General features: G+C 39.3%; 4 protein-coding genes, 1 non-coding gene and 1 pseudogene across 21 annotated transcripts; 2 read left to right on the forward strand and 4 right to left on the reverse strand.

The window, feature by feature from the left end:
* Positions 1-24973: 24973 nt before the first annotated feature.
* Positions 24974-278015, forward strand: FRYL (FRY like transcription coactivator). 15 transcript variants are annotated; one of them, XM_026016535.2, is made up of 65 exons: positions 24974-25222; positions 63087-63262; positions 90620-90751; positions 138418-138617; positions 148806-148859; positions 151488-151627; positions 152565-152661; positions 161872-161951; positions 162458-162538; positions 164374-164542; positions 164839-164931; positions 169792-169890; positions 170825-170926; positions 173688-173732; positions 176676-176779; positions 176998-177106; positions 178901-178987; positions 181478-181649; positions 182220-182352; positions 184634-184741; positions 188059-188296; positions 189839-190024; positions 190302-190388; positions 191684-191952; positions 192782-192977; positions 193837-193961; positions 196264-196321; positions 199091-199182; positions 202266-202438; positions 203999-204159; positions 204688-204798; positions 205807-205961; positions 206287-206386; positions 207815-207983; positions 211987-212243; positions 212615-212755; positions 215789-215957; positions 217835-217919; positions 218461-218573; positions 219576-219726; positions 220373-220476; positions 221773-221958; positions 224085-224289; positions 226223-226344; positions 227818-228008; positions 229330-229424; positions 230490-231097; positions 231410-231507; positions 235621-235791; positions 238369-238509; positions 241851-242048; positions 245166-245327; positions 245450-245524; positions 245862-246038; positions 249863-250066; positions 251920-252132; positions 258307-258557; positions 260718-260925; positions 262789-262938; positions 263813-263911; positions 270754-270822; positions 273497-273514; positions 274276-274386; positions 275384-275574; positions 275887-278015. In XM_026016535.2, the coding sequence occupies exons 4-65, from the start codon at positions 138498-138500 to the stop codon at positions 276143-276145; spliced, it is 9135 nt and encodes a 3044-aa protein (XP_025872320.2). In that variant the 5' UTR covers positions 24974-25222; positions 63087-63262; positions 90620-90751; positions 138418-138497; the 3' UTR covers positions 276146-278015. The 15 variants fall into 15 exon arrangements, 10 of the variants coding, with proteins under 10 accessions (XP_025872320.2, XP_025872324.2, XP_025872325.2 ...); XR_011999897.1 differs by lacking the exon at positions 273497-273514 and having other exon boundaries at positions 270754-270826; positions 274259-274386; XM_026016539.2 differs by lacking the exon at positions 173688-173732.
* LOC112933384 (mitochondrial fission regulator 1-like pseudogene) lies at positions 77310-78129 on the reverse strand (annotated as a pseudogene).
* On the forward strand, positions 264636-264737 carry LOC112933402 (U6 spliceosomal RNA). The gene has a single exon (XR_003237661.1). It is a non-coding gene; the product is annotated as a U6 spliceosomal RNA (small nuclear RNA).
* A 3424-nt stretch (positions 278016-281439) lies between the features above and the next one.
* On the reverse strand, positions 281440-284864 carry ZAR1 (zygote arrest 1). The gene is made up of 5 exons (XM_072745045.1): positions 284223-284864; positions 283891-283994; positions 283169-283310; positions 282829-282903; positions 281440-281723 (listed from the first exon to the last, which is right to left on the reverse strand). The coding sequence occupies exons 1-5, from the start codon at positions 284862-284864 to the stop codon at positions 281580-281582; spliced, it is 1107 nt and encodes a 368-aa protein (XP_072601146.1). The 3' UTR covers positions 281440-281579.
* A 745-nt stretch (positions 284865-285609) lies between these two features.
* SLC10A4 (solute carrier family 10 member 4) lies at positions 285610-291421 on the reverse strand. The gene is made up of 3 exons (XM_026016555.2): positions 290849-291421; positions 290198-290408; positions 285610-286684 (listed from the first exon to the last, which is right to left on the reverse strand). The coding sequence occupies exons 1-3, from the start codon at positions 291325-291327 to the stop codon at positions 286172-286174; spliced, it is 1203 nt and encodes a 400-aa protein (XP_025872340.2). The 5' UTR covers positions 291328-291421; the 3' UTR covers positions 285610-286171.
* Positions 291422-329437: 38016 nt separating this feature from the next.
* On the reverse strand, positions 329438-405951 carry SLAIN2 (SLAIN motif family member 2). Of its 3 annotated transcripts, XM_026016502.2 has the most exons (9): positions 405310-405951; positions 378610-378758; positions 373936-374100; positions 371564-371725; positions 368067-368426; positions 367498-367635; positions 358400-358477; positions 334073-334391; positions 329438-332475 (listed from the first exon to the last, which is right to left on the reverse strand). In XM_026016502.2, exons 1-9 carry the CDS (start codon positions 405696-405698, stop codon positions 332409-332411), a joined length of 1827 nt encoding a protein of 608 aa, XP_025872287.1. In that variant the 5' UTR covers positions 405699-405951; the 3' UTR covers positions 329438-332408. The 3 variants fall into 3 exon arrangements, with proteins under 3 accessions (XP_025872287.1, XP_025872288.1, XP_072605147.1); XM_026016503.2 differs by lacking the exon at positions 358400-358477 and having other exon boundaries at positions 405310-405948; XM_072749046.1 differs by lacking the exon at positions 371564-371725 and having other exon boundaries at positions 405310-405927.
* Positions 405952-456730: the final 50779 nt, after the last annotated feature.

The following is a 456730-nucleotide window of genomic DNA, read 5'->3' on the forward strand; positions in this document are numbered from 1 at the left end:
CCCAGGGTCCTGGGATCGAGCCCCAGCAGGGATCCTGCTCCTCCCTCTCCACTGCCTGTCACTCCCCCTGCTTGTGCGCGTTCTATCAAATAAATGGATAAAATCTTTAAAAAAAGAATAGAAATGCGCATTAATAGATGAGTTTAAACAAATTATGATCCAATCAGCAAGTTAGAAACTAAACTGTCACACCTTGTGAAACAAATCTACCTGTGTCAGCACACATCTATTGTTGCAACTGCTGGCCTTCTTCCTTCTTTTGAAAATAGGCAGTGCCCTGATTTTCCTTTGTGAAGCCAAGGGGTGCTCGCTTCAGGTCAGTATGGTGAGGTTGAGCCTGGTACCCCTCAGTTCTAACTCTGGGCCTACAATACCAGCTAGTAGATTATTGTCTACTCTGGGACTGTGCCTCAAAGTATTGGGGGAGAGGCACACTCCCTCCCTTGGGGTTGCTAAGCTGCTGGTGCCTGCCAGAGAAAGAAGCCACCGCAGAGGAGGGCAGACACCGGAATGGAAGAGAGAGAGAAAGAGAGAGAGAGAGAGAGAGAGAGAGAGAGGAGGTTGTTTGAGACTATCTTTAGACTACTTGAATCCAGCCTCCCAGGAGGTACAGATCTACCTGTGGACTCTGCAGTCACGTGAGCAAAAAAGAAATCCCTTTTTAATCTACTTTGGTTTGAATCAGTATCTAATTCTTGCCCTAGAAAGAGTCCCAATGAACACTTGGATTGGCATGGAAATTTGCCCATGAGATACTACAAAGACCAAAACAAAAACAAAACAAAAAACCAAGATGCAAAGTACATATAGGGTTATTTCATTTTTTGGTCAAAAATGAAATAAGATAAACAATCCAGAAAAAACCCAAACAAACCAGGAACAGAAAAACAATCCTGGAGGAATATATGCAAAACTGTTAGAAGTGATTATCTCAAAAAGAAAAAAAAAAATCGAGAGCTGGAGTTTCTCTTTGGGTAATGGCACACAGGGGATTTTTACCTTCTATATATTTCCTTATTTAACAAAACTTTGGATACTGAGCATATACTTATTGCTGAAAATAAATATGACAGTGAAAAATTGAAAATAGCATTGATATCCCGCAATGGGGGTGGGGGGTAATTAAATAAATAATGACTCATCCAAACAAAAAAGATTATTAAAAATCATGTTTTTCTATTTAAATTCCATTAATTAACATATAGTGTATTATTAGTTTCAGAGGTAGAATTCAGTGATTCAGCAGTTGCATTTAACACCCAGAGATCATTCCATCACGTGCCCTCCTTAATGCCCATCACCCAGTTACCCCATCCTTGCCCACCTCCCCTCTAGCAGCCTTCAGTTTGTTCCTTAGAGTTAAGAGTCTCTTCTGGTTTATCTTCCTCTCCGATTTCATCTTTAAAAATCACATGTTTTGTTTTTTTAAAGATTTTATTTATTTATTCATGAGAGACACACACACACACAAAGAGGCAGAGACACAGGAAGAGGGAGAAGGAGGCTCCATGCAGGGAGCCCGACGTGGGACTTGATCCTGGGTCTCCAGGATCATGCCCTGGGCTGAAGGCGGCGCTAAACCGCTGAGCCACCCAGGCTGCCCTAAAAATCATGTTTTTAATGAATATGTAATAACATAGTATGATGGTCACTATTTTACAGTAAATAAGATAGTTCAGAAATGGTACAGTAGGAACATAGTATTGTGGATAGGATAACAGAGTGCTTCACAGTAAATTATATTACCTTTGGCAAGATTATCTCTCTGAACTGATTTTTCATCTGGGAAATGTAGAAGATGCTCATAGTACCTACCTCACAAGTTGTTATGAAGAATAAATGAGATCATTAATGCAAACATCTGCCACATAGCAAATATTCCATAAAGGTTATATGTATGCACTAGAAAAAACAAGAAAAATATGCCAAAAAATAGTTGCTTTTTTTGGATATGAGCTTACTGATAAATTTTATTTTCTTCTATATACTTTCTGTTTTTAAAAAAATTTTTTAAAGATTTTACTTATTTATTCATGAGACACACAGAGAGAGGCAGAGACAGAGGCAGAGGGAGAATCAAGCTCCCAATGGGGAGCCCGACATGAAACTCGATCCCAAGACCCCGGGATCATGACCTGAGCAGAAGGCAGACGATCAACCACGGAGCCACCCAGGTGGCCCTCTATGTTTTAAAAATTACAATAATTGGGGCACCTGGGTGGCTCATTCAGTTAAGCGACTGATTTTTAATTTCAGATCTTGATCTTAGGGTTGTGGGTTGGAGTCCCATGTTGGGCTCCACATGGGGCATGGAGTCTACTTAAAAAATAAAAATTATAATAATGAAAAAATGTTTGGCACCTGAGTGGCTGGGTCAACTAAGATTGCGTCTCTGGATCTCCACTCAGGTCACTTAGGTCTTGATCTTAGGGTCGTGAGTTCAAGCCCCAAGCTGAGCTCCACACTGGGCATAGAAGAAAAGAAAAGAGAAGAGAAGAGAAGAGAAGAGAAGAGAAGAGAAGAGAAGAGAAGAGAAGAGAAGAGAAGAGAAAAGGAAAGGAAAAGAAAGAAAAGGAGATGTATCTACTTTCCTGTAAAATGAAATAATGATGGAAGAAATTATCAGCAACAACATTCAGTATCTCTGGAAGATTTTGCAGTTTCCCCATTTAGAAGATAGGCCTATGACTACACTATCAGATTTGTCTCCAGATAAAAATGTGTGGGAAAGGGGAAATCCTGGGTAAGTTCTCAGTCAAAAGGGAAAATTTAAAGGAAGTAATAATAATATTTTTATTTGTGTAGCACTTTTTACTTTACAAAGCATATTAACAAGTGGTATTGAATTGTCAGAAAGGATCATTTAGATTTTTTTTAAAGATTTTATTTATTTATTTATTCATGAGAGACACACAAAGAGAGACAGAGACACAGGCAGAGGGAGAAGCAGGCTCTGTGTGGGGAGCCCGATGTGGAACTTGATCCCAGGACCCCGGGATCGCACCCTGAGCCAAAGGCAGACACTCAACTGCTGAGCCACCCAGGCGTCCCTCATTTAGATGCTGTTATTTCCACTTTACAAACAAGAAGATGATGCTCAAAAAGATTAAATGACAAAAATAACAGAATTTGTAAACAATCAAGCTGGGACTTGAATTTAGTTCTTCTAGGTTAAAAAAAAAAATAAAGAAGAAAAAAGAGCATAGCACTGGTGTTGTTTCAGAACCTTTTCCTAGAAGTTGCCTATGATAATAATATTAGATATTTTTTCCTGTGACTCATTCTGAAAAATCTGTTCACTCCTTAGGGAAATTCCACAACATTATTTTCATCTTTTATGAGTCTTTTGTTTTTGATGTTGTTTGGTTTTTACTGGACAAAAATTTTCAATGCAGATGATTATTTGTAGTTCTTACAAAAATAACAAATTTCAAGAAAAATTTGAATAAGGCAAATAGCACTGGAGATGTTTAGTGCATTTGTATTTGCGTTGGGGAGGGGGTTAAGTGCACAGTAGAGATAAAATGAGGGGGGATCCCTGGGTGGCTCAGTGGTTTAGCGCCTGCCTTTGGCCCAGGGCGCGATCCTAGAGTCCCGGGATCGAGTCCCACGTCGGGCTCCCGGCATGGAGCCTGCTTCTCTCTCTCTCTCTCTCTCTCTCTGTCTATCATGAATAAATAAACAAATCTTTAAAAAAATCATTTAAAAAAATGAGGAACTATTATTAACCAAAACTGAATTGAATGTTTACAATCTAAACATTAAATGGAAGTTTAAAAAGCTGAGAAGCTGAACGACTCAATCTACATAGAGAAGAAAATGGCATGTGGGTTTGTAAAAAAAAAAAAAAAAGGTAGGAGCCTTAAATAAATCTGGGCAGGAATAGCGTGTTTGTCCTAAAGTCAGGGCAAGAAGTCTGCCGCTCACACAAAGACCAGCAAAGGCCATTAAAGGGAATTTTAGGAAGGGAGTGACATTGTGAGAGGGCAACAGAGGAAGTTGATTTTGGCAGCAGCTTTGGGAAAGGACTTGAGGAGGAAAAAAGTCTGAAGAAGAGGCATTTCTCAAAAGGAGTAAGGACTATACAATGGACATAGGTAGAGTTGTAAAAATGGAAAAGTTTGAGTATACAAGAGTCATCTGTTTTAAATTTTGATGGAACCTTTCTACTTCAAGTCCTTTTAATCAAAATCTGATTTTTCACCTGTCTCTCCATTATAATTTTGCATTTAGCTTTCGTTAATTTCCTCGCAATCACTATGACAACAGTGCATTTTAAAATTGACTGTGTGCTTTGACCACCTGCGTCAACCTCAGGTTGTGTCCTAACAAGACTCAGGCATGTGTAATCAGTTGTCGAGCCCAACCGTCTGGGCATTCCAAACTCCAGTAGTAAGAACTAACACCTTGGATTTGAAATTTTAGAACAAAACACCTATTGTTTGAAACATCATTCTGTGTCATGAATTTGTGTTAAGAGGTGTCGGGGTAGGGGTGAAGGCCTGTTACTCAGGCTCTTTTAATAGCTTTTAGCTTGTTGGGACAAGAGTTTCAAGACTTTAACTCTTGTCCTCCTCCTATTTATCCAGAACAGTTCATTGTTGGATAAACACCTAGCAGCCCCTATGTTTTTCTGTTTCTTTTTTTCTTTTTTCAAAACTGTTGCTAACTTATTTTGCCCTAAGCTGCTTTGTATTTTTAAACTATATCCACATTAATGGTAACTGCTAATATGTGTTTGAAGTATACAAAGTAAGACAGCAACTGTCAAAGAGAAAATAATATATGTTAAACAGTTATTATTTTCATATATACTATTTTTATCATGAAATTTAAGGAATTTAATGAAGATCCATCATATGACTTTTTTTTTCTTAAGATTTTATTTATTTATTCATGAGAGACACAGAGAGAAAGAGAGAGAGGCAGAGACATAGGCAGAGGGAGAAGCGGAACTCGATCCCAGGACCCCTGGATCACTACCTGAGCCAAAGGCAGATGCTCAACCACTGAGTCACCCAGGTGACCCCATCATACAACTTTTTTTAGTGATCTGATTTAAGTCCTTTGGGGTGGAGCCATTATATCACATCAGTTTTCACTGGAGTAATAGGAAAGCCAATGGCATTCCTAGATCAAGCTTTTTCCTCTCAATACTGGAGGATTCACAGGGTAAACAGACTGCCGTAGAACTGATGAAGCTATGGATGGATGCTCCTGGGAGCCACAGCATATGCTTTTGGACACCGAAGGAAGGAATTTTCTAAGAGAATGTGTTCTTGATTGCTTAATGGAATTATCTGTGGAAAGGCCCAGAGGATTTAGGCATGGCCGGGAGAACTCATTGGCCCTCCTCCCTACTGTCATCCGGCCTTCAGCGGGATCAAAGGAGGGACTGCAAAGCTGAGGCTTCTTAGTGACCATGAAAACACCTGCCTCTCCCCTACAAAGTGCCAATAAAAGGGGCACCTGGATGGCTTTGTTGGTTGACCCCCAACTCTTGATTTTGACTCAGGTCATGATCTCAGGATTGTGGGATTGGCCTACATGGGTGGGGGGAGCGTCCTCAGCAAGTCTCAGAGAGTCTCTGCTTGAGACTCTCTCTCCTCTTTCTCCCTCTGACCCTCCCCCCCACACCGCCCCCACTCACACCCTCTCTCTCTCTCCAACAAACAAATAAATCTTTCAAACACAAACAAACACCCAAGCGTTAGTAAGAAACCAGGAACAAAGCAAAGACTACAAGGAAGACTGACACCCACCTCAAGCCACCCTCAGAATTAATCACATTACGCCAAAAGCCTTATACACACAGCTGTACAAACACAGGTCCAAGGCCCCGGGCCCTTCAGGATCACTCATAGGCTCCGGTACCTCCCCTGGTCTGAGTCAATCCCCCACTCCTCTCCCACCAGCCAAACCCTTCCACTCTGTGCTTCAGAATTTATGGTTCCTCTTTCCTTAATTAAAGTCTGGCTAGCCTTTGAAGACGCTTCTCCTCAGCCCTCACACGGCAGTGGTGTTTTCTCTCACACACTGCACTCGAGGAGCACCCAGAGGTGAGGCCTGTGTGTCTCGTTGCCGCCTTTAGGTGTTTTTATCATTCTTCCTCTCAGAACACGATAACAACTGCCACTGCCACAACCACCAGTTCAGCGTCTTGGAAGCACTTGGTGTCAGACCACTAAGCCACCGTATTGAGTCATCGCTCACCTCTCGCTGACTTCCTTAGACAATGAAGACTTTAGATTCCGGCCTTCTGTCCCCCTCTCCACCACTACCCTGTGCTATGCTCCTCTGCTGGGTGACTTCAGCGTCCACGAAAATGATCCATGTGCCCATGTCCATATATTCACTGGCCTCCAAGTTCCTGAATCTTCCCATCTTTTTTTTTTTTTTAATTTATCTATTCATGAGACACATACAGAGAGAGAGAGAGAGAGAGAGAGAGAGGCAGAGACACAGGCAGAGGGAGAAGCAGGCTCCATGCAGGGAGCCTGACGTGGGACTTGATCCCAGGACTCCAGGATCAAGCCCTGGGCCGAAGGCAGGCGCTAAACCGCTGAGCCACCCAGGGATCCTCTCTTCCCATCTTCAATGTTATTTTCCTCCACTATATTTCAGCAAAATGCTGCTGTGATCATATGTCCCAAAGAACTTTCCTCCATATCCCTTAATAGCCTTCAAAGATTTTTGAATTTCGGTATTCCATGTTCTTCTGACCAAACTTCTCCTACCTTTTAGCTGTACCATAACCACCACCCCAATCAATCCCTTTGGAGCAGCCAATCGATTGGTCTATCACTTGGTCTATCACCTCTTCACTGTCCATGTTCCCACGTGTGTTACTGTCCTTCCTCCTGGTGCAGCTTACTGTAATCAGGTCTCTTGCGTATATACCCACAAGTGCCTTGCCCCTCTCACTTTCCAACCTACTAGAAAAACCCAATGCTGCCTTAAACATAACTCCTTACTTCACATCAGCACCAATCAGTTGAATATGGTTAAAAAAAAATGAATATGGTTAAAGGACAATATGCAACCATAATGACAGCTCTTCAAACATTTTTTCTGGTCATTCTTACCCTGTTCAACAGCTTTTTTTTTTTTTTTTTTTAAGATTTTATTTATTTATTGAGACACCTGGGTGACTCAGTGGTTGAGCATCTGCCTTTGGCTCGGGTCGTGATCCCAGGGTCCTGGGATCGAGTCCCTCATTGGGCTCATCACAGGGAGCCTGCTTCTCCCTCTGCCTCTGTCTCTGCCTCTCTCTCAGTGTCTCTCATGAATAAATAGATAAAATTTTTTTTTTAAAAAAAGACTTTTTTTATTTACTTAAGAGAAAATTAGTGAGAAAGAGAGCATGAGCAGGGAGAGGGAGAGGGAGAAGCAGACTCCCTGCTAAGCAGGGAGCCTGATGTAAGACTTGACCCCCGGACCCCGGGACCATGACCTGAGCCTAAGGCAGATGCGTAACCAGTTGAGCCACCCAGGCATTGCTGTTCAACAGTCGTGTTACATTTCCCCTCTCCTGGATAGTTGTTTCAGTGTCTCCTCCATCTTTAAACCTCAAACATCCCCATCCCACTTCTTGCTTTTAGATAACGACCCCTCTTCTAGTTTGAGAAAATAGAAGCAATTGAAAGAAAATTGCCCCATTGTTCTCTTCATTAAATCAATGCATCTACCAGGATCTGTACCTGTGCACTTTACCTCCCCTTCTGTTACCTGGCATAAACCTCAGCGCTCCCATCTGAAGCCAACATCTCCATATGTGTATCAGTTCTTGCCCTTTTGGCTCACCAATGATTTCAATCAAATGATATCCTCTCTCCCCTCTACATCCACAGTTTTTTCCTTCTCCTCTTAATCATTCCCATCAGCATACAAGCAGGATATGAATTCTCCCTAGTATTCTTGTCCCCTTCAACTAACGTCATATTTTCCTACTTTTTTTTTATTGCAGTAGCCCATTAAAATGGTCTATGATTACTGTCTCCACTTTGTCACCTCGCATTTTCAATTCCACTCATTCCATTTCTGGCAATTGCACTGACTATTCTTCTAAGAACACTCTTGTCAGAATCAAATAATAGCCTCAATCTTGCCCAATCCAGTGGTCATATCTCAGTTCTGACCTTGCATGACTTCTCGATAGCATTTCATTTGACCACCATTCCTTCCTTAAACATTTCTTCACTTAGCTTCAAGATCACATTTCTTTTCGACTTCTCCTACTTCAGTGGCCAGTCCTTCTTCCACCTGTGTTAAAGATCAGCACATCAGGGCTCAGTCGTTGGCTTTCAAAAAAATCATCTATGTTCTTTGTGTTCATTTCCTAGATGTTCTCACTTAATCCCATGGCCTTGAATACCATCCATACACTGGAGCTTTGCAATGAATCCCTCTTGCCCTAACTACTCCCCTAAGCTCCAGATTTATAATCCATCTCCAACTTGATAACTCTCCTTGGTATCTCCAACTGCAACTCTTGATTCCTTTCCCCAAAAATCTTCTTTCCACGTGTTCTCCTTTTCAATAATTGGCACTTACCTTTCATTCCACTGACCTGCAAGTCATCCTGAACTCCTTCCTTTTGTATTCAGTCCATCAGCAAGTCCTGTCAGCTGTATCATCATAATATATCCAAGATCTAATGAAATCTCACCACCTCCATTGTTCCCACTCAAGTCCATGATGGCATAATCTCTCCTCCAGGCTTTTGCAATCATCTTCTAACAAGTCTCCCTGCTTCAATTTTTACCCTTACACAGTTCATTCATTACACAGAATCTGGAATGATCTTCTTTAATTGGTAAATCAGATCATGTCATTCGTCAGAGTCAAGACCTACAATGGTTTTGCATTGCAGTTAAGAATACAAACTCAAACTTTATCCATGTTTACAAGGCTCTAATGACTTGGCCCACCCCACTGGCTTCATCCCTGTAACTCCCCGTCTCCTTCACTCTGATTTGGCAACTTGGACTTCCTGCTCTTCTTTGAACATGCCAAACTTATTCCTGTCATAAGGGGACTTAGGGTTTGTAGAGAATCTGAGTTGGCCTTTTTTTTTTTTTTTTTTTAGATTTTATTTATTTATATGACAGAGAGAGAAAGTACAACAAGCAGGGGGAGCAGCAGAGGGAGAGAGAGGAACTTGATCCCAGGACCCTGAGATCATGACCTAAGTCAAAGGCAGATGCTTAACCGACTGAGCCATCCAGGTGCCCCTGAATTTGCTTTCAGGATAGACAAAAACTTAGCAGTGTTGTGGTTGATTAAGCATGCTGGGTCTCAGAGCTAGACCTATTGTTTGAGTCAAATTGCATTTGCAATCTTATATATATATTTGTTGATTAGTTGCTGATGAGGTAGTGAACTCCATGGACATGTCTGAAAGCTCATAATCATATCATATAGCTCCTCAGCCACTGCTGATGGTAGTTACTCTCCAGCCCAGACTGCCTTGGTTTGGATTATTTGTGTCACAGTGTACTTCTCTTTTCCAGTGGAATGTGAGACGGAGGATGCTGCTCTCGTGATTGATGTATTAATAAGCACTCGTGAAATCTATCTCTGGGTTATATTTTAATCAACCCAGCATTCTTCTTCTCTCCTTCTTTGTTCCTCATCTTTCCTGTGGGAAAAGGCCCACATATCTTTTCCATTTACTACTTTTCCCCTTCATTCTCATTTTCCTCCCAAAATCTGGTAGCAGAAATTTTACTTGCCTCAAATTCTAATTCTAAGCTAGTCTACATTACAGGCAACCTGAAGGCAAAGTCCTATCAGCTGTGTTGTTCACTGCAGTCACAGTACCTAGCACGTTGCTTAGCACATAATTGGCATTAATAGTAATTGTGGACTGCAGAGATGAGTGGAAAATAGAAATACCCCAGTTTGTAAACAGAAGCTTAGCATCTTGTTGTTGTTGTTAGGATAATAGAGAAAGAGATTCAATCTTTGTAGAAATCAACATGTTTCAGTAAGAAGAGGATTGTCATGACAGAAAGGCCAGCAACTCTCCTTTAAGAAACTTCCCAGGAGTGTGCATCACCCTGGGATGGAATTTATAACCGTCACAGCCATGATTGTCAAGGGACTTGGTCCTAGCCTTAATAGGCTCTGAAATCCAATTTTAGCAACATGCTAAGAACAGATCCACTTCTTATGACTGGACTGACATTATCTAATAATGACGTATGAACCAGAATGCCAACTTATTAGTTTATTGTGAGAGCTGTAATCATCTTGAGAATTCGAAAATATGGAGTCTGTATAATCACTACATGCCTGTTGTAGTGCTTCATGAGAAGGTGTAGTAAATAAAATGGTTGCTTGATGAATAGGGATAAGAGATGCATTACCACTTGGTGATTAAGACTCAGGCAGACTTCAAATCCTGAGATGGCAACTGACTAGCTCTGTGACCCGGAGCAAGTCATTTAAGTTCAAATACCTTCATTTTCTGGGATCCCTGGGCGGCGCAGCGGTTTAGCGCCTGCCTTTGGCCCAGGGCACGATCCTGGAGACCCGGGATCGAATCCCACGTCGGGCTCCCGGTGCATGGAGCCTGCTTCTCCCTCTGCCTCTCTCTCTCTCTCTGTCATAAATAAATAAAAAAATTTAAAAAAAAAAAAAACCAAATACCTTCATTTTCTCACCTGTAAAATGGGGATAATAACAATCCGTGCCTGTAGAAGATACTTTTTAGAATATCTTCACAGTTCACTCCCCCTAAGAATAACCACTTTCTGTGTCGCCCTCCCTACCTTCTTCCATAAACGTGGGCCTCTGCTACACATGCTATATTATGACCTGATGCACAGGAAAATGGGTGAGGGGTGGATTCCTTACTTAGGTGGGGCTAATCAGGTTCTCTCACCCAAGGATTTGCAATTTATTATTTTTTTTTAAGATTTTATTCTTTTATTTGAGAGAGAGAGACAGAGATAGTGACAGAGAGCACAAGCTGGGAGGAGAGGGAGAAGCAGACTCCCCCGCTGAGCAGGGAGCCCAACACAGGACTCCATCCCAGGACCCTGAGATCATGACCTGAGCTGAAGGCAGACGCTCCACCCATCTGAGCCACCCAGGCGCCCCAGGAATTTGCAATTTAGATTCAGAGATTCCATCTGGTCTGATCTGTTTGCCTGAATGAAGTGATAGAAACGTTGGCCAGGAGGCTGCCGTGGAGGAAAGATGCCTGTCCATGTGCCACCAGCACCAGTTGAGGCTGGTCTGTAGAGAGAGGGATGGGGGAATGAAGCAGACTTGCCCAGAGAAGCAGAAACCAGGACCATAGGCACCAGAGAGAAACTGGAACCGTGCCCACTGGCTCCCTATTCCAGGTCCATCAGAGGCTCAGCAGCTTTACCCTTTCTGGAGACATCCCTGTGTTCTCTCATAAAGCTCCTCTTCTGGCATCAGCTAGTTAGGGTCAGTGTCCGTTCTTTGCAATAAAAAAAATCTTGAATGAGATAGCACTACACGGTATTTTTAAGAAGTCAGTAAGTTGGGGGCACCTGGGTGGCTCAGTCTGTTAAGCAACTGCCTTCAGCTCAGGTCACGATCCTGGGGTCCTGGGATGGAGCCCCCAGTCCAGCTCCCTGCTCAGTGAGGAGTCTGCTTCTCCTTCTCCCTCTCCCCCGGCTCATGCGCTCACTCTCTCTCAAATAAATAAATAAATAAAAATCTTTTTTAAAAAGTAAGTAGCACATGTAGGACATGTGTAATGATAGCATTCCTGCCACTGGGATTGACAAATTGACTCCTTCAGTCATGGTGTTCTCTCCCCGCAAGGGCTTGGATGAAGGCTGTCAATAGTTTTCTATGGTTCTTCTCCTTATCCTTTTTAGACAAGTCTCGGAGTGTTAGTGACTTTGGATTTCTCTTCTATGATTCATTTTGTGCTGGTTGTACAATGAACTTCAAGATGACCTTTAGATGCCTCTCATTTCCAGATTCCTTAAAGATACTTCAATGCTGTCTCCAAACACTGAAAATAATTTATGCTCCACTTGGCTTGTTGGCACATGGGCATAGAATAAGGTGAATAGTCTTAATGGTTCTGTTGTCTATCTAATTCTCACCCTCCTCAGATTCATTTATAGATTTCTTAGGGCAGTTTACAGGGGCCTCAGCCAGGCGTCTCTATCTCAGCTGCTCTAATGCCACTATGATTAAGAGCTATTTTCTTGACTTCTCCATTAACCTTGGACCCTACTCTTTTGAGAACTTTTTTAGTGCTATAGGCAAGGGGCATAAAGGAACCTAGGGAACAGCAAATAGACCAATTTGGTCCAAATAACAGTGGAAGTTGGTGCTAGAAAAATCGGTTGGGGTCTGTAATGGCATTGCCATTAAAGACAAGACCAAATCAGATTCCCCGAGGTTGGGAGAATCTCCAAGTCAGGGCAGAGATTAACTCAAGGCCTAGATGCTTTCTCTCTCGCCATCACTCAACAATGACAGCTGCCTCCATCACCCGGGGCAGGAAGAGCCACTGCCCTCCCATTAGCACCACCACTTTGAACATGCGATTGCCACCATTTCCACAGCTTTTGCTGGAAGCTCTTCAGTCACAAGTTCTCCAGTGCGAAGGACACTTTTGATGTCAGTACCATTTTGGAGGCTGGAACAAATTGTTTTCTTACTTGCATGAAAATTACCAGGCTGACATCGTACAGGCTAAAAATGTTCACATAGCAGGACTTCTATAAATAGACCTAAACTACTAAATTGTGTTGAGTGGGATTTTACAACAGCGATCAGATATCTACATATGGTTTGTAAAACTTTTTTTTCCTTTTTTTTTGGAAAAAGTGACCTGCTAAAATACCAAGATGTAGACGGTTGGGGATTTTCTTGAGGGGGGAAATGACCCCTCACAGATAAAGATTTACATTGTTTTACTGACCAAGTGAAGGAGCCTAATTCTTTAAGGGTAAGAAGTCTCTTTGAAGGATAATTTAAAATAGTGCTCAATTGTTGCGACTTTTTCTATGTTAAAGGAATAGTTTACTGAAAGATGATTTTATTTTTTCAGTTGGCTTATAAAAATACTTAACTATGTTGGTGATTTTTATTACATGTAGATCATTTCTGAAAAAATGACAAAGCAATTGCATTTTGCTCTGCTCCTTGAACTTGAGCCTGTGCTTCTCTGTGATTATATGACCAGAGTAGCTACTATACTACTAATCTGCTTATCTGCTTACATAATTAATATATATGATATATACCTAGATTTATATGTCTCTATTTCAGTTTATTGATACACTGAAATTCAGGCCAAATTTACACTTCCAGAAAGGTAGTAAAACATCAAGGCTTTTATTTGGATATTTCAACAAACCTCCCTCCCCCATCAATGAACAGCTAAATATCAAGATAATTGTAGCAAAGCTATTTTTATTTTTATTTATTTTTTTGCAAAGCTATTTTTAAAAGTACCTGTATGTCTAAGTACTCTATTTCATTTTGCTGAAGATGACCTCACAGGAACAAGTACTCGTAAGTCTTCATAACGTTATTCTTGTTGGCTGGCAGGATCACCATATATACTGTGTGTCTGCACATGGTTTTTGCAGTATCCTGGGACCACCTGGAAAATAGGCAAGTAAAGGCAAGGTTAGAAGATAATCCTTGGACAAGATAATGGAATAGGATGTGAATCCAGGCTATGGTTCCCCAGAGCCCACTTTCCCCATATCTTTCTGCCTCCTGAGGAATTTATATGATACTATATTTCATTCTTTTTTTTCCTCCCAAAAAAGAGCAGGCTCTAGGAAATGGTGATGTGTTTACCAAAACCTTCTTTCTTTTCCTTCAGAATAGTGACTGGTTTAATTTCAAATTAGATTTCAAAGCAGAAAAAAAACCACACGGGTTTATCTGGAATCCATAATGGGACCCAAAATGCTGTCTATTCAGTTTTTCCTGAACTTTTGATGTATGTTGTCGCAGGGTAAAAAAGCAGTTAAACTTCTCCCAAGAAAAATGACGTGATAACTCGTAAAACAGGGCCCATTGGATACAACCAAAAGCGATAGCCTTCTTTTTCCTGCATGCTGGCAGAAAATTATTGCAACAGCTTAAAAAAGGTGATTACTGCCTCATTTGCTAGCATCAGAGTTCTTCTCAGGGAGAATTTCAGATTTTGTTCTGAAAGAACAAACAAGTGATTGAGAACCTGGGGTCTTGGAAAATCAGCTGGTGACAGAGCCTTAGAAAAGAAATCCAACCTGCTTCATTGGGGAATTTGCTCTATGGGAGGAGAGAAATTCTTGGCTGTGAGCACAAACAGGACGGGGGTGGGGTGGGGGGGTGGGGGTGGGGTGGGGGGTGGGGGAAAGGCACGACAAGGGGGTGAGCAGGACCCAGGGGTCATGGCAGAGGGCCTGAGACAGTAGGTGGTAGGTGGCTGAAAGGACTCTGAGCTGCTGGCGAGGCTGTACCTGATGGGGCTGCTCCATTCAACACTCTGCTCTCTCGTGAAGTCTTCCACCCTCGTTAAGGTTCCATAGGTTTGCTGGCTTTCTTGATGTTAAAAGAACCCTAAAGGGAGGCTTCAGTGAGAAAGAATGAGCCTAGAAGCAAAGGTGAAATCAGAACCCCCAATTCCACACCTTTCCCCGGGGAATTCACAAAGCTCCTTGGGAAGGCCTTTGGACTTATATAAGGTGTTCAGGCTCATTGTTTTTTAAGACTTTATTTATTTACTTGAGAGAGAGAGAGAGCCTGAGCTGGGGGAGGGGCAGGGGAAGAGGGATAAGCAGACTCCCTACTGAGCATGGAGTCTGGTGTGGAACTCATCCCAGGACCCCAAGATCACCACCCGATACCCAAGCTGGTTAGGTGCTTAACCAACTGAGCCACCCAGGCGCTGCATCAGGCTCATTTTCTAAATCTTGAGGGTCCAGGTGTCTCCAGCTGACATCTAGGTTTTATAGAACGGAATGTGTTGTTTATACAGGGTAGGCTTGCCAGATAAATTACAGGACACCCAGATAGGTTTGAATTTTAGATACACAGAGGGGACTTACTTTCTTTCTTTCTTTCTTTCTTTCTTTCTTTCTTTCTTTCTTTCTTTCTTTCTTTCTTTCTTTCTTTTTCTTTCTTTTCTTCTTTCTTTTCTTCCTTTTCTTCTTTCTTTTCTTTCTTTTCTTCTTTCTTTTCTTTCTTTCTTTTCTTTCTTTTTCTTAATTTTATTTATTTATTCATGAGAGACACACGGAGAGAGAAGCAGACACACAGGCAGAGGGAGAAGCAGGCTCCATGCAGGGAACCCGATGCAGGACTCGATCCCAGGACCCCGGGATCAGGACCTGAGCCAAAGGCAGACGCTCAACCACTGAGCCACCCAGGTGTCCCTCGAGGGGACCTTTTTAGGGTAAGTATGTCCCAAACATTACGTTGAGTATTTTTCTGTAGCAATGAGCATTCTTCACAAGGGCTTCCCACCGATACCCAAGGCAGTGACCTTGAATTTGGGCCTCATTCCCTGTAAACAATGTCTTGAGAAAGAGACTTGGATCTGAGCTATGGCTATGGTCCCGTAGAACACACCTTTTTCATTTCTTTCTGCCTCTCTTTTTTCCTCCTCCTTCTTAACCTTTCTTCTGCAATTACTTCCCATTATCCTATAAATTAGAGACAACTGAGGGTATGCTAAGGAAGGAAACTGAGATGTGGTTAGTCTCCTCTTCCATAAAGGGAGGGTGATAGTGCCTTCTTATGGGGTTGCTGTGCAGTTTCAATGAGTCAATACATATAAAGTATTAAGAACAGTGCCTGGCATAGGTGAAATAGAAGTATTTGGCTCCAGGGTGTGGAGTCTAGAGTCAAGAAGCCTTTCTTGACTTCCTGTAGCCTGACTACCTGTAGTCCCCACTGTTGCCCTCCACTAACCTATTCTCCGTATTATAGCTACTGATCTTTTTTGTAAAAGATTTTTATTTAAAAAAATAATAAAGATTTTTATTTATCTATTTGACAGAGAAAGAGAGAGAGCACAAGCAGGCGGAGCAGCAGGCAGAGAGAGGGGGAGGAGCAGGCTCCCTGCTGAGAAGGGGGGTCCCCCTTCCTGCCCCCCCAAGAGGCTTGATCTCAGGACCCTGGGATCATGACCTGAGCCAAAGGCAGTCACTCAACCAGCTGAGCCACCCAGGTGCCCCGCTAGTGATCTTTTAAAAATGCAAATCTGATCATGTCATGGCTTTCTATGACTGAATAAAAACCGACTAGGCCCTGAATGTTTATGCTTTTATTTCTTTCTCTAATTTGACTGCTTGTCTCTTTTCCATTCACTTTGTATTTTCCAGGCACAGAAGACTTTCAGGGCCATCAGGGTGATGCACATGCTGTGCCTTCTACCTGAAAGATTTTTCTCCTCCCAACCCCCACTTCTCCATGTTAATTTTTCAGTCAGAGGCTACTTCCTTAGGGAAAACTTCCCTGACTTCCTAATCTAGATTTTTAAAAAGATTTTATTTGAGAGAGAGAGAGAGAGAGCCTATGCGCATGAGCAAGAGGGAGGGGCACAGGGAGAGGGAGAAGCTGACGCCCTGCTAAGCAGGGAGCCCTACATAGGCTCTGTTCCAGGACCCTGGGATCATGACCCCAGAGGAAGGCATGACCCTTAACACCTGAGCCACTCAGGCATCCCCTTCCTAGTCTAGATTATAAATCATGATTAAGAGCACTCTGTACTCTTCCTTCATAGCCATTTATTACAGTTTTTTTTTCATTTATTACAGTTTTTAATTATACATCCATGTGCTCCATGAGGACAGAGCCCATGTCTATCTTGTCAACCATTAAAGTCTTCAGGCCTACCTACCACATACCAGATAATCAACCAAAAAAACTTTTTTTGATGAATTAGAGTATATTAGACCAGAAGTCAGTAGGCAAATCTGATCCACTACCTCTCTCTCAGACCTGCAAGCTAAGAATGGTTCTTAAAATTTTTTTTCTTAAATTTTTAAATGATTAAAAAAAATCAAAAGAATAATAATATATCTTAACACATGAAGATTTTTTTATTTTTATTTTTTACTGGAGTTCAATTTGCCAAAATATAGCATAACACCCAGTGCTGATCCCATCGAGTGCCCCCCTCAGTGCCCGGCACCCAGTCACCCCAACCCCCCACCCACCTCCCTTTCCACCACTCCTTGTTCGTTTCCCAAAGTTAGGAGTCTCTCAGACACATGAAAATTAAGTAAAATTCCATTTCCATGTCCATGAATAAAGTTTTTTTGGAACATAGCCCTGCAGGTTCATTTACGCGTTCTCCGTGGCTACTTTTGTGCTACAGTGACCCATTAGTTGTGACAGAGACCAGATGGCCCACAAAGCCAAAAATATTTACTATCTGGCCTTTCAGAGAAAAAATTTGCTGACCCCGTGTTAAACAATAGTAATTTTGGGCTCTGGGGCAGCTTGTGTTCAAAAGCACCTGCAGGTGGCTTTTCTCAATTGTTAACAGTTTGCCTCTGTTGCTGAAACAAGTGATCTATTTATTTTGCTTGGCTGGTAGGATTAATTAAAGAGACTTTCCTTTGTGCTTTGTTTTTCTGTTTTTCTATCAACAGACAGAAGCCCCCAAAGGAGATTAGTCATATGCCATACTCCTTTGCTAGTGGTATGATCATGTAACTGTCTCCCACCATCAGATTTTCCAGTTCTTTGGATAATTCATGAATTCCTCTCCCAAATGAGAGAAAGAGTTTGATAGGTGGTAGTGATGAATTTAAATAGAGTGCCTACATTTTCCCATCCACGTTCCTTCAAATTACAAACTGGAAACAGATTAAAAACTGTTTTTTGTCTTCTTTTAAAGGTATCTCTTTCCAGTTACAAATTTGTACTTATCAGAGCAACACTTTAAAATACACATTAAAATCTAATAAGGTTTTAAGGTGATTTCAAAGCGATTTCACCAGAGTGCTAGATAAACATTTCAGCCAGGACAGATGATGTGTTCATTTTTAAAATAATTTAAAAATCGAATCTGAAAAGTAACCACTCTACAGGTTCTTGGCTGCTGAATTCAAAGATATTTTTACTGAGAAATAGACAAAGGGGATTGTATGAATATAGGTGTCTTGCTTTAAGTCATGCCTTTTACTTCTGAAAAGCAGTTTGTTGAGTGGAAATAGATCTAGTTGAATAAAATTCTAAAAATTCCCTCAGAGTAATCCACTTATAAAGTCAGTATTTAATTCTTGACTTATCTCTTCTTTAAATTCACATTTTCACACAATGGATCTGTTTAGAATAGAAGCCCCTTTGTAATGACAAAAAACAAAAAAACAAAACAAAACAAAACAAAACAAAACAAAAACAAAAAACCTAAATGGCATAGTACTAACATACCACCGATAAGATATTTTGGACAAAGTTAAGATCTTTTTGATAAAGGTATCCCAATTAATAAAATAGTATTAAAATATAAAGCTCCTAAATGATCTAAAATATGTATAGAAAATGAAGACAAAATATAGTATTTTATTAATGGAAGATGATCTCAAATACATTAATCATGCATTCCACTGAACAAGAAATCAATTATTTGAAAAAAAGAAAAAAGAAATCAATTATTTGACATAGTTTAGGAGGTGATTTTTCTAGACTTTTACCATAGCATCAGAAAATCCTCTGCAGGATGCTTAGCTGTTATGAGCTAGCCCATTATAAAGAATTTATGTCTGATTCGGTTGCACTATTTAAAAGGGCACTTTTATATATAATTATACTTGAGTGTATATGTGTATATATATATATATTTCCATTAATATAACACAAACACTTCTCTATATGTTTTAATATGGCTCATGTTATGATTATTATAACTGACACAGGGTAGACATTATGATATTTACTGATGGTTACCAGGCACGTAAACAAAATTTTTGGAAGTTCAGGAATGTGCTGCATGGGTAAGAAATTTCTTTAAAAAGCATTTACATTTTTCTTGTTTGGAATGCCTGGGTGGCTCAGCAGTTAAGTGTCTGCCCTCAGCTCAGGGTATGATGCTGGAGTCCTGGGGATGGAGTCCCCACATTGCACTCCCCGCATGGAGCCTGCTTCTCCCTCTGCCTATGTCTCTGCCCACCCCCCCTCTGTCTCTCTCTCTGTCTCTCGTGAATAAATAAAATCTTAAAAAAATTTTTTTTCCTGTTTGATTCATTGACAAACAATGGGGGAGCCTTCTAAGGATTAAATGATGGTTTTTAAAAAGTGATAAGCTTAAAAAAAAGTGGTAAGTTCCCAAAAGAAAAGGAATGGAGCTCTATATAACATGGTAGATACAGAAAGGAATTCAAGTAGCATTTTGTAAGCACGTTCACAAATAAGAATTTCTCTACAGATAATCTGGTAGGAAGCTAGCAAGTCAATTAGTGTGATGCTATGACCTTTACTCGAAGGTAGAGTGAAAAGTAACAAAAAATCAAATAGTTACCCCCCACCACCACCCCGGACATCAGAGAGGAAAAGAAAACCTTAGGAATATTTTCATTTCTCAACATCCTTTAAAAATAGATGAAAAGAGGCATCAGATCAAATAATTTGAAGTGCAAAGAATATTCTAGTCTCAATCAGAGGTTTGTGCAAGTTTTTTAATGTCAAATTTATTCAAAGAGCTTTTATTCTGAAATTATAACCATCCCGATTTTGGGTGATTTTTTTTTTTTTTTTTTTTTTTTTTTAATAGACTTCATGCCCAGCAAGGAGACCAATGTGGGGCCTGAACTCATGACCCTGAGATCAAGACCTGACCTGAGATCATCAGACACCTAACTGATTAAGCTATCCAGGTGCCCCAGAGTTTTGTTTTAAAGATTTGATTGATTGATTTAGAGACAATGTGAGCAGGGGGAGGAGCAAAGGAAGAGGGAGAAAGAGAATCCCAAGCAGACTCTGAGCATGGAGCCCCATTCGAGTTCTTGATCCCAGGACCTGAGACCATGACCCGACCCAAAATCAAGAGTTGGATGCCCCACCAACTGAACTACCCAAGGCACCCCTCAAGTTTTGGTTTTAAAATATTTTTATTTTATGGAATAATGGGAAGAATAGATATTTATTTAGACTTACTGTGATACCTTTACTTGACAAAATCAAAAGTTATTAAGGCTATGTCAGTTACCAAAAATTCCTTGCAAATTTTCAGTTCATGAAATAAAGTCTGGAAATCGGTGATCTAGACTCATTGATAAGACATATTTACCATAAAATATAAGTAATTCAAATGTTCTTAGAATAGAATTCTGGTTAATTAGATCTTCACATTTTAAGTTAACCTTTTTGTTTCAGCCTTGCTCGTTCGACTCAATTTGAAATGCATTTATTGAAAGCATCAGTTATGCCAGGCATTGACCCAAGTGATGCTGATACAAAAGTGCCTAAGTAAGGCCTTTGATCTTGGAGAACAAATCAGATTAGCGCAAGAGACAGAAAAAGACACACTTAAGTCCTGTCTTCAATTTGAAATCTAATAGTTCTATGTATGTGGTAGAGAAATAATCATGCCAGGAAAGGGGGTCCAATCTGAAAAGTTTTCACAAAGAAGCTAATGGTTCTATTGGATGTTGATGGACAGGAATATGAGAATCCTCCAGGTGAGCAAGGAGGGAAGGACACAAAGGGAACCCCATACCCAAAAGCATTGAGGCTTGAAAGAACAGGATCACTGATATCAATAGAGGAGCCATTTTAAGTGTCAAATGAAGGAGTGGTCAGAGAAGAAATCTGAGAGGTAGCCTGGAGTCAGATTATAAAGGGAGATGTATATTTTGCTGAAATGCTTGGACTCTATTCAGTGTGTGCCTTGAGAATCTTTAAAGGATTTTGAACAGGAGAGAATTGGAAATCTTTCCAAAAATGTATTAGTATCTCTTCCTTTCTGCCTCAGTAGATAGAATATACTGAACAAAAATGACTCTTTTACTGATGATTGAAGGTCATTAAGTGATATTCTCAATGAATATCAGTGTTCTTTTTACAGAGGGACCCTCTTAAGTATGGAAGGTAAAGGACATGGACCTCCTTCCTCTATAGAGATTCAGGAAATATTTCTTCCTTTTTTTTTTAAGCTTTTTTATTTTTTAAAAAGATTTTATTTATTTGAGAGAGAGAGAGAGAGAGAGAGAGAGAACATGAGTGAATGGAAGGGGCAGGGGAACAGGGGAGAAGCAGACTCTAGCTGAGCAGGGAGTCCCACATGGGGCTTGATCCCAGGACCCTGAGATCATGACCAGAGCCCAAGGCAGACAGACGCTTAACTGACTGAGCCACCCGGGTGCCCTGGAAATATTTCTTTGAAGTTTCTTTATAAAATCAAATTACTAGGATCATATTTTCTCTTAATTTGCTTCATTCTTGTTAATATATATATTTTTAGATGTTATTTATTCATGACATAGAGAGGCAGAGACACAGGCAGAGGGAGAAGCAGGCTCCATGCAGGGAACCCGATTCAGGACTCAATCCCAGGACCCCGGGGTCATGACCTGAGCCAAAGGCAGATGTTCAACTGCTGAGCCACCCAGGGGTGGCTCTTATTAATATTAATAAAGGGCTGGGGGAAGAAATTTTTGTGGACAGTTTCTAGGAATTGGATTTTTCTTAATTTTACTACAGACAGAAAACCACTAGTTAATAGATAGTATCCACCTACATGCTAAGTGAGGGGTAGAGTTGTGCCACTTTTGGATAGAATGTGGAGATTCTGTCTCTGGAGAGTGGAGACAGTCATTTCCCCCCCTATTCTTTATTTAGCACATAATAGTTACTATATAAATTTACAGTGAACTGAAAAGAATTTGCATTATAAATGGTAACAATTTTTCTAAGGAAAACGAATTACTGGCTTCACAAGTAGTTCTCTGATGTGGTTTACCTTTGTGTGTAAACAGGGTAGGATAAATGATCCTAATGTATTTCACCCTTTAACAGAGTTTAAAAGAGATCCATATACAAGGATGTCAAAAAGCTTGAGTCATGCTGGCACATCGGTAGAATATTTCATTTTTTATTTGTTTAATCTCTACAGCCAAGTGGGCCTTGAACTCACGACCCCCAAGATCAAGAATTGTATACTCTACTGAGTGAGCCAGCGAGGCACCTCTGGGAATAGTTCTTTTTAAAGGATGGGGAATCTAGCTTGGAGATGAGAAATAAAAGTATGGGATAAAGTTCCTCTGAAGGGAAAGTGCACATTGTAAACTTCTCCAGGAGATAAAGTCTCTCTGAAGGGGAAAGTACAGATTGTAAATTTTTCCAGGGACTGGTTCAGTAATACCGAACATTCTTTCTTCCTTCCTTCCTTTTTTTTTTTTAAGTCGTTTACCTTTTTGAAAAAGATATTTATTTATTTATTTATTTATTTATTTATTTATGAGGGCGGGGAGAGAGAGAGAGAATGACAGGGAGGAGCAGCGGCAGAGGGACAAGTAGACAGACAACGTGCTGAACAGAGCCTGACCCCAGGGTTTGATCCCACGACCGGACATCATGTCCCGAGGTCAAATCAAGAGTTGGATGCTCAATTGACTGAGCCACCCAGGTGCTCAAACACTGAATATTCTTAAGAATGACCTGCATATTGGAAGCTCTAGGTTTGCAGGTTTCTAAATTTTTCCTCGATGTGAATACTAATAGTAGTATCAGCTAGTAGAGGGCTGGGTGTATGAGCTAAAAAGTGATAAGCAATCTTGTTGTGGGCAAGTGTGAAATAGAGAAAAAATAATATGAATTATGTTTGTAAGGTAATGATCTCGGCATGGTTGGCTAAGTATAGGGAAGAGAATTTAGAGGTTACTGCAGACTGCCTTTGGGAATTACGAGCCCAATGTGCTCGTGTAACAGAATAATCTGGACATCACAGAACAGGTGTTTTACGAAGAACTTGAAAATATCACCTAGACCTCAAACAAAACTTCTAGTTGTGGACACATCTGAAATATCTAGATCATACTAGATACTAGAACATAGAATATTATTTTTTAAAGATTTGAGGGCAGCCCAGGTGGCTCAGCGGTTTAGCGCCGCCTTCAGCCCAGGGCGTGATCCTGGGGACCTGGGATCGAGTCCCACGTCGGGCTCCCTGCATGGAGCCTGCTTCTCCCTCTGCCTGTGCCTCTGCCTCTCTCTCTGTCTCTGTGTCTCTCATGAATAAATAAAATCTTAAAAAAAAAAAAAAAAGATTTGAGAGAGAGAGAAAGCACAAGCGGGGGGGGGGGGAGCAGAGGGAGAAGCAGACTTCCCACTGATCAGGGACCCCAATGTGGGGCTCCCTCCCAGGATCACGACTGGAGCCACCCAGGTGCCCCTAGGATATAGAATATTCTTATATTCTAATATAGAATATCAGAACCCAGCAGTAGTTTGACTGTTGTAAATAAGAAAAACGGAATTTATCCTGACTATAGTTTAAAAAAAAAAAAAAAAAAGCTAACTACCCCAAATCAAAATGGAATGGTCTGAAAATGAGGATTTAGTTGCACTTAACAAAATATTTATATGAGCATCTCTGAAGGCCATATAACCTAGCTGCTTGTCCTGCGCCCTCACTAGAACTACCTGAAAGACCGACAGCATTTCCCCTTTGCTCACCTTTCGATATTTAAGGTTGTGTCCCTAAGATTTGTGTGTGTGTGTGTCCCTAAGATTTTTGAGCTGAACTCACGGAAAAACTCTTGACCTAATGGATGTTTATCTCCCGCTTTCTGGTACTAAAGCCCACTTTCAGGGCACCTCTGGGTTCCCCTGGGCACTACCCTGCACCTGCGCTAAACAGCCTGAGGTCCACAGGCCTCCCCAAGTGCAGGGGCAGTCGGAGGAGGGCCGGGACCCTTAGACGTTTCCCCCCCTAAAAGTCTTAGATGGGGACCAAAGCTGAACTGTCCTCAGCTCTCGTCCTTACAACCCTTTCGGTTCCTGCAGCTCTGGTGGGAAACCGGGGCCGTCAGGACCCGCCGGGCTGGGCCTGTCCAAGCATTCCTCCCCTCGCGGGGGAGGTTTTGCGGCACAAGGTGAAGCTTCCGGAGCCAGACACCCTCTTCCTCTCAAGAAACAGCCTCCTGCTGCGGGTGTGGGCTCAACCTGGGCGCCCCCTGCGACGCTTCTAGCAAGGGCGACGGACGTCCTCGGCCTCGGAGGGGGGCAGGAGAGGCACCGCGTCTTCAGTCTTCTCGGAGGAGTCCCTTAGCTTTGGTGACGAACGCCCACGCAACAGGGGACGTGGATGAAGCCGGACTTTTTGATGGAAACGATTTAAGTAGTTTTTTTTTTTTTTTTTTGTGACCGACTGCGAGGTGACACGTCCAGGTTTGCAGACACCTTCACTAAAGCTCTTCGGGGTGGCGAGACGCCCGTGCACGCTCACACCTGGGCCGACGTCGGCAGGACTTAGTCCCAGGATCTCAGGTGCTGCGATGCACCCTCACCTGCCCATCCCCGGCTAGACGGCGTGCGGGGGCGCCGGGATCCCCGCTCCGGGCACAGCCCCCCGGTGGAGGATGTTGCACGCTCCTCTCCCCCCTTGCCCGCTTTCTCCCACACGGGCCGGTGAGTTCGTCCACGACCCCTGCCTCGCTGGACCGGAGAGGCGCGGGGAAGGAGGCAAAGCCAGGGGAGGACTTTGCGGCTGGATCTCCCAGCCCCGGGAAGGGAGCGCGGCGAAGGGGCGGGGCGTGAGGCCTGCCTTGCCCAATCAGGCGCACAGGAAGATGTCCTCTTACCAATCAAAATAAAGTTCGCTTTCCGGGGGCGGGAGGGTGAGCCTTGATTGCCAGTTCTCCAAAGCAACGCCAGGCTAGAGGACGCAGAGTGACGAGGCGAAGGACCAACCGCGGGGAGAGGGCGGGCCGGGGGCGGGCGCCCCGGTGAGCGGCGGCCCACCCGGCCAGTGGGGCGCGCGGGCTGCTGTTCCTGTTGTAGGGTCTCTCGCCAATCGGGAGGGCGAGGGAGTGGGCGGGGCGGGGAAGGGGTGGGACGAGCTCGCAGCAGCGCCGGGCGTCCGTCGGGCTCCGGGGGGAGAGAGAGAAATCCGGTGAAAATCAGAGTCGGAGGTTTAACCGCTCATCGGTTCCGATCGGATTATTCCTTAAAGGGGACGCGCCATTGTCAAGAGAACGGAGCCCGGGGCCCGAGGGCGGGGACCGGCGGCGCCCGAGGAGCGAGGCAGCTGCACTTGGACTGGGGACGGGTAGGTGTTGCCCGGGGGAAGACGCCTCATTTCACTTTCTCTTCCAGCCCCCGGGGCAGGCGGCGGGATGCCCGCCCGACCGGGGCCACAGCCCTGGCGGGAGCCGGGGTCGCCGGCCCGCGCGCGGCTCCCTTCCCGGTGGGAGCCGAGGGGAGGCGGGCCGGGTGGCTGGCGGGCTGCGGCCCCGCACACACTCCAACGGACGGCGCCCGGCCGCGCAGCCCCCGCCTCAACCGAAAGCCCGCCGGAGCCGCGGCGGGTCCTCGGGGAGCGCCGCGCGCCCGGCTCCCCTCGCGCAACCCTGCCCCCGCGCGCCCGGCTCCCCTCGCGCGCCCCCTGTTCCCCGCGCGCCCGGCTCCCCTCGCGCCCCCTGCTCCCCGCGCGCCCCGTTCCTCTCGCGCGCCCCAGGTTCTCCTCGCGCGCCCCAGGCTCTCCTCGCGCGCCCACGGCTCCCCACGCGCGCCCCCGGCTCCCCCCCGCGCCCGGCTCCCTCGCGCGCCTCTGGTTCCCCTCGCGCGCGCCCCCTGCCTCCGCGCGCCCGGTTCCCTTCGCGCGCCCCCGGCACCCCCCGCCCCCCGCGCCCGGCTCTCGAGCGCCCCCTGCCCCACGCGCCCCCCCCGCCCCCCGCGCGCTCGCCTCCCTTCGCGCGCCCCCCGCCCCGCTCGCCCCCTGACCCCGCGCGCCCCGTACTCCTCGCGAGCCCCCTGCCCCCCCACACCCCGCGCGCCCTGCATCCCCGGCTCCCCCTGCGCGTCCCCTGCTCCCGCGCGCCCGACTCTCCTCGCTCGCCCCCTGCCCCCGCGCCCCCTGCCCCGTGCGCGCCCCCTACCCCGGTGCTCCCTACCCGCCCGCGCGCCCCCTGCACCCCGCGCGCCCCCAGCCCCGCGCGCGCCCGCCTCCCCGCGCGCCCGCCTCCCCGCGCGCGGCCCGTCTTCCCTCCGCGCGCGGGGCTGCCCCTCGCGCGCCGCCGCCTCTGCTCCTCGGCTCCTCGCCGACTCTCGGGAGCCGCCCCGCGGAGAGGACGGCGGCGGCGGGCGGCGGCGGAGGGAGGGCCGGGAGCCGAGTTGGCGGCAGCTGGCGGCCGCGGGCGGGAAGAGGCGCGGGGACCCCCCTTGGAGCGGCCGAGCCGCCGCCGCCCGGTCCAGCACCGTCCCTCGGGCTCGGCTCTCGGGTCTCCGCCCGCTCCTCGCGGTCGCTCCCGCAGCCCCGGAGCCGGCCGGGCCGGTGCGAGTCTCGGCCTCCCCGGTCCGCGCGGCCGCCGCAGCCTGGGCGCCGAGCTCGTCGTGCAACTTTTCTTTGCCGGTCGCGGGAAGTGGCGGCTTCCGGGCAGCAGGTTCTCTGGGCACAGACTCTCCGTCCTTTCTGGAGGAGGCTCTCGAGGCTCGGGGTCGCTGATGCCCGGCTCTCCTGCCGTCCCAGTTGCGTCCCTGGCCCGCTCCCCTCGCTTCCCTCCTGGGTTTGCAGTTGTTCGGGAGCAGGAGGCTCTCGGGCCCCGAGATGAGGGCGAAGGAGCCGGCCGAGGGAGCCGCGTCGGTGCGCGCGGGAGCTCCGCGGGGTTTGAACTGCGCAAAGTTCCCTCGACCTCCTGCCCGAGGTGCTCGTGGAAGGAAGACCACAACGAACCAGCCTCTTAGGTTGCGAGGGTCTGTAGGATTAGAAAAAAAAATGCTTTTTTTTTTTTTTTAAAGAAATAAAGTTACTTTTGTAAAATACCGTTCTGCCTAGCAGATGTCTGCCGTCCAGGTAATTTCTAGGACTGAATCTCGCAGGTATTGTAATTAGTAACAACTTTTTCTATTGATAAAGCAAGTGTAAGAGACTTTTTTCTCATCCTGACCATTATTGCTGTGCTATACCTGTCAATATTTGCTAAAGAAATCATTCAGAAACGGCACATCCCTTGTTAGAGACCTTATTTAGAAAAGGAATGTTTTCATAAGCATTCATTTTTGACAGTTTCTTCTTGAGCAATACTTTGTAGAGAGTACTTGCATGTGCAAGTTACAAGCCTATAAACAAAGTAGCAGTGGGTGTGTTATTCTGTAGTCTTTTTTTTTTTTTTTGCTACTCTTGATCAAAAATAGCATTCTATCCTGTCTTTTCTAACATTCGGAGTTATTTTGTAAAATTACTTCTCTGGAAGAGTGAATTTTGTTGGAATGCCTGGCTCAGTGGGTTTTTTTTTTCTTTTCTTTTCTTTTTTTTTCTTTCTTTAAAGCAATACTAACAACTTCCTGAAGCATTCCTTGATTAACTCACTGTCTAGTAACTTTCTGAGTGGCGTGGAACATTATTAGTTCACAGGCTGGCAATAACAAGAAACAGGGAAACTGAAAGCCAAATTCGATTAATAATGTTTTGAGAAGTAGTCTGTTCTTCCCACAGAATTTAGGAAGTGCAGACGCATAAAACCATGTTCTTTTGTAGTAATCCTGATGGTATCTGGCATTGTTACACCTATATTCCTCTCCTCCCTCCCCTTTGATCCTCTTCTGTGATAAGGGTGTCAGGCCCAGCTTGCAGGCATAATCTCCCTTTCCATCTCCTACTATAGCTAAGTAGAAGATTAAAACACGTTTCCAAATTTCTATCTTTGTTTACTTCCAGTTTAAACAATAGAGGAAAGAATTTCTGAACTTTTAAAAGAGCACATTCAGAAAGAATTGTCTTTGAAATATCTAGGCTGTGCTTCCTGGAAAACATTTTTTTCCTGTGTGCTTTTCATATTGTTTTAAACACATTGTCTTATGTATACACATTGTCAAGCCATTTCTTGAGCTGTGAACTGTCCCTTGAGATCCCTGGGAACTGGGACTGTCCTTCATTTCACTGCAAATTCACTGTGTCACAATAAATGTGTTGTCTTAAGACTTTGTGACAAAGAGATAATGTTCTATGAAGGCTGCTTGAGAGATTTAATTTTGTTCTTTTAAAATAAGCACCCTTTCTGAACAAGTTACACTAAAGCACAACAATTAGTTCAGCGTCTAGGGTAGATATTAAATCTGGATGTTTTCTGTTCTGTGTACGAATATATAATTGTTTGTAATATCTGTCCCGCAGACATCTTTTGTTATAGTGATAGCTTATTGTCACAATAATCAGAGCTAGGTTTAACCTGTCAACGATATCTGTTGAGTATGTATTTATTTAAGAAGTATTATGGAAAGGTAAAATAGAAAGGGATTACAGCCATTGCTCTCAAAAGTGTAACAGTTTATTTTTTTATTTTAAAGATTGCATTTATTTATTCATGAGAGACAGAGAGAAAGAGGCAAAGACAGGCAGAGGGAGAAGCAGGCTCCATGCAGGGAACCCGATGCAGGACTTGATCCCAGTGCCCCAGGATCACGCCCTGGGCTGAAGGCAGACGACCCCAACCGCTGAGCCACCCAGGCCTCCCAAGGTATAACAGTTTAATGGAAAGACGTAAAATTATCATCCTTAGGAAAAAGTGTATATCTCAGCACAGTAACAAGTGCAAAGGATTCATGCTCATGTGGTAAAAGAATAGTGGAATAATAGAAGAAATCTAGGTGAAGTGGGAAAGTTTTCATTGCTTTATATAGTAGGTTTTATATTTTAAAAGATAAAGTATGTGTGGGGCTTGGCTGGGTATATGTTCTCTACTTGAACTATTTTTATCTAAAAAATATTTTTTTGGGGCAGAGCATGTGCTCTGAATTTCAACTGTTGTTCCCTCACTAGAGGGATCATCCATCTAACCCAGCTCAAATGTCACCTTGCCTGCGAGCTCTTCTTCTATTCTCCTAATCAAGTGATCACTCTTTTCTTTTGCTCTTATAAAACCCTTTTACAACCCTTTTACAGCACAAGCCGTGCTCTTACGGTATGGTTATGTTTGTATTTCCTTCATTAGATTGTAGACTTTGCTAAATCATTAACAAATTTGGAGGTACTCCCCCCCCCTTCCGTCGTCCCCCACCTTTTCTTTTACTGTTGCCTATAGTACTGGAGCATTTTTGTTATCACACCAGTATTCTGAAAAACCATAAGCTGTAAAGAGGTTCAAATTGTTTTACTTAAAAAAAAAAAAAACAAAAAACAAATTGTTTTACTTGGAGAAAGTGTGTTGTGTATGTATGTTTAGAGGTAAACTATTTTTTCCCTTATCACTAAAGCTTTGCATGCACAGTATAAGAATATTTGCATGCTCTTGAGTATAAGGCTGCCACTAGTATGTTGGTGTTCAAAACATTTCAGAAACTGCTCAAGACTTGTATTCCTGAACAGTTTACCTGCCATCACCCTAAAATATTTTTGGAGTACATACTCCTAAGCTTAATCTCATTTCTTGATTCTTTTACTCACTAGAGAGCATTAAAAATGGCTTTGAGACTGCCAAAAGGCGCTCCTCATAGTAGTCCAAGGCGGAATGTGGGAAGACATTTCTTCATGATCAAATCACATACAGAGGTTTTACTCAAACCTTATGTTGCTCATCATAAAAAGGGAGCTACAATTTGGGCTGATGATGTGGGTAGTAAGATTCTGTTGTTCTAGGTGCTTCTTTAAGCCAGCCTAGAGGGGAAAAAAAAGGTTTTTCAAACGTTCCTAAATAGAAAACGCAGTTGTAAGCAGCCAGTTGGCCTAATCAGCTGAGAAATCTCCATTCATTCAGCAAATTTTTATTGAGAAATGCATCTACTTTGTGTGCCATCGTGCCTAGCATTGAAGACAAGATTAAGTCCCTCTCTACCACAACTAGCGAGCTCCTCTGAGTAGGATCCTTAAATAGAGTGGTACATGTGGATTAAAAGTAGTATAAACAAATGCACACGTAGGTGAATTTATTATTCACTCTTGTTTATTCTGTGTAACTTCTTCCAAAGCATGCTAACCAACAAGCATAGTCTTCCATACGAGGTGGGTTGGATTCATGCAGACTGTTAAATAAATCTGTGAACTCTAGAATTTTTTTTTTTTTAAATTTAAACCCTGTTCTTATGGGGCAGAATATTTTTGAGATTCTACAAACATAAATGTGTCTTTCCTTATACCCTACAAGGGTCATCCATTTCAAAGACTGCCGTTATGAGACTACATCTGTATGCTAGCTGATAACTGGTAGTTTCCTGATAGAGTAGTAACAGTCTTTTAAAATCAGAATGCTATAATAGATGCTTTTATCAGGATTTTTAAAAAAAAGATTTTATTTATCTGACAGAGAGAGAGAGCGTGCACTCAAGCAGGGGGAGAAGCAGAGGGAGAGGGAGAAGCAGGCTCTCTCCCCTGAGCAGAGAACTTGACAGTGGGACTCGATTCCAGGACCCTGGGGTCATGACCTGAGCCTAAGGCAGACCCTCAACTGACTGAGCCACCTAGGCGCCTTCAGGATTTTTTTTGGAAAAATAATCAATTTTTCAAATTTTTGAAAAAATATTATGAAAATAATTATTTTGAAAAGCCACTTATATAAAAATACTGTGTGAATTTTAACATTAATAAAATATATAAAATGTACTGCCTCCCTCCCCCCCAGTTACTTAATATTTGTATTTATTGAGAAAGAATTAGATTGTTAATAAAGAGACTGTACCGTGTAGGCCTGTCAGTGATGAGGTTAGCCAGGTCAAGAAGAATATCCGACCGAGGGGTACCAGCCTATGGAGTTTGATCATAATGCAGTAATTATGATTTGTCAAATCTCATGAAAGGTAAAATTTTAAAGTAATAGGGGTGCCTGGTTGTTTCGGTTGCTGGAGTCGTAGGGTTGTTGAGTTTGAGCCCTGCATTGAGTGTGGAGATTGCTTAAAAATAAAATCTTAAAGAAAAAAAAAAAAAACACAAAAAAACGGCTCTTTGGAGATAATAGTCATTTACATACCATACAGTTCACCTATTTAAAGTGTTCAATTCAGTGGCTTTTGGTATATTCCAGAGTTGTAAACCACCACCACAATGAGTTTTAGAACTTTTTCATTCACCTTCCCCACCTCCCTTACCAGTCCTAGTTGACCATTGACTTACCTTCCATCTCTGTTTGTCTGTTCTGAACATTTAATATAAATGAAAGATAGCGTTTTAATAAATGGGCATTTCTGTATGAATTGGTCCCTTTCCATGTGTGTAATCCTAGGAATAGAGAGGTTCCTTCATCATGGTGTAAGCTCCAAGTTTAGAAGGATTTTAAGAGGCAGTTAATCTAAAATCCCTTATTCTACCTAAGCCTGGAAAGTAGTGGGAAAAGAGATTTTTTTTTCCCTAGGAAAATCACAAGACTCATTTTGCTGACAGTTTTTTATATTCATTTAATTATTTGGTGACTCTCAACAAGTACACAATTTATGTTTCAACTTCTGCCATTGGGCCTAAATAAAGAACAATACTTTAAGAGAAATTGGGGGGGCACCTGGATGGCTCAGTCAGTTAAGTGTCCGACTCCATTTTGGCTCAGGTCATGATTTCGGGGTCCTGGGATAGAGCCCTGCATGGGGCTCTGCACTTAGGTCTGCTTGGATTCTCCCTCTGCCCTTCCCCTCAGAACGCTCATGCGTTCTCTAAAATAAATAAATAAGTGAATCTTTTTTTATTTTTATTTATGATAGAGAGAGAGAGAGAGAGAAAGGGAGAGGCAGAGACACAGGCAGAGGGAGAAGCAGGCTCCATGCACCAGGAGCCCGATGTGGGATTCAATCCCGGGTCTCCAGGATCACGCCCTGGGCCAAAGGCAGGCGCCAAACCTCTGCGCCACCCAGGGATCCCAATAAGTGAATCTTTAAAACAAAAAAGGTTAAACATACTTAGTTCTTTTTTTAAAAAGATTTTATTTTTTTAAAAGATTTTATGTATTTTTTTGAGGGAGAGAGAGAGCAGACAAGTAGATGGAGGGGCAGAGGGAGAGGGAAAAGCAGACTCCCCACTGAGCAGGGAGCCTGATGTGGGGCTCAACCCCAGGACCCTAGGATCGCGACCTGAGCAGAAGGCAGCCACTAAACCAACTGTGCTACCCAGGAGCCCCTAAAGACTTTATTAAATAATCTCTGTACTTAAGTGGGGCTTGAACTCATAACCCAGAGATTAAGAGGTACGTGCTGTGGTGACTGCGCCTGCAAGGTGCCCCCTTAGTAAGTTCTGATCATTGCTGAGTGTAATGGGAAGCTTTACCTTATTGGTTCAATATGTTATACTCCTATTGTGCCACTCACCATTTATTTGATCAAAACTAGTGCTGCATAGGTTCATGGCACTGAACTTTTATTGCTACTGCATAGTGCTGGCGACCTTGTAGGCACTTAATACATGCTTATTGATTCCTGATCACTATGATCATAGATATTTTCATTGGCCCTACTAGTCTGTATTTGTCATCTTGTAATAATAACAGCTAAGTTTATTGAGAGTTTTGTGATAAGTACTTAAATGTACTATCTTTTAAGGTAAAAGGATGCAATTTATTTTTGAGAATTTTCTGTAATTATCTCCATTGATTATGGTTTGACAGGCTTTTTTTTTTTTTAAGATTTTATTTATTTATTCATGAGAGACACACAGAGAAAGAAAGGCAGAGACACAGGCAGAGGGAGAAGCAGGCTCCATGCAGGGAGCCCGACGTGGGAGTCGATCCCGGGTCTCCAGGATCACGCCCTGGGTTGAAGGCAGGTGTTAAACCACTGAGCCACCTGGGCTGCCCTGGTTTGACAGGTTTCTGATCATTTCTTTGTCTTTTTAAGATTATTTGAATGACCGATTTTTTATGTCAGATCTAAGGCACTTTCATGTCGATGCCTTCTTGATCTTTCTGGGAGATAAGATTTTCACCAACTACATCCTGCTGTTGGGTGACAGCAATTGTAGATACATCTCTATTTCAGAGCATCTATATTTTAGAGAGGTTGAAGTGTTGTGTTTTGTTTGTTTTATTTATTAAAGGGCATCTGGGAATTGATGAGGAAGGGATATTAGTTTGTTCACTCACTGTAATGCAGCCTCACTTTTTAGTTCATAAAATATTCACGTGTATGCTTTGTTGCCTGAATGAATTTCAGCATGATATTTCAACTTCTCAGGATTCCATGTTTTGTTTTCTTCTGTTTTGAATTTTGGTATGTCTCTATTTTATGGTAAAATTCAGATGTGATGTAACTTAGTTCAATACTAGAGAATGCTGGAAAGATAATTTAATTGCAATTTTCAGTTTTGTTTCCCTGTTTAAAAAATAAGATGGTTTATACTGTCTATAATACTAGTTAAAAAAATATTACTTTGGTGGTTCCTTTCATATGTCTTGGGCACTAGTGAACACATACTGGTTTATTTGCAGAAGAGCCTCCAGCCATTAGTTTCCTCAGTCAGCAATATACAGATCACCATATTTTGTTCATTTGTTGGTAAAACTATTCCTTTCTAAATCATGTTGGTTTGGAGATTGATTTACTTATTACTTTATTGTTAGCTGTATCTCTTTGCTTTCATTACACTTGCTTATTGTACTTTCCTTGCCTTTCTAATATGATATGTTTAGTGTGCTATATAAGAGTAGAATCCATAACCACACTTGTTGAACAAATAGTCGATAAAAATTCTAGAAGGTTCTTTTTTTTTTTTTTTTTAAAGATTTATTTATTTATGGTAGACATAGACAGAGAGAGAGAGGCAGAGACACAGGAGGAAGGAGAAGCAGGCTCCATGCCGAGAGCCCGACGTGGGACTCAATCCCGGGACTCCAGGATCGCGCCCTGCACCAAAGGCAGGCGCTCAACCGCTGAGCCACCCAGGAATCCCTAGAAGGTTCTGAATAAGGAGCCAAGGAAGCATGGAGTTTTAGTGCTAGGACCTTGCTATATTGATTTTTGCTGCTTAGAGGACTCTTGATTCTTTCCTGGTTTTTGGACTCTGTTTCAGGTAGGTGATGTTTCTGGATAGCAGGTGGTGTAACAGGGTGGTATAATTACCTTGTAGATGTTTAGCTTCCCCTGAATAATAGACCTCTAAAATTCTATCTTATTGGGATGCCTGGGTGGCTGAGTGGTTGAGCATCTGCCTTTGGCCCAGGATGTGATCCCGGGGTCCTGGGATCGAGTCCCACATCGGGCTCCCTGCATAGAGCCTGCTTCTCCCTCTGCCTGTGTCTCTGCCTCTCTGTGTCTCTCATGAATAAATAAAATCTTAAAAAAAAAATAAAATTCTATCTTATTAAGTCTAACTCAAGTGGATGGTGAAAAAGTAAGTGGATAGAAAAAAGGAAAAGAATTTTTTCTTGGATGTCTTGATATTCTTAGTTCTTAAGAGAACCATCATGAGGCACCTGGGTGGCTCAGTCCATTGAGTGGCTCAGGTCATGATCTCAGGTCCTGGGATTGAGCCCTGCATGGAGCCCCGCATTGTGCATGCACACTCTATCTCAAATGAATAAATACAATCATAAAAAGAGAGAGAACAATCATGATCCCCAGCTTGTACACCAGCATTCCTGAATGCACTGGTGTGTTGTTTGTTGGGATACAGAGCCTAATGTAAGCCCACGAGTAGAAGTTAGAGGACTTTGACCATGGTGAGGCTGCATGCAAAATAGCCACCTTTGCCTATTATCTGGATATTTATATTTCAACTGGACCTCTGGTAATAGATTTTCTTTGAGGTAAAATTGTCTTTGTAAGTGCTGTTTTCTATGTTTATGTTAATGATTACTTAGACTATGTCTTGTATTTAATATTCTGGCAATACTGAAACTTTGGTATACTTTCAGTAAATATTGGTTACAGTTTAGTCATACATTTCTTTATGGTTGCTGCAACTTTCCTGTTATAGAACTCATGGAGTTACAATGTCTTCAGAGCTGGAATGTCTTTGGGAATAATCTAATACCACTCTTAAATTTTGTGGATGACAGTGAGCTTGTGGCTTGTTTAAGCTGTGGATAGAATAGACTTCTTTTTGATTCTCAGTCTGCTGTCTTTCCTGTTCATGTATATGCTTTCCTAAGTAAAACTTTTTTTTTTTTTTTTTTTAAGATTTTATTTATTCATGACAGACGGAGGCGGAGACACAGGCAGAGGGAGAAGCAGGCTCCCTGCGGGGAGGGGGAACCGGATGCAGTACTTGATCCCAGGACCCCGGGGTCATGACCTGAGCCGACAGCAGATGCTCAACCACTGAGCCACCTAGGCATCCCAAAATATTAGTAATTTAAAAAATGAGTGTGATTGAATATCACTTTAAAAAACGCTTTATTGGGATCCCTGGGTGGCGCAGTGGTTTGGCGCCTGCCTTTGGCCCAGGGCACAATCCTGGAGACCCGGAATCGGATCCCACGTCGGGCTCCCGGTGCGTGGAGCCTGCTTCTCCCTCTGCCTATGTCTCTGCCTCTCTCTCTCTGTGTGACTATCATAAATAAATAAAAAAAAAAATTAAAAAAAAAAAAAACGCTTTATTTTGAAATAATCATAGACTCATGGGAAATTGTGAAAATAGTGTAGGGTTTCCTGTGTCACTTTCATTCAGCTCTGCCAGTTGTATTATCTCACATAATATAACATTAATAACATTAAATCAGGAAGCTGGCATTTGTACAAGAGTGTTCAGTAGCCATATTCAGTTTTCATGGTTTTTAATGCACTTATTCATGTGTCTGTGTATGTAGTTTTGTGCAATTAATAACATTTCATGTCTAGATTCATTTCACCACCGCCAAGTCAGGATGCAGTACTATTCCATTACTGCCAAGAATTCCGTCATGTAGCTCAAGGTCTCCTCCCCACCCCCCATCCCTGTTTACTGGCAACCACTAATTTGATCTATGTCTATAATTGTGTCATTTTGAGAATGTTACATAAATGGAGTCCTACTGTATGTATCTTTTTGAGTTTGACTTTTTTTTCACTCAGCACAGTGTCCTAGAGAACCATCCAAGTTATGGAACGTATCAGTAGTTCATTTCTTTTTATTGTTGAATAGTATCATTGTATGACTGTGCCACAGTACACAGTTTGATTAGTCACCTGTTGAAGAACATATGAATTGTTTCCAGTTTTTGGCTGTTAGGAATAAAGCGGCTGTGAACATTTATACATAGGTTTTTGTGTGAACCTAAGTTTTCATTTCTCTGGGATAAATGGCCAAGAGTGGAATTGCTGGGTCATGTTGTATGTGTATGATTAATTTTATAAGAAACCGCTGGACTATGTTCCAGACTATATGTTCTCACCAGCAATGTATGAAAGATCTGGTTTCTCCATAACTTGTTAGAATTTGGTATTTTCATGTTTTTTTTTTTTTTTTTTTTATAATAGTCATTCTAAATAGTTGTGTAGTGATATCTCATTGTGGTTTTGATTTGCCTTTCCCTAATGGGCAAATTGTTTCCCTAATGAGCAAATTGGATTGTTTTTCATTGTTGAGCTTTGAGAGTTCTTTCTATATTCTAGGTATAAAACCCTTTCAATCCTCTGTCAGATATGTGATGGGCAAAAATTTCTTCCCATCCGTAGCTTGTCTTTTCATCCTCTTAATTGGGTATCTTACAGAGCAAAAACGTTTGAAGTTTTCATGTAGTGCATTCAATCATTTTTTTTTTTTAATAAATTTTGCTTTTAGTGTCACATCTATGGACTCTTCATCTAGTCCTATGTTTCAAAGATAATTTTTTCTTTTTTTTCAAAGATAATTTTTTCTCATGTTTTCTTCTAAAAGTTGTATAGTTTTACAATTTACAATATAATCACTCTTACCTCATAATTTTGATAAAATTTTGTCAGTTCTATTTTTTTGTTGCATGGTTGTATTTTGCTTTATTATATTAATCTGCCTTTCTTTGCAATAACTATTACAGATATAGCCAAGTATTCAGTTCTGATAGCTTTTTAAAAATTTTTTTAAACATTTTAATTCCAGTATAGTGAACATACAGTGCTATATTCATTTCAGGTGTGCAATATAGTGATTCAACACTTCCATATATTACTCAGGGCTCATCAAGACAAGTGTACTCCTTTAATGCCTATCCCCTGTTTCCCCCATCAGCCCACCCACCTCCCCTCTGGTAGCTGTCAGTTTGTACTCTAGAGTTGAGTGTTATTTGGCTTGACTCTCTTTTTTAATTTGTTAATTTTTGTGAAAAAAGATTTTATTTATTGATTTGAGAGAGAGAGAGGGAGAGAAAGCACGAGCAGAGGGGAGGGGCCCAGGGAGAGGGAGAGGGAGAACCCTCTGGTGAGTGTATGTACTCCACTTTGAACTTAATACATTTTGAATCTCTAAATAGTAGGAACTGAGTAGGTCTGGTATGATTTTTTTCTCTCAAATATTTAAATTTATCGTAACATTTCCCAATTTCTAAAACCGTATCTTTCCCAGGGGTGCCTGGCTGGCTCAATCAGTAGAACTTGAGACTCTTGATCTCAGGGTGGTGAGTTCAAGCCCTACATTGGGCATAGAACTGACTTAAAAAAACAAAAACAACCCTCATATCTTTCCTTTTTTATAAATGTGTTGTTTTTGGGAAACACTCATTAAACTCAGTCAATATTAATTTTCCTTACTGTTAGGACCTGGGCCTTCTCTCTAACACCCATGTTTTCCCAGCTCTCCCTGGAGAATAATGTAAAAGAGGCAGGTTTTTCCTAAGAACTGTGCTTTGGTGCCAGAGGATCTTCAGCCAGCAGTCTTCACTACTTTGGTATCTATTTGACAAAAATAATTAAAGTTTGGTTTGTTTTATTGCATACTTTAGATTTTTATTCCTGGGTGTTGCAAATTTTGACACAAAATCAAAAGTGAGACATACAACTATCCTTGCAAAGACTAATTTTATATGGCCTGTAATGGCAGTAGTTTTAACGTGCAATAAAATAAGTTGTATGAAAAATTTTGAGTATGTGTTCGCATGCATTTTCCTAGTGAGAGGTCCATAGGTTCATCAGATTTCAAAGCAGAGGCCATGATCCCGAGAAGATTAAAAATGGCTGCTCCATGGGATCCCTGGGTGGCGCAGCGGTTTGGCGCCTGCCTTTGGCCCAGGGCGCGATCCTGGAGACCTGGGATCGAATCCCACGTCAGGCTCCCGGTCCATGGAGCCTGCTTCTCCCTCTGCCTGTGTCTCTGCCTCTCTCTCTCTCTCTCTGTATGACTATCATAAATTTAAAAAAAAAAAAAAAAAAAAAAAAAAGGCTGCTCCAGAGGTAAAAGTTCAATCAAGACATTTGCCAACAATTTAACACCAAGGCTTTTGCTGTCAATCACAGACCCTTTCCCTGATCTCCATCCTGTGTCCGCAGCCTTTTTTTCAGGACATAAAAAGGAAATTCTTGTTTCCCAAGTGTTTAGGGGAGAATGAAGGAACATCTTAAGAGCTCATTATTATTATTATTTTTAAAGATTTTATTTATTCATGAGAGACAGAGAGAGGCAGAGACACAGGCAGAGGGAGAAGCAGGCTCCATGCTGGGAGCCTGATGCGGGACTCGATCCTGGGACTCCAGGATCAAGCCCTGAGCTGAAGGCAGGCGCTAAAGTGCTGAGCCACCCAGGGATCCCCATAAGAGTTCATTATTAAATGAGACTGGATACCTGGAGGTCAATTATACTGCTCCAGTAAACATTTTTTTCAAATAGGATCCATTCCTATATGGTTGATGGGATCCTGAAAAATGATTTGTTATATATGTCAAGATATATTAAAATGTTGATAATCTCTCATCCAATATATTATGCCTTGGGAAATTTATCTGAATGCTTGAAATAGTTATAAAAACAATTTACATGTTCAAATCTGGAGCCTAGAATTATACAATTCTGGAAGGAATCTAAAAATCATGTGATTTTAGACTTATTTCTTAACTTACTATCATATGACCTCTTCTCATATGTCAAAACATGGGGTGGAGAGATTTAAAAACTTTAAACAAAATCATGCACAGAAATTTCTAATGATGACAGGAGAGATGGTTTTGATTGAAGTAGGGGGTAAGAAAAGGCTTTTTCCCTTTACCCCAAAACACACACACGTATGTGCGCATGTGCACATGCATACGTGCAAATAGAGGGTAATGAGGGCTTTAGAAACAGTCCAGTGGAGGCTGTGCTCTTTGAATCCTGGTTCCACTGGTTTGGTTCCACAAACATTATTATAAGAGTATCTCTTATAAGCCTGGCCGTTTGGGTTGTTATTCAGAGTCTCCCAAGTGCCATGGGTAGTCTCAGATTCCTCATGTATAAAATCAGTAAAACATGATTTCCCTCATAGAGTTTTTGTGGGGATTAAATGAAAAGATACAAATGAAACACATGGCATTGTGCTTGTGGCAGGCAGAGGAATGGCCTGCATCCCTTCCACATCTTCATCCCTGGAACCTGTGAACGTTTCGCGACACAGCTGAAGGGCATTCAGATTTCAGGTGGAGTTAGGGTTGCTACTCAGCTAATTTTAAACTAGAGTATCCTGGTTATCAGGTGGGCCTATTGTAATCAAAAGGATCTTTTTTTTTTTTTTTTTTAAGATTTTATTTATTCGCGAGAGACACAGAGAAGCAGAGACATAGGCAGAGGGAGAAGCAGAGAAGCAGGCTCCCCACAAGGAGCCTGATGTGGGACTCGATCCCAGATTCCAGGATCACGCCCTGAGCCAAAGGCAGAAGCTCAATCTCTGAGCCACTCAGGCATACCTCACAAGGGTCTTTAAAACAAGCAGGAGACGGAAGAGTCAGGACCCAAGAGATGGCGTCAGGAGAAGGAAATGAGCATTTACTGGTGGCTTTGAAGATAAGAGGGGGCCAGGAGCCAAGGAATGTGGGCAGCCTCTCTAAATAGGTAAAGGCAAGAAAACGGATTCCCCATAGAGCTTCCAGAAGGGAACCCAGCTCTGCCAGTGCTTTGGTTTGAGCCCAATAGGACCTGGGTTATTTTGGACTTCTGACTCCTGGAACTCTGAGATAATGAATTTCTGTTATTTTAAGGTTTATGATCATTTGTCACTGCAGCAATTGATTGCACTGCAGGAAACTGATATAGTGCTTGCTTAATAAATGTTAAGGGTTAACTAAACGTTCTCTTTCTCTCAAAACCACCTGCTGAATTTAATCCTTATCTACTTCAACATATCCCTGTACCTAGTTTTCTCTTTTCAGAAAGACAAATGCCCTTTATCTTCTTTCCACGGGAGCCCCAAGATCTCTTTCCTTCCCCATTTTCTGTCCCCTCCTGTAATTTCATTTTTTCCTGTCTTTTTGCCCATTACCTTAAAATACACACAGAGCTATCACCTCTTGGAGAAGTCTCTGCTTGATGCTTTCCCTTTTCGTTACCACACTGTCATCCACTCCCGAGAACCACAGGACCTTAAAATGTCTTCACATTTATCAGATAACTTTCTGTTTAATTTTTTTTTTTTTTTAGATTTTCTTTATTTGACAGCGTGCACACACAAACAGGGGGAACAGGAGAGGGAGAAGCAGGCTTCCCACTGAGCAGGACTCTGGCATCATGACCTGAGTTGAAGTCAGACCCTTAACCAACTGAGCCACGTAGGCACCCCTATTTTCTGTTTGTGTACAGGTTTATAACTATTATATGTGATACAAATTCACATAAGAATTTGAGTGCTTACCTTTCCATAAGCATTATATACTATGTTGGTTTGTATGAGTTTAGAAAAAGAATGAGAATGCTTCGCTTCTCTGTGGGATCCTATTGCAGACAATAAGTAAATTAGTAAACAGTAATAAGCAGTAAATACTAAGCATCAGGTGTCAAGGTGAGCAGTAAGGACAGTACTAGGTATCGTTAGAGGGCAAGGTAGGGAGAGGCTGTTTTAGACTGGGACAACCTCTGAAGGCTTTTTTTTTTTTTTTAAAGATTTTATTTATTCATTCATGAGAGACAGAGAGAGAGAGAGAGAGGCAGAGACCACAGGCAGAGGGAGAAGCAGGCTCTATGCAGGGAACCTGATGTGGGACTCGATCCCGGGACTCCAGAATCACGCCCTGGGCCAAAGGCAGGCGCCAAACCTCTGAGCCACCCAGGGATCCCCCTCTGAAGGCTTTATAGGAGAATTTCTTGAGTGAGGAATGTACTCTTACAGGAATTGGGGAAATTAGTTTCAGTAACATAACCCGTGTTATTAGAAACACAAAACTTCTTAAAATTTACTCATTTTTTTGTGAACATATGTGGAAAATATATTTTTTACCATTGAACTTTAATGGTTGAGGAGAGACCCCTGGAGAATTTAAAAGATGTATAGCTCTAAATTACAGTAAATTTACAACACATTTATCTTGATAATCTCAAGTATAACATGAGATCTTTATTTCCTCTGTTGCCTTGAGTGATACATACTGCTTTTTCATTGTATTATGTTTGATGTTAACTATATAAATCTGAAAATATGATTTGAAATGTAGTATGACCTAATCTCAGGTCATTGTGTTTTATGCACTAAAAACCTTGATTACATGGGATCCCTGGGTGGCGCAGCGGTTTGGCACCTGCCTTTGGCCCAGGGCACGATCCTGGAGACCCGGGATCGAATTCCACGTCGGGCTCCTGGTGCATGGAGCTTGCTTCTCCCTCTGCCTGTGTCTCTGCCTCTCTCTCTCTCTGTGACTATCATAAATAAATAAAAATTAAAAAAAATAAAAACCTTGATTACATTTTTAAAGGGAAGTATTATATGGGCTCACTAGAGACTTATGTTATGTTAGACTTACCTTCTTCTTAAGTAGGATTATTAAACTTTGGGTCAGGAGAGTGTAGAGGATAACCGTATAAACGAATTTCTGCCAGTCATTCTATAATATTTCTGTGGACGAGTGGAAGAATGTGGACTAGATGACCATAAAATTAGGTGGAGATGTGATTAGTTGAGTAAGTCACTTTAAAAATTAGTGAATAGTGAATTGATGGCCATTGGAGAAAAATTTCTTTTCCTGAAAGTTACTGTCCATGTTTTTGTAACATGAATAGAAACATAGATACTATGCTTATCACATTTTTGGATGAAATGACTTTGTTAGGGTTAACTTTTGAAAATATTTCTGATTGAAATGGTGGGCCAATGCTAACATGATAACCTACTGGAGCTTGATAGGAAGCTCCAGGTTGAGAAAACAGCTGCAGTAATTATTGGGACGAAGAAGATGTGGTTGAATACAAACAACTTACATATTTTAATTAGTGTAATCAATTCTGCATGGATATAAAATGTAATGTGACTAGGAGGAAGGCTGCACAGACTTCTAGTGTGGACTAATAGGAGAAGGTTCAGAAGATGGAAGGTGGTAGGCTTAATCTGTACCATCCAGACAACACCTGGAATATCGTGTTGAGTTCTGGATGTCATGTTTGAGAATGAATCAGGAAACCACAAATCAGACCTGTTGGTGAGGATATGGAGATATTGTTACCCTTGTACGTTGCTGGTAGAAATGTAGAAGGGTACAGCTGCTGTGGAAAACAGTTCGGTGGTTAGACAGTTAAATGTAGAACTAAGATATGAACCAGATAGTCCACTCCTACGTATGTACCCAAAAGAACTGGAAACAGGTATTCAGACAGTTGTACATGAATATTTATCGTAGTTCTGTACTTACATAGCAGTGTACATTAGCAAAAAGGTAGAAACAACCCAAGTGTACATCAACTAATGAATGGAGATATGCCATGTTTTGGTTATCCACTCAATGGAATATTATTCAGCCCTAACAGTGAGGTACTGATAAATGCTACAGAGTGTGTGAACCTCAAAAACCTTATGCTAAGAAGCTGGAAACAGAAGAGGATCTGTTATGTGATTTCATTGATGTGAAATATCCAGGGCTGTTAAATCCACACATAATAAATCAGATTGAGTGATTGCCAGGGTCACGGGAACAAGGAATGACTGCTTGACGGATATGGGTTTCTTCTTGGGATGGTGAAAATGCTTTGGAACTAGATAGAGGTATTAGTTGCAAAACATTGTGTGTGGCCTATGTGGTTGGTGTTGAGCTGTGCACTTTAAAGTGGTTACTTATCTGGTTTTCACCTTACAGTGTCAGTAAGAAATCAAATGGGTAGTACTGGGAATCCTGAAATAAGCCCCATGATTAATAGATTTATTTTATTTATTATTAGTTTAACAAATGTGCCAAGAAAATTCAATAGGGAAAGAATGGTCTTTTTGGTATTGAGACACCTTGAGATTTGAGATATACATGCAAAAGAAGAAATTTGAATTGCTTCTTCCTCACATCATACACACAGATTAACTAAAAATGGATCATAGACCTAAATAACATCAGAAATGACAAAATTCTTAGAAGAAAATGAGTAAATCTTAATGACCTTGGCTCTGCCTTAGGATAAGCCACAGAGAATAAAATAGATAAATTGGACTTTATCAAATTAAAAACTTTTGTGCCTCAAAGGATACCATTAAGAAAGTGAAAAGCCAAACCATAAAATTGGAGAAAATATTTGTAGTTTCTATCTAATAAGGGACTTGACTCTAAGGTCTATAAAGAACTCTAACAACTCAGTGATAAAAAAAGACAATCTAACTAAAAATGATGAGTAAACTGGTATATTTTATGGTATGTGAATTATATCTCAAAAACAGTTAAAAATGATAGAGGTTTCTAGTCATAAGGGATTCAAAATCCTACACTTAGGGCACCTGGGTGGCTCAGTCGGTTAAGCCTTTGGCTCTGGTCATGATCCTGGGAACTAGTGCCCAGTCCCACATTGGTGGCTCCCCGCAGAGCAGGCTTCTCCCTCTGCCCCTCCCCCTGTTTGTGTTTTCTCCCTTTCTCTCTGTTAAATAAATAAAATCTTTAAAAAAAAAAATCCTACTCTTTCCCCACTGCTGCTGCTTTTTGCTTTTGCCCTCCTGCACTCCAGCTTCCAATTTCTGTCCCTGGTGCTTTTTATACTGACAAGTTTGAGAATATTTACATTCTGTTCTGTAACCTTAATGAAGTCTTTGGTGCTTTGTTTTTATGTTGGTCTGATGGCTTTTAATTATTGTGCAAATATTCCGGAGCAAAGAAGTAAGTTAAGGTGACATTTCCTTCTCTGTATGCCAGCGTCATGACCCCATGCCCATAGGAGGGGGATGTTCATAGCATCAAAGACAAATAGATTCTTTTCCCGTAACCCATCAGCTGCTCAAAGTCCTGTCACATTTTTCCACACTTGAACCAGGACTTTCTTTTTTTTAGTATTTTTATTTTTTAAGTAATCTCTATGGCCAATGTAGGGCTGAAACTCATGACCCTTAGATCATCAGGAGTCCTGCTCTACCAACTGAGCCACACAGGTTCCCCGAGAACCATGACTTTCTTGAATAGCTTTTTTTCCCCCCTGGTATATTACTTCATTCTTTTGGCAATGTTTTTTGCGGAATATCGAACCATAGGTGATTTAGCTGATCGTCTTGGCCTTTCTTTTATTGTTGGTGGTTACTGTTGCTCCAGGCATCTTTTTCTCACTTACTAAAAGCTGAGAAGGGGATAGGATGGGCCCTGATTCTTTTAGATCTTCCGCCCCCCCCCCCCCCCGCCCCTTTAAAAAAAAAACAACTTAGTTTTGAAAAATTTAAACTTACAAAATTGTGAAAATAGTAATGTGCACTGTTGTCTAATTTTTATGTTGATTCCTCAGTTATAAACGTTTTGCTATATTTCCTTTTCCCTTTGTCTCTATATAGTTGTTTTTTGGGAATCTTTTAGAACACTGGAGAGATAACTCTTTAAATGCTTTACTGCGTATCACCCGTGAAAAGGACTTTCTCAAGTGATCATGGAACAATGATTATATTCAAGAAATATAACACCTGAGTTCCCTGGGAAGCAGATGCTGAGGTCAGGAGTAGGATTGCACAGAAGTAAAAGAAAGAAGCAGGAATGGGCAAGTGGAGCGGTCAGATTGTGATGATGGCCTGTCTGCCAGAAGCAGCAGCAGATCTGGAGTCAAGATTGTCTATTAGAAGAGTTCTGTGTTGGCTAGAAATTCCTTGGCCTCTACCTTGCCTTTCTTAGTTATGAGCTTGAGCTGTTCAGAGATTGAGACCTCCTGACAGCTGAAGCCAACTGTGATGAAGCCAATAGCTTACATTCGTCACACCTGGTGGTGAGTCTTCGGATGTGGGTGGTACATTTCCATGTCTACCATGATACGGTGCTGTTATCTAAAATACAGTCTATATTCAGATTCACCAGTTGCCCGATAAGACCCTTTATAGCACATTTCCTCCCCATCAGAGCTCTTTTTCATTTTAGAAAATCTAGGAGCTCCCCAGGTTATTTTCCTGTAGTCTCATTGGCCTGAAATGAATCACTTCTCTACAATGGGACAGGAGAGATTGCTCAGGCCAATTGCTGGCGAAGGAGAATGGGATTTCCAGGCTTGCTTTAGACTTGCAGTGACTTCATCCCCTGGATCTGAGAGAGGCTACCTTTTCTAATCATGTGCTTCTCACCTGATAACTTAAAAAAAGAAAAATAAAAAATTTAGGTTTCTTTAGTAAGGGAGAAGGGAGGAACACTGGGCAGACAATTAGCAGCATTCTGTAGGAATTCTATGTTGCATATGCATTTTTTTTTCTATTGAGAAGCATATGCATTCCTGTCATTAAACTAGCTTCTTAGTTATTCTGTCTTTTGAATGGAATCCACTCCTTTCTTCCTTTTATGGAGTTTGCTAATTTTCTGTTTTAAAAGGATGAATTATTGTCTAGTCCTGCTGCACAGCTGCCATCCTGGGACGTCTTTTTCATTTCACTCTTGGATCATTTCCACAGTTTCTTGTGTTCTCACATCTATTTTATTGGTTTTCATCCTTGTTGCTAGAGAATACCCTCAAGTATAATGTCCTTTCTTGCCTGAAAGTGTCTTTATTCTGCTTTCTTACTTGATGGATCATTTGGATTTAAAAATCTAGGTCAGAATTATTTCACTTTAGAAATTTCTGAGGCATTGCTCTGTCTTCTGCAATTGAGAGTTTCTGATTTTAGTCAGATTCTTCATTTTAGTCATTTTTCCTCAAATCATTTAGAATCTTTTCTTGGTGTTTGTGTAATTTCCCAAGATTTGCCTAGATGTTTTTTTCATGGAACAGAAGGTAGGTCACTTCCCCTCATTTATCACCTAGCTCCCTGTCTTATAAGTGTCCTTTATTACCAATCTTTTTTTCTGGGCAATTTCACCACCAATGTGGATGGTTCATCAGATGCCTTTGACAGACCATGTATTTAATAATGTGGCTCAGCCTTAAGCCAAATGTGTTAATTCCATTCTTGTTCATGATTGATTTCAGAATAGTGACACATCAAGGAAGTCTGTTGGGAGTTAGGTTTCATCTGACATATGAAGGTACAGCCCTTTTGGATGTTGTCATATGAGCTCATGATACTTGGAGCTGCTGCAGCCATCTTGGGTTGAAGAGAGTGAGTTGAGAATGACCCTCGCCTCAAAACTGTCTAGGATGGAACTCCTGATCTCCAGCCCTTCCCCCACCCCAGTTTTTCACTCCCATCTTTCCAGTTGCTAAGGCCCAAAATTTTGGTGTTACGCCTAACTTCACTCTTTTACATTCCACATTTGGTTTATTGGAAGATCCTGTGAGCTCCTCCTTCAAATGACCTTTACAGTTTTACTGCTTTTTCCTATTTACCCCCTAGTGCCATCGTGGTCCAAGCTACCACTGTTTCTGGCCTGAGTTACTGCAATAGAGCAGTGCCTACCCAGGGGATTTTATTGGGATTCAGTCAGACCTGGGGCCTATGTCCATATTTGACATCACATTTACCTAGGAGAATATGGGCCAGTTTACCAGCAGAGAGGCACAAACGTCCTTTTTTTCTTTTTTTTCTTTTCTTTTCTTTTTTTTTCTTTCTTTCTTTCTTTTTTTTTTTTTTTTTTTTTTGCGGGGATTGGGGGCGGTCCTTGTAGCTTTGCGGAAGGAGAAGAGCAGGGGCGTCTCGCCGGCTCAGTTGGTGGGGCGAGCAGCTCTTGATCTCGGGGTTGTGAGTTCAAGTCCTCTGTTGGGCCTAGAACTTACTTTAAAACAAAATCTATATAAAAAGAAGAAAACGAGAACGCGAGAACTATCCTATCCTCTGCCTCTCCTTCCAGGTGAAGCTTAGGTGTGGGTAATGGGCGCCCAGGAGCGGGTGCGTCGCTCACCCGGCTTAGGGCCCCTGCGAGGTGCGGCGGGTTCGGGTGACCGCGCCGCGGGCAGCCCCGAGCTGCAGGCGCCCCCAGGTGTTCGGGGTTCCTCCCAGGCCCAAGCAGCCCGCCCGTGGGTCACTATTACCCTGAGCCCTGTTGCCTAGTGACACAGCTGACACTGACATCCCGTGGTTTCCCGGGGAACTGAGCTTTCAGGAAGTTAACTGAATCCAAGAGCAGTTTCTCCGGCCGAAGGACCAGGGTTTCCCTGACCGGGGGTCACAGCCAGCCTGAGCCTGCGCCTGCGCCTGCGGGGCCCCCCGGGTTGGCCCCTGGCGCCCTCTCCCACCCGCCTTCTGGGCTCTGGCCCTTGCTGGTCCGCTGGGGTCGCCTGTCCCTGCTCTGCTGCGCGGGCGGCCTCCCCGGGGCTGGAGCGGCTCTGGAGCGGCTCTCCTGATCCCCACCTGGCTGACTCTTCGTTCTTTGTTCGCGTGTGTGCCGTACACCTGTTCAGTCACCTGCATTCCAGTTAGATTGCGACTCCCGGGGCAGCCCGGGGGGCTCAGCGGCTTAGGGCTGCCTTCGGCCCAGGGCGTGACCCTGGGGTCTGGGGATCGAGTCCCGCGTCGGGCTCCCTGCATGGGGCCTGCTTCTCCCTCTGCCTGTGTCTCTGCCTCTCTCTCTGTCTCTCATGAATAAATAAATAAAATCTTAAAAAATAAATTAAAAACTAAAGATTGCACTCCTACCAGCCTGGTGCTTGACAATTCATGATTCTTTTTTTTTTTTTTTTTTAATAGCTTCTTTCACCTTTTCCTACCCTGTAGTTATGTTTTATTTATCATCTCCCATTGTTACATGTGAGCTACAGGAGGCCAGCCTTCTTAGGTGTCTTACTCTTCATTGTCATAGCCCAACTGCTGGGGAGAGTACCTAGAGCATCATTGATGCTCCATAGTTTTATTTTTCATTTTCTGTATTTTTTCTAAAGATTTATTTGAGAGAGAGTGGGTGTGGGGCAGAGGGCGAGGGAGAGAGCCGATCCTCAAGCAGACTGCCTGCTGAGCACAGAGCCAGGTGGTAGTCCGGCCCAGTCCCACCTCCCTGAGATCATGACCTGAGCCCAAATCAAGAGTGACTCATTGACTGAGCCGCCCAGGCATCCTGATGCTTCTTCTTCTTTTTTTTTTTTTTTTTAAGATTTTATTTATTTATTCTTGAGAGACACACAGAGGCAGAGACACAGGCAGAGGGAGAAGCAGGCTCCCTGTGGGGAACCGGATGCGGGACTGGATCCCAGTACCCAGGGTCATGCCCTGGGCAGAAGGCAGGCACCACACCGCTGAGCCACCCAGGGATCCGATGCTTAGTATTTATAAATAAATGAGCACACCTTTACCAAGGGCTTACTGTGTGCTGAGTGTCTTAACATACATTAATTTTCATGAAACCCTCTCGAAAATAGGTACTTTTATTACCTCCTTTTTAAATAAGTGTGGAAACAGAGAGGTTAAGAAACTTACCTCCTGTTGCAAAAGTCCTGAGTGAATCCCCCCCACCTCCCAGGCTGTCTTTGGAGCCTGAGCTCTTTAGCTGATACACTGCAGTTAAGCATCTTTCTGCATAAGCAATTTTTTAACCTGTTTTTGGATTATTTCATAAATTTCCCTTTGGGTTAGAGGTTATGAACATTTTAATAGTCTTGACACATGTAGCCCAATTATTTTCCAGGATCTCGTCAACCATATGTGAATGTATCCTTTAAAAAACAAAGCTTGGGGTGATTTAGTTGACTTCTAGTTGTCCTCTTTCATCTAATCATGAGCTCCTAGGTTGTTCCCTTGTACTTTTCTGAATACTTGGATGACAGTAAATTATTTTTATGTCTGTGAGAAGGAGCTCCATACACAGGATGGAATATTTCCTAAATAATGGTGATAGAACCCTTAGTATTAAGTAGTGGGTGGATATCTTGATTTAACTTATACCTAAGAACTTGTCATTTTCGGGCTTATCTGGATAACAGCTCCCTTTGAGAATCTGGTAACTCTGGACCTCTCACGAGAAGATGTTTATAAACACATGCTTTAACATTTTCCATGCAACATGCTGTATTGTAAATTGTTTTCCATCACGGGCTACAGAAAACCCATCTTTGTAAAGATTTTGATCTCGTTTTTGTGTAAAATTATTTGCTACATCCAGGAAAAAAAAAACACCCACATTTTTGATAAGACAAAATAACCTTTATTTTTGAAAGTTAATTTTAATGGAAAGCCCAGTTTATGATTAAGCTGAAAGTCTGGCATTGTCTTTGATATAGCTATACATATGTTATTTAAAAAAATTTCCAAACATTTTGCTTTTTAGTTTTAATGGCAACCAAAGCTGAACACTTGTTTTGTGGGAACAATTAGAATCAGAGCTAGATCAGATAAGACAAGAGGGTTTTTTTCTTTTTCCCTCTTTAAAAATTTTTTTGAAAAAAATCTATTTTTTAAGGACATTATTCTCTATAGGGACTTTTTTTTTAAGAGCAGCTTTAGATTCACAGCAAAATTGAAAGTACAGAGATTTCCCATACACCCACTGTTCACACTCCTCTGTCCTCTCCCTTATTATCAGTATTCCCTGCCAGAGTGATCCCTTTGTTATAATTGAGGAACCCACATTGTCACATAATTACCCAGAATCCCCAGTTTACATTAGGGTTCGCTTTTGGCATTGTATATTCTATGGATTTGGATAAATGTATATTGATATGTATCCATCATCATATCATGCAGACTGTTTTCATTGCCCTGAAATCCTCTGTGCTTGCTGTTTATCCCTCTTCCTTAACCCCCATAGTTTTGCCTTTTGCAGGGTGTCCCACAGTTGAAATCAGTATGTAGCTTTTTCAGATTTGCTGCTCCCAGTTAGCATTATATATTTAAAGCTCCTATTTCTGGGCTTGATAGCTCATTCTTTCTAGCGCTGAATGATAGTCCATTGTCTGGAGGTACCACAGTTTATCCATTCTACTGAGGAACATCTTAGTGACTTCCAAGTTTTGGCAGTTGTGAATAAAGCTGCCTTAAACATCTGTGTGCAGATTTTTGTGTGGACATGTTTCCTGTAAATACCAAGGAACACAATTTCTGGGTCATATGGTAAGAGTATATTTAGTTTTCTGAGAAACCTCCAAACTGTCTTCCAAAGCAGTATTTCCATTTTGCATCCCCACGTGCAGTGAGTGAGAGACCTTGTTGCTTTACTTCCTTCCCAGCATTTGTTGTTGTCAGTTGTTCCAGGTTTTGGCTCTAATAGAAGTTCAGCAACATCTCGTTGTAATTTGCATTTTCCTGTTGGCATATGATGTGGAGCATCTTTTCATGTGCTTATTTGCAGTATGCATATTTTTAGTTAGGGGTCTGTTAAGGTCTCTGGCCCATTATTAGGGGGGAGAGAGAGAGAGAGAGAGAGAGAGAGAGAGAGAGAGAGAGAGAAAGAGAGATATCACAAGTGTGTGTGGAGGGAGTGGATAAGGGGAGGGAGAGGGAGAGAGAATCTCTGTGCAGGTCTTGATCTTATGACCCTGAGATCATGACCTGACCTGAAACCAAGAGTCTGACACTTCATAGACTGAGCCACCCAGGTGCCCCCTTTGGCCCATTTTTATTATTTTATTTTATTTTTTTAAAGATTTTATTTTTATTTATTCATGAGAGACACACACACACACACAGAGAGAGAGAGAGAGAGAGAGAGAGGCAGAGACACAGGCAGAGGGAGAAGCAGACTCCATGCAAGGAGCCTGATGTGGGACTTGATCCTGGGTCTCCAGGATCATGCCCTGGGCTGAAGGCAGCGCTAAACCGCTGAGCCACCAGGGCTGCCCCATTTTGGCCCATTTTAAAATCAGATTGTTTTCCTATTCAGTTTTAAGATTTCTTTGTGTAATTTAGATAACAGTCCTTTATTAGGAGTGTGTGTGTGTGTGTGTGTGTGTGTTGGAAATAATTTTTTCCTAGTCTGTAGCTTGTCTTCTCATTCTCTTGACATTGTCTTTTGCACAGTATGATTTCATTTTAATTAAGTTACTTATCAATTATATCTCTCATAGATTGTTCCTTAGGTATTTAAAAAGTCATCGCCATATCCCAGGTCATCTAGGTTTTCTTTTTTGTCATTTTCTAGTTTTATAGTTTATTTCACATTCAGGTCTGTGATCCATTTTGAGTTAATTTTTGTGAAGGGTAAAGTCAGTGTCTAGATTTTTTTTTTCATGTTGATGTCCAGTTGTTTTAGCCCATTTGTAGAAAAGACTCTTTGCTGCATTGTATTGCTTTTGTTCCTTTGTCAAAGATCAGTGTGGCTGTGTTTATGTTTGTTTCTAGGTTCTCTATTCTGTTCCTTTGATGTTCCCCAATATTATACTGTAATATTGATTTTCTTAGGTTTAAATCTTGAAGTTGGATAGTGTCAGTCTTCCAACTTTGTTCTTTTCCTTCAATATTAGCTATTCTGAGCTTTTTGCCTCTCTGTATAAACTTCAGAGTCAGCTGATATCTTCAAAATAACATACTGGGATTTTGATTGGGATTACATTGAACCTATAGATTAAATTGTGAAGAACTGACATCTTAACAATATTGAATCTTACTGTCCATGAACATGGACTGTCTCCATTTATTTAGTTTTGTGATTTTCCTTATATAGGTCTTGTGAACATTATGTTAAATTTATACTTAGGTATTTCATTTTGGGGGGATGCTAATGTAAATGGTCTTGTGTTTTTAATTTCAAGTTCTGCTTGTTCAGTGCTGGTATATAGGAACACAGTTGGCTTTTATATATTAACTTTGTATCCTGCTACCTTGCTATAATTGCTTATTAGTTCCAGGTGTGTGTGTGTGTGTGTGTGTGTGTGTGTGTATTTTGGTTTTCTATTTGGTGATCAATCATGTTATCTGTAAACAGTTTTATTTTTTCCTTCTCAATCTGTATATAATTTATTTTCTTATTGCATAGCTAGGACTTCCAGTACAATGTTGAAAAGGAGTGGTGAAAATGAACATCTTGCCTTGTTCCTGATCTTACTGGAGAAACTTCTAGTTTTTCACCATTAAGTGTGATGTCAGCTGTAGTGTTTTGTAGATGATCTCTATCAAGTTGAAGAAGTTGCCCTCTATTCCTATTTTACTGAGCGTTTTTATCATGAATGTGTGTTGGATTTTGTCAGATGCTTTTCCTGCATTCATTGGTATGGTCATGCAATTTTTCTTTTTTAGCCTATTAATGTGATGGAGTACATTAATTGATTTTCAGATGTCTTTTGGCTGGCCTCTAATGGCTGCATATAATGAATTAGGAAGTATACCCTCTGCCTCTAATTTCTGGAAGTTATTGTAGAGAATTGTTATAGTTCTTCCATAAATGTTCAGGAGAATTCACCTGTGAACACATCTGGGCCTAGTGTTTTCAGTTTCAGAATAATAATTCATTTAATTTTTATTATTATTTTTAAAGATTTTATTTATTCATTCATTTGAGACACACACAGAGAGAGGCAGAGACACAGGCAGAGGGAGAAGCAGGCTTCACACAGGAAGCCTGACGTGGGACTCGATCCCGGGTCTCCAGGATCACGACCTGGACTGAAGGTGGTGCTAAACCGCTGAGCCACCCGGGCTGCCCCAGTTCATTTAATTATTGATCAAATTTTGAAAAATAAATATAGGGCCATTCAGATTATATTTTCGAAGAATTAGTCCATTTTATCTAGGTTATTAAATTTGTGAGCATATACTTGTTCATTGTATTTCTTTATTCTTTTAATTTTCATGGGCTCTGTAGTGATGTCCCCTCCTTCATTTTTGATATTAGTAATTTGTGTCCTCTCTCCTGTTTTTCTTAGCCAGCTGTTGGTTTCATTGATTTTTCTCTGTTGATTTCATGTTTTCAATTTCATTGATTTCTGCTCTAATTCTTACTATTTCTTTCTTTCTGATTACTTTGAATTTAATTTGCTCTTCTTTTTGTAGTTTCCTAAAGTGGAAACTTAGATTGCTGATTTTAGTTCTTCTTTTCTAGTATACACATTAACTACTATAAATTTCTACCTAAGCACTGCTTTTGCTACATCCCACAAATTTTAAGTATTTTCATTTTCAATTTAAAATATTTTTTGAGATTTCTTCTTTGTGTATTATTTAGAGGTGTGTTCTTTAATCTCCAAGTATCTTGTGATTTTCTAGTTGTCATTTTTTTTTTTTTTTTTTTTTAGATTTTATTTATTTATTCCTGAGAGACACAAAGAGAGAGGCAGAGACATAGGCAGAGGGAGAAGCAGGCTCCTTGCCTGATGTGGGACTTGATGCCAGGATCCAGGGATCACGACCTGAGCCAAAGGCAGACATTCAACCACTGAACCAGCCAGGCACCCGTCTTCTTTTTTTTCTTTAAGATTTTATTTATTTATTTGAGAGATAGAAAGATTGAGCATGAGCAGGGGGAGGGGCAAAGGGAGAAGCAGTCTCTCTCCTGAGCCCAGAGCCCTACATGGGGCCTGATCCCAGAACTCTGGGATCATGACTTGAGCTGAAGGCAGACGCTTAGCTGACTGAGCCATTTAGGCACCTCTCCAGTTATCTTTCTGTCACTGATTTCTGGTTTAATTCCACTGTGAACTAACAGTAGACGTTGTAGGATTTTTGTTATCTTAGGTTCGTTAAGTTATATTTTGTGGGCCTGAATGTGGTCTGTTTGGTGAATGTTCCATTTGTGCTTGGGATGAATGTGTATTCTGGTCTTGCTGAATGAAGTAGTCTAGGGATGTCAATTATATCCAGCTGATTGATGGTGTTATAGAATTCAACTATGTCCTTATTGATTTTTCTGCCTGCCGAATCCGCTCATTCCTAAAAGAGGAGTGTTGATGTCTTCAGCTATAATAGTAGTGACATTTATTTCTGCTTGCAATTTTATCATTTTTGGCTTATGTATTTTGATGTTCTATTGTTAAGCATATACACATTGAGGATTGTTAGATCTTGGAGAATTGGCACTTTTGTCACTACGTAATGGTCCTCTATCCTTGATAACTTTCCTTGCTTTTAAATCTGCACTGTATGAAAGTAGCATAACTGTTCCATTTTTCTTTTGATTAGTGTTAGAATGGTATATCTTTCTCCATGAAGTTGCTACTTTTTTTAGGTAGACTTTATGCCCAGTGTGGAGCTTGAACTCATGACCCTGAGATCTAGAGTCGCGTGCTGTACTGAGTGAAGCAGCCAGGAGCTCCTCCATGCAATTACTTTTAATCCATAACTGTCTCTACGTTCATTCATTCATTTATTTAGATTTTATTTATTTATTTGATAGCACAAGCAGGGTGAGTGGCAGGGAGAGGGAGGAGGCTCCTGGAGGAGCAGGGACCCCATACAGAACTTGATCCCAGGACCCTGGGATCATGACCTGAGCCAAAGGCAGATGCTTAGCTGACTAAGCCACCCTGGCATCTGTGTCTTTACATTTAAAGTGCAATCTGCCTTGCTTTTTGATTTACTGTGACAGTCTCTTAATTGGTGCATTTTAGACAGTTGATATTCAAATTGATTTTTTGCTGTAGCTGAATTAAAAACTACCATATTTGTGACTGTTTTCTAATTGTGGCCTTGTTTTTCATGTTTTTCTTTTATTCTGATCTTTTTCTGCCTTTTATGGTTTTAATTTGAGCATTTTATATAATTCTGCTTTTTAATTGTACTTCGGAAAATTGTTTTTAGTCATTGCCCTAGAGTATGCAGTATACATTTACAACTAATCCAAATCCACTTTCAAATAATACTATACTATTTCATGAGTAGTGCAATTACCTTATAATAAAGTAATCCTAATTCTTCTCACCCTTCCCTTTTTTTCTATCATTGCTGTTTTTCATTTCATTTGTATAAGCATACATAATTGAATATATTGTTGCTAGTACTTTGAACAAACTGCTGTTAGCTCAATTAAGAATAAGAAAAAGCTTTAATTTTAGCCTTCCCTTACTCCTTTGATGCTCCTCCTTTCTGTATATATGTGAACAGTCTACTGGCAATAAATTATCTTGGTTTCTGTTTGAGAAAGTCTTTATTTCTCCATTTCTAAAGGATGATTTTGCAGGGTACAGAGTTCTAGATGGTTTTTTTTCTGTCAATCTGTTAAATATTTTACTTAACTCTCTTCTTGCTTGCGTGGTTTCTGACAAGTCAGATGTAATTCTTATCTTTGCTTCTCCGTAAATAGTGTGTTTTCTTCCTCCTCTGGCCTCTTTCAGGACTTTTTATTTTTGATTTTCTGCAGTTTGAGTGTGATATGCATGGTTGAAGTTTTTTGGTGTTATTCTGCTTGGTGGTCTCTGAGTTTCCTAGATCTGTAATTTGTTATTTGACATTAATTTGGAAGAATTCTCAGCCATTATTGTTTCAAATGTTTCTTCTGTTCTTCTAGTATTCCTATTATGTATATGTTACATATTTAGTAGTTGTCCTACATTTCTAGGATATTCTATTTTTTCCAGTCTTTTTTCTTTTCAGTTTTTTCTTTTTTCTTTTTTTTTATTTTAGAGAGCAAGTGATCAGGGGAAGAAGCAGAGGGAGAGGGAAAGAGTACTGAACAGACTCCTTGGGAGTGCCTGGCTGGCTCAGTTGGTAGAGCACTTGACTCTTGATCTCAGGGTTGTAAGTTCGAGCCTCATGTTGCATTTAGAGATTACTTTAAAAAAATCTTAAAAGTACAGGTTTTCTTACCCTGGCACTGATCTCCATGGAAGTTTCTATTCCATTAAATTGTGATTCTCTGTATTTGTTTGTTTCTTCAATGCTGGGAGTAGTGATTTGCCCTATGACTACACTTTTTTTATGCATCTAAGAAGAGTTGTTGCTTTTTCAGTTCATCTTTTTACTTCACGTTAGGATGAAATGGTAACTTCTAGAAGTATTATTTACTGAGGTGCAGTGCGGGGGGCAGTGCAGATTTAGGGGGGGTGTATTAAGAGTTGAGTTTGAGGTCCTGTATGGTGTCCAAATGGATGGTTGAATTTTTGAGGTTTGTTCTCAGGAAAAAGAATGGGCCTAGAGATATTATCTGTATGCGACAAACAAATCCCAAATTTGAATGTAAGGCCCCGAAACTGGAAAAGTAAGGTCATTTAGACGTAAATGTCAGTGGACAAGTGGTGGGGTGGGAAAGAGGCAGAGGAATTGCAGCTCATTTTGCGGTCCAAGTGAAGAAGGCCTTTCAAAAAGAAGGGAGAGGGCAGCGGGGGTGGCTCAGCCGTTTAGCCCCGCCTTTCAGCCTAGGGTGTGATCCTGGGGACCTGGGATCCAGTCCCATGTCGGGCTCCCTGCATGGAGCCTGCCTCTCCCTCTGCCTCTCCCTCTCTCTCTCTCTTTCTTTCTGTGTCTTTCATGAATAAATAAATAAAATCTTAAAAAAAAAAAATGAAGGGAGAGAAATGCTGCTGTAGAGTCAACTCAGGTGAGGCCTGATATTGACCTTTAGATTTCACAAGGTGTGGAGGTCATCAATGACATTGACAGACGGTCCTGTGGAGTGGAAGGTAGAAAGCTTTACACACAGACGGTCCTGTGGAGTGGAAGGTAGAAAGCTTTACATTAGATAGAAGAGAAAATAGAAACAAGAAGGGAAGCAAGTGAAATACTGCATAGAGGCAACTATGTGGATGACTTTTATTATAAGAGGGAGCATAGAGATGCTGCTGACACTGACAGGGGTTTTGTGGTCAAGGGAGGTCAACATTCTGATCACCAATTCCAGTATGCATGTGTATGGGGTTTTCCCACACCATATGGAATTCTTAGATATCAGCTGGGTGTCCTACAATTCAACTCCATTCTGACACTACCTGGAGATAGCATCAGATCTTACAGTTTAATGGCTGAGTCCTACAAGACCATCTCCACCCTCCTCAACCCCCAGCCCTAACAGAAACACTTCAGATGCCAGTCCAGGTTGTCAACCTATGCTCCTGATCTATTGGCTATAGATTCGAGGTTTCAGCAAATTCCTCCTTAGGTTCGATTCGTTTGCTGGAGTGGCTCCCAGAACTCGAAACATTTTACTTACTAGGTTACTAATTTATTATAAAAGGATATACAGCTCAGGAACAGCTAGATGGAAGAGATGCATAGGGCAAAGTATGGGGAAAGGGCCCAGAGCTTTTATGCTCTCAGAGGGTGTCACTTTCCCCACACCTGCATGTATTCAACACAGAAGCTCTCCAGACAGATTCCATCCTTTTGTGGTTTTTTTGTAGGTTTCATTACATAGGCATGATGATTATATCTTTGGCCACTGGCAATTGATCCAACCTCCACCAATTCCCCCTGACACCATGTAAGGAGGCAGGGTGACACTGAAAGTTCCAACCCTCTAATCACATGGTTGGTTCTTCTGGCAACTAGTTCTAATCCGTAGGTGTCCTCTCATTAACAACAAAAGATACCTTTAAGGCTCTCATCACTTAGGAAATTGTAAGGGTTTTAGGAGTTCTGTGCCAGAAATGGGATGAAGACCAAATACGTATTTCTTATCACAAATCACAGTGTGGAGGGCTCTTTTTTCCCTTTCCTTAAGGTGGGCATCATTATGTTTGTATGCAGACGGGCATGGTCCCTTGTGAGTGGAGAAAAAAGATGTAGATTTTTGCCAACTTGAAACCAGTATTCTCAGTTTTAAAGTGTGGCTTGGAGATGGTTGGTGTTGGGCTGAGTTTTCTCTACCCCACCCTCTTAAGGGAAACTTTGTAACTTTCTTTTCTTTCTTTCTTTTTGGCTTGCTTAATCTTATTGTGTATCTTGATAGATTTTTATCTTTCTCATTTCTGGTAAATAGTGATTATTATTAGGAAGTTGAACCAATTGTGTATAAGAAAATGTAAAAGACATTTAGCGGGGAATGTGTTTCCTAAGACCCATTGTTTACCACAAAAAGGAAACCACTGACTTCTTACTACATCAGTGAAGATAAAATTATTTTTGTGAACACAGTACTTCTTTTACGAGTAACATTTTTCATCCTGTGCTCAGAAATTTTATGAAAACAATAAGTTAATGGGAATTGTAGGCTTTGTTATAAGTAGGGATTTATGTAGAGAGGGCCCTTAAAAATCAGATTTCACTTCATAATGTTTTAAAATTCTTCTAATTTAAGATTGGAGATATTTGCTATAATTTTAAGTTATGAAAAAATATAGTTTAAGCAGCTTAAATGTTAGGTATTTGATTCTTAATTTCTTGAAATGTAATAAAAATTTTAACTCATTTGAGGGAGAAAACATAGCAATACAGGTTGGTAGGAATATTTACTTTCATTCGGAAGCAGAAGGAAATCAAATTAATGTGCATATAGCTAATATTATAGTGAATATACTTAAGGTGTAAGTTGACTATATATCTCATAACCTCGTAGCTCCCCTTCTATTGTAAACTCATGTTTAGAAGAGAAGTCCTCAGGTAAAGTTTCATAGAAACAGCGAAATTTGTAGAACATAGGGATGTTATAATAGATTTGGGGTCACTGAAGACCAAGCCTCTTGGACTTTTCCGTTGGAATTCCTCTACCCTTGCCCTCTATTGACCTCCACTTCTCATCCCCACTGGGGGGAAATACCTCTTAAATACATCTTTAGCAGTAATAAAGTCTCCCAATTTCTGAGTATCTATGAAATGTACCAATCGAAAAGCATCTCAGAAAAGCCAGATATTGTAAAATGTTTAGATTGTAAACTATATTGTATAATAGACACAACTTTGTTATATAAATGTGACCCTTGTGCTAATATAGTGATTTCCAACTTTATTTGGTCTACGTATAATTTGCACGTAAGGAGATAAATGTATATATGGATATATGTCAGGTAGTGATAAATTCTGTGATAAAAACAAAGTGGAAATAGGAAAGTAATATAGGAGGCCTACCTGATACTGCGTGGTCCCTGAGCCAGCTGCCTTTTTCTCATTTCCGCTACCTCCTCAGAGTTGTGTGGAGTTAATTGTAAAACGTACCTAGAAAATGCCTGGTATCATATACCGAACTACCCATCGTATGTTATTCTCCTTTTCCCTTTTTTTTTTTTTTGGTAGTTTAAGTCCTCTAAATCTCCAGGATATAGAGTATGTGTAAATCATAAGTTTAAACTAGAACTCATGGTGTTCAAGTCCTTTGTGTGGTTTTGAGGTGCTGAATGAACCTTGAGGATATATGCCTAGTGAAATAAGCCAGTCACAAAGGACAAATCCTGTGCGATCCCACTTGTGTGAGGTCCCCAGAGTAGTCAGACTCATAGACAGAGAAAGTAGAATGCTTGTTACCAGGGGCTGGGGAGAGGGAGGAATGGAGAGTTAGTGTTTAATGGTCACAGAGTTTCAGTTTTGCAAGATGGAAAGAGTTCTGGAGATGGATGGATAGTGGTGATATTTGCACAACAGTATGAATGTACTTAATGTCATCGAACTGTACACTTAAAAATGGTTAAGATGGAGGATGCCTGGGTGGCTCAGTTGGTTAAGCATCTGCCTTCGGTTCAGGTCATGATCCCGGGGTCCTGGGATTGAGCCCTGCCTTGCTCTCCTGCTCAGTGGGAGGCCTGCTTCTCTTTCTGCCCCTCTCCCTCCTGGTTCTCCCTCCCCACGCCCCCTCTCCCTATCTCTCTCTCTCAAATAAAATCTTTTAAAAAATGGTTAAGATGGTAAATTATATGTTAGGTGTATTTTACCACCATTAAAAAAAAGCACATGTTGTAACTACTGTTTTTGATAAGGCATGCCTTCCTTTCCTATTCTTGGTAGTAGATATTACTGAATTAAGTTGTCCCCTCTCCCCCATTTTATTGAGATATAATTAACAACACTACATAAGTATACAGTGTAATGACTTGACATATATTGTGAAATTATTATGAATCAAGTTGCTCTTGACTAAATAATGAAACTGCTCTTTTTACATCATGAATCTGTATGAGATTCCCATCCACTGAAAAGTATTGGTTATCAGAAATTTTCATTAACTTTTGGAGGTATGAAACCTCAAACTATTGTTTTTAGAGGTATCAAACCTTAATCTATTGCTTTTAGAGCAGAGTGTAGTATGGCTGGAAAATACTAGTTTTGGTTTTCTATGTCAATTTAAAAAATTATTCAGCACTTAATTCTGTTGAGTGAATAGGAGTAACAACATTCGTTGAGTAATATATGCTCTTATTTTACACTTAATAATACTTATAATATTTGTTGCACTTTATGATTATAAAATAGTCCTTGAAGGTATGGCAGTTGAGAAATCCAATGCTCTGATTGGATAAGATTTTAGAGGAATTTCAGTGCATAGAAACAAAGAATGGACATTCCGGTTGGAAAAAATGATGTGGGTGTAGGAATGGGATATGTTTGCACAGAGCAGAGGTCAGCCTGACTGAAGTCTAGAGAATATTAGGGAGATGTGCTAGCAGTTTACTTTCTGCCATTAAGCCCTTGACTTTGAGGCTAATGAATTTCTGGACTTTATTCTGTAGGGATTAGGAGTATCACTGTAGATTACCAAGATTTCATGATCATAGTTGTGTGTTTGGCAGCAATCTCTGAGGTGCATTGGAGTACTAGGATCCAAGGTCAGATCCACGATAGAATGGGCACTTAGAATTCTTTTGAAGTTAATAAGGAAGAGTATTTTAATATTTAGTATTGGGGCTGTGAAATACTGGGGATTGAGGATAAGTTGATAGGTGAGAAAGGAGAGGCACAAATGTGTGGTAAGAAGAAATCAAGAGGAGTCTATGGTGCATGAGTATAATTGAAAAAAAATTATTTGTTTTTGGTTTAATGGTCATCTGAATATGCAGGTCAGATATAAGTTTAATTTTGAAAACGGAGGATTTAGGGAATTTAAGAGCATAGAAAGAGGGATTTCAGCACCCTTGAATCAAATTTGAAGAGTTTACGTTGGGCATCTCTTCAGTTTAAGGGACAAGTTATCTATAGCGTTCAGGCCTGTGGTGGGCCTGGGAGCTTAAAGAGGAGAAAAGTTTCAGCCTCTCTGAGATGGAACTTGGTAGGTCAACGGTCACTCTTCAGAACGTGAGATAGAATGGTAGGAATAGCGGTACACTTGTCAGTGTTTTATACAAACTACTTATATAGAGTAGACTTTCTCTTATATGATATTGGTTGTATAATCCACCAGTAGTTGGCTTGGCTACACAGAAAATCAGACAAAGCAATATTTTTTGCACTCATATTTTTGATGTAACTTTTAACTATATTACAATAATTATTGCAAATACAATCGGCATAAACAGATTTTGGGACATATAAAATTTACTCGCAATTCAATTGCTAGGGAAAAAATAAGATGGTGTAACACAGAGGGACACCCTGCTTCCCCCAAGAGGAAATTGAAACTCAAAAGTTCTGACTCATTTATAGTTGAGGATTCGCAAGAGTCTTGTTTTATCTTGAATCCAATGCCTGTCTCATTATATAGTGTTGCAAGGTGATAAGGAATAATACGGGAAATATTGGTTAGTGGTGAAGAAGATTGCAGACTATATATATATAGGTATATATTTTTTTAATATAGCAGCTTCATTAAGATAAAATTCACATACCAGGCAAATCACCGGAGTGTACAATAGTCACAAAACTGTGCAGCCATCATCAAATTGATTTTAGAACATTTTCATCATCTCCAGAAGAAACAATGTACCCATTAGCAGTCCCTTCTCATCTCCCCCCACCCCCACTCTAGTCAACCACTGATCTATTTTCTGTGTGTGTGTAGATTTGTCTATTCTAGGCATTTTGTATAAATAGAATCATGTAATATGTGGCCTCTGTGGCTTTTTGTGATTAGCTTCTTTCACTTAGCGTAATGTTTTTAAGATTTATCTATGCTGAAGCATGTATCAGTACTTCATTCCTTTTTGTGGCAGAAATACTCAAGTATTCCCTGGATGGGATATACCACATTTATTCATTCATCAGTTGATGACATTTGTGTTGTTTCTGCCTTTTGGTTATTACAAATAACACTAGTATGAAGATTTATACACATATTTTTGCATGGATATAATTTATAATTTCTCTTGGGATATACCTGAGAGTGGAATTGCTGGGTCATATGTAACTTGGGCTGTTTTGAGTATTTTACTTTTACGGATAATCCCACAAGTCTTGCTGTACACTATTTTGTGACTATATAAGTATATCTAGGCAGAATGTCCCAGAAAGAGTATTGTTACCACCAGCAACAGAAAGTGCTTATCTCTTAGGGTACTTTGGGGTGTACCTTTGGAAATAAAGGCAGTTTCTGGGGTCATTTCCCCAAGTCTCATAAGGTATATGTCCTCAAGTACTATGGAAGCACTCTTATAATCGCCTTTGTGTCATTAAGAAACAGTTGATTATGTTTAGATGGTAAGAAAATAATTTATAATACATCTTAGAAAGATGTTATGGGTGACCAAAAAAATCTTTAATTTAGAACCTGCCAAAGATGAATTCTCATATTTTAGTTTTCTATCTCCAGATCGATTCTTTCCCCTTGTAGTTGAGATTTTTATAAAGAAAGTTCTTCTTATCCAGATTCTCAATTATAAAAACTAATTTCAATAATGATATTTGTTCTGTGAAAACTAAGATGTTACAACTTCTGTTTTAAACATGAGTGTTAACTAATAACCAACCATATTTCTTTCTTTTCTCTTTTTTGTCTTCCAGCCTTTAACATTCCATATTCTGCTTTGTACATGGTGAATCACTACTGCTTTGCACCAGTGTGCCCACTTGTGTGCCTCTAAAGTACAAGCTCCAGATTGAAAAAGCTTCTAGATGGATCCTTTCCAAAATTGGTGTCTTTTCTGCAAACTCTGTGCCTCAACAACCTGTTCTAAGTGGTAAGGATATGTGCTTTTTATTTTTTCTATTTTCCTTCCTTCCTTCCTTTCACAGAGAACCCAAGGGGAAGGAGGGGGAGAGGGAGAAGGACAAGTGGACTCACCGCTGAATGTGGAGCCCAACGTAGGACTCCTGCCTCAGACCCTGAGATCATGACCTGATCCGAATCCAAGAGCCAGTTGCTCAGCTGACTGAGCTACCCGGGTGTCCCAAGGATATGTATTTTTTAACAGAATAATAGAAATTTGTAAAAGCAATTTTTGTTTGGATTGCCTTCCCCTTTATTATGCCTTCTCTTCTTACATATGAGTAATACCTGTACTTTTTCCCCCCAATTTTTAAAAATCACATCTAAAAATAGCAGTAACATCAGGTTTTTGGAGGTTTCAAAACAGTCTTTCCATAGAAGATTCTAGGTCCAGTATAATATCTGATATTTATAAGGAAAAAGAGTATAAAAATATGTAAACAACTGTGTATGTTCATTATACACTCTAACTGTACTCTGTAATCCCTTATTGGAAGGTTGAGGTAGTTCATCCTGTTACTGTCTTTTCTCTCTATTTAGGTACTTTGAGTCCATTGGGTCAAGAACATCATCTACTTCCTATTGATGTACATTATGTAATTACATATTTATGGAGATGATAAGAGAGGTGTGTGATGCCAACTCTTCTTTTTTTAGCCTGGTACTGTGTGTGCCTTTTCATATTCTAACAGTTTTTGGAAGCATAGATGCTAGTTAGCCAACATGTTTTTTGAACATCTCTGAGATTTACCCAATACATTTTTGGCTGGGGTGGGACAGAGGAGTAACATTGAGCAGAACCAGTTGCTGATTTGGGAGACCTTTAAAAGAAAATCATTGAAGTAGGCTCATTTTGAGTGTTACTCAACAAATAATTACCTAATGCCTGCTGTTGATGCCTGAAAATGCATAATGACATTTAGCAAGGTAGAGAAGTCAATCGCCAAATGGAACCCATGGTGTTAGATGAGGATGCGAGGTAGGGAGGTTGAGTGAAGAATGGGGTACATTTTGGCCCTACTTCTAATCATTAATTGCATACTGTTCTTGAGCGCAACTTAATTAGCCTTGGTAGACCTCAGTCTTCTCATCTGTGCAATGAGTGAACTAAAACTAAATGATTTATAAGGTATTGTAGTGCTTTCATACATCTAACACTTTAATAATTGTAATGAACAAATTGGCAGATTGTTGGTCTTTTGAGGATAATTTTCTTCTGTAGCCCTTTTGATTGAGAGATTTTTAGGCTCTATGAATTACAGGGTTACAACAAGGCTTCCACTTACAGAACATCTTTCAATTAATCATTTTGTTTTGAAGTTGATGTATTTCTCTCCCCATTTTTTTCCTTCTCTTCTATTGACATCTAGACTTTCCTGTTATTTGACCCAGATGTTCCCTTTCTGTCTCTTGTATCATGTTGGCTCTCCTTATGCTTCTTTGACCTGCCTAGCCTCCATTATTTTTGCCGGCTAGTTTTCCAAGATCACTACATCTTAGACCAGAGCTTCCAGTCCTGAGACTCTTACACCTACAGATATGTATTGAAATAAGCTTGGGAGAAGGGTGTGATTCTCTGGCAGGTAGCTGGAACCAATTAGTTAACCAGCGTTAGTTCACCAGGACTGGAGCCCCAAAGTTCTGCGTACTGCTCACACCCATCCCTTCTTTCCTTAGACTTCACCATCACCTGGAACACTTCTATTTCTGAGGCTTTTGGAAGTTTCTTGTCATGATCATCTCCCTCTGTCACATCCCACTTCTCAAATCTGTTCTTAGTCTTTATTATGACTTGCAGTTTCTTGGCATTTTTTTGTTTTTTTTTTCTAACCAAGTGAGCTATTTCCTAGCCTCATTAGCTTTCCTCTTACTCAAACTCCATGATTGTTCTTGCATCTTATATTCTCTTGCCTTTTTAAAATTCTGAGGAACTGTCTTACCAAAACTCAAACCTAAGTTCATTTGCCATATGTATCCTTTTCCCTCTAGTTCTGGGTGCTTGATATAATTGGAAACAGACACATGACTAAGTTTGGATTTACTCAGCAATCATGTACTTGATCTCTGAACTGGTTTTCAAAGTTGGCTTCCTACCATTCCTTTAAAAGATCCCACACCTTGTCACAGTCCATTTGCCTTTCTGGGGTGATCTAGCATACTTCCTGACCTATTCTTTTTACATCAGATTTTTTTTCTGTGTTGGAATAAGAATGTTTTGCTTTATTTTTTATTTTTATTATGGAAAATTCAAAATTTATACAAAAGTAAACAGACTAATGTAATGAACCTTCTTGTACTCATCACTCAGGTTTAATAATTACCAAGTCATGAGCAAATTATTTGTCTATCTCCCACCAACTTCTCTTCCACTCCTGTATCATTTTAAAGCCAAACCTAGACCTCATAAAATTTATTTGTATTTCAGTATGTATTCTTGAAATAGAAGAGCTTCTTTTAAAACATACAACCTCAATACCATTATTACCTTTAAAAAAACAGCAACAATCCTAACATAATAAAATATCCAGTTGACGGTAATTTTGATTCTTTTGTGTATTTTCAAAGCAGTTGACTTGATTGAATCAGCATCTAGATAAGCCCTCCCTTCTGTTGCAATTAGATAATTTTTCTCCTAAGTTGTGTGGTGTGTTGTCATCCCCCTACCCACTTGGTCCTTAAAATTTATTTATTGAGCACATTGGGATGTAGATGTGGACAATCCTGATTACATTCCTGTGAAGTGATTAACTTACTTCTCTGTCCTTTGTATTTCTTGTTAATTGGTAGTTGGATCTAGAAACTTGCTCAGATTCAGGTTCAATTTCTTTTGGCAAGTCTGTGTGTTTTGACAAGTGTCTGTCTGGTGCACATAGTTTTTAGTTTTCCCTCTAATGTTGATTAGTTGCCATTTGTGCTCAGTGTTTTAGATCATGGGATGGCACACTTTCTCTATAAGGGGCCTGAGAGTGTATAATTTAGATGGCTGTGGGCCATCTGGTCTCCTCTGATGCAGCTACTAAACTCTGCCCTTGTAATGGGAAAGCAGCCATAGACAAAATGTAAATGAATGGGCATAGCTGTGTTCTAATTAAACTTTATTTACAAAAACAGGTGATGGACTCCCTGCTGGAGACCTATTAAATAATTAGAGGTTGCAAGATACTGATGTGTTAATACTATAACCTTACTGTTTATTTATCATGTGAAATCTATAAAGAGAAACTGTTCCTCATGTACTATTTCTTACCTACTAGTACAGTTTGATTAAGAAAGATCAGAAAAAGCTTGATAGTTTCCCCTGGCTTACCAATTTCAAAACAATGAGTTGGTTATATTAGCCCTCAGGATTGCCCCTTCTCCTCTAGACTCATTAGATACTCTTAGATTTAAATATAATGGATTTTAAAAAATTCATTGTCATTATTTTTATCGATGCTTAAATTATTTAATCTTTGGCCAGTGGAAGCCTTTTAAAGTTGCTTACTGCGTTATTTTGACATGACTCTAGTAGTTTTTGGTAGTGATCTTGATTATCTGGTATGACAAGGAGTTCCAGACACATCATGTACATTGCCTCCCTACACCTGGTACACCTGGACCCAAGGGACCCCTGATTCCTTTACTGGGGAATAGGATTTCAAGACTATAGTCTGGGCTCTGAGGGTTCTCATTTCTGATGAATTGATCATTGTTTCTAAGTCTTTTCAGTAGTGAAAATTAGGGGAAACTTTTTAAGGTAGAGAGCCTCACGAGTTCATACTGATACTTCAAATTCTGTTTCAGCTCTCTAAGATTTTTCTCAGTGTTTTTTATTGTAAAATAAAAAACTATCTTTTTCTCAGCTAAGAATCCTTGTTCTTAGACACCAGTAATATAATTAGAACATTTCATAATTCCTCATTTTGAGTACCTCTGTGTGTTCTACACATAGCAGTCTTAGAATAGCAATACCAGTGTTAAAGGTTTGTCTCTGCCTTCTTTTGCTAACGTTATGTCTGTGAGATTTACCCATGTTGTATGAAACAGTAGTTTGTTTTTTCATAGCTGTGTAGTATTCCATTGTAGGAAATGACCCAGTTTATTTATTTTTTATTTTTATTTTTTAAAATTTTTTATGACAGTCACAGAGAGAGAGAGAGAGAGAGAGAGAGAGAGAGAGAGGCAGGGACACAGGCAGAGGGAGAAGCAGGCTCCATGCACCGGGAGCCCGATGTGGGATTCGATCCCGGGTCTCCAGGATCGTGCCCTGGGCCAAAGGCAGGCACCAAACCGCTGCACCACCCAGGGATCCCCCCAGTTTATTTATTCTCCAGTTGATGGATGTTTGAGTTGCTTCCAGTTTGGAATAATTATGAATAAAGTTGGTGTGAACATTCTTGTGCATGTCTTTTGCTGGGCATAGGTATATTTTTTTTTCCTGGATATGTACCCAGCGATGGAGTTTGCAATTCTTTTTTGATATAGGACACATTCCCTTAGAAATGTATAGTCAAAATACTGTGTGTGCTAGTTATCTATTGCTATGTAACAAATCACCCCAAAACTTAGTGGCTTAACATAGCAATCCTTATCTCATATTTGCTATGGGTCATTTTTCTTAGGATGCAACCTACCTAACTGGATGCCTCTAGCTCATAAAACTTCAATCTCAGTGTCAGCTGGGGCTGTATTCATCCCAACACTCAGTTGGAGGGGGCACAAAGGAGCCTGGTGGTGCTTTCAAGCCCACTTAGGTGATTATTGGTAGGTCTCAAATCCTTTCTAGCTGTTGGCCAGAAACCAGTTCCTTGGGCTTCTCCACAGGGCACTTAACAACATGGCAACTCGTTGTTAGCTTGGAGCAAGGGAGAAAGGGTAACCAAAACGGGAGCCATGGCCTTTTCATAAACCTCTTCTTAGAGTGACAACCTGTCGCATGCACTGCTCTTTCTTTTTCCTTTCCTTTCCTTTTTCTTTTTCTTTTTCTTTTTTCTCTTCTTTTTTCTTTTTCTTTTTTTCTTTTCTTTCTTTCCTTCTTGATTCATGAGAGACACACAGAGAGAGGCAGAGACACAGGCAGAGGGAGAAGCAGGCTCCCTGCAAGGAGCCTGATGCGGGTCTCAATCTGATATCCTAGGATCCTGCCCTGAGCCAAAGGGAGACGTCCAACCACTGAGCCACCCAGGCATCCCCATTGCATTCTTTTTTTTTTTTTTTTCATTGCATTCTTTTAAAAACAATTATTGTGGTGTAAAAACAAAACAAAACAAAAATATATATAAAATATAATATATAACATGAAATATGCCAAGTTAACCATTTTTGAGCATAAGTTCATTCGCATTAAGTACTTGCACATTTTTGTATAATCACCACCACCACTCACCTCAAGAACTTTTTCTGTCTTTCCAAATCGAAACTCTGTACCCATTAAACATTGCTGACTCCCCATTCCCCGCTTTCCCCAGTCTCTGGCAACCACTATTGTACTTTTTGTCTCTGAATTTGCCTATTCTGGGTCCTTCATAAGTGGAATCATATGGTATTTGTCCTTTCGTGACTTATTTCACTTAGCAGAATGTCTTCAGGGTTCATCCGTGTTACAGCATGCATCAGAATTTCATTCCACCTTTTAGGCTGAATAACATTCCATTGTATGTATATACTGCGTTTTATTTACCCATTCATTTATTGATGGACATTTGTTTCCTCCTTTTGGCCACTGAATAACTGCTGTGGATATGGGTGTTCTGCTGATTTCTGTTCTTAGAAGCAAGTCTCTAAATACAGTCCTTAATAAAGAGGAGGTAATTACCTATGGGTGTGAACACCAGGAAGTGTGGGGGGCATGAGGCCCCTCTCAGAGCCTGCCTACCATACTGTTTAAGTCATTCTTCATAATTGTTCTCTGTACAGTTACACCACCAAATGGATATACATCTAAGTTTTTATATATGATTTTTGATACTTAATAATACTGAAATGTAATTTTGTTTTATAACTGTATAACAGCTTCGTGTGGAAATTCCAAAGTCAAACCCGCAAAACAAGATTTATTCAAGGGAGTCTAATCTCTTTCTCTGCTTTCCCTTCTAAGTAATTGCATTCTAAAAACTTGTTTATTATTACACTTTTTTTAATATAAGCAAAATATATATTCATATTCTGCCTTTCTCATATAGAATACTGTATGCCTTGCTCTTTTCACTTAGTATATCCTGGTGATCCCTTCTTAGCAGTAAGTTACTCATTCCTTTTTATAGCTACATTGAGTGAATAAACTGTAGTTCATTTAACCAGTTCCTAATTGGTGGGCATTTGAATTGTTTCTAATTTTTTGTTCATAGTACTGCTATGAATAGCCTTGTGCATATATATGCTTTTTAGATATTTTGCCATTGTATATTTGGGGCAGATTCCTAGATGTGGAATTGCAGGGTCAAGGGATAAATGAGTATGCAGTCTTACTAGACATTGCCAGATTTATCCTCGCATCTCTTTATGTTCCCATCAGTAATGTGTGAGAGTGCCTACGTGGCTGTACATAATCTCGGCAACAGAATATGTTGTCAAATTTGTGGGTTTTCCTTGCTGAATGGAATATCCTTGTCATGTTAATTTCTATCTTGTTATGAGTGAAATTGAGTATCTGTTTTTAACTTTTAAAATTTATCTGTTGACATTTTAGAATCCCTTAACAATGAATTTTTATTTATTTATTTATGTATTTATTTTTTAATTTTTATTTATTTATGACAGTCACAGAGAGAGAAAGAGAGAGAGGCAAGAGACATAGGCGGAGGGAGAAGCAGGCTCCATGCACCGGGAGCCCGACGTGGGATTCGATCCCGGGTCTCCAGGATTGCGCCCTGGGCCAAAGGCAGGCGCCAAACCGCTGCACCACCCAGGGATCCCGAATTTTTATTTATTTATTTTTTTAACAATGAATTTTTAAAGATAATATCATAACGAGTTCACTTTGAGGTATGCGTTGGACTGAATTTTTTTTTTGAATATATTTTTATATGGTTAAGAGGCACGTGCGTTTCTTTCTCAGTTAACTATTTTTCTAGCCCTATTTTTTTTAGGTTTGTTGATAGTTTCTATTTTCTAAGCCCTTCACACATTAGGAATACCAGTGTTTTTTTTTTTTGTTTTGTTTTGTTTTTTTTTTTGCCTGTTTTCTTCTTCCTGCCAGTTAAATACAAGTTCTTCTGACCTGCTTTTAGCTTACTTTATTTTGCTTCTCCTTTTCCAATAATGTTACATTTCTTCTTCTGGCTAAGTGATCATTCACTGTTTGGTGATTCCACATCTCCAGCTCAGACTGACCGAATCTATGATTTCTGCAATTCAACGTTCCCCGGATGGAATTCCATGTTATCCACAGACTTGATGTTCCTCTGTTCCCTTTATTAGGTAATAGCATTATCATTTGCCCAGTCCAGCACTTCAGGTGCTCTTTTGTGGTTTATTTATTATTCAGCAAGTGTTTGTGAAGCACCTGCCAGGTGCCAGCTACTGGGCAAGGCACTGGGGAACAAATAGTCATAATCCTACCTCTCAGGGAATAGTCTAATGGGGAAGAGGTATTGTTCCAATATATACACAAACCCACGTGGAACTTCTAGGAAATGAAAAGTCCAGTTTGACTGGCACGTGGTGGGGGGCAAGAGGGTGGAGAGCCTTGAGATGCAATCTGATCTACTTTGTAAATCACTCTGGCTGTGATGGGGAGAATGCACGGGAGGGGGAACATGCAGAAGTTGGTTAGGAAGCTGTGGTAGTATTTGTGAAAAGTGTTGGTCCCCTGTTTGCTCAGTTGTGAAATCCTTTCAGCTCTACTTTGGTACGTTGTTCCTGCCTCCCACAGCCTTAGTTCAGGAAATTATCTCTTGACTACTCCAAAGGTTTTTTACAAACTGGTCCTGCTCTTTCAGTCTTTCTTCCTATCTGTTTCAAAAGGTAACTTTTAGAAATCACAGGTCTATTCACATCACCTCCTTTCTCAAAAAGTCATGGAGGGCTTCCTGTGTTGGTTAATTTTGTGTGTCAACTTGACTGGGCTAAAGGATGCCCAGAGAGTCAGGAAAGCATTATTTCTGGGTATGTCTGTGAGGGTGTTTCCAGAAGAGATTAGCATCTAAATCAGTAGACTAAGTAAAGAAGATCCACCCTCACCACCGTGGGTGGGCATCACCAATCCTCCCAGGATCCAAATAGAACAAAAAGGCAGAGAAAGGGCGAATTTGCTCATGCTCCTTGTGCTAGGGCTTCCATCTTTTGCTACCCTCAGACATTTGAGCTTCAGGTTCTTGGGCCTTTGGAGTCCAGGACTTAAACATACAGCAGCCCCCCTCTCCCCGCCCCGATCTTTGGCCTCAGACAAGAGTTACGCCATTTGCTCCTCTGGGTCTCCATCCATCCCCCATGGGACTCCTACTGAATTGTACCATGGGCTTTCATGGTCTCTAGTTTGCAGATGGCATATCATGGGACTTCTCCATAATCATGTGAGCTAATTCCCACAATAAATCTCTTACATATGAATGTATCTGCTCGGTTCTGTTTCTCTGTAGTCTCTGAACTCTGGGTAATACACTCCCTCATTGTGGAAAAATGAAAGCCCACCTGAAATTTGAAGGCTTTATCTTTTTTTTTTTTTTTTTTTTTAAGCTTCCAAGTATGCTCCTCTGAGACAGCTTTCCTTTAGGCAACCAGACTGATGTGTTTCTACATCTTTTCTTTAGCTCATGTTCATCTTCTGTCATGACATCTCTGTTTCTGGAATCCTATATTCTCTCTCTCTTTTTTCCCTAAAGGCTCTCCTCAAATCCTAACTGTTCCCCAGTCCTCCTTAAAAATCCTCAGTCAGGTTGACTTTTAACCCACATACCCTATTTTGTTTTTTGATATGTCAATTCTAAGATGTGTCACAGTGTGTGTTGTATGAGAAACATTCACATATTTATTTGGAGTGCAAAGAAATATTTTTCATTTTTGTAACTGATAACTCAATAGATATTTGTTGAATTGCATGAAATTAGGGAACATTCAGTGAGGTAGATCACTTATCAAAACCTCTTGTAAAAGAGACAAGTCTCAAGTACAATTTAAAAAATATCTTGTATTGAACCTTCAGGGATAGGACATCTTCCCTTTTGAAATGGTCTTTACAATTCAGTGAACATCAAGTCATACTCTCTGCACTAGTTGGACAAAAATATGTTAATATGGCAATATCAGGGAGCTCTTATGACTTGTGGGTGTGTGTGTGTGGCATATTTAGAGCATTCAGTATTTGATTTCCATGGTGATGGAGAATGGCCAATAAAATCATGACTATGTAGCATATCTAAATCTCTTCTCTTACCTGTGGTTTCTTGTGGACTAATCTTATATTTGGCTATGTTTTTTTTTTTTTTTTTTTTTTTATCTAGTATCTTGCTAGGTTGCATGTACTAGTTTGCATGTTGACAAATATTAGTATACTTGATCCTCATATGTGATTTCTGTTGTATACCAGGGCCAGCCAGCATCTTTCTTTTGTGAAGGGAAGAGAACTATCATTTACTGCCTGCAGACTTGCAAAATGATATAAAAGTGCTCCATCTTTTTTTTTTTTAAATTCTTACAGGTTTCCCTCTTTTTCTCATTTCTTTCTCCTTTCCCCTGCCTCTCTCCCTTTCCTCTTATAAATGAGGTTAAGTCACCTTGTCTGTTAATCTTGTCTGTTAATATAACTTAGTATTGTGTAACTCTATTACATACATTGTGCTGCCCTCTCATATGAGGTCCTTTCTCTGAAATTATAATGGAAATGGTGTTTATATAGATTGGTTTACATGTGACTTTTCAGATATTAATGCAACTTTTAGTCTCTTTTGATCACCTCTTGAAATAAGTGACTCTTTTTTGTCTTCTTATACATATTTATGCAATAAAAACAGTTGAGAGATTATAATAATTTTAACAATCCCAAATCGGCTTTCTTTTTGTCATTGGAAATACAGTAGAGACTAAACCTTTTAAAACTATTTTAAAATTAAATTTCCTAAAGTCATGTTTCAAGTTTTTGGTGTTTCAGCAATATTAACTAGTGAGAAGCGTTTTGGTTATTTTAGGGTAAAAATATCTTCACGGAAATTTTTAGTAAGCTTGCTTAAGATGAAATTAGGACATTAAGTCTTAGTTTCTGCAATAGGATTTTTTTTTTTTTTTAATTCGAAACCTTAACTGGGACAGGTGCTTGTAGGTAAGAATCAAGTTATCATTTGGTAGTGTGGTCTTCAATCATATTGCATTTAGTTTGGAGTGATGCAAGTTTTTATTTTTAAAACCAAGAACCTATAAAACAAAAAAATGTTTCATGTGGCTCATGGTTTGACAGGTTTATTGAAAAGCTTAAGCGACAAAGTTGTCATAAGTGAAATATTGCATTCCACATAGGATTTATGTAACGAGTAGCAAGGGTGAAAAACCTGGTGAGATGGGAGAGGTGATTCAGTTCCTTGATTTGCACTCTCCACTTCTGTTTCCTCTCTCCTTTCTAATCCTACATCAGTATTCCACCTTCAAATACAATTGCAACCTTAATCCAGAAGCCCGATCTATTAAAATATAAACATTTGTTATGTTGTAATAAGTCCCATTTGTGCCATATTGGAACTTTCTACACCACTCTCTTTCCAGGACAGTTGAGGAGGGATGGTCTCAGGACTGGATGAGTCTCAGATTCCATAAGATCATGGATCTATCTTATTCACTGTTTGTGCCCTTCAGTACCTTCGCTTGATAAACCGTTGGGCTCAGCAAATCTTCCTTCAGTTGGTATTTACATCTAGCCTTATAATGACTTGGATGTATATCAAAATTCTTAAGAAGAGGAGCATAACCTAAATTGGGAAGCTGGTTCAGAGACAGCATTCCAAGGGTATTATTCTGATGACCCTGAACTCTCCACTCAACTGAGCCAGGGACCAAATATATTGTCTCAACAGAAAGCAGGAATAAAGGAAAAGAGGCATACCAGGGACCTAGGAGAAAAAGGAGGATTTAAGTGGAGTGGGAGAAAGTTTCATTTAAACCACAGATATGGCAGGTGATCCTTATATACTTTGTCAGATTTTCCCTATAAATGTAGAGACCGCTAACTGAATTTTGCACCTGATTGAACTATCACTGGTGTTTAAATTGTGAGCATCCATTTTTGGGAACCATTTGAGGTTAAAGATTATTTTAAGAACTCTGACTAAAACAGAGGAATGTCACTTTCCTTTATAAAGCTGCTCTAGGACTTTTAAATTAATAGTAAGACTTTAACAGAAGATTGAATTTAGTCTTAAAGTGTCTCTGTGATTCGTTGGCATAACAATGAGTTCTTCTTTTTCTCTTTAAACTTTTTTTAAAAACTTGATTTCTAGTTTCATATCACTGAGGTTAGAAAAGATGCTTTTAAATCCCTTAAATTCGTTCAGACTTGTTTTGTGGCCTGCCACGTGATCTATCCTGGAGGATGTTCCATATGCACTTGAGAAGAAAGCGTATTCTATTGATTTTGGATGAATTGTACTGTAAATATCCATTAAGTCCATCTGGCTTAATGTGTCATTTATGACTGACGATTCCTTATTGATTTTTCTGGATGGTCTACCCATTGATGCAAGTGGGGTATTCAGACCCCTGCTATTATTGTATGGCTGTTTCTCCAGTCCTATCTGTTAATGTTTGCTTTATATATTCAGGTGCTCCTATGTTGGGTTCATAACTATTCACAAATGTTATATATCATCTTGTTGGATTGACCCCTTTATCAGTCTAAAATGCCCTTTGTCTCTTCTTACAATTTCTGTTTTGAAGTCTATTTTTTTCTAATATAAGTAGAGCTACCCCAGCTTTCTTTTGGCTTCCATTTATATGGAATATCTTAAAAAATTTTTTTTTTATTTAGAGAGTGTGTGCTTGGGGCAGTGGGGGGAACAGAGGGAGAGGGAAAGAGAGACTCTTAAGTAGGCTCCATGACCAGCTCAGAGCCCGATGTGCGGCTTGATTCCACGAGCCTGATATCCTGACCTAAACTGAAATCAAGGGTTGGATGCTTAGCCAACTGCGCCACCCAGGTGCCTCTGGAATATCTTTTTCTATCCCTTCACTGAAAAGGGATATAAATATAAACATAAATAATAAATTTACTGTCTATAATAAAACTGTCTGCCGAAATATAAATAATAAATTATACATATAAGGGAGTCTGTAGTGGGCAACATGTAGTTTTTGTTTTTTAGTCCATTTAGTCACTCTCTGCCTTTTGGTTGTAGTATTTTGTCCATTTATATTTAAAGTATAATTATTGATAGGTAGGTACTTATTGCCAGTTTGTTAATTGTTTGCTGGATGTTTTTGTAGTTTCCTCTCTGTTCCTTTCTTCTCTTGCTCTCATCCTTTGTGGTTTGATGACGGTCTTTAGTGGTACGCTTATATTCCTTTTCTTTACCTTTTGTGTATTTACTATAGGTTTTGTTTTGTAGTTAAGGTTAGCTTTAACTGTAACAACTTATATCTACTTATATCTGTAACAGTCTATTTTAGGTTGATAAAATAGTTGCCAACTTAAGTTTGATCACATTTGCTCAACATTTTTACTCCTCCCCCGCATGTTTTTGATGTCACATTTTACATCTTTTTTTCTTTCTTTCTCTTTTAATCCTCTCCCTGCTCTAACACTCAAAAAAGTACCCAGAGATTAAATGCAAGGAAGCTCAAAGAGCCAAGTTAAGCCAGCCCAAGATTAGCAGGCTCCCTCCCACAGGGGCCAAAGTCTGGGCACGGAGGTCTCTAGTCAGAGCCTGGTATTAAAAGCTGGTACAGAATAAGGTGGTTCCAGAGGCTAGCAGTAAATGGGACACCCCCAACAGGGCCAGGCTGTGTAAGAAGTGTGGCTTGTTGGCCTTGTCAAAGAGCTCCTTCCTGTAGGCATTTGGAAACCATGTGCTGTGCACCCCATAGGAGGCTGGACCTAAGACCCTGACTCTGGACAAGGCACTCAGGCAGTGGAAAGCAGCCCATGGCAGTGGGTGGTCATGCACCAGAAGAACCTGCATCTTTTTATCTTGTGTATCCCTTAACTAATTATTGTAATCATAGTTATTTTACTACTTTTGTCTTTTTAATCTTAATAATAGGTGATGAATCCATTATTTTTATTATTGTACTTATCTTTCCAGTGAGATTTACTCTTTGATATGTGTTCCTATTACTGAATTAGCCCTCTTTCTTTTCAGCTTAAAGGGGTCATTTGAATGTTTCTTGTAAAGCTGATTTAGTGGTGATAAACTTTGGCCTGTGCTTATCTGGAAAATGGTCTCTTTAATTCTGAATAATAAACTTTGCTTGGTTGAAAATTTTCTTCTTTTCAACATTTTGACTATATTGTGTCACTCCCTTCTGGCCCGCAAACTGTCTGCTGAAAGAAGTATTGATAGCCTCATAGAGATTCGCTTTTACAAAACAAGTTATTTTTCTCTTGCTGCTTTTAGGGTCTCCTTGGGGTTATCTTGTTTGGAACTCTCTGGGCTTCCTGGATCTGGATGTCTGTTTCCTTCCCCAGGTTAGGGAAGTTTTCATCCATTCTTTTTTCAAATGAGATTCCTGACCCTCTTTTCTTCTGGGAGCCCTATAATGAGAATGTTAGTCAATTTGATGTTGTCCCATAAGTCCCTTAAACTATCTCCCCCCCCCCCTTTTTTTTTGTCTACTTGCCACTCTGATTGGGGGAGTTCTACTGCCTTGTCTTTGAGTTCACTTATCCTTTCTTCTGTGTTATCTAGTCTGTTGGTGAGCCCCTCTAGTGTATTTTTCAGTTCACTTATAGTGTTCATCAGCTCTGTGACTTCTGTTTAGTGTGTCCATATGTTTTCCATCTCTTTGTTGGAGTTCTGCTGTTTTCATCGGTTCTTTTCGCTGTCTTCTCCGTTTGGTAAGGATCTTTATGACCATTACTTTGAACTCTTTATCAGGTAAATTACTTGTCTCTGTTATCATTATGGGGTTTTTTTTTCTTCCAAGGTTTTTAAAAGACCTAGATCTGGGCTCTGTTCCATCTGGTGAAAGTCCTTCAGGATCCTGCAAAGCTGCTGGCCTTGGACAAAGAGACACAGATGACTTCAGATGAGCTGCAGGGAGCCTTGTGTTCTAGTTTGCATCATTCAGGGCTAGCAGAACAAAGCAAGGGACTGATGGAAGTTCAGGGACCTCTACCTTGGTCTCCTTGGTGATGTCACTAATGACAAGGGAAGTTGTACAGTGGGTTGAGGATCCTAAAACAAGGAAAGGGAGAAGAGGCATTTAAACTTCCTGGAGATAATAAATCTGTTGTTAATGAACCCACAGCTCTATAAACTGCCACTATCTCAGCATTTTGGGCTGTGCAAGTGGCTCAGTTCATCTTGCAGCTCTGTGGTGTTGCTTAAGGGCACTGACATGGCTGGCTTTATTAAGGTCAAAAGCCTCTCTTTGGACCCATGCAGGTTGGGCATGGAGGCAATGTAGTTCATGACAATCTAGACTTCCAGGTATGCCTCAGGGATCATGTCACTCCTGACCAGGGCGTATGTCTCCTCTTCATCTGCAGCAGTCCAGGTGATGTCAGCCAGAATAGGGACATAGGTCAGAGATGTTAGGCAGGGGCACCAAGGAGGCCCAGGGACATGGCTTCAGGAACAGTTTGGTCCCAGTGCTTCTCACTAACCTGTGAGCAACTCACTGTGGCTTGTTTTACCAGATTGGGATGGTCACATTGCTTCTTATTCCTGATACTTCAAAAAGACCCTGAATTTGAAGGACAGGGCACCCACAGGGCATCTCTGGGGGCACAGGGAGGCTAGAAGGGTGAGTCCTTTATATCAGGCTATCTTAGGGAACACCTGATTTCTCTTCCTAATGACCCTTCCTACCACCACAGTCCTCCTTCCATTTTTTCTTTTTTACTTTTGATAAGGCAAATTTATTCTTTATGAAATAATTCACACACAATTTACCTAACTATGCTTAACTCTTTTTTGAGAGGTCTCTCACTTTTGTTCTGAGGTTCAGAATCAGTATAAAAATATTGAAATTATAATTACATTTTAATTTGAGAATTTTGTTGCATGGAACTCTGTATAACAGCTTATTCTTTAAAAATATAAGAGTCCAGAAGAGCAATATTCTTAGTTCATTTAGTAGCTTTGTCAGTTTCCATAGCTGCCAACCTGAACATTTATAGAAATCATGGTTTTGTTTGGGTTAAAATGAAGTAATGTGTGTTAAGCACCTAACCTAGTTCCTTATGAGTAGTAGGCCCTCAGTAATTAGTGGTGGTGGTTGTTATTATTATTGGCTACTTAATTTGGATTTCTAGGGCACCATTTCTTTGGGTACAGTGAACTAATTCTGAATTCTACCCTCCTATATTTGTAATTTGTTTAGACTGACTTAACTGCTGTGAAGAATAAAGCCTATTGGTGAGTAGGGTGGGGTTCTGGACTTTATTGTGCAAAGTCCTTTTAGAGTTACTGGGTGTACTGGAATGTGAAGGATTAAGCTTTGTGGCATGTTCTATATGGTCATCCATAGTGACCAAACTCATTTGGAATGTTGTTTTGATACTAACTTTGAAATGTGTTATTTTCCATACAGAGGATTTTGATTTGAATACATTGCTTATTATCTTTTATAAATTTCTAGAGCGAGAGGAGCTGTCAATTGGTGTAGACCTTACCCTACACAATACTTCCTTTCATAAACATGGGGAGGAGGCGTCCTCAAGATAACCATTTCTGGGATAAAGCCAGGCCCTGTTGTGTAACTAGGATAGTGTGGGGTAGCACCCGGCATTGGAGCCTGTCACACTGGGACATTGTGGCTCACAGGCCTACAGTGAAATAGATATGTTTTTTTGAGCCTTCATATATTACTTAAATGGTTGGGTTTTTGTTTTTATCAACAGCTAGCCAGCTCCTCAAAGAGAGTGTAAAAAGCTGTGTATCTAGTTGTACATTGTCGATTTGGTGAGTCTTCTGGCAAGAGAGGCAGTGAGCCCCACTTTCTTGGCGAGGTCTTTCCTGTTCTTCTTTGTAAATTGATGGTTGTCTCCCTTGTTTGTACCTGATGGTAGCTTGAACATAGTTAGGCAACTTTTCTCAAAGCACCTGAAACTTTTCATCACACATGTCTCTCTTTTGGCCGGTCTGTAAGCTCCTTGCTGGCGGTGGTTGTGTCTGTGTAGGTAGCACTTAGTGCAGATTCTGGGAGCTTGGGGTTGACCATTAGACACTACTAAGTGCATGTCTCCCCATGGCTTGTGGAGACTCCTTTTTAACTGGTCCATTAATATTGTTGGATGTTATCTCTAACAATTCTTTTTTTTTTTTTTTTTTTAAAGATTGTATTTATTTGAGAGAGCCAGTGAGGAAGGGGTGGGAGGGAGAGGAGGGGGAAAGAGAGAAAAAGAGAAAGATAGAGAAAGAAAGAGAGAAAGGAAGAGAGAGAAAGAGAGAAAAAGAAAGAAAAGAAAAGAAAGAAAAGAAAAGAAAAGAAAAGAAAAGAAAAGAAAAGAAAAGAAAAGAAAAGAAAGAAAAGAAGACTCTACTGAGCAGGGAGCCTGATGCAGGGTTCAATCCCAGGACCCAGGATCATGACCTGAGCAAAAAGCATACGTTTAACTGACGGAGCCACCCAGGTGCCCCATCTCTAACATTTCTTTAATGAAAATCTTCTAGAGAAGCTAATCCCCTCCTGTATACTGTATGACTCCCATCATTCACATTTTTATTTCCTTCTTGTCTGCCAGTGCAAATTCTCTATTTTCTTTATTTCTTTCAAGGGACATTTCAAATCCTTCTCCATGAAGCTTTCTCAAGGTATGTTTAATTTTAATTAGTGGTAATTAAAATTTAGAAATCTGGGAAATGGTGAGAAATGTCAACCAGAACTGGAAATGTGGATTTGCTCATTAACATGTATTATTCTTTTAGGGGCAACTGGGTGCCTCAGTCAGTTAAGTGTCCAACTCTTGGTTTCAGCTCAGGTTGTGATCTCAGGGTTGTGAGGTATGCGTCTGTGCTTAGCATAGAGTCTGCTTGAGATTCTGTCTCCCTCTGCCACTCCTGCTTGTGCACTCTCTCTCTCTGTCTCAAATAAATACCTCTTTTTAAAAAATACATGATTATTTTAGTAATGAAAACATATTTGTAAACCTTTTCCTTGTTTGAAAATCAGAAATTATGTTGGCAAGATTCTTTTTTTTCCCCAAATAATTCAGAATCTCAAAGTAATAGGAATTTTTAGGTGAATCTTATGGAAAGAAAATGAAAGTTATAATTTTCAGGTTGTCATAAGAAAGAGGTCTTTATTGCATCTCATGGCATTTTATAATATCCTATAAAAAGTATAAGTATTGGCTTTATTGTCCTTATTTATGAAAGGTTTTTTTTTTTTTAAGAGTTTTTACAAAGAGTCCTCAAATGAGTGGAACGAAGGGTAGAGGGAGAGGGGGAGGGAGAACCACAAGTCCCCATTGAACATGGAGCCATGCCGTGCTTGATCCCAGGACCCGGAGATCATGATCTGAACTGAAATCAGGAGTTGGCCGCTTATTCGACTGAGCCACCTAGGTGCCCCTATAAAAGGTTTTATTGGGATTTAAAATTGGAAATTCTTTAGGTAGGCTCCTTTTAAACCTCCCCCCCTTCAGTTAAACTATAATAATTTATTGAAAGTTAATGTATATAGGCAAAAACTTTGATGTCATTGCAATTTTTTTTGGAGAAAACTTCTAAGACAAAAAAAAGCAGAGGAGACCATTTGAACCGAGAACTCGTGAACTTTGGAATACTATAAATCATGGTTGAATTATGAAAGTTTTATATTGACCAGTTGTCTGCTGTTATTTGTTGTTTGTACAGGGCCTATATTTTGCTAATTAATTAATAATATCATTAAGCAGGGAGAGAAAAAGGTATGATTAAAACTAAAAGTGTTTAAGTGATTATGAGTTTTAGGATAATTTTACAGTGTTTTATACCACTTTGGACAATGTAACAAGAATAGTATTTGCTTGGTGACATAGATATTATATATATATACAGACACATACATTCATATATACACAATATATATTAACATTTTTATGCTTATGAGCTTCCAAATAATATATACAGTAGCATTGATTTTTATACTTAATAGTGTGTCAACAACATACATTTAATGACAGAAATATGCTAGTTTGCATATTAGTAGAATTTAATTTTTATTTAGTGCTTTATTATTTTTATGAAAGTCCATTTGCTAGGCACTGTGGGAGATGTAATGATATATTCTTACCCTTTGTAAGATGTAAGATGAATTTCTTACCCTTTAGGGACTCATACTCTCAGAGCCAGTTCTTAGAACCACAAAACTTTAGAACAGGGAGAAATTTAAGAGATTATCTTCTCTTGGATGTATGTATGTATGCATGCATGTGTGCAAGCAGCAGTCTTCTGATTCCAACCCACGTTAGTATCTCGTCTGTTCCCCACTTCCCCATCCTTCCAGACATGTAATAGTGTCATTTTCTGTGCAGGGGAGAGAAGAGTTCAAGCAAGCAGATGATTGGGTGACAATCACTTAATCATTGGCCAAGTACTTTCTTCATTCTTTGTTAGTAAGCAGGAGGAGATGCAGGCCTTCTTTTAAGTCCAGGGATTTAAAACTAGGAACTCAAGAAATTGTTTTAGTGGAGTGACTAGAATATAACACTTTTTAAAAATAGTTTGGAGACACATCAAAGTGTATTGCGGATTATTATTTCAAGAGTATCATGTGGGTGTGTATATATATACATTCACACACATATATACTGAGTTGTTATATAAAATGTATTATAAGTACATTTATATACAATGGTGTTTGGTTTTTTGTTTTTTTTTTTTACTACAGTGAAGAGTTGGGAAACATCTTTCTAACCTGTCCATTTCACCCTTGTTTTATACCTGGGGAGCAACCACTGATACTCTTATCCCTCGATATGTGACTTACTCTTTTTGCAGTGCTCTCTTGTATCATGACCTGACGTCAAGGTAAACTGTTTTCTATACAGGTAGAAACATACACAGGTGATATTTTACCACAGTTAATCTGAATAAAAGACATATGGTAAGGTAGTTTTTTTTCATTACCGTGCTTCTGGGTATAAAACACATTTCGGTGGATCTGTTAATCTGTAAGTGTTGTTTACGACGTGCCTAACGTGGTACCAGGATGTGATTTAAGCACCAAGAGAATTTGGATTATTTAATACTAGTACATAATAAAACTACTTATCAAATATTCATGTGGGCACATACAGAGGCATAATTGTATTCTTGTAATGCACAATATAAATACTAATATTGTTTTGGAGAATCAGCATGGTATGCTGAAGCCATGGTTTGGAAAAAGGCATTGTAGTATGTTTTTATCTGTGGGAATTACTGGCAAGTATAATTGAGAGATTCCAAATACTGTAGTTGTTTACTTCACTTTCGAATTTGGCTTAAATTTGTTTGGTCTTTTTTTTTTTTTTTTTATAATCATTCTGGATCTATAGTGTAAGCTAAACCTATAATTGTTTTATAGATTTTAATAATTATATCTTTTAAAGATATAAAAACAATTTCTCCCACCAAAGATAATTAAAAAAAAAATTAAACGGGATATAGTGGAATGAATATTCAGGTACCCATCCTCAGCTTCAACATTTATCAACTCTTTGTTACTTCTCCCCACTTCATTTCTCCAGTTCCCAGGTAGTTTGAGGGAATCCGTTGGTCTTGAAACAGCATCCGTAAATATTTCAGGATGTGTTTCTGAAAGACTAGGACTTCATTTCTAGACCTATAGGATAGAATTTGCAGCTTTTGGGGAATTTACTGAAGTTCTGAATATTCAAATTGTGTTTGGGATGTTAGAGTGAAATAAAAGGAAAGTGAGAGCACCTGGATGGTTCAGTAGGTTAAGCATCTTGCCTTTGGCTCAGGTGGTGATCCTAGGGTCCTGGGGTTGAGTCTGCATTGGGCTCCCTGCTCAGCGAAGAGTCTGCTTCCCCCCCTTGTTCTCACTCTCCCTCTGTGCCCACTCTCTCTCACTTGCAAATAAATGAAATCTTAAAAAAAAGGGGGGGGGGTGTAAGATCCTTTAAATGGACTAAATGAAAAAAAAGTGAAATACCTGATAAGCAGTTGTACCAAAAAACAATACAGAAGTTATAGTGAAAAAGCAAATTAATATCTTTTAAGTGCCCCCTGGAGAAAAAGGAGAAATCAGCATTTTTACATACAGGTCGGTAGAAAAATGAAGCCAAGTGTATTTCAGACCATTTGAGATAGAGATTCTGTTCTAGATTTTTTTCTTGAGGGAATTTAAAAGATGTGTATAAAGACTGCCAATTAAGGTATTTAGCGCAATATTAATAGTGAAATGATAAATAGTGAAATGATAAAAGTACACACTTATGAAATATAATATTTTGTAGTTGCTAGAGATGATTCAATGTGACACCAATTTTATAAAACATCTAGTACATTTTGAGAGACCTGAAAGAAATTAACTCAGATATTAACATGAATTAGTAGCAGCTCTCTCTAGGTGTTAGAATTATGACTGATTTTTTACTTCTTTATTACTTTCTTTGAAAGTGTTACACATCGGTCAGAATATGTGATGTAAATTAATAGTAAACATTTATTGAGTACTTACTTGTGTCAGTCACTATTTAAACATTTTTTGTCTTTTATACTTAATTCTCTTAATAGGTGTAAGAGGTTTTATTGTCCTTATTTTGTAGATAAGGCAATGGGGACATGGAGAGATTGAGTCCCTTGACAATTTGATTCTATCCTTTTACGTTTATTGTTTGCTTCCTTTTTTTTTTTTTTAAGTATTTATTTTTTGTGGTAATCTCTACACCCGCCATGGGGCTTGAACTCAAGACCCTGAGATCAAGAGTCACACGTTGCTCTGAGAAAGCCAGGCAACCATATTCTTTGCTTCTAAATGTACTTTAACTCCCAACTGTTGGAAAGATACTATAAATACTGTTCTGTTTTACTTTTAACTTTAAGATATATGGTGACTATTGTGATGTAGTATTAAAAAGGATTTTTTAACCAATGGATAACGCTTTATTTTATGAATATGCCGTGGTTGTTTTCAGCTGGTGCTTTGGGTTTGTTCTGTGCCGCCTCTGCAGCATTCAGCTCATAGAAATAATGGTACAGTGAACATCTTTGCAAATAAATCTGTATATATACTTATGATTATCTTCCTAGAAGAAAGGTCTTAGAAGTAGAATTCTTGGATCAAAGAATATAAAACATTTTAAAAGCTTTTGATACAAATAGTGAGATTGCAGATGACAAATGATCACTCCTTAAACTTAAGTTGTTTTGGGGCTATAAATTTGGGAGAAATAGATTATCTAAACATCAGGAGAATTTGTACTTTCATAGTTGCTCTTGTAAGAGTCAGGCTTCTTAAGTCTGTTCGTGACCATAAACAGAGAAAAAAAGGAGAGACCGACTGGGTTTATTTGGTGACCATTTACTTTTATAACTTTGCAGCCATTTACTTTTCATTTTTCTGAACAACTTAAAACTTGGATTAGCTCAGCAACCTTTTTATTTGAAAATTGTTTTTATGAAAATGTACAAAATATTCATATCAAATTTGCATGCAATATCTTTGATATTTTACCCGATAGGACCTCAGGGTCATACTGGTTTCTCTTTTTTCTGTGTTTTTGTTTTAATTTTATTTTTTTCCATTTATTTATTTATGTTTAAATTTAGTTAATTAACATTTAACATATTATTGGTTTCAGAGGTAGAGGTCAGTGATTCTTATAGAACACCCAGTGCTCATTGCATCACGTGCCCTCCTTAATGTCCATCACCCAGTTACCCCCAACCCCCTCCTCCCCTCCAGTGATCCTCAGTTTGTTTCCTATGATTAAGAGTCTTCTTCTTCTTCTTCTTTTTTTTTTTTTTTTGATTAAGAGTCTTCTATGGTTTGTCTCCCTATCTGGTTTTGTTTTGTTTTAGTTTTTCCTCTCTTCCCCTATGATCCTCTGTTTTGTTCCTTAAATTCCACATATGAGTGAGATCATACAATAATTGTCTTTTTCTGATTGACTTGTTTCGCTTAGCGTAATATCTTCTAGTTTGATCTGTTGTGGTTTTCTCTTGAGCATATCTTCTATCAGACACTCTGTAGGTAACCTTGCTTCAAAGACTAACAGATAATTTGGGCAGGGGGAGGGAGATTTTAACTTAAGGGGGTCCAGAGAATAATTAATGAAATCAGAAAATTTCCCAGTGAAGCTACCAAATCGAATTTTCTAGAAAGACCAATATTGATAAAAGGTAATCTGACAGCCTAGAAATCTGTGAGAGGTACAGTTGGATTAAATTAAAAAAATATTGAAATTTGAAGGCCATAAGTATTTTAATGAAGAAAAATATTATTTTTTACTATGAATAGTAAAATTATGAAACTCCTATAAATGGCAGAAATAGAAAATAAACACAAGGAGGATTTTCATCAGGAGTTCTTAACCCATGATTAATGATTGGATTAGAAAGGTTCATACATTGCAAAATTAGGTATATATGTGCATTTTGGAAGGAGAGGCCTTCAGCAGTTTTCAGATTCTCAAAGGAATGACTCCAAAAAACTCAACCTCCTAATAGAGGATAAGCCTCATGAGGTCAGGATTTTTGTCTGTTTTATTCACTTCTCTGTCTCTGGTTCCTGACATGTAGGTCTGCTTAATCAGTATTTGTTGAGTATATGATTTCTGTACATTTATGTATGGCATGGGTACCGTAATAGATTTGTAGAAATTAGAGATTGGAATACATTCCAGATTTAGTGAGGTTGATGTCTCACTGGTCGAGTCTACATTTATTTAAAAATTTTCTCTTGTGTTTAAATTTGGATGAGTAGATACAACAGTTGTACAATAATTTTGTGATTGAGTTACTTTTTTTTTTCTTTTGCCAACATGGAAATGTAATAGGAAAATTATTCTAAACCATACATATTCATTCATTGGTATTTTAGAAAATGTTGTGCTCTGGTACTATTTTCGTTTGACTCAATGAATGAAACCTTTGTAACAAAACTTCCCCTTAAATTTTTGAATGGAAAATTTTGCCAGTTGTTTTCATTAGATCAAGTAGTATGATAACAATTGCTATTCTGGCTAAAAATGTAAAATCAACAAAATTTTGACAGATTTACCTGCAGAGAACGTTGCTTTATCAGCAAGAAATTTAGATTTTTTTTTTTTTTTTTTGCATTGAAGCCCTATTTTAGCTCAGTGCCATTATACAGCATTTTTAGCAGGTGATATAGCATAATCTGTGATTATAATAGTCTGTTTAATAAGTTTGTGTGCTCTTTAAAGTTGAAATTTGGGAGAAGGTTAAAAAAAAAATGACAGGAGAGTAAAGTACAAGCCTGCTTTAAAAATTGTAAAAATGATAGCATTTCTAAAATAAGAGGAAAAGTGAATTTCTAAAAATTGAACTGTGATGGAAGCTGTAGATTTTGTGAATCATCAGTTTTCTTTGTTAATTAAGGGGATGATTATAAGTTTTTTATATTAGTGATTTTTACCAGTCAGAAATAAAAGATATCTGAATAATTGTTTGCTGCCTGCACTTGATATATGTGAATAGATTTTTCATACTTTATAAAATTTTTGGCAAATTAAAAAAATTACTAGATTTTTATATTTTCCATAATTATTTTGCTACTGTGAATAGGAGCTGTGATTATTCTAAATTTATTTGAAAACGATCACGTCCTTATTCTAAAAGGCTGTCAGAACATTTGAATCATTTTGGTCTTTTGCATCATTTTAAGAGGCTTTATGAGATTCCCAGAATAATTTTAATAGAAGGGCAGGAATTTGCCCTCATAGATTACATATCTTGCAATCTGGTTTCTTTCTTTGGTTGAAATGTGATGAATTTCTAGCAACTACATATTTTAGTATTCATATACAGTTGACCCTTGAACATCACAGGTTTGAAGTGTGCGGGTCAACTGAACGATGGATTTTTGTGAATAAATGTACAGTACTGTAAATGTATTCTTTCTTATGATTTAACATTTTTCTCCTTCTTATAAGAATTCAGTCTATAATACATATAACATACAAAGTATGTGTTAATCAACTGTTATCGGTAAGGCTTCCAGTCAACAGTAAGCTCTTAGTAGTTTAATTTTGGGGATCCCGATTATAAGCAGATTTTTGAGTGTGTGGAGGTCAGCACCCTTAACCTCCATGTTGTTCAGGGGTCAACTATGTAAGTATAAAATACATCTGGAAGTCAAATTTAGTTTTGAGTTGGAATCTTTGAAGTAACTTAGCCTAATCTTTTTACCCAGTGGAATAACCATTTCTTTGACCTTTTCTAATAGCCTTTTCCTTAAAATCACAGTAATCAGGGACTTCATTTCTTTATGAAGCAGAATAATTTGCATCAATTATATAATTAAGTTATTCTTTATGTTGAGTTCAAATCTGCTTTGTGCTAGACACCAAAACTGCCTTGTTCTCCTTTTCAAATTATGAAGTATACAGACAAATATTAAGAAAATTATAATGAACATCACAGAGATTCATTTGCTCTTAATTTTTGCTCTGTTTGTTTGAGATTATTTTCTGAATCATTGTATATCAGAGACACATACTTCAAGTGTCTTACCACAACTAAGATACATTAAATTTGTATGTTTCTGTTCTTTACAATTCTAGTAATTCTGTTCAGAGAGGAAGTGAGGTTAACATGCTATCTGAACAACCATTCAACTTTCTCTTTTACTTTTGGACTGAAGTGAAACAAGGCTGTCCTTGGAGGACCTCATTTGACCTGAGATCCTCCCAAGCACCAGAGCTGGGTCACTGTTCTCTTTATTTATTGCACATGGAAGCTTGTAGACCATTTTTCTTGCTGCAGGTTTAAAGCCTTGCTCCTTCAAATTTTGTGCCATTTGGCTATTTACAGTTTCTTCAGCGTTGTCAAATACTGACTGACCTCTGCAAGTAACACTTGTTTATATGACTTTTTTCTTTTAAAATAAACTATGTTTGATTTGAAACTATATTGATTACGTGTACACTATGACTACAGTTACCTAACCTGTTTGACCATAACCATGTCAAAAGTAGTATTAACAAAGTAGTAATAGAAATTACTTTTTGCAGATAAAATGTCCTCCAAATTAATCAAGTGAAAGGACAATTAAAATGAGTCCCATGTTAAGTAATATATATGGACACAAGATGGAAAAAACAATCAACATGCAGAAAGAAACCTCAAACCAAACCAAAAACAATAAAACCTACCCCTGCTAAAAATGATTATAATCCAAAATTAAGGCCAGAGAGGTATAAACCAACTATTTCCCAGGGTAACAAAAGACCTATGTTTATTTTATCAAAAGTAAAAGTTGGAAACAGGAAAGTTATGTATCTATTAAGGAGAGGTATTGAAAATTCTAGACAAACATTGGGAAGTCTTAAAATGGTGCAGTGCTCTGACAATGTGGTTACAAGTAGAGAAAACACATTTTTACAAAAAGTATGCATTAGCTCTTGCTATGTCTGAACAAGAACCTTATTCAAAAGTGAAGCAAAACGCAAGACCTGGGCATGCTGGTACAAATCAGCCTTCTTTGAAGTTGTAGTATTCCTGAAACTGCTTTGTACTCTAGTAATAATTGGTTTTATGATTTGTCTTAGAAGATGAAGTGAAAGTTTAAATTTCATTAAGTATAGAATCTTGTGGGACTGTACTATTCACTATAGACAGAAAAGATATGCAGTTTGTCATATAAGCTTTATTTACTTTGAGGGAGAAATGATTCCATGAACCTAAGAGGATAAAAAAGTGTCAAGAATTATGGCAGAATTGTAGATATCCTTTTGTTTACAGATTCAGAAATTTTTGGCAGGGCAGTCAAAAATTCCAGTAAATCTGAGTGATATTGATTATGAATAAGTGCATATGAATTAGTATTTTATTTGTCTTAACCAGTTCTTTGACTTTAAAGATTTGGTTTTAATCATGATTTAATCAGTTATGCCTGTCAACAAATGGAATATCATATTTTTCTAAGTTGGCTAAGGGAACTTTGAATTAAGGTTAAGTACAGAATTAATATTTCAGAGTAGTTAGTCCTTTCTCTTGGGTTGGGGATTAAATTCACTAAACAAAAAAAAAAAAAATAGTAAGAAACCAGTTATAATTTCAAATGAAGTTAATTTGAATTTTCAATGCCAGATTTAAGATGTGGCCTATTTAACTATTGAAAAATGCCAAGATTTCTAATGGTAATAAAAACATGGAATGTGTACAATTATATGAGTTATTATATATAGTAAAAGGATAACTCTCTGTGGTCATTAGTTTCATTCTTAGTAACCATCCAATCATTCTAGATGTGGTACAGTAATTCATAATCCATGACTCCTTCAGTTAATAGAACTGGACTTTGAAAAGTATGTATCTCATAACTTTTCTGTGGATGAGATAAATATTAGGCCTTGTGGATATATGAGCTGTTCAGCAAATCTGTTTATTTTCATGAATAAAATAAAAATATATTAAATGTGCTATTGCATAATGAAGGTATTGACATGTTAGTTCAGTCATTGGCTCATAAAAGCATTATTTATCACTGCAAAGGGAAGGAAGGAAGGGGGGAAATCATAGATTAAAAAAGATTTAAGAGACCCAGTGACAATTGCCTGTATGGGTTTTTTATTTAGATCTGGATTAGAACAAACTTAAACAAACAAACAAACAAACAAACCACTTTTGATAAAGTTGGGGAAATTTGAGCACTGATTGGTATTTGGTATTGTAAGTTATTAGTTAATTGTAGATATTAGAATGTTATTGGCTTATGTTTTAAAAGTCCATCTACGTCTTAAAGAGATACATACAGAATTCTCTCCAGATGCAATGGTATAATGTTAGGAATTTGCTCCAGGATACCAGAGTGGTAGGATAAGGGTTAAGGAGTGGGTGGAGATATTAATGAAACATGATTTGCTAAGAGTTAATAATGGTGGGCATAATTATACTATTCTCCATAATTTTGCATTAGTTTGATTTTTTTGTAATAAAGATTAAAAAAATAATGCAACATTATTGAAAGATAACTGGCAGCACTAGGTGACACTGCTACATAATATATTCAGAAGTGAAGATAGTGATGAGCAATACAAACGTACTTAAAAACATATGTGTAAACCTTGTATTTTGCTTTCCTTTAGAGCTGAAGCCATTTATCTGAATCTCGGATGATTAACACTTAAATGCTTAACTCTCAAAACTGCTCCAGAGTCCCACAGTCAAGTTCAGATGATTCAAGTTACCACCGAGAAATTACCGTCTTGAGTTCTCCGGTAAGATAATAATAAATATTCTGAAGGCTAAATAGTGACTATGGAGTCTATGTTTGAGTGACTAGCTTCTATTATAATTTCTTCATCCTGATGACTGCACCAGGAATTGGAAATTGTGGTTATCAACCAGGGATCTAGTACAACAAGGCTTTATAGCATTTCCTCCTCGTAGATACAGCTAGTGATGGGTAGTCTGGTCACTGGAATGCCATACTTTCCTCTTGCTCCATGTCTCAGGGTGGGGCCTTCTGAAGCTGGTGCTGAGAAATAGTTTGGCTTCCAGGATGTTTGTTAGGGATCAACACCTGTTAAGAGAGGAGGTTAGGAAGCAGATTAGGCAAAGGAAACGGAGCTGCAATTCAGGCTTAACAAAGCCTTGGCCAAGCCTACAGGAAGAACTGTAGTTTTGAGAATTTCTTTCCCTTCATAGATAAATAGTAAGTTCCTTGGGAATAGAGACATATTTTCAATGCCCTTGCACGTTGCCCGGGCCATGATAGACACTGGCCAGCAAACGTGTGTGGAATAAAAGAAATCTGAGAAAAATCTTGTGGCTGCTTCTATATCACCTACCCCTTGCCTTGCCTTTCCTCAGTTGAAAGTGCCATTGAGAACAGGGGGGGTTAATAGAGACACAGGTGGTTGTCTTGTATATCTTGAACAAGCGTGATGATAATCAGCCTGTTATAAACCACTGTTTCTTGGTTCCATGAGCTAAGGGGGACCTGCAGCGGGACCCAAAGAGAACCACAAACAGAAGTTGTAAAGAATATGTGATCCTGCCTGTAAGAGGAGAGGGAAAAGACCCTGGGAGACACAGCAATAACTGTTCAGCTCTGAAGCCATATGGATTATGGTTCTAACCAGTTGTTTTTTCATGGCGGGGAGTGGGGGGGATGATAGGCTGTTCTGATAAGAGTTTTTATCCTTTTATGCTCAATGGTTGAGGGAGCATCTCCTTCTTAGAAGCATTTTTTTAAAAGTCAACCTTATTTTCTAATAAGTATGGTCCTGCTTTAGGTAGGGGAAGAAATTTAAGTCTTTGATATGATTTCCTTGTTTTTCCTTAATTTTTATTGTAGGATTCCCTGAGATAGGATATGCATCAATAAATCCTTTAGGTTTTCCCCTAACCTTAATAATATATTATTACTTTGCATGTAGAGGACCTTCAATTAATGTATTTTAAATGAATGAAATAAATAATTGACTTCATAATTAGTGTGGTAAAATAAGGATTAAACACACAGCAATTTTTTTTTTTTTTAGATTTTATTTATTTATTCATGTGAGAGACCCAGAGAGAGAGAGAGAGAGAGAGAGAGAGAGAGAGAGGCAGAGACACAGGCAGAGGGAGAAGCAGGCTCCATGCAGGGAGCCTGATGTGGGACTCAATCCCGGGACTCCAGGATCACGCCCTGGGCCAAAGGCAGGCGCTTAACTGCTGAGCCACCCAGGGGTCCCCACACAGCAATTCAGAATTAGGAATTTGCCTGTTTTTACATTACAACTTTTTTAAAGGTTTTTTTTTGTTGTTGTTTTTTAAAAATAATTTCTACACACAACATGGGGCTCAAATTTAGCAACCCCAGAGGAAGAGTCACATGCTCTACCAACTGAGCCAGCCGCATACCCCTTTTCATTACAACTTTCCTGCTATCTATTTACTCTTTTATGCTTCATCTTTTAAAATATCTAAATTATTTCCTTCATGTTGAATATTAGAAGAATCAGATTGTGGTTGTGTTTTTGCTGAGTCAACCAGATTTATTATTAAAATGTATATCCTTCAAAGTCAAAAATTTGATTACTTAGGGAGTTTACGCCTTACCTGATCATTGTTTTTAATTTCCTTCTTGCTCACTTTGTACCCCCACCAGAGGGCAGGCAAAGGAAAGGAGAAAAAAAAAGATACTAATTTCAGTTCTCAAAGTTTTATATAAGCACCTTTCACTGGTGTATTTTGTCATGCTTCTGGACTACTTTAAGGCAGTAGAATCAGCTGCTTTTGCTATGTTAAAATATTTAGTAGAATGCTCAGTTCTTTGAAATTGAATTATGTAAGGTTGATTTACTGGGTTTATAGAACTAAATATTTATACTTTAAATTCTTGAATTTTATGTTCTTAGATCCATATATTTTTAAATTATCCGTCCTTTTTTTTGGCAGTTCATGACAAAGTTTTCATTGCTACTATTGATAATTATGATTGATTATAATGAGTTTTTTTGTGTGTTTAAAAGTACATTGGAAAGTTCACAATACGGTATAAAGTTTTAAATTACTGCTTTTAATGTCCAATAAAACTTGATGTTTCTGAGGTCTCAGTGAACTTTCAGAATGATAAGAATTATCTTTTGAATACAAGTTACTGTTTTGCACTTCAGCTGTAAGTTTCTTTAAAAGTAAGACACGCCCCAAATGGAAGTAAATTGGTCTTAACATTATTACGGCTTATATTTTCAAAGTCTAAATGTTAAACCAAATGGGTGCTAAACATTTTATTGTCTCATTATTGCTGTTAACACCCATTGTACATGTACACGTACGTGTATGAATGTATGAAGTGCAGTTTCATGGTCTATAGCTGTTTGGTTTGTTATCAGTAAGAACAGTGTATGTCTTAAAAATCAGCTTCAAAACACCTGGCAGTTGACCTCCTGGCTCTTAGCACAACCTAAGTTCACATGACATTTCTTTTTGCTCTTTGACACGAATAGTATACCTTACCTTCCCGTCAGGAAGTTGGTACTAGCACCTTCCCATGTGCTCGTGGGGCCAGTAATGGAGAACCTTAAGATGGATTTTTTAAAGAGAGTTGTTCCTCCCATTCTTTCGGGAGATATGGTTTTGGATACTATAGATAGCTTTCGGGAAAGCTCCCCAAGATTACTTAAGATGAGACGTCTTAGTTTGCCTTCATCAGAGAAGATTGTAGATGAGAAAGATGGAATCTATTCCTGTCATAGTAATTATGACAGACACCAACATCAACAACTAGGTAAAGTAAAAATGTATTATTTTAAATTCTTTAAAATATTTTAGGAAAATAAAATTTTTACAAGTATGAAGTCTAGTGAGCATAGATCTTTTAAGTCTAAATATCAAAAATGTTTAATATAGTAAATGTATATTTGATCTAAACTTTTTTTTAAGTATCCAAATTATTTTGAGTTTAGATGGAGAAATGTTGATGTTATAAATCAAGGTCATTAAGCCACTAATAAAATAAAAACTTTGGTGATCTTTGGGAAAATATTTTGTTGAACAAGTATTATATTTACTGAAAAAATGCTGTTGGTACAACCTATGGGATATGTAAATGAAAATTAAGATATGAGTTTTATCTATCACTATAGAAGCCACTTAAATTTTGTTTAAAAAACTATATCCCCCCCCAAAAAAAATAAAAAAAAATAAAAAACTATATCCCATTCTTAAAAAATATATGTGTGTGTATGTGTGTGTGTGTGTGTATATATATATATATTCTCTGTTTTATATATATATATATATATATATATATATATATATATATCCATCCCATTCTTTTGTTCTAAAGATAGTAAATATTTGGAATGAAATATCAAAGAGTCACATCTTTTAATATAATTATTATTTTGTGTCATAGTATCTTTGTTTCCTATAGTCCTACAAAGTTGAATTTAATGCCTTTTATTTTATCTATTTATTTTTTTAATGTCTTTTAAAATTTGAGAGTATAGTATTTATTATGTATTAGGAGAAAAATCAGTTTTGCACATAGTAACCAGCAAATATTAAAAGACAGGAAAATCGTGTAGGAAGAAGTTTTAAGTTTTTACATTTTTGACTAAACCACTTTAAAAATGTTATAATGAAAAAAAAATGTTATAATGTTCTGTGTGATTATGAGCTTTTTAATCCCAGGGAATAAATAAGTGCTCATATAAATTAAAGTAATATTAGTAGAAAGTAGAGTTTCTTGTAAGCTCTCTGCAAGTTTGATACATATTTTTATAGCTGTTTTCTATGCATCTTTGAATATGGTACATACACATTTTTATTTATAGAGTTTAAAGATGAGATTTACTGCCCAGCTGTTCTGATACTTGCCTTTTCACTTATTCCACCATAAACATCTTTCTATCTCATTTAAAATGTTCTCCATTGTGTGGATATAATAATTTATTCAATCAGTGTCTTATTGATGAACATTTAGAGTGATTTTAAGTTTTAGTTATTAAAAATAGTTATATAATAAATATCCTTTTGTATATCACTTTATACTTCCCAGTATAAATTTCTATGTGCATTTTAAATTTTGATAGACAATGCCAAGTTACCTTTAAATATTTCTCAGTTTAAGCTCCCCAGAGCAGGGCATGTCCCTATTTTTTTGTATTCTCCCTAACAGTATCTCTTGTCAGTTATTTATTTATTTATTTATTTATTTATTTATTTATTTATTTACTTACTTACTTACTTACTTACTTTTAAAGATTTTTTTTACTTATTCATGATAGAGAGGCAGAGACACAGGCAGAGGAAGAAGCAGGCTGCATGCAGGGAGCCTCATGTGGGACTCGATCCCAGGACTCCAGCATCACGTCTTGGGCCGAAGGCAGGCGCTAAACTGCTGAGCCACCTAGGGATCCCCTCTCTTGTCATTTAAAAAAAATGAGTTCATATTTATGAGAAGCCATATATTTTGTCAAATATGTAAAAGAAAGGGGAAGGATCTTTAAGAAGGATACGTTGGCATTTACAGTGTACTGGTAAGAAGTAAGTTTTCATGCTCTTACTTTGGTGGAAGTAGAGCTGAGGCCACTGATGGGTTAGGTGTGTCATAATTTAAATTTGTAAGTCGTTCAGCCTTTAGTTTTGTGCTCAGCAGTGTATGCATATGTAAAGCATATTAATGTTTGGTTCTTGAATTTACTGTGTTTGGCTCTGTGCTGAGCATGGAGCCTGCTTAAGAGTCTCTTTCCCTATGCCCCTCCCCCTACTCCTGCGTCTGTACACTCTCCCTGTCTTTCTGTCAAAAAAAAGTGTAATAATTAGATTCGTAATTTATATTAATTTGCAATAAACACTCAATTTGATGATTAAAAAATTTTCTATAGTATCTTTTTACCAATGACGATCAAAGCAAAGCAGATTCATGGAGTACTGAAAAATCTGTTGCCTAAAATTTCAGAGGCTGCAAGTTCTTTGCAGGATAACTTTTGCTCAATTTTTCTCTTTGAGAATAAAATTCAGCTTCATGGAGCGACTTAAAATTAATTGACAGGATTTCTTTGGCAATTTCTGTAGAGAGACATGGTCTTTAAATGTTTGGTTCTTAAATTTACTGATCAAATTCCTTTTCTTGCATCTCAAGATTTGATACTAAATTTATATTGTACAAGAGAATAAGACACACATGATTTGCAGCAGTGTGCAAATAGGTTGCTTGGAACTCAGCTTGAATGAATTTTACTTCCTGTTTACTGGTGGTTCTGAGATAGAGATAATACAGTAGTTTACCCAGAAGTCTTGCAAATATGACTGGATACGGTTCTTTTAAGAGGTGTTACAGTTTTGTTCATGTAATGAAAGGAGAAATCAAGACTATGAAGAGATCTCATATCACTAATGCAAAGAAGGAACTATTTCTTTTTTTAAATCTCATAGCTTTGTACTTGGATTAGTTGCCAACTTATTGTTAATTAAAAATGGAAGATTTTCTTTCTTTTTTTTTTTTAAGATTTTATTTATTTATTCATGAGAGACAGAGAGAGAGAGGGGGTGGGGGGGCAGAGACACAGGCAGAGGAAGAAGCAGGCTCCATGCAAGGGAGCCTGATGTGGGACTCAATCCTGGGTCTCCAGGATCATGCCCTGGGCTGAAGGCGGCACTAAGCCGCTGAGCCACCCGGGCTGCCCTGGAATATTTAATCTCTAAAGGGTAGTAGACAAGATTGTAATATGGATAGGTAACTATACTTTCATGAGAGAATCAATTGAAAATAAGCTAGTCTGAAATATAGAGAAATTTACTTGCTACTTTAAACTCTGAAGTGTTTATAGATACTTAGGGTTTCCTTAACCAAAAAAATGCATAGAATTTTGTGGGAGGTGCAGGGTTGTTGATATCTTGAAAATTTTTCTTTGCTTTTGATAGATTTTTTTTTCATTTTTCCTTTACATATTAAGTTACCCGAATATTTTAAGAATTTTGTAGAAATCCTCAAGCAACTCACTGGATTTACCAAAAATGCCGTTTCTCTGTTAAAATGTCTTAACAAATGCTTGTGGTACACTGCACTGTCCAAAGGCCTTTCTTACCATTTTGCACCCAACAGGTTGAGTTGTGTGGGCTTACCAAGAGTTGGCTGTGGTTTTTTTTTTTTTTTTTTTTTTTTTTTATGATAGTCACAGAGAGAGAGAGAGAAAGAGAGAGGGGCAGAGACACAGGCAGAGGGAGAAGGCAGGCTCCATGCACCGGGAGCCTGATGTGGGATTCGATCCGGGGTCTCCAGGATCACGCCCTGGGCCAAAGGCGGGCGCCAAACCGCTGCGCCACCCAGGGATCCCAAGTTGGCTGTGTTTTAAGCCAAACCTGTTTTATGCCAATTATGCTTGTAATGGTGATCATGTAACTTAATTAGGTATTACATAATTCAGTGAAGTATGAGACTGAAAAAAAGGGGTTGTTTTGGTGTAAACAAGGTTGACTGTTTTGGTCAGACATCATAAAAGCAAATTCCTTAAAAAAATTTTTTTGCTTTTGAATTACATGTAGGTCAGAGAAGTTTATAAGATTGGAAGGGTTTTTCCCTCAGATACCTTCAACTTTGCTTTCTGCTTTGAAGAAATTGAAATTGGAAATCAGACAATGTACGTGGGTTGGACTGCAGGCAAGACGCACAATGCTGTGATCAGCAAATTTACCTTTAAGAACTTGGCACTATATCAAAATGCTAGGGAATATATCATGGGTTTCATATTTTAAGTTACAATAAAACCTTTAGTGGACCTATTGATCTTTGTTTCCCCCGATTCTGACTAATGGAGCTTTTTGATTACGGTTGTAATTTATAGTAAAGGAACTCTGCTGCATATAGTTGTGTAATGTTGCAGTTTTGTTAAAGAAGAAAATCATATATTTTCTGTTCCAGCTTCCTTAATAAAAACATTAAAAAAAGAAAAGGAATTAAGATGTTCCATGGTATATAATCTGATTTATAACATGCTTAGCTATCCATGTATTTTGGGAGTAGAGTCCTAATCATGTGATCAAAGGCTGATTTCACTGCTAAATATTATAGTAGAATTGGCATAAATGATACCTATCTTCAGGCATAAAAGTTGGTGAGGAGTAAATGCCCTTCACTGACTCAGAATATACTATGGTGTCGTCCAGCCACTGAGGAACTGTGACTATTAGGCATAGTCATGAGTCAGATCCTAAGAATCAGGCAGCATGTTTCCACAGGCTTCTGTTGTGACAGCTGCAAAGTCCTTGCATCTCCAAGATTGGGTTATTTTTATTCTGATGGAATTGACCTTAATTTTATTGTGTTCATTCTGTTTGGAGTCAAGAATAAGTGAATGCAAATATACTATAAGATTGATTTTATAATTCACCAAGAACAGAAGTTCAAGAAATTGAATAGAATGTTAAAGGTAGAAGAAACTTCTGAGTACCTTCTGTATTCTAGGCACTGTTTTCTTGTTTTGTTTTACCAGTAACTTAATAGTCTCTTTATCTCCCTAATTTAGTGTATACCTGTCCCCTTTTTTCCTCAAATAGAATATAAGTTGAGCATAGACTTTGTGTACTGATGCATTCCAGGACTTGGAACATGATAGTTGCTCAACAAATTACTGGTTGAATGAACAAAAGTTCTCTAAGTCTTTCTGAAAATCTTGTGAGATAAGTTGTTATATCAAGTTTTAAAACTTTAGAGAGGCTTAAATGAATTATTTGCGGTCTTGTAGCTACCAAGTGGTATCCATTGCTTTAAAGTCAGGAATTGGTTCCTTGTACTTCATCGTGCTGCAGTGTTTGAGGTTTACGAATCTTTATAAAATATCTGTTTAAAGAGTAGTGCATCCACCAAGTTTAATTGTGCCATTAAAGTAGCATATCCTTTTTTGGTGATTTCATTTTAATTAAGAGCTATGTTTCAATAGGAGAAAACTTTAATGCCAATATAAAGCATTAGTCTTTTTTTTTTTAAGATTTATTTATTCATAAGAGAGAGAGAGAGAGAGAGAGAGAGAGAGAGAGACAGGCAGAGGGAGAAGCAGGTTCCCTGCGGGGATCCTGAAGCGAAACTGGATCCCAGCACCCCGGGATCATGCCCTGAACCAAAGGTAGATGCTCAACCATTGAGCCACCCAGGCGTCCCATAAAGCATTACTCTGAGATCTGGTGTTTCACTTTAACAAACAGTTGATGATGATTTTTATAACACTCTGGTTACATCAGCTGAAGAAGTGGATAGCTGTTACATGGGACTTTTACAAAAACAATTAAGAGACACACATTGGGATACCATTCCATTTCATTACAAAGTGTTAATGACTCCGTGGGATAATAAACATTTAAATAGTATACCGGTATACCTCTCTTGAGGTATTATTCAGCAGGGCTCACTAGCAGGGACAAATCAGAATGTAGCACTTAGTATAAAATTCCAAATGCCTCTTGGTTGAGTTTTTATTTTTTATTTTATTTATTTTTTTAATTTTTATTTTTTTAAAAGATTTTATTTATTTATTCATTCAGAGAGGGGGAGAGGCAGAGACACAGGCAAAGGGAGAAGCAGGCTCTATGCAGGGAGCCCGACGTGGGACTCGATTCCAAGACTCCAGGGCCATGCCCTGGGCCGAAGGCAGGCACCATACCGCTGAGCCATCCAGGGATCCCCTTGGTTGAGTTTTTAAAGGCTACTCTTTATTTGACCAGTAAAGAAAAAGGGGAGCTGCTACTAACTGGATTACCTAATTAAGGTAATCTTAATTGAGTGATCTTTCCAGTTTTGTTTTTGCAGAACCATTGCTCTCAGTGGTCAGATTTCCTATGTCCAGAATAGCTCATTTGTGTTTGCCCCCCCCCCCCCCTCATCCCATACTGGGTAGAGGAACATCATGGCAGGCTAGTTTCCTTTTAGGAGGGAATGAGATAGGTGATGAGCAATTGAAGTCTTCCTCAGAGACTGGACTATTATTATGGAGTTTAGAGGAAGTCCTGGGAGATAACGGAGATGAGGTTTTCTTCTAGCACTTCTCTAGCTTGTAGCGAGAACAGACATACGGGGATGGGAGAATTGTCTGGAATTCTGAAGTGTGATAAAAAGGATGGTGGGCAAGGCAGTGTGTGGGAAGAACCTGAGCTCCAGGTGATAATCCATCTGCTCTGGAATTTCTAGCCTGACCCAAATAATACTTTGTGTAAATATGTGAAGAGGTTCAAGAGTTTTTCATGCTTGTACAAGTGGGATTTAGAAGCACTGGGCTTCATAGTGTCATGGAATCAAGCAGTGTCCCTGACTTAAGAGAGCTCTTGGAGTACTTTTCAGGCTGTAATCGTTGGAGGGCATAGAAGAAGCCTCACTGGATATTATGTTCACACCTTCTCTGCATCTAGATGGAGGAGAGCTAGCAGGAAGACCTCCAGGTGCTGTAGGAAGGAGGCAGTGGAGGATGGACGACCCAGAGAGGAGTGGAGTGGGCTTTGACCCGGACTGAGCCAAGGTCGCCAGGTGACTGGCTGTGTGTCCTTGCACGGGTTACCTCGTCTCTCCAGGCCACTGAACCTCACCTATCAGGGTGAAAGGATAGCTCCTTTTGTGGAATTGTTTTTGAGATTATAAAACATGACAGCAGGATTGACACATAGTTTAATACTTGGTGGCTTTTATTATTTGCCCAGTGTTTTGGAGTTTTGAACTTGGAGGTAGATGAGTCACGTAGAACTAGAATTTATCCTTGGATCCATTGCATTGTTGAAAATACTCTAGGAATTTGGATCTAGGTCTTTTATTGTGCATAACTCCAAAAACTTTAGCTTGTGATTTATAGCCACATGACAGTTCCCAGGAGCTTGAGCTGCAGTGCTTTTTCTTGTGCTTCCTTCTTTGTCTACAGCATGTGCTCCTCCCGATAACCACTGCCAAAAAGGTTGTGTGGTTCAGATACAAAGGTTTTTAGCAGTTAACGCAGCACCACGGCTTCACGGTTGCTCTCGGTCGTTTTTAGAGTCAGCCTAACACTTCACGAGGAAGATCGTTTTAGACCATCTCCTCAAGTTTCGTGGATGTATATTCTTTAAAGTTGGCACAGTTAGGTATGGCTTGAGTTAGGGTCAGGGCTTCACTCCCATGGCCTTTAGAAAGGACCTGCAAGAAACGTAATTGAAATAAAGATGCTTCTGTCTCCCTTTCTGAAGGGCCTGGAATAGCTTCCCCTCTCTCCCTGTTTTCTGTTCTGCTTCTAGATCACAGAACTGATCCTCATCCAGTGTGCACTGGTACAGTGATACTAGTTGTTAAAATACCACAGTTCCTCCTATCCATTGAAGGTATTGTATCTAGGATAAAATAGCTGAAACAAAGTAGATAAAGAAAATATATAACTAAATAGTAGGCAAAACAGCCCAAAATAATAGAGGCATAAAAAGGTGAATAAGATGATAGATAGTATCTATATCAGAAAACATTAAGAAAACAGTGAAGATGATGTTAGAAAAATGTAAAAGAGGTGCAGATGACTAAAGCTGAATGTAAGTTTAAAATGTAACTAAAGGAATATACTGGAAAAAGTTAAACAAAAAAATAAAAGGAGTGTGCCATAAAAGGAGTTCTGGAAGCAGCATAAGGGCCAAGGGTTGACTCCACCCACATACAAGCGGGAGCCTTTGGGTGGAGGCCGCCGTGGATCTCAGCTTCTGGTCCTGGCCAGGTCCTGGGTCTGGAGCTCTGCAGGGGTCACAGAGGCCTCGGTGTGGTCACGCTTGGGTCTAAATCATTTCCCTCAGCCTCAACCTCAGTCAGGTATTCTTTGCATCAGGACTCTACCTCACTGTCCACCAGTTTCGTTATTCCATTTAACGTAAAAGTACTGTTTCTTCTTACCAGATGGTGAGTTCTTTGTGAAGGGAGTTGATCTTACTTCTGTGGGGAGCCCCAGAGGTTAGCCCAATGGCAGGAACTTAGGAAGCAGCGAGTAAAAGTTCGTTGGATTTTGGAGTCCTCTCTCCCTTGGTTCCTGTCCTCTGTGTACCAGAGCATGTTTTCACTTGTCCCTGAGAGCTGCTGTCAGTCGCCATATTTAGCCGATTGACTTTTCCTTCAAAACCATCTAGCACAGTGCTCAGTAGCCAGTGGTTCCTGAGGCAAAACTAACCTTTCACAGTAGCTTCCACATGAAAACAAACCAAACCCCCCTCCCCCCCAAATCCTCAAATCGTGCAAACAATGTTCTAGGGCATAGGTCAGCAAGCCTTTTCCGTAAAGGGCCCCGATAGTAAATATTTTAAGTTTTGTAGGCCTCGACTCTCTGTCACAGCTACTTAGCTCTGACTTCCTAGAGCAAAAGGGGCCCAGATGATACGCAAACGAATGTGCGTGGCTGTGTTCCAGTAAAAGTCCATTTACAGAAATAGGTGATGAACTGGACTTGGCCTGTGGGCCAAAACATTCAGACCCCTAAACTAGAATATGGAAAAGAATATTGCTAACATCAGAGGGCAGGGAACTTACCTGGGAAGCAGAGAATGGAAGGGATCCATTTGAAGAAGGGATCTAACGTCATACTTATTTGTATTTTCTATAGCCCTTGGAATAGTGTTTTATCGGTAGTACATGTCCAATAAATATTTGTTGATTCAATTCCGGATCCAGCTGTGTCACTTGTCCTCTCTGGGCTTCAGTTGTCTCATGTAAAATTTTATGGGTTATGTTATGTGATCTTTAAAGTCTCTCCAGTTAAAAAAAAAAAAAAATCTGTGACTCACCGACTGTTTGTGGAAGGCCAGATGGTTTATTCTTTAAAGATAACAGTTGTTGGCTTATTACATTTCCCGTATGCCCTTCGTATCCTCATGAATTCTGAAATGGTTGCTTTTATCAGTCGTTTTGTTTTAGTCTTTCCGCATGGGAACTCCCTGTTCATTAGGCTATAACCTATACCTTCCCCCCATCTCTCTCACTCCATCCTACCATATATGTGAATAGAATTCACATTTTTCTGTTTTAATCATCAAATTTATTAAACCTCGTCATTTTTTATTGTTATTTAAAAGAATAAATTAGCTAGAAAGGTCCATAGATAACCTCAGGTGATTCTTTGTAGAAAGATGACAGTTAAGATAAGGATCAGTCTTGTTTAGAATTTTTCTAAGTTCTGTATCAGTAACGTGAACATCCATCATTTGATTTATTCATTTAAATTGTTAAAGATAAACTATCAAATGTAAATTATAGTCACCATAACTGAATCCTAAATTCTTCTTTTTCTTAGATTTTTGATAGCTTTTTGTTTCTAAAGAATGATTTAAGACTATATAAGCTGTGTGATGATCCTCTTACACTGTTCTCAAGAAGTCTAAGTCAGTATATACTTCTAGCCTACTTGATAAAGAAACTTAAAAAAAAAAACTGAAAAGTTCTTTGTAAGGAATACAGAGAATTTATTTCTTGCACCTCTAAATTTTCCTAATCACCTATTTTTTTTTTTTTTAAGTAGGCTCCACGCCTAGTGTGGAGCACAGTGGGGGCTTGAACTCACGACCCTGGGATCAAGACCTGAGCCTAGATCAAGAGTCAGATGCTTAACCAACTGAGGCACCCAGCCTCCCTTCCAATTTCTATTTTTAAATAAGTATAGATGTGTGCTAAAAATGGCATAAACAAGATAATGATGTTTTTATATTAGTATATTTTAAAGTAACTCTTCTTAAACTTTAATGTGCTTGAGAATGACCTAGGGAACTTACAAAAATGTGGATTCTGATTTACTGGGTTTAGAGTGGGGGCTTTAAAGAATGTAAAGATTAAGAAGGCAGGTTTTTCCAAATTCCTTTGACACAGTATATGTTAAGGTTACTCGTGTAGAAATGTTTTTTGTGTTTTGGGCTTGCCCATTTAATTCTGTTGGATGATCTTTTCATCTTTTCTCCCTGCCCTTACTGGCATTCTGCTTGCTAAGTGTGGTTTTTGTCTGTACATTTGGTTCCCCGTGCAGTTGACACCTTTCCTTTTCTGTTTTTGACTCTGTTTCGTGGCAGCCTTGCTGACTCACCCCTTTGTTGTGAAACTAAGAATGCTATCAAAGGTGGCTTTAATGATGAACACTTGTAGTTGATTGAAAATGTTCACGCTACTGGCAGTGCAGGAAAAATCCAGAAAGGTGGGTGTTGGCAGGAAATATTGAGCCTTTACTTGGTAATGGGTGCTTCATGGGTACAGTGACCATAGGTCTCTGTAGACCCTGGCCAGTTTTGGCACATCATTAATGGGGCCTACTTTTGGGCTCAAAGTCTGGTTTTGGTCACTTTGTGTTCACCCTATTCATAGCTTATAGAATTTTATCTAGCCTTTGCCGGTAGGATTGACCGATTATAATGCATGGAATACCCTTTTCTTCCCAATACATCTTACAATATATATTGACAGTGACAGCGTCTTAGTACTAGCAATTGTAGTTTGTTGGGGGCCAGTGAGTATACATTATGTGTATTGTAAAAAAAAATACAAATCTATAATATTTTTTACTTTATTTATTCATGAGAGACAGAGAGAGAGCGACAGAGACACAGGCCGAGGGAGAAGCAGACTCCATGCAGGGAGCCTCATGTGGGACTCGATCCCTGGTCTTCAGGATCACACCCTGGGCTGAAGGCGGTGCTAAACCACTGAGCCACCCAGGCTGCCCAAAAATACAAATCTAATAACGAGTAGCCTTTAGAATGGAAAATTTTATTTTTTAATTATTTTTTAAGGTTTTGTTTATTTCAAGCAATCTCCATACCCAACACGGGACTCAAACTCCTATGACCCAAAGATCAAGAGTTGCATGCTCTTCCAACTGAGCCAGCCAGGCATCCCTATAAAATTCTAAATCTGAGTTTTTATTAACAGTATCTTTAAAAATTATTTCAGGCAATTGAAAATAATTTCTCATGTCCAGATAAGGATCTCCGGAATCAATTTTAAATATATTCACAAACTTTTATTTTCATTCAAGAAATAATAATATCTTAGCACTGGACCACGTAATAGCAAATTGGTATGGTTTGTGAAGACAAGAAAGTATGATTACAGGGTCTGGGCTGTTTCATTTTAAGCAGAGGAAGCAATTTTTTTTAATGGGTGAAATATATAAAAATAAACCAAAAGCTAAGAACAAGTTGGACTATTAATAAATATCTCATGTTGGGAAGGTAACAGTAATTGTACCTTACAGCATACACAAGTTATATAATTGCTTCATAGGTAACCACTCCCAAAATGATAGAGTGTAGTTAAAATGCTTCTTTATAGATTTCATGTTGCTAATTTGTGAATATATTGATGCGTTGGTTTAGTCTGTGACATTTGTATAAAACTTACCTTTATTAGAAATCCTTTTATAACTATTAATTCAGAAACTTGATTTACATTCCTAAAATAAGCAGTTAATGTGGACAAAACCTGACACCTTACTACCCAGAAACCTAGATGGAATTCTGGTCCGGTCCGTTTCAGGAGCAGATTCCCTTCATTACTGACTTGCTTATTTTGTTGGCTCTTTCATAGTGCTGTATTTGAATTATTGCCTGTCTGTCTGTGTCTCTCTCTCTGTTTGGTTTGATTTTTTCTTCACTTCAGGTAAATCCATTAATTTATGGTTATTGCTGGCTGGCAGGTACTTGAAAATAATGAATTTGTCCTCCCTCCTCCCCCTCCATCAACGGAGAGGACAGCGAGAGAGCTGGTGGGGTCTGTCTGCTTTCTTCTGTCTGTATCTTCCTCCTATCTATAGTCCTGACGTCGCTTTTGTACTTTGGATTGATCTAGACTGAGCTCTTCTTGGTGTGACATATGTCTGGCTATTCCATGTTCAGTGCCACAGTCCACACAGTCACTAGTAAAGCTCAGGTTCACTTTTAAGTATTTCAGCCTTATTCCCCCCACCCCCATCATCCTATTAGTCACCAACAAGAAGTATCTGGTAGGAAAAAATTGGAATCTCTCATTCCTGTCTTTATTGCTTTTTCCCTAACTACTTAAGTGTACTAGGGATTATTTTAGTCACTGTCTTTCTCTTCAGGGGAGGTTCTCCTCAAGTCCATTCTCCACCTCACCAGACAACTGGTCTGTCTCCCCTTGTTTCTGCTCAGAGCTCTTCTACAATATCCAGTTAACGATTTCAGTATTTCTTGGAGCCCTCTGGGTATTTCATTGCAAACCTTATGTGAAAGAAAAAGAGTGGGTATGACGTTGGTACCCTAATCCTTGGTCAACCAGAGTTACTTTGATTTTAATCTATTTTCCTTTTTGGGTTTAAGCAAAGATTCATTCTTTAGGAGAGACCCTGCTGAACAGATTTGAGATTCAATATCTTCCCCTTGGAGTGGCCATCCCTGACCACACGAACTCAGCAGGACCTCGTCTGTTTTTCTGTGTCAGGAGACCCAATTTATTGCTTTCACATCCCCAATCACAATTTGTAATTTTTATTTGCATGTTTGTATGTAGAGACTCACCACTCCCCTGCCCCTCCCCCCCCACTCTTTATCTGCACCATTGTATCGTAACCTTCCCAAGGGCACAAAGATCTGTTTTATTTACTAAATTCTCATTTAGCACTTGGCATGGTGCTTCCAAACAGTGTTTAGACAATTGATATGTAATTAGTGATATGGTTGGGCTTCAATGTATCTTGTTATTATTTTCTATTTGTCCCATCTGTTTTGTTTTTTCTCCCCCTTTTGTTGCCTTCTTTTGAATTAATTGTATTTTTTTAGTATTATAATTTCACTATTGACTTTCTAAAAAAAAAACTCTTCTTTTTTAAACTAGTTGGTCCAGAGTTTACAAAATGAAGTTCAGCTTATCCCAGTCTACTTTCAAATTATAGCATAATATTTACTATATAATGTAAGATCCTAAAATGTTATACTTCTGTTTCTCCCCTCTATCCTTTGTGCTATTGTAGTCACATTTTTTATTTTTACATATGTTATAGACCTGACAGTATGTTAACCGCTTCTGCTTTAAGCAATTAACTTAAAGAAACTTAAAATGAGAAAGAAAGGGTCTCTTTCTTTCTGGCATTCCTCATCAATTATGTGAACTCAGGTTTTCATTTTATATAATCTTATTACTGCCTGAAGAACTTCCTTTAACATTTTTGTATGCAAATCTGTTGGTGACAGACTCTTTTCAATTTTCTCTGTCTTAGAAAAGTTTTGCTTTTATCTTTATAAGATATTTTCACTGGGTATAGAATTATTGATTGGGCTGCCTGGGTAGCTCAGTCGGTTAAGCGACTGCCTTGGACTCAGGTCATGCTCCCTGGGTCCTGGGATGGAGCAGGGCTCCCTGCTCAGTGGGCAGTCAGCTTCTCCCTCTTCCTGTGTTCTTCTCTCCCTCTGCCCCTCTCCCTGCTTGTGCACTCTCGCTCTTTCTCTCTCTCTCTCTCTCATGAATAAGTAAGTAAAATTTGTCAAAACAAATTGTAGGTTATTGGTTTTATGATTGAAGCTTTTCAGCAATATCATTATGGGTGAAATGTTACCAACCAGAGAAACTCATTAGAGACTTAGTGCCCAGGATAGAGCCTTGTATAGTTTCAGCTGAAACATCTGTGTTGACTTTTCCTTTTCCTCTATATGTAATATACTATTTTCTTTGACTGCTTTTAAGATTTTTTTTTTGTCATTGGTTATTGACAGTTTGATTATGGTGTCTCTTAACCATGGGTTTTTTTTTTTTGTTTTTATTCTTGTATGTATATTTAGTCTTGCTTCAGGTTTGATAACAGTTTTAGATTTGTAGGTTTATAGTCTTCCTCAATTTTAGAAAGTTTATTATTTCTTCAAAGAGTATTTTCTGTTCATTCATCTCAGATTTCAATTACACATAAGTTGGGCTGTTTGGTGTTGTTCCAAAAATCACTGAGGCTTTGAGCATTCTTTTTTCTATTGTTTTGTCATCTGCACTTCACTTTGGATCCATTTCTTCACTTATTTCCATTTCTTCAAGTTTACTGATTTTTTTTCCTCCCCCAAATCTAATCTTTTGTTGGTCACATCCAGTGAATTTATTGTTATGGATAGATTGTATTTTACCTTTCAAAGTTCTATTTGAGTCTACTTTTTTCTTTCTTTTTTTTTTTTTTAAGATTTTATTTATTTGTTCATGAGAGACAGAGAGAGAGAGAGGCAGAGACATAGGCAGAGGGTGAAGTGGGCTCCCTGTGGGGAGTCTGATGCAGAACTTGATACCAGGACTCCAAGACCATGCCATGAGCTGAAGGCAGATGCTCAACCACTGAGCCGCTCTGGTGTCCTTTGAGTCTGCTTCTTATGTCTTCTATTTTCTCCTCATTATGTTTATTTTTTCTTAAGTCCTTGAGCCTATTTATAATAACTTTTTAAAAAAATTGTTTATTTATTTATTTGAGAGAAAGAGAATGCACAAGCAGGGGGAGTGGCAGGCAGAGTGAGAAGCAGTCTTCCTGCTGAGCAAGAAGCCAGATGTGGGGTCATGACCTGAGTTGAAGGCAGACACTTGACCAACTGAGCCAACCAGGCCCCCCTATAATAGCTTTTTAAAGAGCACATGTGCTAAATCCATCATTTTTGTTATTTCTAGATCTCTAATGACTGATTTTATGGGTCACATTCTCCTACATCTTGACAAATAATTTAATGGTAATTTTTAATAGTTTTTAAATACAATTTTTTATTGGATACTGGATATTATAAATGTGACATTGTTGAGAGCTAGATTTTGTTACATTCTTTTAATGAATGTAATTCTTTGTTCTTGAAGGCAGTACTCACAGATAGCTTAATCCTTTGAGGCTTGTTTTGGATCCTTTGAAACCATGTTAAGAAGGATTTAATGTAGTACTTAGCCCATTGCCCTTCTGAAGTATCTACAGAATGCCCTAGGTATTCAACTATTATAGTTTCTTAGGCTTTCCTTGTTTTTAATTACCTTGATAATGCTGAAGAGTATTGGTTTGGTAATTTGTAGATTCTTCAGTTTAGGTTTATCTAATTTTTTTTTTCATAGTTAAACTGGGGTAATGGCTTTTTGGTAGGAAGAGCATAGAGGTAAAGTGCCCTTTTCATCATGATGATATCAAGACTCTGTACTCTCATCACTGATGGTATAAACCTTGATCTCAGGTGTCTCTAACAATAAAATTACTCTTTTCTCCCTGCTTTCTATATCGTACCCTTTGGAAGGAAGTCACCAAGTATAGCTCACGCTTTTAAGGGTTGATTGAGACTAATGCTCCTTCTTCTTGAGGGTGAATTATCTACATAAATTATTTGGACTTCTTCTGAATATGTCTCAGGTCCATGAGACCATTCTCAGACTTAATGATCTATTAGAAGGACTCACAGGACACAGCATATAGTTGTACTCACAGCTGTGATTTATTACAGCAGAAAGGTACTATGCAAGTTAGCAAGTGAAAAGGCATATGAAGCAAAATTCAGGGGAAATCAGGTGCCAGCTTCCAGAATTTCTTCCAGTGGCATTATAGAGAAGGCAACTGATTCCTCAGCAGTGTGCTGCGACATTCCAGGTGAAATGTTACCAATCAGAGAAATTCATCAGAGACTCAGTGCCCAGGGTTTTTATTGGGACTGGTCACATAGGCATCTGCTGCCTGGCACATACCCAAGTTTTAGGCTCCCTGAAAGAAAGCAGATGTTTAGTATAAACTAATATTGTTTGTACTGACAGTTTAGGCATAGTGAACATGCTTTTTAGTTCTGGGAATGGTGGGGCTGTTTAAAATCGAAGTTCTTAAATGCTAGCTAAGAGCTGACCTTGTAAGCAAACATGTCAAAGGATAACAGACCTGCTAGATTAACTCTTCTGTACAGTGTGAGATTTGTCTCCTGTCTCTTATTTACTTACTTATTTATTTATATCAGCGTAGACTCATGGATATTTATTTTATACTTGGGGTTATGTTCCAAAACTACATTGTTTATTTTGTTATTCAAATTACTACAGCTTTGGCTCTTGGCAGCTCTATCAGTTGGCTCCCATATCCTCTTGATACACCTACTTTAGTTTGTGTTTGGAGGCTTTCCTACTTCCTGGCCCTAGAAAAGATGTTGTAGGCTTATCATGTGTGTTTGTGCTCTAGTTCTAGGCACCAGCCATTTACCGAGGGAACCCTGCTCTCTTTATGTAGTGAAGTTTTAAGATGTTAAATGCGTTGTAGAAAGTTTGGAAAATGTATAAGAAGTAAGTAGAAAGCACTAAGAAGTAAATGTTAATTACTGATATAATTATAGATAATTACTGTTAACATTTTGTTGTGTTACTTAACAAGAATCCAAAGAAAAATAAAAGTAATTTTTAAACCATTTTTTCTTCTTTTTAAAAAAAATTATTTATTTTCATTTTATATTCCAGTATAGTGGAATTTACTGGCAGTGTTATATTAGTTTTAAGTGTACAAGATAGTGATCTAGCACTTCCATACATCACCGAGGGCTCTTCACAAGTATATTCCATAATCTCCATCACCTATTTCTTCCATTTCCCCACTTTGTTTTCTTCCTTGTATTTCATGTGTAGTATTAATTACCTAATAGCACTGAGAGCATCTTTCTCTCCATTCCTTAAGCCTTTCGGTCTCTTTTCTAAACTCCAGGAAAGACAAGGACTTTTGAAGAGGCCAAAACTTCTAGGGCTGTAGAAGCCTCTAGGAGTGATGGGATGGTTGACATTTTATATAGAAGAACTTGCCAAGTTTCTGGTTTTTGTCATTTTATAATTGTTTTGGATATCAGTGTATTACTTTGAGATACCTTAAAAAGTGTTAATATAAGGGATAAAATGCTTATATTTTCACCCTTTTTAAGGATGTTAATAACTAAAGACTTTTATTTCTTTTTGGATAAATTTCGGTGAATTGTATGATATTTTCCATTAAATCCAAACTTCATTGTATATTGGGGAACATTTACTATATCTAAGTGGAGTATTTTTGAAGGATTTATTGAGAATTTCTCCTGGCACACATTCTTTTGGTATATTAGAATGTACCTCTATCTTCCTTCTACTTAGAAATATAAAGCAAGGGACTAATTCCATGAATCCTTAAAATGCCAGGGAAAAGGACATAGACTTAAGTGGAAATTGATTAAATGGAAGTGGCAAACCTACTTTCTAACTCCTTGAGGGCAAGAGAACTGCCATGGTCATCTTTTGTATGCAGTGCTTTATATTATCTGGCTTAGGCAAAGGGGATCTCAGCAAAGGCTGGTAATATTGAAATTGTGAAATTCTTAAAAATATTCTAAATCTTACTTTATTTTTTATTTTTATTTTTTAAATCTTATCATTTAAAAGCAGTCTTTTATTATAACCTAAAAGACAGAGAGGCATATAGTTAAAGGAAGTTATACAAAGTAGACTTTTCTGTCTTTCCTAGTATATACCATTGAGAAATGATACCCATGGCTATCTTTCTATGGTGAGGATATAAAAAAATGTATATATATAATACAACTTGGAGAATTCTGAATTTATAGAAGGAATAAAATAGAAGACTGATATTTTGACTGGTCTTTGGCAAGCTTGCAAGAAGCTCTAGGCTCTGTGTTTCTGTGATTAATCGATAGGTTAAAAATAGAGAAGTCATTTGAAGAATGATGGGAATATTATTATCTGTGTATAAAAGTATGATTTGTAATTGAGGGATTAAGAAAACATTCAGAATACTATAGGTCTCTGCTATCTTAGTCTTCTAAAAGGATTGTTGGGCTCATGTAGTTATGGGTGGATATGTAGTTCTGATTAATATTTAAGTGATTTGGGTGATAAAAATTTTGGGAAGGGTTAGAAAAGAAATACTTATTTCATTAAACTTTGGTAAATTTGTGATTCCTATTTGGAATAGTAGTACTACTTATTTTGTCCTTTGTATTTCAGAATAAAGTTCAGAGCCCAGGCTTTGCCCATGTAACAGGCTTGTTGAATTATTTCACATATAAATGGAAAGTGCCTTTTTCACCCACCCTCTGCCTATAGGGAAATCCTGATGTACAGTAAAACTTCGAAAAATAAGCCCTGTAAATAATTTTATACATCTGTGTCCCAGAGAAACTATTTTCTGTAGTTGTATATACATAGTAACAGACTGATTAGATATAATAGAAACTTTAGGATCTGATAAATTCTTTTATTTAATTTTATTTTTAAGATTTTTATTAATTTATTTGAGAGCGAGAGAGTCAGCACAAGCAGGGGAGAAGGAGAAGCAGGCTCCCTGCTGAACAGGGAGCCTGATGCTGGGCTCCATCTGACCCTAGGATCAGACCCAAGCCCAAGGCAGATGCACAACCTGCTGAGCTGCTGCGGTGCCCCTGATATATTCTTTTAGATCCATATAGACAAAACTTAAGCAAAAGAAAATACATTTTTTTAAGGATTTTAGAGAAAATCACCTATTATTTAACTTCTACCCCCACTCAAAAAAGTTCTCATACTCTGATGTGTTCTATGACAGTTTTGCTAGTTACACTTTTTAAAGGTTTGCTAGGAATGAACTTTGGCTACTTTGGTGGGCCATTGTGGCCAAATAGTGTTGAGTAGCTTTTAAGATTTATATGAGGCTAAGTAGGCTTAGCTCAATAAGGGTAGAAAAAATATGGCAAAATATCTGGGTATACGCCTCCCAACTTGTCTGCTTGCTGACATGGTTCAGTTCTGAACCTTGACATTTAATAGTATAGTTTGCTTGGGTCTAGATCAGTTTCTTCCCTTAATGTGTTAACAACTGTGATGAAAAGAGGGTTGTATTGTCAAATCACTTTGGAGAATACTTTAATTAAAAATTAAACTGGTCTGTGTACAGCTCGGAGCCTTTTGTTAATACATTGTTAATGTACAGGAATGGAATGTAGGAGGTAGTGTTTTTGGACTGTGGAATGCCCTTTATTCATGTAACACTGTGAGTCATTTGTGTTTCCTCTGACCAGGGGAAACCCTGCTCTTAGCTGATTCGGAGGGGTCTCCGATCAAGAATATGGACCCAAACAATGTGTTTTGGTATTGGGGGTCTGTGTGATTAGCCTTTGCAGCCCTGGCTTGAATTTAGGTTTGGGATCTGTTCAGGAGTAGGAATGGCCCACTTATTCCATATTTCTTAAACTACTCAGAAGTAGTACAGACCTTACATGAAACTCCCAACAGTACTATTACCACTGAATTTGTCTTAATGGATAGGATTATCTTTTTCTCTTAGTGTGTGGAAGGATGTTCTTTTAGCTTTTAATACAGTGCCTAGCCATTTGGCTACAAATAAATTTATTCAGTTGTGACTTTGATCACTGAATTTACTTATTCCTTGTGATATTTAAAGGATACAGTAGCATAAATGGGTCAATACAAATATATTGCCACATATGGAAAAACATGCTCCATTGCCCTTCAGAGTCACAGTAAACTAATTATGAGGTCAAGACCTTTTTCTTCCGACAGTAGCATAAAATATTATTTATTGGGTTTGATGATGAAATTTTCCTACTATTTTGAAGAGCAAGATAGGCTCCTAACAGTGCCAGTTCAGTTTTCAAAACCATTTCTATAGAATAAAGTTTTGAAAATGTGCATTTTATTTGACCAGAAGATTTCTCGCTATTCATTGATATTCCAACTGTAAGCTTTTCTAGGGGAATTATGTGCTATATTAAGAATAGAAGGCCCTATATTTTGAAATAATCCCATTACTATAACAGAATTCCCTCTTTTGAATAAGTTGCATGAAGCAGAGGAAACTTTGTCCTGAGCTGAGCAGTTTTTAGAGGGCCGATGGGGGCTCAGCCACAGTGTTCATTACATCATCTTTTCATCCCATTTAGCCAGCGTTCTCTCTGGTGGGTTCAGTGAGGCCATGGACTCGGTATCATAACCCTGCTGAGAAAGTCACTGCTTACTGTTCGGGGGGTAGTAAGGTAGAAGGGCAAAGAGAATGTACTACTAAAATCACCTAGAGAAAACTGATACTGGAGTGAGATAAATACCCCTGAGTCTTTTTTTTTTTTTTTTTTTTCTTTTTGGTCAGCTGTTATAGGAAGAGATTTAAAGCTCTTAGGCCAGACCTGAATTTATTTTTATTCCTTAGGCCCTTAAGTGAGAAAAGTTGGCATCCAAGGGCAGAGCTCTACCCTTGTGTGTTTACTAGCAGTCAGTAGTGACTACAGGGAAGGCAGCCCGAGACACACAGCTCATCAAAACTGATAAGCCCGGGAGCAGAAGCAGAGAAAGATTCTTGCGGCCACGTGTATGCCTACCTAAAGAAAGGTGATGATGTCCTTCAGGGCACTTGTAATAAACTTGTAAGCTTTTATTCAACTGGATAGTTCATCTGCATTCAGCAGCGTTTCCACTATAGTTGTGCGTCACTGCGAGACTGCATGGTAATGAAGCCAAAGCACTGTGGGCCAAAACTCTGCTGCCTGGGAGAGGAGAAGGGACAGCGGCTTGGAGAGATAGATCAACAAACCGGAGCCTGCTGCTGCTGCTGCTGTAGCAGCCCAGTTGAGACACAATGTTGAGCCTACAGGATTCTGTGCTTTTTGAAATTAGCATAAAGTCCTTGTTAAAGTCCTGGAGCAGCAGCTGTAAGTATATATATTCCTAAATGGGAGAAATGCTGATGTATGATCATGGCCATTCCTTGCATGCTAATCCTTTAGACCAATCCAAATAGAATCAGAGCTGTTGAAAATAACACGAGGAATATTTTCTTGGATGGTAGTCAGTGAGAGGGTTAGAAAATCTGGATGTGTACACACTGGGCAGTTGTACTATTGGCGGTTAAATAGTCTTTGACTGAAATTGACCAGCGTTGGTTTTCTTGTTAATTTTTTGTATGGTTCTGGCAAAGTTTCTCTCCATTGGTCCGACATAGGGGGGGAAATGACAGATAGACTCCGACCTCTGCAGGGTTCTCAGATACCAGTACTATTCCACAGTTCTGTTAGGACAGAATGTTTGTTTGAAGCAACATCAGCTGTCTGAAAGCATCAGATGATTTAATATAATTCTCATAAGTTCTCCCCTACTCCTGTAATTGAAGTTACTATGAGGATTTTTCATGTATGTAGTGAATTTTCTGATAAGGAACATTCAAATTCAAAGTTCAGGTAGGTCAGTAAAACTAATGTCGTTGAGTTGTCATGTTGTCCATAACTCCCTTCCCAATATGTGAATTTGGCAGAAATCCTGATTTTGTTCAGTATTTCTAGTATTTTCCAGTGGTACTTTTCTCTGAAGACCTGAAAGCACTTCTAGAAATGATTTATTACCACAATCTGTGTTTTTTTTGGTCAAAGTTATCATAATAATATGATATCAAACTAATGGAGTAATCAAGCAAAGATTCTGTTGTAATGTCTGTTTTGGCCAAAGAAAACTAAAACATAGGGGAAAAAATGTGACTTTACCAAGGTCATACAGTGGCAAAGAACTGGAATTAGAACTGAGTTGTTCTTGCTCCCAACTGTGCTGCTGAGTCTGAGCAAACTACTGAATAAAATATGAAAGACCTAAATTTAATTTTTTCCAGTTAACTCTTTACCCAAATATTTACTTAGCATAGTTTTGTAAGCAAATAATGTAAAAGGCCAAATGTTGATATAGGGGGAGAAAACCCCTTAAGGGAAAGCCTTACAGAATAGAATTTGAAGAGATTTGTATTTTGCCAAATATACTGCACTTACAATCTCCGTGTTTCTTTTATTTTTGATCTGTAAGTAATTCTTCCATATGGATATGTTGTTGTGCCAGATGGCAGAAAGTTATCTTAGTTCTAGGAAAGTTTCTAAGTGAATTAAAATATTGGGAGAATTATAATTGAATTGTAATTACTAATTTAAATGAAGTACTTTTACTACTTAAAAGGGTAATACAGAATGCATTTTTACTAAAACCGACTGTAGTTTCTAATCTCTCTTGCCCCTTTGTCCCTCCTTCCTCCATCCTTACCAGGTAATTTTTAAAAATAGTAAGACAGGTTTATAGTGATAATAAAGCTCTAACTAATGGGCTCTTGTATCAGAACAGTGCATTAGATTATATCACAGCAGCTTGTCTTGTAAAAACTTAGTTTGCTTAGATACTTGTGAATTATGTGGTTATTTTGTTTTGTGACCATTTAAACATTTCTACATGTCATTGCCCTAACCCTGTAACCAGCAACAGCCAAATCTCATGTAATCACATTCCCTGAATCCAGAAGTGAACCAAAAACAGATGTTTGTAAAGCCTTTGTCGTTAGCTATTAGTACTCTAATGATTCAGTTTGTGGGCATCCCGTTGCCCTTGGGCAGTCATGGTCCACATCTCGTGAAGGTGTTTTTACTGTTGTAAAGCAATAGGTTAATATGGAGAGGAGAGACTGTTCTCACTGTTCACCAAGTCTCACTGTTCACCAAAGACCCTGAATAGGTCCTTCTAGCCCCAAAAGTGGGAGACTGTTTTTCTTTTACCAGTATCTGTGGAAGTCTTTTTAAAATCTTCCCTTGGCCCTTTATTGTATTTAAAAAGGAGAGAGAGAAGATAAAAATATTTTTAAGACCCTAGAGAAGGACGGTAGTTACCTCTCTCTTCCAGGGGTTGTTTTCATAATCCAGCACTTGAATCAGCTCACATTGATTGAGCATATACTGTACTGAAACCACTAAATGTGATCTTGGCTCATAAGGAGCTTCTAGTTTTGTCAGAGAGTAAATATGCATATAAAGTTAACAGTGAGAAGTTAACCGAGTGCTGCTGCATATGCATCATGACTTACCACGTGACTGTTACATGTGACAAGAATGGGGAGTACGGAGACCAAAGGAATCCTATGGAACCACAGGGGACAGAGAAGACTTACAGGGAAAGGAATTTGAGTTCAGTTTTGAATGACAGGATGTTCCCCACCATGGTAGACAGTACTGCACCCACAGTCTCCCTGAGCCAGAAAGCAGGTGTGGATCAACAGCCCTCTCTCACGGATACACCACCTACACCCGCCACCCCTACTCCCCTGCCCCCAGCCACTTAATCAAAATGTGTTGTCCTACCTTCTACAGTTTCCTTAGTCTCTCCTGCCTTCTGTTCCCAGAGCCACTTAACTTGGTTCAGGCCTCTCTTCATTAACATCTGGATTATTGCCAGAGCTTCCTTTTTGTCTTCTTAGCCTCTTCCATGTTGCTACCAAAGGCTCCTTCTAAAAGCCCGCTCCTCCCGTCTCCGTCTTTTATCCCCCATGGGATGAAACCTTTTGTCATCCAGCCCTTGCTCATTTTGTGCCTTCCTTTCTTGCTGTGCTTGCCCAGTTCCTGGAGCATGCCGTGCCTTTGTATCTGCTGCTACCTTTGCCTGGAATGCGCTTCCTTTAACCCCTTCAGCCCTCTGTCTGCTTCACGATCAATTCTTCTTGTCTTTGAAGACTCATCCTTTCCAGATGGGATACTTAATGCTTCATCTGTTCTGGTCTTCACCTTAAACATCATGGTATCACCACGGTATCATCATTATGCTTATCACCTCATTCATGACTTTCTCCACTACTTGAGTGGAAGCTCCTGGAGGGCATAGATTGTCTTTTTTGTTCTTTGCATACTTAATACTTTTTTATACACTTAATGCTTGATTAAGTTCTGGTAGCTGTGCGGGCAACTAAGATCAAACTTGGAGATGTAGTCATTTTTGTTGGAATGGACTAATAATAGGAAAAAGGATAGATATATGGCATATATATGGCACATATCTTCTACTATGTGTTTATTATTATATTAGTGATGTCTCTAAGGAGAGTAACTCCTAAAGCAGGAGTTTATAAAATGATACCTTAGTAAATTTTTAAAAATTAGCATTAAAATCTATTTAGTGAATTTCTCAGGAAGAATAGAGAAAACCCCAATTTATTAATAGCTTTTGTCTAAAAAAAATAGAAATGGCAAATTGTTTTCCCATTAAATAAACTATATATTTCAAATGTTTCCCTACTCTCTTTAAAGAAAAAGGAAAAAGGAAAATTAAATTTTTGTCATTGAGCATAATTTAATAGCAGTGCATGTTATAATTCTTTATCATTAAATAATAATGTTTCATGTTTATAAGATGCGTTTCCCACGATTTGTATTATTGTTAAATCCTACCTTTTTTTTTTTTTTTTTTAATGCTACGTTTTATATTAATCATTAGAGGCCCTCTGGTTTCAAGGCCTGCTTAGCTGGCGGAATGTTGATGCAGTGCTGCTGAAGTTTGATTATAGTTGAGCTTATTTCTTTCAGTAACAACAATGAAGTGACATTCATATGGCCTAAATTCAGGATTTTGTCTTTGTGCCAACAGTTTTAGGCATTACTTCTTTTAAAAACTGAATCAGGAACATTCTGTTAAACCAGCTGTGTAGTGAGGATGTTATCATTAAAAGATTGGCTTAGTTCCCTAAAATTGATAAGACAATGCAAGATTCAGTACTGAGATCTATCCAGTTATGTATCTGCAATGTTAATTAAGGTCACATATGCATTATCCATATAATACTCTTGTAAACATATTTATAGAATTTATTTTGCATATATAATTTTATGACAGCTAGTGTTTCAAAAAATTCAGTTGTTATCATAGACATAGAAGAGATGAATTGACATTTTAACCACTGTTTTTATAAATTAAAATATGAATAAGATACGGTATGTTAAGAAACAATCTGCATAAATTACTTGGGTTTTTGCTCAATGAGCAAAGTTCAGAGTTTTTAATGCTCAGAGATGTTTTTCCTAGATTGCAAAAATAGTAAATGCCAGCTCCCAAAAGCACAATTATGCATTTATCTAAATTTTAGTTAAAATTTGTGTGTCGCTTGATTAAAATAATACTACTACCATTTATTGAAGTAATTATGAGTCTGGTGTTGTGGTAAGTACCTATTATGTACTTATGCACAGTCAAATTATGTGTATATACATTCATTAAATATCTTGTAAGCATCTTGAAAATCTAATGGGGCAAGCTATTATTGTCATTTTAGAAATAATAGGTTTATGATATAATGTAACATATATATAATTTACATACCATAGCATCATCCTTTTACAGTGTATCATTCAGTAGCTTTTAGTATATTAACTAAGTTGTACAACTATCACCACTCTCTAGTTGTAGAACATTTTTATAATCCCCAAAAGAAGCCTCATACTTATTTATCTATTGCTTGTCTCTATGGATTTGCCTCTTCTGGACATTTCATGTAAATGCAATCCTATTAGGTGTTGTTTTGTGACCATCTTCTTTCACTTACCATGTTTCTGAGGCTCATCTATTTGTAGCGTGTATCAGTATCTTATTACTTTGTATGATTGACTAATACTCCATTGTATGGATATACCACATTTTGTTTATCTACTTATTGGTAGATAGTGTTATTTTTTTAAATAGAAGAGTAAATTGGGGTTCAGATAAGTGAAAAAGCAGTAAGAACACCCACCCCATTATACACCCAACACCCTCCCCTGGTTTTATTGAGATATAACTGACATATTACATTGTATAAGTTTAAGGCATATAATATAATGATTATATATATATGTATATATTTGTATTTTGTATAGCAAAATACAAATACCATAATGAGATTAACATCCATCACCTCACATGGTAGAATTTTTTTCCTTGTGATTAAAACTTTTAAGATCTACTCTGCTAGTAACTTTCAAAAATACAACACAGTAATGTTAACCCAGTATTTTCAACAGAGTATAGTTATTGTACATTACATGCCAAATTTGTTAGCCAACAGCCTTTAATTCTTCATATTTCAAAGTCTTCCCTGATCTCTGGTGATACTTGTGTAAAATCTGAGGGAAGACAGAGTTAACAGTTTGGATGCAGAAGGGATATGGCATGTTGGTCAGTAGAGGAAATATGACCAATTTGGCTGGAGCAGAGAAGCATGGGAATGAGCTGGAAATGTAGGCAGGGGCCAGAGCACATGGAATCTTGAAGCCTCCTATGGATTTTGTCTTAAACCTAAAACAGATGCAGAACCATTGATGGACTTTGTGAAAGTAGTTGGGATAATTTCATCAGACTTCTGTTTTTCATGGAATGGGGTGGGGGTGGAGAGAGAGGGACGTACTATGTGTGTGGGAGGAGAGTTGGGATGTGACTGCAGTAGACGAGACATGAGATGAAGGTTGAACAAAAGAAAGGACGAAAAGAAAATTCTTTTTTTAAGCAAACGTAATATAATGCCTACTACATAAATAGGTACTCTTCTGAGTGCTTCACAAAATATTAACTCATTTAATCACGGATATGAGAAATACTTAAGAGGCAGGAACAAAGATATGGGGGTGAAGGAGATTTTGAACTAGGTTTCTATAAATGAATTTGGTAGGGTAATTTATATTCTCATTGACATTAATTTCAGAGATGTAACCACTGAGAGTTAAAATTAATCACATTGTAAAAGAATCACTTATTGCCTATTGCCAAAATACTCTCTCATCCCTCAGAGAAATCTGTCTGTTTTAGGAAATGAAGCCTAGATAAAGAAGCCAACTCATTGTGCTAAGTGAACAGTATGAACTCTGTGATGGTCCCTGAATTTAGAGTTCCTAGCTGCAGACATCATTGAATTTAGGAACCATGGGCCTGCTTTATCCATTTAAAAAATATACAGATTTTTAACTCCTGAAGCTAGGTTTACATCATTTGACACATATACTTAATTCTCAAGACTGAACATTTTGTGTTGTGAGAAGTAAGCTGATTCTCTCATTAAATATTTGGTTTTATGGTTTGAATATCTTATATTGGTAAATATTAGAATAAAGACATATAATTTAATGAGAAAATTCAAGATTGGGAAAATCTAAGATGAATGGTCAAAATATTCATAGGTGTCTAAGATTATTAAAAAAGGACAGTGTAGGGTCACCTAGGTGGCTCAGTCCATTAATTGTCTCCCATTGGCTCAGGTTCTGATCCCACCCTGGAATTGAGCCCCTCTTCAAGTTCCCTGCTTAGCAGGGAGTCTGTTTCTCCCTCTCCCTGCTTTTGTGGCCTAGCAATCACTTTCTCTCTCAAATAAATATATATATTTTTAAAGACAGTGTAATACATGTGGCAAGTTTCAGACTTGCTGTTATATAAACGTGGATGTCATAACCTCCCCATTTGTACCTTTTGTTGTAGTTGTGTCTAAATTCTGTCTTGGGGTGCCTGGGTGGTGTAGTGGGTTAAGCACCCAACTCTTGGCTTTTAGCTCAGGTCATGATTTCAGGGTCATGAGATCAAACCCTGCATCAGCTCTGCTCTCAGCGTGGGGTCTACTTGAGTTTCTGTCTCCATCTCCTTCTGCCCCTCCCCACCACACACTTGCTCTCTTTCTCTCTCAAATAAATCTTCTTTAAAAAACCCCCCAAACCCTGTCTTATTATTAGGCCCTGGGTCCTCTCCAATGCAAAGATACTGAGTTTTGGAGAGCCCTAGCTCACTAGTCCAGACAATTCAGCATCAGCCCAACTTCACTATAAGCTTTGGCCTGACTTAGTTCTTATGTTCTAGTATCTGGGCTGCTTCTCTTTCTCGTGTCAAGGAATGGAGATCAGAGCCTTCACCTCTACTAATTGGTATTTCTGCCTTCCTGAGCCTTGCCTTATCAAACTCTTCGGTGACTCTGTTTCCTTCAAATATGAAACTGCTTTGCTCCTCAAGAGAATGAAATTCTCATCCCAAAAGAGCAATTTGGACTCAAAGACTCAAGACACCTCTCTTACAGCATGTCCCCTGTACTTCCTCTTCTTAGACTTTGCATGTTTGCTAACATAAATCTTGTTCTTTCATGGATCTTCATGGTGCCTTTTACCTGTTGTCAGATTCTTTAGAAACCACATTCTGCCTCCATTCCTAGATTTCTCATTACCTCTGGCATTGTTGATGTTAAGCCATTATGCATCCTTATGGCTGTACTGATCTTTACAGCCAGAGTCAATTCCAATCGCCCCTCTATGCTGATTGCTAAATGTTTTATTTATTTTTTAAAAATATTTATTTATTTATTTATTTATTTATTTATTTATTTATTTATTTATTTATGATAGAGAGAAAGAGAGGCAGAGACACAGGAGGAATGAGAAGCAGGCTCCATGCCAGGAGCCTGACGTGGGACTCGATCCCGGGACTCCAGGATCACGCCCTGGGCCAAAGGCAGGCGCTAACCTGCTGAGCCACCCAGGGATTCCTGCTAAATGTTTTAAATGTGACAACTGATAGGTATCTGGCATACATTAGTAGTTAGGCGCCAAATCATTGGGTTCTGGCTTATTCCAGTGTTCCAGTACTGGCCATAAGACTCTTTTAGGGTTCCTTTCTTGAAGTAACCATGCTTACAATTTCATCACATTGATGAGACATAGTTTGCTGGCCTTTTGCAGGATGGAATGGGTTTTGTTCTCTTGATTATTCCTCCTCGTCTTTTTTTTTTTTTTTTTAAGATTTTATTTATTCATGAGAGTTATATAGGGAGGGGCAAAGACATAGGCAGAGTGAGAAGCAGGCTCCCTTTGGGAAGCCTGATGTGGGACTCAATCCCAGGACTCCGAGATCATGACCTGAGCCAAAGGCAGACACTCAACCACTGAGCCACCCACGTGCCCCTTCCACCTAATATTTAATGCGTGATGTCCAGGACACTGCTTAAGTGGAATTTCTTACAATTTTCTTCTGAGTCTACTAGTTGGTTTAAGCATGCTATTTCCCAACTTAAAAAATTTGCTAAAATCAGTAAAGTGTTAAGGGTTTTTAGAAAAGAGAATTCAAGAGAAATCTGTTTGGGGAAAACTGTAGAAGCCAAATTCCAAACTGTCTGACCTATTCCTTTTAGAAGATAATTAATTGGAAATGTGATGGCAGTTCATAGTAGAAAATTATACGGATAGTTTAGAGACAATACGTATATTTATTGACACGTGGTACAGAAAGTAGTGAAAATATTCATAAAAATGAAGGATGAACTAATATCTATTAATAACAGTATAACAAAAATACAGATTTATATTACGTACATTAAATGTATATTTTTTGTTTAAAATAATCTTCACTGATGTTTAGAGCAGCTTTATTCACATTTGCCAAAACTTGGAAGTGACAGAGACGTCCTTCAGTAGGTGAGTGGGTAAATGAGCTGTGGTCCATCCAGACAATGGAATATTATTAAGTACTAAAATGAAATGAGCTGTCAAGCCGTGAAAAGATTTGTAGGCAACTTAAATGCATTATTACTAAGTGAAAGAAGCCAGTCTGAAAATATTACATACTCTAGGATTCTAACAATAGGACGTCTGGAAAAGGTAAAACTGGAGGCCGTTAGAAAAGTAGTTGCTAGGGGTTAGAGGGGAGGGATGGATAAGTTGGTAGAGCTCAGGGGATTTTTAGGGCAGTGAGACTACTCTGTAATAGTACTATGTTGATGGATGCATTTGTTCAAACCTATAGAATATAAAACACCAGGAATGAACTGTAAGGTAAACGATCGCCTTTGGGTGATAATGATGTGTCAGTGGAGGTTCATCGACTGTAACAAATGTACCTGCTGGTAGGAGATGTTGGTAATGGGGGAGGCTATGCATGCCTGGGACCAGAAGGTATACGGGAAATCTCTGTTCCTTCTCTCAATTTTGCTGTGAACCTAAAACTGCTTTTTTTTTTTTTTTAAAGATTTTACTTATTTGTCTGAGAGAGAGGATTATTTGAGAACGGGAGAGCAAGCATGAGCAGGGAGGGGGGAAAGGGGCAGAGGGAGAGAGAGAAGCAGACAGGGCTGGATCCCAGGACCCTGAGATCATGACCTGAGCTGAAGGCAGATGTTTAACCGCCTGAGCCACCCAGGTGCCCCTTAAAACTGCTTTTTTTTTTTAAGTCTTAAAAAAATGGAAAAACTAAAAGTTTCACATAAAATTTTGGAGCAATATATGAATGAGTCATTCTTATTATAGGGGGACTGTGGAAGAAAAGAAAATGATGATTCCAATAAAAATGGCCTTAGTAACACTCCTGAAGGTAAGGCTAGTGGTGCATTTTTATGCAGCATACAGAGGCATGCATTTCCATGATTTGCTATGTAGGGCCTAGCGAGGTTCCGATAGAGGAGAGTCACTTTGGCTGCTATGTGAAGCTGTTATTTCATTTGCTAAGAAGCAGGGATGTGAAGGAAGATTTTTCGGGATTCTGCATAGATTATTCTTTTGCACTCAAAACTTAACCATGCAGAAAAAAGAAGGGGGGATTCCTTTCAGTACCATGGGGTTTGGTGACTAGACCGGTAATAGGGTACAAGTCATGGGGAGGAATTGACAATGGTTCTTGAGTTCTCATCACTGAAACCTCACCCCTTGAGATTGTGGATAATGAAAGGCAGAGGATTGATGGGCACCAGGATATGTGGTCTGGGGCACGGTTCGGCGAAGAAAGCCTAGTGGCAGAAACCACGAGAGAAAAATCAGTTCGTGGAGATTTCTAGTTCAAACTGGGAGAGAACCACGTATGACTTCTTAAAATTAGGTTTTTGAATTGTTTTATTGATCTTTCACTTTGCTTCCTAGAGCTTTGCCCCTGACATGCGTTTATTGAACACTCTCCAAATTGCTTGATGAATGTTATTTGTGATTATTCTATAAACAGGTTTCTGTGTTTATGGTATTTTTGAAACTTGTTATTGATCAGAATTAGTTTTAAGTAAAATCATTGTACAGAACTAATTGTTTCACTTAAAATGAATAGGCAAGGATTCTCAACCTTGGCTGCACCTTAGTATCATGTTAGGGAGTTGTCAGATACCCACAGATGCCCGGGCCTCACTCCAAAGATTTTGATTGTGATTTAAGGAATTGCCAGAGAAGGCCAGTGAAGACTGGGATCAGGTCATAAAACTTGACTTTGCCTCAATGCTGAGAAGGGATATGCAATCTTTTTCAGGAGGCGGAATTATAATAAACAGTCCGACAGAATCAAGTTTTTATGTTTGCCAATTGACTAATTTACAATGAGAAATATGCCAAGTGGGTGTTAATGCTGGAGCTGGCTGGCTGTCCCTTCCTCTCCTTGTGGGGTAGGTCGTACAAAGCTAAATTATAATCAGAAAGTTGCACGGAAAGCTTGTAGATCAAAGAAATTAATATCTGTGGTGCCGTGACATGGGGGCTGGAATGTTCCTCTCATTCGGCTTAGTCGGCTGTATGAGGCAGACGTTACATTTCCGCCAGCAATAGGTTAAGTGTTCAGTTTCCCTGTACCTTGCCAACAATAGAGCTGATTATTTGTTTTAATATTTGCCAGTCTGATGTGTATACAATGAAAGCTTATTGCTACTTTGGTTTGCATTTTCTGGATACTAATATTTTTTTCACATGTGGTCTCTTTTAGGTTTGTTCTTACATGAATTGCCTAATTATATTCTTTTGCCAATTTTTCTCTATTATCTTGTCAATTTCTAAGAGGATACTTTTTATGAGCTGCTACCTACATTACATTCTTTACCAAATTATTTCCTAGCTCATTTATGGCATTGTTTGCCTTATAAATATTTAAATTTTAAAATTTTTATTTGAATGCATTCGTCTTTTTAAAAATAATTTTGGGTTTTCTATCTGGGCCAACAGTTTTCTCTCCTGGATTCTGTGTGTTGACCCCTAATTTTTTTCTTTAAAAAAAAAAACTTAAAAAAATTTAAAAAATTAATTTTCAATATCCTGTTAATCTGGACTTTGGTTTTTGAATATAATGTATTCTTTTCAGATGAATAGTCAGGTGATATTCTAACATTATTGCTACACAAATCATCCTCTTCCCTCAGATTTTGCCCATGTTGAATTCTTATTCTGGGATTTTGGGGAGGTTGTCTAATGTTTTACATTAATCTGATTTATCTGTACTTAGGTTTACTGAATTTATTATACTGTTGTATTATGTTCTGGTATAGTCATTTTATATTTTGATGGAATGTTTCTAATGTGTTCTGATTACAGTCATGTTGTCTTCTGATTTAGAAAATATTCTTTATTTTTAAAAATAATTTGTTTAGCCATTTGGGGGATATTTAATCCTCTTTATGTACACTCTAAGATGGTTTTATCCAGTACAACTTGAGAAAGATAGTATTGAAATTTTAATTAAAATTGTCATAATTAATATATTAATTTTGTGAGAATTGACCCTTATCATAAAAATGCTCTTACCCATAAATAGGTCTTTCCATTTGTTCAAATCTTCTTTTATTTCCTTTTTTTTTTTTTAAAGATTTTTTTTTTAATTTTTATTTATTTATGATAGTCACAGAGAGAGAGAGAGAAAGGCAGAGACACAGGCAGAGGGAGAAGCAGGCTCCATGCACCGGGAGCCCGACGTGGGATTTGATCCCGGGTCTCCAGGATCGCGCCCTGGGCCAAAGGCAGGCGCCAAACCGCTGCGCCACCCAGGGATCCCTCTTCTTTTATTTCCTTTAAGGAGTTCTTGTATGGACACCTGGCTGGCTCAGTGAGTAGAGCATGATGAGACTCTCGATCTCAAGATCATGAATTCAAGCCCCAGGTTGGGTGTAGAGATTACTTTAAAAAGAAAAAAAAAAGGTTCTTACAGTTTCCTCTATTTAAGTCCTAGGTTTTCCTTATTAAATTTATTACAACTAGGGGCACATGGGTGGTTCAGTTGTTTGAGCATCTATCTTTAGCTTGGGTCCTGGGATCAAGCCCTTGTTTGCTCGGATCCTCTCTCCCTCTCTCCCTCTCTCAAATGAATAATTAAAATCTTAAAAAAAAATCTATCGCAACTGATTTTATATTTGTGAATACATTTGTATCCATTTTCCTTTCTAGGTGATTATTGCTTTGATTTAGAAAACTTTGTTTCTTTTTCAATATTTATAGCAATAATTTAACTTTTGTGTGTGTGTGTGTTTTTTTTTTAACTTTTGTGTGTTCTTACATTTACTTATATTATCCCTTTACCTCCTGACATTAAATAAGGCAAGAGCCTGCATCCTTGTTTAGTTTCTGTTTTTAATTGAAATAGATTTGGTGTGTTGAAACCTATATTATTTAAGTTGGTAAATATTTTTGTTTCATCTCTGGCTGCTGGGTATCTATAGTGTGCAGTTACATCTCTTTGTGTGCCATACAGTTAGTGCTTTAAAGAGTAATCCCAAGAGTGGGAGAAGGGAAAGTAGTCTCAGCCTTTGTGAGCCTCTGTTAGTTAGCTCCCAGTTAAGATATTAGGAGGGGGCCCCTTTGGTCCTTGTCTTCTCCCACCATCTCAGCCTCATGGGTATGGAGGATTCAGCCCCCTTATGAGATTATGCTCAGCTTCTAGGAAGGCAGGGAAGATGGTTATATACCCATATGTAGTTGTTGACTTCCCTCAGGCCCTGCGCCCACGTATGTAGGGAACTGGCATTCACATTTTCATTTCAGGGCTATCCTATGCTGATCCCCAGATTCACGTCTCGCTAGAGAAGAAAAGTCTGCCACAATAGCTTTTGCACGGGCTGCGAATGTTTTTATGGGAGGAGGAGAGGAGAACAAAAATAAAAACAACTTTCTTGTTTCTACTGATACATACCCATGGTTGAGATATAATTCAACCCATTCATTTTCTAGTGAAAAAACAGAAGCTTAGAAAGGTTAAATAATATGACCACGATTATAATGATAACTAAGTAGCCAAGTCAAGTTTGGGGCCCTGGTCTTCTGACTCCTGGGTTCATGCACATTTTAAAAATACCACATCATTTCTAGATTTTTAGAATAGTTCCTTAGCTGAGTCTCTGAAGGTTCAAAGAGTACAAGAAAATAATAACCTCGGGGAGATTCTAGCTGAGTGAATAATGGATTATTTAGAGATAGGTCATTTTTCTTGAGCCTTATAATAAGTGATATTTCTGTAGTAGACTTCAAGTAAAAAACACTGGAAATGTGCCAAAGATGTCATAGGACTTCTATGTTTAGAAACTGTTTTCAATAGGAATAGTTTAGACTAGGATAAATAAACATTTTAGCAACAGATGTCCAAAGAACAAGCAAAAGTCTTAATTTTTCTATCCATTGAAATTCCACCAGAGCAAAAATGTTGGACTGAATAGTAAGAAAAATGATTACATTCACACAGAATAGAAATTTAAAGTATTTACGAATAGAACTAATAAGAATTACATATTCTGATTTTAAAAATTAGTAACTCAAAGAGTGAATAAAAATTCCAATCCAAAAAAAGAATTATATAGATCCCTTTTGAAATAAAGTATGCATTTTTCTTCGGGTACACAAAGGAAGAGAAATTAATGACAGTATGGCAGGTTCTAAACAAGAAGTCTTAATTAAGGCATCAGGTTTTTTTTTTTTAAGATTTTATTTATTCATGAGAGACACACACACACGGAGAGAGAGAGAGAGAGAGAGAGAGAGAGAGAGAGAGAGGCAGAGACACAGGCAGAGGGAGAAGCAGGCTCCATGCAGGGAGCCCGATGTGGGACTCGATCCCGGGTCTCCAGGGTCACGCCCTGGGCTGAAGGCGGCGCTAAACCTTTGAGCCACTGGGCTGCCCCAAGGAATCAGTTTTTTTTCCAATTAATTTATGAAGACCTGCATAAGCCTGGAAGAATAAGTGAAAAACAATAGCTGAGAAATCACTGAAGATGATGAGTAAACAGGAGTATTTGTGCCAACAGATAATAAAACCTAGAAAGCTACAGTAATTAAAAGGAGATCCTGGTATAAAAACAGATTTTTAAAAATTTGATTGTGCTTATGTTTTACCATCTCACCATGATCTTTTTACATTTGTTATTATGAGACTGTGGTTTCACTCTATCATTGTTAAATTTGTTATCAAGAAAGGCATAGCAGAATATCACTCCTCAAAAAGACTGGTACCCAAGCTACAAGTTAAAGTGACAGTCCAGTACAGATAGGCCTAAGAGCTTTCTTCCGCCTACATTGTAGGCCTAATTCACTTCCAATCCCTTTCCTTTTTAAAAGATTTTCTTCTTCTGGCACCTGGGTGGCTCATTTAGTTGAGCACCAGACTCTTGGTCTCCTCTCAGAATGAGGGGGGAAGCAAGCCCCGCGTGGGACTCTGCACTCAGTGGGGAGTCTGCTTGAGATTCTCTCTCCCCTCTGCCCCTCTGCCCCTTGCACACATGCATGCTGGCTGTCTCATCAATCAATCCATCCTTTAAAAAAAAAAAAAGGAATTTCTTTTCCCAGCTTCCACACTGTATGTATATAACCAAGTGGGGAAGCATCCAAAAGCAGAATTTTTGTTGTTGTTGTTGTTTTAAAGATTTATTTACATACAGAAAGAAAGAGAGAGAGAGAGCATAAATGTGTGTGTGCCAGGCAGAGAGGGAAAGAGACTCTCAAGCAGGCTCCCTGCTAAGCATGAAGCCTCATATGGAACTTGATCTCAGGACCCCGAGATCATGACCTAAACCAAAATCAAGAGTTGGGTGCTTAACCCACTGAGCTACTAGTGCACCCTCTCCCAAAACCAGATTCTTCTTCTCCTCCTCTTCCTCCTCCTTCTTCTTCCTCTTCTTCAAGATTTTCTTTATTCACGAGAGACACAGGTAGAGGAGAAGCAGGCTCCCTGAAGGGAGCCCGATGTGCGACTGGATCCTCGGACCCCAGGATCACGTCCTGAGCTGAAGGCAGACGCTCAACCCCTGAGCCACCCATGCATCCCAAAACCAGATTCTTAATGAGCAGAATAGAAAGCACAATTTGAGTATGGATTTAGTTTATGAGTGAATAAAATCAGTGATAGAATTTCAGTAAAGGAACCCAGAAGAATTGATTAAATATTAGGGGAATAAATGTCTTTATTGAATATCACTCCAAATAAACTCCAGTTGGGTGACAGATTTAAATAGGAAAAATATAACTAAGTAAAAAAGAGTTAAAAGAAAATATAGGCCAATACGTATCAACGTGGGAAAAGCTTTGTCTTTTTAGTGCTTTTTATGGAAATGAATTTGAAGATGCCACCAAAATATTTGATTTGGGAAGTACTTATTCTAAAGGAATAGTATGTTAATAATCTAGACCTTTAAAGAAAAAAAGGGGGGGATTTTCAAAATCTGGTGATTCTGGAGAAAATAAAACCACTGATCTGAAAGTTCTTAGAGGGATCCCTGGGTGGCGCAGCGGTTTGGCGCCTGCCTTTGGCCCAGGGCGCGATCCTGGAGACCCGGGATTGAATCCCACGTCGGGCACCCGGTGCATGGAGCCTGCTTCTCCCTCTGCCTGTGTCTCTGCCTCTCTCTCTATCTCTCTGTGACTATCACAAATAAATAAAAATTAAAAAAAAATTAAAAAGACTGCATATGAAAGAGAAGTTTGGCTTCTTTTAATTATAGTATAAGGGGATCCCTGGGTGGCGCAGTGGTTTGGCGCCTGCCTTTGGCCCAGGGTGTGATCCTGGAGACCCGGGATGGAGTCCCACATCGGGCTCCCTGCATGGAGCCTGCTTCTCCCTCTGCCGGTGTCTCTGCCTCTCTATCTGTGTGTCTCATGAATAAATAAATAAAATCTTAAAGAAAAGAAAAAACTCAGGACCCGGAGTTCGTATTTCACTCCTGTGTGACAAGTGACTTTAATTAGAAGTCAGTTTCCTCATCATAAATGACTGTAACTTGAAGTAGTATATTCTATATCTAGTTCCTGCTAGGAATTTTACCAGCTGGTTGTTAAACCCTTGATGGCTTAAAATCAGCCAAGATGACTATATTTACACAATGGAATTGGCAAATGCTATAAATCAGGACACTTTTTAAGAGACGTTTACCAGCCTATGACTTGAAATAAGAATAGTCTTATAAAAACTACAGAGAACAAACTGATGGTCACCTGAGGGGAGCTGGGGCTGAAGGGGGAAATAGGTAAAGGGGATTAAGAGGACAGTTGTCATTGTGATGAGCACTGAGTAGTGTATAGAGGTGTTGGGTCACTGTATTGTACACCTGAAACTAATATAAACCATATGTCAATGATACTGGAATTAATATAAAAACTTAACAAAAAAATAAAGGAAAAAGCAAAATAGGTTTATTAGGGTAACATGAGACAATATGTAAAATGCCTTGATGTATTAAATAATGTTTCATTTCTGTCAGAAATACAGTGTCTGGTATGGGTTTTCTTCATGTATGAAGAAATTTTGAGGTTACCTCACCCAACAACACACTGTGTGTGCACTGAAGTCGTCAAATAATGCTTTCGTATTGCACCTCTCAGCACCCAGTGGGTGCATATTATTTCTCTCTCTTTATCTCTTCTTCAGATATAGTTGCTTCCAAATGTGCAGCTCTTCTCTGGATAGTTTTTTGAGAGCTTGTACCAGCCTAAGGGGCCTCCCTGAAAGTTGAAATTTGCTATTCCCTATACTGATTTTGCTGGCTTTGTTTCTACTTGCAGTCCACCATGTAACCTGATTTGTGTTTTTGACATTTTATTTTTAATTGACTTATAATCCGTTTCCTTTCTCTGAGCTTGATCCAAGCACATTATTGTTTTAAGCTTTAGCTTGAGCTGTTGTTTGTTTTGACTCTTCCCAGGCATCTTTGGTTCTGGCTGACAGAGATAGAATGGGCTTTTCTTTCTGTGTTATAAAAAAAAAAAAATTTTTTTTTAACAGACTGTATTTTTTAGAGCGGTTTCACATTTACAGAAAATGTGAACAGAAAGTACAGACAGTTCCTGTGTACCCCTTTATCCCGCCCCCACCCCAATTATGAACCTACTTGACATATCATAATCACCGAAAGTCTTTAGTTTACATTAGGGTTCACTCTTTGTCTCGTATATTCTATGGGTTTTGACAAATAGGATGATGTTTCCATCTTTACAGTATACAGAAGAGTTTGGGGTTTGTCAGAATCACCAGTGCTCCCCTCTTCATCCCTTTCTCCCTCCAACCCCTGGCAATCTCGCATCTTGTTACTGCCTCCCTACTTTGCTTTTCCCTTAATGTCACATCAGGAATCATTAGCATGTAGTTTTTCAGACTGGCTTCTCTCACTCAATATTACGCGTGTAGGTTTCCTCTAAGTCTTCTCCTGGCTTGATCATTCATTTTGTTTTAGCATTGAACGATGTTCCATTGTCTGGATGTACCACAGTTTGCGTTTTCACATTCACCTACTGAAGGACATCCTGGGTGCTTCCAAGTTTTGGCAGTTACAAATAAAGCTGCTATAAACATCCATATGCAGGTTTTTGTGTGGCCGTATTTTTTAACTCGTTTGGGTAAACACCAAGGAGCATGGTTGCTGGGTTGTATGGTAAGAGGATGTCTGGTTTTGTAAGAAACCTCTAAACCATGTTCCAAAATGCCTGTACCATTTCATATTTCCACCAATGAGGAAAGAGAGTTCCTCTCGTTCTGTACCCTCACCAACATTTGGTGTTTTCAGTGTTCTAGATTTTTGGCTATTTTAATAGACATGTAGTGGTAAGTTTAAGTGGTAAGTGTTAAGTTATTTTTTTAAATTTCATTTATTTATTCATGAGAGACACAGAGAGAGAGAGAGGCAGAGACACAGGTAGAGGGAGAAGCAGGCTCCATGCAGGGAGCCCGATGTGGGACTCCATCCAGGTCTCCAGGATCATGACCTGGCCAAAGGGGGTGCTAACCTGCTGAGCCACCCCGGCTGCCCTCGTTGTTTTAATTTGCATTTCCCTGAAGACAGAGGATCTATCTGGAGCACCATTTCAAATCCTTATCTGTCATCTCTATGCCTTCTTTCTTGAGGGGTCTGTTCAGATATTTGGCCCATTTTAAAAAATTGGGTTATTTTCTTGTTGACTTTGAATAATTCTTTATATATTTTGGATACCAATCCTTTATCAAATATGTGTTTTGTAAAGATTTTCTCCCCATCTGGTCCTTGTTTTTTCATTCTCTTTACATTGTCATTTGTAAATGACTCCTCTTCTTTCTCTTCTGCCTGTGGATGTCCAGTTAGTTATTCCAGCACCATTTGTGGAAAAGTCTCCTTTCCCATTGATTGCCTTGGCTTCTTTGTCATAGATCAGTTGACTTGATTTGTGTGGGTCTCTTCCTGGGCTCTCTGTTCTGTTCTACTGATCTATTTGTTCTTTTACCAATACCACACTGTCTCTTTAACTTTATAAAGTGAGCCTTGATGTTGGATAGTGTAAGTCCTCCAGTTTCTTTGTTCTCTTTCAGGATTGTGTTGTCTATTCTGGGTCATTTGCCTCTCCATATAAACTTTAGAATCAGCTGGTTGCTATCCACAGAAGAACTTGTTGGGACAGGCTTGCCTTTTTTTTAAAAAAAAGATTTTATTTATTTATTCATGAGAGACACAGGCAGAGGGAGAAGCAGGCTGTACGCAAGGAGCCTGATATGGGACTCGATCCCAGGACCTTGGGATCATGCCCTGAGCCAAAGGCAGACGCTCAACCACTGAGCCCCCCCAGGCATCCCAGATAGGCTTGCTTTTTAAACTGAGAATTTTGGTTTTGCTTTTTTTAATGCAGAAATATTTTTTTACATTTGTCCTTGTTCCAAGGCCATTTACCTCATACGTTTTTTTCCCTCCTTGGGTGGCCATCAAAAATTTTATTGTTAGCCAGTTTAAGTAATAATAGTAATAATAATTTTTAAAAGATTTATTTATTTGAGAGAGAGAGAAAGAGAAAGAATGAGTTGGGGGAGAGGAGGAGAAAGAGAGAATGGAGGTGGGACTCAATCTCAAAACCCATAAGATCATGACCTGAGCCAAAACCAAAAGTCAGACCCTTAATAGGCTGAGCCACCCAGATGCCCCACAGAGTAAGTAATACTTATAATAGTAAGCAGTTGTATGGAACTTTGTTATATTTCTGCATTTCTATACATAAACATATGCATGTACATATATAGGCTGTGACTGACTATAAAGTAACAATCTTTATTCTTAAAGACCTGTTCTTGGGGGTAAGGATGCTGTAGACATTTTTCACAGACTCCACTGGGATCTTTTTAAACTACGTCTACCTGCCCCCACCAGTCCCTATCTGAAATATCCCAATTGTTGAGAATCAATCTATATTTTGAGAGATGTTACTGTTGAGAGTGCTTGCATAATAACAGTGGAGGCAGAAAAAAAAAGTCTGAGAATCAATGCTATAAAGTAATAAAACCAAACATGTCTCATTTTAGAGGTTATGTCTCTTCTCACTTGTCTGCTCTCTTTGAACTTAAATTTATTTTATAAAGGCATAGGAGTCTTAAGAGCATGAAAAACATAATGATTTTAGTAAATATGCTAAATATAGTGCTATATAGAATGAGCTGTACAAAAATACAAAAATAAATGATTTTTTACCTGTATTTTATCCCAAAGAAAGAATAGGCATGCTAGTTTATATTCCCATATTTTAATTATTCAGGTCTTACTTTATTCTCATTATTAGCATTTAGGGTTTAGCAGATTTATATTCCAAGGGTGTTTAATATGACATTGGGTTTTTACAATTTGTAATTCAATGCCTGAGTTGTGTTCTTAAGAATTATGCTCTAACAGTTTTGTCTTTGTTCTCTCATAAGCTTACATAAAGTTTTCAAAATTTCATGATAATATGTAGGGAAATACTGCTACTTTACATTTATAAAATATTTAATTCAAGTGGTCAGGTGATGTCAAATTAATCTAGTTATGTGGAAACTAGTCTTTTCATCTTAGAGTGATCACCCTTATTTTTTTAACTATTAGCAGAATATGAGAAAAATTCACACATCTTTATTGAAGCTGAACATTATAGTGAAATACAAAATTAGGGGGAGGGAGACCACTTTGAAAAATGTTATCTAATTTTTACTTCTTTAAAAAACATTAGCGAGGCAAAGTATTTTAACTTGTTCACATCTTTTATCTAGTTTTCAGTTTGAGGGTGAGGGTCTTTTTCTAACTGACTTCATTAGTGCTTTCTGGATGGAAGTAAATTGATTAACTCTGTTCTATGCTGCAGATAATCTTCCTGCCTTTTAATTTTATTTTGGTTTTATATACTTACTGTCTTATGACCTTTTTGCACTTAATTCTATATATTGAACATTTTCCCATGTCATTCAGTATTTTTTGATAATGCCATTTCAACAGTCTATAGATCATTCTGTTTATTAGATTATAAAGATGATTTATTTTGCCAGTTCATAACATCAACATTAGATTGCTTTATGACCTGAAATTTCAATCAGTAGATTTGTTCTGTGTTACTTTTTGGTAGGAGTAGTCAACCAGCATTCATGAAATATTAAGAAATACAATTGAAATAAATTAATTTGTTTGATTTTATTTGATTTAAAAATCCAATAAAGATTGGATCTTTTTCCAAACTTGAAATATTTTTATTTTGGAAGATAGTGCAGATATTTGGAAGAGAAATCTTTATTTGGAAGACAGGTGCAGGTTTTCCTAAAATTTTTGGCTTTATTGGCAAATTTCAGTTGGCAAATATGCAATTTTGATATGTAGGAATATTTATTTATGCTTAATTTATACTTTTTAGGAAGTATAAGATGGTAAAGGCAAATTATCTGAGAGGTTTTAACTAAAGTTTTTTTTTTCTTTATTGAAGAAAATTGTTAAAAATAATGTCATTTAAAAAAGGTTATACCTCATCAATATACCTAGAGGTTATAACTCACCTAAAATATAAGTACCAAGTCTATTACAAGGCGACTTCTTTGGTCACTTTTATTGTAAAGTAAACCCAAGGAAACTTTGTAACTGTTATGATCTTATAAGTCTTATTTCAGGGCTTACAAATCTTATTTATTTATTTATATTTATTTTTAAATTTTTATTTATTTATGATAGTCACACAGAGAGAGAGAGAGAGGCAGAGACACAGGCAGAGGGAGAAGCAGGCCCCATGCACCAGGAGCCCGATGTGGGATTCGATCCCGGGTCTCCAGGATCACGCCCTGGGCCAAAGGCAGGCGCCAAACCGCTGCGCCACCCAGGGATCCCTACAAATCTTATTTAAAAGAAAAGATATATTTTGTAACCATGACCTTAGGTCGAAATCTTGAAAATATTATATCTTCCTTTTTATGTCTCAAATGTAAATAAAACTTCTGAAAATTCTGAGTAGTTGTTGTTTTACTATTTTATGATTCCCTAAAGTTATCCAACATCATATGGATATAAAATATAGAGTTCTCTTAATGATCCAAAATAATTTCTTTTAAGATCTCCATTTTGCACAAAAACAGTTAACAGATTCTCTCTTTTATAATACACAATGTTGGATCATGAAACAGAGTAAACAAATAGGTCATTGTTTAAAATAAATAGTGTGTACTGTGTTCAAAGGACTGTGAATTTTTGTTTTGAATTGTTCTTATTATATAATTTTAGTTCTAGAATACAATACATACCATATTTTAATTTGTGATACAAAGATATTGAGTTTTAGGCACAATATTAACAATTTGTAATATTCTTTAGATTAGTCACACATGATGCTTAGATATTAAAAAATAATTTTTCATTTTAATTTTGGAGGAAAAATACTCCATTTTGTGGAAAATAAGTAAATAAATGTAATGACTAGGGCATGAAAGGAAGCCAATTATTTGGAAATGCTGTCTTTCAAAAATATTTTTCTTAATTTGCAGTTATTTTTTCTGAAGTAACTGCTGTAATCTGACTTTGTATTCCTTTCTAAAATTTTCTTTTGGTGTTATCACAAGTCACTTTTATTTATCTTGGCACACTGTGTTTGGTAGAGTACGGTTAGTTGCTTTTTGTTTCCTTGATAGAACAACTATGATTTTGGAGAGTATATATTTAGAATAAATTTGTTGTACTGCAATTATGTACACACACACACAAATAGATATTTCGCATTCGATTGTGTTCTGCTTCCCCCTTCATGGAAGGGTTTGCTTTGAGAACAGCATACGAAAGGGCATTACTTGGAGATCAGGTTGGGGTAGAGAAGTGCAAACTTGCAGGTTTTCAGTGAATAGTCTAGGCCACAGGGGATGACATCAGCTGAAGTAGGAGAATGGGAGGGTCTGTATTAAGCAGCTAGCTGAAAGAGCGAGGTGATCAGATAAACCACAGATGGAAAGCCAGGCAGTCAAGAGAACAAAACCTATGAAGATTAAAAGCGTGTAGCAGTCAGCGTGTGCTCTTTTTGTGCCACAGCTGGTGCAGTGTGTTATATGCCAGGCACTGTGACATCCCTATCTGAATAAATGGCACCTCTGTCCTTTGTATGATTGCAACGAAAGTCCTACAAGTCATTGTTCATTCCTTTCCTTTACCTTGATGCCAAAGTCACTAACACGTGACAAATGTCAGGTCCTCTCCTCTCCTGTGCCATTCCATCCTCTTAGCCTGAGGTGGGATCATCTCTCCTGGACCTGCATAGTGGCTTCCCTGGTTCTCCCTTTGCCCTCTTCCCATCCATTCTCTCTTGGGAGGATAAGAGAAGCCAGATCCTATCCCTCTCCAAGTTAATACTTTCCACTGAATTTTAATTTCATTTAGAATAAGATCTGATTTTCCCACAAGGTTTTAAATCCCTGACTAATGATCTTGACCTTATCTCAAATTACCCATCACTCCTGCCTGCTTCTTCCCTTGAGCTGCAGCCACACTGGTCCTTTAGTTTATCAGACAGGCACACTCAATTTAGTGCTTTCTGTTCCTGGTGCTTTGCCTTGCTGCCTCTTTTTCATCATCTGGATGAGTTCAAATGTAGCTTCTTCAGTGAGGCCTTTTCATGCTCATGCTTTCCAATAGTATCTATCAATGCCAGTCTCTATTCCTTATTCACATTTGTTTTATTTCCTTCATTACATATAACTTTTAGAATTCATATTTATTTATTCATTATGGATTTATTGTATACCCAGTATATGCTAGACATTGTTTTAGGTACTTGGGATTCATTGATGAACAAAATGCACAGAAGAGAATCCCTTTTCTTAGGAAATTCACATTAGTAGGATCAAGAGAAAAACAGTACATAATAAAAAAAAAACAGATAACTAAATTATAGTTGGGCAATTTGTTAGAAAGTAGCAAGTGTAATAGACAAAAATAGAGTATTGAAATACAGATTGGGAGATCGGGATGGGATTTAGGGACAGGATGCATATTAAATAGGGTGGTTATGGAACACCTGGGTGCCTCAGTTGGTTAAGTTTCTGCTTTTGGGCCTGGGTAATGATTCCAGGGTCCTGGGATTGAGTCCCACATTGAGCTCCCCACCAAGCTTCTCCTTCACCTGCTCCCCTTGCTTGTGCTCTCTGTCAAATAAATAAATAAATAAAATATTTCAAAATAAGTAAGTAGATAGATAGATAGGGTGGTTATGATGGGTCTCATTATTGTGTTGATAATTAGAGTTCTTTTGTTTCTTTTACTTTTAGCTTCAGCACCAGTCAGCAAAGTGAATAAGTACTGTGCTTCCTCTAACTTTCATTCCACTTTGGGAAAAAAGAATATCATCATGTCAAGCATTACAATTGACCCAGATGTCAAGCCTGGTGAATATGTCATCAAGAGCCTCTTTGCAGAATTTGCTGTTCAGGCTGAAAAGAAAATTGAAGTTGTAATGGCTGAACCCTTGGTGAGTAGAGGTGACCTATAAATCTGAAATATTTTCTTAACTTTTGTATTAACCATTATAATACAAAATGTCCAAAGGGAATAAAGTACTTGGAAAAAAAAGAAAAAAGAAACCAATCTGAATGGGCTACATACCGTATAATTCCAACTCTATGATATTTTTAAAAAGGTAAATCTATGGAGACAGTAAAATGACCAGTGGTGCCTGGGGCTGGGGGTGGATGAATGAATAGGCCCAAAAAAGAGGATTTGTAGGGCAATAAAAATCCTCTGTGTGATTCTGCAGTGGAGGACACATGTCATCGTGCATTTGCCCGTACCCACAGAATGTACAACCCCAAGAGTCGACCGTAATGTAAATTATAGAACTTGGATGATGAGGAAGTGTCACTGTCAGTTCATCAGTGGTAACACATGTACCCCTCTGGTGGGGAGGCTATGCAAGTATGGGATGGAGTATATGGGGAATCTGTACCTTCTACTCCATTTTGCTGTGAACCTAAAAGTGCTCTCAAAAAAATTAAGTCTTAAAAACTAAGAGAGAGGTTAGTAACATGGTGATCTAGAAAGCTGTAATGGCTTTAGAATCCACCTTGGTAAGTTACTGCAGGTCACCAAAGAACAGAAATGGATTTCACCAGGGCGGAATTGTGGAGACAGATAAAACATAAGAGAACATAAAGGAAAATGTAGAATATTCTGCAAGTTGATGATATGGTAGTCACCAAACTTATAATAAAAGCAATAAACTTATTTTTAGACAGATAGTGCATGAGACATACTTACGTGGTGAGAGAAGTTCCATGTGATTAGAGCTTACGGGTGGGAGGAAGGAAGAAAAAGACTGAAAACAAATGCTTGAGTCAGATTCTAAGGGGTTGGAAGGATGTTGTGAGAGACAACACAGTGGTTGAACCCTCTCAGGGAGAAGAGATTAAAGGCGGAGACTAGAGGGGCGCCTGGCAGGCTCAGTGGGTAACGGCATGTGACTCTGGATCTCTGGGTTGTGAGTTTGAGCTCCATGTTGGGGGTAGACATTACTTTTAAAAAAAAGTCTTTAAAGGCAAGAGACTACCATTTTACTATTGTATATAATTCAGGCTGGAATGAAAAGAGTCTTGAATTAGGACATTAACAGTGGATGGGCTTGGAGAAGAAAGTAAGGTAGATAATGGAATTAGTAGAACTCAACAAATGGGAGTAGGTGTTTTGAGGGAAAGTGAAGGTTAAACGTTCTTTGCAGTATTAGAAGAGATGATATTAGATAAAGAACATGAGACTATTGATGGGGTAGGAAAGAAGAATAAGATCATTTTTCTTGTGTGTGTAGTAAACTTGAGATACCTGTAATCTAAACCATGTGGAATTATGTTATTGGTAGCTGGGAATTCTTTGTCAGGGACCAGAAATGGTGACCAGAAGTAGAGATTTTGGCATCGTCTACAAGAGGGTGATAAAGCCAAAAGAGCAGATGATGATCAAGAGAAAGAGAGTCTAGAATAGCATTGTTATTGTCAAATGATATAGAGAGGCAGGGTATGATGAACACTGAGAGAAGTTACTGGACTTGGGAATTAAGCAGCCTGAGAGCAGAATTAGGGTGATACAGCTTTGGGAAATAACTTTGGGAGTTTGGAGGGGCTGCATATCATCGTGTCGGTTAAAAGCAGAACGATCATAATGAAGATGGAAGGTGGAGGATGGAGCAGCTGGGTGAGGGATGGGGGACCCAGGGGCTTACTTGAGTGGCAGCATGAGGAGTTTGGCACAGAAATGGCTTCAGAGCCTATATGATTACTCACTCTGCTGTACTTCTAGGAAGGAAGGAGTGAAAGGAACAGAAGACAGACTAGGTGATGACCTAAGAAAGGTGGGAAGTTGAAGGAGGTATTGTTCTGTGTTCTGAAGTCCTACTTCACTAAGAAAATTAACATTGCTAAGATTGCAAAGCCCTTTGAGTGGGTACGTGCATGCCTTGCGAGTGAATTTCCTGCTGTCCTTACGTAGAGAAGAAACTACTGTGAAGAAAGCATCTCTGCCAGACGTGCTTGCAGTCTAATAAATAATCATACGTAAGAGATCATTAGCGAAAATGGATGTTTTAAAACTGTGCCACTCACTATGTTCAATTTAAATCATTCCATAGTTGCTTTCTATGTAACAAATTAATGATTTGGGTTTTATCAGTGTGTATATATTTACAGCATGTATGTAAAGTTCTGCCTTAGAAATAAGGATTACAAGAACTCATAGATATGAATTAATGATCATGAAGCTTGATTATAAAATACCCTTGATCTATAAAGTGTTATTTTCTTCATCAGTGGTCTGTGAATTACTTGATGCTGTGCTATGCTAACCTGCTTAACCAGCATATAGTAAGAGAGGGAAACACTTAAAAACAAATACATTAAAAAAAATACATTAAAAATACATTAAAAAACAAATACATTAAAAAAATACAAAAAAATACATTAAAAAAATACTATTTGCTGCTTAACCAGCATATAGTAAGAGAGGGAAACACTTAAAAACAAATACATTAAAAAAAATACATTAAAAAAAAAAAGTGACTAGTTGATAATACTGCGTAAAATTGAAATTTGCTGAGAGTAGGACTGGGAGAGTTCTCCCAAAAAAGGGTAAATGTTTACAGTGATGGACAGGTTAACTCAATGTGTATATACATCAAATTATCAACATTGTACTATATATTATACTTGCGTTTGTCAATTATATATCAATAAAACTGAAAAAATGTTTATGAAAAATTTCAAGTTTGTATAAAAGTACATATCATAGGGTAATGAACCCTCCAAGACCCTTCACCTGGCTTCAACAACTTTTTTTTTTAAGATTTTATTTTATTTTTAAAGGTTTTATTTCTTTGAGAGAGAGAGAGAGAGAGTCAGAGTCAGAGCATGAGTGGGGGCAGGAGGAGCAAAAGAAGAGGGAGAAGCAGACTCCTCGCCCCAGGGTGGGCTGGGACTGGAGGACTGTGAGATCCCAGGACTGTGAGATCATGACCTGAGCCAAAGACAGACACTTAACTGACTGAGCCACCCAAGGCGCCCCTAAAGATTTTGGTTTGTGAGTAATCTGTATTCCCAACATAGGGCCCAGACTCCCAGCGCTGAGATCAAAAGTCACACCTTCCACCGACTAAGCCAGCCAGATGCTCCTGCCTTCAGCAACTTTCAACTCACACAGCACTTAAAAAAACAAAACAAAACAAAACAAAACAAAACCTTTTTTTTAAAGATTGATTGATTGATTGATTGATTGATTTGAGGTGGGGGAGGGGCCTAAGAGAGGGAGAGAGAATCCCAAGCAGACTCTCTGCTGAGCACAGAGAGCAATGCAGGGCTCTATCTCATGACCTGTAGATCATGACCTGAGCCGAAATCAAGATTAAGATGCTCAGCCAACTGAGCCACCCAGGCACCCCTCATTATTAGTTTTTTATATTATTATGAAATAATGATGTTATAAAAAGTGGAAATAGTTCTGCATTTTATATAACAAAAGTAATGACTCTTGCTTCCATTTTGGCTCAAAATAAACACTGTCTACAGTTTTTCAGTCAATTATTTTTCATGTCTGTTACCCAAGTCTGTAGTACCTGCCACCTTTTTTTAAGGCATAAATGGGAGGTTTTATGTGTGGTGTGTGTGTGTGTGTGTGTGTGTGTGTGTGTGTCTTTCTGTACCTAGATATTTTTAGCAATGTAAATTGGAGATTGTTCTATATTACCCTGTATAAATTTGTCTCATTCTTAAGAGTTGAATATTATTTTAATAAAAGAATGTAACAATGTCTTTACTAGTTCCTATTGATAGGCCTTTTGGGAGCTACTTTAATTTGGAGCTACTGTGAAAATAAATGCTGTGGTAAATGTTCTTGCACAGGAGTCTTTGCATATATGTATATGTAAATTCAGAGAATAATTTCTATTCAAGCATTTTTAAATGGTGTACCTTTTCAAAATGTCATATTGGAAGATACCACAACTGCTTGAGCAATGATGAGGGCATCCTCAATCACACTTTAGTTAAATTGAGAGGTTAGTACAGAGTTCTTGATTAGTAATCTATATTTAGTGCAGTACACTTCTGTTTTTGTACTTATGGTAACTTGAGCATCCTTTTGCATTTTATTATGGAAAAAATATTGCCACCACTTCCAGGTTTAGGGAAAGCTCAGTGAGGATTCCAGATCTTTAGAAATCTTTGAGGAAGCATGAGTTTGTTGAGAAATAAAATATGTAAAGATAAAACAATATGTAGGTGTTTCTGAAAAGTTTATTGCTCTTGATTCTGCTTGGCCATTACTCTAATGCATAAACATGCTTTCTGAGTCATAAACCACTTAGATCAGCAGTCCTCAAAATATCACTGAAGACTTTTATTTTATTTTTAAGATTTTATTTATTCATTCATGAGAGACTGAGAGAGAGAGAGGCAGAAACACAGGCAGAGGGAGAAGCAGACTCTATGCAGGGAGCCTGACGTGGGACTCGATCCTGGGACTCCAGGATCACACCTTGGACCAAAGGCAGGTGCTCAACTGCTGAGCCACCCAGGTACCCCTCACTGAAGACTTTTAGACTTACAGTATGAAAGGGGCTGACATGAGTGAGACAAAGCTGCTTATTGTCTCCTCCAACTTCTCATTTTTTAGATTTGATTTATTTATTCATGATAAACATAGTGAGAGAGGCAGAGACCTAGGCAGAGGGAGAAGCAGGCTCTCTGCAGGGAGCCTGTTGCGGGACTCCATCCCAGGACCCTGGGATAACGCCCTGAGCCAAAGGCAGACGCTCAACCACTGAGCCACCCAGGTGCCCCCCAACCTCTCATCTTAAATCTATAGTTCACATTAGGATAATAAAGGTTCTTTATTTAACTTCCTATTTTTTAAACTTTTAGAAATAGTGTTCTGTGGAACTTGCTACAGGACTTTGTGATTTACTTAAATTTTAGAGCTAATTGGACATGTATATTGTGTAGAATCATCATTTTGCATTGTAAATGATGTGTATCTTGGTTTTAGAAATACAAAACTTGTTCTGCAAGATAATCACCTAAGTATGCTTAGCCTGTGAGGGCCCAGGTGCCACAGACACGCCAAAAACCTATCCTTGTTAAGAAAATAAAGTGCCACAGGTGCTTTCCTGATCCCACTTAAGTTAGTTGGAGACAAGTTTCACTGGACATTTTTTACGTTTCAGTGGCAAATACATTTGTGGGTTTGTTTTCATAGAGATGAGTAATGAATGGCAGAAGGAGATGGGGCTCTACCGGAAAAAGAAGCTTGAAAATATATGTATTTCTAAATTCTCGTTTCTTTTATAGAAAGGTGATGTTCCTTTTTCTTTGATACATACTTAATATTAAAATTTAATTAAAAAGCATAACAGTTTAGGAAATCATCCTAAAAATCTCAACAAAGTCATTGTATGAACATAATCCCAGCCATCTCTTATATTCAATAGATAAGCTAGGTGAGTATATTTGGGGTCTCGAGCAGGGCAAGGCAGTAGGAAGACTAACGAAAGGGATCATGCTGTGTATGCTATTTTAAGTTAAACTAATTATGTTAAATTGTGTTTGCATTAAACAGAACAAAAACTGAAACTAGAATGATTTAATTTCTGAATTTCAGGTAATGCCTTCTGTTATAGAGAGAATAGTTCTTAAATCTTTAAAGTTAAGTGTAAAGAAGCAAATATGCAGTCATGTATGCATGGAGGTTTGGTGACAACTAGATTTGAAAATGAGGAAATTAAACCACTTCTTCACAATTCATGATTTTGTTTAGTTACATTGTTCTTTCTCATATTTTAAAACATGTCTGTTCTGTAGCCATAATCTTCATGGTTGTACCATCCATTGTTCTAAGCTTAAATGGATTTGCTGGATGCCACCAAGCACAGGAAACTCAAGAATAACCCTCAAGTTTAAGAATGAGAGGAAGTAATCTGCATTCTTTGTAGAAAATTCAGAAAATAAAAGTAAGCTGATGGTACAACCACAAAACAACCTCTTATTCTGTTTCTTATTACTAGTGTGTGGTAAACATATTTCTAGAGCTGTAAATGTATCGATGTGTATATACTACCATATATACATTTTATCCTTATAAGAGTATTATATCAGTCATTCTACAAATTTAGTTCTACCTATCACTTTACTGGCTACACAATACTCTAATGTGTAGCTGTACGATGATTTTCTGACCCAAATTCCCCATTGTTGGGGGATGTTGCTGTTGCTTCTTTTTTTAAATTGCTTATTTAATGCCCTTCTATAATGTCTTTTGTGAATGTGGGACTCCCCCCTCCCTGCCCCAGACATATTCTTTCTTTGGATCAAAGAGGAAATAAAATCTGAAGTGATGTTATTATTAGTTGTTAGGATTCTCCAGAGAACCAATAGTGTATGTGTGTATAAAAAGAGATTTATTAGAAGGAATTGGCTCACATGATCCCCGAGGCTGAGAAGTCCCACGATCAGCAGTGGGCAAGTTGGAGACCCAGGAGAGCTAATGGTATTAAGTTCCATTATGCAAGCCAGTTCTAGAAGAGCCCATGTTTCAGTTTGACGTGGAAAGAGAGGTAGGGCTAGACTGATGTCCCAGTATAGTCAGGGAGGAGTTCCTTCTTACTCTGGGAAGGGTCAGCCTTTTGGTTCTCCTCAGGCTTTCAACTGATTAGATGAAGCCCACCCACACTAGGGAGTTTCATCTACCTGCTTTACTCAGACTACCAATTCAAATGTTAATGTCATCCCAAAACATCCTTACCCGGAAAATGTTTGACCAAATATCTGGGTACCCTGTGATATAAAATTAACCATCACAGTAGCCAGTGCCCATCAAAACTTCTTTCTGACTAGGATTTTCTTTGTTCCCCTCCCCTCAGCCCATTGCAGCATAGTATCACAACCCATTCCTTCACCCCTTGTTTTCTACTGAGTGGAGACCCCTTTATGGCCCAATGACTGACTGACTCCTCCCTCCCTCCGTCTTCTTTCCTTCCTTCCTCCCTTCCTTCCAAAGAGAGAGAGAGAGCTGGGGGAGCCCAACGTGAGGCTCAGTCTTCTCACCTTGAGATCATGACCTGAGCTGAAATCAAGAGTGGGATGTTTAACTGACTAAGCCACTCAGGTGCCCCTCACCCCCCACCCCATGATAACTTTTCTGTATAACTTTAGACAGTGATCTGGGCTGACCTCTTTCTGGGTCATTTCTTCATATAGCAAGGAGTGCACATGCAGGTGAGAGAGGGTGGAGAGAATTTACTATCAGTGATGTCCCCCAGACCCATTGGTTGAAGGGTAAAGGACCTGTGCTTTCCTTAACAAGTCCTTTGAACCCTTGTTGGTTCACAATTTTTGCTTGCTCATAGTAGGAACTCAGTACGTGTTTTTTCATCAAACAAATTAACAGAACAAATGGAAAGTTAAAAAAAAAAAAAAAGATTCCAGTACTGTTGTGTGCTGAAGGAAGACACAACACTAAATTGGAAGCTCTTCCTGATGCCATTTAAATTAATAGGAAGCACACACTGAAAGGTCACTTCATGAAAGTATTGTGTTTCACTGTCAATACACTGTTTCTTTCAGTAGTGCTCTTTTCCCTTGGCTTCTGTGATGTGCAAGTTGAAATGGTACAAAAATCTATATAGTAAAAACTTTCCACTCCCAGCCCCCAACCCTCCCCTCTTCCTAAATAGTTTCTTTCCCCACTTGCAAACACATATATTTTTTTAAAGAGGTATTTTATAAGTAGTCACAAGTGCGTGCGTGTGTGTGTGTGTGCTATGCACTCATAGCTGATTTTTCCATGTTAATACGTACAGAACCGTACCATTCTTTTAAAAGTCTTTATGGTATTCTATAGATGTATATTAATACAGACAGGGTTTTATTTATTTCTAATTTTGCTTTTGCAAATGAAGCTGTAGCATATATTCTTTTATGAACATCATTTTGTAGATTTGTGACTATGTAAGACAAATACTTATAAGTGAAATTTTTCCTGGGTCAAAGGATGTATTTTGCCAAATATTGCCAAATAGTTTTTTAAGGACATTGTTACCTATTGACTTTTCATTGGCATCATTTGAGAGTTCTGTTTAGTAGGTAACCTCACTGACACATTGTGCTATCAGACTTTTTGAACTTTAAAGGGCTGATAGGTAGTATTTCTTTGTGTTTTTAACTTGTCTTTCTCTTGTGGGTGAGGTTAAGTATATGAACAGACATTTATGAGCTCTAAACATTTTCTTTTTGTGAACTGTCCATTGATTCTTTGTATAGTTTTCCTGTTGGATTGTTGGGTTTTGCCCCAGTGATCTGTGGGAACTCTTTGTATATTAAGGAAACTATGCCCTTACTCTAAATTGCATGTCCAAAATAGCCAAACCATGGAAGGAGCTGAAATGTCCTTTGATAGATGAATGATAAAGAAAACTGAGATACACACACAATGGAATATTACTCAGCCATCAGAAAGAATGAATACTGACCATTTTTATCGACGTGGTTGGAACTGGAGGATATTATGCTGAGTGAAATAAGTCAGTCAGAGAAAGACAATCATCATATGGTTTCACTCATACGTGGATTATAAGAAATAGTGAAAGAGATTATAAGGGAAAGGAGGGAAACAGGAAAAATTAGAGAGGGAGACAAACCATGAGAGACTCCTAAATCTGGGAAACAAAGGGTTGCAGAAAGGGAGGTGGGGGGGATGGGGTAATTGGGTAATAGGTATTAATGAGAGCATGTGATGTGATGAGCATTGGGTGTTGTACTATATGTTGGCAAATTGAGTTTCAATTTTTAAAAATCTGGTTTTTTTTTTCCTATTTTGTCATTTGACTTCCTTTTTCGTGTTATTTTAACTATGCACATGGGATCCCTGGGTGGCGCAGCGGTTTGGCGCCTGCCTTTGGCCCAGGGCGCGATCCTGGAGACCCGGGATCGAATCCCACATCAGGCTCCCGGTGCATGGAGCCTGCTTCTCCCTCCGCCTGTGTCTCTGCCTCTCTCTCTCTCTCTCTGTGACTATCATTAAAAAAAATAAATAAATAAATAAATAAAATAAAGTTTAAAAAAAAAAGTTTAACTATGCACATACTTTTTCATTATGTGGTTGAATTTAATATTTTTGTTTTGCTCTTGCTTTTGGTGTCATATTTAAAAAGATCTGAGTTTTAAAAAAAACTACCATCTTTTAGGACTTCTTTTTCTTCTAGTGTTTTAGTGATTTTATTTCTCATGTTTAAGTCTTTAAAACATTTAGGATTCACTGCGGTAATGAGCCCATTTAATTTATCCTTCAGAAAACCTAATTGTCCCACACAGTTTGTTAAAACTTTCCCTCAGTGTTTGAATTTCTACCCTTACTATTTTCCCATGTGTATTTGTGTGTGTTTTCTTTTCTGATATAGGGATCTATAGTGTTGTAAGTTCTTATTATTCCTGATCATTTCTCCATATGAACTTTCTATTTTAAGAAATGGATCATATTAAATTGATAGAGTTTAGGGAACATTGATATCTCCTGTGGTTGAGTGCATAAATGTTAACTGAGTTTTTCAAAACTCACATCTAGGGCCTCTTCTTACATCTTTTTAGTTAATTGACTTTGTTTTATGAACTTGATTACTTTCTGTACACCAAATGACTTCCAAATGTATATCTGCAGTCTAATCCGTCTCATGTTCTTCAAGCCCCTATTAGTCAACATCTTCTCTTTTGTGGCTTACAGGGACTTCAAATTCAACATGACCAAAATACATTCTTCCACCCAAGCTTTGTCTTCCCATTGTGTTCCCACTTTCAAAGGATGGTACCACTATCCATCCATCCATGCACAAACTGGAAACCTAGGAATCATCCACCAACATTTGTTTTCGGTCCCCTGTGGGCATCTCCTGCCTTGACCCCCAATCATGTGATTACTCTTTGGGAGGGTATCATGGAGAGAGAGCTGTGGCTCTGGAGCCACACTGCTGGGGCTTGAATCCTAGTTGTGTGACCCTGGGGAAGAGGGAGTCTTACCTGTGTTTAAAACAAACCTAATTACAAATGAAAACAAAACCAATTAATGAATCTACTTATCATATATAAGATTTCTAATATTTTGTATATGTGCCTTTTTTTTTTTTTTTAAATCATAGGAGAAGCCATTGTCTAGATCTCTTCAAAGAGGTGAAGATCTTCAATTTGACCAGGTATGCCAATTTTGGAGGGATATTTTTTCCTGAAAAGAAAATGTTTATCCTAAGTCTGGTCCAAATACATCCAATATTAAGAAATTATTTTGTTTAGTGATCCTTTTTGTCATTACACATTAGATTCTGTCTGAAATTGGTTGTTTTTTAACAGAGTAAATTGAAGGAGCTATTAACTGTTAGCTTTATAGTTCATGGAATGATCTGTGAAGTTGATTGGTTTCTCTTCATTTAGCATCTTAAAACTTTTTTTCATTGGTAATCTCTTTATGTGCCCTTCGAAATTTTCTTAAAATGTTTCCAATTACATGCCTCAATCTTTCCTTGTGTACCAATCATACAAATTTAACAGAATAATAATTTACCTTTTTTTTTTTTTAAGTGAGAGAAGAGGGTGGGTGAGGGGCAGAGGGAGAGGAAGAGAGATTTTTTTTTTTTTAAGATTTATTTATTTATTCGTGAGAGACACAGACAGAGAAGCAGAGACACTGACAGAGGGAGAAGCAGGCTCCATGCAGGGAGCCTGAAATGGGACTCAATCCCAGGACCCTGGGATCATGCCCTGAGCTGAAGACAGATGCTCAACCACTGAGCCACCCAGGTGCCCCGAAGAGAATCTTAAGCAGGCTCCATGCCCAATGTGGATCCTGACATGGAACTTGGTCATACAACCCTGAGATCGTGACCTGAGCTGAAATCAAGAGTCAGATGCTTAATCGACTGAGCCACCCAGGCACCCCATAATATTTTACCTTTTAACATTTTGTTTTTTTATGTGGGGGCTATCAGAACCTTAAAATAGAACATTAATATCTAAAATTGAGTGTGATATTCCTATAGTGTTAATTCTTTCCTCTTGCTGAGATTAAATGTTTGATCAAGTTTATTTTTATCATAATTCAGTTCATTCAAGAATTATTTTATTATGTATTGATTGTTTGCAAAAACCAATAACCCAGATTAGCTCTCTATTGGTATCTAGTTTTCCTGTACTGCTTTTCTCATAATTATGTATAGGAAACAAATTAATGTTCATATTAGTCTAATTGACTAGATGAAGGTGACTGGTTAGAATTACCTGGTAGAGACTTAACAAAATATTGTGTTTTTGGATTCTAGCCCAATTCTGAATCAGAATTACCAAGAGCAGTGCTCTGGCATCTGTTTTTTACAATAACTCCCGAGGTGATTCTGACGCATACACTTACTGAGTAGCCACTGGCCTAAGAAGAAACCATAGATAGAAAGGCTAGTTCTCTGTTAGCAATATTAAGACACTTTATATAAGGCTCTTCAAATCTCAGTGTTACTGTAAAAGATATTATTACTAATTATTAATCTTTACTTTTTTTTTTTTTTTTTTTATTTATGATAGTCACAGAGAGAGAGAGAGAGGCAGAGACACAGGCGGAGGGAGAAGCAGGCTCCATGCGCCGGGAGCCTGATGTGGGATTCGATCCTGGGTCTCCAGGATCGCGCCCTGGGCCAAAGGCAGGCGCCAAACCGCTGCGCCACCCAGGGATCCCAATCTTTACTTTTAATATATTGTTTTAAAGATATTCAGGTCTTTTTTTTTTTAAGAAAGATATTCAGGTCTTAAATCCACTAATGATGAATAAATGTATAATCAGAATTTGAAATCCTATTAAACGGTGATTTTAAGGAATATTTCCATTTTTTATGTAAACGATTAATAAAACTTTAAATGATCATGCCCCATAGTTCATTTTTTTCCAGAGTAAAGAGCCAAATGTGGTAGAAACTGTTTTAGTATACATCTACAACAGAAGATGGTATATTATTTTTTCTTCTTTAGATATTAAAAGGATTTCCTTTGAGTAATACTGTTCATTGTTAATATAAGTTTGAAAAATTGGTTAAATAGAATTAGAATCTTGTTTTTACTTTAATTTCCTATATTAAAAACTATTTACCTGTCAAATTATGGTAATTATAAATAAAAGCATGATTAAAGGAAGGCAGAGATAATGAAAAAGGGAAAAAGCTTATGCAATCAAATAAACTTTTATTCTTTTCTGTTTCCCTGGATGAAGTACATTTTGAAGTTTACATGAAGAATATAAAATATGAGGAAAATTAAATGTTTAATTCCTGGAAGTATCAATTTATCTTCATCAACTGACGCTTTCTATAATCCAGGACCCGAACAAGACCTTGAGTATTCCTGCAACCCATCACTTTTTAGTTAAGAAAAACAAAGTGAAGCATGTTTGACTGTATACTTTAAGATATTAATTTTATGAGCAGTGAGTTGCATCAGATACAGAAATTCCTTTGGAGAGTTTTGTTTTGGGGGGGTTTTATTTTGGTTTGGTTTTTTTTTTCTCGAGATCCTCCAGATGAAGAGTGATCTTAGGGACTGCTTGCTAATGATAGCTGGTGGGCCTCTTACTGCCACTATAGGAACACTGATTTCCTTCATGAAATGAGTCTGATATTCACCTAGAATTCAGATAGTTTGAGTAATGCCTTAAATTGAATAGCAGTTGCTCATCCCACCATGTTTATCCTAGAAATGGTAATCATTTCCAAATGATGGCTAGTAGAATTAGGAGTGTGATACTTCGACCATGTATTTTATCTTCTGGTAATATCTTGTGTTTTCAGTTGATAAGCTCTATGAGCTCAGTAGCAGAGCACTGTCTCCCTTCCTTACTTCGCACCTTGTTTGACTGGTACAGACGCCAGAATGGAACTGAAGATGAATCCTACGAGTACAGGCCTCGATCTAGCACAAAGTCTAAGGGGTAAGTAGCTCATTGTCCACTCTTCTACCCAAAATGGAAACACTTTCATTGAAGGGGGTGATACTGTTCTCAACCGAAGACAGTTATTGTTTGGTTTCGAAGCAAAAATATTGATTACTTTTGTTATGAAACTGATGGTAAAGGGAAAGCATAGTCCATACTTACCTGTAAATCAAGGGAGGGTACCAGTTAAGGTAGATGGAACTCCACGGTATTCATCAAGCGCATAGTCATCATGCAAAAATGAATTTCAGGAGTGCCATGTTGGTAGTTCCGTGAGGACCTTTAATAATTCTAGAAGTTAGGAAAAATATTTAAAGAAGGTTCCATTCATATGGTTTGTGAAGAGAAGCAATTGGTATACAGGAGGACTGCCAAACCCTATATTGTTACCATGAGACTATCCTTGGTGCTCAAATCCCAGAACTTGTCTTCCCCTCCTTCAAATTTTCCAGGAAGGTATTGGCTTTGCATAAAACCTCTATCTGTGTTTGGGAGATGGTCCATAGTTTGGAATTGGACTTTCATTGATGCCACTTGTGATATTTCAATTTAGATAAATGAAAAAAGTTACCCAGCACTGTATTTTCATCAGAAAAGTTATTACTTTTGGTTTTTAATTTAAAAAATGCTAATCAAATATGGAGCAATGTTAGATTTTCTAAATAAAATCTAAAACATTTTTCTTAACCGATTCCTTTAGAATGGGTTTAATTTCTGTCAGAATAGTGACATGTTTATAAAGACTGTGTAAAATATACAACAAGAGAAAGAAAATGAGAGTGTACATATATTGGATAATTTAAAAACAACTTGTATTAACAGTTGCTATAGGACACCATACAGTTGAACTCCGTAAGTAACCGAACTGTTAACCAAAAGCTATTTTAAAATTCATGGTCTTAAATGCAATCCTAACTTGGGGTTCTTGTTTCAGGGATGAACAGCAACGTGAAAGAGATTATCTTCTTGAAAGGAGAGACTTAGCAGTAGATTTCATTTTTTGTTTAGTTTTAGTTGAAGTCCTAAAGCAGGTAAGAAGCTCTTTTGTCTGTAGTGTTTGTGTTTCTTATTCTTATTTTGCCTTCACATTTCATTTACCTTATTTAGGATGTTATGTCTTAAATTCTGGCCCACATTAGCTATATTTCTGCAATATAACTGCACTTCTTTCAGTTGCCTGGGGCTTTCATGGCCTTTACCTATCATTTCCTATTCTTTTTACCTTTGCATGCCATCTAAGATAGGAGATTTTGTTAGCAAAAGTAAGCTGAACAGAATTTGGGTTACATCTGGGCTTTTAGCTATGAATGTAGTCCGCCTGTCATTCATCTACTTCAGTCTACTTTCAAAGAATTTCTCTTCTGAAGCCATCAAGCCTACATTCCAACATGTAATAATTGCACAGTTACAATTAAGGAAGAGGGGCAGTTTGACCTGGGTAGCACCAAATTGTTAAGTGTAAATGGGAAAACACCTCAGGATAATACATTTTTTATTGAATGACCTTTGGGATAATGGCATTGTGCTCATACTGCACTCATGGGTTTAACATCTGAATAACATAAGCAGTAAAGCTATAAACATATAATGTCTGGTATTATGTATATTTTTACTATTCAAAATTAGTATAGGTATACATATAAATACCTGAACTCATTTTGAAAGGTTTTTTTTTGGGGGGGGGGAGTGTGTCAATTTTTGTTTTTTTATTTACTAAAATCAACTACTTTGTTCAAATTCATGAAAGTGTTTCTTTATAGTTTGTAGTCTTTAAGAAGTTACCTATCATTCAAAGATGAGCCACATATTTCCAACCATGTACATTGTAACGCTTTGAAAAAGTTAGGAAACCTAAAAGAACAAAAAAAATCATATTCTGCATATATAACATGTTTGGACAGGGGTTTTGTTTTTGTTACACAAAATGGAATAGAATATATAATATGAAAACAACAAATGTAAGATGTAAAAGTTAATTGATAAGTCTATTTTTTTGACAGGCTAAATTATTTGAATTATGTATTTATACTTTGCATGTTTTTATAATGTATGTGAAAAATCATTAAAATCCACAACAATTTGAAAAATGAAAAACAGATGAATGAGTTAATCAAAGGTGAAAATCATTTAAATTAATTGGTACCTTTCATAAAGGTCTTTCTTTAGGTGTATGAAAGAAAATTCCTCTGAGAGTTGTGCTAACAAGCCAGGTTTGCTTTCTGTGAAGTCAGTTTTGCTGGTATCCAGAGACCCTGAGGCCAGAGTAGTTAGGGATAGAAGAATTTAGGACCAGAGCCACCATTGACCATGACTGGACTTTGCCTAGGACTCCTTGTGGTTGACCTCTTGCATCTCCTGTCTGCTGATGTAGATCATGTGAGTGGTTTGGTAACCACCATCTGCACTTCTTTGCTTAATTAAATACAGGGTTTCTTTTTTTAGCAGGAGAGATTATAAATTCCCTTAGACATTCAGGTCTCTCTCCCTCTCTGATCATGGTTCCATTTTCACTTGCCAATCAGTGTTTCCTCTGAAAGTTGCTCCTCATTGCAATTTCAGAGCTTCTGTGCACAGACAACCCTATATAAGTTTTTCTCTCTCCTCTTCCCCTTCCTCTTCCCTGTCCTTTACCTTTCCCCATCCTCTTTATCCTCCTTCCTTCCTCCTCCTCTCAAAAATAATCCAGATAGCTCCTCTGGTGGAGAAAACCATAGGATCTATAAATTTCCATTGGACTCGTTTTTCAAGTCCATTCCACAAAATCCCTTCAGATCCACTTTCACCTGGACTCTTAAAGTGTGGGGGGAAAAATGAAAAAAGAAATACAACAGCTTTAACGGCTAATTTTTGTTTTTGGTTCTGTCACTGTATTGTTCCAGTCTACAGTGGCCTTTCCACCTCCTGTTTTCTCTCTTTACCATTATCCTCATACTTTCACTCAAATGCACCTATGAAAGAATAAAATCTATCCCAAAGAACACAGAGATGCTTTATTTATTAAAAATCTTACATAAGGTTTTTTTTCCCCCTCTAGTAAAAGGGAAGTCTTTTTAGCTTCTTCAAAACTAATAAAACCAGAGAAAATGAAGTAAAAATCAATAGAACTTTCTAAAATATCATGACCAATTTTCTACCATGACAAAGTGATGTAGAGTTTAATAGATCCAGAGACTAATCAATGTAATATATCTTGAATTTAATAGGACTTTTACTTTTGCCCCACATAAAAGACACATATTAAAACATGACTCAGTTTTATTTTGATGAGATGGACAGTCCCAGGAGTACTAAAGTATTGATACATGATTGGGTCAGTCTTAGGGAGGAGTAAATCTTCCTTATGGTTTAGTCCTTGACCTCATATATTACAATTTTTTTGTCTTGAATAATTTTTCATGTCTTTCATTCATGTTTAGAACTCTTCATGATGCATAAAGTCTCTATATCCTTTGTATCAGCTGGTCATTGTAATAAAACTAGGAGACAGCCAGGGCAAGTGTTTTCATCCTAGCTCTGCCATTGTCTTGCTGTGTAACTTGGGTGAGTTATTATCCATCACTTCTTTCCTCCTCTGTAAGAGAGGGATGATAATAGTATCTATTTTTGTAGAATCATGAGCATTAAATACAGTAATGCTTGGGACATGGAAAGTGCTCCATAAACGTTATCTGTTATTTTCATTTTGCAGATGAAGAAATGTCCTTAATTTAGTGATTTGCTGATGATCATAAAGCTAGTTCACTCTTTTACTCCAAGTTTCTCCTGTTAATAAAAATATTGGTAAAATCAGTGACACAAAATTAGGTGAGAGGACCAGCATCTTGGAAAACTAAAGTTTTGATCATAACAAATTGGACAAAGAATTGAGTTTGTATAAATGTGATGAAATTAGTGTGATTCGCTGTAGGAACAAAATTAATTCAAGATGATGGAGGACTTTTTTTTTTTTTTTTTTCAAGAAAGTCAAACATAATTTGAGGGTCATGACCAACACAGATTTTAGCATGTTAATACCAAAGGCTTTCAAATTCATGTAAAAGCATGTTTAAACAGTGACATAAACATTTAGAAAGTTTGAAACCATTTTCTTTTCATGTAAATTTTAGTCAGACATTTACTTATTGGGAAACTTGGTTTGTGAGCCACTTCCAGCTCTTGGCTTAGTTTTACTACTGCTATTGTGAAGTATCAGAAGGTGGAGTAAGTACATCCTTAGTATTTTCAGATTTAATATTTTTGTCGTAGATGTAGATGAGTTCCCTGAAGGTTCATGGAAATACTTGTTATTTTTCTGAGGCTAAATGTATTCATTCCCCTTTCCATTGAAAGCTGATCTATGTGGTAATGAATGAGCCTCACTGACTCTACAATATCCATATCTTAACCTGATTTTGTTGTTTTTCACTTTCATGATGTGATAAAAGCATTAAAGTTTGGGAGGTGAGGGGGCACCTGGGTGGCTCATTGGTTGAGCATCTGCCTTTGGCTCAGATCGTGATCCTGGGGTCCTAGGATTGAGTCCCAAGTCCCGCATTGGGCTCCCCACAGGGAGCCTTCTTCTCCCTCTGCCTGTGTCTCTGCCTGTCTCTCTGTGTCTCTCATGAATAAAATCTTAAAAAAAAATAATAAAGTTTGGGAGGCGATGCTGGGAATGGCCTTGAAATAAAACTTGAGTATTCTTTTTTTTTTTTTTTTTAAGTTTTTAAAGTAATCTCTATATGCAAGGTGTGGAGCTTGAATGCATGACCCAGAGGTCGAGATCCTCTGAGCCAGCTGAGCATCCCTTGGTATTCTTTAGAGTCTACTAGGTATATAGCCTTTTGGAATGTTGAAGTAGAATTAGAGCTGCTTCTAAAATCACAGATGACAAGACTTGAAAAAGTCTTGATACTGTAGGTGGGGATATTACTCCCTGAAAGTAGAGCTTTTTATCTATAAGCCGAAATGGGATTCTGCTCCATGTCCATTTTCTGAGATTCAATTCGGGAGTGTTCTCATTTTTATTACTATTATTGAAAATAAAGGGGAAAATAGGGATATTAAGAATGTGCATCCTGATAACGTTCATTCTTAAAATGTTTGGAAGTTTTACTTTTACCTTCCAAAAATTAAGGATAAGACACATTTCTTCTTTCACTTCTATTTGTGTCTCTCATCTGGCTACCATATGATAAAATTGAAAGCTTTCTTATTTGTTTCCTTTATTAAATGCATTTTTATATGTCAGAAACTGGGCATACAGTATGTTCTAGAGAAGGACACATCAGCTTCTGAACTTCAGTTCCCTCATCTATAAAATAGGGAACAAGTATCTACCTTGTAAGATGAAGTGTTACAAAAATACCTACCTAATGCCTGACACATAAACACATAAAAAGCGTTGACAGTGGCAACAGTAGGGTAGTAATAAAGAGTATACAGCGTGGCGTAGTGCCCTACCTGTCATTGTTAGACTTCAGACACAGCTGGACCTAATAAGACAGTTCAGGAGAAATTTCAGGTCTAAGTTAGCTTGCATTTCATCTCTCTAGCCTAGAGTACATTAAACATCCCTGTGAAGAAATCAATATGGTAAAACCACAACACAGCACAGTAAGTGGAATATAAACAATTAAATCACATAAAATGCAGTGTTGCATTATTATTGCAAGGTCAGTGAAATGTGTGGGGCCAGCCTGTATGATTAGCGCCATGAATTCTGGAATAGGTTCTTGAAGTCAGGCTGCAGGCTGCAGGCTCCAGGTACAGCCTACAGCCTATTCCTGACCAAAGTTTGTCATCCACTGGTGGTAGATGTAGACTCCGTTTTAACCATCAGTGGGTAGCCACAGGGCTAAGTGGGATGTAGAGGACAGAAGCATTGATGATAGTAATTGTTGTTGTTGTTGTTGTTACCTTAGGGCCTATTTATGGGCTCAGTGGAGGGGAGATCAGGCTGGGGGAATATATCTCCCTCCTTGCTTCTCAATGGGCCCTTGTTTCCTGCCATTTTTCCTATCAAGCTTTCTCCTCAGTATCTCCATCCATATTTTCTAGTCCTTTCACGTTCTCTACATTCTCAGGAGATAAGAACTTTGGTGTCCCTTTTAGAAAAAGAAAAGGTGAGAAGACAAAAGAATCCATCTCCAATTGTAATATACTCGATTTTTCATTCTCTTGGGGCTAGTGATTATAGGGTTCCGGTGTGTCGTCTATGTTTTATAGGTGGGAAGTGGGAACTTCCTCAAGGTTATATAACTAGTAAAAAGAGAAACTGTGGCTTGATTGAAATAAACCAAAATCTATGGTCTTTCTACACTTTTTCATTGTAGTGAAGAAAACATTTTTATTTATTGTATAAAGGTTTGAGTATAGTTTATTTATAATAAACTCATCATCTTGATGTGTATACAAGGAGCGCTTTGGGGATACTGTTTTGAGTTCCTTATTAATATGGAATAACATTATTGTCCCAAAAAGGTGTTCAGGGTACCAAGTAAAAGATGGTCATGCCTCTGCTTAATTGATCAGCCAATATTCTGAAATTCCTATATGAATAAAACATGATGTTATACTTTTATGAGGATGTGTCTACCTATAAAAGATTGAAAAGCTTTCTGTAATTATACAGTCAAGCATAAAATTCATAGTTAAGTATTTCTAATTGCTAAAGAAATTTTGGGTTTAAGGTTCAGTCTTCCAGTGTGTGGGACAAAGGTTAAGATTATTCTTGCGGGGTCTGAATTCTCGAACCTTACTAAGCAGAGTAAATTCCGTTTCTGTGCAGTTTATTAACCTGGGATCTTCAAATCGCTGCTTCTCTAAACAGACGAATAAACTTCTTTCTTATATCATCAGGCTACTACTAGTACAAGGTTCACTGAGAACTAAGAAAAGTAGCATTTGGATTACAGTTGCTTCCTCACCTAATCCCTATTTGATTTTGTGACGGAGCACATTTTCTTCAAATTGGATTCCAGGTGCAGGCCTTGAGGATGGTCTCAGTTTCTAGGAAATCTGAGATGAATGCTCTCTCTCATCCTTCTCTGGTCAACAGCAAATATCAATATGCCTAGCCAAGATAAAGCTCTAACCTTCCATCCTGGAGTAGAAGTTCACCATGAGCCTTTCGAAGCTGTGTTAGCTGCCTGCCTCCCTCTGCTCAGACAGCATTTTAAAAATGGTCCTAGGATTCTCCCTGTGTTGTGCAAGTTTAGTCACTTTCTCATTGAGCTGAGTACCAGTCCCATGAGTAGTTACTTACTGGATTTCTTGTCTTGTCCCTCATTACAATGTAATTGTAGTTATTGTTTCTAATGGCTCTCTCCTATTTACTAGGTTTGAACCAGCTCCTGATCATTATTCAGAACTAAATTCAGCTCCTCATGGATAGATTCCGGATTTACCTTTGTATAAAATATCTTTATTTTAAATAAAAATCTCTCCTTTATGAAACCCTCAAGAAACATTCTCTGACCATCTCTGAATAATTAGTTTCCTGTTATTCTTTTCCCTAGTTGAGTTTGTGACTTTCTTGATAAATCTCTATTACAATTTTATCCTATTGATAAGATGTTCTCTACTGTATATTGTTACAAATTTTAAGGAAGTGTGGAATTCCTGTGTGTTTTGTTTTAATTGGACTTCAGGGCCACAGAATGGGATAAATCATGATCCTGGTTCAAGATACACTGTTATCACTGGTGTCTATGTGGCTACCTGTGTTTTTGTTTACAATATAATGGTTACCTGTGAGGCCCCAAAATACCATAGCTTACGCCTAATTATGTAAATCTCTTCTAGTTTACTCCCTTTCTATCCTCTTACCATTATACTGATTTTTGTGTTACTGTCTTTTAAAAATGTTTTCATATATGTTTGAATAGTAAGTTTTTCTCATCTTTGAATTTCCTAAAAAAAAAAAAATTGTATCCTACTGTATATTTTTCCTCTGGGACTTACTTTTTCACTCAACATTATGTTGCAGGGATTAATCCATGAAATGTATAGCTATACGTTATTATTTTCTTACGCATATAATTGCTAGTGTAGCGGAGCTCCACCCTCTTAAATTCATTCCTGGAGCCCTGCAAATTAAGCTGCTGGAGCTCACATTAACAGGAGAAAAGGTTTATTGCAAAGGCACATGGAGGCCTTCTTGGAAAAGAAGTCGAAGACACAAAAGAATGGTTAGACCCTAAAATTTAACAAAGAGCAATACATTGTGAAGTGACCAGACAAAGGAAAGGAAAAGTGGCAAAGGGTAGTAAACTGGGGGAAGGAAAATATATGGGGGAAACTAATGGGAGATAAGGGCTGTTTAGTAAGCTTTGTGCAGACCTACCTTATTGTCAACTTTCTGATGATAACAGTTGCCCTTTTCTTGGTATGGGAAAGAGGAGAAAAGACTGCTTTTAGAGGCAGAAAGGGGGAGGGTGAAGAGCTTTGCCTGCACCTGCTATTTCTCAGCTGCCTTCAGCTCAAAATAATTCTCATGCCAAAGTGCCATATTTTGTGGCGGCATACTTTGATCTGCTTCACTAGGTTGTGGGCTTTATAAAAAATTGAACTCACACCAGCAATGTCTCTGAAACATCATTCACTTACATTTTTTCTCCTATTTGGTATTATCAGACTTGACTTTTCCCCATTGAATAGGTATATTTTCATTCTCCTTATAACTAATTAAATCAAGCATCTCTTCATGTTTATTAAGAATAAGCACAACAAAGGACAAAAACAGAAAATTATAAAGCCTGGCCAAAAGCCTTCAAAGAAGTGAAAAGATACTCCATGTAAATGTGAAAGAGCACAGTTATCCCCAAATTGATCGCAACTCCAATAAAAATCCTGATGGTTTTTGTGTACCTTCAAAGTTGAATATGGAGGAACAGTGAGCCAGAAATGGCTACGCTCTCTCTGAAGGAAAATAAGGGGGACTTTCAGGACCAGACATCAGAACTTACTCAGAAAGTCTAATAATGGAGACTGTATGATTTCAGTACCAACATATAAAAGTTGATAGAATAGTGAACTCAGAAACAGACCCACACATATATAGAACTTGATTACTTATCAGTGGTGACTTGTATAATCTCTGATCCATCAGTTCCTCCTTTTGGACTCTTTCCCGTAGTCCTTTTGGACTATGCAAGTATATAACATTAAATGTACAAGATACTTATTGTATAACACTATATTGGTTATTGAAAATCTGGAATGAAATGTTTGTCAATAGGAAGCTCATTAAATACATTTTAATACACTGAGTATTATACAGCCGTTGAAAAGAAAGGAGGAGCTCTAAGTACTGACATGGAAAGATGAATCAGGGACCCTTGGTTGGCTCAGCGGTTTAGCGCCTGCCTTAGACTCAGGGCGTGATCCTGGAGTCCTGGGATCGAGTCCCACATCGGGCTCCCTGCATGGAGCCTGCTTCTCCCCCTGCCTGTGTCTCTGCCTCTCTTTCTCTTTGTCTCTCTCTCATGAATAAATAAAATCCTAAAAAAAAAAAAAAAAAAGAAAAAGAAAAAAAGAAAGAAAAAAAAGAAAGAAATACGAATCATCCTGTTAAGAAAAATAAGGTATGTGTGGGTGCATGTAGGAAAAAATCTGGAAGGATATATACCAAACTATTAATAGTGATTATAAAAGGGGGAAGGGGCAAGGATTTTACTTTCTGGCTTAAAAATTTTTATTTGTTTCCCATATTAGGAGGTAGCTTATAAGAACTCAACAAAACAAAAATATTTAAATGACAAATTTCTAACATGAATAAGGCCACAAATAGTTTTACTCTTTTATTTTTTCACAAATAGTTTTAAATTGTTGGAAAAGTTGGTGTCGTTTTGGCCTACTATTTAGGATAGAAAATCAGACTAATGGAATGTGTGGCTGGCTCAGCCTATCAAGTGTTACAGAGAAGTACATGTGGGCGTTGTCTTAATTTCCCGACGGTAACATGACAGTCACATCAGCAACAACTGCTACTTTTTCCCCTTTCTGGGCCATAGTTCAAGGATTTGTGACTATGAAGCTTAACGTTCTTAAATTTAGAGCTTATTAAATTAGATGGGTAACTGAATTCTCAGGGAAAATATAACATCCTTAGAAAAAGGGAAGGTTGACTAAATGGTAATAGATCACATCATGGAAATGAAAACTGCTTATTGATTTAATTAGTTGAAATGTGGAGAATACTCAGAAAAGATTTGTAACCTACTTAGCTCTTGCTGACTTGATTTTTTTTTTTTTTGTTCTAGATTCCCGTTCATCCTGTGCCCGATCCCTTAGTCCACGAAGTTCTAAACTTAGCTTTTAAGCACTTTAAACATAAGGAAGGGTAAGTAAAATACTAGTTGGGGATTACTGATTTTCTCTACAGGTTTAGACCGTTTAAATATAATTCAAAGTCTCATTGATCATTTGTTTTTAAAAGAGTCAGAGCACTTATCTTTTTTTCTTTTTTTAATCCACACAGAATGCTTGTAGGAAAGGTGTTATATTTTGTTTTTTAGGCTCCGTGCCCAATTTGGGGCTTGAAGTCATGACCCTGAGATCAAGAGCCCCATGCTGTACTGACTGAGGTGGCCAGGTGCCCCCATAGGAAATATTTTATTGAAATAATTCTTAAAACTATTGATTGGATTTATAAGAATTTGAAGGTTAAATCTCATGACAAAGTAAAATCCAGAGATAGAAGAAAATTCATGTGGATTTTATTGTCCTATCAATGAATCATCAGAGGAAAAAAAAAAAGCTGTGAAACATCCTAATAAGAAATTTTCAGATTTATTAGGGAGAGTTTATAGAAAAAAAGTTGATAATACATTTGTTCTCTTGTTTTAGATATTCAGGAACCAACACTGGGAATGTGCATATTATTGCAGATTTATATGCGGAGGTGATAGGGGTTCTTGCCCAATCAAAGTAAGTGTTATAAATCACTGACCTCAGTTTGTGTTTTAGAATGCTTCATTGCTAATATAGTAGACACCATTTTAGATCTATTTCTTTTTCATAGTTATTTTGAAGTCTACTCCACCTTTTATTACTTAGCTGCTCTATTCCTTAGGGGATTTTAAAGTTACATCCATACATTAATTTCACAACTTTTCATTTATTTGGGGTTTTCCATAAATATCTGAATTGAGGAAGTTGGAAATGACCAGGAATAGCCAAGGACATTACCTTATTCTTATTTTTAACTCTTCTGTAAGAAGTGCCTTTCTTTTTTAAGTCATTTTTTTCTTTCTTTAGAACTCTACAGAGCTAATAATGACTTTTAATACTTTCTGGTTGAGTACTTTCATTTCTGGGGTAGCAACTCAGTGTCTTCCTCCTAATTATCTTATTTGTTTTAGCACCAAACAGAGTTTTGGGTAGGTAGAAGAGATCCCAAAAAAGAAAAAGGAGATAATAGATTACTTCATAAGGGTGTTGTTCATTAGGAGCTAAACTCATTGAATCATCTTGAACCATCATTCTAAGAAGCCAAGTACAATTCTTTTTTTTTTTTTTTTTTTTTTAAGATTTTATTTTATTCATAGAGAGAGAGAGAGTGAGGCAGAGACACAGGCAGAGGGAGAAGCAGGCACCACACAGAGAGCCTGACCTGGGACTTGATCCTGGGTCTCCAGGATCATGCCCTGGGCTGCAGGCGGCGCTGTGCCACCGGGGCTGCCCGCCAAGTACAATTCTTGTGAATGTTTAGTTCCTATCATTATAGTGACTAATAATTATTATGAGGAATTTAATAAAGGAGAAAAACCCTTGGAGTCTAGTGTTATTGTAATGGGAAGATTTTTTAATCTAATATATTTTCTTTATCAAATGCAAAAGAATACATTCATGGAAAATGGTATTATACTCTCCAAGACTCAAATAGAAGTGGATAAATAGTATTTCCTGTCATGTATCCGTATTTCACGAATATGTACTATTTTTTTTTTTCCCTTCTATAGTCAGTGATAATTGGAAAATATGCTTCATTCGTCATTGTAGCTTTTAGGAACTGGTTTTGCCAAGTAACATTAATAGTAAAATACTTTAGCTATTTCATATTATATAGGCGGAGGAAATTAAGTATTATTGGTTATTAACCTGTTCGGTTTGCAACATAAGCAGAGAAGAAACCTAGTCACCTTATCAGTTGTGGTCATTTGAATCCAGGATGGTGCTTACATTTGAAAGCATTTCAGTTCTTTTTCTTCACATTATATGAAACCATGTCCTCAAATTCCTTTCCTTCAGGTTTTTCTCCAGTGTAAGGAGAAATTAATTTTAAGTGATGGTAGTCTAAAATTGACTGGTTCATGTCTTTTAACAAATTTGTAGTCCCTAATGTGTTCTCCTTATAATTCAAATTACAGATTATATAAAAAGCAGCCTTAAAAATTAGAGACACTCTGATTTACAGAGGGATGTTTTATGGGTGGTTTATTTGGTTTTATTATGATCTTTATTAAATGATAATGGAGCTGCATTGATGCTATTGTAGGAATAAAGAAATCTTACTTTCTGTCCTTATGGAACTTCCCATTTTAAAATAAATGAACAGCAGATTTAGAATAACAAATAACTTTGTTTTTCTCTCTGCTTTTCTGGCAATTTTAATGAGGCCAGATAAAAGAGATGATATTTAGGTAAAATATCTTTAGATTTCCACCTTGAATATCATATGGGAAATTAGTGTTTATTTTTTATTTTTATTTTTCGAAATTAGTGTTTTGAATTCATATGTTATGTACTCACATATATTAAAGGTTTCAGGCTGTGAGGAAGAAGTTTGTGACAGAGTTAAAAGAACTACGGCAAAAGGAGCAAAGTCCACATGTGGTACAAAGCATCATCAGCTTAATAATGGGAATGAAATTTTTTCGAGTAAAAATGTATCCTGTAGAAGATTTTGAAGCATCGTTTCAGTTCATGCAGGTGATCTATCTTCTCTATTGCAGGGATTAGAATTAGCCTAACAGTAGTTATTCTTGCTCTTCGCAACTTTTTAAAAGAAACAAAATGTGTATAAATTAATGACATCATTATCAATTCCTTTCTCTGAGTGTTAGTTAAGTCGTAACGAGTGTGAATTAACTTTCTTTTTTAATTTGAGCATGTTTTGACCTTAGCTTTTTGGTAAAAGGACAGTATTTACAAAATCATCATGATCTTCAAATTTCTTTAAATCTTCCTCTCTTGTTAACCTAATGTATACCTCTTTCTCCTTCAAGGAATGTGCTCAGTATTTCTTGGAAGTAAAAGATAAAGACATAAAACATGCACTTGCTGGTTTATTTGTGGAGATCCTTATCCCTGTCGCTGCTGTAAGTATCTTTTAATTTTTGTATTAATGTGTTAAAAGTACCTTTTTGCTGAAGAAGTTGCTACGTGAAATATTCTTACTTTCTGGTAATTTCATAGACTCCTAAGTGGAAAACTTGAATGTAACATGGATTCAGGGAAAATGGTTATTAGCCAAATGCCGGTAGAACATTGATTAGTCTTGTCATTAAAAGAATAGGCCCAGGCCCTTAAAATCCGGAGTCTGTTAGGAGGGCAGAGAATTTGCAACCTTGAGTCTAGGTTATGCCTCTAGGTAATGGCTTCCCGAAGTAGCTCAGGGCAACATGCCACGTTTACTCAGGACTTTAGCTTCCTGCAATGTGGTAGCCATTTTAATAGCCTCTGAGGAAATGAAAAGTACGGTAACAAGTACCTTGGAATTTACAGAACTGTTTCGATTTTAAATGTTCATTTCTGTAGTTGCTGTTGATGTTCATCATCATATTTATCCAAACATCTATTCTAAATTATTTAGAAATAGGGTTACTATAAATACGATTGCACTAACTTCTAGGGAAGCCAATTTATAAAAGCCTCTCTTGGTATAAAAGCAGTGTTATCTGAAAATAATTTTGCAGTTACTAGTAACAGCCTGCTATAAATAGGATTAAGAGATCTTATAATACTTAGATGCCAGGTTTTTTCCCACTTTTTTTTTGTCTTAAATCCAACTCAGTCATTCTGTATATGTGATATTGCTACTCAACTTTCAGTATGCTACACTCTGCTGCATAAATATTCTTTTCATATATATCATTATTTCATTTTTTTAAAGTTGAGGTAAAATTGACATGTAGTGACTATGCATCAAGTATACAGTGTTGACATATGTATGCATCAGGGAAACCATCACCACAGTCAAGATGATGTGCATATCTGGAGCACCTGACTGGGTTAGTTGGTTAAGCATCTGACTCTGATGCTCTGGGCATGGAGCCTGCTTAACATTTTCTCTTCCCCTCTTCCCACTCCCTCTCTTTAAAAAAAAAAAAAAGATGATGTATATATCTGTCACACCCTAAAAGTTTCCTTTTATTTTTTTAATTGCCCCCCCCCTCCATTCACCCCATCTTTGGATAGTGCAACTGTCAATCTTCTATCACCCTACCTTAGTTTTGGTTTTCCTAGAATTTTATATCAATGGAATTTTATAGTACAAAACCATCTTTTGGCTTCTTTTACTCTACATAATTATCTTGAGTTCCAAGTATGTTGTGGAATATGTCAGTGGGTTTTTCCTTTTTTCAGTAATATTTCATTATATAGATACCCTACATGTTTACCTGTTTTTGGACATTGGGTTGTTTCTAGTTTTTGGCTGTTAGAAATAAAGCTGCTCTGAAGATTTATGAGCAACTCTGTGTATGGGGCATATGCTCTTATTTCCTTTGGGCAAATGTGTAGCACTGGAATTGGTGGACCGAATGGTAGCTATGTGTTTATTAAAGAAATTGTCAAACTATGTTCCAAAGTTGTTGCACCATCTTGCATTCCAAGGAGCTGTATATGAGAGTTCTGGTTTGTCCACAACCTCACCACCTCCTGCTTTAGCCAGTTGTCTTAGCCATTGTACTAACTGTGGTGTGGTGTCTGACTATGGTTTTTTTAATTTGCATTCCCATAATGACTAATGATTTTGAGCATCTTTTCATGTCTTTTATTTGCTGTCCATATATTTTCTTTGGCAGTATGTCTTTTGAAATCTTTTTCTCTCATTTTTTATATGGGGTTGTGTTCTTTATTGGGGGGTGGGGAGGAGGGAGGTTGTTTTCTGATTGAGTTTTAAAGGTATAAAAAAAATCAAGGTATATATTTTGAGATATATTTTTATATATATATATATTTTAAAGATCTTATTTATTTGAGAGAGAGAGAAAGAAAGGGAGGTGGGGTAGAGAAGCGCAGAGAGAGAGAGAGAGAGTCTTAAGCAGATTCTGTGCTGAGCACAGAGCCTGAACTGGGGCTCCATCCCACAACCCATGAGATCATGACCTCACCCAAAATTAAGAGTTGTCAGCTTAACCAACTGTGCTGCCAGGTGCCCTAATATATTTTAAAAATATGTTTTGGTTGCAGATATTTTATCAGATATATGCTCTGTGAATATTATCTCTTAATCGATGATTTGCCTTTTCATTCTCTTAACTGTCTTTAAAAACTGTTTTTAGTTTTGATGAAGTCTGATTTATCAATTTGTTCTTTCATAAATTGTGCTTTTCTTATATTAAGCCTTGCCTAACCCAGGATCACAAAGGTTTTCTCCCATATTGCAGTTTTAGGGTTTAATTTTAGGTCAGAGGTCCATTTTGAGTTAATTTTGTATACGGTTGAAGTATGAATTGGTTTTGTTTTATTTAATTTTTTGTTTTGTTTTTACATATTGACATCCAATTGTTCTAGCACCATTTATCCATTTGTTGACAAAATAATTCTTTCCAAGTAGCTTAGCTTTTTGCTTAAAATATCAGTTGGCTGTATGTGTGGAGGTCTATGTATCTGATTCTGTTATGTTCCATAATGGTTTTATAAATGATAGGTTTATTGTATCAAAAAGAAAACAGACTATTCACATGGCTAAAAACTGGAGTGGGAATCTATCTGACTCAAACTACCTGCAAATCTGTAATTCATGACTTTTGTTCATAGCCATTATTTTAAAAATTTCAAATATTCATAAGTAAATATTCAAGACCGGTGTAAAAAAATCCTGCCAATCACTGTCATTAATGTTTGAACTTCTTCACTTCCCTGTCCATCTTTCCTACACACGCTCTAGTCAGGACCTGAACACCACAAATCATTCATATGATTACATAGATCACCAGGCATTTAGTTCAGTACTATACAGTGAAAATCTAAACTGCAATTTGATTCTCACCATGGAAATAAATTTCTTCTCCTTTAAAATTTTCAACTAAAATAAAGCCTGGATAAATGGAAAGTTATTAACTTCCTTTCCTAGCCAAAATGGTATAATTTATAAAATCATTTATAAAACCATCAGTTTTAGGCTATTATCATTAGTACATGTACTTCCAACTTATTTTTCTAGAAGTGGTTAGAATTATTGCTTATCTGGGGAATCCCCGGGTGGCTCAGCGGTTTCGCACCTGCCTTTGGCCCAGGGCACGATCCTGGAGTCCCAGGATCGAGTCCCACGTCGGGCTCCCAGCATGAGCCTGCTTCTCCCTCTGCCTGTGTCTCTGCCTGCCTCTCTCTCTCTCTCTCTCTCTCTATCATAAATAAATAAATAAAAATAAATCTTTAAAAAAAAAAAAGAATTATTGCTTATCCATCCCAGACTGTCATTTGTTCTTCCCCCTAGTCTGAAAATCAGTTCCTGCCAGGTACCTAACTGGGATTAGGTTGTATTTTTAAAATTAAAAGGAGCAGATTTCAGGAAGAAAGACCCTTGACTGTGGTCTATTAATGCTTTGTTGCCTTATTTTTCTTTTATGTCATGTTTGCTTTTGCAATGTGTTTGCAAAGGCAGCCCTAACAAAGAATCCCAAACTAGATGGCTGAAACAACAAAAATTATTGCCACACAGTTATGGTGGCTGGATGTCTGAGACCAGGGTGGTGGCAGGTGGATTCCTTCAGAGAGCTGGGAGGAAGAACCTGTTCCGTGCCTCTCTCCTCCTTTCTTGACATCTTTGACATTACTTGGCGTATAGAACCATCACCTGAGCTCTGCCTTCATTTTTACATGGTGTTCTTCTATGTACGTCTTTGTCCAAAAAAAAATTTTAAGGATATCCGCCACATTGGAGTAGAGCCCTCCTACCCCAATATGACTTCTCCTGACTTAACTAATTACATCTGCAGTGACCAGATTACATCCAAATAAGGTCATGTTATGAGGTACATAGAGCTAGGACTTCAACATCTGAATTTGGGTTGCGGGAGAGGTGACGTTTGAATCCGTAGCATCCACTCTGCACATAGAGCTCCTTCTGTCTGGAACATTCTTGCCTCTTTAATGGTCTCCTTCCCCCCTTTGCCTGGTTGGACTCTACTTATTTGTTCATGACGCGTATGGAGTACTTTCTTTGTATCAGAGCCTCTTCTATGCAAAGGGAGTCCAAGAATGATCAATCTAGGAAAGACTCCCTGCTCTTATGGAGCTACTTTTAGTGCAGAAAAGAGATTGTAATCTAGGATGTAAAACACATAGTATGTAGATGGTGATAAGTACTCTGGAGAGATGTCAAGTAGGATGGGGGATAAGAATTGCTGAGGGGATGAGGAAGTGGGAATTTTAGATAAAGTGATCAGCTGAGGTCTCCACTGAACAAAAACTGAAGGAACGAGGGAGTAAGGCGTGTGCTGTATCTTGGGGAAGGGTTTCTGGGGCAGAAGAAACCAGTGCAGCACATGCCCTGAAGCAAGACCATGTACGAAAATGTCCTAGGACCTGCAAGGAAGCTAGCTGATGTGGCTGGATCCAGTGAAGGACAAGGCCAGAGGTTACATGGGGAACTATTGCAGCGTTTCAGGGAAGAGGGGCTGGATTCAGCTTAGGTGTTACTTCCTTGTAGGGTTTTTCTATAGCGGCCCCTTGTGTCTGCCCAGAGCACAGAGAATTTCCTCTTTACAGCATCTGTTTGTTGTAGCACATGCTTATTGCCTCTTCCTTTACCTGTGTTCTCAGGGCAGGGACTGAGTTTATCGTATTTACTTAGCATCTGGTTATTTGGCAGTTTATAGCATTTCGCTGAGCTAAATGGTTGTGAATTATTAACTGATTTCAAACCTTACAGAAACTTCTTGTAATTCTTGTATAGTCTCATCTAGTGTGTGTAACCATTCTCTTTCTTTTTGTATTATCTTTTGACCTAGGCTGTTAAAAATGAAGTGAATGTTCCCTGTTTGAAAAATTTTGTGGAGATGCTTTATCAGACTACTTTTGAACTGAGCTCCAGAAAGAAGCATTCATTGGTATTGAAAAACACTTCCAACCTTTACATATTTAATTAGGAGTTATAGTAATTAATTTATGAATTCAGGGGAAATTTAAAAGAATTATCAAAACTGAAGTTTTAAAATATCCAAAATGCAACATAAGGGCAAGTTTTATATCTTTTTCTGCTCTTTTTTTAAAACTTCCTATTCCTAATTTGACTAGCTCTACATTTGATAGGTTATTCAGACTTCATCTAAGTGTTCACCTGTTTGACAGATGCTTTACATTATGTATTATACCATGTGAAAGGTTGAGGATGCTCATAGGAAACCATAAATTATTTTACATTACAATAAATTGTACCCAGAAGTATTAGATTATTTAGGAACCATTGTCCCATCTAATTACATCATTTCTACTCAGAGATTTAAGGCTTTTATTTTTATCACTCAACCACCCACTTCATACAACTTTGAAGGAGTTTCTGTAAATTTTTATGCAGGTTGGAGAGAGTGTGGAGAATTACACAAATACTTGACCACTTAAGGTAGAGTTCTAATAGTGACTAAACAGTGATTGTGCCAGGCGTTGAACCTAAGTGCTTTGCATTCTTTGTTTTGCTTTAATCCTCACAACCCTGTAGGAAATACATAGAAAAATAGCTGAAATGTTAATGCCAATCTGTCCTTGATCCCAGGGCCTCATTCCTAACCATTGTGCTTGGTGAAGGAGCCATGGGTCTGAGGAAGAATAAAAGCACATGATGAGATAGATTCAGCAATTATTCTTGCAGAAAATTTGCCCTTTATCATTTTTTGTTACATTACTCTGAGATCGTATTTCTCATGACAAATGGGAACATGGCCTCAAAAATTTACTTCTCTTTGTTTATGAGAATAAATGTAATTTACAAATCAAGTGCTTTTTCATGAAAAAAATGTTAATTCCCCTTTTCCCTGTCTCCTATAGGCTCTATATCCACTAATTACCTGCCTTTTATGTGTCAGTCAGAAACAATTTTTTTTAAATAACTGGCATATTTTCCTACAGAACTGTTTGTCACATTTAAAGGTAAGATGTAATCACATTTCTGATCTGTAAATATTTTAACCATAGCATATCCATTTGTGCATATGTATTAAACAATATGTAATACAACTTTCATTATTATTGGTATCTTTGAATAGTGATACTTGACCATATTGCTTTTCTTATACATTATTCTTTCTGAGGGGAATCATGTCTTGACATGAATAAACTTTTCATTGAATATTTAGTTTGTCTTAACGTGAAATTGTACATTTTAAACAACTGTTGTTTACATTATCTTAGATCTAGCAATATTTGTTAATAAATAAATTCCTTTAGAATTGCAGAGTGTTAATCTTACAGTCTTACAGAACCCTTTCAGATACTTATTTTGTGTTTCATTTTGAGAAAATTAAGTAATGTTGGCCCAAGCCTGAAAATGAAAAAAGCCTTGATAATAAAATGTCCCTAAAAGCACATTTAATGTAAGTATGCCCAGCCAAATCTAAAAGCCTGATGTTGGATCCACATGGATACAAAAGTTCCTGAAATTATTCTGCCTTGAATCAAGGGATAGTTGTTACTAACACTATTTGGCACATCCATGTCTAGTCTCTCTTAATGTTGTAAACCAACCTGTGCGATGGTAGGGTCTTTATCTTCCCAGGATACTCTTTTCTTCTGTGGATAGGGGCTCCGTTCATGAATGTGGGACTATTCGTCACCTGCATGTCGTGTAAATGCTTGATTTGAATACTATTTTGATGCATAGCTGAATATATTTGAATATTTGTTTCCAAGTTCTAGAAACATAACAGACATGACATTTCATTTCCTGTTATTCCTCCAAGTTAGGGATAACGTTGAAAAATCTTATACTTGGAAGCTTTCCTTGTCACTGTCAAGGCACAGATAGATTAAATGACTTTTCCCAGGCCCTATAGGTCATTGTAGTATTTGAGAAATAGGACCAACTCCTCTTTCCCACTTTGAGAATGGTCCACTGAACAGCATTATCCTATATATTTTTTCCATGACTTTATCATTTTCAGAAGTGCCTTGATTAGTTAAAGAAGTATACAGAAAATAAAAGTCTTCAAGAAACATTTTTTGGTTATTTTTCTCGTAGATACACATTGATTTATTCACACTTGGACAAGAATTGATATACTCTCTTTGCTTTATTTATGAAAATTCCCAGGACCAAATCAAGTTCATTAAATTTTTTATGTCATGCAACCAGAATATGTTTTAATTAATCACATTAAACTGTTTTCTGTCCTCATTTTGAAAAATTCATACAGATATAGGTACTGAAAGGGAATTGATCATTTTCTGGATGGTATGATTTTCCATACTTTTAATAAAATATTTTAAGACATGCACTTAAGTGTTTTCTGAAAGGTTGCTTTATTTCATTACAATTCATACTTTTCTGTTGCTTGTTGGAATTTTTTTATATATATACGTTTTCACCTAACATATTTGCAATTCTTTCGCAGTACCTTAACTTTTATTTTTTGTCTTAAGGCTTTCATTTAAAATGCTATTTTCTTTGAACCCTTACCTCCTGTTAAATATTTCTGGCATATTGTCCATTTTCATTAATGGCAATGTCAGTCTGCCAGGCTAAAGGAGATAAGAGCCACCTTAGCATGAATATTTGGAATATAGTTGTCTTGGCCATTAACACTTAACTTACATTAAGGCTCTATTCAGCAGAAATTTTATGAATTGACTCCTGTTTATTAAGTTTTAGATACTGTGGCTACACTGCAGTTGAGGTAAGACATTGAGTATTCAGGAAAAAAAACTATACTAGTTACCTGTTGTAACAGATGTAATTTATTTGTTTTATATATAGGTAAAATCATTACCATATGTTAGATGCTCTCGTATCTCATTTAATTCTTACTGTAACTGAGGCTGAAAGAAGATAAATAAGTAACCCATGTTCAGGGAGCCAAAAAGTGATAGAGATGGGATCTGCATCTAGATGCAGTCAGTTCATAACTTTGGCCTTCGAGGTCTACCTGTTGTTACCTTTTAATGGACTGTAAGGAATTTTGCTGTACTGAATATCTTCAGAAAATATTTGGCTATAATTCTGTGATATTAAAAAAGGCATCATTCTCTAGAGTCCTAAAAATAAGAATAAATAAGACACATTTTCAAAACACTTTAAAATTGTCCGATTTTTTTTTTTAATTACCATACCAGTTTTTGAAGTTGGTGACCATGAGAAGTGGGCTTTAGTCCTATAGGCCCATAAACAGCATGAGAAAGCATACACTTGTATTCACAGAAAATGTTAAATTTGTTATTTTTGTCCTAAACAGAAGTTGATAGTTTCCTATTTCCCTATCTTTATATCAGCTAAAGTCATTGCGTGAAAAATTATTGTAAAGTTTCTAAAGAATAATTAGAAAGGGGTGGAGGGAATAATAAGAATAGATTTCCTGTAGTGATAATTTGAAGAATTTTTTTTTCTACAGTGCATAATGATTTTATTTAAAAATTTAAACTTGCTCAAACTTTAATGCAGTGCTTTGAGAGGAATATAATAGGTAGTTAAAATTTTGACTATTTTCTCTTAGTTTGAGTATTGTAGATGTATCCTATGATGTCCGAGTTATAGGATTTTTTTTTTTCCTTAGTGTTTCTGGCCACTGTCTTGGAAATTTCAAATTTCTTCTAAATAGAGACCTTGGTGAAGAGCTGTCTTGTTTTGTGCTTATTTTCATCTAACATGCATGTGCTGCATCTCATGTTTATGTTTGCTGTCTCACATTGCTTTATTTAGATGCCATCTAACAACAGTATCAGAAAACAAATAGAAACACTCCAGGTGAGTTGTGTTGATGTTACAAAGTAAAATACTGCTTTATCTCCTTTAAGTGTGGCTTTTTTTTTCCTTTACCCATTGTTGCATTGCATGTCTAATGTATTTATTCCAACCTGCTTTTCCTCCTGTAAAAGACTAGCACACAAAAGGGACACTCTACAGGGTTAATATTATGGCCCCAAGAAGATGAATTTATGGGCTGGAAGTAATAATGAATGTTGATTCTTAACCCAAATCCTCAATTTTAAAATAGTCTATTTAATTTATTCTCTAATCAACTTTACATTAATTACATTGTTACAAATGCAACTTTAAAAGACATTTTCCAGTGAAAGCAAGGAGATATACTAGCTTAGATTTTGAGTATGATTTATGATGCATGACTTTTTAAAAGTTTTATCCTGTTGGTTTGGGTTTTAAACAAAATATTTTGGTTTTGGTTCACAGTAGAGAAAAGGGAAAGAAACAGTAACATGATTGCTGCCAGACATATTGGACATATCAAAACTTTATTGGATTTTAATTTATGTAACAATCTGATTATTCATATTATACCAAAATTATGACTAGGGAATTATATATATATCTTTGTTTAAGGCTCAGATCAATTTAGGGTATTTTTATTGTTCAGACATGTATAGCAGCATTTTAGTGATTGAATAAGTGATCATTGATTTGTCATTTTTCATCTGATTTTGGGTTTGTTCAATATAGAGTAAGTCTGCTTTGTAAACATAGTCCATTTTAGAAAAATTGAAAATCAAGTTTTTCATTCCAGATACCTCAACTTTTAACATAAAATAACCCAAATACTTTATTAACCATTTATATAAGAACATTTTTTATGTGGAGTTGGACTTAAATATTTTTTAACATATAACATATATTAATTTGCATTAATTGTATTTTGAAAACATTATTTTTTTGGAAACATAATTTAATACTGTGAAAATACTATTTGAAATGTACACATTTTGATATATTGTATTTAAATAACAAAAAAATTATGTGACAGAAAAGTAAGTACTACAAAAAGCTTGGTTGTTATTAGTAACATGCATATATTACATAATACTTTATATGTTACTTTAGTTACATTAGTTACAAATTAGTAAGTACTGGGGAGTGTATCTGAAATTTGGTATCATTATGGATTTGGCAATGGAAGGAGGAATTTCTTTTTAAAGATTTTATTTATTTATTCATGAGAATGTGTACACAGAGAGAAAGAGGCAGAGACACAGGCAGAAGGAGAAGCAGGCTCCTCGCAGGGAGCTGGACGTGGGACTCAATCCTGGGTCTCCAGCGTCACACCCTGGGCTGAAGGCGGCGCCAAACTGCTGAGCCACCCCGGCTGCCCGGAAGGAGGAATTAATGTTGAGACACTGACCCAGTAGAAAAGAATAATGGATACTCCATTCTTTTTTTTTTTTTTTAAGAGTGGGGGCAGAGAGAGAGAATCCTAGCAGGCTCTACACCCAGCACCCAGCCCTACTTGGCGCTTGATCTCAGGACCCTGAGGTCATGATCTGAGCTAAAATCAAGAATCAGTTGTTTAGCCGACTGAGCCTCCCAGGCACTCAATATTGCATTCTCAGTTATATCAATTCTTCCTAGATGTGCAAAATTATATTTTCGAGTGGCTTTTAAAAAAAATCCTCAATTGTTATCATTTTGCATTGCTTTTAAACATGTAGTTGTCCATTTTTATGTATCTTAAGAAAACATAAAATAGACTGGCTAAACTACTTAGTATTTTTAAACTACCTTTTTTTGGTTGCTTATTGTTTAACAATAACAAGTCCCTCAGACCAAATTAAATGAATGCTAATTTATAACAATCAGTGCATCCTCAACCAATGAGCATGCCTAAATACTCTTAGGGTTGCGTGGGTGGTACAGTCAGTTAATCATCCAACTCTTGATTTTGGCTTGGGTCATGATGTAGGAGTCATGATATCAAGCCCTATGTCTGGCTCTGCCCTGGCCATGGGGGATTCTCTCTGTTTAGGATTTCTCTCTCCTCTCCCTCTGCTGCCCTCCCTTAAAAAATGCTCCTAATAAAGGTGATCATTAGCTACATTTTCAAAATTCACAATTAAATCTCATTACATGACTCTGATCATTTGAGAACTTTACTTTTTAATAAGTAGTATGAAGAAAAAGTTTACAGATCAAATTATGATTGAAACGGAATAATTTTCTCATTCTAAATGCTAATTTAAATAATTTCTCATTCTAAATAAAATTAACGATATAAGAGCTAACATTCATTGAGCATTTAACATGTGCCAGGTAGTGTTCCAAGTGCTTTTCACATATAATAACGTCCTTAGTCTGTGAGGTAGGTACCATTTTATCTCTGTTTTAGAGATGACAAACCACTTGTGGCACCAAGTGATATAACAGTGCCCAAAGATGGGGTTTGGCCAGTCATTCCTGATTTCAGAGTCCATGCTCTTCACCTTCTATTCAGTATTCCCTCTTAAAAGGATAATCACTCAGTAATATTTTTCATTACTTCATAAATGCAAATATCTGTAATAACTTTTGATGTTCTAAATTTTAAATGTACATGGGCTGCAGTGAATTACTCCAAAGATAAGTAATCCTTCCATCATGATGTCAGTACTGTGTGAACCATTTACTTTCAAGTAAGTTGATGCATATATAATTTAGGAGTTCTTTAAAATATTACTGTAATACTAATATTTCACTATTTTGTTCGAGAGTATAAGGAATGGCTCAGAATTTCCCAACTTATGGTTACCTTTCAACCTTCTGTACTTCCTGTATACCGAACAGATATTTACATATTTAAACCTGCTTTAGATTGAAGACAGAAAGGAACAGGGTGAGGGCAGTTAGTTGATAGACTGTCTTTGATCTTAAATGATTACAAGTAGCTTAATAAATTTATTTTTATTCTCTTTTGTTTTTAAACAGAATAAAGATCCTAAAATGTCTCGAGTTGCACTGGAATCTTTGTATAGATTGTTGTGGGTTTATGTAATTAGAATAAAATGTGAAAGCAACACTGTAACTCAAAGGTAAGTGCCTTTGTATTAAAGTGTATTTAAAAAAAATCATGGTAAAAAAAATCATGGTAAAAAAATATCACACTGATGGAATTTTAGTTAATATTATAAGGACCTTAAGAAGGGATATGAATTCTCTTGAGGTCTTATGAAGAATAAGAAGACTATTTGTTGTTAATGTCATTATCTCTTTGTGACTCAGTCTTTTTTTTTTTTTTTTTTCTGTATAGTCGTCTTATGAGCATAGTGTCAGCACTTTTTCCAAAAGGTTCACGTAGTGTGGTTCCTCGTGATACACCTCTCAATATATTTGTGAAGATTATTCAGTTCATTGCTCAGGTGAGTTGCTTTCCCTCATAGTACACATAGATGTGTAATTTATGGGTAATCTGTTATTCTAATTTGAGTTTATTTAAACTTTGTTGCACCTTGAAAAGCATGATATCAAAACATTTATTAATATTGAATAGTGAAAAATGAAAGTACACTAACCATTTTTTGGTGACAAAGTCTGTTTAAGTCTTTGATTCACACCCTTGCAGAAGGCAGTGAGACCCACAGGTGGAAAGAGCACGTAGTTTACAAAGGCTCAGGGAGGTCTCTCTCAATCCTTCTGTTAAGCCATTGACTACCTCTTGAGTATCTCAAAAGATTTTTTTTTTTTCCGAAAGATTTTTGATGAAGTGTTTTCTCGTGCATTTGTCTAGTTTCTTAGGTACAGGTACTAGAATCCACTGTAGCTAGTTGACCCCAAAGGGATCTTTGAAGGAATCTGGATGGTTTCCAGCATCAACTAAGAGGAAATTGCAGAATTAGGCTATCAAGGTAGCTGCATCTGCCACAAACAGAAAGCTGCCAAATTAGAAAGTCACCACAGTTGCTTCAGAATCCTGCTGCTGGGGATCCCTGGGTGGCTCAGTGGTTTAGCGCCTGCCTTCGGTCCAGGGTGTGATCCTGGAGTCCCAGGATCAAGTCCCACATGGGGCTCCCTACATGGAGCCTGCTTCTCCCTCTGCCTGTGTCTCTGCCTCTCTCAGTCTGTGTCTCTCATGAATAAATAAAGTATTAAAAAAAAAAAAAAACCCTGCTGCTGCCATGGTCTCCATCCTTAGAAGTTTCCTTCCGTCCTGTCCTCCTCTTCCTCATGTATGCCATACTCCCACATGAGTATTCCACTTGGCAGGGTCTGAATCACACCCTGAAGCCCACTGTTCTGAGGAACCCTGGGAAATATGATTTGAGCTCTCCAGTCTCTGCAATAAAGGAAGGTGATTAGAAGGGGAGTTCAGCAGGTGCTGAGTAAGCTAATCCCAGGTTTTGGTCACATTCCCTATGAGGACATCAGCCTTGGAGAAGCATAGGGTTACCTCCTCGACTAAGGAAAATATTGTGATTTCAGAATATCCATTGACAGCTTAGATCATCTATAATGCAATTATTTCTGTGAAGAAATAAGGAGTATTTCAATAAAATGAACACATTTCTATTTACTGGAGCACAGAACTAATGATGATTAGATGGGTATAAATGTGTCCATAAGGTGAATGAAAGCAAATTGTGCTTTAGATCTTGTATTCAGAACTTTTTGTCATTGGTGCGCATCTTTCTTTTTTCTTTCCCCTCCGGTCTTATCAACTGCCTTGGATTAATCAGCTCACATCAACACTCCATGAGAACTGTGTGACTCCTCTCAAACCTCAGTTAATCTTGTTAATCTTTTTTCCCCCCTGGAGGGTTCCTTTCTGGAGACCAATTTGCATGTCTCAATATGAACTCACTGCTCTCTAGGCCTGCTGCATAGCCATTGCTTTGGGAGTCCCTTTTGTCAGCATTCTGGGAATTCCTTCACTTAGATTTTTGGATGTGATTTTGGTAAATGAGTTTAAAATGAGTTTAAAATGTATATCCTATTTGTTGGGATATGAAACAAATCATTTAATAGTTAAGTAATGTATTTATAGTCGTATTTTTTAACCTTAATTCATAGGTATTTTTCTTTTGTCCAGCTAGATTTATGAAATTCTTAGGGGCATAGACCTGTGTTGTTGACATTATGTGTATACTTCTGAACATACCACCAAGCACACAGAAGTAGAAAGTTACAAGGGTTTCTTTATTGTTGTTTTTTCCTAGGAACGTTTGGATTTTGCAATGAAAGAAATAATATTTGATCTTCTCAGTGTTGGAAAATCTACTAAAACTTTCACCATTAATCCAGAGGTAAAAAATATATATATATATATATATTACATAGGATATATATATATATATAATGTAGTAATACCCTATCCTATGTAATCTTTTTCTTTTTTTTTTTCTAAGACCAGTTAATGGAATCAGAGCTGTTAGGTTTACTGAAATTGCTAGTTAGAAGCTTTACTCTTAATTACCAGTAAGATCTGAGACCAGTTACTTCACCCTTCTGATGGCCAGCTGAATGGTTTAGTAGCTTGAAGCATGGTTGAAAAACAAGAGAGGAAGTTTTCCAGACTGGTCAGCTCAGCTGACTTCTACAGTTGGTGATATGACCTCAGGTTTCTTTATCAACATCAATATCAGATTTTTTAATAGATATCATTCATTCAACATTTCCTGAGCACCAAAAATGTGCCAGGCACTATTTTAGGTGTTATAGACAAAACAGGCAAAAATCCTTTTCCCTAGATGGAGTTTACAATAAAAAAATAAATAAATAAATAAATAAATACATAAATAGGCAAAAGAATTAAATATTAAACATTTCCCACTTCTGTGGCCGTTACTCATGTGGTAAACTCTCACTCTTTAGACATTACACTTTCAGATTGTTCAAAAGTATTTTACAAACTAAGTACTTACTAGAATCAAATTATACTGGAGAATATAAAAAGGTGATCACTTCTTATTTCTTTGTTGTGCTGCTCCTTTTCATAATTCAATCCTAAAATATATATTCATGTAGTTAACAAAGGAGTTGGAAGGTTACTAAAGCTTCTCATTCATAAGATTTTTAACATAAATTAATAATTATTTCTAGGTTTATAAAGTGAGCAGAAATGAGTGTTTTTATAGATGACATACTTAATACAGTTTCCAGTGTCAAAAATCGCATGACAGAGACTTTCTTGAACATCCATTTTCAAAAAATGCCCTCTCCATTGAACAAGTTTATTTCTGAATATGTTTTTTCCTCACTGAAGCTCTCATAAGAGTAGTAGGAAAAGGATGAGTTCTGCTGTTTTGTTTTCTCATTCCAAAGGCGTACTCTATTAGGATTATCTTCAATCCCTATTTTCAGAATCTTTTTAAGCTTATGAGAACGAGTTTAGTTAAAGCCAGAAAAAATTACCCATTTAATCAAATACATGCAAATTGCAATACACTAGAAGAATGAGTAAGTGGGGATACTTTTGTGAACCCAAGTATATTATGGAGCTTTTCCTCTTGGTCATGATATTTTCTATGACTGTGGGACACGACCATGTGATGTTTAGACTAAGGGAGGACACTGTTGTTATGTTGTATCGTATGTGAAAACGAGTAAAGCTTAAAACTTTAATCTTGTTTAGATTAAAAATATATAAATACAAGTTTTATTTTCTTCCTGTATTCCAGTGAGCTATCTTGCATGCCCGTTGGGCCACTTTAGAGACCACTCTTAGGGCAGAGAAATGGCAGCATAGGCTGAGAACAGTGGAGAGGAGAGGAGATTGTTGACTGTGGAAAAGAGCCTTGAGAGGGGATCAGCCTTAGGGGGGAAAGTGCATTTGGCTTGAACAAGTCAAACCTGAGGCATCTTTGTGACAACCAAGTACAGCTGTCAAGTGGGTCTGAGGGTCCGAGTTCAGAGAAGTGAGGCTTCACATTGGCAAGTGATACGTGGTGTGGGTGGTCACTCAAGCCACATAAGATAAACAGAGTCACTTCAGGAGAGAAAACCTAATGACCAGAGAAGGCCTCGCCCTGCAGCAGTCTGTCATTGACTGTGTGGCTGCAGGAGGCTGAACCTGAAGAGCCAGCAGAGATGACTCAGCCAGCCAGCCGTGACACAGATGAGTCAGAGGAAGGGAGTGCTTCAGGAAACAAGGAATAGTCCACGGTGTCCTAGGCTGCTGAAATGTCACTGATGAGTGAGAGTTGCTTCAGGGAAGTATTATGGGGAGGACTTCCTCCATTAAGATAATTGAGCATAGTTAATGGAAATGAAGAGACTATATCGAGTTGAAAGGGAAATGTTGAAGATGAAAGCAAGAGAAGGGATAATTGGTGGTGTACCATTCCGGGGAAAGCAAGAGCAGACAGGATCCTAAGAACTAGGAAGCCCGGCACCCCCTTGACTGTCAGAAGAGCAAAGGAGAGGGAGAAGGAGGTGTTACCTAGTGAGAGACTGAGGACATTTGACAGTTTTTCCTTCTGTGGAGTAGGAGACAGATCATCTGCTTAGAGAAGAGCGAGGATAGGAGGGAGGGTAGGGTTCTGAGGGAAGGGGTTTGAAATAGGCTTTATCAAGAATAGGAGAGCCAGTTGGCCTCAGAAGTGAAGGGGCCATATTTGAAAATAATAATAATGCCAGAATAGTTTAAAAACATTGGACAGAAAGGTTAGTTTTCCTCCTGTCATCCTCCCTCCCACCCTACCCCCCAGTGTTAATTGATGAGATGTTTTTAACATGAAAAAAGGATAATTTCTGACACTCAGATTTCATTCTGTAACTTGTTTTTCTTCCTGAAGAGAATGAACATAGGCCTCAGAGTCTTCCTTGTAATAGCAGACAGCTTGCAGCAGAAAGATGGGGAGCCACCCATGCCCACAACGGGGGTTATTCTTCCCTCAGGAAACACTCTACGTGTAAAGAAAATTTTTCTCAACAAAACCTTGACAGATGAAGAAGCAAAAGTCATAGGTTAGTGCTAACTAAGCCAAATAAATTGCTTTGTGATACAGTTTAATATACTTTTTGAAAAAGTTTATGATCAAGGGGCATCTGGGTAGCTCAGTGGTTGTTAAGTGTCTGCCTTTGGCTTAGGTCATGATCCCAGGGTCCTGGGATTGAGCCCCACATCGGGCTCCCCACAGGGAGCCTGCTTCTCCCTCTGCCTGCGTCTCTGCCTCTCTGTGTGTCTCATGAATAAATAAACAAAATCTTAAAAAAAAAAAAAAGAATTTTAAGAAAAAAGAAAGTTTATGATCAAATCTAAAATGAATGTTTGTTCAATACGGTTATTATTCCCATATAGAGTGATACAAAAATCAATACAATTTTGGTAATATCAAAATCATATTAAGAGTCTTCCAATTCAGTCTTTATTTCCTTACATGATACTAGTCACTGCATTCACAGTTGAAATTTCTTCCTTTGCGACAATAACAGCTGACATCATTGAAAGATGGGCTTTTATTTTTTTATGGAAAGTCAGCACGGTTATTCCTTATCTAACTTCTGACATCTGATAACTGTGGGTTTTTTCCCTAGGAATGTCAGTGTACTATCCTCAAGTGCGAAAAGCATTAGATAGCATTCTCAGACATTTGGACAAAGAAGTCGGGAGACCAATGTGTATGACTAGTGTGCAGATGTCCAATAAGGAGCCTGAAGACATGATTACGTATGTAGTGAACTATTTCTCTTCCTTGCTGTTTCAGTTTTCATAAAAAGAGTGTATGTGGTTGATTCCCACTTGCTTCCTTCCTTTCTCCTCTGGAGCGTTCCCATGTTGCCATCTGCTGCAGTTTTTAATACAGTGATTCCTACCATGTGCTCAGTTTTATTCTTTAAAAAATGCTACCAAACTAAATAGCAAAAGTCATCCTGGATCTAAGTCTAGTTGTCAATGACAAGGCCCTTTACTTGTTCCATGACCAACAGATAAATCCTGGTTACTCCATATGTGTGGATGTGGTTGGTTTAGTACGTCAAACACATATTCTAATTCCCAGGACCCCAATATAAAAGAAAACCAAAAAAAAAAAAAAAAAAAAAAAACCCTCCCTGTAACAAGAAGTACAGAGGGAAATATGAGTAGCTTTTTGAAATAGTACCTCAAACCCCTACCCCCCTAGGCTTTTCTCTGCTGCGTGTCATCCCAGCATCTTTTTTCCTTTTTGTTAGAGATTTTCTCCTCCAGAGGGTGAATTGTATGGCAATAACTTGTTTTATTTGCTAGTAAAGTATCTATATATCCTGTAATAAGGGAGGACATTTTTTGTTAGATATTAATATCTGGATTCTAGATTTTAGAACACTAAATTGGATATTTGATCTCAATTTATTTAACATACAGTTATTATATACCAGCATATACTAACATCTCTGGGAACTTCTCCAGTGTTGACATTTTGTCCCCTTTGCTTTCATTTCCCTGGAAAGTCTCTGTCCTCTTCATCACAACTACCTTCCTTACTGTGTGAATGAATTTGCCCTCAGTGGGTTCCTCTGGCTGTACATGTGGGGTGTGCAAACACCGCAGTGGCAGCATTCCTGCAGCTCTTTCCTCTGTAACTCCATCAATGTTTGATTTTGAGTTTCACTTCCAGTGACCTCGCTTTCTTTCTCTGCTGCACTTGAGTCTTTGTCGACCAGTGTCCTCTTCTGATTATCTGTGTTTGTAAAATGTCATCTGCGTTTATTACTGGAGACAAGGAAGCAACATGGTTCCACACTTTGCTGTCTGTGTGAATGAGTAACAAGCGTACAGTAACCAATCACAACAGACTTTGAAAAAGTGACATGTTGGGGGCCCCTTGCTGGCTTAGTCAGAAGAGGGTGTGACTCTTGATCTCAAGGTCATGAGTTCCAGTCCCATGTTGGATGTAGAGATTACTTAAATAAATAAAACTTAAAAAGGAAAAAGTGACATGATTAGTCAGGGATTATGATGTACATCTGTTATTTAGGTAGTGATTTGTGGGCTGAAGAGCAAGGAAGGAAACTGATATTATTTAACTAAATTATTGTAACTGAAATTCATGCATATTGGAACCATTTAAAGAGGAGACTGACTATATAAAATCTCTAACAGTTGGTAGCAAGTCTTTTGCCACTATAATGAATACGACCCAAGATACTTAAAACATCTAAATTCTTTTCTACATGAGAATTCTTTAGCCACCTTAAGAACAAGTTGGATAAAATAAACTAAAATCCTCACTTTGAAACACAGACCAAAATAAAAACAAAAACTGGTGCATTAAGAAGATTAGGTAAAGTAAAAATTTTAAAAAATCACTGAATAACTAGAAGAAAATACAATAGAAATAAATTGTATCGAGTCATTGAAGGAGCCAAGATTTTCAAAATTGATGTTTAATTATATAAAAACTTAAATATGTATATTTGCATATGTCTATGTATATTCTGAAGTAAAATAAAAAGAACAGGCAATACCAACAGAGGAATATGAGAATGTATTTTCTAAAACTCTTGGTAATGTATAATATTAAATGAAAAGCATTTTTTTGTTAATTTTTTAGGCTCCTAAAATAACCAGTGTTTGGTTACTTAATATCAATATTATTTATTATGGTTTAATAATTAAATATTCTTTATTAAAGGTTAGGTGTTGATTGAATTATATTTAATTTTTAATTTGTGTTCTAAATAAATACTATTTATTATTTAAACATAGTAATTCCTGTGGTTTCCTAATTACTGAAAATCTTTTTTTTGCTTGCTAGCAGTGTTTTCTTTCCTGAATTTTCTCTTTATTCTTTTGTCTACTTATAAACTGATAATTATTTACTGGATTTGTATGAATTCTTTTTATATTAAATACAGTAAACTTTTTGAGGGGGAAGAGATGCCTATTTTCTACAATTATTTTTCCAACTTTGCTTTCATGGTCTAGCTTATGTAATGAGCTTATTAAATCCTGTTAATATGTTTTTCAGGGGGGAAAGAAAACCCAAAATTGATTTGTTTAGGACTTGTATTGCTGCTATTCCAAGGTTGATTCCTGATGGTATGAGCAGAACTGACCTCATTGAACTGTTAGCAAGGTAAATGAGAATTACTCTTTGCTATGTTATTTTTTACCTCTTTCAATCCCTTGAAATTATGAATACACCCCTGTTACTGTTCTCAGGAACAGAATAATAAAGACATGTTCAATTCTTTACTTGATATACTTTCTTTTTTTTTTCTTGATATACTTTCTAAACTTCCATTTTGTCTTTTATGTTTTGTTAAACACATTCTTCCCATTCATTTTTAACTTTTTAAAGTTCTTTTGGATTCCTCTACAAATCTTTCTCTTTTCGAGCTTTCCATCTGGTATATTTCTTAGAATTTAGATAACACGCTATTCCTTAACAGATGTGTACTGCTGCCCATTGGGCAGTTAACTTGTTGGCTGAACTCTTGTAGTCATTTCTGTAGCACTGCAGGTGGTGACCAGATCTCACTGTCACTGTTTCTCCTATGGTAGAGACTATTGGGTTCAAGTTTTTGCTTCTCTTTCCTCTGTTGGGCATGTCATAGCTTTATAAAATAAGAAAGAACATGATAACCAAATTTAAATACTTGCTCCCAAAGCTAATTCGAAGTTGAGGGTGAAGGCTTGTTGAAAGCTACTTTTTGGGGGGCATTTGGGTGGCTCTAGTCATTAGGCATCTGCCTTTGACTCAGGTCATGATCCCAGAGTCCTGGGATTGAGCTCCACATTGGGCTCCCTGCTCCTCGGGGGGCCTGCTTATCCTGCTCCCTCTGTTTCCCCCGCCGTTCCCCCCAACTTGTGCTCTCTAGTTCTCTCTGTCAAATAAATAAATAAGTAAAATCTTTTTTTTTTTTTTTAAAGGAAGAAATAGCTACTTTTCTGTTGTTGGACTTAGGGATTCTGTAGAGAAGGGGTCAGCAAACATTTTTATGTGAAGGACGAGATGAGGGAGGGAATATTTTAAGATTTGCAGCTCATATGGTCTCCATCACAACTGCTCTTCTGTGCCAGTGGAGCCCCAAAGCAGCTACGTACAACATGTAAAGGAGGGAGCATGGCTGTGTTCCCATGGTGCCCTTTGCAGTTTGGCCCTTGAGCTATGGTTTGCTGACTTCTGCTGTAAATGAAAAACCCAAGTATCATGATTGTCACAGAGGAGGGACACTTGACTTGTATTGAAAGACGTTGCCAAGCACTTATCACTAAGACTTAAGTTAAAATTCATGGTGAACAGTTAATGGACCTTCGGCAACCTTTTCTACCTCCTCCTGGAAAACACCTAGCATTTCCCATACCCTTCGCTCCCCTATCCTCGGTCGTTGCAGGTTGCCATCAAGATACAGGATGGCATTTGTCTCCATTCAGGATCATGAGGGGAGAAAAGGAGTTACTTTGAGACTTTGCACCAGGAGATAAATTCATCCCTTTCCAGTCTCTTAATTTTTGCTGTGAATCGGATTAAAGGGTTACAAAGTTCATGTCAGCGTTTGGGAAGGAAAAGGAGTTTAATGATTTGTAATGTTATTCCTTGGAGAAAGAATCAGCAGCTCTCATTCGGGTGAACTCTTATTTCTCCCCTTAATTTACCTCACCTACACCTTTGCGGATGGTGATCCCATATCCCCCACCAAAGTGAAACTGTATGTGTAGGGGGCGCGGATGGGGGAGCCCAGTGAAGGAAGGGAGCAAACATCTGAACTGTGAACGACCGCCTTGTGACTTCCTTTGCTTCTTTCCCCTGTGAGATTTGTTTACCAATTAATTTACTTCAGCAGGAAAAAAGATTCTAGGGTCTGTTCTCTTTTGTCCCCGTCTCCTATCATTTGGAATTAATGATCTCTAAATCTTCGTTTTGTTTTTGTTTTTTTAATTAAAGCAAGTAAAACAAAGATGCATTTGTAGACCTGTATGCTAGGTAGTAGACATAAGGAAAGTTAATTCGTCTGCCTTAAATTAGCCAGGTTACATTGTTGCTGTCTACACAGTGCGTAGTTAACTCCTATGCGTATCTGCCGAGTTACATAGATAGGTCTAAGATGGACATGTGTACATTTGGATTTAAGGGCTGTTGAAGTCTTTAAAGTCAGCATCATGGGGACAGTCACTCTTCTTCCACAGCACCTCCCCTGGTGCCACTATCGGAGACAGAACGGTGGGCTAGAGATCCTTAATCTGGCCCCATATGATATTTCTGATGTGCTGCTGTTGCTGCTGCTGCTGCTGTGCGGGTTCGTGGCTTGCTTCCAGGACTTTCTAGCTGTAATAAATTTTCTGTTCGGTGTCATTGTCAGTGGAAGGCTGGCTTCATGAAGACCAGAGCTGAGTTCATCAGGGTGGAGACGGCGAGATCTCCTTCCACCTAAACCACACAGCTTTCTTCCTCTGTCAGGGAGGATCATTCCCACCCTCCCAACTTCTGAGCACGTCATTGTGACATGTGGTTAATATTACCTGCTTCCCTTATTCGTTCAGGCTGTTCCTAACTCTGATGCGTGTGTCTTGAATGGTCAGTCACTAAAAGAATCCTCTTCAGCCCCGAATCAGAAACTCTTGCTCATAGAGTATTATATCTTGGCAGTGTCCTACTGTGACCATCTTTTATGGTTTTCTTGTTTACCAGTCCCTTTTTTATGTTTTGGTAAAATCCTTTAGCTAATATTACTTTCATGTCCTCCTATTGTTTTGATATCTTTAAAAGATAATTTTACATAGCTTCTCCTTTAAGTCTTTTTAGGGACTTCTGTGTTAAATCAACACTTTTTTCCCCATTCTTTATTAAGTACACCCTATTTATGATGTTGTTCCAAAATTTACTCTCATACCTTGGAGTTATTTCTGTTAAATTGGTTTCATCTTGGTTTATTCTCTTTTCTTGTTTACAATCAGCTGTCTTATATCTAACTGTAACCTCAGCAGCATTAAAAAAATGACAGATAAATCATGTTCTTTCTAGTGATAGTAAAGGACTAAATAAATGTGAGATAGGGCTAGGATATGATTGGATGTAATTTTTGACTGATTACAAGGTAACATACAGCATCTTAAGGATTAAAGAATTTTTTAAATGGAATTCTGATATGTCAATCTGTATTTTTAAAAATACACCAAATTAATTATGATCAAACTTATTATCTGAATTATAGTAAAAGTACAACTAATATTCATAGATTCATATATGAATTTAAACAAGTGAATATAGAATAACGTAGGGTTGAATATAAACATAAAGTGAACATTGGTTCTTATTTTCATAGTTCTTACAAACCAGTGAAGAGGACATATATATATATATATTTTTTTTTGAGTTCTTAGTTTTAAGGTGTAGATGATAAACTACTTAGAAGGTTTTGAGGTTTCCTAATGGAATTTTGTTCTTGGTAGGCTCACAATTCATATGGATGAAGAACTGCGTGCTCTGGCTTTCAATACCCTGCAGGCACTAATGCTTGATTTTCCAGATTGGCGGGAGGATGTTCTTTCAGGATTTGTTTATTTTATTGTTCGTGAGGTGACTGATGTCCATCCCACGCTTCTTGATAATGCTGTAAAGATGTTGGTACAGTTAATAAACCAGTGGAAACAAGCAACCCAAGTGCATAACAAAAACCAGGACTCCCAGGTACCAAATTCTTTTGTATTGTCCGTTTGTATGTGGTTGGTGGTGAATGACCAACAGTGATTTTAATACATATTGATTTATTGAAAACTAAACATTTGATTAGTTTTGTTTGCTTTGGAAGTATTCATAATCCCTTAAACTGAATCTTCGTGCAGTTCAGATATTAAACATAGTGTTTGTGTGTCCAACCTTTCCAACCTTCCTTTGGTAACAATTAGTTTATTTTTTTTTTAAGATTTTATTTATTTATTCATGAGAGAGACAGAGAGAGGCAGAGACATAGGAGAGAGAGAAGCAGTCTCCATGCAGCATGCCCGATGCTCCCTGGAAGCAGGGTAGAAGCTCCCTCCATGCAGGGAGCCCGATGTGGGACTCCGTCCTGGGACTCCAGGATCACAACCTGAGCTGAAGGCAGACGCTCAACCACTGAACCACCCAGTCACACCCCCCCCCCTTTTTTTTTTAGTAACAATTAGTTTTGAATGAACACAGAGAGTAGTGGCAATGCTAGCTTACATTTAGGCTGTTTCCAATATATTTAAAGCTGATATAATAATTTTTGGTAGAATTCCATTTGATTTATTTGATTGTTTTATCCATGGCACTAGTTCCTACCTCGCATATACAGTTGGTATGGCTCTTTACTAGGTGCTCAGATTATTGACTAAGATAATATATTGTCCTAGAACCTTGGAATTTTAGAACTGGATCATCTAAGTTGTCCAGCTTCTCAACCTTCAGTGAGCATAGAAATCAACATGGGCCTTGGTGTCTGGGTGGCTTAGCTGGTTAAGTGTCTGACTTTGCTCAAGTCATGATCTCGGGGTCCTGGCATTGAGTCCCAAGTCGGGCTCCTTGCCGGGCAGGGAGTCTGCTTGTCCTTCCCTGGCCACCCACCCCCTGCCCACATCCCCCCCACCAAACAAATAAATTAAATCTGAAAGAGAGAGAGAGAGAGAGAGAGAGAGAGAGAGAGAGAGAGAGAGAGAGAGAAAGAAAGAAAGAAAGAAAGAAAGAAAGAAAGAAAGAAAGAGAAAGAAAGAGAAAGAAAAGAAAAGAAAAGAAAGAAAGAAAGAAAGAAAGAGAAAGAAAAGAAAAGAAAGAAAAGAAAAGAAAAGAAAAGAAAAGAAAAGAAAAGAAAAGAAATCACCAGGGGCCTGAAAAATCTCTGTTTTCTACAAGCACCTAGGTGATGCCATACTGCTGGTCTACACTTTGAGTTCAGACGGTCCAATTCAATCCCCTCATTTTCCACAAAGAAAAGTTAGACCAAGAGTGATTAACAGTGTCAGCTCCAAGGTTACAAAGTAGCCAGAGGATGGTAGAAGTTCGGTACAGAATTCATATTTAGACTGCTAACTAAATGCTTGTTTTCTCTGTGTATACTTTTAAAAATTTTTATAAATTAAATATGATTTAAATTGCTTAAGCTGAGGCAGACCTGTAGCTATAATTTATATGATTTGCTGTACTCTTTGTTGATGGTTGTACTGGAATGTCTACACATATTATTTTATTTTTAACTTCTGTTTATTTTTCAAGCATGGTGTGGCTAATGGAGCTTCTCACCCCCCTCCTCTGGAAAGGAGCCCGTATTCCAATGTATTCCATGTGGTTGAAGGGTTTGCACTTGTCATTCTCTGTAGCAGTCGACCTGCCACTAGGAGATTAGCCGTCAGTGTCCTTAGAGAAATACGAGCTTTGTTTGCACTTTTGGAAATACCTAAGGTAAGATTTAGATCTATCATTTAATTATCTAATGAAAGTAGTTAAAAACTATCTTGTTGTTCAGTCTTATCCCATTTCTCTTGTTACCATGCAGATAGAACTTACCTTTATAACAAAGTAACAGAGTCTTTTCCATGTGGTCTAAACTAACCCACATGCCCTCAATTCTATTTGTAACAAATAGTACTAATGTGAACTTTGTTAATGTTTTCTTAGGTTTGGCTACTGTTCTTAGTCATTCCTAAGTGTTTTTAGACATATGATAACTTTTTTATAGGGTGATGATGAATTAGCCATAGATGTGATGGACAGGCTGAGCCCATCCATTCTTGAGAGCTTCATACATCTCACTGGGGCCGATCAGGTAACTGTAATGATTTCATGCTATTTAGTCTTGTTTTTGAAATTCAGACAGACATACGTGTATGAATTTCCCTTATAAATTTGATGCATCGGAAAGTATTTTATGCCCAAGTCATAAGTAATTAACTCCTTAAGATAAAGATAATACTTTATCAGCAAACACTTAGCCTTCTTAGTTGGGTTTGATTTTTTTTAGAAAGGTCATACATCAAGATTTCAGTAGGGGGGAATCCTGGGTGGCTTAGCGGTTTAGCGCCTGACTTTGGCCCAGGGCGCGATCCTGGAGTCCCGGGATCGAGTCCCACATCGGGCTTCCGGCATGGAGCCTGCTTCTCCCTCCTCCTGCGTCTCTGCCTCTCTATCTCTCTATCATAAATGAATAAATCTTTAAAAAAAAAAATTCAGTATGGCCATAAATGTAACTATCAAACTTGACTATTTGAAGTTTTTTCTCCCTATTTGGAATACATGGACAAGGTGTCTGGGCTCTCTGTAACACCTGACCCTTGTAACTCACAACTTAATGTATAATCAAGGGAGATAATAAAAAGACTGTATAAACCTAAGTGATGATTATAAATCTGTACAACTTAAAGGATTCTGGTTTAGAATATTAACTATGATTTCAACGAGAAAAAAGACTAACGAATGATTCTCTTCTAGTGCCTAAAACCATGCCTGCCTCATAGCAGGTGCTTTGTAAATATCTGTTGACTAGGAGAGTGAATTGAGCCTCTGTTCAGTTTAAGACTCGATTTGTTTTTGTTGTTCGAATGACATATAATTTACTCTGAAGGTAAATCTTCATCTCTTCAGTATAAGAGCTTAGAATATTGTTGAACAAATATTAAGAATATGTACCTCTGTGGAGGAGATCATTTTCCTGTCTGTTTTCTGCCTATGCGTATTCTGAGCACGTCAGCATGAAGTTAATGGTACATTTTCTACTTCCTTGGCAGCTCTAGTACACCCATGAAAGTTACATATTCCTATATGAATTCTCCACCTTTTTGGTTTATAGATCCTTTTGAGACTAGTGAAAGCTATGCAGTCTCTCTCCAGAAAAACACATGTGCACATATATACAAAAAAAAAAAAAAGTTCTATGCAATTTCAAGAACATACTACTCCCTTAAACCCATCTTGGGTTCTAAAACAGAGGGGTTTTTTTTTTGGGGGGGGGGGGGGTCCTAGAAACTACCAATAGGCCACTTACAGTTTAATGCAATTCAGATGGTGGAACTTTGAAAGTTACTGAAATGTGTGATAATCCATTGTTTTTTTTTCTCTACGTAGACTACTTTGCTATATTGCCCTAGTTCAATAGATTTACAGACATTAGCAGAATGGAACTCATCTCCCATCAGCCACCAGTTTGATGTGATTAGTCCATCACACATATGGATATTTGCACATGTGACCCAAGGCCAAGACCCATGGATTATAAGTCTCTCCAGTTTTTTAAAGCAGGAAAACCTTCCCAAACACTGCTGTACAGCTGTGAGCTATGCTTGGATGTTTGCATACACGAGGCTCCAGTCGTTATCCCCACAGGTTGATATAAAGTAAGTTATTTTCTTAGTATAAATCTTAAAATGTGGGGCACCTGGGTGGCTCAGCAATTGAGCATCTGCCTTCGGCTCAGGACGTTATCCCCAGGTCCTGGGATCAAGTCCCACATCGGGCTCCCCGCAGGGAGCCTGCTTCTCCCTCTGCCTATGTCTCTGCCTCTCTCTCTATGTCTCTCATGAATAAGTAAATAATAAAAATGTGTAGACTGTCAGTTTTTACAAGTACATATTTGAAAAAGTCACACAGGTTGGAAATTCCACAAATAAATAACATGCCACAACGTATTGATGTACTAAAGAGGGAGATGAAAGATGTAAAGGATGTAGTTTTATAATTCCTTCATCGTTTTCATGTAATTCAGTCTCACCGAATTGTTAGTTTATGTCATAGCAAAGTGCTTTGTGCATAGTATGTGTCTGGGGAATCTATTGAAAGAGGAAAGAATTAATGAAGAGGAGTGTGGATATGAATATAGGTGGGTTTGTAGAAGTATGCAAAGGGAAGAGATGCCAAGCTCAGTGACCTGACTTTTCGGGATGACATTATAAGGAAGGCCACCTGTCAATAGAGATTAGTGAAAATGGCATTGGGTTTTCATTTGGAGGATAATGGTAAAGATTTGGAGTAACTGATGATGTGATAGTGTGGGACAACGTCCTCATGAAGTACAGTTTATTTCTTCTTGCTCTTAAATATAATTAGAGAGTTTTTGAACCTGAATTTGAGTTCCTGACTTTACCTGATCTTTAGCTTTAGTTAAAAGAAACCTTCAAAACACACTGTATTATTTACATCTGCCTATTTCTCTTCTTTTCCCCCTAGTAGCCCCATCAATGCTAAGAAAGTAAATACTACCACAAGCAGTGACTCCTACATTGGCCTATGGAGAAACTATCTGCTCCTTTGCTGCAGTGCGGCTACATCCACCTCATCTTCAACATCTACAGGTTCTGTGAGGTGTTCTCCTCCTGAGACGCTGGCATCTACCCCTGATAGTGGCTATAGCATTGATTCTAAAGTAAGTTTAGAATTCCCAGTCTACCACTGAATCTGAATGGCACCATAAAATAATGTTTAAAATTTCTTTTCCAGGACAATGAAGGAATTTGGTTGAAAAGTGTATTACTTGTATTAGTGATAAAAATAGTTCAAGGAGTTCTATTACTATGGATTCCTGATTGGAATCAATTATTTATATATATATATATGTGTGTATACACACATACACACACACACACATATTATATATAGAGAGAGTTTGGTGAAAAGAGAGTCATGCTTATTAAATACATCATAATATTTTTAGAGGCATTTTCATCCCCATTTTTCCTTAGTTGGTTTCCTATAGTTCTCACACTTCTCAGTATCTGAAAGAAATCATTTAAATAATTAAATACCTTTGTAGAATTTCCCTAAATTATGTAGTGATGCAATCTGATACTTGATAAGAACCATTCTATAGTCTTCAGGCTCTGACACAAAATATTATGAGGTGGTTGAAGAAAATTTAGAAAACTGAGTAACATCTGAGTGTCTTACTTTAACACCAATGACTTAGAAATAATTTTGTTTAATTCCTTTTTATGGATCAAAAGACATAGAATATCAAATGAGGGAAGTCAGCCTGTTATGTAATGGTAAATATCTGTAAGAAATTCAAAGAGCCACAGAGCCCAAATTCTTTTAACAAACTTTCAGTGAACCATTGGACAGATCCCTAAATGTTTTTAGATTATGTCCTCACAGGTGAATTTTGAAGTCCTATTCACAGTAAAACTTCATCTATCTGTTGCCCTTGATGAAATATTCATGAGTGCCAAATTATTTAGTTGCATGTGCTATGATTACTGGCTGCTATAAATGTATTTTTTTTCCAGATTATTGGCATCCCATCCCCTTCATCCTTGTTTAAGCACATAGTTCCAATGATGCGCTCTGAGAGCATGGAAATCACAGAATCCCTTGTTCTAGGTCTTGGCAGGACCAACCCCGGAGCTTTTAGGTAATTATCTTCATATGTTTTCTCTATGCACAAAAATAGTAAATGTACTACTGGAGAGAAATTGTGATAGAGTACTTAGAATATGGACAGTTCATATCAGTCCTGACATTTACCAGTTAACCAACCATGTAACATTTAACGGGTCATTTAATTTATTTAATCATTTATTTATTTTTTTTGATTGTGCAAATAAGATTTCCCCAGTGTTCTTCACAGGATTACTATAAAAATCACTTATGCTATGTATAAATGCATTCTAAAAATAATAAAATGCTGGGTACATTTTTAATATTTTTCTACTTATTTATACAGTGATGGGATTATTTTACAGTGTTGTCTTTTTGGTTAAAACTGTAGTTTTTTGGACACCTGGGTGGCTCAGTCGGTTAAGTGTCTGCCTTCCACTCAGGTCATGATCCCAGAGTCCTAGGATCCAGCCCCGCCTCAGGCTCCCTGCTCCAGTGGGGAGTCTGCTTCTCCCTCTGCCCCTCCCTCTGCTTGTTCTCTCTCTCTCTCTCTCTCTCTCTCTCTCTCTTAACTCTCATTCTGTCTCACTCACTGTCTCAAATACATAAATAAAATCTTTAAAAAAAAAAGAACAAAACAAAACTATAGTTCTTCCCCTCCTTGTTCAAGAGAATTAGATTGTAAAAAAATAATAATTAACATACATATTTTATATCATCCTTGAAGTTTTGGGGTTTTTTAAAAGATTTTTATTTTTATTTATTCATGAGAGACAGACAGAGAGAGAGGCAGAGACACAGGCAGAGGGAGAAGCAGGCTCCATGCAGGGAGCCCGATGTGGGACTCAATCCCAGGTCTCCAGGATCACGCCCTGGGCTGAAGGCAGACACTCAACCACTAAGCCACCCAGGCATCCGTCAAAAACATCCTGATGTTTTTTTGATATTAACAAAGCAAATCCTTCATTTTTACCTGAGATTCTGCTTTGTTATTCCCTGCTGAGCCTGTTATTTGTTCTTCTGACATTGTCCTCTATTGAACTAAGGTGATGTTTGATGTTTTATCTCTGAGATAACACATACAACAGAGACTAGGTTAGTGAATTGTAATAGGTCTATATTTGTGGGATGGCATCATCGTAAGTGAAGTTTTATTTTTTTTTTATTTATTTATTTTTTTTTGTAAGTGAAGTTTTAGAAGTTTCTTTTATGGCAAGTAAATATATTATTCTGATAGAAAAAAATGGGTTACAAAAATGATCTCGGCCTCTTAAAAAACAAATTATTGTAAATAGAAACAATCCGGAGGCAAATACTTTAAATATCTGCAGTAGTTTTATAGATGATGAAATTATAGATTCATTTTCTTATTATCCTTTTTTATTTTCCCAGTCATCTACAATGAGCACATTTTCTATTTAAAATCAGAATATAAGCAAAGATAAAATTATCATTTTCATGAAGTTGATGCCCTTTGATTCATTAATTCCATTAAAAAAAATTAATCCTAAGGAGATAATCAGAAATGAAGATGCTCACTGAGACAGTATTTATAATAACAAAATTAGATAAAATTGGGGCACCTGGCTCACTTAGTTGGTGAAGATGTGACTCTTGATCTTGAGATTGTGAGCTAGAGCCCCACATTAGGTGTAGAGATTATACTTAAAATCATTTTTAAAAAATAGATTAAAGTTAATTAACCAGTAATAAATGTTTAGAAGAATTATGGTATCCTACCCTATAATAGAGTATTATGAGTTAATTAAAGGCATGTGGAAGTTATTCTAGTGTTAAAGGGAAATAGGTACCATCTCATATATGGTAGGATTTCAACTATATAAGATGTATGTGGGTTGCCAAATGATGGAATAACAATCTTGATGGTATTTGCCTCTGCGAATTAGAATAGGTGGCCTGTACCATTTTTTTTCTGCTTTCCCAATGTTCTACAGTGTGCACATGTTACTTAAAACCAAAATAGGGAATCCCTGGGTGGCTCAGCAGTTTAGCGCCTGCCTTCAGCCCAGGGTTGATCCTGGAGTCCCAGGATTGAGTCTGACATCGGGCTCCCCGCATGGAGCCTGCTTCTCCCTTTGCATGTGTCTCTGCCTCTCTCTCTCTCTCTCTGTGTGTGTGTCTTTCATGAATAAATAAATAGAATCTTTAAAAAAATAAATAAATAAAATAAATCCAAAATAATAAAGATTGTGTTTAAAACAGTAAAATTAGTGTTAACACTCGTCATTTCTCATCATTATATTAGTTTTACATATTTGCATATCAGATTATCTGTTCAGCTGTTAATTTAAAAATGTGTATAATTTTTCTTCTAGGGAACTAATAGAGGAATTGCACCCCATAATAAAAGAAGCACTCGAAAGAAGGCCAGAGGTAAGCTGTGTAGTTTTCAATCATTAAATATTTATATGGCAGATACTTATTTGCCTTCTGTATCAATACATTATACCAAAAGTTAGAAGTTAAGAAATAAATATGCAAAAGATCGCCTGAAGCAGTTTTCAACATTTTTTTTTTTTTAAGAGAGCGCACACAAAGCTGGGAAGGGGGAAAGGGAGAGAGACAATCTTAAGGAGGCTCCACACCCAGCACAGAGCCCATCCTGTGGCTCAATCTCATGGCCCTGAGATCATGACCTGAGCCAAAATCAGGAGTCAGAAACTCAACCTACTCAGCCACCCAGGTGCTCCTCAATAATTTTTTAATATTTTCTTTTCCTCCTCACAGAAGATATTAGGCAGAAATTCATTGTATAAAACATTAACTTGCTCTAATTGGAGGAGCCTGAGTGATTCAGTTGGTTAAGCGTCTGCCTTTTGCTCACGTCGTAAACCTGGGGTCCTGGGATCAAGTCCTGCATCAGGCTTCCTGCTCAGTGGGGAGTCTGCTTCTCCCACTCCCTCTGTTGCTCCCCATGCTTGTTCTCTCTCTCTCTCTCTCTCTCTCTCTCTCAAATAAATAAAATCTTTTAAAAAAACAAACAAACTACTATAACTAAAGTGGGGACAGTCAGTGTCTAGATCTGGGTCAGCAAACCTTTTCTGTAAGTGGCCAGATAGTAAATATTTTCACCTTTGCAAGCCCTACTGTCTCTGTTGCAACTACTCAGTCTGCATAGACTACTAAACAAAGAGGTGTAGCTATATTCCAAAAAAAATTTTTTTAGGCAACCATGTGCCAGGGTTGGCTTGAGGGCCGTATTTTGCCAACCCCGGGTCTATGTCCCCAAATCCATAGATCTGTGTCAGGTTCTGAGCCACTTTCAGAAACCACAGGTCTAGTGGGACAGGCAGATATGCAAACCATAATTACAACAATGTACTGCTCACCGGAATAAAATCATAGGTGAGAGGTTGCAGACTGTAGAGAAGAAAGCCGCTGGCTCTGTCCATGGAGAAAAAGTGGACACGAAGCACCAATATTTGCGGTGAAATTTGAAGCGTGTTGCCCAGTGGACAAGCAAGAGAAAGACATTCTAGGAAGAGAAACAGCATTTGCAAACTTCATAAAAGAATTTGGACATTGCAGATTCTTGTGCAAGATTATATTATGGAGAAAGTGATTGATTGGGTTGCAAAGCGGTCCAGGAGACTGTCCTGGTCTTGGCTTTATCCAGTAGACCAGTGGTGATCATATCGCGTGGGCATCTGAGAACTACCTGGAGGAGCTTCTTAAAAAATTAAAGATTCTAGGGCCTATTGAATGAGAATCCCTGAAATGGGGAGAAAAAAAAAAAAAAAAGAGAGAGAGAGAGAGAGAGAGAATCCCTGAAATGGAGCCCAGAAGTCTTTTAAAAACCATCTTAGATGAGCCTGGTGTAGTAGACTGAGAATCACTGCTGTTAGTGTCACAGAGGAGTTAAAGCAGAAGGACATGGTGACAGTAGCTGCTCTTTTAGAAAGAGCAGAAGACAGCATCTGTCGTTCTTCACTTCCTTTCTTTAATTCAGCCCTGTCGAGTAGTGATAGTATCCCCACTTAGTAATTGATTAGACTTTTGTTTCAGAATGAGTATGTTGATTACAGTACAGGATGATTCATTAGAGGGACGTGGAACTGGAAACAAAATTAAGTAGCAATATTTATACTTCAGAATTTCAGGGGAAAGAAGTCATCGTAGCAAGTGAATAGATAAGTACAGTGATGTGCCTTGAATGTAAAATTTATTTTTAGTGCTTTAACTCAAAATCCTTCTGTAGAGACAAAATGGAAACAAGTCATCTAAAACTTTGCAGAAATCCTCAAACCTTGCTTAGAAAACCATCCTGTTCAGTACAAATTGCCATAAACTTTATAAAGAGCTAAAAAGAGACATAATAAAATGTAATGAGTTAGTCATTAGCAAATTGGCCCCCTTGCAGAAGGCAGGAAATTGGATTATGGACTTGAAAGTGAAAGACCAGTAAGGAAGTTTCCAGTTGCTCTGTACCATGACAATTACATCATAGTGACATAATGACCATAGACGAAAGTGATACAGCAGATCTGTCACTTCCTACAATAAGAAAAACATTTTTTTTCCTTCCAATGGGAATTGGAAGCCGAATCTGAATCCGGTAGAGATATTATGGCTCCCATGCTAACCATTAGTATTTTGGCTCTAGTAAGACAGATTTATTCGTATTGTAATGATCAGAGAATTTTTTTCTTTTGTATTTAGTTTTTATGTCAAAATTATTGAGTGGAAAATGTTGGCAGAGCAAAATCCTTGGGATTTCTTCATTCCCCCTTTAGTTATTTGTCCTTTGTGTTATATTTGGGGGGATATTTTAGGGATTCTTAATGATACAGTGAGAACAGTTTACTTAGCTGTTTCAGTTCTTCTAAGTTGTCAGGTTAGCAAATCACCTAAAGTAACTGTAAAGTAACTATAGGATTCTGTTTTCTCCCCACACAAGGAGTATTGCCACATAAAGCATCATGTGATTTTATTTGGCTCATTAATTTCAAACAGTTCCACACATAACTCTTCGATTTAGCAGCCACTAAAATGCTCGAAGTCTACATTGCACAAGCAAAATAATTGTGATGAGCCCTAAATGCCCAGAGATATGTACTTTTATTCTTTCCAAGTTATGCCAGAAAGTTTTCTATCAACTTCTCTGAAGGACTTTTACTTACTACCTTTTTATCTTTGAAATAGAATATGAAACGGCGCAGGCGTCGAGATATTTTACGAGTACAACTGGTACGAATATTTGAACTGCTGGCAGATGCTGGTGTCATTAGTCACAGGTCAGTAATGGATTTTGGTTTTTAAAACTTTGGGATGAATTAGATATAATATTTTTTCTCTTATGAAACATATAAAAACAGAAAAGCGCCTTTGCAACAATGACAAAAAAAAAAAATGCTACGCTCTGAGCATTATTTACCAAAGATGCATCCAGTACATTAACCCGTGGCCAGAAACCGTATTGAAGAAAATCTACCTCCAGTACTAGACTGGTTCAGGCAAAAATTGGCTATAATGTTCCTGGGATTTTGATATTTGTAGGAATCTAGTAACTCAAGCAAGTGGACAGTAGCCTTTTTTGTGTGACTGACTCAACAATCTTACCTCATCTTAAAGATCTATTTCCTTTGGATTGTAAAATCATATACATAAAGGCTAAACACTAGAAGGTTTGCAGATTAATCCAATCAACTGTTAATCTCTCCTGTTGGGGAAAATCGTGAAATCTGTGAACATAAGTCATAGTCTGTAACTTTCCACCCTTCACCAATGAGAACATAAAACCTGGAGTTATTGCTAGAATAAAGGCATGTTTACACTAAGACCAGCTCCTTCAGGAAAACCCCATCAGCTTTGAATTGAGAAAATAACTCTTTCCCTTGGAGGGGTAACTGTATTGCCTGACTATAGAAGAAGTGGGGGGAAGCGGTGGGGAGGTAGATCTGATCACCTCCAAAAAAAGGTAACTGAACAGAGATCTTAGGAAAAAAGAGTGTTAATAAACAAATGCAGTATTGTGACTCTGGCACCTGTCTTGATTATTTCTTAATGTACCTCATACCTTCCACAGTGAGCATCAAATGCTCTTGACGAGTGCTTTCAAAACAGAGCTTTAATTAAAGAGAATTTAGACCGCTGACTTACCTTTTCTTTTATAGTAGCTGAAAAGCAAACGAAAAGAAAGAGAAAAAGAAACATTTTTTTTCTTGGTCCTACATGGAAATAAAACAGTGGAAGTTAAGAAGAGAGAATTTGAAACATGCTGGGCTTAATGCAAAAAATCAAACCTAGTACATATCTGTATCTTTTTTTCTTCTGTTGTGTTGCTTTTAATGTTCGTGAATGAAGAATCTTTGAATGGTACTATTTGGAGGAACTGCGGAATGTTGATATATTGAAAATTTAACTACAAAAGCTGTAGTCACTATTGAGCAGTAATGGTTTTGAACACAATTATGTGTCTTGCTTTTGGTTTTGTTTTTTTTAAGAGAAGGTAATATTGTAAGGCTGTTAGTATTATGGACTTTTCATTTCCTCGATTAAGGGGGAAAAATAAATTCCAAAGGCCAAGATGCAGGGTTCACCCAGCTACTCCGGTATGCCTGATGCATAAGAGGTATTCAATGAGTAGTTTTTAAATGAATGAATGTTTTATTCTAAGCCAGGTTGCAATCTATTAAATTGGTTTCCCATCCAGTAATAAATCATTAGTCAGAAATTAAAAACATTCCTTTAAAGAATGAAGGAGAACATTTCATTATGAATTCGTTCAACATATTTTACTGTTGTAGACTGATATTTTTAATATACTGTAGTACCACTGTACTTACTCTTGTTTTCATGGCCTCAACTACTAAAAATTATTTTTGCTTATAAAAGTCATATATTGGGATCCCTGGGTGGCGCAGCGGTTTGGCGCTTGCCTTTGGTCCAGGGCGTGATCCTGGAGACCCGGGATCGAATCCCACATTGGGCTCCCAGTGCATGGAGCCTGCTTCTCCCTCTGCCTGTGTCTCTGCCTCTCTCTCTCTTTGTGTGACTATCATAAATAAATAAAAAAATTTTTTAAAAAGTCATATATTTTAGAAGTACTTTTCAGATATAACAAGGAAAAACTGATCAAAATAAATGTAAATAATAGCTAACCATTTAAATAGTACTTACAGTTTAATCCTTTTTTATATAGTAACTAACATATTCTTACTAAAATGCTCTGAAGTAGCTGCTAGTCAAGGGAGGGAACAAAACTGGAATCTAAGACTTCTGACTAACCAAATGACCTCCTTCCTTCCAGGTCATTGTTTCCAGGCACAGAACCCTTGCCTCAAAAAATTACTACAGAGATTTTTAAGGCAACTCTATAGCTATAGATAGAAGACTTGAAAACCAGAACTCTTACTTGAATGCTCTTAAATTTTTGTATCCCAAGTACTCCTATCTAGAATCTTGCTGAGAATAAGTACCTAATGGATATTTGATTAGTTGTGCTAAAGGCATAATGTGAATTTGCATGGCATCTCTGAGAATATATACAACTAGTCTTTCCTCTTTCTACCCATCCTTTTTTTTAAAGTAGGTTCCATACCTAGTGTGGAGCCCAACATGGGGGTTAAACTCACAACCTTGAGATCAAGACCTGAGCTGAGATCAAAAGTCGGCTGCTTTTAACCGATTGAGGCACCCAGGCGCCCCTCCTCTTTCTACCTGATTCTAAACTGATTCTCCCTATCAGGCCTCTTGCTGAGGCCTCCTTTTTTCCTTATTTTAAGAAGCTATAAATTTTGCCAGGGAGGGAATAACATTTAACACTCAGAGTAGTTGATTAGAGGTATGCATGGAATTGAATAATACATATTACAGTAGCAGTTTCTTAAGAAACACCATCTATTTTATATTTGTAAGCCAAAATCATGTTCATTTGATTTTTGTATATTAAGTTGCACACTACCATAACTGTGCCATGTTTAATATACAATTGCCCCTCAACATGGATTTGAACTTCATAAATCCATTGGTATGTGGATTTTTAATGGTAGAGTACTGTAAATGTATTTTCTCTTCTGATTTTCTTAATAACATTTTCCTTTCTTTAGCTTATTTCATTCTAAGAATGTAGTATATGATACGTGTGACATACAAAATATATGTTAATTGACAGTTTATCAGTAGCTTTCCAGCAAACAGCAGGCTCTTTATTGGTAGCTAAGTTTTGCAGTCAAAAGTTATATGCTGGGGTAGCGGAGGTAGGTGCCCCTAACCCTCACATTGTTCAAGGGTCTGTATATTATTCTGATTTTGATTACTAGGAATTTATTTTGATTTAAATTATAATTTAAAATCGCCTTTTCTTTCTTATTTTCAGTGCAAGTGGTGGCCTTGATAATGAAACACATTTCCTCAACAACACTTTATTGGAATATGTAGATTTAACTAGACAACTCCTGGAAGCAGAAAATGAAAAAGACTCTGACACACTGAAGGATATACGATGCCATTTTAGTGCCTTAGTGGCGAATATCATTCAGAATGTTCCAGGTAATATCAGTTTCGTAAAACATTATTGAATATTAAGGGACCATCATATATTTCTTTCCCCTGAGGGTTTTAAGTCTAAGGTGATAAAAAGCAGCTTGTGTACATAGTGGAAACGTATGTCAGCATAACATGGATGGCAAGAGTTTGTTTTACCTTTAGTTAGCGTTGTGAGTAGAAATCAGAAAGCAACCCCACATAGATTTTTTTTTTAATGATAATCAAGACACTAACACCAAAAAAAGTAAGAAATCAATAGAAGCTACTTTAGACAAACTCCTTCTAGAGGCAGTAAGCAAAACACAATTCTGTTCCAAATGGTAATTGAAAGTAGAATTAACCAGGTGGTTCTGAATAATGAAAGAAGGGCCTGGACCACAGTACAAAGTATAGCGGGTATACAGTGTTATTGATTGATTCCTTTAAGGTGTGTGTACCTATGATTCCAGTACATGCTATATGCCAGGTACTGGGCTAGGCTCCAGAAATATTGGTCTATGCAGTTACATTTTAAAAAGACATAAATTGTTTGCAAGTATAGACATAAAAATGTGACTGTGGTCTTGGGTATACAATGTAAAAGCAAATGTTTCTTTCTCTTTTCTGCAAAGGAATCATTTTGTTACCTTTAAAAGAACATGCAAACAGGTGACTCCTTAAAGTGAGAGCATGGATTGTGTTTTATAAGAGAAACCTGTAAGCATTTTTTTAGGCACATTAATTTCAAATACAGGAGCCCTGTTTCGAACTTTAGAGGGAAATGATGCTATTTAGAGAAGAAGAGTATTCTTTCCCTCCATATTTTCTGATCTGAAGCTCATTAACACAAAGATATAATTTAGTCCATCACTAAACATTCTTCCATAGCTTCCGCCTTGGTTCATTAAGATACTGTTGAGTTTCTTCAACAAGGATTAAATGCAGAGAACTTGTAGATGGAATTTTTCAAGTGGAAAGAATTCTTGGAGATATCTCAACCAGGGGTCTTCAAAGTATGTTATTTCTCTTCCGGTCACAGCAGTAAGAGGCAGCAGGATGGATTTAACTCTAGGCCTCACCTCTTACCTCAAGTAGACTGGTCACTCCTTTGTTCTGTATATCAAGATTTCACATAAGGATTCTTTTATAAAGACACCTGTGTAGCTGAACACAGACAAAGCTCAGAGATGCCCTACCTAATCCAAAGCATTGTGTTGGCAATGAACAAAGATCGAGTTGTGTTTATGTTGAGGTCTTGGCCAAGCTTACCATGTAGCCAGCAACAGCTGGGGAGGAGCGGGGTCCTGGCTCCCAGTACCGTGCCTGCCTCGAAATTCTGCTTGCAGAGAACCCGTGTCTCTCATGATGCTGCGCTACGTGGGGTCATAGACCGCAACCCTCTTTCTGGGTCTTGCATGTGTGTGTCAGTGATTGCTGTCACTGAGGAGGTTTTCGGTAGGTTCAAAGGAAAACTTTTGCTTTCTTTTTTGTAATATTACATTTCAATACCAAGTAAGTTGATGTGCATGTTAAAATAAAAAGAAATGGAAATAAATTTTTTTCCCTTCTATTTTTTTTTTTCAGTGCACCAGAGAAGAAGTATCTTCCCTCAACAGAGCCTTCGTCACAGTTTGTTTATGCTGTTCAGTCACTGGGCAGGTCCTTTTAGCATCATGTTTACACCCTTGGACAGATACAGTGACAGAAATATGCAAATCAACAGACATCAGTACTGTGCACTAAAGGTACTACTTAGAAATCTGAGTTTTTTTCTTATGTGAAGAGTGCAGTTAACTTTGTCTCTCGGTGCCTATTATTATAAAAAGGATCGACTTCTTCTGAGTACCGGAAAATATTAGAATATATGTTTGCCTGCTATATTCAAATATTTATACTCTACGTTTATTTAACTACATAAAACACAATGCAAAAAAGTTACAGAATCTACCCAAAATTTAAATGCCATTTTCTTAAAGAACTGAGAAATGCCTCTTTTTTTCCCCACTTAAGTACTTTCTCTGGGTCCTTTTTTTCCTCTTCTCTTCCAGTACCATTCAAACTCCATGCCTTACCCGGTATCATGTATTTACTTATTACTCATAATAAATGACTTAGTTTCAAAAATTGCTATTATACTCTTCTTTATAAAGGAAAAAGTTAAAGATATTGTGGCTACCTGAGCATGAATAAAAATATCCTGCCTCTTCTCATTAAGCAGCCAACCTATAACCTCTTAAATGTTTTAAATGTAATTCTAATATTATTGTTTGAAGGCTATGTCTGCTGTCCTATGTTGTGGCCCTGTTGCAGATAATGTAGGACTTTCATCAGATGGCTATTTGTACAAATGGCTGGATAACATTTTGGACTCTCTGGACAAAAAGGTGATTATGACAGTTCCTTTAAAATTTCACATAAATCGCTCTGCATTATCTGGAATTACAGTATGACCCACTGAAAACAAGTCTTTATATATTTATATATATAACATATATATTATATGTATGATAGGTTTAGAATTATATGCAAAAAGCATGTTATATGAAATTAAAGGATGCAGTAATTTAAGAAATTTCTAATTTTTATTATTTAAATGTTAATTTCCTCTTTTTTTATAAGATTAATACAGTAGTGTGTATATATGTATATATACATACACACATATATATATTATATATATATAACATATATATATAATATATATATTTCTCATGATAGGGTTCTTGATCTATAAAGAAAATATTAAGATGGAATGCATTGAGCTCCATGGAAGAAATCTGTTATTTTTTATGTTTAATATCATTTTTCTTTTTTTGACCCCTCTCCAATGACTCTTGCCTTCCCTTTTTCTTGTTCTCATTCTGTACATGCACAGACTTCACAATTTAGAACAGGACTTACATTTTTCCCCCTCAGAATAATTTTTCTATTGGGTTATCAAAAACAAGAATGAAGCTTGATAAAAATAACTGGAGAGGTTAATAACTCACTTTTCTGAAAGCACTTAATCACCGTTCATATTCATCAACCGCCTTCAGGGCTCTGCTGGAGGACAGAATTGTACTACTTAGAATGTTGTGTAAAAAGCAGGAGACCAAGTATAATTTATCCATGCCATCTTTTTTTTTTTTTTCTTTTGGCTGAATAAAATGAGAAGAAGTTGAACAAAAGGAGACGGGGTTTTGTGCTTAAATACATTAAATAAGCATATACCATGTTTGTTAATGAAAATGTAGAAAAGTAGTTTTTTATATATATATATTTATAGAAAAGTAGTTTTATATAAGAGTAGTTTTTTATATATATATGTTTATGTATATATATAGTAGTTTATTTTATATGTAAAATGTATAAATTTCTTTATCCTGGGCAATGTTGTGACCTTTACTTAGGTTCATCAGTTGGGCTGTGAAGCAGTTACATTACTGCTGGAGCTGAACCCGGATCAGAGCAACCTCATGTACTGGGCTGTGGATCGATGTTACACTGGTTCCACCAGAGTGGCAGCTGGCTGCTTTAAAGCCATAGCTAATGTATTCCAGAACAGGTACTCTAGCTACTGTCTTCCATATTTTATTTAGCTTTTCTTTTTTTGTTTTTAAGAAAATGTGTCCTTTTGAATTCAGAAATAGTAAGAAACCAGTATTTTATTTCCTTGACCTCTAATGAAATTGGACCAGACTAAAAATAATGAGTACCATGCATCTGTTGTTGGACTTTTTGCCTTTAAAAAACAAAAACAAAAACCCAACAATAAAAAACACCTAGTCATAGGCTTAAAAACTTGGTTTGCAGCCTTGCCCTTTGTATGTTGTATTTATTAATGTATGAAAGCCTCTAAAATTTCTCTAACATGTAAAATTTGTCCCCAGGGATTATCAGTGTGACACAGTGATGCTCCTGAATCTGATACTGTTTAAAGCAGCTGATTCTTCTCGAAGTATCTATGAAGTTGCCATGCAACTGTTACAGGTTTGTAAGCAAATGTTAGTCAAAATATCTCTTGTTGACAATTTAATAAAGCATGTAAATATTTAGCCTTTTTTTTAAAGATCTATTTATTTTAGAGCACAAGGTAGGGAGGGGCAGAGGGAGAGAGAGAGAGAGAGAGAGCAAAAACCTATAGCAGACTCTGCTCTCAGTGCAAAGCCTGACAGGCTCGATCTCATGACTCTGAGATCATGACCTGAGCAGAAACCAAGAGTCAGGTGCTCAACTGACTGTGCCACCCAGGAGCCCCTCAGCTTTATTTTTAATAGGGAGGCATGGTATCAATTCCTAATTATAACTACAAATAGAAAACAAAGATAATATAGATCACTTGAGTCTACAAATAATACAGAGTATTCAGAAGTGTGTTACAGAGGAGTTACGTATATACTCCCACATATGTGTATCTACCAATGAATGTCGAGCAGTCGGGACCTACGTTATGCATGTAACTATTTCTGTTCAGCAGGTAAGAATAATGTGAGCCAATTTTTTTTTTTTTGAGAACCAAGTAAAAAGTAATAGCCCCTTTATGATGAGCTTGTATAATTTTTCTTTATTAGACCAAGAGAAAGAACCAAGAAAGTTAACTTACCAAGCCTGGAGATAGCATTATTATCCAATACCTAACTAGTTGATGATAGGATAAGGTTCTTCACTTTTTTTTTTTTTAATTTTTTTATTTATTTATGATAGTCACACAAATACACAGAGAGAGAGAGGCAGAGGGAGAAGCAGGCTCCATGCACCGGGAGCCCGATGTGGGATTCGATCCCGGGTCTCCAGGATCGCGCCCTGGACCAAAGGCAGGCGCCAAACCGCTGCGCCACCCAGGGATCCCCAGGTTCTTCACTCTTAACCAAGTTAAAAGCAAGATTCCAGTAGGTGCAGATTTTTCCAGAGGGTTTGAAGTGGTACTGATGCCGGTTTGTGGTCATCTTAGGAATTATACCCTCATGTCTTTATCAACTGAGAAGAAAGTTCAGTGCTGTCTCTTTACATAGTATAATGTTAAAATAATTTTTAGCTCATATTACATATTTAATCTGTATTTCACCAAGATCTGCTTGAAGATTTTTTTGTTTCACTTACACATGTTTTTCATATAATCCTGTTTTTGAACTGGAAAGTGGTCAATCTTCTGCAAGTAATTGTATAGTAAGTTGCTAAAGTCATTTTCAGACGGTCACTAACCCGGACCATTGGCATTAAGCCCAAGGAGTGTAAACCTTGTAAACAGTTAGAGATCTTTTGCAAACATTCCTGGGAATTAGAAACTAACATCTGAGATACTTTACGAGATACATAACTATATAGCCTTTAAATTGGAATAATTCTCAGGAGATTTTATTTCTGAATTATAGCTGAAATGTAGAGGACTCATAAAATCTTGAATCTCCCTTCCTGCAGATCCTGGAACCGAAGATGTTTCGCTATGCTCACAAATTAGAAGTTCAGAGAACAGACGGAGTGCTCAGCCAGCTGTCTCCTCTCCCGCATCTGTATTCTGTTTCGTATTATCAGCTGTCTGAGGAATTAGCAAGGGCCTATCCTGAGCTCACTCTCGCCATATTCTCAGGTATGAGCGTTGAACCGGTTATTGGGTTTTCTTTAGCAATCATTTCTAAAAAAAAAACTACTTTTAGGAAATCTTAAATTTCTTATTGCTTAAATAAGAAATTTGAGGCTGATTCAAAACAGAACGTGTCTCTATGAAAGAGAATTTTTTCCTTTAATAAGATTTAATACTAATCTATCTTGATACATACATTTCTTATTACTGTAAGGCTTCTCACTTTGCCTTCTCTTCTCCACCCCAGGGGGCAAAAAAAGGGAGGGGGCTTCACATGCAACTTAAAAACGTTTCTTCGGGATGCCTGGTTCAGTGGTTGAGCATCTGCCTTTAGCTCAGGTCATGATCCCGGATTCTGGGATCAAGTCCCCAGGGAACCTGCTTCTCCCTCTGCCTGTGTCTCTCATGAATAAATAATAATCTTTAAAAAAAAAAAAAAAGTTTCTTCAGTAGACACAGAACTTCCTAAATCTTGCCATACACTTTATCTTGCATATTGGTCTATCTTTATTTATTTATTTATTTTTAAAGATTTTATTTATTCATTCATGAAAGACACAGAGAGAGAGAGGCAGAGACATAGGCAGAGGGAGAAGCAGGCTCCATGCACCGGGAGCTCGACGTGGGATTCGATCCCGGGTCTCCAGGATCGCGCCCTGGGCCAAAGGCAGGCGCCAAACCGCTGCGCCACCCAGGGATCCCGGTCTATCTTTAATAATAAAAATGAGCAGGGATAAAGATACAGGTTTCTTTCTGTAAGTGAAACCTCTCATCATAGGAAAGGTCCTGTACTGCCTTGAGCAAAACTCCTGCCAGGATCCCACATTGCTTTCCGTTCCAGTTTCCTTCTCTTGTGCCGACAACAGTTCCTTCCAGGGGTTTCTAAAACAGCAGGACTATGGGTCAGGCAAGGTGTCCTTTCTCTCTGGATCTCCCAGGACCCAGATTTAGGAGTTTTTGTTTAAAATCTAGTTTAACCTTCTGCCCAGTGAACACACTATGGCAAGTGCTCCTAATGTGCTTTATCCTTTTCCTGAAAACTTAATTTTAACCCTTAGGTCATTTTTCTGCCTTTCACTTGTGACAAGATCTTATTTTAGTTTGAAACTTGGACACGCACCAAAACAGGCATCCAGGAGATGACAGGATCCTGCTGTGGCTCCTTTCTTTCATTTGGCCTAGAGACTTAGTCACCTGAACCTTCCTTGAGCATCTTTCCACAGCACCCATTTCCACAGTAGAAACAGTTTCCCGTCCCTCAGTGACCCGAATGGGGGAAAGCCATGCAGCAGTGCAAAGCCGTGGCTGCCATGATCACTGATGCTGCAGTTGGGCTGCTTCTCGAGGCTCCCACGCAGAAGGCGAAGCCATCCAACTGAGGCTCAATGCTCAAGAAATTGGTGGGGGTGGCCCATGCCCACAGCTCAGATGCCGTGTCCTTCGCTTCTGTCTACAGACACTTGTCATTAGGATCTGCCAATTATAACTCCTCTGCTTAAAATGGTTTATTCTAAACCAAAATATAGCCTGTAAGCCTGCTCAGGGCAGTTTTCTGTTTTATTGTTTCCAAGGCAAGATGAGCAGAGTATTTGTTGGGGATCGTATGGGATCGCTGTCGATATAAGCTTTGCCCCACTTTGAAATTTGAGGGTCCTGCTCCTTCCTTTCTCTGGAACCAGTTGTAGTAATCTTTAAATGTCTTTAGCTCTCTGGCTTCCTCCTGTCCTTTTCCTCCTTTACACCCACCCCAGGCCCATCCGCCACCCCCTTTACCTGCCTGACTATCCACATTCACTTTTTCCGTGTTCTCAGCCCTCGTACGTCTTCATAAATGGCCTTTAGACTCCATTCGTGTGAGCTTCCTCTCTGAACTTACTGAAGACATTCTAACAGCTAAGTCTAATCATCAACATTTGGTCTTCAGTCTGTTGGCTACTTTTCCAGGCAGTTAATGTTTGTCACCTTACATTTCTTTAAATACCGACCTCTCTTGATTTCTAGAAACTTAATATTTCCTGGTTGTCCTTCTGCTGTGAGCTATTCCTTTTCTGTCACTTTTGGTGGATTCTTTCCTTCTATCTTAAGTATTCGTGTTCCCAGGCCTCCTTCTCAGGAGACCCCGTCTCCCAGAGAGAGGTCACTGCCATTGCTGTGGCCCCAGCTCCCACAAATGACCACCTCTCCCCTGGTCAGAACCTCTTCAGCCAACTACTTGCAGAGCTTCAGGTCTTTCCTTTCATACCGGAGGCAGTAACATTAATGTGTTAATAGAAGGGATTCTTGTAAAAAGTGAGAATTAAATATAACCAGAAAGCATTGGACTGAGCACTTCATCAGCGCTATTTCCAATGTGCCATGATAATCCCATGAGGCAACTGCTTTTGTTACCCTCTTCTCACTGATAATAAATTGAGGATCAGAGGTTGACAGGTTGGCCCTCGGTCAAGCAGCTTATACCGGGTAGAGCTGGGATTCAGACCCATGTGTGTGCAGTTCCAGAATGACCTTTTGAATCACTACACTTCTATATTTACTCCTTTTAATGAGTAAATAACCACAAAGCCTAGCGGGCAAGAGGGGGCCAAGGAGAAAAAAGGTTTTTATTAAAAGTGACTTACAGAAATTTAACAGGGTATACACTATAAAAGCACAAAGCACATGGGCCTTGGAATCAACCTAGTGTTTGGATCCTCTGCCACTCGGTACTTTTCTGACTTAGGCAGGTTACTTTGCCTCTGGCCACCTCACACATTTATCATGAGCACTAAATGAGATGAGTGTAAAAGTAACAAGCATTTCCTAGGAGTCTCCCCTATAGAGAACCAACATAGGTGAGGTTTTTCATGGGTCAGTTTAAATTAATCTATGTATAAGGACTGTCTCATGTACTTATGTGTTATTGAGATAAAATACACATATCATGAAATTTACCACTGTAATCATTTTAAGTGAATAGTTCAGTAGCATTAGGTATGTTTATATCGTTGTGAAACAGGTCTCCAGAAGTTTTTCATCCTATCGAACTGGAACCATCTACTAAACAACTCCTTTTTTGCCCCTACCCCCTTACCTCCTGCTAAACCCCCACTGTAGTTGTATTTACATGAATTTGACTATTTAAGATACCTCTTATATAGTATCTGTGTTTTTGTTTCATTTCGCATAATGTCCCCCAGGTTAATCCATGTTGTAACATGACAGGATGTCCTTTTTAAAGGCTGTATAGTATTCCGTTGCAAACCTGTCTCTGTGTGCACCACATTGTTTATCCATCCATCTGTCCATGGATGTTTGGGTTGCTTTCTACCTGTTAGCTATTGTGAATGGTGCTGCCATGAACAGGAGTATGCAAATATCTCTGAGACCCTGCTTTTAGTTCTTTTGGAATATATATATATGGGATTGCTGGATCATATGGTATAGTTCTATTCAACTTTTGGAGGAGCTGCTGTGCTGTTTACTGTAGTGGTTGTGCCACTTTCCAACACCAGCAACAATGCATAAGCATTTATATGTCTTAACCACCAAGAGTATTGTTATATAAAAGCATGTGATTTTTATAGTTGTTAATTTAGTTGTTAACTAAATTGTTAACTAAATTGTTAATTTAGTTGTTAACTAGATTGTTTAAGTTGTTAACTAAACAACATTAGTTGTTAATTTTCTTTATGTCATTGAGATGAAATTTATTAAAAGGGGAAACAGCACTCGTAATTTTTTAAAGCAGTGAGTCAAGGGGCACCTGGACAGCTCAGTTGGTTAAGGAGTCGAGCCCCCATGGGGCTCCCTGCTCAGCAGGGGGACAGCTTCCCCCCCCCCCCCGCCCCTCGTCCCCCCATGCTCACACTTGCTGCCTCTCTCTCAAATAAATGGGTAAAATCTTTTTAAAGTAATGAGTAAAATCTTGACTCCTTATTCTTTAAGAACGAGATGTTGAAATACTAATTACAAATCAAAGGAAACCAAAGTGATACTGGTTGTTCCCTCTTTTGGCTTATTTTGATCGCAGAGATAAGCCAGAGAATTCAGACTGCCCACCCCGCCGGGAGGCAAGTAATGCTGCACTATCTCCTGCCGTGGATGAACAACATCGAGTTGGTGGACCTAAAACCTCTGCCCACGGCGAGGCGGCATGATGATGAAGACGACTCCTTAAAGGACCGGGAACTGATGGTGACTAGCAGGCGCTGGTTGCGAGGAGAGGGCTGGGGGTCCCCACAAGCCACTGCGATGGTTTTGAACAACCTGATGTATATGACAGCAAAGGTAAAGTGGAGCTTGTGTTCACCCCTACTGCACAGAATTAAGGGGAGGAGAAAAGGTTGGAAATAGTGGATGAAGAGATCAGATAATCCTGGGCTCGCCAAACAGATACTGGTTTGAAAAAAAACCAAATTCCTTTCTTTTAGATACTTCTCATTAAATAGAAAATATGTCTTATGGAGGACAAGATAAAAATCATATATGATTAATGATATTTATGTTTAGAGTTGTTGAAAGAAATGACTATTCCTCTAGAGTATGGAAGAGATTGAAGTTGTCTATAAAAACATGACTTTCTAGTATTTCATGGTTGACAAGTTGGGGATTCAATAAGCAACCATCACTGAAGTGTGCGTTGTGTGTACCGCGTCTAGTATGGTGATGAGCTGGCCTGGTCGGAGGTGGAGAATGTGTGGACCACGCTCGCAGATGGCTGGCCGAAAAACCTGAAAATAATTTTGCACTTTCTGATCAGCATTTGTGGAGTGAATAGTGAACCAAGCCTCTTGCCTTATGTACGTATTCAGGTTCATTTAATTTTTTCTTACTTTCTTTCTTTCTTTTTCTTTTTTTAAATAGTATTTACTTGGTTTGTTGTGGTACCGGAGTATGGGCAGCAGGAAAGCAGCAGAGGCAAAGCAAGGGCTACAGTGAGGACCCTGCCAGGAAATCACACATGCCTTTATTCATTGCTTTATGTCTACCGATATCATCTGGCTGTTATTACAGGCCAGGTGCTCTTCTAGGTTCTGGACATTTCAGTCCTGGGGGAGATGGAGATTTTATTCTTTGAACCTTCACCTAATCTATTTAATGAATAAATCAGCAAGTTAATAAAGCCCAGGCTTGATAAGGGCTACAAAGGAAAATTGCAGAGTACGGAGGGCAAATAATGGAGGAACCACAGCTCTCTGGGAGGACTAGAGATGAACCTCAAGGAAGTGACAGAGAAGTGAGACCACAAACTGAGAATGTTTATAATTTCTTCAAGGCAGGAGCTGGATATTAGAGCAGAATGGTGAGGGAGGGAGCTCAGCGCCTGCAGAATTGTACCTCCAGAAGCAAGGGAAAGCAGAGGAAGAGGTAACTCAGCGAGGAATGTCACAGTCTTTACCCTCTACAGGGGAAAGCAATACTTAGTCTCACATTCTCAACGAGGGTAGATTATGAGACAGGAGGGTCAAACAGGATTCACACAGGCGTGCAAGTGCACACGTGTGTGTCCAGACATGGACATCAGGCCCACAGCAGTGTCCTGACTGTTCCACAGGAGACTAGCTCTGCAGAATGTTACAGGTCCTACTTTAAACAAGCCATTGAATGCCTTTGCCTGGCCTAACATCCCCCCACTTACCTCGATTACTGGCAGCCTTGTTCTGAAGGCCTGCCACAGAATTAATACTCTGTTGGCAGTCAGGGAGAGGAAGGTGTGGTGGGAAACAGGAATGCCCCCCACCCTTACCTCTCTGAGCTCCGCTCCTCCTCTTTTCCCCCAAGGGCCCCCTACCCGAAGCCTCGCTGCCCTGCCCTAGGGCCTTGCCACCTTGCTCCCTCCCCTGCCTCCTTCACATCTTTCCTCAAGTGCCCCTTCTCATTGAGACCTGTGCTGGTCCTCCCGTGAGGACTGCAGATGCTCTGTCCCAACACGTACTCTCTTTTCCCCTTTCCCTGCCCTGTTGGTTTTCCCAGCACTTGCCATCATCCAACACGTATTTTACCTCTTTGCCTCACTGCTTTGGCCTCGGTCAGCACGGTTGATGCTGCTCCTCAGGGGCAGGAATTTTTCTGTCTGGGTCATCACCCTCTTCCCAGAATCCGAAATAGTGCCCAGCACAGAGAAGGTACCAAATAATTGGATGGATAAACGTGAGTTGGGCTGAAAGAAGAGACAGGCGTGAAGTAAGAAATCCAAGAAGCCAAGATGAAATTCAGAGAATAACCGTTTGCCAGGAACTTAAAAGGAGCTACTTTGAATGCCAGGCATAATTTCTTCATTATCATCTCTTGATCACTTACTGTCGGCCAGGCATGGTTAAGCACCTCACCTACACCATCTCGTTGAATTCTCAGGTCTGAGCATGTGAAGACGCCGGCAGTTCTACGGGTGAATGAAACAGGGCAGAGAGAAGAGGGACTTCAGTGTTGCACAGCCACTGGCTCTGTCACTTAGAGTGGAATTCCCAGTCTGTGGAGAAGGCAGTGCAGCTGGGGCGGGGCTGGAGCTAGAAGACACAACAGGATTAGAGAGCGGTCGGTCCTCACAGTCAGACACATTAAAGGCACAGAGGCAGGACTGTACCCTGGATCTGAGAACAGAACTAGCAGATGGTTCAAGCAGGTTGGGTAGATACAGTGCTGTGGGTAGGTCAGTTATAATTGGGTAGTCATTATAAGATTTCTGATATGATATAATAAAGCAGGTTTTAAGATTTGCCCAGGGATGGGGCACCAGGATGGCTCAGTAGGCTAAGGATGCAACTCTTGATTTTTGGCTCAGGTCATAAGATATAAGACTCGGCACTCAGTGGGAGTCTGCTTGAAATTTTCTCTTTCTCTCCCTCTTCCTCTGCCCTTCCCCGCCCCCCCAAATACAAGTCCATCAATCAATCTTTAAAAAAAAAAAAAAAAAAAGATTTTCCCAGGGGTCATGTAAAGCAGAGTTGCTCAGTTGTCTGTATACAGGTGAATCACCAGGCTATCTGGTTCTGGCTCTGGGGGGAGGGGGTGGTCAGGGGTTGGGACAGGGCCTGAGATTCTAGATTTCTGGCCACTCCCGGTGATGATGTCTAATGCTGGCAGGACCACATTTTTTTTTTTTCATTGCAAGGATTGAAGTACAAAGAAAAAAAATGAGATAGGCTGATTAGTTAGTAAGCGGTTTATTAATATGTATTATTAGGCGTACTACTGAAATGTTTTTTTCACATATTTAATTCATACTACGTGCTATCCGTGTTTAAAGAGCTAATATTAAGTCTTATTTACTCCTAACAACTGTATGGAGTATGTGCTCTTGTCCTCATTTTGCAGAAGAGAAAACAGAGAGTAACTGTCCAATTGAATAGCTACTAAGCATCTACCCTCCGATCCAGGTTGTGTGATTTGGGTTCGAGTTTAGTTCTGGTTCCTTGCTTTTAATCACTGCTCTGTACCCGCTGGGTTAAGTATAGAGTATTAATAGAGAAAGCAGAATTAAAACAATTTAGTTTTAATTGTTTGAAGTCTAAGAGAAAAATTTGGGATGACATTATTAATTGAAATGTCTCCATTAAAGAGAAACTGATTTATAGGAAAGCAATTATCTTTTGCTTTCCTAAAAATAAAAAAAAAGCAAAATATTAAAGAAGTCAATAATGTGGAAACCGTTAAACAGTTAAGTCATCCCAATTAAAGCCAACTAATGTCGTGCTGCTGACCCGAGATTCAAATTGAAGTTGTGCTTATTCATCTCCCATTTCAGATTGATCTTACCTGATAAAATCTTTCAAGACAAATTCATGAAGTAAAAATTTTGCTTTTTTTTTTCTGAACAATTTCTTCTGTGACAGGTGAAGAAAGTCATTGTCTATTTAGGTAGAGACAAAACAATGCAGTTGCTGGAAGAGCTGGTGAGTGAACTGCAGCTGACCGATCCTGTCAGTTCCGGGGTCACTCACATGGATAACCCCCCGTATTACCGCATCACCTCCAGCTGCAAAATCCCTTCTGTCACCTCAGGTGAGAAGTTACTGAAAACCGATAACTTTGTCTCAAAAGAGAAGTTTTAGATAACTGTTTATCTCTGCAAGCATTTGCTTTAAACAGCATCAAGAAACACAAAAGCCAGCATGAGTCACGTGTGGTAATCACCCCGACAGGACTTTGTAAATCCTCATATGAGTGAAGAAGTTTGACAATGTCAGGTTTCTGAGTATTACAGAGGGAAAATTTTATGTGTCTGGAACCGGAATATAGATTTAGATATCCTTACACAACAAGCATTTTTAAAATAAATAGAGTTGGTGGCTTAAATCTAGAAAAGACTTACTTAGTCTGTAATTTCTTATTATTATAATTAGTTGGGTATATATTATACATGATATCCAGACATGTGAGTGTTAGATGTCTATACAGATAGACTTATTGTAATATTTTGCATTGAAGAAACTATGTCCCTGAGGGAATAACTGCCATTGAAAATCAGTATAATATTGGGACTATTTTAGATTACATTTCCATGAGAATGTCACTCAGTTTATACTGAATGTTTCTGACACGTTAATAACATCTGTATAATTAGAAATCTTCTATAGTTTATTTTTTGTCATCGGTTTTCATCTCTTAGCTCTTTTTGTTCTACTTTCTAAGGGATTTCTAATAACACTTCCATTGGGTTTTTCATATCTGCCAGAACATTTTAAATTCCAAAGAGTTGGTTTTTTGATTATTTTTTTTTTCTTAGGAGCACCTTATTTCTATTTCATGGTTGGACTGTCTTCTATATCTGACTCGCTTCTCCTGGCAGATGTTCCTATTTTCTCTATATTGCTCTGTTTTGATTTGTCTTAGTAAAAGCTTTCCTCAAAAGCCTACCAATTCTAGATCTGTTTTTTTGATAAAAGAGTGGAATATTGATGGGATGTTTTGTAGGTATAGATGGGCTTGTTGACTTTGTCATTTGTCACACCATGATTTCATCGATGAAGATGTCTATGGGTCTCTTCTCTTGGACTGATCAGATTCCCCAGACAAAACTCTATGAGTCATCTACCCAAAGTAGAGGGCGCAGAGCTGTGTGTGTGTACAAATACATACATAGAATGTACGAATACATGTAATCCATAGATACACACACACACAACATGGTCTTCTGGTAGCCTTATGGAGTGAGAAGCTTTCAAGAGGATACAATCTCCAATTTTAGTATGTGTATTTTCACACAATCCCACTATTCTTAATGAAGTTCTTCCTCCTTCAGTTGTACATAATGTAACCTAGTCTAGAAATCTTTGATTTACACTTACAAGAAAAGATTCCCAAGGCCACCTGGCTGGCTCAGTTGGAAGAACATGCAACTCTTGATCTCTGGGGTCATGAGTTCAAGGCCCACATTGGGTATAGAAATTACTTAAATGAATAAACTTGAAAAAAGATTTCTGGAAGTAGAGAGACACAGCCACCCAGTTACAAGAGGGAGGGGCACAGATCTTGGGGACCATTTACCTCTGAAATAGATTTTCAACCATGCCTGCCATTTTAGCAAGTTTCAACCCCTACTATCCCTACTCCCAGGGGGTACTCATAGCTGCTGATTCCTGAGTCTTTTGGGGGTTCAGCAATATAGATATGGATGCATCTTGGTTTCCCCTACTACCAGCTTAAGATTCAGCCTTCTTATAGCTGAATTGCTTCCTGTCCATTTGTTTCTAAGCATCTAAAATTTTGTTGCTGTTCTCTCCTTTCCTTCTGGGTCATTATATGAGTACATTCCTTTTTAAAAATCACCTTGCTCTCATTTTAGTGGAGTAGTAGCATCTATCATTTTGAAAGCTTTTGTTGTTACCGAGTTATTTCAGGTTTTAAGTTCACAGCTACTGTTTTATTTCTGATTGCAGGAACTACTTCCAGTAGCAATACAATGGTAGCTCCCATCGATGGCAATCCCGATAATAAGCCCATAAAAGAGAATATTGAAGAGAGGTAAGTACCTCTCTGTTCTTCATCAGCCTTTCAGTTTGACAGATACTTATTATCATCAGAATAAATGATCTTTCTGCACTGGAATTATATGTTTCATTGAATGTGCATCTCCAAATTCTAGTGAAAAAATACATTTCCATTTTGGAAATTTTCCACAATTAACTGTTTCATCATCACCATGCTGATGTGCTAGATTCTTTCCTGTACTCTAATGGATGAATACATGGAATATGTTCAGCCCCTCTTTGTGTTATTGACATTTTTAGACTTTTCTGAACGGCTATTTACTCTGCCCGGTTTTTTTATAAACTGGGTTTCACTGGAACATGATTACTACAACAATTTAAGAAAAGTCTTCCAGTAGAAATGATTGACTTAAAAGCTTAAGCTTTTGAACCGTGAGGTGGCAATTAATATATATCATAGGGAGTTTTGTTAATATCTTATGTACCGTGTTCTTTTTTAAATGTAGAAAGTGAAACAAAAGTACAAATACTGTTTGACTGTGACCTGTGACTAACCACCATGATCATTCCCATAGCTATGCGCACCTAGACATCTACAGTGGACTAAGCAGTCATTTAAATCGTCAACATCACAGACTAGAATCTCGATACAGTAGCAGCTCTGGAGGATCTTATGAAGAAGAAAAAAGTAATAAATTCCAAATGTTTTTTTTATAACTACAATAGCGAGGTGTATTATTAATTATATTAATGTTAGTGAATGTATTTTTCTGATAAATTGTTTTTAAGAAGAGTATTTTAACTGCCACTAGTGGTGTTCCAACGTAATCTGAAATGTCCTGATTTTAAGCAGCAGCAGGAATGAGGGAAATTGGTTTTTAAAAGCACAGGTTCCCTATAGAGAAATCAAAAGGAACATAAGAATTGGCTCTCAAGAAGCTCAAGAAGCACTGTAGACACCGGCTACAGCCTGCTTTTTTTTTTTTTTTTTTTTTTTTAAGAAAAGAAAAAACGAGTTTGGTCTTTTTCTGTGGATTCACATTTTACTGAAAAGCTCTCCCTTAAAATCGCAAAGTGATCATTTCTCCAGGTCTCACTCTAACGCTGGGGTAGAGTGGAATCAGAGGCGCAAACCTTCAGGCTGAGAAGGGACCCTGAAGATGAGCTGGTCCAATCTCCTCATTTTGCACATGATGGAACTGAGGTCCAGAGAGGTTAAGTGACTTACCCATGTCACACAGAATTCACATTTCCTGATGTCATTTTTTACTGCACCCTGCAGCCCCACTGCGGTAGAGCAGATTTCCTTTTAACATGGGTTTATGGTGGCCCTATCGCAGGAAATTTAGAATTGAGTAACTTACCAGAAGGCCCTTGTTACAGGCAGCTTTACCTGTGATGTGGTTTTGTGGCTTGGACATCCATATGGAAGCTAATGGAGCGCAACTGTAGTGTTGCTTTGATAGAAAGACTGGAGCCTGAATTGATAAGCTCTTTCTCTCTCTGATTTGTGTAGCTTGACAATATTTGTACCCAGGTCTTCCTAGCAAACCTATGTCAAAAGAGTGGGAAGTTATTATTTTTTTTTTATCACTTTCCAATGGTATGAATAGTTGGTGTCTTAACTAGAGTTTGCTTATGTCGGCAGAAAATAGATGGTGTAGAAAATGAGATCATTTTATTTTGATAGGTGATTCAATGCCACTTTATTCTAATTGGCGACTGAAAGTGATGGAGCATAATCAAGGAGAGCCACTACCCTTCCCACCAGCTGGAGGCTGCTGGTCACCACTGGTGGATTACTTGCCTGAAACGTCATCACCTGGATTACCTCTTCACAGGTGGACTACAGTGTCATTCCTATTTCATATGAGCCAAATTGCTGCTTAACACTTTCAGCTTTCTTTATGCTATCTGAAAACACAGAATAAAAGCAATTTCTTTCTTTAGATACTGTAGTAAATGAGATCCATGTATTTAGATTTCAAGAAATCTACAAACTCAGAATTCTATTTACAATTAATATCATTAAATCTACTTCTGCTGCTGCTTTTCTGGGTGTCTGGCATAGTTACTTGACCTTTCTGGGACCCAGTTACTACATCTGAAAAATATTTTCTGGTACTAGGCACTATTACTTTGAATTATGTTAAACTGAATTCTACTTAGCAAAATCACAAAAGAACAGTTACCGCATTCTTTCAAATTTGATTAATGTTATCAAACACATACTGAACACCTACTATGTGGCAAGCAGTGTGCTAGGTGGAAGAAATTATGGCCCTTGACTTTGGGGAGCCTTAGCAGGTAATGTTTTTTTCCTAAAACTATCACTTAATGGTTTCTTCAGCTATATTTCTTCTCTTCTTTTTTTCTTGAAGTTGTATTTTTCCACAAAATACAATATTAAAGTCTTCAAGTAACTGGCATAAGAGTTTCTCCACATTTACTCTGATAGAACATTAATAGCACTCTCATTTGTCACAGGTGTAACATAGCCGTGATCCTTTTGACTGATCTGATCATTGATCACAGTGTGAAGGTGGAATGGGGAAGCTACCTCCATCTTCTTCTTCATGCAATTTTTATAGGTAATAAATATTGCTTCTAACTCAATGTTGCAGTATGTTTCTGTGATAATTTAAAGACAGTCTCGTTTTTCGGTGTTTCTGTTACCATTTTTTTGTGTGTTATTTCCGTGACACTTTTTACAGTGATTCTCATGGTCTAGAAGGGAGCTAGTCCTCACTCGTTCTTAACCACAAATAGATAGGTCTTCTGTCTTCATTCCCAGTCTTGTCCTGCGGCCCCTCCGCTGCTCATAAACACACTTACTCTCTAGCGGGAAAAATTTGGTAGCTATAGGAAGAGTAAAGTTAATTTATCTCTGGAACTGGAAACTTTCAGAGTAAATGGAAAATTAGAATGGATTCTAAGTGTTTCCCAAAAGAATGGGATTTTTGGATAGTCTCATTATTACAGCTGAAACTCCACTGGGCCCTCCGTAACAGACACGTGGGATCCATCACATCGCCAGTACTTTCCATGCTCATAGAATTGACTTCCTGAAGCAAGTCAAGGTAGTCCTCATCTCCAAAGTTTTCCTGATATCCACGTATATTATATATATTACTTCATTTCTTCAGTAATCAAATATCCCCTGACTTTCCATTATGCACTAGACACAAAAAAATGTTTGCCTTTATGAAATTTATTTATAGCAAGTAACACAGTAATAACCTTTTTATGTAACACAGTAATAACCTTTTTTTTTTCCTTTTAAGAGAAGGAGGAAAAGGGGGTACCTGGGTGGCTCAGTGGTTGAGCGTCTGCCTTTGGCTCAGGTCATGATCCCGGGGTCCTGGGATTGAGTCCCTGCATGGAGCCTGCTTCTCTCCCTCTGCCTATGTCTCTGCCTCTCTCTGTGTTTCTCATGAATAAATAAAATCTTTAAAAAAAAAAAAAAAGAGGGAGGGAGGGAGGGAAAGAGAAGGAGAGAGAGAGAGAATCCCAAGCAGACCACACCCAGCACAGAGGTCGAAGTGGGGTTCTATCTCACAACCCTGAGACCTTGACCTGAGCTGAAACCAAGATCAGACGCTCAACCAACTGAGCCACCCAGGCATCTCCAGAGTAATCATTTCTAGTAAATTACTAAATTTCACACATAAAACACATTGAAAACTTGTCTTGATTCTCCCTGCAACTCTGACAATAGGCTATTGTTAAAAGGGTATGAGAATTCTGGGCCAATAAGTATATTCGCGTGGTACATCATCTACAAAGTATTTTTCTGTAATCTCTGCTTTTCTTTAAAATATGTATTTGGGAGCAAGAGTACTCATTATTTCTCTTTATTGATGATTGTTTTCTACTGTCCTTTTTAGGGTTTGACCACTGCCACCCTGAGGTGTATGAGCATTGTAAACGCCTGCTTCTGCACTTACTAATAGTGATGGGATCCAACAGTAACATCCGCACTGTTGCTTCTGTCCTTCTCAGGAACAAGGAGTTTAATGAGCCCAGGGTTCTTACAGTCAAACAGATTGCACACTTAGATTACACCTTCACAGGTACTGGCTTCAAATGTCGAATTTGATTGACAGTGGAATTGTGCCTCATTAGTTTGAAATCTGCAATGGGGAAAACCACCTACATAGAAGTTGAAATCCTTTTTTCTTAAGTATAGTTTTACTGTATCAGTTTACCATTTACATTATTTGTTAACTAGTAAAAGAAGGAATTAAGCTGGGAGTATTTGAGTCTATATTGCCTTTAAGGGTCTTTGTCATAAAAATTTTAAGTTCTCAACAAATAAGTTGAAGATCAGTGAATGAGTGCTTAGCTTATTGAGCACAGTTAATGGAAAAGATGATGAACGTGTATTAGATTCCTCATACTCTCAAGATCTGAAAAATGGACGAAGGAAGACATTAAAATTTTTCCATTACTGGATTTTTATTCATATATTTATTTATTTAAATTTTATTTATTTGAGAGAGAGAGAGTGTGCACATGTGGGCAGGGGCAGAGGGAAAGGAAGAGTGAGAGGGAATCTCAAGCAGATTCCATGCTGAGTGCAGAGCCCAACACAGAGCTCAATCTCAGGAGCTTGAGGTCATGACCTGAGCTTAAACCAAGAGTTAGACCCTTAACCAGCTGAGCCAGCCCAGTGCCCCTATATTTGCTGTATTTAGGATGTTATGCATTTTTAAGTGTAGTAAGTTCCAAATTACACATTTTGAAGTAATGAGGTCCAACTTACTGAGACTTTAATATAAGAGTTATTTCACCATTGGTGTGAAATTTTTTTTGTTTGCAAGTTATATTTTCATCTTTCATAATAGCCCTCACTACATTTGTACCATCAGGTTAATAATAGACGATCTAGGTAATAATTGTTTATTAAAAAAGAAATAAAATTACATCTTTTGCTGGTCATATAATGTCAGACACAGGGTTCAAGTCACTTAGTTAAGACTTTGTTATTTACTTAAAACCATGCAGTTAGCAAGAAAACAATTATTAGGAAACACTGCACCTTTTAAAATGTGATTAAAATATCAATAGAATAAAATTCATGCCTCTTTTACGTTAAAGCATCTTCATTTAAAATTCCATATCTGTTTCCGTTGTTTGTTCTCAAGGCTCCCTTTGCCGTTTTGTGAAGGTAGGTGTTAGTTAATAACCTGTAAAAGAGTTTAATAGTCAGAATCATATAAATATTACAAAGATTTGAACACTTTCTGTCTTCAAGTAAAATGAGACTCCTTTCTGTAAGAAAAAAAATCCGGGGATCCCTGGGTGGCGCAGCGGTTTGGCGCCTGCCTTTGGCCCGGGGCGCGATCCTGGAGACCCGGGATCGAATCCCACGTCGGGCTCCCGGTGCATGGAGCCTGCTTCTCCCTCTGCCTGTGTCTCTGCCTCTCTCTCTCTCTCTCTCTCTCTGTGTGACTATCATAAATTTTTTAAAAAAAGAAAAAAGAAAAAAAGAAAGAAAATCCGTTCAGGCTGTGGAAACGCCAGACTCCCCACCGGTTGAGGCCCTGGGCCCGGATGTTGGGGAAGAGCCACTGTGGACTCTTTTTTTTTTTTTTTGTATTTAGATAAGCCTTTTAAAATATAAAGTAAGACCACAAAGCAGTGTGACGGGTTTTCTTCTGTCACTTGTAAACTCTAGAGAAGGGAATCCTCAGAACACTGGAAGAGCTATGGAAATAATCTTCATTTACAATCAGGATAAACTGCATTCAGCCAGGAGTCAAGGGGTCTTGGTTCTAGCTGCCATCCTGTACGATGTGATCCTGAACAAGTCTCTCAACTTCTGGAAGCCCCACCACAGGATGAAAGGCAGCAGGAGGCTCCACAGTGATCAGACAGTGAGGTCCTAAAACTAGACCATGGGAACCGGCCTTGGCCCACCCCCACGGCCCTAGCAGCTGTGAGGAGGGCGAGTTTTACCCCGAGTAGTGAGTGAGGGGGTTCCTGGGGGGCTCCCTGGGCTCAGCGGCTGCCCTGGGACGAGCCCTTCCCTGTGAGGCCAGTCCGCATCTCTCTCCCATCACTCCCTGCCCCTCTCTCTCTCTCAAATAAATAAATAGAATCCTTAAAAAAAAAAAAAAAAAGAAAAGAAAAGATCAAAAACGTACAGCATGTGCAGTGGGCTCTGCGCGAACCAACGGCCGTCCTTGTCTTCCAGCGGGCCTGAGTGACTTCGTCCCTGACTACCAGCCCTCCCCGATGACCGACTCAGGGCTCAGCTCAAGTTCTACCTCTTCCAGCATCAGCCTGGGAAACAACAGCGCCGCCGTGTCCCATCTGCACACCACTATCCTCAACGAGGTTGACATCACAGTAGAGCAGGACGGAAAAGTCAAGACCCTCATGGAGTTCATCACCTCGAGGTAAGTGGTGGCACTCGCCATCCTGGTGGCCGAGCCGTGCTGAGGGGTCTTCCCGGGGCAGCTGCAGTGGTGAAGCCCGCCTTCCACTCTGGGGTGCCATCCATTCGGAACACAGGTCTGGGTCAGGTGTGTGAGAAATCTGACACCCCCGAAGACTTTCTTTTGTGCTCACACAGTTATCCCTCCCTGAGGAGGGCCTTCAACGCGTCTGCTAGGGCCCAGTAGGGCCCAGAGAGAACACCGATTAGCCAAATACATTCCTCTTCCCTGCCTTCCCTTCCTTCCTTTCCTTCCATCCATCCATTCCCTTCCTTCCCTTCCATTCCTTCCCTTCCTTCCCTTCCATTCCTTCCCTTCCTTCCCTTCCTTCCCTTCCCTTCCTTCCCTTCCTTCCCTCCCTTCCCTTCCCTTCCCTTCCTTTCCTTCCCTCTCTTCCTTTCCCTTCCTTTTCTTCCTTGCCTTCCCTTTCTTCCCTTCCTTCCCTTCCTTTTCTTCCTTGCCTTCCCTTTCTTCCCTTCCTTCCCTTCCTTTTCTTCCTTGCCTTCCCTTTCTTCCCTCCCTTCCCTTCCCTTTCTTCCCTTCCTTCCTTCCCTTCCTTCCTTTCCTTACTTTCCCTTCCTTCCCTTCCTTCCCTCCCTTCCCTTCCCTTCCTTCCCTTCTTTTCCTCCTTTCCCTTCCCTTTATTCCCTTCCTTCACTTCCTTCCTTTCCCTTCCTCTCCTTCCTTTCCTTTCTATCTATTCATTCAGTCATTTATTTAACATTTTTAAATTTAAATTCCATTTGCCAACATATAGTATAACCCCCAGTGCTCATCCCATCAAGCCCCCACCTCAATGCCCATCACCCAGTCACTCCAACCCCCCCCCCACCTCCCCTTCCTTTGTTTCCCAGAGTCAGGAGTGTCTCATGGTTTCTCTCCCTCTCTCATTTTTCCCACTCTGTTCCCCTCCTTTCCCTTATAATCCCTCTCACTATTTCTTCTATTCCACGACATACTCCACCTTCATTAGCTATATTGTCATTCAGTCATCAAATGTCTATTTATGGCCTACTCTTCACAAGGCGCTATAAGTAAAGAAGAACCTGGGCGGGGATGAGGGGGCTGGTGTTCCACAGTAAGAACAGAATCATCAGGGGCATGAGAAGTAAAATGTGCTTGGAAAGGGTGAGTAATCCAGTCTGACTGTAATGCTGAGGGAGATGTTTCTTGACAAGAAAACTTTGTTAGGCAAGGGAGAATTCAAACTGGAGGGCCACGAAACCTAGGCCATGGGCTACAGATCTCTCATCTTTCCAGAAAACAGACATCATTGAAAATCCTTGAGCTGGATGGGACGAGTGGGAGGCACATTTAAATATTTCGAGAATAATCAGTCTCATGACAGTGAACGGAATGAATTAAAGGTGTTGGAGACTGGTGGCTGGGTGACCACCTAGGAGGTTTTCAGGCCACTTTGGGAGTTTACCCCTTGCTAACCAAGGTCTCAGCCTTGAGAACACAAAGGCATTTTAAAGAAAGAATCAACAGGAAACTGTTCTGTCTTAAACTTGCCCTATATTTTTAGCTAGTAAACTATTTTCTTTGCATTACAATCTGAATAATGGTCTAGCCTCCAAATCATAATGTTGTGACCTGTAACACAGAAGCAGTAACCAGTACTCTCCTCACTTGGGCAAAAATTGTCATCTTTTCCTACCATCTCTGAGAGAATCTAACTGTAATAAGCTGAAATTACATGTAACCTGGATCTTCCTCTACTTGACACAGACCATCACACATTCAAGTACATAAAGAGTAGTAGGCTGTAGGGGATGCTATTTGATTTATTTGCTATTTGATTTATTCCGCTACGGCCCTTTTACGTGACTATGAGTAAAACTGCTAATGTAAGTTTAAAACCAAAGGAGTTATGTCTGTTCTCTGTTTTCAGAAAAAGAGGGCCTCTTTGGAACCATGAGGATGTCTCTGCCAAGAATCCTAGCATAAAGAGTGCTGAGCAGTTAACTACATTTTTGAAACATGTGGTTTCTGTTTTTAAGCAGTCAAGCTCAGGTATATTTTATTAAATATTTCAGATAATATTTTTAATGAGTTATATATTTTTTAAAGATTTTATTTATTTATTCATGAGAGACACAGAGAGAGAGAGAGAGAGAGAGACGCAGAGACACAGGCAGAGGGAGAAGCAGGCTCTAAGCAGGGAGCCCAATGTGGGACTCGATCCTGGGTTTCCAGGATCATGCCCTAGGCTGTAGGTGGCACTAAACCGCTGAGCCACCGGGGTTGCCCTTAATGAGATATTTTAATATGATATGAAAATTTCTGATAATGCTTAGCAAAGAATTGACATGAAAGAGTTGACATGTCCATGTTAAAAAGTTTAAGACAGGTTTTTTTTTCTTTTTTTTTTTTAAGATTTTATTTATTTGAGAGAGAGAGAGAGAGAGAGAGAGAGAGCAAGCAAGCACAAGCAGGGGGAGGGTCAGATGGTGCTCAAGGCTGGATCCCAGGACCCTGACTGAGATAATGACCTGAGCAGAAGGCAGGCGCTTAACCGACATAGCCACACACAGATGCCCCGAGACAGGTTTTCTTTTTCAACTTAGTTGTGATAACAGATTTGTTTTGGCTCAAGGAAAATTAAGTTACTCCTTATAAAAGTAGGAAGCCACTTGTGACATTCTGGGGTTCTTTGTTTCATATACTACAGCATAAAGTTACAACGCAGTTATGTATTAGGAAAAAGTTACATTAAAGGAACATGGGTGGAAATGACAAACTTGGATTCTTTTTTTTATACTGTAACAAGCTTCTATGATCTAAAATTAACACATTCTGTAAATTATAGTAAAAACGTACATTCTGTAAATTGTAGTAAAAACGTATGTGTCTAAAGCACTGATTCTCACCTAGGGGTGATTTTGCCCCCTTGGGCAATGTCCAGAGACATTTTTGTCACAACCTGGGGGGCAAGGGATTATCCGCATCCAGCTGGGCAGAGGCCAGGATGCTGCTAGACAAGTACGCTGCATGGGCACCTTCACAACCCACAGCAGAGAATAGCCAACATGACAGCAGTGCTGAGGTTGAGAAACTCTGCTCTCAAAGATGACTCCCCTCTAGATTAGAGTGAGGAGCCATCTAAAAAGCAAATGGGGGTGCTTGGGTGGCTCAGGCTGCTAGGTGGTCTGCATTGGGCTCAGGTGGTGATCCCCCAGGGGTCCTGGGATGGAGCCCTACATCAGGCTGGGCTCCCTGCTCAGCGGGGAGCCTGCTTCTCCCTCTCCCTCTGCCTGCCACTCCCCCTGCTTCTTCTCTCTCTCTCTCTTGTCAAATAAATAAATGAAATCTTAAGAGAGAGAGATGGCAAGCAAATGGTGTTTAACGAAAAGAAAAAGCACTCACTTATAAAATGCCAGTTTGCCAGGTAGTGTGCTGGGAACTGGGTTTAAACCGCTTAACTTCTGACATTAACCCTGCATTCCAAGCCACAAGAAGCACTCACTGTATCCTTTGTTTTCACAGAAGGAATGCATTTGGAACATCATCTCAGTGAAGTTGCTCTGCAAACAGCACTTTCTTGTTCTTCTCGACACTATGCTGGGAGATCCTTCCAGATTTTCAGGGCCCTAAAGCAGCCTCTATCTGCAACTACACTTTCTGATGTTCTCTCCAGACTTGTAGAAACCGTAGGGGATCCAGGGGAAGATGCACAGGTACTGCATTAAATTCTTTTCAGCAGCCATTGAGCAGTTACTGATTGTCAAGGACTCATTTGCCAAGTACAGAGCACAGCAGGTCTAATGGTTACAGAGAATTCGTGTCAAATGCTAACAAGCAGGCAAAGATTTATGAAACAAAGTGTTGTAAATAATATTTAATAACATACTAACTGAATCAAATATTCAGTGCCTATCCGAGAAAGCTTTACATTGACATAAACACACATACAGGGATATTATCCTGGGATGACCACAAGGTAAAAGAGATAGGAAGTTAAATTTAAATGTAGAGTGTTGAATTTTTAAGATGGATTAAGTGAAATAATGCAATTGAGAACTTAACTCTATACAGACTCGTGATTTTATTAATGCTGTTCTAGACCCTGGGGAGAGAGTAGTGAACAGGAGAAGGTTCCTGGCATTCTAGAACTCACATTCTATTGGAGAAATAAGCTTCTAATCCAGCAATAATATGTAACACGATTTTATTTAGTGATTAATGCTGTGAAAGTAATAACGTAGAGTAACAAGTTAAAGAGTGGCAGGGGAGAGGGGTGGTTTTATATATGATCATCTGAGAAGGTGAGTTGTAAACATATAGGTAAATGAAGTGAGCCCTGTGATAATCTGCAAGAACACCTGAGGCAGAGAAGTCGGACTAACAAGTGCAAAGGCACTGGGGCAGAAGCAACAGGCCTTTCTGCAAGGAGCATGACACAGACCAGTATGGCTGGTGTATTGGATGGGGGGGTCTAGCGTCAGGAAACCTACCTGGGCAGGTCCAGGTTATGTGAGGTCTAGTGGACCTTGGTGCGAGGTCTACTTCATGGCAAATGATACCCATATAGTCTTTGAGAGGAAAGTGATGGATATAATTTGCTACTTAGAAAATTCACTCCACAGGCTGGGTGGAGTCCTCAGGAGGGCAGTAGGGGTCAGGTAAGAGGCTGTTGTGAAAGTCCACGCTGAAATGGCAGTAGTTTGATTCAGGGATGCTGTGGAGGTATAGGGAGGGGGTCAGAGTTCAGGTATATTTTAAAAGTAATATTTCCGAGACTTGCTGAGGAGTTTAATTTAGATGTGAGAGAAACCAAAATGACTCTCAGATTTTGGACCTAAGCAATTTTGGGTGAATTGCGGTGCCATTATAGCCATTAGTTTGATGAGTTTTCATCAATCAGCAAGATCATGTTGCTCGAGAGTTTAATCATTTTGTAATATTAATGTTGAGTTGGTTCTAATTTTAAATCTCGTCGGGAAGTCCATTGCAATTTCTTTTTTTCAGAGCATAATTAAAATCTGCCCTTTTTTCTAGGGATTTGTGATTGAGCTTCTTCTCACATTGGAATCTGCAATTGATACTTTGGCTGAAACCATGAAGCATTATGATCTTCTTTCTGCCCTTTCTCAGTAAGAATTTGAGCCAAACTGTAGATTTGTATATAGAATTCCCACAGCTAAATACGCATAACTATGACGTGGTATTCTAATATTGGTAGTGGGAGTAATACCAAACAATTCAGATGGATTTCCAGTGGGGAAAAGGAGCCTCAGACAGTGAGGGCATGTGAAGAGGTTTTCAGAGGTTGTTCCCCTGAGGTCCTGGTCAGAGATCCTGCTTCTGCTCCACTGGGCTTCGGCTTCAGCTCCATTCCTGCTACGCTCACTATGATTCCATTGCCCCCCAGCAGGCCAGCCCCCTCCCGCGTCCACATCTTCTGCAAATTGTTCCTCCCCTCCCACTTTCTCTTCCTTGTGACTTCCAGATTGACTTATCCTTCAGGGCCCACCTCAGATATCACCACCTCACTAAGCATTTCTAATTCCCAAAGGGGGTGCAAATTATTCCATTGGAGAGGGGGGATTCTTAGCAGTGTCTTCTCCATATTTTAATAACAGTAGTTAACAAGCTGTCCATTTTTTTACATCTGTATCTCCCCCAGCAGAGCTCATATTCCTAGCACTTTGCATTTTGCTGGCACGTGCGGGCAGCATTCTGTCCTTATTTTTAAATCAACAATAATTGGAAATGAGGGAGAAGGAGAAATGGAACAAATTTTGTAGCTTGATTTTTGGGGGGAGGGGGGAGTAGAGAAAGCGTGTGCATTGACCAAAATAAGGACATGGGACCATCAAGTTTGGGAATAAGACCCATGAGGTCTGCTTTGGACGTACTGTTTACTAAATCCCAGAGGTGAAAGTTGTCAGGGATAACTGTGGCAGAGTTTTCACTTCCAATCAACGTCCTCCAACTCACGGGAAGCGGGTTGGCCACCGTAGGAAAGACACTGTTGTGTGTTTGGCTTGAATATGGAGGAAAGAACTGAAATTTGAGGAAGCGAAGTCAGATATACTCAAGCATAATTTTTCCTGGTGACTGTTTTTTTCAGTGTTTTCAAGAGTAAAATTAATGTAGCAGAGGAAGTGATTGTACATGCATTTATCTTTCCTTCTTTTTTTTTTTCTTTTGTAAAGAACCTCATACCATGATCCTATAATGGGAAACAAGTATGCAGCTAACAGGAAAAGCACTGGACAACTCAATCTAAGCACAAGTCCCATTAATAGTAGCAGTTACTTGGGCTATAACAGTAATGCAAGAAGTAACTCTCTAAGATTAAGTTTAATTGGTGACCGAAGAGGTGACCGGCGGCGGAGTAACACACTGGATATCATGGATGGACGGATAAACCATAGCAATAGTTTAGCAAGGACTAGAAGCCTTTCCTCCCTTAGGGAGAAGGGAATGTATGATGTGCAGTCCACTACTGAGCCTACCAACTTGATGGCCACCATTTTTTGGATAGCAGCATCTTTATTAGAATCAGATTACGAATATGAATACCTCCTGGCTCTCAGGCTTCTCAACAAACTGCTTATCCATTTGCCTTTGGATAAATCAGAGAGTCGAGAGAAGATTGAAAATGTGCAGAGCAAATTGAAATGGAGTAACTTTCCAGGACTTCAGCAGCTCTTCCTTAAGGGTTTTACCTCAGTATCTACACAAGAGATGACCGTGCACCTTCTCAGTAAGCTCATCGCTGTCTCCAAACACACGCTGGTGGATCCTTCCCAGCTGTCAGGTGATGCTAATAGAATTGCACCAACTCTCTGCTTTTTAATGTAGTGAAATGTAAACCGATTTGTTTTGAAGTCTACTAATTTCTGCTTTTCCCCAATTAGTCATGGGTTGGTTGGTTGGTTGGTTGGTTTTAATATGTTGAGATAGCTTAAGTTCTTTGGTAAAAGCAACAATAGAATTTAGAAGACCAGGTACTCCAAGAAAGAAAAAGAAAATGGTTTTTGTGAACCATTAAAAAAAAAAACAAACTTTAATTTTAAAAATAATGTGCAATAAAATTGGTTATTGTTTGCTTTTTTTTTTTTTTTGATAGGCTTTCCTCTTAACATCCTTTGCTTATTGCCTCACTTAATCCAGCATTTTGACAGCCCAACTCAGTTTTGCAAAGACACAGCTAGTCGAATAGCAAAGGTAAGCAAATGTTATGCTGACAGATAACGCCAGAGGGAAATTTTTCTGGAGTTTATCCTAAAGGGGGGGAATCTTTTAAATCTTTTTACTCTCACTTCCTCTATGCATTTCACATCTAAATTTTTATTCTTCTCATGCATATGAAGGAGTTTTACAGTAATGATGTAAGCTACCACTGTTCACATCACAGAGAATAAAATTATTTCTTTAGAGTAATGCTCCTCTGAGTCTGAGTCTTTTTCTGCTCCGTTTCCCCACTTTATCTTCTACCTTTCTGTGAGTCTCCAATTCATTCATTCGTTTACTACCAAATATCGTGGAGCACTGGGTTACATGCCAGAAATGCAGTGATTATCACTGCATTGCCTAGTGGGCCTTGGAGTAGGGGCAAGCAAGTCAGTAAACAGTGGCCACTGAGTCTGGTAAGTAAGTGCAAAGAAAGGACAGGACCCTAAGGGAACAGAGAGCAAAAGTCGCCCTGGGCTCTGAAGACTGAATAGGATGAGAAACAAAGAGCAGGTGAGGGTAGGTTTCCAGGCAGGAGAAACTGCATGTGTAAAGGCCCTGAAAAGAAGAGGGCATAATACATTTTGTAACTCCAAAAGTTGTCTCTCCTTTTACTTTGCCTTTTTCCTTTTAACGTTCTCTTCATCTCTCTTTGCTGGCTTCATTCTTTTCTCTTCTTTCCTTGTTTGGCTCTTTCCCTCTGATCATTTCTGAAACAGGAATGTACCTATTTTTAGATCATCTGTTGACATTTGTTTGAACATGTTAGAGCTCTTAATCATAATTTTTAAAAAGTATGATTTTTTAAATAAAATCTTTGTTCTCAAGAACAAAGAACCCTCATGCCTCTGCTTAAACTTAATTCCTAATATTCTTTTTTCTTCTTCTTTTTTTTTTTTTTTGGTCAGTCATTGATTCTTAGAAAAAAGCCTCTACCGACTGAAAATAGAAACAATTATAAGGAGGAGTTATATAAATTTACAAGTCCTGTACATACAATAGGAAATTAGGTGAACTGGGGGAGACCAGTGAGTTAGCAGTATGAATAAGAGAACCTAGCCAAAGCAGAGGGAGAAAAATCAGAGAAATTTGCAACAAAAGGGAATAAGTGAAATTCTCTGGAAGAGCTTCTTATATAAGCAAACTTTTAAAAGCTGATGGTCATTTAACATGTAGCACAACAGTATATGCAAAGAGCAAGCATGCGGAAAGCCAAATATAACACCCACTTCACCAGTACCCAAATCCCAAGGCTGGAAAGTGCAGATTTATCTCTGAGTTATCCCAGCCCAACTAATCAATCACATTAATAGTCACAGAGGTAGAAACCTTTCTGTTATCTTGATAGGTAATATTTAATAAATGACAATATTTAATAAAGCATGCTGTTGAATCCATCCGTGGTTAAACTTCTAAATAAATTAGATATGGAGGGATTTTTTAACGTAATCATTTTATTTTTTTTTTAACGTAATCGTTTTAAAAAGCACATTTTTAAAAAGAACCATTATTACAGTTAGTGGAAAACATATCTTAATCTTAAAAATGACTGCCTAAAAAAAATACCCAACAACATGTATTTGCATTAGTGAGGTCTAAAACTGGTATAAAATAACTTGTTAAAATACCTTTCATTTTAATATTCTAATGACCCATCATTTGAAAAATGTGGTAAATAAGTATTTTTTTTCCGTATGGAAGAGGATAAAAGTATATTGGCTTACTTTGGTATTTCAAGACCTAAAAAGCAAGAGTCCTTTAGTAAAGAAGTAGGAACATTCAGGATGGCAAGAGAAGCGTGTTGGAGAACTTCCTGCTGAATGCAGGTGTGAGACAGGAGCCCGGCCCAGTCCAGGGCATGTGGCCCCGCAGATGGTCAAACCTCTGCCGTCTTGACCAAGGCAAAGCACAGGACACTCCCAGATATCTTTCTGTTTTTAAGAAATCAAATATGGTTTTCTGTGAGTCATAAATTGTTTTTAAGTCTGTTTTCTTCCTGTTGAGCGGCACACAAAGGTTCCCTCAGTCTGCTTTCAGAAACCTGCAGGATGTGAATTAAATTGATTCCTTAATTATCCTCTCACTTAAACTGTTGAGAGTAATTTTATGCCATTATGTGCTTCCTCATTATGCAAATATCCCTGGTTCTGTTTGTGCCCTTGGAGAGTACAGAATTTCAAAGTGAGGCAACACTTAGGACAAATATTGTCTTTTTAAGCTATTCATTATAACAAAAATAGTATGCTGAAAGTGTTTGCTTTATAAGATACACTCTTTTGGGGTCATACTTTAACCTGGTAATTCAGAAATTCCAAAATTAAACCTTAGCCATTTTCCTTACTATAAAATTACACTGCTTCTATCCCTACGGATTTTCTTCCTCTTCAACAACAGGTTTTTTTTAAAAAAATCATGCTTTGAAAAATATATTTTTGAAGGAAATAAGAGTTTTATTGGAATATTTTATTTTTCAGGAAAAAAATACTTTAAAATTGAAAAGAACTTACTTTAAAATATTAAAGTGATTGCTAGAAAATAACAAGTTGTGAATGATAAAGTTATGTGATTTTTTTAAACAAAATAATATTATTATATTTTGAAATACAAATAAACATCGACAAAAAAATTTTTTTTCTTCCTGCCGTCTGTTGTATGGGTAAAAGGGGAATGCATGAAATCAGCTGCTTTTAACAATTTTATAAAATGACTTCCAAGGTACTGCTAAATGGTCTGTAGAGTCCTGCATTGCCTTCCTACTTCAGGCCTATCCAATGGTAATGTCCACACGATGAAGCAAAGTAACAGTTCTATTCCTCTGAAAGTTGAAACATACATATACTTGAAAAGGTAACAATTCTGCAGTTGACCTTGAACAACACCTTATTAGGAGCGCCAGCCCTCTGCACTGTTGAAAATTACCTGTGACTTTTTACTCCCCCAAAACATCATTACCAATACCCTACCGTTGACTGTAGGCCCTCCCGATAACATAAACAGGCTGGTGAACATGGATTTTGTGTACAGTATGTATCATATACTGTATTCTTAACAATAAAGTAAGCCAGAGCAAAGAAGATGTTCCTAAGAAAATCCCAAGGAAGAGAAAAGACGCTTATAGTACTGCCCTGCATTTATGGGATCTGCATGTAAGTGGACCCGCACAGCTGAATCCCATGGTGTCCTAGGGTCTGCGGTACTTTCTTTACCAAATGCTGCAGGAACTTTGTTGAAAATACATACAAAACATCAGTAAGATGGTAGGATAAATGAGGAAAAGAAAAACTAGGCGAGATTCCCACCACAGCTCAGACATGTAGGGGGAAATGAGGAGTGTGGCCCTGTTCAGGCTCCCCCAGAGCAGGCCAGAGACCTTCCTCACCAGGAACTGGGTGACCAACAAGGTGTGCACGTGGTCAGTAAGATCCTCCCAGAACATTTATTGATTCGGGTTCCATAAGGCCGTAGCAAACAGACTCTCAAAGTCAGTACATGTGGAAGTGGCTGTGACTTGCTGGCCAAGGACTCGGGGAGCTTGGGGCAATCTCCTGAAGAGCGGTCTGGGGTCCTTCCTGCAGGTGGTCCCTCACCCGAGATGCGGAACTCAAGGGTTTGAGCTCCGCACATGTGTCCCACATGGCAGCGTTAGTGCTGCTGACCCCTCCTCAGAACCAGGGGAGCCTGAGACTAGAGCATGTGGCCTCTGGCCCAGCGTCCCTGGCCCTCTCTTGGTGGGCAGAGCCTGCCCCCTAGTTACTGCGCGCTGAGCCCCATAGGGACTTTACTGCACACAACTCTTTACAAAGCAGTTACAAGATGACACTTAGCATCTATGGGTAGAAACCATGTAGGGTTTGACCGGAGGCAGCCTTACAAAGCATTGGACCACCAAAAGCCCTAACACCTGTGGAAGCGCTCGACCTACTGATCATCCTTCCATGTTACCTGTTGAACTCCTCTCTTCAGGATGCCCTGGGCTTTTCTTCTCTTATTTAACTTTCCTACTGTATTGAAACAAAATGCATTAAAGCTTCTACCACTACATTACTAAATAAATATGTTCAAGTGTAAAATCAGGTTTAAACTTTAAACCGTCTTTGTCTTTTTCAGGTGTGTGCAGAAGAAAAATGCCCTGCGCTCGTCAATCTGGCTCACATGATGAGTTTGTACAGTACACACACGTATTCCAGAGACTGTGCTAACTGGATCAATGTAGTATGTAGATACCTACATGACTCCTTCTCAGATACTACATTTAATCTTGTGACTTACCTTGCAGAGGTAAATTTACCAAAAGAAAACAAAAGTACTTTTTAACGGTTTTGTGGCAAAATTTTCTGATAGACTTATTTCTAGAAGCAGTCTTAATACTAATCTTCAAGTTGTCTTTGAAAGTGAATATAGATCTCATCTTTTTTTTTAAAGGAAAAAATGGTTAATTCCTTTCAAGTATAAAGTATACTTTCTTTTTTAAAGATTTTATATTTTTAAAGATTTTATTTATTTATTCATGAGAAACACATACACAGAGAGAGCAGAGACATTGGCAGAGGGAGAAGCAGGCTCCATGCAGGGAGCCTGACGTGGGACTCGATCCCGGGTCTCCAGGATCACACCCTGGGCCGAAGGCAGGGGCTAAACTGCGGAGCCACCCAGGGATCCCCTAAAGTATACTTTCAAGCATGAAGTTGCTTTTCTTTTTAAATTTTCATTTTCATGTTTATTTTCTCATTCACTGTCCCTAAGTGATAGAAACTCAAAATAAGGTAAACTTCAACTTTTTTTAAAAATGGAAAATGCATTTTGGGGCACCTGGATTGAGTGTCAGTGACAGTCAGTTGAGTGTCAGACTCTTGGTTTTGGCTCAAGTTGTGATCTCAGGGTCCTGGGCGTGAGCCCCGTGTCAGGCTTCCCCTCAGCACAGGGTCTGCTTGTCCATCTCTCTCTCCCTCACTCCTCCGAGCCACTCACATGTTGTCTCTCAAATAAATAAATGAAATATTTTTTTAAAAAAGTGAAAAATGGGTTTTTACATAGATTTTTCTCATTCACTGTTAGTGACCTGAAACTCAAAATAATATAAATTTCACCTTTATTTCAAATATTAAAGAAATGAGTTTTCAGGGATCTTGATCCTAGACAATAGTCATAATTTTTGCTTCCAAAACATTGGTTCTTGACTTTGAAATCAATCCTAGAATAATACAGCATGTAAAGGCATTTCTGCTGAGTAAGTTCTTATTTTGATCATACATTTGCTTCCTGATCTAAAATCTGATTTGAGTGGCTAACGATGGAATTATATAAAAAAAAATCAGCCCTAAAACAGCATAAAAAGTTAATATTTATTTGTTGAAGAAGTAACTTCATGCCTAAAAAAGTACTAAGTAGATATCCACAAAGAATCTCAGCAGAGGGACACTGGGTGGCTCAGTGGTTGAGCATCTGCCTTCGGCTCAGGTCGTGATCCCGGGGTCCTGGGATCGAGTCCCACATTGGGCTCCCCACAGGGAGCCTGCTTCTCCCTCTGCCTGTGTCTCTGCCTCTCCCTGTGTCTCTCATGAATAAATAAAATCTTAAAAAGAATCTCAAAAGGAAGAAGTCCTAGTCACTAAAAACTAAAAATGTTTGTCAGCCTACAATCAAATGACACCTTCCTTTTTAAAAATTAACTCTAAAAATTAAACCTAAAAGACTGTATAAGCTTAAAAGAAATTATTTTTAACTCAATAAACATTTTAAATATTGCTCCTAACACTGTTTAACCTAGCTATGTCACTGATGTTGACTATCATAAAATGCTTTAGTACTTGTGTGCAATTTTAAGGTGTTGGCTTTTGACTGGTTTGCTCCCATCAGCCCTACATTTAGGAGAATTGGCTCAGTTGGTAGAGCTTGCGACTCCTGATCTCAGGGTTGTGAGTTTGAGCCCCATGATGAGTACAGAGAGTACTTTTAAAAAATAAAATATTATTAAAAAAAAAAAAAAAAGAAAGAAAAAAGTTGATGATGGGAACTATCTGTATAGCAGCTTCTTAACCTGAATAAATGCAAGTCTCTGGGCTTATCTCATTCCTATACCTTTAGGACAGAAGCCAACATAAAACCAAGGCTAACTTCCTAAGCCTGTTCTTTAATTGGTTTTGAATTCCAGCTCCTTAGACCAGCTTCACACTGGTGCCACCATCAAGCTCACCGCTAAGGTAGCACTAATTCTCTCGTCGAGGTGATCGAGTTGGAAGTGGCATAGGATAGCCTGTGGGCACCTCATAGAGTGACATTTTTTCACTCTGTAGGGAGAATGCTTTGTCCCAAATGTTCTCAGTATGTAAATGTTCCTTGTTTTATTATTATTGTTAATTCTGAAATGACGAACCACAGTACTGAAACTAGTTACATGTATTTAGAACTACATATATTTAACTTAATTGTCCTGTGAACAATATGAAGTAGCTAGTATGATTACTGTATTATTTTTTTAAAAATGGTTCACAGGTTGAGAAACTTATCCAAGATCTCGTAGCTAATAGGGTGGCTGGTATGAATGGTTTGGAGACAGTTATAATTTGGTGATGGTTGGTATATTAACCTAGAATAAACGGTGGTCAACTTAAATTAGTTAAGGAAATGAAAGAAAACAACTAAGATTAAAATGAAAACTGATTATTGATCGTTTCTGAACCAAGGACACCTAATAGAAATAATTATCTTTTATGTTTATTATTTATTAGCCTCTGGATTTCTAATCATCTGACCATAAAATCATGGATTAAATCTATTATGTTTTTCAACATCGTAAATATAAATAATTGAATTTTCCTTAACCTAATGAAAGTTTACTTTTTAATATTACTTTAGCTATTAGAGAAAGGATTGTCCAGCATGCAACAATCATTACTACAGATCATCTATAGTCTTTTGAGTCACATTGACCTCTCTGCTGCCCCAGTTAAGCAGTTTAATCTGGAAATCATAAAGATTATTGGCAAATATGTACAGGTGAGTGACCATAAATATATAGAATTTGGCCATTTATGTATAGAATTATTCACTGCAAACAATTTATAATCATAAAAAGGAAACTTTAAAGTCCAAGAGTAGGGAAGTAGTTATTAGTCCATAAGTCATGTTTCCAGGAATATTTACAACATGGAAAGCATGTTCTTAATTTAAGTGACAAAAAACAAAATCTGAATGGTAGGTTGGCATGATTCTTAATTTTGATTAATCATTATATCTATGAATATGCATTTCAGTAATGACTGGAAAGAATGTATATGAATGGCAGCTGTTATCACCTCTGAACAGTACACTTGTGACTCTTTTGTATCTTTCTGCTACTAACCAGATTCTACATAATAAATAGCTACTACTTTTAGAAACAGAAGAGCTCTTTGTAGAGTCTGTATTTTAGAGTTGCTCTCTATGTCTGATAAAACGAGCCCAGATATTTAGAAAATAGAAAATCAGACTTGGCTTCATGTAAATGATGACAAGTCAGTCTGGTCTGTACTGAATTTCACCTTTGATTTATCTACTAAGAAAGCCCTTGCTGAGCAGATCAGTATTGTGTATACAATTTATCAAAGAGAGCAAACTCTCTGAGAACCTTAACAGATGAAAAAATTGTTTCTATCCAGTTATATTTGCATTCGCTAAAGCAGAACTTACAAGTGGAAATACTTGGCTAGCAATGAGTTTGTCTTAGCCCATATCTGAAAGTAATAAAGCTGGGTTGGTTTCCATTATTCTATTTGGTAATCTAGGTTCTTTTTATATTCCCTTGAAAATCAGTGGATGCAAATATTAAAAAAAAAAAAAAAAACTAAGATTCTTTAGTGACCCTCTTCATCTTCTCTATCTTCTCTCTCTCAATAAGCAAGGCTTCACCAAATAACATTTTTTTTCTTTTTCTAAAGCACATTTCTTTTTCTTCTTAAGATATAAAGAAGCTAACTAATCAGGGGAACCTGGGTGGTTCAGTGGTTGAGCATCTGCCTTCAGCTCAGGTCATGATCTCAGGCTTCTGGGATCAAGTCCTACATCAGGCTCCCCCACAGACAGCCTGCTTCACCCTCTGCCTGTATCTCTGCCTTTCTCTTTCTCTCTCTCTCTCTGTTCTCTCATGAATAAATAATTTTTTTTTTTTACAAAAAGAAGTTAATTAATCAGATATTTGCTGAATTATAAGATGTAGATGCTTTTTTTTTTTAATGTTCAGAACCACAAGCTCACATGTCTACTGGGCAAGCAACTAACCATAAGAGGGCATTGATTTCTGACTAGTGAATGGCACATTCCCCATCTAAAAGGAACAGCACAGGGATGCCTAGGTGGCTCAGTTGGTTAGGCACCTGCCTTCCGCCCAGGTCATGATCCCAGAGTCCCAGGGTCAAGCCCTGTGTTGGTCTCCTTGCTCAACGGAGAGCTTGCTTCTCCCCCTGCCCTCTGTCCCTCTTTCTCACTCTTGCTCACCCTCCTTCTCTCAAATAAATAAAATCTTTTTAAAAATAAATAAAATATAAGGAACAGCACAACTTAGCTTCCCCTAGTGGCTGCCAGTGTGCCAGGACAGATCCAGTGTGGCAAGAACTTCTAAGTTTTGAAGAGAAGCTAGAAATGTGGGCTTTTCTCTAAATTTCCTAATTTCAAAATGTTGACTCAAGTTTCTTTTTAAATATTGTATGAACTGAAGTGTATCTTTAGCTAATGGGCCATCACAGTTTGTGACTTCTGCTTTATTCAGACATTAACCATTTCACAGAATTGTACTCTTGATGGGACGCCTGGGTGGCTCAGTAGTTTAGCGCCTGCCTTTGGCCCAGGGTGTGATCCTGGAGTCCTGGGATCGAGCCCCACATCGGGCTCCCTGCATGGAGCCTGCTTCTCCCTCTGCCTGTGTCTCTGCCCCTCTCTCTCTCTCTGTCTCTCATGAATAAATAAATAAAATCTTTAAAAAAAAAAAAAAAGAATCGCACTCTTGATAATCTTTTATATCTCATGCACAATTACCAGTATATTTCATAGAAATGTATTTGAATACGTTTTAACTTTTTACAATGCCCATAGCTTCTAATTATATCTGTCAGAAAATGTCACTTCTTAAACTATTTTTTTTTAACTATTTTTTTTATAATGGTGTGCTTAAAATGTCACAACATCTATGTGGACATTTTTATAATTATTAAATATTTTGTGCTTTAAGTATCCTCCTATCAGGATGTTATTAAATAAATTGGATAACTCAGTTCTACCAAAGATTTTACTTGCTTTTTGTTATTGTTTTAGTGGCATTTTCCCCCTCAGACTGGTCAGCTGTGACACAGTATATAGAACACAAGGTTAACATGTGATTTTGTTAACCATAAGTCAGGAAAAAAGAAAGTTTTTTTAAAATGTATCTGCTTTGTAATAGATGGTAAAAAAAAAAAAACTGTACGTTCTTTATTAGAAATTGATTCTTCTTGGGGTGCTGAGTGGCTCAGTCTGTTAAGCATCCAACTCTGGATTTCGGCTCAGGTCACCATCTCGGAGTCATGAGATTGAGCCTGGTGTGGGGCTTCATGCTGGGTGTGGAGCCTGCTTAAGATTCCCTCTGTCTCTCTCTCTCTCTCTCTCTGAAACAAACAAGCAAGCAAACAAACTTCTCTATAAGTATCTGTTATGGTCATGTAAATCATTTTGAAATGATGTTGATAGAAATACACAAAACTAAAAGAAAAATAACTCAAAGACCTCAATAACTCAAACAACCTGGCCTCTTTGTAGTCCACTGGGCAAATCAGAGGGCAATATAGCTACATATGCAGGGGAAAAACCTCACCCTATGCAAATCAGTAAACCCCGAGAACATCACTTTAGTTGATATGATTAATCAAAATGAGGAATCATACCAATCCTACCATTCAGATTTAAGCTTGGGTCATCAAAAAAACATCTAAAACTATTTTAGTTTTTTAAATATTTTTATGTCTAAAAAAGAAAGTATGCATTAAAAATTGTCTTGTCTCCATTCATCCATAAAGTTCATATATATACTACCCCTTTGTTTACCACGACTGCCAGATTACTATATTATGCTTTCTAAGTTAGTATTTACAAAGCATTTACTAGGAGAAATGCAAGATATCCTGAGTTGGTAGCATTATGGTGTATATGATATTTTATAAATCTAACAATAGAAAAATAATTTTCTTACCTGTTTTAACTCAGACCTTCTGTTAAGGATCTTAAAGTAAAAATGATTTACAGAAGTTTTTATAGAAACAATATTTTCATTGTTTACAGTGTATACTAAATATATACATAACTTCTTAATGTCTGCTATTTTTTTAAACCAGAGTCCTTATTGGAAGGAAGCCCTTAACATATTAAAACTGGTGGTGTCTCGCTCTGCAAGTCTTGTTGTACCCAATGATATCCCCAAGACCTATGGAGGAGATATAGGTTCTCCTGAAATATCCTTCACCAAGATTTTCAATAATGTCTCAAAGGAGTTGCCTGGGAAGACTTTAGATTTTCATTTTGATATATCTGAGGTAATTTCTATTAGAAATTTTCATTTGTTCATCTATTCATTCTCTGATTCAGCAAGTGTCAATTAAGCTCGTAACTCACTAGGACACGTGACAGGTGCTGTGAAAATGGGGTGGGGTGTGGGAAAGCCCTGTCCTTAGGGAAAGCCTACAGACTCTTGGGGAAATGGGTAAATAAACATTGTGATAAGTGCCTTGGTTGGAAGTCAAGTTAGAAGTACTGTAGGAAGATACAATACAGCATGCACATCTACCCTAATCTGAGTGTTGAAAGATAAAGTAACCCTAGACAGGCATATATGGATGTTTGGGGAGCAAAGCGTAATGCAAGAAAAAGCAGCATGTATGAATGAAACCCTGTAAGTGTGAGAAAGCCTGGTGTTCTGGAAATTTCCAATTTATAATATACTTTGAGCGCTGACTATAGAAAATGGAGGTATAGAGTATGACGGGAGATGAAACGAAGGCACAAGAAGGAGCAAGATCATGAGGATCTTGCATGCATTTTAATAAGATGGTTTTATCTGGAAACAGTAGAAGCTCTTAAAGAATTTTTAACTGAAAAAAAAAATTTTTTTAAAGAATTTTTAACTGGAGTGGAAATTGTAGGATTTGTTACTCTGGTAACAGGATGGAAGAGTACCAGGGTGGAGGAGAGGGAAGTCAATAAGGAATCTGTTAGAATAATGAAAAGATAATGTTGGTTGTCTCTGGGCAATTGCGCGGGAAATGAAGAGGGTCGGGATGGTTTTCAGAAAGACTAAGAAGTCATAAATGGCATTTCATGGGAAGGAGAGGAGGTACTAAGGAAGAGGCATTGAGGACAGCTGCTTTGACAACTAGATGAATGTTGGGACCTTTCAGAGAGACTGAGAAGAGAAGGCAAGGAGAACAGATCTTAGCAGGAAGGGGAGGGTGGAGGGTGATGAGGTCAGTCTTGGGTACACTGACTAACTCTGACACTAAGACAACAATGGAGCTGCCTAGTAGGCAGTTAGATTTTAAGATCTGAAGTTTTAGAGGAAAACGGGTGGAAGTAACAATTTAAGGTCTTTAGTGTTTTATAAATGGACAGTTAAAATTGTGAAAGGAAAAATAAAACTAGCATAAACTAAGACCTGAGAAACCCAAAACTTTAAAGAGAGACACAAGGCCCCAGTGAAAACGGAACCTGGACCCTTTATTATGTCACATATTTAACATAAATCTCACATAAAAATTGTTGCCCTTGTTGGGAACCCCCAATTTTTGTTCCAGTACCTGAAACCATTCTTATTGGCCTTGAAGCCATTAAAATCATCTTTTAGAAGCCAAAGAAGGAATTTTTCAAGAAGGAACTTACTGAATAAGGATTGTAAGGAAGTTGAGAAAAATAAAAATGGAAGATCTGATCACTCTTGTGTCGATTAGGATCACATAGATTAAAAATTGTTTTTTTTACTGTTTAGCCTTGGTATTAGAATTTATCCAAGGCTTTATGGGCTCTATTTTTTAAGATAGAAAGAAAACTGTTTATTGCTAACTTTTTAGTTAATATCAGAATTCTGTCGTGGAGCACATAGCATAGGAATATGATGAGGAAATCAGGCTTTTCTTTTCCTAATCTTGTCTAGAGCAGTGATAAGAATTCTCAAAACATTTGATATGCTTAATTTCAATTTGTTTCATCAAAAATGAGTACCTGCTATGTACAGGCAGTAGAGATATAGTGGAAGAGCAGAGATGAATACACAAAGTCCGGGGGGCTCACATGTAATAGGGAAGACGGCCACATAAACAAATCAACGCGTGCCAAATGTCAACATATAATTACCCAGATATGTGATATCAGGGAAAGCCTCCTTGGAAGTCTGGAGTCCCCATTAAAAGATGATCATGGGCTTGGTCGGTTGGTGAATATTCCACACAAAGGGGGGCAGCATGTGCCAAAACATAGCTCCATAAGAACATGGTGTGTTTGGAAAACAATAGCAAGTTCAGTTTTGCTGGATGTGAAGTTCAGGTGGGTGTGGTAGAAGTTGAGGTTTAGGGAGGTAAGCAGGAACCACATCATAAAGGGACTCGTATGGCATGCAAATGAGCTTCAATATTATTTTCAAATGCAAATTCAAGACACTTCACAAAGCCAAAATAAATATAAATGAGTTTTGGATAATCATAGAATTTTTTACTGATATAAATTTGGAACTGTTATACACCAGATTTGTAGTAAGAAGCTACACAGATATCTTCCTCTTTGGAGTTGTTACTTAGCTTGAATATTTGCAGAAGCACAACACTGAAGCACATATAACAATACGCACTGAGGGCAGCCTGGGTGGCTCAGCGGTTTAGCGCGGCCTTCAGCCCAGGCGTTATCCTGGAGACCCGGGATCGAGTCCCACATCGGGCTCCCTGCATGGAGCCTGCTTCTCCCTCTGCCTGTGTCTCTGCCTCTCTCTCTCTCTCTCTCTCTCTCTCTCTCTCTGTGTCTCTCATGAATAAATAAATAAAATCTTAAAAAAAAAAACAAAACAATACACATTGACAAAAACACCAAAATGTTAATAGACGTTCAATCTGAGTGATAAGACTACAAGTGATTCTTTAAAAATCATTTTCATATTTTCTGAGCTTTCAAAGAGGATATATTTTATAATCATGGGGGGAGACGTGGAGGTGTTGATTTTAAAGAAAGCAGTCCCTATTTAAAATAGGAATAAGGTCTCTGATAGTCTTCTCAGAGAGTCATTTTCAATAAAGTCAAATCTCCTGATTAAAAAAAAAAGACCTCACAGGCAATGCTTGGCTGGCTCAGAGAAGCATGCAACTCTTCATCTTGGGGCTGTGATTTTGAGCCCCATGTTGGGTATAAAGATGACTTTATATATATTTATATAAAATTTATATATATTTATATAAAATATATATATTTATAGTATATAAATAAACTTTAAAAAATACATATAAGAAGAGAACATCATTATCTTTGCTTTTTGTAACATCTACTTCATGCTTAGTGTCTTTCACCTTTTGTTTTTTGGTTGTTTATTTTTAAAAATGTCCTTATAGGTAGATACACTGCTAATCCTTTTATGTTGAAATATCTGAGTCAGACACTCCATTTTTGTTTCTCTGCAGACACCAATTATTGGAAATAAATATGGTGATCAGCATAGCGCAGCTGGAAGAAATGGGAAACCAAAAGTTATCGCCGTTACTAGGAGTACCTCCTCCACTTCCTCTGGTTCTAATTCTAATGCCTTGGTTCCTGTCAGTTGGAAAAGGCCACAGTTATCACAGGTACATGGAAACAGCATCAAAACTGAACATTTATAGAAGAATCCATTTTGTTGTATGACAGTTTGAGAATTTGTCTTATTTACCGGTAATCCTAACATTTGAATTATTTTTCTTTTCCTTAGCGAAGAACAAGAGAAAAGCTAATGAATGTGCTATCTCTCTGTGGTCCAGAATCTGGCCTTCCAAAGAACCCATCAGTGAGTAATCATGACAGCATGTGGAAAGCTGTTAAAAATCCTGTTAGCCCATGAAGAAATGGAAATTCTTCTGTCTCCTTGTTTGCCTTTCTAACTCCCCTTACTTTATAGCATTAACTAAGAATGAAAAAGACGCTACTTGTCTGTGTGGCACTTGGCAGTTATGTTAGCTAAGTATTTAGCCAGTTAGACTTCAGCCTGAAAACCAGATGAAAGCCCTGAGTTCACTAACAGATGAGGCCTGCGGTGGCTTTTAGGGCACCAATGTCTCCTACACAGTGACAAAGCTGATGGATGGCCTTTTTTTTTCTTTTTCTTTTTTTTGGCTGGTGGTCAGGTTGTATTTTCTTCTAATGAGGATTTGGAAGTTGGTGACCAACAGACCAGCCTAATTTCTACAACAGAAGACATGATTCAAGAGGAAGAAGTAGCTGTGGAGGATAATAGCAGTGAACAACAGTTTGGCGTTTTTAAGGACTTTGACTTTTTAGATGTTGAATTGGAAGATGCAGAGGTAAGGATGTGGGCTCTCCGTTATCATATTTATAGTTTACAGTTGCAAGTGTATGAGAATTAAGGATTTGACCATAGGATCTTACTTATTAAGGTCAGTGTAAGGTCAAGAAGGTAAAAATCGGGTTAAATGGGTCATGGGAATTAAGGAGGGCACTTGTGATGAGCACCGGGTGTTGTATGGAAATCATGTATCACTAAATTCTACTCCTGAAACCACTATTACACTGTATGTTAACTAACTGGAGTTTAAACAAAAACTTGAAACTATATACATATATGTACATACATAAGTATTAAAAAAAAAAGTAAAAATCTAAATTGGCAACTAAATGTGACCAGTACCATTAGTCAATAGAAATAGTCTGAAACAAAAGAGGAAAGAGGAAATCTTAATTTTTAATTTTTTCCCCAAAAAATAAAAAGTGAAAAGTGGTTTCTTCCAAAGTAGGTCTTTAATTTAGGGTGTGCTCAGACTTAAATGTGTTGCATGAGCCAAACAAATGAATATGCAGCAAAGTGGTAAAAAGTTATATTAAAATTTATCAAACACCATTTAAAAATATATGTACAAACACACTAAGTAAAATGAACTTACGTGATTACAAAAGCTTCGGCTCTCTAGAACTCTCTCCTGTGGCAAATGACCAAGATTGTACCTGCGACATCCTCACCATTTTCTTCATCATGATGTAGCCAGCTCCCTCAAGTGACTCATTTTCATTTAGCCGGAGTCACCGGAGGGCTTTCTCCTCTAAATTGATTCCATCTAGATTAAGTTGATAGTTGTGTGTCACTTTAGATGATTTGAAATGGAAAATCTAACTCAAAAGGTGGATTTATAAGCTTACAGAGCTGAGATAGCCCAGAGTTAGATATGGCTCAGCGAGGTCTCTGATGTTTCTCTGCTGTTGGCGAGGCTCTGCCCTTCTCTGCGAGTCTCTGGCAGATGGTTCTGTCCACATTTAGCAGTGTTCAAAGCAAGTGAACACTGCCATGTCGTACATTAGTTGCTGAGAGGAGACCAGTTAGGGAGGTCCTCCTATATGCTTCAGCCTCCCTTACACATGGGAGGATATGCACATGGTGGCTCAGGGTCGGACCAAATGCCTTTGTGCTAGTTTGGGAGCTGTGCAGGCTTCCGTGGGATGGTTCACTGTGTACATGTTCCCAAAGACCCAGTTTGCAGGAGCCCCAAAACCAGAATTATTCAGCACCTTGTAGGGAAGTGGCTTTTAAACTTTTTTGTTTTAAACTGTGATCCATAGTTAATATTTTTCTATCATGTCCAAGTATCTAAATCCAAACAGCATTAAAATGAAAGTTCCTGGGCATTCTGGTGGCTCAGTTGGTTAAGCCTCCAGGTGTTGGTTTTTAGCTCAGGTCGTGGTCTCAGGGTCATGGGATGGAATCCCGTGTGGGGCTCTGTGCTCAGTGGGGAGTCAGCTTGAAGATTGCCGCCCCCTTCCCCCCTGCTCGTGTGCACTCTTTCTCTCTCTCTGTTAAATAAAATAAGTAAATCTATTTTTAAAAATTAAATTAAAGTTTCAAGACTATGCAGCTGTGAGGCACCTGGCTGGCTCAGTCAGTGGAGTGTGTAACTCTTGACCTTGGGGTCATGAGTCTGGGCACACTGGGCACAGAGATTATATTTAAAAAAAAAAAAGCTGCCTTGCTTTATCTGTTGTGCACACTGATATTTCCTATTCTCTTTCATTTTTTTCCAATATGGCAGGTCATCACCCTCTAAAATTGATTTCACATCCCCAGTTTGAAAAACACGTTGTAGGTAATAGGACTGACTTGAATAACGAGGCAGAAAGTATGATGGATTGAAGAGGCTTGTTGTCCTACCTCAAGGGCATGAGCAGTTTCTAAATTCTGTTGCAATTATTTGCTTTTTTCATTTGAGAGTTTAAAATTTCTAAAAGCAGATAGGCTCTTGACTTGTGTATAATGGTAAGGTTATTTATTTCATTTGCTTTTTTTTTTTTCCAAGTTTAAAATGCTTCCAAGTTTATCCTACACCCTAATACATCAGTAGTAATAAATATGGTTGAGTTTTGTTTTGTTTTGAAAGGGAGAGTTGGGGGAGAAGGAAAGAGAGAGAGAATCCTAAGCAGGCTCCACACCCAGCATGGAGCCCAGTGCAGGGATTGATCTCAACGACCCTAAAACCATGGCCCGAGCTGAAATCAAGAGTCTGATGCTTAACCATTAGAGCCACCCAGGCGCCCCAATAAATAAGGCTTTTGAGTAGAACCTTAGTCAAATTAAGTTAAAGATGCTTAATGTAGTTTTGTCTTTAATTCAAGTCAGAGTGATTTGGAGAGGGTAGTGTTAATTGATGCCTCAGAATTAGGCAAATCAAATAATAGGGGTTTTTAAAAACCTAAATACCGTCTTGCTTAAAACATGGTCTCAGGAAATAACTTTGCTACAAAACAAATGGAACCGCTAATTAAACTTCTAAAATACCCCCCAATCTTGAAAGCTCCTAGTGTGTATTCATTCATTCACCAAATAAATATGGAGGGCTATTGCCATTACCATTGGTATGCTACATAATAATATTTGAGATATCTTGTAGGAAGGTGACTTTTCAAACTTTGACCTGCAGGGCTTCTAATACCCTGAGAAACAGGGAAAGATCAAGAGACAAATGGGCAGAGCTCCTGGCTACCTTTTCTCAGCGAGAGCAGATTGGGTTTTGTTCATCACTTTTGCACGGTTGATTTCCATTTTAAATTTCACTTGAAATAAGTATTCCTTTGCTTTATTTAAAAACAAAAAAAAGCTTTGAGAGTCTCTATTCTGGACAGTCCCTCTTGAGAAACGGAACACAAATCCTATTTTGCTGCCCAACTCCCTGAAATTTGTCATAACAGGGATTAAGAGACAATATAAGAATTATATCCTTGTAAAAGGAGGATCAGTTTAGAGTAATAGAACCATCACTTCTATAAATCCCCTAAGTAGGGTGCAGTTGAAATCTGCCCTATTTCCTTTTGGTTATGTCTCGGTAACTTTGAGCTTTAACTATTTTGTAGTAAAAAAAAAATGGGTTTAGCCAGAACCATCCTCCAGACTAAAATAATTGTGACCCTGTATGTTGTCAACTGAATGTGGGTATTTTAAGTCAGTTTTGCATCGTATCAAGTACTAAATCCATGTAAATTTTGAAGATTTTCTTAAAGTTCGTGTTGCCAGAGTGTATCATAGAAATGTTGTTCTAAGTGTCTGTCTCTGACTTCTTCATAATATATCTTGCATAAAAAAGTAATCTGAATCACATGTTGGCTTCCTACTCAGAGCTTAATCCAGAGCTTGAATCAGTCTTTGGGTTTGAGAAATCACAGTTTTCCCCCAAAGTGTAGTGTATATTTAAATGTTTGTCTTCGTTCTTTCTAATTCTGTGTGTTTTCCTTTTTGCTAACCAGGAACTGCAGGTAAGTTGCAGCCTGGTGTTGTGGATGTTTATGTGTTGTCATCTGTGACGTATTTGTCTTCTTTGTGGTCTCATTTGTGTTTGTGTCTTAGAATAGAAATGGCCTAGGTAGTAGGTTCAGTTGGTCCCCAGTCATACAAGATAGAAAGTCGAGAAAATTATTTAGCTACAGCAGGATCAACCACATATTTTGATCTTCTTTAAGTATAAATATTTAACGATGTTTTAAAAGTTTTGAGAAATTGAAGGGCTGATTGAAACTCTGCTTATGATGATGCATTAAGTATTTTTCATCTCGGTTTATGTTTTCCTGGTGTATTATGTTCGCCATATGCACATGTATCTGAGGTCTTAGAAATCATGTCTTTCCTTTCCAGGGTGAAAGCATGGACAACTTCAACTGGGGAGTCCGCAGGCGCTCGCTGGACAGTATTGACAAAGGGGACACCCCCTCCCTCCAGGAGTACCAGTGCTCCAGCAGCACCCCCAGCCTGAACCTGACCAACCAGGAGGATACAGACGAGTCCTCGGAAGAGGAGGCTGCGCTCACAGCAAGCCAGATACTCTCCCGGACGCAGATGGTATACGGCTCCCTACCTTCTTATACAGCGACAGTTGGTCTCACTTTCCTCTTAAACTTCCAACTTAGTAATTAGCGTTTCTCGATTTTCTGATTTTCCTTTCACTTTGGGTAAAGGGCACACGCTGAAAGGAAAAATACAGAAGTGCCCCGCTAACGGAGCGTTCTGTTAGTAACAGAACTCCACATTTACACTGAGGTTGCGCACCCCTTCGCAGCTAAGACGGTTTCCTCCTCTAGTGATGGCGAGTCCTTCTGGACACTTCTAGAGGCCCTCGTCTTGAATGACACATGCTTTTGCCATCAGTGTGGACACCAGCACTGCTTCCTTGGCCGCCCGCTTTTCTTTCCTAGTTAGCGTGGAAGGATGGAGCACAACTTCGGTGCCTTTCCAGATCAAGTCAGTTATGTGGGGGTTCCAACTGGGAGCCCCCCGGCGAGGTTGGGGAGACCACAGAGGGAGTGCCCAAGGCTGTGGGAGTAGGGTGTCTGCTCAGAAACGCAGAGAGTGAGGGGGAGGATGCCCGTGAGCAGGAATCGGGCGGGCCACACTGACACAGCCCAAAGGCCGTACCCTCTTCGCACGGAGCCCACCTGCGCCACTCCGGTCACTGGAACCCCACGGCTCCGTGTGGGGTGTGCTCAATCTGCTGGTGGATGGCGGGGGCTTTCAGCGAAATGGAAAGTTGTCTGTTTGGTGCCGGTTCGGGCTTACGTGGCTGCTTGCTGGTGAACGCTGCTGCTTGAGAATCTGCTAGGTGCTGGGTGCTGCTCAATGCTGCTGGGCACTGCTTGGTGCTGCTGGGCGCTGCATGGTGCTGCTTGGTGCTGGCCACTGCTCAGTGCTACTGGGCGCTACTGAGGACTGCTTGGTGCTTCTTGGAGCTGCTGGGCGTTGCTTGTGCTGCTGGGTGCTGCTTGTGCTGCTGGGTACTGCTTGGTTCTGCTGGGCACTGCTGGGTGCTGCTCCGTGCTGCTGGACACCGCTGGGTGTTGCTCGGTATTTCTTGGCACTCCTCAGTGCTGCTTGGTGCTGCTCGTGCTGCTGGGTGCTGCTCAGTGCTGCTGGGCACTGCTGGGCGCTGTTCAGTCCTTCTTGGTGCTTCTCAGTGCTGCTTGGCACTGCTGGGTGCTGCTTGGTCCTGCTGGGCACTGCTCGTTGCTGCTGGGCACTGGTCATGCTGTTGGGAGCTGCTGGGTCCTGCCGGACACTGCTCAGCACTGCTGGGCACTGCTCATGCTGCTCGGTGTTGCTGGGTGCTGCTGGGTGTGCTCATGCTGCTCATGCTGCTCATGCTGCTCGGTACTGCTGGGTGCTGCTGGGCACTGCTCATGCTGCTTGGTACTGCTGGGCGCTGCTCGGTGCTGCTGGGCGCTGCTCATGCAGCTCTGTACTGCTGGGCGCTGCTGGGTGCTGCTGGGTGCTGCTCAGTGCTGCTGGGCTACTCATGCAGCTCGGTACTGCTGGGTGTGCTGGGTGCTGCTCATGCTGCTCAGTACTGCTGGGTGCTGCTCATGCTGCTTGGTGCTACTGGGTGCTGCTCATGCTGCTCGGTACTGCTGGGCGCTGCTGGGTGCTGCTCGGTGCTGCTCGGTGCTGCCGGGCGCTGCTCATGCTTCTCGGCGCTGCTGGGCGCTGCAGCCACAGACGAGCCCCGCGCCCACAACCTCGCAGCACCCGAAGCCGCCAGGGTGACTGCAGAGCGGCGCCTGTCGCCTGCCGAGGAGGCCCGGCGCCGTGGAGCTCCTCCGCTGGTGGCTTCTGCTGGGGGAGCGGGAGGTGCGCGGCCGTGGCCAGGTGAGCAGCTCGGCCGCAGCGCCGTGTCCCCGCCTCACCTCCCCTTCCCCTTGCAGGTAACCAGCGACGGCGCCGCGGACGAGGCCTCGCCCGAGCTGCCCGATCTGCTGCTTCAGTCGCAGGATTCCACGGGCAGCGCCTCGGCAGAGGACGCGCTTCCCCCGAGAGCTGGGACCCCGAGAGCTGGGACCCCGAGAGCTGGGACCCCGAGAGCTGGGACCCCGAGCGCGGAGGCTCCTCTAGATACTGCTAACAGCCGGCTGCCTGAGGTGGGGCGAGGCGCGGGCGGGGGCACGGCCAATCCGGGCTCGCTCTAGCTGCTGCCGTCCTCGCTTTCCTCCGGAGGGGTTTTCAGCTCATACTGATTATTTGATTCGTTTCCAGTATTTCTAACCTGTGGGGTTGTTTTACATGAAATGTCAAATCTGATCATTCAAAAAAAAAAAAAAGAGGGACCAGGGCAATGACCTCCTACAGGTTAAAAATAATCTGGAGTGTTTTTAATGAGCATTTTGTGTTGCAGAGTGTGATTTAGGTCAATGTGCAGACGCTTCCTTGGGGATGGTGAGCATCTTCCTTGGTGCTGTATCTTCTTCGAAGGATCACTTTTGTTTTCCTTTCACTTTTTGCTTTGTGTTTGGGTTTATGTGATTGGTGCTATGATTGGGATTAAAACCTCAGGCCAGCTGTGTTAGCAGTGGGTTAAATGAAACCTTTCAAAACTACTAGTTTATGATTTTTGGAAAGGCCTGTGAGAAGTGAGCCAGATCCAAGCTAATGACTGACCAAAAATAAGTAAGTATTAGTTTTCTTGGTATTTTTGTTGTTGTTGTTAAGATTATTAGATATTCTTTTCTTTCTTTCTTTCTTTCTTTCTTTCTTTCTTTCTTTCTTTCTTTTTTTTTACTGTAATTGTTATAGTTGTCATGTGCTTTAATGCTTTGGTAAATATTAGGAAAATATTCATTTTTTATGGTTAACCAAACTAATATTATTAGATCTCATTACTTTAGTTAGTTGAATTATCATATTATCAAGCTTACAGTGGATTTTACATTTTTTAACAGCAATCAGAGTTTGAGATGAAAGCATTTTTAAATGTATGGCTAGTATGGCTTACATTTATATAACTCGGCAAATACTGAGATTTTCCTACATGCCAGGCATTGAGTTAGGTGCTTGAAAGATGACTAAGCAATGGTGACCCCTACTCTCAGGGGGTGCATTGGCTATTAAGGAAGACCGACGAGGTTAAAAAACGGAAAGACACATCCATACGAACAACTTAGTAACAGCCATGTCTGGCTCTGTGAAAACTCAGGAGAGACTGATCATCTGTACCTTCAGGTGAAGGTGGTAAAGGACAGGCTTCATAGCAACCGGGACACCCTGTGGAAAGACACGGCAACGTGAAATAACATGGTTTGTTCAGGCAACAGCAGGAAATTGAGTATTTCTAGAGAACGAAATGGGAGAAAGAGGAGGAGGGAAAGGAGAGTTGGGCAGGTCTAAGATGCGAAGGGTCCTCCTACCTGTCACACTGAAGACTTAGACCTTACCTCAAGATGCTCAAAAGTCATGACTTCTCATTGTTTCAAGAGACAGCTGTTCCATGACAAGCACCGTACCAGGCACCTAAGATGAGAATACAGGGCACACAAGTAGTCAGTGATTGAACCAGTACTTACCGAGCCCCTGCTGCCTCTGGTCACTATTCTAGGCACTGGGCACCTGACACTATGTGGAACATAGGCTCCTGGCTTTATGGAGCTTAATTCTAGTAAAAGAAATGATAAACCGGTAAAACAAATAAAACATAAATAATACATCAGAAAGTGATCATCCTCTTAGTCATACCAAGAAACTCTGACAGTAATGTGAGATTGGTGAGGGAGAGAGGGGCGTTTGAGGTGAAACCTAAGGGAAGGAAGATGTGCACGGAAGATGATCGGGGCTCAGGAAGCAGCAGTGACAGAGGGCCGTCCGCACCCCGACCTCAACCCCCCATGCAGCTGAATAACAAGCCAACCCTTGAGCTGGAGCATAGCGAGCAGGAGGGGCTGGATCAAGACGTTCGAGGGCCGATCCTAGAGCCACACTGTCGGTAACCATCGGAGGATTTTAGGCAGAAGAGGGACACGATCAGATTTTGTTTTTGTTTTTTTTTTTTTTAATCTCTCTTTTGCATGTGTGTGGAAAAAGGATAGTAGGGTTCTAGCATCTAGTATCTAGTACCTGTCACATGAAGCCTGCAGGCCAGGCACCTGTGGTTAGGGGAAGGGATGGTCTGCTTTGTGTTTCAGTGAGGTCAGAGGGGTGGAGGGTGGACCGGGGCCGGGGGGGGGGGGGGCTGAGATGGGGAGACAGACCAGAAGAGTGTCGGCAAGAGATGAGGGGGCCCGGAGGAAGAGTGCACAAAACGAGGTGTTTCTGGGAGAGAACCGGCTGACTTAGAGATGCACCTTAAATAGACTGTTCCTTTTGGTTGGTGGAAGACTTGTCACGGGAGTGTTAATTCCTAATCTGTCGTCTGTGTCTGGTCTGGATCGTGGCCTGTGAAAAGGTCTCATTAGAAACAACGGAAAACAGGTTGATATTAGAAATACCTTCGTAACGAAAGCAGTAAGGTTAATGGTTACCTGTTGTCGTTCTGCTTACTTGACAAATAGGAAGTCTTTTATTTTTGGTTATTAAAATAACTATAATCACAGCAAACTACTGATAAATCATATTTATTGGAGATAAATTGGAAATGCACATATATTTCCATATATATTGGAAACTGTGTTATTTCAGTTGGGGCAACCATTTATGCAACAGGACTGTATTTTATGTTTTGTTTCCAAGGCACTCTTAAGATCCTGATGATATTTTTTATATATATAAAGGAAAAACACTTCACTCTATTAGGTTTATTTCCTTTTCCAGTCGTGGGTTTCATTTTCAGTATAAGCTTTGTGGCATGGTGAATGAGGAGGAAGGAGATATTCATAAACCATAGTATTTCATGTAGAAACAGTTCTATTGACTTTAAAATTATCACCAAAAGAATGGCTGTCCACAGGAATATATTAGGAATTTTAGCCTAGTTTGTTTTACCCTGGCATGCCAAACAGTAGCAAATGACCTCAAACGGCCCTTTAAAAAAAAAAAAAAAAAAAAGGCATGAAAACACCAAGATAATGAAATAAAACCATAATTCTGTTTTTCAAACCAATTTCTTAAGAGGAAGAGTTAATTTCAATAGGTGAAATATTTCATGAATTAAAGGGAGAATCCATTCCTAGAATTGAGAGGGGTTCCCCCCCCTTAAATTATGTTAATATCAAGAAGATAAAACAGAGTAGGCTAAAGCATGTCATGTCATGACAGAAACTTTAGGCCCATTTGCTCCTTTCGTCTTTATTAATATATACAAATTATACCCTGAGCTGTGAAGGATTAAGTTCTTCACTTGCATTTATTAGAGAAACCTTCACAGAGGAATTTCTTTTAGTATTTTTTTTTCAACAACTTTTAGTATTTATAATAGTTACCACTTCATAGATAGCAGAAATTATTCCTTATAGGATATGGGTCTTTGAATGTAATTGTATGTGTGGTCTCTATGCACACATACGCAGCAGTGTGTAATAAGAAAGTTCAAGAAAATTCAATTCTTATAATGTACATAAAGCACCCTCTTCATGAAATCTAGGTGGCCTAGAAAATTCCAGCATATAGTATATGTTAATAATTATAGATAAAACATCTATTCTCTAAGTATTATTCAATAACAGATGTCAACCTAATACAGGTAGAAACTAAAGAAAAGTGAGAACATTAAGCTAAGAAGTTTGGTGGGTTAAATCAACATGATATATTCAAACTGATGTAGAAGGAAAAATTAATGCTAATAAAATTTCTAGGTGTAGAAATATCTCTAGCACTATTACAAACTGTTTCCAATAACTAATGCATACCACTTTAATGGCCAAATCTTTTTTTAAAAATTTCAGATGCAAATACAGTATATTGAATATAAGTTTTTGAAATGACTAAGGAATGAATTGTACTATATTATTTAAAGAGTGCTGTTCTGTGCCAAGTCAGAATTTGCTGCTTTCCCTGCTTAACTAACTCCAGACCAGTGTTGCCTTAATATACTTTGTTTTCCCCCCACATTTCTATGCCATTCCTCTTTTTTTTTTAAGGTTTTATTTATTTATTCATGAGAAACAGAGAGATAGAGAGGCAGAGACACAGGCAGATGGAGAATCAGGCTCCTTACAGGGAGCCCAATGTGGGACTCGGTTCCAGGACTCTGGGATCATGACCTGAGCCAAAGGCAGATGCTCAACCGCTGAGCCACCCAGGTGTCCCCCATTCCTATCTTCGAAGTCCTTTTCCCTGAATTGTTGTCTTGGTCAGCTTGAGCTGCTGTTACAAAATACCAGAAACCAGGTAGCTTATCAACAGTAGAGATTTACTTCTCACAGTTCTAGAGGCCAAGGAGTCCAAGATCAGGGGGTACCAGCTGGTTCACTGTTGTGATGCCTGTCTTCCTGGTAGCTCTTCTTGCTATGTCCATACATGGTAGAAAAATGAACTAGCTAGCTCTCTGGCCTCTTCCTGCAAGAGCACTCATCCCATTCATGGGAACCTAATCACTGCCCAAAGGTTCCATCTCCTGATACACCACATCGGTGGTTAGGGTATCACTATAGGCATTTTGAGAGGATAAAAACATTCAGTCCATGACACTATCACTAACCCATCTTTGTCAAAACCCATCATAGTGATGTTTCCTCCAAAGAGACCCGTATCCATGCCTCAACCAGATGTGATCTTTCCCTTCTTTGAGTACCAGTAGTCCTTTATGTATTGTTCATAATATTTACCATACACTTAATGTACTCTAGACTATTGTCGTTTGCATATTAGGCTAACCCCACCATTAGATTGTAAACTAATTGTAGATATTGATTTATTCCAGAGCACGCAGCCCAGAATCTGGTCAAAATCCTTCATTTATGTTTTAGTTGAATTTTACAAATGTATAAACTGAGGCCCAGACTGATCTGAGGTGAGGTATTGTTTCACTACTTTCCATGTTTTGGAAGAAAAATTCTACTTTGACCCAAGAAGAAAAGAAACTACTATACAACTAACTAGTAATTTAGGACTAAGCACCTTTTAAAAGGAGCTGATCTTCACTCTTAAAACTGAGACCATTAGTGCTTATTTTCAAACTGATTAATATCCATTCACATTAAAATTAGTGTTGACTACGAATGGGAGAAGATCTTTGCAAATGACAAATCTGATAAAGAGTTGATATCCAAAATCTATAAAGAACTCACACCCCCAAAAATAATCCAGCTAAATGGGCAGAAGACATCCAGACAGCTTACAGACACATAAGATGTTAAACATCACTCATCATCAGGGAAATACAAATCCAAACCATGATGAGATACCACCTCACAATGTCTGATTGGCTAAAATTAACACAAGAAACAGCAGATGTTGTCAAGGATGCAGAGAAAGGGGAACCTTCTTGCGCTGTTGTGGGAATGCAAACTGGTGCAGCCACTCTGGAGAACAGGATGGAGATTCCTCAAAAATAAAACTACCCAATGGCCCAGTAATTGCACTACTAGGTATTTACCCAAAGGATACAGAAATACAGATTCAAAGGGGTACATGCACCCTGATGTTTATAGCAGCATTATCAACAACAGCCAAACTATGGAGAGAGCCCAAATGTCCATCAAGTGATGAATGGATAAAGAAGGTGTGTGTGTGTGTGTGTGTGTGTGTGTGTGTGTGTGTGTGTGTGTGTGTGTGTGATGGTATATTACCTGACCATCAAAAAGAATGAAATCTTGCCATTCGCAATGATGTGGATGGAGCCAGAGGGTATAATGCTAAATAAAGTAAGAGAGACAAATACCATATGATTTCATTCATACGTGGAATTTAAGAAACAAAACAGAGGGGCGCCTGGATGGTTCAGTTGGTAAAGTGTCTGCTTTTGGCTCCGGTCATGATCTTGGGGTCCTGGGATCGAGGCCCACATCGGGCTCCCTGCTCCCCCTGCTTGTGCTGTCAAATAAATAAATAAAATATTTTTCAAAAAGAAAGAAAACAGAGGAACATAAATGAAGGGGGGGAAAGAGGGAAGCAAACCGTAAGAGACTTGACTACAGAAAACAAACTGAAGGTTGATGGAGGGAGGTGAGTGGGGGATGTGACTAAATGGATGGAGGGTATTAAGGAGGGCACCTGTTATGATGAGCATTGGTTGTTAAATGTAAGTGATGAATCACTAAATTCTACACCTGAAACCAATTTTACCATGTATGTTAACTAACTGGAATTTAAATACTTGAAGTAAAAAATAAATAAATAAAAAATTGTTAGTATTTTTAAACTTGATAAAAAATGTGATTGATTTACAGGATACAAGTTCAGTATTAAAGGAGGAACAAGTTATTACAGCCTTTGAGGATGAAGGTTCATATATAATTCAAGAACAGCAGGATTCTCTTGTGTGTCGGGGGATTCTTGACTTAGAAGACACCGACATACCAGAGCCTCTCGCTCCTGAAAGCTACCCCGAGTCCATCTGTGAGGACGACGTTACCTTAGCTTTGAAAGAATTGGATGAACGATGTGAAGAAGAAGAAGCGGATTTCTCTGGACTGTCTAGGTGAGAATATGGTTTCACAAACACTAGAGTTATATGACCTCTTCTCTCCCAGCCCTTCCCAAATAGGACTCTCTATTCCAGTTTACTTACTTTCATTTCTGTGTTTTAGCCTATAATCCTACCACCTTCATTTTAAAAGAGAAAATGACTAAGATGGGTTTATTCTCTGTTACTGACCTTCAGTTTGCCTAAAGAAAAAGCATAGTGAGGAATATTCTACATTTAGAAGCACACGCACCAAATACCTATTTCGTCAAAATGCCAAATGGCCAGTTGTTAAAACCAATCATGAATCATGGGATGAACTTCTGTGATAGTAAAATGAATCTGAAATGTATCCAAAAAATCATTTTATAGTTTACTCATCAGCAGTCAGAGGTTGTAAAGTTTGACTTATACAATGGGCAGAAGTGATCACTTCTTGGTACCGTCAGACGTTAGCTGACTCCTTTTAAAATGTTCCAGCTCTATACATTCAAAATGACCACAGAGTATCAAGAATTCCCAAAGAGGGCCTTTTCTTGATGCATGAGCTAACAAAATTGAATCATCGATTATTGCATATAGTCCTTAGAAGAAATCTTGGTAGCTATCATGAAATGTGTCCAGCAAACAGTTCTGTGATGATTAGAATTATGATGTAATCTAATGCCTAGTATTTTTCTTTTATGTAAGTTTTATAAATATTTGTTGTTCAAAGTTGTGTTTTTTATAAAGGTATGTAGCTTAATACACTGTATATCTGTGCCCCATTCAGTAATTTCAAGCCTCCTGATAATTATTTTTATATAAAAATTAACATTTAGTAATCATCAAATATTTCAGTTTCAGTCTTACAAGAAAAATCATTCATTTGTATTTCAAGTGATAATAGAGTTTGTGTGTGTGTGTGTTTAAAGTAAGCTCTGTACCCAACATGGGGCTTGAATTCACAACCCTGAGATCAAGAGCTGTGTGTTCCTCCAGCTGAGCCAGCCAGGCACCCCCTCAAGTGATGATAGAGTTTTAACATACACACAGGAGACTTTCACTCTTCAGGATATCTAGAATATTTTCCTGTATTCGAAAGTGTATATTCAGACATTAACCTTGGTGATATGCCTTGTTCATGTTACCAGTCGGGACAGCAGTAGCCTGTGCAGTCACTCATTCATTCATCACACGCGAAGTCAGGGTGCCAGAGATGATGTGGAGGTAGATCCTCAACTACTAGGCCTTCTAAAAGGTTGAAGCCAAATAATTGCCTTCGGTCAAGTATTAAAGATGAAATATAGTGCATTTCTACTAAATACAGAGGAATAGCTAGCTGCCCAAGCTTCCAAGAAACACGTTTTTTAAAAATCAGTCACCACAGTGACATTATAAAAATATACATTTTTGAGGTATATCTTAAGTTTTCACTTCAAATGTCTGTTTTATTTTGATCTTTTCCCCCATCTTTACTTAGATCCCTCTCTTCCACATGAATTGCTTGCTCCACAATTTCTGTAAAGCCTTATAAAGCTACGTGGTCATGGAAACACACAATCTTAAGACCTTGAGTAATGCATTTCTTTATGGAGTGTCTGACTCAGACACAACCTCATCTTTAAGATCCACAATTACCCTTTCTTTATAGAATAACCAACCCAAACATGTCTTCATCTCTTTTCACTGTCCCATTTTTTTTTTTTTGTATTATCTGATGTGTTGGGATTATAAATTGCTCAAAAAAAAAAAAAATGGCCAGGTCTTTTTTCTTTTTGAGTCCACAATCCATTACTGACACACTGCAAGGCACATAGTATATACTCATGAAATAGCTGAGCTGCCAGTATATGTCAAAGCTGATAATAGTAGGTTTGGACCCACAGTTCTGGGTTCAAATTCTGACTGTCATTTCCTACTCAATAACCTGTAGGCACAGTACTTAATTTCACTGACCTTTTTGTTTCCTCATGGTAAAACTGAGCTAATATTAGCCTAACCTTCAGAGTTGCTGTAAAGATGGGCTGCAACAGTCTTAAGAAAGAACACAGAAATCTTGCTATTTGTACTTCTTTATGAAGTTTAGGTTGTTGTATATTTTCTAAATCAGTGCATAAACTTGAATAAAAATAATCTATGTTGGGTGACTTAAACTATTTTAAGATAGTATTATGTGATATTGTGTATTAACAGTCAAGATGAAGAAGAGCAAGATGGCTTTCCAGAAGTCCAGACATCACCTCTACCATCACCATTTCTTTCTGCCATAATAGCTGCTTTTCAGCCAGTAGCATGTGATGATGAGGAAGAGGCCTGGCGCTGCCATGTCAACCAGATGCTGTCTGACACTGATGGGTCCTGTGCAGTGTTTACTTTTCATGTGTTTTCCAGGCTATTTCAGGTCTGTGGTTTTAAAGCTTTCTGAATTTATATTAACAATTACCTGATGAGGTTATGGGTTGTTTTTTTTTAATCTAAAATGAGTATCTCAAATTCTATTTGCCCTTTTTTTTTCCAATTCTATTTTCTACTTTTATTTTTCTTAGTGTCTCAAAATTTAATCTTCCCATCGATTTTCTTTTAAAAAAATATAAATATATATATTTTTATGGGCTGGCATAATCACCTGGCAGCCTATATATATATATATAAAGAGATACGTGCCAATTGTCTATAAAAGAGAATTTTTTTCTCTTTTTTCCCCCCAGGGCGTCTTCATGGCACAGTCCACTAAATGTCCAACTCTTGGTCTTGACTCAGATCTCAGGATCATGAGATCAAGCCCCACATTGGGCTCCACCCTCAGAGCAGAGTCTGGGTTTCTCTCTCACTCTCCCCTCCCCACTCTAAAATAAATAAATCTTTAAAAAAAATTTTCCCAAAGATAGTGATACTACTTAATTTTATGACACTATAGTACTGCTGATAATTTATACAATAACTAGTAGAGATGTCTCCCTTCAGATCATTAAAATAAAACTTGAAAGCAACATCTGCTAAATATTCTGCAGTAGAGTGGGCACCATCCAGGATGCCAAGAAAAGAAAAAAAAAAAGAACCATGGTCCCTGCCTTCAAAAAGTTTACAGTCAATATCATGAAACAGTTTATAATTAAGTACTAAATTAATTGGCTTTGTCTCCACACACCTTAAAAATTTTAGCTAAGGTTGCTTCCAACTGTAGAAATAATAATATGAGGTAACATTTATTGAGTGCTCACTACATGCTAGGTATTGGCATTGTGGCTTAAATGCTTTTACATTATTTAATTCTTAAAACAGACCTATGAAATATAGAGTATTTTTAGCATTCTGTAGCCAGGGAAACTAAGGCACAGAGAAATGCCATTTAAGTCCTTATGCTCTGAACTAGCTACCACTTTTAGGTAGGTTACCACCCTTGACCCAAGCAAATGTTGCCCATCTTGGAAGACCTGGCTAAGTGCATTTTTTCAGTGGAGCTTTCCCAGCCACTCCACCCTCTAGTCTCTCCCTCCTGAAAGTTCTTTAGGCTCATCAATGGGAGCATTTAATTTATTCTGCACTTTTGCACTGCTCCTTGGTTTCCCATTCATATTTTTTTTCTTTCCAAAGATACTGTTTCCTGATGCCTAAGATTGTAGCTTATGCTTTTATTATTTTTAAATCATAGTGATACCTAACAGTGCTACATATACACAGGCAGGTACACATTAACTAGTCATATAATTATACCATCGATGATTTAGTCTAATTCACTGAGTGCTCACCATGGGTAAGGCACTATCTATTTTATGTTAATGAGTATTCTTGAGTTTTGAGAAGATGTTGCTCTTAATGCATTTTTATGACTTTAATTAAATCACCCGGCAGCCCATAGCCAAGCATAGTAAACTACATTTCCTGAAAGTTTCTTTCAGGTACAACTCTTGAAGAGCTAATTCTTCAAACATATAAGGACTTTAATTCTAATGATGTGCAGCATATATTCCTTCTATTTATCTCCTAATTTAAAAAAAAACACTCAGGAATGGGAAGATGAATGGCACGTATCTTTAGTTGCTTTTTTCAGTAGTACTATTTTGTAAATATTTGATTTTGGGGAAGTTAACATTTCCTAAAGGAGAGCCTAAAAACATGGATTTACAGACCAGCCATTAGAATTCTGTATATCACTACAATAGTTTTATAATAAAGTTTGCCCTACTTATAAATCATGCATCTTAACGATGAAAAAAAGGCCTTCTTATGAAACACTAAAATTTTTTAATGCTTTTCTCCATAGACAATTCAAAGAAAGTTTGGAGATATAACTAATGAGGCAGTCAGCTTTCTTGGTGAAAGTCTGCAACGCATTGGTACCAAATTTAAAAGTTCACTAGAAGTGATGATGATGTGTTCAGAATGCCCAACAGTCTTTGTGGATGCTGAAACAGTAAGTTTTTATATGAAGGCTTTTTATGAAGACTAAATTTGAATGGCACCAGTCAGTAAATTTTTTTAAGGCAATTCAGAATTTTGAAGTGTTTAAAGGTTTATATTTTCAATTTGGCTAGAAATATCTAGCAAAATATAATTCCAGTGTACTATATGCAGTAACTTGTGTCTGTTTCTGATTCTGAGCCCTCCCTGTCCTCACCCTTCCCAGAGTCCTAGATGGGGAAGCCAGAGTCCTATTCTAGAGATGAGTACTCTCTGATTTTCCCTGATTCTTGAATAAAAGTGGGTAGGAGAGGGCTAGACCTACTCCCATGAAGAACCCAGAGCTCAATCTTCCCATTTTGTTTCCAAACACACAGATTATGTATTAAGATATTTAGAGAGAGGCTCCTGGGTGGCTCAGTCAGTTAAGCATCTGACTCTTGATTTCAGCTCAGGTCATGATCTTAGGGTGGTGAGATCAAGCCCTGAATTGGGCTCCATGCTGGGCATAGAGCCTGCTTAAGAATCTCTCTCTCCCTCTTTTTCTCTCTTAAAAAAAAAAAGTTTTTAGAGAATTAAGGTTTAAGAAGCTTCAAGGGTGTTACCTTTAAGATGTATACTGGTGTGCCATTTCTCACCTCAGGCAGTTCTTAAAAGCATCTGAAGGCACGCTTGTCCTTGCTGGCATCCCTGAAATCCCACTACATTCCTACTCAGTTTCCATGAAAGGTCAGCCCTCAGTATGGGACAGAGCGCAGGAAAGGGACGCTAGCACTAAGCACTAAGTCAGGCCAAAAACCAACTAACAGAAATTCCATGACCTAAAAGTTGTCAGTCTTAGGACTGATGAGAAATGGTAACCTGGATCAATGTTTCTGACTTGACAGCTGATGTCATGTGGTTTGCTGGAAACACTCAAGTTCAGTGTTTTGGAGTTGCAAGAACACCTGGATACATACAATGCCAAAAGAGAAGCAGCTGAGCAGGTCAGTGTCTCTCTCTCTCTCTCTCTCTCTCTCTCTCTCTCATTTATTTATTCATTCATTCATTCATTCATTCATTTATTTATTTATTTATTTATTTATTTTTACCATGTGAAAAATGTAGCTTGCTTTTGATGCTAGGAATGTTAACTTGGCAGCTAAACAGCCAAGATAGAAAAGAGGACCTCTTAGCACTTGCCTCAGGGCTTTACTGAGAAACGTGGGGCCTCCCTCTGAACTCTCTGTCCAGTGAATTCCTATCTCTGGCTTTTAGAAATCAGCCCTCTAAGAGCCTCAGAACACAATGGAACACGAATAGCCTTATAAAAAGCTTCTATGTGGAGACTACATCGCTGCTGTCAACATTGCAAATGGTGAAATAAAAGCATTATTTCTGAGAGTGCCCTGTCCTATTGTGATCTAGAAAATCTGTAACCTGCGACAGAGCAAGGATCTTTTTCCTGTGATGTGTATGTAGGCAAACAAAGGGAGAAATAAGCACATAGTAGATTATAGATATTACTTGCAAAAAAATGTTTCTTCAGCTCCCATCTGGCACTGCACAACAACACTAGTTCTGTTTCCTGAAAGTAAATGTTTTCAATTAGTAGGGGCAGGAAAAAAATTTTTTCTCCTTTTCACATAAACTGTATATAGTAGACATTTTTTTTTTTTCCTGGAATAGATGGATCTTTCATTAATTAGCATTAAATATACATCATATGTAGTGCTTGCTTCGGCAGCACATGTACTAAAATTGGAACAATACAGAGAAGATTAGCTTGGTCCCTGTGCCAGGATGACACACAAATATATTTCTTCAGAATATGAATCATAAAAAAAGAATGGAACCTTGCCATTTGCAACAACATGGATAGAGCTAGAGAGTATAATGCTAAGTGAAATAAGTCAGTGAAAGACAAATACCATATGATTTTACCCATGTTGAATTTAAGAAGCAAAACAAATGAAAATGGGGAAAAAGAGAGCAAAACCAAGAAACAGACTCTTAATTATAGAGAATAAACTGAGGGTTGCTGGAGGAGAGGTATTTGTATATATTGTGGAAGGATCACAAAAAGTCTAATTAATGTCCATCACTGCTACATAATTCAAATTATTTAGATGAAATAGACCAGTCGTTAAAAAGTACAAATTATGGGACACCTGAGTGGCTTAGTGGTTGAACATCTGCCTTTGGCTCAGGGCGTGATCCTGGGGTCCTGGGATCGAGTCCTGCATCGGGCTCCCCACAGGGAGTGTGGGGACTCCTCTGCCTGTGTGTCTGCCTCTTTGTGTGTCTCTCATGAATAAATAAATCTTTTAAAAAATAAAAATAATACAAGAAATAAATAGGTAATGGGGATTAAGAAGGGCACTTGTGATGAGCACTAGGTATTAAGAGCAAGTGATGAATCACTAAATTCTTCACCTGAAACTAATTCTTTAAAAAATTATTTAATCAAAAAACTATGTATCGATCACATGCAAAGGGCTATGAAAAGTATAAGACCTGGCTCTTATTCCCTTAATATACTAGTTAAGAATATAAAGCACAAACACTGTGTATAAATAGTAGCAAAAGTAAAGTGTCAGGGATCCCTGGGTGGCTCAGTGGTTTAGCTCCTGCCCCTGGCCCAAGGCGTGATCCTGGAGACCCAGGATCAAGTCCCACATCAGCCTCTTTGCATGGAGCCTGCCTCTCCCTCTATCTCTGTGTCTCTCATGAATAAATAAAATCTTAAAAAAAAAAAGTAAAGTATCCATTTATAGCTATAACTAGAGACTTCACAAAATTGAAAGGGTCTAACAGACCTGATGCAATCTACTGTGATTTCCAAAGAGAGGTCACTTTCAGCTATTAGGAAAAATCCATGGAATAGAGATCAGACCTCAGCCCTTAACAGATGGTAATTTTAATCTGGGGGATTCTTTCAGGGAAAGAATATAATATGAGAAAATACTTACATTAAGGCTCTCTCTCCTTATAAAGAAGGAGGGAATCTCACATTTGGGCTGAAAGAATAATGACAGATTGATAAGGAGGGAAGAGTTTTCAACATCGGGAAGGTATTGGGCAAGATCTGCTCATCTTACAAATATAGCAGTCCCCCCTTATCCACGGGGGACACATTCCAAGACCCCCCAGTGGATGCCCACAACTGTAGAAAGTACCAGAACCCTATAGATACTAGTCTTTTTCCTGTACGTGGTGAAGTTTATAAAATAGGCTCAGTAAAAGATTAACACCAATAATTAATAAAATGGAACAATTATAACAATTAGACTGTAATAGAAGTTGTGTGAAGGTGGTCTCTCGTTCTATCAAAATATGTTATTGTACTGGACTCACCCTCTGGGGATGATGTGAGATGACCCTGTGCCTTCAGGATGAGCTGGAGAGATGAATGATACAGGCCTTGTGATGGAGCATCAGGGAGCATCAGGCTGTGGTGACCTCCTGATAATAGGTCAGAGGAGGATCACTGCTTCCGGGTTACCACTGACTTTGGGTGCCTGAAACCCCAGATGGGGGTGGAAGATTGTGACCCTGCCATGCATGTTCTTATAAGCATGTCTTTTGTGTACTAATGTTCACAAATTTTTCGAGTAGGAGGAGAATTGCCCCAGCAGTTCTGAAGTCTTACCTATGTTCAACTTTAGTAGATTCTGTGGTTTTCTAAAAGATGCTCTATCAGTTTAGGATATACAAGAATTACCGTTCGCTTCCTATCTTTGCCACCACTCGGTATTTACAACTTTTAAAATTTTGGTCATTCTGGTGGGTGTGTGGTATTTTATGATAGTATTTTGCATTTCCCTGATGACTTGTTTGAGCACCTGCTCAAATAGATATTTTCATTTAGATATTTTTTGAATTGTGCCTTCAAGTATCTTGTCCATTTTTGCAAATGGGTTTATGGCTTTCTTATTGATTTGTAGGAGTTATTCTAAACACAAGCCTTTTATTGGATACGTTTATAAGTTTTTTCCCTTCTCTGTGGCTAGCATTTTCACTATCTTAATAGCATCCTTTGATGAACACAAGTTTTTAATCTTGACTAAGTAAGTTATCCATCCCTTTTCCATTATGGTTAGTGCCTTTCGTGTCTTCATAAATATTTGCCTACCCTAGAAGCTGTGATAGAGTTACAGTTAAGGACCTTGATACATATCTTGCTCTCTGTGTCCACACCCTTTCATAACTTGGCTTTGCTGTTCCATCAAGAGGTGGCGAACTGGACTCCCATCTCTTAAGTCTGTGACATCCTTGCCTTTTTCTGACCAAATTCAGAAACAATGCTGTGCAACTTCTCAGTCTAGCACTTAGGCTGTTTGCAGCTTCTGCTTTTGCCATCGTGCCAGTCCCAGTGTAAATTGGGATAAACTCTAGAAAACTAATAAAACCCTTTATTTACTGGAGAATTAGATGCCACGTGGAGCAGAATGGAGGCATCCCAACTGACAGCATGCCAGGCATTTAAGTGATGCCAGTTTAGAGCTTCCAGCCCCTGTCAAGTCATCCAATGACTGCAGACTCAGGAATGACCCTAGGCAAGGCCAGAAGGAACTCCCAACCAGATTAGTCTTATTTTAAGCCATTTAAGTTTTAGAGAGGTTAGTGATGATACAGCAATAAGTACCATTTACAATAGGAAAAATCAAACACCTACAAATAAATCTAAAGATGTGCTACACCTTCACACAGAAAACTTAAAATATTAATGAAGGAAATTAAAGGCTATCTCAGTGGGCAGCCTGGATGGCTCAGCAGTTTAGCATTGCCTTTGGCCCAGGGCATGATCCTGGAGACCCGGGATCGAGTCCCACGTCAGTCTCCCTGCATGGAGCCTGCTTCTCCATCTGTCTGTGTCTCTGCTTCTCTCTCTCTCTCTCTCTCCATCTATCATGAATAAATAAAGAAAATCTTTAAATAAATAAAATAAAATAATTTTTTAAATTCTAAAAAAAAATAAAAATAAAGGCTATCTCCGTAAGACTGTATACCATGTTCATGAATCAGAAGGTTCAAAATCTCAGATTCTCTATTGATGGAAATTGATAGGCTAACTCTGCAGTTTATGTGGAAGTACAAAGAGCTAAGTATAAGACAAACAACCTTCTTGAACACAGGTCAGCAAACTATAGCCCATAGGTCATATCTGGCCCACTCCCTGTTTTTGTCAATAAAGGTTTTTTTTTGGAACATAGTCATCATATTTGTTTATGCATATTATGCATATTTATGCATATTTTTGTACTGCAACATAGTTAAAATGGTTGCAACAGAGAATAGTTTGCAAATCTTTACTCCTTGCCCTTCACAGAAATAGCCTTCCAAGTTTGTACATGAAGAACAATAACAAAGTCTAAACAACAGAGTTAGACTTCCAGCCAGTAAGACTTGTTAAAAAATTCAAGAGTATATGGCTTAAGAATAGAAAAACAGACCACTGGAATATAATAGAGAATCTGATAACAGACCCATATGTACATGGGTACATATGTGTATGTATGGTCATCATACAGTTTATAGCAAAGGTGCTATTATAACGCAGTGGGAAAAGAATGTTTTCGATAAATTGTGTTGAATCAAATATTTGCATAGGGGAGAAAAAGGATTCCTTCTAAGCTGTCATCTCTTTCTTGTCCCGTATTGTTACTTTTCTTACTCTCCTTTCTTGTGTTCATCTATCAACCAAGTGTTTTTTGTTCTTCGGGTTTTCCCTCTAATGGTTTTTACCGTTATAGTATCATAGTTAACACATTCTTCCATTGTGCCTTGCGAGTCACGAGTGACAGCCTGGGTTCTTCATCAGGACCCCTGCTATCCTGGCAGGAAATAAACAGTTCAACACCAGGAGACCAGAAATCTGTTTACATTTTTATCCTCCCAGGTGCTGCTGCTTGGTTGTCTAGCCTCTCCTCCTGCACGTGTTAAATGCTAGAGTGGCAGTGTCCCGAGGGAAGCTGCACACAGATCGTTGGGTGCCCTTCTCTACAGTCCCCTTCCCTCCAGCATACCTTTGGTGACCCTGTTTTCCCAGCTCAGTGACGCTGTGGGTCCCCCCCCAGGTCACTGCTGTCTGCCTGCCTGAGCAGCTAGCAAAGCTTTGGGTAAGCAAGGCCCCAGAGCTAAGCCTGGGGTCTGTGCAGGGCTCCCTGTCTGCTGGAAGACCGCATTCTGCTTCTGTGGGTGTCCTTGGAGGGCTGGCGCTCTACGGGCTGCTCCCTCATGCCCAGAAGCCGAACCTCTCCAGTTCCCTTTTAACCTTTACTTGAGCCTTGACTAAAGAAACAATGATGACCGATTGGATGTGAACGGGGGGACATTCTGTACACCAAGTACTGTGTCTTATGCACGCTGGCTACAATCGTGTGGACCTGTGCTGTTCAGGCCAGTATACGCAGCCATGAGACTATTGACTTGGGGCTTGTTTTTTTTAACAGAGTAAAAACATAAAAAACATAATTTGTTGAATAAGGCTCCCAAAATGTTCTATCACTGGGCATAGACTGGAAAAAATTTTATTTAGTAACAATAAGCCTTTAGATATTCAATTATTTTCTTCTAATTTATTAGTACACGTGGACAAATTGGACTGGATTAGGGAGGAGGATTAGGTGTATAAACGTTTTAACATTCTGTGTGAGTAAATACGAGCACATGCATCCTACAATAGATTTCAGCCGAATGCTGCTGATATAAAGAAATCCGCTGGATAGCTTTTGACAGTGGCTGCCAGCGGCTCATCTCACTAGGGAAAGCTTAACGTGTTTCTTCAGAGATGCTGTCAAGCAAAAGCCTAAGGGCCTGTACAGTCTAAGGGACTGGAATAAAAGCAACATAAGGTCAAAGAGTTGTTTTGAAATAACAGAGACGTCTAATTCGCATTCTTTGCATGTACGACGTTAAGCTACAGTTGAGTGTTTTAAATGCCTAGTTGTACTGAGATATTTTCAGTGAATATGCTTAATGGAGCTAGTTTTTCTTAAAGTCTTAATGATTTCATATATATGTTTTATGTTTATCACACACATAAGGAACTAGGAAGTAAAAAGAATACATAATATCAAACTGTTAAAACCTAATTTCTTCACCTGGAGGCCCTTTTCTTCATTCTGCTAGGACATTCCATGACTCCAACATTTTTTCCCCCAACTAAACTACAATGCTCTCATTTTTTATTTGACTAAAGAAAAAAATACCTTAAATAAATACCCAATATTAGGAATAGCCCCTGGATAAGGGAAAAAAAACACGCGTGGCATCTATATCCAATATTCTTTGGAGATAACATGTTTGTCATTCATTAACTTTCCAAAAAGAATAGAAGTAAAAACAAGATTTAAAATGGATTTTGGTTTCTGTTTCACTAATTAAAATTGACACCAGTCTTCTGAGAATTACACTTCTGATAAGCAAACAGACCTGGTTAATTTTAAGTTGCCTTTATTAAATTGCACTTCCAGAGGGAAAGCACATCTTTCATTTCCCCATCTTACATTAGACAAAGGTCAGGTATGCGTTGTGAAGATTTCCAATAAAATCTGCAGAATGAAGAGTTCTCCTTACTGAAATGGAGCACAAGTCCCTAGAAGAGCAGACTGTTGTGTTTTTGTGAGCACACCACCACACTGTGCACATGTCATCCTGCTCTGGTTTGTTGCCTACAAATAATTAGGCTTGAGTGGAGTGGAGATTGAAGGCTCTGCCTAGAACCAATCCCAGAACTTCAAGTTAACTTTTAAAGTGACCTTATACACACAGGCTGTTATGTTACCAATTTCACTGTGCGTTATATAAATGTTATGTTAAAATTTACGGTTACTTCTTTCCTTAGTGGTTAGACAACTGTAAGAGGACATTTGGTGCCAAAGGAGACCTGTATAGGATAAACACAGATGCACAGGTAAGTGTCCTCTTCTTAGTTCTGCTCTGTTTCTGTGACAGGTAAAACCATGCATGTGTTCCAGTGTCCCTACTTGATAATCCTAGGAATGAAATTTATAACACTTTTCATTTTTGTTATCAGAACAATCTTCGTCAAAGGTTCAGTGAAATATTGGCTTAGTAATGAAAAATTCACTTTAATAAAAATGAACGACCAGCTTGTGACTGAAGCTTAATAACATTCAGGAGATAAGCCTGATGGCTATCTGGACAGGCCAAGTTAGACTCTACTTGCATCTGCCTCTTCGAAAAATTAGACTGGTCAGGAAAGCAAACTTCACAGTAATGTCATATCCATTCATGGTAGCCTTTCTAAAGGCGAAATGCTGATTGGATAAACTAACTTTTTTATAGTATAAAAAGTCAATGAAAATAAGGGCAATGTTTTCTTAGGGAAAAGTACATAAGACACTACATGAGGGTAAATCAAGCCCTACAAATTATTCTAATAGGAATACAGCTTCATACACAGAAGACGCAGTCATCAATTAACTTCTGCATTGACATCAGAATTCCAATCTTTTCCAACATTGGTTGCACTGTTCTGGATTTCTAGTCCTGTAAAAGTTATAGCATGATAATAAAAATGTGAAGTTTTTTAAACTGAAATGTTGAGAAAATAATAGTATGCATTTCACATTCCTTATCTCTGTCCTTACAGCTGTGTCTAATAGATGCTTAGTATCCCCATTTTGCAGATGAGGAAGCTGAGGCTCAGAGAAGCCAATGTATCTAAAACCAGTAAGAAAAGAGAATTAAGATTCAAACCAGGCAGGCTGACTCCAAATCCTCCACTGTGTAACAAGGAAATGGTCAAATCACCTGTGTAAAGAAAGAAACAAGGGAAAATAAGGAATTGACCCTAACCTAGAATTGGAGCCTGTGGGTTTTATCTTTGCCACCATTTAACTGCATGGCTTGAGTATATAATATAAACTCCCTTTTTTCCTACATAAATTAGGTGATTAGACTAAGTGATTTCTTATAGCCCTCTGCCTTGAAGAAGATGAGTTCCATCTCCAAGAGTCTAGGTCAGTTAATACAGCTCAAGGCTTTCTCCTAAGTGAAAACTGAAAATGGTACATTTAAGAATTTCATTTATATCTTCTCTCTCCTTTTATATTCAGCTCCTTGAGATGGGAGACACTGGTTACACAACCTTACTAGTTCTGTCCCTGTGTACCAGAATTCTTTTGCATAATTTTTAAATAAGTGAAAAAATATATATACCTGCTAATTTCAATATACTTAAAAATCAAGAATTTTAAGCCTGCAAAGTTGGCGCATATTCCTGGTAATTGAGAGCTACACAATTACTTACCTCCTATAATTGTGATCATAAACTTTAAAAAATAGTATGATAAAGATTTATTTATTTGAGGGAGAGAGAGAGAGAGCAAGGGAGGGGCAGAGGGAGGAGGAGACTCTTAAGCAGAGTCCCCACAGAGCTTGGAGCCTAACGCCAGGCTCGATCTCACAACCCTGAGATTATGACGTGAGCCAATCAGGAGTCAGACAGTAACCCGCCTGAGCCACCCAGATGCCCGTATCATGATTTCTTTTCCATTACATCCCAAAGTAGAAGCTGTAAGTGTATGCATATAGAGCCAGTTCCATTATTCATGCTAATAGAAGTGAGAAAATGTATTTGGAACTCAAATGGTTGTTCATTTCCATATAAAACTGAAGTAGAACCTCAAATGTAGATATGCTAATATGTTTAACATTGGATTATGCTCAACTGATATTCACTGAATGACTATCCATGTAATTTATGGGAAGCGGTATGGAGCTAAAGTTCACCTTTGCTTAGCAAATCCCTTCTAAATTGATAGGAATAAATGTTATATAAACAGTCCTTCAGAGGACACTATTTAGAGAAGCAGACTTCAGAGGGACTTTTAGAAGCAATATTTACATTACAGCGATTGCTATTTTAATTAGAAATTATTCTTTCTCTAGAATGGACTAGAGACTAGGGCCAAGTTGCTATAAATATTTTAATGTAACAATTTTTAAATAGCAAAACATTTAGTTTATGGACTATGTATTTTACATACACACATCATTTCATTTGACTCAAACCTAGCTGGGTAACTTCTGAAGTTCACTAAGTTGCATTTTGGAATGCATTTTAAAACACACATCTGCTTTTGATAGCTTATGTTCTGACACTGCACCAATTATGGCAACATAGGACCTAATTAGTAAGGGTGGGAAGCCTAGACCACACCAAATATAATCCTCTGTTAAGTATTTATAAGATTATAAGCCAATTCTTTTCTAAAAACAGTAATTTATTTTTTATTTCTAATCAGAAATTTTCCACTTGTGGAAATTTTATGACATTTGCTTTAGTTCAGTTTTGTCCTGTGTAGCTTTCGCACAAAAAATAAATTACAGCCTAAATGTAATTTAGTTATTTGGCAAAGAGTTAACAACACCCCGGAGTGTTACTCTAAATGTATAAAAAGTTTTATTCTGGAAATATTAGATTTTTCTTTTAGATGCAATTAAGTGTTCTTCAGTTTGCCTGGGACATCTGTGACCCTAGTTAAAATGATTTCTTACACTAATTCTTGGTCTTTTTCTTCCTTTGTATTTTTTTGTGACCCGATCACCTTCTTGCTTAGCAAATGGAAATTCTAGCAGTAAGTGACCTGTCTTAATTTATAGACTTATCCATGTCAGACAAACTGATTTTCATTTGCCATTTGTGAGCTAGCAGTGTTTTGTCATGGACTATTGTAAAAGTGTGCTTCAGTTTTGCATAAGCCCTAATCCGTGAAATGTTGGTCCTCTAAAGAGGAGATTTTATGATATGTACGACTAGCAGTCACCTTTTTTATACATCTATAAACTAACCTCTTTTAAACTTAATTTTAAAAATCAAAGTGCATATGTTAATTTCATTGTTAATTTCAATGAGATTACAAGGTTTTGTGTTTTTTGTGTGTGTGTTTTTTTTAGAAAAATGAATTCATTTTTAGGTTGTAAGAGGTAATCCAGTTTGACTGCTTTATCAAACATTTGTTGATAAATGCAGTGAGATATACATCTCAATGGGGTGAAAGTATATGTATTTGTACATTTTTTTCATTATGAATTTTGAGTTAAAGTGAATCCTTTTTAAAGCATTCTATATATTGCCTGCTGAAAAATTCTAATGTGAAAATGTGCTTCTCACTAAATGAATTATGTAACCAACAGTCTTTAAATTTGTATTTTAATCCCAGTCTTCAAAAGCATCTTTCATCAGCTTCACACTATATTAACTTGCTTACTGGTGGAGAAATAAGTGCCAAGACAATTTTAACATAATTACTTATAAATTTGTATTGGAAATGTACTGTCTAATCAAACACCATGGACAGTGGCACCTGAATGTAATGCAGTGTTTACTTACTTCTAGGAACTGGAGCTCTGCCGAAGGTTATACAAACTGCATTTTCAGTTGCTGCTTCTCTTCCAAGCTTACTGCAAACTGATCAGCCAAGTAAATACAATAAAAAATGAAGCAGAGGTAAATACTCGGTTCTAATAGGAATCTGATTCTAGAATACTAAAATATCATAAATGTGTTCTTGTAGGAGAGCTGATGTCAAAAGTCACTTAATAGGGAATCTTGTTGTTCAGAATTGTCTTTTTAGAAACACTGCGCTATTTCAAGACCTGTCAGTAAATAAAACAGCACATAGCCAGCGGTCTTGACAGGCTCAAGACCTTACAGGTCACAGCAGCAACAACAGACCATCTGTAACCAGAAGTCAAGGAAAGCACATCAGCTGAATAAAGACACAGTTAAATTATGAAATTCCCCCCCTAACATCTCGTCCATATATTTTTGTAGTTCTACTAACGTACATAAGAATCAACAGGTCAAAAACTCTTTGAATGTTGGAAATCATGTAATGTATAGGTTCAAAGGCAGGGACTTTAGTCTTTTATCCCTCCCCTTGTCAGAGCTGGTCCTGAAACAGGAAATGCTTTCACTTTTGTTAAATGGTTAAATCAATTTTAAAAATACATACTGGTTTATATAAAATACGTTGGATAAGTAATCTTTTAAAATGTACTTTTCCTTTGATGTTAAAAAAAATTCACAACTTCCCCCCCATAACAGTAAATGATTTTTACTATCCAAGGTGCAACATGGATCACGTTAAAACCAGTATAAACATTGGTTATGACCAGTTTTATTACATCTATCATAACATTTCCCAACATGGGACTCAAACTCACGACCCCAAGATGGAGAGTCACATGCTCCACCAACTGAGCCGGCCAGGCGCTCCTATATCCTTGTACTTTATCAAGAGTATTTGAAGACTACTCTTTGGTAGCCTACCAATCAAGAACTTGAAATATTAACTGCCTTTAAACCACTAAGTTTAACATTTGCAAATCTTTAAGAGAAATGATGCCTATCATCAGATATATCTTTACCGCCAATTAAATGCCCTTTTTGTTACTTAATATACAAATAGATCCTCCTTTCAAGGTATACTGATTTGTTTTAGGTCATCAACATGTCTGAGGAACTTGCCCAACTGGAAAATATCCTCAAAGAAGCAGAGTCGGCTTCAGAAAATGAAGAAATTGACATCTCCAAAGCCGCACAAACTACTATAGAAACTGCCATTCATTCTTTAATTGAAACCTTGAAAAATAAGGAATTTATATCTGCTGTAGCACAAGTAAAAGCTTTCAGGTAAAATGTGAAGGGATTTCCTATCTCTAAACCTAGATTGGGATTTTACAATGACTGGGTTTGGGCTTTCAATTTAATGTTTCAGTATGTCTTTATGAAAGTATGACTTTGATATTTTCTACAGTTATCACTGAAATGACACCAATTTTAGGTGTCAGGCTTCGTTAATCTGAGTAATACATTTGCTCAAATATCAAAACAGACCTTCAATGATTCACAAGGAAATTTTGCTATAGGTATTAATTTAAAATGTACTTACTTTTAATAATTGTTCGATTGAGTGTCAGGACTTAAAAATATTGTGTATTTCAGGTCTCTCTGGCCCAATGATATCTTTGGCAGTTGTGAAGATGACCCCGTGCAGACGCTGTTACACATATATTTCCATCATCAGACACTGGGCCAGACGGGAAGCTTTGCAGTGATAGGCTCTGACCTGGACATGTCAGAAGCCAACTACAAACTGATGGAACTTAATCTAGAAATAAGAGAGTCTCTACGCATAGTGCAATCATACCAGCTTTTAGCACGGGCCAAACCAATTGGAAATTTGGTGAGCACTGGATTCTGAGAAACTTCAGGCATTTAGGGAAGATGACGAAGAACATTAACGGGCACCTTTTATAAACCCTTGCAGTTCACTGATAACATTTCCTGGCAGCATCCAGAACCAGAGTGTAACTAATGCCAAGCTTTTATCAAGATAAAGAACGGCAAAACCCAAGATCTGAAGAAAAGAAATCTAACGGCTGCCAGTACCTCCCACAATTAACTGTATGAAGAAGGAATTTTTAAATTACTTAACCCATGTGAAAAAGAAAAGGGCTAAAAGTGATGCATACAAATACATTACTTTCTGGAGAAAGAAGAGAATTCCAAGACTGTTTGCAATAATGGCCTCTAATACTGAGACGTTGGAAAGCAGGTGACATGAGGCTAAAATCCAGGCTCGTTCATTTTAGCTGAAGACCTGCCAAGCTGCCTAGATTTCCAGCAGCCAGAAGCATACTCTACAGCTGACGCTTAATCATCTACATGAAGAACCTTCAGTCGGATAGATATACACAGACTTATTTGCAAAAAAGAAAAAAAACAAAAAAAACATTGGATTTTTTTTTTTTCCCAACACGTGGGATAAGGGCGTGGGTATTTCTGTTTTTTAGTCTGTATAAGGGATTATGTGTGTGTGAGCGGGGATGTGTGAGTATGTGATAGTCCTATTTTCAAGGTATGGATGTTTGGTGATAACATGTCAGAGCATGCCTAAAAGAGCACTGCAAGATTATTTTTGAAGAAATTTTATTTTATTAGATCTAACTCTTCATAGTGTGTAAATGTTAGAACACTTTAATAATATTTTAAAGCTGGGCTTTCCCGGTATTTTGAAAAGAAATAATATATCTGTTAATGTTATTGGAATGCTGCTCAGTTCTCTGATCAGTGCTTACGTTACGATTGTTGATAACTAACCAAAGTAGATGCCTGCAGAGACTTTAAAATGTAAAATAAAGATGTATGCTGCCCGTCAGCTATTCTCATTAGAAAAGTTAACTTATTTTACTCCATAATTATTACAGAAACTGTATAGATGAAAACCAGTATTGTACATTCGTGCAATGCACTGTTCTACAAGAATAGGTATACAAAGCTAAAGAAAAGATCGTGGTCACTGATGGTAGGATACCATGACTTGCGGGCTCCGAAGTCCGCAGAATTCAAGAAGAGAGATGCAAACACATTTTTATATGTTTCATTCAGGACTCACGTGTTTCACCCAAAAGGAACCTGGGGCTATGGGGGAAAATGAAAGGAAGCCTGAAGACCGACTACCAAAACACGCAATATACTCACTCCTGTCTCAGCCTGTAGCATAACAATGAACTGGATTCTCTGTCCTTTTTTAAATAGCATTTTGTAAAAGAAATGAATGTAGTCCCACAATTCCTCTGATTTGAAAGGAACACCTTGTATTTTTTATAGGCATCTCTTATCCACTGTGACTTTTAAACTGGGCTCTGTGATTCCAGAGTTTAGAATGTAGAAATGAAATGCTTAGCTTTGCCTTTTCTTGGGGGTGTGGACCCTGCCAGAAATGTAATTATGCTCAAGTGCATTAATTGAAGGCACTGTGCACGCCGTTGGACTGCTGACTATAGTTATGTTACCTGTAAAATTCCATAACTGGTCACAGCACATTCATAATCACTGTATTTTTTGACCCTGATAAAAAAAAAAAAAAAAAAAAAAACAATTATTTTGATGGTGTTCTGGTACTGTAAATGGTGTCCTTTAAATTATTTAATAACTTTTGGGTGTGGGGCAGGAAGAGCGGGATGGTGTCCAGAGACACCCCACACTTTACATCCTACCTTACCATCCCCCTATTTTCTCACCCTCCTTATATCCTTTTTGTTAAAATAAAGAAGCATTGTAGCTGTTGATTTGTGTTGTATTTTAAGGATGAATGATTATAGTGTGCATCATGTAGTGACTTTTCTTTTTTTTTTTTGTCATGTAGTGACTTTTCAAATATTGCCCTCGTTCTTAAACATAACTCTCCCCAAAAGAACAAAGTTGAGAACAAATTAGATTGACTAATTACCCAAACCATACCTTTGAACAGTTGAAATTTCCTCTTCTTGTTTATGTAGCTAAGTTGATTAACAAGATGAATGCACCTACAGAAAGCAAAATGCAAATATAAAGTCATTAGGGTTGTCCTTTTGCAATTGAGTTTTCCCAAAACCTACACTAGTTCGCTCCTCTGAATCCAACGTTTGCATTTAACAAAGTATATCAAATGCTTAGTTTATTAAATACCCTACGTAGTTCTACACAGAGCCGTTTGTGCTCACGTAGGCCTCTTTCTTTTGCCCACGAGGTTGATCATTTTTTAAATAGCTTGTGGGACACCCAGTGGCTCAGTGGTTGGCTCAGGGCGTGACCCAGGGGTCCGGGGATGGAGTCCCGCATCGGGCTCCCCGCAGGGAGCCTGCTTCTCCCTCTGCCTGGGTCTCTGCCTCTCTGTCTCTCAAGAGTAAATAAATTAAAATCTTAAGCAAATAAATAGTAAGCTTGTAAAATAACACCCAGAGAAGAGATCTGGCTTTTTCTTTTACACAATTTAGAAAATATTTCCTTTCAGTGATATAGAGGGTGTGGTACAACCTACCATAAGTTTAAGAAATAAACACTCTTTTGGAACAAACTCACCAAAGCCAGTAAGCTTTCCTCATTTGGGTCCCGGAGAACTGCTCCTACACCATGCCTCATAATCTAAATAAAAAGAAATACTAGAATCAATGTAATCATAATTGCACTTCATGGCATTTAAAAAATTTTTTCCAAGTAATCCACTGTCACCTTAGCAAATGCAGGATATAAAGAACCCAAGAGGGGCCCCTGGGTGGCTCAGGGGTTGAGCGCCTGCCTTCTGCCAGGTCTTGATCCCTGGATCGAGTCCCCACCACCACCACCCGCAGGGGGTCTGCTCCTCCCTCTGCCTGTGTCCTGGCCTCTGTGGGTCTCTCCTGAACAAATAAAAGAATCACTTGATACCCAGAGGTAACAGTGTTCTGGGGTATTTCCTTCTAGTCAAAGTCTCTCTTGCTAAACATACATATGTTATACATGGGGCAGCCCCAGTGGCCCAGCGGTTTAGCGCCGCCTGCAGCCCCGGGCGTGATCCTGGAGACCCGGGATCGAGGCCCACGTTGGGCTCCCTGCATGGAGCCTGCTTCTCCCTCTGCCTGTCTCTCATGAATAAATGAATAAAATCTTAAAAAAAAAAAAAATACATGGGAGATATATATAAAATTTCCTTTGTAGTTTGACAGTGCTAATTGCTAGGATGTTGCCACAACTTTTAACATAAGATGTTTTTGGGCCACTTAGTGTGTAATGAACAAAGTAAAACCTGTTTTGATGCTGGCTTCCCTCGGCTGTAAAACCGCTCAGCTACTCTCTCAGCAGTCGTAGTGACAAGCTCTCATGTTTAAAGAATGACTGACACCCAAGTTCATAGACTCAGGGGTCCCTACAGGTGTTTCTCTTGTTCCCTCACTCGCTCCACCAGTGTTTAGGGCGTGGGCTTGCGTGCCACCTGAGTCGAGTTTCCTTTCCCTGCCCCTACCCTCAACCAAACCAGTAGGAACAGGTGTTAGAACATCACCTTCGCCCACGCCCCGAGTTGTCGTTCATCTCTGGCCCCACGACCATTTGATCTTTGCAAGTCTCCATACTGGTTTACAGGTGTCCACTGTGATTATTTCCTCTTAAAGGTCAATCTGTTGGCATCCCACTGCAGCTTTAAAACCTTTCAGTGAATTCCGAGGACAAAGACCAGTCCTCCCAGTTTCACTCGCCGTCACGCCCACCCCTGTCCCTCGCATTTTCTACTACTGTAGTTTCCTTCCGGTTTGCTCTACCACTGAGCCTTTGCACATGCTACCTTGGTCTGAAAAGTTCCTCCTCCTCCTCCTAATTCAACTTACCCAAACTTCAGGTTAGCCCACATGTTATTTTTCAGGCAAACCTTCTGACCTCAGGTTTAGACTTGATCCCCTATTACAAGCACCTACGTACGTAGCCTGTATTAATATTACGTGACAAACTCCCAAGTTTTTAAATGCAGAAAATACTGGCCATCTACTCACTACACTGGAAGCTCCATAAGGGTAGAGGCCACATCTGTGTTTTTCCTCGAAGCATGAGGCTGACTCAAGTGATAGCTTCCACACCTCCACCAGCAGCACCCCGGGGTGCTTGTTAAAATGTCTCACTCCCAGATGGTGATTCAGAAGAGCGAGGGGCCCCGGAATCTTTTTACAAGCACCTTCCTTGGTTCATGTGGATGCAGAGAGGATTTCCCCTTGCTCTAAGGGGTCTAGAGACCTCAAACTCACTTTAAAAAAATGTAAGGAATAAAACAACCTAAAGATTTATTTATTCATAGAGACAGAGAGAGGCAGAGGGAGAAACGGGCTCCGTGCAGGGAGCCCAACGTGGGACTCGATCCAGGGACCCCAGGATCACTCCCCGGGCTGAAGGCAGCGCTAAACCGCTGGGCCACCGGGGCTGCCCCCTTACATTTTCTAGGCCCATGCATCCAAGAGTTTACCGGACAGCTCCGTATACTACCCTTGCCTCCAAGGTCGTAAGGGTTAACCTTAAGGGGCAGATTAGACAAGGAGCCATACTTAACACCTGGCTTGTTACTGAGTTTCTGTAACCTTTAAATCAATAACCCTCAACCATCATTAAAATCTTGAGGCTCTAGACAAAATGCCATCCCCAAGCAGGGGGGGCTCCCCTCCCCTCCCCTATGGGTGCAGGGCCTTAGTCTCTTGGGAATCGAGGAAGCTAGCAGGCACAGCTAGGAAAATTCCCAGGTTAGTTCGCAGCTGCAGAACTGCACAAAAACCCAGCCTAAGCAGGTTAACTAACTTGAGAGCTTTACGTTTAGGAGGCCGATTTGAGGTACCACCTGAAGGCCAGGTGATTCAGTTAGCAGCTCAGAGAAGGTGCCCTAAGCCAGTCCCCACCTCGACCCTCTGATTGTGATCAACCAGGCCGTGCAGTTCACAGCCTCCAGCCCAGCTGCCAGCCACTTGGGGGCAACCAGACCCCAAAGCCCAAGCTCACATACCCTGCTCTGCCTCCACTACCCACCCCCAAGAGTGCTTGCTACTTAATGGTCACGTGGCTTCTCATTCACTATCTGGCTCATAGCCCCATGTAAGCAGAAAACCTCACACGTGGGAGGCCCGTTCACAGTGATAGACCCAGGCTGTTAGCGTAAGAGCAGCTCTCCTGAACCTAAAGAAAGGTCATGCAATTTGTCCATTGTTCTTGCAGTACTTTTATTTGAAGGCTTTGTCAAAACTACAGCCTTTCATGAAGTATTCTGAGAAGGGAGAGGCAGAAAGGAGGAACATGGGAGAAAGCTAACGTGTCTGCTCTACTAGCTCACGTTCAGGTTTTTTTTTTTTTTTTTAAACATTCATTTAAATGATATATTTGAAGCTGAAAGTGCTGTCACAGGATAGGCGTTTGCCTTTGCATCTCCCACACAAATCTTGACGATGGGGCCTTTTGGGGTCAACGTGGCGGAGTTTTACTGCGCAGGAGCATCTAGTCTGTTTACAGCTCTGCAAAACCAAAGTGAGAAGCACATAAACCCGTGGGGACGTCCTCAAAGTTCTAGTCCAGATACTTACCGATGATGCACGCTAAGCAAGGCCCTGTGCTACTCAATCCTGTTCCACCTGCACCCCTTCCGGCAAGGACAGGGTAGGAACAGAGGGTGCTTAAAAAGCCAGGTAGTCGTGCTCCCATGTGGCACAGGATTCAGACTTGTGTTGTGAAAAAACTTTACAAGGATCTAAAAGGAAAGCGCTTTCTGCACTTGAAGGGTGGAGAAGAAACAAGCAGGGGAGAGGAGTGGGACCAGGAGCGAGCTGCGGATCCAGCCGGGCCTCCGTGGCTGACCTTGTCCCCCAGCCCCCCACACCTGCTGCAAGTGACCTTAAACACGGAAAGCAAAGCAGCAACCACTGAGCCAAGAGCAGAGGGGTTAAGGCATCCCACTTTCGAACCTGACCCTACGCCGCCCTCAGTAAGGGACTCCAGCAGTTTCCCCTCCTTGGGCCCTCTCTCCCCACCCTGGGCTGCGAGGCTTCCAGCATCACTTTGAGGGAGGTGCACGGATCCGGCTGTGTCAGTAGACGTGCAAGGGCTGTGCGCCCACAGGCTAGTGGCCTCTGTCCCCAGGTCATCAAAGCCCCTCAAGCACCGAGCGGGGCTCGGTTGGTAGTTAGCCAGCAGGCTTTGCTCGTTAGCCCCGTAAAGCCGGCCAGCTTAAATTCACCTTAAAGCCAACCTTCCTCCCTTTGCGAGCACCCTTGGGAGACCAACTGTCACACTCCGGGCTCATACTAAGCATTTGGGCAAAATAGGCGACCTCATGCCCCAGAGAAGTATCCCGGGTTTGACTTGCTTTCTCCCATTAGACAGAGGACCAGCTAAGGCAAACTCCTTCCACGTCGCAGGGAGAGGCAGCGGGGTCTCAGGAGGTTAACAGGACCAAGGTGTGCAAGGATAGGAGGGGACAAGACCCCTAGGCCCAGCTTCCCCACAGCAAAGCAGAGGCTCGGTGTCACGGGGAACCCCGCCTCCCCGAGGATGCATTCAACAAAGGCCACCCAAACCCTCTCCCAGCTACCCCCCTTCAAACACAACACGAGGATGACTTACTTGGCAGGTGATATCCTCCACCCGGTAAGGGTTATAAGACTTCTGGCAAGTTCTGCAGAACTGCTTGAAATAAACCTGTTAGAAGAGAGGGAAACTGTTAGAGCTTGGGACGCCTGGGTGGCTCAGCCGCTGGGCGGCTGCCTGGGCCAGGATGGGATCCCGCAGTCCTGGGGTCGAGTCCCGCATCGGGCTCCCTGCATGGAGCCTGCTTCTCCCTCGGCCTCTCTGTGTGGGTCTCATGGATAAACAGGTCTTTAAAAGGCAAAAAAAAAAAAAAAGTGAAGCAAAACCCCTCCGGACACTTAGGTCGGGAAGGTGCCAATTCCACGGGGTCTCTTACCTTGTTGGTGCCCTGCACGCACCACACGTAGGCACTTTCCCATCGGATGTTGCAGTCCTTGCAGTGGTAGTAGCCGTACTTCTGCTCTAAGAACTGGACAAGACAAGACACGGGGGTTTGGCTCCTGGGACCCCGCAGTCCCCTTCATCTCACAGGCTGGGAGGGATCCATCTGCTACTTCGATTGGCCGCTTCGTTCCAGCTCCTGGAGAAAAGCGGGCTCGAGGCCCAGCTCGCCCCTGCGGTCCTTGGGGCCGGTCACGGGGACCCGGGGGACCCGGTGGCTCAGCCGGGCGAGCGCAGAGGCCGGGAGGAGCCCGGAGAGTGGAGGTTCGGACTCGCTTCCCGCGGCGCTGGGGCGGCCTCCAAACAGTGCGGGGAGCCCGGGAGGCCGAGGAGCCCGAATCCACGTTTCACGCGGACGGACAGACGGACGGACGGACGGACACACCGGCTTCTGGCGGCCCCGACTCCCTCCTCCGTCGTTCCCCCCCCACCCCGCGGCCCCCGCAGGGCAGACCCCGCAGGGCAGACCCCGCAGGAGGCCCTCGGCGCCAGCAGCGCCGCCCCCACCCCCCCCACCCCCCCCCTGCACGGGGCTGCAGGGGCTGCAGGGGCTGCCAGAGGCGGCGTCGCGGGTCTGGGCGAGGGTCAGCACCCGGGGCGCGGGGCGCAGGGCTCCGGCCACACGGAACTCAGAGGCGACGGGCAGCCGGAGGCCACCGACCCGCCCCCGGGTCCCCGCCGTGGGGCCGCGAGACGCCCGCCCCCGCCCCCGCCCCCGGCTGTGTGGCGGCCGCGGCGTTCACCCGGCGGGCGGCGCAGGGCTGCGGAAGGAAGGAAGGCGGCCGTGGGGGGGGGGGGGAGGGGAGGGAGGAGGGGAGGGGAGGAGGGGAGGGGAGGAGGGCAGGGGAGGGCACCCCCTAGAGCACAGCCCCCGCGGGGAGGGGGGAGGGGGGAGGGGGGAGGGCCGCCCCCGCAGGGGGAGGGGGAGGGGAAGGGGAAGGCCCCCCCAGCAGAGCCCCGCGGGGGCAGGGGCGCGCCGCGGGGCTCACCTGGAAGCGCGGCCGCTCGGTGGCGGGCTCGGGGCTCCGCGGCGACGACCTGGGGCCCTCGGCGTCCGGGTCCGCCTGGCCTGCCCCGGCCTCCTCTGCGGGCCGCGGGGGCGCCTTCCTCGCCGAGCGCCCCTCCCCCTCCCCCTCCCCGTCCTCGTCGTCGTCCCCGTCCCCGTCCTCCGCGCCGCCGGGCCGGTGCGGGCAGGTGGACAGGCGGCGGGAGGCCACGGCCGAGTACACGGCGGCGGTGCGCGGGGGCCGCGGGGGGCGCGGGGGGCGGCCCTGCTCGGGCTGCGCGGACGGCGACGGGGACGGCGACGGGGACGGCGACGGGGACGGCGAGGCGGCCCCCGCCCCCCCCAGGCCGGGCCCGGCCGGGACCCCGGGGTCGCGGGCCCCGCGCGGCAGGCGGCTCCGCCCGAGCGAGCACTGCACCGACGCGTCGCGGCGCGGGTTCACCTGCACGGCCGCGTCCCTGCTGCCGGCGCCGCGCGGCCGCGGGCTCACCTGCGACAGGAGGGCCACGAGCTGCGCCCGCTGGTAGCCGTCGAGGCCCGCGGCGGCCGGGAGCTGCCCGCAGCCGGGGAAGGACGGGGACGGGGACGCGCGCGGGGCGCACGCCGGGTACCCGCGGCCCCCCATCCGCCACCCGCCACCCACCACCCGCCACCCGCCGCGCATCCCGGGCCGAGGCCGCCCCCGACGCCGCCCCAAATACCCCGGGGCCCGGGCGGGAGCCGATTGGCGGGGACGCCCGCCCGCCCGCCGGCCGCAGGGGCCCCCAGCCCCGGGCAATCTCCGCGATTGGCCCGCCAGGTGCTCCCCAGGTGCAACCCGGGTGCCCCCAGGTGCTCCGCAGACCCGGGGCGCGCCGGGGGAGGGGGAGGGGGGGAGGGGGGAGGGGCCGGCGCCGCCGGGAAGCCCCACGCGGGCAGCGAGGCGCTGCGGAGACTCGCGGAGCCGCTTCGGGGCTGGTGCCCGCGAGCTCGGACTCTAGTTCAGGGATCCCGGAGCCGCCCCGGAAGGCGACCCTTGGCGCCCGGCGGAACCCGGGAGGGCCCTGGGCTAAAGGTTTTCTCCCCGGGAGCGCGGCCTCCCCTCCCCCACCCACCGCCTCCCCACTCCCTCCCCCACCCACCGCCTCCCCACCCCTCCCCCACCCCCACCCCCAGTGAATAGCAGGAGCTAATGGCGTCTATTGTTCTCCTCGGAGGTGGAGAGCACTACAAATTTTCCTAACCAAATTATCCCTCCAAAAGATCATTGATTTGCAGTGTGTCTACCTAAATCCAGAAACCAAGTCAGCCCCCAGCTGAGAAGAAAATGCCTCCTTCCCCAGAAAAATGTTAGCGGTCCATTACTAATAGATACCAGATATACATTAAGGTTGGTGGTTTTTGTTTTTTTTTTTTTCTGATTGGATATTTTATTTGACAATAAAATACTGTATTTCGTTGGTTAACTGTGTTGGGAGTTTTTCAATACAGCTCAGAATTCAACACTGTCAGGTATTCATAAATTGAGCAAGCACTTTTTTTACGACAATTACATTAAACTCAATTTTGCTTTACAAAAAAAAAAAAGCTTGTTTTTACTCATATGAGCTAGTGCACCAAAATTCTACATTTCCAAGACCCTGTTTTCTAAGAGTTCACAGGTCTGAAGCAGTCCTAGAAATCGGTGATGGTAAAAACCAAAGAGCACATTTAACATGTTCAGGCTCCACAATGAACCATCCCAGGTGCAAGTTATAGAATGAGATTGATTTGTAATTTGTGAAAACGCTTGGTTGATACACCAGTGCACCCTTACACTGGGAAGATCACAACTGTGACACGTAGGATAAGGTGAACCATTTGTCATCCTTTACGTAAACCAGATTCACTACCACAGAACATAAACACGTAGCAATATCTCAGCCAGACAGAAGCTGCTCCGTATCTCCGCGTTCAGAGGGAAGTCTGAGTGGTTTCCATCATGATGAAATTATCGGCTTTCACCGTGCCGTAGGAAGTATCTGCCATTTCCTCTTCTTTTAGTTTCTTATAAGAAATATCTGTATCTTCGTCTTCATCTAGAGGATCTCGCTTGTGCAGTATCTCACTACCGTACACTTTATATATTAAAACCAAAATCCCTGCTTCTGCAGACTGGAAGAGGGCATAAAGCAAGGGAAACATGTACATACTCCCTATTAGCCTCGGTGGAAAGGCCAGCTTCAGAATGGCAGTACAGAGCTGCACATTCTGACTCCCCGTTTCCAGGCACACAGTCCTCTTGCAGTTGGGTGGGAGACGGAAGAGAGTAGCCAAGCCGTAGCCGGAGGCGTAGCCTGCCAAAGGCATAAAAATTGCTATCACGTAAACACTTGCAGGAATACTGGCCAGCAGTTCAGGTCCTAACATAGTGCCAGTCATTATGAAAAGGACCACCAGCGTCACTAGCAGAGACCACAGGGAAACCTGGTAATAGAAAATGGATAGACCGTCAGAAGTAGGAGAGCTGAAAGGGAATTGAGGCCAGCGAATCCTAGGCTCTCAGAAGAAGAGGCCCATCTGGTCTCCCCTCGCACACAACGAAGAAGATCCTTGCCATAAGCAGTCTTTGACAGAGAACTTCTGCGGATGGGATGGGTACGTCACCTCTTCAGGAGTCCAGGCTGGGCTGGACAGTTCTAATTGTTTGGAGGCCTGTCCTTACGTCTAGTGGCAGTCTGCCTTCCCTAACAACTAGCCATTATCTCGGATAGACCCCCAGAAGCAGCACAGGCCAGACTCCTGTTTAAAAAACAGAAAGGAAAGGGCGCTCCCTGCATTGGGCCTGTTTCTCCCTCTGCCTCTCTCTCTCTCTCTCTCTCTCTCTCTCTCTGTGTCTCTATGAATAAATAAAATCTTAAAAAAAGAAAAAAAAAAGAAAGAAAGGAAGAAGGAAGGGGCACCTGGGTGGCTCAGTCCGTTGTGCATCTAACTCTTGATTGCAGTTCAGATCATGATCTCAGGGATCGAGGCCTACAGTGGCACCTGCTTGGGCCTCTCCCTCTCCCTCTCCCTCTCCCTCTCCCTCTGCCCCGCCCCCCTTTTCTCTCCAAACAAACAAACAACAGGGGGGGGGAAGGCTACTCTTCTTCAGGCTGATGGTCTCCAGACTTTCACATATCTCTGTGGTGGGAGTCTGACTGTTGTGAACATGTGTTCAATTTATGAATGTACTTCCTAAAAAACAGAATGGGGCCCAACACCCCAGGTGCACAAATGAACATTACCTTCCCTGAACAGGACCCCCACATTTTCCATAAGAAATTAGTTCTGGTTTTATGGATGAGATAAAAAGCTATTAAAAATGTATGAAACTTACTATGTGATATTTTCAGACTTCACAATACTTTGTATCAGAAATAGCAATATTGAAACAATGACCAACTCTTAGATTATGTGAGTGAAAAGTGTGATCAGAGGATGTGAGGAATTCTTTGCAATTCTGAACACCCTCTTTTTCATCTGTTCATGAGAAACCTACCATTTATAAAATCTCTAATGATGCGTAGGAATTCTGACATTCAATAGATGGATTTTAGATAGAGCACAACTGACTCTTACAAGACATTGCATCATCTTGATGTCTGACAGGTACGTCTCACTCATTCAAGTAAGACAAACTGAAAATGGTAATGTGGAAACCTAAAAATTCCTCTCCTACTTCTCCTTCAGATTAGTTGTTAGCTAGTTTTTTTTTCTGTTTTGTCTCGTCTTTTTTTAATGGGAGTGGGGGTGTGGGTGGGGAGGTGTCTGAAGGAAGCCAGAGATCCAGAAGAACAATTTAAGTGTTGCTTCTGGTTTGCTGGATATCTAGGGGAAACCCCTTTGGAGTCTGTGGGATTGGCATATACTTTATACTCTTTGAGAAATGACTTAAAAGTTATCTGGGCTGGTCAAAAGTCTGCTAGAGGGTGCCGAAATTATTACGTAAAGTCCTCATGCTGTAGCTGGTGCAATGGGCAGAAACCAAACAAAGCATTATAAATCAAAACCCTTTTTAGGTACTCTACACCCAACTAAGGGCTTGAACTCATGACCCGGAAATCAAGAGTTGCATGCTCTACTTGACTAAGCCAGCCAGCCCCCACCCCACCCCCCGGAAGCTTTTCTTATATTAAAATATCTGTCCACATCAAAAGCTTTGACAGGAAATCTGATTCTTTATTGTAAAAATAATGGCCCCAAAGTTTCTTTTGAACAATTTTAAATCATTTGGTGATTTGGGGGTGAACATCGACATTGAATAAATCATCTTAAAGTGTTTGCAGATGTGTCAGAAAGCATACTTTATGAGTGTTCTGGTTAAGGAGTAGGAATAGGTTCACCTTAAATTCAAAGTTACCCAATCTTACCAGTTATCTACTACTTAAAAATACTTAATCTGTTTTTAGCATGGGAATAGCTTATTTGATTGACTTTCTCTTAGAATTCCTACGGTCTTATAGTATTAGCTTAATAGTATTAGCTTAATGATTAAGCTTAGTAAGTTCTGTTTTTTTTTTAAATTTTTATTCATTTATGATAGTCACACAGAGAGAGAGAGAGGCAGAGACATAGGCAGAGAGGGGAGAAGCAGGCTCCATGCACCGGGAGCCCGACGTGGGATTCGATCCTGGGTCTCCAGGATCACGCCCTGGGCCAAAGGCAGGCGCCAAACCGCTGCGCCACCCAGGGATCCCAAGCTTAGTAAGTTCTTAATGCATTTCAAGATGATTGGCAGGTATATTATACATATATGTATATTTATATGCACATATACATTTATTACATCCAAAATACATGTTTATTATAGAGTACAGTTTTGTAGTCAAAATTGGATATATGTGTATAAAAGAACTCTTAATTTTTCATATTAATAAAAGTTAGCTCCCCTGAATAATCAGATTTTAGATTTATTATTTATCTAAAATTTATTTAATTAATCTAAGTAAAACACAAAAGATTACGTCTTCTTAAATCTACACAATTGAAACATTGGAGAAATCCATTTCACTTATCAAATGAATTTGCCTGTGCATTAGCAGTGATTACTTATGTATTTTGTCTGAATAACTTCCTAAAATAAGAGTCCTATTCGTGGTTTACTCTTATTACTGTTTTGGAGTTTTCAAAGACAGCTTAGTTGACAATTCTTTAAATTTTTTTTTTTCTCCAGTCAACTATTACAAATTCTCTACTCCTCAACAAGCACCAATTTAAAAAAAATAATCATAAAGCAATACTGGAAATAGTGCACGAAAGAACAGGAATTCTCAGCCTTTCACTAGCTTTAGAAACCACATGCAATACTGCAATGGGGAAGGAAAAGGAAACACCAATTTAGGAATGGTAATACATTCTGCATTATTTATCCAGGGCCCAATCTTATTTTGTGCTTTAGAGCCAATATTTTATGTATTCTATTGCCTTAATGTGATTTTTCAATTGCTTTTGGTCTGATTAGTGTCCACTTATTTTTAGAAAGTTAATAAAACATTTTAAAGGAAACTTCTACAGAGTTTCTCAAAGTTGGAGTTCCACTTTTTAAAACCATAGTAATGCATTTCTAAAACACAGGACAAATTCAATTCATATAATTTTTTTCACCTGCTCTGATTTTTAGTAATGCACCAGCAAATTTGCTGGTGGAAAATACGTCACCGATTGACAGCACTGTCATCTCTTTCCCCTGTGATGGGTTTCCTCCCCTGAATACGAATAGTTCTCCTGGGCTATTTTTCACTAAGCCGTGTCTTAATTAAAGCTATGAGTTTTTGAAATTCCGAAAGATAAAGGTCATCCTTGCGACACAAACTTTTTTTTTTCAAGTTTACCCACGCAAAGGCGGCCGAGTTTCCTTCCTTCTCTCCCTTTCCCACACTTCTTAGCATTTCAGCAAGGGGTCGGAGGCCAAGGGCTCTCTAAAGAGGTGAAAGTCCACAGAAGGAAGAGTGAGCTCACCTTCACGATGTAGTCCGCCACCCGCTGGTACCGGTACCGAATGAAGACGCCCAGGCCGATGGGGATGAGAGTGCTGCAGAGGGTCAGGGTCACGGCCCCCAGCGGGAGTAGCTGCACCAGGGGGGTGTCAATCCAAGCCCGGCTGTAGACCCACAGGCACAGGGGCATCAAGACTAGGGCCAGAAGCGTGGAGGAGATGGTCATGATGATGCTGCAGAAAAGGGGACGCACAGAACTCAGAGCGGGCCGCGCGCCCCGGGGCCCCCGCACGTCGGGCGGAGGAGAGAGAAAGAGGCCGGAGGCCGCAGGCCGCGGCTTGGAGCGCGCGCGGGCCCGGCGCATCCCGGGAGGTGGGTGCCCAGAGAGCTGCACCCGTGCGCCCCACTGGAGCACGAACCCGGGGGTGCGGCGGGGGCATCTGAGGGCTGTTGGCCGCAGCCCGGACGATGCCGAGGGCGACGAGCAGCGGGTCTTCGTTTTCAGTCCTCCCAGGCGCGCACCTGCACAGGCTGCCGAGCTCCGCTCGCGGGCCCAAGTCCACCGCAGCTGCCCGGTGGCCTTTGCGCTGCGGGGGGCGGTCGGGGGCCGCCGCGGCGCTGGGTCCCCCTCCCCGCCTTCGCCCCAGCCCGGGCGCGCCCGCGGAGCCCGTACCTGAGGTTCATGTCGCCGTCCACCAGCAGGGCCATGAGGTTGGAGAGGCTGCCGCCGGGGCAGCAGCCGCACAGCAGCAGGGCCACGGCGGCCACCTCGTCGAGCGCGCAGGCCCGCGCCAGCAGGAAGGCGAGCAGCGGCAGGAGGCCGAACTGGCACAGCGCGGCGAGCAGCGCGCCCACGGGCCGGCGGACGTGCTGGGCGAAGCGGCCCGCGTCCACCGTGCAGCCCAGGCCCAGCATCGTGATGCACAGGGCGGCGCCCACGAACACGTTCAGCCCGTGGCTCAGCGGCGTGTCCCAGAACGGGGTCTGCGGGTGCGCCCAGGGCTGCGGGAACCGCGCGGGGCCGAGGGTGGCCGCGCCGCCGGCGGGGGGCGCAGGGGGGGGCGCGGGGCTGGGCGCGGGGCTGGGCGCCCCCTGGGTGGGCGCGGGCGCGGGCGCGCCGGGGAGCAGCGTGGCGTTGGCGGGGCCGTCCATGGCGCTTCTGCGGGTCTGCGCGTCCGCCCGTCCGTCCGTCCGTCCGCCCGCCCGCCCGCCCGTCCCGGCGCGGGCTGCGCGGCGCTGACGTCTGGGCGGCGGGGGGTCCCGGGAGCGCAGCCCCCTCCCCCGCGGGAGCCCCGTGGCCGCGCCCCCCGCGCCCCGCAGGCCCCGCCCCGCCGCCCGGGCCCGCCTTTCCAGCCGCAGTGAGTGGTTCTGCGCGAGTGTAGCCGCGGGCGGAACAAAGACCTGACAAAGGACGAGGAGGCGAGCGACGCGGGTGCCCCTTCCCTGGTGACACGCGGGGACCCGCGCGCGGGGGCGCGGGGGCGCGGGGGCCGCTCCTCTAGGCGCGCACCCACCGCCCGCGCTCCCCGCCCGGCGGACACACTAGCCCGGCTTCAATGTGACAGCACAATTTTTTTTAATGATTTTTGTTTTTTTTTTTTAGTTTTAAGTAAAATGAATAACGAGCTACGAGTTTGCAAGTAAGAGGTGCGCGGACTGGGAGAGTCCCCTCGCGGCGCCGCGCCCCACCCACGCCGCGGAACCCGGTCCTGTCACGCGCGGACCCAGCGGCAGGCGGCGGCGGCGCAGGTGTGGGCGCGGCGTGCAAGGCTCCGGGGAAACGCGTTCGGGACGTTCCAGCGGCTGTAAATCGGTGAAGTGTTAGGAGCGCAGCCCGGGCATTCGGATCAAAGGACTGAAAAGAAATACGGCCTGGGACTCCCGGCCTCAGACGGGTCAAGTGCAGAGCTCCCCGGGGGTGGGGGGGCAGCTCACGGGCTTGGAGGCCGCCCCCCTCCCCCCCCCCCCAGGCGTCTACGCGGGATAGGGACCGCTCCGCGTCCCAGGGCGGGGAGCCGCTGGAGCAGGCGTCTGTGGGTCCCGAAGCCCTAGCTGGGGAGGTGCCAAGCCCACGGGAGGATTTCCTGGGCCGCAGGCTTAGCTCAGGGCCCGTGTGGGTGGGGCCAGGGCCGGGGAGTGGATCCCCCCTCCTGGGACTCGTCCTTCCTTCCCCCCATCTTCCGACGCTGGAGGAGAAAGTGTAACGTCCCTTGCCCAGTGGCGGCCCGCGCCCCGCATTTGTCTCGTCTCTCCCCCACGTCCCGTGAAAATGAGGATATGGAAAATAAGGTTACATTCACAGCGTATTGCGTTCTCCGGCACAAATCATTTTTTTTTTCCTCCATTCGACCATACATCCCATGGGGGCAGAGCTGCGCACTTAGGATAATTAATGTGCCCTCGGGTGCGTTCCAAAAACAGTCGAGCCGAGAAAAACTATGCGGTGACATCTATGAAGCCTTGAAGGAAGTGGGAGGTGATGAAAAAGAACCTAAGTTTTCATTTACATTTATGTAAGCATAAGCAAAGCAAGGATGCTCAGATACGCAATGACACATGCAGCCCGAACAGTGTGATTAGATAAGGATATCGGGGGAGACCTGCAGAAACAGACAAGATGGGGGGGGGGGGGGGGCTGAGCCTGTGCATTCGTCAAACCACAGATGAGCTAAGCCAAGAACACTAATGGCAAAGCTGAACTGTGCAGGCACCACCCCTGTTTTCCCCTCCTCGTGTTAATGATATTAAAATCCACCATCAAATTCAATAAGCGGTAATTAGAGGCAGGCCAGCTCCTCCGACCAGCTCCTCTCTTGGTTTGGGGAAGGGTTTGGGAGCTGCTGTGTACAATGGGCAAAGAGCAAGGAGCAGGAAGGGATGATCTGTTTTGCAAATCAGCAGGCTCCCCGTAAACCTGCAGTTTGAGGGCTCCTTGGGGCCCGCAGATGTGTCTCTCCCTGCTGCTGTGGTTATTGTCACTGTGGAGAAAGCCGGGTGTTCCTGCCCCCCCCTCTTCTTTGCCATCTCCTTCACTGATGAGGAGAAAACCACACGAGCAGAAAACAGAGCTTATAATCCAAGTATGACACTGCCACGGGTCACTTAGCCTCAATTGCCTTCCTTTTACTCTTGCAGAGCCACCAAGGGGGAAAGAAGACATAGGGCGGAGAGACAGCAACATAGCACCGGAAAGTGTGCGGTGGGAGCCGCCTGGGGGTGGGGGTGGGGGTGAGAATAAGTGTAGAACCTGTTGCACACCATATACCAAAAATAATTCCAAATAGATTGAAAGGTTAACTATAATGATGTGATGGTGTGGGGCGCCCGGGGGGCTCAGTGGTTGAGCGTCTGCCTTGGGCTCAGGGTGTGACCCCCGGGGTCCTGGAATGGAGCCTCACATTGGGCTCCTTGCATGGAACCTGCTTCTCCCTCTGCCTGTGTCTCTGCCTCTTTCTCTGTGTCTCATGAATAAATAAATAAATAAAATCTTTTATAAAATGATGATGATGCAACAAAATACTGGAGAAAATTATTGGCTAGTATTTATCTCATCTTTGCATAAGGAAAATCTTCCTAAGCAAAAAAAGCAACAGAAGAAATCCTAATGGGAATCTCACTAGATATGGCCACACATTTTAAACATAGCAAAAAAAAAAAAAAAAAAAAAAACCAGCACTGAAAAAAAATGCAGATTATAAAATGAAAAAAAAAATTGAAACATACATAAAATCAAGAGCTCATATTAATGTATGAAACAGTTTTACAAAAATTTTTAAAAGATTTTATTTATTTATTCTTGAGAGACATGGAGGGAGAGATGCGCAGGGAGCCCGATGCGGGACTCGATCCTGGGACCCCGGGGTCATATCCTGAGCCAAAGGCAGGCGCTCAACCACTGAGCCACCCAGGTGTGTCCCAGTTTTACAATTTAATGAGAAAAAACAACACAGTGGGGGGAAAAAAGGCAAATGAAATGAATAGACACAGAAGATCACAGAAAGGAATGCAAATCACTAATATACTTAACTAAAAAATTATTCACACTCACTAGTAACCAAAGAAATAAAGCAGTTAGATGCCACTTTCTCACTACTGGAAGATTGAAATAAATATAATGCTATTTTGGCAAAGACACTATCAACTAGACACTCTACTTTCTCTAGAAGGAAACTTGGTAGATAACAACAGCTCTAAGAACGTGCAGCTCCTTTGATCCAGCAATTCTATTTCTAGGTATTTAGTATAAGGAAACAATACGAACATTTTCTTTAATGTTCTTCAATGATAAGAGTCCGAGACCCATTTAGAGGAATAATGATGGGGCGCCTGGGTGGCTCAGTGGGTTAAGTGTCCACCTTTGCGTCAGGTCATGATCCGGGGGTCCTGGGATCGAGCCCCACATGGGGCCCCCTGCTCTGTGGGGAGTCTGCTTCTCCCTCTGCCCCTCCCATGCTTGTGCTCTGTCTCTCAAATAAAGAAATCTTAAAAAAAAAAAAAAAGGAATAATGATAAGGGAGAAATTCCTGTGATAAAATCTTAAGTGATAAAACAAGTTGAAAAGCAATAAACACACACATACATTTATATTCTACTAAATATAATAAATATATAAATTTAGAGGGAGCTTCTCTAATGTATAGTATACTGGAGCAGTAGCAGTAAAAGTGATTTTTAGGGCACCTGGGTGACTTTTTCGGTTAAGTGCCTGACTCTTGGTTTTGGCTCAGATGATCTCAAGGTTGTGAGATCCAGCCCCCCCCCCCCCCCCCTTGCCATTTGGGCTCATGCTCTGCAGGGAGTCCACTTGAGATTCTCTCTCTGCCCCTCCCCATTCTCACACTTGCGCACATTCTCTCAAATAAAATGTTTTTTAAAAAGCGACTTTTAGTTTTTTCTCCTATGTTTTATTTTTACCGTGTTTCTGAATTTCTGCCAGAATAGTATTTTATAATCAGAAAAATACAAATGTTATTTTTTAAAGTATCAGATCCAGAGGAAAAATTAATTCCACAAGTGTCAAAGGGTAAGTCATTTTAATCAACCTCTAGGCCATTGGTTGATAAAGAAAAACAAGACAGAGATAATTTGCAATAGAAAAAGGACATGCTATTTGTTAAATAGTAAAAGTTTTATTTCACTAGTAGTTACATAAACAGAAAACTTAAAATCAAATAGACAAAGATCCTCAGAGTAACAACATTTAATGCTGAAATGCAATGGAAGAAGCACTGGAACACCTCTGATGGTGGTGAAGTATTTGATATAGCTTCTGGGGAAAGCAATTGGATGATGCAATTCTGCTTCTGGAAATTTTTTAAAATTAGAATTGTTTCAAGTGAAGTGCCAGCAACCCTACCTCACATGGGTTTAAGGCCAAAAAGGACATTTACTGACTCATGAAAATGAAAAGTGTCCAGGTGTGGCTGCCTGCCAAGTTAAAATGAGGACTCAGTTTCTCTCCATTTCTCAGCTCTGCTTTCCTCTATTGCTATCTTCATGGTCACGTATACTTTCTCCATAGGGAGGCTCAGCATGGGGGAAATTGCCCATTCCCCTGGTATCTGAAACTAGAGCGTTCCTGTGAAATCTTTCGCAACCTGGAACACCATGAAGGGAAGAAGAAAAAATTTTGAGCCTTCCTAGACATCTCCCCCCAACCAAGTAGCCTCTCCTGGGCTTTCCTGATACCTTAGGACACATCTTGCTGACAGATGCACGTTGTGAATGGAGACAAAGCAGAGATGCTCAAAGCCACGGAGGCTTGCTTGCTGAGATGCTCAAGCCTAGTTCTGGGAAGGAGCTTGGCAGGGCGCCCCTCACTGCTGGAGGAGAGCAGCTTCTAGCACCACTCACTGCGAAACAAACCCCGAAGGCTATTTTAGCCTTTGCCTTTTATTGTAAAAGTGAAAACCCTCTTCAGATGTCTTTTGAAACAGGTGCTAATGTAGCTCTTTCTTAAAAGTGAAGTGGCCAAATGCAAACTTTGGAATAGCGAGGGATTCCCATATATCCTACCACTCTCAGCCACCCATAGGGAGAAAATGCCTACTTTCCAATAGTTCCCAGAACAGTCTTGGGATGAATTTGACCTGTGACCTTCCCCATGTGTTTTCTAACACATCAAATTTCAGTCATCTTTGTCGAAGTACCATCTCGTGGCTCTTGAATCACATGATTGAACTGCACGCTTCGGAGTGATCACCAAAAAGCCATCAGGAGAGATTTGATTTAATCCAGATTCTCCTTTTTCTGCATTATCTCCAAGTCTACACCAGATCCCTTCAATGACTTAACAAGAATGTGCTTTGTACCGAAAGATTGTCCTCTTTTCTTTTTTTTCTGCTCATCATCTCTTCTTTAACCTGTTCCATCCTTGTTTTTACCTCTGCTTTCACTTTCCTGTTCCTACCAACTAACCTGAAAGGTGAGAGGTCCGTTGCTTTCTTGAAGTTGTAACGTTTCAACGTGTTCTGGATGCACGAAAGACTGTCCCGAGGACATCGCAGAGTGATCTTTGTAGGGCATAAGGCTTGTATCGGGAGGCATTTGTCATCTGATAACCTGCAAAGGAAAAAACAATATCTACAAAGCTCGAGCAGGATATTAAACTGAGAATTTATTTGATCTAAACATGAAAAATATCTCCAGATGTTTTTCAAGTCTCCCAACTGAAAAATTGCCTCTTGTTAAGTTACCAAACAATACAATAAATAGGAACAATGATTTTTTTAAAAAGAAGTTCTATTTAAAAAGAAGAAGAAGAAAGAAGGAGTTGTTTTCTTAAAAATTAGATTCCACTAATTGGTTTAGATTTGGGTGTTTTTTTTTTTAATTTATACCACCCCATACAAAGCAGACAAACCATTAACATTTTTAATTTAAGAAATGTTATTTTGAAAGAGTCGTTAAAGGTGGATTTCTCTTGGAATAATTTAAAACCTCTTGCCCATTGAAGGAAAAGTAAGATACAAACAGAGAGGGAGTCAAACCATAAGAGACTCTTAACTCTAGGAAACAAACTGAGGGTTGCTGGAGGGGATAACTGTGTGATGGGCATGAAGGTGGGCAGGTGATGTAACGAGCACTGGGTGTTATATGCAACCGATGAATCACTACTAAATTCTACCCTTGAAATCAATAATACACTATATGTTAACTAAATTGAATTAAAATTAAAGAAAAGAAACCTTCTTGCCCATTACACGAGAAGCAAAAAGATAAAAATCACCCCTTGCTCACTCATTTATCCTTAGTAACGATATGTGTTGGAGAATAGTAATGAATTCTGGCTTCATAGGATCCTAAGAAAGACTAGGGTCTGTTAATAATTTTATACTTCATATATTTTCTATTTCATATATTTCATTCTTTCCTTACTTTCAATATTGAATCAGTCTTTCCATTCAACAGATCAGAGAATGATTACCCATGGCCGCTGCTTACCAGTATCTGTCATTGCTGTCAATTGCCCTACTTTGTCTAGAATATTGATTGGGAGAGAATGGATAAGGTCACGGCTTTCTCCCCATCACTTCTGCAAAATCATGCTGAGAGGACTTCCTGGGGGCTGGAAGTGGGGGGATTGAAAGTTGGCACTAGACTTCCTCTTACCTGGCCACATACTTTTCCCAAAAATCCGGTATTTCAGAATACATATGACACATATACGTATATATGCAAAATGTGCATAAATATAGAGTTTCTTCTATTTCCCTAGACCTTTCAGAGTTGTCTGTAACTAGTAGACATGGGTCCCTGCAACTCAATTCAAGCCCTGCCTATTAATCTCCCAATGTTTTGCTAGACAGGATAGAGGTGAATATAGGGTGTTTCACGTTCTCAAGGACCTTGCTGCTCCACTGACGTGTAGAGATGAGTGTGCAAATGCAAGACGTATTGTGATGAACTCTATAGACTCAGGCCCACACCAGATGAGAGATGAATTCGGTTGTGGCACCTAAACCTAATAACCAATGAGTACTCGATTTCCAACATGGAAAGGAAGACAAAGGATATTGTAGAGAAGGAGAATGGCTTGAACAAAGTCGTGGGAGCACATTGCTTCCCCTGGGAGCACAGGGGGAACAGAGCATTCATACGCAGTGATGAGGCCGGGAAACGAGATGGGACAAAGTAGGCAGTGAAGGCAAATGTTTTAGGGTCTTTACTGCCATGTAAAGTGCTTGAGCTTTATTCTGTGATAGCAGAGATTTAGCTAAATTTTCCATGCAGGGAAGTGACATATCCAGATTCAAGTCTCAGAAAGATGGTTTCACAAGCTCTGGGTAAATGGGTAGGAACAGCAGAAAGAATAAGGAGACAGGGACACCTGGATGGCTCAGTGGATGAGCGTCTGCCTTTGGCTCAGGTCGTGATCCCGGGGTCCTGGGATCGAGTCCCACATCAGGCTCTCCTTGAGGAGCCTGCTTCTTCCTCTGCCTGTGTCTCTGCCCCTCTCTGTGTCTCTCATAAATAAATAAAATCTTAAAAAAAAAAAAAAAAGAATAAGGAGACAGTCAAGAAGGAGACTGACTGGGGCAATGGCAAAGAGTGGCAGCTTATGATTCAGAATTAGCATGGAAATTGAGAGGAGAAGATACATTCGTGGTGAAGGAGAGAGAAGACAAAGCAAACTCAGGCTCTCCCTTGGAAGACTGGGCGGTTGGGCACGATATTAACTGAGATGTGGAACAGAGGCAAAAGAGCAAGTTTGAGACCCAAGTAGCAAAGGTGTCAGAGGTGCTGGGTATCGGACGTTTGGAATGTCTAGTTGGAGTCTGGTATGCAAATGACCTCCCTTCTGAAGATCTGGGGAACGGAGGGACCTACGCAGTCACACTTAGGGGACTGTTACCCTTCCACTTGCTGGTAATAGGTCTGCCTTGGCAAACCGGAAATCCTTCTTGTACAGAAAATACCCAGACGGGCTGCATAAAGGATAACCAGCATCTTTTTAAAGGCACAGGCAAATCCACAAGAGAGTCGATGGAGAACGTCCATGTACACCTGGCGGGCATTCCAGAAGGAAAGAATGTACACGAAATAGTATTTTCAAATGTAATAGTTAAGAATTTCCTAGACTTGAAGCAAGACATGAATCCAGATCCAGGCAGTGTCATGAGTCTTAAAACGGATAAAGAGAAATAAATCTAAACCTGGACACACATCAACTTTTGGCTTTACTTCTCATTTCTAAGATAAACTGGATAATCTGAATGAACGTCAGGTACGAGGGAGGCAAAAATGAAACAGATGGCTTCTGCGGAGTAGGGCCTCCTGCCCACCAGGCACTTCGGCTCTGTAGTCCTTCTAGAGACTCCCTTAGGTTCCTTTACTTTGGTCAGATCCTTAAATGTTGCTACTCCTGGGATTCAGTCACAGGCTCCTTCTTCTCACTCTGCACATTCTTAGGTGATTTCACTAACTCACTTGGCTTTAGCCACGAACTGCAGACGCTGACTCGTGAAATTCTTTTTGTTCTTTTTTAAGATTTTACCTATTTGAGAAAGAGAGTGAGAGAGCATGAGCAGGGCTGGGGGGGCTGGAAGGGGGGGGGAGGGAGAAGCAGACTCTCCGCTGAGCGGGGCTCGATCCCAGCACACTGGGACCATGACCTGAGCCCAAGGCACCTGCTTAACCAACTGAGCCATCCAGGAGCCCTTGACTCACGAGTTCCTATTTCCAACCCCAAATGTCATCTGAGGCCTACGCCCGCCCAGGTGCTGCACACATGACCTAAAGCAGCTCATTCCATGCACCCCAATCCTGTGCCTTTACCTTGGTTCATGGCGCTGCTATCAGGGATCCCTCCCCCTACATACATGCTTCTGGGGCTGGGATATCCACGCCTTTCCGGCATCGGGACACATCCAGTCCGTCCCTTAAAATTCGCTTCCAGTGTCTCTTCCCCTCTGAGCCCCTTTATCTTGTCTTCTGTACCCCTGTTGGAGCCGGGTGCTGTCTGCCTCAGTTTCCCAGGTCACCATTTGGGCCTCACTTGCACCTGCAAATAATTCTTGAAGTCCGGCTCCCCAGGGGGCGATGGGGTATGAGTGTGGGGGGGCGGGCTGCGAGCCCTGGGGTGGCGGCCTGGCCTGTGGTGCCTGGGGGCCCAGGGGGCGGCCTGGGGTCACGCTGTGGCCGGGCCAGGATGTGGGCATCTCCCAGCGGCAGCAGGTGCGTCCCCGCTGCAGGTGACCTGGGGCGACCCCGAGCCGGGCTGCAACGGCTGGAATACTAAGTGGCGCTGGGTTTCTGCAGCGAGCGGAGCTGCCTGAGTCACGGCCGCCGTGGGAGCCTTTTAACAGAATTAAAACCTCCGTGAGGGAGGCCGGGGGGAGGACACGCGAGGCCCGGGGAGGGCGGGCGGCAAGGGCGGCGGGGACGGCGGGACGGCGGGGACCGGGGGCCCCACTGCGCCTTTGTGCCAGCGGGAGAGCAGAGCCGAAGGTGCCAGGGCTCCACAGCTGCGGCTTAAAATGGTCTAAAATTTGTCCCCTCCCCCCACTTTGAATTGGAAAATAAAATAAAATACAAATTTTCTAGACAAAATATACACAGTAAATCAAAAGGGTCAGTGGGGCAACTACACACAGGCCACGTCCCCAGAGGGCCGCTGCCCCAGACCAGTGACCTCTTGTCGCTTCCTATTTCCAAACCCATGAATTACTTTCTTCAATTACTTTTTTCAAAGCCGGGGCTCTGCAGACTCTCCCCGAGGGGGAGATTCCTGATGTGACCCTCCCGTGAATGTAAAGTGATCAGGTGACAAAGTCCTGCGGCCTCTTGGGGGAATCAGCCTAAATCATCCTCTGGGCTACAGGAAAACTGGAAGCCAGGGAAACCTTCAGGGCAAGTTAAAGCCCCGCAGAGCACCTTGCACTCTACATTTACTCAAAGGAGGATTTCCAGTGTCACCTTGAGCAAGAGGGGAAAAGAAGGATCTAAAAACCCTAGCAAGTGAGACAGCTTTCTTGGGTTGGCTCCACTACGAATGGAAGGATTGGGGCCTCTGGGGGGCTCAGGGCTGAGAGGCTGCCTTTGGCCCCCGGCATGACCCCGGGGTCCTGGAACGGAGTCCTGCATCTGGCTCCCTGTAGGGAGCCTGCTTCTCCCTCTGCCTGGGTCTCGGCCTCTCTCTCTGTGTCTCTCATGAATAAATATTTTTTTTAAAAAAAGGAAGGACTAACTTGTCTCACTGCTTTCCAGATCCCAGGTACAGAGGTAAGAAGAGATCTCACAGACAAGTGTAAAGGATCAGAGAGAGCCCCACATCAGGGCACCGAAGAGCCAAAGGCAGGAAGAACAGGACCCCAGGAAGGATCAGAGGCAGGCACTGAATGTCAAGAATCTGCTTTTCTCTCCACTTCTTTTCCTACTTCCAGGGCAAAGGCACAGGGCCTGCGCAGACACAGAACCATGGAAGGCCTGCTACGTTTAGGTAGGAGGGGACTGGGCTCTTGGAGGAGTTGAGGGAGGAATGACAAGAGGCAAGAGGGTTCAACAGGGGTGAGCAGATTGGTCTTCATTCTGTAGGCTGGGAGGGATGAGCTGCTAAGCAAAGAGGGTGATATTTCTAAGGCAGCGACAGGGAGGCCAGCCCAAATCCGTGACTCTTGGCCCTTTTCCACCATGACAACCATGTTCATGTCTTCTGAATTCCCACACATAACTAATACAGGGGTTTCCAGCCTCAAGAAAGCAGAATGAAATGCAAGCAAGAGCGTGACTTGAATCCACTCCTGTTATTTTAAACTAAACCTATCACAAACTTTGGCACTTCAGTTATTACTAAATTATGTGCAGTGCACCTCATAATTGATCATGAAAGAGGCATGATGCCATGCCTCAGAACTACTAGACCAAAGGTGGTCATCTGTGCTCCACAGACACCTGGGGGTTCACAGGAGATATCTTGGGGACTGGAGGGAAGCTAAGAGGACAGAGCTCTGATACCTGCCCCCTCAATCCTAAAGTCCACATTTCAACCACAGGAAGCATATTTTTATCTTATTAGTGTAGGCCTTTCACCAAAATCTTGTTTCAATAAGATATTCCGCTCCTTGAAAAAGATGGCTTGCAATGGATAGAAGATGGGAGAGATTGGAGGCAGGTAAATCAAATAAATAATTGTTATAGTCTGGGTGCAAAATACTGCAATTAGTTCAACTATAGCTAGTTGAATGGATAAATTAAGGCTCATAACAGAATCACAATGCTCAAGATCTAAGGTATTTCCATAGTATATATAACAGGAAACTATACTAATTTATTGTGGCACGTGATGGGGTACAAATAAATAAATAAAATATATCGTAACAGTGCTTCTCAGACTTTAATGTATACAGACATCACTTGGGGATCTTACTAAGACGGAGGTTCTGATTCACAAAGTCTGGGGCAGGGCTGAGGTTCTACATTTCTAGCAAGTTCCCAGGAGACGTGTACTCCAAGGACCACACTTTGAGTAGCAAGGCATCACAGAATCCTACAAATAATTTTTTTCAAGATTTATTTATTCATGAGAGACACACAGAGAGAGGCTGAGACCCAGGCAGAGGGAGAAGCAGGGAGCCTGATGCGGGACTCGATCCCAGGACCACACCCTGAGCTGAAGGCAGACGCTCAACCACGGGGCCACTTGGGTGTCCCCCGAATCCTACAAATAATTTTAAGATTTCAAAAAATGTCCCTAGCCCAATGAAAGAGCAGGAGCTCTGAAGTCCAAGATCCTTAGATTTAAGTCCGGATCACCACTTACACACCATAACTGACCTCTCGGCCCATCTCCTCATCTCACCATTGTACCTTCTAACTGGTGAGCTGTTGTGGGGATTAAGAAATACCACAATATAAGGTATCAGCACAATGCCCAGCTCATAGCAACAACTTAGTAAATATTAGATTATTATTTTCCAAAAGCCAATTTTATAAGAGTGATCCACAAATCATCTTTATCAGAACCACCGTGGTGCTAGTTTAAAATGCTGAAACCTCTGAGACCCTGCGTCAAATCTGAGGGAGGATGGACATTTTTAACCAATCTCCTCGGGCACCACAGCCTAAGGACACTGCTGGCAGCTACGTGCATGCACGGCTCGCATGACCAAGCCACCTCTGAAGGACATTTATTTAGCGTGCAGAGCCAAACCTTGGCTCACACCATGACCTGGCTTCCTGTAGCAGGTGAGAGGCAGCGTGGTCATTGGGCTACAGAGATTATAACTTTTTTTTTAAGATTTTAATTTATTTATTTGAGAGAGAGAGAGAGAGAGAGAGAGAGAGAATATCAGAGGGAGAGGGAGAAAGAGATGCCCTGCCCAGAAGGGAGCGCACCTCGGGGCTCGACCCCAGGACCCAGAGATCATGACCTGAGGCAAAGGCAGATGCTTAACCAGCTGAGCCACCCAGACACCCGAGATTATAAAATTTTTAGAATCAAAGAAGACACCTACGTCCTGCTTCACTGTATTCTTTACCCGGTAAGAAGCTCAGTCCCAGGACCTTGAGCCTCCTTCCTTCCCCAGCTGTCATGCAGGTTTCTGGCCAAAATAAGAGCTACTGCAGCTTTTCAAACCAATTCTGGGCAAAACTGACCCTGGACTGAATATCAAAGTTGGCCCAAGTTATTTATTTCTGAGGCCTGTATTCTTTGCTGCCCGCCCCCCCATCCTTTTTAGACCCACCTTCTCTTCTAACTCGCTGGTGCCTGTGCCACCTACTCCTCACGTGCCTGCTGCAGCGCTTCTCTCCCTCATCTACAATCTCACCCTTCCTTCCTACCTTGCAAACTACTTTGGCAGAGGTGTAGGGATAGGTGTGGCGGGGGGGGGCATCCTTTAGAAGAAAATGGTGGGCCGAACCAAGTCCCTTCTGGAAGGGGACCAAAGCTAGCACTACTTACAGGCCAAGCCGGGACTTTCTTTAGGAAGCAAGGTCAGATCTGCTCTAACACATGACTGCATGACCATTGGGGTCCCCAGAACCTCAGAGTATAACTTAGATAACTTTAGCCCTAGAAAAAGGCAGATATGACTAGTTGTCATAGATAAATCTCAAAAATGGTTCACAAGAATATCCATTTTTGATCAAATGAACTTTTCAATGAACCTGTGGGGGCCAATTATTCATTTTCTAAAATCTCTTGTGTCTATACCTCTTTAGGCAGTCAACAAATTACTCATTAGATATCTGTCACATGGCAGGCTTAATTTAGTTTCTGGGATGCTACGGCAGAGACTGCATTTATATGTCTATTTTTTAAACACATAAATAAGTTAATTTTAGGTGATTATAGAACCATATGCTGTAATACATGCTATGAAGAAGAGAAAATAGAATAACGTGCCACGTGGGGGGGTTGGTTAGGGGAGACTTGTCCCCAGAAGTAGCATTCAAGTTGAGATGTACACAAGGGGAACGTGGTAGTCATGTACACATCCGGGGGAACAGCATTCCAAGCAAGACAGTAGCGCAAAGACCTTGGGATAAGAAAAACTTGGCATGTTTTCAGGGGCAGAATGAAGGCACCAACACATGTTTACATTAAATATGTGAACATCAGTGGGGCGCCTGGGTGGCTTAGTTGGTTGAGCATCCGGCTCTTGGTTTAAGCTCAGGTCATGATCTCAAGGTCGTGAGGTTGAGCCCCAGGTCAGGCTTGGAGTCTGCTTGTCCTACTCCCTCCCCCTCTACCCCTCCCCCTGCTTGTGCTCATGTGTGTATTCTCTCCTTCCAAAATAACTAAATAAATAAAACCTTTATAAAAAAAAGTAGTCTTCAATAAAGAAATAAATAGACAGCAAATATCTAGCAGACATGATTGGGAGCCTCAGTAGAATTTGAACTATGGCATTAGCACCTTATCAATTACTTTCTGTTTTTTTTTTTTTTTTTAAGATCTATTTTTTTTTTAGAGAGAGAGGGAGTGAGAGAGTGGGGATGGGGGAGCCATTGGAGAGGGAGAAAGAGGATCTCAAGCGGACTCCCTGCTGAGTGTGAAGCCCAACAAGGAGTTCCATCTCACAATCCTAAGATAAGGACCTGAGCTGAAATCAAGAGTTGGGGGATGCCTGGGTGGCCCAGCAGTTGGACATCTGCCTTCAGCTCAGGGCGTGGTCCTGGGGTCCCGGGATCGAGTCCCACATCGGGCTCCCTGCATGGAGCCTGCTTCTCCCTCTGCCTGTGTCTCTGCCCCCCTCTTTCTCTCTCTGTGTGCCTGTCATGAATAAATAAATAAAATCTTTAAAGAAAAAAAAAAAGAGTTGGATGCTTGACTGAGCCACCCAGGTGCCCCTCAATGACTTTTCTTTTAATTCAATAAGTATTAAATACCTCCCCTTCCCTGCCCCCACCAGCCTCTAGCTGGCAGGCTTGCTGCTAGATGCAGAAGAGATGCATCTGCAAGTGTCTGCCCCATGGAGCTCAGATCTGGTGGTGGGGAAAAAAAAAAAAAGAACTGGTGGTGGAGACAAATACATAAGCACACAGTTAATGCCACATTCCAAGCAGCAATGGAGTAGGAGTGTCATGAGGGGCTGTAGAGGCTTAGAGGAGGAAGGTGTCACTCCTCCAGAAGTATGGGAAGCTTTCACATAAGAGGTGACCTTTGAGTTGAGCCCTTCAAGACGAATAGGATTTAATAAGATGAATTGTTCCCAGCAATACTGTGGACTAGATATTCTGAAAAATCCTCCAGTTACAAAACACTGAACTGCTGAATTAAATACAATAAATATCCTTTGAAAACCAGGAAAGTATAATGGTGAACTAATGCCAAAGCCCTGTGTTGTCTTGAGGGTGTCTGTCAGTACCAGGAACCCAGAGTCCTGGGGGAGGATGGGGTGGGGACACGTAGGAGACAGGACACAAGAGACAGAGACTCAGACACTGGACATGAGACACGCGACAAAAAGTCTGGGGTCCTGAAGGGTCACCCACATCCTCTTAAGAGGGACAGGAGAGAAAGCTATTGGCCCCTTAGCAAAGGCAAAGCCATGTCAAGACTAACTTGACTGTTTCCATCTAGGTGCTGAGGACAGGAATAAAAAGAAAAGATCTATCTCCTGAGAGACTTCATTACCACAGGTGACCCTTCTCTCACTCAAGTCAGGGTCTGATTACACCACTGACTCCACAGAATCTCCCAAGGCTCACCAAGAGCGAGTGGCACCATGTGCTTCAGAACAATAGTGTAAAGGATGGGCTAAAATGAGGATTATTCTTTTTTTTTTTTTTTGAAGATTTTATTTATTTTTTCATGAGGGACACAGAAAGAGAGAGAGAGAGAGAGAGAGAGAGAGAGGCAGAGACACAGGCAGAGGGAGAAGTAGGCTCCATGCAGGGAGCCCAATGTGGGACTTGATCCTGGGTCTCCAGGATCATGCCCTGGGACAAAGGCAGACACCCAACTGCTGAGCCCCCCAGGTGTCCCAAAATGAGGATTGTTCATGGAGCAGTTAGGTCCGCCCTGAAAGTCTGGACATTGCTCGGTATATAAATTATATTTCAATAAAGATGTTTTTTTCCAAAGGAGAAAAGGGGGAGCAGGATGAAGGGAAGAAGGATGAGGAATTAAATATACAGACTGACTCCCTAGTTTATGTCTCTAGACAACCTCCCCTAGACCACTGGTTTCCTCCCTGGAGAGGATAAAAGATACTCTGTACTAGGAACACCAGACATACCTGAGGGCACAAATACAATAAATAAAAATAATAAGTGAATGTGTGCCCATGAGATACACATGTGACTGGCCACCCTAGCCTTCAGTCCCCTATTTGGTTCCCAAAACTTGGCAGCTAGAGTGAAAGCAGGACACAGGAGTTTCCTTAATAAAATGGTGGATCCCAGATCACCCTGAAGGCTGTTCAGAGCTTCTATTCAGGGAGTTAGTCTCCCTCTCTTAAGAATGAACACACAACCAAGGGTGCTTGGGTGGCTCAGTCAGTTGAGCATCCAACTCTAGATCTCAGCTTGGGTCTTGATCTCAGGGTGGTGGGTTTGAGCCCTGCATTGGGCTCCATATTGGGCATGGAGCCTACTTAAAAAAAAAGAATGAATAAATGAATGAATGAATGAATGAATGCACAAAGATTACTAGACAACCATGGAAAACTTCCATTGTGGAAGATCAAGACCCGCGCAAACAAAAAAGCACACAAGCGAGCAACCTACAAAAATAGAGACCCAGCAAGGGAAATGAAACTTTTTAAAGTTAAAAAAGACCCTTTCAGACATAGGTATTGCAATTACAAAATAAGAATAGGATGCCACAAAAAGGAACATTTAGAAAACAACAATAGGAAGAGGTCTCAAAAATTTTAAATATGACACCAGAAATGAAACAATCATGGAATTGGATCATAAAGTTAACATTTTCTACAAAATAAAGCAAAAACAGAGGCAGAACGTTGGAAAGATTACAAAAATTAAAGGACATCTTAGTTCAGGAACTATAAAAAGGTACCAAACTGACAGGGTGGCTTTGAAACAACGGAAATGTGTCTCATAGCTCAAAAGGCTGGATGTCCGAGATCACGGTACCAGCACCGTCAGCTTCGAAGAGCTCTCTTCAGGGCAGCAGACATATAGTTATATCCTCACATGGCACAAAGAGAGCAAACTAGTTTCTAGCCTCATCCTACAAGGGCGCTAATCCCATTCATGAAGGCCCCACCCTCATGACCTAATTACCTTCCAAGGGCCCCAACCTCCTAATACCATTGCCTTAGATTAGATCAGATGTTAGCCTATGAAGTGTGTGTGTGTGTGTGTGTGTGTGTGTGTGTGTGTGTGTGTGTGTTGGGGGGGGCACACATTCAGTCCATAACAGAAGGCCAGTCCCCAAGGTACAATATTTACTACACATTCCTGGAAGGACAAAGAAAACTGAGCAAAGTAAATAATTAGTGCAGGTTTTCAAGGACATTCTCAGAATCTAAGGATGGGATTTGCAGACTGAAAGGTCACACTGATGAAGCCCAGTCCAATGGATGAAACAGATCCACACTGAAGCACATTATTATGAAATTTCACAAAACTAGCATCAAAGTTGATTAGCTTTCACAGAAAGAGAAAGTAAAAACAATAACTACCCTGATCGTATATAAAGGATTGGGCATCCAAATGGCTTTGGACTCAACAGTAATACTGGAAGCAAGAAATCAACAAAGCATTTAGGTTTCCAGTAAAGGCAGGCTAGGAAACTTTGCTATCTCCCTGCTGAAAACAGTGAAAAACACTGGATAAAATACATTTTTTCAAGATAAAAATACCTCAAAGGCCTTCAAGACACTGACAGTTGGGAATTCTCAGGACTAGAGCTTGTAACCAGAGAGGCAAGGGGAACACCAGAGCAGTAAAAGCAAGCCTGACTAGACTTGCTCTCCCCCTCCCCTGCACCCCAGAGAACTGTGGGGAGGATGGCCTTGGTGCTGCTGTGGGGAGCAGGAAGGGAAGAAAAGGGAAAGAAGCTAACCCGGGGAAGTTGTGCCCACAGAGGGTCTTGTCATGAAATTGTGTTCAGTGCATACATAACCTGGGTGGGCCAGGAACTCTCAAACCATAATGTGGTTCTTCCTGACAATGTCCTTAGGTACCTGGAAGAAACAAATGGAAAGCTCTTCAGGAAGGCACATCCAGCCTTCCTGGATTTTTTTCTTTTTTTTTCCTGGATTTTTTTCTTAAGGTAATATCTGGCAGCCAGCAGACATGCACCAGAAAATAAAACCTGAATCTGAATGACCACAGATATTGAAATGATCAGTCATGAACTTTAAACAAGTAGGCCTACCAAGTTTAAAGGGCTAAAGAATTAAAAATATCTTTAGGAAACAAGGAATTGTGAGAAAGAGCAGTTTTGAAAAAGAATTAAAGATCATTTCCGGAAATGAAAAATACATGAAATAATAATAATTAAAAAAAAAAAAGAAGGAAAGCTCAGGAGGAAAATGATGGCTAAACTGAAATTCTATACCTTGCTAAACTATTATTAATAAATTACCGGGTTAGGATAAAGAGGTTTTTGATAGGCAAACTTTGAAAAACCCTACCTCCCATGGACCCTTTCTGATGAAATCACTGGAGGATGCGGCCCATTAAAATCACATAGTAAACCAGTAAGACAAGGAAAACAAAAAAAAATCCAACATAGGAGGGAGGCAAAGGGAATTTCAAAGAGGAAAGTGAAGAAGAGGTACCAGCACAAATAGAAGGGAAAGCTGTCTACAGGGGAGCGTAGGATTCGAGGACACATTAAGAAGAGCTGTCATCATCAAGATTGCTGCCATCATTCTAGACTCTTCCCCACCCCACCCCCCGTTTTTTTACCTGAAGACAAAATGCCTGCTCATATTCTTATATGGATGTGACCTTTCTTAAGTGTTGCTGCAAAACTTCCTGTTTTCCCCTCCATGTCCAGTTCCTTGGATCATCTAAGATGCTCATTTATTCCAAGATATTTTGACTTACCCCTAAGAGCTGAAGTTAGGTCATGATTTTAAAGATTTTATGTATTCATTTGAGAGAGAGAGAGAGAGAGAGAGAGAGAGAGAGAGAGAGAGAATGTGAGTGGACACACGTGGGGAGAGGGGTAGAGGCAGAAGGAGAAGCAGACTCCCCACTGAGCTGGGAGCCAGATATGGGGCTCGATCCCAGACCCTGGGATCCTGATCTGAGCTGAAAGCTTAACCGATTGAGCCACCCAGGTGCCCCAGGCCATATGATTTTAGAAGAAATACAGGACTTTCAACTCCCTTTGATACTACTTTTTATGATAATCTCTATGTCCCACCCAGCCCCTGCCCGAGGCCCTAACTGTGGTCAGTCTGCTGTTGTCCAGAACTCTCTCCTCCTAAAAGTTCCCAGAACTCAATCAGTTTCCCAACATCAAACTGAGTAAAACACCTGCTCACTCCCCGTGAGTGCCAAGCTCCCACGTGAGGATGTACAACGAAAAAAACAGCCTTCACGGGAACCTTAGAATCAGTGACACACACAGAGTGGACTTGTGAGATCCAGCGACATCGAAGCCTGCCAGCCTTGGCGCCTGTCCCACCACCCTCCGTCCTTCTGACTCCTCCTAATCGGTTTTGGAGGTGATCTGAGACCTTACCTATGTATCACTTTGTTTACAATGTTGGATTTGGGGACATAAACAAATTTTTCCTTATCAACTCCAGCTGGAACATGTATTGAGAGGCTGCACCGCGTGATGTGGGGGGAGTGAAGCCGGGGGGGGGGGGTGTCTGCTAACAAGAAGGTATCACCAGAGAGAGGTCTGCTAGTGGCCCTATAGCCCGACTCTCTGGGATGTCACCCCCACGCTGAATGCCAAGCGCGCCACAGGAGGCCTACTGTCACTGTGTTCCTGAGAATCTCTGCCATCAAACTGAGGGCTACTTCTGTGGGGGAGAAGGGGTGCTTCATAAAAAATTCAGGGGTGGAAACCCTCTTGGGTCCCCTCCCTCTTTGGGAACTTGCTATGCCATCGCTCCATAAACCTGGTCTTGCTGCACCCCCCTCAAAAAAAAATTCAAGCTCTCCATCAGTTGTTGGAAAACATACCCTGAGGGGCACCTGGGGGGGCTCAGGGTTGAGCACCTGCCTTAGGCCCAGGGTGTGACCCCGGGGTCCTGGGATCGAGTCCCTCCCCCGAAGGGAGCCTGCTTCTCCCTCTGCCTGTGTCTCTGCCTCTCTCTGGGTCTCAGATGAATAAAGTCTTAAAAAAACACTACAGTGAAAGGATGGTTTCCCCCTCTTGTCTGATTGGCTGCTTAGAAGTTGATGATTCAAGTAGTTCCAGGAAATAAAGCTCATGATGTCAGCCTGCGCTGACGTTTGTCACAGCATTCTGTTGTCTCCGGGTGACCCAGGGCACTCAGCAGCGTGCCAAAGCCGGGAGGACCAAGCACCAGCACCAACGCACCAGCTCCTTCTGGGGAGCCCATGCCCTCGGAAGACATTTGGCCAAGAAATTCTACTGCAGTCATCAGTGACTTAATGGGACCCCAACCCACGAAATTTGCGCACCATTATTATGCTTTGGCTGGGAATTTGCAGGGAAAACAGTTCCAGGTGAATCTGTTTCCATCTATACTTTCAGGGGTTAGAGTGATTACACAACCGAATTGGATCATTATTGGCTAATTGACACCCCGCTATTTTAAAGAACGGAAAGGACTGTGCTACTATTTAAGTTGTTTTAAGTTGAGATGAAATAAAATATCTCTTCTGGATGTTTTCCTTCAAGTCTTTCATCAAAACTATGAAATGTTCACTTTGCTGTTTCATTAAAACCCCACAACAATGCGTTATTTCAAAGGGAAGACTTGTTTTCTTAAGGCAAGACCAGCAAGTGGAGGCTGATGATGCTGATCACCAATTCTGAGGTGGTGGGGGTCCCGCATCACCCAGCGATCCTCCAACCCCAGCTGGGGGTTCCACACTTGCACTCACTTCTGACACCCTCTACCTCAAATAGGGTCAAATTCCCCAGATTGGCCCTGTGAGGCTGCACCCCCACTTTCCCCACCTCACGTCCGATCTTCAGTCCCAGGGGTCATCCGGGCTTCTGGCCAACTGCCTACCCCCCATTGGAGGTTCCAACCACCCCTTCTCCAGGTTTGATTACTTTGCTAGAGCAGCTCACAGAACTCAAAAAAAGGAAAACAAACAAGAACAGCCCATTTTACTTACTAACTAGCTGACGGGCTTATTATAAGTGCCTGTAACTCGAAGCAGCCAGATGGAAGAGGTGTGCAGGGGAAGGTGTCGGGAAAGGACGTGGAGTCCCCAGGCCTCCTCCATTCTCCCAGGATCTCCGGGATCTCCGGGTGTTCACAAACCAGGAAGCTCTCCTAAGCCCTGGGCCCCAATGGAGGCCTCATTACACAGGCCTGATTGATTAAACCATTGGCCACTGGTGATGGAATTCAATCTCTGGCCCCTCCTCCCTCTTGCCCCCCCCTCCTCTGGCCTGGCCTCCCTCCTCTCAGTCCCACCCATCTCATCAGTCGGTTGGTTCTCCTGGCAACCAGCCCTCAAAGCCCTCAACCATAGGTGACCAGGAGCTTCCAAAAGTCACCTCATTGACCTAACAGAGGACACCTCATCACTCTGCCCTTAGGAAATTCCAACAATTGTAGGAGCTCTTTGCCAGAAACAGGAGAGACCCAGGGTATCTATTTCTTCTTATATTATCACATAAGGTACATGACTTAAATGATGATCTCCTTGGTTAGAGTTTGAGTTGAAGGAAGACATGCCGTTGACCAAAAAACAGAGATTTTAGAGTGTAGTCGTGCTTTCTCGAAAGGCCGTATGTCAGTGGGGAGAGGCTGACTGCTCTAACAACTGTCCCTGGATCCCAGAGTTTTGACACAGTAGAAGTTTACTGCTCACTCATGTCAGGTCCAGGGCAGACATCCCTAAGCACCGAAGGAATGGCTCCTCAAGGAAGGGACTCCGAAACTTCTCTTCCTTCCATCCTACGGCTTCCCCATCTTCCTCAGCGGGCCACCAAGTTGTGAGACAGTGAGAGAGTGACAGTGGAAACAGCCCTGGGCTCACCATTCCTTGCCTGTTAAGTGACACGTCACTTCTCCCATTCCATTGGCAGGACCTCGCCGCCACCCCAGGGTGTGCTGTCACCATCTGGTCTCCGCCTCTGAGAGTTCTGTGCATTTTTTTCCAACTCCGCATTCAATGGCATCCTGCTGGTGGCTTGAAATAGGCCTCTGTGGGGATACGGACACCACGGAAATAGGCAAATACTGTAGACGAAGACTTTTCCCATCTGGGGGACACCACAGAGTCACATGGCCCTCCAGAATAGTGGCCAGAGGGCTGGGAAAGGGGTTGGCTGTGTGTCCACGATGAAAGAACGGGTCTGGGGAGTTCCGAGCCTCTTTCTGTTTCTGTCATGAAACAAATTGAGAAAAAGATAATTTTTTGACTTTGGAGGCAACCTTCTTATGACTGTTTTTTTTTTTTTTAGATTTTATTTATTCATGAGACACACAGAGAAAGAGAGAGGCAGAGACACAGGCAGAGGGAGAAGCAGGCTCCATGCAGGGAGCCCGACATGGGACTTGATCCTGGGTCTCCAGGATCACACCCTGGGCTGAAGGCAGTGCTAAACCGCTGAGCCACCTGGGCTGCTCTTGACTATTCTCTTAAAAAAAAGCATTACTGGGGCATGTAGGCGGCTCAGTCAGTTAAGCATCTCTTGATTGTGGCTCAGGTCAAGAGATCGAACCCCACACCGGGCACCACACTGGGCGCGGAGCCTGCTTAAGATTCTTTCTCTCCCTCTCCCTCTGCCCCTGCCCCTGCCCCTGCTCATGCTCTCTAAATAAATTAATTAATCAATTAAATAAAATCTTTAGGGATCCCTGGGTGGCTCAGCGGTTTGGCAGTTACATCATTGCAGGGAGGGCCAGAGACGGAGAAGCCAATCCCCTTGGAAGAGTCAAGGAGCTCCAGGAGTTTGAACCGTGGAGGAGGCAGGATTCATCCTCAATTTCTGGTTCTTCGCGTTGCTAGTACGCGGTCTGGGAGGGTGATCCAGTTCACTTTACCGAATAAAACAAAAGATGCTAGTAACTCCCCGGTGGTTCACGAAAGAAAGAAAACAGCTGCGCTTACCATCGGTTGAGCCGCATGAAATCGCTGATATCGGATCATTTATTACCTGCAGAAAAGAGCAATCGCATGCCGTTCCACCCATGACAAAATCAGAAAGATGTGCCCATAAATATTTTTAAAGGGTGGTATTAGGTATGTAGTATTTAGAGCAGGAAAGAGAAGACCAGAAATGTCATTTGAAAGGGAGGGGAGCTTCCCTTGGAGGAAATCCTGCATGTGAGATGGCATCTTACGCCCCTAACAGTAACCATATATTTTTAGTTAGGCCATTCATAAGCAATTGTCCTGAGTTTGGAGTATGTAAACACCATAGAGACATGATAACAGAAAACCAGTGCCAGAGTAATTTTTTTTTAAGATTTATTTATTTATTTATTTATTTATTTATTTATTTATTTATTTATGATAGACACACACAGGGAGAGAGAGAGGCAGAAACACAGGCAGAGGGAGAAGCAGGCTCCATGCAGGGAGCCCGACGTGGAAATCGATCCCGGGTCTCCAGGATCACACCCTGGGCCGAAGGCAGGTGCTAAATTGCTGAGCCACCCAGGGATCCCGGTTTTCTTTCTTTTTAATCATAATTTATTTTGCTCATAATGACTTCTTTGCCTCCTGAAATACAATCTTTATTCCCACACTTAAAACATTGTTACTCAAAGGTCTTCGTCATTTTTCAATCATATAGACATGAGTGCTCACTGGCCTGATTGAAACTGGTGACAAACTTGGAATGTAGATCACAACCTGCACCATGATGATCATATGATCTCACTCATATGTGGAATTTAAGAAACAAAACAGAGGATCAGAGGGAAAGGGAGGGAAAAATTAAACAAGATGAAATGAGAGACAGAGACAAACCACCAGAGACTCTTAAGTCTAGGAAACAAACTGAGGGTCACTGGAGGGGAGGGAGGCTTGCGGGGGTAGGGTAACTGGGTGATGGGCGTGGAGGAGGACATGTGATGTGATGAGCACTGGGTGTTGTATACAACTGATGAATCACTGACCTCTATCTATGAAACTAATAATATATTATATGCTAATTAATTTAATTTAATTTTTTTTAAGAGACATCCCGGCATTGTCTCCTAGTTTCCATTATTTCTGCCGAGAGCTCAGCTGTGCTGCTCTTGCTTTGAAGATGCTCTCTTCCCCTCCCCCTCTCACTGCCTTTATCTTTATTTTCCCCAAGTCTTACTACGATGTCTTAGGAGTGAAGAGCCTAAGCAACGTGAATGCAAAGGTATTCCTCTGGCATCTGTGGATTGGTGTCTTTCATACTTTCTTCTGAAAAATGCTCTGCCATTCTCTCCGCAGACATTGTGTCTGCTCCATCCTCTCTCTCCTCTCCTTCTGGGGTTCCAGGCCCCAGAGTCGTCCCAGGCTCCTGCCTCTCCCCTGTATTCCCCATCCTCTCCCGCACTACACGTTCTGAGTCATTCTATCCTTCAGCTCATGGCTTCTTCTGTTAGCAGACGCGTCTTCTGAGTTTTCATGTTGGTTGTTGTATTTATTCATTTCTAGAATTTCTATTTTGTTCTTTTCCAGATCTGCTGTGTTACTTTTCATGACTTTCTACAGATATTTTCAAGCTTGTCATCTATACGTTTTGTGCTGGACCATTCTAATATTTGAAATGTAGATGTGTCTGTTTTAGCTTTTTCTTTTTCTCTTTCTTTCTTTCTTTCTTTTCTTTCTTTTTTTCTACTGGTTTTCAGACTTGCTGCCTCGCCTTCTTGGGTATTTTTGCCTACTGATTATTGCCCTTAGGAGAAGTTTGGTGGGTTCCCTGGTGCCTAGGAAACATGAGCCCGATTTCACAGAGGTTTTACATTTGTTTCTGCCAAGTGCAAGGACAAAACAGTCATCAACCATCTCCTCTGGAGGTGCCCTGGCTCACCCAGGCTATGCCTCTCTAGGGTGCAAATAGTTTTAAGGACAAATCTACGGCCATGACTTCTTGGAGACTTTTCTCCCCTTAACTTTCTGGTTTTGTTTGTTTGTTTTCTCCTGTTGTGTTACTAGGGGGGGGGGGGGGGCGGGCGGGGTAGTACTGACTTACCATTTCTTTTATTGTGTAGCTAATCTTCTGCCTCCAGTTACATTGTGGGGGTTCCCTCCACCCCCTTGCACCAAGCAATCCTCCTGTGCAAGCTGGGTGTCGCACCATTGACCTCAGGTGTGACACTCTCTAGCCAGAGATGGCATCAGGTCCACAGGTTAGGCACTTGGTCCCACAAAACCGGTCCCGCATCACATGCCATTCCCAAGCCCAGGGCCTTCCCTGTGCTTCTGACTGGCTGGCTAAACAGAGATTCCCGGGACTCCCTCCTCCTCGGGGTGATTCACTTGCTAGAGCAGCTCACCGAACTCAGGAAACCCGCTTATCCACTAGATTACAGGCCTACTAAGAAGGATCTGAATCAACGGCCAAATGAAAAGATGTACAGGGCAAGGCCTGGGGAGAGGTGCGAAGCTCTCATGCCGTCTGAGCTTCCCGCTTTCCCCAAATCTTAAGTTCACCAACCCAGAAACTCTCTAAGTCACATCCTTTTGTACCTTTTTTTTCCCCCCTTTGGAGGCTTTCATAGACATGGTTGATTAAGTCACTGGCCGTCAGTGATTGCTTCAACCTCCAGCTCCTCTCCCCTCCCCAGATAACAGGGGATGGCACCGAAAGTTCCAGCTCTCTATTCCTATTTGGGTCTCCTGGCAACCAGCCCCAGGCTAGGTGCCATCCGATATCACAAATGATACCTTTAGGCTCTCACCACCACCTTGGAAATTCCAAGGGTTTTTTTTTTTTTTAAAGGATTTTATTTTTTTTTAAGATTTTTTATTTATTTATTCATGAGAGAGAGAGAGAGAGAGGCAGAGACACAGGCAGAGGGAGAAGCAGGCTCCATACAGGGAGCCTGATGTGGGACTCGATCCTGGGTCTCCAGGATCACACCCCGGGCCAAAGGCAGGCACCAAACCCCTGAGCCACCCAGGGATCCCTCCAAGGGTTTTTAAAACTGTGCTAGACACAGGGAGGGAGACCACCTGTATACTTCCTATTGTAAAGCAAAATCTCACAGCGGCCTTTTGGGGTCCCTGTGCTCTAGGAAAGGCTACCTACTCAGTCTCCTCTTCTTGGGTGGACCTTGGCCTTGACTGTCTCCTTTAGCCAGGGGGCTGGAGAACTCAAGACTAAGTGTTGGCCATCACCAAACATCTTTAGCACAAAGTGGTTTTGGTGCCCAGATACCTTCCCCTGACTTCTAGGTTTAGGCTTTTCCCCCAAATGCAGCATGGCAGGTCCCACTATCTTTCCAGTTCTTTGTTGTTTTGAAAGTGACTTTATCCAACGTTTTTCATCTTAGAAGACAGGTGGGTCCGTATTATCTAGGCCATCATTAATGGAAACCGGATTTCTGTCTGCATGAAATGCTGCAGTGTGCGCTCCAGCTTTCCACTCCACTTGACCACTCGAGCCAGGCCGTCCGCTGGTGGAGCCGCAGGCCTGCGTGCTGGCTGTGGGCTTCATCGTCCTCTCATCCCACGGGCAATGCGTCTTCTCAATTTAGCTCGCAGGTGCCCAAACCCTGAGCATTAAAAAAAAAAAAAAAAAAAACGATTGTGAGCTCATCTGCAGGCACGCTCTGGCAGGAGCCCAGCCCAGGGCGGGGGGCCCTGACAGCTGGGCTCCTGGTTGTGGGGCCTGCCAAGAAATTCGAAGGGGGAGAAGCAGAGACACAGGACCTCAGCTGTAGGGTCAATGCAGGTGGTTCGGCTGGTGAAACAGGCAGTTCGAGGGGGCTTAGGGACCCAGGGCTTGGAGAAGTTAGCTTCAGCCAGAATTAAGGATACAGCTTTCACCTCAAGGAAGGCTAACCACGCAGGTGACATGAGCCTTAGACTAGGAAGGGGACCCTGGCAAGGGGAAGGGGGGGGGCGTGTGCCGTACAAATACTTGCTAAGGGAGGGGTGGAGTGCAGGGGGCACTTGGGCCTGGGGGGCCGGGGGCAGAGCATGATGTTTTCAGGGGCAGGGGCCCAGGGACAAGGGTCTGGGTAGCCGAGGGGAGACTGAGGGCTCGATGGGTCAGGACTGTCCGCCTACATTCCTCTTCTGTAACTCTTACTGGCCCCAGCTTTCCCTCTCCCCCATTTCCATTTCCCGCCCCCCGTGTGTCTCCACCACCCGGCTTATTTGGTCCACAACGGGGTGAATTCCTAGGCGGGCCCAGTGACCAGGGCGCCCCAGGACCACACGGAATTCCCGTGGGGGCCCCCCCGCAAAGCTGCAGGAAAGGGGAGTATCTTCCTCGAGTTTTACTTGTGTTTAGAGGATTTAGGGAACACAGTTTTTTTCTTATTCAAAGGAATCACTCTGTTTTCTTGTCTCTCCCTACGCTTTTCCAGGAGCCCGCTTCATGACCCGAGAGGGTGCCCTTACCAAACAGGGCTCTCACTCCCTGGGCCTCGCGGACAGCCCTGAGGTTGTCCTTGGATCCAGGCTCCCACCCCCAGCTCACACCTCCAGAGGCCCATGTGCAAGACTCAGCTCACTATCTCCCCCAAAGCACCATGTCCTCCTGCACGCACCCACTCACCCACTCGCCCTCTCATCTGTGTAGTCAGGCAGTTTTGGGGTTCCAGGTCCTCTCCTACACTAGGCACCACAGATGACCACGAAGAAGACACCCACGGGCCTGCCTTCACAGGGCCTCTAGCCCGACAAAGTATGCCCCTAAGTGCATAACGTATACTCCTAAGTGCATAAGTTGTGCAATACTCAATTGCACATACTCAACTGCAATACTCAATTGCAATTCTTAATTGAAGAACATGAATCTCCATGGTGGAAATTCCCACTCTGGGCCCAGAACAACACATTTTTGAGGCCCTAGCCCATTTTTAAATAATTTTATTTATTTATTCACGAGAGAGAGAGAGAGAGAGAGAGAGAGAGGCACAGGCAGAGGGAGAAGCAGGCTCCATGCAGGGAGCCTGACGTGGGACTTGATCCCCGGACTCCAGGATCACGCCCTGGGCTGAAGGCAGTGCTAAACCTCTGAGCCACCCGGGCTGCCCCCTAGCCCATTTTTTAAAAAAACATAAAATATTAAAATACTTGGGACAAAGAAAATACTTTTTTTTTTTAAAAAGAGAGAAGTGGGAAAAGTCCATGTTCAAAAGAACACAAATAGAATTAAAATAAGAGTTTCAGTACCAAATAACCCCAGTTATTTGAAGACTATTGAGGAATCCCTTTGACATCCTGAGGAACTATTGTTTTCAAGGGAGAATATACCTTTTTATTTTTATTTTGACAGTGTAGACTTCTAGAAAGTGTGCAAAGACAATGAGTACAGAGTTCCCACGTACCCTGTGCCCAGTTTCCCCTACTGTTAACATCTTGTGTCAGTAGCTGCGTTAGCCACAACCGACAAACCAATATTGACACATTAACTAATACCCATCCCTTTTCTTTTTAAAGATTTATTTTTATTTATTTATGATAGACATAGAGAGAGAGAGAGAGAGAGAGAGAGAGAGAGAGAGGCAGAGACACAGGCAGAGGGAGAAGCAGGCTCCATGCAGGGAGCCTGATGTGGGACTTGATCCCGGGACTCCAGGATTGCGCCCTGGGCCAAAGGCAGGCGCGAAACCGCTGAGCCACCCAGGGATCCCCCAATACCCATCCCTTATTCGGATTCCTTTAGGTTTTTGCCCAGGGTCCTTTTAGGGTCACAGGATCCCTTCTAAGATAACGCATTACCTTTAGTCCTCATGTCTCCTCGTTTGGTTTTGATAGATATGAAAATCCCACACTGATGCATCCCACACTGATGCATCCCACACTGATGCATCCCACACTGATGCACTTCTACTGAAAATAAAGGAGTTGAGAGCCAGCTGAGGGGAGGGAGGGCTTAAGACTCTCCACGAGAAAGCAAGATTTCCCCCTAGTGTTCAGAGTAGAAAATAGCATCTGGACTTCCCAAGGCAGGGCCCATGGGGAAGAACTCACCTTCCTAAAAAAGTTGGATTTGTGGAAAGGCTTTAAAGATCACCAGAAGAGAGGCCCCCCCGGGTGGCCCCGTCGGGTGAGCGGCTGCCTGGGGCTCGGGTCCCCCTCCGGCCTCGGCCTCCCTGCTCAGCGCGGAGCCCGCAGAAGCCCTTCTCCTCTGCTCATGCTCGCTCTCTGTGGGTCTGTCTGAAATAAATAAAATCTTTAAAATAGATAAATAAATAAATAAATAAATAAATAAATAAATAAATAAATAAACAAACAAACAAACACATACATAAATACATAAATAAATACATAAATAAATAAATATCATCAAAAGAAAAGGAGGATAAGTTTGGCAAACAACCTCAACCATAAAACGTCCTTTTTTTTTTTTCCATAAAACGTCCATGAAGACAGAGAGGGTCTCGGCCACGACAGGGTCAATGTCCAAAGCCTGCGAGGTTGGCGTGTGGCCATCAGGTGAAGCTAGAAGCTGAGTCGTTCCATGTGTGGGCACCATTTCATCCTTAACAGCTGTCTCTCTACTTCACGAGTCTTTATTTTCCCTCCATGCTAAACACTGCTTTACTGGGGGCCGTCTAAGTCTATAAATATTGAATTCATCGATGAGCGGTCCAGGGAGAGCTGGAGGAAACGGAACCAGCTGCTGCGGAGATGAACTGAAGTCAGGCCTGCTTCTTGGGAAATGAAGGCCCAGGGGCTGGCCCGCGCACACGCCCAACAGTAAGCATCCTGGCACAGGAGGGCCTCAGCCACCCCACCCCTTAGGTGCCCCGGAATTCCATGATCCTGCTGAAGCAGCTCTTGTTTCTCTGGAGCTCTGTTTGCAAACTGCCTGCAGGAAGCAGTCCCTGTGGTCCTCTGGGCCCCGGGCGCAGATGCCGCAGCATCTCGGTCCTGATGAGGCCCGTGCTCTGCAGCGCTCTGCCCCGCTCCCTTCTGCACCCCCCACCCCCGCCCACCTAAGGGCATATTCAAACATTCGAACATAGTGCAAAATCCAAAAGCATAAGGGGCTGCGAAAGAGCTGACCCAAGACAGTCAAGCAAAATAGACGCAGTGGATAAACTCCGCTCACTGGCTACCCGTAGGTGTAACTCTCATCGGTGGGTGACACGATTCAGGTGAGCAGGAGACAAGGGACCACGCTGGTCAGGATGGCCTCCAAGCCGGCTCTCTGGCAGCAAGGCTGACAGCTGGTAGCCAGGGAAGAAACACAGAGCATAGCGTGGACTCTAGCACTGGGCTTAAATCACTGAGCAACATTCACATCACAACCAGCATCTTCTGTTAGGCCGAATCCTTCTCATGCTGCCTCTCTCTGCTTCCCCCTCTTTGGCCTCCCTGCTCCAGGAGTAAGGACCCTTGCTTTTTCATCGTACACACCTGGATAATCTATCTAAAACTCAGTTGATTAGCAAACTGAATTCCTTCTGCAACTTTAAATTTCCTTTGCAGTGTGACTAAACATATTCACAGATTCCAGGGATTAGGATGTGGACATCTTTGGGGAGGCTTTTCTTCTACCAACCACATTTTTTTTCTAATATAAGCACTGATTTAATTCTATAAATCTTCTACTGCTTTAGCTGTTCCCCCCAAATTTCAATGTTTTTAACCTTCATTTTCATACAACTGAAAATATTTTCTAATTTCCAATAAAGGTTTTAAAATTTCCAAATCTGTTATGTTTTCCAGATAGCTATCTTGCTGTAATCTGCGTCCCTTTCATTCAGCAAATAAAATTTGTTAAAAGAAAATGTGTTCCTTTTGTTTTTTGACCCGGCATATAATGTTTTGGTGAATATTCCATGTGTACTTAAAAAGAATGTGTTTTATACTGTCATTGAGTTGAGTTTTCTTTATTTATTTATTTTTTTTATTTATGATAGTCACAGAGAGAGAGAGAGAGAGGCAGAGACACAGGCAGAGGGAGAAGCAGGCTCCATGCACCGGGAGCCCGATGTGGGATTCGATCCCGGGTCTCCAGGATCGCGCCCTGGGCCAAAGGCAGGCGCCAAACCGCTGCGCCACCCAGGGATCCCTGAGTTGAGTTTTCTTTAAATGTCAATTCAGTCAAGTTGGCTTATACTGCTGTTCAAGTCTTCCATATCCTAATTTTGTCTACTTGTTCTATCCGTTACACTTGTGGATTTGTCTTTCTCCTTTTAGCTCTACCAGTTTTTGCCTCATGAATTTGAAGATCTGTTATTAAGCGCATACATTTTTTAGGTCGGCTACATTTTCTTGGTGAATTGACCTTTTATCATTGTGTAATTTCCCTTTCTATTCCTAGTAATGTTCCTTGTTCATAAATCTTTGATAATATTGTCACTAGTTTTTTTTTTTTTTTTAAGATTATTTCTTTGAGAGAGACGGTGGGGAGGAGCAGAGGGGGAGGGAAAAGGAAAAGAGGACTCCCCACTGGTGAGGAGCCCAACACGGCTTGACACCATGATTTGAGCCAAAACCAAGAGTCTGATGCTTAACTGACTCAGCCACCCAGGCACTCCAACCACTAGTTTTCTTTTGATTGTTGTTTACATTGTATATCTTCTTTCATTCTTTTAACTTATATCTTCATACTTATACTTAAATATAAATATTTATATATAGTTATAACAGCATATAGTTGGATATCATTTTTTTTAAATGCAAACTTCTCTTTTAATTTGATGTGTTTAGGCCATTTTTTTACATTTCATGAAATTAGTGGTATAGTTGGATTTAGATCTACCATTTTAATATATTTTCTGTCCTCTGTTTTTATTCTTCTATTCCACCTTTCCTGCCTCTTTTGGATTATTTGAACATATTCATAATTTATCTATTCTTTCTTTAAATTGCAGTTTCAGTATACACACACTAGGAATTACTATGTATCTAACCCTTCAGTCTGTTTAGAGCTAATATTTTACAACTGCAAGTAAAGTATAGATGCCTTTATTCTTCTTATAATCATATGTATTTTTCCTAAACACACTGAGAACTTCTCTTGACAAAGTTATCATTTTTGCTATCAAGTCATAGTATTTTATTATTATTTTTAAAGATTTCATTTATTTATTCAGAGAGAGAGGGAGAGAGAGAATGTGAATGGGGGAAGGCCAGAGGGAGAGGGCAGGAAAGAATCCCAAGCAGACTCCTTGCATGGAGACTGACGTGGGCTCAATCCCACAATCCCAAGATCATGACCTGAGCTGAAACCAAGAGTCCAATGCTCAACCAACTGAGCCTTCTAGGTGCCCCAACAGTCACAATATTTTAAAGAACTTAGAAAAATTGCCTTTTCTATTTACCCGTATATTAAACATTGTTTTCCCTTCATTCTTACAGTTCTAAATTTCACTCTAGCATCATTTCCTTTAAACAAGTCTATAGACAGCAAATTTTTAGTTTTCCTTTATCTGAAAATGTCTGTATTTTGCCTCAATTCTTGAAGAAAATTTTCAGTAGATAGAAAATTTAGTTGATAATTCTTATTTTCCAGCACTTTAAAAATGCTGTTCACTTTCTTCTTGCCTCCAGAGTTTCTGATCAGAAGTCTGATCAACTGAATTGTTGCTCCACTATATATACTGTGTTTTTATCTTGGTGCTTTTAATATTTAATTGTTGGTTTTCAGCAGTTTGATTAGGTTCTGACTGGATATGTGTTTGAGTTTATCCTGTTTTCTCGAGGTAAGCAGTTTATTTTTATGTTTTTGAGATTTTATTTATTTAACAGAGTGAGCAAGCACAAGCAGGGCGAGTGGCAGGGAGAGGGAGAAGCAGGCTTCCCGCTGAGTGGGGAGCCCAATGTGGGAGCCCAATGCGGGGCTCGATCCCAGGACCCTGGGATCATGACCTGAGCCAAAGGCAATTGCTTAACCTACTGACCCATCCCGGTGCCCTGCAGTTTATTTATTTATTTATTTTTAAGATTTTAAGTACTTTCTACACCCAACATGAGGCTTAAACTTACAACTGCAGATCAAGAGTCACATGTTTCACTGACTGAGCCAGCCAGGAACCCCTGAGTTAATTTAATTATGATGTGTCTGGGTGTGGTTTTCTTTGAGTTTATCTGGTTATCAATACAGATCAGTTCGGGTCATTGAGATTCTTTTTTTTTTTTTTTTTTAAGATTTTATTTATTTATTCATGAGAGACACAGAGGGGCAGAGACACAGGCAGAGGGAGAAGCAGGCTCCATGCAGGGAGCCAGACGTGGGACTTGATCCCGGGTCTCCAGGATCAGGCCCTGGATTGAAGGTGGCGCTAAACCGCTGAGCCACCGGGGCTGCCCTCATTGAGATTTGTGAATCTGTACATTTATGCCTATCAAATTTGGGAATTTTAATCATTATTTTTTCAAATAATTTTTCTGTGCTATTTCTTTCTCCTCTTTTTTCTGGGATTAACATTGGTATGAATTCAGCTGGTTGATTCTGCATATCTCTTCCCAACTCCACATTCAGTGACATCTTATCGATAGCCTGAAAATGGCTATGGTGGGAATATTTACATCTGGACATAGGAAAACATCACAAATCAGGACTTTTTTTTTTGAGAGTCAGTTTACTACTTACTCTCAATGACACAAATATTCGACTTTTTGATATTGGTTTTCAAGTTCCTGAGGCTCTGCTCATCTTTTGGGGTTGTTATTCTGTTCTCAATTGGACAAATTCTACTGATTTTTCTTCAACATCACTGACTCTTGTCATCTTCAGTCGGCTATTGAATCCATTTAGTAAATTATTAGAATTTCAGGTATCTTTTCAGCTCTAAACTTTCCATTTGGTTCTTTAAAAGACCTGAGCCGGGATGCCTGGGTGGCTCAGGGGTTGAGCATCTGCCTTGGGCTTAGGGCGTGATCCTGGAGCCCCGGGGTCGAGTCCCACGTCTGGCTCTCTGCATGGAGCCTGCTTCTCCCTCTGCCTGTGTCTCTGCCTCTGTCTCTCATGAATAAATTATAAAAAAATTAAAAAATAAGTAAAAGACCTGAGCCGAATCAAGAGTTGGATGCTTCAATGACTGAACCACCCAGGTGCCCCCGCCCCCACCCTTGAGAACTTCTAAAGTTCATCTCATGTTTTCCTTTATCTCATGTTACAACAGCTGCCTGAAAGTCTCTGATAATTCTAATATCTGGGTCATCTTGGTATTGACACTTGTCCTCCTTGAGAACTGATCATGACTTCCTGGTTCTTTATATGTTGAGTAATTTAGATTATAAGCAGGACACTTTTAATGTTAGACTCTAGGTCCCGTTACACTATTCTGGGCGATGTTGGTTTTTGCTGAATAACCAACCACGACAGGATCAGACAGCAAGTTCTGTTTCATCCTCTGCAGCTGTGGTTCCAACGTGAGCTCAGTTTACAAAGGCTTTGTTAGGCTACATGGGATCGACCTCACACATGCACTGCTCAGCAGCTAGGGTGCGTCATAGCGCTTTAACCTGTAGTTCAGTTCTCCAAGACTTTGGCTGTGCTGCTTTGGGTCTGGGCATGTGCAGCTCAAGGCTCAGTTTAGAGCTTGTGCCAATCACAAGAGTCCCTTTTCTAGCGCTCTTCTCTCTGGTATCCCCCCTTGCCACACAGGGCTCCTTTGCCCGTCCTTTGGCCAGATACATAGGGGTTCTCTTGGAACGTTAGCTTTACCACCATCATTGTGCAGTTCCCAGAGCATAACCCACCCTCAGGACAAAGAGTAAACAGAGAAAAACGAGGATTACCCTCACATTCTTCAGACTGCAAGTCAAGTGCTCTCTTCCCACTTCTTCTGTCTACCATAAAAGACCAAAAAATAAAAATAAAAATAATCAGAAAATCCATTTCTTTTATCCAGAGAGTTTCCATCAGTTTTAGCTGTTGGCACTGCTTGTTACAGGAGCTCACCAGTGACATGTCAAGAGAGAAAAGAAAAGAAAACCCCTCCATATGCTCTACTTCCAGGAGCTCATTTTTTCTGGTCTTTTGGAATTTTCTTTCATGGGTTTTTCTTCAGTTTCCTCTGAGGACCCTTTATGACAGCTCTCTTGGATGCCCTTTTCTGGCTTGGGGCCAAGAGAGAAAAGAGCGGGGAGCAGGGGTGAAAACTCACCCTTGTATGGATCTCTTCTCCAGGCTGGACTCTCCTCCCATTCCATCTGCTTTTATCTATTTTTCACCGTCTTCAGGTAGTTGCCTTTTGCATTTTCCCCAAAATTTTTAGTTGTAAGTGGGAGAGAGGATTTTGAGGGCTTACTCCATCTTGACTATGCCTTAGGTCCAAAGCTGCATTATTTTTAAGAGACCCAAACTGGAAACAACCCAACGTCCTTCAACATTAGAATGGACAAACTGTGACATATTTATACAATGGCATATAATATGGCAACGAGAATGAACTAGTGACATCGGCAACATGGGTGAATCTCAAGTCACTTTTGTTTAGTGCTTGAGTCTGACAGAAGCTCTATTTTTTGCCCTATTTTTAATTAAAATTAGGCAGAAGAAAACCATACGGGAGATGGTTCCATTTATATAAAGCCCAAAAATAGGTAAAACTAAATGTTAGAAGTCAGGGTGGTTCCCCCAAGGTGAAGGAAGTGGTGATTGGTAGGTGGCATTAGGAGAGCTTTTGGGGTGCTAACAGTCGATTTCTTGCCCATGCATTACATATGTAGTAATTCTGAGCTGAACATTCTGTACTTTTCTGTATTTTGTGTACCAACTTCAAAAAACATTTGAAAAATGCACTCTTCCTTCTCAAGGGAATGGACCGAATCTTAGCTTAGACTGACCTATGTACCAAGAGGATCATATGGGAAGGACTGTGGTACCTCATGGGTCACATGATAAAGGATTCTGGGCTTTGAGGACAACTGAGCCAAGGGCTCAAATATTGTCAGAGCCTTCTGTCACTACAGATGTTTCCTCCAGGAAAATATAACCACGGACTTCAGTTATTTTGATTTATTTATTCATGAGAGACACAGAGAGAGGCAGAGACACAGGCAGAAGGAGAAGCAGGCTCCATGCAGGGAGCCCGATGGGGGACTTGATCCCGGGTCTCCAGGATCAGGCCCTGGGCTGAAGGGGGCGCTAAACGGCTGAGCCACCCAGGTGTCATATATGAAGTGCAGAGATATTTGTGATGCATCTATTGTTTTGTTTGCCCAAGACTCACTTACTGGGGACAGCACCACTTTCATGGAAAATGGTCTTCCTCCCTCATTCCATCCATGTTCTCATAGGAGCTGCATGGCTTTTAATTAGCCCTGATCACTTGACCACAATTAGTCCAGAAATGGGTACCTGACTGTGTTGAGGAATCCTATTCCTAGAAGTTTTGTTCTCAGGACCAGAATCCTATTTTTGAATAGGCACGCTTGGGGTGGGGTGCAGAAATCTGTGTTTTAACAGCCAATCAGGTGATGCTGAAGATTGAGAACTCTAATCTAGATTATCTCAATTCTTTATTTGGTTGTGCCTATTATTTTTTAAAAGCTATTTTGTTTTAAAACGAATTGTATTCAATAAATACTCTCAATTCAGCTTGGTAGACTGTTGGCGGCAGGTGGGGGGGGCAGTTCGAGTGTCAATACAAGATACTATGTGAAGAACTATGATACTGGTTTGTTGAAGTTTTGGAACTAGTATTTGTATATTCTTTCTGGAACTCTTCCCCCGGCAGAATCCATCTAAATGTTGGCAGTGACCCCAGAGTTAAAAAAAATTTAGTGTCAACCACGAACATGATCCAAATTTCGTAAGACGAAAAAACAAAAGACAATATCCTCAAATTTAAGTGGCCTGATTACCTGTGGAATTAAGTGCTTTTTCTTCTTTTATATTTCTCTGGTGTTCTACAGTAAGCATAATTTTTCGTAAGAAAAACCAACATTATAAAGATACAAGCAATATATATGACAGATTTTTTTAAAATCAGCAAGAAGGGATCCCTGGGTGGCGCAGCGGTTTGGCGCCTGCCTTTGGCCCAGGGCGTGATCCTGGAGACCTGGGATCGAATCCCACGTCGGGCTCCCGGTGCATGGAGCCTGCTTCTCCCTCTGCCTGTGTCTCTGCCTCTCTCTCTTTCTCTCTCTGTGACTATAATAAATAAATAAAAATTAAAAAAAATAAATAAAATCAGCAAGAAATATCTGCAATCAGGAATGGAGAAATGTGGGTCAAGCTCTCAATATCAGTTTATGTACACCTCTGTTCAAAAGCAAATTCCTGTTGAAATATTTTCTCATCCTAAACAGAAGATTTTTTACTCTTCCATTTAGCATTTTATAAGCATGTCAGCACTTCAATATTTATTTCTGGATGGTGGGATTGCAGGACCCAAGGTGAAAAAAGTGGGATCATTTATATTTATTTTTTCAGTTTTTGAAGCAATGAGTCTCTATTACTTTCAAAATCAAATAAAGATTTTTTTGTTCTTTAAAAAGAGAAAATGCTAAGTTTAGCCAGTTTGGATAAAGAATTGGTTTAAAATTGGCATGCACTTAACAGTTTTAAACTGAGTTGTATTAAATAAAGTCCACAGTGAAATCTGTTCCATTTTCAGACTAGTAACCAGAGGACCACTTAGTCCACTCAGACTTATATTTAGGATCCTATATTTAGGATCATTAAAAATACATTAGGGGTTGCTAACTGTGGCCTCATGCTCATGTGAACATCCTGTTCACTACCTACCTCAAAGTTAGTTTCTCCATCATTTATTCTGCTTTTGTAACTCAAAGCTAAACTTTGATACAGCAAATATCTCACAAGAACCCTCATGTGGGTTTTTCCGTTGTACTGGGTATGTAAAGAATTTAAGAAAATTTCTCATTTGTTGACTTACAAGAACACTGACATTTAATTTTAAACAGTTCTTAGGGATGCCTGGGTGGCTCAGCAGTTGAGCTTCTGTCTTTGACTCAGGGCGTGATGCTGGGATTCCGGGTTGAGGCCCGCATCTGGCTCCCCGCAGGGAGCCTGCTTCTCCCTCTGTCTAGGTCTCTGCCTCTCTGTCTCTCATGAATAAATACATAAAATCTTTTTAAAAAACCAAACAAACAGTTCTTAGAAGTTTTTGGGTTGGCTTGAGGGAAAATTCAAACATGATATCATTTCTCTATGCTGTAATAATGAAACTAATTGTAATGTAAAGGACAGTAAAAACTTCCAAAAGGAATGTCGGAACCAATTAAACAGTGTATAATTCTGGATTTTTTCCCATTTATCCATAAGAGAAAAATGCACATGATTAATTAAATATATTTGGTTTGACAATGTATTAATTTTCCCTTTTGGAAACTCTTACATAATGGCTTTTTGCTTGTTTTACATATGCATTTTTTTTAATGCTTTTTAAAAGTAGGTATCAATTCACAGCAGGTGACAAGTTTCCATACCAATTTTGAGTAAACTATATACTCCAAATAATTCAAATATGAAATAACTAGGACAAGGAGAATACATCTATCCTGAAGATCAAGTTTGAAAGGGCAGTATGACTTGGGTGTGTGTGTTTAAAAACCTCAACTGAGAAATTTATTAAAACCAATTGTAGGCAAGTTGGGGTGGGAAATCTTACCATATCCAGAAATTCATAAACACTTGAAAAAACAAATATAAATTTAATGATAAACATTATGGTCAGGCTGTTTTATTAAGGAGGCAACCACACATACAAGTTCAGCTATAGAAATGTTTGCAAATCAAACTTCATGTGATCTAAAAGGACCATGCGTAATGTCAAAAATGGATGTCTGTACATTCAATAAAAATTTAAACATACATAGTCTAGATCATCCTAGAGTTATACAAATGTCTGGGGACACATATGTATCTAATTTCCTTTCAAAAAAACTCTTTTATAAAAGTGATGTATTGAGATAATTTTAAAAAGTATCTGACAATTATGAATGGTCCCCAGTTTTACAAAATGTGATTTCCAGGGAATGAAAACTGAAAAAAGTCAACTCTTCAGAGAGTGTTTTATATTATACAAACAAGTTCTGTAGAAAAATGATCCAGCAAATGCTTGAGTTAAGAATATTTATATTTTTCCAATTTTTTACACTTTTATTAACACACTTACAAAAAAATAACATTCAAACACTGAGAAAAATTAAATAACTTTGGAAGCAGAGCTCAAAGCTTTCTGCTTACATATAAGTGACAATTCTGGGCTGTTGGCACAGAAAAATAATCAACATTCATAAAACCCTTACTACTATATATCAAACATAAGTTAAAATCATAGGCACTAGTTTATCAAATCCACATTTCTTCTGTAAGACTAACCACAGTGAATCCTTAGATTTTCCCAAACAGAAAAATTGGCAATACACAAAGGCTTTCTAGTAAAAAGGCAATTTTTCTCTTTAGGAACCTAAAAGCCAATAGTCTGTGGTAGTACAACAGCAGGTAAAATAATGCTTTACCCAACTCAGATCCAAGTATGTTTTTAACAAGTGATGAAGTATTTTAATAAAAAAAAAAATACTTTTTTTTTCTGATGCAGCCATTTAAAAACAAAGTTAAATAACCTGAATACTCCGTCTGAAACAGAAAATCTAACCTAATGTAATGGGTGTTTCAAATAGAATTAAAAATTCCTTGTAATTATTAGATTGCAGCATATTTTTCTTTTGCAATGTTGCACTGAAACGGAGACCTATTTTTGTTTTGGGTATATATGGTTTTCAAAAGAGACAGTGGCTAGTTCTTTTAGATTTTTACATGAGATACCCCCCACCTGAAGCAGGTGCTTTCTTTATCTTCCTCTGAAAAGCAACATGTTCATCATCATGTGGAATTCTGGTGCCACCCTTCCCTGACCCACACCCATCACCCTCAAATTCAAGGATAAAATTTCTTCCTTGCATTATACACCAAAATACACTAGCACTGGCAGTTTAAATCTCCAGCTGCGTGTGCTAACTGAATGACTCCCTATTGATCAAGCTGATAAAAAAATACCACGGTGTCATAGCAGAATGTGGGTCGTGGCTTCAAAGATTTTGTCATTCTCTCAACCTATCAATGCTATCCTGAATATTAAGTCTCTCATTTGTCTCTCAGTTTCTTTTGCCAACTTACAGAATGTCTTTGACTAAAAGGAAATGAACTTATGTTCAAATCTCTAAAATCCTTTAGGGTAGTAACCTGATTGCCAATATTTCAGAGCCATTCAAATAAAATATTTTAAAACAGACCTCACCATGAAAAATGAGAAGTCTGCTGAAGAAAGTTTTAGTCTGGTAATTGTCTAATAAAACCAAAATAAGTGATTTCCAGGATATACTTAAGGGCCACTGGAGAGCAAGCATTTAACAGGTTAGAGTCAAACGTAGTGGGTTTCACTTGTTACCAAAAATGTAAAAATTAATGTAAGGCAGAATCCAAAGTCAAAAGGGACAGTAATTCCAAAGGAGGTTTTCTACAGTTACCTAGGTTAGAGCGGATCAATGTAAGTAGGATTCAGCAGGCTATAGCTTCCTACCACCTAACAGACCGTTGCATCAATTAACAGTAACAATACAACTGTCATTACCAGAGATTTTGTAAGTTAAGTGCATAGATTTCCCCCCTCTCTCTCATGGCATGGTTTTGTTCCAGGTTGTAAGCACTGAGGCGGTGTTGTTCGTATCAAGAAGAAAGACACTTACGACTTGCTCTTTCCTATCATGGAAACCTGCTAATAAAACACGATCTCTTAGTTCTGTAACAGATATAATAGCATGTGAAGAAGTTGGCTTCAACAGCAAAGGCTATCTTTCCTGAGCCAGGAGCTATAAAGTTTAGAAAGATTGTACAACTGATAGTAAGCCCTTTTGGCAATCAAAACAAACACACAGAAGTCCGATGTGTCAATGCAACATGGTGGATGCACGGTGTAACATTATCTGGTGGTGGTGATATATGAGCTACATCCAAAACTCAAGATTAAACAAAATGACAATTTTTCGGTTGAATCTGCAAAAATAATTTGTAGAATGCTCACAAATTTAGGTATTATGTTTGAAATCTCTAGCCTAGATTTCTTCCCACCCCCATGCTCCCTTCCATCTCAGTCTAGTTTCTTGGAGTACTAGTGAAACACTAGTGAAACGTTTTAGATAATTAGTCAGAATATTAGTTCTCATTAACACAAATATTTATTGATACTATTTATACAGTAAATTAGGTTGAATGTGAAGTTTTGGATAGCTTGAATTCACCATTTTCTTGTGCACAAAGGTATTCTCTCACTTACAAATGGGCATTTCTCTTTGGCATCCATTAGTTTTTTGCCCAGATATTGGCCTCTGTCAAATATTAAAAAAATCAACTTAGTTTCTATTAAACAAAACTAAATGTGATTCCATGAAGAGTGATTGTATGATTACCAAACACATCTGATGTTAAATGTCATTAAAGTGCTGCTTGATCATCTCTGTCAGTTTGTGCTAATTAAGACAGAGGGCTGGGATTTATAAATCCCAAGAGTCTTATCTGAACAGTCTGCATATAAAAGTTGTCTTTTAGCCTGGTGAAGGGGTATCCAAGAAGCTGTGGATCTCTGCATTCTCATCTTTGCTGGTCAGTAACAGCCATCTTTCCAACTGTCATCTTTCATGTTACCATAGGTTTTAGGAGCTGGCAAGGATCTGAAATAAAGCAATTTTATACGGTGATTTGCAAGGTTTTATGAAGTGTTACCATACAATTTCCCACATATATTAATTACTTTGCAGTGGCATCCCGATCCAATGAAGGCTGTTCCAGGGGACTACTGAGGTCAAAACTCTAAACAGCCTATTAGCACAATTTTCCCACACTTGGCATTTCCACAATCTTCAAGTTTTACTGGGCATCAGGTGACTTCACTAACAGCTTTTTTGTTAACACAGCTACTATAGTAAAAGAAAGGAAAAGAGGGCAGCCCGGGTGGCTCAGCGATTTAGCGCCACCTTCAGCCCAGGACCTGATTGATCCTGGAGACCCGGGACTGAATCCCATGTCAGGCTCCCTTGCATGGAACCTGCTTCTCCCTCTGCCCGTGTCTCTGCCTCTCTCTCTTAAAAAAAAAAAAAAAAAGAAAGAAAGAAAGAAAGGAAAAGACTGTCTCGTCTCTTCCAACAGCACAGATCACCAATCTTTTAATTACTTAATTTGAGGGGGGCAGAATTATGAACGTAAGAGTAGACACTTAGTGTCACCATCACTAGAAAGGTAAAATGGCATAGGGCTTATGTGGACTTTTAAGTCAGACATACTTAGAACTGAGGCCTTATTAGTTGTCTAATCTCAGACAATTTACTTAACCTCATTAAATTTCAATATTCTTCTCTGAAAAAGAGAGATAATAAGGATTTAATGTTTGTTATTGTAATGTTTAATGTTAATGTAAAAATTCAATAAGATACATATCAGTTATTCAGCAGAGATCACAGCAAAAGGCTGTTATATACTACTACTGAATTCAGAACTGTAATACATTTATCTTACAATGAAAGAGATATGGGTAACTCAGTTTAAGTGTTTACAAGAAGAAAGCCATTTTTTTTTTCCCATACAAATAAATATTTAAAGTTTGATTATGTTTGGACTCCTAAGTTATGGTGGTAATCACATCCTGAAAGGCAGATACTACGATTACACAGACGCATGGTTCCCAACCTGGCTGGCCTCAGAATCACCTGAAGATTCAACAAACAACAAAAAAATTATCCACAGATTTTGGCCTTCATATTAGTTATATCTGTTTCCTGGGGGGTGAAATTTAGGCCTCTACATTTATATAAATTCTACAGAAGATTCTGTGTTATAACCAAAGTCTGAAAACCACCCTCTTAGATAATACTCAGATTTGATAGCTAGAAGTTTTATCTTAAATCTCACTCTAAGTTCTAATAAGCTTATCTTTATTGAATAACATTTTCAAAATGAACAAATATCACAACCAAATTGAGTCGTTTTAACAATTTTTCCTAGGGATTCTTGCAGATGCCTGATGACATTAGGTACCCAGGCGAATTTTAGCTGAACAAAGTGGTATGATACCTTAGTGTCTTAAGTGATGATTTCTTTAAAACAACAATTTTTTTTTCCCCCAAAGTAATGTTTTATTCCAGTTCTACTTAGACTCTAATGGGAACCCATTAGGACTCTCTGGGTTTGCTACCACATGCAGTGATGAACATAATTCCAACTTACTCACTTTCCTATGCTCAAGATTGTTGAAAGAGAACATGTGTCACTTACCTGCGGACAGGCTGTGCAAGTTTGCTGCGAGGCACTGGTATACCCCCAGCAGAAGGGGCACTGGGTCTGGGCAAGCCACTTCTCATCGCGGTTGTCCCTGCAGGTCTGGTCAGAGTAGTGCTGTTGATATTGTTGGGAGGGTTTGCTGGGACTGTGTTCTGAACCAGGGGAGGCCCAGGTGAGGAGGTGGTCTGTGTGAGCTGTGTTGTTTCTTGGCTACCAGAAGAACCAGAGCCATGGTTACTAAATGCTTTTACTGGTTGCCGGAGAGCCAAAGGAGATGGTGCTGCAGGGGAGCGGAATTTGCCTGGAGAAGGTACTGCAGAATGGCAAAGAAAAATCAATGTTTTTAGTATGAACCAAGTGTAGGTGAAACCAATGCTTTGTATTACACTTGATGACTAGGCTACCAGTACATCTGTATTCATGAAAACTCACTCTACAGAAATGCAAGGAATAAAGAGTATTTCTGGGCTAACAAAACAAGATAACTGGTAAGTACTAAATACCCAAATCTTTATTCAGAGGACTGCAACTATCTTTCACAAAATGTGTCTAGGAACCCACAACACTAGAAAAGGCACTGCAGGATTCTACTTCACTGTAGCAACTAACCTGGGCCATACTGTAGAAATGAAAAAATGGTTGACTACCACATGGTTGATTAGAATTTGAAACATAATCTCTTCAAAAAAAAATACACGTAAACAGTATCAAGTATCTGGTCACTATACCTCTCAAAATCCTGTATCACTTACAGTGTAACTTAAGACTTGTAAATAAAACATTAAAAACAAAACAGCTTCTATTGTTGTACTTCACCAAGCAGAGAAGTTATAAATCTAAGGGCATATCAAGATATGTACAGAATACAGATGGTACATTCTTCTGGAATGGCAATTCTTTAAGTTAAAATTTTAACTTTTAAATTAAATACTGATATATGAAAGGATAAAATATAAAATTTGCATCAATTTTTAAGTCAAAAATAGGACTTCAAAAAAATTTTATTCTTGCAATTGTCCCTTAACGTTTGTTATAAGTTCAGATCTCCTAGGGGACAAATTCATCATCCCCTGTTTATTCGGTTTAGCTAGTCAACTCTAAAAGGGCATCAATTTTACTTTTTTCAAGTGTTTTTGGATGGCTACACACACGCACAATGTAAATAAAAAATGTACTTTGACGTGCTTATTGAACAAATAATTTGAGAAGTGAAGAAAATGGAGAGGGGGAAGATGAAAGGGAGGACTGATGAGAAGGAGACTCAGGTCACTCTATTCTCTCTCACCCTCCATTAGTTTGAGGAGGATATGACTGAAGGGAAAGCCTTGGTCCTAAGACTATAGAAATAGATTATTCTACACAACTCTATCTTCCTCACTTCTACTAATCTGTCTAAATGTTGTGGGTAACAGTAAGGTCTGACCCAGTAGCTAGTAGGAAAGGAAAGAATGGATGAATCTGGTCACTATTTTCTTCTCTCTGAAAGAAGAGAGGATAAATTTCAGCTTCTTCAAAACTCCCCAATAGGCAAAATTCCTCTCACCTTCCTTTTGATAAGATTGATGTTTCTTGCCTCCTGTTTAAGTCCCAAATGTCAGCTTTTCTGTGCTTAAGATATATTAAGCCTCAGTACTTGATGGGCTCAAATAATCTCTGCTTGGATCCAAAACTCTAGAGCCATGATTCTTATAATTGATTATGCATCAGAATCCCAAGGAGCTTTTTAAAAAAGAATACAGAAACCCAGGCACCACCTCCAGAAAGTCTAGTCTAGAATGCAACTCAGTGATTTATATTAAAGCCATCACAGGAACTTTAAGCCATGAGGGCAAAACTGGGAAGGAGTTACCTTCCTGCTGTAAACACCTATACAACTGGACAAAATATACAAAAGTTTTCGAATATTGGACAACAGGCAGTTATAGAACTATAATTCCCTAGAAAAAGAACGTAAATGTGATAAGCCCTGTGAGCACACTGGCTTTTTGGGAGGGAAGGAGATGCTTTTTGGAATACAGAACAAGAAGGAAGATCCTGAGCAGATCATAGTTATCTTGCTGAGCTGAGAAGACAACAGTTGGAATTTGAGGAGCAGAGTTATCTTAGAAGAGGGAGCTGCTCCAGATGACCTCTATAACTCAGCTGAAGTGTCTGCTTGAATCTTTGGCTAAATATTGTGCTATATATATATACCAAGTGAAGCTCCATGAGACTGACCAGAGGAAGACTGACACATTATAAACTAAACAAAGCTCACTAAAAAGCATTTGAGTCTCAACCAGTTAAAGAATCCTTGCTGAATATCCAGGGCAATCAGGAGACACTCCAAAAGGAATAACTGAGTCCTAGAATAAAGCTACTCAAAATCTATTCTAATAAAACTTAAAATAAGCCTCTAAAGCAGAGGTCACCAAACCATCACTCATAGGCAAGTTAACTGTTTTTGTAAATAAAGTTTTGTCAGAACATGGCAATACCCATGGTATTTATATATTGTCTATGGCAGTTTTCCAGCTACAAGAGAAGAGAGGAGTAGTTATAACACAGACCATATGACCCACAGTCCTAAAATATTAACTACCCGGCCCTTTAAGAAAATGTTTGTTGATCCCTGCTATCATGGACCAAACTGACCCACAAATAAATGCTTGCCACAATAAGGCTCAACACTATTTATTTATTCAGAAAGGGTGCACATGCATATGCATGTGTGTGAGTCAGAGGGAGGGAGAGAATCTTAAGCAGTCTCTACGCCTCAGTGTGGAGTCTAATGCAAAGCTCAATCAGCCCTGAGATCATGACCTGAGCTGAAATCAAGAGTTGGATGCTTAACCAACTGAGCCACCCGGGTGCTCCAAAGCCCAAAATTATTTAAAAGAAAATAACAATATCCAGCACAGAAAATACAACTTCACAACAATGTTTACTATCCAATAAAAGAACAATAGACACACAAAGAAATAGAAAGGGGCACCTGGATGGCTCAGCAGTTGAGCATCTGCCTTTGACTCAGGTCATGATCCCAGGGTCCTGGGATTGAGTCCCACATTGGGCTCCCCGCAGGGAGCCTGCTTCTCCCTGTGCCTGTGTCTCTGCCTGTCTCTGTGTATCTCATGAATAAATAAATAAAATCTTAAAAAAAAAAAAGAAATATGATAACCAAAACCAGGATAAAAATTAGTCAACACAGACAAGTCATAAGGATGACTGAATTAGCAGGTAAAGACTTTGAAAATAAATACTATATATAATATGCATAGTAGCCCAAACCAAGAGTAATATATATATATTTCTAAGGATATAAAGAAAAGTGTAAAGAGAAATAAAGTTTTTAGAAGAATTGGGCAGAATTTTTAAGATGAAAAATATATCCAAAATGCTAAGTTTACCTGATGGAAATTAAGAGCAATTTAGATGCCACAGAAGAAGCACCCGAAGATACAACATAATTACTTAAATAAAAGCATACAGAAAATAAAAAGACTCAAAAAAAAAAAAAAAAAGCCAAAAAACTTCAGTAACCTAGGTTGAGATCATACAGTCTAATATATGCAATCAGGGTCTCAGATGGAGTAGGGGTATGAGAGGGACAGAAAATATTTGAAGAGTGGTTGAAAATCATCTTCCAAATTTGGTAAAAATTATAATCTTACATATTTAAATAGTTCAAAAAACTCCAAGCACAAGTTAACACAGAGAACACCGTATCAAGGAACACTGTTGCCAAGTTTCTAAGATGAATAATAAATTTTAAAATCTTAAAGGACCTTTTCTTTTTAAACAGAGGAACCAAGATAAAGTATCACGGACTTCTCAAAAGAAATGGGGTAAACCAAAAGACAATACAGTAACATTGTTAAAGTGCTTAAAAGTCTGTTTTAAAGTTCTACATTCAAAAAATAAAGTTCTACATCCAGAAAAATTATCTTAAGTTTTTATTTCAATTTCTGTTAACATACTGTATTAGTTTCAGGTGTATAATATAGTGGTTCAACACTTCCATACATCACCCTGTGGTCATCACAAGTACACTCCTTAATCCTCATTCAACCCATCCCTCCACCTACCTCCCCTCTGGTATCACTGGTTTATTCTCATAATTAAGAGTCTATTTCTTGGTTTGTCTCTCTTTTTTGCCCCACGTTCATTTGGTTTGTTTCTTAAATTCTACATATGAGTGAAATCATATGGTATTCGTCTTTCTCTGACTTATTTCGCTTAGCATAATACTCTCTAGCTCCATCCACGATGTTGCATATGGGAAGATTTCATTCCTTTTTATGGCTAATATTCTACTGTAAATATACATACATCTTCTTTATCCATTCATCAGTCAATGGACACTGGGGCTGTTTCCATAATTTGGCTATTGTAGATAATGCTGTTATAAACACTGGAGAGCATATATTCAAAATTTCTTTTCAAAACTAAAGTCGAGGGGCACTGGGTGGCTCAGTCAGTTAAGTATCTGCCTTCGGCTCAGCTCATGATCCCAGGGTCCTGGGACTGAGCCCCCATCAGGCTCTCTGCTCAGTGGGGAGCCTGCTTCTCCCTCTCCCTCTGCCTGTTGTTCTGCCAACTTGTGTTCTGTCAAATAAATAAATAAAATCTTAAAAACAAAAATCCAAACCCTAAAGTCAAAATATAGACTTTTAAAGACAAACAAAAGCTGACAAAAGTGATTGCCAGCAGTCTTTCACTACAAGAAATGTTAAAGGAAGTTCTTCAGCACAAGGAAAATGATACCAAATGCTATCTGTATAAACCAATAGTGCCAGGAATGGTAAATATATTAGGAAATATAAAGATCATTAAAAAATAAGTTTCAAATCATTTTAAAGTTTTGCTGAAAGATAAGTTTAAAATAAAAATAAAAACATACTCTGGTGGCATCTGGGTGATAATATGGTTAAGCATCTGCCTTCAGCTCAGGTCGTGATCCTGGTCTCCCGGGATTGAGTCCTACATTGGGCTCTGTGCTCCACAGGGAGCCTACTTCTTCCTCTGCCTAGGTCTCTGCCTCTCTCATGAATAAATAAACAAAATTTAAAAAAAAATACTCTGGGATTTAATACCTATGTAGAATTAAAATAAATGACAAGTGGCACAAGGAATGGAAGTATACTGTTATGTGGTTCTTTTTTTTTTAACTTCTATTTATTTATGATAGTCACAGAGAGAGAGAGAGAGAGAGAGAGAGAGAGAGAGAGGCAGAAACACAGGCAGAGGGAGAAGCAGGCTCCATGCACTGGGAGCCCGATGTGGGATTCGATCCCAGGTCTCCAGGATCGCGCCCTGGGCCAAAGGCAGGCACCAAACTGCTGTGCCACCCAGAGATCCCTGTTATGTGGTTCTTACATGATAATGAAGTAGCCTATTACTTGAGAATAAACTAATGAGCTAAATTTGCAATAAAAAAAAATGATATATGAAAAATAAGCCAACAATAAAAATAAGATGTAATGTTAAAAGGTACTCAGCTATTCCAGAATAATAAAAGAGGAGGGAATAAAGGAACAAAGGTCTGAAAGGACAGAGAGAAAACAAACTGAAAGATGGTAGATTTTAAGCCAACCATATTGATAACTGCATTAACTCTGAATAGTAATCACTAAAATGAAAAGGTAATGATTGTTGGTACCCACAGAAAAGCCAGAGCAACATGCCATCTAAAAGAAACATTTTAGAGAGGACTTTCCAAGATGGTGGAGGAGTAGGAGACCTCAGCTTCATCAGGTCCCAGGAATTTAGTCAGACATCAAATCATTCTGAATACCTGTGAACTCAACTGGTGATCTAAGAATCGCTGCAATTCTACAAATAGAAAAGTGATCACTTTCTGCAGGAATGACAGGATGGAAAAACTCACCTCAAAAAAAAGACCTAGAGGGATACCTGGGTGGTTCAGCAGTTGGGTGTCGGCCTTTGGTTCAGGGTGTGATCCCAGGATCCAGAATCGAGTCCCACATCTGGCTCCCTGCAGGGAGCCTACTGCTCCCTCTGCCTCTCTCTCTCATGAATAAATAAGATCTTAGAGAGAGAGAGAGAGAGAGAGAGAACTAGAGGCAGTATTAACTGCCAGAAACCTAATCAGTATGGATATATGTAAGGTAAGATTATAAAGATACTATGTGGGCTTTACAAAAAAGCATAGAAGATACTAGAGAATCCCTTTCTGGAGAAATAAAAGAACTAAAATCTAATCAAGTTGAAATTTAAAAAGTCTACTAATGAGATGCAATCTAAAATGGAGGCTCTAACTGCTAGGATAAATGAGGCAAAAGAGAATTATTGATATAGAAGACAAAATGATGGAGAATAAACAAACTGAGAAAAAGAGATAAACACTATAAGATCACAAGGGGAGGATTCGAGAGATAAGTGATAACATAAAACCAAACAATATTAGAATAATTGGGATCCCAGAAGAAAAGGAAAGAGAGAGAGAGGAGCAGAAGGCATACTGGAGCAAATTATAGCTGAAAACTTCCCTAATCTGGGGAAAGAAACAGGCATTCGAGTCTAGGAGGCACAGAGAATCCCCCTCAAAGTCAATAAACATAGGTCAATACCTCAACATATACTAGTGTAGCTTGTAAATCTCAGAGACAAAGAAAATGCTGAGAGCAGCATGGGACAAGAGGTCTGTAATGTACAAGGGTAAAAACATTAGACTGGCAGCAGACCTATCCAAAAAGACCTGGCAGGCCAGAAAGGACTGGCATATATTCAGGATACTAAATGAGAAAAATATGCAGCCAAGAATACTTTATCCAGTAAGGCTGTCATTCAAATTAGAAGAAGAGATAAAAAGCTTCCAGGACAAACAGAAACTAAAAAAATTTAGGATCACTAAGCCAGACCTGCAAGAAAGGGGATCCTTTAAGCAAAGAGAGAGGTCAAAAGTAACATAGGCCAGAAAGGAACAGAGACAATATACAGAAACAGTGACTTTAGAGGTAATACAATGGCATTAAATTAATATCTTTCAATAGTTGCTTTGAATGTAAATGGGCCAAATGCTCCACCAAAAGACACAGGATATCAGACTGGATAAAAAAGCAAGACCCATCAATATGCTGTCTGCAAGAGACTCATTTTAGACACAAGGACACTTCCAGATTCAAAGAAGGAGGTGGAAAACCATTTTATCACCAATGGACATCAAAAGAAAGCTGGGGTGGCAATCTTTCTATCAGACTTTAAACCAAACACTAATAAAACATGAAAAAAGACACTATATCATAAAAAGGGTCTATCCAAAAAGAAGATCTAACAATTATAAATATTTATACTCCTAACATGGGATAAATTATATAAACCAATTATATAAGCCAATTAATAACAAAATTAAAGAAACATATTGATAATAATAGAGAGGGGGACTTTAACACCCCACTCACTGCAACGGACAGATAATCTAAGCAGAAGATCAATAAGGAAACAAGCGCTCTGAATGACAGACTGGACCAAATGGGTTTCACAGATATATTCAGAGCTATTCCACCCGAAATCAACAGCATACACATTCTTCTTGAGTGCACATGGAACGTTTTCCAGAACAGATCACATACTGGTTCACAAATCAGGTCTCAACCAGTACCAAAAGACTGAGATCATTCCCTGCATATTTTCAGACCACCGTGCTTTGAAACTTGAACTCAATCACAAAAGGAAATTTGGGAAGAACTCAGATACATGGAGGTTAGAGAGCATCCTACTGAAGAATAGATCGATGAGGAAATTAAAGAAGAATTTAAAACATTCACGGAAACAAATTAAAATGAAAATACAACTGTTCAAAACCTTTGGAATGCAGCAAAGGCAGTCCTAAGAGGGAAGCATATAGCAATATAAACCTTTCCTAAAAAACAAGATCTCAGATACACAACCTAACCTTAACACCTAAAGGAGCTAGAGAAAGAACAGCAATGAAAGCCTAAACCCAGCAGGAAAAGAGAATTAATAAAGATTAGAGCAGAAATCAATGAAATAGAAACCAAAAGAACAGCAGAATAGATGAACGAAACAAGGAGCTGGTTCTTTAAAAGAATTAATAAGATGGATAAGCCCCTGGCTAGGCTTATCTAAAAGAAGAGAAAGGACCCAAATAAATAAAATCATGAATGAAAGAGGAGCACAACCAACACCAAAGAAATACAAACAATTTTAAGAACATATTATAAGCAACTATAAGCCAACAAATTAGGCAACTGGAAGAAATGGATACATTCCTGGAGACGTATAAACTACCAAAACTGAAACAGGAAGAAATAGAAAACCTGAACAGACCCATAACCAGCAAGGAAATTGAAGCAGTAATCAAATCTCTCCCAACCAAAAAGAGTTCAAGGCCCAATAGCCTCCCAGGGGATTTCTACCATACATTTAAAGAATTCATACCTATTCTTCTGAAGCTGTTTCAAAAAACAGAAATGGAAGGAACATTTCCAAACACTCTCCATGAGGCCAGCATTACCTTGATCCCCCAACCAGACAAAGACCACACCTAAAAGGAGAATTTCAGACCAGTGTCCCTGATGAACTTGGATGCAAAAATTCTCACCAAGATACTAGCTAATACAGGGGTTCCTGGGTGGCTCAAGTAGGTTAAGTGGTGCCTTTGGCTGGGGTCATGATCTCAGGGTCTTGGGATTGAGCCCTGACTCATGCTCCCTGCTCAGTGGAGAGCCTTCTTCTCCCTCTCCCCCTCCCCCTGCTTGTGTGCTCTCTCAGGTAAGCAAATAAAATTATAAATAAATAGATAAGCAGACAGACAGATGCCAGCCAATATGATCCTACAGTACATTAAAAGAATTAATGTACCAAGACCAAGTGGGATTTATTCCTGGGCTGCAAGGATGGTATAACATCCACCCATCAATCAATCAATGGGATACACTGCATTAATAAAAGAAAGGACAAGAGGGATCCCTGGGTGGCACACCGGTTTAGCGCCTGCCTTTGGCCCAGGGTGCGATCCTGGAGACACGGGATCGAATCCCATGTCGGGCTCCCAGTGCATGGAGCCTGCTTCTCCCTCTGCCTATGTCTTTGCCTCCCCCCCCCCCCGCCACCGTGTGACTATCATAAATAAATAAAAATTAAAAAAAAAAAAGAAAGAACATGAACCATATGATCCTCTCAACAGACGCAGAAAAAGCATTTGACAAAGTACAGCATTTTTTCTGGGTTAAAATTCCTCAAAATGTAGGAACAGGAAATATATACCTCAATATCACGAAAGCCATATTGACAAAGCCCACAGCAAACATCATTCTCAATAGGGAAAATATTGAGAGCTTTTCCCCTAAGGCCAGGAACATGATAGGCATATCACTCTTACCACCATTGTTCATCATAGTACTGGAAGTCCTAGCCTCAGTAATCAGACAACAAAAAGAAATAAGAAGGCATCCAAATTGGCAAAGATGACGACTAACTCTCACTCTTTGCAGATGACATGATACTCGGTGTGGAAAACCCAAAAGACTCCATCCTAAAATTGCTAAAACTCATACAGGAATTCAACAAAGTGGCAGGATAGAAAAATCAATGCACAGAAATCAGTTGTGTTTCTATACACTAACAAGGAGACTGAAGAAAGGGAAACCAAGGAATTGATCCAATTTACAATAGCACCAAAAAACATAAAACACAAAGAAATGGATAAACATTCCATGCTCATGGATTGGAAGAAAAAATATTGATAAAATGTCTATGCTACCAAGAGCAATCTATACATTCAGGGCAATTCCTATCAAAATACCATGGAGTTTTTTCATAGACCTGAACAAAAAATCCTAAAATTTGTATGGAACTAGAAAAGACACCAAATAGCCAAAGGAATGCTGAAAAAGAAAACCAAAGCTGGTGGTATCACACTCCCGGACTTCAAGTTGCATTACAAAGCTGTAATCATCAAGACAGTATGGTACTGGCATGAAAACAGACATACAGATTAATGGAACAGAATAGAGAACCCAGAAATGGATCTTAGCAGGAAAGAGTATCCAATAGAAAATAGTCTCTTCAACAAATGGTGTTGGGAAAATTGGACAGCCACAGAAGAATGAAACTAGTCCATTTTCTTATACTATACAGAAAAATAGACTCAAAATGGATGAAAAACCTAAATATGAGACAGAAATCCATCAAAATCCTAGAGGGGAACACAGGTAGCAATCTGTGTGATGTTGGCCGCAGCAACTTCTTGTTTAAGAAGTAAGGTAAGAGAAACAAAGGTAAAAATGAACTACTGGGACTTCATAAAGATAAAAAGCTTTTGCACAGCAAAGGAAATAGTTGACAAAACCAAAAGACAACCAAGAGAATGGGAGAAGATATTTGCAAATGTCTTATCAGATAAAGGGATAGGACCCAAAAATCTATAAAGACCTTATCAAACTCAACACCCAAAGAATAATCCAATCAAGAAATGGGGAGAAGACATGAACAGACATTTCTCCAAAGATGACACACATGACCAACAGACACATGAAAAAAATGCTTAGCATCACTTGGCATCAGGGAAATACAAATCAAAAACCACAATGAGATACCACCTCACATCACACAGAATAGTCAAAATTAACAAGCCAGGAAATGCCAGATGTTGGCCAAGGATGCAGAGAATGGGGAGCCCCCTTACACTGTTGGTGGGAATGCAAGCTGGTGTAGCCACTCTGGAAAACAGCACGGAGGTTCCTCAGAAAGTTGAAAATAGAGCTACCCTATGACCCAGCAACTGCACTAGTAGGTATTTAACTCAAAGATACAAATGTAGTGATCCAAAGGGGCACCTGCACCCTAATGTTTATGGAAGCAGTGTCCACAACAGCCAAAGTATGGAAAGAGCCCAGATGTCCATCAATAGATGAATGGATAAAGAAGATATGGTATTAAAAAAAGAAGATATGCCATATATATATATAGAATGAAATACTACTTAGCCATCAAAACCAGAATTCTTGCCATTTGCAATGATGTGGATGGAACTAGAGGGTATTATGCTAAGTGAAATAAGTCAACAGAGAAAGACAATTATCATGTAAGATCTTACATGTGGAATTTAAGAAACAAAACAGAGGATCATAAAGGAAGGGAGGGGAAAATAAAATGACAAAATCAGAGAGGGAGACAACCCAAAGAGAAACTCAATCACAGGAAACAAACTGAGGGTTGCTGGAGGGGAGGTGGGTGGGAGAATAGGGTAACTGGGTGATGGGTGTTAAGGAAGGTATGTGATATAATGAGCACTGGGTGTTAGATGAGACTGAAGAATCACTGAACTCTACCTCTGAAACTAATAATATATGTTAATTGAATTTAAATAAAAATAAATAAATAAAAACACATTTTAGTCAGAAAAACACAGGTTTAAAATAAAAGGACAGAAAAAGATACAACATACAAAACCAATCATGAAAAAGCTGAAATGTCTATAAAATCAGAAAAAATTATTACGAGAGATAAGAATTCATATGTTAAAGCAGCCGATTCAGAAAAGAATGTAAGAATTCCAACTGTTTGTATCCAAAAACAGATGTACAAAACACATGAAACAAACTGACACAACTGAAAGCCGAGGGGAAACAAGTCTACAATTAGATATTTCAACACTATTCCTTCTCAGTAACTGATAAAATAGGTAGAAAATCAGAAAGGACAGAGACACACACCACCATTAGATTGGCTGGACATTTAGAGAACACTCCACTCAACTGATCACAGTTCAAACTTTCATCAGTAGGTGAGTAAACAAATACCTCAATATCACGAAAGCCATATTGACAAAGCCCACAGCAAACATCATTCTCAATAGGTGTGGTGTATCCAGACAATAAAGTATTACTCAGCAATAAAAGGAAGTAAACTGCTGATACAATAAGGATGACTCTAAAAATTATGCTCAGTGAATTAAGTGCCAGACATGAAAGAGCACATATTGAAAGACTCTATTTATATAAAATTCCAGAAAAGGCAACTCTATGGTAACAGAAAGCAGGTCACATATTTGCTTGAGGTTGAAAGACAGACTAGGAAGGAGTACTTTTGGGGATGATGGATATGTTCTATGACTTTACTATACTGGTGATTACATGAACGTGTGTGTGTTTAAAGATTTATTTATGTTAGAGAGACAGAGAGAGAGTGAACACAGCAGTGAGAGGCAGAGGAAGAGAAAAACTCCAAGCAGACACCAAGTTGAGTGCAGAGCCTGATGGGAGGTTGGATCTCAAGACTCTGAGATCACAACCTGAGCCAAAAGCAAGAGTTGGTCACCCAACCAACTGTGCTACCCAGGTGCATCATGAGTGTGAATTTTTGCTGAAATTCAAACTCTGTGTTTAAAATTCCAATTGAATACACAGTTGATGTTAAAAAAACAAAAACAAAAACAAAAACAACAACAAAAAAACCCTCCATAGGTGACTCTATAGTAGAGCCAAGGCAGAGAATAATGGCTCTCAACTCAATCATATCCTGGTCCTCAACAATTGTTAGTCTCCTCTGGTAGAAAGCTGAAGATATCCACAGGCCCTGAGTACTACTGAATTGCAAATTCCATGATCTTCACAGATTATTTTTTTTTACCTTACATAATCTGTATTCCCTTTTCTATAGATGACTACAAATATATCTTCACAACTCCATTCACTACACCCAGCCTTTGTCTCCCTTGCCAGACCAGTCTCTACCCAAGTTGTTACAGTGGCTTCCTGGAGGTTTCCTGGTTAATCAAGGGTCCATAGCACTAATCTAGCCTCTTCATGAGGGTGGGGTCTGGACCTCCTCCTTCTAGTACCAACTCCAAAAAAGGCCATCTTCAGTCCTAGCTTTTTCCATATTGGGTAGTCTTTCCTTTTGTTTTGGTAGGAACACAGTTTTCACATAGGAGCAAGAACAGTAAAGTTCAGAGGATCATAAGCTTCAAAGAGTATTCTGGAAAAGTCTAGGGAGTTGGGGAAAAATGGCAATGAGGTCAGATTAAGAGATCCACTAAGACATTGTAAATGACAATCTCTTAGATGAGGAATGACGGAAGAATCCTAGGCTTCCTTCTTATGGTGACTTATGTAAAGCACATGGTGAAATCAGGCATTTACACTAATGAGGCTAAGAGTGTTTCATTTCTACGTGATAGCCTTACAAATACTGGAATATATCTATAATGTCTTGAATGTCTTACCCAAATATTATCTTGAAAATAGGCTTTATGAAAGGCATCTTTTCCTCTGGAAAGACTTCTGACCACCCTTTAAACTATTAACAGTACTACCAGGGAAATGACTGTCTCCTGAAATTTTTTAAAAATGTGACTCTAAGACTTCCACTTGGGAAAATGGGACAGATGTATTTTTCCCTATTTCACCCACTTATGTATAATTTTTTTTTATTTTTTTTAAATTTTTATTTATATTTATGTTAGTCACACACAAAGAAAGAGAGAGGCAGAGACACAGGCAGAGGGAGAAGCAGGCTCCATGCACCGGGAGCCCAACGTGGGATTCAATCCCGGGTCTCCAGGATCGCGCCCTGGGCCAAAGGCAGGCGCCAAACCGCTGCGCCACCCAGGGATCCCTTAAGTATAATTTAAAACCCTGGGCATGATATACAAAACAGACATAAAATTCTGATGTGGAGAGGAAAAAGGAAGACTGCCTAGGGACGTTACAACCTAAGGGATGACATGATAATGAGTTGCTAGGTTTTTCTTCTTGTTACATATATTCCAAATTGGAGCTGAAGAAACTGGAAACCTGAAAAAGCCATCAGGTATGACAGAGAAAAAAAAAAAAAAAAAGTCTGCTCTCTCTAGCCAAAGAACTAGGAAAGAAAATTTTCAGATAATTATTCTATTCTAGCCAAACACCACAGAAACACTATAGTCCTACTCTCACCCACATGAGTAAGGGCTGGCTGATGGGATGCCCAGACTCCTGTTTTTGTGATGTTTAACAAGGTGCCCTAATATCTTCTCTAGGAAGGTGTCAGAGAAGACAGTAATTAGATGTTCTTTACTCTCGTCATGGGTTGGTGCCAGAGAAGATCCAGTAGAGAGTCAGGACTTTGATGACTGCTCACTTAGTGGTATCAAGACCACCTCCACCACAGTGTGAGTGGAGACCAAGTGGGGAGCCAGAAACCCCACCTCCACCACCTGGCCCCTTTCCCTTGGATGCCAACAGAGACTGAGTAGAAAACCTGGGCTTCTATTCCCATGTATCAGTAATGAAATGCCCCCAAGCCTCATCTACCAAATGCCTGAGTGGTGTCAGAGAAAGACACAAGCAGCCAGAAAAAAAACAAAATTAGAACAGTATCAAAGTATCAAACAGACCAATCTCTCTCATGAATGTAGACATAAAACTCCTTAATAAATTACTAACAAATAGAACTCAGTGATATACATACATATATAAATCATATACCATGATCAAATGGGGATTATTCTAGGATGCAAAATTGGTTCAAAATTTGAAAATCAATGTCATCCACCACAGCAACAGGCTAAAGGAAAGTCATATGATCACACCTATGGATGCAAAAAAGCATCAAAATTCAACACATATTCACAATAAAACTTTTGAGAAAAACAGGAATGGGGGAACCTGAGCTTGATAAAGAACATTTACAAAAATATAACCTTATACCTAATGGTGAAAGAATGCTTCCCCTCTAAGATAGGAACAAAGCAAAAATACATGCTCTTACCACTTATTCATAGTGCTGGAAGTTCTAGTCAGTGCAAGAAAGAAAATAAAAATAAAAGGCATCTAGATTAGAAAGAAACTGTCTTCTTGATTGTTACATCAAAAATCCGAAGGAAGCCACATAAACACACACAAAACCCAACTTCTAGAAATACTGAGTTCAGCGAATTCACAAGATAGAAGATTAACACATAACTATTTCTATATAGTAGTAATGAATGTACAGAAATAAAAAAATTCAACACCATTTGTACTGCTCCCCTAAAAGAGAAATCTATAGATGTAATTCTAATAAATATCACAGGTTAGCTGTGAAAATCAAATAAGTAACGTATAAATAGTTGGTACATGTATAATATATTTTTTTTTTTTTTGGTACATGTATAATATTATGCAAACTATAAGGCATACTACCACCTGTGCCTTCCTTATCTAAGGAATACTGGAGCCTTTCAGCCTGTTGCAGCTGAGTTCTCTGGAGAGATATTCAACAATGCTACTCAAGACAGTTATCTCCTAGGCCGTCTTTATAAATTAACTAAACCATAGGGATTAATTAGGCTTTACTGACCAAATTAATTATGACAGTAGGTTATAATTTTTCTTTTCCTTGTTTTAAAGATTTTTTTAATTTATTCATGAGAGACAGAGAGAGAGAGGCAGAGACATAGGGAGGGAGAAGCAGGCTCCTTGTGGGGAGCCCAATGTGGGACTCAATCCCAGGACCCCGGGCTAACGACCCGAGCCAAAGGCAGATACTCAACCACTGAGCCACCCAGGCACCTCGGTCATAATTTTTCTTTACTCATTCTGGATACCGAGAATTACACTTAAATCGAGGCATAAAATGAAGCTGTGCTATCTACTCTGAGCAAGAATCAGAATTCTAATGATAAAACTGACATGACTAAGAATGCTAACCTTGGTGTCTAAGTTAAGTCACCTCTGAAATGAAATGATAGGGGATATGAGGATTCCTATTTTTAAAACATTCATTTTTGTCTTTTAACAAGCATTTAATAAAAATGGTAAGTTTTCTAACTGAAATTTAGAAAATACAATAGGCACTTTAGAATGAGAAAAACTGAGTAAACTATACTGTTTTTAGGCTGATAAATATTCAGAGAATGTTTTATAAATAATATATCTCAAATGTACATAGCAGTATGGAAAAAAATAGATACTTCAAATGGTGGTCTTCACAGTGATATGTCCAAACTATAAATTCTATTAACTGTATAATTGTTTAAAACATATAAATATCAAATATATAGTATACAATAAAAATATACACATTGCCAAATACTGGCCACTGTGGCCAATGGGGGAAAACATTTATTAAAATAGATATGCCATTCAATTATTTAGCAAAGACTATTTTTTTTAAAGATTTTATTTATTCATGAGAGACAGAGAGAGAGAGAGGCAGAGACACAGGCAGAGGGAGAAGCAGGCTCCATGTAGGGAGCCTGATGTGGGACTTGATCCCGGGACTCCAGGATTATGCCCTGGGCCAGTGGCAGACGCTAAACTGCTGAGCCCCCAGGAATCCCCTATTAAAAAGATTAAGAACAAAAATACTTGTCTACTCTCCTTTACTACAGTAAGTTACATGATCCCAGTTACTTAGTGAGGTCTACACACATCAAGGATAGTAACAGGTTACTGACATAATAAAGACTTAAAAATAATTCCTTGTTATTAAAGATGGCAAGGATGATGTAAATATGATTCTCTCATTAGAGTCAAAAGACCTTGCTACAAGAGTTATTAGTGATTATCTACGTCAACCTTTTCACTGTGCAGAGAAAAAAAAACTGTCACAATTACAGAGATCAACTGAGCAAACAAGAAAATCAGAACCTGAACCTACATCTCCTGATTCCCAGACTGGTATTCTTTACTGGGAAAGTGAAACACCTCTGGGAGTAGAAATTAAAATGTTATTTTCACCAGTTTATTTTCAACTAGACTTAGAATGTTTGTGAGGCTACTACCCTAGGCAGGTTTCATAATACAGGATACCAAGGTCTATTAAATTTGTGAAGACTGACAAGTAATCACACAAAAAAATTAAAAAGACAAGGAAGCCTTTGATTTCTTCTTGCATTACTATACATGACTCGCTGTTATTTTCATAAGCACACAGTTATCATGAGATTAAACATATGAGGCAGAAGACACCCCCTGGGAATGGTCTTCACTATAGTTTTTCTTCCTTACATACAAAAAGATTGGTAGATATGAATAAATAAGCTACCAGCAAATCCTGCAGCATTAACAGCATTTTCAAAATAGGCAAAAAGTGATAACAATGCAAATGCTCATGACTGAGAAATGGATAAACAAAATTTGGTATATCTATACACTGAATACTGTATCACAACAAAAAGGAACAAAGTACTAACATGTGCTGTAATAGGACGAACTTTTGGAAACACTATGCCAAACCAGGCACAAAGATCAATATTATAGGATTCCATTTACATGAAATGCCAGAAGCATAGCAAAACCAGAGACAGAAAGATTAGTAGTTGCCAGGGGGTGGAAGGAGTGGGAAATGGGTTATGGGAGTGATGAAAATCTCTAACATCAAAATAATTGCTCAGCTCTGTAAATATACTAAGGAACACTGACTTGTACACTTTAAAAGGATGATTTTTATAAGTAGGGAAGAAAAGCAAAGGTAAGAAATCTCAGAAAATAAGCAGTCATATTTTTTAAGCTTCCCAAAACAGAAGAAGGATCTCTACAGACACAAAATTAGAAGATCTTAAATCAAGTTCCCTTACCAAATGTTTAGAAAAACCAATTCCAAAGAAAAATGCGTAATAGAGAAGGAATGAGGCCAAATCCTACATGAAGTTACTATTAAGAAAGGAGCAGAATAACATTTCTAATAATGGTAAAACCTTGCCAGAAATCATGTCCACTATGCACACACATACAAAAGATGAAACTTTATAATATTTCAAATCCTAAAAACATTCAAGAAGATGATAAAAGTATGAAAGAACATCATAAATTAGAATGGGAAGCACCTCAAAAATGAGGTGATGGAACAGAGAAAAGAACTGGACCTAAATCATTCTAAAATGAAGTCTAAGATAGAAAGAACACCAGAGTTACCACACATAATAGATAATGCTTTAAGAGAAATAGAAAATGAAAAAATGAAATAGAAAATGAAACTTTTACAGAGCAAAAAGAAATGAAGAAATACAAAAAAGGATTCAAGGGAAGGTAATTGATACAGAAGACAGGTAAGGAATATCCAACAATGGTGCAATAGGAGCCCCCACAAAAAAGAAAGTGAAAGCAAGAGAACAGAATACTAAAAACCATGATTCAAAACAATTCGTCTGACATTTTAAATTATGTGCAACTCCACACTGAAAGAACACACTACATATCTGGGGAAATCAACTCAGAATGACCAACATTAAGATATATTCTCAGGGGATCCCTGGGTGGCTCAGTGGTTTGGCGCCTGCCTTCAGCCTAAGGCGTGGTCCTGGAGTCCAGGGATCGAGTCCCGCATTGGACTCCCTGCATGGAGCCTGCGTCTCTGCCCCTCTCTCTCTGTGTGTCTCTCATGAATAAATAAAATCTTTTTTTTTTTTTTTTAAGATATATTCTTGTAAGTTATTGACCTTTAGAGGCACCTAAATGGCCCAGTTAGTTAAGTGGCTGACTCCTGATTTTGGCTTGGGCCATGATCTTGGGGTCCTGGAATTGTGCCCCGCATTGGGCTCTGCACACAGCAGGAAGTCTGCTTCAGGATTCTCTACCCTCCTCCTACTTCCTCGCTCTCTAAAATCCAAGGGGCTCCTAGGTTAAGCATCTGCCTTTGGCTCAGGTCATGATCCTAGGGTCCTGAGACCGAATCTCACGTTGGGATCCCTGGTTAGCAGGGAGTTTGCTTCTCCTTCTCCCTCTGCCTTTCTCCCCCTGCTTGTGCTCTTTCTCTCAAATAAATAAATAAAGTCTTTAAAATAAATCTTAAAAAAAAATAAATTATTAAACTTTAAAGAAAAAGAAAACATCCTTTGGACATCCAGATCAAAAACCAAATGAATGTAAGAGAAACAACTTTTTATTCCTGACAAAAATGGAGAAATATATTTAAGACACTCAAGGAAAAATGTGAACCAAAGATTTCATATCCAGCTAATGAATTTCAAAAATAAAAAGGTCAAACTGTCACCAATACACAAAAATTGGAGTGAATGGATATTGCTCCTATAACTCCTTTATATGAAATCTACTAGAGCATGAGCTTCAAACAAGAAAAATGGTGAAACAGTAATGTACAGACTGAAGGTAAGCATCAAATACATATTTAAGTGTAGAACTAAGACTAAATAAAAGAGTACAAATAACTCTTTGATAATGGATATGCAGTGTATCTACTAAAAAAAAGGCAATCAGGGATCCCTGGGTGGCACAGTGGTTTAGCGCCTGCCTTTGGCCCAGGGCCCGATCCTGGAGACCCGGGATCGAGTCCCACGTCGGGCTCCCGGTGCATGGAACCTGCTTCTTCCTCTGCCTATGTCTCTGCCTCTCTCTCTCTCCCTCTCTCTCTCTGTGTGACTATCATAAATAAATAAAAATTAAAAAAATAAAATAAATAAAAGGCAATCAAATGCAAAAGTTTCTTTTTTTTTTTTTTTGAGATTTTATTTATGAGAGAGAGACAGAGAGCACGATGGAGAGCGCACAAATGGGGGAGGAGCAGAGGGAGAGAGAGAGAGAGAAGCAGACTCCCCCTCAAGGAGTCTGACACCCTGAGATCATGACCTGGGCTGAAGGCAGACGTTTAACCAACTGAGCCATCTAGATGCCCGGGCAAAAGGTTTTATAGACTTTTCAGTAATCACATTTTATGGTGTTATGCTAATGTTTTCCCCAGATTTTGTGTGTAATATGGGATAAAACAATTTTTAAAAAATTATTTATATATTCACGAGAGACAGAGAGAGAGAGAGGCAGAGACATTGACCTTGTTAAAATATTTCTCTCCATATTCTGAGATTGTAGAACTTTTTGACTTGTCCTTCCCATATATTCTAATGCATTTTTCTAAGAATTTAGGATTAATAAATTTAGGATTTCTAACTTATGAACCTGTTTATTTAAACTTTGTTATTTAAAAATATAACACAAATTCAGAAAACCACATAGTGCATAGAGAGTTTAATGAATTCTTATAAGACAACCCCCTTGTGACCACCATTTATATCAGGACACTATAACTTGCTACTTCAGAAACTACCTCTCTGCTTCCAAGCACAATCCTCACTTGACCCACTCCCCCAGAGTATCCATTCATTTGAATTTTTATAGCAATCACTTCCTTCTTATGATTTTATCATCCAGGTAATGGAACTGTAGATCTGCCTCTTTAATATATGTGTTGTTTTTTTTTTATTTTTATTTTTTTAATTAATTTTTATTGGTGTTCAATTTACCAACATACAGAAAAACACCCAGTGCTCATCCCATCAAGTGTCCACCTCAGTGCCCGTCACCCATTCCCCTCCAACACCCGCCCTCCTCCCCTTCCACCACCCCTAGTTCGTTTCCCCGAGTTAGGAGTCTTTATGTTCTGTCTCCCTTCCTGATATTTCCCAACATTTCTTTTCCCTTCCTTTATATTCCCTTTCACTATTATTTATATTCCCCAAATGAATGAGAACAATATATGTGTTTTTACATTTCTCTTGAACTCTAAATATAAGTAAAGTCTATTCAATTATCGTTCCAATAAAACCAGAAATGGCTAATAGGAATTTGTAGGTTTGGAGAGAGCCCTGTACCCTCTCCTTTCATATACTCTCAATTTTACATAACAAAATCACGAGAAGGGGACCAACTCCGATCATTTTAACTGTATCGAAAAACACCATACAAGAGGTTGGCTTTGACCACAGCTATAATAGAAGAAAAAGTAAAGAGGGGCTAGACACAGAGGCAGGAAAAAAAGGGAAGGATATAATAATGAGTGTATCTTGTTTATGATATAGATTCAATAAATATTTGTTAATGAAAAGGGAAAACAAGAAATTTTAAATTTAGGATCCAAGGTAATGGCAAAATTCCTAGGTTCTCCATTTTCCGAGAGTGATATCATATAGCACTTTAACCTCCTATCAATATGGCCTTTTATAAATGTTTATCTCACTTTGAATATTCAAAATACAGTGAATATTCAACTACCATCCCTAGCTAACTTATCTTTAGTTGCCTCTTTCCTTCTAACATATGCTTCTACATTTTAATTTGTCCTGATCTATGCATTCATTTTTTTCTAAGTAGTCTTCAGTTTTTCCCTGACTTGGTGAGGTCTCTACTTTGTTTACCTCCACTTCAATGAGTTCCCAACAAACAGGAATGAATCTCTCTTTGTCACAGCAGTTTAAGCAATCATGCCTATGAAGCCTTAACAATACACAATGGATTTTTTTTTTCTTCAAAGAGAGGGATGGGCTGAAGAAACAATAAACTTTGTAAGAAGAAAATGCAAAGGGGAATGTGTCCAGCCTTGCTTGAGTTAGTGGCATGACTATGTTCATTCAATAAATGTTTATGGTGTGTCCCTTTGTGTGTCCCAGGCAACACAGTTCTTACTTCCCTTCTCATCTTCAAACTCCAGCTACTACTAAGTGCAATTAAAATCAAAGTGACCAGGGTCCCTGAGTAGCTCAGTTGGTTAAGCATGTGACTCTTAATTTTGGCTCAGGTCACAATCTCAGGGTCAAAAGATCAAGCCCTACATCAGCCACCATGCTAAACATGGAGCCTATGTAAGATTCTCTCTCTCCCTCTCTCCTCCTCCCCGCCCAGCCTCGAATGTGCTGGCGCTCTCTCTCTCTCTCTCTCTCTAAAACATAGTGACCATATCTCCAATTGTCAAGGGAACCACCTTCTTCCTCTTTCCACGATTCTATCAGTCCTTAAAATAAGTACCTCAACTTTCTAGAAGACGTTAGAGGTTCATCCCCAGGATGGGACAATGGATTTTGCGGCAATTTGCTATCTAGTTCCATGTTTCTCTTGTCCAAATTTAAAGTGACAAAGGTACCTATTACCGCATGGTGTCTGAATCTCATCTGCCTCACATCCCGAACAAGATTAGAGAATTCCACAGTTCAGTGAAGACTCCTCTTTTTCAAAGTCTAGTTATGTGGGGAAATTAGAAAATCCATTTGGCCTTGGATCCAAGATGTATTCTCTGATTCAATTTTACCAGTAATTAACCTAATATTTTTATTTTTTTAAAGTAGGCTGTACGCCCAACATAGGGCTAGGACTCAAAACCCCAACATCAAGAATTACATGCTCCGGGAACCTTGGTGGCTCGGTTGGTTAAGCGTCTGCTGTAGGCTCAGGTCATGATACCAGGGTCCTAGGATTGAGCCCCACATCAGGCTTCCTGCTTAGTGGGGAGCCTGCTTCTCCCTTTCCCACATTTCTGCTCGTTCTCTCTCTCTCCCTGTCAAGTAAATAAATAAAACGCTTTTTAAAAAAAATTATGTGACTGAACCTGCCAAGTACCCCTAACCTAATATTTTAAATCCCGTGGTATATCTGTGTCCATTTTTCGATTGGTTCAGAACTTCTAGTAGTGTAAAATGATCATCTCCAAATCACACCAACAACCAAAAAAAATATGAGTCTGGATTAAGTTAACAGATTAAACAAAAAGAAACAAAACAACAAAACCTAATACAGAAACATACAAACTTCTTTCCCTTTACCATAAATCAACGAGGCAGCCAGAGGTACCAAGAATTATAAGATTGGTTTTTCTGCTATTTTATCATGGAGGGTGGGAGTTTGGTGGCTCAGATTAACAAAAATATGTAACCTCCACACAGGCAAACAAAACAAAGAAACCAAAACCCAAAACCAACCAGCCAGAAGTTAAGATCTTCTTAACCTAATAAATAGCAAAAAAAAATTCTTAAGTAAAAATTTAAAATTAGGGCAGGCTGGGTGGCTCAGGGTTTAGCGCCGACTTCAGCCCTGGGCGTGATCCTAGAGACCTGGGATCGGGTCCTACGTCAGGCTCCCTGCATGGAGCCTGCTTTTCCCTCTGCCTGTGTCTCTGTCTCTCTCTCTCATGAATAAATAAATAAAATCTTAAAAAAAATTAAAATTATTTAAACCTACCCGATCCTCCCCCCAAATTATGAAGCAGCTTATAGAGGCACACAACAAATAAGATTTATATGAACTTAAAATCCCATTTTTTTAAAAACCCTGTTTTATTATGGTACAGTAATCTCTCATCCTGTTTTAGACACCACAATCCTTTGATGCTCCTGTTTTCACCTACCTCTCACCAAGTACTCAAAAATATCTGGACGTAAAAAAAAAAAAGAAAAAAGAAAAAAAAAAAGGAAGCCCATGGTCCTCAAATAATTTCTATAAGGACCTTTTTCTATAGTGATTCCAAATAAGTCATCTTCTTTTCTATCAAAAGAACATACACCATCCAGTCTTATTTCTGACAGTGGCACCAAAAGACATTTGTATTGGAGGGCTATGATCAACTTCCAGTATTCAAAATGCAAATATTCACACATCCAACATTTCCATTTGACTATTCTCTTTCCTTCAGATTCCATTATCTAAAACTGTTTCCTTAAATCATATTTAATCCACCAAATCATTGCTAAAACATTTATACATTAACAAACTTCCTAAAATGTGTACTTCAGGACCTTTGGACCCATATTAACCCATATTAACCAAATCTTTTTATTCAACAATCAAATCTCAAACCTTCTCTTTCCACATAATTGTCTTTTAATACTTTATCCCCCTCATATATCTTTGTTATTTGTTGAGTTCTGAAACTGTCAAGAAATCTACATATCCTGGATAGGGAAAATATTTTTCCTCATTGTATTGGTTATATCCCATTTCCTCTGAGGCTTCTGTTCATCATTCTTATTACTGCTGGTCCTATCCAATTCTAAGGTCTTTTCCCCAATCTACTTCTTTCTAGCTGCCCATACATCCAAACTCTTCAAAATAATATGATGGCTTTGGTGTCCAACCTTCATATATGTCAAGTCTCAGTTCTTAAAAAAGCTACCACTCCCTTATTACATAGTTCAAACATTATCAGTTAACCACAACAACTTGTGATTTAACGTTTATCAACTTCTAATGAGAAAGCATTCCCCTTTCATCCTACTGATAAGTAAATCTAAAACTCAAAAGTCAGAAGAAAAGAATTCACATATAAAGTGTCTGGCATTTGGTTCATTTTAAAGCACTTGTTATTGCATCTACATTAAAACAATGACCTTCAGGTTTAGGTTAAGAAAAATGATTAATTCTCTAATAGAAAATGTTACATTATCATTTATTCCTTTCAGAAGAGCAACCCAATACATACCTCTGCAGAAAATTAGTTTCTTCTGGGTTTATCCAAGTAACAGAGAATGAATCCACTTTATTAAAAAAAAAAAAAAAAAAAAAGACTAAAACATGCCCTACAGACATCAATGACTCAGTATGCCAAAAGGCATAAGATTTAATTGTTAGATTATTTCCTGAAATTTAAAATTTAGGAAGAGGCTGTAGTTACCTCTTTTTGTAGATGAAGTTTGAAGCAACTGTTTGGCTTTGAGGGAAGTACGAGGCAAATTTTTCAGCCTTTGCGAAGCTGTTGAAAAATAAGGAACTGTAATATTTGCCTGGAAGGACAAGATAAAGGCTATAGCTTCTGTAAACCTGAATATTTTAATACATACTTGAAAATTTATCAAGGAACAGAAACCGTACGTACGGTGAAAATATGTTAGAATCCCAGAAGCAGAGGAATCTGAAAGTGATGCTTAGTGCATTAAGTTGGAAAGGAAAAGGGATGGAAATCTTAGTGCAAAGTGCATACTTTCAGAAATAGTTTTTTAAAGATGAGAAAAATCTACAAATGTAAACCAATCAAAATATCAAAGAGAAAACAAACCACCAGCAAACATGCTACAGGATGCAAAGAATATAAAGCTAATTAAGTAAAAGTGATGAACACAAGCACACAATATAGAATAAAATAAAAGTAGTACTTGTTCAATGCAAAAAAGCAGACTTTGGCAAAGCAGTTATTGTTAGATGAACTGCCCTAACATAAAACCGTAATCTCCATACTCAAAAAGGAGAAGAAAACTCAGAACCAGGCAGGTCCTCAAGGAAATCGAAATCCAGTTGCTTTAATATACTCATCATCTTGCTATAGAATAAAACCAATTGGTACTTGAGACCTTGGGAAGTAACATATCTGGGCTGTGCAGATGTAACATATCTGGCCCGACAGGGTGTGTGTGTTCGGGGGGGTGGTGCATAGTATGTGTTGGAGGAGTCAGAGCTTCTGCTTCTTAAAGTGATCAGTGAGGAATTCTAAGCTTTCTTTAAAACTCCTAACCTATTAACTGCAATGAAACTCTCAAAACTGAGCTGTAAGTTGTAGCTCAGAGCCATCCAGAGTTACAGCTCACTAGATCCATTGAACTGAAAACTCCCACACCTACCAGTACAGTTACCTATTTAAGAGGTTCTAAAACGTCACTTTACTGATTTGAAAGTATACCTCTAGGATTTAAGAGAGAGAGAGAGAGAGAGAGATCCCACAACCATAATCCGGCCAGTATTTAAACAATCATTGAGTTGACAAAGGAATACTTGATAATATCATCAAAGAGAATTAAGGAGAATTTCTCTTTTGCTCTACTGCTTAACTCTATCAATGCTTTTAAAAAACTATTGTTTTCTCACTGCCTGATAGCAAATATTTTTAAAGAGTAATAAATGTTATTTGATTTCAAATTTTACAGTACTCCACACATTCCTTAGCTAAATAATACAGCAATTCAGCTTAAATATTGCCAGAATACTAAAAACTTCTCCAAACCTGAAAAAAAATCAGTTTTATAATTACCTCATATCTATCCCACAGAAATACAGGATCCTATCATCACTGAATATTCTCTATTTGTATATTTATTCATATACATGCTTTCAACCATTCATAGTGTCACTCATTTACTGCTGCTTTATTTTCATTCTTTCAAATAGTTAATTATCTACTTTACTTCAGGTACTGTTTTAGGTACAAAGGATTCATTCTGTAGCCAACCAGATGGACAAAATTCCTACTTTCATGGAACATTCTGAAAGGAAAGGGGAAATAAAGTCAAATAGTCAGAAAGTCATAGCTGCTATGGAAAAAACCAAGTAGGGAAGGGAGAGAGGAAATGGGAGATTTAAGTTGCAATTATAAATAGAGTGATCAGGAGACTTCCCTGGGATGATATTTGTGCAAAGATCTGAAGGAAGAAAGGAAGTACATCATACAGATATCTGGGGAAAGCACTACAGACAAAAGGAAAAGCAATGGTGGAGGACTTGAGGTAAGAGTTTATCTGAAGTTTATCTAGTTTATCTGAAGAACAGGAAGTGGAGTATGATTGGAATAGAATAAATGAGGGTAAAAAGTAACCATCTGTATGTACGCTGGCAATCCACAGTACCTATTAACCATTTTTTTTAGTGAGGGCTTAACATCAAATATCACCTATAATCTATTTTGGAAAGGTCCTTCTTATATTAATAGCTATGCTAATGGACTTTCTCCCTCAAGTTTCATGGGTCACAATAATAGTATCTATAACAAGTGAAAACTATGCAATGGTACTCTGAAGAATGAGACTGCAAAAAGAATCAGGCAATATACTCTAAATTTGTCTGATACAACATATCTGATAAACCTGATGAAATGAGTGATTTTCATAAGATACCACATAGTTGTGTATTACCCAAATAAGAAAACTAAATTTTTATCTGAATTCTCTTAATCTGATCAGTCTTCTAAAAACAAAAATTGTTTTTTAAATGATAAAGTGTAGTAAACTGAAAGTCTCCAAAGTACACTAATAAGAATTCAGTGTGTTAGCTGTTTAAAAATACTCATGGTTTCCCTGGTTTCTCTAATATTTACATAATTCCAAATTAGCAAGACCCTATCATGAAAAGTAAAGATGGTACAATAAAAATATTATTCTCTCATGCTACCATTATTTAGGTCAATGTCTTCCTCCACAAACCAATTCCAAAAGCCTCTGTATTTTTGTTAAACATATACCACCATTTCCCAAGTCATTTTAGCTCAAAGTTTTCTTACTTTAATTCTATTTTGTCATCCCTGCAGTTGCTTTACATCCCTATTGTCTCCTAAATACCTAATCCAGATCTGCATCCCCATATTTTTGGATTAGAACAGTGTCCTTTTGGGTTTCCCTACATCCAATCCTTCCACTTTTCATATACATCAAGGGAGGAGGAGTAGAAGTGCTGTCCCCCTCCCCACTGCAGTGCAGACAGTGAGTGAGTGATCAGTCTGTAAGGAATTCAGAATAAAAAACCAGCTTGGTCTTTTTTAAAAATCATCATCAATGTTCCAGGATTAATAATCAATGTTGGTGATAAAATGTTCCTCCCTGAAGAAAATAGTTCGTTGGCCTAAGTTATAAACAACTGCTGCAGATACTGTTGCCTTTTCATAGCATATATGTAAGATTTAAATGAACAAATGTTAATACTTATCTTTTAATGTAAATTGCATTTCACATGAAAAATAATAAAGAGAATTCCCAATTATATGGTCTCCCCTAACATGGGTGGGTTCAGCTACGTGTTTCTTTCCAGAGTAAGTCCGTAGAGATGTGAAATCTAGCTCACTTAGCACAGTATGTGCGACAATAATATAGTCCTGTGGTACAATACCCTGTAAATATATTCCTATATTAACACAGCTTAAAAATAAACAGTGATGTTACAGTGATTATAAAGTCAATGAAACAGAATGTGAGTCACTTCAATTCTGTCAAACATGATTAAACTTTTTCAACTCTGAAGACATTTAAAAATAGATTTGATTCCCAAAGGAACTGAGATATGGACAAGATGGCAATTTCTGAAATTTACTGTAAAATGGAATTTTATGAATTTCTGCCAAACTTATTATGTTGATTATTTCCCTATTTGTACAGCAGTTGCTTTGTGGGGAATAAAAACTTCCTCAATTTAAAAACTGAAGACTACTCTACAGTCAATATGACTGAAGAGAAATTGATAAATCTGGCTATACCTTGTCTTGAGCTTCAATATACAAAATCAATTCTGAAGAATTATTGACAAATTGCTAGAAACTAAAGCTGTACTATTCATTACTGTGACAGACTAATATGTAAAAAACATTTTCCTTTTTAAAATAAAAATGATTTAAAAATACTAACCTATCTTTTTTGTACTGTAATTATTTTTTACTGACAGTTACAAAATAAAGTTCAACAAAAGAATATTTTTCATTTCTCCAGCCATTATTATTAGAATTCATTCTATTTCATTACTATTGAATATAATTTTGTCATCTGGGGAGATGTTAAAAATAATCTCCAGATACCAAATATTAAGCAAGCATAAGCCACTATAAAAGAACATTAATCACTGCCAGGTAAAATGTCCCCTGTTCCCCCTAACCCTACAATGACATTTTGTTCTGAAACTTTTATTGCCTATAAATTCTCAGAGTCACCCTTCAGTCCTCTCCTCCTCTCCACTTCCCATCTTCTCAGTGTTACCAAGTCACGTATCTTTTACTTCATTTAAAAGAATTCATCCATATCTCATCACCTCTTGCACCAGTGCCTTTGTTCAGATATTCATTTCTTCCATGACTATACAATAGACTTTTAAATGGTTTCTAGTCTTCAACTTTAACCCATTCTTCATATTGTTACCAGAATGGATTTCCTAAGAAGTAACCTTGACTAAGTCTACCATGGCTCTCTACACTTATAGGATAAAATTCAAATTCCTTAATATATTAAGAAAACTCCCAATCTGTGGCCTATGTATCTCTCTCATCCTCCATCACTGTACCCACTAACCATTCTACTGCACCCTATACTCTAGTCATACAAAACCACTACAATCGGGGTGCTACTCTTAAGACTTCATTACCAATTCCACTGTTAGGTAAACCTGTCTGTCTTTTCTTCATGTGGTCTCATGAGCTCCTCCTGAGCCAGCAGAGGGATATCTTCATTCTTTCCTGAAAACCTCTTTACACTGCTGAGTTTAATGTTTCTCTTCTGTTCCCACAGAAGTTCCTACCAATCATTCCCTGCTATTGAAGGGCACGTGCTGTCTCATTTATATTTATAATCCCATTGCCTAGAACATAGCATATACCCAATAATATCTGCTGAATAATTAAGGACACTAGTGAGTGATCACTGGATAAAATCCAGAGATCTGAACTAAGCATTCAAGATCCTCCATAGTAGAGATCTAATCTAGTGGTTCTAAAACTTGAATATACTCCAGAATTAAGTGAGACACTTCTAAAAAATATATATTCTGGGTATCCATCTCAGATGTATTCACTCAGAATTTACAGAAGTACCAGAAAAACTACATTTATAAAATCTCTTTATAATTAGATAATCGACCCACCATAGACTGCTTGTTCTTAAAAAGAAATTTTACAAATATTACATTCGTTCTTAGATTAGCCCATTACACAGACTTATCATGATTTATTTCTTTTGAATTTATATCTCATAATTCTGTAAAATTCAAGTGTAATCTTTTAATGTTTGGTTCCAAGTGAAATCTGCATGAGAATTCCTTCCTCATGGGCCCCAGGGCAGTCTGGTCATGCCTTGGCTACTCCCTCTTCAGTGAGGGAGTCCAGAGTAGTCCAGAGTAGAAAACTGACCATATATCTTTTTTCTGGAGGAATACTCTGTATCCTAAGCAAAAAATATTCTTCCATTTGACTAAATGTAAGTACGTGGATAAATATTACACTGCATTACTCTTTTGTGGTAGTTCACAAATCACAAGTATTTATAGTTCAATAATGCTCCAACAGAGTCATCCAGGAATATTTTCCAAGATGCCTACTCATTTGTAGTTAGGTCAGCATGATGTAATCCAAATAATTATTGGGAGGGAATCAGGGGACTCAAAGAGGGGTGGGAAGCAGGGAGTAATTTGGTTTGGTTTTGCACTTTTCTAGTTATATGCCATTGCACATATAATACATATGGATCTCTGCTTCTCTATAAGAACCGGATTGTTGTGAGGTTCAAATGAGATAATATATGTGAAAGTAAACAATTAAAAATACTAACTAGAGTTTGAGTACTAATTTTTTAAAATCAGCAGTTGTCTTGGGGTTTTTCCCTGTATTTCTGAACCAGTAATTCCTGTATCTTTCTAAAAACTAAAGTTCCCACTGAACCTCTACTCTAGTAGTCTTAGAAAGCAAGGCATTAGTCTTTTGAAAAACTGTTCCTGACAAGCATTCCTTCCTTTAAATGGAGAAACTGAGAAAATGACATATATCCATGACCTCTGCAATGCTCTGGTTTTCTTAAACTTTTTAAGTTACTCACATTTCAAATATAAAAGAAATTGGTAGTAGTTATAAAAATGAAAATATATTAGAACTCTCATAATATTTATACTTGAATGTCAGCATCCACAATAATGCAGCCATAGCAAATAAGCATATAAAAACAGTGATTGGCATAGTACAAGGCAAAAGAAGTGGTCCCATAGGTGGAAATAACAGCAACCTTGCAAAGTTAGGTTCATGCAGACCAGCAGGTAAGAACCAAAGCTTTACCACTTAAGGGCTGGAAAAATAAAAACTTAAAGAAAAACAAAAATGCAACATCTATTATACTAACCGGTTTATACAAAAAACAAAAAATACCAATTCACGGATAAAATAAGACTTGCTATTATAATATTTAGAAATAATTCTATATTAAAGTAAAAAGGCTACTATGAAAACAATATATAATACACACACACACTCATAGTAATTAAAAGAACACTTACATAAATACATTTCTATGGATCAAAGATAAATGTAAAATTTTAAGTAAAACATAATACATTACAAAGTAAAATGTTAATTTTAAACAAAAGGCTTTAAAATATTTTTATAAAATAACTTTACTAAGTTTTAAACTTGATAATATTCTAGGTTTACTATTTTCCAAAAATATTTTTGTGACTAGTGTGATTTTACACTAAAATAAGTGTCTGCGGCATTTTAATTGTAAATCAGCCTCATTATAGCTATAAATATAAAATAAACAAATATATGTAACTGAAAAAAAAATATGGTACCTTACTTTCTCTTTTACTTAAACACTGTTCAAATACTGAAATACACTATGTAACTGCATACATATTTTCTATTTAAAGTAAATTAGTGATTAGAATCTCATTATTTTTCCCTATATATTTTCCTTATTTATCAATTTCTGGGGAAAAAGATAAAATAGTTTCTCCACAGAAAAAAATTCTAGGGAATCAGCAAGTAAATACAATGGTAATGCTACCATTAGAGAAGGCAAGTAGTTATCACAAAGTTTAAGATACAGTCAATATATTTTTCTACTAACATTTTTAATCTAGGTTCTCAACCTTTTCTATTTTCTTCTATTTTTGTGAAGATTTTTTTTTTTTAATTTCCATATAGCTTTGAGGTGCTAGAATCGTTCAAATTAAGAACAGACATGGCAGCATAAGGGAACAAACCTGAGTAAAAAGTTGATGCTGACAATTTACTGAATAAAGTAAAGAGAATATGGATTTAGCTACCTTTAACAAAGAGCAGGTAAGCTGTCTGAAGATATAATCATGTAAAGTTTTGAAAAATTCAGAACAATTCAAACTAAGCATAAAAGTACAAATACAAATGATGTTTTGGATTTTCTGGGCATAGGCTATAAAAGTATAGCTTATAATATGCATGATTTTTATTGCTTACTCTCCTTAATGAGATGAAATTTTCTTTCCTGTTGTATTAACATCGTGGATTGCTTTTTGTTTCAGGCAAATATACCAAGGGAGGAAAAAAACAGAAACACAATATCCTCAAGGGCCAAATTAACTTAATTTGCAGACTTAGAGGCACAGAAGTTATCATTCACCATTTCAACATAACGTAAGAGTTCAAATTGTAATTTTATTTTTAAAGTTTTTGTGATTCCCTATTTTCTATACCATTTAAGCATTTATGAAATATACCATATGAGCATCATAATGGCAATGTTACTTAAAGTAGTTCGCAAGGCCTGGAATACTAGAGTAGTTTAAAATTTAATTTGATTTGGTTCAAAAACATGTTGCACACATCCATCTGAATAAATGAGGTACACAAAATCTCTAGGTAACAATTTTCCATAGTGCCTTAAATTTTAGGGTTCATTTTAATTTCTAGATAGTTTTAAATCTTAGTTCTAAATCATGGATGTGACAAATCTCTCTTGGTAGACTTGGATTCTTGAGCACAATCAACAGGGGTATGAATCCTAACTTGCCACCTGTAAGTTGTATGATCATAGGTAAGTTATTCAAAACTTCTATTTCCTAATTTGCAAAATGTTTTAATAATCGTACCTACTTCATAGAATTGTTCTGAGGATTAAACAGGACTATGTATGGTACAGCACAATGTGAGTTTCTGTAATATAAATAATATCATATACAATAGAAAATAAGGAAAAATTTAAATCATTTGTGTTCAAATGTATTTTTTCCTGGCCTATTTTTGAGTCACCAAGTAACAGCAGTTTAACACAAAATACACAAAGTCAGCTAAACACAATAAAGCCAAGGCAGAGTGTAAGGGAATTAAAAAAATAAATGTTTTCAAAGTTGTATTACTCCATAAAAGAGTTACATAAATGAACAATCAATAACCTTGTATTTGTGCCACTTCTTTATAGCTTTGAGGAAATGAAGGAACACATCACAGCCACCATTTTAAATGGTGACAAAGGAGCTGGGTCAATCAGACCACAACACTGATGTGAGCGCTGGGATACCAGGGGTGCATATTGAGCACTTTTAAAATTAGAGAAATAACTGTGATAGTTTGTTTAAACCTGCTTTGATTATGTGCTCATATCTACTGGAGTTAACAAGTAACATTCTTTGGAAAGTGTTTAATTCTTTTTTAATCACCTGTACACTAAAGTATACAGTATCCATCTATTCCCATATCACATCTTGGCTCAGTCTGGCTACTTTGTCTTAGAAGTTATTTCTGCATGATTCTCTGATTTTTGTTTATGGTGCATATGTCTCCTTCATTCAATAGATTCAACCCTTCTTTTCCATCAGGTAACCTTCAACATTTTTTAAAATGAATTTCTATATTTGCTGGAGAATTTTATTCATTGAAATTTAACATGTTTTTGATTATGCTAGTATTTTTTGCAGGATCATTATTGCTTTTTATTAATGTTCTAGTAATAAAGCTGACTGGGTTTTAAGCTGTCTGTTCCAGGACTATTTCCCACAAAAATCTTATCATTTTTAACATGTAGGTTTTTAAGGAATATACATACACACACATATTATATATAAAATTATTTTTTTAAAACAGGTAGACTTTGCTTATTTTAAAATTCTGGTGAAACTAGTTTCATACAAGTAGGTATCTTATAGAAACAAATTTTAAATTTGAATATAGCTATGATTATAGAAAATAATCATTACATTTCACTACAGATATGGTTTAATACAGCTATTCAACACAAAATTACTATCTATAATTTTCATTTTCCTTTAAATAACTGATACATAAAAGATACTTACTGGCTGAAGCCTGAGGTTGCATGCGAGGTATTCCTCCATTTGGCACTTGAAAATTTGAGTCACTTCTGCTACTTTTCACTGAGTCAACTTGTGTACTAGATGTTCGGGACAGGTTTGGAAGACTGCGTCTTAATTTTTCTAGAATAGAATTTAATGAAAAAAAAAATCAAACTATTCTTTTAGATGAAAACAGTTAAAATACTAATTGGGATTCACAAATCAAATTATTTAAGCATTCTGCATACTTTAGTACAGTTAACAGGAAGTACATGTCTTATAAAAATAAACAACTCAACCTAGGTTCTATAAATGGGTAGAACCTTTAAAAAGAACCACAAATTAAATCAAAATCTATATACAGACCACTTCATGAGTAGGACAAAGCAACGCTAACATAATCAAGTAAAACTAAATTCACTTCTTTGTGTATTCATTCACTAGTAGTAATAAAATAGTAAACTGATTAAACTCTTGATTTACTTTTCTGAAATATAAAACTTTGATAAAAATTGTGTTACTTTCATATGAAATATGAAGGACAATGGTTTTTCCAAAAACATTCTAATTACCTTCATTTTTAACATTGCTTGTCTGTAAATCTGTGGGATGACCTTGAAGTGAAAGGCGAGGTTGTTGTAAGCGGCTAATCATAGGCTGTGGGGACACTCTACTATATTCTATTCCTCGAGCAGGAGATCGTGAACGAGGTGAATTTCTGGGTGACTGCTTAGGTGATGGTCGAGGTGAATTGCGTGGTGATGGTGAAAACCTGTTAACAGCAGGGTATACCGCATGATGCATATTGTCATCTTCATCATCTAAACTTTGCGCATCAAGTTCCTGATCACTAAAAGTACCCCGTCTTGTAGAATTGCAAGATGAACCAGAACTGCGCCGAGATGTAGTGGCTGCATACTCTTGTCGGAGACCTGACAACAACGAACATGTTATTTCTTTAGGTATATTTTTAAACATTTAAATATTTTTGAAACTTAAAAGCAAAAGAGTATCCCTGAGAAATCCAAACAGTATAAAGTGTAAAGGAAAATCACTTTCCACTTGAATCATCTTACACATTCTCCCACATAATGATGCCTAAAATACTTATATTTTTAAAATGAATGAAATTCTATAAACCTTTGTCCAATCCAACATTTTCTTTTTTTTCCAATCCAACATTTTCTTCTTGATTTTGAAATCTATATTAGAGGTAGACTCATAAATTTAAAAATATTTCTACTCCTAAAAACAATAATTGAAATTTGAGATCAACATTTAAGAAATGCTGAGTGAAAATAAATACTATCCAACCAAAGAAAAGAATATACCAGTGGATAAATAAACTCCCTGGATACTGAATTCTTGGAATTGATACTAACGATGAAGGAAACTTCTATCCCATCCTCAGGAATTCAATACTTGGGCATAAATGAATTTCAATTGCTTCATGACTCAAGAGACTTCTGTAAAACAAGCTTAAATTCTAAGCCATCAAGTACAAATTTTCAGAGCAGTTCCCTATGAATCTTGACACCTCCAGAAACACCCAAGGAAATTTAGGCCCTTCAAATAGTATAAAAACTTCTAAAACAGAAACAAATGTTGATATATATTTAATGAAGAAAAAAATTACTATTCAAGAAAAATAGAGAATTTAGCTAATATTTTGAGCAAGTCCTGCTAACCATGGACAATCTAGTTTAAAATATCTCTACTATTTGAGTAGTATTCAAACAATTATGATGGGCACTCATATACAGATAGTGCTATCAATATGGTACCCACAGTAGTGGCTGAGAATCACACCAGGGTATCTATAAAACTGCAGATTCCTGGGGCCTTTCTGGCCCTTCAGTCAAGTTACAAGTTTCACTAGTAACTGACAAGTTAGTGTTTCATTACAACTAACATGGTATTAATAAACTCACCTAACAAAAGACAGCAGACTGAAGAAGAGCACTGTTTTAGCTAAGAAAAACACAGATCCCAAAGCAGACCCTCCAGTACTAGGGGGATCCTAAGGAAGCAACAATCACCATAGGATTGTATGTTTCTCATATTAAAAATAAGAGGGCTTAACCAGGCAACAGCCAAAATCTGTAATTCTACATTTCTGTTAAAAACAAAACAAAAAACCCCCAACTCTGAGGAAACAGTATTTTAAAACTAAAATCAAAAAAATAAAAAAAATAAAAAAAAAATAAAAAAAAATAAAACTAAAATCATTCACTTAAAAAAACCTAGCATTTTCAAGGAGTATCAGACATATTTTTAGCATCCTGTTTTTTATTAGCTGAAAAAGAAATATTTGTGCATGTGGATGGCTTAAAAGAAAGATTAATAAGGCTAAAATGTCTTTTACTTATTACCAAAACATAGTATGAAAGTGACAGCCAATAGCTGGTTGAGTTTCTAACAAAATACTGGGGTCTAAAAAGTTAAGAGTTCAAAGAAGAAATGAAAGAATTAACTCAAAGTCATAGTGAGGAAGCATTCTTTGTTCTTTCACATCCCTGATAAAAACTAGCTCCTCACTAGCTGACAATGCCACAGTCTCAATGAGAAGTTATACAAAATTACAGAAGAAAAGGGTACCATATTATTAGCTTTTAGGGCTCAAGGTAAATAAAGGAAGCACCAAATCTTTCTATTTTTCTAAAAGAAGCTGTGTAGAAATGGAAAATGAATCTGCAGAATAACATTCTGCAGTTTAATGTTATAGCTTAATAACTTAAAACTTACTATATATCTATATAAAAAGGCCTAAAACAAAGTATTTCAACTAAATTATAGCTATGCTCCATCACTCTCAGCCAATGGTCAACACTCTGAAATGAGTGCTTCAAGAATCTTTTCATTGTCAAGGTTAAAGGGGTCACTTCAGAGAGACTGCTTACTTCACAGTTAAGCTTGTGGTATTTCAAATGTACAGGCAAACCATAATACTTTATTAAATATATGAGACACGTCCATCCTCTCTAAAAGTCTTTTAAAAATATGTACCATTTTTAGTAGAGTTTGTGAAAGTACTTTACATGTTCAAGTTTTTTTGTTTCTTCAGGTTGAGAATCCTTTTATTATCTCCTAAGGATGACACTGCGATTTTCTTAGCCTATTTTCACTTACTCTTTTCATTCCTCATCTTTATGTACTCACGTTTTGTATGCTGAAATATTTTTTCAAATATTTTATATACAAATGTGAAAAGTGCAACTATATAAATAAGAATAAATGGTCATTTGTATGAAAAAGAAATGTATAGGCAAGAATAATACTATCACCACCAACTTACAATGAGAGCCAGGGCATCCATAACCCTTAAAATAGTATGAAAAATTCTGTGCATATGTACATTCTGGGGATGACAGGGATATAATTTTTATTGGATTCTCAAAGGCATCTGTGACCTAAAAAGTTGCAAGGACAACTCTGCAAAGCAATATCATATGCTTTACCTCATTTAATATCGTAATTCCAGTTTTCTCAGAAAGGTCTCTCTTTTTTTTTTTTTTGGAGTCTATACCATATATTCTAAGAGTGGTGACATTTGCCCCCAAAGGGGGAAAAATTGTTTCCTGAGTATGAAAAAAATCTTAGCTATCATAGTAATTTATGGTCCTCATGTACATAAAAAGATGCAGAGTATTATCTGTGGTATCAAAGTTTTATGGTGGGGGGTGGGAGGCAAAAAAGGGGAAAAAATGTCTGAAAAGGCTCTTTGGGGGGCCAATAATGGAAAAAGGTTGAGAAACACTGGTCTATACTAAGAAAACACAGAGTAATAGAGTAATAACTACTCTAGAGAGTTCCTGCACAAGTGACATGCAGGGTATGGTTACCAGTCATTGAAGCTATTACCTGTCTTTCTTTGCTCCTCACCCAACAAACTCTTCTCTATAAAATGAAGTCTGAAAATAAGTTAATTAACAAGCAAGTATGTATGTTGAATAAGCCTCTGAAATTTCCACATTTCTATTACTATTCCACAACACCGTAAGACCTATTTAATAACCCCAACAAAATTACACCTCAGCTGGACCTCAACTTTAACAATTAAAATACTTACTTTCTTCCTGCATCCGAGCTAGAATCTGTACATCGGTTACATCATTTAGCTTATAATTGGATCCAATAGAATCTTCATCTAATTCTGAAGCACTTAACTCACTGTCTATAGAGGATTGTGGGCTGAGTGGAGGATTTCTGTCTGATGAACTTTTCAAATTACCTTAAAAAAAAAAAGATTCGAACTTCGGTGAAACAAAAACTGAATAAATATCTGTTCTAATTAACTTGATACTAAATCTTTGATTTAGTTCACCATATTTTGCCGTTTCTGTTTATATAATTCCCAAATATTGAAATAAAAAATTGACCTTATTAAGAATGAAGAGGGATGGGGCACCTGGCTGGCTCAGTGGTGGAATGTGTGACTCCTGATCTCAGGGTTGTACAATTCGAGCCCCATGTTGGGTGAAGAGATTACTTAAAAAAGTAAAAAAAATCTTAAAAAAAAAAAAAAGAGCAAAGAGGGCTGCAGGGACTCCTGCATTTGTCATGGTATAAAAACAAAACATATTTTCATTTTAACTATGAATTATCTGTCTTCTTATGAAACAATTACATTTTTATCATAGTGCCTTGCAAGTAGGTGGTGTTCAATAACATGTTAGAGGATTCGAACTTTTATAAGAAAGCCAATAAAAATGCTCATAAACAGATGAATTTATGATGTGTTTTTTCCTCTCAAATTCATTGTCATTAGCCAACACTATCATCTTTTTTCCCCTGAATAAAAGCATCTACTTTTCCTAAGCAAGAAAACTATAATTTGAGGAAAATCAAGATTCTTTAGAGATTTAGGAACAAAACAAAAAAAGAATACTAGGTTCATTTTTCCTACATTATGCCATGTTTACAAAATTCTTTTGTCAAACTAGTAATGAGGATCCAAAGAATCCTCTGAAGTTCTGTAGTGAAGCACAAAGATGGAAAAATAACAAGATAAAAAAAAGCATTTAATCACTCAAAACAAAAGGGGATAGAAGACAGGTCAGAGAAATAAAGGATATACATATCTATGAGTCTAACTTATTTGTAACGAAGTGCTTTCACCAGATCAACTTTTAATGAAGAATAAAATTCCAGCACTGTCTCTTTTTCTTTCTTTCTTTCTTTCTTTTCTTTTTTTTCTTCTCTCTCTCTCTCTCTTTCTTTCCTAGATTTTGTTTATATGACAGAGAGAGAGAGAAAGCACAAGCAGGGGGACTGGCAGGCAAAGGGAGAGGGAGAAGCAGGCTCTTCACCAAGCAGGGAGCCCTAACTCAGGCTCAATCCTAGGACCCTGGGATGATGACCTGAGCCAAAGGCAGATGCTTAACTGACTGAGCCACTCAGGTGCCCTATCACTAATATTTCTAATACAGATGTATTTGAAATGCTTGTTTCTCAGAATTTTTTATCATAAAACTCAGATTTCACTGAGTGTTGTAACTGATGAACCCCTAAATTCTACACTTGAAATCAATTTTTTAAATATGTTAACTAACAAGAATTTAAATAAAAACTTGAAAAAGTCAGCTCCAACATGAAAGGAACATTAAGAAGAACAAAATCGTTAATGTTTATATTATCAAAAAGAACATAGTAGATATGAAAAGAAAAGTACTACAAGGCCAGGCTCAAATAGTGTCCAAATAAAATTCTTTAAGTTCAACAAATATTTTTAGTATACAGTCAGAGGTGAAATAATAGCGAGTAACAACTTATATATAAAGCAAACAGCAGGCTCAAAAAAGTCATTAGACTAGAGAAAACACAGGTCAAAAATCTGAGGTGGCTAACAATAACCTTAATTTTTAAAGAAGTTGTAATAATTAGCCCCAATGACAGCAGCAGTTAGTTACTAGTGAGTGATTTCTGAAGAACAGTAAGCTAGAGAGTAACCTTTCAGGTCACAGAACCACAGCAAACATTCTTTCCCGCAATTACAGCAGTCTATCCTTCCCCTATAATTTAGGGCTTGCTCTTTCAGCACATTCACATACTGTCTTACACTATTATTTCAGTCTGATATCAAACCTTATTAAATAAAGCTTAAATTGTTTAACAAAGTGAGTTAAAATAAGAGCTCTTATTTTTAGTTTTTATAACCCAAACTATTCAGTAAACATCTACTTGTTTAAAGAATCAAACTTGTTAATCTAATCAAGCAATATCTAAAAACTCTTAAGTGCATGCCAAAGAAAACTTTATGGACATAATCTAGTTTATCTGTATCCCTGGTGCCTAGAATAGTACCTAATGCTCCTCACTGATATTTTTCTCTAACCACTTAAAAGTTTCATAAATAAAAGAACTTAAACAACCGATGATTAAGTTATTTTTTGAGGCAGGGCAGTAAATTCTTTTAATTATTCCATATCATTTTCTCCTTACCTGAATTTCCAGGAAGTATTAGCTGTTTGACTATTGGAGGTCGGACTGGGGTTGAGGATGGAGAATTGAAACCACTGCTGTATGGGCTACTTGCATTTGGACTGTAAGGACTCGTGTAACTCATGGAGTTGAAAGGATTATTATATAAATTCTGCCTCTTGAGAGCTGTGTTAATGAGAAGGGGAGAAATATTTTACTTAATATTACTTAATTACTTAAAGTTAATATTTTACTTAAAAACTTTTCTTAATGGGAAATTCATTAAGTCATTATCTCAATTTAAATACAGAAACCTTATTGTAGTGGGAGAAAATGCATCATATTAAGAATTCCAACAATATCTTCTATTGTACTACACAAAACAGCAGCCACCACAAAAAACAAAAATAGTATCACAAGGATATCATCTCAACAAATTATGAGCCATTAATTTACTCCTGTCTTGTTAGAAAGTTTCTTCCAACTGTATCAACCCTGAATAGCCTTAAAAAATAAAATGAATGAAAAAAGTATATTTGTGTTTTCTCATTTTTCAGTAACAAACATGTATTGCAAAGAAAAAGGGGGGAAAACCCTCTATGAAATAATAAGATTTAAAACAGTCTTTCCAAAATTTGGATTTTTTGAAAAACTCAAGCAATACTGACTACTTAGTCCAGGTTAATGTCAAACATGTGAGAATTCTCTTTTTAAAAATAAAAAGTTTCCCCTTTACCCTAGTTTTCTGACCCAAAGAGAATACTTCTGCCAAAAAAGGAAAAAAAAAAAAGTATACTATACATGCAAAATTACAGAAACAATAAAAAGTAGAAGATATTGAGTGTAATTATATACAAGAAAAATCAATACTTAAAATAGTATTTCTTTCTTCTAAAATCCCTAGCTTATTCAATATTTCTGACCATTGGCAAAGCAAAATGTAGAACATTTACACAAATGTGACATGGCACTATTTTTCAGAAGGCTTACAACCAACTAGTGCAGGCAGAAAAAAAAAAAAAAAAAACAATGATTTCGGGACAAAGTGAAATGAGTACAATCATAAAGGTGCAAAGGGCTGTGGAACTTTTGAGATAGAAGTAATTCATTATAACAGAGAAACTAGGTAAGGCCTTTTGGAATGAGGTGCTGGAGCAATCTTGAGAGGATGACCAGCAATCTGACAGACCACTGAAAATGAGGCAAGTGTGGACTTTCACCTGTGTTTATAACAGGAACAAAAGCAGTGCCTTGACAATACACAATGTGTTCAGGGAATAAGACTGAGTAACACAGAAAGGTCAAGCACATAGGAAATAGGAAAACACGGCTGGGCTAGGTTCATGGAAGTCCTGGAAACAATGCTCAGGAAAATGAACTTTATTCACCATCAGTGAATTTTGAGCAAGAGAAATATGATGCAATCAGTTTAGGAAGAAAACTGATGGACATTTTTATGTTAAATAGGTGAGACTGAACTAGGCAACAGAGGTGACAATATTAAAAAAAAAAATGGGTATTAAAAACTAAAAGGATTGCTAAAGGAAAAAAAAAGATGATGACTAAAGTTTCTGGTTTGCCTACTAGGCAAAGCAGTGCTTTAGAGGAGGAAACGTTTTCTGTTGAGTTGGATGGTGTAGTAAGTTGGACACTATGGTTTTGTCTATATTCACCATGAGACAGTATGTCACACTTAAACACATTTAATATGTAGCATAATCTCAGCAATACCAACCTGAGCACAAATTAGTGTGCTAATTTCTTTCCCTTTACTCTTTAATCTCCTTTTAAGCTTATTCTGTTCTCCTTGGTTACTTGTTTAATCAATAGCATTTGAGGTCCTCAGCCCTTTTATCTTCTGATCCTGTGTCATACTCCTTCTCCTAAGAAATCTCATTCATACCCCTGACATCAATTATCTCTATTCCAAAAACAGCCTATTATTTATATCTCCAGTTCTAAGTTTACCTGGCTTCGGTCTCATGTGTGCTGCCCATTTAATGTCTCCCCTATGGGTAAATATGCCCATTTAATGTCTCCCCTATGGCAAATATACCTCAGGGCCAAAATTTCCAAATTTGAATTCATGATTTTCCCACTAACACTGAATTCTCTTCCTGAATTTCTTACCTCAAAATAATTAATAACATTCATGCAACATGCAAAATTACAGAAACAATAAAAAGTAGAAGATATTGAGTGTAATTATATATAAGAAAAATCAATACTTAAAATAGTATTTCTTTCTTCTATTCTAAAATCCCTAGCTTATTCAATATTTCTGACCATTGGCAAAGCAATGAAAACTAGATCATTGTTGATACTTCCTGAAAAAAACTAGAAAAACTAGATCATTGTTGATACTTCTCCCTCATTTCCTCAATTCATTTTTCCTACTACATCTTTTCATCTTCACTACCATCAACACACGCTGCCTGGCTGTCATTACCAACTCCCCACAAAAGCACCCTAGGTTCATTCACTTTTGGCTTTCTCCAATTTACCCTCCATAGCTCCATAGTACAGCTAAGCAGGACCTTAACCAAAATGTAAACCTGGTCATGTCTTCCTGACCATATACACCACACCCCTGAATAAAACCCTCCAATATCTTTCCATTGCTTTTATTTTTTTTATTTTACTTTTTTATTTATTTATGATAGTCACACAGAGAGAGAGAGAGAGAGGCAGAGGGAGAAGCAGGCTCCATGCACCAGGAGCCCGACGTGGGATTTGATCCCGGGTCTCCAGGATCACGCCCCGGGCCAAAGGCAGGCGCCAAACTGCTGTGCCACCCAGGGATCCCCTCCATTGCTTTTAGAATAAAGTCTAAAACCTTTAACATAACCTATAAGGCCTTGCAAAGTCTGGCTCCTACCTATCTTTCTGGTCATATCTCACATCTCTCCCTTCCTTAGTTTTCTCCAGCCACCACTCTGGCCTGTTCCAGGTGTTCATGTGTGGGCCATTCCCATGCTCCCACAGAGCCTTTAAACATGCTGTCTTCTCTACCTCGAATACCTTATTTCCTCTTTCACCTTTCCCCTTCATTCATATTTTCCTGAAATACGGTTTTTAAAAAATATTTTATTCATGAGAGACACACACACAGAGAGGCAGAGACATAGGCAAAGGGAGAAGCAAGCTGCCTGAAGGAAGCCTGATGCAGGACTTGATCCTAGGACCCCAGGATTACAACCTGAGCCAAAGGCAGATGCTTAACCACTGAGCCATTCATGTGCCTCCTGAAATATGTTTTTTTTTTTTTTGTATGTTTATTTATCTATTGTCTGCCACCCCATTAGAATATAAGCTCTGGTCTATTTTATTCATTGCAATATCCTCAGAGGGAACAATAACTAGCATATAGTAGGTTATGAATATATAGTACTGAATGATGAAAATTCCTAACTGTAAAATATATTTAAATTATTTCTAAGATGAGATAGAGTACTGGAAAATTATTCCTAAAGATATTTTTAATAAAGGTCTAAATAATGACACATAGAGAACACACTGTGTTCTAAAGGTCTAAATAATAACACAGAGAACATGTATTTTAATAAGCAAAATAAGCAATTTTTAAGTACATGGCTGTCAAGTAGACACAAGTAGACACAAGACAAAACAAAACCAACAAAACAAACAGAAAACCTATTTAAGATTAGTAACATCAATTCCTCACTATATAAGTATTCCAAAAAAATAGTAACATTCTGAAGAGATTGAGAGAAATTCCAAGAAGGAGTCAATAATACTTTTCCTAATTTCTATCCACACTGGCATGCTATATTAAATACCATAGTGACAGACACATTTTGTCAGCTTTGTGAATGCTATTAAACAAAAGAGCATAAAAGCAATCTGAACTAAAATGCCAAGCTAAAAACAAAAAACAGTAATATATGAACAGGGAAGGAAAATGAATACATTTACTAAACACCTACTATGAGCCAGAGAAACTTATTAGGCTCTTTTATAAACATTATTATCTACTCCTTAAAATAACCTTACAAGGTTCATCATTCTTATGAGAAAATTGAGCTCACAGAAGTTAAATAATGCTAAGAGTCACTCAGTAACAAAGTGCTAGAATGAGAATGAGGTCTCTTAGGTTTTCGGCCTGTACCTTCCAATCACATCAGAATTTCCCAAAGGTGGTGAGATGATTTTAGATGATACCAAGCCTATATTTTCATAGTTACTTGTTTTAGCTTGTATTGGTAGAAGAAAACCTACTTTATAAAACCCATTATTTCATGGATATTACTTTCTTAAGATTTTTTATTTATTCATTTGAGAGAGAGAGAGTGAGAGAGCGTGCATGCACAAGCAGGGGAGAGGGTCAGAGGGAGCAGCAGACTTTCAGCTGGGTAAGGAGCCTATCTCAGGGCTTAATCCCAGGACCCCGGGACCATGACCTGAGCTGAAGGTAGGCCGTAACTGACTGAGCCACCCAGGTGCCCCCATGGATATTATTCTTTAGGATGAAGAAAAATAAAAATGAAAAGATTGGGAGGAAAAAGCTATTAAGTAACAGCACAGGGTTATGTACATGACATGCTTGCACAATGAGACTCAAAAAACACTACCAACCAAAGAAGTGCCTTCCTAAAAACATACCTGCTCATCATTTACCTGCTTTTGATTAAAGAAAGCAAAGAGATGAATTTACAAGTAAAATTACAGACATACCTGACATAGTTTGATCAAGTTTGTGGATAAGAGACTTTTTAGCACATTCAACATCAGGACTTGGGTAATCCAAAACTTGCCTGCACCAAACTAATGGACTGACTGATTTCTGTATTGGTGTTAGTTTTTTCTTTGGTGATGAATACAGCCTAGAAGAAAACAAAAACAAAAAAAGAGTAACATTCATTATTAAGCACAAGGTTATAGGAGAGATCCTTTCGGACAGATTTAAATTGGGAGGGGCAGCACTGTAGGTGCCAAGGAGTATCTTTAAAATCATCCATATTTTACTTTATACATAAAAAGAAAATGATACTAAAACAAGCAAAATTAACCCAAATTTCAAATATTAAATAAACCCAAATGAAACCGACTGTCCAATCCTAAAATATCTTATTTTTCTGTTACCCTCATTACAAAAACTATGGACAAACGTGTCTTTACAATAGTTTTTTCTGTTTTCAGTAGTATTGGACCAACTCCCTAATACAACCATATTATTAAATATTATCTAGGAGACAGAATGAAGAGATAGTTTTCCACTTCCCAGTTCTCTTCCTACCTCAAACCACACAAAAACCTACCATTAGTAATTCATTCCTTTTAGTTAAGCAGTACCCACTCTGTAGCCCTCTTTTTAAACCATAATACATCAGAGAAAAGTAATACTTTAAATCCTTGTAACAGTATGACTCCATCTATAAAATTCACTTCAGTCTTGGGAAAGAATAGGACAGTATTTTATAAGCTCCTGTGGAAGGTTTTTTTAAAAAAAGTAAGGGGATCCCTGGGTGGCGCAGCGGTTTGGCGCCTGCCTTTGGCCCAGGGCGCGATCCTGGAGACCCGGGATCGAATCCCACGTCAGGCTCCCGGTGCGTGGAGCCTGCTTCTCCCTCTGCCTGTGTCTCTGCCTCTCTCTCTCTCTCTCTCTCTCTCTCTGTGACTATCATAAATAAATTTAAAAAATTTTAAAAAAATAATAATAAATAAAAAAATAAAAAAAGTAAGAAGACAGGGGAGGTAAACACTTAAATTTTCTACTTCATAGTTTTTTCCTCAGATTGATCTAGATTATGTCAACTGATAGTGATTTATTTCAAGTATGATGCCATATGAAAAATGTGAAGTTACTTGAATTTTAACCAGAGTGGTTTTCAAATTAAGATACTTTAAGTGGGGGATCCCTGGGTGGCGCAGCGGTTTAGCGCCTGCCTTTGGCCCAGCGCGTGATCCTGGAGACCCGGGATCGAATCCCACGTCGGGCTCCCGGTGCATGGAGCCTGCTTCTCTCTCTGCCTGTGTCTCTGCCCCCCGCCCCCGTGTGACTATCATAAATAAATAAAAATTAAAAAAGAAAAGATACTTTAAGTGGAATTAATGAAGTAAACAAAAGTATACTTTGATTTACCCACATAGTTAAATATCTCAATAAGATCAGGAGTTAGCAATTTCACATTTTACATTAATCAAATTAGGGCAATAAAATGAAGCATCTTCTGATGTAAATATTTAAATATATCTGCACCAGACTTGATGAACTTTCTAGTGACACTATATACATTTTCTATCCCTTTTCTCATCTCCCCTTAGGTGTGTCACTCACATCAACTATTTAGCTCTGATCAAGATAATTAAGACTAATAGAGTAAATAATCATTTCTCTAGAAATGATAGAAAATTTTAAGGTGCTTTTAGAATCTTTAAAAAGACAGAATCTACTATAAACTAAGTGAATAAAACAATAATTCAAAATAAATCACAGATGATGAAGTATCATCATCTCTCCTATACCCCATGAATGGTAGCTTTCCTATTTTTGTTAATGGCATCATAATTCTTTCAGTTATAAAAGCTAAAAGCTTAAGAGCAATTTTGGATTCCTTGTTTTATTTCCTACCTTCAATAATCTGTCACCAAGTCTTGCTAATACTACATGCACAAACTACCTTTTCACCCACTGTTCCTATATTTACTTCCCTAACTGGCAATAGAGACTGCCCCTTTCCTCCACTAACAGATAAAAGTTAATGTAGCAACCTGTACATTCCTAGAGTGATGAAAAGAGGAAGACTGATTCAATTAACCCTGAGTATGCCAACTATCTCCTATCACTCTCTCCTCTTATTTTAGTGTCTGAAATCTAAAAACGGAGGGTTGTGGCCCAAATGGTATTGGCACAAAATTATTCTTCAGTCAAGGAATCTTTGACGTACTTCTAAGCCTACCAGAGAACACATAAACTGGGTTCTAACTTGTAACTGGATTCTCTTTTATCAAGACCAAGGTGTTTTAGTCCCTGAATTTTAAAGAAAATCCCAAATAAAAAACATTTCAGTAACTATACATATTATTTCTGTTTATTACAAACACATAGACTTCAAAATAACTTTTGCCTGCTAAAAGCATTTTTCTCATTCTGGCACTTTTGAAGGTTTTGAATAATAATATTTGGTTTAATTAAGAGAGACTTAGTTCTGATGGACACTGCTAGGGTATCGATGGCTAATGCAATTTACAACATGTTGAGATTAGTCAAGCTTTTACTTGCCAAGAAAATTCAAAACCTATAACTTCATTACCCTAATTCTGCTAAAATTAAGTCATAAGGCCTCCAGCCCTAACCAGCATCAACAATGTAGGAGGCAAGGGGAAATGAGCACCTCATTTCCCTTTCCCAGTCCTCTACATGTCAGTAGAGCCCAGTATAGAGCTTACTTTACACCCCATCTATCTGGAAGAAGGGAGTGTGAGCCAGGGCTCCACTTTTACTGACATGATGCCAGCATGGCCTGGCAGGGAGCTCAACATCTATCCCATTCACTACATCTAAACAACACTGTCGTCTAAAAAAGAAGAAACATGTTTATGAGTCTCACAATATAACACACAGAATGTCCAGGATGCAACTAGAAATCACTCATTATGCCAAAAAATGTTAAAGCAGGGAAACAGAATATACTTGAATCAAATTGAAAACAAAAAGTAAAATGGCAGACATGATTAATTACATTAAATGTGAACAGACATAAATAATCTACTCAAAAAACAAAGATGGTCAGACTGGATTAAAAAAAAAAGACCCAATTATATGTTACCTATAGAAGAAATATCTTAGATTCAAAGTCACAAGTAAGTTGAACTAAAAGATGAGAATATATACCATGCGAATAGTAACCATAAGAGAGCTGGAGTTTAAGAAATATTACTAGTAACAAAGAAAAACATAAAAAAAAAAAAACAGCAGGAAGGTATAACAATCAAATATAAAGATACTTAATAAAAGTAGTAGAATAAAAGAAGAGACAATTGAGAAATTTTATTTGGAGTTTTCAATAGCTCCCCTTTGCTAACTGAAAAAAGAACTACCTGGAGAAATCAGTAAGGATACAGAAATCTTGAACATTATTAATCACTTTTACTTTACTGACAATTAAGGGGCACTCCACCCATCAATAATAGAATACAAGTTCTTTTTTAAGTGCACATGGAACATTTTTCAGGTCAGACCAATTCAATCATGAAAAAGTTTTTCTGAATTTAAAATACTTGAAATTCTTCAAAATTTGTTTTCTGGCTACAATGCAATTAAATTAGTAATCAACAAAGAAATTTAGTAAGTCCCAAATATTTGGAAATTAAACAACACTTATAAATAAGCACAGGTCAAAGATTATATCACAAGGGAAGTTAGGAAATATCTTGAACTGAATAAAAACAAAAATATACAAATACTATGTAATGAAGACAGGAGAGGAAAATTTATAATTTTAAACATTAGGAAAAAGAGATCTCAACTCGACATAAAAAATGTAAAAAAATAAGAACAAATTAAATTCAAGGCAGTCAGAAGGAAAGAAAATACAAATATTAGCAAAAATCAGTGAAATAGAAAAATAGAGGGGGGGAAAATACCCCAAAGGTGTTGCATTGTGAAGTTCTAAAAATGGTAAATCTTTACATTTACCAAAGAAAAGTTAGAAAACACTAATAACCAAAATTAGAAATAAAGAATGAACACTGCTATGATCAGGATAATAAAGGAATACTATGAACAATTTTATGCAAACAGGTAACTTGGATATACAAATTTCTATAGAAAGATATGTTACCAAATGGGACTCACAAAGAGAAAAAGAATCCAAAGAGGTTTACAAAAAGAAATTGGAATTAGTAATTACAAATCTTGCAAAGAAAAAAACCCATGCCCAGATTCACTTATTAGTGTTATCAACACTAAGGAAAAAAATAATACCAATTCTACACAACTCAGAAAAATAGATCTAATGGTGAATAGGCTGAGTTATTCTAGGACTGGAACAAAGTCAAGGATGCAAACTCATCATTTCTAAACAAAGCCATCCTGGAGTGTGTAGCAAATATAAGTCAAGAAAAAGAAAGATATACTGAAAAGAAAGAAGTCAAATAGTCTTTATTTTGTAGGTGATATGGTCCTGTATTTAGTAACACCTCTATAGGAATCTACAGAAACCACAACATCCAACTAGGATAAATGTGTTTAGTAAGGTTGATGTAAGATGAATAGGCAAAAAATCAATTGTATTTCTATACCTTATCAATGAACAATTCAAATATGTTATAATAAATGAAGTACAAGAGTTGTGCATTGAAAGCAAACATTGCTGAGATAAAATAAAGACGACTTAAATGGAGACCTGAAGACTCAATACTGTCAAGATGTCAATTTTTTCAAACTGATCTACACAACTGAACACAAATCTTAAAAAAAAAAAAAAACTCAGCAGGCATTTTTATAGATATGGCAAGCTAATTCTAAAAGTTATATGAAAATGTAAAGGGCAAAGTATGGCCAGAACAATTTTGAAAAAGAGAAATCCTTAAAACAAAACAAAAACCCTGAAAATCTCTGGTCTTACTTCTTTTTGATCTCTTCTATACAAGAAAACCTAACTGTTTTTCTAAAATATGAATCTGAGTATCTTAATACTCCTGCACTAAAATTCTGTGCCACATTCCTTTTGCTCTTATGATTGAGTCCTCCGCAAAAAATGGCCCCCACAGCCCCTGAGGCATGAGCAGTGATCTGTTGTGGTACTTTTTTTTTTTTAAGCTACAATTCTCATCCTCCTCCACCACCCAAATCTTAATAACAGCCATATGGTACTAATTTCTATTCCTGGAAAGCCCAACACTTTTGCTTCTAGGTCAAATGTGCATGTCGTTCTTTTGCCTGAAATAAGCTCAATTCTACTTTTTGCTTATCTCATCCTTCTCTGCCCAACCTCAGTCCGCCCATCCCTACTTTTCACTGCATCTCAGCTTAAATGTCACTTCATCAGGGAAATCTTTCTTCAACATCTCTCAGAAGAGCATCTTTGCAGTCATTTAAACATGCCCTATCAAAAACGAAATTCCTCTAATATTCATTCTAATTACAAAATTACCTACTTTACAACTTTGTTCACTTCTGTCCTTTTGAAGTTTTTAAGTTGGTATTTATAAGCTGAAAAGAGACATTTAAAAATGTATTAGGGAATAAAAATGCTAAAATATGGATGAACCTCAAAAACATAGTATATACTAAGTAAAAGAAGCCAGCCACAAAAGACCACATACATACTATATGATATCATTTATATGGAATGTCTGGAATAGGCCAATCTATGAGACAAAGAAATAGATTAGTGTTTGCCTAGGGATGGGAGAGGGGCAGGGAGAAGAGAAATAGGAAGTGACTATTAATGGGTACATGGTTTCTTTGGGAGATGTTGAAAATATTCTGAAACAAGAGTATGGTGATAATTGTACTATTCTGTAAATATACTAAAAATCAATGAATACTAAAAACCATAGTACATTTTATTTCTATTTTTTTTTAATATATATATATATATTTTGACAGAGCTTGAGCAAGATTGTACAAACACAAGCAGGCAGAGTGGCAGGCAGAGGGAAAGGGAGCCCAAGGCAAGACTCATCCAAGGACCCTGGCATGATAATCTGAGCTGAAGGCAGATCCTTAACCCTTTGAGCCACCCAGCCACCCCACAGTACACTTTAAACAGGCAAATTTTATAGTATGTAAATTATCTCAATAAAGTTGTTTTAAAAATCTGTTAGAAATAAACCAGCCCTCAAGATACTTTTTCTCTTAGAAGGACCATTACAGAAGAATTGAACACCATTAAATATAATTTATATATATAAAGACTGAGAGAACTAGTAAAAATGTAAACAAGAGTACTATGAAACTGACAGTAATAAATCGTATTTTGGCCCATATGTCACACATGCCTATATAATATGATTGGTGATAAAAACAGCTAAGGATATAAGTTTATTACTTTTTAAAAAGTAACAATGCCTTTCAGTAATATAGGAATGTACAAATGTAGGGAGTGGTAATAACCTCCCTCTCACTACCAGTTCTATCCTCCCAAATTATTTAGAATTTGGAATGTGTCTCTCCTGATTTTCTGATAAATAGTAGACATATAATTAAATGATGGAAAAATAAATAAATAATGGACAGGAAGGGAAACTGGAGTTACTTTGCTGAATTTATGGTAACCATAGTAATCACTTTTCATATTGTAGTCAGGTGAAAGTAAGCTAGTGAAACTAACAGCAGCAAAGATTTAACTTAAAGGTAAAAATAAAAGTTACATTAAAATTGTTATTGGAATGAATTTTAGATTAGTGTGTAAAATTTTTACAGGCCAAGGAAAATAATCAGATTTTAACACCTCAAAATCATCCTTCTCTGTTTATTAAAGCATATTTGAGGCAAAAAAAAAAAAAAAGGCTCTGTCTTCACAAAATTCAATGCATAATCTCTGGTACAGTGATTGACATTTAGAGATGATTAAGTATCTGCCATCTGAATGAAGACTGAATAAAACATGATTACAATATTTAAAAATACACATGAAGAAAGGTAAAGGAAACAGCAAAGTGACTATTTTGAGATTATAATTTTGTTTCTATTTTTATAATTTTATGATTTTTTAAAAAGCTTTCAATAACAGAAGTATCTTTGGTTTTACCCCAAACTAAATATAATTTAATTCTAAAATTCTTAGAATACATCACTTTATAATGATTTACCAAGCTTTCCTAGTCAATGTGGCAATAGGAAGTGTTATTATTCATATTTTATCAAATGTTTATTACATGCTAGGCACAGTTTCAATATTTTAAATATACTAACTCTTCAATCTTCACAATAAACCCCTGAATAGGTGCTACTGTAATCCCCATTTTACAGATAAATCTGGTCACTGAGGCACAATGAGATAAATGACCTGTCTACAGTGACAAAGTTATTAAGTGACAAACAGGATTACTCCAGGACCTGTGTTCTTAACTATTATATTTTACTGTCTAATGAGGCTCCTGGCTGGCTCAGTCAGTAGAGCAAGTGACTCCTGATCTCAGGGTTGTGAATTCGAGCCCTGCATTGGGGGGTAGAATGTGCCTTTAAAAAAAAAAAAAAAAGGCTCCAATGTAGTATCATTCTAATGGCTCCTGCTGTTCTCTGTTCTCTTTTCCTAAGCCCTACCAACCATAAAATATAAAGTTGTAATCGATCCCACTATTACAATAAAAAAAAAAAAATCACAACTCAATTCTTAATTGAAGAAAAATATCTTCAGTTCATATATATAGCAGTCTTTTTGAAATTTTAGATTGATCATGCTATTAACTATTATACTTGGCCCATTAGCCGACTTAAAGACATATATACTACATTTATATAAAGAAATTTAAAATACTCTTCTGGTTTTTAGAAAATTATCATTGTTATTGCTACTAATAATGGCAATTATTAGCAAAGCAAATTCATTGAGAAATTTTTACAACAGTTTACAAACACTGAAGTGACACTAGCTACAGAGTAGGTAGGATACACATATAAACAGAAAGTATGACAGCAGAATACAACACAGTGAATCAAAAAACAGAGCAGAGCATGCAAGCAAGCCAAAAAGGCTGAAAAAAAGCTTTAAAATGGTGAATTCCAGTTTTAGACAGTGACACTCTATACTTCCATTTTCATTGGAAGTACCACTCTCTTGATTCTCATTCCAGCATGGCAAGAGTTTTTTAATTTTGAGAAATTCAAAACAGTTTTGATATTCACTGGAATTCACAAAAGTGAGGTTGGAAATTACTTCTTCAAAAACACAATCTTCTGTTGAGGCATAGCCACGTACTGCTTAGAAACAATAGTTATAGTGAGACCAACCTATTGTGCAGCAATCAAAAACTGAAGGTTCTTTTGGTGTTTTGTTTTAAGAAAAGATATCAGAAAGGCTGAAAGTCTCAAACTACACCAGACTGCAAATTTTGACAATAGCTGCAAAAGCAAGACAGTCCTTAGTATACTGACTAAACATAGAATTTCAGCCACAACCACATACCTAGATAACAATCACTACTGGTAGCAGAACTTTTCAGCCAAAAGATAACATAATTACATGTGTATATATTTACATATATAAGTTACATGTATATGGAGAGTGTATGTTAATTCACACTGATTCTTTTAGAGTACCTTGCTTGTTAATAACTAACTTTATTGGTGAAATGCCTTAAACAAGACTTTATCTATAGGAGCCATGGTACTTAAGGCTAACGAGTCATAACTTTTAGCAAATGACATGTCCTTCAAATTCCAGATCATAATGCATACTATAATGACTTTTATTTATTTTTTATTTTTTTTCTATTTATTTATTTATGATAGGCACAGAGAGAGAGAGAGAGTCAGAGACACAGACAGAGGGAGAAGCAGGCTCCATGCACCGGGAGCCCGACGTGGGATTCGATCCCAGGTCTCCAGGATCGCGCCCTGGGCCAAAGGCAGGCGCCAAACCGCTGCGCCACCCAGGGATACCTTTTTTTTTTTTTAATTTAATTTAATTTTATTTTATTTTTTTATTTTTTTATTTTTTATTTTTTTTTATAATGACTTTTAACAGTTTGTCAACTAAGGTTACGTTTTACAAATTAATACATTTCTCTTATTGTGAAGAAAGTTCCTGCACAAATATCTGAGAAAAGATATGAGAGCATAAACTTAGAGAATCCACAATATGCTGGTAATAAAGGTTTATTAATACAATAAAGATTAAACACCCTTCTATCAGAGAATTTTCTATTTGCAGTATTCCTACTGGTTCTAAAATTAGTTTCTTGGGTCGCCTGGGTGGCTCAGCAATTGAGCACCTGCCTCAATCCTGGGATGGAGTCCCACATCAGGCTCCCAGCAGGAAGTCTGCTTCTCCCTCTGCCTGTGTCTCTGCCTCTCTCTCTCATGAATAAATAAAATCCTTAAAAATAAGTTTCTTGAATTATAAATTTAAAATATTTTATCCGCTTTGTGAAAATATGAACAAAATAGGAGGAATCTAAATACTATATGTTATATATGTTCATTTTTTAATTTCATTTTTATTCATATTTATCAATTTATATGTTATATATATTATATATATGTTTAAATATTTGTATTTAGATATATGTGTTTATCCCCAACAATAGATTAGCCTAAAATATCAGGTAACTGAAGTGTTAAAGAAAGATCTGGCAATATTTTTATGTCACATGCCAGAGAAGTGAGAATGATACACTGTACTCGGTTTATAGAATTAAAGTTAATATTAAGACCAGCTTAGACATTCTCTTCTCTTTTTGAGTTACATAAGAAGAAAGATAAGAGTGGCTATGTGAGGATTCCTGGACATATACCGTATACTGAAATGGTTAAAACACATAAAATACTTTTGAGGCGCGAGAGGGACAGTATTTTTAGAACTGGCATTGTCCTAGAAAGAAAACTGAATCTAGTCCTCAATTGTTAGAATTTATAGTTGTGTACGTATATACAATTTATATATAATTATATAACTGTCTTTCATATGGGACTCCAAGCATCTCAAAGGCAGGAACAGTACTTCCCCATCATTTCTTTCTTTTTTTTCTTCCCATTTCTTATGCTCTATTCTCAACCCCAAAGAAACCTGCCCCCCACACAGAAGGAACTCAATACTGCAGAATGAATGATAGAAATAACTATAAAGAATCCATAATAGGGCACTGTACTTTTGAAAAATTATACAAAAAGTCCATAGTTATTCTTGATTGTTCCACTTAGTAACTCTAGTTGCAAGATGGGAACTAATTTTTTTCTACTTTAATTCATGTCCATTCCATTTCTTTTCAAAATACTCATAACAAAAAACTAACCAGGATCTCTCCCAAATGACAGTAACCAAATTATCCCAGGGTCTTCAAGCGGATAAATTTAGCCTATTCTTCAGTCCCTTAACTCTCTTCCTTTCCCATCAGTTTTTCTCCGTATCACTTATTAAAGTTTAATTACCAAAACTAGAAGTGATGACGTAAGGGTCTGAAAATACACATTACAAAGTGTAAAAATTGAGCTTTTTTATTTCTTCACACATTTTCTATATCACAGGATTTTTGTTATTCTATCAACTGCTGACTCACAAGATATTGCAATAAATTTGTTCCTACTATTTTATAGTTTACCAGAAACTTAAATTGAAGAAGTCTTTGTTTCACCATAATCAGCTATTCTTTGGACATATGTGATTTTCAAATAGTTCTAATCCTAATTTTTCTCTTAAGTATCACAGAACTCCAAGGGTTTCCTACAAACATCCCCCCAAAATCAAGTACCTCTAAACAAACATAAAATAGCACCATTATTTTTTTCAATGAATGAAAAATTTTATGTTAACCTTGACTGTTTTCTCTCTCCACATACTCAATGTGCTCAATCAACACATCCTAACAATTCATTCATGCCCCTAAAATCCCCCTTTTCATTTCCGCTGACTTCACTCAAGTCGAGACACTCATCTCACCCAACATAAGCAATTATGATAATCTCAAGTAGTTTCCCCATACCTACTAGACTTTTACTCCTCCAATCTATCCTCTACCCACTACCATTTAGCTAAAGTACAGATCAGTAGAACATTGTTTCACAGCTCAAAAACTTTCCTATCGGATACAGCCTACAGCTTAATTTTTAAGATCCTGTTATCTCATCCAAAACTACATCCTTTGATCTTCTCTCCCATGTACACCAGTAAAAAACTTCTTATCCTGCCAAACCGCCCAAATAAATGTTCATTTTATGTATCCTGGACAGTTAAACCATAGAGGTCTTTGTTCCTAGTTCTTTTTACTATGGGGGCGGGGGACAGAACTTCCTTTCCATTTTCCTAGTCTAATTCAAGCCTTACTTCAAGACCAATTCAAGGCTTATCTTTTTTCATGAGGCTGTCCAAACACCATAATTCTCATGCCTACTTCTTATCACCTTAACATACTTCTCTGCTCATAGTAAGTACCCAAAGTATGCGTGACTCCTAGGATGACTGGTCACATCCCGTTTGCCCAGGGGAATCCTAATTTAAGCCTGTTTTGGCATCCCAGCACTTCTTTGACTTTCAAATAGTGTCCAGGTTTGTACAATAAATTAGTTTTTCTTAATTTTCAGAACATTACCATTTTATGACTTAGAAATGTGAAGTATTACTAAATCACTAAAATGCAATACTTATTCCTGCAATATAGCATTAAATATTTCTGGTTAAGTTGAGGCTGTATCATAAGTATGCTGTAAGGCAATACTTGTGGGGATTTTGCCTCCAGGGGACATCTGGTAATATCTGGAGGCATTTTTGTCTGCTACACATCCTACAATACACAGGACAGCCTCCATAACAAAGAATTATCTGGCCCAAAATGTCAATATCCTCATATAAGAAAGCTAGTAAGACCAAAATGCTATTATTAAACAATGTAAATGTCTTATAAGAGGAACAAAACCAATCTGATCTTTGATCATTTAGTAGTTTGATATGATTTTTATGTAATCAATTATGAATACTTGGGATGAAATGGAAAGAATATCACTCAATACTTTGGCTTGAATTCGAGTTGTCGCATGTGCCTCTGGGTGCAAGAAGTTGATAAAACTCAGAGGCTCAGTTTTCTAACCTTTAAGCATAGCTGTGCCTTCTAGTCCCATTTTAATACTACTGCCATATAAATCTTTCCAAAACACCATTTTGGTAAGAATATTACAACACTCAAAAAAATCTCTTCCTAGATTTCACAGGCTGCCTACAAATATGGTCCCCAACCCAATGATTCAACTTTGTTTCTCACTTGTTTCCCAACATACTTCACTAAAGTATCTTCACAGGCTTTCTCTTTACCCTATTCAAATACAGACCTTATCCTTTTTGATTCTGACAGAACAGCAAGAAATACCCTTCCACCTGTACCTAAATCCTTTGTCCTAGCTGTCATGTTCAAGGCCATATAAGCCCTTCTTCTATGAACTCTTATTGTTGGTTTCGGAGAGAACCAAATTCCGTGTTCATTCTGTTTCCAAATTAAACTGCAAGTACTTTGAAGGCTTACTATAAAGTTCCACTTAGTCGTTTAAAAAAATATTAACATAGCAGCTACCATTGGCCAGGCATAGTTCTAGAGAGGAATTTAAAGATGAAACAGCACAAAACTAGATAATACATAGTGCTATTTGTTAGCCTGTCTCATTCACTTGCCGTACTACCACTGAGATCTTACAGTGCCAGCTTGTCAAGTTCCAAGCCTCCGGACTCAGGTTTCTAGGATTCATCAGTTTTTTAAATTTTATTTTTTAATCCTCTCCAGAACAGACCTAGCTAAGAATAACTAATGGCAAACAAGAATTTTACTATGACAAGTCAACACAAGTCAATTATCTCCCTCCTGGAAAGGAAATTAGCAAGCCCACTCAAAAGATATTCACATCCTAAATTACTAAATTATTCTTTCTGTATCTAATGTTAATAAAGACACATACTCTAATTACATTATACTTATAAAATACAATACTAATTAGGCATTAAATACATACTTCTAAAACCTCCTAACTTGATAGTATCTATTAAATTCCATTCCTTAATGTTATCAGACGTAGAGATCACTTACAAACTTAGCCTGGCCCACCCCTGCTTCTTATTCACATCTTTCAAACAAAACTCTTAACAGCCACACATAGTTGATACTTTTTTACTCTCTCACAAAAAAATGAGCAAAAGCGCTTGAATGGAGGGCTGTGTGTGGGAGGAGTTCCCCTCTAAAACTGTAGCAGTGGGAAATAATTTGATTCATCCTCAAGAATTCTAAACCTCTAATTTTTAACAGTATCTCCCTCCTCACCTTACCTTTCCAAATACTTCCACAAATTTCATTATCTTGTTTTTATTATTTTTTTCACATTTCGTGAAGATACAGCCCCTTTTCCTTTTTCTCCTTATAGACCTTTATCAATTTTAAGAAATTCCATTTTTATTCCAGCCTTTAAAGCTTTTCAAAGTCAAAGCAAACTGTAGGTTTTGCATTTTGAGCCACACCCAGTTTAAAGACCTAGTTTTTAAAAGCCTTCCTCTTAAATAAGCTAAGTTGTTCCTAAAGGTGTCCATTTCCTCCATAATTTGGGTTCTCAAATGAAAGATGCCAGAGAATGTGATTCTGAGCAAATGCAACAGGCAAAATAAGAATTTATATTACCTTAAGTCTCTCAGGGTCCCAGGACAGAGCCCCCATCAGCGTTCCTGCTTAGTGAGAAGCCTGCTTCTCCTCCTCCTCCTCCTGCACACCCTATCCACCCCGCTCATGTTCTCTCACTTAGCTCTCAAAAATAAATAAAATATTTTAAAAAATTAAAAAGAAAATTTACACTTGGGTAATTTCATTTTTAAAATGCAAAGTTAAAAACAAGAATAATAGATAAAATCATATATATCAGCTGATTTGGGCTCTAGTTCTTCCAAAAACACATTATCTAGGGGCTCTTGGGAGGCTCAGTTAAATGTGCCTTCACTCAGGTCATGATCTCAGGGTCCTGGGATGGAGCCCCATGTTGGGCTCTCTGCTCAGTGGGGAGCCAGCTTCTCCCTCTCCCTGCTGCTCCCCGTGCTTGTACTCTGTCAAATAAAAATCTAAACCTCCCCCCAAAAAACAACAAAAAACCCCACATATCTAAACTTATTGGAACCAAATTTTTTCATCTGTGACATATAATCTTACTATACTAAGTTATAAGGAAAACATCAATGGCTTTTTTATGTATCATGTTATATTACCTATTTGACCACAAAGTAATGAAACTAACTTAAATCTTATAAATAGGATTTAAAAAAAAAATATTTGAGAAAGAGAGAGCACATGCACACACGAGTGGGAGGGGCAGAGGGAGAAAGAATCTCTCAAGCCGACTCCTTGCTGAGTGCACACAGGGCTCAATCTCAAGACCCAAGTCGAAACCAAGAGTTGGATTCTTAAGCAACTGTACCACTTAGGAGCCCCATAAATAGGATTTTTTAAATTATAAAAGCAATTTGAGCACTTGGGTGGCTCAATGGTTGGCTGTCTGCCTTCAGCTCAGGTCATGATCCCCAGAGTCCTGGGATCAAGTCCCACATCAGGCTCCCTGCAAGGAGCCTGCTTATCCCTTCTGCCTATCTCCCTGCCTCTGCCTCTCTTTCTGTGTCTCTCATGAAAAAATAAAATCTTAAAAAAAAAAAAAAAAAAAAGCAATTTGTGTTCATAACAGGAAATTTAGAAATGACAAAAAGTACAAAAGTTTAAAACAAAGTGCATCTGTTATTCTACCAAAGAGACACTGTATTTTAATTTTAAAGCTGATTTTTTAAAAAAAAAGATTTTATTTATGCATGCGAGATAGAGAAAGAGGCCAAGACAAAGGCAGAGGGAGAAGCAGGCTCTCTGCAGGGAGCCAGATGCAGGACTCGATCTGGGACCCGGGATCATGCCTTGAGCTGAAGGCAGACGCTCAACCAGTGAGCCACCCAGGTGTCCCTTAAAGCTGATTTTTAATATAAGGCACTGTATCTATATAGTATTTTCTTAAGTCTTCATGAGAAAGTATAGATTCAGTATTGCCAATATTCAGAATGTGTGGGAAACTCATCTCAACTAGCCTATGGCTCATCAAATTAGGCAAGAAATTTGGTCTCATAATTTTCCAGCTTCACCTCATTTCAGCCTAACATCACTGACAACCAGATTGATTCAACATAATTTAATGTAACTGAAGTCTTACTACATACAAGATACTGATAGCCTGTTCAGACACATGAAGATGAATATGATATGGTCTCTCTGCTTAAACTGCTCACAATCTAGACTCAGAGACCAAAGTACAGGGCTGTCCTGTTATATACTTAAAAATGGTGTATAAACAGTGATAGGTAATATTGCAAAGGAAGTAAACCAAGTAGGATATTTAGAATTTCACACACAACAAAAAATTGCTCTGTTGCAGAATGAACATGCATGCCACCAGGCATAAATGTCTATGAAGTGTGCTGACAAAAGTAAAAATAAGAAAAAGGAGAATTGGAATTGGGACTGCTCAGGACTTTAAATATCCTGCTAATCATTTTTATTCATGTGCATAATAATTACTTTAGTTTTCAAAACTCATACCCACCCTCACGAAGAAAAGAATCTTCCATTACGGAAGATATCCAAAGAAATGTGCCATACACACACACACACACACACACACACACACACACATATAAAATTCTAGGGGCACCTGGGTGGCACAGTTGGTTGGGCGTCCAACTCCTGGTTTCAGCTCAGGTTGTGATCTCGGGGTGGTGAGGTTAAGCCCTGCATTAGGTTTGAGTTTAGCTTGAGTCTGCTAAAGTTTCTCTCTCTTTCCTTCTGCCCTTTCCCAAGCTTGCTCATCCTAAAATGAATAAATCTTTTTTTTTTTTTTTAAATCTAAGATGCTCCCATTGCTCAAGATCTCTTCCACATTTAAGTTTAGCACTTTGTCTTGAAGGTATTTTATACTCTGCAATATTTTAATAGACTGCAATACTCTAATCACAGGAAGAGAGTTAAAAGACCACTCAGAGGTAACCTAATTCAACTAATTTTTACCTCTTTGTAACATCCTTTGTCACAGGACTATTCAACAGTTTTCACTGCTAAGTATTACATTTTTTTTAAGCTTTTACTTTTTTAATGTAATCTATTCCCAATGTGGGCCTTGAACTCATGACCCCAGGATCAAGAGTCATATGCTCTACTAACTGAGCCAGCCAAGTGCCCCTGAAGGTTACTTACACTTTTTAAAGACAGTCCACACCATCTAGAAACTCTATTAGAAAATCCTACCTTATATCAATTAAAAATCTACCTGTCTCTAACTTATACCTAATCTAATCTAATAATGATTAGATCTAATAATGATCTCCAGAGTTATATAGAATAAGTCTAATAATTATTCTCCTTCAAATATTTAAAAAACATTCTCTTCTGAAAGCTAAATACCCATAGGTTAAATAAACCAAGATCAAATGTTTTTCATGAGACAGGATTTTCATGCTTAGCATGAATCTCTATTCACTGTATTAGTGATGTGACTTTGAGTTTAACTTCATTACCTGCAAATTGAGGATAACAGGACACATGCTATAACATAGATGAACTCTGAAGACACAATACTAAATGAAACAAGGCAGACAGAAAAGGGCAACTACTTTATGATTTTACTTATATAAGGTACCTAGAGTAGTCAAATCCACAGACAAAGAAAGGAGAATGATAGTTCCCAAGGGCCGGGGGCAAGGGGAATGAAGAGTTATTGTTTATACAGCGTATCAACAGGGAAAGATAAAAACTTCTGGTGATGAATGTATAACAATCAGCATATATGCCACTGTACTGTATGTACACTTAAAATGGTTAAAATGGCAATTTTTTGTTTTGTATATGTCACCACAATAAAAAATGTAGATAATAACTTAAAATTGTGATTAAATGATTTGCCATGCAAATAATGCCTTATACAATACTTTGTATATAGAACATAATTAAACAGTAGTGATGGTAGTATATTTTACCAATCAATTATGTGGTCCTAAAAAAAAAAAAAAAATTATGTGGTCCTTCTTGGCCAAATTCCATTTTTTAAGAAAGCAAGAACCTGCATTATCATGTTTCTCAGTGTCCCCGATGTTACGCTGTTCACACATAAGGGTTCCAAGTATTTGTTCTATTAATAAAAAAATTTTTAAGTCACATTACTATAACTGGAAAACCACTAAGAAGGGAATAAAATGCTCATCTAGATGTATAATTCATTTACAACACACACACACACACGAGCCATGTTAAAGTCAACATCTCCTTCGTACAGAAAAATCTAGAAAACAAACTTCAAGATATTAATCAACAAATAACTGCCAAACCATTCAGATAAGTAGTGATAATTGTACAAATCAAACTGCTTTATTAATCTAGGCTTAGCAAATAAAATTACAGGTAAATTCAACCAATGGTCTCCCATGAAAAGCATACATAAAACAAAGAGGTCATGTAATAAAGTTCATTCTTAGATGTGAAGGTCTATTAGTGAAAAAAAAAGTAAAAACCACATGCTATCTACCTCTAAGAGAAGTCTATCAATAAAACTGATTGATAAGAAGTCAGACTGAATTTAACATGTCTTCATAAACTTAAGAGAAAACGGATTTAAAGTAAAATGGATTTAACAAGATATGAAGAACTTATTCGATTTCCAATCTCAAACTTTTGCAGGGCAGGGGGGAGTGGAATGGCAGAGGGAGAGAAAGACTCTAAAGCCGGCTCTCCATCCAGCGTGGAACCCCACATGGGGCTCGATCTCACAACCCTGAGATCATGACCTGAGCTGAAATCGAAAGTTGGACACTTAACTCACTGAGCCTCCCAGGGGTCCCTCAAACATTTTTAAGAAGAAATAACCACCTCACCAGTTTGAATATTAAACTGCTTAAAACAAGAGGTATGAACACCTGTTCTCAAAGTCTATTTTTAATTTCATTTTTTTTATGATTTCATGTTCTGCAAAACTTCCTAGGGGCCCTGCCAAGAGCCTGACAATTCATTATCAATTTTTCCTAACATCTCTATTTTCAATCTGTTCTCTCTACTACAGATACAGGGTAAGATTTATTTCAACAATAATCTCTAGAAGAAAAAAAGGAAAAAATAAAATGACAAACTCCTAGATACTAACAACTAATGTCAACTAACAAATACTGATTAGGTAATGCAGTCTTTATGAATATATATACAATATTAAACTCTCTCAAAAGTGCAGCAGAGTAGATGAATAAACAATGTAAAACTCATTTAGAAAAGTATTTCACGTATACACTCCCCTTTTGCCCACATGGTGCAGCTGCTATGGAAAACAGTATGGTGGCTCCTCAAAATATTAGACACAGAAATGGGGCAGCCCGGGTGGCTCAGCAGTTTACCTCAGTGCCACCTTCAGCCCAGGGCCTAATCCTGGAGACCCGGAATCGAGTCCCACATCACGCTCCCTGCATGGAGCCTGCTTCTCCCTCTGCCTATGTCTCTCCCTCTCTCTCATGAATAAATAAAATCTTAAAAACAAATAAAAATAAAAAGCAAAAAAACCCTACAGAATTACCATTTGATCTAGCAATTCCACTTCTGGGTACATACTCAAAAAAAGTGAAAGGATTTGAGCAGATATTTGCACACTCATGCTCACAGCAGCATTATTCACAACAGCCAAGAGATGGAGACAACCCAAACGTCCACTGACAGATGAATGGATAAATAAAACATGGTGTATATATAGAATATTATTCAGTCATAAAAAAAAGAACCACATCACATGCTACACATGAATGAACCCCAAGGACATATGCTAAGTGTAATAGGCTAGCAATAAAAAGATAAATACTATATGATTCCACTTATGAGGCATCCAATCTCATAGAAACAAACTAAAATGATGGTTGCCAGGAGCTGGGGGAAGGGGAGGCTACGAGTTCCTATTCTGTGGGTGCAGAGTTTCAGTCATGCAGGATGGAAGGGTTCAGGGAATCTCTTGCACAGTGAGAATGTGGTTGATGATAATGAACTATATACTTGGAAACTGATGCCTGACTTTTGTGGGGGGTTTTTGACACAAAAAATAGAAAATACATATAAATTCTATATTTAAATATGAAAATCATATGCATCACACAATCTCAGGTTTGGGATAGAAAGATTTAAGTGTTGCTTTCTCTTGCCCACTGAGGATTATAAGACTAGATAAAGCTTTAGAGACACCCCCCACCATCAAAAGGAAGGAAATTCTGAGACATTTTATAACATGAATGAACCTTGAAACTTGATATTATGTATATTTTACCATGATTTTAAAAAATGGATCAAAGACCTAAATATAAGATTATAAACCTTTTAGAAGAAAAGATAGGAATAAATCTTGTGATCTTGGATAGGTACAGGTTTCTTAGACATGAAATAGAAAACACAAGCAAGAATAAGACTTCATAATATTAAAAACTGTTTCAAAGGACTCCACCAAGAAAATGAAAAAACAGAGAATGAAAGAAAATATCTGTAAATCACGTATTTCATAAAGGATTAGTATCCAGCATATATAAAGAACCCTTACAACTTACTATAAAGACAAGTAACAATTAAAAACGGGTAAATGGTTTAAATAGACATTTCTCCAAAGATAGACAAATGGCCAATAAATAGCTAAAAACATGCTCAACACCATTAGTCATTAGGGAAATGCAAATTAGAATCACAATGAGATACAAGTAGAGTGGCTATATAACAAAAAAGACAATAACAAGTGTTGGAGAAAATGTGGTAAAATTGGAACCCTTGTCTATTGCTGATGGGAATGTAAAATAGTACAGCCATGGAAAAGAAAACAGTTTGGCAGTTTCTCAAAAAGCTAAACACAGAGTTACCATTTGACCTAGTAATTCCACTCCTTGGTATACACTCAAAAAAATGACCATATAAAAACCTGTAAATAGTCATAGCAGCATTTTTCATAGAAACCAAAAGGTGGAAAGAACCCAAATTCTCATCAACTGAGGGATGGAGAAAAAAAAAAGTGGTAATATTATTCAGGCAGAAAAAGGAATGAAAAAAAAAAAATGTTCTTATACATGCTACAACATGAACCTTGAAAACACTATGCTAAATGAAAGAAGCCAGACACAAAATGTCACGTATTACATAACTTCATTTATATGAAATGATCAGAATAGGCAGTTCCACACACACAAAAAGTATATAAGTGGAGGTGGAGTGAGCAGGAAATGGGAAGTGACTGATAATGAGTTTGGTGAGTTTTTTTTTTTGTTTGTTTTTGTTTTTAGCAGAGGAGTGGGAAGGGTACTAATGAAAATGTTCTGGATATAGATAGTGGTGACAGCGGCACAACTCTGAATATACTTTAAAAAAACCCCACTAAATCGCACACTTAAGGGCAAGTTTTATTGAATGTTTATTTTTATGGAGAAAATAAGTATTTATGAAGAAAAAAAGTATACTGAGGTCATTAGTATCAAAAAAGGGATAGACCATAATATGGGAGCAAAATATACAAAGATACTAAATGACAAAGAACGGGCAGAAATACTCATTAGCTTCTGTATTTCTGTCAATACTTTGTTCAAATGGAGAGACCGAATAAACACTCTCCAAAGGAAATAATTTCAAATGAGGCAAGGTGATAGACAGTAAGTCGGAATATAACCTAGAATATAGCTTGAAACAGGTTTAGCCCTACCCCTCCAGATAATGTAAAAGAATTGAAATGTTATCACTGAATTATTGTTGATTCAAAATATGTCAATCTAAAATAACATGTCAGGTCGAACAGATATTTTTCCAAAGAAGACATCCAGAAGGCTAACATACATGAAAAGAAGCTCAACATGACTCATTATCAGGGAAATACAAATCAAAACAAAATGAGATCCCACCTCACACCTGTCAGAATGGTTAGAGTTAACAACACAGGAAACGATAGGTGTTGGAGAGGACGCAGAGAAAGGGGAACCCTTACACTGTTGGTGGGAATGCAGACTGGTCAGCCACTCTGAAGAACAGTATGGAGGTTCCTCAAAAAGTTAAAATTAGAGCTACCATGTGATCCAACAATTGCACTACTAGGTATTTACCCAAAGGATACAAAAATACAGATTCAAAGGGGTACATGCACCCTGATGTTTAGAGCAGCATTATCAAAAACAGCCAAACTATAGACAGAGCCCATCCATCGAGTGATGGGTAAAGAAGATGCGACATACACACACACGATGGAATATTACTCAGCCATCAAAAAGAATGAAATCTTGTCATTTGCAATGATGTGGATGGAGCTAGAGTGTATTGTACTAAGTGAAATAAGTCAGAGAAAGGCAAATACTATATGATTTCACTTATATGTGAATTTTAAGACACAAGACAGATGGATATATGGGAGGGAGGAAAAGAGAGGGAAACAAACCACAGGAAGCTCTTACAATAGAGAACAACTGAAGGTTGATGGGAGGCGGCAGGTAGGGGATGGGCTAAATGGGTAATAGGTATTAAGGACAGCATTTGTGATGAACAGTCGTGTTTTATGTAAGTGATGAATCACTGAATTCTACTCCTGAAACCAATAGTGCACTGTCCGTTAACTAAAATTTAAATAAAAATTTAAAAAATAATAAAATAACATGTCAAAGTCAAAGTGTAGGTAAAAGGAAATATAATTTCCAAAGAAAAAAATAAGTGGGTCTAGAATTTCCAGACCAAACTTATTTCTTGCAAAATTCAAAACTGAATTAAGCAAAATATGTGGTTTTTTTTCTTTTTAAAGATTGATTGATTGATTTATGATAGACATAGAGAGGGAGAGGCAGAGACGCAGGAGGAGGGAGAAGCAGGCTCCATGCTGGGAGCCCAACGTGGGACTCGATCCTGGGACTCCAGAATCGCGCCCTGGGCCAAAGGCAGGTGCTAAACCACTGAGCCACCCAGGGATCCCCTAAGCAAAATATTTGTAAAGTTAGAAAAGGAAAAAGCCGGAGGATTCACTATGAACAAGTCAAACCAAATAAAATGCAATTTCTCTTTTGATAGGTTTACTTCATTGCAGGTAAGACCCTGTAGGCACAGTATAGCTTAGTTACAGCAAATGATTTGGCAAAATCTTTCATAATATCCATACACAATGGCATATGGGCTTGATAATAACAAGTGGAACAGTTACTGAACAACCACAATGTGTACTGACTAATAGACTGATGTTAATCTGGAGGGATTCTAGCTGAATGCACATTTCAGAGCCCTTCACTCTGGTCATTTTAACATTTTTAACAACAACTTAAATGAAGATGCATTATACGAAATACGAAAATGACAAAAAATGTCTAACTCAAGACTAACAAATGAAATATAAAAACCTAATTTAAGTATAAAAGCCTATTTCATAAATATATGTAGAGAGAGAGAGAGAGAGAAGCCTAAAGAATAGAATTCATTACACAAAAACAGGTTTAGGGAGACTTAGTTTAACAACTTATGTATAAAAGATACTGAGTGTAACAGATACTACTGGATCATATTAAACTTAAACAGAAACCAAAACTGTTAATGAAATATTTGGTTTCAAAAATAACAACATTTATCTCACACAAGGTGTATCCACCAATATGCTATCTGGTCAAGTAACTTCTAAAACGCTAAGTACAAGGGTACCTGGCTGGCTCAGGCAGTACAGCATACAACTCTAGATCTCAGGATTGTAAATTCAAGCTCCATAGTGTGTACAGAGATTTAAAAAAAGTAAAATCTTAAAAAAAAAAAAAAAACCCGCTGAGTACAGTTCTGAGTACCATGTTTAATGACAATGAACAACTCTTAGAATTAAGAAAAAAAAAAATGATCCTGATTGAAAGATTAGAAAATTATATTATCTTAGGAAAGATGAAATAAATTGGGACTGTTTTACTCTGCAGAAGAGATGAGAATGCTCAGTGTGTATGGGTTGGGCAGAAGAGGTCAGCAAGATCATGATAGTAGCCTTCAAATACTTTGAGGGGCCATTCACGTGGAAAAGGGATTAAACTTGGAAAAAGCAAAATACAGGGGGAACAGCATAGGCTTTGATGTCAAAAAGTCTAGATTCAAATCCAGACTTCATCATTTACTGTGTGTTATTTGATGCTTGAAAGATCATGTTTCCTTACCTAGAAAATTATACCTGACTCACAAATGGATGAAAATCAAATGCAAAAATGTTTACAACCTACCTGGGAGAGCCCAATACACTGTGATGTACAATGATGTTGCTTTCTCTAGACTTTTCTAAATTATTCTAGAATAGTGATTTCCAAACCTCAGACACAACCCATTAATGGGTCACAAAATCAGCTGAATGGGTAACTAGCATTTCCCCCCTAAAGAAACAAAATATTAGAGCTTACCACACATACCAAAAGTAACTAGTTTTGTGAAACATTTGTTTCAATTATACATATACAGGTCTAATAGGCTATGATCTAAAATGCATTTATTATGGAGGATCCAAAATAAATAAATAAACCCACAAAAAGGCTGTGAAAGCCAGTGCTTAGAAGTAGTGTTTCCAAGTGTGTTCTGTAGGTACTAGTTCCTTGGAAGCTCAAAAACGTTAACCACTTAGAAATTTACTATACTCAACATACAATTTGCATATCAAACAAATCCAGTATTAAAGAAACCTGTTTATTTTTGTTAGATCTTGTTTTTCTCACATATATTTAACCTCGACCCACCATTATTTTTCACACAGTATCTATTAACATCTCCAGAACCATTATTTTATAGTATATACTTGGGGGAAAACATTACTCTAGATGAAAAAGAAGGTACAATAGGTGTAAATTACAGAAAGTAGATTTTTTTGTGTGCTAAGAAAAAATTCTTGATTCTTTGAAATCTTCCTCTCCCTTGCCACTAACACCCACCTCTTCCCAGTTGTACTCCAAAAACATACTTTAAAGCACTTTAAACGATTTATAAAATTTTCAATTCACACAAATCTTTTTAGAAAAAGGACAGGATCAAGATATGGAGCCAGGATCAAAAGAGTAAACAGGAAGCGGCTCGTCAAAAGTAAACTCCTGCATAGTATTTAAGACTTGCTTTACCCTGGGATGCCTGGGTGGCTCAGTAGTTGAGAGCCTCCCTTCCGCCCAGGGCGTGATCCTGGAGTCCCAGAATCAGAGTCCCTCATTGGGCTCCCTGCATGGAGCCGCCTTCTCTCTCTGCCTGTGTCTCATGAATAAATAAAATCTTAAAAAAAAAAGAAAAAAGAAAAAAGAAAAAAGAAAAAAAAAAAAAAGACTTGCTTTACCTGAACTCTATGCTCAGAAACCAAAGCAGCAAAATATGTATTCAGCTTCCCCAAGTGGAGTCAATGTGTTCCAATAATACATAATCTAAAATGGGCTCATGAGTGCAGCTAATCCTCATTATTAAGAGCATCATTATCATCACTTGGAAGAGGCATGTGATGATACTTAAGTGATTCTGGATTCTTTTAAAGTGTACACACACCCAAGATTCCTTTGGGAGGACGTGATCTCACACTAATATGAAAAACTGTCACTACCATAGACAGCTCTAATAATACTTCGTATTACTTGGAAATAAAATAACAGCTTGATATCATATATTCGTGTATCTCTGTAATTCAAACCTTCCTAATTGGGAGTTACACATATCTGACTCTGCTCCAGCAGTTGTCACAGCATAAAGGCCCTTCCCACTCTTTCCCCATCTCCAGGCTCCTAATCCACCTCTCCTCCCAAGTTTGCCTCAGCTACTCTGAACCATTATTTTCTTCCCAATTTCTAAGCATTATCAGTACTTTTGTTCTTCTTGTTTTGTTTTTCTTTTTTTTTGGGGGGGGGGGGCAATTCATTGTATATGTCCTAGCCATTTAACTGCATAAAACTTGGCTCTGGAGACTGTAACTGTCTTGATGAACAAGGATCAACATGTTACAAATCTTTAGACTTTCCTACAAGAGCCTGTAAGAGCTTACTGAATATTTCATGATTTAAATAACTATGCTTAAGAGTAACTGGTTAGTTTTGGAGAGTTTACTATGTGCCAGAGCCGGTGCTAAAAGCACAGATGGATTATCTCGTGTAATCTTCACAACTCCAGGCGGGTAAGAACTATTATTTTCTTCATCAAACCGAGGAAGAAAGTGAAGCTCAGAGTAACCTGCCCAAGGTCATGCAGCTCGTGTGGCAGAGCCGGGGCCTGGATCCAGGCAAAAGTCTTGACTATCTCGGTGACCGTAAAGCCGCACCTCTGCGATATCAGAGCCCATGAAGAATCCCCACGCCGCTGGGTTAAAAGTTCCGATTTCAACAAACAAGCTGACACGTTTTAGCTACAAATCGGGACTTTAGAAGAGGACAAATTAAGACAATTTCTCATATACACCTTTCTGGGGTTGCGACAAAACGAGGGAGCATGCCCTCCTGTGACTTTTCTCTTTATGTAGGTGGTTTTGCGGTACAGGTCACAATTCCACCAAGAAGTAGCTCACCACGATACGACTTTGGTTTCTCTTTTTAAACAGGGCTCCCTTTTCTCCGGGCCCCTAGGATGACATGGAAATTAAGGATGGATGGGATAGATCACTGTCACTCCGCAGCTCCAGAAAAACAAAACAAAACAAAACAAAACAAAACAAAACAAAACAAAACCAGACAGACCCAATTCTTGTTTAAAAAAGAAGAGCCAGGCTCTTGTTCCACCCCCGACTTCCCCACACAAAGCGGTGCCATCCTCTGCCCTCTTCGCACAAAGCGAGCTTCACCCCGCCACCCCCAAGGGGAGCGCGGATCACACGGTCCCCCGCCGCGGCCCCCGCCGCATCACCTCCCACTGGGTCCAAACCTCCGACCACCGCAACGGGCCACTCTGGTCGGCTCCCCACGCCCGGTAGCACCCCCCTCCGACACCCAGGATGCTCAGGCCACCCTCCGAACGCACGCCAGTCATCTCACACAAAGCGAGATCCCCCTTCCTTACAAAGCGCTCTCCCTCCGCCGACTCCGCGGGCGGCGCCGGACCGCAGACCCCGGACACGGCCCGACACGCGCAGGCCCAGAGCCCGGGTGGCTGCTCCTGCACCCTCGGAGCCCCAACCCCGCGGACCTTCCCGCAGACCTAAAGCAAGAACCACCCTCCAACTCCCCCCCCCCATGCCCCGGTCCGGGTCGGAGGGCCGGTCCCGCTGCACCGCGCGAGGCGCCCAGGAGGCAGGGGGCCCGTCCCCGCCCCGGTCCGGGTCGGTGGGTCGGTCCCGCTGCACCGCGCGAGGTGCCCAGGAGGCAGGGGCCCTCGGAAGGCGCTCCCCCGCCCTCCCAGCCCGCCCCGGCCCCGGTCTGGGCCGGAGGGCCGATCCGGCTGCACCGCGCGAGATGCCCAGGAGGCAGGGGACCCCTCGAAGGAGCTCCCCCCCCCCAACCCCCCCCACCCGCCGAGCCCCGGCCCAGGTCGGAGGGCCGGTCCCGCTGCACCGAGGGAGGTGCCCAGGGGCAGGGGCCCGTGCCCGCTCAGCCCCGGCCGGAGGGCCGATCCGGCTGCACCGCGCGAGGCGCCCAGGAGGCAGGGGGCCCCTCGAAGGAGCTGCCCCCAACCCCCCCAACCCCCCTCCCGCCCAGCCCGGGTCGGAGGGCCGATCCCGCTGCACCGAGCCAGGCACCCGGGAGGCAGGGGCCCGTCCCCGCCCAGCCCGGCCCGGCGGCCCGCGCTCACCAGCTCTCCTCCTCCTCCTCCCAGCCCGACAGCCGCTCCAGCTCGTCGGGCCGCAGCGGCTCCACCTCGTCCAGCAAGCCGCCCTCGCCCGCGGCCAGCAGGGAGGCGGCGTCCCGCAGCTCGTCGCTGCTCGTCCGCCTGGGGCCCGAGCCCACCCCGCCGCCGGGCTTGGCGTGCAGGCCCGAGGGGAAGGCGCGGGGGGACGCGGCGCCGGAGCACGGGGCGGAGGCGGCGGCGCGGCCGGGACTGCCGGGCCCCAGGGAGCCGACGCCCTGCACGGCGCCCGAGCGGCTCCTCAGCTGCTCGTTCTGCTTCTCCAGCTTCTTCACCAGCTCCTGAAGCTTCCGCACCTCCTGGTCCGCGTTCACGTTGGAGTTAACGTCCTCCATCCCGGCCGCCGCCGGCCGCCCGCCCGGACTCACAGCGACACGGAGGGAGCGGGGGGGGGGCGTCGCCGCTCACTCTAGCCGAGGCGCCGGCATGCAGCAGGGCCAGGCCCCGCCGCCAGGGTCCCCCCGGCTCCGGTTCCCAAGCGCCGCTGGCCCCAGCCGAGCCGCCTCATCTGCGCCGGCTCCAGCGTTGGGGGAGGCGGCGCCAATATCCGGCCGCGGCCGCCATCTTCCCTCCGTCCCTCCGCCCCCCGCGGCCCGGCCCCGTCCGTGACCTCAGAGCGTCGGGGCTGGACGCGGCCGCCGGCGGGCGCTCACGGGACCGAGCGCCGAGCGCGGGGGCGTGGTCACGAGCGTGGGCGGGGCCACGGGAGTGGGCGGGGCCTCTGCCGGAAGGGGCGTGCCCTGAGCGCCGCGGAGGAGGGGCGCTGCCCGGCTGGCGGGGAGGGGCGATTCTGGCCGCAGGCGGGGCCGCTGCCGGGAGACGGGCTCGCGGCGGCGGGGGCGGGTGACGGCCTGGCTGCGCGGCGGCTGCGGCTGCGATCGCGAGCTCCGGCTCTCAGTCCGCTCCGCCGATTGCTCTGGGGGAGGGGCGTGTGCTGTGTCCTCCACCCCCGAACCCTGGCGGGTGGAGCCGGCGCCCGGTCCTGTCCTCTCTCCGGGCTGGTTCTCCGGCGGGCGCCTAGCCGGACCCCTTATTTTGCCTCTTTTGTCCAACAAATATGACTCGATGCCTGCTTGAAATAGGAGTTTGGATGCCTGGGGGGCTCAGCGGTCGAGCACCTGCCTTGGGCCCCAGGGCGTGACCCCGGGGTCCCGGGATCGGGTCCTGCATCGGGCTCCTTGCAGGGAGCCTGCTTCTCCCTCTGCCTGGGTCTCTGCCTCTCTCTCTCTCTCTCTCTCTCTCTGTGTGTTTCTCATGAATAAATAAATAAAATCTTTTAAAAAAAATAGATTGTCAGGGCTGGCAGGAGCCACAGGGACCCTGGGTGACCTGTTTCTTCCTCTGCAAATGAGAAAACGGAATCCCAAATGGTTGGGAGGTCTAAGGTCAAAATAATAACCAGAAGTTGTTGGGTGCTTACTATGGACCACGCTATGCAATGCATTTTTTTTTGTAAAGGTAGGCTGGACACCCAGCGTGGAGCCCGAAGCCCGAGGTCAAAACCTGAGCCCAGGCCGAGAGTGGGCGGCTCACCCGACTGAGCCCCCCCGGGCGCCCCGTGCTAAGCGCCTTAGACGCGTCTCGTGGATTAAAACAGTTTTTCCGACTTAGTTTGCTGCACACTGGCTTGGCGGCGGGGGAGTAGGAAACCACTCCTCTCGCCTTTGTTAACGGATGCGTAATCTCCTTGGATCGTTTTCTTGAGAAAAGCTTTTTCGTGGTGTGTCTTGACTTCTTAAAAAGTGTATTAAAAGACCTTAATAAATAGGTTGACGTGTGCTGATGAAGGCTGAGAGACGTGTGAATGTAAAAATCTGCCTTCAGCCGCACCCATTTATGATGTGTACTACTAACTGCAGAACAACCCCCCCCCCAAAATTTAAATGCTTTTTAAAATCACATTCATTATTTTTCAGATGTCAGCTGTGAACTATTTGGCTTGCGTTTGCAGCTTTCCTCTGATTGCCTCCTCCACCCTTGGCTAATAATGACCCAGTCCTGTTTCACCTGGGTGTGCACGCATATGCCATGGCTTACTTCTACCTTTCAGCCTCTCGGTGCTGTATTTTCCTTGCCTAGAATATTCCACCTGTCAAATCTGATTCCTTTTCTTAAAACCCACCCTCACATATCCAGGAAAACTTTTCCTGACAATTCCACAGGATTTAGCCCTTCTGTTTACTCTAGCATTACCTGATCAATAGCTTTCAACAGGTGTTTTTATTTAAAACTGTTTTTCTTTTTTCTTTTTTTGGTTTTTGTATACTTGATGAAAAGGGACCATTTATTTTTGTTTTTTTCATGTCTAGTGTCTGACATAAGTGGACATTCAATATCTGGTTAGTTGAAAGTTGAGAAGATTGTAAACTCTGACAGATCAAAGACTAGATGCTTATTTATAGCAAAAGAAGCATTGAGTATTTTCAAAGTTTGCTACTTATAAAGAAGTATTTTCCTAGATATGTATACTTGGTCAAAAGATGTCTTGTTTGGTTACACAATAGTTGTGTATTATCTATATAATGCACATCTGAATATCATCGCTGTCCCTGACACATCTGAACTAGTTGCCAGAGGATTCAGTATCATGACTGCTGCACATATAGCACTTTGCACTTGCATTTAACAGCTTGAGCAATAGATTCCAGCTACCCAGGTTCTCTAATGAGAACACCTCAAATATATTCCTTGAAAGGAATAGTTCATATGACATTATGAAGTTAAACACTAATATTTCACGGAAACAAGAAGAGGTCATGGGGCAATGAATGGAGAATCAAGAAGGCCCAGTGGCAGATACTAGCTATACCACAAATGTGATGCTTGAACTTAATCTCTAATTCTTAAGCAAGTCATACTGGCTGTATAATTAAAATATATCTGAACACTTCCTGGCACCTCCACTGGTACCGCTGCCATTCAAGTTCCCATCTTTTCTTGTCTCGCTAACTATAGTACTCTCTTAATGGGCTGTGCCACTTTGCTGCTTATAATCTGTGATGCATGCAGCAATCGGATGATCCCTTGCTTAGTCGCATCGGGTCACTCCCTTGCTAGGAACCTCCACTCGCTTCTCAACATACTTAAAATACCAAGTCCTTTTCTTGGCTCTAAGACTGGATACTTGGCAACTTGTGCAAGTATCTCATTGACTACTGATCACTCTTCCCCACCATCACCCACTGCAGCCACACTGGCCTTTTTGATGTTTTTTTTTTTTTTTTTTTTTTTTTTTTAACATGCCAGGGCACCTGTGTGCCTCAGTCGGTCAAGCATCGGCCTGTAGCTCAGGTTATAATCCCAGGGTTCTAGGATCAAGTCCCACATTGGACTCTTTGGTCAGTGAGGAGTTTGCTTTTCCCTCTGCCCCTTCCCTCGGCTTATGCTTATTCTCACTCTCAAAAATAAAATAAAATCTTAAAATAAAAAAAACATGCCAAACATGTTTCTACTGTAGGAACTTTGTACTTGCTATACCTTCTATCTAGGATCCATTCTTCCTCCACATTGTCACATTACTAACTCTCCAGGCATCAGCTCATATATCACCAACTAAGTTCACTATCCCCATGATTATGACCCTCATAAAACAGAATCCTTATTCCCCAAGCTTTTATTTATTTTTTTTAAATTTTTTTATTTATTTATGATAGTCACAGAGAGAGAGAGAGAGAGAGAGAGAGGCAGAGACACAGACAGAGGGAGAAGCAGGCTCCATGCACTGGGAGCCCGATGTGGGATTCGATCCCGGGTCTCCGGGATCGCGCCCTGGGCCAAAGGCAGGCGCCAAACCGCTGCGCCACCCAGGGATCCCTCCCCAAGCTTTTAGCTTGTTTCATTTTTCCTCTGACACATCGTCTACTTTTTTCTTTGTTGCCTATCTCTCCCCAGTAGAATATGAACTATGTGAAAATAGGGTCCACTGCAGGATCCCTGGTGCCTAGAACAGTGGCTACTCTATTGTAGATGTTCCATAAATGTTGAATAAATGAAGGATTTAGGTCAAGTGAAGCCTTCTAACAGAGAACTTCAGATAAGTGTGTCTGTTAGGTCTCAAGGCATTAAAGTGGAAATTCCTAATAATGTTGAATGGTTGGGTTTTTTTAAATTATATATTTCTCTTCCCAAGAGCAACATGTCACATTATATATGTCATCCTCAAAACTAGGTCATCCTCCACTTCCTGAGTGCCAACAGCCTTTCAGAATTGCTGAGGAGAGAAAGTCTCGGGTTCTCACTTAAAAGTATGAGGACAAGAATATTTCCATCCTGTCCTAAATGTTGCACGGATCCTTCTCTTTCAGGTTAACTCCAATACTGTCTTTTCTGATGACTCAGAAGTGTCAGAGCATCTTTTTAAAAAGTTGCTCTAAAAGCGGCCCTCACATGGAGATATGAGAAGTTAAGCTGGTAGGTGTCTGCAGTGTGCATCACAGTTATCACAACTAGATTATTTCAGGTGTTGTCTTTTATGATAAGCTTGCTTTGTTTCTGGCTGAAGGAGTTGCTTCTTTTCTCAGCAGGTGTGGCCCTTTCCATAACCTGCTCCCACTTGTGTGCTAGCTCCTGCCAAAACTCCTGACAAAGTGGAAAATATTACAAAGCACTGTAAGTATTTAGAGTGGAAAACTATTACTCAACGGCTTAAAGGTATTCGGCAGTCCTAAAATCTTAAATCAAGATGTATATGCATGTGTGTGTGTATGTGTAACTGAGCACATGCCCAAAAGTAGTTTAGAAACTACAAGGCCCTTAGAGAAATATTTACATTTGTTTAAGACATGCTCAGATTTGTTGAAGAAACCTTTACTGTCCAACACATCCATTTTCTCCTCACACGCACCCACTTGGCTAGTCATTTCCTATGTGTCCTCTCTCACCTGTTCTTCACCAGCATCCTTCTCCCAGGTGTACCTCCTCAGGTCTATCAAGGGGCCTCTTCTTCACTGTCTTAGCACGTGCCATTTTAAGAAGGAATCTCAGGAACTCCAAAGGCTAGGTGTAGACGAGATTCTAGACTGAAATCATGGGGGCAAAAAGAAGAGGGACCAAGGATTTGGACCTTAGAATTTTTTTACTCAGCATTGATCAGGTCTTACTGTTACAGGATATCTCAAAAGGGACCATAATGGCAAGCATCACTTCCTTCCAGAGGGTCCTCTGGCTAGAGGGTGGCCGCCTATCACACTGTTGGAGGCCTGTATTGTATTGATGTATGGGTGAAGAGGTTCATGATCAGGGCAGAGGTGAACATTCTCTTAAACTCTTAAGAGGCTTCTATCTTAGCCCTGAAGGAAACAATACCTTATCTCTCACCCTTTTGGCGGTAGTAAAAGGGAGATAAAATTGCTAAATAACATTTACTATTTCCTCTGTAAGTAGTACATCAGCAGCACAGTATAGTTGGAAAAGTGAGATTTGAACTACTTCTGAGCATCCATGATCTAGAAAACCTACCATTTAGGGAAAGGAGAAAACTTATTAAGAATCATCCAAATCTCCAGGTTGATTATACAAGTCCCAGTAATCTAATCTGGGCTCTAAAATATATGATTCAAAATAAAATAAAATAAAATAAAATAATAAAATAAAATAAAATAAATAAAATAAAAATAAAATAAAATAAAAATATTATTCTGAGTATTGACTTAGAGATGCTATAGAGATAGTAGACTATGGATAGAGATTTATATTAGGCTAAAGTAAATGAAGCTGTCATTGAGATATTTACATATTCTTCTATCTCAGAAGTTGTAGACAATTCCATTCTTTTTTTTGTGTGTGTGTGTGTGACAATTCCATTCTTGAGACTGTGAGATACTCCTGGAATATTACAGACTGAAAGACATCATCAACTATTCAATTTGTCCAAGCATGCCTAGAAGGTTACTTCTTATTTATCATCATCCTTATGAAAATACAGTTATATGTACTCTAGAATATTAATTCTGTAAGTATCCAGGTCTTTCTGAATTGGCCCAATAATAAGAGTAGCTAACAATTATTTACCACTTTTAAGAACAGAATAATTCATTTAAAACTCACAATAGTTCTTTGAGGTTGCTGCTGTTAGTATTATCATCTCCATTTTATGAACGAGGAAACTGAGATAGAGAGGTAAGATAATTTCCCGAGTTCCATGGCCAGGAAGTAGTAGAGCTAGATTTGAACTCAGGTGGTCTGACTTCAGAATCTGCACTCACAACCCCCAACAATCCACAACCAAATGAGTTCTCCCATGTTTTCTTTATAGGTGTACCGGTATCAGTCAGCTACCATCCGGAGTGGAGACTGGGGGCAAGGGTTATTGCCTTTATGATACCCAATGACTCAATCCTCTTGCTCTAAGAGCATGTTTGCCGGTTTTGACGTCTCAGCCCAACACTTTGAAACAATCCATTCCTTAAAGAGGGAGACAATTCCTCCAACTCTTGCTCAAAAGACTTCTAGTAGGCTATTTACTTGGACAGTATTCCAGGTATTTGAGAGGTGGATGCAGGAATCCTTAAGAACTACCCCTCTTCCCGCAGTCAGCAGTTTGCTAAGATGAAGCTCCAGCATCTGAGCTTCTCATTGGGAAAAGCTAGTGGATTAATCCATCCTGTAGGGGTTTAATGGGGAAGGAGTTAGTAGGGAGAGTCTCTTACCCACAGCAGTAGTACACCTAAATCAACCAAGCATGAAGATATATAAGGGGATTTACTGGCAAGAGTCCTAGGCCTATAATTGAGAGAAGGAAAATTTGAACCAGTCCTGACATAAGACTAAAAGCAGATATCAAAAGAGTAAGTATAGAAACCAGGGAAGCAGAGCAAGGAACAGTGGTCTCAACAGCACATGAGAAGGTGATCCTTGGCAAATGCTAAATCTAAGCGACAGCAGGCACTTGCCTTTCTACGGCCTTTGTAGGGGCCTTTGTAGCGAGACGTGTAGGGGAAACAGTTGCATTTAAAGGGCCATTGATGCTGTTGCCTGGCAGGACTGTGAGCTTCTAGCCTTGAGACACATTGGAAACCAGATATGCTGGACTAGGGCCCAATCTGCGAAGCTCCCTGATGCACAAGAGTCCAGCATTGTGTTGATCTGTAAACAGATTCTATCTCCCCAAAGTTCTTGGAAACCAGATAGCCCTTCATCTCACATCCGTGCTTTAGTCCAGAGAAATGAGGGTAGGCTCTTGGTCAGAGCAGGGAAGGGCTGAGCAGTAGGGCATGGCACAGGCGGTTCCTCTGTTGTCAGCGGGGACGGTTTCCGTCAAATAGGGCACCTGAACACGACATGGTGGCTCAGAGTTCAAATAGAGCTCCTCTGTCTGCTGGCATGTTTGTCTACCAGCGTTATTGCAGGACTTATTTCTTCTTTTCTACCAACACCATTCTCCCAAATTGTTTTGAGCTTTCACCTTTGCCTATTTTTCCAGCCCAGGTCATTTGATCATGTGGTGTGGCCAGGTATTTAGGCAAGGTCACACGCAGCTATGGGCAGTTCTGCATAGGTATCCTCTGACTCTTGGACCCAAATTATGATGCGGTATCATTTATAGACAGCTCAAATTTTGCTGTGCACTGGCAGCAGGACAGATCATGGTGTTTACCAGAATCATCCTGGCAGGGAGAGGGTATGTATATAATACGATAGCCTGGAAGTGCATGCTGCTGTCAAAGATGGGATTGCAGGCTGCATGGATGGCAATGAATTTTCCCAAAAGGCAGAGTAAAGAGATGCCTTTTTACTTCCCCACCTCAGATGCATTCAGACCTACATCATAATGTTGCACAAAGTGCCCCCCAAGAGTGGGCGTGGCCTGTTAGAGGACAAGCAGAAAAGAACAACTCCTCCTACACTTAGTCAACAGACTAACAAAGGTCACCACCTTCGCGCAGAAGCTGACGTCCTCACTGAACACAATAATGTAGTTGTCACCTCTTCTACATAATGGTAGCAATGGGCTTGATCCTGGAACCTTAGATTTGGGCAAGAGCATCCAGTTGTCCCTTAAAGGGTCAGCCTAGCAGTGGCACCAGTCAGGATTAGTACCAGGAGCAGAAAATATGGGCAGCAGAAAAAAAAAAAGATCCAAAATGAGGCTCCAGGCTCATTTTTATTGGGTTAGTCCAGTTGAAATCATGCAAAGTTCAGACAGCCCTTTTTCTAGCCTCCAAACAAATGGCAAATACCACTTCTTTTTTTCTTTTTCTTATATTTTCCTATAGTTCCTACATTCAACTCTTTAGTTCATCTGAGATTTACTCTGGTGTGTTATGTGAGGCCTACCTCTAAATGGACATGTTCATATAAGGCACTATTGTATGCTGGGTCAACATTTATGCATTTGGTCATTGTTGCTAGTTCAAGGTACACTGTTTGGGGCCAGAGATGATAAAGATCATAAGGAATGTGCTCCTTATTCTGCGGCAGCTTATTATCCATTTGAGGAGATGAGTGTACCTAGGTAACTAACTGTACATATAAAGCAGCCTGTGAAAAGTGCCATATGAGCAACATAGAAAAGAGAGACTACGAGGGCTTTTTTGTGTTTTTTCCTCTGATTTTTTTCCCTATGTTTTTTTTTTTTCCTCTGAAAAAATATTAGGGGAATAGAAATCTATTCCTTCTGCCTGAAATAATAAGAGTTTTCCCAGAAGGAGTGTGATTTGGGATGAGTCTTCAGGAATAGGTAGTTGGTTGTAATGAACAGAAAACCACTTGAATCATCTCAATAAAAATGATGAAGGATAGTTGGAAGAAAAGCAGGCAGGGACCAGCCCCTGCCCCCACCTCCCCACCACCACCAAGAGGAAACCACGCTTGAAAGGATTTTACACCCACCCTGGAAGGAGCCCTCCACCCTTTCCCATGAGATAGATTGATGACAAAAACCTGATTGGATGAGAGACGCAGGGAAGGTTCATCAGATTAAAACAGCCTGCCAACAAGCCCATAAAAACCCCTAGACGTAGAAACTCCAGTGGCAACCCCTTTGGGTCCCTTCCCTCTTCAGGAGCATTGTATCCTATCACTCAATAAATTTGCTTTGCTGCCTACCACTCTCAGTCTGGTCTAGCTCTTCATGCTTCAGAGGGGTGTGACCCCAAGAACAGTGGGCACCAAAGGAGAAGAAATCCTGTACCAAAAAGAGGGAGTTATCCACTCTCACTTCAAAGAATGTATACCAGAAGCAAACCGGCAGAAATATGAAGAGCCAGCACAAGGCTATTTACCATACCGTTATTCATAACAGCCAAAGATTGAGAGCAACCCAAATGTTATCAGAATAGGACTAGTTGAGAAAACTACTACGTCCACATGATGGAGGATTGTGCTTCGATGAAAGGGAAAGAAGATCTCCGTGTGTCTCCAGAATACCTGATTCAGAACCAAGCTTAGTAGAAGAAGCAGGGAGGGATGTAAGACATGCATATTTTACCTGTAAAAAGAAACAGTGCAATAAATAATGAATAAAAATGGTAACCAAATGGGGAAGGAGGAAACAGAGCAGAGGGCATAGAAATAGAATTTACCAAAGGAAAAAAGAAAGAAAGAAAGAAAGAAAGAAAGAAAGAAAGAAGAAAAAGAAAAGAAAAGAAAAAAGAACTAGAATTTACCTTGGATTCATCTTGTAACATAGTTCTGGTGTTAGAACCGTGTAAATATTTACATGACTTAAAAACCTAAAGAGAAAAGAGTTATTAAAAGGTAGTATTCTAACATCTGATGTTAGGAAGTAGAGTGCGACCAGGCCCCTTGAGGCCTAGACCTACAAAGCAAGAAATCAATGTAATGTCCTCCGTTTCCATTAGTGATTTATTCAGTTATTTAATCCCCGTATTTATTGAGCACTTACCATTTACCAGGAACCAGGCATAGGAATTGGGCATATAGCAAAGAACCAAACAGACCAGACCTCATGGAGTTTACATTTTAGTGACAGGTGACAGACAATAAACACATAAGCACAATGTAGAGTATGCCTTATGATGATGGTGCTATGGAGAAAAATGAATCAGGGAAAGAGGATTAGAGGCATGGGTGGGGATGGGATTCCAATGTTAAACAGAGTGGCCAGGCAAACTGTCGCTGAGAAGATGGCACTTGAGCAAAAGTGTGAAGAAGGTAAGGGAGCAAGATACACAGGTAACTAGGGAAGAACATGAAATAGAACCGAATGGCAAGTGCAAAGGCCCTGAGGCCATAATGTGCAAGCTTTAAGGAAGAATAAGTTATTTGTGGCTAAACTGGAGTGAATGAAGAGCGGGGAGTGGGGGGAATCAGAAGAGATGAAGTCAGAGAGATGGAGGAAAGATTCTATTGGGCTGAGTAGGCCATTGTAAAGACTGACTTTTACCTAAAAGAGAAGAAAGAGGGAAGATTTTGAGCCAAGAATAATATAACCTGATTTATATTTGAATAAGATCCCTCTCTTCTCTGCTTCTTGCACATTTGCCAGCTTCTCATTCCCCCAATTCTCTTGCAAAACTTCTGCTTACTCATGGCTTCTGTGTTCCCTTCATAACATCAGCTTCCATGTGGTTTGGTGTTGTAACAACCGTTGACATTTCAGCTCATATGCCCAACTGTGACCTAATCACTCAGTCTCTCAGTGTCCTAATTCCAGATTCTTGGGTGACATAATGTTAGACTCACATATTATTTAGTCTAACTAATATTAGTCCACTGTGGTAGAACAAGCTGAGGCCAGCTCTCACATGTGAACGGGATCCCACAACATTTCCCAGAAGGGATTATAGACCGAGAGGTAATGGCTGGCGCATCAACTTCATCAGGTACCGCAAATATTTTGGGTTCTTAGTCCATACCTAACAGTCAATAAATCTAGCTTATTTAGTAAGCAAACCTATAATCACATCATACTGATGTAGTGCTCAGTGACCACTTACAGGGAGTAGTAATAATAGATGACTTTATAATGCCCTGTGCTGAAACAGCTTCTAAAACTATTTGTGGTAAGGACCAGTTCTCTTATTTTTTACTTTCAAACCGTAAGGAGAATAATACTTTTGTAAAATATAAGGAAGCTGAATTCTTAGAACAACTAAATTTAAGAAGACATACACAATTGAAACCTCTTTTTTTTTTTTTTTTTTTTAATTAGATTCAACACACAGAAAATTACTCTGTCAAAGTGCTAAAAAAGTCTCTGAATGCGTGGTCTCCATTTCTGTGCACTTACTAGGCACTAGTCACAAGCAGTTCCGCACTTTAAATAGCACACTCATTTATCCAAATAGTAGCTACATTTTGCAATCATGGCAGCAGGTGGATGATATTTCATATTCTGAATGAGTACATTAAAGAAAGGAAGTTAGGTTGTTGTTGTTTGTACTTTCCTCACTCTTCCCAGCAGATAGGTTTAGTGACCTGCATGTAGTTTCTAAGGAACCCTTGTTGATTGAAGTAGTTCCCTAGGTAAGGACATATTTTGTCACAGGAACAACAATGTGTAATTTGTTCTATTTAGATTTGCTGTTACAGATTAGCTCCACCGCTAACTATACCCGAAATAGGTCTGATTTTCTCTTGGGTTAGAAATGGGAGAAACAAAGGGAAAAGGAATCATCTTTCTTAAATTTCAGAGAAAGACAAAGAAAAAGCATTCACACTGAATTACAGGAAGGTTGTTTCTAAACATTCATCTTTCATAAAGATCTAAAATCCTGATTCTGTAGTTGACTTGAGGACCATTTTCTTTTTCTTCCTTTCTTTCTTTCTTTCTTTCTTTCTTTCTTTTTTTTGAGGACTATTTTCTTAGTTTAGCAAGTAGTTAAGCTTAATTGTAATGCTAAGTTCTCTATACAGAGAATTAAACTGGTTTAAGCCCAATATTTTATAGATTCATCATCTAAGACAAATGTAACAACTACTATAAGGAATAATAAATAAATCTTAGTTCTTTACAAACTACCTCTCTACAATCATCGATCTGAGAGAAATCATAGAATAAGATTACTCTGGTAGCAGCAAGCCTTGACTATTGGTTTATTTCCCAAGACTATATGACTTTCTTTATCCACAGAATTCTGGGTAACCAGACTTTTAAATTCATACACAGATGTAGTTTAAAAATATCTGAAATGGTTGTGGGGAATTAGAAGGGAACATTTAACTCCCTTAGTATTCCCTTACCTTTCTTTTATTTTTATTTTTTTATTTTATTTTATTTTTCTAAGATTTTCTTTATTTGAGAGAGAGAGAGGGAGAGAGCACAAGCAGGGGAAAAGGTGAGGCATAGTGAGAAGCAGACTTCTTGCTGAGCAGGAAGCCCTATAAGGGGCTCCATCCCAAGACCCTGGGAGCATGACCTGAGCTGAAGGCAGACACTTAACCGACTGAGCCACCCAGGCACCCATTACTGCCTTGGATTTCTTTGAAAGATAGTTATAAATGTTCCAGGTTTTGTTTTTATTCACACAGTATCAAAATAGTTCACATTCCCTGAAGCAGGAAAAACAAAACAATACCCACCTTGACCCTTGGCCACAATCTGCTCTTTAAATAACAGACACAGAAAATTTAAAAACGGAGAAACTATTTTTAAAGAATTATTTCAAATGCATCATTGCCAGGAATTTAAATTGCTCTCCATACCAATTGTTATGAAAATACAATATTGTTTTCAAAATATTCCCTACCTTTTAGAAAGAGGTATCAATGTTTTTCTTAGGAAAAACAGGTCTACGGATACCTGGGTAGCTCAGTGGTTGAGCGTCTGTCTTTGGCTCAGGATGTGATCCTGGGGTCCCAGGACCCAGTCCCTCATCGGGATCCCTGTAGGGAGCCTGCTTCTCCCTCTGCCTGTGTCTCTCTCTCTCTGTGTCTCATGAATAAATAAATAAAATCTTAAAAGAAAAGAAAAGCAGGTAGAGGTTTTACAAGCTACAAATGAGTAAATAAATTTGAATAAATTCACTTGTAAAAAGTGCTGCACTTTTTCCTTTCACCATTCTGAAAGCATTTTCCAGAGATGTATATATAGAGGATGTATATATAGAGGATGCCTGTTGTTTTTTCTGCTTAGCTCATCCTCTTCCCGCTGCCCCACCTGCCTGCTTGGTGGGAGATGTTTCTCCCTAGATCTTTTGCATTTCTGCATAGCTTGTGAGTGAGGCACTGGTTGCCCTTGTTCTGTATTATCTTTTCAAGAATGTTTACACAGCAAACAGCCTTGGAATATAGAGATGGTGTGTCTCTGGGGAACAAAGAGTAGGTCTGTTTACTATCCAGCATGATAAAGCCAACCCGTCTTCCTAGAGTCAAGGTCAGGTATGTGTACTACCCATTATAAAAAAATTTAGCTCCCCTTACTCAGGGGTTCTCACCTGTACCACAGCTCACTGGATGTGCAAGCACCACGTGGCTCTCTTCAGTGTCCCACCCTGTGGGAAGCAGAGCTTAGAGCCAGTGCAAACGCTGGGACTCTGGCTACTACTATTGGTCTGAATGATATATTGTTCTCTCTCTCTAATGCAGGAGTCTTGTGTCTTCTGCTAGTGTCCATGAAGCTGTGGCAGGCTAACTTGTTAGTTTGCTCGTAGAGCAAAATCCATAAGTTTTTTACACTACCCTAGTTTCAGCTTTGACTTTTTTTTTTAATCTTTTTTTTTAATAATAAATTTATTTTTTATTGGTATTCAATTTGCCAACATACAGAATGACCCAGTGCTCATGCCGTCAAGTGCCCCCCTCAGTGCCCGCCACCCAGTCACCCCCACCCCCTGCCCTCCTCCCCTTCCACACCCCTAGTTCGTTTCCCAGAGTTAGGAGTCTTCATGTTCTGTCTCCCTTTCTGATATTTCCTACCCATTTCTTCTCCCTTCCCTTCTATTCCCTTTCACTATTATTTATATTCCCCAAATGAATGAGAACATACACTGTTTGTCCTTCTCCGATGGACTTATTTCACTCAGCATAATCCCCTCCAGTTCCATCCACGTTGAAGCAAATGGTGGGTATTTGTTTGACTTCTTTCTTAAGACACATGTGTACCTTTCCCCTTCAGCTTCTGGAGAGAACTCTGTGTCTGCACAATACATCTTCCTTTTAGTGAGGCTTAAAAGGGCTCCCATTCCTTATAATCAAAAACAGTCTGATCCCACCAAGAAAACGTGTTTCTTTCTGAAAATTGAACAATAGGAGGAAATATTCAAGTGGTTTTCTAAGTGGTTCCATTCAACAAATCTTTGTTGAGCGGCTACAATGTTCTGTGTATTATGCTGCACGCTGGGGCTACGGTAGTAAACGGCATATATGACTCATAGGGTTTCAATTCTCAGAAGAGGAGCAGCCCAGAATATAAGTAAACCATAATAATTGCAAATACTACAAAGTGCTATGAAGAAAACAAAACCGGGCCAAAGACAGAATAGAAAGGGAAGTCACCTTATGGAGAGTGACTGGTGACTGTGAGAGGGGCAGATTTAAGCTGAAATGAGGCAGATTAGAAGGCAGACGATCAGTACAAATGGAAGGAAAAGTAAGAGCCTTGACATGGGAAAAGCTTAAGAAATGTGAAAATTGAGAAAAGAACAAATGTGAGTAAGTGTAGTGTAGGCATTCTTCCGATGCCAGGTGGTACAGAGGCGACTTAAGGCAAGAGCCAGATTATTCAGGGCCTTACCATCCAACAGAGGAGTTTGGATTTATTCTGTGTATGATGAGAAGCTTTTTTTTTTTTTTTTTTTTTTTTTTTAAGATTTCAATTATTTATTCATGAGACACACACACGCAGAGGCAGAGACACAGGCAGAGGGAGAAGCAGGCTCCTTGCAGGGAGCCCAATGCGGGACTCGATCCCGGGTCTCCAGGATCACGCCCTGAGCTGAAGGCTCAACTACTGAGCCACCCAGATGCCCCCAATGAAGAGCTATTGAAGAGTTTTAAGCCCTTGAGTGACAGGACCCAAGTTAACGCACACAAAAAAAGATTTTTGCGGGGCACCTGGCTGGCTCAGTTAGAAGGGCCTTTGATTCTTGATCTCGGGATTGTGGGTTTGAGACCCACAGTGGGTGTAGAGTTTACTAAAAAAATAAATACACTTAAGAGATTTTTGCTGTGTGGAGGATAGTTGGGGGAAAGCAAAAGCGGAAATGGAGAGGCCACTTCAGAGGTGGTTGCTTCGTTCAGGAGAGAAACGATGGTGGCCAAGGACAAGTGGTGGCAGCAGAGATAGTGAAAGTAGATTCCAAGTCCTGAGGAGACTGCAACAATGGAAGTGGGTGGGAGTGGCAACCCGGAAGACTGGGGGTGGGGTAGGGAAGTATGGGTCTGTGGAAATCAAATTTGTCATGTTGGGCTATGTTTAGTTTGATATTTCTGGGCAGTACCCAAGGGTAGATATCAAGTTGGCCACTAAAGATGGGAGCCTTGAGTTAGATGCAAGATCCAAGTTAGACATATAAATTGGGTGAGGGGTGGGGTGGGGGGAGGTCATTGATATGTACATGGTATTTGCTTCCAGGATTCCTAATCTTTAAGTCTTCTTTCAGTTTATTCTCTTTCTAAGCCTCAGTGCCCACCTTCCGCAATTCGGGGTATGCAGGAACTTCTGAATTTCCAGCAAACCACCCGCAGAACTTGGAGAACCAGGAACACGGTCTCCAGATCTCTCTCTACCCAACGGGGCCACCATTACTATTTTTTCTACCATGACTGTTTCATGTTGGTAAGGGTCTTCCTTAAAGGGCGCCTCTTTCCAGAGTCCCTGACTGATGAAAGGAAGCTTTGCTTTCAGCCTCCACCTCCACCTGCCTGGAAGGTTCCAACCGACGTAGTTTAATGGGCTAGGATTCGGGGTCCTTTTTCAAGTTTATATTCTATCACTTTCATGTCCATAAACTGAAATAACATTCCCTTCCTCCTCCCTCAAGCATAACTGTTTCTTCTCTAATGACTTTTCTTTCCTTCTTCTTCTTCTTCTTCTTTTTTTTTTTTTTTTTTTTTGAGAGGGAGATTGAGAGTGTGTGGAGGGGCAGAGGGAGAAGGAGAGTTAAGCAGACTCCACATTCAGTGAAGAGACCAAAGCAGGGCTTGATGTCACAGTCCTGAGATCATGACCTGAGCTGAAAATAGGAGTCAGGTGCTTAACTGACTGAGCCACCCAGGTGGCCCTAAGTGACTGTTTTTTAAAACAGTTTTTTTGACATATAAGTCACATACCACATGACGTTCATCCATTGGGGTGTACAATTCAATCAGTTTTAGTAAATATGCAAAGTTGTGCAACCATCACCACCATTGAATTGTAGAATATTTCCATCATCCCCTGAACAACCTTTGTGCTCATTTGCAGTCACTCCTTGTTCCCTCCCCTGCGGGCCTAGGTAACCACTAATCTATTTTTGGCACTTTTTTGGCCTTTTCTAGACATTTCATATAAATGGAATCATACCACATGTGGTTTTTTTGTGTCTGGCTCCTTTTACTGAGCATAATGTTTTTGAGTTTCATCCAAGCTGTATCATATATTAGCATGTCATTCCTTTTTTATTGCTGAATTTCCTTCCATTGTATGGATATACTACATTTTTTGTTTATCCATTTGCTCATTGATGGTCATTTGAGTTGATTTTGCATGTTATGAATAGCTGCAGAAATAACATTTGTATTCACCAACATCACTATGTTCAAAGATTTATTTAATTTTTTAAATTGAGGGTTAAGATGGTGTAATTTGGGGTGTTTTCCCCTCTATTTTCCAAATCTTCAGAAATTTGGTTATAGGGACACCTGGATGGTCCAGCAGTTGAGTGTCTGCCTTCAGCTCGGGGCGTGATCCTGAGTCTGAGAATTGAGTCTGAGTCCTGCATCGGACTTCCTGTGGGGAGCCTGCTTCTCCCTCTGCCTGTGTCTCTGCCTCTCTCTGTGTCTCATGAATGGATAAATAAAATCTTTAATAAAATCTTTTAAAAAAAAAGAAATTTGGTTATACTGTGTGGATAGTTTTAAAAGTATATTTCATTCATTTGACTTAAAATGTATCATGAAATAGTTCAACAATACACACACACACACACAAAACAACTCGTGTACCCATCACAGCTCCAGAAATATCTCTCTGTCCAGGAGATAACCACTATTATGAATTTGTATTTTCATTTCCATTCATGTATATTTGCTTCTACTAATACATATATATATAGTCTTACAGAATATATAGTCTTTTTTGCATGAATTTAACTCAATATACACTTTATGAAAAATAGTACCACGTATTTTTTTTTAGATTATTTAAAATTTATTTATTCACGAGAGACACAGAGAGAGGCAGAGATACAGGCAGAGGGGGAAGCAGGCTTCCTGTGGGGATCCCAATGTGGGACTCAATCCCAGGACCCCGGGACCGTGACCTGAGCCAAATGGAGACACTCAACCACTGAGCCATCCAGGTGCCAGGTACCATGTATTTATCTTAGCACTTTAGTACTAACTATTTTTATTTTCTAATAACCATATATTCTTGTATAGGTCTCCCTGTACACATATGTAAGGGTTCCTCTAGGGGTATATACATACAGGAGGAATTTCTGGGTCACATAGCATGTGTATCTTCAATTTAACTGGATATTCCCAGCCATCCTTCAAAATGTTGTGTCATTTATTTTTAAGAAATCAGTTTGTAGGGGATCCCTGGGTGGCTCAGCGGTTGAGTGCCTGCCTTCGGCCCGGGGTGCGATCCTGGAGTCCTGGGATAGAGTCCCTCACTGGGCTCCCAGGATGGAGTCTGCTGCTCCCTCTGCCTCTCTCTCTCTCTCTCTCTCTCTGTGTTTCATGAATAAATAAATAAAATGTTAAAAAAAAATCAATTTGTAGCGATGCCTGGGTGGCTCAGTGGTTGAGCGTCCTGCCTTCAGCTCTGGTTGTGATCTCAGGGTCCTGGGACTGTGTCCCGCATCAGGGAGCCTCCTTCTCTCTCTGCCTATGTCTCTGCCCCTCTCTCTGTGTCTCTCATAAATAAATAAAAAACCTAAAAAAAAAAAAAAAAAAAAAGAAATCAGTTTGTAAAAAATTCTGCTGTCCACATTAGCAATGTATGAAGTAACCAAATACTATAAGAGAAGGAAGTGACTAGAAATGAAAACTAGAGTAGTAAAGTAACCCAAATCTGCCATTTGTAACTTCTCTCTTTTAAGTGTATGCAACAGAGATAAAGCAGTAATTCTCTCCTCTCCTCAACTTAGCTCTCCTTTCCTTCTAAGCTGTATTGAACTCTCAGCTCTCCCACGAAAAGCATGAGTGTGACATATTATTTATAAATATTAAAATCCTTGAATTCTTTCTACAAGGGCAAATCATGTTAAGGTAGAGTTCCTTTCTTTCTTTCTTTTTTTTAAGATTTTATTTATTTCCCTAGCTTATTTGAGAGAGAGAAAGAAAGTGCACTTAAGGAGGTGGGGGCAATGGGCAAGGGAGGGGCAAGACTCCCTGTTGAGAAGAAGAGGAAGAAGCAGACTCCCTGTTGAGCCTGGAGCCTGTCCCAGGGTGGCGTTGGGTGGGGAAGTGGGGGGAGGTGAGTGGTAGGATGAGGGGCAGGGGCTGGATCCCAGGAGTCCAGATCACATCCTGAGCTGAATGCAGATGCTTAACCAACTAAGCCATCCGGGTGCCCCTAAGGTGGAGTTCCTTAATAATCTAGTATTTCATTGACCTTCTCTTCCTTAAGTATTACCATAGGTTTTTCTCTACTAGCCCAAACTTTATTATTTTCACTCTCAACCATGGAGTATTAAAGAGTTGAAACTCTGTTTTATATACAAATACAGATACAATATAGAGATATAGATGTCAGGTAAGTTCTCTCAGTGAAGAACTAGGATACAGTTGTAAGAAAACAATAAATTTGGGATGCCTGGGTGGCTTAGCGGTAGAGTGTCTGCCTTTGGCTCAGGGTGTGATCCTGGAGTCCAGGGATCGATTCCTGCATCGGGCTCCCTGCATGGAGCCTGCTTCTCCCTCTGCTTGTGTCTCTGCCTTCTCTCTCTGTGTGTCTCTTATGAATAAATAAATAAAATCTTAAAAAAAAACACAAGAAAACAATAAGTTTGGTATAAGAAATTTTAGTCCTAGTTGTTTGGTACTTTTGATCCATCTACCTTTAAACAAATTTAACACTTTAACATATGTAAATTAGGATTAAAAGAAATATGAGAAAACTTTGGAAAATAAGTATTCCTTTTAGAATATTTTGATTCCTTTCAAAAACTTAACCCTGTATACTCTTAACGTGGAATCAAATGTAGTTTGCTACTAAATTATAGGCACTATATGTCTTCCTTGGCAGCTTGGAGGACTATCAAGGATGATGCCTTTCAGGTATAGAGAAGGGGGTGGGATTGGTAGGGGTGGAGAGTGGGAGGAGAGAGAGAGGGCCTCCCAAATACAAGCTTAAGAAAGGAAAAAGGGGAGAGAGAGGGAGAAAAAGAGACAAACCAAGAAATAGACTCTTGGTTATAGAAAACAAACTGATAGTCACCAGAGGGATGATGGGGGGGGGGGGGGGCGATGGGGGGAATAAGTGATGCGGATTATAGAGTACATTTACCCTGATGAGCACTAATATATGGAACGGTTGAATCACTGTATTGTACACCTGAAATGAATGTAACACTGTATGCTAACTATACTGAAATTAAAATAAAAAAATTAATTAAAAAATGAAAACAAAACAAAATATAAGCTCCTGGAAGGTTGTAAATATGGTACTTTTTTTAGTTATCACCCACAAGCCACCTTAATCCATTTGTCTTGCCTCCTGGCTGCAGCTGCCTTACTTTCTCCTGAGCATTTCTTTTTCCATCAGTCCTATTGTAAAAGGACTGGATCTACAATATGTGAAATAGTCCCTTCTTTTGTCTTTCTTTTCACTCTATGCCTCCATCCCTAAAGGAAATACATGCTCATCTCACAGAAGCTTCCTGCCTTTGGTGCTGGACAATTATACAGCAGGGATTGAAAATCCAAATGCTTGTAGGAGCCAGAAGGATAATTTGAGTGGAGAAGACTGGGCAGAGATCATGGAGACCTGGAGTGATGCCCCGTCAAAGGGGGCAGCTGCTACTGAACTTCAGTTTGACTCTTACTGTGGAACAATGGGATCCCAATGTTGCCAGGTCTTTTGAAAAATCTAGGTTTTGTGTTGAAATTCTCCCACTGTTAAATGTTGGCAACTAAATATTCTAAATATTAAGACAACAGTGACAGACCTTTTTGCAGAACTGACAATGCAGAATTGAGAAAATGAGTAGAGAGGTACAAGGTCTGGGTGGTAAAATAAAATACAGAAGGACCTCAGCAAGTGAGGTAAGATGATCTAGCTAACAAAGAGCTGGGAGAGAGAAAGGATAAGAGGAAAAGAGATGCTGGAGTTGGGCAATCCGGATGTGAAGAGGTAGGCGGGTTGTGAGTTTGAGACTTCAGAGACACTCCAAGAGTGAGAACCCTTCGCAGGGCGGAGGTGGGTGAGGAAAAAGCATGAGTAAGTGTGGGTGAATATGGATCAGAAATGGGATTCCTTTTAATACTCCTCAGAGAAATTAAATATTGGAATTCTTTTTAAAGTTCTTTTTGGATGCAACACTGGCCTTTTATATTGTGACTCCATGTGGAGACCAGGTCACTTTGAGCCCTGGGGATGAGTAAGAATAAGATTCTTGAAGACAATAGACTAAACAGTAAATAATTTAAGAAAATAGATTGATTGGAAGGACATTTGGGGTACATCAAAGAATTGGTAGGAAAACTGGCAAAATGAGCTTTGAAAATGAGTAGGAACTAAGGGGACAGTCTGGAACACAGCTGGCTCATACCACCGGAACAGTCTGCTTATCTTGTGGCTAGTGGACATTCACTGCTTCACCCCTTAACTCTGCTCTCACTGCTGTCACTCCACCGGATGCTGCCACCAGCACCAGAATTAAAGCTGTAATATGCCATTCTTGCTTCCTTGTATCAAGACTCCAAATCCTGTAGGGAGTTCCCAGATGGTTGACCTTAGGTCACGAGCCTGTTCCCTAGCTGTGAGGAATCTGGGACAAGTATTGGTTCTTCTCGGCCTCCTTGGTGGCCGACACTGCCTTCTGCCCAAACTCATGTGATGATGGTTCCCAAATAGGAAGTCTATTTGCATCATCAAATATGGCAGCCATACATGTACTATAGAACCTCATTAGAGGTAGTACCTGGGGTGAAGGATAATTAGGAGATGGCTACTGTATCTGTCAGAGTAGGATTCATCATTCAGAGTAGGAGGCAGTGACAAATGACTACAAACTCCCCATGGCTTACAGCAACAAAAGTTTATCCCTCACTCATGTCCATTGCAGACTGTCCATATTGTCTTCACTTTAGCATCCAGGCTGATGACGCAGTCTCTACCTGGAACACTGCTGATCTCACAGTAGCAGGAGTGGGGCGGGAGGAGAGCATGGCAAGCCACACTGCGACTCTTCAAACTTCCACTTGGAAGTGACAAATATAACTTCTGTTCACATGTTATGGGCCAAAACAAATCATATGTCCAAACCTGATATGTGATAGGATCCCAAGGAGGGGCAATTACTGTTTTTGGAAAAAGGTGTAACCCCATCATTATCAGAGAGGAAGGAAAGGTGTGTTAGGTAGTGGGAATGAGCAAATTAGAGGCAAGAAATAGAATGATGTTTGGGCAGTAAATAGCATGCTATTTATGAGGTATAAGGCCCAGGGTGATAGAAAGGAAGCAGTAGTGGCAGGAGGAAGAGACAATACCCTTATCTTTGGGATCAAGAGCATGATTCTTATTCTGTAGGCAATCAGGCGTCCTTACAGGTGTTTAAACAGGAAGATGACACGGCTTTAGACAGATTGCTCTATGTGAAGGATGATTGGAGACAGATCTGTTAGGAGGCTATTGCGTTTGTTCAGGTGAAGAGTGATGACAGCCTGAACCAGAGAAGCTAATAGGGTGAGGACATGGACACAGATGGAGAGGAAGCAGAGTGGCTGGCTGTGTTGATTGATCAAATGTGAAGAGTAAGAGAAAGGGGGAGAGAAGATGCTCGAAAGTGTCCAGCTCAGGCAATTCAATACCTTTTACCTTCCTACCAAATAATGAAACTGAATGTCCAGCACCACCAGAGCATCTTACAATTTAGAATTCTCTCTTTCCCTTGATGTATATGTAGGACAGAACTAAAAGCTCCCAAGAAAATCAGAACAGCTACACACCACCATTAAATCCTCGTATAAAAAGATAGAAGTCAGATATGAATGTTCTTCCTCAAATGACTACTTGATCTCTTTTTTCCATCTGTCTTCCTTTTTATTTTCCTATCTTGCTTCTTATCCTATTCTTTATGGTGCAGTGTGTTGGAGTGAAAAGGGTATTCACTTTCTCACATGACCGATGAAAGTGTAAATTCCAGCAAGCTTTCTGGAAAACAGTTTGGCAATGTGCTCTTAGAACTTAACTATGTTCATGGACTTTGGCTAGATAATGCTACATCTGGTAATCTAACATAAGAAAATAATTATCAAGGGACAAATATTTATGTACACAAATGTCTATTCCAGCAATAGCTGTGATTATAAAATAACTGGACAACAACCTCAATGTAAAAATTCAGATATTATTAGGACACATCTATGTTTTCATTAATAATATTTTATTTTTTTTTTAAGATTTTATTTATTTATTCATGAGAGACACAGAGAGAGAGACAGAGACAGAGACAGAGAGAGAGGCAGAGACACAGGCAGAGGGAGAAGCAGGCTCCATGCAGGGAGCCCGTTGTGGGACTGGATACCGGGACCCCAGGATCACCCCTGGGCTGAAGGTGGCGCTAAACCGCTGAGCCACCCAGGGATCCCCTCACTAATAATATTTTCAATGAATTTTAAATGAAATGGAAGAATGCCGATACCAAAATATAAAGAAAAAATAAGACATAAAAGGAAATGCCTATCATAATATCGAGTTGTTTTATAAGAGTATAGAAAAAACTGGAAGAAATTATATCAGAGAGTCATGGTATTATGGATGACTCTTGTCTTCTCGTTTTCTTTTCACTTCCCCCAAAGTTTTGGAAAGTAATGATTTATAATCAGAAGAAAAGCCACTTTCCCAACCTTACCTCACCTCCACTTCTTAGATCAACTGTGAGCTGATAAGGCAAGATTAGTGACAATGGGAAATAGTTAAAAGACAGGTAAGTTAACTCAACTTCTGGAGCAAATTACTAGAAAAGAGAGTGTAGCATCAAGCTGAGCTGCACTCACCTACCCAGAGAAGCTGAGTAATTAGTTAGTAGCTGATTGATGCTGCATTAAATGCCAGCCAGAGAAGAGCTAGGCTTTCAAATTTGCCCGTCAGAGGTTAAGATTGGAGACTAGAAGATACCAAGCCACCAGTGGGGCTGAACTAGGAGAAATGGCCTCTCATCTGCCACTTCCTCCATCCTTCAACCAGAACAGCTCTGCCATCTGAGTCCTCCCCACCTTGCAGGCCAGGGCCAAGGCTTAATTCCTCCCATCCAATTCCTGGCTCTGAATAATCATCAGGAAGAGAGCAAGCATGCCCTGAGAAACATGTTGCTCTTTAACTATGGCTAATAAGGCCCTTAATAATTGGTCAGCAGCCAAGAAACATTAGAGGGGGAAGGAGAAAGAATCTAGTAGCTCCCTTAATTACATCGATGATTTGCTAGGCAGTTGGTACAGTTTTCCTGGTTATACCATCCATGGAAAGAGTAGAAAGAAGGAGACAGATTCAGGAAATATTTAGGAGGCAGGATAATCAGGGCTTTGTGGTTGATCACATGACATAGTAGAGAGGAGAGAGGATCATGAATGACTGGAGCCTGGGGTCAGAGGGATTGAACAGTGTTACTGGCAGGTATGGCAGGGCCAGTGCTGAGAAGGTGGCCTGTGGATTTGGTTTGGTGGTGTCAACCAACAAGATGGAGGATATGGCTCCCTTGATCTGGACATTGGTTACTTAAAGGGAAAATAAATGTATTAATGATGATGGGAGACAATTATCTCATTATCAGAGAAGGAGTAAAAATATGGAAAGGGGAAGACTAGAATAAACTCTGTGGAACTGAGTTGGATGTACAGGGGATGTTGCGAACTCATGCTTATTTCAATGTATAGATAGATATAGATATAGATGTTGGGTAGGCGTAGAACTTTTCCTGGCTCTTTTTCCTAAGGGGCCTGAAACCAATGGTGCTGTTATAGCAAAGAGCAACTTAGCATGCAGATCCTCGTTTCTAAACACCTTACTTAAAGGAACCAGGGTTCATTGGATAAGTTGCCAATTCCAGGGCTGTTCCAAGGAAAACACAAGGGGAGTCTGAAACATCTGCTTGCTCCAAAAAATAAGGAAGCTCTCAAAAATATTGGGAGCATGTTGGGGTGGCTCCCAGTGGTGGCTCAATTGGTTAAGTGTCTGCCTTCAGCTTAGGTCATGATCCCAGGGTCCTGGGATGGAGCCCCTCATCGGTCTCCCTGCTCAGTGGGAAGTCGGCCTCTTCCTCTGCCCCTCCCCCGCACTCATGCTTTCTCTCTCTCTCAAATAAATAAAAATCTTAAGAAAAAAATTGGGGGAGATACAGTATTTAATCTGAAGAGGCTCCTGCTGGCCAAATACGAAACAAATTAAGCACCAAAATAAATAATATTAGTGATAGATAATAGATTACTGAATAAAATAGGAATCTATAAATCTATGCTGATACAAAGAAATGGATAAACAGAAAGCTCTACTTTATGGTAGCATGCCATACTAATTAATGTAGAAGGAATAATGTAATTAGAAAATCACCTTGGGATAACAACCCACGTAATTATTGATTCAGGCAAAACAGTGGGTGAAAGTTTGATGAGAAAAAGAATATTTACATAGTCCTAAAATATCTCACCATACAAGATTTGGAAGTTATTTTTATGTTTTTTATTTTTTATCTTTTTTAGAAATTATTTTTAGATTATTAACTAATTAATTAGCTTTGCAGTGGAAAAACATTACCTGTAACAGGGCAAATTGACATTGTAGCTCTCTTGATACAATGCACCAAGAACACAGCATCACATTTGTGATATTCCTGCCCCCCTAAATCATAACTTGAATCTAATCATGAGGAAACAATAGACAAATTCAAGTTGAAAGTCTTCAAAATGTCTGACCTTCAAAAATGTCAAGATCTAAAGACAAAAAAAGCCTGAGAAACTGTCCAGATTGAAGAAAATACGTGACAGCTAAATTTTGTGCATGCTTCTGGGTTGGGTCCTAGAACAGAAAGGAAAGGCAAAAATAGGAAGGTTTTTTTTTTTCTTTAAAGTATATATTTGTTTTGTTTTTTGCTTATTTTGTTTTGTTTCATTTTTGCTATCATGGACAGTATTGGGATGATTAATGAAATATGAACGAAGTCCGTGGATTAGATGGTACTGTATCAATGTTAATTTTCTGATTTTGAGAGGTATGCTGTAGTTGTGTCGAATAGTGCCCTTATTTATAAAGCCAATGGGGCATCATGTCTGCAGCTTATTCTCACATTGCTTAGAAAATTATATATGATCATATCTTGTATATTTATGTATGAGAGATAATGAGAAGGTGGGGATGGGAGGAAGAAAGTGAGAGAGGGGAGGAAGAGAATAGTAAAATATTAATAAATAGGAGAACTTGGGTCCTGGGTAAAGAGTAAACAGGATTTCTTTGTATCCTTTACTGTTACTTCAAAATGATCTCAAATATAAGAAATAGTGAAAGGAATTATAAGGGAAAGGAGGGGAACCAAGTGGGAAAAATGAGAAAGGGAGACAAACCATGAGACTCCTACAAACAAGGGGGGACGCAAGGTGAGGTGGGTGGGGCGGATGGGGTAGCTAAGGGACAGACAATGAGGAGGGCACTTGTTGGGATGAGCACTGGGTTTTTTTTTTTTTTTTTTTTTTTTTTTTAAAGAAGCCATTTTATTTTTTATTTTTTTTTATTTTTATTTTTTTTTAATTTTTCTTTATTTATGATAGGCACACAGTGAGAGAGAGAGAGAGGCAGAGACACAGGCAGAGGGAGAAGCAGGCTCCATGCACCGGGAGCCTGATGTGGGATTCGATCCCGGGTCTCCAGGATCGCGCCCTGGGCCAAAGGCAGGCGCTAAACCGCTGCGCCACCCAGGGATCCCAGCACTGGGTTTTATACTATATGCTGACAAATTGAATTTAAATTTTAAAAATATAAAAAAATAAAAAATAAGGAATAAAGTAAAATAAAATGATCTCAAACTAAAAAACAAAAACAAAACCAACATAGAGAATGTAGCTATTCTTATTATGGTCTAATTGAAAATAATAAAAACATATTGAAGAACATATTCTTCAGAAAAATACTCTTGACATAGCTTTAAAGATAGATATTGCTAAGGAGCTGAAGAAAGTAAGTGCCTTGGGGAGACAGCAAGTGTCAGTGATGTGTCCCCAGGGCCAACATTGTGCAACAGCCAGAAAGCAGATATGGCTGATACGGCCGCCTGCGTCTAGATTACAAGTTCTTGGTGAGATGCTGGTCCTTTTCTCCAGAGATCCAGTACTAGTAATAAGAGAAATGAAGCAGTTGTAATAGAAGACAATGCAATAAACCAATTAGCCAATAGGCACCATCTAGTGGCAAGAAGGTGATTTTTCCCATGGGTTAAAGATTTTCCCCATGGATAAAAATCAAAGGGCATGAGCCAAATTGTACTCTTCCTACCAGTAGGATGTGACAGTTTCTGATGTCGTACATCTCCCTCAAGCTTGCTAAGATCAGACTTAGTAAGTTTTATCATTTTAATGAATATAGAATGGTATTTCCTATAAACAAAGTTAGTTTAACAGGCTTATTTGTGTTTTTTGTTTTTTTTTTTTAAGATTTTAACTTTTTAAGTAATCTCTACACTCAACATAGGGTTTGAATTTATAACCCTGTGATCAAGGATCACATGCTCTACCAACCAAGCCAGCCAGGCACCCCCAGAGGCTTATTTTGTTTTTTAAAGATTTTATTTATTTTCTTATTTTTTTAAATTTAAATTCAATTTAGTTAACATATAGTGCATTATTGGTTTCGGGGTAAAATTTAGTGATTTATCAGTTGCATATAAGACCCAGTGCTCATCACATCAAGTGCCTTCCTTAATGCCCATCACCCTATTACTCCGTACTGCCCGCCTCCCCCCCCCCCCCCACCTCCCTCCAGGGACCCTCAGTTTGTCCCCTATAGTAAAGAGTCTCTTATGGTTTGCTTCCCTCTCTGTTTTTATTTATTTTAGAGAGAGAGAGAGAGAGTTGGGGGAAGGGGAAGGGGCAGAGAGAGAAAGGGAGAGAGAAAATCTCCAGCAGACTCTGCTGAGCATGGAGCCCAATGCAGGGCTCAATCTCACAATGCTGAGATCATGACCTGAGCCAAAATCAAGAGTCTGATGATCAACCGACTGAGCCACCCACATGCCCCACTAAGAGACCAAGAGGTTTGTTTTAGATTCGGGTTTATTTATTTAGGCAAGGCTACTTCACACACAATGCTATATACGATCTATTATATCACGTTAAGAGGCACATAAGGTCTGATTGGCAATCAGTAGGTTCAAAAGTAGTCGCCTTCATCCAAAAATTCATATAATGATAAGGTCTCTCATCAATCATTCACCTTATGGTTTTAACAACCCTTAATAATCATTGCTTAGACCCATCATTTCATAAAAAATTCAAAACTAGTAATCTAATTTTATCATTCCTTCTATATTTATTAACTGCAGTGCTTCTATAAAGAACTTTCTCTCATCAATGAGTAGCTCCCTTAAAGTCCAGCTCATGTAGGAAAAGAAGTATATGTTTGATAATTTCCCTATATCAATTTTTAGAATAATGAGCTGGTAACCTAGTAATTTGGTGACCAAAAAGGTGTTTTTTTTTTTAGGAATTATTAAGGGGCCCTGGGTGCACAGTTGGTTAAGCATCGGATTCTTGGTTTTGGCTCAGGTCATGATCTCAGGGTCATAAGATCAAGTGCCAGGTGTGGCTCTACACTCAGCATGGCATCTGCTTATGACTCTCTCTCCCTTTTCCTCTGCCCTTCGCCCTCCCGCTCTCTGTCTCTCTCAAAATAAATAAATAAAACTTAAAAAAAAAAAGAATTATTAAGAACTCCAGGATTTTTACATGATTGATTTTTACCCACTGCAATGATTATTTCTTTAAAATACATTACCTTTGAGAATAATTTATATGCAATAAAATGCATCCATGTAAAGAGTACAATTGAATGTGTCTTGAAAAATGTACATACCTATGTAACTAGCACCACAATCAGGATATAAAACATTTCCACAATCAAACAAAGCAAAACAAAACAAAACAATATTTTCACCATCAAAAAAGTTGCTTTGTGCTCTTTTGTAGTCAGGTAGTCCTATCCCATCCATGGTCCTAAGCAACCTCTAATCTGCTCTCTGTCTCTATAGATTCCATTTGCTTTTTCTAGAAATTCTTAAAACTGAAATCATCTCTCTGAATCATTTTACTTGATTAGATCATATGATAAGTGTCTTATTATTCTTTTTGATGCGCATATTGTTGCCAATTTTTAGCCACCAGAGCCTCTTTAGTTTGGCTCTTTGGTCATTTTGACATAACCCCTGTAGTGTTTGACAGCTCCCTGGTTTTCAGGCCCCAGATTCACCAGGGATATTTCCAGTTCTAGTTCTGAAATTAGCTATTTCTCTTTCTTTAATGTTTTTTTTTTAAAGACTATTTATTAATTTATTTATTTGAGAGAGAAAGAGTGCACAAGTGGGGAGGAGGGGCAGAGGAAGAGGGAGAAGCAGACTCCCCACCAAGCAGGGAGCCTGACATAGGGCTCTATCCCAAGACCCTGAGATCATGACCTGAGCCTAAACCAAGAGTCAGATGCTTAACCAACGAGCTGCCCAGGTGCCCCAGCAATGTGCATTTAAGAGTCCTCCATGTCTTTTTGTTACCAGATAACTCATTTCTTTTTATTGAACTGAGTAATATTCCATTGTCTGGAGGTACCACAGTTGTTTATTCACCTACTGAACGATATCTTGTTGCTTCTAAGTTTAAACAATTATGAATAAAGCTGCATACACATCCATGTGTAGGTTTTGGGTGGATATGTTTTTAAGTTATTTGGGTAGAAATACCAAGGGGTGTGATTCCTGGATCATATGGTAAGAGTATGTTTAGGTTTGTCAGAAACTGCCAAACTATTTTCCAAAGTGCTGTAGCATTTTGTATTTCTACCAGAAATGAATGACAGTTCCTGTTATACCACATCCTTGCCAACATTTGGTGTTGTCAGTGTTTCAGATTTTAGCCATTCAAATATGTATGTAGCGGTATACCATTATTGTTTAAATTTGCGATTCTCTAATGACATATGGTGTTGAGCATCTTTTCATATGTTTATTTGACATCTCCTGCTTCCTGTTTTTTTTCCTTCCACTATAGGTAACCATTTTATATTGGTTTTTGATTCATCCTTCTGTTGTTACTTTAAAAAATAATACACACACATTCATAGTCCCTCTGTCTTACATAGAAGGTAGCATACTGTACATATTCCATAGCATTTTATAGAGTTTTTTTTTTACAACCTTTTGCTATGATAATAATACTACAATGGGGTACCTGGATGGCCCAGTAGATTATGCATCTGCCTTCAGATCAGGTCATGATCCCAGGACTGCATGGGGCTCCCAAGTGGGGAGCCTGCTTCTCCCTCTCCCTCTGTCCCCACCTGTGCCCTCTCTGTTTCTCTGTCAAATCAATAAATGACATCTTAAAAAACATGCTACAGTGAAGAGCCTGGTGCATACATCGTTTCATATTTCTGCATATGTCTTTGAGATCCATATATATGCTATGCAAGGTTAAATGCATATGTAATTTTGCTAAATATTGTCAAATTCTCCTTTTACCATTTCTGCACTTCCACCAGCACTATTTGACAATCGTTGTTTCTCTGCAGACTTGCCAGTAAGATTTTTTTTTTTGTCAAACTTGAGGATTTTGCCAACATGATAGATGAAAAACTGTAATGTTCTATATTTTAGCTGGATGGTGGATTCTATTCTTAATGATACATTTCATGCATCTAACATATTTCATAAAATAAGCTGCCACAAGGAATTTCTTTTAAAGAAAATGGGTTTTCTATTTTGGTTTTAGAAGAAATATACTAATTTTATTGATAATCTAGCTATTGACTAAAGAATTGGAATAATCCACAACTAGAACTGGAAAGAATCTCAGAGGCAAGAAATCTCTGATTCTATCATTTAGCAAATGAAAGCTCTTTGACTCAAAAATCAAGTAATTAATTTCAAGTCACATGATTAATGAAAAATACGCTTACTTTTTAATTTTTATTCTTTAAAGATTTTATTTATTTACTCATGAGAGACACACAGAGAGAGGCGGAGACACAGGCAGAGGGAGAAGCAGGCTCCATGCGAGGAGCCCAATACGGGACTCCATCCCAGGACCCCAGGATCACGGCCTGAGCCAAAGGCAGACGCTCAACCACTGAGCCCCCCAGGCGTCCCAATAAACTTATGTTTAAAATTTTTTTTTTTTTTTTTTTTGCTTAAGTAGGCTTCACATTCAACATGGGGCTTGAACTCATGATCCTGAGATCAAGAGTTGCAAGCTCTATCAACTGAGCCAGCCTGATGCCCCTAAGCTCACTTTAAACTAAAGCTAAAAATTCACTTTATATATTGCAGTCAACATATAAAAATTATGAAGAACACTATCCGAGAAACTGGGATGCATAGCACACATCTTCATAACGATTCTACTAAGTTTAAAAGAATCAGGAAGCAGAATTCATTGCATCAGAGCCAAGGCACTGGACTGACTGCTGATGTGTTTCTTTTTTTATTTTTTGAGATTTTTGTATTTATTCCCTCTAGAGACAGATGGAGAGAGAGAGCAAGAGAGAAAGCACGAGCAAGGGGAGGAGCAGAGGGAGAGGGACAAGCAGCTTCTGGGCTGAGCACCAAGCTCCATGTGAGGCTTGATTTCAGGACCCTGGGATGGTGACCAGGGCCCAAACCAAGAGTCCAATGTGTAACTGACTGAGCCACCCAGGCGCCCCTGCAGCTGCGTGTCTAAGCGCAGCTGTGAAACTCAGTGCTCTTTGGTTCTGACAGTCTTATTAATGACCTTTCTCCTTTTTCAGCGTTACAGTAGAGAGATCAGCTAATGGGCTTCCCTCCAATAGCCCCAAAGTTTATGATATGGAATCTGTAGACAAGGCCTATAAATATTAGAAATTCTCTGTCAATCTTGCTACGACAGACATTTTTGTAATTCTTGAGAGCAGAGTATGAAGAACTACCTTTTTGGATTGGATCATTCTTACAGCTGGCAAGATGAGATTGCAGCAGCTTCACAGTTTTATTCTCATTATGTGGCACAGATTAAATTTGCATTCTGAGACTTCTTAACAAAAGCAACAAGATGCAACCAATTACTCTATGACAACATTCAAAACAAAAAGAAAAATAAGTTTTTGGTCCAGGATCCAATCTGGGATTTCATAACTGCATTTAGTTGATGTGTTGCTTGATTCTTCTTTCATCTTGAATAATTCCTGAGGTTCTTTTTGTGACTGATATTTTTGAAGCATCAGGCTGGTTACTTCCTAGAATGTCCCTCAATTTGAAGTTGTTTGGTGGTCCCTTGTGCTTAGACTCTGGTCATGTGTTTGGTGGAGGAGAAACATAGACGTGGGGTGCCTGGGTGGCTCATTCGGTTAAGTGACCAACTCTTGGTTTTGGCTCAGGTCATGGTCTAATGGTCATGAGATCAAGCCCCGCATTGGGCTCCATGCTCAGGGAAAGTCTGCTTGAGATTTTCTCCCTCTGCACTGCCCCCTCCCAGGCTCATGCACATGTTCTCTCTCTCTCTCAAATAAATAAATAAATAAATAAATAAATAAATAAATAAATAAATAAGATATTTAAAAAAAAGGAGTAACACAGAAGCAATGCTGTGTTCTCAGTGCATCATGTCCTGCATATATTGATGTGCCCCAGTAGTCATGATGCTAACTGCAGTTACTTGAGTTAGAGCAATGTCTGAGTGGTTTCTCCACCATAAAGTTACTATGCTTTCTTCTTTGTAATTAAAAAGTAATTTGTAGGGAGATGTTTTGAGATTTTTTTTTCTTTTTTAGAGAGGGGAAGGAGGGGTAGAGGGAGATGGAGAATCCTAAGCAGGTGCCCTGCCCGGTGCCAGCCTGCTGCGGGGCTCGATCTCACAATCTTGAGATCACAACCTGAGCCAAAATCAAGAGTTGGACACCCAACCGACTGAGTCACCCAAGTGTCCCTTGAGATTGTATCTTGTTTCTCATCCAACTTTCACTCACGCAATCATCCATTGATGATTTTTGACTGAACCAATGATTACTGTGATGGTTACCAAATGATAGCATAAAGGAATTTTTTAGTTTGCATTTCTTTAAAATATATTTTGTTTACATCTTTATAATATGTATACAATGCCAGAGAAAATCAAACAGCTCAAATCAGTAAGCCAAAGAGGCTGTGGAGTGGCAATGACAAATAATTTGCAAAATGAACAGACTAATTAGAAGTCAGAATGAGCAAGTCTCTCATTGCCTAACACCCCCCATTTTTTTTTTTTCAGTAAAGTTTATTGAATGATGGAGTACAGAGCTCCCAAGGAGGGAGGGGACCCCAGAGGGTTGCCCTAACCCTCCTTTTAATCAGTAACTGTAAGTTGGAAGAAATTTTGAGAAACCCTTTAAATTTTATTTGTCATGCATGCCTGGGGAGATAAATAAAAAGTGTCCACCACCCAACATAAACTTGAAAAAAGTTGTTCATGGGCTTAACTGGAGCTTAATCTCCCATCAAGAACTTGTCACAGGAATGAAATGAATTCTACTAAAGAGTTTAAGCCTTATAAGACTGCTTCCATGTCTTGCTTTTGTATTTCTCCAGATAAATTTGAATATTTCCCTTATTAATAACATAAAGTTATTTATTAAATGTTTAAAACATACGGGAAATAACATTACAAACAACCATTTATTCGGCACTCTGAATTTAAATATTTGCATTTTATCATCTTTGCTTAAGAATGTTTTTTTCTCTAGAGGTGCCTGGGTGGCTCAGTAGGTTATGTGTCTGCCTTTGGTTTTAGGTCATAATCTCAGGGTCTTGGATTGAGCCCCATGTTGGTCTCTCTGCTCAGTGGGGAGTCTGCTTCTCCCTTTCCCCCTGCCACTCCCCTTGCTTGTGCTCTCTCATTCTCACTCTCTCTCCCTCACAAATAAATAAGTCTTTTAAAAAAAAGAATGTTTTTTTCTCTAAATAAAAAAATATACACACTTATCTAACATTTTTTATGTATGTAAAATTATACATAGATTGTATCATATCAAAAGTATCCTATTACTATTTAATTTCATTTTTACTTAATATTTTGGAAATATATCCACCTTGATACATGTAGATATGATCTACTCATATTAACTATTTATGGAAATCCATTGTATGAATAATCACAAATTGTTTATTCATTTCCCAGTTGATAGAGAACGAGACTTTTTATTGTTTTGTTTATTGCTGTCTCAAAAGGTGTAATAAATATCCTTGTATGTTCCTTATGTATATGTTGGGCGGGTTTCTATGTAGAAAAAACAAAAATAGCCCTGAGTCATGGTATAACCACATCTTCAGTTTTACCAGGTATTGCCAAATTGGTTTCCAAATGGTTGTACCAATTTAAACTCCTATCAGCAATTCATGTCCTCTCCTATACTTGGTGCTGTCAGACTATGCATTGTTTCCAACTAGAAGGATATGAGTGATCTTTTATTACTCAAATTTGCATTCTCTTTTTTAATGAAGTATTGAAGTATAGTTGACATACAATGTCATCTTAGTTTCAGGTCTACAACATAGTGACTTGATAATTCTATACGTTACAGGATGCTCACTATATAGTTACCACGTGTCACTGTACAATGTTATTATTACAATATTGGTGATATTCTCTATGTTGTACTTTTCATCCCTGTGACTTATTTACTTTATAACTGGAAGTTTGTACCTTTTAATCTCCTTCACCTATTCCACCCATCACCCTATACCCCTCCTCTCTAGTAACCACCAATTTGTTCTCTGTATTTATGATTCTGTCTCTGCTTTTTTATTGTTTATTTTAGATTTCACGTATAAATGAAATCATATGGTATTTATTGCTCTTCATCTGACTTATTTCACTTAGCACGATATCTCAAGATCCATCCAGGTTGTTGTATATGTCATTATCTCATTCTTTTTTTATGGCCGAGTAGCATTCTATCTTCTATATCCATTCATCAATCAGTGGACACTTGGGTTGCTTCCATATCTTGGCTATTGTAAATAATGCTACAAAAAACATAGGGGTGCATATATCTTTTCAAATTAATGTTTTAATTAAATACATGCTATTGGAATTACTGAATCGTATGGTATTTCTATTTTTAATTTTTTGAGGAAACTCTATATTGCTTTGCACAGTGGTCACACCAATTTCTTTATTAGTAGTGGCAGAGCTTTTTTCATATTTTTGCTACTGGATTTTCTTTCTCTGTGATATACCTGTTTATATCTTTGCTTATTTTTGTTTGAGTTATCATATTCTTTGTATGAGTTCTTTATTATGAATTTTAATCTTTTCCTATGCCTTGCAAAACACTTTCTCCCTCCTTTAAATTGGTTACTTTGTTTATAAGGCTCTAGATAAATAGAAATTTTAAGTTTAATGTAGCTAAAATTATTATTAATCATATCATTTTACTTATTTTATGTTTTAAAGACTGGACAATTGGCAAAGTACTTAGAGAATTTGCCCAGATGAGACCTATTTGTGTTATACGTTCCCTGGTTCTATATCTCTAAAATGTCTCTGGAAGCAGAAGAAACAGATTCTTAGAGCTTGAAGATAGTGGGTAATCTTAAGACTGGCAGCACTTGGGGCAAATGTTTTCCCTGGCCTAAATGGAGGAGGTTCTCACCAATTCACAGTTTTAGTACACGTCGTGACTGAACTAATGAGAGTTTGTTCCTCAGTGAATCACAAATAGAAACTAAACCAGGTGGAGTTATCACACAAAGGAATCTTTATTTGCAGCAATCAGTTGATCATGTGGAATAACCTCTGCCTGTGATTCTGTCTCTCATGAATAAATAATAAAATCTTTAAAAAAAAAAAAAAAGGAATAACTTCCAAAGCTATGACTCCCCAAGCAAGGGTGAATGGGTTCCTTTTATTTAGGGTTAAGATGAATATTTAGAAAGAGAGCCTTGTCATTGTAGAGGCAGGCATACAGTCAAGTTTGCACCTTAAGGACACATGCCTATAAGTACATTGTAAGTCATGGAAATGAGGCTTGTGCTCCTCTTTGGGTGGAGACTCCAGATGAGGTAGAGGTAGTGTCAGTCTCTCCATGGGTCTTTCCGTGGTCCATCTGTGTAGGTGTCGAGTCAGGAGTTAAACTCAAACTGGTCTGGGTGGTCTGAGCTGCTGGAGCTCTTCATCTGGGCAGTTATTGCTCAAGGGGTTTCGGTTTCCATCACAGGAGGCTAGTCGGGTCTTTTGCCTAAGGAAGAGATAAGCTGGAAAAAAGAGCTACGGAAAAATGTGGGACAAAGGTCAGTGGTTACAAGCGGGTGAGCAGTAAAGTTCAGGTCTTAAGGTCTAGCTGGTGACAGTATCAGTTTTTGTTTTCTTTTGGGGACGGCAGGAATTGAATTAGACAGACGGGCTTTTGTTGCTTAACAATGATAATCATTCACATTATTTCTAAAAAATACATATTTTTAAAGATCTGATTTATTTATTTTTGACAGAGAGAGAGAGAGAATAAGCAGGGGGAGCGTGGTAAGCAGAAGGAGAGGGAGAGGCAGGCTCCTCGCTGAGCAGAGTCTGTGGGGCTTGATTCAAGTCTCCTAAGATCATGACCTGAGCCAAAGGCAGTCACCTAACCAATAGAGCCACCCATGTGCCTCTAAAAAATATTTTTTTGATACAAATGGGGAGTACTAATAATCTGGGATATGCTACTCTTTAAAAAAGAAAAACTTAACAAAGAAATATTAGTTTTTTTTTTTTTTTAATATTAGGTCTTGAGACACATTACTGAATAGGAGTTGTCAAGATATCTCTCATAACATCCTATTTATGTAGGAAAGATTTTAGGGTTCGAAGTCAATGGCCAAGAAAGAATTCTTGAGGTGTCCATGGTACAAAAAGAGGTGGTTTTATTAGAACACAAAGATAGGACCCAAGGGCAGAAAGAGTTGCACTGGGGTCTTGACGAGTGGCCCATGATATACTTTCAAGTTGGGACGGGGTTAGGGATAGTGTAGGTCTCTAAGGAATTTTGGAAGCAAGGTTTCCAGGATCTGGAGGGGGCTAGCTATGGTTGGGAAAAGGTCATTTACTGCTGTCTACTAAGGCCTGAGTCATGAGACCCTTCAGATGTGTATCGGTGGGTCATGTGCTTGGGGGATGATCGCCAACATGTATATTGGCAGGTAGAGACAAAGGAAGTTTCCAAAGGAAATGTTATATGTCAAGGAGACTTACAGGATCCTGAGGTGGGGCTAAGATTGCCTTTTGCCCTCTTAAAGTGTCTGAGGCAGCTGAGTCCTTAGAGGAATGTCATTCTGCTTGTTTCGAGGACTTTCAGTGGGCTGTAGGTAGTAAGGAAACTTAATTTTTCTTTTACCTTTGCTTCCCACATCACTATTAGTTCTGTGGATGACAGCTGGGGTTTTGTAACACCTGATGCCTAGTGCTATGTCATTTGTTAGGAAATTTCTTTCCTGGAAAGATTAGATGAGTCACTACTTTTCATATCCATAATGAAACAGCTCATAACAAACTTGCCTTGCTGAATGCTTAAACAGTAGGATGTATATACACAGATGACTCACTACCTATCTTGCTTCCACAAGGGAGAGAAAGGTAGCACAGCTTCCTTTTTAATGACTATGAGAAGCAGAAAAGTTGCTTTCTCCTTAAGACTAGCTGGGTAAATCAAGCCAAGCTTTAAAATCCTTGGTGAATTTTCCTCATTATGCAAATTGTTTTAAAGAAAATTAAAGAACAACTACCTAATTACTATTAATACTTAACAATTATACCCTTACTTTACTGATATTCCATAGATAGACATTTAACTTCCAGAGAGGTGGGACCGAGAGAATCGCTGCCTTTTAATGTTCTCTTGCATGTTTACAAGTGAGGCTTTCCTCAGTTTTTATGATAATCTCTCTAGCCTGTACTAAGGACTGTTTTTTTTTTTTAAAGATTTTATTTATTTATTCATGAGAGATACACACACACACAGAGAGAGAGAGAGAGAGAGAGAGAGAGAGGGGCAAAGACATAGGCAGAGGGAGAGGGAGGCTCCCTTCAAGGAACCCGATGGGGGACTCGATCTCAGGACTCCAGGATCACGACCTGAGCCAAAAGTAGTCACTCAACCCCTGAGCCACCGAGGTGCCCCTTCGGATTACTACATCTGTATCTTTGGGGAGATACAAACCCAGTAGTGCAATTGCTGGGTTGTAGGGTAGCTGTCTTTTCAACTTTTTGAGGAACCTCCATACTATTCTCCAGAGTGGCTGCACCAGTTTGCATTCTCACCAACCATATAAGAGGGTTCCCCTTTCTCCGCATGCTCACCAACATTTGTTGTTTCCCGGCTTGTTAATTTTCACCATTCTGACCAGTGCGAGGTAGTATCTCATTGTGGTTTTGATTTGTATTTCCCTGATGCCAAGTGATGTGGAGCATTCTTTCACGTGTCTGTTGGCCATGTGTATGTCATCTCTGGAGTCTGAAATGAAATGTCTGTTCATGTCTTCTGCTCGTTTCTCAGTTGGATTATTTGTCTTTTGGGTGTTGAGTTTGGTAAGTTCTTTATAGATTCTGGACACTAGCCCTTTACCTGATATGTCATTTGCTAATATCTTCTCCCATTCTGTCAGTTATCTTTTAGTTTTGTCAACTATTTCCTTTGCTATGCAAAAGCTTTTTATCTTGATGAAATCTCAATAGTTCATTTTTGCCTTTATTTCCCTTGCCTTTGGAGACCGTGTCTAGTAAGAAGTTGCTGCAGCTAAGGTCACAACAGTTGATGCTTGTGTTCTCCTCTAGGATTTTATGGATTATTGTCTCATATCTCATCCATTTTTTAAAACGATTTTATTTATTTATTTATTCATGAGATACACACAGAGAGAGGCAGAGACACAGGCAGAGGGAGAAGCAGGCTCCCTGCGGGGAGGGGGGCCCTATGCAGGACTTGATCCCAGGATCCCGGGATCATAATCTGAGCCAAAGGAAGATGCTCAAACACTGAGCCACCCAGGTGCCCTTCTTTCATCCATTTTGAATCTATTTTTGTGTATGGTGTAAGGAAATGGTCCACTTTCATTCTTCTGCATGTGCCTGTCCAGTTTTCCCAACGTCATTTGTTGAACTGGTCTTTTCTCCATGGAACAATAGAGTTGAGGGTCCATTTCTGGGTTCTCTAGATGATGAAGCTCATTCTTTTAATAACTTCTCACACATACCCATGAATATTTCTTTAGGAGATAGCCACAGTGATGTGGGAAACAAAGCCAAAAATAATGTAGCTTAAATTAAAATCTCCTTACAGCTTGCAGCCCACTGATAAGATACCTGAAACATGCAGTGTGATCTTCCTCAAGGAGCTCATGGCTGCCTTAGTGCTTTCCTGTTTAAAAGTAACCTTATCTTGGCAGCTGCTAGCCCCTCAAGGTTCTGAAAGCCTTTCTTCCAGATTCCTTGGAGACTTGCGCTATCCCTAAGCCCCACTAATTAAAAAGTATGCAGTCAGTCACTCCTCACAATCCCAGTACAGCTCTTTCTGCTCACAGGTCCTGTCCCATGAATAGGGAAGAGGTTAAGGTTTAGGCAGGAGAGATAGGAGGCCCTTGACTACCCTGACTAGACTTGGAAACTATTCCTGGCAGGTGGAGATGCTGAGACAGAGCGGAGCTAGAGATAAAGGAACAAATCAAGATGGCACTAGAATCTCAAGGCCACCAGTTTCCCGGTCAGTTCTCAATAAGACTGCCACTAAAAGCCCTCAGTAGCAACCCATTTGGGACCCTCTCTCTCTAGAGAGATTTTTTTTTCCTTTCCTTTCTGCTCTCACCTTCACTTAATAAACTTGCACTTCACTTTCATGTCCATGAGATTCATTCTTCACCTTCATGAGACAGAAACCCTGCAATCCTGTAACACCAGGATGGAATTGCTCAATCAAATTGCTCACAGATTTTTAAGGCTTTTCATATTGATTTTAAAATTTCCCTTCCTAAAATTTATTTAATTTATGCACTTAAAAGTATTTTAATCATTTTTTTTACTCCCTTACACATAAGATTTTAGATTTGTTTGCCCTACTCTATAGATAATACATGTTATGCTTAATAATCCAATGGACTACTGATCCATTAGCATCCAATTAGTTTAGTGCTATCCAATAGAAGTCTCCTTCATATACTAGATGATCACTTAATCTGAGAGCCATTTCCAGCATTACATGAAGATGAAAAATAAATTTAAAAACTAATCCATGAATTAGTTCAAAACATATCCAGGAAAATGCTCCCCCTGCCCAAACTACCATATTTATTGGAGTATAAGTAAGAGATATAAAAATGGTAGTTTTAAAAAATTTAAATTCAGTTTGCCAACATCTAGCAAAAATGGAAGTTTTTGAACAGAAGTATATCTTTACAGTATAATCTAAACATTTGGAAATTATTCCTAAAAATCCTATAAGCTTTGCAACTTGCACAGAAATTACAATTATCTAGATAAATTCATGGAAGACTCAACAATGACTGACTCTTCAATTTGTGATTAAGTATGTATGATTATTTCATAGAGCAACACTTTCCCATGAACTATTTTCATCATAAATATTAGATAGCCTAGTAATCTCATCCCAAATGGAATTTATTATATTATATTGTCTTTACATTCACTTATTCAACAAATATTAAGTGTCTATATGTGCCAAGATTTTGTCTTTTTTTTCTACAATCTTCTATTGGCAATTTCATATTCCACATAGCAAGAAGTTGGAATTTAATGATGCTTAAATTACAAAAGAATATAAGGAGTACTAAATCTTTGATATTTGTGGAGACATATATGATTGGTGAATGATCCTGGAGTTCTATAAATGACAATAGCTGGAGCTGGAGGTTTTCTCTCTCTACAGTGGGAATACTATACCCAAACTCATCTTCCCACAAAGCTTCCCGATATTGAGCAGCTAGTGTTGTCAGCACTCCTCAAAACTGCTGGTAATTAAGCTAAGACTGCACAAGCCACCTTTTTGTCCCCATGCCACTTCAGGCTCACCTGCCTAAAAGGGAGAGCATCAGAGAGGTGTGGGTGCTGGGCTAGATTTAAGTAAACATTCTTAAGACCTGTGAAAGTCTTGAATCCAACAGGGTCCTCCCTCCATCCCCTCCCTTATATTTTAAAGATTAAACTCTTTCCCTTAAGCTTCTTATAAACTCCTCCATGTCTGGGTGGAACTACCAGAATTCTAGGCAGGACCATTGAGGCACATTCTATTCTACTCTAGGCTTCTAAAGCCCCTGGGAAGGGAGGTCCATTGCCAATATCTGTTCCCTTGCTCAACATGCACAGGAACTGGGATGGGGAGTGAGGGAGGTTGACCAACTTCTAAGCCCCATGGGCTCTCCTTAATTCTTCTCCATTCTCCCCAGGTTTGATGAGTGTTTCTATCTTGGATTTTGGTGATAGGGAAGGAACTGGCTTCTTTGAATACATTTGCTTTCTAATTTTTTGGTGTGTGTGTGTGTGTGTGTGTGTGTGTGTGAGCTTACATCTGGATATTCCTTTTAAACTTAGAAAGTTATAATTCAGTGTCTTTATTTTCACATCCAGCACTGACCACTTCCCTATCCAGAAAGTGGTGTCTTGTCTTGCTGCCCAAAGAAGAGAGAGGTTGTAGGCAATAGTGTGGGGAATAAAATACATGGACTAACCCCTCACAGAACAATCCCACTACAGAGCTCATGAATATTATATTTTACAGGAGGAAACAGTTATGTTGTAATAAGTGAAAATAATAGGAAAATGTATTTATACCATGACTAAAGCCATATGAAATGAAAATGTCTATGTAGGAAATAAGACAGAGATGAGGAATACTAAATTGCTAATCTTGGTACTTTTAGAGCTGTGGGATTATGCTTGAGATATTATCTCTACATTGTCCAAAATGCTTGTAACTACTTTCATAAATAGGAGAAAATAAATTTACTAGAACAAGTTTCATTGCTTACAGGTACGTTTCCTTGAATGGACCTTGAAGGATAAAGAAATAACCTCTATGTATACATAAAGATCCCATTCTCCTGTGGTAAGCCATGGTAGTGTTTTAGTAACCTTCTTGGTTAGAAGTCTTCCTTCTATTGTCATTAAATGTCTTTTGCTACATTATTATAATTATTGCTGAGATCAAGAATGGGATGCTTAACCCACTGAGCCACCCAGGTGCCCCAAGACTTTTAAATATCTTAAGGAAAATTATCTGCATCTATAATATAAAGGGTTTTGCCTGGATGGCCTTTCCCCATCTATGAAAATATGTAATCCTACCATTTTATGACATATGTAGTTCAATGACTACAAATGCCCAAATATTCAAAACTAGTTATTTTTCATATTTAAATTTTGTTTCCTTTATTTTAAGAAAAATATTTAAAAAACCCCACAAACCTGGCATAGTTAGGCCAGCCCTATATTGTCAATGGAAACAGAGCTGAGTAGATTCAGACAGCAGAGCTTTCTCACTCAAGATGACAGAATGTGGGCTATTTTTACATGTAGTAAGGATCATTTTTTAAAAAAAATGGCTTTATGCTTTAAACAGTCTTTTCACACTCCATATTGACTGTGCACATGGCTTGAATTAAATAGAATTAGAGTATGGTAGAAATACTACAGGGGCAGCTCGTTGACAATCAACTACTTTGAAAGCTTGGATTGTAAAATCACAAAATTTGCCTGGAGAGAGAGGAAAATATAAAATCCATCATTTAACAAAGTGCTCTTCAACCTCTAGCCCAGAATTTTGTGTAGTTTCAGCAACAACACAAAGGAGTAGCAATTTAGATGAAAGTGAATCCCACCAGGACTGTTCTGGTTTGAAGCACCTGTTCTAAAATGGGCTAATCAAGCCCTGGTCTGGAGTTCCTGAAACATCCTTGAGGAGGTTGTGGGTGATTTTAGGGGTCAACTACAGAATCTTATTCAGTCTAGAGAGATCCCTTAATATTATGAACTCAGACTGTAGAAAACCCAGTGGCAGTGTTTCCCCAAGTGTGATGGCTAGTGTGTTTAAGGTAATGTCATTTTCCCTGCCTACCCCTCTGTGAATGTATGACCATGGTGTGCTCTGGGCCCATACTCTCCAATACAGAGCCATTTGGGTACATATGGCTATTGAATACCTGAAAGTGGCTAATGCAAAATGAGGTGTACTGTAGGTGTAAAATAGATACCAAATTTCAAAAGCTTAGTATAAAAAGAGAAAAAATATAAAATATCTCACTAGTAATTTTTGTATTATGTGTATAAAAGATCATATTTTGGACAAACTGAGTTAAATAAGATTCACACACACACACACACACACACACACACACAAGAATATTACTTAGCCACACACACACAAAAAAGAGATCTTGCCCTTTGTGACAACATGGACAGAGCTAGAGGATATTATGCTAAGTGAAATGAGTTAGGCAGAGAAAGACAAATAGCATACGATTTCACTTATATGTGGAATCTAAAAAACAAAACAAATGAATAGACAAAAAACAGACCCTTAAGAAAGGAAAACAGACTGGTGGTTGTCAAAGGGGAGATGAAGAGGATGGGCAAAATAGAAAAAGGGAAGTAAGAGGTACAATCTTCCAGTTATAAAATAAACAAGTCACCAAGATGAAAAGTACAGCATAGGGAATATAATCAATAATACTGTAATAATGTCACATGGTGACAGATGGTGTCTACACTTATCATGGTGAGCACTGAGTGAAATACAGAAATGTCAAATCAATATGTGGTACACCTGAAACTTATGGTGGCAGTGTATATTAATTACACTTCAATAAAGAAATAAGATATATTAACATTAATTTTGCCTGTTTCTTTTTCTTTTTTCTTTTCAAAGTGGCTATTAGAACATTTTTTTCCTTTTTTTTTTTAAGATTTTATTTATTCATGAGAGACACAGAGAGAGAGGCAGAGACACAGGCAGAGGGAGAAGCAGGCTCCATGCAGGGAGCCTGACATGTGACTCGATCCCGGGACTCCAGGATCATGCCCTGGGCTGAAGGCGGCGCTAAACTGGCCACCGGGCTGCCCAGAACATTTTCCATTATGCATGAACCGCATTTATTTGCGGAATACATTGTATTTCTACTCAACAGTGCTGCTCTGGACAGGTGGCACCTGAAAAAAACTCTTGTCCATCCCAACACTCCACTCTCACACCGTGCTGGGAGTTGTACCTGGGACCACTAGGGAAGGCTCTGGCCCAGGCAAATGAAGAGGATCTATCTGATGGCCAATAGCTGGGGCTGTGTGGGAGCTCTGCGCAGGATGCTGGAGTTCAGTGTGAGGCTGAGAGTAGATAAAATAGAAGGAGGAAAGAGCAGATCTTTGTATTTTGTTTCCTTTTTAAAAATTTTGTTTTTATTTAAGTTCAATTTGCCACCATATAGTATAACCCCCAGTGCTCATCCCATCAAGTGCCCTCCTTAGTACCTGTCACCCAGTCACCCCATCCCCCCAACCTCCTCCCCTTCTGCAACCCTTTGTTGGTTTCCCAGTCAGGACTCTCTCATGGTTTGTCACCCACTCTAATTTTCCCACTCAGTTCCCCTCCTTTATAATCCTTTTCACTATCTCTTATATTCCCCATATGAGTGAAACCATATGATGATTGTGCTTCTCTGATTGACTTACTTCACTCAGCATAATACCCTCCAGTTTTTTTTTTAAATTTTATTTATTTATTAATGAGAGAGAGAGAGACAGAGGCAGAGACACAAGCAAGCCCCACGCAGGGAGCCAGACATGGGACTCGATCCTGGGACCTCAGGATCATGCCCTGGGCCAAAGGCAGGTGCTAAACCGCTGAGCCACCCAGGGATCCCCCATACCCTCCAGTTCCATCCATGTCGAAGCAAGTGGTGGGTATCCATCCTTTCTGATGGCTGAGTAATATTCCCTTGTCTATACAGACCACATCTTTATCCATCATCTGTCGAAGGACACCGAGGCTCCTTCCACAGTTTGGCTGTTGTGGACATTGCTGCTATGAACATTGGGGTGCAGGTGTCCCCGTGTTTCACTGCATCTGTATCTTTGGGGTAAATATCCAGTAGTGCAATTGCTGGGTCGTAGGGCAGGTCTATTTTTAACTTTTTGAGGAACCTCCACACAGTTTTCTGCATTTTGTTTCCTTAAGTAGATTTATCTAAGTGACCAAATTAAAAAACATATTAGTACAGTTAGGTCTGTGGATGTGTGTATATGGCAACTGAGGTTTGTTATTTCTACATCAAGGTGATTGTTTCCTTCAGATTCTTTGAATAAAACCATTAAGATATATATATATATATATATATATATATATGTATGTATGTATATATATATATATAATAATATTTGCTAGTTTTTACTGCAAATTCTTAAGTTTTCTATTTCTTTTTTTTTTTTTAAGATTTTATTTATTCACAAGAGACAGAGAGAGAGAGAGGCAGAGACACAGGCAGAGGGAGAAGCAGGCTCCATGCAGGGAGCCCGACGTGGAACTCGATCCTGGGACTCCAGGATCAGGCCCTGGGCTGAAGGCGAAACCGCTGAGCCACCTGGGCTGCCCTTAAGTTTTCTATTTCTTAGGGCCTGGGGTTCATATTCTCCATCACATCAGGGGATAGCCAACTTTTTGGCCATCCAAGGAAGGAGAGAAACTAACCCACACTCTTTCTTCCCTAACGTTGTCTATACAGCAGTCATTTTCTCACACTGCATTGCTATTGGTACTTAAAGTGCCCACACTTAGGACCTGTGAGAGGAGTTGGTAATCTGCTTAGCTGTCCTTTTGAAAGTTTCTATCAGTCTCTGAGGACTCCAGTTGCATTATTATGTAAAGATGTTCCAGCACTTTCTGTTTAAATAGGGTACAAGAATTCTACTGAAAACATTTTTTTTTTTCCTGTTAAAGTTCACAATGAAGAAAATTATAAAGGGCAGAAAAACAGCTGTAGGATGAAGGCAATTTTGAAAACAGAGTTGAGTTCATTTAGTTGAGTTCTTCTTCCACAAAGAGAAACTTATTCACTCGCTCGGCAATTTGAAAAGAGTTCCCCGGCTAGGTGCAAGGTGAAGGTATACAGTAGGTGCTAATTTCATGAAATCTTGCAGGCAGTTGAGAAGAAACCTCGGTAAAATGTTATATGTTAATTATAACCCCTAAGGGGGGAAAAAAAAAAGAAGAGGAAATCTCACAGAGGACAATTTTTAGTGTGTATCTGAAAATTTCAAAAATGGAGAAACTGAAAATTAGCAAACAGGAGAAGAAATTTCTTTTAAAAGAGAAAGGCGTTTGTTTTTACCTCTTAAAAAAGATCAAGAGGTCCGCTATCAATTCTAACAGACTCCCTAACAAGTGACAACAATGTGCCTGCCTGGCCAAATTTCTCTATGGGCTTTGTTCCCACTATTGTTCAGAAGCCAAGAATGAAGTTGAACTGAAAAAGCCCAGCTTGTTTTTGGTCATCATATTGTGTTATCAATGTTATGAAATAACAAACAATGTTAGAAAAACAAAGTACAGAAAGAGGGGGTTCTTCACAACTGCTTTATTTCTTCTGTATTTAAATTAGTCCTTGGGGAAAAGGGAATAGAAGAGGCAAACATGTTTCTCCTATACATGTAGTACAAAATCTCCTTAATTTGGAACTAATTTGGCTGAGTACCTCTGGGTGGAAACCTATGGGAGATGGAGAACATGCCTTGATCTCAGTTTCTTTTTTTTTTCTTTTTCTTCTTATTATTTTAAAATTTATTTATTTGAGAGAGAGCGCAAGTGCACAAGTAGGGGGAGGGATAGAGGGTGAAGCAGATTCTCTGCTGAGCAGGGAGCCCGATGAGTAACCAATCCCAGAACCCTGGGATCATGACCTGAGCCAATGGCAGACGCTTAAGTGACTGAGCCACCCAGGCGCCTCTTGATCTCAGTTTCTTATACAACCAATTGCAGCTATTTTTTTTAAAAGATATTTTATATTTATTTGAGAGAGAGTGCGTGCATAAGTGGCAGGGGGAGGGCAGAGGGAGAGGGAGAAGCAGACTCCCTGCTGAGCAGGGACCGCCCCCTGCCCCCAATGCGGGGCTTGATCTCAGGACCTTGAGATCATGATCTGAGCCCAAGGCAGACACTTAACCAACTGAGCCACCCAGGCAGCCCACCAGTTATAGCTATTAATGAGTCCATGACCCCAAGGGCATAAGACATCATAGTCCTTCTTTTTCTTCTTTTTAAAGTTTTAAATTCAATTAATTAACAGATAGTGTATCATTAGTTTCAGAGGCAGAGCTCAGTGATTCATCAGTCTTATATAACACCCAGCCCTCATTACATCACATGCCCTCCTTCATGCCACCACCCAGTTACTCTATCTCCCCACACCTCTCCCCTCCAGCAACCCTCAGTTTGTTTCCTAGGATTAGGAGTCTCTTGCTGTTTGCCTCCCTCTCTGATTATGTCTTGTTTTAATCTTCCCTCCTTCTCCCACGATCCTCTGTTTTGTCTCTTAAATTCCACATATGAGTGAGATCATATGATGATTGTCTTTCTCTGCTTGACCTATTTCACTTAGCATAATTCCATCCTCTAGTTCCATCCACATCATTGCAAATGGCAAGATTTCATTTTTTGATGGTGAGTAATATTCCGTTGTGTATCTAGACCACATCTTCTTTATCATTCATCTGTCGATGGACATCTGGGCTCCTTCCATAGTTTGGCTCCTGTGGACGTTGCTGCTATAAACATTGGAGGGCAGGTGCCCCTTCAGATCACTACACTTTTATCTTTGGGGTAAATACCTACTATGCAAATAGTGTCATTGCTGGATCATAGGGTAGCTCTATTTTGAACTTTTTGAGGAAACTCCATGCTGTTCTCCAGAGAGGCTGCACCAGTTTGCATTTCCACCAACAGTATAAGAGGGCTCCCCTTTCTCCACATCCTCTCCAACATCTGTTGTTCCTTGATTTGTTCATTTTAGCCATTCTGACCAGTGTGAAGTGGTATCTCATTGTGGTTCTGATTTGTATTTCCCTGATGCCAAGTGATGTGGAGCATTTTTTCATGTGTCTGTTGGCCATGTGTATGTCATCTTTGGAGAAATGTCTGTTCGTGTCTTCTGCCCATTTCTTGATTGGATTACTTGTTCTTTGGGTGTTGAGTTTGGTAAGTTCTTCATAGATTTTGGATACTAGCTCTTTATCTTATAAGACATTTGCAAATATCTTCTCCCATTCTATTGGTTGCCTTTTGGTTTTGTTGACTCATAGTCCTTATTTTTCTAAAGCAAATGTCATCAGCTTTGAGCCCTCACCCATTTACCTGGCAGAAAATCAAATCTCAGTTATTATTTAAGCCCCTGTCCTCCTTTCCACAGAATCATACTAGAACCACAGGCTTACACTATCCTAAGGGTTTGGAGAGGGAGCCAAAATTTAGTCCTTGGACATTGACTTCCTTCCCATTGTTGGTTCAAAGGGCTGGAGGTAGAAAAATGCATATGTACATCAAATATCCCCCATTTGTTGAAGGTTGCTGTATTAGTCAACTTGGGATGACACAAAAATACCACAGTCTGGATGGCTTAAACAATAGAGTTATATTTTCTCACAGCTCTGGTAGCTGGAAGTCTAACATCCAGGTGCTGGCTAGCTTGATTTCTCCTGCGGGCTCTCCTTGGCTTATACACGGTCACCCTCTTGCTGTCTTCACTGGTCTACTCTCTGTGCACACATCCTTCTGGTGTTTCCTCCTCTTCTTTAGAAGGACACCAGTCCTATTGGATTAAGACTGTACTTTTATGACTAAAACTTCATTACTTCCTTATAGGCTCTCTCTGCAAATACATTGGGGGTTAGGACTTCAGTCTCCGAATTTGGGGGGAGAATGAGAAGACACAATTCAACCTGTAACAGTTGTCCTTAAAGGAGTAACTGGAGCCCCAGGGCAGACTTGTTTGTGTAAAGTGACTGGAAATTCAGACTTAGATGAATTCAGAGGTAAGGAGGAAAGGGTATGAACTAGGACTTCAGATGATTCTGTTTCACCTTCTTCCTTCTTAAGTCAAAGCTTATCTCTCCATCTAAAACCAACCAGGTTGGACACCTGGGTGGCTCAGTGGTTGAGAACCTGCCTTTGGCTCAGGGGGTGACCCGGGATCCTGGGATCGAGTCCCACATCAGGCTCCCTGTAGGGAGCCTGCTTCTACCTCTGCCTGTGTCTCTGCCTCTCTCTGTGTGTCTCTCATGAATAAATAAATGAAATTTGAAAACAAAACAAAACCAACCAGGTCAATCCTTTTCACTGGGCTAGAAACACAGGTGATCTTCACTTTTCTCCTGAGTGGTGCTGTGTTTTTAAAGACCGCTTTCCTTTATTTCCTCCTTTCTTTTCTTTTCTTTTTTTCTTTTCTTTTCTTTTCTTTTCTTTTCTTTTCTTTTCTTTTCTTTTCTTTCTTTTCTTTTCTTTTCTCTTTTCTTTTCTTTTCTTTTCTTTTCTTTCTTTCTTTTCTTTTTTTTCTTTTCTTTCTTTCTTTCTTTTTCTCCTTTTCTTCCTGAGATGGGTGTCTTAGGCTAAGGTAGGCATTCATTAGACCTAAGACAAAGATTTTATTGCAAATGGTTTATTTGGGAGGGGATTCCAGACAGCACTCATAGGGAAAGAGACAAGGAAGGGAAAGAAGTGACAAAAGGGTATTAGTGAGCAGATCACCACGGAGGGTAACTGGGCCTCACTCCTGTTGGGATCCACTGGGAACATGACTCAGAGTTGTCCCATCTTAGGGCAGGAAAACTGTGGTATTTACCCTCTAGTTCTCACCCATCACTGGCTGGTGGCAGCTACCTAGGGATGTTCACTGGTCCTGGCATTTCTGGCCTGCTACCTCTAGAGGAGCCAAGAGAAGGTTTTCAGGCAGAAGGTGCTTGAGAATGATCTTGTCCCTCCAGGGGAAAGGTGAATGCCCAGGGGATATATGTGGGACACTGACAACTACTACAGTGGGGTAAGGAAGGGAAGAGAGAATAACAGACGTTAGTTTGGAAGAGGAACAGACTAAGTAATTAAAAGCATGAGGAGAACAGGCCCAGAGAAAGATTTTGTTTTGTTTTATTTTTTAAAGATTTTATTTATTTATTCATGAGAGACAGAGAGAGAGAGAGACAGAGACACAGGCAGAGGGAGAAGCAGGCTCCACGCGGGGAGCCCAATGTGGGACTTGATCCTGGGACTCCAGGATCACGCCCTGGGGCAAAGGCAGGTGCTCAACTGCTGAGTCACCCAGGGATCTCAGATTTTGTTTTATATATATATATATTTTAAGATTGGCGGGAGGGAGGGGGCAGCAGAAGAGGGAGAGAATCTTAGGTAGGCTCTTAGGTAGGCTCCATGCTCAGCGTGCAGCCCCATGCAGGGCTGGATCTCACCACTCTGAGATCGTGACCTGAGGCGAAATCAAGAGGAAGCTTAACCAACGGAGCCATCCAGGAGACCCTTATTTTTAACAAATCAATAACTTACACTCCAATATTAGCAGTACATATATGCATCTGTTTTATCACAGTTGTTTTAAAAATATCCTATAATTCAAACTTCATATTATTCTAATGGTGCTCCTTTGTTAGGTTTAAATTAGTGTAATTTAAATATATATATTTTTCCCCTCTCCGTGGATTTTTCCACTTTGCAGGCACAAGGTAATGTATGCCAGGGATAAAACTTAAATGTCTGCAGGACTTGGTGGTAAGGCCCATGGGGAAGTGAACTGAGAGTAACAAAACGGACTCTATTGAGTAGGGTAGGGGCATTGTGACAAATGTGCAACAATGTTCTGCCTGAAGGGGGCAGCAGCTACTGATCCTCAGGCACCTGTCGCAGTAGGAAGGAGGATATGATTTCAAGGAAAGCTGCGAAGCCTGAGAATGCCAAATTGCCTGATTATTAGAGGGGTGGTTAAGATCACAGACTCAGGAGCCAGTTGGGGGGGGGCCTGAAGTTGAATCACATTCCTACCCGTTCTTAACCATGCGACCTGGGGCAAGTTACTTAGCTATGCTCTGACCCTCGGTTTTCTCACCTTGTGAGTGGGGCTAAGGATTGTACTTGTGTCAGAACCCAACACCAAAAACTAGACATTGACAAGACTGCTTAACCCCCCCCCCCCCCCAATTAAAGCCCATAGTTCTTATTTCTCATCATACTTTGCTGAAGGTGTTTGGCCATGACTGGAACATTCCAACCACTTGGCCAGAAAGGCCCTGATAGCAACAGAACACCTTAGAAGAGCACGTATGCCCTTCCCTGCCCATGATCCTTGCTGAGCACTATGACTCCCCACCCATGAGCACCTGCTTTCCCTGTGTTCTCTTGCACGTACCCCTTGAACCTCCCCGTATAAAACTCTAGGTGTCCATCGTGCAGGCAGAGAAGTCAGTTGTCAAGGCTTGAATCAGCCACCTCCCCCGGCTCCCTGGCACCCTAAATAAATTTCTCCCCTTCTCTTTTCCAGACCCTCTTGAGTTATTGGCTTTTCTTGAGACAAGTTTAGCCAAAATGTTTATATTGTTGGGTTTCTGGGAAGGATCAAGTGCTTAGAACCACACTTAGTATTAAATACTCAGTAATTGTTGGCTACTGTCATTATCAGCTGTTAATTAAGATTTTAATTCAACTTTTCATTTTGAGTTAATTATAGATTCACACGTAGTTATAGTTATAAGACAAAACTATAGAGAGGTCTCACGGTTCCCAGTTTCTCTACAATATCACAAGCAGGATTCTTTTTTTTTTTTTTAATTAATTTTTATTGGTGTTCAATTTACCAACATACAGAAAAACACCCAGTGCTCATCCCGTCAAGTGTCCACCTCA

The sequence above is a fragment of the Vulpes vulpes genome, chromosome 2, assembly GCF_048418805.1.
Source record: "Vulpes vulpes isolate BD-2025 chromosome 2, VulVul3, whole genome shotgun sequence".
NCBI lineage: Eukaryota > Metazoa > Chordata > Mammalia > Carnivora > Canidae > Vulpes > Vulpes vulpes.

Excerpts from the sequence above, each read along its gene's own strand:
- FRYL (XM_072749039.1), top strand. The coding sequence starts at position 114,521 with ATGTTGAGCCTACAGGATTCTGTGCTTTTTGAAATTAGCATAAAGTCC. Across the intron at positions 114,594-138,417 it reads AAAGTCCTGGAGCAGCAGCT|CTTCAGCACCAGTCAGCAAA; the intron begins GTAAGTATATAT and ends TTTTACTTTTAG. Across the intron at positions 204,160-204,687 it reads ATCAGTACTGTGCACTAAAG|GCTATGTCTGCTGTCCTATG; the intron begins GTACTACTTAGA and ends TATTGTTTGAAG.
- ZAR1 (XM_072745045.1), bottom strand. The coding sequence starts at position 284,864 with ATGGGGGGCCGCGGGTACCCGGCGTGCGCCCCGCGCGCGTCCCCGTCC. Across the intron at positions 283,995-284,222 it reads CCGAGCGGCCGCGCTTCCAG|CCCTGCGCCGCCCGCCGGGT; the intron begins GTGAGCCCCGCG and ends TTCCTTCCGCAG. Across the intron at positions 282,904-283,168 it reads GCGTGCAGGGCACCAACAAG|GTTTATTTCAAGCAGTTCTG; the intron begins GTAAGAGACCCC and ends CTCTTCTAACAG.
- SLC10A4 (XM_026016555.2), bottom strand. The coding sequence starts at position 291,327 with ATGGACGGCCCCGCCAACGCCACGCTGCTCCCCGGCGCGCCCGCGCCC. Across the intron at positions 290,409-290,848 it reads GACGGCGACATGAACCTCAG|CATCATCATGACCATCTCCT; the intron begins GTACGGGCTCCG and ends CCTTTTCTGCAG. Across the intron at positions 286,685-290,197 it reads TGGCGGACTACATCGTGAAG|GTTTCCCTGTGGTCTCTGCT; the intron begins GTGAGCTCACTC and ends TTCTATTACCAG.
- SLAIN2 (XM_026016502.2), bottom strand. The coding sequence starts at position 405,698 with ATGGAGGACGTTAACTCCAACGTGAACGCGGACCAGGAGGTGCGGAAG. Across the intron at positions 368,427-371,563 it reads AGCTCGGATGCAGGAAGAAA|GTCTCCGACAAGAGTATGCA; the intron begins GTAAGTATTTTA and ends CGTTGTTGTCAG. Across the intron at positions 334,392-358,399 it reads AACTTCATCTACAAAAAGAG|TACCTTCTCCAGGCAAATTC; the intron begins GTAACTACAGCC and ends GCCATTCTGCAG.